We start from the raw sequence: 576,716 nt of genomic DNA on the forward strand, positions 1-576,716 counted from the left end.
TTCTCCTACTCAGAAGCTTCTATTTCGACCAATTTCAGGCATTAAAGTGACTCTAAACACACTTATTTTAGTTCCAAAAGTGATAATTCACATGGAATAGTCCTTTACAGTCCAAAAATGAAACATTAAAAAATTACCATTTTTGACCATCTGGAGAAAATTCGACAGGTCACGGGTCATCATTTTTCATCAGAAAATAGATTTTTTGGACTTTAGAAAAATTGATTCAAAATGTCATTTGGATTGTGCCTCATGTTGAATATCTACTTTTTAAAGCCTCAATGTTACCAAAACTGCCATTTTTACAGACTTTTTCTCCTACTCAGAAGCTTCTATTTTGACCAATTTCAGGCATTAAAATGACTCTAAACACACTTATTTTTGTTCCAAAAGTGATAATTCACATGCAATAGTCATTTACAGTCAAAAAATTACATATTAAAAAATTACTATTTTTGACCATATGGAGAAAGTTCGACAGGTCACGGGTCATCGTTTTTCATCAGAAAATTGATTTTTTGGACTGTAGAAAAATTGATTCAAAATGTCATTTGGATTGTGCCTCATGTCGAATAATCACTTTTTAAAGCCTCCATGTGACCAAAATTGACATTTTTACAGACTTTTTCTCCTACTCAGAGGCTTCTATTTTGACCAATTTCAGGCATTAAAATGACTCTAAACACACTTATTTTTGTCCCAAAAGTGATAATTCACATGCAATAGTCATTTACAGTCAAAAAATTAAATATTAAAAAATTACCATTTTTGACCATCTGGAGAAAGTTTGACAGGTCACGGGTCATCGTTTTTCATCAGAAAAATTATTTTATGGACTGTAGAAAAATTGATTCAAAATGTCATTTAGATTGTGCCTCATGTTGAATAACTACTTTTTAAAGCCTCAATGTGACCAAAATTGTCATTTTTACAGACTTTTTCTCCTACTCAGAAGCTTCTATTTTGACCAATTTCAGGCATTAAAATGAATCTAAACACTCTTAGTTTTGTTCCAAAAGTGATAATTCACATGCAATAGTCATTTACAGTCAAAAAATTAAATATTAAAAAATTACTATTTTTGACCATCTGGAGAAAGTTCGACAGGTCACGGGTCATCGTTTTTCATCAGAAATGTTTTTTTATGGACTGTAGAAAAATTGATTCAAAATGTCATTTGGATTGTGCCTCATGTTGAATAAATACTTGTTAAAGCCTCAATGTGACCAAAATTGCCATTTTTACAGACTTTTTCTCCTACTCAGAAGCTTCTATTTCGACCAATTTCAGGCATTAAAGTGACTCTAAACACACTTATTTTTGTTCCAAAAGTGATAATTCACATGCAATAGTCATTTACAGTCAAAAAATTAAATATTAAAAATTACTATTTTTGACCATATGGAGAAAGTTCGACAGGTCACGGGTCATCGTTTTTCATCAGAAAATTGATTTTTTGGACTGTAGAAAAATTGATTCAAAATGTCATTTGGATTGTGCCTCATGTTGAATAATCACTTTTTAAAGCCTCAATGTGACCAAAATTGACATTTTTACAGACTTTTTCTCCTACTCAGAGGCTACTATTTTGACCAATTTCAGGCATTAAAATGACTCTAAACACACTTATTTTTGTTCCAAAAGTGATAATTCACATGCAATAGTCCTTTACAGTCAAAAAATTAAATATTAAAAAATTACTATTTTTGACCATCTGGAGAAAGTTCGACAGGTCACAGGTCATCGTTTTTCATCAGAAAATTGATTTTTTGGACTGTAGAAAAATTGATTCAAAATGTCATTTGGATTGTGCCTCATGTTGAATAACTACTTGTTAAAGCCTCAATGTGACCAAAATTGCCATTTTTACAGACTTTTTCTCCTACTCAGAAGATTCTATTTCGACCAATTTCAGGCATTAAAATGACTCTAAACACACTTATTTTTGTTCCAAAAGTGATAATTCACATGCAATAGTCATTTACAGTCAAAAAATTACATATTAAAAAATTACTATTTTTGACCATATGGAGAAAGTTCGACAGGTCACGGGTCATCGTTTTTCATCAGAAAATTGATTTTTTGGACTGTAGAAAAATTGATTCAAAATGTCATTTGGATTGTGCCTCATGTCGAATAATCACTTTTTAAAGCCTCCATGTGACCAAAATTGACATTTTTACAGACTTTTTCTCCTACTCAGAGGCTTCTATTTTGACCAATTTCAGGCATTAAAATGACTCTAAACACACTTATTTTTGTCCCAAAAGTGATAATTCACATGCAATAGTCATTTACAGTCAAAAAATTAAATATTAAAAAATTACCATTTTTGACCATCTGGAGAAAGTTTGACAGGTCACGGGTCATCGTTTTTCATCAGAAAAATTATTTTATGGACTGTAGAAAAATTGATTCAAAATGTCATTTAGATTGTGCCTCATGTTGAATAACTACTTTTTAAAGCCTCAATGTGACCAAAATTGTCATTTTTACAGACTTTTTCTCCTACTCAGAAGCTTCTATTTTGACCAATTTCAGGCATTAAAATGAATCTAAACACACTTAGTTTTGTTCCAAAAGTGATAATTCACATGCAATAGTCATTTACAGTCAAAAAATTAAATATTAAAAAATTACTATTTTTGACCATCTGGAGAAAGTTCGACAGGTCACGGGTCATCGTTTTTCATCAGAAATGTTTTTTTATGGACTGTAGAAAAATTGATTCAAAATGTCATTTGGATTGTGCCTCATGTTGAATAAATACTTGTTAAAGCCTCAATGTGACCAAAATTGCCATTTTTACAGACTTTTTCTCCTACTCAGAAGCTTCTATTTCGACCAATTTCAGGCATTAAAGTGACTCTAAACACACTTATTTTTGTTCCAAAAGTGATAATTCACATGCAATAGTCATTTACAGTCAAAAAATTAAATATTAAAAATTACTATTTTTGACCATATGGAGAAAGTTCGACAGGTCACGGGTCATCGTTTTTCATCAGAAAATTGATTTTTTGGACTGTAGAAAAATTGATTCAAAATGTCATTTGGATTGTGCCTCATGTTGAATAATCACTTTTTAAAGCCTCAATGTGACCAAAATTGACATTTTTACAGACTTTTTCTCCTACTCAGAGGCTACTATTTTGACCAATTTCAGGCATTAAAATGACTCTAAACACACTTATTTTTGTTCCAAAAGTGATAATTCACATGCAATAGTCCTTTACAGTCAAAAAATTAAATATTAAAAAATTACTATTTTTGACCATCTGGAGAAAGTTCGACAGGTCACAGGTCATCGTTTTTCATCAGAAAATTGATTTTTTGGACTGTAGAAAAATTGATTCAAAATGTCATTTGGATTGTGCCTCATGTTGAATAACTACTTGTTAAAGCCTCAATGTGACCAAAATTGCCATTTTTACAGACTTTTTCTCCTACTCAGAAGATTCTATTTCGACCAATTTCAGGCATTAAAATGACTCTAAACACACTTATTTTTGTTCCAAAAGTGATAATTCACATGCAATAGTCCTTTACAGTCAAAAAATGAAAAATTAAAAAATTACCATTTTTGACCATCTGGAGAAAATCCGACAGGTCACGGGTCATCATTTTTCATCAGAAAATAGATTTTTTGGACTTTAGAAAAATTGATTCAAATTCATTTGGATTGTGCCTCATGTTGAATAACTACTTTTTAAAGCCTCAATGTGACCAAAATTGCCATTTTTACAGACTTTTTCTCCTACTCAGAAGCTTCTATTTTGACCAATTTCAGGCATTAAAATGACTCTAAACACACTTATTTTTGTTCCAAAAGTGATAATTCACATGCAATAGTCATTTACAGTCAAAAAATTAAATATTAAAAAATTACTATTTTTGACCATCTGGAGAAAGTTCGACAGGTCACGGATCATCGTTTTTCATCAGAAATGTTTTTTTATGGACTGTAGAAAAATTGATTGAAAATGTCATTTGGATTGTGCCTCATGTTGAATAACTACTTGTTAAAGCCTCAATGTGACCAAAATTGCCATTTTTACAGACTTTTTCTCCTACTCAGAAGCTTCTATTTCGACCAATTTCAGGCATTAAAGTGACTCTAAACACACTTATTTTTGTTCCAAAAATGACAATTCACATGCAATAGTCATTTACAGTCAAAAAATTAAATATTAAAAAATTACCATTTTTGGGACCATATGGAGAAAGTTTGACAGGTCACGGGTCGTTTTTCATCAGAAAATTTATTTTATGGACTGTAGAAAAATTGATTCAAAATGTCATTTAGATTGTGCCTCATGTTGAATAACTACTTTTTAAAGCCTCAATGTGACCAATATTCCCATTTTTACAGACTTTTTCTCCTACTCAGAAGCTTCTATTTCGACCAATTTCAGGCATTAAAGTGACTCTAAACACACTTATTTTAGTTCCAAAAGTGATAATTCACATGGAATAGTCCTTTACAGTCAAAAAATGAAAAATTAAAAAATTACCATTTTTGACCATCTGGAGAAAATTCGACAGGTCACGGGTCATCATTTTTCATCAGAAAATAGATTTTTTGGACTTTAGAAAAATTGATTCAAAATGTCATTTGGATTGTGCCTCATGTTGAATATCTACTTTTTAAAGCCTCAATGTTACCAAAACTGCCATTTTTACAGACTTTTTCTCCTACTCAGAAGCTTCTATTTTGACCAATTTCAGGCATTAAAATGACTCTAAACACACTTATTTTTGTTCCAAAAGTGATAATTCACATGCAATAGTCATTTACAGTCAAAAAATTACATATTAAAAAATTACTATTTTTGACCATATGGAGAAAGTTCGACAGGTCACGGGTCATCGCTTTTTCATCAGAAAATTGATTTTTTGGACTGTAGAAAAATTGATTCAAAATGTCATTTGGATTGTGCCTCATGTTGAATAATCACTTTTTAAAGCCTCCATGTGACCAAAATTGACATTTTTACAGACTTTTTCTCCTACTCAGAGGCTTCTATTTTGACCAATTTCAGGCATTAAAATGACTCTAAACACACTTATTTTTGTTCCAAAAGTGATAATTCACATGCAATAGTCATTTACAGTCAAAAAATTACATATTAAAAAATTACTATTTTTGACCATATGGAGAAAGTTCGACAGGTCACGGGTCATCGTTTTTCATCAGAAATGTTTTTTTATGGACTGTAGAAAAATTGATTCAAAATGTCATTTGGATTGTGCCTCATATTGAATAAATACTTGTTAAAGCCTCAATGTGACCAAAATTGCCATTTTTACAGACTTTTTCTCCTACTCAGAAGCTTCTATTTCGACCAATTTCAGGCATTAAAGTGACTCTAAACACACTTATTTTTGTTCCAAAAGTGATAATTCACATGCAATAGTCATTTACAGTCAAAAAATTTAATATTAAAAAATTACTATTTTTGACCATATGGAGAAAGTTCGACAGGTCACGGGTCATCGTTTTTCATCAGAAAATTGATTTTTTGGACTGTAGAAAAATTGATTCAAAATGTCATTTGGATTGTGCCTCATGTTGAATAATCACTTTTTAAAGCCTCAATGTGACCAAAATTGACATTTTTACAGACTTTTTCTCCTACTCAGAGGCTTCTATTTCGACCAATTTCAGGCATTAAAGTGACTCTAAACACACTTATTTTTGTTCCAAAAGTGATAATTCACATGCAATAGTCATTTACAGTCAAAAAATTTAATATTTAAAAATTACTATTTTTGACCATCTGGAGAAAGTTCGACAGGTCACAGGTCATCGTTTTTCATCAGAAAATTGATTTTTTGGACTGTAGAAAAATTGATTCAAAATGTCATTTGGATTGTGCCTCATGTTGAATAATCACTTTTTAAAGCCTCAATGTGACCAAAATTGACATTTTTACAGACTTTTTCTCCTACTCAGAAGCTTCTATTTTGACCAATTTCAGGCATTAAAATGACTCTAAACACACTTATTCTTGTTCCAAAAGTGATAATTCACATGCAATAGTCATTTACAGTCAAAAAATTAAATATTAAAAAATTACTATTTTTGACCATCTGGAGAAAGTTAGACAGGTCACGGGTCATCGTTTTTCATCAGAAATGTTTTTTTATGGACTGTAGAAAAATTGATTCAAAATGTCATTTGGATTGTGCCTCATGTTGAATAACTACTTTTTAAAGCCTCAATGTTACCAAAACTGCCATTTTTACAGACTTTTTCTCCTACTCAGAAGCTTCTATTTTGAGCAATTTCAGGCATTAAAATGACTCTAAACACACTTATTTTTGTTCCAAAAGTGATAATTCACATGCAATAGTCCTTTACAGTCAAAAAATTAAATATTAAAAAATTACTATTTTTGACCATCTGGAGAAAGTTCGACAGGTCACAGGTCATCGTTTTTCATCAGAAAATTGATTTTTTGGACTGTAGAAAAATTGATTCAAAATGTCATTTGGATTGTGCCTCATGTTGAATAACTACTTGTTAAAGCCTCAATGTGACCAAAATTGCCATTTTTACAGACTTTTTCTCCTACTCAGAAGATTCTATTTCGACCAATTTCAGGCATTAAAATGACTCTAAACACACTTATTTTTGTCCCAAAAGTGATAATTCACATGCAATAGTCATTTACAGTCAAAAAATTAAATATTAAAAAATTACCATTTTTGACCATCTGGATAAAGTTCAACAGGTCACGTGTCATCGTTTTTCATCAGAAAATTGATTTTTTGGACTGTAGAAAAATTGATTCAAAATGTCATTTGGATTGTGCCTCATGTTGAATAATCTCTTTTTAAAGCCTCAAAGTAACCAAAATTGGCATTTTTACAGTTTTTTTCTCCTACTCAGAAGCTTCTATTTTGACCAATTTCAGGCATTAAAATGAATCTAAACACACTTAGTTTTGTTCCAAAAGTGATAATTCACATGCAATAGTCATTTACAGTCAAAAAATTAAATATTAAAAAATTACTATTTTTGACCATCTGGAGAAAGTTCGACAGGTCACGGGTCATCGTTTTTCATCAGAAATGTTTTTTTATGGACTGTAGAAAAATTGATTCAAAATGTCATTTGGATTGTGCCTCATGTTGAATAAATACTTGTTAAAGCCTCAATGTGACCAAAATTGCCATTTTTACAGACTTTTTCTCCTACTCAGAAGCTTCTATTTCGACCAATTTCAGGCATTAAAGTGACTCTAAACACACTTATTTTTGTTCCAAAAGTGATAATTCACATGCAATAGTCATTTACAGTCAAAAAATTAAATATTAAAAATTACTATTTTTGACCATATGGAGAAAGTTCGACAGGTCACGGGTCATCGTTTTTCATCAGAAAATTGATTTTTTGGACTGTAGAAAAATTGATTCAAAATGTCATTTGGATTGTGCCTCATGTTGAATAATCACTTTTTAAAGCCTCAATGTGACCAAAATTGACATTTTTACAGACTTTTTCTCCTACTCAGAGGCTACTATTTTGACCAATTTCAGGCATTAAAATGACTCTAAACACACTTATTTTTGTTCCAAAAGTGATAATTCACATGCAATAGTCCTTTACAGTCAAAAAATTAAATATTAAAAAATTACTATTTTTGACCATCTGGAGAAAGTTCGACAGGTCACAGGTCATCGTTTTTCATCAGAAAATTGATTTTTTGGACTGTAGAAAAATTGATTCAAAATGTCATTTGGATTGTGCCTCATGTTGAATAACTACTTGTTAAAGCCTCAATGTGACCAAAATTGCCATTTTTACAGACTTTTTCTCCTACTCAGAAGATTCTATTTCGACCAATTTCAGGCATTAAAATGACTCTAAACACACTTATTTTTGTTCCAAAAGTGATAATTCACATGCAATAGTCCTTTACAGTCAAAAAATGAAAAATTAAAAAATTACCATTTTCGACCATCTGGAGAAAATCCGACAGGTCACGGGTCATCATTTTTCATCAGAAAATAGATTTTTTGGACTTTAGAAAAATTGATTCAAATTCATTTGGATTGTGCCTCATGTTGAATAACTACTTTTTAAAGCCTCAATGTGACCAAAATTGCCATTTTTACAGACTTTTTCTCCTACTCAGAAGCTTCTATTTTGACCAATTTCAGGCATTAAAATGACTCTAAACACACTTATTTTTGTTCCAAAAGTGATAATTCACATGCAATAGTCATTTACAGTCAAAAAATTACATATTAAAAAATTACTATTTTTGACCATATGGAGAAAGTTCGACAGGTCACGGGTCATCGTTTTTCATCAGAAAATTGATTTTTTGGACTGTAGAAAAATTGATTCAAAATGTCATTTGGATTGTGCCTCATGTCGAATAATCACTTTTTAAAGCCTCCATGTGACCAAAATTGACATTTTTACAGACTTTTTCTCCTACTCAGAGGCTTCTATTTTGACCAATTTCAGGCATTAAAATGACTCTAAACACACTTATTTTTGTCCCAAAAGTGATAATTCACATGCAATAGTCATTTACAGTCAAAAAATTAAATATTAAAAAATTACCATTTTTGACCATCTGGAGAAAGTTTGACAGGTCACGGGTCATCGTTTTTCATCAGAAAAATTATTTTATGGACTGTAGAAAAATTGATTCAAAATGTCATTTAGATTGTGCCTCATGTTGAATAACTACTTTTTAAAGCCTCAATGTGACCAAAATTGTCATTTTTACAGACTTTTTCTCCTACTCAGAAGCTTCTATTTTGACCAATTTCAGGCATTAAAATGAATCTAAACACACTTAGTTTTGTTCCAAAAGTGATAATTCACATGCAATAGTCATTTACAGTCAAAAAATTAAATATTAAAAAATTACTATTTTTGACCATCTGGAGAAAGTTCGACAGGTCACGGGTCATCGTTTTTCATCAGAAATGTTTTTTTATGGACTGTAGAAAAATTGATTCAAAATGTCATTTGGATTGTGCCTCATGTTGAATAAATACTTGTTAAAGCCTCAATGTGACCAAAATTGCCATTTTTACAGACTTTTTCTCCTACTCAGAAGCTTCTATTTCGACCAATTTCAGGCATTAAAGTGACTCTAAACACACTTATTTTTGTTCCAAAAGTGATAATTCACATGCAATAGTCATTTACAGTCAAAAAATTAAATATTAAAAATTACTATTTTTGACCATATGGAGAAAGTTCGACAGGTCACGGGTCATCGTTTTTCATCAGAAAATTGATTTTTTGGACTGTAGAAAAATTGATTCAAAATGTCATTTGGATTGTGCCTCATGTTGAATAATCACTTTTTAAAGCCTCAATGTGACCAAAATTGACATTTTTACAGACTTTTTCTCCTACTCAGAGGCTACTATTTTGACCAATTTCAGGCATTAAAATGACTCTAAACACACTTATTTTTGTTCCAAAAGTGATAATTCACATGCAATAGTCCTTTACAGTCAAAAAATTAAATATTAAAAAATTACTATTTTTGACCATCTGGAGAAAGTTCGACAGGTCACAGGTCATCGTTTTTCATCAGAAAATTGATTTTTTGGACTGTAGAAAAATTGATTCAAAATGTCATTTGGATTGTGCCTCATGTTGAATAACTACTTGTTAAAGCCTCAATGTGACCAAAATTGCCATTTTTACAGACTTTTTCTCCTACTCAGAAGATTCTATTTCGACCAATTTCAGGCATTAAAATGACTCTAAACACACTTATTTTTGTTCCAAAAGTGATAATTCACATGCAATAGTCATTTACAGTCAAAAAATTACATATTAAAAAATTACTATTTTTGACCATATGGAGAAAGTTCGACAGGTCACGGGTCATCGTTTTTCATCAGAAAATTGATTTTTTGGACTGTAGAAAAATTGATTCAAAATGTCATTTGGATTGTGCCTCATGTCGAATAATCACTTTTTAAAGCCTCCATGTGACCAAAATTGACATTTTTACAGACTTTTTCTCCTACTCAGAGGCTTCTATTTTGACCAATTTCAGGCATTAAAATGACTCTAAACACACTTATTTTTGTCCCAAAAGTGATAATTCACATGCAATAGTCATTTACAGTCAAAAAATTAAATATTAAAAAATTACCATTTTTGACCATCTGGAGAAAGTTTGACAGGTCACGGGTCATCGTTTTTCATCAGAAAAATTATTTTATGGACTGTAGAAAAATTGATTCAAAATGTCATTTAGATTGTGCCTCATGTTGAATAACTACTTTTTAAAGCCTCAATGTGACCAAAATTGTCATTTTTACAGACTTTTTCTCCTACTCAGAAGCTTCTATTTTGACCAATTTCAGGCATTAAAATGAATCTAAACACACTTAGTTTTGTTCCAAAAGTGATAATTCACATGCAATAGTCATTTACAGTCAAAAAATTAAATATTAAAAAATTACTATTTTTGACCATCTGGAGAAAGTTCGACAGGTCACGGGTCATCGTTTTTCATCAGAAATGTTTTTTTATGGACTGTAGAAAAATTGATTCAAAATGTCATTTGGATTGTGCCTCATGTTGAATAAATACTTGTTAAAGCCTCAATGTGACCAAAATTGCCATTTTTACAGACTTTTTCTCCTACTCAGAAGCTTCTATTTCGACCAATTTCAGGCATTAAAGTGACTCTAAACACACTTATTTTTGTTCCAAAAGTGATAATTCACATGCAATAGTCATTTACAGTCAAAAAATTAAATATTAAAAATTACTATTTTTGACCATATGGAGAAAGTTCGACAGGTCACGGGTCATCGTTTTTCATCAGAAAATTGATTTTTTGGACTGTAGAAAAATTGATTCAAAATGTCATTTGGATTGTGCCTCATGTTGAATAATCACTTTTTAAAGCCTCAATGTGACCAAAATTGACATTTTTACAGACTTTTTCTCCTACTCAGAGGCTACTATTTTGACCAATTTCAGGCATTAAAATGACTCTAAACACACTTATTTTTGTTCCAAAAGTGATAATTCACATGCAATAGTCCTTTACAGTCAAAAAATTAAATATTAAAAAATTACTATTTTTGACCATCTGGAGAAAGTTCGACAGGTCACAGGTCATCGTTTTTCATCAGAAAATTGATTTTTTGGACTGTAGAAAAATTGATTCAAAATGTCATTTGGATTGTGCCTCATGTTGAATAACTACTTGTTAAAGCCTCAATGTGACCAAAATTGCCATTTTTACAGACTTTTTCTCCTACTCAGAAGATTCTATTTCGACCAATTTCAGGCATTAAAATGACTCTAAACACACTTATTTTTGTTCCAAAAGTGATAATTCACATGCAATAGTCCTTTACAGTCAAAAAATGAAAAATTAAAAAATTACCATTTTTGACCATCTGGAGAAAATCCGACAGGTCACGGGTCATCATTTTTCATCAGAAAATAGATTTTTTGGACTTTAGAAAAATTGATTCAAATTCATTTGGATTGTGCCTCATGTTGAATAACTACTTTTTAAAGCCTCAATGTGACCAAAATTGCCATTTTTACAGACTTTTTCTCCTACTCAGAAGCTTCTATTTTGACCAATTTCAGGCATTAAAATGACTCTAAACACACTTATTTTTGTTCCAAAAGTGATAATTCACATGCAATAGTCATTTACAGTCAAAAAATTAAATATTAAAAAATTACTATTTTTGACCATCTGGAGAAAGTTCGACAGGTCACGGATCATCGTTTTTCATCAGAAATGTTTTTTTATGGACTGTAGAAAAATTGATTGAAAATGTCATTTGGATTGTGCCTCATGTTGAATAACTACTTGTTAAAGCCTCAATGTGACCAAAATTGCCATTTTTACAGACTTTTTCTCCTACTCAGAAGCTTCTATTTCGACCAATTTCAGGCATTAAAGTGACTCTAAACACACTTATTTTTGTTCCAAAAATGACAATTCACATGCAATAGTCATTTACAGTCAAAAAATTAAATATTAAAAAATTACCATTTTTGGGACCATATGGAGAAAGTTTGACAGGTCACGGGTCGTTTTTCATCAGAAAATTTATTTTATGGACTGTAGAAAAATTGATTCAAAATGTCATTTAGATTGTGCCTCATGTTGAATAACTACTTTTTAAAGCCTCAATGTGACCAATATTCCCATTTTTACAGACTTTTTCTCCTACTCAGAAGCTTCTATTTCGACCAATTTCAGGCATTAAAGTGACTCTAAACACACTTATTTTAGTTCCAAAAGTGATAATTCACATGGAATAGTCCTTTACAGTCAAAAAATGAAAAATTAAAAAATTACCATTTTTGACCATCTGGAGAAAATTCGACAGGTCACGGGTCATCATTTTTCATCAGAAAATAGATTTTTTGGACTTTAGAAAAATTGATTCAAAATGTCATTTGGATTGTGCCTCATGTTGAATATCTACTTTTTAAAGCCTCAATGTTACCAAAACTGCCATTTTTACAGACTTTTTCTCCTACTCAGAAGCTTCTATTTTGACCAATTTCAGGCATTAAAATGACTCTAAACACACTTATTTTTGTTCCAAAAGTGATAATTCACATGCAATAGTCATTTACAGTCAAAAAATTACATATTAAAAAATTACTATTTTTGACCATATGGAGAAAGTTCGACAGGTCACGGGTCATCGCTTTTTCATCAGAAAATTGATTTTTTGGACTGTAGAAAAATTGATTCAAAATGTCATTTGGATTGTGCCTCATGTTGAATAATCACTTTTTAAAGCCTCCATGTGACCAAAATTGACATTTTTACAGACTTTTTCTCCTACTCAGAGGCTTCTATTTTGACCAATTTCAGGCATTAAAATGACTCTAAACACACTTATTTTTGTTCCAAAAGTGATAATTCACATGCAATAGTCATTTACAGTCAAAAAATTACATATTAAAAAATTACTATTTTTGACCATATGGAGAAAGTTCGACAGGTCACGGGTCATCGTTTTTCATCAGAAATGTTTTTTTATGGACTGTAGAAAAATTGATTCAAAATGTCATTTGGATTGTGCCTCATATTGAATAAATACTTGTTAAAGCCTCAATGTGACCAAAATTGCCATTTTTACAGACTTTTTCTCCTACTCAGAAGCTTCTATTTCGACCAATTTCAGGCATTAAAGTGACTCTAAACACACTTATTTTTGTTCCAAAAGTGATAATTCACATGCAATAGTCATTTACAGTCAAAAAATTTAATATTAAAAAATTACTATTTTTGACCATATGGAGAAAGTTCGACAGGTCACGGGTCATCGTTTTTCATCAGAAAATTGATTTTTTGGACTGTAGAAAAATTGATTCAAAATGTCATTTGGATTGTGCCTCATGTTGAATAATCACTTTTTAAAGCCTCAATGTGACCAAAATTGACATTTTTACAGACTTTTTCTCCTACTCAGAGGCTTCTATTTCGACCAATTTCAGGCATTAAAGTGACTCTAAACACACTTATTTTTGTTCCAAAAGTGATAATTCACATGCAATAGTCATTTACAGTCAAAAAATTTAATATTTAAAAATTACTATTTTTGACCATCTGGAGAAAGTTCGACAGGTCACAGGTCATCGTTTTTCATCAGAAAATTGATTTTTTGGACTGTAGAAAAATTGATTCAAAATGTCATTTGGATTGTGCCTCATGTTGAATAATCACTTTTTAAAGCCTCAATGTGACCAAAATTGACATTTTTACAGACTTTTTCTCCTACTCAGAAGCTTCTATTTTGACCAATTTCAGGCATTAAAATGACTCTAAACACACTTATTCTTGTTCCAAAAGTGATAATTCACATGCAATAGTCATTTACAGTCAAAAAATTAAATATTAAAAAATTACTATTTTTGACCATCTGGAGAAAGTTAGACAGGTCACGGGTCATCGTTTTTCATCAGAAATGTTTTTTTATGGACTGTAGAAAAATTGATTCAAAATGTCATTTGGATTGTGCCTCATGTTGAATAACTACTTTTTAAAGCCTCAATGTTACCAAAACTGCCATTTTTACAGACTTTTTCTCCTACTCAGAAGCTTCTATTTTGAGCAATTTCAGGCATTAAAATGACTCTAAACACACTTATTTTTGTTCCAAAAGTGATAATTCACATGCAATAGTCCTTTACAGTCAAAAAATTAAATATTAAAAAATTACTATTTTTGACCATCTGGAGAAAGTTCGACAGGTCACAGGTCATCGTTTTTCATCAGAAAATTGATTTTTTGGACTGTAGAAAAATTGATTCAAAATGTCATTTGGATTGTGCCTCATGTTGAATAACTACTTGTTAAAGCCTCAATGTGACCAAAATTGCCATTTTTACAGACTTTTTCTCCTACTCAGAAGATTCTATTTCGACCAATTTCAGGCATTAAAATGACTCTAAACACACTTATTTTTGTCCCAAAAGTGATAATTCACATGCAATAGTCATTTACAGTCAAAAAATTAAATATTAAAAAATTACCATTTTTGACCATCTGGATAAAGTTCAACAGGTCACGTGTCATCGTTTTTCATCAGAAAATTGATTTTTTGGACTGTAGAAAAATTGATTCAAAATGTCATTTGGATTGTGCCTCATGTTGAATAATCTCTTTTTAAAGCCTCAAAGTAACCAAAATTGGCATTTTTACAGTTTTTTTCTCCTACTCAGAAGCTTCTATTTTGACCAATTTCAGGCATTAAAATGAATCTAAACACACTTAGTTTTGTTCCAAAAGTGATAATTCACATGCAATAGTCATTTACAGTCAAAAAATTAAATATTAAAAAATTACTATTTTTGACCATCTGGAGAAAGTTCGACAGGTCACGGGTCATCGTTTTTCATCAGAAATGTTTTTTTATGGACTGTAGAAAAATTGATTCAAAATGTCATTTGGATTGTGCCTCATGTTGAATAAATACTTGTTAAAGCCTCAATGTGACCAAAATTGCCATTTTTACAGACTTTTTCTCCTACTCAGAAGCTTCTATTTCGACCAATTTCAGGCATTAAAGTGACTCTAAACACACTTATTTTTGTTCCAAAAGTGATAATTCACATGCAATAGTCATTTACAGTCAAAAAATTAAATATTAAAAATTACTATTTTTGACCATATGGAGAAAGTTCGACAGGTCACGGGTCATCGTTTTTCATCAGAAAATTGATTTTTTGGACTGTAGAAAAATTGATTCAAAATGTCATTTGGATTGTGCCTCATGTTGAATAATCACTTTTTAAAGCCTCAATGTGACCAAAATTGACATTTTTACAGACTTTTTCTCCTACTCAGAGGCTACTATTTTGACCAATTTCAGGCATTAAAATGACTCTAAACACACTTATTTTTGTTCCAAAAGTGATAATTCACATGCAATAGTCCTTTACAGTCAAAAAATTAAATATTAAAAAATTACTATTTTTGACCATCTGGAGAAAGTTCGACAGGTCACAGGTCATCGTTTTTCATCAGAAAATTGATTTTTTGGACTGTAGAAAAATTGATTCAAAATGTCATTTGGATTGTGCCTCATGTTGAATAACTACTTGTTAAAGCCTCAATGTGACCAAAATTGCCATTTTTACAGACTTTTTCTCCTACTCAGAAGATTCTATTTCGACCAATTTCAGGCATTAAAATGACTCTAAACACACTTATTTTTGTTCCAAAAGTGATAATTCACATGCAATAGTCCTTTACAGTCAAAAAATGAAAAATTAAAAAATTACCATTTTCGACCATCTGGAGAAAATCCGACAGGTCACGGGTCATCATTTTTCATCAGAAAATAGATTTTTTGGACTTTAGAAAAATTGATTCAAATTCATTTGGATTGTGCCTCATGTTGAATAACTACTTTTTAAAGCCTCAATGTGACCAAAATTGCCATTTTTACAGACTTTTTCTCCTACTCAGAAGCTTCTATTTTGACCAATTTCAGGCATTAAAATGACTCTAAACACACTTATTTTTGTTCCAAAAGTGATAATTCACATGCAATAGTCATTTACAGTCAAAAAATTAAATATTAAAAAATTACTATTTTTGACCATCTGGAGAAAGTTCGACAGGTCACGGATCATCGTTTTTCATCAGAAATGTTTTTTTATGGACTGTAGAAAAATTGATTGAAAATGTCATTTGGATTGTGCCTCATGTTGAATAACTACTTGTTAAAGCCTCAATGTGACCAAAATTGCCATTTTTACAGACTTTTTCTCCTACTCAGAAGCTTCTATTTCGACCAATTTCAGGCATTAAAGTGACTCTAAACACACTTATTTTTGTTCCAAAAATGACAATTCACATGCAATAGTCATTTACAGTCAAAAAATTAAATATTAAAAAATTACCATTTTTGGGACCATATGGAGAAAGTTTGACAGGTCACGGGTCGTTTTTCATCAGAAAATTTATTTTATGGACTGTAGAAAAATTGATTCAAAATGTCATTTAGATTGTGCCTCATGTTGAATAACTACTTTTTAAAGCCTCAATGTGACCAATATTCCCATTTTTACAGACTTTTTCTCCTACTCAGAAGCTTCTATTTCGACCAATTTCAGGCATTAAAGTGACTCTAAACACACTTATTTTAGTTCCAAAAGTGATAATTCACATGGAATAGTCCTTTACAGTCAAAAAATGAAAAATTAAAAAATTACCATTTTTGACCATCTGGAGAAAATTCGACAGGTCACGGGTCATCATTTTTCATCAGAAAATAGATTTTTTGGACTTTAGAAAAATTGATTCAAAATGTCATTTGGATTGTGCCTCATGTTGAATATCTACTTTTTAAAGCCTCAATGTTACCAAAACTGCCATTTTTACAGACTTTTTCTCCTACTCAGAAGCTTCTATTTTGACCAATTTCAGGCATTAAAATGACTCTAAACACACTTATTTTTGTTCCAAAAGTGATAATTCACATGCAATAGTCATTTACAGTCAAAAAATTACATATTAAAAAATTACTATTTTTGACCATATGGAGAAAGTTCGACAGGTCACGGGTCATCGCTTTTTCATCAGAAAATTGATTTTTTGGACTGTAGAAAAATTGATTCAAAATGTCATTTGGATTGTGCCTCATGTTGAATAATCACTTTTTAAAGCCTCCATGTGACCAAAATTGACATTTTTACAGACTTTTTCTCCTACTCAGAGGCTTCTATTTTGACCAATTTCAGGCATTAAAATGACTCTAAACACACTTATTTTTGTTCCAAAAGTGATAATTCACATGCAATAGTCATTTACAGTCAAAAAATTACATATTAAAAAATTACTATTTTTGACCATATGGAGAAAGTTCGACAGGTCACGGGTCATCGTTTTTCATCAGAAATGTTTTTTTATGGACTGTAGAAAAATTGATTCAAAATGTCATTTGGATTGTGCCTCATATTGAATAAATACTTGTTAAAGCCTCAATGTGACCAAAATTGCCATTTTTACAGACTTTTTCTCCTACTCAGAAGCTTCTATTTCGACCAATTTCAGGCATTAAAGTGACTCTAAACACACTTATTTTTGTTCCAAAAGTGATAATTCACATGCAATAGTCATTTACAGTCAAAAAATTTAATATTAAAAAATTACTATTTTTGACCATATGGAGAAAGTTCGACAGGTCACGGGTCATCGTTTTTCATCAGAAAATTGATTTTTAGGACTGTAGAAAAATTGATTCAAAATGTCATTTGGATTGTGCCTCATGTTGAATAATCACTTTTTAAAGCCTCAATGTGACCAAAATTGACATTTTTACAGACTTTTTCTCCTACTCAGAGGCTTCTATTTCGACCAATTTCAGGCATTAAAGTGACTCTAAACACACTTATTTTTGTTCCAAAAGTGATAATTCACATGCAATAGTCATTTACAGTCAAAAAATTAAATATTTAAAAATTACTATTTTTGACCATCTGGAGAAAGTTCGACAGGTCACAGGTCATCGTTTTTCATCAGAAAATTGATTTTTTGGACTGTAGAAAAATTGATTCAAAATGTCATTTGGATTGTGCCTCATGTTGAATAATCACTTTTTAAAGCCTCAATGTGACCAAAATTGACATTTTTACAGACTTTTTCTCCTACTCAGAAGCTTCTATTTTGACCAATTTCAGGCATTAAAATGACTCTAAACACACTTATTCTTGTTCCAAAAGTGATAATTCACATGCAATAGTCATTTACAGTCAAAAAATTAAATATTAAAAAATTACTATTTTTGACCATCTGGAGAAAGTTAGACAGGTCACGGGTCATCGTTTTTCATCAGAAATGTTTTTTTATGGACTGTAGAAAAATTGATTCAAAATGTCATTTGGATTGTGCCTCATGTTGAATAACTACTTTTTAAAGCCTCAATGTTACCAAAACTGCCATTTTTACAGACTTTTTCTCCTACTCAGAAGCTTCTATTTTGAGCAATTTCAGGCATTAAAATGACTCTAAACACACTTATTTTTGTTCCAAAAGTGATAATTCACATGCAATAGTCCTTTACAGTCAAAAAATTAAATATTAAAAAATTACTATTTTTGACCATCTGGAGAAAGTTCGACAGGTCACAGGTCATCGTTTTTCATCAGAAAATTGATTTTTTGGACTGTAGAAAAATTGATTCAAAATGTCATTTGGATTGTGCCTCATGTTGAATAACTACTTGTTAAAGCCTCAATGTGACCAAAATTGCCATTTTTACAGACTTTTTCTCCTACTCAGAAGATTCTATTTCGACCAATTTCAGGCATTAAAATGACTCTAAACACACTTATTTTTGTCCCAAAAGTGATAATTCACATGCAATAGTCATTTACAGTCAAAAAATTAAATATTAAAAAATTACCATTTTTGACCATCTGGAGAAAGTTTGACAGGTCACGGGTCATCGTTTTTCATCAGAACAATTATTTTATGGACTGTAGAAAAATTGATTCAAAATGTCATTTAGATTGTGCCTCATGTTGAATAACTACTTTTTAAAGCCTCAATGTGACCAAAATTGTCATTTTTACAGACTTTTTCTCCTACTCAGAAGCTTCTATTTTGACCAATTTCAGGCATTAAAATGAATCTAAACACACTTAGTTTTGTTCCAAAAGTGATAATTCACATGCAATAGTCATTTACAGTCAAAAAATTAAATATTAAAAAATTACTATTTTTGACCATCTGGAGAAAGTTCGACAGGTCACGGGTCATCGTTTTTCATCAGAAATGTTTTTTTATGGACTGTAGAAAAATTGATTCAAAATGTCATTTGGATTGTGCCTCATGTTGAATAAATACTTGTTAAAGCCTCAATGTGACCAAAATTGCCATTTTTACAGACTTTTTCTCCTACTCAGAAGCTTCTATTTCGACCAATTTCAGGCATTAAAGTGACTCTAAACACACTTATTTTTGTTCCAAAAGTGATAATTCACATGCAATAGTCATTTACAGTCAAAAAATTAAATATTAAAAATTACTATTTTTGACCATATGGAGAAAGTTCGACAGGTCACGGGTCATCGTTTTTCATCAGAAAATTGATTTTTTGGACTGTAGAAAAATTGATTCAAAATGTCATTTGGATTGTGCCTCATGTTGAATAATCACTTTTTAAAGCCTCAATGTGACCAAAATTGACATTTTTACAGACTTTTTCTCCTACTCAGAGGCTACTATTTTGACCAATTTCAGGCATTAAAATGACTCTAAACACACTTATTTTTGTTCCAAAAGTGATAATTCACATGCAATAGTCCTTTACAGTCAAAAAATTAAATATTAAAAAATTACTATTTTTGACCATCTGGAGAAAGTTCGACAGGTCACAGGTCATCGTTTTTCATCAGAAAATTGATTTTTTGGACTGTAGAAAAATTGATTCAAAATGTCATTTGGATTGTGCCTCATGTTGAATAACTACTTGTTAAAGCCTCAATGTGACCAAAATTGCCATTTTTACAGACTTTTTCTCCTACTCAGAAGATTCTATTTCGACCAATTTCAGGCATTAAAATGACTCTAAACACACTTATTTTTGTTCCAAAAGTGATAATTCACATGCAATAGTCCTTTACAGTCAAAAAATGAAAAATTAAAAAATTACCATTTTTGACCATCTGGAGAAAATTCGACAGGTCACGGGTCATCATTTTTCATCAGAAAATAGATTTTTTGGACTTTAGAAAAATTGATTCAAATTCATTTGGATTGTGCCTCATGTTGAATAACTACTTTTTAAAGCCTCAATGTGACCAAAATTGCCATTTTTAAAGACTTTTTCTCCTACTCAGAAGCTTCTATTTTGACCAATTTCAGGCATTAAAATGACTCTAAACACACTTATTTTTGTTCCAAAAGTGATAATTCACATGCAATAGTCATTTACAGTCAAAAAATTAAATATTAAAAAATTACTATTTTTGACCATCTGGAGAAAGTTCGACAGGTCACGGATCATCGTTTTTCATCAGAAATGTTTTTTTATGGACTGTAGAAAAATTGATTGAAAATGTCATTTGGATTGTGCCTCATGTTGAATAACTACTTGTTAAAGCCTCAATGTGACCAAAATTGCCATTTTTACAGACTTTTTCTCCTACTCAGAAGCTTCTATTTCGACCAATTTCAGGCATTAAAGTGACTCTAAACACACTTATTTTTGTTCCAAAAATGACAATTCACATGCAATAGTCATTTACAGTCAAAAAATTAAATATTAAAAAATTACCATTTTTGGGACCATATGGAGAAAGTTTGACAGGTCACGGGTCGTTTTTCATCAGAAAATTTATTTTATGGACTGTAGAAAAATTGATTCAAAATGTCATTTAGATTGTGCCTCATGTTGAATAACTACTTTTTAAAGCCTCAATGTGACCTATATTCCCATTTTTACAGACTTTTTCTCCTACTCAGAAGCTTCTATTTCGACCAATTTCAGGCATTAAAGTGACTCTAAACACACTTATTTTAGTTCCAAAAGTGATAATTCACATGGAATAGTCCTTTACAGTCAAAAAATGAAAAATTAAAAAATTACCATTTTTGACCATCTGGAGAAAATTCGACAGGTCACGGGTCATCATTTTTCATCAGAAAATAGATTTTTTGGACTTTAGAAAAATTGATTCAAAATGTCATTTGGATTGTGCCTCATGTTGAATATCTACTTTTTAAAGCCTCAATGTTACCAAAACTGCCATTTTTACAGACTTTTTCTCCTACTCAGAAGCTTCTATTTTGACCAATTTCAGGCATTAAAATGACTCTAAACACACTTATTTGTGTTCCAAAAGTGATAATTCACATGCAATAGTCATTTACAGTCAAAAAATTACATATTAAAAAATTACTATTTTTGACCATATGGAGAAAGTTCGACAGGTCACGGGTCATCGCTTTTTCATCAGAAAATTGATTTTTTGGACTGTAGAAAAATTGATTCAAAATGTCATTTGGATTGTGCCTCATGTTGAATAATCACTTTTTAAAGCCTCCATGTGACCAAAATTGACATTTTTACAGACTTTTTCTCCTACTCAGAGGCTTCTATTTTGACCAATTTCAGGCATTAAAATGACTCTAAACACACTTATTTTTGTTCCAAAAGTGATAATTCACATGCAATAGTCATTTACAGTCAAAAAATTACATATTAAAAAATTACTATTTTTGACCATATGGAGAAAGTTCGACAGGTCACGGGTCATCGTTTTTCATCAGAAATGTTTTTTTATGGACTGTAGAAAAATTGATTCAAAATGTCATTTGGATTGTGCCTCATATTGAATAAATACTTGTTAAAGCCTCAATGTGACCAAAATTGCCATTTTTACAGACTTTTTCTCCTACTCAGAAGCTTCTATTTCGACCAATTTCAGGCATTAAAGTGACTCTAAACACACTTATTTTTGTTCCAAAAGTGATAATTCACATGCAATAGTCATTTACAGTCAAAAAATTTAATATTAAAAAATTACTATTTTTGACCATATGGAGAAAGTTCGACAGGTCACGGGTCATCGTTTTTCATCAGAAAATTGATTTTTTGGACTGTAGAAAAATTGATTCAAAATGTCATTTGGATTGTGCCTCATGTTGAATAATCACTTTTTAAAGCCTCAATGTGACCAAAATTGACATTTTTACAGACTTTTTCTCCTACTCAGAGGCTTCTATTTCGACCAATTTCAGGCATTAAAGTGACTCTAAACACACTTATTTTTGTTCCAAAAGTGATAATTCACATGCAATAGTCATTTACAGTCAAAAAATTAAATATTTAAAAATTACTATTTTTGACCATCTGGAGAAAGTTCGACAGGTCACAGGTCATCGTTTTTCATCAGAAAATTGATTTTTTGGACTGTAGAAAAATTGATTCAAAATGTCATTTGGATTGTGCCTCATGTTGAATAATCACTTTTTAAAGCCTCAATGTGACCAAAATTGACATTTTTACAGACTTTTTCTCCTACTCAGAAGCTTCTATTTTGACCAATTTCAGGCATTAAAATGACTCTAAACACACTTATTCTTGTTCCAAAAGTGATAATTCACATGCAATAGTCATTTACAGTCAAAAAATTAAATATTAAAAAATTACTATTTTTGACCATCTGGAGAAAGTTAGACAGGTCACGGGTCATCGTTTTTCATCAGAAATGTTTTTTTATGGACTGTAGAAAAATTGATTCAAAATGTCATTTGGATTGTGCCTCATGTTGAATAACTACTTTTTAAAGCCTCAATGTTACCAAAACTGCCATTTTTACAGACTTTTTCTCCTACTCAGAAGCTTCTATTTTGAGCAATTTCAGGCATTAAAATGACTCTAAACACACTTATTTTTGTTCCAAAAGTGATAATTCACATGCAATAGTCCTTTACAGTCAAAAAATTAAATATTAAAAAATTACTATTTTTGACCATCTGGAGAAAGTTCGACAGGTCACAGGTCATCGTTTTTCATCAGAAAATTGATTTTTTGGACTGTAGAAAAATTGATTCAAAATGTCATTTGGATTGTGCCTCATGTTGAATAACTACTTGTTAAAGCCTCAATGTGACCAAAATTGCCATTTTTACAGACTTTTTCTCCTACTCAGAAGATTCTATTTCGACCAATTTCAGGCATTAAAATGACTCTAAACACACTTATTTTTGTTCCAAAAGTGATAATTCACATGCAATAGTCCTTTACAGTCAAAAAATGAAAAATTAAAAAATTACCATTTTTGACCATCTGGAGAAAATTCGACAGGTCACGGGTCATCATTTTTCATCAGAAAATAGATTTTTTGGACTTTAGAAAAATTGATTCAAATTCATTTGGATTGTGCCTCATGTTGAATAACTACTTTTTAAAGCCTCAATGTGACCAAAATTGCCATTTTTACAGACTTTTTCTCCTACTCAGAAGCTTCTATTTTGACCAATTTCAGGCATTAAAATGACTCTAAACACACTTATTTTTGTTCCAAAAGTGATAATTCACATGCAATAGTCCTTTACAGTCAAAAAATTAAATATGAAAAAATTACTATTTTTGACCATCTGGAGAAAGTTCGACAGGTCACAGGTCATCGTTTTTCATCAGAAAATTGATTTTTTGGACTGTAGAAAAATTGATTCAAAATGTCATTTGGATTGTGCCTCATGTTGAATAACTACTTGTTAAAGCCTCAATGTGACCAAAATTGCCATTTTTACAGACTTTTTCTCCTACTCAGAAGATTCTATTTCGACCAATTTCAGGCATTAAAATGACTCTAAACACACTTATTTTTGTTCCAAAAGTGATAATTCACATGCAATAGTCCTTTACAGTCAAAAAATGAAAAATTAAAAAATTACCATTTTTGACCATCTGGAGAAAATTCGACAGGTCACGGGTCATCATTTTTCATCAGAAAATAGATTTTTTGGACTTTAGAAAAATTGATTCAAATTCATTTGGATTGTGCCTCATGTTGAATAACTACTTTTTAAAGCCTCAATGTGACCAAAATTGCCATTTTTACAGACTTTTTCTCCTACTCAGAAGCTTCTATTTTGACCAATTTCAGGCATTAAAATGACTCTAAACACACTTATTTTTGTTCCAAAAGTGATAATTCACATGCAATAGTCATTTACAGTCAAAAAATTAAATATTAAAAAATTACTATTTTTGACCATCTGGAGAAAGTTCGACAGGTCACGGATCATCGTTTTTCATCAGAAATGTTTTTTTATGGACTGTAGAAAAATTGATTGAAAATGTCATTTGGATTGTGCCTCATGTTGAATAACTACTTGTTAAAGCCTCAATGTGACCAAAATTGCCATTTTTACAGACTTTTTCTCCTACTCAGAAGCTTCTATTTCGACCAATTTCAGGCATTAAAGTGACTCTAAACACACTTATTTTTGTTCCAAAAATGACAATTCACATGCAATAGTCATTTACAGTCAAAAAATTAAATATTAAAAAATTACCATTTTTGGGACCATATGGAGAAAGTTTGACAGGTCACGGGTCGTTTTTCATCAGAAAATTTATTTTATGGACTGTAGAAAAATTGATTCAAAATGTCATTTAGATTGTGCCTCATGTTGAATAACTACTTTTTAAAGCCTCAATGTGACCAATATTCCCATTTTTACAGACTTTTTCTCCTACTCAGAAGCTTCTATTTCGACCAATTTCAGGCATTAAAGTGACTCTAAACACACTTATTTTAGTTCCAAAAGTGATAATTCACATGGAATAGTCCTTTACAGTCAAAAAATGAAAAATTAAAAAATTACCATTTTTGACCATCTGGAGAAAATTCGACAGGTCACGGGTCATCATTTTTCATCAGAAAATAGATTTTTTGGACTTTAGAAAAATTGATTCAAAATGTCATTTGGATTGTGCCTCATGTTGAATATCTACTTTTTAAAGCCTCAATGTTACCAAAACTGCCATTTTTACAGACTTTTTCTCCTACTCAGAAGCTTCTATTTTGACCAATTTCAGGCATTAAAATGACTCTAAACACACTTATTTTTGTTCCAAAAGTGATAATTCACATGCAATAGTCATTTACAGTCAAAAAATTACATATTAAAAAATTACTATTTTTGACCATATGGAGAAAGTTCGACAGGTCACGGGTCATCGCTTTTTCATCAGAAAATTGATTTTTTGGACTGTAGAAAAATTGATTCAAAATGTCATTTGGATTGTGCCTCATGTTGAATAATCACTTTTTAAAGCCTCCATGTGACCAAAATTGACATTTTTACAGACTTTTTCTCCTACTCAGAGGCTTCTATTTTGACCAATTTCAGGCATTAAAATGACTCTAAACACACTTATTTTTGTTCCAAAAGTGATAATTCACATGCAATAGTCATTTACAGTCAAAAAATTACATATTAAAAAATTACTATTTTTGACCATATGGAGAAAGTTCGACAGGTCACGGGTCATCGTTTTTCATCAGAAATGTTTTTTTATGGACTGTAGAAAAATTGATTCAAAATGTCATTTGGATTGTGCCTCATGTTGAATAACTACTTGTTAAAGCCTCAATGTGACCAAAATTGCCATTTTTACAGACTTTTTCTCCTACTCAGAAGCTTCTATTTCGACCAATTTCAGGCATTACAGTGACTCTAAACACACTTATTTTTGTTCCAAAAATGACAATTCACATGCAATAGTCATTTACAGTCAAAAAATTAAATATTAAAAAATTACCATTTTTGGGACCATATGGAGAAAGTTTGACAGGTCACGGGTCGTTTTTCATCAGAAAATTTATTTTATGGACTGTAGAAAAATTGATTCAAAATGTCATTTAGATTGTGCCTCATGTTGAATAACTACTTTTTAAAGCCTCAATGTGACCAATATTCCCATTTTTACAGACTTTTTCTCCTACTCAGAAGCTTCTATTTCGACCAATTTCAGGCATTAAAGTGACTCTAAACACACTTATTTTAGTTCCAAAAGTGATAATTCACATGGAATAGTCCTTTACAGTCCAAAAATGAAAAATTAAAAAATTACCATTTTTGACCATCTGGAGAAAATTCGACAGATCACGGGTCATCATTTTTCATCAGAAAATAGATTTTTGGGACTTTAGAAAAATTGATTCAAAATGTCATTTGGATTGTGCCTCATGTTGAATATCTACTTTTTAAAGCCTCAATGTTACCAAAACTGCCATTTTTACAGACTTTTTCTCCTACTCAGAAGCTTCTATTTTGACTAATTTCAGGCATTAAAATGACTCTAAACACACTTATTTTTGTTCCAAAAGTGATAATTCACATGCAATAGTCATTTACAGTCGAAAAATCAAATATTAAAAAATTACTATTTTTGACCATATGGAGAAAGTTCGACAGGTCACGGGTCATCGTTTTTCATCAGAAAATTGATTTTTTGGACTGTAGAAAAATTGATTCAAAATGTCATTTGGATTGTGCCTCATGTTGAATAATCACTTTTTAAAGCCTCAATGTGACCAAAATTGACATTTTTACAGACTTTTTCTCCTACTCAGAGGCTTCTATTTCGACCAATTTCAGGCATTAAAGTGACTCTAAACACACTTATTTTTGTTCCAAAAGTGATAATTCACATGCAATAGTCATTTACAGTCAAAAAATTAAATATTAAAAAATTACTATTTTTGACCATCTGGAGAAAGTTAGACAGGTCACGGGTCATCGTTTTTCATCAGAAATGTTTTTTTATGGACTGTAGAAAAATTGATTCAAAATGTCATTTGGATTGTGCCTCATGTTGAATAACTACTTTTTAAAGCCTCAATGTGACCAAAATTGCCATTTTTACAGACTTTTTCTCCTACTCAGAAGCTTCTATTTCGACCAATTTCAGGCATTAAAGTGACTCTAAACACACTTATTTTTGTTCCAAAAGTGATAATTCACATGCAATAGTCATTTACAGTCAAAAAATCAAATATTAAAAAATTACTATTTTTGACCATATGGAGAAAGTTCGACAGGTCACGGGTCATCGTTTTTCATCAGAAAATTGATTTTTTGGACTGTAGAAAAATTGATTCAAAATGTCATTTGGATTGTGCCTCATGTTGAATAATCACTTTTTAAAGCCTCAATGTGACCAAAATTGACATTTTTACAGACTTTTTCTCCTACTCAGAAGATTCTATTTCGACCAAGTTCAGGCATTAAAGTGACTCTAAACACACTTATTTTAGTTCCAAAAGTGATAATTCACATGGAATAGTCCTTTACAGTCAAAAAATGAAAAATTAAAAAATTACCATTTGTGACCATCTGGAGAAAATTCGACAGGTCACGGGTCATCATTTTTCATCAGAAAATAGATTTTTGGACTTTAGAAAAATTGATTCAAAATGTCATTTGGATTGTGCCTCATGTTGAATAACTACTTTTTAAAGCCTCAATGTGACCAAAATTGCCATTTTTACAGACTTTTTCTCCTACTCAGAAGCTTCTATTTTGACCAATTTCAGGCATTAAAATGACTCTAAACACACTTATTTTTGTTCCAAAAGTGATAATTCACATGCAATAGTCATTTACAGTCAAAAAATTAAATATTAAAAAATTACTATTTTTGACCATCTGGAGAAAGTTCGACAGGTCACGGGTCATTGTTTTTTATCAGAAATGTTTTTTTATGGACTGTAGAAAAATTGATTGAAAATGTCATTTGGATTGTGCCTCATGTTGAATAACTACTTGTTAAAGCCTCAATGTGACCAAAATATCCATTTTTACAGACTTTTTCTCCTACTCAGAAGCTTCTATTTCGACCAATTTCAGGCATTAAAGTGACTCTAAACACACTTATTTTTGTTCCAAAAATGACAATTCACATGCAATAGTCATTTACAGTCAAAAAATTAAATATTAAAAAATTACCATTTTTGGGACCATATGCAGAAAGTTTGACAGGTCACGGGTCGTTTTTCATCAAAAAATGTATTTTATGGACTGTAGAAAAATTGATTCAAAATGTCATTTAGATTGTGCCTCATGTTGAATAACTACTTTTTAAAGCCTCAATGTGACCAATATTCCCATTTTTACAGACTTTTTCTCCTACTCAGAAGCTTCTATTTCGACCAATTTCAGGCATTAAAGTGACTCTAAACACACTTATTTTAGTTCCAAAAGTGATAATTCACATGGAATAGTCCTTTACAGTCCAAAAATGAAACATTAAAAAATTACCATTTTTGACCATCTGGAGAAAATTCGACAGGTCACGGGTCATCATTTTTCATCAGAAAATAGATTTTTTGGACTTTAGAAAAATTGATTCAAAATGTCATTTGGATTGTGCCTCATGTTGAATATCTACTTTTTAAAGCCTCAATGTTACCAAAACTGCCATTTTTACAGACTTTTTCTCCTACTCAGAAGCTTCTATTTTGACCAATTTCAGGCATTAAAATGACTCTAAACACACTTATTTTTGTTCCAAAAGTGATAATTCACATGCAATAGTCATTTACAGTCAAAAAATTACATATTAAAAAATTACTATTTTTGACCATATGGAGAAAGTTCGACAGGTCACGGGTCATCGTTTTTCATCAGAAAATTGATTTTTTGGACTGTAGAAAAATTGATTCAAAATGTCATTTGGATTGTGCCTCATGTCGAATAATCACTTTTTAAAGCCTCCATGTGACCAAAATTGACATTTTTACAGACTTTTTCTCCTACTCAGAGGCTTCTATTTTGACCAATTTCAGGCATTAAAATGACTCTAAACACACTTATTTTTGTCCCAAAAGTGATAATTCACATGCAATAGTCATTTACAGTCAAAAAATTAAATTTTAAAAAATTACCATTTTTGACCATCTGGAGAAAGTTTGACAGGTCACGGGTCATCGTTTTTCATCAGAAAAATTATTTTATGGACTGTAGAAAAATTGATTCAAAATGTCATTTGGATTGTGCCTCATGTTGAATAAATACTTGTTAAAGCCTCAATGTGACCAAAATTGCCATTTTTACAGACTTTTTCTCCTACTCAGAAGCTTCTATTTCGACCAATTTCAGGCATTAAAGTGACTCTAAACACACTTATTTTTGTTCCAAAAGTGATAATTCACATGCAATAGTCATTTACAGTCAAAAAATTAAATATTAAAAATTACTATTTTTGACCATATGGAGAAAGTTCGACAGGTCACGGGTCATCGTTTTTCATCAGAAAATTGATTTTTTGGACTGTAGAAAAATTGATTCAAAATGTCATTTGGATTGTGCCTCATGTTGAATAATCACTTTTTAAAGCCTCAATGTGACCAAAATTGACATTTTTACAGACTTTTTCTCCTACTCAGAGGCTACTATTTTGACCAATTTCAGGCATTAAAATGACTCTAAACACACTTATTTTTGTTCCAAAAGTGATAATTCACATGCAATAGTCCTTTACAGTCAAAAAATTAAATATTAAAAAATTACTATTTTTGACCATCTGGAGAAAGTTCGACAGGTCACAGGTCATCGTTTTTCATCAGAAAATTGATTTTTTGGACTGTAGAAAAATTGATTCAAAATGTCATTTGGATTGTGCCTCATGTTGAATAACTACTTGTTAAAGCCTCAATGTGACCAAAATTGCCATTTTTACAGACTTTTTCTCCTACTCAGAAGATTCTATTTCGACCAATTTCAGGCATTAAAATGACTCTAAACACACTTATTTTTGTTCCAAAAGTGATAATTCACATGCAATAGTCCTTTACAGTCAAAAAATGAAAAATTAAAAAATTACCATTTTTGACCATCTGGAGAAAATTCGACAGGTCACGGGTCATCATTTTTCATCAGAAAATAGATTTTTTGGACTTTAGAAAAATTGATTCAAATTCATTTGGATTGTGCCTCATGTTGAATAACTAATTTTTAAAGCCTCAATGTGACCAAAATTGCCATTTTTACAGACTTTTTCTCCTACTCAGAAGCTTCTATTTTGACCAATTTCAGGCATTAAAATGACTCTAAACACACTTATTTTTGTTCCAAAAGTGATAATTCACATGCAATAGTCATTTACAGTCAAAAAATTAAATATTAAAAAATTACTATTTTTGACCATCTGGAGAAAGTTCGACAGGTCACGGATCATCGTTTTTCATCAGAAATGTTTTTTTATGGACTGTAGAAAAATTGATTGAAAATGTCATTTGGATTGTGCCTCATGTTGAATAACTACTTGTTAAAGCCTCAATGTGACCAAAATTGCCATTTTTACAGACTTTTTCTCCTACTCAGAAGCTTCTATTTCGACCAATTTCAGGCATTAAAGTGACTCTAAACACACTTATTTTTGTTCCAAAAATGACAATTCACATGCAATAGTCATTTACAGTCAAAAAATTAAATATTAAAAAATTACCATTTTTGGGACCATATGGAGAAAGTTTGACAGGTCACGGGTCGTTTTTCATCAGAAAATTTATTTTATGGACTGTAGAAAAATTGATTCAAAATGTCATTTAGATTGTGCCTCATGTTGAATAACTACTTTTTAAAGCCTCAATGTGACCAATATTCCCATTTTTACAGACTTTTTCTCCTACTCAGAAGCTTCTATTTCGACCAATTTCAGGCATTAAAGTGACTCTAAACACACTTATTTTAGTTCCAAAAGTGATAATTCACATGGAATAGTCCTTTACAGTCAAAAAATGAAAAATTAAAAAATTACCATTTTTGACCATCTGGAGAAAATTCGACAGGTCACGGGTCATCATTTTTCATCAGAAAATAGATTTTTTGGACTTTAGAAAAATTGATTCAAAATGTCATTTGGATTGTGCCTCATGTTGAATATCTACTTTTTAAAGCCTCAATGTTACCAAAACTGCCATTTTTACAGACTTTTTCTCCTACTCAGAAGCTTCTATTTTGACCAATTTCAGGCATTAAAATGACTCTAAACACACTTATTTTTGTTCCAAAAGTGATAATTCACATGCAATAGTCATTTACAGTCAAAAAATTACATATTAAAAAATTACTATTTTTGACCATATGGAGAAAGTTCGACAGGTCACGGGTCATCGCTTTTTCATCAGAAAATTGATTTTTTGGACTGTAGAAAAATTGATTCAAAATGTCATTTGGATTGTGCCTCATGTTGAATAATCACTTTTTAAAGCCTCCATGTGACCAAAATTGACATTTTTACAGACTTTTTCTCCTACTCAGAGGCTTCTATTTTGACCAATTTCAGGCATTAAAATGACTCTAAACACACTTATTTTTGTTCCAAAAGTGATAATTCACATGCAATAGTCATTTACAGTCAAAAAATTACATATTAAAAAATTACTATTTTTGACCATATGGAGAAAGTTCGACAGGTCACGGGTCATCGTTTTTCATCAGAAATGTTTTTTTATGGACTGTAGAAAAATTGATTCAAAATGTCATTTGGATTGTGCCTCATATTGAATAAATACTTGTTAAAGCCTCAATGTGACCAAAATTGCCATTTTTACAGACTTTTTCTCCTACTCAGAAGCTTCTATTTCGACCAATTTCAGGCATTAAAGTGACTCTAAACACACTTATTTTTGTTCCAAAAGTGATAATTCACATGCAATAGTCATTTACAGTCAAAAAATTAAATATTTAAAAATTACTATTTTTGACCATCTGGAGAAAGTTCGACAGGTCACAGGTCATCGTTTTTCATCAGAAAATTGATTTTTTGGACTGTAGAAAAATTGATTCAAAATGTCATTTGGATTGTGCCTCATGTTGAATAATCACTTTTTAAAGCCTCAATGTGACCAAAATTGACATTTTTACAGACTTTTTCTCCTACTCAGAAGCTTCTATTTTGACCAATTTCAGGCATTAAAATGACTCTAAACACACTTATTCTTGTTCCAAAAGTGATAATTCACATGCAATAGTCATTTACAGTCAAAAAATTAAATATTAAAAAATTACTATTTTTGACCATCTGGAGAAAGTTAGACAGGTCACGGGTCATCGTTTTTCATCAGAAATGTTTTTTTATGGACTGTAGAAAAATTGATTCAAAATGTCATTTAGATTGTGCCTCATGTTGAATAACTACTTTTTAAAGCCTCAATGTGACCAATATTCCCATTTTTACAGACTTTTTCTCCTACTCAGAAGCTTCTATTTCGACCAATTTCAGGCATTAAAGTGACTCTAAACACACTTATTTTAGTTCCAAAAGTGATAATTCACATGGAATAGTCCTTTACAGTCAAAAAATGAAAAATTAAAAAATTACCATTTTTGACCATCTGGAGAAAATTCGACAGATCACGGGTCATCATTTTTCATCAGAAAATAGATTTTTGGGACTTTAGAAAAATTGATTCAAAATGTCATTTGGATTGTGCCTCATGTTGAATATCTACTTTTTAAAGCCTCAATGTTACCAAAACTGCCATTTTTACAGACTTTTTCTCCTACTCAGAAGCTTCTATTTTGACCAATTTCAGGCATTAAAATGACTCTAAACACACTTATTTTTGTTCCAAAAGTGATAATTCACATGCAATAGTCATTTACAGTCAAAAAATTACATATTAAAAAATTACTATTTTTGACCATATGGAGAAAGTTCGACAGGTCACGGGTCATCGCTTTTTCATCAGAAAATTGATTTTTTGGACTGTAGAAAAATTGATTCAAAATGTCATTTGGATTGTGCCTCATGTTGAATAATCACTTTTTAAAGCCTCCATGTGACCAAAATTGACATTTTTACAGACTTTTTCTCCTACTCAGAGGCTTCTATTTTGACCAATTTCAGGCATTAAAATGACTCTAAACACACTTATTTTTGTTCCAAAAGTGATAATTCACATGCAATAGTCATTTACAGTCAAAAAATTACATATTAAAAAATTACTATTTTTGACCATATGGAGAAAGTTCGACAGGTCACGGGTCATCGTTTTTCATCAGAAATGTTTTTTTATGGACTGTAGAAAAATTGATTCAAAATGTCATTTGGATTGTGCCTCATGTTGAATAACTACTTGTTAAAGCCTCAATGTGACCAAAATTGCCATTTTTACAGACTTTTTCTCCTACTCAGAAGCTTCTATTTCGAACAATTTCAGGCATTAAAGTGACTCTAAACACACTTATTTTTGTTCCAAAAATGACAATTCACATGCAATAGTCATTTACAGTCAAAAAATTAAATATTAAAAAATTACCATTTTTGGGACCATATGGAGAAAGTTTGACAGGTCACGGGTCGTTTTTCATCAGAAAATTTATTTTATGGACTGTAGAAAAATTGATTCAAAATGTCATTTAGATTGTGCCTCATGTTGAATAACTACTTTTTAAAGCCTCAATGTGACCAATATTCCCATTTTTACAGACTTTTTCTCCTACTCAGAAGCTTCTATTTCGACCAATTTCAGGCATTAAAGTGACTCTAAACACACTTATTTTAGTTCCAAAAGTGATAATTCACATGGAATAGTCCTTTACAGTCCAAAAATGAAAAATTAAAAAATTACCATTTTTGACCATCTGGAGAAAATTCGACAGATCACGGGTCATCATTTTTCATCAGAAAATAGATTTTTGGGACTTTAGAAAAATTGATTCAAAATGTCATTTGGATTGTGCCTCATGTTGAATATCTACTTTTTAAAGCCTCAATGTTACCAAAACTGCCATTTTTACAGACTTTTTCTCCTACTCGGAAGCTTCTATTTTGACCAATTTCAGGCATTAAAATGACTCTAAACACACTTATTTTTGTTCCAAAAGTGATAATTCACATGCAATAGTCATTTACAGTCGAAAAATCAAATATTAAAAAATTACTATTTTTGACCATATGGAGAAAGTTCGACAGGTCACGGGTCATCGTTTTTCATCAGAAAATTGATTTTTTGGACTGTAGAAAAATTGATTCAAAATGTCATTTGGATTGTGCCTCATGTTGAATAATCACTTTTTAAAGCCTCAATGTGACCAAAATTGACATTTTTACAGACTTTTTCTCCTACTCAGAGGCTTCTATTTTGACCAATTTCAGGCATTAAAGTGACTCTAAACACACTTATTTTTGTTCCAAAAGTGATAATTCACATGCAATAGTCATTTACAGTCAAAAAATTAAATATTAAAAAATTACTATTTTTGACCATCTGGAGAAAGTTAGACAGGTCACGGGTCATCGTTTTTCATCAGAAATGTTTTTTTATGGACTGTAGAAAAATTGATTCAAAATGTCATTTGGATTGTGCCTCATGTTGAATAACTACTTTTTAAAGCCTCAATGTGACCAAAATTGCCATTTTTACAGACTTTTTCTCCTACTCAGAAGCTTCTATTTCGACCAATTTCAGGCATTAAAGTGACTCTAAACACACTTATTTTTGTTCCAAAAGTGATAATTCACATGCAATAGTCATTTACAGTCAAAAAATCAAATATTAAAAAATTACTATTTTTGACCATATGGAGAAAGTTCGACAGGTCACGGGTCATCGTTTTTCATCAGAAAATTGATTTTTTGGACTGTAGAAAAATTGATTCAAAATGTCATTTGGATTGTGCCTCATGTTGAATAATCACTTTTTAAAGCCTCAATGTGACCAAAATTGACATTTTTACAGACTTTTTCTCCTACTCAGAAGATTCTATTTCGACCAAGTTCAGGCATTAAAGTGACTCTAAACACACTTATTTTAGTTCCAAAAGTGATAATTCACATGGAATAGTCCTTTACAGTCAAAAAATGAAAAATTAAAAAATTACCATTTGTGACCATCTGGAGAAAATTCGACAGGTCACGGGTCATCATTTTTCATCAGAAAATAGATTTTTGGACTTTAGAAAAATTGATTCAAAATGTCATTTGGATTGTGCCTCATGTTGAATAACTACTTTTTAAAGCCTCAATGTGACCAAAATTGCCATTTTTACAGACTTTTTCTCCTACTCAGAAGCTTCTATTTTGACCAATTTCAGGCATTAAAATGACTCTAAACACACTTATTTTTGTTCCAAAAGTGATAATTCACATGCAATAGTCATTTACAGTCAAAAAATTAAATATTAAAAAATTACTATTTTTGACCATCTGGAGAAAGTTCGACAGGTCACGGGTCATCGTTTTTCATCAGAAATGTTTTTTTATGGCCTGTAGAAAAATTGATTGAAAATGTCATTTGGATTGTGCCTCATGTTGAATAACTACTTGTTAAAGCCTCAATGTGACCAAAATATCCATTTTTACAGACTTTTTCTCCTACTCAGAAGCTTCTATTTCGACCAATTTCAGGCATTAAAGTGACTCTAAACACACTTATTTTTGTTCCAAAAATGACAATTCACATGCAATAGTCATTTACAGTCAAAAAATTAAATATTAAAAAATTACCATTTTTGGGACCATATGCAGAAAGTTTGACAGGTCACGGGTCGTTTTTCATCAAAAAATGTATTTTATGGACTGTAGAAAAATTGATTCAAAATGTCATTTAGATTGTGCCTCATGTTGAATAACTACTTTTTAAAGCCTCAATGTGACCAATATTCCCATTTTTACAGACTTTTTCTCCTACTCAGAAGCTTCTATTTCGACCAATTTCAGGCATTAAAGTGACTCTAAACACACTTATTTTAGTTCCAAAAGTGATAATTCACATGGAATAGTCCTTTACAGTCCAAAAATGAAACATTAAAAAATTACCATTTTTGACCATCTGGAGAAAATTCGACAGGTCACGGGTCATCATTTTTCATCAGAAAATAGATTTTTTGGACTTTAGAAAAATTGATTCAAAATGTCATTTGGATTGTGCCTCATGTTGAATATCTACTTTTTAAAGCCTCAATGTTACCAAAACTGCCATTTTTACAGACTTTTTCTCCTACTCAGAAGCTTCTATTTTGACCAATTTCAGGCATTAAAATGACTCTAAACACACTTATTTTTGTTCCAAAAGTGATAATTCACATGCAATAGTCATTTACAGTCAAAAAATTACATATTAAAAAATTACTATTTTTGACCATATGGAGAAAGTTCGACAGGTCACGGGTCATCGTTTTTCATCAGAAAATTGATTTTTTGGACCGTAGAAAAATTGATTCAAAATGTCATTTGGATTGTGCCTCATGTCGAATAATCACTTTTTAAAGCCTCCATGTGACCAAAATTGACATTTTTACAGACTTTTTCTCCTACTCAGAGGCTTCTATTTTGACCAATTTCAGGCATTAAAATGACTCTAAACACACTTATTTTTGTCCCAAAAGTGATAATTCACATGCAATAGTCATTTACAGTCAAAAAATTAAATATTAAAAAATTACCATTTTTGACCATCTGGAGAAAGTTTGACAGGTCACGGGTCATCGTTTTTCATCAGAAAAATTATTTTATGGACTGTAGAAAAATTGATTCAAAATGTCATTTAGATTGTGCCTCATGTTGAATAACTACTTTTTAAAGCCTCAATGTGACCAAAATTGTCATTTTTACAGACTTTTTCTCCTACTCAGAAGCTTCTATTTTGACCAATTTCAGGCATTAAAATGAATCTAAACACACTTAGTTTTGTTCCAAAAGTGATAATTCACATGCAATAGTCATTTACAGTCAAAAAATTAAATATTAAAAAATTACTATTTTTGACCATCTGGAGAAAGTTCGACAGGTCACGGGTCATCGTTTTTCATCAGAAATGTTTTTTTATGGACTGTAGAAAAATTGATTCAAAATGTCATTTGGATTGTGCCTCATGTTGAATAAATACTTGTTAAAGCCTCAATGTGACCAAAATTGCCATTTTTACAGACTTTTTCTCCTACTCAGAAGCTTCTATTTCGACCAATTTCAGGCATTAAAGTGACTCTAAACACACTTATTTTTGTTCCAAAAGTGATAATTCACATGCAATAGTCATTTACAGTCAAAAAATTAAATATTAAAAATTACTATTTTTGACCATATGGAGAAAGTTCGACAGGTCACGGGTCATCGTTTTTCATCAGAAAATTGATTTTTTGGACTGTAGAAAAATTGATTCAAAATGTCATTTGGATTGTGCCTCATGTTGAATAATCACTTTTTAAAGCCTCAATGTGACCAAAATTGACATTTTTACAGACTTTTTCTCCTACTCAGAGGCTACTATTTTGACCAATTTCAGGCATTAAAATGACTCTAAACACACTTATTTTTGTTCCAAAAGTGATAATTCACATGCAATAGTCCTTTACAGTCAAAAAATTAAATATTAAAAAATTACTATTTTTGACCATCTGGAGAAAGTTCGACAGGTCACAGGTCATCGTTTTTCATCAGAAAATTGATTTTTTGGACTGTAGAAAAATTGATTCAAAATGTCATTTGGATTGTGCCTCATGTTGAATAACTACTTGTTAAAGCCTCAATGTGACCAAAATTGCCATTTTTACAGACTTTTTCTCCTACTCAGAAGATTCTATTTCGACCAATTTCAGGCATTAAAATGACTCTAAACACACTTATTTTTGTTCCAAAAGTGATAATTCACATGCAATAGTCCTTTACAGTCAAAAAATGAAAAATTAAAAAATTACCATTTTTGACCATCTGGAGAAAATTCGACAGGTCACGGGTCATCATTTTTCATCAGAAAATAGATTTTTTGGACTTTAGAAAAATTGATTCAAATTCATTTGGATTGTGCCTCATGTTGAATAACTACTTTTTAAAGCCTCAATGTGACCAAAATTGCCATTTTTACAGACTTTTTCTCCTACTCAGAAGCTTCTATTTTGACCAATTTCAGGCATTAAAATGACTCTAAACACACTTATTTTTGTTCCAAAAGTGATAATTCACATGCAATAGTCATTTACAGTCAAAAAATTAAATATTAAAAAATTACTATTTTTGACCATCTGGAGAAAGTTCGACAGGTCACGGATCATCGTTTTTCATCAGAAATGTTTTTTTATGGACTGTAGAAAAATTGATTGAAAATGTCATTTGGATTGTGCCTCATGTTGAATAACTACTTGTTAAAGCCTCAATGTGACCAAAATTGCCATTTTTACAGACTTTTTCTCCTACTCAGAAGCTTCTATTTCGACCAATTTCAGGCATTAAAGTGACTCTAAACACACTTATTTTTGTTCCAAAAATGACAATTCACATGCAATAGTCATTTACAGTCAAAAAATTAAATATTAAAAAATTACTATTTTTGGGACCATATGGAGAAAGTTTGACAGGTCACGGGTCGTTTTTCATCAGAAAATTTATTTTATGGACTGTAGAAAAATTGATTCAAAATGTCATTTAGATTGTGCCTCATGTTGAATAACTACTTTTTAAAGCCTCAATGTGACCAATATTCCCATTTTTACAGACTTTTTCTCCTACTCAGAAGCTTCTATTTCGACCAATTTCAGGCATTAAAGTGACTCTAAACACACTTATTTTAGTTCCAAAAGTGATAATTCACATGGAATAGTCCTTTACAGTCCAAAAATGAAAAATTAAAAAATTACCATTTTTGACCATCTGGAGAAAATTCGACAGATCACGGGTCATCATTTTTCATCAGAAAATAGATTTTTGGGACTTTAGAAAAATTGATTCAAAATGTCATTTGGATTGTGCCTCATGTTGAATATCTACTTTTTAAAGCCTCAATGTTACCAAAACTGCCATTTTTACAGACTTTTTCTCCTACTCAGAAGCTTCTATTTTGACCAATTTCAGGCATTAAAATGACTCTAAACACACTTATTTTTGTTCCAAAAGTGATAATTCACATGCAATAGTCATTTACAGTCGAAAAATCAAATATTAAAAAATTACTATTTTTGACCATATGGAGAAAGTTCGACAGGTCACGGGTCATCGTTTTTCATCAGAAAATTGATTTTTTGGACTGTAGAAAAATTGATTCAAAATGTCATTTGGATTGTGCCTCATGTTGAATAATCACTTTTTAAAGCCTCAATGTGACCAAAATTGACATTTTTACAGACTTTTTCTCCTACTCAGAGGCTTCTATTTCGACCAATTTCAGGCATTAAAGTGACTCTAAACACACTTATTTTTGTTCCAAAAGTGATAATTCACATGCAATAGTCATTTACAGTCAAAAAATTAAATATTAAAAAATTACTATTTTTGACCATCTGGAGAAAGTTAGACAGGTCACGGGTCATCGTTTTTCATCAGAAATGTTTTTTTATGGACTGTAGAAAAATTGATTCAAAATGTCATTTGGATTGTGCCTCATGTTGAATAACTACTTTTTAAAGCCTCAAAGTGACCAAAATTGCCATTTTTACAGACTTTTTCTCCTACTCAGAAGCTTCTATTTCGACCAATTTCAGGCATTAAAGTGACTCTAAACACACTTATTTTTGTTCCAAAAGTGATAATTCACATGCAATAGTCATTTACAGTCAAAAAATCAAATATTAAAAAATTACTATTTTTGACCATATGGAGAAAGTTCGACAGGTCACGGGTCATCGTTTTTCATCAGAAAATTGATTTTTTGGACTGTAGAAAAATTGATTCAAAATGTCATTTGGATTGTGCCTCATGTTGAATAATCACTTTTTAAAGCCTCAATGTGACCAAAATTGACATTTTTACAGACTTTTTCTCCTACTCAGAAGATTCTATTTCGACCAAGTTCAGGCATTAAAGTGACTCTAAACACACTTATTTTAGTTCCAAAAGTGATAATTCACATGGAATAGTCCTTTACAGTCAAAAAATGAAAAATTAAAAAATTACCATTTGTGACCATCTGGAGAAAATTCGACAGGTCACGGGTCATCATTTTTCATCAGAAAATAGATTTTTGGACTTTAGAAAAATTGATTCAAAATGTCATTTGGATTGTGCCTCATGTTGAATAACTACTTTTTAAAGCCTCAATGTGACCAAAATTGCCATTTTTACAGACTTTTTCTCCTACTCAGAAGCTTCTATTTTGACCAATTTCAGGCATTAAAATGACTCTAAACACACTTATTTTTGTTCCAAAAGTGATAATTCACATGCAATAGTCATTTACAGTCAAAAAATTAAATATTAAAAAATTACTATTTTTGACCATCTGGAGAAAGTTCGACAGGTCACGGGTCATCGTTTTTCATCAGAAATGTTTTTTTATGGACTGTAGAAAAATTGATTGAAAATGTCATTTGGATTGTGCCTCATGTTGAATAACTACTTGTTAAAGCCTCAATGTGACCAAAATATCCATTTTTACAGACTTTTTCTCCTACTCAGAAGCTTCTATTTCGACCAATTTCAGGCATTAAAGTGACTCTAAACACACTTATTTTTGTTCCAAAAATGACAATTCACATGCAATAGTCATTTACAGTCAAAAAATTAAATATTAAAAAATTACCATTTTTGGGACCATATGCAGAAAGTTTGACAGGTCACGGGTCGTTTTTCATCAAAAAATGTATTTTATGGACTGTAGAAAAATTGATTCAAAATGTCATTTAGATTGTGCCTCATGTTGAATAACTACTTTTTAAAGCCTCAATGTGACCAATATTCCCATTTTTACAGACTTTTTCTCCTACTCAGAAGCTTCTATTTCGACCAATTTCAGGCATTAAAGTGACTCTAAACACACTTATTTTAGTTCCAAAAGTGATAATTCACATGGAATAGTCCTTTACAGTCCAAAAATGAAACATTAAAAAATTACCATTTTTGACCATCTGGAGAAAATTCGACAGGTCACGGGTCATCATTTTTCATCAGAAAATAGATTTTTTGGACTTTAGAAAAATTGATTCAAAATGTCATTTGGATTGTGCCTCATGTTGAATATCTACTTTTTAAAGCCTCAATGTTACCAAAACTGCCATTTTTACAGACTTTTTCTCCTACTCAGAAGCTTCTATTTTGACCAATTTCAGGCATTAAAATGACTCTAAACACACTTATTTTTGTTCCAAAAGTGATAATTCACATGCAATAGTCATTTACAGTCAAAAAATTACATATTAAAAAATTACTATTTTTGACCATATGGAGAAAGTTCGACAGGTCACGGGTCATCGTTTTTCATCAGAAAATTGATTTTTTGGACTGTAGAAAAATTGATTCAAAATGTCATTTGGATTGTGCCTCATGTCGAATAATCACTTTTTAAAGCCTCCATGTGACCAAAATTGACATTTTTACAGACTTTTTCTCCTACTCAGAGGCTTCTATTTTGACCAATTTCAGGCATTAAAATGACTCTAAACACACTTATTTTTGTCCCAAAAGTGATAATTCACATGCAATAGTCATTTACAGTCAAAAAATTAAATATTAAAAAATTACCATTTTTGACCATCTGGAGAAAGTTTGACAGGTCACGGGTCATCGTTTTTCATCAGAAAAATTATTTTATGGACTGTAGAAAAATTGATTCAAAATGTCATTTGGATTGTGCCTCATGTTGAATAAATACTTGTTAAAGCCTCAATGTGACCAAAATTGCCATTTTTACAGACTTTTTCTCCTACTCAGAAGCTTCTATTTCGACCAATTTCAGGCATTAAAGTGACTCTAAACACACTTATTTTTGTTCCAAAAGTGATAATTCACATGCAATAGTCATTTACAGTCAAAAAATTAAATATTAAAAATTACTATTTTTGACCATATGGAGAAAGTTCGACAGGTCACGGGTCATCGTTTTTCATCAGAAAATTCATTTTTTGGACTGTAGAAAAATTGATTCAAAATGTCATTTGGATTGTGCCTCATGTTGAATAATCACTTTTTAAAGCCTCAATGTGACCAAAATTGACATTTTTACAGACTTTTTCTCCTACTCAGAGGCTACTATTTTGACCAATTTCAGGCATTAAAATGACTCTAAACACACTTATTTTTGTTCCAAAAGTGATAATTCACATGCAATAGTCCTTTACAGTCAAAAAATTAAATATTAAAAAATTACTATTTTTGACCATCTGGAGAAAGTTCGACAGGTCACAGGTCATCGTTTTTCATCAGAAAATTGATTTTTTGGACTGTAGAAAAATTGATTCAAAATGTCATTTGGATTGTGCCTCATGTTGAATAACTACTTGTTAAAGCCTCAATGTGACCAAAATTGCCATTTTTACAGACTTTTTCTCCTACTCAGAAGATTCTATTTCGACCAATTTCAGGCATTAAAATGACTCTAAACACACTTATTTTTGTTCCAAAAGTGATAATTCACATGCAATAGTCCTTTACAGTCAAAAAATGAAAAATTAAAAAATTACCATTTTTGACCATCTGGAGAAAATTCGACAGGTCACGGGTCATCATTTTTCATCAGAAAATAGATTTTTTGGACTTTAGAAAAATTGATTCAAATTCATTTGGATTGTGCCTCATGTTGAATAACTAATTTTTAAAGCCTCAATGTGACCAAAATTGCCATTTTTACAGACTTTTTCTCCTACTCAGAAGCTTCTATTTTGACCAATTTCAGGCATTAAAATGACTCTAAACACACTTATTTTTGTTCCAAAAGTGATAATTCACATGCAATAGTCATTTACAGTCAAAAAATTAAATATTAAAAAATTACTATTTTTGACCATCTGGAGAAAGTTCGACAGGTCACGGATCATCGTTTTTCATCAGAAATGTTTTTTTATGGACTGTAGAAAAATTGATTGAAAACGTCATTTGGATTGTGCCTCATGTTGAATAACTACTTGTTAAAGCCTCAATGTGACCAAAATTGCCATTTTTACAGACTTTTTCTCCTACTCAGAAGCTTCTATTTCGACCAATTTCAGGCATTAAAGTGACTCTAAACACACTTATTTTTGTTCCAAAAATGACAATTCACATGCAATAGTCATTTACAGTCAAAAAATGAAATATTAAAAAATTACCATTTTTGGGACCATATGGAGAAAGTTTGACAGGTCACGGGTCGTTTTTCATCAGAAAATTTATTTTATGGACTGTAGAAAAATTGATTCAAAATGTCATTTAGATTGTGCCTCATGTTGAATAACTACTTTTTAAAGCCTCAATGTGACCAATATTCCCATTTTTACAGACTTTTTCTCCTACTCAGAAGCTTCTATTTCGACCAATTTCAGGCATTAAAGTGACTCTAAACACACTTATTTTAGTTCCAAAAGTGATAATTCACATGGAATAGTCCTTTACAGTCAAAAAATGAAAAATTAAAAAATTACCATTTTTGACCATCTGGAGAAAATTCGACAGGTCACGGGTCATCATTTTTCATCAGAAAATAGATTTTTTGGACTTTAGAAAAATTGATTCAAAATGTCATTTGGATTGTGCCTCATGTTGAATATCTACTTTTTAAAGCCTCAATGTTACCAAAACTGCCATTTTTACAGACTTTTTCTCCTACTCAGAAGCTTCTATTTTGACCAATTTCAGGCATTAAAATGACTCTAAACACACTTATTTTTGTTCCAAAAGTGATAATTCACATGCAATAGTCATTTACAGTCAAAAAATTACATATTAAAAAATTACTATTTTTGACCATATGGAGAAAGTTCGACAGGTCACGGGTCATCGCTTTTTCATCAGAAAATTGATTTTTTGGACTGTAGAAAAATTGATTCAAAATGTCATTTGGATTGTGCCTCATGTTGAATAATCACTTTTTAAAGCCTCCATGTGACCAAAATTGACATTTTTACAGACTTTTTCTTCTCCTACTCAGAAGCTTCTATTTCGACCAATTTCAGGCATTAAAGTGACTCTAAACACACTTATTTTTGTTCCAAAAATGACAATTCACATGCAATAGTCATTTACAGTCAAAAAATTAAATATTAAAAAATTACCATTTTTGGGACCATATGCAGAAAGTTTGACAGGTCACGGGTCGTTTTTCATCAGAAAATATATTTTATGGACTGTAGAAAAATTGATTCAAAATGTCATTTAGATTGTGCCTCATGTTGAATAACTACTTTTTAAAGCCTCAATGTGACCAATATTCCCATTTTTACAGACTTTTTCTCCTACTCAGAAGCTTCTATTTCGACCAATTTCAGGCATTAAAGTGACTCTAAACACACTTATTTTAGTTCCAAAAGTGATAATTCACATGGAATAGTCCTTTACAGTCCAAAAATGAAAAATTAAAAAATTACCATTTTTGACCATCTGGAGAAAATTCGACAGGTCACGGGTCATCATTTTTCATCAGAAAATAGATTTTTTGGACTTTAGAAAAATTGATTCAAAATGTCATTTGGATTGTGCCTCATGTTGAATATCTACTTTTTAAAGCCTCAATGTTACCAAAACTGCCATTTTTACAGACTTTTTCTCCTACTCAGAAGCTTCTATTTTGACCAATTTCAGGCATTAAAATGACTCTAAACACACTTACTTTTGTTCCAAAAGTGATAATTCACATGCAATAGTCATTTACAGTCGAAAAATCAAATATTAAAAAATTACTATTTTTGACCATATGGAGAAAGTTCGACAGGTCACGGGTCATCGTTTTTCATCAGAAAATTGATTTTTTGGACTGTAGAAAAATTGATTCAAAATGTCATTTGGATTGTGCCTCATGTTGAAGAATCACTTTTTAAAGCCTCAATGTGACCAAAATTGACATTTTTACAGACTTTTTCTCCTACTCAGAGGCTTCTATTTCGACCAATTTCAGGCATTAAAGTGACTCTAAACACACTTATTTTTGTTCCAAAAGTGATAATTCACATGCAATAGTCATTTACAGTCAAAAAATTAAATATTAAAAAATTACTATTTTTGACCATCTGGAGAAAGTTAGACAGGTCACGGGTCATCGTTTTTCATCAGAAATGTTTTTTTATGGACTGTAGAAAAATTGATTCAAAATGTCATTTGGATTGTGCCTCATGTTGAATAACTACTTGTTAAAGCCTCAATGTGACCAAAATTGCCATTTTTACAGACTTTTTCTCCTACTCAGAAGCTTCTATTTCGACCAATTTCAGGCATTAAAGTGACTCTAAACACACTTATTTTTGTTCCAAAAGTGATAATTCACATGCAATAGTCATTTACAGTCAAAAAATCAAATATTAAAAAATTACTATTTTTGACCATATGGAGAAAGTTCGACAGGTCACGGGTCATCGTTTTTCATCAGAAAATTGATTTTTTGGACTGTAGAAAAATTGATTCAAAATGTCATTTGGATTGTGCCTCATGTTGAATAATCACTTTTTAAAGCCTCAATGTGACCAAAATTGACATTTTTACAGACTTTTTCTCCTACTCAGAAGATTCTATTTCGACCAATTTCAGGCATTAAAGTGACTCTAAACACACTTATTTTAGTTCCAAAAGTGATAATTCACATGCAATAGTCATTTACAGTCAAAAAATTAAATATTAAAAAATTACTATTTTTGACCATCTGGAGAAAGTTCGACAGGTCACGGGTCATCGTTTTTCATCAGAAATGTTTTTTTATGGACTGTAGAAAAATTGATTGAAAATGTCATTTGGATTGTGCCTCATGTTGAATAACTACTTGTTAAAGCCTCAATGTGACCAAAATATCCATTTTTACAGACTTTTTCTCCTACTCAGAAGCTTCTATTTCGACCAATTTCAGGCATTAAAGTGACTCTAAACACACTTATTTTTGTTCCAAAAATGACAATTCACATGCAATAGTCATTTACAGTCAAAAAATTAAATATTAAAAAATTACCATTTTTGGGACCATATGCAGAAAGTTTGACAGGTCACGGGTCGTTTTTCATCAAAATATTTATTTTATGGACTGTAGAAAAATTGATTCAAAATGTCATTTAGATTGTGCCTCATGTTGAATAACTACTTTTTAAAGCCTCAATGTGACAATATTCCCATTTTTACAGACTTTTTCTCCTACTCAGAAGCTTCTATTTCGACCAATTTCAGGCATTAAAGTGACTCTAAACACACTTATTTTAGTTCCAAAAGTGATAATTCACATGGAATAGTCCTTTACAGTCCAAAAATGAAACATTAAAAAATTACCATTTTTGACCATCTGGAGAAAATTCGACAGGTCACGGGTCATCATTTTTCATCAGAAAATAGATTTTTTGGACTTTAGAAAAATTGATTCAAAATGTCATTTGGATTGTGCCTCATGTTGAATATCTACTTTTTAAAGCCTCAATGTTACCAAAACTGCCATTTTTACAGACTTTTTCTCCTACTCAGAAGCTTCTATTTTGACCAATTTCAGGCATTAAAATGACTCTAAACACACTTATTTTTGTTCCAAAAGTGATAATTCACATGCAATAGTCATTTACAGTCAAAAAATTACATATTAAAAAATTACTATTTTTGACCATATGGAGAAAGTTCGACAGGTCACGGGTCATCGTTTTTCATCAGAAAATTGATTTTTTGGACTGTAGAAAAATTGATTCAAAATGTCATTTAGATTGTGCCTCATGTTGAATAACTACTTTTTAAAGCCTCAATGTGACCAAAATTGTCATTTTTACAGACTTTTTCTCCTACTCAGAAGCTTCTATTTTGACCAATTTAAGGCATTAAAATGAATCTAAACACACTTAGTTTTGTTCCAAAAGTGATAATTCACATGCAATAGTCATTTACAGTCAAAAAATTAAATATTAAAAAATTACTATTTTTGACCATCTGGAGAAAGTTCGACAGGTCACGGGTCATCGTTTTTCATCAGAAATGTTTTTTTATGGACTGTAGAAAAATTGATTCAAAATGTCATTTGGATTGTGCCTCATGTTGAATAAATACTTGTTAAAGCCTCAATGTGACCAAAATTGCCATTTTTACAGACTTTTTCTCCTACTCAGAAGCTTCTATTTCGACCAATTTCAGGCATTAAAGTGACTCTAAACACACTTATTTTTGTTACAAAAGTGATAATTCACATGCAATAGTCATTTACAGTCAAAAAATTAAATATTAAAAATTACTATTTTTGACCATATGGAGAAAGTTCGACAGGTCACGGGTCATCGTTTTTCATCAGAAAATTGATTTTTTGGACTGTAGAAAAATTGATTCAAAATGTCATTTGGATTGTGCCTCATGTTGAATAATCACTTTTTAAAGCCTCAATGTGACCAAAATTGACATTTTTACATACTTTTTCTCCTACTCAGAGGCTACTATTTTGACCAATTTCAGGCATTAAAATGACTCTAAACACACTTATTTTTGTTCCAAAAGTGATAATTCACATGCAATAGTCCTTTACAGTCAAAAAATTAAATATTAAAAAATTACTATTTTTGACCATCTGGAGAAAGTTCGACAGGTCACAGGTCATCGTTTTTCATCAGAAAATTGATTTTTTGGACTGTAGAAAAATTGATTCAAAATGTCATTTGGATTGTGCCTCATGTTGAATAACTACTTGTTAAAGCCTCAATGTGACCAAAATTGCCATTTTTACGACTTTTTCTCCTACTCAGAAGATTCTATTTCGACCAATTTCAGGCATTAAAATGACTCTAAACACACTTATTTTTGTTCCAAAAGTGATAATTCACATGCAATAGTCCTTTACAGTCAAAAAATGAAAAATTAAAAAATTACCATTTTTGACCATCTGGAGAAAATTCGACAGGTCACGGGTCATCATTTTTCATCAGAAAATAGATTTTTTGGACTTTAGAAAAATTGATTCAAATTCATTTGGATTGTGCCTCATGTTGAATAAGTACTTTTTAAAGCCTCAATGTGACCAAAATTGCCATTTTTACAGACTTTTTCTCCTACTCAGAAGCCTCTATTTTGACCAATTTCAGGCATTAAAATGACTCTAAACACACTTATTTTTGTTCCAAAAGTGATAATTCACATGCAATAGTCATTTACAGTCAAAAAATTAAATATTAAAAAATTACTATTTTTGACCATCTGGAGAAAGTTCGACAGGTCACGGATCATCGTTTTTCATCAGAAATGTTTTTTTATGGACTGTAGAAAAATTGATTGAAAATGTCATTTGGATTGTGCCTCATGTTGAATAACTACTTGTTAAAGCCTCAATGTGACCAAAATTGCCATTTTTACAGACTTTTTCTCCTACTCAGAAGCTTCTATTTCGACCAATTTCAGGCATTAAAGTGACTCTAAACACACTTATTTTTGTTCCAAAAATGACAATTCACATGCAATAGTCATTTACAGTCAAAAAATTAAATATTAAAAAATTACCATTTTTGGGACCATATGGAGAAAGTTTGACAGGTCACGGGTCGTTTTTCATCAGAAAATTTATTTTATGGACTGTAGAAAAATTGATTCAAAATGTCATTTAGATTGTGCCTCATGTTGAATAACTACTTTTTAAAGCCTCAATGTGACCAATATTCCCATTTTTACAGACTTTTTCTCCTACTCAGAAGCTTCTATTTCGACCAATTTCAGGCATTAAAGTGACTCTAAACACACTTATTTTAGTTCCAAAAGTGATAATTCACATGGAATAGTCCTTTACAGTCAAAAAATGAAAAATTAAAAAATTACCATTTTTGACCATCTGGAGAAAATTCGACAGGTCACGGGTCATCATTTTTCATCAGAAAATAGATTTTTTGGACTTTAGAAAAATTGATTCAAACTGTCATTTGGATTGTGCCTCATGTTGAATATCTACTTTTTAAAGCCTCAATGTTACCAAAACTGCCATTTTTACAGACTTTTTCTCCTACTCAGAAGCTTCTATTTTGACCAATTTCAGGCATTAAAATGACTCTAAACACACTTATTTTTGTTCCAAAAGTGATAATTCACATGCAATAGTCATTTACAGTCAAAAAATTACATATTAAAAAATTACTATTTTTGACCATATGGAGAAAGTTCGACAGGTCACGGGTCATCGCTTTTTCATCAGAAAATTGATTTTTTGGACTGTAGAAAAATTGATTCAAAATGTCATTTGGATTGTGCCTCATGTTGAATAATCACTTTTTAAAGCCTCCATGTGACCAAAATTGACATTTTTACAGACTTTTTCTCCTACTCAGAGGCTTCTATTTTGACCAATTTCAGGCATTAAAATGACTCTAAACACACTTATTTTTGTTCCAAAAGTGATAATTCACATGCAATAGTCATTTACAGTCAAAAAATTACATATTAAAAAATTACTATTTTTGACCATATGGAGAAAGTTCGACAGGTCACGGGTCATCGTTTTTCATCAGAAATGTTTTTTTATGGACTGTAGAAAAATTGATTCAAAATGTCATTTGGATTGTGCCTCATATTGAATAAATACTTGTTAAAGCCTCAATGTGACCAAAATTGCCATTTTTACAGACTTTTTCTCCTACTCAGAAGCTTCTATTTCGACCAATTTCAGGCATTAAAGTGACTCTAAACACACTTATTTTTGTTCCAAAAGTGATAATTCACATGCAATAGTCATTTACAGTCAAAAAATTTAATATTAAAAAATTACTATTTTTGACCATATGGAGAAAGTTCGACAGGTCACGGGTCATCGTTTTTCATCAGAAAATTGATTTTTTGGACTGTAGAAAAATTGATTCAAAATGTCATTTGGATTGTGCCTCATGTTGAATAATCACTTTTTAAAGCCTCAATGTGACCAAAATTGCCATTTTTACAGACTTTTTCTCCTACTCAGAAGCTTCTATTTTGACCAATTTCAGGCATTAAAATGACTCTAAACACACTTATTTTTGTTCCAAAAGTGATAATTCACATGCAATAGTCATTTACAGTCAAAAAATTAAATATTAAAAAATTACTATTTTTGACCATCTGGAGAAAGTTCGACAGGTCACGGGTCATCGTTTTTCATCAGAAATGTTTTTTTATGGACTGTAGAAAAATTGATTGAAAATGTCATTTGGATTGTGCCTCATGTTGAATAACTACTTGTTAAAGCCTCAATGTGACCAAAATTTCCATTTTTACAGACTTTTTCTCCTACTCAGAAGCTTCTATTTCGACCAATTTCAGGCATTAAAGTGACTCTAAACACACTTATTTTTGTTCCAAAAATGACAATTCACATGCAATAGTCATTTACAGTCAAAAAATTAAATATTAAAAAATTACCATTTTTGGGACCATATGCAGAAAGTTTGACAGGTCACGGGTCGTTTTTCATCAGAAAATTTATTTTATGGACTGTAGAAAAATTGATTCAAAATGTCATTTAGATTGTGCCTCATGTTGAATAACTACTTTTTAAAGCCTCAATGTGACCAATATTCCCATTTTTACAGACTTTTTCTCCTACTCAGAAGCTTCTATTTCGACCAATTTCAGGCATTAAAGTGACTCTAAACACACTTATTTTAGTTCCAAAAGTGATAATTCACATGGAATAGTCCTTTACAGTCCAAAAATGAAACATTAAAAAATTACCATTTTTGACCATCTGGAGAAAATTCGACAGGTCACGGGTCATCATTTTTCATCAGAAAATAGATTTTTTGGACTTTAGAAAAATTGATTCAAAATGTCATTTGGATTGTGCCTCATGTTGAATATCTACTTTTTAAAGCCTCAATGTTACCAAAACTGCCATTTTTACAGACTTTTTCTCCTACTCAGAAGCTTCTATTTTGAGCAATTTCAGGCATTAAAATGACTCTAAACACACTTATTTTTGTTCCAAAAGTGATAATTCACATGCAATAGTCATTTACAGTCGAAAAATCAAATATTAAAAAATTACTATTTTTGACCATATGGAGAAAGTTCGACAGGTCACGGGTCATCGTTTTTCATCAGAAAATTGATTTTTTGGACTGTAGAAAAATTGATTCAAAATGTCATTTGGATTGTGCCTCATGTTGAAGAATCACTTTTTAAAGCCTCAATGTGACCAAAATTGACATTTTTACAGACTTTTTCTCCTACTCAGAGGCTTCTATTTCGACCAATTTCAGGCATTAAAGTGACTCTAAACACACTTATTTTAGTTCCAAAAGTGATAATTCACTTGGAATAGTCCTTTACAGTCAAAAAATGAAAAATTAAAAAATTACCATTTGTGACCATCTGGAGAAAATTCGACAGGTCACGGGTCATCATTTTTCATCAGAAAATAGATTTTTTGGACTTTAGAAAAATTGATTCAAAATGTCATTTGGATTGTGCCTCATGTTGAATAACTACTTTTTAAAGCCTCAATGTGACCAAAATTGCCATTTTTACAGACTTTTTCTCCTACTCAGAAGCTTCTATTTTGACCAATTTCAGGCATTAAAATGACTCTAAACATACTTATTTTTGTTCCAAAAGTGATAATTCACATGCAATAGTCATTTACAGTCAAAAAATTAAATATTAAAAAATTACTATTTTTGACCATCTGGAGAAAGTTCGACAGGTCACGGGTCATCGTTTTTCATCAGAAATGTTTTTTTATGGACTGTAGAAAAATTGATTGAAAATGTCATTTGGATTGTGCCTCATGTTGAATAACTACTTGTTAAAGCCTCAATGTGACCAAAATTTCCATTTTTACAGACTTTTTCTCCTACTCAGAAGCTTCTATTTCGACCAATTTCAGGCATTAAAGTGACTCTAAACACACTTATTTTTGTTCCAAAAATGACAATTCACATGCAATAGTCATTTACAGTCAAAAAATTAAATATTAAAAAATTACCATTTTTGGGACCATATGCAGAAAGTTTGACAGGTCACGGGTCGTTTTTCATCAGAAAATTTATTTTATGGACTGTAGAAAAATTGATTCAAAATGTCATTTAGATTGTGCCTCATGTTGAATAACTACTTTTTAAAGCCTCAATGTGACCAATATTCCCATTTTTACAGACTTTTTCTCCTACTCAGAATCTTCTATTTCGACCAATTTCAGGCATTAAAGTGACTCTAAACACACTTATTTTAGTTCCAAAAGTGATAATTCACATGGAATAGTCCTTTACAGTCCAAAAATGAAAAATTAAAAAATTACCATTTTTGACCATCTGGAGAAAATTCGACAGGTCACGGGTCATCATTTTTCATCAGAAAATAGATTTTTGGGACTTTAGAAAAATTGATTCAAAATGTCATTTGGATTGTGCCTCATGTTGAATATCTACTTTTTAAAGCCTCAATGTTACCAAAACTGCCATTTTTACAGACTTTTTCTCCTACTCAGAAGCTTCTATTTCGACCAATTTCAGGCATTAAAATTACTCTAAACACACTTATTTTTGTTTCAAAAGTGATAATTCACATGCAATAGTGCTTTACAGTCAAAAAATGAAAAATTAAAAAATTACCATTTTTGACCATCTGGAGAAAATTCGACAGGTCACGGGTCATCATTTTTCATCAGAAAATAGATTTTTTGGACTGTAGAAAAATTGATTCAAAATGTCATTTGGATTGTGCCTCATGTTGAATAACTACTTGTTAAAGCCTCAATGTGACCAAAATTGCAATTTTTACAGACTTTTTCTCCTACTCAGAAGCTTCTATTTCGACCAATTTCAGGCATTAAAGTGACTCTAAACACACTTATTTTAGTTCCAAAAGTGATAATTCACTTGGAATAGTCCTTTACAGTCAAAAAATGAAAAATTAAAAAATTACCATTTGTGACCATCTGGAGAAAATTCGACAGGTCACGGGTCATCATTTTTCATCAGAAAATAGATTTTTTGGACTTTAGAAAAATTGATTCAAAATGTCATTTGGATTGTGCCTCATGTTGAATAACTACTTTTTAAAGCCTCAATGTGACCAAAATTGCCATTTTTACAGACTTTTTCTCCTACTCAGAAGCTTCTATTTTGACCAATTTCAGGCATTAAAATGACTCTAAACACACTTATTTTTGTTCCAAAAGTGATAATTCACATGCAATAGTCATTTACAGTCAAAAAATTACATATTAAAAAATTACTATTTTTGACCATATGGAGAAAGTTCGACAGGTCACGGGTCATCGTTTTTCATCAGAAAATTGATTTTTTGGACTGTAGAAAAATTGATTCAAAATGTCATTTAGATTGTGCCTCATGTTGAATAACTACTTTTTAAAGCCTCAATGTGACCAAAATTGTCATTTTTACAGACTTTTTCTCCTACTCAGAAGCTTCTATTTTGACCAATTTAAGGCATTAAAATGAATCTAAACACACTTAGTTTTGTTCCAAAAGTGATAATTCACATGCAATAGTCATTTACAGTCAAAAAATTAAATATTAAAAAATTACTATTTTTGACCATCTGGAGAAAGTTCGACAGGTCACGGGTCATCGTTTTTCATCAGAAATGTTTTTTTATGGACTGTAGAAAAATTGATTCAAAATGTCATTTGGATTGTGCCTCATGTTGAATAAATACTTGTTAAAGCCTCAATGTGACCAAAATTGCCATTTTTACAGACTTTTTCTCCTACTCAGAAGCTTCTATTTCGACCAATTTCAGGCATTAAAGTGACTCTAAACACACTTATTTTTGTTACAAAAGTGATAATTCACATGCAATAGTCATTTACAGTCAAAAAATTAAATATTAAAAATTACTATTTTTGACCATATGGAGAAAGTTCGACAGGTCACGGGTCATCGTTTTTCATCAGAAAATTGATTTTTTGGACTGTAGAAAAATTGATTCAAAATGTCATTTGGATTGTGCCTCATGTTGAATAATCACTTTTTAAAGCCTCAATGTGACCAAAATTGACATTTTTACAGACTTTTTCTCCTACTCAGAGGCTACTATTTTGACCAATTTCAGGCATTAAAATGACTCTAAACACACTTATTTTTGTTCCAAAAGTGATAATTCACATGCAATAGTCCTTTACAGTCAAAAAATTAAATATTAAAAAATTACTATTTTTGACCATCTGGAGAAAGTTCGACAGGTCACAGGTCATCGTTTTTCATCAGAAAATTGATTTTTTGGACTGTAGAAAAATTGATTCAAAATGTCATTTGGATTGTGCCTCATGTTGAATAACTACTTGTTAAAGCCTCAATGTGACCAAAATTGCCATTTTTACGACTTTTTCTCCTACTCAGAAGATTCTATTTCGACCAATTTCAGGCATTAAAATGACTCTAAACACACTTATTTTTGTTCCAAAAGTGATAATTCACATGCAATAGTCCTTTACAGTCAAAAAATGAAAAATTAAAAAATTACCATTTTTGACCATCTGGAGAAAATTCGACAGGTCACGGGTCATCATTTTTCATCAGAAAATAGATTTTTTGGACTTTAGAAAAATTGATTCAAATTCATTTGGATTGTGCCTCATGTTGAATAAGTACTTTTTAAAGCCTCAATGTGACCAAAATTGCCATTTTTACAGACTTTTTCTCCTACTCAGAAGCCTCTATTTTGACCAATTTCAGGCATTAAAATGACTCTAAACACACTTATTTTTGTTCCAAAAGTGATAATTCACATGCAATAGTCATTTACAGTCAAAAAATTAAATATTAAAAAATTACTATTTTTGACCATCTGGAGAAAGTTCGACAGGTCACGGATCATCGTTTTTCATCAGAAATGTTTTTTTATGGACTGTAGAAAAATTGATTGAAAATGTCATTTGGATTGTGCCTCATGTTGAATAACTACTTGTTAAAGCCTCAATGTGACCAAAATTGCCATTTTTACAGACTTTTTCTCCTACTCAGAAGCTTCTATTTCGACCAATTTCAGGCATTAAAGTGACTCTAAACACACTTATTTTTGTTCCAAAAATGACAATTCACATGCAATAGTCATTTACAGTCAAAAAATTAAATATTAAAAAATTACCATTTTTGGGACCATATGGAGAAAGTTTGACAGGTCACGGGTCGTTTTTCATCAGAAAATTTATTTTATGGACTGTAGAAAAATTGATTCAAAATGTCATTTAGATTGTGCCTCATGTTGAATAACTACTTTTTAAAGCCTCAATGTGACCAATATTCCCATTTTTACAGACTTTTTCTCCTACTCAGAAGCTTCTATTTCGACCAATTTCAGGCATTAAAGTGACTCTAAACACACTTATTTTAGTTCCAAAAGTGATAATTCACATGGAATAGTCCTTTACAGTCAAAAAATGAAAAATTAAAAAATTACCATTTTTGACCATCTGGAGAAAATTCGACAGGTCACGGGTCATCATTTTTCATCAGAAAATAGATTTTTTGGACTTTAGAAAAATTGATTCAAACTGTCATTTGGATTGTGCCTCATGTTGAATATCTACTTTTTAAAGCCTCAATGTTACCAAAACTGCCATTTTTACAGACTTTTTCTCCTACTCAGAAGCTTCTATTTTGACCAATTTCAGGCATTAAAATGACTCTAAACACACTTATTTTTGTTCCAAAAGTGATAATTCACATGCAATAGTCATTTACAGTCAAAAAATTACATATTAAAAAATTACTATTTTTGACCATATGGAGAAAGTTCGACAGGTCACGGGTCATCGCTTTTTCATCAGAAAATTGATTTTTTGGACTGTAGAAAAATTGATTCAAAATGTCATTTGGATTGTGCCTCATGTTGAATAATCACTTTTTAAAGCCTCCATGTGACCAAAATTGACATTTTTACAGACTTTTTCTCCTACTCAGAGGCTTCTATTTTGACCAATTTCAGGCATTAAAATGACTCTAAACACACTTATTTTTGTTCCAAAAGTGATAATTCACATGCAATAGTCATTTACAGTCAAAAAATTACATATTAAAAAATTACTATTTTTGACCATATGGAGAAAGTTCGACAGGTCACGGGTCATCGTTTTTCATCAGAAATGTTTTTTTATGGACTGTAGAAAAATTGATTCAAAATGTCATTTGGATTGTGCCTCATATTGAATAAATACTTGTTAAAGCCTCAATGTGACCAAAATTGCCATTTTTACAGACTTTTTCTCCTACTCAGAAGCTTCTATTTCGACCAATTTCAGGCATTAAAGTGACTCTAAACACACTTATTTTTGTTCCAAAAGTGATAATTCACATGCAATAGTCATTTACAGTCAAAAAATTTAATATTAAAAAATTACTATTTTTGACCATATGGAGAAAGTTCGACAGGTCACGGGTCATCGTTTTTCATCAGAAAATTGATTTTTTGGACTGTAGAAAAATTGATTCAAAATGTCATTTGGATTGTGCCTCATGTTGAATAATCACTTTTTAAAGCCTCAATGTGACCAAAATTGCCATTTTTACAGACTTTTTCTCCTACTCAGAAGCTTCTATTTTGACCAATTTCAGGCATTAAAATGACTCTAAACACACTTATTTTTGTTCCAAAAGTGATAATTCACATGCAATAGTCATTTACAGTCAAAAAATTAAATATTAAAAAATTACTATTTTTGACCATCTGGAGAAAGTTCGACAGGTCACGGGTCATCGTTTTTCATCAGAAATGTTTTTTTATGGACTGTAGAAAAATTGATTGAAAATGTCATTTGGATTGTGCCTCATGTTGAATAACTACTTGTTAAAGCCTCAATGTGACCAAAATTTCCATTTTTACAGACTTTTTCTCCTACTCAGAAGCTTCTATTTCGACCAATTTCAGGCATTAAAGTGACTCTAAACACACTTATTTTTGTTCCAAAAATGACAATTCACATGCAATAGTCATTTACAGTCAAAAAATTAAATATTAAAAAATTACCATTTTTGGGACCATATGCAGAAAGTTTGACAGGTCACGGGTCGTTTTTCATCAGAAAATTTATTTTATGGACTGTAGAAAAATTGATTCAAAATGTCATTTAGATTGTGCCTCATGTTGAATAACTACTTTTTAAAGCCTCAATGTGACCAATATTCCCATTTTTACAGACTTTTTCTCCTACTCAGAAGCTTCTATTTCGACCAATTTCAGGCATTAAAGTGACTCTAAACACACTTATTTTAGTTCCAAAAGTGATAATTCACATGGAATAGTCCTTTACAGTCCAAAAATGAAACATTAAAAAATTACCATTTTTGACCATCTGGAGAAAATTCGACAGGTCACGGGTCATCATTTTTCATCAGAAAATAGATTTTTTGGACTTTAGAAAAATTGATTCAAAATGTCATTTGGATTGTGCCTCATGTTGAATATCTACTTTTTAAAGCCTCAATGTTACCAAAACTGCCATTTTTACAGACTTTTTCTCCTACTCAGAAGCTTCTATTTTGAGCAATTTCAGGCATTAAAATGACTCTAAACACACTTATTTTTGTTCCAAAAGTGATAATTCACATGCAATAGTCATTTACAGTCGAAAAATCAAATATTAAAAAATTACTATTTTTGACCATATGGAGAAAGTTCGACAGGTCACGGGTCATCGTTTTTCATCAGAAAATTGATTTTTTGGACTGTAGAAAAATTGATTCAAAATGTCATTTGGATTGTGCCTCATGTTGAAGAATCACTTTTTAAAGCCTCAATGTGACCAAAATTGACATTTTTACAGACTTTTTCTCCTACTCAGAGGCTTCTATTTCGACCAATTTCAGGCATTAAAGTGACTCTAAACACACTTATTTTAGTTCCAAAAGTGATAATTCACTTGGAATAGTCCTTTACAGTCAAAAAATGAAAAATTAAAAAATTACCATTTGTGACCATCTGGAGAAAATTCGACAGGTCACGGGTCATCATTTTTCATCAGAAAATAGATTTTTTGGACTTTAGAAAAATTGATTCAAAATGTCATTTGGATTGTGCCTCATGTTGAATAACTACTTTTTAAAGCCTCAATGTGACCAAAATTGCCATTTTTACAGACTTTTTCTCCTACTCAGAAGCTTCTATTTTGACCAATTTCAGGCATTAAAATGACTCTAAACATACTTATTTTTGTTCCAAAAGTGATAATTCACATGCAATAGTCATTTACAGTCAAAAAATTAAATATTAAAAAATTACTATTTTTGACCATCTGGAGAAAGTTCGACAGGTCACGGGTCATCGTTTTTCATCAGAAATGTTTTTTTATGGACTGTAGAAAAATTGATTGAAAATGTCATTTGGATTGTGCCTCATGTTGAATAACTACTTGTTAAAGCCTCAATGTGACCAAAATTTCCATTTTTACAGACTTTTTCTCCTACTCAGAAGCTTCTATTTCGACCAATTTCAGGCATTAAAGTGACTCTAAACACACTTATTTTTGTTCCAAAAATGACAATTCACATGCAATAGTCATTTACAGTCAAAAAATTAAATATTAAAAAATTACCATTTTTGGGACCATATGCAGAAAGTTTGACAGGTCACGGGTCGTTTTTCATCAGAAAATTTATTTTATGGACTGTAGAAAAATTGATTCAAAATGTCATTTAGATTGTGCCTCATGTTGAATAACTACTTTTTAAAGCCTCAATGTGACCAATATTCCCATTTTTACAGACTTTTTCTCCTACTCAGAATCTTCTATTTCGACCAATTTCAGGCATTAAAGTGACTCTAAACACACTTATTTTAGTTCCAAAAGTGATAATTCACATGGAATAGTCCTTTACAGTCCAAAAATGAAAAATTAAAAAATTACCATTTTTGACCATCTGGAGAAAATTCGACAGGTCACGGGTCATCATTTTTCATCAGAAAATAGATTTTTGGGACTTTAGAAAAATTGATTCAAAATGTCATTTGGATTGTGCCTCATGTTGAATATCTACTTTTTAAAGCCTCAATGTTACCAAAACTGCCATTTTTACAGACTTTTTCTCCTACTCAGAAGCTTCTATTTCGACCAATTTCAGGCATTAAAATTACTCTAAACACACTTATTTTTGTTTCAAAAGTGATAATTCACATGCAATAGTGCTTTACAGTCAAAAAATGAAAAATTAAAAAATTACCATTTTTGACCATCTGGAGAAAATTCGACAGGTCACGGGTCATCATTTTTCATCAGAAAATAGATTTTTTGGACTGTAGAAAAATTGATTCAAAATGTCATTTGGATTGTGCCTCATGTTGAATAACTACTTGTTAAAGCCTCAATGTGACCAAAATTGCAATTTTTACAGACTTTTTCTCCTACTCAGAAGCTTCTATTTCGACCAATTTCAGGCATTAAAGTGACTCTAAACACACTTATTTTAGTTCCAAAAGTGATAATTCACTTGGAATAGTCCTTTACAGTCAAAAAATGAAAAATTAAAAAATTACCATTTGTGACCATCTGGAGAAAATTCGACAGGTCACGGGTCATCATTTTTCATCAGAAAATAGATTTTTTGGACTTTAGAAAAATTGATTCAAAATGTCATTTGGATTGTGCCTCATGTTGAATAACTACTTTTTAAAGCCTCAATGTGACCAAAATTGCCATTTTTACAGACTTTTTCTCCTACTCAGAAGCTTCTATTTTGACCAATTTCAGGCATTAAAATGACTCTAAACACACTTATTTTTGTTCCAAAAGTGATAATTCACATGCAATAGTCATTTACAGTCAAAAAATTAAATATTAAAAAATTACTATTTTTGACCATCTGGAGAAAGTTCGACAGGTCACGGGTCATCGTTTTTCATCAGAAATGTTTTTTTATGGACTGTAGAAAAATTGATTGAAAATGTCATTTGGATTGTGCCTCATGTTGAATAACTACTTGTTAAAGCCTCAATGTGACCAAAATTTCCATTTTTACAGACTTTTTCTCCTACTCAGAAGCTTCTATTTCGACCAATTTCAGGCATTAAAGTGACTCTAAACACACTTATTTTTGTTCCAAAAATGACAATTCACATGCAATAGTCATTTACAGTCAAAAAATTAAATATTAAAAAATTACCATTTTTGGGACCATATGCAGAAAGTTTGACAGGTCACGGGTCGTTTTTCATCAGAAAATTTATTTTATGGACTGTAGAAAAATTGATTCAAAATGTCATTTAGATTGTGCCTCATGTTGAATAACTACTTTTTAAAGCCTCAATGTGACCAATATTCCCATTTTTACAGACTTTTTCTCCTACTCAGAAGCTTCTATTTCGACCAATTTCAGGCATTAAAGTGACTCTAAACACACTTATTTTAGTTCCAAAAGTGATAATTCACATGGAATAGTCCTTTACAGTCCAAAAATGAAAAATTAAAAAATTACCATTTTTGACCATCTGGAGAAAATTTGACAGGTCACGGGTCATCATTTTTCATCAGAAAATAGATTTTTGGGACTTTAGAAAAATTGATTCAAAATGTCATTTGGATTGTGCCTCATGTTGAATATCTACTTTTTAAAGCCTCAATGTTACCAAAACTGCCATTTTTACAGACTTTTTCTCCTACTCAGAAGCTTCTATTTTGACCAATTTCAGGCATTAAAATGACTCTAAACACACTTATTTTTGTTCCAAAAGTGATAATTCACATGCAATAGTCATTTACAGTCGAAAAATCAAATATTAAAAAATTACTATTTTTGACCATATGGAGAAAGTTCGACAGGTCACGGGTCATCGTTTTTCATCAGAAAATTGATTTTTTGGACTGTAGAAAAATTGATTCAAAATGTCATTTGGATTGTGCCTCATGTTGAATAATCACTTTTTAAAGCCTCAATGTGACCAAAATTGACATTTTTACAGACTTTTTCTCCTACTCAGAGGCTTCTATTTCGACCAATTTCAGGCATTAAAGTGACTCTAAACACACTTATTTTTGTTCCAAAAGTGATAATTCACATGCAATAGTCATTTACAGTCAAAAAATTAAATATTAAAAAATTACTATTTTTGACCATCTGGAGAAAGTTAGACAGGTCACGGGTCATCGTTTTTCATCAGAAATGTTTTTTTATGGACTGTAGAAAAATTGATTCAAAATGTCATTTGGATTGTGCCTCATGTTGAATAACTACTTTTTAAAGCCTCAATGTGACCAAAATTGCCATTTTTACAGACTTTTTCTCCTACTCAGAAGCTTCTATTTTGACCAATTTCAGGCATTAAAATGACTCTAAACACACTTATTTTTGTTCCAAAAGTGATAATTCACTTGCAATAGTCATTTACAGTCAAAAAATTAAATATTAAAAAATTTCCATTTTTGACCATCTGGAGAAAGTTTGACAGGTCACGGGTCATCGTTTTTCATCAGAAAATTGATTTTTTGGACTGTAGAAAAATTGATTCAAAATGTCATTTGGATTGTGCCTCATGTTGAAGAATCACTTTTTAAAGCCTCAATGTGACCAAAATTGACATTTTTACAGACTTTTTCTCCTACTCAGAGGCTTCTATTTCGACCAATTTCAGGCATTAAAGTGACTCTAAACACACTTATTTTAGTTCCAAAAGTGATAATTCACTTGGAATAGTCCTTTACAGTCAAAAAATGAAAAATTAAAAAATTACCATTTGTGACCATCTGGAGAAAATTCGACAGGTCACGGGTCATCATTTTTCATCAGAAAATAGATTTTTTGGACTTTAGAAAAATTGATTCAAAATGTCATTTGGATTGTGCCTCATGTTGAATAACTACTTTTTAAAGCCTCAATGTGACCAAAATTGCCATTTTTACAGACTTTTTCTCCTACTCAGAAGCTTCTATTTTGACCAATTTCAGGCATTAAAATGACTCTAAACATACTTATTTTTGTTCCAAAAGTGATAATTCACATGCAATAGTCATTTACAGTCAAAAAATTAAATATTAAAAAATTACTATTTTTGACCATCTGGAGAAAGTTCGACAGGTCACGGGTCATCGTTTTTCATCAGAAATGTTTTTTTATGGACTGTAGAAAAATTGATTGAAAATGTCATTTGGATTGTGCCTCATGTTGAATAACTACTTGTTAAAGCCTCAATGTGACCAAAATTTCCATTTTTACAGACTTTTTCTCCTACTCAGAAGCTTCTATTTCGACCAATTTCAGGCATTAAAGTGACTCTAAACACACTTATTTTTGTTCCAAAAATGACAATTCACATGCAATAGTCATTTACAGTCAAAAAATTAAATATTAAAAAATTACCATTTTTGGGACCATATGCAGAAAGTTTGACAGGTCACGGGTCGTTTTTCATCAGAAAATTTATTTTATGGACTGTAGAAAAATTGATTCAAAATGTCATTTAGATTGTGCCTCATGTTGAATAACTACTTTTTAAAGCCTCAATGTGACCAATATTCCCATTTTTACAGACTTTTTCTCCTACTCAGAAGCTTCTATTTCGACCAATTTCAGGCATTAAAGTGACTCTAAACACACTTATTTTAGTTCCAAAAGTGATAATTCACATGGAATAGTCCTTTACAGTCCAAAAATGAAAAATTAAAAAATTACCATTTTTGACCATCTGGAGAAAATTCGACAGGTCACGGGTCATCATTTTTCATCAGAAAATAGATTTTTGGGACTTTAGAAAAATTGATTCAAAATGTCATTTGGATTGTGCCTCATGTTGAATATCTACTTTTTAAAGCCTCAATGTTACCAAAACTGCCATTTTTACAGACTTTTTCTCCTACTCAGAAGCTTCTATTTTGACCAATTTCAGGCATTAAAGTGACTCTAAACACACTTATTTTAGTTCCAAAAGTGATAATTCACATGGAATAGTCCTTTACAGTCAAAAAATGAAAAATTAAAAAATTACCATTTTTGACCATCTGGAGAAAATTCGACAGGTCACGGGTCATCATTTTTCATCAGAAAATAGATTTTTTGGACTTTAGAAAAATTGATTCAAAATGTCATTTGGATTGTGCCTCATGTTGAATATCTACTTTTTAAAGCCTCAATGTTACCAAAACTGCCATTTTTACAGACTTTTTCTCCTACTCAGAAGCTTCTATTTTGACCAATTTCAGGCATTAAAATGACTCTAAACACACTTATTTTTGTTCCAAAAGTGATAATTCACATGCAATAGTCATTTACAGTCAAAAAATTACATATTAAAAAATTACTATTTTTGACCATATGGAGAAAGTTCGACAGGTCACGGGTCATCGCTTTTTCATCAGAAAATTGATTTTTTGGACTGTAGAAAAATTGATTCAAAATGTCATTTGGATTGTGCCTCATGTTGAATAATCACTTTTTAAAGCCTCCATGTGACCAAAATTGACATTTTTACAGACTTTTTCTCCTACTCAGAGGCTTCTATTTTGACCAATTTCAGGCATTAAAATGACTCTAAACACACTTATTTTTGTTCCAAAAGTGATAATTCACATGCAATAGTCATTTACAGTCAAAAAATTACATATTAAAAAATTACTATTTTTGACCATATGGAGAAAGTTCGACAGGTCACGGGTCATCGTTTTTCATCAGAAATGTTTTTTTATGGACTGTAGAAAAATTGATTCAAAATGTCATTTGGATTGTGCCTCATATTGAATAAATACTTGTTAAAGCCTCAATGTGACCAAAATTGCCATTTTTACAGACTTTTTCTCCTACTCAGAAGCTTCTATTTCGACCAATTTCAGGCATTAAAGTGACTCTAAACACACTTATATTTGTTCCAAAAGTGATAATTCACATGCAATAGTCATTTACAGTCAAAAAATTTAATATTAAAAAATTACTATTTTTGACCATATGGAGAAAGTTCGACAGGTCACGGGTCATCGTTTTTCATCAGAAAATTGATTTTTTGGACTGTAGAAAAATTGATTCAAAATGTCATTTGGATTGTGCCTCATGTTGAATAATCACTTTTTAAAGCCTCAATGTGACCAAAATTGCCATTTTTACAGACTTTTTCTCCTACTCAGAAGCTTCTATTTTGACCAATTTCAGGCATTAAAATGACTCTAAACACACTTATTTTTGTTCCAAAAGTGATAATTCACATGCAATAGTCATTTACAGTCACAAAATTAAATATTAAAAAATTACTATTTTTGACCATCTGGAGAAAGTTCGACAGGTCACGGGTCATCGTTTTTCATCAGAAAATTGATTTTTTTGGACTGTAGAAATATTGATTCAAAATGTCATTTGGATTGTGCCTCATGTTGAATAACTACTTGTTAAAGCCTCAATGTGACCAAAATTGCCATTTTTACAGACTTTTTCTCCTACTCAGAAGCTTCTATTTCGACCAATTTCAGGCATTAAAGTGACTCTAAACACACTTATTTTTGTTCCAAAAATGACAATTCACATGCAATAGTCATTTACAGTCAAAAAATTAAATATTAAAAAATTACCATTTTTGGGACCATATGCAGAAAGTTTGACAGGTCACGGGTCGTTTTTCATCAGAAAATTTATTTTATGGACTGTAGAAAAACTTGATTCAAAATGTCATTTAGATTGTGCCTCATGTTGAATAACTACTTTTTAAAGCCTCAATGTGACCAATATTCCCATTTTTACAGACTTTTTCTCCTACTCAGAAGCTTCTATTTCGACCAATTTCAGGCATTAAAGTGACTCTAAACACACTTATTTTAGTTCCAAAAGTGATAATTCACATGGAATAGTCCTTTACAGTCCAAAAATGAAAAATTAAAAAATTACCATTTTTGACCATCTGGAGAAAATTCGACAGGTCACGGATCATCATTTTTCATCAGAAAATAGATTTTTTGGACTTTAGAAAAATTGATTCAAAATGTCATTTGGATTGTGCCTCATGTTGAATATCTACTTTTTAAAGCCTCAATGTTACCAAAACTGCCATTTTTACAGACTTTTTCTCCTACTCAGAAGCTTCTATTTTGAGCAATTTCAGGCATTAAAATGACTCTAAACACACTTATTTTTGTTCCAAAAGTGATAATTCACATGCAATAGTCATTTACAGTCGAAAAATCAAATATTAAAAAATTACTATTTTTGACCATATGGAGAAAGTTCGACAGGTCACGGGTCATCGTTTTTCATCAGAAAATTGATTTTTTGGACTGTAGAAAAATTGATTCAAAATGTCATTTGGATTGTGCCTCATGTTGAAGAATCACTTTTTAAAGCCTCAATGTGACCAAAATTGACATTTTTATAGACTTTTTCTCCTACTCAGAGGCTTCTATTTCGACCAATTTCAGGCATTAAAGTGACTCTAAACACACTTATTTTAGTTCCAAAAGTGATAATTCACTTGGAATAGTCCTTTACAGTCAAAAAATGAAAAATTAAAAAATTACCATTTGTGACCATCTGGAGAAAATTCGACAGGTCACGGGTCATCATTTTTCATCAGAAAATAGATTTTTTGGACTTTAGAAAAATTGATTCAAAATGTCATTTGGATTGTGCCTCATGTTGAATAACTACTTTTTAAAGCCTCAATGTGACCAAAATTGCCATTTTTACAGACTTTTTCTCCTACTCAGAAGCTTCTATTTTGACCAATTTCAGGCATTAAAATGACTCTAAACATACTTATTTTTGTTCCAAAAGTGATAATTCACATGCAATAGTCATTTACAGTCAAAAAATTAAATATTAAAAAATTACTATTTTTGACCATCTGGAGAAAGTTCGACAGGTCACGGGTCATCGTTTTTCATCAGAAATGTTTTTTTATGGACTGTAGAAAAATTGATTGAAAATGTCATTTGGATTGTGCCTCATGTTGAATAACTACTTGTTAAAGCCTCAATGTGACCAAAATTTCCATTTTTACAGACTTTTTCTCCTACTCAGAAGCTTCTATTTCGACCAATTTCAGGCATTAAAGTGACTCTAAACACACTTATTTTTGTTCCAAAAATGACAATTCACATGCAATAGTCATTTACAGTCAAAAAATTAAATATTAAAAAATTACCATTTTTGGGACCATATGCAGAAAGGTTGACAGGTCACGGGTCGTTTTTCATCAGAAAATTTATTTTATGGACTGTAGAAAAATTGATTCAAAATGTCATTTAGATTGTGCCTCATGTTGAATAACTACTTTTTAAAGCCTCAATGTGACCAATATTCCCATTTTTACAGACTTTTTCTCCTACTCAGAATCTTCTATTTCGACCAATTTCAGGCATTAAAGTGACTCTAAACACACTTATTTTAGTTCCAAAAGTGATAATTCACATGGAATAGTCCTTTACAGTCCAAAAATGAAAAATTAAAAAATTACCATTTTTGACCATCTGGAGAAAATTCGACAGGTCACGGGTCATCATTCTTTTGGGACTTTAGAAAAATTGATTCAAAATGTCATTTGGATTGTGCCTCATGTTGAATATCTACTTTTTAAAGCCTCAATGTTACCAAAACTGCCATTTTTACAGACTTTTTCTCCTACTCAGAAGCTTCTATTTCGACCAATTTCAGGCATTAAAATGACTCTAAACACACTTATTTTTGTTCCAAAAGTGATAATTCACATGCAATAGTCCTTTACAGTCAAAAAATGAAAAATTAAAAAATTACCATTTTTGACCATCTGGAGAAAATTCGACAGGTCACGGGTCATCATTTTTCATCAGAAAATAGATTTTTTGGACTGTAGAAAAATTGATTCAAAATGTCATTTGGATTGTGCCTCATGTTGAATAACTACTTGTTAAAGCCTCAATGTGACCAAAATTGCCATTTTTACAGACTTTTTCTCCTACTCAGAAGCTTCTATTTCGACCAATTTCAGGCATTAAAGTGACTCTAAACACACTTATTTTAGTTCCAAAAGTGATAATTCACTTGGAATAGTCCTTTACAGTCAAAAAATGAAAAATTAAAAAATTACCATTTGTGACCATCTGGAGAAAATTCGACAGGTCACGGGTCATCATTTTTCATCAGAAAATAGATTTTTTGGACTTTAGAAAAATTGATTCAAAATGTCATTTGGATTGTGCCTCATGTTGAATAACTACTTTTTAAAGCCTCAATGTGACCAAAATTGCCATTTTTACAGACTTTTTCTCCTACTCAGAAGCTTCTATTTTGACCAATTTCAGGCATTAAAATGACTATAAACACACTTATTTTTGTTCCAAAAGTGATAATTCACATGCAATAGTCATTTACAGTCAAAAAATTAAATATTAAAAAATTACTATTTTTGACCATCTGGAGAAAGTTCGACAGGTCACGGGTCATCGTTTTTCATCAGAAATGTTTTTTTATGGACTGTAGAAAAATTGATTGAAAATGTCATTTGGATTGTGCCTCATGTTGAATAACTACTTGTTAAAGCCTCAATGTGACCAAAATTTCCATTTTTACAGACTTTTTCTCCTACTCAGAAGCTTCTATTTCGACCAATTTCAGGCATTAAAGTGACTCTAAACACACTTATTTTTGTTCCAAAAATGACAATTCACATGCAATAGTCATTTACAGTCAAAAAATTAAATATTAAAAAATTACCATTTTTGGGACCATATGCAGAAAGTTTGACAGGTCACGGGTCGTTTTTCATCAGAAAATTTATTTTATGGACTGTAGAAAAATTGATTCAAAATGTCATTTAGATTGTGCCTCATGTTGAATAACTACTTTTTAAAGCCTCAATGTGACCAATATTCCCATTTTTACAGACTTTTTCTCCTACTCAGAAGCTTCTATTTCGACCAATTTCAGGCATTAAAGTGACTCTAAACACACTTATTTTAGTTCCAAAAGTGATAATTCACATGGAATAGTCCTTTACAGTCCAAAAATGAAAAATTAAAAAATTACCATTTTTGACCATCTGGAGAAAATTCGACAGGTCACGGGTCATCATTTTTCATCAGAAAATAGATTTTTGGGACTTTAGAAAAATTGATTCAAAATGTCATTTGGATTGTGCCTCATGTTGAATATCTACTTTTTAAAGCCTCAATGTTACCAAAACTGCCATTTTTACAGACTTTTTCTCCTACTCAGAAGCTTCTTTTTTGACCAATTTCAGGCATTAAAATGACTCTAAACACACTTATTTTTGTTCCAAAAGTGATAATTCACATGCAATAGTCATTTACAGTCGAAAAATCAAATATTAAAAAATTACTATTTTTGACCATATGGAGAAAGTTCGACAGGTCACGGGTCATCGTTTTTCATCAGAAAATTGATTTTTTGGACTGTAGAAAAATTGATTCAAAATGTCATTTGGATTGTGCCTCATGTTGAATAATCACTTTTTAAAGCCTCAATGTGACCAAAATTGACATTTTTACAGACTTTTTCTCCTACTCAGAGGCTTCTATTTCGACCAATTTCAGGCATTAAAGTGACTCTAAACACACTTATTTTTGTTCCAAAAGTGATAATTCACATGCAATAGTCATTTACAGTCAAAAAATTAAATATTAAAAAATTACTATTTTTGACCATCTGGAGAAAGTTAGACAGGTCACGGGTCATCGTTTTTCATCAGAAATGTTTTTTTATGGACTGTAGAAAAATTGATTCAAAATGTCATTTGGATTGTGCCTCATGTTGAATAACTACTTTTTAAAGCCTCAATGTGACCAAAATTGCCATTTTTACAGACTTTTTCTCCTACTCAGAAGCTTCTATTTTGACCAATTTCAGGCATTAAAATGACTCTAAACACACTTATTTTTGTTCCAAAAGTGATAATTCACATGCAATAGTCATTTACAGTCAAAAAATTAAATATTAAAAAATTACTATTTTTGACCATCTGGAGAAAGTTCGACAGGTCACGGGTCATCGTTTTTCATCAGAAATGTTTTTTTATGGACTGTAGAAAAATTGATTGAAAATGTCATTTGGATTGTGCCTCATGTTGAATAACTACTTGTTAAAGCCTCAATGTGACCAAAATTTCCATTTTTACAGACTTTTTCTCCTACTCAGAAGCTTCTATTTCGACCAATTTCAGGCATTAAAGTGACTCTAAACACACTTATTTTTGTTCCAAAAATGACAATTCACATGCAATAGTCATTTACAGTCAAAAAATTAAATATTAAAAAATTACCATTTTTGGGACCATATGCAGAAAGTTTGACAGGTCACGGGTCGTTTTTCATCAGAAAATTTATTTTATGGACTGTAGAAAAATTGATTCAAAATGTCATTTAGATTGTGCCTCATGTTGAATAACTACTTTTTAAAGCCTCAATGTGACCAATATTCCCATTTTTACAGACTTTTTCTCCTACTCAGAATCTTCTATTTCGACCAATTTCAGGCATTAAAGTGACTCTAAACACACTTATTTTAGTTCCAAAAGTGATAATTCACATGGAATAGTCCTTTACAGTCCAAAAATGAAAAATTAAAAAATTACCATTTTTGACCATCTGGAGAAAATTCGACAGGTCACGGGTCATCATTTTTCATCAGAAAATAGATTTTTGGGACTTTAGAAAAATTGATTCAAAATGTCATTTGGATTGTGCCTCATGTTGAATATCTACTTTTTAAAGCCTCAATGTTACCAAAACTGCAATTTTTACAGACTTTTTCTCCTACTCAGAAGCTTCTATTTCGACCAATTTCAGGCATTAAAATGACTCTAAACACACTTATTTTTGTTCCAAAAGTGATAATTCACATGCAATAGTCCTTTACAGTCAAAAAATGAAAAATTAAAAAATTACCATTTTTGACCATCTGGAGAAAATTCGACAGGTCACGGGTCATCATTTTTCATCAGAAAATAGATTTTTTGGACTGTAGAAAAATTGATTCAAAATGTCATTTGGATTGTGCCTCATGTTGAATAACTACTTGTTAAAGCCTCAATGTGACCAAAATTGCCATTTTTACAGACTTTTTCTCCTACTCAGAAGCTTCTATTTCGACCAATTTCAGGCATTAAAGTGACTCTAAACACACTTATTTTAGTTCCAAAAGTGATAATTCACTTGGAATAGTCCTTTACAGTCAAAAAATGAAAAATTAAAAAATTACCATTTGTGACCATCTGGAGAAAATTCGACAGGTCACGGGTCATCATTTTTCATCAGAAAATAGATTTTTTGGACTTTAGAAAAATTGATTCAAAATGTCATTTGGATTGTGCCTCATGTTGAATAACTACTTTTTAAAGCCTCAATGTGACCAAAATTGCCATTTTTACAGACTTTTTCTCCTACTCAGAAGCTTCTATTTTGACCAATTTCAGGCATTAAAATGACTCTAAACACACTTATTTTTGTTCCAAAAGTGATAATTCACATGCAATAGTCATTTACAGTCAAAAAATTAAATATTAAAAAATTACTATTTTTGACCATCTGGAGAAAGTTCGACAGGTCACGGGTCATCGTTTTTCATCAGAAATGTTTTTTTATGGACTGTAGAAAAATTGATTGAAAATGTCATTTGGATTGTGCCTCATGTTGAATAACTACTTGTTAAAGCCTCAATGTGACCAAAATTTCCATTTTTACAGACTTTTTCTCCTACTCAGAAGCTTCTATTTCGACCAATTTCAGGCATTAAAGTGACTCTAAACACACTTATTTTTGTTCCAAAAATGACAATTCACATGCAATAGTCATTTACAGTCAAAAAATTAAATATTAAAAAATTACCATTTTTGGGACCATATGCAGAAAGTTTGACAGGTCACGGGTCGTTTTTCATCAGAAAATTTATTTTATGGACTGTAGAAAAATTGATTCAAAATGTCATTTAGATTGTGCCTCATGTTGAATAACTACTTTTTAAAGCCTCAATGTGACCAATATTCCCATTTTTACAGACTTTTTCTCCTACTCAGAAGCTTCTATTGCGACCAATTTCAGGCATTAAAGTGACTCTAAACACACTTATTTTAGTTCCAAAAGTGATAATTCACATGGAATAGTCCTTTACAGTCCAAAAATGAAAAATTAAAAAATTACCATTTTTGACCATCTGGAGAAAATTCGACAGGTCACGGGTCATCATTTTTCATCAGAAAATAGATTTTTGGGACTTTAGAAAAATTGATTCAAAATGTCATTTGGATTGTGCCTCATGTTGAATATCTACTTTTTAAAGCCTCAATGTTACCAAAACTGCCATTTTTACAGACTTTTTCTCCTACTCAGAAGCTTCTTTTTTGACCAATTTCAGGCATTAAAATGACTCTAAACACACTTATTTTTGTTCCAAAAGTGATAATTCACATGCAATAGTCATTTACAGTCGAAAAATCAAATATTAAAAAATTACTATTTTTGACCATATGGAGAAAGTTCGACAGGTCACGGGTCATCGTTTTTCATCAGAAAATTGATTTTTTGGACTGTAGAAAAATTGATTCAAAATGTCATTTGGATTGTGCCTCATGTTGAATAATCACTTTTTAAAGCCTCAATGCGACCAAAATTGACATTTTTACAGACTTTTTCTCCTACTCAGAGGCTTCTATTTCGACCAATTTCAGGCATTAAAGTGACTCTAAACACACTTATTTTTGTTCCAAAAGTGATAATTCACATGCAATAGTCATTTACAGTCAAAAAATTAAATATTAAAAAATTACTATTTTTGACCATCTGGAGAAAGTTAGACAGGTCACGGGTCATCGTTTTTCATCAGAAATGTTTTTTTATGGACTGTAGAAAAATTGATTCAAAATGTCATTTGGATTGTGCCTCATGTTGAATAACTACTTTTTAAAGCCTCAATGTGACCAAAATTGCCATTTTTACAGACTTTTTCTCCTACTCAGAAGCTTCTATTTTGACCAATTTCAGGCATTAAAATGACTCTAAACACACTTATTTTTGTTCCAAAAGTGATAATTCACATGCAATAGTCATTTACAGTCAAAAAATTAAATATTAAAAAATTACTATTTTTGACCATCTGGAGAAAGTTCGACAGGTCACGGGTCATCGTTTTTCATCAGAAATGTTTTTTTATGGACTGTAGCAAAATTGATTGAAAATGTCATTTGGATTGTGCCTCATGTTGAATAACTACTTGTTAAAGCCTCAATGTGACCAAAATTGCCATTTTTACAGACTTTTTCTCCTACTCAGAAGCTTCTATTTCGACCAATTTCAGGCATTAAAGTGACTCTAAACACACTTATTTTTGTTCCAAAAATGACAATTCACATGCAATAGTCATTTACAGTCAAAAAATTAAATATTAAAAAATTACCATTTTTGGGACCATATGCAGAAAGTTTGACAGGTCACGGGTCGTTTTTCATCAGAAAATTTATTTTATGGACTGTAGAAAAATTGATTCAAAATGTCATTTAGATTGTGCCTCATGTTGAATAACTACTTTTTAAAGCCTCAATGTGACCAATATTCCCATTTTTACAGACTTTTTCTCCTACACAGAAGCTTCTATTTCGACCAATTTCAGGCATTAAAGTGACTCTAAACACACTTATTTTAGTTCCAAAAGTGATAATTCACATGGAATAGTCCTTTACAGTCCAAAAATGAAAAATTAAAAAATTACCATTTTTGACCATCTGGAGAAAATTCGACAGGTCACGGGTCATCATTTTTCATCAGAAAATAGATTTTTTGGACTTTAGAAAAATTGATTCAAAATGTCATTTGGATTGTGCCTCATGTTGAATATCTACTTTTTAAAGCCTCAATGTTACCAAAACTGCCTATTTTACAGACTTTTTCTCCTACTCAGAAGCTTCTATTTTGACCAATTTCAGGCATTAAAATGACTCTAAACACACTTACTTTTGTTCCAAAAGTGATAATTCACATGCAATAGTCATTTACAGTCGAAAAATCAAATATTAAAAAATTACTATTTTTGACCATATGGAGAAAGTTCGACAGGTCACGGGTCATCGTTTTTCATCAGAAAATTGATTTTTGGGACTGTAGAAAAATTGATTCAAAATGTCATTTGGATTGTGCCTCATGTTGAAGAATCACTTTTTAAAGCCTCAATGTGACCAAAATTGACATTTTTACAGACTTTTTCTCCTACTCAGAGGCTTCTATTTCGACCAATTTCAGGCATTAAAGTGACTCTAAACACACTTATTTTTGTTCCAAAAGTGATAATTCACATGCAATAGTCATTTACAGTCAAAAAATTAAATATTAAAAAATTACTATTTTTGACCATCTGGAGAAAGTTAGACAGGTCACGGGTCATCGTTTTTCATCAGAAATGTTTTTTTATGGACTGTAGAAAAATTGATTCAAAATGTCATTTGGATTGTGCCTCATGTTGAATAACTACTTGTTAAAGCCTCAATGTGACCAAAATTGCCATTTTTACAGACTTTTTCTCCTACTCAGAAGCTTCTATTTCGACCAATTTCAGGCATTAAAGTGACTCTAAACACACTTATTTTTGTTCCAAAAGTGATAATTCACATGCAATAGTCATTTACAGTCAAAAAATCAAATATTAAAAAATTACTATTTTTGACCATATGGAGAAAGTTCGACAGGTCACGGGTCATCGTTTTTCATCAGAAAATTGATTTTTTGGACTGTAGAAAAATTGATTCAAAATGTCATTTGGATTGTGCCTCATGTCGAATAATCACTTTTTAAAGCCTCCATGTGACCAAAATTGACATTTTTACAGACTTTTTCTCCTACTCAGAGGCTTCTATTTTGACCAATTTCAGGCATTAAAATGACTCTAAACACACTTATTTTTGTCCCAAAAGTGATAATTCACATGCAATAGTCATTTACAGTCAAAAAATTAAATATTAAAAAATTACCATTTTTGACCATCTGGAGAAAGTTTGACAGGTCACGGGTCATCGTTTTTCATCAGAAAAATTATTTTTTTTTTTTTTTTTTTTTTTTTTTTTTTTTTAGTCCTCATAAGCCTCTTTATTGGGAAGATAAAGCAAACGATCTTCCTCTTTTGCACATTTCGATGGGTAACTGACGCCTCTGCCCTTTTTATGCTTTTTGCATTACGCAAAACGGGTATGTATGTGTAAAAAAAAAAAAAAAAAAAAAAAAAGACACATATACCATAATCCCGAATGCTTAGCGAGGCTGGTAGGCGTAATCATAGGACCATTTGAAAGAATTATCTCTTATTATTTAAGTTATTACACCATTCAGTAAAGGGGAGCCAAAAATGTACATTTCTTGTGCTCTTTCCATCTAGAGTAACTATATACTTAATAGACTGTAGCAGGTTATCCATATTTGGGGAGAGAGGGGACACCCATAATTTACAGATTTCTCTTCGGGCAAGCAGTGCAATGTAAAAAATAAGTCTCGCCTGATCTTTAGTAGATTTTACTTCAGGCTCCAATTGCCCAAATATGACAAATAAGACGCTTACCTTAACTTGCAGCTTAAGCATTATGGATAACATCTCAGTCACTTCATTCCAATAGGTTTGCAGCTCTACACATTCTAAAAACATGTGGACGTCATCTGCCTTCGTTTTATCACATTTTGGACAAGGAACTTCTCCTCTTCCCCCAAACTTTGACAACTTCAAAGGTGACCAATATGCTCTATGGATGGAAAAGAGATGGTTTCTTCTCAGGTGCGCAGGCTTAACTGATTTAAAAAGCATAGCCATAGATACTTGCCAGTATTTTTCCAGCGATGATTCCGGCAAGTATTTTCCCCACAACTCCATTGGAAGCGTAAAATCTCCATCTTCAGCTTCCACCAGTAACCAGTAGATCAACGCCACCTCCTTTTTTCGACGTAGTTGCAGCTTAAGTTGAAACTCTAACTCATTCTGTTCCCCTATTTTTGTTCGTGGATCAGCGAACCAACTCTGAATTTGCATGTATTTAAATCTGGAGAGACTATAATTTGTAATCTGACTACAACTCTCCCAAGAGATAAGTCTTCCATCCATTATTAGCTGGTCCCATTGTCTAAGACCACCTTGTGATAGGGGCTTGGCCAAGCTATCTTTAGTCCACTCTGGGGAGCACATTTAAAGAAGGGGAAGGCTCCAGGGCCAGATGGCATCCCACAAGAGGTGTATAAAATCTTGGCGGATACCTTAGCTCCCATCTTAACTAAAATGTTTAATGATCTGTACATTGAACATAAGGTCATGCCAGCCTCCTGGATGGAAGCCACGATAGCCCTAATATTGAAACCCGGAAAATGTTCAAAAAAATGTGACTCGTATCGTCCCATCTCCCTATTGAACAGTGACTATAAGATATATACGAAGATTCTGGCGGATAGGTTAAACGGGCTGATGGTGGATTTAACTCATGATGATCAAAAAGGCTTTACTCGGGGGAGGTTTTTGAAAGACTTGACCTTCTCACTCATTGCCACGATCGACCTAGCATCTACGTACAATCTGCCTTTAGCCCTGGTGGCCTTAGATGCTACCAAAGCTTTCGACAGGGTAAATTGGATATATCTGATGGAAGTGACTACATCCCTGAACTTAGGTATACATTTTAGCAACGCTTTGGCTGGTCTATATCAAGCTCCTCAGGCTCGAATTCTAATTAATGGCTCCTTGTCTCAACCAGTAAAGATCTCAAGAGGAACGAGGCAGGGGTGCCCTCTATCGCCCTTGCTTTTCAACTTATATATAGAGCCTCTGGCAAGGAAGATCAGAGATGATCTAGAAATTCAGCCTTTTAGGTGTGCTGGTTGGGAGAAAAAACTGGGGCTTTATGCAGATGATGTAGTGATCCTCTCTTCAAACACTAGGGAAACCTGGCCGCGTTTAATGGCCTTAACAACGGATTTTGGGAAGGCCTCAGGTTATGAGGTTAATGAAGAAAAATCCGAAGTTATGACCTGGAATATAGAGGAGACACATGGGAAGGACGAGATAAGATATTTGGGAGTAATGATACCACAAGACATTGATAAGATAGCAAAGCTTAATTTTGACAAAGTTCGGAAGGAAATTGTTAAACTTTTAAAATCTTGGTCCCACCTTCAATTAACAATCTTCGGAAGATGTAACTTGATCAAAATGGTAATTCTCCCAAAGCTTACTTTTCTATTTGATGCAATACCTCTACCTTTTAAAACGCTTTGGCTCAAGAATCTACAAGGAGACTTAGGCTCTTTTATATGGGCAAGTAAAGGACCAAGAATAGCTTGGAAGAAGCTACGAAGAAGGCTGGAGAAAGGAGGAATTGCTTTACCAGATCTCCTCTTTTACTCTTGGGCTTTTCTCTTGAAGAATGGCAAGTATCTCTTTAACGTACCTAATCCCTTAATTGCAGGTGGTTTGTGGTATACCATAGCAAACCTAGAACCAGGTGGGAAGGAAGGTTTCATCTTTAAATATGCCGACCCCAAATTCTTTAAAAAGGTTAGGTTGAAGATCTTGAGAGGGCTTGCAGAGACTTGGTACAACGTGAGAAGAACCTTGAAAATTCCTTACTACAGTATTTTAGCCCCTATTTGGGACAGTCCCGGCTCCCCAGAGTGGACTAAAGATCAGAAAAATTATTTTATGGACTGTAGAAAAATTGATTCAAAATGTCATTAAGATTGTGCCTCATGTTGAATAACTACTTTTTAAAGCCTCAATGTGACCAAAATTGCCATTTTTACAGACTTTTTCTCCTACTCAGAAGCTTCTATTTCGACCAATTTCAAGCATTAAAGTGACTCTAAACACACTTATTTTTGTTCCAAAAGTGATAATTCACATGCAATAGTCCTTTACAGTCAAAAAATTAAATATTAAAAAATTACTATTTTTGACCATCTGGAGAAAGTTCGACAGGTCACAGGTCATCGTTTTTCATCAGAAAATTGATTTTTTGGACTGTAGAAAAATTGATTCAAAATGTCATTTGGATTGTGCCTCATGTTGAATAACTACTTGTTAAAGCCTCAATGTGACCAAAATTGCCATTTTTACAGACTTTTTCTCCTACTCAGAAGATTCTATTTCGACCAATTTCAGGCATTAAAATTACTCTAAACACACTTATTTTTGTTCCAAAAGTGATAATTCACATGCAATAGTCCTTTACAGTCAAAAAATGAAAAATTAAAAAATTACCATTTTTGACCATCTGGAGAAAATTCGACAGGTCACGGGTCATCATTTTTCATCAGAAAATAGATTTTTTGGACTGTAGAAAAATTGATTCAAAATGTCATTTGGATTGTGCCTCATGTTGAATAACTACTTGTTAAAGCCTCAATGTGACCAAAATTGCCATTTTTACAGACTTTTTCTCCTACTCAGAAGCTTCTATTTCGACCAATTTCAGGCATTAAAGTGACTCTAAACACACTTATTTTTGTTCCAAAAATGACAATTCACATGCAATAGTCATTTACAGTCAAAAAATTAAATATTAAAAAATTACCATTTTTGGGACCATATGCAGAAAGTTTGACAGGTCACGGGTCGTTTTTCATCAGAAAATTTATTTTATGGACTGTAGAAAAATTGATTCAAAATGTCATTTAGATTGTGCCTCATGTTGAATAACTACTTTTTAAAGCCTCAATGTGACCAATATTCCCATTTTTACAGACTTTTTCTCCTACTCAGAAGCTTCTATTTCGACCAATTTCAGGCATTAAAGTGACTCTAAACACACTTATTTTAGTTCCAAAAGTGATAATTCACATGGAATAGTCCTTTACAGTCCAAAAATGAAAAATTAAAAAATTACCATTTTTGACCATCTGGAGAAAATTCGACAGGTCACGGGTCATCATTTTTCATCAGAAAATAGATTTTTTGGACTTTAGAAAAATTGATTCAAAATGTCATTTGGATTGTGCCTCATGTTGAATATCTACTTTTTAAAGCCTCAATGTTACCAAAACTGCCATTTTTACAGACTTTTTCTCCTACTCAGAAGCTTCTATTTTGAGCAATTTCAGGCATTAAAATGACTCTAAACACACTTATTTTTGTTCCAAAAGTGATAATTCACATGCAATAGTCATTTACAGTCGAAAAATCAAATATTAAAAAATTACTATTTTTGACCATATGGAGAAAGTTCGACAGGTCACGGGTCATCGTTTTTCATCAGAAAATTGATTTTTTGGACTGTAGAAAAATTGATTCAAAATGTCATTTGGATTGTGCCTCATGTTGAAGAATCACTTTTTAAAGCCTCAATGTGACCAAAATTGACATTTTTACAGACTTTTTCTCCTACTCAGAGGCTTCTATTTCGACCAATTTCAGGCATTAAAGTGACTCTAAACACACTTATTTTTGTTCCAAAAGTGATAATTCACATGCAATAGTCATTTACAGTCAAAAATTTAAATATTAAAAAATTACTATTTTTGACCATCTGGAGAAAGTTAGACAGGTCACGGGTCATCGTTTTTCATCAGAAATGTTTTTTTATGGACTGTAGAAAAATTGATTCAAAATGTCATTTGGATTGTGCCTCATGTTGAATAACTACTTGTTAAAGCCTCAATGTGACCAAAATTGCCATTTTTACAGACTTTTTCTCCTACTCAGAAGCTTCTATTTCGACCAATTTCAGGCATTAAAGTGACTCTAAACACACTTATTTTAGTTCCAAAAGTGATAATTCACATGCAATAGTCATTTACAGTCAAAAAATCAAATATTAAAAAATTACTATTTTTGACCATATGGAGAAAGTTCGACAGGTCACGGGTCATCGTTTTTCATCAGAAAATTGATTTTTTGGACTGTAGAAAAATTGATTCAAAATGTCATTTGGATTGTGCCTCATGTCGAATAATCACTTTTTAAAGCCTCCATGTGACCAAAATTGACATTTTTACAGACTTTTTCTCCTACTCAGAGGCTTCTATTTTGACCAATTTCAGGCATTAAAATGACTCTAAACACACTTATTTTTGTCCCAAAAGTGATAATTCACATGCAATAGTCATTTACAGTCAAAAAATTAAATATTAAAAAATTACCATTTTTGACCATCTGGAGAAAGTTTGACAGGTCACGGGTCATCGTTTTTCATCAGAAAAATTATTTTATGGACTGTAGAAAAATTGATTCAAAATGTCATTAAGATTGTGCCTCATGTTGAATAACTACTTTTTAAAGCCTCAATGTGACCAAAATTGCCATTTTTACAGACTTTTTCTCCTACTCAGAAGCTTCTATTTTGACCAATTTCAGGCATTAAAATGAATCTAAACACACTTATTTTTGTTCCAAAAGTGATAATTCACATGCAATAGTCATTTACAGTCAAAAAATTAAATATTAAAAAATTACTATTTTTGACCATCTGGAGAAAGTTCGACAGGTCACGGGTCATCGTTTTTCATCAGAAATGTTTTTTTATGGACTGTAGAAAAATTGATTCAAAATGTCATTTGGATTGTGCCTCATGTTGAATAAATACTTGTTAAAGCCTCAATGTGACCAAAATTGCCATTTTTACAGACTTTTTCTCCTACTCAGAAGCTTCTATTTCGACCAATTTCAGGCATTAAAGTGACTCTAAACACACTTATTTTTGTTCCAAAAGTGATAATTCACATGCAATAGTCATTTACAGTCAAAAAATTAAATATTGAAAATTACTATTTTTGACCATATGGAGAAAGTTCGACAGGTCACGGGTCATCGTTTTTCATCAGAAAATTGATTTTTTGGACTGTAGAAAAATTGATTCAAAATGTCATTTGGATTGTGCCTCATGTTGAATAATCACTTTTTAAAGCCTCAATGTGACCAAAATTGATATTTTTACAGACTTTTTCTCCTACTCAGAGGCTACCATTTTGACCAATTTCAGGCATTAAAATGACTCTAAACACACTTATTTTTGTTCCAAAAGTGATAATTCACATGCAATAGTCCTTTACAGTCAAAAAATTAAATATTAAAAAATTACTATTTTTGACCATCTGGAGAAAGTTCGACAGGTCACAGGTCATCGTTTTTCATCAGAAAATTGATTTTTTGGACTGTAGAAAAATTGATTCAAAATGTCATTTGGATTGTGCCTCATGTTGAATAACTACTTGTTAAAGCCTCAATGTGACCAAAATTGCCATTTTTACAGACTTTTTCTCCTACTCAGAAGATTCTATTTCGACCAATTTCAGGCATTAAAATGACTCTAAACACACTTATTTTTGTTCCAAAAGTGATAATTCACATGCAATAGTCCTTTACAGTCAAAAAATGAAAAATTAAGAAATTACCATTTTTGACCATCTGGAGAAAATTCGACAGGTCACGGGTCATCATTTTTCATCAGAAAATAGATTTTTTGGACTGTAGAAAAATTGATTCAAAATGTCATTTGGATTGTGCCTCATGTTGAATAACTACTTGTTAAAGCCTCAATGTGACCAAAATTGCCATTTTTACAAACTTTTTCTCCTACTCAGAAGCTTCTATTTCGACCAATTTCAGGCATTAAAGTGACTCTAAACACACTTATTTTAGTTCCAAAAGTGATAATTCACTTGGAATAGTCCTTTACAGTCAAAAAATGAAAAATTAAAAAATTACCATTTGTGACCATCTGGAGAAAATTCGACAGGTCACGGGTCATCATTTTTCATCAGAAAATAGATTTTTTGGACTTTAGAAAAATTGATTCAAAATGTCATTTGGATTGTGCCTCATGTTGAATAACTACTTTTTAAAGCCTCAATGTGACCAAAATTGCCATTTTTACAGACTTTTTCTCCTACTCAGAAGCTTCTATTTTGACCAATTTCAGGCATTAAAATGACTCTAAACACACTTATTTTTGTTCCAAAAGTGATAATTCACATGCAATAGTCATTTACAGTCAAAAAATTAAATATTAAAAAATTACTATTTTTGACCATCTGGAGAAAGTTCGACAGGTCACGGGTCATCGTTTTTCATCAGAAATGTTTTTTTATGGACTGTAGAAAAATTGATTGAAAATGTCATTTGGATTGTGCCTCATGTTGAATAACTACTTGTTAAAGCCTCAATGTGACCAAAATTTCCATTTTTACAGACTTTTTCTCCTACTCAGAAGCTTCTATTTTGACCAATTTCAGGCATTAAAATGACTCTAAACACACTTATTTTTGTTCCAAAAATGACAATTCACATGAAATAGTCATTTACAGTCGAAAAATCAAATATTAAAAAATTACTATTTTTGACCATATGGAGAAAGTTCGACAGGTCACGGGTCATCGTTTTTCATCAGAAAATAGATTTTTGGGACTTTAGAAAAATTGATTCAAAATGTCATTTGGATTGTGCCTCATGTTGAATATCTACTTTTTAAAGCCTCAATGTTACCAAAACTGCCATTTTTACAGACTTTTTCTCCTTCTCAGAAGCTTCTATTTTGACCAATTTCAGGCATTAAAATGACTCTAAACACACTTATTTTTGTTCCAAAAGTGATAATTCACATGCAATAGTCATTTACAGTCGAAAAATCAAATATTAAAAAATTACTATTTTTGACCATATGGAGAAAGTTCGACAGGTCACGGGTCATCGTTTTTCATCAGAAAATTGATTTTTTGGACTGTAGAAAAATTGATTCAAAATGTCATTTGGATTGTGCCTCATGTTGAATAATCACTTTTTAAAGCCTCAATGTGACCAAAATTGACATTTTTACAGACTTTTTCTCCTACTCAGAGGCTTCTATTTCGACCAATTTCAGGCATTAAAGTGACTCTAAACACACTTATTTTTGTTCCAAAAGTGATAATTCACATGCAATAGTCATTTACAGTCAAAAAATTAAATATTAAAAAATTACTATTTTTGACCATCTGGAGAAAGTTAGACAGGTCACGGGTCATCGTTTTTCATCAGAAATGTTTTTTTATGGACTGTAGAAAAATTGATTCAAAATGTCATTTGGATTGTGCCTCATGTTGAATAACTACTTTTTAAAGCCTCAATGTGACCAAAATTGCCATTTTTACAGACTTTTTCTCCTACTCAGAAGCTTCTATTTTGACCAATTTCAGGCATTAAAATGACTCTAAACACACTTATTTTTGTTCCAAAAGTGATAATTCACATGCAATAGTCATTTACAGTCAAAAAATTAAATATTAAAAAATTACTATTTTTGACCATCTGGAGAAAGTTCGACAGGTCACGGGTCATCGTTTTTCATCAGAAATGTTTTTTTATGGACTGTAGCAAAATTGATTGAAAATGTCATTTGGATTGTGCCTCATGTTGAATAACTACTTGTTAAAGCCTCAATGTGACCAAAATTGCCATTTTTACAGACTTTTTCTCCTACTCAGAAGCTTCTATTTCGACCAATTTCAGGCATTAAAGTGACTCTAAACACACTTATTTTTGTTCCAAAAATGACAATTCACATGCAATAGTCATTTACAGTCAAAAAATTAAATATTAAAAAATTACCATTTTTGGGACCATATGCAGAAAGTTTGACAGGTCACGGGTCGTTTTTCATCAGAAAATTTATTTTATGGACTGTAGAAAAATTGATTCAAAATGTCATTTAGATTGTGCCTCATGTTGAATAACTACTTTTTAAAGCCTCAATGTGACCAATATTCCCATTTTTACAGACTTTTTCTCCTACTCAGAAGCTTCTATTTCGACCAATTTCAGGCATTAAAGTGACTCTAAACACACTTATTTTAGTTCCAAAAGTGATAATTCACATGGAATAGTCCTTTACAGTCCAAAAATGAAAAATTAAAAAATTACCATTTTTGACCATCTGGAGAAAATTCGACAGATCACGGGTCATCATTTTTCATCAGAAAATAGAGTTTTTGGACTTTAGAAAAATTGATTCAAAATGTCATTTGGATTGTGCCTCATGTTGAATATCTACTTTTTAAAGCCTCAATGTTACCAAAACTGCCATTTTTACAGACTTTTTCTCCTACTCAGAAGCTTCTATTTTGACCAATTTCAGGCATTAAAATGACTCTAAACACACTTATTTTTGTTCCAAAAGTGATAATTCACATGCAATAGTCATTCACAGTCGAAAAATCAAATATTAAAAAATTACTATTTTTGACCATATGGAGAAAGTTCGACAGGTCACGGGTCATCGTTTTTCATCAGAAAATTGATTTTTTGGACTGTAGAAAAATTGATTCAAAATGTCATTTGGATTGTGCCTCATGTTGAAGAATCACTTTTTAAAGCCTCAATGTGACCAAAATTGACATTTTTACAGACTTTTTCTCCTACTCAGAGGCTTCTATTTCGACCAATTTCAGGCATTAAAGTGACTCTAAACACACTTATTTTTGTTCCAAAAGTGATAATTCACATGCAATAGTCATTTACAGTCAAAAAATTAAATGTTAAAAAATTACTATTTTTGACCATCTGGAGAAAGTTAGACAGGTCACGGGTCATCGTTTTTCATCAGAAATGTTTTTTTATGGACTGTAGAAAAATTGATTCAAAATGTCATTTGGATTGTGCCTCATGTTGAATAACTACTTGTTAAAGCCTCAATGTGACCAAAATTGCCATTTTTACAGACTTTTTCTCCTACTCAGAAGCTTCTATTTCGACCAATTTCAGGCATTAAAGTGACTCTAAACACACTTATTTTAGTTCCAAAAGTGATAATTCACATGGAATAGTCCTTTACAGTCAAAAAATGAAGAATTAAAAAATTACCATTTGTGACCATCTGGAGAAAATTCGACAGGTCACGGGTCATCATTTTTCATCAGAAAATAGATTTTTTGGACTTTAGAAAAATTGATTCAAAATGTCATTTGGATTGTGCCTCATGTTGAATAACTACTTTTTAAAGCCTCAATGTGACCAAAATTGCCATTTTTACAGACTTTTTCTCCTACTCAGAAGCTTCTATTTTGACCAATTTCAGGCATTAAAATGACTCTAAACACACTTATTTTTGTTCCAAAAGTGATAATTCACATGCAATAGTCATTTACAGTCAAAAAATCAAATATTAAAAAATTACTATTTTTGACCATATGGAGAAAGTTCGACAGGTCACGGGTCATCGTTTTTCATCAGAAAATTGATTTTTTGGACTGTAGAAAAATTGATTCAAAATGTCATTTGGATTGTGCCTCATGTTGAATAATCACTTTTTAAAGCCTCAATGTGACCAAAATTGACATTTTTACAGACTTTTTCTCCTACTCAGAAGATTCTATTTCGACCAATTTCAGGCATTAAAGTGACTCTAAACACACTTATTTTAGTTCCAAAAGTGATAATTCACATGGAATAGTCCTTTACAGTCAAAAAATGAAGAATTAAAAAATTACCATTTGTGACCATCTGGAGAAAATTCGACAGGTCACGGGTCATCATTTTTCATCAGAAAATAGATTTTTTGGACTTTAGAAAAATTGATTCAAAATGTCATTTGGATTGTGCCTCATGTTGAATAACTACTTTTTAAAGCCTCAATGTGACCAAAATTGCCATTTTTACAGACTTTTTCTCCTACTCAGAAGCTTCTATTTTGACCAATTTCAGGCATTAAAATGACTCTAAAAACACTTATTTTTGTTCCAAAAGTGATAATTCACATGCAATAGTCATTTACAGTCAAAAAATTAAATATTAAAAAATTACTATTTTTGACCATCTGGAGAAAGTTCGACAGGTCACGGGTCATCGTTTTTCATTAGAAATGTTTTTTTATGGACTGTAGAAAAATTGATTGAAAATGTCATTTGGATTGTGCCTCATGTTGAATAACTACTTGTTAAAGCCTCAATGTGACCAAAATTTCCATTTTTACAGACTTTTTCTCCTACTCAGAAGCTTCTATTTCGACCAATTTCAGGCATTAAAGTGACTCTAAACACACTTATTTTTGTTCCAAAAATGACAATTCACATGCAATAGTCATTTACAGTCAAAAAATTAAATATTAAAAAATTACCATTTTTGGGACCATATGCAGAAAGTTTGACAGGTCACGGGTCGTTTTTCATCAAAAAATTTATTTTATGGACTGTAGAAAAATTGATTCAAAATGTCATTTAGATTGTGCCTCATGTTGAATAACTACTTTTTAAAGCCTCAATGTGACCAATATTCCCATTTTTACAGACTTTTTCTCCTACTCAGAAGCTTCTATTTCGACCAATTTCAGGCATTAAAGTGACTCTAAACACACTTATTTTAGTTCCAAAAGTGATAATTCACATGGAATAGTCCTTTACAGTCCAAAAATGAAAAATTAAAAAATTACCATTTTTGACCATCTGGAGAAAATTCGACAGGTCACGGGTCATCATTTTTCATCAGAAAATAGATTTGTTGGACTTTAGAAAAATTGATTCAAAATGTCATTTGGATTGTGCCTCATGTTGAATATCTACTTTTTAAAGCCTCAATGTTACCAAAACTGCCATTTTTACAGACTTTTTCTCCTACTCAGAAGCTTCTATTTTGACCAATTTCAGGCATTAAAATGACTCTAAACACACTTATTTTTGTTCCAAAAGTGATAATTCACATGCAATAGTCATTTACAGTCAAAAAATTACATATTAAAAAATTACTATTTTTGACCATATGGAGAAAGTTCGACAGGTCACGGGTCATCGTTTTTCATCAGAAAATTGATTTTTTGGACTGTAGAAAAATTGATTCAAAATGTCATTTGGATTGTGCCTCATGTCGAATAATCACTTTTTAAAGCCTCCATGTGACCAAAATTGACATTTTTACAGACTTTTTCTCCTACTCAGAGGCTTCTATTTTGACCAATTTCAGGCATTAAAATGACTCTAAACACACTTATTTTTGTTCCAAAAGTGATAATTCACATGCAATAGTCCTTTACAGTCAAAAAATTAAATATTAAAAAATTACTATTTTTGACCATCTGGAGAAAGTTCGACAGGTCACAGGTCATCGTTTTTCATCAGAAAATTGAATTTTTAGACTGTAGAAAAATTGATTCAAAATGTCATTTGGATTGTGCCTCATGTTGAATAACTACTTGTTAAAGCCTCAATGTGACCAAAATTGCCATTTTTACAGACTTTTTCTCCTACTCAGAAGATTCTATTTCGACCAATTTCAGGCATTAAAATGACTCTAAACACACTTATTTTTGTTCCAAAAGTGATAATTCACATGCAATAGTCCTTTACAGTCAAAAAATGAAAAATTAAAAAATTACCATTTTTGACCATCTGGAGAAAATTCGACAGGTCACGGGTCATCATTTTTCATCAGAAAATAGATTTTTTGGACTTTAGAAAAATTGATTCAAATTCATTTGGATTGTGCCTCATGTTGAATAACTACTTTTTAAAGCCTCAATGTGACCAAAATTGCCATTTTTACAGACTTTTTCTCCTACTCAGAAGCTTCTATTTTGACCAATTTCAGGCATTAAAATGACTCTAAACACACTTATTTTTGTTCCAAAAGTGATAATTCACATGCAATAGTCATTTACAGTCAAAAAATTAAATATTAAAAAATTACTATTTTTGACCATCTGGAGAAAGTTCGACAGGTCACGGATCATCGTTTTTCATCAGAAATGTTTTTTTATGGACTGTAGAAAAATTGATTGAAAATGTCATTTGGATTGTGCCTCATGTTGAATAACTACTTTTTAAAGCCTCAATGTGACCAATATTCCCATTTTTACAGACTTTTTCTCCTACTCAGAAGCTTCTATTTCGACCAATTTCAGGCATTAAAGTGACTCTAAACACACTTATTTTAGTTCCAAAAGTGATAATTCACATGGAATAGTCCTTTACAGTCAAAAAATGAAAAATTAAACAATTACCATTTTTGACCATCTGGAGAAAATTCGACAGGTCACGGGTCATCATTTTTCATCAGAAAATAGATTTTTTGGACTTTAGAAAAATTGATTCAAAATGTCATTTGGATTGTGCCTCATGTTGAATATCTACTTTTTAAAGCCTCAATGTTACCAAAACTGCCATTTTTACAGACTTTATCTCCTACTCAGAAGCTTCTATTTTGACCAATTTCAGGCATTAAAATGACTCTAAACACACTTATTTTTGTTCCAAAAGTGATAATTCACATGCAATAGTCATTTACAGTCAAAAAATTACATATTAAAAAATTACTATTTTTGACCATATGGAGAAAGTTCGACAGGTCACGGGTCATCGCTTTTTCATCAGAAAATTGATTTTTTGGACTGTAGAAAAATTGATTCAAAATGTCATTTGGATTGTGCCTCATGTTGAATAATCACTTTTTAAAGCCTCCATGTGACCAAAATTGACATTTTTACAGACTTTTTCTCCTACTCAGAGGCTTCTATTTTGACCAATTTCAGGCATTAAAATGACTCTAAACACACTTATTTTTGTTTCAAAAGTGATAATTCACATGCAATAGTCATTTACAGTCAAAAAATTACATATTAAAAAATTACTATTTTTGACCATATGGAGAAAGTTCGACAGGTCACGGGTCATCGTTTTTCATCAGAAATGTTTTTTTATGAACTGTAGAAAAATTGATTCAAAATGTCATTTGGATTGTGCCTCATATTGAATAAATACTTGTTAAAGCCTCAATGTGACCAAAATTGCCATTTTTACAGACTTTTTCTCCTACTCAGAAGCTTCTATTTCGACCAATTTCAGGCATTAAAGTGACTCTAAACACACTTATTTTTGTTCCAAAAGTGATAATTCACATGCAATAGTCATTTACAGTCAAAAAATTTAATATTAAAAAATTACTATTTTTGACCATATGGAGAAAGTTCGACAGGTCACGGGTCATCGTTTTTCATCAGAAAATTGATTTTTTGGACTGTAGAAAAATTGATTCAAAATGTCATTTGGATTGTGCCTCATGTTGAATAATCACTTTTTAAAGCCTCAATGTGACCAAAATTGACATTTTTACAGACTTTTTCTCCTACTCAGAGGCTTCTATTTCGACCAATTTCAGGCATTAAAGTGACTCTAAACACACTTATTTTTGTTCCAAAAGTGATAATTCACATGCAATAGTCATTTACAGTCAAAAAATTAAATATTAAAAAATTACTATTTTTGACCATCTGGAGAAAGTTCGACAGGTCACAGGTCATCGTTTTTCATCAGAAAATTGATTTTTTGGACTGTAGAAAAATTGATTCAAAATGTCATTTGGATTGTGCCTCATGTTGAATAATCACTTTTTAAAGCCTCAATGTGACCAAAATTGACATTTTTACAGACTTTTTCTCCTACTCAGAAGCTTCTAATTTGACCAATTTCAGGCATTAAAATGACTCTAAACACACTTATTCTTGTTCCAAAAGTGATAATTCACATGCAATAGTCATTTACAGTCAAAAAATTAAATATTAAAAAATTACTATTTTTGACCATCTGGAGAAAGTTAGACAGGTCACGGGTCATCGTTTTTCATCAGAAATGTTTTTTTATGGACTGTAGAAAAATTGATTCAAAATGTCATTTGGATTGTGCCTCATGTTGAATAACTACTTTTTAAAGCCTCAATGTTACCAAAACTGCCATTTTTACAGACTTTTTCTCCTACTCAGAAGCTTCTATTTTGAGCAATTTCAGGCATTAAAATGACTCTAAACACACTTATTTTTGTTCCAAAAGTGATAATTCACATGCAATAGTCATTTACAGTCGAAAAATCAAATATTAAAAAATTACTATTTTTGACCATATGGAGAAAGTTCGACAGGTCACGGGTCATCGTTTTTCATCAGAAAATTGATTTTTTGGACTGTAGAAAAATTGATTCAAAATGTCATTTGGATTGTGCCTCATGTTGAATAATCACTTTTTAAAGCCTCAATGTGACCAAAATTGACATTTTTACAGACTTTTTCTCCTACTCAGAAGATTCTATTTCGACCAATTTCAGGCATTAAAGTGACTCTAAACACACTTGTTTTAGTTCCAAAAGTGATAATTCACATGGAATAGTCCTTTACAGTCAAAAAATGAAAAATTAAAAAATTACCATTTGTGACCATCTGGAGAAAATTCGACAGGTCACGGGTCATCATTTTTCATCAGAAAATAGATTTTTTGGACTTTAGAAAAATTGATTCAAAATGTCATTTGGATTGTGCCTCATGTTGAATAACTACTTTTTAAAGCCTCAATGTGACCAAAATTGCCATTTTTACAGACTTTTTCTCCTACTCAGAAGCTTCTATTTTGACCAATTTCAGGCATTAAAATGACTCTAAACACACTTATTTTTGTTCCAAAAGTGATAATTCACATGCAATAGTCATTTACAGTCAAAAAATTAAATATTAAAAAATTACTATTTTTGACCATCTGGAGAAAGTTCGACAGGTCACGGGTCATCGTTTTTCATCAGAAATGTTTTTTTATGGACTGTAGAAAAATTGATTGAAAATGTCATTTGGATTGTGCCTCATGTTGAATAACTACTTGTTAAAGCCTCAATGTGACCAAAATTGCCATTTTTACAGACTTTTTCTCCTACTCAGAGGCTTCTATTTCGACCAATTTCAGGCATTAAAGTGACTCTAAACACACTTATTTTTGTTCCAAAAGTGATAATTCACATGCAATAGTCATTTACAGTCAAAAAATTAAATATTAAAAAATTACTATTTTTGACCATCTGGAGAAAGTTAGACAGGTCACGGGTCATCGTTTTTCATCAGAAATGTTTTTTTATGGACTGTAGAAAAATTGATTCAAAATGTCATTTGGATTGTGCCTCATGTTGAATAACTACTTGTTAAAGCCTCAATGTGACAAAAATTGCCATTTTTACAGACTTTTTCTCCTACTCAGAAGCTTCTATTTCGACCAATTTCAGGCATTAAAGTGACTCTAAACACACTTATTTTTGTTCCAAAAGTGATAATTCACATGCAATAGTCATTTACAGTCAAAAAATCAAATATTAAAAAATTACTATTTTTGACCATATGGAGAAAGTTCGACAGGTCACGGGTCATCGTTTTTCATCAGAAAATTGATTTTTTGGACTGTAGAAAAATTGATTCAAAATGTCATTTGGATTGTGCCTCATGTTGAATAATCACTTTTTAAAGCCTCTATGTGACCAAAATTGACATTTTTACAGACTTTTTCTCCTACTCAGAAGCTTCTATTTTGACCAATTTCAGGCATTAAAATGACTCTAAACACACTTATTCTTGTTCCAAAAGTGATAATTCACATGCAATAGTCATTTACAGTCAAAAAATTAAATATTAAAAAATTACTATTTTTGACCATCTGGAGAAAGTTAGACAGGTCACGGGTCATCGTTTTTCATCAGAAATGTTTTTTTATGGACTGTAGAAAAATTGATTCAAAATGTCATTTGGATTGTGCCTCATGTTGAATAACTACTTTTTAAAGCCTCAATGTTACCAAAACTGCCATTTTTACAGACTTTTTCTCCTACTCAGAAGCTTCTATTTTGAGCAATTTCAGGCATTAAAATGACTCTAAACACACTTATTTTTGTTCCAAAAGTGATAATTCACATGCAATAGTCATTTACAGTCGAAAAATCAAATATTAAAAAATTACTATTTTTGACCATATGGAGAAAGTTCGACAGGTCACGGGTCATCGTTTTTCATCAGAAAATTGATTTTTTGGACTGTAGAAAAATTGATTCAAAATGTCATTTGGATTGTGCCTCATGTTGAATAATCACTTTTTAAAGCCTCAATGTGACCAAAATTGACATTTTTACAGACTTTTTCTCCTACTCAGAAGATTCTATTTCGACCAATTTCAGGCATTAAAGTGACTCTAAACACACTTGTTTTAGTTCCAAAAGTGATAATTCACATGGAATAGTCCTTTACAGTCAAAAAATGAAAAATAAAAAAATTACCATTTGTGACCATCTGGAGAAAATTCGACAGGTCACGGGTCATCATTTTTCATCAGAAAATAGATTTTTTGGACTTTAGAAAAATTGATTCAAAATGTCATTTGGATTGTGCCTCATGTTGAATAACTACTTTTTAAAGCCTCAATGTGACCAAAATTGCCATTTTTACAGACTTTTTCTCCTACTCAGAAGCTTCTATTTTGACCAATTTCAGGCATTAAAATGACTCTAAACACACTTATTTTTGTTCCAAAAGTGATAATTCACATGCAATAGTCATTTACAGTCAAAAAATTAAATATTAAAAAATTACTATTTTTGACCATCTGGAGAAAGTTCGACAGGTCACGGGTCATCGTTTTTCATCAGAAATGTTTTTTTATGGACTGTAGAAAAATTGATTGAAAATGTCATTTGGATTGTGCCTCATGTTGAATAACTACTTGTTAAAGCCTCAATGTGACCAAAATTGCCATTTTTACAGACTTTTTCTCCTACTCAGAGGCTTCTATTTCGACCAATTTCAGGCATTAAAGTGACTCTAAACACACTTATTTTTGTTCCAAAAGTGATAATTCACATGCAATAGTCATTTACAGTCAAAAAATTAAATATTAAAAAATTACTATTTTTGACCATCTGGAGAAAGTTAGACAGGTCACGGGTCATCGTTTTTCATCAGAAATGTTTTTTTATGGACTGTAGAAAAATTGATTCAAAATGTCATTTGGATTGTGCCTCATGTTGAATAACTACTTGTTAAAGCCTCAATGTGACAAAAATTGCCATTTTTACAGACTTTTTCTCCTACTCAGAAGCTTCTATTTCGACCAATTTCAGGCATTAAAGTGACTCTAAACACACTTATTTTTGTTCCAAAAGTGATAATTCACATGCAATAGTCATTTACAGTCAAAAAATCAAATATTAAAAAATTACTATTTTTGACCATATGGAGAAAGTTCGACAGGTCACGGGTCATCGTTTTTCATCAGAAAATTTATTTTTTGGACTGTAGAAAAATTGATTCAAAATGTCATTTGGATTGTGCCTCATGTTGAATAATCACTTTTTAAAGCCTCTATGTGACCAAAATTGACATTTTTACAGACTTTTTCTCCTACTCAGAAGATTCTATTTCGACCAATTTCAGGCATTAAAGTGACTCTAAACACACTTATTTTAGTTCCAAAAGTGATAATTCACATGGAATAGTCCTTTACAGTCAAAAAATGAAAAATTAAAAAATTACCATTTGTGACCATCTGGAGAAAATTCGACAGGTCACGGGTCATCATTTTTCATCAGAAAATAGATTTTTTGGACTTTAGAAAAATTGATTCAAAATGTCATTTGGATTGTGCCTCATGTTGAATAACTACTTTTTAAAGCCTCAATGTGACCAAAATTGCCATTTTTACAGACTTTTTCTCCTACTCAGAAGCTTCTATTTTGACCAATTTCAGGCATTAAAATGACTCTAAACACACTTATTTTTGTTCCAAAAGTGATAATTCACATGCAATAGTCATTTACAGTCAAAAAATTAAATATTAAAAAATTACCATTTTTGGGACCATATGCAGAAAGTTTGACAGGTCACGGGTCGTTTTTCATCAGAAAATTTATTTTATGGACTGTAGAAAAATTGATTCAAAATGTCATTTAGATTGTGCCTCATGTTGAATAACTACTTTTTAAAGCCTCAATGTGACCAATATTCCCATTTTTACAGACTTTTTCTCCTACTCAGAAGCTTCTATTTCGACCAATTTCAGGCATTAAAGTGACTCTAAACACACTTATTTTAGTTCCAAAAGTGATAATTCACATGGAATAGTCCTTTACAGTCCAAAAATGAAAAATTAAAAAATTACCATTTTTGACCATCTGGAGAAAATTCGACAGGTCACGGGTCATCATTTTTCATCAGAAAATAGATTTTTTGGACTTTAGAAAAATTGATTCAAAATGTCATTTGGATTGTGCCTCATGTTGAATATCTACTTTTTAAAGCCTCAATGTTACCAAAACTGCCATTTTTACAGACTTTTTCTCCTACTCAGAAGCTTCTATTTTGACCAATTTCAGGCATTAAAATGACTCTAAACACACTTATTTTTGTTCCAAAAGTGATAATTCACATGCAATAGTCATTTACAGTCGAAAAATCAAATATTAAAAAATTACTATTTTTGACCATATGGAGAAAGTTCGACAGGTCACGGGTCATCGTTTTTCATCAGAAAATTGATTTTTTGGACTGTAGAAAAATTGATTCAAAATGTCATTTGGATTGTGCCTCATGTTGAAGAATCACTTTTTAAAGCCTCAATGTGACCAAAATTGACATTTTTACAGACTTTTTCTCCTACTCAGAGGCTTCTATTTCGACCAATTTCAGGCATTAAAGTGACTCTAAACACACTTATTTTTGTTCCAAAAGTGATAATTCACATGCAATAGTCATTTACAGTCAAAAAATTAAATATTAAAAAATTACTATTTTTGACCATCTGGAGAAAGTTAGACAGGTCACGGGTCATCGTTTTTCATCAGAAATGTTTTTTTATGGACTGTAGAAAAATTGATTCAAAATGTCATTTGGATTGTGCCTCATGTTGAATAACTACTTGTTAAAGCCTCAATGTGACCAAAATTGCCATTTTTACAGACTTTTTCTCCTACTCAGAAGCTTCTATTTCGACCAATTTCAGGCATTAAAGTGACTCTAAACACACTTATTTTTGTTCCAAAAGTGATAATTCACATGCAATAGTCATTTACAGTCAAAAAATCAAATATTAAAAAATTACTATTTTTGACCATATGGAGAAAGTTCGACAGGTCACGGGTCATCGTTTTTCATCAGAAAATTGATTTTTTGGACTGTAGAAAAATTGATTCAAAATGTCATTTGGATTGTGCCTCATGTTGAATAATCACTTTTTAAAGCCTCAATGTGACCAAAATTGACATTTTTACAGACTTTTTCTCCTACTCAGAAGATTCTATTTCGACCAATTTCAGGCATTAAAGTGACTCTAAACACACTTACTTTAGTTCCAAAAGTGATAATTCACATGGAATAGTCCTTTACAGTCAAAAAATGAAAAATTAAAAAATTACCATTTGTGACCATCTGGAGAAAATTCGACAGGTCACGGGTCATCATTTTTCATCAGAAAATAGATTTTTTGGACTTTAGAAAAATTGATTCAAAATGTCATTTGGATTGTGCCTCACGTTGAATAACTACTTTTTAAAGCCTCAAGGTGACCAAAATTGCCATTTTTACAGACTTTTTCTCCTACTCAGAAGCTTCTATTTTGACCAATTTCAGGCATTAAAATGACTCTAAACACACTTATTTTTGTTCCAAAAGTGATAATTCACATGCAATAGTCATTTACAGTCAAAAAATTAAATATTAAAAAATTACTATTTTTGACCATCTGGAGAAAGTTCGACAGGTCACGGGTCATCGTTTTTCATCAGAAATGTTTTTTTATGGACTGTAGAAAAATTGATTGAAAATGTCATTTGGATTGTGCCTCATGTTGAATTACTACTTGTTAAAGCCTCAATGTGACCAAAATTTCCATTTTTACAGACTTTTTCTCCTACTCAGAAGCTTCTATTTCGACCAATTTCAGGCATTAAAGTGACTCTAAACACACTTATTTTTGTTCCAAAAATGACAATTCACATGCAATAGTCATTTACAGTCAAAAAATTAAATATTAAAAAATTACCATTTTTGGGACCATATGCAGAAAGTTTGACAGGTCACGGGTCGTTTTTCATCAGAAAATTTATTTTATGGACTGTAGAAAAATTGATTCAAAATGTCATTTAGATTGTGCCTCATGTTGAATAACTACTTTTTAAAGCCTCAATGTGACCAATATTCCCATTTTTACAGACTTTTTCTCCTACTCAGAAGCTTCTATTTCGACCAATTTCAGGCATTAAAGTGACTCTAAACACACTTATTTTAGTTCCAAAAGTGATAATTCACATGGAATAGTCCTTTACAGTCCTAAAATGAAAAATTAAAAAATTACCATTTTTGACCATCTGGAGAAAATTCGACAGGTCACGGGTCATCATTTTTCATCAGAAAATAGATTTTTTGGACTTTAGAAAAATTGATTCAAAATGTCATTTGGATTGTGCCTCATGTTGAATATCTACTTTTTAAAGCCTCAATGTTACCAAAACTGCCATTTTTACAGACTTTTTCTCCTACTCAGAAGCTTCTATTTTGACCAATTTCAGGCATTAAAATGACTCTAAACACACTTATTTGTGTTCCAAAAGTGATAATTCACATGCAATAGTCATTTACAGTCAAAAAATTACATATTAAAAAATTACTATTTTTGACCATATGGAGAAAGTTCGACAGGTCACGGGTCATCGTTTTTCATCAGAAAATTGATTTTTTGGACTGTAGAAAAATTGATTCAAAATGTCATTTGGATTGTGCCTTATGTTGAATAATCACTTTTTAAAGCCTCAATGTGACTAAAATTGACATTTTTACGACTTTTTCTCCTACTCAGAGGCTTCTATTTTGACCAATTTCAGGCATTAAAATGACTCTAAACACACTTATTTTAGTTCCAAAAGTGATAATTCACATGCATTAGTCATTTACAGTCAAAAAATTAAATATTAAAAATTACTATTTTTGACCATATGGAGAAAGTTCGACAGGTCACGGGTCATCGTTTTTCATCAGAAAATTGATTTTTTGGACTGTAGAAAAATTGATTCAAAATATCATTTGGATTGTGCCTCATGTTGAATAATCACTTTTTAAAGCCTCAATGTGACCAAAATTGACATTTTTACAGACTTTTTCTCCTACTCAGAGGCTACTATTTTGACCAATTTCAGGCATTAAAATGACTCTAAACACACTTATTTTTGTTCCAAAAGTGATAATTCACATGCAATAGTCCTTTACAGTCAAAAAATTAAATATTAAAAAATTACTATTTTTGACCATCTGGAGAAAGTTCGACAGGTCACAGGTCATCGTTTTTCATCAGAAAATTGATTTTTTGGACTGTAGAAAAATTGATTCAAAATGTCATTTGGATTGTGCCTCATGTTGAATAACTACTTGTTAAAGCCTCAATGTGACCAAAATTGCCATTTTTACAGACTTTTTCTCCTACTCAGAAGATTCTATTTCGACCAATTTCAGGCATTAAAATGACTCTAAACACACTTATTTTTGTTCCAAAAGTGATAATTCACATGCAATAGTCCTTTACAGTCAAAAAATGAAAAATTAAAAAATTACCATTTTTGACCATCTGGAAAAAATTCGACAGGTCACGGGGTCATCATTTTTCATCAGAAAATAGATTTTTTGGACTTTAGAAAAATTGATTCAAATTCATTTGGATTGTGCCTCATGTTGAAGAACTACTTTTTAAAGCCTCAATGTGACCAAAATTGCCATTTTTACAGACTTTTTCTCCTACTCAGAAGCTTCTATTTTGACCAATTTCAGGCATTAAAATGACTCTAAACACACTTATTTTTGTTCCAAAAGTGATAATTCACATGCAATAGTCATTTACAGTCAAAAAATTAAATATTAAAAAATTACTATTTTTGACCATATGGAGAAAGTTCGACAGGTCACGGGTCATCGTTTTTCATCAGAAAATTGATTTTTTGGACTGTAGAAAAATTGATTCAAAATGTCATTTGGATTGTGCCTCATGTTGAATAATCACTTTTTAAAGCCTCAATGTGACCAAAATTGACATTTTTACAGACTTTTTCTCCTACTCAGAGGCTTCTATTTCGACCAATTTCAGGCATTAAAGTGACTCTAAACACACTTATTTTTGTTCCAAAAGTGATCATTCACATGCAATAGTCATTTACAGTCAAAAAATTAAATATTAAAAAATTATTATTTTTGACCATCTGGAGAAAGTTAGACAGGTCACGGGTCATCGTTTTTCATCAGAAATGTTTTTTTATGGACTGTAGAAAAATTGATTCAAAATGTCATTTGGATTGTGCCTCATGTTGAATAACTACTTGTTAAAGCCTCAATGTGACCAAAATTGCCATTTTTACAGACTTTTTCTCCTACTCAGAAGCTTCTATTTCGACCAATTTCAGGCATTAAAGTGACTCTAAACACACTTATTTTTGTTCCAAAAGTGATAATTCACATGCAATAGTCATTTACAGTCAAAAAATCAAATATTAAAAAATGACTATTTTTGACCATATGGAGAAAGTTCGACAGGTCACGGGTCATCGTTTTTAATCAGAAAATTGATTTTTTGGACTGTAGAAAAATTGATTCAAAATGTCATTTGGATTGTGCCTCATGTTGAATAATCACTTTTTAAAGCCTCAATGTGACCAAAATTGACATTTTTACAGACTTTTTCTCCTACTCAGAAGATTCTATTTCGACCAATTTCAGGCATTAAAGTGACTCTAAACACACTTATTTTAGTTCCAAAAGTGATAATTCACATGGAATAGTCCTTTACAGTCAAAAAATGAAAAATTAAAAAATTACCATTTGTGACCATCTGGAGAAAATTCGACAGGTCACGGGTCATCATTTTTCATCAGAAAATAGATTTTTTGTACTTTAGAAAAATTGATTCAAAATGTCATTTGGATTGTGCCTCATGTTGAATAACTACTTTTTAAAGCCTCAATGTGACCAAAATTGCCATTTTTACAGACTTTTTCTCCTACTCAGAAGCTTCTATTTTGACCAATTTCAGGCATTAAAATGACTCTAAACACACTTATTTTTGTTCCAAAAGTGATAATTCACATGCAATAGTCATTTACAGTCGAAAAATCAAATATTAAAAAATTACTATTTTTGACCATATGGAGAAAGTTCGACAGGTCACGGGTCATCGTTTTTCATCAGAAATGTTTTTTTATGGACTGTAGAAAAATTGATTCAAAATGTCATTTGGATTGTGCCTCATGTTGAATAACTACTTGTTAAAGCCTCAATGTGACCAAAATTGCCATTTTTACAGACTTTTTCTCCTACTCAGAAGCTTCTATTTCGACCAATTTCAGGCATTAAAGTGACTCTAAACACACTTATTTTTGTTCCAAAAGTGATAATTCACATGCAATAGTCATTTACAGTCAAAAAATTAAATATTAAAAAATTACTATTTTTGACCATCTGGAGAAAGTTCGACAGGTCAAAGGTCATCGTTTTTCATCAGAAAACGGATTTTTTGGACTGTAGAAAAATTGATTCAAAATGTCATTTGGATTGTGCCTCATGTTGAATAACTACTTGTTAAAGCCTCAATGTGACCAAAATTGCCATTTTTACAGACTTTTTCTCCTACTCAGAAGATTCTATTTCGACCAATTTTAGGCATTAAAGTGACTCTAAACACACTTATTTTAGTTCCAAAAGTGATAATTCACATGGAATAGTCCTTTACAGTCAAAAAATGAAAAATTAAAAAATTACCATTTTTGACCATCTGGAGAAAATTCGACAGGTCACGGGTCATCATTTTTCATCAGAAAATAGATTTTTGGACTTTAGAAAAATTGATTCAAAATGTCATTTGGATTGTGCCTCATGTTGTATAACTACTTTTTAAACCTCAATGTGACCAAAACTGCCATTTTTACAGACTTTTTCTCCTACTCAGAAGCTTCTATTTTGACCAATTTCAGGCATTAAAATGACTCTAAACACACTTATTTTTGTTCCACAAGTGATAATTCACATGCAATAGTAATTTACAGTCAAAAAATTAAATATTAAAAAATTACCATTTTTGACCATCTGGAGAAAGTTAGACAGGTCACGGGTCATCGTTTTTCATCAGAAATGTTTTTTTATGGACTGTAGAAAAATTGATTCAAAATGTCATTTGGATTGTGCCTCATGTTGAATAACTACTTGTTAAAGCCTCAATGTGACCAAAATTGCCATTTTTACAGACTTTTTCTCCTACTCAGAAGCTTCTATTTCGACCAATTTCAGGCATTAAAGTGACTCTAAACACACTTATTTTTGTTCCAAAAGTGATAATTCACATGCAATAGTCATTTACAGTCAAAAAATCAAATATTAAAAAATTACTATTTTTGACCATATGGAGAAAGTTCGACAGGTCACGGGTCATCGTTTTTCATCAGAAAATAGATTTTTTGGACTTTAGAAAAATTGATTCAAATTCATTTGGATTGTGCCTCATGTTGAATAACTACTTTTTAAAGCCTCAATGTGACCAAAATTGCCATTTTTACAGACTTTTTCTCCTACTCAGAAGCTTCTATTTTGACCAATTTCAGGCATTAAAATGACTCTAAACACACTTATTTTTGTTCCAAAAGTGATAATTCACATGCAATAGTCATTTACAGTCAAAAAATTAAATATTAAAAAATTACTATTTTTGACCATCTGGAGAAAGTTCGACAGGTCACGGATCATCGTTTTTCATCAGAAATGTTTTTTTATGGACTGTAGAAAAATTGATTGAAAATGTCATTTGGATTGTGCCTCATGTTGAATAACTACTTTTTAAAGCCTCAATGTGACCAATATTCCCATTTTTACAGACTTTTTCTCCTACTCAGAAGCTTCTATTTCGACCAATTTCAGGCATTAAAGTGACTCTAAACACACTTATTTTAGTTCCAAAAGTGATAATTCACATGGAATAGTCCTTTACAGTCAAAAAATGAAAAATTAAAAAATTACCATTTTTGACCATCTGGAGAAAATTCGACAGGTCACGGGTCATCGCTTTTTCATCAGAAAATTGATTTTTTGGACTGTAGAAAAATTGATTCAAAATGTCATTTGGATTGTGCCTCATGTTGAATAATCACTTTTTAAAGCCTCAATGTTACCAAAACTGCCATTTTTACAGACTTTTTCTCCTACTCAGAGGCTTCTATTTTGACCAATTTCAGGCATTAAAATGACTCTAAACACACTTATTTTTGTTCCAAAAGTGATAATTCACATGCAATAGTCGTTTACAGTCAAAAAATTACATATTAAAAAATTACTATTTTTGACCATATGGAGAAAGTTCGACAGGTCACGGGTCATCGTTTTTCATCAGAAATGTTTTTTTATGGACTGTAGAAAAATTGATTCAAAATGTCATTTGGATTGTGCCTCATGTTGAATAACTACTTTTTAAAGCCTCAATGTGACCAAAATTGCCATTTTTACAGACTTTTTCTCCTACTCAGAAGCTTCTATTTCAACCAATTTCAGGCATTAAAATGACTCTAAACACACTTATTTTTGTTCCAAAAGTGATAATTCACATGCAATAGTCATTTACAGTCAAAAAATTACATATTAAAAAATTACTATTTTTGACCATATGGAGAAAGTTCGACAGGTCACGGGTCATCGTTTTTCATCAGAAATGTTTTTTTATGGACTGTAGAAAAATTGATTCAAAATGTCATTTGGATTGTGCCTCATGTTGAATAAATACTTGTTAAAGCCTCAATGTGACCAAAATTGCCATTTTTACAGACTTTTTCTCCTACTCAGAAGCTTCTATTTCGACCAATTTCAGGCATTAAAGTGACTCTAAACACACTTATTTTTGTTCCAAAAGTGATAATTCACATGCAATAGTCATTTACAGTCAAAAAATTTAATATTAAAAAATTACTATTTTTGACCATATGGAGAAAGTTCGACAGGTCACGGGTCATCGTTTTTCATCAGAAAATTGATTTTTTGGACTGTAGAAAAATTGATTCAAAATGTCATTTGGATTGTGCCTCATGTTGAATAATCACTTTTTAAAGCCTCAATGTGACCAAAATTGACATTTTTACAGACTTTTTCTCCTACTCAGAGGCTTCTATTTCGACCAATTTCAGGCATTAAAGTGACTCTAAACACACTTATTTTTGTTCCAAAAGTGAAAATTCACATGGAATAGTCCTTTACAGTCAAAAAATGAAAAATTAAAAAATTACCATTTGTGACCATCTGGAGAAAATTCGACGGGTCACGGGTCATCATTTTTCATCAGAAAATAGATTTTTTGGACTTTAGAAAAATTGATTCAAAATGTCATTTGGATTGTGCCTCATGTTGAATAACTACTTTTTAAAGCCTCAATGTGACCAAAATTGCCATTTTTACAGACTTTTTCTCCTACTCAGAAGCTTCTATTTTGACCAATTTCAGGCATTAAAATGACTCTAAACACACTTATTTTTGTTCCAAAAGTGATAATTCACATGCAATAGTCATTTACAGTCAAAAAATTTAATATTAAAAAATTACTATTTTTCACCATCTGGAGAAAGTTCGACAGGTCACGGGTCATTGTTTTTCATCAGAAATGTTTTTTTATGGACTGTAGAAAAATTGATTGAAAATGTCATTTGGATTGTGCCTCATGTTGAATAACTACTTGTTAAAGCCTCAATGTGACCAAAATTGCCATTTTTACAGACTTTTTCTCCTACTCAGAAGCTTCTATTTCGACCAATTTCAGGCATTAAAGTGACTCTAAACACACTTATTTTTGTTCCAAAAATGACAATTCACATGCAATAGTCATTTACAGTCAAAACATTAAATATTAAAAAATTACCATTTTTGGGACCATATGCAGAAAGTTTGACAGGTCACGGGTCGTTTTTCATCAGAAAATTTATTTTATGGACTGTAGAAAAATTTATTCAAAATGTCATTTAGATTGTGCCTCATGTTGAATAACTACTTTTTAAAGCCTCAATGTGACCAATATTCCCATTTTTACAGACTTTTTCTCCTACTCAGAAGCTTCTATTTCGACCAATTTCAGGCATTAAAGTGACTCTAAACACACTTATTTTAGTTCCAAAAGTGATAATTCACATGGAATAGTCCTTTACAGTCCAAAAATGAAAAATTAAAAAATTACCATTTTTGACCATCTGGAGAAAATTCGACAGGTCACGGGTCATCGTTTTTCATCAGAAAATTGATTTTATGGACTGTAGAAAAATGTATTCAAAATGTCATTTAGATTGTGCATCATGTTGAATAACTACTTTTTAAAGCCTCAATGTGACCAATATTCCCATTTTTACAGACTTTTTCTCCTACTCAGAAGCTTCTATTTCGACCAATTTCAGGCATTAAAGTGACTCTAAACACACTTATTTTAGTTCCAAAAGTGATAATTCACATGGAATAGTCCTTTACAGTCCAAAAATGAAAAATTAAAAAATTACCATTTTTGACCATATGGAGAAAGTTCGACAGGTCACGGGTCATCGTTTTTCATCAGAAAATTGATTTTTTGGACTGATGAAAAATTGATTCAAAATGTCATTTAGATTGTGCCTCATGTTGAATAACTACTTTTTAAAGCCTCAATGTGACCAAAATTGCCATTTTTACAGACTTTTTCTCCTACTCAGAAGCTTCTATTTTGACCAATTTCAGGCATTAAAATGAATCTAAACACACTTATTTTTGTTCCAAAAGTGATAATTCACATGCAATAGTCATTTACAGTCAAAAAATTAAATATTAAAAAATTACTATTTTTGACCATCTGGAGAAAGTTCGACAGGTCACGGGTCATCGTTTTTCATCAGAAATGTTTTTTTATGGACTGTAGAAAAATTGATTCAAAATGTCATTTGGATTGTGCCTCATGTTGAATAAATACTTGTTAAAGCCTCAATGTGACCAAAATTGCCATTTTTACAGACTTTTTCTCCTACTCAGAAGCTTCTATTTCGACCAATTTCAGGCATTAAAGTGACTCTAAAAACACTTATTTTTGTTCCAAAAGTGATAATTCACATGCAATAGTCATTTACAGTCAAAAAAATAAATATTTAAAAATTACCATTTTTGACCATATGGAGAAAGTTTGACAGGTCACGGGTCATCGTTTTTCATCAGAAAATTGATTTTTTGGACTGTAGAAAAATTGATTCAAAATGTCATTTGGATTGTGCCTTATGTTGAATAATCACTTTTTAAAGCCTCAATGTGACTAAAATTGACATTTTTACAGACTTTTTCTCCTACTCAGAGGCTTCTATTTTGACCAATTTCAGGCATTAAAATGACTCTAAACACACTTATTTTAGTTCCAAAAGTGATAATTCACATGCAATAGTCATTTACAGTCAAAAAATTAAATATTAAAAAATTACTATTTTTGACCATATGGAGAAAGTTCGACAGGTCACGGGTCATCGTTTTTCATCAGAAAATTGATTTTTTGGACTGTAGAAAAATTGATTCAAAATGTCATTTGGATTGTGCCTTATGTTGAATAATCACTTTTTAAAGCCTCAATGTGACTAAAATTGACATTTTTAAAGACTTTTTCTCCTACTCAGAAGCTTCTATTTTGACCAATTTCAGGCATTAAAATGACTCTAAACACACTTATTTTTGTTCCAAAAGTGATAATTCACATGCAATAGTCCTTTACAGTCAAAAAATGAAAAATTTAAAAATTACCATTTTTGACCATCTGGAGAAAATTCGACAGGTCACGGGTCATCATTTTTCATCAGAAAATAGATTTTTTGGACTTTAGAAAAATTGATTCAAATTCATTTGGATTGTGCCTCATGTTGAATAACTACTTTTTAAAGCCTCAATGTGACCAAAATTGCCATTTTTACAGACTTTTTCTCCTACTCAGAAGCTTCTATTTTGACCAATTTCAGACAATAAAATGACTCTAAACACACTTATTTTTGTTCCAAAAGTGATAATTCACATGCAATAGTCATTTACAGTCAAAAAATTAAATATTAAAAAATTACTATTTTTGACCATCTGGAGAAAGTTCGACAGGTCACAGGTCATCGTTTTTCCTCAGAAAATTGATTTTTTGGACTGTAGAAAAATTGATTGAAAATGTCATTTGGATTGTGCCTCATGTTGAATAACTACTTGTTAAAGCCTCAATGTGACCAAAATTGCCATTTTTACAGACTTTTTCTCCTACTCAGAAGCTTCTATTTCGACCAATTTCAGGCATTAAAGTGACTCTAAACACACTTATTTTTGTTCCAAAAATGACAATTCACATGCAATAGTCATTTACAGTCAAAAAATTAAATATTAAAAAATTACCATTTTTGGGACCATATGGAGAAAGTTTGACAGGTCACGGGTCGTTTTTCATCAGAAAATTTATTTTATGGACTGTAGAAAAATTGATTCAAAATGTCATTTAGATTGTGCCTCATGTTGAATAACTACTTTTTAAAGCCTCAATGTGACCAATATTCCCATTTTTACAGACTTTTTCTCCTACTCAGAAGCTTCTATTTCGACCAATTTCAGGCATTAAAGTGACTCTAAACACACTTATTTTAGTTCCAAAAGTGATAATTCACATGGAATAGTCCTTTACAGTCAAAAAATGAAAAATTAAAAAATTACCATTTTTGACCATCTGGAGAAAATTCGACAGGTCACGGGTCATCATTTTTCATCAGAAAATAGATTTTTTGGACTTTAGAAAAATTGATTCAAAATGTCATTTGGATTGTGCCTCATGTTGAATATCTACTTTTTAAAGCCTCAATGTTACCAAAACTGCCATTTTTACAGACTTTTTCTCCTACTCAGAAGCTTCTATTTTGACCAATTTCAGGCATTAAAATGACTCTAAACACACTTATTTTTGTTCCAAAAGTGATAATTCACATGCAATAGTCATTTACAGTCAAAAAATTACATATTAAAAAATTACTATTTTTGACCATATGGAGAAAGTTCGACAGGTCACGGGTCATCGTTTTTCATCAGAAAATTGATTTTTTGGACTGTAGAAAAATTGATTCAAAATGTCATTTGGATTGTGCCTCATGTTGAATAATCACTTTTTAAAGCCTCAATGTGACCAAAATTGACATTTTTACAGACTTTTTCTCCTACTCAGAGGCTTCTATTTCGACCAATTTCAGGCATTAAAATGACTCTAAACACACTTATTTTTGTTCCAAAAGTGATAATTCACATGCAATAGTCATTTACAGTCAAAAAATTACATATTAAAAAATTACTATTTTTGACCATATGGAGAAAGTTCGACAGGTCACAGGTCATCGTTTTTCATCAGAAAATTGATTTTTTGGACTGTAGAAAAATTGATTCAAAATGTCATTTGGATTGTGCCTCATGTTGAATAACTACTTTTTAAAGCCTCAATGTGACCAAAATTGACATTTTTACAGACTTTTTCTCCTACTCAGAAGCTTCTATTTTGACCAATTTCAGGCATTAAAGTGACTCTAAACACACTTATTTTAGTTCCAAAAGTGATAATTCACATGGAATAGTCCTTTACAGTCAAAAAATGAAAAATTAAAAAATTACCATTTTTGACCATCTGGAGAAAATTCGACAGGTCACGGGTCATCATTTTTCATCAGAAAATAGATTTTTTGGACTTTAGAAAAATTGTTTCAAAATGTCATTTGGATTGTGCCTCATGTTGTATAACTACTTGTTAAAGCCTCAATGTGACCAAAACTGCCATTTTTACAGACTTTTTCTCCTACTCAGAAGCTTCTATTTTGACCAATTTCAGGCATTAAAATGACTCTAAACACACTTATTTTTGTTCCAAAAGTGATAATTCACATGCAATAGTCATTTACAGTCAAAAAATTAAATATTAAAAAATTACTATTTTTGACCATCTGGAGAAAGTTAGACAGGTCACGGGTCATCGTTTTTCATCAGAAATGTTTTTTTATGGACTGTAGAAAAATTGATTCAAAATGTCATTTGGATTGTGCCTCATGTTGAATAACTACTTGTTAAAGCCTCAATGTGACCAAAATTGCCATTTTTACAGACTTTTTCTCCTACTCAGAAGCTTCTATTTCGACCAATTTCAGGCATTAAAGTGACTCTAAACCCACTTATTTTTGTTCCAAAAGTGATAATTCACATGCAATAGTCATTTACAGTAAAAAAATCAAATATTAAAAAATTACTATTTTTGACCATATGGAGAAAGTTCGACAGGTCACGGGTCATCGTTTTTCATCAGAAAATGGATTTTTTGGACTGTAGAAAAATTGATTCAAAATGTCATTTGGATTGTGCCTCATGTTGAATAATCACTTTTTAAAGCCTCAATGTGACCAAAATTGACATTTTTACAGACTTTTTCTCCTACTCAGAGGCTTCTATTTCGACCAATTTCAGGCATTAAAGTGACTCTAAACACACTTATTTTTGTTCCAAAAGTGATAATTCACATGCAATAGTCATTTACAGTCAAAAAATTAAATATTAAAAAATTACTATTTTTGACCATCTGGAGAAAGTTAGACAGGTCACGGGTCATCGTTTTTCATCAGAAATGTTTTTTTATGGACTGTAGAAAAATTGATTGAAAATGTCATTTGGATTGTGCCTCATGTTGAATAACTACTTGTTAAAGCCTCAATGTGACCAAAATTGCCATTTTTACAGACTTTTTCTCCTACTCAGAAGCTTCTATTTTGACCAATTTCAGGCATTAAGTGACTCTAAACACACTTATTTTTGTTCCAAAAATGACAATTCACATGCAATAGTCATTTACAGTCAAAAAATTAAATATTAAAAAATTACCATTTTTGGGACCATATGGAGAAAGTTTGACAGGTCACGGGTCGTTTTTCATCAGAAAATTTTTTTTATGGACTGTCGAAAAATTGATTCAAAATGTCATTTAGATTGTGCCTCATGTTGAATAACTACTTTTTAAAGCCTCAATGTGACCAATATTCCCATTTTTACAGACTTTTTCTCCTACTCAGAAGCTTCTATTTCGACCAATTTCAGGCATTAAAGTGACTCTAAACACACTTATTTTAGTTCCAAAAGTGATAATTCACATGCAATAGTCATTTACAGTCAAAAAATTAAATATTAAAAAATTACCATTTTTGACCATATGGAGAAAGTTCGACAGGTCACGGGTCATCGTTTTTCATCAGAAAATTGATTTTTTGGACTGTAGAAAAATTGATTCAAAATGTCATTTGGATTGTGCCTCATGTTGAATAATCACTTTTTAAAGCCTCAATGTGACCAAAATTGACATTTTTACAGACTTTTTCTCCTACTCAGAGGCTTCTATTTTGACCAATTTCAGGCATTAAATTGACTCTAAACACACTTATTTTTGTTCCAAAAGTGATAATTCACATGCAATAGTCATTTACAGTCAAAAAATTAAATATTAAAAAATTACCATTTTTGACCATCTGGAGAAAGTTTGACAGGTCACGGGTCATCGTTTTTCATCAGAAAATTTATTTTATGGACTGTAGAAAAATTGATTCAAAATGTCATTTAGATTGTGCCTCATGTTGAATAACTACTTTTTAAAGCCTCAATGTGACCAAAATTGCCATTTTTACAGACTTTTCTCCTACTCAGAAGCTTCTATTTCGACCAATTTCAGGCATTAAAGTGACTCTAAACGCACTTATTTTAGTTCCAAAAGTGATAATTCACATGGAATAGTCCTTTACAGTCAAAAAATTAAAAATTAAAAAATTACCATTTTTGACCATCTGGAGAAAATTCGACAGGTCACGGGTCATCATTTTTCATCAGAAAATAGATTTTTTGGACTTTAGAAAAATTGATTCAAAATGTCATTTGGATTGTGCCTCATGTTGAATATCTACTTTTTAAAGCCTCAATGTTACCAAAACTGCCATTTTTACAGACTTTTTCTCCTACTCAGAAGCTTCTATTTTGACCAATTTCAGGCATTAAAATGACTCTAAACACACTTATTTTTGTTCCAAAAGTGATAATTCACATGCAATAGTCATTTACAGTCAAAAAATTACATATTAAAAATTACTATTTTTGACCATATGGAGAAAGTTCGACAGGTCACGGGTCATCGTTTTTCATCAGAAAATTGATTTTTTGGACTGTAGAAAAATTGATTCAAAATGTCATTTGGATTGTGCCTCATGTTGAAGAATCACTTTTTAAAGCCTCCATGTGACCAAAATTGACATTTTTACAGACTTTTTCTCCTACTCAGAGGCTTCTATTTTGACCAATTTCAGGCATTAAAATGACTCTAAACACACTTATTTTTGTTCCAAAAGTGATAATTCACATGCATTAGTCATTTACAGTCAAAAAATTAAATATTAAAAAATTACCATTTTTGACCATCTGGAGAAAGTTTGACAGGTCACGGGTCATCGTTTTTCATCAGAAAATTGATTTTATTGACTGTAGAAAAATTGATTCAAAATGTCATTTAGATTGTGCCTCATGTTGAATAACTACTTTTTAAAGCCTCAATGTGACCAAAATTGCCATTTTTACAGACTTTTTCTCCTACTCAGAAGCTTCTATTTTGACCAATTTCAGGCATTAAAATGAATCTAAACACACTTATTTTAGTTCCAAAAGTGATAATTCACATGGAATAGTCATTTACAGTCAAAAAATTAAATATTAAAAAATTACTATTTTTGACCATCTGGAGAAAGTTCGACAGGTCACGGGTCATCGTTTTTCATCAGAAAATTGATTTTATTGACTGTAGAAAAATTGATTCAAAATGTCATTTGGATTGTGCCTTATGTTCAATAATCACTTTTTAAAGCCTCAATGTGACTAAAATTGACATTTTTACAGACTTTTTCTCCTACTCAGAAGCTTCTATTTTGACCAATTTCAGGCATTAAAATGACTCTAAACACACTTATTTTTGTTCCAAAAGTGATAATTCACATGCAATAGTCATTTACAGTCAAAAAATTAAATATTAAAAAATTACTATTTTTGACCATCTGGAGAAAGTTCGACAGGTCACGGGTCATCGTTTTTCATCAGAAATGTTTTTTTATGGACTGTAGAAAAATTGATTCAAAATGTCATTTGGATTGTGCCTCATGTTGAATAACTACTTGTTAAAGCCTCAATGTGACCAAAATTGCCATTTTTACAGACTTTTTCTCCTACTCAGAGGCTTCTATTTCGACCAATTTCAGGCATTAAAGTGACTCTAAACACACTTATTTTTGTTCCAAAAGTGATAATTCACATGCAATAGTCATTTACAGTCAAAAAATTAAATATTAAAAAATTACTATTTTTGACCATCTGGAGAAAGTTAGACAGGTCACGGGTCATCGTTTTTCATCAGAAATGTTTTTTTATGGACTGTAGAAAAATTGATTCAAAATGTCATTTGGATTGTGCCTCATGTTGAATAACTACTTGTTAAAGCCTCAATGTGACAAAAATTGCCATTTTTACAGACTTTTTCTCCTACTCAGAAGCTTCTATTTCGACCAATTTCAGGCATTAAAGTGACTCTAAACACACTTATTTTTGTTCCAAAAGTGATAATTCACATGCAATAGTCATTTACAGTCAAAAAATCAAATATTAAAAAATTACTATTTTTGACCATATGGAGAAAGTTCGACAGGTCACGGGTCATCGTTTTTCATCAGAAAATTGATTTTTTGGACTGTAGAAAAATTGATTCAAAATGTCATTTGGATTGTGCCTCATGTTGAATAATCACTTTTTAAAGCCTCTATGTGACCAAAATTGACATTTTTACAGACTTTTTCTCCTACTCAGAAGCTTCTATTTTGACCAATTTCAGGCATTAAAATGACTCTAAACACACTTATTTTTGTTCCAAAAGTGATAATTCACATGCAATAGTCATTTACAGTCAAAAAATTAAATATTAAAAAATTACCATTTTTGACCATCTGGAGAAAGTTTGACAGGTCACGGGTCATCGTTTTTCATCAGAAAATTTATTTTATGGACTGTAGAAAAATTGATTCAAAATGTCATTTAGATTGTGCCTCATGTTGAATAACTACTTTGTAAAGCCTCAATGTGACCAAAATTGCCATTTTTACAGACTTTTTCTCCTACTCAGAAGCTTCTATTTTGACCAATTTCAGGCATTTAAATGAATCTAAACACACTTATTTTTGTTCCAAAAGTGATAATTCACATGCAATAGTCATTTACAGTCAAAAAATTAAATATTAAAAAATTACCATTTTTGACCATCTGGAGAAAGTTAGACAGGTCACGGGTCATCGTTTTTCATCAGAAATGTTTTTTTATGGACTGTAGAAAAATTGATTCAAAATGTCATTTGGATTGTGCCTCATGTTGAATAACTACTTGTTAAAGCCTCAATGTGACCAAAATTGCCATTTTTACAGACTTTTTCTCCTACTCAGAAGCTTCTATTTCGACCAATTTCAGGCATTAAAGTGACTCTAAACCCACTTATTTTTGTTCCAAAAGTGATAATTCACATGCAATAGTCATTTACAGTAAAAAAATCAAATATTAAAAAATTACTATTTTTGACCATATGGAGAAAGTTCGACAGGTCACGGGTCATCGTTTTTCATCAGAAAATTGAGTTTTTGGACTGTAGAAAAATTGATTCAAAATGTCATTTGGATTGTGCCTCATGTTGAATAATCACTTTTTAAAGCCTCAATGTGACCAAAATTGACATTTTTACAGACTTTTTCTCCTACTCAGAGGCTTCTATTTCGACCAATTTCAGGCATTAAAGTGACTCTAAACACACTTATTTTTGTTCCAAAAGTGATAATTCACATGCAATAGTCATTTACAGTCAAAAAATTAAATATTAAAAAATTACTATTTTTGACCATCTGGAGAAAGTTAGACAGGTCACGGGTCATCGTTTTTCATCAGAAATGTTTTTTTATGGACTGTAGAAAAATTGATTGAAAATGTCATTTGGATTGTGCCTCATGTTGAATAACTACTTGTTAAAGCCTCAATGTGACCAAAATTGCCATTTTTACAGACTTTTTCTCCTACTCAGAAGCTTCTATTTCGACCAATTTCAGGCATTAAGTGACTCTAAACACACTTATTTTTGTTCCAAAAATGACAATTCACATGCAATAGTCATTTACAGTCAAAAAATTAAATATTAAAAAATTACCATTTTTGGGACCATATGGAGAAAGTTTGACAGGTCACGGGTCGTTTTTCATCAGAAAATTTATTTTATGGACTGTCGAAAAATTGATTCAAAATGTCATTTAGATTGTGCCTCATGTTGAATAACTACTTTTTAAAGCCTCAATGTGACCAATATTCCCATTTTTACAGACTTTTTCTCCTACTCAGAAGCTTCTATTTCGACCAATTTCAGGCATTAAAGTGACTCTAAACACACTTATTTTAGTTCCAAAAGTGATAATTCACATGCAATAGTCATTTACAGTCAAAAAATTAAATATTAAAAAATTACCATTTTTGACCATATGGAGAAAGTTTGACAGGTCACGGGTCATCGTTTTTCATCAGAAAATTGATTTTTTGGACTGTAGAAAAATTGATTCAAAATGTCATTTGGATTGTGCCTCATGTTGAATAATCACTTTTTAAAGCCTCAATGTGACCAAAATTGACATTTTTACAGACTTTTTCTCCTACTCAGAGGCTTCTATTTTGACCAATTTCAGGCATTAAATTGACTCTAAACACACTTATTTTTGTTCCAAAAGTGATAATTCACATGCAATAGTCATTTACAGTCAAAAAATTAAATATTAAAAAATTACCATTTTTGACCATCTGGAGAAAGTTTGACAGGTCACGGGTCATCGTTTTTCATCAGAAAATTTATTTTATGGACTGTAGAAAAATTGATTCAAAAGTCATTTAGATTGTGCCTCATGTTGAATAACTACTTTTTAAAGCCTCAATGTGACCAAAATTGCCATTTTTACAGACTTTTTCTCCTACTCAGAAGCTTCTATTTCGACCAATTTCAGGCATTAAAGTGACTCTAAACGCACTTATTTTAGTTCCAAAAGTGATAATTCACATGGAATAGTCCTTTACAGTCAAAAAATTAAAAATTAAAAAATTACCATTTTTGACCATCTGGAGAAAATTCGACAGGTCACGGGTCATCATTTTTCATCAGAAAATAGATTTTTTGGACTTTAGAAAAATTGATTCAAAATGTCATTTGGATTGTGCCTCATGTTGAATATCTACTTTTTAAAGCCTCAATGTTACCAAAACTGCCATTTTTACAGACTTTTTCTCCTACTCAGAAGCTTCTATTTTGACCAATTTCAGGCATTAAAATGACTCTAAACACACTTATTTTTGTTCCAAAAGTGATAATTCACATGCAATAGTCATTTACAGTCAAAAAATTACAGATTAAAAATTACTATTTTTGACCATATGGAGAAAGTTCGACAGGTCACGGGTCATCGTTTTTCATCAGAAAATTGATTTTTTGGACTGTAGAAAAATTGATTCAAAATGTCATTTGGATTGTGCCTCATGTTGAAGAATCACTTTTTAAAGCCTCCATGTGACCAAAATTGACATTTTTACAGACTTTTTCTCCTACTCAGAGGCTTCTATTTTGACCAATTTCAGGCATTAAAATGACTCTAAACACACTTATTTTTGTTCCAAAAGTGATAATTCACATGCAATAGTCATTTACAGTCAAAAAATTAAATATTAAAAAATTACCATTTTTGACCATCTGGAGAAAGTTTGACAGGTCACGGGTCATCGTTTTTCATCAGAAAATTGATTTTATTGACTGTAGAAAAATTGATTCAAAATGTCATTTAGATTGTGCCTCATGTTGAATAACTACTTTTTAAAGCCTCAATGTGACCAAAATTGCCATTTTTACAGACTTTTTCTCCTACTCAGAAGCTTCTATTTTGACCAATTTCAGGCATTAAAATGAATCTAAACACACTTATTTTAGTTCCAAAAGTGATAATTCACATGGAATAGTCATTTACAGTCAAAAAATTAAATATTAAAAAATTACTATTTTTGACCATCTGGAGAAAGTTCGACAGGTCACGGGTCATCGTTTTTCATCAGAAATGTTTTTTTTATGGACTGTAGAAAAATTGATTCAAAATGTCATTTGGATTGTGCCTCATGTTGAATAAATACTTGTTAAAGCCTCAATGTGACCAAAATTGCCATTTTTACAGACTTTTTCTCCTACTCAGAAGCTTCTATTTTGACCAATTTCAGGCATTAAAATGACTCTAAACACACTTATTTTTGTTCCAAAAGTGATAATTCACATGCAATAGTCATTTACAGTCAAAAAATTACATATTAAAAATTACTATTTTTGACCATATGGAGAAAGTTCGACAGGTCACGGGTCATCGTTTTTCATCAGAAAATTGATTTTTTGGACTGTAGAAAAATTGATTCAAAATGTCATTTGGATTGTGCCTCATGTTGAAGAATCACTTTTTAAAGCCTCCATGTGACCAAAATTGACATTTTTACAGACTTTTTCTCCTACTCAGAGGCTTCTATTTTGACCAATTTCAGGCATTAAAATGACTCTAAACACACTTATTTTTGTTCCAAAAGTGATAATTCACATGCAATAGTCATTTACAGTCAAAAAATTAAATATTAAAAAATTACCATTTTTGACCATCTGGAGAAAGTTTGACAGGTCACGGGTCATCGTTTTTCATCAGAAAATTGATTTTATTGACTGTAGAAAAATTGATTCAAAATGTCATTTAGATTGTGCCTCATGTTGAATAACTACTTTTTAAAGCCTCAATGTGACCAAAATTGCCATTTTTACAGACTTTTTCTCCTACTCAGAAGCTTCTATTTTGACCAATTTCAGGCATTAAAATGAATCTAAACACACTTATTTTAGTTCCAAAAGTGATAATTCACATGGAATAGTCATTTACAGTCAAAAAATTAAATATTAAAAAATTACTATTTTTGACCATCTGGAGAAAGTTCGACAGGTCACGGGTCATCGTTTTTCATCAGAAATGTTTTTTTTATGGACTGTAGAAAAATTGATTCAAAATGTCATTTGGATTGTGCCTCATGTTGAATAAATACTTGTTAAAGCCTCAATGTGACCAAAATTGCCATTTTTACAGACTTTTTCTCCTACTCAGAAGCTTCTATTTCGACCAATTTCAGGCATTAAAGTGACTCTAAACACACTTATTTTTGTACCAAAAGTGATAATTCACATGCAATAGTCATTTACAGTCAAAAAATTTAATATTAAAAAATTACTATTTTTGACCATATGGAGAAAGTTCGACAGGTCACGGGTCATCGTTTTTCATCAGAAAATTGATTTTTTGGACTGTAGAAAAATTGATTCAAAATGTCATTTGGATTGTGCCTCATGTTGAATAATCACTTTTTAAAGCCTCAATGTGACCAAAATTGACATTTTTACAGACTTTTTCTCCTACTCAGAGGCTTCTGTTTCGACCAATTTCAGGCATTAAAGTGACTCTAAACACACTTATTTTTGTTCCAAAAGTGATAATTCACATGCAATAGTCATTTACAGTCAAAAAATTAAATATTAAAAAATTACTATTTTTGACCATCTGGAGAAAGTTCGACAGGTCACAGGTCATCGTTTTTCATCAGAAAATTGATTTTTTGGACTGTAGAAAAATTGATTCAAAATGTCATTTGGATTGTGCCTCATGTTGAATAATCACTTTTTAAAGCCTCAATGTGACCAAAATTGACATTTTTATAGACTTTTTCTCCTACTCAGAGGCTTCTATTTCGACCAATTTCAGGCATTAAAGTGACTCTAAACACACTTATTTTTGTTCCAAAAGTGATAATTCACATACAATAGTCATTTACAGTCAAAAAATTAAATATTAAAAAATGACTATTTTTGACCATCTGGAGAAAGTTCGACAGGTCACAGGTCATCGTTTTTCATCAGAAAATTGATTTTTTGGACTGTAGAAAAATTGATTCAAAATGTCATTTGGATTGTGCCTCATGTTGAATAACTACTTTTTAAAGCCTCAATGTGACCAAAATTGCCATTTTTACAGACTTTTTCTCCTACTCAGAAGCTTCTATTTTGACCAATTTCAGGCATTAAAATGACTCTAAACACACTTATTTTTGTTCCAAAAGTGATAATTCACATGCAATAGTCATTTACAGTCAAAAAATTCAATATTAAAAAATTACTATTTTTGACCATCTGGAGAAAGTTCGACAGGTCACGGGTCATCGTTTTTCATCAGAAATGTTTTTTTATGGACTGTAGAAAAATTGATTCAAAATGTCATTTAGATTGTGCCTCATGTTGAATAACTACTTTTTAAAGCCTCAATGTGACCAAAATTCCCAATTTTACAGACTTTTTCTCCTACTCAGAAGCTTCTATTTCGACCAATTTCAGGCATTAAAGTGACTCTAAACACACTTATTTTAGTTCCAAAAGTGATAATTCACATGGAATAGTCCTTTACAGTCAAAAAATGAAAAATTAAAAATTACCATTTTTGACCATCTGGAGAAAATTCGACAGGTCACGGGTCATCATTTTTCATCAGAAAATAGATTTTTTGGACTTTAGAAAAATTGATTCAAAATGTCATTTGGATTGTGCCTCATGTTGTATAACTACTTTTTAAAGCCTCAATGTGACCAAAACTGCCATTTGTACAGACTTTTTCTCCTACTCAGAAGCTTCTATTTTGACCAATTTCAGGCATTAAAATGACTCTAAACACACTTATTTTTGTTCCAAAAGTGATAATTCACATGCAATAGTCAGTTACAGTCAAAAAATTAAATATTAAAAAATTACCATTTTTGACCATCTGGAGAAAGTTTGACAAGTCACGGGTCATCGTTTTTGATCAGAAAATTTATTTTATGGACTGTAGAAAAATTGATTCAAAATGTCATTTAGATTGTGCCTCATGTTGAATAACTACTTTTTAAAGCCTCAATGTGACCAAAATTGCCATTTTTACAGACTTTTTCTCCTACTCAGAAGCTTCTATTTTGACCAATTTCAGGCATTAAAATGAATCTAAACACACTTATTTTTGTTCCAAAAGTGATAATTCACATGCAATAGTCATTTACAGTCAAAAAATTTAATATTAAAAAATTACTATTTTTGACCATATGGAGAAAGTTCGACAGGTCACGGGTCATCGTTTTTCATCAGAAAATTGATTTTTTGGACTGTAGAAAAATTGATTCAAAATGTCATTTGGATTGTGCCTCATGTTGAATAATCACTTTTTAAAGCCTCAATGTGACCAAAATTGACATTTTTACAGACTTTTTCTCCTACTCAGAGGCTTCTATTTCGACCAATTTCAGGCATTAAAGTGACTCTAAACACACTTATTTTTGTTCCAAAAGTGATAATTCACATGCAATAGTCATTTACAGTCAAAAAATTAAATATTAAAAAATTACTATTTTTGACCATCTGGAGAAAGTTCGACAGGTCACAGGTCATCGTTTTTCATCAGAAAATTGATTTTTTGGACTGTAGAAAAATTGATTCAAAATGTCATTTGGATTGTGCCTCATGTTGAATAATCACTTTTTAAAGCCTCAATGTGACCAAAATTGACATTTTTATAGACTTTTTCTCCTACTCAGAGGCTTCTATTTCGACCAATTTCAGGCATTAAAGTGACTCTAAACACACTTATTTTTGTTCCAAAAGTGATAATTCACATACAATAGTCATTTACAGTCAAAAAATTAAATATTAAAAAATGACTATTTTTGACCATCTGGAGAAAGTTCGACAGGTCACAGGTCATCGTTTTTCATCAGAAAATTGATTTTTTGGACTGTAGAAAAATTGATTCAAAATGTCATTTGGATTGTGCCTCATGTTGAATAACTACTTTTTAAAGCCTCAATGTGACCAAAATTGCCATTTTTACAGACTTTTTCTCCTACTCAGAAGCTTCTATTTTGACCAATTTCAGGCATTAAAATGACTCTAAACACACTTATTTTTGTTCCAAAAGTGATAATTCACATGCAATAGTCATTTACAGTCAAAAAATTCAATATTAAAAAATTACTATTTTTGACCATCTGGAGAAAGTTCGACAGGTCACGGGTCATCGTTTTTCATCAGAAATGTTTTTTTATGGACTGTAGAAAAATTGATTCAAAATGTCATTTAGATTGTGCCTCATGTTGAATAACTACTTTTTAAAGCCTCAATGTGACCAAAATTCCCAATTTTACAGACTTTTTCTCCTACTCAGAAGCTTCTATTTCGACCAATTTCAGGCATTAAAGTGACTCTAAACACACTTATTTTAGTTCCAAAAGTGATAATTCACATGGAATAGTCCTTTACAGTCAAAAAATGAAAAATTAAAAATTACCATTTTTGACCATCTGGAGAAAATTCGACAGGTCACGGGTCATCATTTTTCATCAGAAAATAGATTTTTTGGACTTTAGAAAAATTGATTCAAAATGTCATTTGGATTGTGCCTCATGTTGTATAACTACTTTTTAAAGCCTCAATGTGACCAAAACTGCCATTTGTACAGACTTTTTCTCCTACTCAGAAGCTTCTATTTTGACCAATTTCAGGCATTAAAATGACTCTAAACACACTTATTTTTGTTCCAAAAGTGATAATTCACATGCAATAGTCAGTTACAGTCAAAAAATTAAATATTAAAAAATTACCATTTTTGACCATCTGGAGAAAGTTTGACAAGTCACGGGTCATTGTTTTTGATCAGAAAATTTATTTTATGGACTGTAGAAAAATTGATTCAAAATGTCATTTAGATTGTGCCTCATGTTGAATAACTACTTTTTAAAGCCTCAATGTGACCAAAATTGCCATTTTTACAGACTTTTTCTCCTACTCAGAAGCTTCTATTTTGACCAATTTCAGGCATTAAAATGAATCTAAACACACTTATTTTTGTTCCAAAAGTGATAATTCACATGCAATAGTCATTTACAGTCAAAAAATTAAATATTAAAAAATTACTATTTTTGACAATCTGGAGAAAGTTCGACAGGTCACGGGTCATCGTTTTTCATCAGAAATGTTTTTTTATGGACTGTAGAAAAATTGATTCAAAATGTCATTTGGATTGTGCCTCATGTTGAATAACTACTTGTTAAAGCCTCAATGTGACTAAAATTGACATTTTTACAGACTTTTTCTCCTACTCAGAGGCTTCTAGTTTGACCAATTTCAGGCATTAAAATGACTCTAAACACACTTATTTTAGTTCCAAAAGTGATAATTCACATGCAATAGTCATTTACAGTCAAAAAATTAAATATTAAAAAATTACTATTTTTGACCATATGGAGAAAGTTCGACAGGTCATGGGCCATCGTTTTTCATCAGAAAATTGATTTTTTAGACTGTAGAAAAATTGATTCAAAATGTCATTTGGATTGTGCCTCATGTTGAATAATCACTTTTTAAAGCCTCAATGTGACCAAAATTGACATTTTTACAGACTTTTTCTCCTACTCAGAGGCTTCTATTTCGACCAATTTCAGGCATTAAAGTGACTCTAAACACACTTATTTTTGTTCCAAAAGTGATAATTCACATGCAATAGTCATTTACAGTCAAAAAATTAAATATTAAAAAATTACCATTTTTGACCATATGGAGAAAGTTTGACAGGTCACGGGTCATCGTTTTTCATCAGAAAATTTATTTTATGGACTGTAGAAAAATTGATTCAAAACGTCATTTAGATTGTGCCTCATGTTGAATAACTACTTTTTAAAGCCTCAATGTGACCAAAATTCCCATTTTTACAGACTTTTTCTCCTACTCAGAGGCTTCTATTTCGACCAATTTCAGGCATTAAAGTGACTCTAAACACACTTATTTTAGTTCCAAAAGTGATAATTCACATGCAATAGTCATTTACAGTCAAAAAATTAAATATTAAAAAATTACTATTTTTGACCATCTGGAGAAAGTTTGACAGGTCACGGGTCATCGTTTTTCATCAGAAAATTGATTTTTTGGACTGTAGAAAAATTGATTCAAAATGTCATTTGGATTGTGCCTTATGTTGAATAATCACTTTTTAAAGCCTCAATGTGACTAAAATTGACATTTTTACAGACCTTTTCTCCTACTCAGAGGCTTCTATTTTGACCAATTTCAGGCATTAAAATGACTCTAAACACACTTATTTTTGTTCCAAAAGTGATAATTCACATGCAATTGTCATTTACAGTCAAAAAATTAAATATTAAAAAATTACCATTTTTGACCATCTGGAGAAAGTTTGACAGGTCACGGGTCATCGTTTTTCATCAGAAAATTTATTTTATGGACTGTAGAAAAATTGATTCAAAATGTCATTTAGATTGTGCCTCATGTTGAATAACTACTTTTTAAAGCCTCAATGTGACCAAAATTACCATTTTTACAGACTTTTTCTACTACTCAGAAGCTTCTATTTCGACCAATTTCAGGCATTAAAGTGACTCTAAACACACTTATTTTAGTAACAAAAGTGATAATTCACATGGAATAGTCCTTTACAGTCAAAAAATGAAAAACTAAAAATTACCATTTTTGACCATCTGGAGAAAATTCGACAGGTCACGGGTCATCATTTTTCATCAGAAAATTTATTTTTTGGACTGTAGAAAAATTGATTCAAAATGTCATTTAGATTGTGCCTCATGTTGAATAACTACTTTTTAAAGCCTCAATGTGACCAAAATTGCCATTTTTACAGACTTTTTCTCCTACTCAGAAGATTCTATTTCGACCAATTTCAGGCATTAAAGTGACTCTAAACACACTTATTTTAGTTCCAAAAGTGATAATTCACATGGAATAGTCCTTTACAGTCAAAAATGAAAAATTTAAAAATTACCATTTTTGACCATCTGGAGAAAATTCGACAGGTCACGGGTCATCATTTTTCATCAGAAAATAGATTTTTTGGACTTTAGAAAAATTGATTCAAATTCATTTGGATTGTGCCTCATGTTGAATAACTACTTTTTAAAGCCTCAATGTGACCAAAATTGCCATTTTTACAGACTTTTTCTCCTACTCAGAAGATTCTATTTTGACCAATTTCAGGCATTAAAATGACTCTAAACACACTTATTTTTGTTCCAAAAGTGATAATTCACATGCAATAGTCATTTACAGTCAAAAAACTTAAATATTAAAAAATTACTATTTTTGACCATCTGGAGAAAGTTCGACAGGTCACGGGTCATCGTTTTTCATCAGAAATGTTTTTTTATGGACTGTAGAAAAATTGATTCAAAATGTCATTTGGATTGTGCCTCATGTTGAATAACTACTTGTTAAAGCCTCAATGTGACCAAAATTGCCATTTTTACAGACTTTTTCTCCTACTCAGAAGATTCTATTTCGACCAATTTCAGGCATTAAAGTGACTCTAAACACACTTATTTTAGTTCCAAAAGTGATAATTCACATGGAATAGTCCTTTACAGTCAAAAATGAAAAATTTAAAAATTACCATTTTTGACCATCTGGAGAAAATTCGACAGGTCACGGGTCATCATTTTTCATCAGAAAATAGATTTTTTGGACTTTAGAAAAATTGATTCAAAATGTCATTTGGATTGTGCCTCATGTTGTATAACTACTTTTTAAAGCCTCAATGTGACCAAAACTGCCATTTGTACAGACTTTTTCTCCTACTCAGAAGCTTCTATTTTGACCAATTTCAGGCATTAAAATGACTCTAAACACACTTATTTTTGTTCCAAAAGTGATAATTCACATGCAATAGTCAGTTACAGTCAAAAAATTAAATATTAAAAAATTACCATTTTTGACCATCTGGAGAAAGTTTGACAAGTCACGGGTCATCGTTTTTGATCAGAAAATTTATTTTATGGACTGTAGAAAAATTGATTCAAAATGTTATTTAGATTGTGCCTCATGTAGAATAACTACTTTTTAAAGCCTCAATGTGACCAAAATTCCCATTTTTACAGACTTTTTCTCCTACTCAGAGGCTTCTATTTCGACCAATTTCAGGCATTAAAGTGACTCTAAACACACTTATTTTAGTTCCAAAAGTGATAATTCACATGCAATAGTCATTTACAGTCAAAAAATTAAATATTAAAAAATTACTATTTTTGACCATATGGAGAAAGTTCAACAGGTCACGGGTCATCGTTTTTCATCAGAAAATTGATTTTTTGGACTGTAGAAAAATTGATTCAAAATGTCATTTGGATTGTGCCTTATGTTGAATAATCACTTTTTAAAGCCTCAATGTGACTAAAATTGACATTTTTACAGACTTTTTCTCCTACTCAGAGGCTTCTAGTTTGACCAATTTCAGGCATTAAAATGACTCTAAACACACTTATTTTAGTTCCAAAAGTGATAATTCACATGCAATAGTCATTTACAGTCAAAAAATTTAATATTAAAAAATTACTATTTTTGACCATATGGAGAAAGTTTGACAGGTCACGGGTCATCGTTTTTCATCAGAAAATTGATTTTTTGGACTGTAGAAAAATTGATTCAAAATGTCATTTGGATTGTGCCTCATGTTGAATAATCACTTTTTAAAGCCTCAATGTGACCAAAATTAACATTTTTACAGACTTTTTCTCCTACTCAGAGGCTTCTATTTCGACCAATTTCAGGCATTAAAGTGACTCTAAACACACTTATTTTTGTTCCAAAAGTGATAATTCACATGCAATAGTCATTTACAGTCAAAAAATTAAATATGAAAAAATTACCATTTTTGACCATATGGAGAAAGTTTGACAGGTCACGGGTCATCGTTTTTCATCAGAAAATTTATTTTATGGACTGTAGAAAAATTGATTCAAAACGTCATTTAGATTGTGCCTCATGTTGAATAACTACTTTTTAAAGCCTCAATGTGACCAAAATTCCCATTTTTACAGACTTTTTCTCCTACTCAGAGGCTTCTATTTCGACCAATTTCAGGCATTAAAGTGACTCTAAACACACTTATTTTAGTTCCAAAAGTGATAATTCACATGCAATAGTCATTTACAGTCAAAAAATTAAATATTAAAAAATTACTATTTTTGACCATCTGGAGAAAGTTCGACAGGTCACGGGTCATCGTTTTTCATCAGAAATGTTTTTTTATGGACTGTAGAAAAATTGATTGAAAATGTCATTTGGATTGTGCCTCATGTTGAATAACTACTTGTTAAAGCCTCAATGTGACCAAAATTTCCATTTTTACAGACTTTTTCTCCTACTCAGAGGCTTCTATTTCGACCAATTTCGGGCATTAAAGTGACTCTAAACACACTTATTTTTGTTCCAAAAGTGATAATTCACATGCAATAGTCATTTACAGTCAAAAAATTTAATATTAAAAAATTACCATTTTTGACCATATGGAGAAAGTTTGACAGGTCACGGGTCATCGTTTTTCATCAGAAAATTTATTTTATGGACTGTAGAAAAATTGATTCAAAACGTCATTTAGATTGTGCCTCATGTTGAATAACTACTTTTTAAAGCCTCAATGTGACCAAAATTCCCATTTTTACAGACTTTTTCTCCTACTCAGAGGCTTCTATTTCGACCAATTTCAGGCATTAAAGTGACTCTAAACACACTTATTTTAGTTCCAAAAGTGATAATTCACATGCAATAGTCATTTACAGTCAAAAAATTAAATATTAAAAAATTAATTTTTTTGACCATATGGAGAAAGTTCGACAGGTCATGGGTCATCGTTTTTCATCAGAAAATTGATTTTTTGGACTGTAGAAAAATTGATTAAAAATGTCATTTGGATTGTGCCTCATGTTGAATAATCACTTTTTAAAGCCTCAATGTGACCAAAATTGACATTTTTACAGACTTTTTCTCCTACTCAGAGGCTTCTATTTCGACCAATTTCAGGCATTAAAGTGACTCTAAACACACTTATTTTTGTTCCAAACGTGATAATTCACATGCAATAGTCATTTACAGTCAAAAAATTAAATATTAAAAAATTACTATTTTTGACCATATGGAGAAAGTTCGACAGGTCACGGGTCATCGTTTTTCATCAGAAAATTGATTTTTTGGACTGTAGAAAAATTGATTCAAAATGTCATTTGGATTGTGCCTTATGTTGAATAATCACTTTTTAAAGCCTCAATGTGACTAAAATTGACATTTTTACAGACTTTTTCTCCTACTCAGAGGCTTCTAGTTTGACCAATTTCAGGCATTAAAATGACTCTAAACACACTTATTTTAGTTCCAAAAGTGATAATTCACATGCAATAGTCATTTACAGTCAAAAAATTAAATATTAAAAAATTACTATTTTTGACCATATGGAGAAAGTTCGACAGGTCACGGGTCATCGTTTTTCATCAGAAAATTGATTTTTTGGACTGTAGAAAAATTGATTCAAAATGTCATTTGGATTGTGCCTCATGTTGAATAATCACTTTTTAAAGCCTCAATGTGACCAAAATTGACATTTTTACAGACTTTTTCTCCTACTCAGAGGCTTCTATTTCGACCAATTTCAGGCATTAAAGTGACTCTAAACACACTTATTTTTGTTCCAAAAGTGATAATTCACATGCAATAGTCATTTACAGTCAAAAAATTAAATATTAAAAAATTACCATTTTTGACCATATGGAGAAAGTTTGACAGGTCACGGGTCATCGTTTTTCATCACAAAATTTATTTTATGGACTGTAGAAAAATTGATTCAAAACGTCATTTAGATTGTGCCTCATGTTGAATAACTACTTTTTAAAGCCTCAATGTGACCAAAATTCCCATTTTTACAGACTTTTTCTCCTACTCAGAGGCTTCTATTTCGACCAATTTCAGGCATTAAAGTGACTCTAAACACACTTATTTTAGTTCCAAAAGTGATAATTCACATGCAATAGTCATTTACAGTCAAAAAATTAAATATTAAAAAATTACTATTTTTGACCATATGGAGAAAGTTCGACAGGTCACGGGTCATCGTTTTTCATCAGAAAATTGATTTTTTGGACTGTAGAAAAATTGATTAAAAATGTCATTTGGATTGTGCCTCATGTTGAATAATCACTTTTTAAAGCCTCAATGTGACCAAAATTGACATTTTTACAGACTTTTTCTCCTACTCAGAGGCTTCTATTTCGACCAATTTCAGGCATTAAAGTGACTCTAAACACACTTATTTTTGTTCCAAAAGTGATAATTCACATGCAATAGTCATTTACAGTCAAAAAATTAAATATTAAAAAATTACTATTTTTGACCATCTGGAGAAAGTTCGACAGGTCACAGGTCATCGTTTTTCATCAGAAAATTGATTTTTTGGACTGTAGAAAAATTGATTCAAAATGTCATTTGGATTGTGCCTCATGTTGAATAACTGCTTGTTAAAGCCTCAATGGGACCAAAATTGCCATTTTTACAGACTTTTTCTCCTACTGAGAATCTTCTATTTTGACCAATTTCAGGCATTAAAATGACTCTAAACACACTTATTTTTGTTCCAAAAGTGATAATTCACATGCAATAGTCATTTACAGTCAAAAAATTAAATATTAAAAAATTACTATTTTTGACCATATGGAGAAAGTTCGACAGGTCACGGGTCATCGTTTTTCATCAGAAAATTGAATTTTTTGGACTGTAGAAAAATTGATTCAAAATGTCATTTGGATTGTGCCTTATGTTGAATAATCACTTTTTAAAGCCTCAATGTGACTAAAATTGACATTTTTACAGACTTTTTCTCCTACTCAGAAGCTTTTATTTTGACCAATTTAAGGCATTAAAATGACTCTAAACACACTTATTTTAGTTCCAAAAGTGAAAATTCACATGCAATAGTCATTTACAGTCAAAAAATTAAATATTAAAAAATTACTATTTTTGACCATATGGAGAAAGTTCAACCGGTCACGGGTCATCGTTTTTCATCAGAAAATTGATTTTTTGGACTGTAGAAAAATTGATTCAAAATGTCATTTGGATTGTGCCTTATGTTGAATAATCACTTTTTAAAGCCTCAATGTGACTAAAATTGACATTTTTACAGACGTTTTCTCCTACTCAGAGGCTTCTAGTTTGACCAATTTCAGGCATTAAAATGACTCTAAACACACTTATTTTAGTTCCAAAAGTGATAATTCACATGCAATAGTCATTTACAGTCAAAAAATTAAATATTAAAAAATTACTATTTTTGACCATATGGAGAAAGTTCGACAGGTCACGGGTCATCGTTTTTCATCAGAAAATTGATTTTTTGGACTGTAGAAAAATTGATTCAAAATGTCATTTGGATTGTGCCTCATGTTGAATAATCACTTTTTAAAGCCTCAATGTGACCAAAATTGACATTTTTACAGACTTTTTCTCCTACTCAGAAGCTTCTATTTCGACCAATTTCAGGCATTAAAGTGACTCTAAACACACTTATTTTTGTTCCAAAAGTGATAATTCACATGCAATAGTCATTTACAGTCAAAAAATTAAATATTAAAAAATTACCATTTTTGATCATATGGAGAAAGTTTGACAGGTCATCGTTTTTCATCAGAAAATTTATTTTATGGACTGTAGAAAAATTGATTCAAAACGTCATTTAGATTGTGCCTCATGTTGAATAACTACTTTTTAAAGCCTCAATGTGACCAAAATTTCCATTTTTACAGACTTTTTCTCCTACTCGGAGGCTTCTATTTCGACCAATTTCAGGCATTAAAGTGACTCTAAACACACTTATTTTAGTTCCAAAAGTGATAATTCACATGCAATAGTCATTTACAGTCAAAAAACTTTAATATTAAAAAATTACCATTTTTGACCATCTGGAGAAAATTCGACAGGTCACGGGTCATCGTTTTTCATCAGAAAATAGATTTTTTGGACTTTAGTAAAATTGATTCAAAATGTCATTTGGATTGTGCCTCATGTTGAATAATTACTTTTTAAAGCCTCAATGTGACCAAAATTGACATTTTTACAGACTTTTTCTCCTACTCAGAGGCTTCTATTTTGACCAATTTCAGGCATTAAAATGACTCTAAACACACTTATTTTAGTTCCAAAAGTGATAATTCACATGCAATAGTCATTTACAGTCAAAAAATTAAATATTAAAAAATTACTAATTTTGACCATATGGAGAAAGTTCGACAGGTCACGCACGGGTCATCGTTTTTCATCAAAAAATTGATTTTTTGGACTGTAGAAAAATTGATTCAAAATGTCATTTGGATTGTGCCTCATGTTGAAGAATCACTTTTTAAAGCCTCAATGTGACCAAAATTGACATTTTTACAGACTTTTTCTCCTACTCAGAGGCTTCTATTTCGACCAATTTCAGGCATTAAAGTGACTCTAAACACACTTATTTTTGTTCCAAAAGTGATAATTCACATGGAATAGTCCTTTACAGTCAAAAAATGAAAAATTAAAAAATTACCATTTTTGACCATCTGGAGAAAATTCGACAGGTCACGGGTCATCATTTTTCATCAGAAAATAGATTTTTTGGACTTTAGAAAAATTGATTCAAAATGTCATTTGGATTGTGCCTCATGTTGAATAACTACTTTTTAAAGCCTCAATGTGAGCAAAATTGCCATTTTTACAGACTTTTTCTCCTACTCAGAAGCTTCTATTTTGACCAATTTCAGGCTTTAAAATGACTCTAAACACACTTATTTTTGTTCCAAAAGTGATAATTCACATGCAATAGTCATTTACAGTCAAAAAATTCAATATTAAAAAATTACTATTTTTGACCATCTGGAGAAAGTTCGACAGGTCACGGGTCATCGTTTTTCATCAGAAATGTTTTTTTATGGACTGTAGAAAAATTGATACAAAATGTCATTTAGATTGTGCCTCATGTTGAATAACTACTTTTTAAAGCCTCAATGTGACCAAAATTCCCAATTTTACAGACTTTTTCTCCTACTCAGAAGCTTCTATTTCGACCAATTTCAGGCATTAAAGTGACTCTAACCACACTTATTTTAGTTCCAAAAGTGATAATTCACATGGAATAGTCCTTTACAGTCAAAAAATGAAAAATTAAAAATTACCATTTTTGACCATCTGGAGAAAATTCGACAAGTCACGGGTCATCGTTTTTCATCAGAAAATAGATTTTTTGGACTTTAGAAAAATTGATTCAAAATGTCATTTGGATTGTGCCTCATGTTGTATAACTACTTTTTAAAGCCTCAATGTGACCAAAACTGCCATTTTTACAGACTTTTTCTCCTACTCAGAATCTTCTATTTTGACCAATTTCAGGCATTAAAGTGACTCTAAACACACTTATTTTTGTTCCAAAAGTGATAATTCACATGCAATAGTCATTTACAGTCAAAAAATTAAATATTAAAAAATTACTATTTTTGACCATCTGGAGAAAGTTCGACAGGTCACGGGTCATCGTTTTTCATCAGAAATGTTTTTTTATGGACTGTAGAAAAATTGATTCAAAATGTCATTTGGATTGTGCCTCATGTTGAATAACTACTTGTTAAAGCCTCAATGTGACCAAAATTGCCATTTTTACAGACTTTTTCTCCTACTCAGAAGCTTCTATTTCGACCAATTTCAGGCATTAAAATGAATCTAAACACACTTATTTTTGTTCCAAAAGTGATAATTCACATGCAATAGTCATTCACAGTCAAAAAATTAAATATTAAAAAATTACTATTTTTGACCATCTGGAGAAAGTTCAACAGGTCACGGGTCATCGTTTTTCATCAGAAATGTTTTTTATGGACTGTAGAAAAATTGATTCAAAATGTCATTTGGATTGTGCCTCATGTTGAATAACTACTTGTTAAAGCCTCAATGTGACCAAAATTGCCATTTTTACAGACTTTTTCTCCTACTCAGAAGCTTCTATTTCGACCAATTTCAGGCATTAAAGTGACTCTAAACACACTTATTTGTGTTCCAAAAGTGATAATTCACATGCAATTGTCATTTACAGTCAAAAAATTAAATATTAAAAAATCACCATTTTTGACCATATGGAGAAAGTTTGACAGGTCACGGGTCATCGTTTTTCATCAGAAAATTGATTTTTTGGACTGTAGAAAAATTGATTCAAAATGTCATTTGGATTGTGCCTTATGTTGAATAATCACTTTTTAAAGCCTCAATGTGACCAAAATTGACATTTTTACAGACTTTTTCTCCTACTCAGAGGCTTCTATTTCGACCAATTTCAGGCATTAAAGTGACTCTAAACACACTTATTTTTGTTCCAAAAGTGATAATTCACATGCAATAATCATTTACAGTCAAAAAATTAAATATTAAAAAATTACTATTTTTGACCATCTGGAGAAAGTTTGACAGGTCACGGGTCATCGTTTTTCATCAGAAAATTTATTTTATGGACTGTAGAAAAATTGATTCAAAACGTCATTTAGATTGTGCCTCATGTTGAATAACTACTTTTTAAAGCCTCAATGTGACCAAAATTCCCATTTTTACAGACTTTTTCTCCTACTCAGAGGCTTCTATTTCGACCAATTTCAGGCATTAAAGTGACTCTAAACACACTTATTTTAGTTCCAACAGTGATAATTCACATGCAATAGTCATTTACAGTCAAAAAATTAAATATTAAAAAATTACTTTTTTTGACCATATGGAGAAAGTTCGACAGGTCATGGGTCATCGTTTTTCATCAGAAAATTGATTTTTTGGACTGTAGAAAAATTGATTAAAAATGTCATTTGGATTGTGCCTCATGTTGAATAATCACTTTTTAAAGCCTCAATGTGACCAAAATTGACATTTTTACAGACTTTTTCTCCTACTCAGAGGCTTCTATTTCGACCAATTTCAGGCATTAAAGTGACTCTAAACACACTTATTTTTGTTCCAAAAGTGATAATTCACATGCAATAGTCATTTACAGTCAAAAAATTAAATATTAAAAAATTACTATTTTTGACCATCTGGAGAAAGTTCGACAGGTCACAGGTCATCGTTTTTCATCAGAAAATTGATTTTTTGGACTGTAGAAAAATTGATTCAAAATGTCATTTGGATTGTGCCTCATGTTGAATAACTACTTGTTAAAGCCTCAATGGGACCAAAATTGCCATTTTTACAGACTTTTTCTCCTACTCAGAATCTTCTATTTTGACCAATTTCAGGCATTAAAATGACTCTAAACACACTTATTTTTGTTCCAAAAGTGATAATTCACATGCAATAGTCATTTACAGTCAAAAAATTAAATATTAAAAAATTACTATTTTTGACCATATGGAGAAAGTTCGACAGGTCACGGGTCATCGTTTTTCATCAGAAAATTGATTTTTTGGACTGTAGAAAAATTGATTCAAAATGTCATTTGGATTGTGCCTTATGTTGAATAATCACTTTTTAAAGCCTCAATGTGACTAAAATTGACATTTTTACAGACTTTTTCTCCTACTCAGAGGCTTCTAGTTTGACCAATTTCAGGCATTAAAATGACTCTAAACACACTTATTTTAGTTCCAAAAGTGATAATTCACATGCAATAGTCATTTACAGTCAAAAAATTAAATATTAAAAAATTACTATTTTTGACCATATGGAGAAAGTTCGACAGGTCACGGGTCATCGTTTTTCATCAGAAAATTGATTTTTTGGACTGTAGAAAAATTGATTCAAAATGTCATTTGGATTGTGCCTCATGTTGAATAATCACTTTTTAAAGCCTCAATGTGACCAAAATTGACATTTTTACAGACTTTTTCTCCTACTCAGAGGCTTCTATTTCGACCAATTTCAGGCATTAAAGTGACTCTAAACACACTTATTTTTGTTCCAAAAGTGATAATTCACATGCAATAGTCATTTACAGTCAAAAAATTAAATATTAAAAAATTACCATTTTTGACCATATGGAGAAAGTTTGACAGGTCACGGGTCATCGTTTTTCATCACAAAATTTATTTTATGGACTGTAGAAAAATTGATTCAAAATGTCATTTGGATTGTGCCTCATGTTGAATAACTACTTTTTAAAGCCTCAATGTGACCAAAATTCCCATTTTTACAGACTTTTTCTCCTACTCAGAGGCTTCTATTTCGACCAATTTCAGGCATTAAAGTGACTCTAAACACACTTATTTTAGTTCCAAAAGTGATAATTCACATGCAATAGTCATTTACAGTCAAAAAATTAAATATTAAAAAATTACAATTTTTGACCATCTGGAGAAAGTTTGACAGGTCACGGGTCATCGTTTTTCATCAGAAAATTGATTTTTTGGACTGTAGAAAAATTGATTCAAAATGTCATTTAGATTGTGCCTCATGTTGAATAACTACTTGTTAAAGCCTCAATGTGACCAAAATTGCCATTTTTACAGACTTTTTCTCCTACTCAGAAGCTTCTATTTCGACCAATTTCAGGCATTAAAGTGACTCTAAACACACTTATTTTTGTTCCAAAAGTGATAATTCACATGCAATAGTCATTTACAGTCAAAAAATTAAATATTAAAAAATTACCATTTTTGATCATATGGAGAAAGTTTGACAGGTCATCGTTTTTCATCAGAAAATTTATTTTATGGACTGTGGAAAAATTGATTCAAAACGTCATTTAGATTGTGCCTCATGTTGAATAACTACTTTTTAAAGCCTCAATGTGACCAAAATTTCCATTTTTACAGACTTTTTCTCCTACTCGGAGGCTTCTCTTTCGACCAATTTCAGGCATTAAAGTGACTCTAAACACACTTATTTTAGTTCCAAAAGTGATAATTCACATGCAATAGTCATTTATAGTCAAAAAACTTTAATATTAAAAAATTACCATTTTTGACCATCTGGAGAAAATTCGACAGGTCACGGGTCATCGTTTTTCATCAGAAAATAGATTTTTTGGACTTTAGTAAAATTGATTCAAAATGTCATTTGGATTGTGCCTCATGTTGAATAATTACTTTTTAAAGCCTCAATGTGACCAAAATTGACATTTTTACAGACTTTTTCTCCTACTCAGAGGCTTCTATTTTGACCAATTTCAGGCATTAAAATGACTCTAAACACACTTATTTTAGTTCCAAAAGTGATAATTCACATGCAATAGTCATTTACAGTCAAAAAATTAAATATTAAAAAATTACTAATTTTGACCATATGGAGAAAGTTCGACAGGTCACGGGTCATCGTTTTTCATCAGAAAATTGATTTTTTGGACTGTAGAAAAATTGATTCAAAATGTCATTTGGATTGTGCCTCATGTTGAAGAATCACTTTTTAAAGCCTCAATGTGACCAAAATTGACATTTTTACAGACTTTTTCTCCTACTCAGAGGCTTCTATTTCGACCAATTTCAGGCATTAAAGTGACTCTAAACACACTTATTTTTGTTCCAAAAGTGATAATTCACATGCAATAGTCATTTACAGTCAAAAAATTTAATATTAAAAAATTACTATTTTTGACCATCTGGAGAAAGTTCGACAGGTCACAGGTCATCTTTTTTCATCAGAAAATTGATTTTTTGGACTGTAGAAAAATTGATTCAAAATGTCATTTGGATTGTGCCTCATGTTGAATAACTACTTGTTAAAGCCTCAATGTGACCAAAATTGCCATTTTTACAGACTTTTTCTCCTACTCAGAAGATTCTATTTCGACCAATTTCAGGCATTAAAGTGACTCGAAACACACTTATTTTAGTTCCAAAAGTGATAATTCACATGGAATAGTCCTTTACAGTCAAAAAATGAAAAATTTTAAAATTACCATTTTTGACCATCTGGAGAAAATTCGACAGGTCACGGGTCATCATTTTTCATCAGAAAATAGATTTTTTGGACTTTAGAAAAATTGATTCAAATTCATTTGGATTGTGCCTCATGTTGAATAACTACTTTTTAAAGCCTCAATGTGACCAAAATTGCCATTTTTACAGACTTTTTCTCCTACTCAGAAGCTTCTATTTTGACCAATTTCAGGCATTAAAATGACTCTAAACACACTTATTTTTGTTCCAAAAGTGATAATTCACATGCAATAGTCATTTACAGTCAAAAAACTTAAATATTAAAAAATTACTATTTTTGACCATCTGGAGAAAGTTCGACAGGTCACGGGTCATCGTTTTTCATCAGAAATGTTTTTTTATGGACTGTAGAAAAATTGATTCAAAATGTCATTTGGATTGTGCCTCATGTTGAATAACTACTTGTTAAAGCCTCAATGTGACCAAAATTGCCATTTTTACAGTCTTTTTCTCCTACTCAGAAGCTTCGATTTCGACCAATTTCAGGCATTAAAATGAATCTAAACACACTTATTTTTGTTCCAAAAGTGATAATTCACATGCAATAGTCATTTACAGTCAAAAAATTAAATATTAAAAAATTACTATTTTTGACCATCTGGAGAAAGTTCAACAGGTCACGGGTCATCGTTTTTCATCAGAAATGTTTTTTTATGGACTGTAGAAAAATTGATTCAAAATGTCATTTGGATTGTGCCTCATGTTGAATAACTACTTGTTAAAGCCTCAATGTGACCAAAATTGCCATTTTTACAGACTTTTTCTCCTACTCAGAAGCTTCTATTTCGACCAATTTCAGGCATTAAAGTGACTCTAAACACACTTATTTTTGTTCCAAAAGTGATAATTCACATGCAATAGTCATTTACAGTCAAAAATTTAAATATTAAAAAATTACTATTTTTGACCATCTGGAGAAAGTTCGACAGGTCACAGGTCATCGTTTTTCATCAGAAAATTGATTTTTTGGACTGTAGAAAAATTGATTCAAAATGTCATTTGGATTGTGCCTCATGTTGAATAACTACTTGTTAAAGCCTCAATGTGACCAAAATTGCCATTTTTACAGACTTTTTCTCCTACTCAGAAGCTTTTATTTTGACCAATTTAAGGCATTAAAATGACTCTAAACACACTTATTTTAGTTCCAAAAGTGATAATTCACATGCAATAGTCATTTACAGTCAAAAAATTAAATATTAAAAAATTACTATTTTTGACCATATGGAGAAAGTTCAACAGGTCACGGGTCATCGTTTTTCATCAGAAAATTGATTTTTTGGACTGTAGAAAAATTGATTCAAAATGTCATTTGGATTGTGCCTTATGTTGAATAATCACTTTTTAAAGCCTCAATGTGACTAAAATGGACATTTTTACAGACTTTTTCTCCTACTCAGAGGCTTCTAGTTTGACCAATTTCAGGCATTAAAATGACTCTAAACACACTTATTTTAGTTCCAAAAGTGATAATTCACATGCAATAGTCATTTACAGTCAAAAAATTAAATATTAAAAAATTACTATTTTTGACCATATGGAGAAAGTTCGACAGGTCACGGGTCATCGTTTTTCATCAGAAAATTGATTTTTTGGACTGTAGAAAAATTGATTCAAAATGTCATTTGGATTGTGCCTCATGTTGAATAATCACTTTTTAAAGCCTCAATGTGACCAAAATTGACATTTTTCAGACTTTTTCTCCTACTCAGAGGCTTCTATTTCGACCAATTTCAGGCATTAAAGTGACTCTAAACACACTTATTTTTGTTCCAAAAGTGATAATTCACATGCAATAGTCATTTACAGTCAAAAAATTAAATATTAAAAAATTACCATTTTTGACCATATGGAGAAAGTTTGACAGGTCACGGGTCATCGTTTTTCATCAGAAAATTTATTTTATGGACTGTAGAAAAATTGATTCAAAACGTCATTTAGATTGTGCCTCATGTTGAATAACTACTTTTTAAAGCCTCAATGTGACCAAAATTCCCATTTTTACAGACTTTTTCTCCTACTCAGAGGCTTCTATTTCGACCAATTTCAGGCATTAAAGTGACTCTAAACACACTTATTTTAGTTCCAAAAGTGATAATTCACATGCAATAGTCATTTACAGTCAAAAAATTAAATATTAAAAAATTACTTTTTTTGACCATATGGAGAAAGTTCGACAGGTCATGGGTCATCGTTTTTCATCAGAAAATTGATTTTTTGGACTGTAGAAAAATTGATTCAAAATGTCATTTGGATTGTGCCTCATGTTGAATAACTACTTGTAAAGCCTCAATGGGACCAAAATTGACATTTTTACAGACTTTTTCTCCTACTCAGAATCTTCTATTTTGACCAATTTCAGGCATTAAAATGACTCTAAACACACTTATTTTTGTTCCAAAAGTGATAATTCACATGCAATAGTCATTTACAGTCAAAAAATTAAATATTAAAAAATTACTATTTTTGACCATATGGAGAAAGTTCGACAGGTCACGGGTCATCGTTTTTCATCAGAAAATTGATTTTTTGGACTGTAGAAAAATTGATTCAAAATGTCATTTGGATTGTGCCTTATGTTGAATAATCACTTTTTAAAGCCTCAATGTGACTAAAATTGACATTTTTACAGACTTTTTCTCCTACTCAGAGGCTTCTAGTTTGACCAATTTCAGGCATTAAAATGACTCTAAACACACTTATTTCAGTTCCAAAAGTGATAATTCACATGCAATAGTCATTTACAGTCAAAAAATTAAATATTAAAAAATTACTATTTTTGACCATATGGAGAAAGTTCGACAGGTCACGGGTCATCGTTTTTCATCAGAAAATTGATTTTTTGGACTGTAGAAAAATTGATTCAAAATGTCATTTGGATTGTGCCTCATGTTGAATAATCACTTTTTAAAGCCTCAATGTGACCAAAATTGACATTTTTCAGACTTTTTCTCCTACTCAGAGGCTTCTATTTCGACCAATTTCAGGCATTAAAGTGACTCTAAACACACTTATTTTTGTTCCAAAAGTGATAATTCACATGCAATAGTCATTTACAGTCAAAAAATTAAATATTAAAAAATTACCATTTTTGACCATATGGAGAAAGTTTGACAGGTCACGGGTCATCGTTTTTCATCAGAAAATTTATTTTATGGACTGTAGAAAAATTGATTCAAAACGTCATTTAGATTGTGCCTCATGTTGAATAACTACTTTTTAAAGCCTCAATGTGACCAAAATTCCCATTTTTACAGACTTTTACTCCTACTCAGAGGCTTCTATTTCGACCAATTTCAGGCATTAAAGTGACTCTAAACACACTTATTTTAGTTCCAACAGTGATAATTCACATGCAATAGTCATTTACAGTCAAAAAATTAAATATTAAAAAATTACTTTTTTTGACCATATGGAGAAAGTTCGACAGGTCATGGGTCATCGTTTTTCATCAGAAAATTGATTTTTTGGACTGTAGAAAAATTGATTAAAAATGTCATTTGGATTGTGCCTCATGTTGAATAATCACTTTTTAAAGCCTCAATGTGACCAAAATTGACATTTTTACAGACTTTTTCTCCTACTCAGAGGCTTCTATTTCGACCAATTTCAGGCATTAAAGTGACTCTAAACACACTTATTTTTGTTCCAAAAGTGATAATTCACATGCAATAGTCATTTACAGTCAAAAAATTAAATATTAAAAAATTACTATTTTTGACCATCTGGAGAAAGTTCGACAGGTCACAGGTCATCGTTTTTCATCAGAAAATTGATTTTTTGGACTGTAGAAAAATTGATTCAAAATGTCATTTGGATTGTGCCTCATGTTGAATAACTACTTGTTAAAGCCTCAATGGGACCAAAATTGCCATTTTTACAGACTTTTTCTCCTACTCAGAATCTTCTATTTTGACCAATTTCAGGCATTAAAATGACTCTAAACACACTTATTTTTGTTCCAAAAGTGATAATTCACATGCAATAGTCATTTACAGTCAAAAAATTAAATATTAAAAAATTACTATTTTTGACCATATGGAGAAAGTTCGACAGGTCACGGGTCATCGTTTTTCATCAGAAAATTGATTTTTTGGACTGTAGAAAAATTGATTCAAAATGTCATTTGGATTGTGCCTTATGTTGAATAATCACTTTTTAAAGCCTCAATGTGACTAAAATTGACATTTTTACAGACTTTTTCTCCTACTCAGAGGCTTCTAGTTTGACCAATTTCAGGCATTAAAATGACTCTAAACACACTTATTTTAGTTCCAAAAGTGATAATTCACATGCAATAGTCATTTACAGTCAAAAAATTAAATATTAAAAAATTACTATTTTTGACCATATGGAGAAAGTTCGACAGGTCACGGGTCATCGTTTTTCATCAGAAAATTGATTTTTTGGACTGTTGAAAAATTGATTCAAAATGTCATTTGGATTGTGCCTCATGTTGAATAATCACTTTTTAAAGCCTCAATGTGACCAAAATTGACATTTTTACAGACTTTTTCTCCTACTCAGAGGCTTCTATTTCGACCAATTTCAGGCATTAAAGTGACTCTAAACACACTTATTTTTGTTCCAAAAGTGATAATTCACATGCAATAGTCATTTACAGTCAAAAAATTAAATATTAAAAAATTACCATTTTTGACCATATGGAGAAAGTTTGACAGGTCACGGGTCATCGTTTTTCATCACAAAATTTATTTTATGGACTGTAGAAAAATTGATTCAAAATGTCATTTGGATTGTGCCTCATGTTGAATAACTACTTTTTAAAGCCTCAATGTGACCAAAATTCCCATTTTTACAGACTTTTTCTCCTACTCAGAGGCTTCTATTTCGACCAATTTCAGGCATTAAAGTGACTCTAAACACACTTATTTTAGTTCCAAAAGTGATAATTCACATGCAATAGTCATTTACAGTCAAAAAATTAAATTTTAAAAAATTACAATTTTTGACCATCTGGAGAAAGTTTGACAGGTCACGGGTCATCGTTTTTCATCAGAAAATTGATTTTTTGGACTGTAGAAAAATTGATTCAAAATGTCATTTAGATTGTGCCTCATGTTGAATAACTACTTGTTAAAGCCTCAATGTGACCAAAATTGCCATTTTTACAGACTTTTTCTCCTACTCAGAAGCTTCTATTTCGACCAATTTCAGGCATTAAAGTGACTCTAAACACACTTATTTTTGTTCCAAAAGTGATAATTCACATGCAATAGTCATTTACAGTCAAAAAATTAAATATTAAAAAATTACCATTTTTGATCATATGGAGAAAGTTTGACAGGTCATCGTTTTTCATCAGAAAATTTATTTTATGGACTGTGGAAAAATTGATTCAAAACGTCATTTAGATTGTGCCTCATGTTGAATAACTACTTTTTAAAGCCTCAATGTGACCAAAATTTCCATTTTTACAGACTTTTTCTCCTACTCAGAAGATTCTATTTCGACCAATTTCAGGCATTAAAGTGACTCTAAACACACGTATTTTAGTTCCAAAAGTGATAATTCACATGGAATAGTCCTTTACAGTCAAAAAATGAAAAATTTAAAAATTACCATTTTTGACCATCTGGAGAAAATTCGACAGGTCACGGGTCATCATTTTTCATCAGAAAATAGATTTTTTGGACTTTAGAAAAATTGATTCAAATTCATTTGGATTGTGCCTCATGTTGAATAACTACTTTTTAAAGCCTCAATGTGACCAAAATTGCCATTTTTACAGACTTTTTCTCCTACTCAGAAGCTTCTATTTTGACCAATTTCAGGCATTAAAATGACTCTAAACACACTTATTTTTGTTCCAAAAGTGATAATTCACATGCAATAGTCATTTACAGTCAAAAAACTTAAATATTAAAAAATTACTATTTTTGACCATCTGGAGAAAGTTCGACAGGTCACGGGTCATCGTTTTTCATCAGAAATGTTTTTTTATGGACTGTAGAAAAATTGATTCAAAATGTCATTTGGATTGTGCCTCATGTTGAATAACTACTTGTTAAAGCCTCAATGTGACCAAAATTGCCATTTTTACAGACTTTTTCTCCTACTCAGAAGCTTCGATTTCGACCAATTTCAGGCATTAAAATGAATCTAAACACACTTATTTTTGTTCCAAAAGTGATAATTCACATGCAATAGTCATTTACAGTCAAAAAATTAAATATTAAAAAATTACTATTTTTGACCATCTGGAGAAAGTTCAACAGGTCACGGGTCATCGTTTTTCATCAGAAATGTTTTTTTATGGACTGTAGAAAAATTGATTCAAAATGTCATTTGGATTGTGCCTCATGTTGAATAACTACTTGTTAAAGCCTCAATGTGACCAAAATTGCCATTTTTACAGACTTTTTCTCCTACTCAGAAGCTTCTATTTCGACCAATTTCAGGCATTAAAGTGACTCTAAACACACTTATTTTTGTTCCAAAAGTGATAATTCACATGCAATAGTCATTTACAGTCAAAAAATTAAATATTAAAAAATTACTATTTTTGACCATCTGGAGAAAGTTCGACAGGTCACAGGTCATCGTTTTTCATCAGAAAATTGATTTTTTGGACTGTAGAAAAATTGATTCAAAATGTCATTTGGATTGTGCCTCATGTTGAATAACTACTTGTTAAAGCCTCAATGTGACCAAAATTGCCATTTTTACAGACTTTTTCTCCTACTCAGAAGCTTTTATTTTGACCAATTTAAGGCATTAAAATGACTCTAAACACACTTATTTTAGTTCCAAAAGTGATAATTCACATGCAATAGTCATTTACAGTCAAAAAATTAAATATTAAAAAATTACTATTTTTGACCATATGGAGAAAGTTCAACAGGTCACGGGTCATCGTTTTTCATCAGAAAATTGATTTTTTGGACTGTAGAAAAATTGATTCAAAATGTCATTTGGATTGTGCCTTATGTTGAATAATCACTTTTTAAAGCCTCAATGTGACTAAAATGGACATTTTTACAGACTTTTTCTCCTACTCAGAGGCTTCTAGTTTGACCAATTTCAGGCATTAAAATGACTCTAAACACACTTATTTTAGTTCCAAAAGTGATAATTCACATGCAATAGTCATTTACAGTCAAAAAATTAAATATTAAAAAATTACTATTTTTGACCATATGGAGAAAGTTCGACAGGTCACGGGTCATCGTTTTTCATCAGAAAATTGATTTTTTGGACTGTAGAAAAATTGATTCAAAATGTCATTTGGATTGTGCCTCATGTTGAATAATCACTTTTTAAAGCCTCAATGTGACCAAAATTGACATTTTTCAGACTTTTTCTCCTACTCAGAGGCTTCTATTTCGACCAATTTCAGGCATTAAAGTGACTCTAAACACACTTATTTTTGTTCCAAAAGTGATAATTCACATGCAATAGTCATTTACAGTCAAAAAATTAAATATTAAAAAATTACCATTTTTGACCATATGGAGAAAGTTTGACAGGTCACGGGTCATCGTTTTTCATCAGAAAATTTATTTTATGGACTGTAGAAAAATTGATTCAAAACGTCATTTAGATTGTGCCTCATGTTGAATAACTACTTTTTAAAGCCTCAATGTGACCAAAATTCCCATTTTTACAGACTTTTTCTCCTACTCAGAGGCTTCTATTTCGACCAATTTCAGGCATTAAAGTGACTCTAAACACACTTATTTTAGTTCCAAAAGTGATAATTCACATGCAATAGTCATTTACAGTCAAAAAATTAAATATTAAAAAATTACTTTTTTTGACCATATGGAGAAAGTTCGACAGGTCATGGGTCATCGTTTTTCATCAGAAAATTGATTTTTTGGACTGTAGAAAAATTGATTAAAAATGTCATTTGGATTGTGCCTCATGTTGAATAATCACTTTTTAAAGCCTCAATGTGACCAAAATTGACATTTTTACAGACTTTTTCTCCTACTCAGAGGCTTCTATTTCGACCAATTTCAGGCATTAAAGTGACTCTAAACACACTTATTTTTGTTCCAAAAGTGATAATTCACATGCAATAGTCATTTACAGTCAAAAAATTAAATATTAAAAAATTACTATTTTTGACCATCTGGAGAAAGTTCGACAGGTCACAGGTCATCGTTTTTCATCAGAAAATTGATTTTTTGGACTGTAGAAAAATTGATTCAAAATGTCATTTGGATTGTGCCTCATGTTGAATAACTACTTGTTAAAGCCTCAATGGGACCAAAATTGCCATTTTTACAGACTTTTTCTCCTACTCAGAATCTTCTATTTTGACCAATTTCAGGCATTAAAATGACTCTAAACACACTTATTTTTGTTCCAAAAGTGATAATTCACATGCAATAGTCATTTACAGTCAAAAAATTAAATATTAAAAAATTACTATTTTTGACCATATGGAGAAAGTTCGACAGGTCACGGGTCATCGTTTTTCATCAGAAAATTGATTTTTTGGACTGTAGAAAAATTGATTCAAAATGTCATTTGGATTGTGCCTCATGTTGAATAATCACTTTTTAAAGCCTCAATGTGACCAAAATTGACATTTTTCAGACTTTTTCTCCTACTCAGAGGCTTCTATTTCGACCAATTTCAGGCATTAAAGTGACTCTAAACACACTTATTTTTGTTCCAAAAGTGATAATTCACATGCAATAGTCATTTACAGTCAAAAAATTAAATATTAAAAAATTACCATTTTTGACCATATGGAGAAAGTTTGACAGGTCACGGGTCATCGTTTTTCATCAGAAAATTTATTTTATGGACTGTAGAAAAATTGATTCAAAACGTCATTTAGATTGTGCCTCATGTTGAATAACTACTTTTTAAAGCCTCAATGTGACCAAAATTCCCATTTTTACAGACTTTTTCTCCTACTCAGAGGCTTCTATTTCGACCAATTTCAGGCATTAAAGTGACTCTAAACACACTTATTTTAGTTCCAAAAGTGATAATTCACATGCAATAGTCATTTACAGTCAAAAAATTAAATATTAAAAAATTACTTTTTTTGACCATATGGAGAAAGTTCGACAGGTCATGGGTCATCGTTTTTCATCAGAAAATTGATTTTTTGGACTGTAGAAAAATTGATTCAAAATGTCATTTGGATTGTGCCTCATGTTGAATAACTACTTGTTAAAGCCTCAATGGGACCAAAATTGACATTTTTACAGACTTTTTCTCCTACTCAGAATCTTCTATTTTGACCAATTTCAGGCATTAAAATGACTCTAAACACACTTATTTTTGTTCCAAAAGTGATAATTCACATGCAATAGTCATTTACAGTCAAAAAATTAAATATTAAAAAATTACTATTTTTGACCATATGGAGAAAGTTCGACAGGTCACGGGTCATCGTTTTTCATCAGAAAATTGATTTTTTGGACTGTAGAAAAATTGATTCAAAATGTCATTTGGATTGTGCCTTATGTTGAATAATCACTTTTTAAAGCCTCAATGTGACTAAAATTGACATTTTTACAGACTTTTTCTCCTACTCAGAGGCTTCTAGTTTGACCAATTTCAGGCATTAAAATGACTCTAAACACACTTATTTTAGTTCCAAAAGTGATAATTCACATGCAATAGTCATTTACAGTCAAAAAATTAAATATTAAAAAATTACTATTTTTGACCATATGGAGAAAGTTCGACAGGTCACGGGTCATCGTTTTTCATCAGAAAATTGATTTTTTGGACTGTAGAAAAATTGATTAAAAATGTCATTTGGATTGTGCCTCATGTTGAATAATCACTTTTTAAAGCCTCAATGTGACCAAAATTGACATTTTTACAGACTTTTTCTCCTACTCAGAGGCTTCTATTTCGACCAATTTCAGGCATTAAAGTGACTCTAAACACACTTATTTTTGTTCCAAAAGTGATAATTCACATGCAATAGTCATTTACAGTCAAAAAATTAAATATTAAAAAATTACCATTTTTGACCATATGGAGAAAGTTTGACAGGTCACGGGTCATCGTTTTTCATCACAAAATTTATTTTATGGACTGTAGAAAAATTGATTCAAAACGTCATTTAGATTGTGCCTCATGTTGAATAACTACTTTTTAAAGCCTCAATGTGACCAAAATTCCCATTTTTACAGACTTTTTCTCCTACTCAGAGGCTTCTATTTCGACCAATTTCAGGCATTAAAGTGACTCTAAACACACTTATTTTAGTTCCAAAAGTGATAATTCACATGCAATAGTCATTTACAGTCAAAAAATTAAATATTAAAAAATTACAATTTTTGACCATCTGGAGAAAGTTTGACAGGTCACGGGTCATCGTTTTTCATCAGAAAATTGATTTTTTGGACTGTAGAAAAATTGATTCAAAATGTCATTTAGATTGTGCCTCATGTTGAATAACTACTTGTTAAAGCCTCAATGTGACCAAAATTGCCATTTTTACAGACTTTTTCTCCTACTCAGAAGCTTCTATTTCGACCAATTTCAGGCATTAAAGTGACTCTAAACACACTTATTTTTGTTCCAAAAGTGATAATTCACATGCAATAGTCATTTACAGTCAAAAAATTAAATATTAAAAAATTACCATTTTTGATCATATGGAGAAAGTTTGACAGGTCATCGTTTTTCATCAGAAAATTTATTTTATGGACTGTAGAAAAATTGATTCAAAACGTCATTTAGATTGTGCCTCATGTTGAATAACTACTTTTTAAAGCCTCAATGTGACCAAAATTTCCATTTTTACAGACTTTTTCTCCTACTCGGAGGCTTCTCTTTCGACCAATTTCAGGCATTAAAGTGACTCTAAACACACTTATTTTTGTTCCAAAAGTGATAATTCACATGCAATAGTCATTTACAGTCAAAAAATTTAATATTAAAAAATTACTATTTTTGACCATCTGGAGAAAGTTCGACAGGTCACAGGTCATCTTTTTTCATCAGAAAATTGATTTTTTGGACTGTAGAAAAATTGATTCAAAATGTCATTTGGATTGTGCCTCATGTTGAATAACTACTTGTTAAAGCCTCAATGTGACCAAAATTGCCATTTTTACAGACTTTTTCTCCTACTCAGAAGATTCTATTTCGACCAATTTCAGGCATTAAAGTGACTCTAAACACACTTATTTTAGTTCCAAAAGTGATAATTCACATGGAATAGTCCTTTACAGTCAAAAAATGAAAAATTTAAAAATTACCATTTTTGACCATCTGGAGAAAATTCGACAGGTCACGGGTCATCATTTTTCATCAGAAAATAGATTTTTTGGACTTTAGAAAAATTGATTCAAATTCATTTGGATTGTGCCTCATGTTGAATAACTACTTTTTAAAGCCTCAATGTGACCAAAATTGCCATTTTTACAGACTTTTTCTCCTACTCAGAAGCTTCTATTTTGGCCAATTTCAGGCATTAAAATGACTCTAAACACACTTATTTTTGTTCCAAAAGTGATAATTCACATGCAATAGTCATTTACAGTCAAAAAACTTAAATATTAAAAAATTACTATTTTTGACCATCTGGAGAAAGTTCGACAGGTCACGGGTCATCGTTTTTCATCAGAAATGTTTTTTTATGGACTGTAGAAAAATTGATTCAAAATGTCATTTGGATTGTGCCTCATGTTGAATAACTACTTGTTAAAGCCTCAATGTGACCAAAATTGCCATTTTTACAGACTTTTTCTCCTACTCAGAAGCTTCGATTTCGACCAATTTCAGGCATTAAAATGAATCTAAACACACTTATTTTTGTTCCAAAAGTGATAATTCACATGCAATAGTCATTTACAGTCAAAAAATTAAATATTAAAAAATTACTATTTTTGACCATCTGGAGAAAGTTCAACAGGTCACGGGTCATCGTTTTTCATCAGAAATGTTTTTTTATGGACTGTAGAAAAATTGATTCAAAATGTCATTTGGATTGTGCCTCATGTTGAATAACTACTTGTTAAAGCCTCAATGTGACCAAAATTGCCATTTTTACAGACTTTTTCTCCTACTCAGAAGCTTCTATTTCGACCAATTTCAGGCATTAAAGTGACTCTAAACACACTTATTTTTGTTCCAAAAGTGATAATTCACATGCAATAGTCATTTACAGTCAAAAAATTAAATATTAAAAAATTACTATTTTTGACCATCTGGAGAAAGTTCGACAGGTCACAGGTCATCGTTTTTCATCAGAAAATTGATTTTTTGGACTGTAGAAAAATTGATTCAAAATGTCATTTGGATTGTGCCTTATGTTGAATAATCACTTTTTAAAGCCTCAATGTGACTAAAATTGACATTTTTACAGACTTTTTCTCCTACTCAGAGGCTTCTAGTTTGACCAATTTCAGGCATTAAAATGACTCTAAACACACTTATTTTAGTTCCAAAAGTGATAATTCACATGCAATAGTCATTTACAGTCAAAAAATTAAATATTAAAAAATTACTATTTTTGACCATATGGAGAAAGTTCGACAGGTCACGGGTCATCGTTTTTCATCAGAAAATTGATTTTTTGGACTGTAGAAAAATTGATTCAAAATGTCATTTGGATTGTGCCTCATGTTGAATAATCACTTTTTAAAGCCTCAATGTGACCAAAATTGACATTTTTACAGACTTTTTCTCCTACTCAGAGGCTTCTATTTCGACCAATTTCAGGCATTAAAGTGACTCTAAACACACTTATTTTTGTTCCAAAAGTGATAATTCACATGCAATAGTCATTTACAGTCAAAAAATTAAATATTAAAAAATTACCATTTTTGACCATATGGAGAAAGTTTGACAGGTCACGGGTCATCGTTTTTCATCAGAAAATTGATTTTTTGGACTGTAGAAAAATTGATTAAAAATGTCATTTGGATTGTGCCTCATGTTGAATAATCACTTTTTAAAGCCTCAATGTGACCAAAATTGACATTTTTACAGACTTTTTCTCCTACTCAGAGGCTTCTATTTCGACCAATTTCAGGCATTAAAGTGACTCTAAACACACTTATTTTTGTTCCAAAAGTGATAATTCACATGCAATAGTCATTTACAGTCAAAAAATTAAATATTAAAAAATTACTATTTTTGACCATATGGAGAAAGTTCGACAGGTCACAGGTCATCGTTTTTCATCAGAAAATTGATTTTTTGGACTGTAGAAAAATTGATTCAAAATGTCATTTGGATTGTGCCTCATGTTGAATAACTGCTTGTTAAAGCCTCAATGGGACCAAAATTGCCATTTTTACAGACTTTTTCTCCTACTCAGAGGCTTCTATTTTGACCAATTTCAGGCATTAAAATGACTCTAAACACACTTATTTTTGTTCCAAAAGTGATAATTCACATGCAATAGTCATTTACAGTCAAAAAATTAAATATTAAAAAATTACTATTTTTGACCATATGGAGAAAGTTCGACAGGTCACGGGTCATCGTTTTTCATCAGAAAATTGATTTTTTGGACTGTAGAAAAATTGATTCAAAATGTCATTTGGATTGTGCCTCATGTTGAATAATCACTTTTTAAAGCCTCAATGTGACCAAAATTGACATTTTTCAGACTTTTTCTCCTACTCAGAGGCTTCTATTTCGACCAATTTCAGGCATTAAAGTGACTCTAAACACACTTATTTTTGTTCCAAAAGTGATAATTCACATGCAATAGTCATTTACAGTCAAAAAATTAAATATTAAAAAATTACCATTTTTGACCATATGGAGAAAGTTTGACAGGTCACGGGTCATCGTTTTTCATCAGAAAATTTATTTTATGGACTGTAGAAAAATTGATTCAAAACGTCATTTAGATTGTGCCTCATGTTGAATAACTACTTTTTAAAGCCTCAATGTGACCAAAATTCCCATTTTTACAGACTTTTTCTCCTACTCAGAGGCTTCTATTTCGACCAATTTCAGGCATTAAAGTGACTCTAAACACACTTATTTTAGTTCCAAAAGTGATAATTCACATGCAATAGTCATTTACAGTCAAAAAATTAAATATTAAAAAATTACTTTTTTTGACCATATGGAGAAAGTTCGACAGGTCATGGGTCATCGTTTTTCATCAGAAAATTGATTTTTTGGACTGTAGAAAAATTGATTAAAAATGTCATTTGGATTGTGCCTCATGTTGAATAATCACTTTTTAAAGCCTCAATGTGACCAAAATTGACATTTTTACAGACTTTTTCTCCTACTCAGAGGCTTCTATTTCGACCAATTTCAGGCATTAAAGTGACTCTAAACACACTTATTTTTGTTCCAAAAGTGATAATTCACATGCAATAGTCATTTACAGTCAAAAAATTAAATATTAAAAAATTACTATTTTTGACCATCTGGAGAAAGTTCGACAGGTCACAGGTCATCGTTTTTCATCAGAAAATTGATTTTTTGGACTGTAGAAAAATTGATTCAAAATGTCATTTGGATTGTGCCTCATGTTGAATAACTACTTGTTAAAGCCTCAATGGGACCAAAATTGCCATTTTTACAGACTTTTTCTCCTACTCAGAATCTTCTATTTTGACCAATTTCAGGCATTAAAATGACTCTAAACACACTTATTTTTGTTCCAAAAGTGATAATTCACATGCAATAGTCATTTACAGTCAAAAAATTAAATATTAAAAAATTACTATTTTTGACCATATGGAGAAAGTTCGACAGGTCACGGGTCATCGTTTTTCATCAGAAAATTGATTTTTTGGACTGTAGAAAAATTGATTCAAAATGTCATTTGGATTGTGCCTCATGTTGAATAATCACTTTTTAAAGCCTCAATGTGACCAAAATTGACATTTTTCAGACTTTTTCTCCTACTCAGAGGCTTCTATTTCGACCAATTTCAGGCATTAAAGTGACTCTAAACACACTTATTTTTGTTCCAAAAGTGATAATTCACATGCAATAGTCATTTACAGTCAAAAAATTAAATATTAAAAAATTACCATTTTTGACCATATGGAGAAAGTTTGACAGGTCACGGGTCATCGTTTTTCATCAGAAAATTTATTTTATGGACTGTAGAAAAATTGATTCAAAACGTCATTTAGATTGTGCCTCATGTTGAATAACTACTTTTTAAAGCCTCAATGTGACCAAAATTCCCATTTTTACAGACTTTTTCTCCTACTCAGAGGCTTCTATTTCGACCAATTTCAGGCATTAAAGTGACTCTAAACACACTTATTTTAGTTCCAAAAGTGATAATTCACATGCAATAGTCATTTACAGTCAAAAAATTAAATATTAAAAAATTACTTTTTTTGACCATATGGAGAAAGTTCGACAGGTCATGGGTCATCGTTTTTCATCAGAAAATTGATTTTTTGGACTGTAGAAAAATTGATTCAAAATGTCATTTGGATTGTGCCTCATGTTGAATAACTACTTGTTAAAGCCTCAATGGGACCAAAATTGACATTTTTACAGACTTTTTCTCCTACTCAGAATCTTCTATTTTGACCAATTTCAGGCATTAAAATGACTCTAAACACACTTATTTTTGTTCCAAAAGTGATAATTCACATGCAATAGTCATTTACAGTCAAAAAATTAAATATTAAAAAATTACTATTTTTGACCATATGGAGAAAGTTCGACAGGTCACGGGTCATCGTTTTTCATCAGAAAATTGATTTTTTGGACTGTAGAAAAATTGATTCAAAATGTCATTTGGATTGTGCCTTATGTTGAATAATCACTTTTTAAAGCCTCAATGTGACTAAAATTGACATTTTTACAGACTTTTTCTCCTACTCAGAGGCTTCTAGTTTGACCAATTTCAGGCATTAAAATGACTGTAAACACACTTATTTTAGATCCAAAAGTGATAATTCACATGCAATAGTCATTTACAGTCAAAAAATTAAATATTAAAAAATTACTATTTTTGACCATATGGAGAAAGTTCGACAGGTCACGGGTCATCGTTTTTCATCAGAAAATTGATTTTTTGGACTGTAGAAAAATTGATTAAAAATGTCATTTGGATTGTGCCTCATGTTGAATAATCACTTTTTAAAGCCTCAATGTGACCAAAATTGACATTTTTACAGACTTTTTCTCCTACTCAGAGGCTTCTATTTCGACCAATTTCAGGCATTAAAGTGACTCTAAACACACTTATTTTTGTTCCAAAAGTGATAATTCACATGCAATAGTCATTTACAGTCAAAAAATTAAATATTAAAAAATTACCATTTTTGACCATATGGAGAAAGTTTGACAGGTCACGGGTCATCGTTTTTCATCACAAAATTTATTTTATGGACTGTAGAAAAATTGATTCAAAACGTCATTTAGATTGTGCCTCATGTTGAATAACTACTTTTTAAAGCCTCAATGTGACCAAAATTCCCATTTTTACAGACTTTTTCTCCTACTCAGAGGCTTCTATTTCGACCAATTTCAGGCATTAAAGTGACTCTAAACACACTTATTTTAGTTCCAAAAGTGATAATTCACATGCAATAGTCATTTACAGTCAAAAAATTAAATATTAAAAAATTACAATTTTTGACCATCTGGAGAAAGTTTGACAGGTCACGGGTCATCGTTTTTCATCAGAAAATTGATTTTTTGGACTGTAGAAAAATTGATTCAAAATGTCATTTAGATTGTGCCTCATGTTGAATAACTACTTGTTAAAGCCTCAATGTGACCAAAATTGCCATTTTTACAGACTTTTTCTCCTACTCAGAAGCTTCTATTTCGACCAATTTCAGGCATTAAAGTGACTCTAAACACACTTATTTTTGTTCCAAAAGTGATAATTCACATGCAATAGTCATTTACAGTCAAAAAATTAAATATTAAAAAATTACCATTTTTGATCATATGGAGAAAGTTTGACAGGTCATCGTTTTTCATCAGAAAATTTATTTTATGGACTGTAGAAAAATTGATTCAAAACGTCATTTAGATTGTGCCTCATGTTGAATAACTACTTTTTAAAGCCTCAATGTGACCAAAATTTCCATTTTTACAGACTTTTTCTCCTACTCGGAGGCTTCTCTTTCGACCAATTTCAGGCATTAAAGTGACTCTAAACACACTTATTTTAGTTCCAAAAGTGATAATTCACATGCAATAGTCATTTATAGTCAAAAAACTTTAATATTAAAAAATTACCATTTTTGACCATCTGGAGAAAATTCGACAGGTCACGGGTCATCGTTTTTCATCAGAAAATAGATTTTTTGGACTTTAGTAAAATTGATTCAAAATGTCATTTGGATTGTGCCTCATGTTGAATAATTACTTTTTAAAGCCTCAATGTGACCAAAATTGACATTTTTACAGACTTTTTCTCCTACTCAGAGGCTTCTATTTTGACCAATTTCAGGCATTAAAATGACTCTAAACACACTTATTTTAGTTCCAAAAGTGATAATTCACATGCAATAGTCATTTACAGTCAAAAAATTAAATATTAAAAAATTACTAATTTTGACCATATGGAGAAAGTTCGACAGGTCACGGGTCATCGTTTTTCATCAGAAAATTGATTTTTTGGACTGTAGAAAAATTGATTCAAAATGTCATTTGGATTGTGCCTCATGTTGAAGAATCACTTTTTAAAGCCTCAATGTGACCAAAATTGACATTTTTACAGACTTTTTCTCCTACTCAGAGGCTTCTATTTCGACCAATTTCAGGCATTAAAGTGACTCTAAACACACTTATTTTTGTTCCAAAAGTGATAATTCACATGCAATAGTCATTTACAGTCAAAAAATTTAATATTAAAAAATTACTATTTTTGACCATCTGGAGAAAGTTCGACAGGTCACAGGTCATCTTTTTTCATCAGAAAATTGATTTTTTGGACTGTAGAAAAATTGATTCAAAATGTCATTTGGATTGTGCCTCATGTTGAATAACTACTTGTTAAAGCCTCAATGTGACCAAAATTGCCATTTTTACAGACTTTTTCTCCTACTCAGAAGATTCTATTTCGACCAATTTCAGGCATTAAAGTGACTCTAAACACACTTATTTTAGTTCCAAAAGTGATAATTCACATGGAATAGTCCTTTACAGTCAAAAAATGAAAAATTTAAAAATTACCATTTTTGACCATCTGGAGAAAATTCGACAGGTCACGGGTCATCATTTTTCATCAGAAAATAGATTTTTTGGACTTTAGAAAAATTGATTCAAATTCATTTGGATTGTGCCTCATGTTGAATAACTACTTTTTAAAGCCTCAATGTGACCAAAATTGCCATTTTTACAGACTTTTTCTCCTACTCAGAAGCTTCTATTTTGGCCAATTTCAGGCATTAAAATGATTCTAAACACACTTATTTTTGTTCCAAAAGTGATAATTCACATGCAATAGTCATTTACAGTCAAAAAACTTAAATATTAAAAAATTACTATTTTTGACCATCTGGAGAAAGTTCGACAGGTCACGGGTCATCGTTTTTCATCAGAAATGTTTTTTTATGGACTGTAGAAAAATTGATTCAAAATGTCATTTGGATTGTGCCTCATGTTGAATAACTACTTGTTAAAGCCTCAATGTGACCAAAATTGCCATTTTTACAGACTTTTTCTCCTACTCAGAAGCTTCGATTTCGACCAATTTCAGGCATTAAAATGAATCTAAACACACTTATTTTTGTTCCAAAAGTGATAATTCACATGCAATAGTCATTTACAGTCAAAAAATTAAATATTAAAAAATTACTATTTTTGACCATCTGGAGAAAGTTCAACAGGTCACGGGTCATCGTTTTTCATCAGAAATGTTTTTTTATGGACTGTAGAAAAATTGATTCAAAATGTCATTTGGATTGTGCCTCATGTTGAATAACTACTTGTTAAAGCCTCAATGTGACCAAAATTGCCATTTTTACAGACTTTTTCTCCTACTCAGAAGCTTCTATTTCGACCAATTTCAGGCATTAAAGTGACTCTAAACACACTTATTTTTGTTCCAAAAGTGATAATTCACATGCAATAGTCATTTACAGTCAAAAAATTAAATATTAAAAAATTACTATTTTTGACCATCTGGAGAAAGTTCGACAGGTCACAGGTCATCGTTTTTCATCAGAAAATTGATTTTTTGGACTGTAGAAAAATTGATTCAAAATGTCATTTGGATTGTGCCTTATGTTGAATAATCACTTTTTAAAGCCTCAATGTGACTAAAATTGACATTTTTACAGACTTTTTCTCCTACTCAGAGGCTTCTAGTTTGACCAATTTCAGGCATTAAAATGACTCTAAACACACTTATTTTAGTTCCAAAAGTGATAATTCACATGCAATAGTCATTTACAGTCAAAAAATTAAATATTAAAAAATTACTATTTTTGACCATATGGAGAAAGTTCGACAGGTCACGGGTCATCGTTTTTCATCAGAAAATTGATTTTTTGGACTGTAGAAAAATTGATTCAAAATGTCATTTGGATTGTGCCTCATGTTGAATAATCACTTTTTAAAGCCTCAATGTGACCAAAATTGACATTTTTACAGACTTTTTCTCCTACTCAGAGGCTTCTATTTCGACCAATTTCAGGCATTAAAGTGACTCTAAACACACTTATTTTTGTTCCAAAAGTGATAATTCACATGCAATAGTCATTTACAGTCAAAAAATTAAATATTAAAAAATTACCATTTTTGACCATATGGAGAAAGTTTGACAGGTCACGGGTCATCGTTTTTCATCACAAAATTTATTTTATGGACTGTAGAAAAATTGATTCAAAACGTCATTTAGATTGTGCCTCATGTTGAATAACTACTTTTTAAAGCCTCAATGTGACCAAAATTCCCATTTTTACAGACTTTTTCTCCTACTCAGAGGCTTCTATTTCGACCAATTTCAGGCATTAAAGTGACTCTAAACACACTTATTTTAGTTCCAAAAGTGATAATTCACATGCAATAGTCATTTACAGTCAAAAAATTAAATATTAAAAAATTACTATTTTTGACCATATGGAGAAAGTTCGACAGGTCACGGGTCATCGTTTTTCATCAGAAAATTGATTTTTTGGACTGTAGAAAAATTGATTAAAAATGTCATTTGGATTGTGCCTCATGTTGAATAATCACTTTTTAAAGCCTCAATGTGACCAAAATTGACATTTTTACAGACTTTTTCTCCTACTCAGAGGCTTCTATTTCGACCAATTTCAGGCATTAAAGTGACTCTAAACACACTTATTTTTGTTCCAAAAGTGATAATTCACATGCAATAGTCATTTACAGTCAAAAAATTAAATATTAAAAAATTACTATTTTTGACCATCTGGAGAAAGTTCGACAGGTCACAGGTCATCGTTTTTCATCAGAAAATTGATTTTTTGGACTGTAGAAAAATTGATTCAAAATGTCATTTGGATTGTGCCTCATGTTGAATAACTGCTTGTTAAAGCCTCAATGGGACCAAAATTGCCATTTTTACAGACTTTTTCTCCTACTCAGAATCTTCTATTTTGACCAATTTCAGGCATTAAAATGACTCTAAACACACTTATTTTTGTTCCAAAAGTGATAATTCACATGCAATAGTCATTTACAGTCAAAAAATTAAATATTAAAAAATTACTATTTTTGACCATATGGAGAAAGTTCGACAGGTCACGGGTCATCGTTTTTCATCAGAAAATTGAATTTTTTGGACTGTAGAAAAATTGATTCAAAATGTCATTTGGATTGTGCCTTATGTTGAATAATCACTTTTTAAAGCCTCAATGTGACTAAAATTGACATTTTTACAGACTTTTTCTCCTACTCAGAAGCTTTTATTTTGACCAATTTAAGGCATTAAAATGACTCTAAACACACTTATTTTAGTTCCAAAAGTGAAAATTCACATGCAATAGTCATTTACAGTCAAAAAATTAAATATTAAAAAATTACTATTTTTGACCATATGGAGAAAGTTCAACCGGTCACGGGTCATCGTTTTTCATCAGAAAATTGATTTTTTGGACTGTAGAAAAATTGATTCAAAATGTCATTTGGATTGTGCCTCATGTTGAATAATCACTTTTTAAAGCCTCAATGTGACCAAAATTGACATTTTTACAGACTTTTTCTCCTACTCAGAAGCTTCTATTTCGACCAATTTCAGGCATTAAAGTGACTCTAAACACACTTATTTTTGTTCCAAAAGTGATAATTCACATGCAATAGTCATTTACAGTCAAAAAATTAAATATTAAAAAATTACCATTTTTGATCATATGGAGAAAGTTTGACAGGTCATCGTTTTTCATCAGAAAATTTATTTTATGGACTGTAGAAAAATTGATTCAAAACGTCATTTAGATTGTGCCTCATGTTGAATAACTACTTTTTAAAGCCTCAATGTGAGCAAAATTTCCATTTTTACAGACTTTTTCTCCTACTCGGAGGCTTCTATTTCGACCAATTTCAGGCATTAAAGTGACTCTAAACACACTTATTTTAGTTCCAAAAGTGATAATTCACATGCAATAGTCATTTACAGTCAAAAAACTTTAATATTAAAAAATTACCATTTTTGACCATCTGGAGAAAATTCGACAGGTCACGGGTCATCGTTTTTCATCAGAAAATAGATTTTTTGGACTTTAGTAAAATTGATTCAAAATGTCATTTGGATTGTGCCTCATGTTGAATAATTACTTTTTAAAGCCTCAATGTGACCAAAATTGACATTTTTACAGACTTTTTCTCCTACTCAGAGGCTTCTATTTTGACCAATTTCAGGCATTAAAATGACTCTAAACACACTTATTTTAGTTCCAAAAGTGATAATTCACATGCAATAGTCATTTACAGTCAAAAAATTAAATATTAAAAAATTACTAATTTTGACCATATGGAGAAAGTTCGACAGGTCACGCACGGGTCATCGTTTTTCATCAAAAAATTGATTTTTTGGACTGTAGAAAAATTGATTCAAAATGTCATTTGGATTGTGCCTCATGTTGAAGAATCACTTTTTAAAGCCTCAATGTGACCAAAATTGACATTTTTACAGACTTTTTCTCCTACTCAGAGGCTTCTATTTCGACCAATTTCAGGCATTAAAGTGACTCTAAACACACTTATTTTTGTTCCAAAAGTGATAATTCACATGGAATAGTCCTTTACAGTCAAAAAATGAAAAATTAAAAAATTACCATTTTTGACCATCTGGAGAAAATTCGACAGGTCACGGGTCATCATTTTTCATCAGAAAATAGATTTTTTGGACTTTAGAAAAATTGATTCAAAATGTCATTTGGATTGTGCCTCATGTTGAATAACTACTTTTTAAAGCCTCAATGTGAGCAAAATTGCCATTTTTACAGACTTTTTCTCCTACTCAGAAGCTTCTATTTTGACCAATTTCAGGCTTTAAAATGACTCTAAACACACTTATTTTTGTTCCAAAAGTGATAATTCACATGCAATAGTCATTTACAGTCAAAAAATTCAATATTAAAAAATTACTATTTTTGACCATCTGGAGAAAGTTCGACAGGTCACGGGTCATCGTTTTTCATCAGAAATGTTTTTTTATGGACTGTAGAAAAATTGATACAAAATGTCATTTAGATTGTGCCTCATGTTGAATAACTACTTTTTAAAGCCTCAATGTGACCAAAATTCCCAATTTTACAGACTTTTTCTCCTACTCAGAAGCTTCTATTTCGACCAATTTCAGGCATTAAAGTGACTCTAACCACACTTATTTTAGTTCCAAAAGTGATAATTCACATGGAATAGTCCTTTACAGTCAAAAAATGAAAAATTAAAAATTACCATTTTTGACCATCTGGAGAAAATTCGACAAGTAACGGGTCATCGTTTTTCATCAGAAAATAGATTTTTTGGACTTTAGAAAAATTGATTCAAAATGTCATTTGGATTGTGCCTCATGTTGTATAACTACTTTTTAAAGCCTCAATGTGACCAAAACTGCCATTTTTACAGACTTTTTCTCCTACTCAGAATCTTCTATTTTGACCAATTTCAGGCATTAAAGTGACTCTAAACACACTTATTTTTGTTCCAAAAGTGATAATTCACATGCAATAGTCATTTAGAGTCAAAAAATTAAATATTAAAAAATTACTATTTTTGACCATCTGGAGAAAGTTCGACAGGTCACGGGTCATCGTTTTTCATCAGAAATGTTTTTTTATGGACTGTAGAAAAATTGATTCAAAATGTCATTTGGATTGTGCCTCATGTTGAATAACTACTTGTTAAAGCCTCAATGTGACCAAAATTGCCATTTTTACAGACTTTTTCTCCTACTCAGAAGCTTCTATTTCGACCAATTTCAGGCATTAAAATGAATCTAAACACACTTATTTTTGTTCCAAAAGTGATAATTCACATGCAATAGTCATTCACAGTCAAAAAATTAAATATTAAAAAATTACTATTTTTGACCATCTGGAGAAAGTTCAACAGGTCACGGGTCAACGTTTTTCATCAGAAATGTTTTTTATGGACTGTAGAAAAATTGATTCAAAATGTCATTTGGATTGTGCCTCATGTTGAATAACTACTTGTTAAAGCCTCAATGTGACCAAAATTGCCATTTTTACAGACTTTTTCTCCTACTCAGAAGCTTCTATTTCGACCAATTTCAGGCATTAAAGTGACTCTAAACACACTTATTTGTGTTCCAAAAGTGATAATTCACATGCAATTGTCATTTACAGTCAAAAAATTAAATATTAAAAAATCACCATTTTTGACCATATGGAGAAAGTTTGACAGGTCACGGGTCATCGTTTTTCATCAGAAAATTGATTTTTTGGACTGTAGAAAAATTGATTCAAAATGTCATTTGGATTGTGCCTTATGTTGAATAATCACTTTTTAAAGCCTCAATGTGACCAAAATTGACATTTTTACAGACTTTTTCTCCTACTCAGAGGCTTCTATTTCGACCAATTTCAGGCATTAAAGTGACTCTAAACACACTTATTTTTGTTCCAAAAGTGATAATTCACATGCAATAGTCATTTACAGTCAAAAAATTAAATATTAAAAAATTACTATTTTTGACCATCTGGAGAAAGTTCGACAGGTCACAGGTCATCGTTTTTCATCAGAAAATTGATTTTTTGGACTGTAGAAAAATTGATTCAAAATGTCATTTGGATTGTGCCTCATGTTGAATAACTACTTGTTAAAGCCTCAATGTGACCAAAATTGCCATTTTTACAGACTTTTTCTCCTACTCAGAAGATTCTATTTCGACCAATTTCAGGCATTAAAGTGACTCTAAACACACTTCTTTTAGTTCCAAAAGTGATAATTCACATGGAATAGTCCTTTACAGTCAAAAAATGAAAAATTAAAAAATTACCATTTTTGACCATCTGGAGAAAATTCGACAGGTCACGGGTCATCATTTTTCATCAGAAAATAGATTTTTTGGACTTTAGAAAAATTGATTCAAAATGTCATTTGGATTGTGCCTCATGTTGAATAACTACTTTTTAAAGCCTCAATGTGACCAAAATTGCCATTTTTACAGACTTTTTCTCCTACTCAGAAGCTTCTATTTTGACCAATTTCAGGCATTAAAATGACTCTAAACACACTTATTTTTGTTCCAAAAGTGATAATTCACATGCAATAGTCATTTACAGTCAAAAAATTCAATATTAAAAAATTACTATTTTTGACCATCTGGAGAAAGTTCGACAGGTCACGGGTCATCGTTTTTCATCAGAAATGTTTTTTTATGGACTGTAGAAAAATTGATTCAAAATGTCATTTGGATTGTGCCTCATGTTGAATAACTACTTTTTAAAGCCTCAATGTGACCAAAAGTCCCAATTTTACAGACTTTTTCTCCTACTCAGAAGCTTCTATTTCGACCAATTTCAGGCATTAAAGTGACTCTAAACACACTTATTTTAGTTCCAAAAGTGATAATTCACATGGAATAGTCCTTTACAGTCAAAAAATGAAAAATTTAAAATTACCATTTTTGACCATCTGGAGAAAATTCGACAGGTCACGGGTCATCGTTTTTCATCAGAAAATTGATTTTTTGGACTGTAGAAAAATTGATTCAAAATGTCATTTGGATTGTGCCTCATGTTGAATAATCACTTTTTAAAGCCGCAATGGGACAAAAATTGCCATTTTTACAGACTTTTTCTCCTACTCAGAAGATTCTATTTCGACCAATTTCAGGCATTAAAGTGACTCTAAACACACTTATTTTTGTTCCAAAAGTGATAATTCACATGCAATAGTCATTTACAGTCAAAAAATTCAATATTAAAAAATTACTATTTTTGACCATCTGGAGAAAGTTCGACAGGTCACGGGTCATCGTTTTTCATCAGAAATGTTTTTTTATGGACTGTAGAAAAATTGATTCAAAATGTCATTTGGATTGTGCCTCATGTTGAATAACTACTTGTTAAAGCCTCAATGTGACCAAAATTGCCATTTTTACAGACTTTTTCTCCTACTCAGAAGCTTTTATTTTGACCAATTTAAGGCATTAAAATGACTCTAAACACACTTATTTTAGTTCCAAAAGTGATAATTCACATGCAATAGTCATTTACAGTCAAAAAATTAAATATTAAAAAATTACTATTTTTGACCATATGGAGAAAGTTCAACAGGTCACGGGTCATCGTTTTTCATCAGAAAATTGATTTTTTGGACTGTAGAAAAATTGATTCAAAATGTCATTTGGATTGTGCCTTATGTTGAATAATCACTTTTTAAAGCCTCAATGTGACTAAAATGGACATTTTTACAGACTTTTTCTCCTACTCAGAGGCTTCTAGTTTGACCAATTTCAGGCATTAAAATGACTCTAAACACACTTATTTTAGTTCCAAAAGTGATAATTCACATGCAATAGTCATTTACAGTCAAAAAATTAAATATTAAAAAATTACTATTTTTGACCATATGGAGAAAGTTCGACAGGTCACGGGTCATCGTTTTTCATCAGAAAATTGATTTTTTGGACTGTAGAAAAATTGATTCAAAATGTCATTTGGATTGTGCCTCATGTTGAATAATCACTTTTTAAAGCCTCAATGTGACCAAAATTGACATTTTTCAGACTTTTTCTCCTACTCAGAGGCTTCTATTTCGACCAATTTCAGGCATTAAAGTGACTCTAAACACACTTATTTTTGTTCCAAAAGTGATAATTCACATGCAATAGTCATTTACAGTCAAAAAATTAAATATTAAAAAATTACCATTTTTGACCATATGGAGAAAGTTTGACAGGTCACGGGTCATCGTTTTTCATCAGAAAATTTATTTTATGGACTGTAGAAAAATTGATTCAAAACGTCATTTAGATTGTGCCTCATGTTGAATAACTACTTTTTAAAGCCTCAATGTGACCAAAATTCCCATTTTTACAGACTTTTTCTCCTACTCAGAGGCTTCTATTTCGACCAATTTCAGGCATTAAAGTGACTCTAAACACACTTATTTTAGTTCCAACAGTGATAATTCACATGCAATAGTCATTTACAGTCAAAAAATTAAATATTAAAAAATTACTTTTTTTGACCATATGGAGAAAGTTCGACAGGTCATGGGTCATCGTTTTTCATCAGAAAATTGATTTTTTGGACTGTAGAAAAATTGATTAAAAATGTCATTTGGATTGTGCCTCATGTTGAATAATCACTTTTTAAAGCCTCAATGTGACCAAAATTGACATTTTTACAGACTTTTTCTCCTACTCAGAGGCTTCTATTTCGACCAATTTCAGGCATTAAAGTGACTCTAAACACACTTATTTTTGTTCCAAAAGTGATAATTCACATGCAATAGTCATTTACAGTCAAAAAATTAAATATTAAAAAATTACTATTTTTGACCATCTGGAGAAAGTTCGACAGGTCACAGGTCATCGTTTTTCATCAGAAAATTGATTTTTTGGACTGTAGAAAAATTGATTCAAAATGTCATTTGGATTGTGCCTCATGTTGAATAACTACTTGTTAAAGCCTCAATGGGACCAAAATTGCCATTTTTACAGACTTTTTCTCCTACTCAGAATCTTCTATTTTGACCAATTTCAGGCATTAAAATGACTCTAAACACACTTATTGTTGTTCCAAAAGTGATAATTCACATGCAATAGTCATTTACAGTCAAAAAATTAAATATTAAAAAATTACTATTTTTGACCATATGGAGAAAGTTCGACAGGTCACGGGTCATCGTTTTTCATCAGAAAATTGATTTTTTGGACTGTAGAAAAATTGATTCAAAATGTCATTTGGATTGTGCCTTATGTTGAATAATCACTTTTTAAAGCCTCAATGTGACTAAAATTGACATTTTTACAGACTTTTTCTCCTACTCAGAGGCTTCTAGTTTGACCAATTTCAGGCATTAAAATGACTCTAAACACACTTATTTTAGTTCCAAAAGTGATAATTCACATGCAATAGTCATTTACAGTCAAAAAATTAAATATTAAAAAATTACTATTTTTGACCATATGGAGAAAGTTCGACAGGTCACGGGTCATCGTTTTTCATCAGAAAATTGATTTTTTGGACTGTAGAAAAATTGATTCAAAATGTCATTTGGATTGTGCCTCATGTTGAATAATCACTTTTTAAAGCCTCAATGTGACCAAAATTGACATTTTTACAGACTTTTTCTCCTACTCAGAGGCTTCTATTTCGACCAATTTCAGGCATTAAAGTGACTCTAAACACACTTATTTTTGTTCCAAAAGTGATAATTCACATGCAATAGTCATTTACAGTCAAAAAATTAAATATTAAAAAATTACCATTTTTGACCATATGGAGAAAGTTTGACAGGTCACGGGTCATCGTTTTTCATCACAAAATTTATTTTATGGACTGTAGAAAAATTGATTCAAAACGTCATTTAGATTGTGCCTCATGTTGAATAACTACTTTTTAAAGCCTCAATGTGACCAAAATTCCCATTTTTACAGACTTTTTCTCCTACTCAGAGGCTTCTATTTCGACCAATTTCAGGCATTAAAGTGACTCTAAACACACTTATTTTAGTTCCAAAAGTGATAATTCACATGCAATAGTCATTTACAGTCAAAAAATTAAATATTAAAAAATTACAATTTTTGACCATCTGGAGAAAGTTTGACAGGTCACGGGTCATCGTTTTTCATCAGAAAATTGATTTTTTGGACTGTAGAAAAATTGATTCAAAATGTCATTTAGATTGTGCCTCATGTTGAATAACTACTTGTTAAAGCCTCAATGTGACCAAAATTGCCATTTTTACAGACTTTTTCTCCTACTCAGAAGCTTCTATTTCGACCAATTTCAGGCATTAAAGTGACTCTAAACACACTTATTTTTGTTCCAAAAGTGATAATTCACATGCAATAGTCATTTACAGTCAAAAAATTAAATATTAAAAAATTACCATTTTTGATCATATGGAGAAAGTTTGACAGGTCATCGTTTTTCATCAGAAAATTTATTTTATGGACTGTGGAAAAATTGATTCAAAACGTCATTTAGATTGTGCCTCATGTTGAATAACTACTTTTTAAAGCCTCAATGTGACCAAAATTTCCATTTTTACAGACTTTTTCTCCTACTCGGAGGCTTCTCTTTCGACCAATTTCAGGCATTAAAGTGACTCTAAACACACTTATTTTAGTTCCAAAAGTGATAATTCACATGCAATAGTCATTTATAGTCAAAAAACTTTAATATTAAAAAATTACCATTTTTGACCATCTGGAGAAAATTCGACAGGTCACGGGTCATCGTTTTTCATCAGAAAATAGATTTTTTGGACTTTAGTAAAATTGATTCAAAATGTCATTTGGATTGTGCCTCATGTTGAATAATTACTTTTTAAAGCCTCAATGTGACCAAAATTGACATTTTTACAGACTTTTTCTCCTACTCAGAGGCTTCTATTTTGACCAATTTCAGGCATTAAAATGACTCTAAACACACTTATTTTAGTTCCAAAAGTGATAATTCACATGCAATAGTCATTTACAGTCAAAAAATTAAATATTAAAAAATTACTAATTTTGACCATATGGAGAAAGTTCGACAGGTCACGGGTCATCGTTTTTCATCAGAAAATTGATTTTTTGGACTGTAGAAAAATTGATTCAAAATGTCATTTGGATTGTGCCTCATGTTGAAGAATCACTTTTTAAAGCCTCAATGTGACCAAAATTGACATTTTTACAGACTTTTTCTCCTACTCAGAGGCTTCTATTTCGACCAATTTCAGGCATTAAAGTGACTCTAAACACACTTATTTTTGTTCCAAAAGTGATAATTCACATGCAATAGTCATTTACAGTCAAAAAATTTAATATTAAAAAATTACTATTTTTGACCATCTGGAGAAAGTTCGACAGGTCACAGGTCATCTTTTTTCATCAGAAAATTGATTTTTTGGACTGTAGAAAAATGGATTCAAAATGTCATTTGGATTGTGCCTCATGTTGAATAACTACTTGTTAAAGCCTCAATGTGACCAAAATTGCCATTTTTACAGACTTTTTCTCCTACTCAGAAGCTTCTATTTTGACCAATTTCAGGCATTAAAATGACTCTAAACACACTTATTTTTGTTCCAAAAGTGATAATTCACATGCAATAGTCATTTACAGTCAAAAAACTTAAATATTAAAAAATTACTATTTTTGACCATCTGGAGAAAGTTCGACAGGTCACGGGTCATCGTTTTTCATCAGAAATGTTTTTTTATGGACTGTAGAAAAATTGATTCAAAATGTCATTTGGATTGTGCCTCATGTTGAATAACTACTTGTTAAAGCCTCAATGTGACCAAAATTGCCATTTTTACAGACTTTTTCTCCTACTCAGAAGCTTCGATTTCGACCAATTTCAGGCATTAAAATGAATCTAAACACACTTATTTTTGTTCCAAAAGTGATAATTCACATGCAATAGTCATTTACAGTCAAAAAATTAAATATTAAAAAATTACTATTTTTGACCATCTGGAGAAAGTTCAACAGGTCACGGGTCATCGTTTTTCATCAGAAATGTTTTTTTATGGACTGTAGAAAAATTGATTCAAAATGTCATTTGGATTGTGCCTCATGTTGAATAACTACTTGTTAAAGCCTCAATGTGACCAAAATTGCCATTTTTACAGACTTTTTCTCCTACTCAGAAGCTTCTATTTCGACCAATTTCAGGCATTAAAGTGACTCTAAACACACTTATTTTTGTTCCAAAAGTGATAATTCACATGCAATAGTCATTTACAGTCAAAAAATTAAATATTAAAAAATTACTATTTTTGACCATCTGGAGAAAGTTCGACAGGTCACAGGTCATCGTTTTTCATCAGAAAATTGATTTTTTGGACTGTAGAAAAATTGATTCAAAATGTCATTTGGATTGTGCCTCATGTTGAATAACTACTTGTTAAAGCCTCAATGTGACCAAAATTGCAATTTTTACAGACTTTTTCTCCTACTCAGAAGCTTTTATTTTGACCAATTTAAGGCATTAAAATGACTCTAAACACACTTATTTTAGTTCCAAAAGTGATAATTCACATGCAATAGTCATTTACAGTCAAAAAATTAAATATTAAAAAATTACTATTTTTGACCATATGGAGAAAGTTCAACAGGTCACGGGTCATCGTTTTTCATCAGAAAATTGATTTTTTGGACTGTAGAAAAATTGATTCAAAATGTCATTTGGATTGTGCCTTATGTTGAATAATCACTTTTTAAAGCCTCAATGTGACTAAAATGGACATTTTTACAGACTTTTTCTCCTACTCAGAGGCTTCTAGTTTGACCAATTTCAGGCATTAAAATGACTCTAAACACACTTATTTTAGTTCCAAAAGTGATAATTCACATGCAATAGTCATTTACAGTCAAAAAATTAAATATTAAAAAATTACTATTTTTGACCATATGGAGAAAGTTCGACAGGTCACGGGTCATCGTTTTTCATCAGAAAATTGATTTTTTGGACTGTAGAAAAATTGATTCAAAATGTCATTTGGATTGTGCCTCATGTTGAATAATCACTTTTTAAAGCCTCAATGTGACCAAAATTGACATTTTTCAGACTTTTTCTCCTACTCAGAGGCTTCTATTTCGACCAATTTCAGGCATTAAAGTGACTCTAAACACACTTATTTTTGTTCCAAAAGTGATAATTCACATGCAATAGTCATTTACAGTCAAAAAATTAAATATTAAAAAATTACCATTTTTGACCATATGGAGAAAGTTTGACAGGTCACGGGTCATCGTTTTTCATCAGAAAATTTATTTTATGGACTGTAGAAAAATTGATTCAAAACGTCATTTAGATTGTGCCTCATGTTGAATAACTACTTTTTAAAGCCTCAATGTGACCAAAATTCCCATTTTTACAGACTTTTTCTCCTACTCAGAGGCTTCTATTTCGACCAATTTCAGGCATTAAAGTGACTCTAAACACACTTATTTTAGTTCCAAAAGTGATAATTCACATGCAATAGTCATTTACAGTCAAAAAATTAAATATTAAAAAATTACTTTTTTTGACCATATGGAGAAAGTTCGACAGGTCATGGGTCATCGTTTTTCATCAGAAAATTGATTTTTTGGACTGTAGAAAAATTGATTAAAAATGTCATTTGGATTGTGCCTCATGTTGAATAATCACTTTTTAAAGCCTCAATGTGACCAAAATTGACATTTTTACAGACTTTTTCTCCTACTCAGAGGCTTCTATTTCGACCAATTTCAGGCATTAAAGTGACTCTAAACACACTTATTTTTGTTCCAAAAGTGATAATTCACATGCAATAGTCATTTACAGTCAAAAAATTAAATATTAAAAAATTACTATTTTTGACCATCTGGAGAAAGTTCGACAGGTCACAGGTCATCGTTTTTCATCAGAAAATTGATTTTTTGGACTGTAGAAAAATTGATTCAAAATGTCATTTGGATTGTGCCTCATGTTGAATAACTACTTGTTAAAGCCTCAATGGGACCAAAATTGCCATTTTTACAGACTTTTTCTCCTACTCAGAATCTTCTATTTTGACCAATTTCAGGCATTAAAATGACTCTAAACACACTTATTTTTGTTCCAAAAGTGATAATTCACATGCAATAGTCATTTACAGTCAAAAAATTAAATATTAAAAAATTACTATTTTTGACCATATGGAGAAAGTTCGACAGGTCACGGGTCATCGTTTTTCATCAGAAAATTGATTTTTTGGACTGTAGAAAAATTGATTCAAAATGTCATTTGGATTGTGCCTCATGTTGAATAATCACTTTTTAAAGCCTCAATGTGACCAAAATTGACATTTTTCAGACTTTTTCTCCTACTCAGAGGCTTCTATTTCGACCAATTTCAGGCATTAAAGTGACTCTAAACACACTTATTTTTGTTCCAAAAGTGATAATTCACATGCAATAGTCATTTACAGTCAAAAAATTAAATATTAAAAAATTACCATTTTTGACCATATGGAGAAAGTTTGACAGGTCACGGGTCATCGTTTTTCATCAGAAAATTTATTTTATGGACTGTAGAAAAATTGATTCAAAACGTCATTTAGATTGTGCCTCATGTTGAATAACTACTTTTTAAAGCCTCAATGTGACCAAAATTCCCATTTTTACAGACTTTTTCTCCTACTCAGAGGCTTCTATTTCGACCAATTTCAGGCATTAAAGTGACTCTAAACACACTTATTTTAGTTCCAAAAGTGATAATTCACATGCAATAGTCATTTACAGTCAAAAAATTAAATATTAAAAAATTACTTTTTTTGACCATATGGAGAAAGTTCGACAGGTCATGGGTCATCGTTTTTCATCAGAAAATTGATTTTTTGGACTGTAGAAAAATTGATTCAAAATGTCATTTGGATTGTGCCTCATGTTGAATAACTACTTGTTAAAGCCTCAATGGGACCAAAATTGACATTTTTACAGACTTTTTCTCCTACTCAGAATCTTCTATTTTGACCAATTTCAGGCATTAAAATGACTCTAAACACACTTATTTTTGTTCCAAAAGTGATAATTCACATGCAATAGTCATTTACAGTCAAAAAATTAAATATTAAAAAATTACTATTTTTGACCATATGGAGAAAGTTCGACAGGTCACGGGTCATCGTTTTTCATCAGAAAATTGATTTTTTGGACTGTAGAAAAATTGATTCAAAATGTCATTTGGATTGTGCCTTATGTTGAATAATCACTTTTTAAAGCCTCAATGTGACTAAAATTGACATTTTTACAGACTTTTTCTCCTACTCAGAGGCTTCTAGTTTGACCAATTTCAGGCATTAAAATGACTCTAAACACACTTATTTTAGTTCCAAAAGTGATAATTCACATGCAATAGTCATTTACAGTCAAAAAATTAAATATTAAAAAATTACTATTTTTGACCATATGGAGAAAGTTTGACAGGTCACGGGTCATCGTTTTTCATCACAAAATTTATTTTATGGACTGTAGAAAAATTGATTCAAAACGTCATTTAGATTGTGCCTCATGTTGAATAACTACTTTTTAAAGCCTCAATGTGACCAAAATTCCCATTTTTACAGACTTTTTCTCCTACTCAGAGGCTTCTATTTCGACCAATTTCAGGCATTAAAGTGACTCTAAACACAGTTATTTTAGTTCCAAAAGTGATAATTCACATGCAATAGTCATTTACAGTCAAAAAATTAAATATTAAAAAATTACAATTTTTGACCATCTGGAGAAAGTTTGACAGGTCACGGGTCATCGTTTTTCATCAGAAAATTGATTTTTTGGACTGTAGAAAAATTGATTCAAAATGTCATTTAGATTGTGCCTCATGTTGAATAACTACTTGTTAAAGCCTCAATGTGACCAAAATTGCCATTTTTACAGACTTTTTCTCCTACTCAGAAGCTTCTATTTCGACCAATTTCAGGCATTAAAGTGACTCTAAACACACTTATTTTTGTTCCAAAAGTGATAATTCACATGCAATAGTCATTTACAGTCAAAAAATTAAATATTAAAAAATTACCATTTTTGATCATATGGAGAAAGTTTGACAGGTCATCGTTTTTCATCAGAAAATTTATTTTATGGACTGTAGAAAAATTGATTCAAAACGTCATTTAGATTGTGCCTCATGTTGAATAACTACTTTTTAAAGCCTCAATGTGACCAAAATTTCCATTTTTACAGACTTTTTCTCCTACTCGGAGGCTTCTCTTTCGACCAATTTCAGGCATTAAAGTGACTCTAAACACACTTATTTTAGTTCCAAAAGTGATAATTCACATGCAATAGTCATTTATAGTCAAAAAACTTTAATATTAAAAAATTACCATTTTTGACCATCTGGAGAAAATTCGACAGGTCACGGGTCATCGTTTTTCATCAGAAAATAGATTTTTTGGACTTTAGTAAAATTGATTCAAAATGTCATTTGGATTGTGCCTCATGTTGAATAATTACTTTTTAAAGCCTCAATGTGACCAAAATTGACATTTTTACAGACTTTTTCTCCTACTCAGAGGCTTCTATTTTGACCAATTTCAGGCATTAAAATGACTCTAAACACACTTATTTTAGTTCCAAAAGTGATAATTCACATGCAATAGTCATTTACAGTCAAAAAATTAAATATTAAAAAATTACTAATTTTGACCATATGGAGAAAGTTCGACAGGTCACGGGTCATCGTTTTTCATCAGAAAATTGATTTTTTGGACTGTAGAAAAATTGATTCAAAATGTCATTTGGATTGTGCCTCATGTTGAAGAATCACTTTTTAAAGCCTCAATGTGACCAAAATTGACATTTTTACAGACTTTTTCTCCTACTCAGAGGCTTCTATTTCGACCAATTTCAGGCATTAAAGTGACTCTAAACACACTTATTTTTGTTCCAAAAGTGATAATTCACATGCAATAGACATTTACAGTCAAAAAATTTAATATTAAAAAATTACTATTTTTGACCATGTGGAGAAAGTTCGACAGGTCACAGGTCATCTTTTTTCATCAGAAAATTGATTTTTTGGACTGTAGAAAAATTGATTCAAAATGTCATTTGGATTGTGCCTCATGTTGAATAACTACTTGTTAAAGCCTCAATGTGACCAAAATTGCCATTTTTACAGACTTTTTCTCCTACTCAGAAGATTCTATTTCGACCAATTTCAGGCATTAAAGTGACTCTAAACACACTTATTTTAGTTCCAAAAGTGATAATTCACATGGAATAGTCCTTTACAGTCAAAAAATGAAAAATTTTAAAATTACCATTTTTGACCATCTGGAGAAAATTCGACAGGTCACGGGTCATCATTTTTCATCAGAAAATAGATTTTTTGGACTTTAGAAAAATTGATTCAAATTCATTTGGATTGTGCCTCATGTTGAATAACTACTTTTTAAAGCCTCAATGTGACCAAAATTGCCATTTTTACAGACTTTTTCTCCTACTCAGAAGCTTCTATTTTGACCAATTTCAGGCATTAAAATGACTCTAAACACACTTATTTTTGTTCCAAAAGTGATAATTCACATGCAATAGTCATTTACAGTCAAAAAACTTAAATATTAAAAAATTACTATTTTTGACCATCTGGAGAAAGTTCGACAGGTCACGGGTCATCGTTTTTCATCAGAAATGTTTTTTTATGGACTGTAGAAAAATTGATTCAAAATGTCATTTGGATTGTGCCTCATGTTGAATAACTACTTGTTAAAGCCTCAATGTGACCAAAATTGCCATTTTTACAGACTTTTTCTCCTACTCAGAAGCTTCGATTTCGACCAATTTCAGGCATTAAAATGAATCTAAACACACTTATTTTTGTTCCAAAAGTGATAATTCACATGCAATAGTCATTTACAGTCAAAAAATTAAATATTAAAAAATTACTATTTTTGACCATCTGGAGAAAGTTCAACAGGTCACGGGTCATCGTTTTTCATCAGAAATGTTTTTTTATGGACTGTAGAAAAATTGATTCAAAATGTCATTTGGATTGTGCCTCATGTTGAATAACTACTTGTTAAAGCCTCAATGTGACCAAAATTGCCATTTTTACAGACTTTTTCTCCTACTCAGAAGCTTCTATTTCGACCAATTTCAGGCATTAAAGTGACTCTAAACACACTTATTTTTGTTCCAAAAGTGATAATTCACATGCAATAGTCATTTACAGTCAAAAAATTAAATATTAAAAAATTACTATTTTTGACCATCTGGAGAAAGTTCGACAGGTCACAGGTCATCGTTTTTCATCAGAAAATTGATTTTTTGGACTGTAGAAAAATTGATTCAAAATGTCATTTGGATTGTGCCTCATGTTGAATAACTACTTGTTAAAGCCTCAATGTGACCAAAATTGCCATTTTTACAGACTTTTTCTCCTACTCAGAAGCTTTTATTTTGACCAATTTAAGGCATTAAAATGACTCTAAACACACTTATTTTAGTTCCAAAAGTGATAATTCACATGCAATAGTCATTTACAGTCAAAAAATTAAATATTAAAAAATTACTATTTTTGACCATATGGAGAAAGTTCAACAGGTCACGGGTCATCGTTTTTCATCAGAAAATTGATTTTTTGGACTGTAGAAAAATTGATTCAAAATGTCATTTGGATTGTGCCTTATGTTGAATAATCACTTTTTAAAGCCTCAATGTGACTAAAATTGACATTTTTACAGACTTTTTCTCCTACTCAGAGGCTTCTAGTTTGACCAATTTCAGGCATTAAAATGACTCTAAACACACTTATTTTAGTTCCAAAAGTGATAATTCACATGCAATAGTCATTTACAGTCAAAAAATTAAATATTAAAAAATTACTATTTTTGACCATATGGAGAAAGTTCGACAGGTCACGGGTCATCGTTTTTCATCAGAAAATTGATTTTTTGGACTGTAGAAAAATTGATTCAAAATGTCATTTGGATTGTGCCTCATGTTGAATAATCACTTTTTAAAGCCTCAATGTGACCAAAATTGACATTTTTCAGACTTTTTCTCCTACTCAGAGGCTTCTATTTCGACCAATTTCAGGCATTAAAGTGACTCTAAACACACTTATTTTTGTTCCAAAAGTGATAATTCACATGCAATAGTCATTTACAGTCAAAAAATTAAATATTAAAAAATTACCATTTTTGACCATATGGAGAAAGTTTGACAGGTCACGGGTCATCGTTTTTCATCAGAAAATTTATTTTATGGACTGTAGAAAAATTGATTCAAAACGTCATTTAGATTGTGCCTCATGTTGAATAACTACTTTTTAAAGCCTCAATGTGACCAAAATTCCCATTTTTACAGACTTTTTCTCCTACTCAGAGGCTTCTATTTCGACCAATTTCAGGCATTAAAGTGACTCTAAACACACTTATTTTAGTTCCAAAAGTGATAATTCACATGCAATAGTCATTTACAGTCAAAAAATTAAATATTAAAAAATTACTTTTTTTGACCATATGGAGAAAGTTCGACAGGTCATGGGTCATCGTTTTTCATCAGAAAATTGATTTTTTGGACTGTAGAAAAATTGATTAAAAATGTCATTTGGATTGTGCCTCATGTTGAATAATCACTTTTTAAAGCCTCAATGTGACCAAAATTGACATTTTTACAGACTTTTTCTCCTACTCAGAGGCTTCTATTTCGACCAATTTCAGGCATTAAAGTGACTCTAAACACACTTATTTTTGTTCCAAAAGTGATAATTCACATGCAATAGTCATTTACAGTCAAAAAATTAAATATTAAAAAATTACTATTTTTGACCATCTGGAGAAAGTTCGACAGGTCACAGGTCATCGTTTTTCATCAGAAAATTGATTTTTTGGACTGTAGAAAAATTGATTCAAAATGTCATTTGGATTGTGCCTCATGTTGAATAACTACTTGTTAAAGCCTCAATGGGACCAAAATTGCCATTTTTACAGACTTTTTCTCCTACTCAGAATTAGGGGTGGGCGGAATTTGCGGAATTAACCTTCGCAAATTATCGCGAGAATGTTTAAAATTATCGCAAACAAGCAGAAATATCGCGAAGATGCGGAAGTTTTTTTCCGGCATGTTCGCGAGATTTTCTGCATGGTTGCGGGTCGCCAACTTACCCATGTGGTTGCTTGCGGGCGCGGCCATCTTGTTTTGAGTTGTTCTCGCGGTGCATGATCGCGAGAAGAAAGACGTGATCGCGCGACGCATGACGTCACTGCGGGCGCGAACTGTCGCGAGACAGCGCAAATGGCTAAAAACAATACAACATCTCATGGAGAACGCGACCGGATCAAGAAAACTTGTCGGCGAACGCAGGGATTCAGGTAAGGCGATCGCGCGCGCGCGAGAATGTATTATTTTACAGCGCGAGCAAGAAACAAATTATCGCCAAGCTGCGGAAACCGGAATTTTTGACATTTTCGCGCTCTCTGCGGAATGCAAAAATGTCAAATTATCGCAATTTCCGCGAACGGAACGAAATTTTTGCCCAGGCCTACTCAGAATCTTCTATTTTGACCAATTTCAGGCATTAAAATGACTCTAAACACACTTATTTTTGTTCCAAAAGTGATAATTCAGATGCAATAGTCATTTACAGTCAAAAAATTAAATATTAAAAAATTACTATTTTTGACCATATGGAGAAAGTTCGACAGGTCACGGGTCATCGTTTTTCATCAGAAAATTGATTTTTTGGACTGTAGAAAAATTGATTCAAAATGTCATTTGGATTGTGCCTCATGTTGAATAATCACTTTTTAAAGCCTCAATGTGACCAAAATTGACATTTTTCAGACTTTTTCTCCTACTCAGAGGCTTCTATTTCGACCAATTTCAGGCATTAAAGTGACTCTAAACACACTTATTTTTGTTCCAAAAGTGATAATTCACATGCAATAGTCATTTACAGTCAAAAAATTAAATATTAAAAAATTACCATTTTTGACCATATGGAGAAAGTTTGACAGGTCACGGGTCATCGTTTTTCATCAGAAAATTTATTTTATGGACTGTAGAAAAATTGATTCAAAACGTCATTTAGATTGTGCCTCATGTTGAATAACTACTTTTTAAAGCCTCAATGTGACCAAAATTCCCATTTTTACAGACTTTTTCTCCTACTCAGAGGCTTCTATTTCGACCAATTTCAGGCATTAAAGTGACTTTAAACACACTTATTTTAGTTCCAAAAGTGATAATTCACATGCAATAGTCATTTACAGTCAAAAAATTAAATATTAAAAAATTACTTTTTTTGACCATATGGAGAAAGTTCGACAGGTCATGGGTCATCGTTTTTCATCAGAAAATTGATTTTTTGGACTGTAGAAAAATTGATTAAAAATGTCATTTGGATTGTGCCTCATGTTGAATAATCACTTTTTAAAGCCTCAATGTGACCAAAATTGACATTTTTACAGACTTTTTCTCCTACTCAGAGGCTTCTATTTCGACCAATTTCAGGCATTAAAGTGACTCTAAACACACTTATTTTTGTTCCAAAAGTGATAATTCACATGCAATAGTCATTTACAGTCAAAAAATTAAATATTAAAAAATTACTATTTTTGACCATCTGGAGAAAGTTCGACAGGTCATCGTTTTTCATCAGAAAATTGATTTTTTGGACTGTAGAAAAATTGATTCAAAATGTCATTTGGATTGTGCCTCATGTTGAATAACTACTTGTTAAAGCCTCAATGGGACCAAAATTGCCATTTTTACAGACTTTTTCTCCTACTCAGAATCTTCTATTTTGACCAATTTCAGGCATTAAAATGACTCTAAACACACTTATTTTTGTTCCAAAAGTGATAATTCACATGCAATAGTCATTTACAGTCAAAAAATTAAATATTAAAAAATTACTATTTTTGACCATATGGAGAAAGTTCGACAGGTCACGGGTCATCGTTTTTCATCAGAAAATTGATTTTTTGGACTGTAGAAAAATTGATTCAAAATGTCATTTGGATTGTGCCTTATGTTGAATAATCACTTTTTAAAGCCTCAATGTGACTAAAATTGACATTTTTACAGACTTTTTCTCCTACTCAGAGGCTTCTAGTTTGACCAATTGCAGGCATTAAAATGACTCTAAACACACTTATTTTAGTTCCAAAAGTGATAATTCACATGCAATAGTCATTTACAGTCAAAAAATTAAATATTAAAAAATTACTATTTTTGACCATATGGAGAAAGTTCGACAGGTCACGGGTCATCGTTTTTCATCAGAAAATTGATTTTTTGGACTGTAGAAAAATTGATTCAAAATGTCATTTGGATTGTGCCTCATGTTGAATAATCACTTTTTAAAGCCTCAATGTGACCAAAATTGACATTTTTACAGACTTTTTCTCCTACTCAGAGGCTTCTATTTCGACCAATTTCAGGCATTAAAGTGACTCTAAACACACTTATTTTTGTTCCAAAAGTGATAATTCACATGCAATAGTCATTTACAGTCAAAAAATTAAATATTAAAAAATTACCATTTTTGACCATATGGAGAAAGTTTGACAGGTCACGGGTCATCGTTTTTCATCACAAAATTTATTTTATGGACTGTAGAAAAATTGATTCAAAACGTCATTTAGATTGTGCCTCATGTTGAATAACTACTTTTTAAAGCCTCAATGTGACCAAAATTCCCATTTTTACAGACTTTTTCTCCTACTCAGAGGCTTCTATTTCGACCAATTTCAGGCATTAAAGTGACTCTAAACACACTTATTTTAGTTCCAAAAGTGATAATTCACATGCAATAGTCATTTACAGTCAAAAAATTAAATATTAAAAAATTACAATTTTTGACCATCTGGAGAAAGTTTGACAGGTCACGGGTCATCGTTTTTCATCAGAAAATTGATTTTTTGGACTGTAGAAAAATTGATTCAAAATCTCATTTAGATTGTGCCTCATGTTGAATAACTACTTGTTAAAGCCTCAATGTGACCAAAATTGCCATTTTTACAGACTTTTTCTCCTACTCAGAAGCTTCTATTTCGACCAATTTCAGGCATTAAAGTGACTCTAAACACACTTATTTTTGTTCCAAAAGTGATAATTCACATGCAATAGTCATTTACAGTCAAAAAATTAAATATTAAAAAATTACCATTTTTGATCATATGGAGAAAGTTTGACAGGTCATCGTTTTTCATCAGAAAATTTATTTTATGGACTGTAGAAAAATTGATTCAAAACGTCATTTAGATTGTGCCTCATGTTGAATAACTACTTTTTAAAGCCTCAATGTGACCAAAATTTCCATTTTTACAGACTTTTTCTCCTACTCGGAGGCTTCTCTTTCGACCAATTTCAGGCATTAAAGTGACTCTAAACACACGTATTTTAGTTCCAAAAGTGATAATTCACATGCAATAGTCATTTATAGTCAAAAAACTTTAATATTAAAAAATTACCATTTTTGACCATCTGGAGAAAATTCGACAGGTCACGGGTCATCGTTTTTCATCAGAAAATAGATTTTTTGGACTTTAGTAAAATTGATTCAAAATGTCATTTGGATTGTGCCTCATGTTGAATAATTACTTTTTAAAGCCTCAATGTGACCAAAATTGACATTTTTACAGACTTTTTCTCCTACTCAGAGGCTTCTATTTTGACCAATTTCAGGCATTAAAATGACTCTAAACACACTTATTTTAGTTCCAAAAGTGATAATTCACATGCAATAGTCATTTACAGTCAAAAAATTTAATATTAAAAAATTACTAATTTTGACCATATGGAGAAAGTTCGACAGGTCACGGGTCATCGTTTTTCATCAGAAAATTGATTTTTTGGACTGTAGAAAAATTGATTCAAAATGTCATTTGGATTGTGCCTCATGTTGAAGAATCACTTTTTAAAGCCTCAATGTGACCAAAATTGACATTTTTACAGACTTTTTCTCCTACTCAGAGGCTTCTATTTCGACCAATTTCAGGCATTAAAGTGACTCTAAACACACTTATTTTTGTTCCAAAAGTGATAATTCACATGCAATAGTCATTTACAGTCAAAAAATTTAATATTAAAAAATTACTATTTTTGACCATCTGGAGAAAGTTCGACAGGTCACAGGTCATCTTTTTTCATCAGAAAATTGATTTTTTGGACTGTAGAAAAATTGATTCAAAATGTCATTTGGATTGTGCCTCATGTTGAATAACTACTTTTTAAAGCCTCAATGTGACCAAAATTCCCATTTTTACAGACTTTTTCTCCTACTCAGAGGCTTCTATTTCGACCAATTTCAGGCATTAAAGTGACTCTAAACACACTTATTTTTGTTCCAAAAGTGATAATTCACATGCAATAGTCATTTACAGTCAAAAAATTAAATATTAAAAAATCACCATTTTTGACCATATGGAGAAATTTTGACAGGTCACGGGTCATCGTTTTTCATCAGAAAATTGATTTTTTGGACTGTAGAAAAATTGATTCAAAATGTCATTTGGATTGTGCCTTATGTTGAATAATCACTTTTTAAAGCCTCAATGTGACCAAAATTGACATTTTTACAGACTTTTTCTCCTACTCAGAGGCTTCTATTTCGACCAATTTCAGGCATTAAAGTGACTCTAAACACACTTATTTTTGTTCCAAAAGTGATAATTCACATGCAATAGTCATTTACAGTCAAAACATTAAATATTAAAAAATTACTATTTTTGACCATCTGGAGAAAGTTCGACAGGTCACGGGTCATCGTTTTTCATCAGAAATGTTTTTTTATGGACTGTAGAAAAATTGATTCAAAATGTCATTTGGATTGTGCCTCATGTTGAATAACTACTTGTTAAAGCCTCAATGTGACCAAAATTGCCATTTTTACAGACTTTTTCTCCTACTCAGAAGCTTCGATTTCGACCAATTTCAGGCATTAAAATGAATCTAAACACACTTATTTTTGTTCCAAAAGTGATAATTCACATGCAATAGTCATTTACAGTCAAAAAATTAAATATTAAAAAATTACTATTTTTGACCATCTGGAGAAAGTTCAACAGGTCACGGGTCATCGTTTTTCATCAGAAATGTTTTTTTATGGACTGTAGAAAAATTGATTCAAAATGTCATTTGGATTGTGCCTCATGTTGAATAACTACTTGTTAAAGCCTCAATGTGACCAAAATTGCCATTTTTACAGACTTTTTCTCCTACTCAGAAGCTTCTATTTCGACCAATTTCAGGCATTAAAGTGACTCTAAACACACTTATTTTTGTTCCAAAAGTGATAATTCACATGCAATAGTCATTTACAGTCAAAAAATTAAATATTAAAAAATTACTATTTTTGACCATCTGGAGAAAGTTCGACAGGTCACAGGTCATCGTTTTTCATCAGAAAATTGATTTTTTGGACTGTAGAAAAATTGATTCAAAATGTCATTTGGATTGTGCCTCATGTTGAATAACTACTTGTTAAAGCCTCAATGTGACCAAAATTGCCATTTTTACAGACTTTTTCTCCTACTCAGAAGCTTTTATTTTGACCAATTTAAGGCATTAAAATGACTCTAAACACACTTATTTTAGTTCCAAAAGTGATAATTCACATGCAATAGTCATTTACAGTCAAAAAATTAAATATTAAAAAATTACTATTTTTGACCATATGGAGAAAGTTCAACAGGTCACGGGTCATCGTTTTTCATCAGAAAATTGATTTTTTGGACTGTAGAAAAATTGATTCAAAATGTCATTTGGATTGTGCCTTATGTTGAATAATCACTTTTTAAAGCCTCAATGTGACTAAAATGGACATTTTTACAGACTTTTTCTCCTACTCAGAGGCTTCTAGTTTGACCAATTTCAGGCATTAAAATGACTCTAAACACACTTATTTTAGTTCCAAAAGTGATAATTCACATGCAATAGTCATTTACAGTCAAAAAATTAAATATTAAAAAATTACTATTTTTGACCATATGGAGAAAGTTCGACAGGTCACGGGTCATCGTTTTTCATCAGAAAATTGATTTTTTGGACTGTAGAAAAATTGATTCAAAATGTCATTTGGATTGTGCCTCATGTTGAATAATCACTTTTTAAAGCCTCAATGTGACCAAAATTGACATTTTTCAGACTTTTTCTCCTACTCAGAGGCTTCTATTTCGACCAATTTCAGGCATTAAAGTGACTCTAAACACACTTATTTTTGTTCCAAAAGTGATAATTCACATGCAATAGTCATTTACAGTCAAAAAATTAAATATTAAAAAATTACCATTTTTGACCATATGGAGAAAGTTTGACAGGTCACGGGTCATCGTTTTTCATCAGAAAATTTATTTTATGGACTGTAGAAAAATTGATTCAAAACGTCATTTAGATTGTGCCTCATGTTGAATAACTACTTATAAAGCCTCAATGTGACCAAAATTCCCATTTTTACAGACTTTTTCTCCTACTCAGAGGCTTCTATTTCGACCAATTTCAGGCATTAAAGTGACTCTAAACACACTTATTTTAGTTCCAAAAGTGATAATTCACATGCAATAGTCATTTACAGTCAAAAAATTAAATATTAAAAAATTACTTTTTTTGACCATATGGAGAAAGTTCGACAGGTCACAGGTCATCTTTTTTCATCAGAAAATTGATTTTTTGGACTGTAGAAAAATTGATTCAAAATGTCATTTGGATTGTGCCTCATGTTGAATAACTACTTTTTAAAGCCTCAATGTGACCAAAATTCCCATTTTTACAGACTTTTTCTCCTACTCAGAGGCTTCTATTTCGACCAATTTCAGGCATTAAAGTGACTCTAAACACACTTATTTTTGTTCCAAAAGTGATAATTCACATGCAATAGTCATTTACAGTCAAAAAATTAAATATTAAAAAATCACCATTTTTGACCATATGGAGAAATTTTGACAGGTCACGGGTCATCGTTTTTCATCAGAAAATTGATTTTTTGGACTGTAGAAAAATTGATTCAAAATGTCATTTGGATTGTGCCTTATGTTGAATAATCACTTTTTAAAGCCTCAATGTGACCAAAATTGACATTTTTACAGACTTTTTCTCCTACTCAGAGGCTTCTATTTCGACCAATTTCAGGCATTAAAGTGACTCTAAACACACTTATTTTTGTTCCAAAAGTGATAATTCACATGCAATAGTCATTTACAGTCAAAACATTAAATATTAAAAAATTACTATTTTTGACCATCTGGAGAAAGTTCGACAGGTCACGGGTCATCGTTTTTCATCAGAAATGTTTTTTTATGGACTGTAGAAAAATTGATTCAAAATGTCATTTGGATTGTGCCTCATGTTGAATAACTACTTGTTAAAGCCTCAATGTGACCAAAATTGCCATTTTTACAGACTTTTTCTCCTACTCAGAAGCTTCGATTTCGACCAATTTCAGGCATTAAAATGAATCTAAACACACTTATTTTTGTTCCAAAAGTGATAATTCACATGCAATAGTCATTTACAGTCAAAAAATTAAATATTAAAAAATTACTATTTTTGACCATCTGGAGAAAGTTCAACAGGTCACGGGTCATCGTTTTTCATCAGAAATGTTTTTTTATGGACTGTAGAAAAATTGATTCAAAATGTCATTTGGATTGTGCCTCATGTTGAATAACTACTTGTTAAAGCCTCAATGTGACCAAAATTGCCATTTTTACAGACTTTTTCTCCTACTCAGAAGCTTCTATTTCGACCAATTTCAGGCATTAAAGTGACTCTAAACACACTTATTTTTGTTCCAAAAGTGATAATTCACATGCAATAGTCATTTACAGTCAAAAAATTAAATATTAAAAAATTACTATTTTTGACCATCTGGAGAAAGTTCGACAGGTCACAGGTCATCGTTTTTCATCAGAAAATTGATTTTTTGGACTGTAGAAAAATTGATTCAAAATGTCATTTGGATTGTGCCTCATGTTGAATAACTACTTGTTAAAGCCTCAATGTGACCAAAATTGCCATTTTTACAGACTTTTTCTCCTACTCAGAAGCTTCGATTTCGACCAATTTCAGGCATTAAAATGAATCTAAACACACTTATTTTTGTTCCAAAAGTGATAATTCACATGCAATAGTCATTTACAGTCAAAAAATTAAATATTAAAAAATTACTATTTTTGACCATCTGGAGAAAGTTCAACAGGTCACGGGTCATCGTTTTTCATCAGAAATGTTTTTTTATGGACTGTAGAAAAATTGATTCAAAATGTCATTTGGATTGTGCCTCATGTTGAATAACTACTTGTTAAAGCCTCAATGTGACCAAAATTGCCATTTTTACAGACTTTTTCTCCTACTCAGAAGCTTCTATTTCGACCAATTTCAGGCATTAAAGTGACTCTAAACACACTTATTTTTGTTCCAAAAGTGATAATTCACATGCAATAGTCATTTACAGTCAAAAAATTAAATATTAAAAAATTACTATTTTTGACCATCTGGAGAAAGTTCGACAGGTCACAGGTCATCGTTTTTCATCAGAAAATTGATTTTTTGGACTGTAGAAAAATTGATTCAAAATGTCATTTGGATTGTGCCTCATGTTGAATAACTACTTGTTAAAGCCTCAATGTGACCAAAATTGCCATTTTTACAGACTTTTTCTCCTACTCAGAAGCTTTTATTTTGACCAATTTAAGGCATTAAAATGACTCTAAACACACTTATTTTAGTTCCAAAAGTGATAATTCACATGCAATAGTCATTTACAGTCAAAAAATTAAATATTAAAAAATTACTATTTTTGACCATATGGAGAAAGTTCAACAGGTCACGGGTCATCGTTTTTCATCAGAAAATTGATTTTTTGGACTGTAGAAAAATTGATTCAAAATGTCATTTGGATTGTGCCTTATGTTGAATAATCACTTTTTAAAGCCTCAATGTGACTAAAATGGACATTTTTACAGACTTTTTCTCCTACTCAGAGGCTTCTAGTTTGACCAATTTCAGGCATTAAAATGACTCTAAACACACTTATTTTAGTTCCAAAAGTGATAATTCACATGCAATAGTCATTTACAGTCAAAAAATTAAATATTAAAAAATTACTATTTTTGACCATATGGAGAAAGTTCGACAGGTCACGGGTCATCGTTTTTCATCAGAAAATTGATTTTTTGGACTGTAGAAAAATTGATTCAAAATGTCATTTGGATTGTGCCTCATGTTGAATAATCACTTTTTAAAGCCTCAATGTGACCAAAATTGACATTTTTCAGACTTTTTCTCCTACTCAGAGGCTTCTATTTCGACCAATTTCAGGCATTAAAGTGACTCTAAACACACTTATTTTTGTTCCAAAAGTGATAATTCACATGCAATAGTCATTTACAGTCAAAAAATTAAATATTAAAAAATTACCATTTTTGACCATATGGAGAAAGTTTGACAGGTCACGGGTCATCGTTTTTCATCAGAAAATTTATTTTATGGACTGTAGAAAAATTGATTCAAAACGTCATTTAGATTGTGCCTCATGTTGAATAACTACTTTTTAAAGCCTCAATGTGACCAAAATTCCCATTTTTACAGACTTTTTCTCCTACTCAGAGGCTTCTATTTCGACCAATTTCAGGCATTAAAGTGACTCTAAACACACTTATTTTAGTTCCAAAAGTGATAATTCACATGCAATAGTCATTTACAGTCAAAAAATTAAATATTAAAAAATTACTTTTTTTGACCATATGGAGAAAGTTCGACAGGTCATGGGTCATCGTTTTTCATCAGAAAATTGATTTTTTGGACTGTAGAAAAATTGATTAAAAATGTCATTTGGATTGTGCCTCATGTTGAATAATCACTTTTTAAAGCCTCAATGTGACCAAAATTGACATTTTTACAGACTTTTTCTCCTACTCAGAGGCTTCTATTTCGACCAATTTCAGGCATTAAAGTGACTCTAAACACACTTATTTTTGTTCCAAAAGTGATAATTCACATGCAATAGTCATTTACAGTCAAAAAATTAAATATTAAAAAATTACTATTTTTGACCATCTGGAGAAAGTTCGACAGGTCATCGTTTTTCATCAGAAAATTGATTTTTTGGACTGTAGAAAAATTGATTCAAAATGTCATTTGGATTGTGCCTCATGTTGAATAACTACTTGTTAAAGCCTCAATGGGACCAAAATTGCCATTTTTACAGACTTTTTCTCCTACTCAGAATCTTCTATTTTGACCAATTTCAGGCATTAAAATGACTCTAAACACACTTATTTTTGTTCCAAAAGTGATAATTCACATGCAATAGTCATTTACAGTCAAAAAATTAAATATTAAAAAATTACTATTTTTGACCATATGGAGAAAGTTCGACAGGTCACGGGTCATCGTTTTTCATCAGAAAATTGATTTTTTGGACTGTAGAAAAATTGATTCAAAATGTCATTTGGATTGTGCCTTATGTTGAATAATCACTTTTTAAAGCCTCAATGTGACTAAAATTGACATTTTTACAGACTTTTTCTCCTACTCAGAGGCTTCTAGTTTGACCAATTGCAGGCATTAAAATGACTCTAAACACACTTATTTTAGTTCCAAAAGTGATAATTCACATGCAATAGTCATTTACAGTCAAAAAATTAAATATTAAAAAATTACTATTTTTGACCATATGGAGAAAGTTCGACAGGTCACGGGTCATCGTTTTTCATCAGAAAATTGATTTTTTGGACTGTAGAAAAATTGATTCAAAATGTCATTTGGATTGTGCCTCATGTTGAATAATCACTTTTTAAAGCCTCAATGTGACCAAAATTGACATTTTTACAGACTTTTTCTCCTACTCAGAGGCTTCTATTTCGACCAATTTCAGGCATTAAAGTGACTCTAAACACACTTATTTTTGTTCCAAAAGTGATAATTCACATGCAATAGTCATTTACAGTCAAAAAATTAAATATTAAAAAATTACCATTTTTGACCATATGGAGAAAGTTTGACAGGTCACGGGTCATCGTTTTTCATCACAAAATTTATTTTATGGACTGTAGAAAAATTGATTCAAAACGTCATTTAGATTGTGCCTCATGTTGAATAACTACTTTTTAAAGCCTCAATGTGACCAAAATTCCCATTTTTACAGACTTTTTCTCCTACTCAGAGGCTTCTATTTCGACCAATTTCAGGCATTAAAGTGACTCTAAACACACTTATTTTAGTTCCAAAAGTGATAATTCACATGCAATAGTCATTTACAGTCAAAAAATTAAATATTAAAAAATTACAATTTTTGACCATCTGGAGAAAGTTTGACAGGTCACGGGTCATCGTTTTTCATCAGAAAATTGATTTTTTGGACTGTAGAAAAATTGATTCAAAATGTCATTTAGATTGTGCCTCATGTTGAATAACTACTTGTTAAAGCCTCAATGTGACCAAAATTGCCATTTTTACAGACTTTTTCTCCTACTCAGAAGCTTCTATTTCGACCAATTTCAGGCATTAAAGTGACTCTAAACACACTTATTTTTGTTCCAAAAGTGATAATTCACATGCAATAGTCATTTACAGTCAAAAAATTAAATATTAAAAAATTACCATTTTTGATCATATGGAGAAAGTTTGACAGGTCATCGTTTTTCATCAGAAAATTTATTTTATGGACTGTAGAAAAATTGATTCAAAACGTCATTTAGATTGTGCCTCATGTTGAATAACTACTTTTTAAAGCCTCAATGTGACCAAAATTTCCATTTTTACAGACTTTTTCTCCTACTCGGAGGCTTCTCTTTCGACCAATTTCAGGCATTAAAGTGACTCTAAACACACTTATTTTAGTTCCAAAAGTGATAATTCACATGCAATAGTCATTTATAGTCAAAAAACTTTAATATTAAAAAATTACCATTTTTGACCATCTGGAGAAAATTCGACAGGTCACGGGTCATCGTTTTTCATCAGAAAATAGATTTTTTGGACTTTAGTAAAATTGATTCAAAATGTCATTTGGATTGTGCCTCATGTTGAAGAATCACTTTTTAAAGCCTCAATGTGACCAAAATTGACATTTTTACAGACTTTTTCTCCTACTCAGAGGCTTCTATTTTGACCAATTTCAGGCATTAAAATGACTCTAAACACACTTATTTTAGTTCCAAAAGTGATAATTCACATGCAATAGTCATTTACAGTCAAAAAATTTAATATTAAAAAATTACTAATTTTGACCATATGGAGAAAGTTCGACAGGTCACGGGTCATCGTTTTTCATCAGAAAATTGATTTTTTGGACTGTAGAAAAATTGATTCAAAATGTCATTTGGATTGTGCCTCATGTTGAAGAATCACTTTTTAAAGCCTCAATGTGACCAAAATTGACATTTTTACAGACTTTTTCTCCTACTCAGAGGCTTCTATTTCGACCAATTTCAGGCATTAAAGTGACTCTAAACACACTTATTTTTGTTCCAAAAGTGATAATTCACATGCAATAGTCATTTACAGTCAAAAAATTTAATATTAAAAAATTACTATTTTTGACCATCTGGAGAAAGTTCGACAGGTCACAGGTCATCTTTTTTCATCAGAAAATTGATTTTTTGGACTGTAGAAAAATTGATTCAAAATGTCATTTGGATTGTGCCTCATGTTGAATAACTACTTGTTAAAGCCTCAATGTGACCAAAATTGCCATTTTTACAGACTTTTTCTCCTACTCAGAAGATTCTATTTCGACCAATTTCAGGCATTAAAGTGACTCTAAACACACTTATTTTAGTTCCAAAAGTGATAATTCACATGGAATAGTCCTTTACAGTCAAAAAATGAAAAATTTAAAAATTACCATTTTTGACCATCTGGAGAAAATTCGACAGGTCACGGGTCATCATTTTTCATCAGAAAATAGATTTTTTGGACTTTAGAAAAATTGATTCAAATTCATTTGGATTGTGCCTCATGTTGAATAACTACTTTTTAAAGCCTCAATGTGACCAAAATTGCCATTTTTACAGACTTTTTCTCCTACTCAGAAGCTTCTATTTTGACCAATTTCAGGCATTAAAATGACTCTAAACACACTTATTTTTGTTCCAAAAGTGATAATTCACATGCAATAGTCATTTACAGTCAAAAAACTTAAATATTAAAAAATTACTATTTTTGACCATCTGGAGAAAGTTCGACAGGTCACGGGTCATCGTTTTTCATCAGAAATGTTTTTTTATGGACTGTAGAAAAATTGATTCAAAATGTCATTTGGATTGTGCCTCATGTTGAATAACTACTTGTTAAAGCCTCAATGTGACCAAAATTGCCATTTTTACAGACTTTTTCTCCTACTCAGAAGCTTCAATTTCGACCAATTTCAGGCATTAAAATGAATCTAAACACACTTATTTTTGTTCCAAAAGTGATAATTCACATGCAATAGTCATTTACAGTCAAAAAATTAAATATTAAAAAATTACTATTTTTGACCATCTGGAGAAAGTTCAACAGGTCACGGGTCATCGTTTTTCATCAGAAATGTTTTTTTATGGACTGTAGAAAAATTGATTCAAAATGTCATTTGGATTGTGCCTCATGTTGAATAACTACTTGTTAAAGCCTCAATGTGACCAAAATTGCCATTTTTACAGACTTTTTCTCCTACTCAGAAGCTTCTATTTCGACCAATTTCAGGCATTAAAGTGACTCTAAACACACTTATTTTTGTTCCAAAAGTGATAATTCACATGCAATAGTCATTTACAGTCAAAAAATTAAATATTAAAAAATTACTATTTTTGACCATCTGGAGAAAGTTCGACAGGTCACAGGTCATCGTTTTTCATCAGAAAATTGATTTTTTGGACTGTAGAAAAATTGATTCAAAATGTCATTTGGATTGTGCCTCATGTTGACGAACTACTTGTTAAAGCCTCAATGTGACCAAAATTGCCATTTTTACAGACTTTTTCTCCTACTCAGAAGATTCTATTTCGACCAATTTCAGGCATTAAAGTGACTCTAAACACACTTCTTTTAGTTCCAAAAGTGATAATTCACATGGAATAGTCCTTTACAGTCAAAAAATGAAAAATTAAAAAATTACCATTTTTGACCATCTGGAGAAAATTCGACAGGTCACGGGTCATCGTTTTTCATCAGAAAATAGATTTTTTGGACTTTAGAAAAATTGATTCAAAATGTCATTTGGATTGTGCCTCATGTTGAATAACTACTTTTTAAAGCCTCAATGTGACCAAAATTGCCATTTTTACAGACTTTTTCTCCTACTCAGAAGCTTCTATTTTGACCAATTTCAGGCATTAAAATGACTCTAAACACTTATTTTTGTTCCAAAAGTGATAATTCACATGCAATAGTCATTTACAGTCAAAAAATTCAATATTAAAAAATTACTATTTTTGACCATCTGGAGAAAGTTCGACAGGTCACGGGTCATCGTTTTTCATCAGAAATGTTTTATTATGGACTGTAGAAAAATTGATTCAAAATGTCATTTAGATTGTGCCTCATGTTGAATAACTACTTTTTAAAGCCTCAATGTGACCAAAATTCCCAATTTTACAGACTTTTTCTCCTACTCAGAAGCTTCTATTTCGACCAATTTCAGGCATTAAAGTGATTCTAAACACACTTATTTTAGTTCCAAAAGTGATAATTCACATGGAATAGTCCTTTACAGTCAAAAAATGAAAAATTTAAAATTACAATTTTTGACCATCTGGAGAAAATTCGACAGGTCACGGGTCATCATTTTTCATCAGAAAATAGATTTTTTGGACTTTAGAAAAATTGATTCAAAATGTCATTTGGATTGTGCCTCATGTTGTATAACTACTTTTTAAAGCCTCAATGTGACCAAAACTGCCATTTTTACAGACTTTTTCTCCTACTCAGAAGCTTCTATTTTGACCAATTTCAGGCATTAAAATGACTCTAAACACACTTATTTTTGTTCCAAAAGTGATAATTCACATGCAATAGTCATTTACAGTCAAAAAATTAAATATTAAAAAATTACTATTTTTGACCATATGGAGAAAGTTCGACAGGTCACGGGTCATCGTTTTATATCAGAAAATTGATTTTTTGGACTGTAGAAAAATTTATTCAAAATGTCATTTGGATTGTGCCTCATGTTGAATAACTACTTGTTAAAGCCTCAATGGGACAAAAATTGCCATTTTTACAGACTTTTTCTCCTACTCAGAAGATTCTATTTCGACCAATTTCAGGCATTAAAGTGACTCTAAACACACTTATTTTAGTTCCAAAAGTGATAATTCACATGGAATAGTCCTTTACAGTCAAAAAATGAAAAATTAAAAAATTACAATTTTTGACCATCTGGAGAAAATTCGACAGGTCACGGGTCATCATTTTTCATCAGAAATGTTTTTTTATGGACTGTAGAAAAATTGATTCAAAATGTCATTTGGATTGTGCCTCATGTTGAATAACTACTTGTTAAAGCCTCAATGTGACCAAAATTGCCATTTTTACAGACTTTTTCTCCTACTCAGAAGCTTCTATTTCGACCAATTTCAGGCATTAAAGTGACTCTAAACACACTTATTTTTGTTCCAAAAGTGATAATTCACATGCAATAGTCATTTACAGTCAAAAAATTAAATATTAAAAAATTACTATTTTTGACCATATGGAGAAAGTTCGACAGGTCACGGGTCATCGTTTTATATCAGAAAATTGATTTTTTGGACTGTAGAAAAATTTATTCAAAATGTCATTTGGATTGTGCCTCATGTTGAATAACTACTTGTTAAAGCCTCAATGGGACAAAAATTGCCATTTTTACAGACTTTTTCTCCTACTCAGAAGATTCTATTTCGACCAATTTCAGGCATTAAAGTGACTCTAAACACACTTATTTTAGTTCCAAAAGTGATAATTCACATGGAATAGTCCTTTACAGTCAAAAAATGAAAAATTAAAAAATTACCATTTTTGACCATCTGGAGAAAATTCGACAAGTCACGGGTCATCATTTTTCATCAGAAAATAGATTTTTTGGACTTTAGAAAAATTGATTCAAAATGTCATTTGGATTGTGCCTCATGTTGTATAACTACTTTTTAAAGCCTCAATGTGACCAAAACTGCCATTTTTACAGACTTTTTCTCCTACTCAGAATCTTCTATTTTGACCAATTTCAGGCATTAAAGTGACTCTAAACACCCTTATTTTTGTTCCAAAAGTGATAATTCACATGCAATAGTCATTTACAGTCAAAAAATTAAATATTAAAAAATTACTATTTTTGACCATCTGGAGAAAGTTCGACAGGTCACAGGTCATCTTTTTTCATCAGAAAATTGATTTTTTGGACTGTAGAAAAATTGATTCAAAATGTCATTTGGATTGTGCCTCATGTTGAATAACTACCTGTTAAAGCCTCAATGTGACCAAAATTGCCATTTTTACAGACTTTTTCTCCTACTCAGAAGATTCTATTTCGACCAATTTCAGGCATTAAAGTGACTCTAAACACACTTATTTTAGTTCCAAAAGTGATAATTCACATGGAATAGTCCTTTACAGTCAAAAATGAAAAATTTAAAAATTACCATTTTTGACCATCTGGAGAAAATTCGACAGGTCACGGGTCATCATTTTTCATCAGAAAATAGATTTTTTGGACTTTAGAAAAATTGATTCAAATTCATTTGGATTGTGCCTCATGTTGAATAACTACTTTTTAAAGCCTCAATGTGACCAAAATTGCCATTTTTACAGACTTTTTCTCCTACTCAGAAGCTTCCATTTTGACCAATTTCAGGCATTAAAATGACTCTAAACACACTTATTTTTGTTCCAAAAGTGATAATTCACATGCAATAGTCATTTACAGTCAAAAAACTTAAATATTAAAAAATTACTATTTGTGACCATCTGGAGAAAGTTCGACAGGTCACGGGTCATCGTTTTTCATCAGAAATGTTTTTTTATGGACTGTAGAAAAATTGATTCAAAATGTCATTTGGATTGTGCCTCATGTTGAATAACTACTTGTTAAAGCCTCAATGTGACCAAAATTGCCATTTTTACAGACTTTTTCTCCTACTCAGAAGCTTCTATTTCAACCAATTTCAGGCATTAAAATGAATCTAAACACACTTATTTTTGTTCCAAAAGTGATAATTCACATGCAATAGTCATTTACAGTCAAAAAATTAAATATTAAAAAATTACTATTTTTGACCATCTGGAGAAAGTTCAACAGGTCACGGGTCATCGTTTTTCATCAGAAATGTTTTTTATGGACTGTAGAAAAATTGATTCAAAATGTCATTTGGATTGTGCCTCATGTTGAATAACTACTTGTTAAAGCCTCAATGTGACCAAAATTGCCATTTTTACAGACTTTTTCTCCTACTCAGAAGCTTCTATTTCGACCAATTTCAGGCATTAAAGTGACTCTAAACACACTTATTTTTGTTCCAAAAGTGATAATTCACATGCAATAGTCATTTACAGTCAAAAAATTAAATATTAAAAAATGACCATTTTTGACCATATGGAGAAAGTTTGACAGGTCACGGGTCATCGTTTTTCATCAGAAAATTGATTTTTTGGACTGTAGAAAAATTGATTCAAAATGTCATTTGGATTGTGCCTTATGTTGAATAATCACTTTTTAAAGCCTCAATGTGACCAAAATTGACATTTTTACAGACTTTTTCTCCTACTCAGAGGCTTCTATTTCGACCAATTTCAGGCATTAAAGTGACTCTAAACACACTTATTTTTGTTCCAAAAGTGATAATTCACATGCAATAGTCATTTACAGTCAAAACATTAAATATTAAAAAATTACTATTTTTGACCATCTGGAGAAAGTTCGACAGGTCACAGGTCATCGTTTTTCATCAGAAAATTGATTTTTTGGACTGTAGAAAAATTGATTCAAAATGTCATTTGGATTGTGCCTCATGTTGAATAACTACTTGTTAAAGCCTCAATGTGACCAAAATTGCCATTTTTACAGACTTTTTCTCCTACTCAGAAGATTCTATTTCGACCAATTTCAGGCATTAAAGTGACTCTAAACACACTTCTTTTAGTTCCAAAAGTGATAATTCACATGGAATAGTCCTTTACAGTCAAAAAATGAAAAATTAAAAAATTACCATTTTTGACCATCTGGAGAAAATTCGACAGGTCACGGGTCATCATTTTTCATCAGAAAATAGATTTTTTGGACTTTAGAAAAATTGATTCAAAATGTCATTTGGATTGTGCCTCATGTTGAATAACTACTTTTTAAAGCCTCAATGTGACCAAAATTGCCATTTTTACAGACTTTTTCTCCTACTCAGAAGCTTCTATTTTGACCAATTTCAGGCATTAAAATGACTCTAAACACACTTATTTTTGTTCCAAAAGTGATAATTCACATGCAATAGTCATTTACAGTCAAAAAATTCAATATTAAAAAATTACTATTTTTGACCATCTGGAGAAAGTTCGACAGGTCACGGGTCATCGTTTTTCATCAGAAATGTTTTTTTATGGACTGTAGAAAAATTGATTCAAAATGTCATTTGGATTGTGCCTCATGTTGAATAACTACTTTTTAAAGCCTCAATGTGACCAAAAGTCCCAATTTTACAGACTTTTTCTCCTACTCAGAAGCTTCTATTTCGACCAATTTCAGGCATTAAAGTGACTCTAAACACACTTATTTTAGTTCCAAAAGTGATAATTCACATGGAATAGTCCTTTACAGTCAAAAAATGAAAAATTTAAAATTACCATTTTTGACCATCTGGAGAAAATTCGACAGGTCACGGGTCATCGTTTTTCATCAGAAAATTGATTTTTTGGACTGTAGAAAAATTGATTCAAAATGTCATTTGGATTGTGCCTCATGTTGAATAATCACTTTTTAAAGCCGCAATGGGACAAAAATTGCCATTTTTACAGACTTTTTCTCCTACTCAGAAGATTCTATTTCGACCAATTTCAGGCATTAAAGTGACTCTAAACACACTTATTTTAGTTCCAAAAGTGATAATTCACATGGAATAGTCCTTTACAGTCAAAAAATGAAAAATTAAAAAATTACCATTTTTGACCATCTGGAGAAAATTCGACAGGTCACGGGTCATCATTTTTCATCAGAAAATAGATTTTTTGGACTTTAGAAAAATTGATTCAAAATGTCATTTGGATTGTGCCTCATGTTGAATAACTACTTTTTAAAGCCTCAATGTGACCAAAATTGCCATTTTTACAGACTTTTTCTCCTACTCAGAAGCTTCTATTTTGACCAATTTCAGGCATTAAAATGACTCTAAACACACTTATTTTTGTTCCAAAAATGACAATTCACATGCAATAGTCATTTACAGTCAAAAAATTAAATATTAAAAAATTACCATTTTTGACCATCTGGAGAAAGTTTGACAGGTCACGGGTCATCGTTTTTCATCAGAAAATTTATTTTATGGACTGTAGAAAAATTGATTCAAAATGTCATTTAGATTGTGCCTCATGTTGAATAACTACTTTTTAAAGCCTCAATGTGACCAAAATTGCCATTTTTACAGACTTTTTCTCCTACTCAGAAGCTTCTATTTTGACCAATTTCAGGCATTAAAATGAATCTAAACACACTTATTTTTGTTCCAAAAGTGATAATTCACATGCAATTGTCATTTACAGTCAAAAAATTTAAATATTAAAAAATTACTATTTTTGACCATCTGGAGAAAGTTCGACAGGTCACGGGTCATCGTTTTTCATCAGAAATGTTTTTTTATGGACTGTAGAAAAATTTATTCAAAATGTCATTTGGATTGTGCCTCATGTTGAATAACTACTTGTTAAAGCCTCAATGTGACCAAAATTGCCATTTTTACAGACTTTTTCTCCTACTCACAAGCTTCTATTTCGACCAATTTCAGGCATTAAAGTGACTCTAAACACACTTATTTTTGTTCCAAAAGTGATAATTCACATGGAATAGTCCTTTACAGTCAAAAAATGAAAAATTAAAAAATTACCATTTTTGACCATCTGGAGAAAATTCGACAGGTCACGGGTCATCATTTTTCATCAGAAAATAGATTTTTTGGACTGTAGAAAAATTGATTCAAAATGTCATTTAGATTGTGCCTCATGTTGAATAACTACTTTTTAAAGCCTCAATGTGACCAAAATTGCCATTTTTACAGACTTTTTCTCCTACTCAGAATCTTCTATTTTGACCAATTTCAGGCATTAAAGTGACTCTAAACACCCTTATTTTTGTTCCAAAAGTGATAATTCACATGCAATAGTCATTTACAGTCAAAAAATTAAATATTAAAAAATTACTATTTTTGACCATCTGGAGAAAGTTCGACAGGTCACAGGTCATCTTTTTTCATCAGAAAATTGATTTTTTGGACTGTAGAAAAATTGATTCAAAATGTCATTTGGATTGTGCCTCATGTTGAATAACTACCTGTTAAAGCCTCAATGTGACCAAAATTGCCATTTTTACAGACTTTTTCTCCTACTCAGAAGATTCTATTTCGACCAATTTCAGGCATTAAAGTGACTCTAAACACACTTATTTTAGTTCCAAAAGTGATAATTCACATGGAATAGTCCTTTACAGTCAAAAATGAAAAATTTAAAAATTACCATTTTTGACCATCTGGAGAAAATTCGACAGGTCACGGGTCATCATTTTTCATCAGAAAATAGATTTTTTGGACTTTAGAAAAATTGATTCAAATTCATTTGGATTGTGCCTCATGTTGAATAACTACTTTTTAAAGCCTCAATGTGACCAAAATTGCCATTTTTACAGACTTTTTCTCCTACTCAGAAGCTTCCATTTTGACCAATTTCAGGCATTAAAATGACTCTAAACACACTTATTTTTGTTCCAAAAGTGATAATTCACATGCAATAGTCATTTACAGTCAAAAAACTTAAATATTAAAAAATTACTATTTGTGACCATCTGGAGAAAGTTCGACAGGTCACGGGTCATCGTTTTTCATCAGAAATGTTTTTTTATGGACTGTAGAAAAATTGATTCAAAATGTCATTTGGATTGTGCCTCATGTTGAATAACTACTTGTTAAAGCCTCAATGTGACCAAAATTGCCATTTTTACAGACTTTTTCTCCTACTCAGAAGCTTCTATTTCAACCAATTTCAGGCATTAAAATGAATCTAAACACACTTATTTTTGTTCCAAAAGTGATAATTCACATGCAATAGTCATTTACAGTCAAAAAATTAAATATTAAAAAATTACTATTTTTGACCATCTGGAGAAAGTTCAACAGGTCACGGGTCATCGTTTTTCATCAGAAATGTTTTTTATGGACTGTAGAAAAATTGATTCAAAATGTCATTTGGATTGTGCCTCATGTTGAATAACTACTTGTTAAAGCCTCAATGTGACCAAAATTGCCATTTTTACAGACTTTTTCTCCTACTCAGAAGCTTCTATTTCGACCAATTTCAGGCATTAAAGTGACTCTAAACACACTTATTTTTGTTCCAAAAGTGATAATTCACATGCAATAGTCATTTACAGTCAAAAAATTAAATATTAAAAAATGACCATTTTTGACCATATGGAGAAAGTTTGACAGGTCACGGGTCATCGTTTTTCATCAGAAAATTGATTTTTTGGACTGTAGAAAAATTGATTCAAAATGTCATTTGGATTGTGCCTTATGTTGAATAATCACTTTTTAAAGCCTCAATGTGACCAAAATTGACATTTTTACAGACTTTTTCTCCTACTCAGAGGCTTCTATTTCGACCAATTTCAGGCATTAAAGTGACTCTAAACACACTTATTTTTGTTCCAAAAGTGATAATTCACATGCAATAGTCATTTACAGTCAAAACATTAAATATTAAAAAATTACTATTTTTGACCATCTGGAGAAAGTTCGACAGGTCACAGGTCATCGTTTTTCATCAGAAAATTGATTTTTTGGACTGTAGAAAAATTGATTCAAAATGTCATTTGGATTGTGCCTCATGTTGAATAACTACTTGTTAAAGCCTCAATGTGACCAAAATTGCCATTTTTACAGACTTTTTCTCCTACTCAGAAGATTCTATTTCGACCAATTTCAGGCATTAAAGTGACTCTAAACACACTTCTTTTAGTTCCAAAAGTGATAATTCACATGGAATAGTCCTTTACAGTCAAAAAATGAAAAATTAAAAAATTACCATTTTTGACCATCTGGAGAAAATTCGACAGGTCACGGGTCATCATTTTTCATCAGAAAATAGATTTTTTGGACTTTAGAAAAATTGATTCAAAATGTCATTTGGATTGTGCCTCATGTTGAATAACTACTTTTTAAAGCCTCAATGTGACCAAAATTGCCATTTTTACAGACTTTTTCTCCTACTCAGAAGCTTCTATTTTGACCAATTTCAGGCATTAAAATGACTCTAAACACACTTATTTTTGTTCCAAAAGTGATAATTCACATGCAATAGTCATTTACAGTCAAAAAATTCAATATTAAAAAATTACTATTTTTGACCATCTGGAGAAAGTTCGACAGGTCACGGGTCATCGTTTTTCATCAGAAATGTTTTTTTATGGACTGTAGAAAAATTGATTCAAAATGTCATTTGGATTGTGCCTCATGTTGAATAACTACTTTTTAAAGCCTCAATGTGACCAAAAGTCCCAATTTTACAGACTTTTTCTCCTACTCAGAAGCTTCTATTTCGACCAATTTCAGGCATTAAAGTGACTCTAAACACACTTATTTTAGTTCCAAAAGTGATAATTCACATGGAATAGTCCTTTACAGTCAAAAAATGAAAAATTTAAAATTACCATTTTTGACCATCTGGAGAAAATTCGACAGGTCACGGGTCATCGTTTTTCATCAGAAAATTGATTTTTTGGACTGTAGAAAAATTGATTCAAAATGTCATTTGGATTGTGCCTCATGTTGAATAATCACTTTTTAAAGCCGCAATGGGACAAAAATTGCCATTTTTACAGACTTTTTCTCCTACTCAGAAGATTCTATTTCGACCAATTTCAGGCATTAAAGTGACTCTAAACACACTTATTTTAGTTCCAAAAGTGATAATTCACATGGAATAGTCCTTTACAGTCAAAAAATGAAAAATTAAAAAATTACCATTTTTGACCATCTGGAGAAAATTCGACAGGTCACGGGTCATCATTTTTCATCAGAAAATAGATTTTTTGGACTTTAGAAAAATTGATTCAAAATGTCATTTGGATTGTGCCTCATGTTGAATAACTACTTTTTAAAGCCTCAATGTGACCAAAATTGCCATTTTTACAGACTTTTTCTCCTACTCAGAAGCTTCTATTTTGACCAATTTCAGGCATTAAAATGACTCTAAACACACTTATTTTTGTTCCAAAAATGACAATTCACATGCAATAGTCATTTACAGTCAAAAAATTAAATATTAAAAAATTACCATTTTTGACCATCTGGAGAAAGTTTGACAGGTCACGGGTCATCGTTTTTCATCAGAAAATTTATTTTATGGACTGTAGAAAAATTGATTCAAAATGTCATTTAGATTGTGCCTCATGTTGAATAACTACTTTTTAAAGCCTCAATGTGACCAAAATTGCCATTTTTACAGACTTTTTCTCCTACTCAGAAGCTTCTATTTTGACCAATTTCAGGCATTAAAATGAATCTAAACACACTTATTTTTGTTCCAAAAGTGATAATTCACATGCAATTGTCATTTACAGTCAAAAAATTAAATATTAAAAAATTACTATTTTTGACCATCTGGAGAAAGTTCGACAGGTCACGGGTCATCGTTTTTCATCAGAAATGTTTTTTTATGGACTGTAGAAAAATTTATTCAAAATGTCATTTGGATTGTGCCTCATGTTGAATAACTACTTGTTAAAGCCTCAATGTGACCAAAATTGCCATTTTTACAGACTTTTTCTCCTACTCACAAGCTTCTATTTCGACCAATTTCAGGCATTAAAGTGACTCTAAACACACTTATTTTTGTTCCAAAAGTGATAATTCACATGGAATAGTCCTTTACAGTCAAAAAATGAAAAATTAAAAAATTACCATTTTTGACCATCTGGAGAAAATTCGACAGGTCACGGGTCATCATTTTTCATCAGAAAATAGATTTTTTGGACTGTAGAAAAATTGATTCAAAATGTCATTTAGATTGTGCCTCATGTTGAATAACTACTTTTTAAAGCCTCAATGTGACCAAAATTGCCATTTTTACAGACTTTTTCTCCTACTCAGAAGCTTCTATTTTGACCAATTTCAGGCATTAAAATGAATCTAAACACACTTATTTTTGTTCCAAAAGTGATAATTCACATGCAATAGTCATTTACAGTCAAAAAATTAAATATTAAAAAATTACTATTTTTGACCATCTGGAGAAAGTTCGACAGGTCACGGGTCATCGTTTTTCATCAGAAATGTTTTTTTATGGACTGTAGAAAAATTGATTCAAAATGTCATTTGGATTGTGCCTCATGTTGAATAACTACTTGTTAAAGCCTCAATGTGACCAAAATTGCCATTTTTACAGACTTTTTCTCCTACTCAGAAGCTTCTATTTCGACCAATTTCAGGCATTAAAGTGACTCTAAACACACTTATTTTTGTTCCAAAAGTGATAATTCACATGCAATAGTCATTTACAGTCAAAAAATCAAATATTAAAAAATTACTATTTTTGACCATATGGAGAAAGTTCGACAGGTCACGGGTCATCGTTTTTCATCAGAAAATTGATTTTTTGGACTGTAGAAAAATTGATTCAAAATGTCATTTGGATTGTGCCTCATGTTGAATAATCACTTTTTAAAGCCTCAATGTGACCAAAATTGACATTTTTACAGACTTTTTCTCCTACTCAGAGGCTTCTATTTCGACCAATTTCAGGCATTAAAGTGACTCTAAACACACTTATTTTTGTTCCAAAAGTGATAATTCACATGCAATAGTCATTTACAGTCAAAAAATTAAATATTAAAAAATGACTATTTTTGACCATCTGGAGAAAGTTCGACAGGTCACAGGTCATCGTTTTTCATCAGAAAATTGATTTTTTGGACTGTAGAAAAATTGATTCAAAATGTCATTTTGATTGTGCCTCATGTTGAATAACTACTTGTTAAAGCCTCAATGTGACCAAAATTGCCATTTTTACAGACTTTTTCTCCTACTCAGAAGGTTCTATTTCGACCAATTTCAGGCATTAAAGTGACTCTAAACACACTTATTTTAGTTCCAAAAGTGATAATTCACATGGAATAGTCCTTTACAGTCAAAAAATGAAAAATTAAAAAATTACCATTTGTGACCATCTGGAGAAAGTTCGACAGGTCACGGGTCATCGTTTTTCATCAGAAATGTTTTTTTATGGACTGTAGAAAAATTGATACAAAATGTCATTTAGATTGTGCCTCATGTTGAATAACTACTTTTTAAAGCCTCAATGTGACCAAAATTCCCAATTTTACAGACTTTTTCTCCTACTCAGAAGCTTCTATTTCGACCAATTTCAGGCATTAAAGTGACTCTAAACACACTTATTTTAGTTCCAAAAGTGATAATTCACATGGAATAGTCCTTTACAGTCAAAAAATGAAAAATGAAAAATTACCATTTTTGACCATCTGGAGAAAATTCGACAAGTCACGGGTCATCATTTTTCATCAGAAAATAGATTTTTTGGACTTTAGAAAAATTGATTCAAAATGTCATTTGGATTGTGCCTCATGTTGTATAACTACTTTTTAAAGCCTCAATGTGACCAAAACTGCCATTTTTACAGACTTTTTCTCCTACTCAGAATCTTCTATTTTGTCCAATTTCAGGCATTAAAGTGACTCTAAACACACTTATTTTTGTTCCAAAAGTGATAATTCACATGCAATAGTCATTTACAGTCAAAAAATTAAATATTAAAAAATTACTATTTTTGACCATCTGGAGAAAGTTCGACAGGTCACAGGTCATCTTTTTTCATCAGAAAATTGATTTTTTGGACTGTAGAAAAATTGATTCAAAATGTCATTTGGATTGTGCCTCATGTTGAATAACTACTTGTTAAAGCCTCAATGTGACCAAAATTGCCATTTTTACAGACTTTTTCTCCTACTCAGAAGATTCTATTTCGACCAATTTCAGGCATTAAAGTGACTCTAAACACACGTATTTTAGTTCCAAACGTGATAATTCACATGGAATAGTCCTTTACAGTCAAAAAATGAAAAATTTAAAAATTACCATTTTTGACCATCTGGAGAAAATTCGACAGGTCACGGGTCATCATTTTTCATCAGAAAATAGATTTTTTGGACTTTAGAAAAATTGATTCAAATTCATTTGGATTGTGCCTCATGTTGAATAACTACTTTTTAAAGCCTCAATGTGACCAAAATTGCCATTTTTACAGACTTTTTCTCCTACTCAGAAACTTCTATTTTGACCAATTTCAGGCATTAAAATGACTCTAAACACACTTATTTTTGTTCCAAAAGTGATAATTCACATGCAATAGTCATTTACAGTCAAAAAACTTAAATATTAAAAAATTACTATTTTTGACCATCTGGAGAAAGTTCGACAGGTCACGGGTCATCGTTTTTCATCAGAAATGTTTTTTTATGGACTGTAGAAAAATTTATTCAAAATGTCATTTGGATTGTGCCTCATGTTGAATAACTACTTGTTAAAGCCTCAATGTGACCAAAATTGCCATTTTTACAGACTTTTTCTCCTACTCAGAAGCTTCTATTTCGACCAATTTCAGGCATTAAAATGAATCTAAACACACTTATTTTTGTTCCAAAAGTGATAATTCACATGCAATAGTCATTTACAGTCAAAAAATTAAATATTAAAAAATTACTATTTTTGACCATCTGGAGAAAGTTCAACAGGTCACGGGTCATCGTTTTTCATCAGAAATGTTTTTTATGGACTGTAGAAAAATTGATTCAAAATGTCATTTGGATTGTGCCTCATGTTGAATACCTACTTGTTAAAGCCTCAATGTGACCAAAATTGCCATTTTTACAGACTTTTTCTCCTACTCAGAAGCTTCTATTTCGACCAATTTCAGGCATTAAAGTGACTCTAAACACACTTATTTTTGTTCCAAAAGTGATAATTCACATGCAATAGTCATTTACAGTCAAAAAATTAAATATTAAAAAATCACCATTTTTGACCATATGGAGAAAGTTTGACAGGTCACGGGTCATCGTTTTTCATCAGAAAATTGATTTTTTGGACTGTAGAAAAATTGATTCAAAATGTCATTTGGATTGTGCCTTATGTTGAATAATCACTTTTTAAAGCCTCAATGTGACCAAAATTGACATTTTTACAGACTTTTTCTCCTACTCAGAGGCTTCTATTTCGACCAATTTCAGGCATTAAAGTGACTCTAAACACACTTATTTTTGTTCCAAAAGTGATAATTCACATGCAATAGTCATTTACAGTCAAAACATTAAATATTAAAAAATTACTATTTTTGACCATCTGGAGAAAGTTCGACAGGTCACAGGTCATCGTTTTTCATCAGAAAATTGATTTTTTGGATTGTAGAAAAATTGATTCAAAATGTCATTTGGATTGTGCCTCATGTTGAATAACTACTTGTTAAAGCCTCAATGTGACCAAAATTGCCATTTTTACAGACTTTTTCTCCTACTCAGAAGATTCTATTTCGACCAATTTCAGGCATTAAAGTGACTCTAAACACACTTCTTTTAGTTCCAAAAGTGATAATTCACATGGAATAGTCCTTTACAGTGAAAAAATGAAAAATTAAAAAATTACCATTTTTGACCATCTGGAGAAAATTCGACAGGTCACGGGTCATCATTTTTCATCAGAAAATAGATTTTTTGTACTTTAGAAAAATTGATTCAAAATGTCATTTGGATTGTGCCTCATGTTGAATAACTACTTTTTAAAGCCTCAATGTGACCAAAATTGCCATTTTTACAGACTTTTTCTCCTACTCAGAAGCTTCTATTTTGACCAATTTCAGGCATTAAAATGACTCTAAACACACTTATTTTTGTTCCAAAAGTGATAATTCACATGCAATAGTCATTTACAGTCAAAAAATTCAATATTAAAAAATTACTATTTTTGACCATCTGGAGAAAGTTCGACAGGTCACGGGTCATCGTTTTTCATCAGAAATGTTTTTTTATGGACTGTAGAAAAATTGATTCAAAATGTCATTTGGATTGTGCCTCATGTTGAATAACTACTTTTTAAAGCCTCAATGTGACCAAAATTCCCAATTTTACAGACTTTTTCTCCTACTCAGAAGCTTCTATTTCGACCAATTTCAGGCATTAAAGTGACTCTAAACACACTTATTTTAGTTCCAAAAGTGATAATTCACATGGAATAGTCCTTTACAGTCAAAAAATGAAAAATTTAAAATTACCATTTTTGACCATCTGGAGAAAATTCGACAGGTCACGGGTCATCGTTTTTCATCAGAAAATTGATTTTTTGGACTGTAGAAAAATTGATTCAAAATGTCATTTGGATTGTGCCTCATGTTGAATAATCACTTTTTAAAGCCGCAATGGGACAAAAATTGCCATTTTTACAGACTTTTTCTCCTACTCAGAAGATTCTATTTCGACCAATTTCAGGCATTAAAGTGACTCTAAACACACTTATTTTAGTTCCAAAAGTGATAATTCACATGGAATAGTCCTTTACAGTCATAAAATGAAAAATTAAAAAATTACCATTTTTGACCATCTGGAGAAAATTCGACAGGTCACGGGTCATCATTTTTCATCAGAAAATAGATTTTTTGAACTTTAGAAAAATTGATTCAAAATGTCATTTGGATTGTGCCTCGTGTTGAATAACTACTTTTTAAAGCCTCAATGTGACCAAAATTGCCATTTTTACAGACTTTCTCCTACTCAGAAGCTTCTATTTTGACCAATTTCAGGCATTAAAATGACTCTAAACACACTTATTTTTGTTCCAAAAGTGATAATTCACATGCAATAGTCATTTACAGTCAAAAAATTCAATATTAAAAAATTACTATTTTTGACCATCTGGAGAAAGTTCGACAGGTCACGGGTCATCGTTTTTCATCAGAAATGTTTTTTTATGGACTGTAGAAAAATTGATACAAAATGTCATTTAGATTGTGCCTCATGTTGAATAACTACTTGTTAAAGCCTCAATGTGACCAAAATTGCCATTTTTACAGACTTTTTCTCCTACTCAGAAGCTTCTATTTCGACCAATTTCATGCATTAAAGTGACTCTAAACACACTTATTTTTGTTCCAAAAGTGATAATTCACATGCAATAGTCATTTACAGTCAAAAAATTAAATATTAAAAAATTACTATTTTTGACCATATGGCGAAAGTTCGACAGGTCACGGGTCATCATTTTTCATCAGAAAATTGATTTTTTAGACTGTAGAAAAATTGATTCTAAATGTCATTTGGATTGTGCCTCATGTTGAATAATCACTTTTTAAAGCCTCAATGTGACCAAAATTGACATTTTTACAGACTTTTTCTCCTACTCAGAAGCTTCTATTTTGACCAATTTCAGGCATTAAAATGACTCTAAACACACGTATTTTTGTTCCAAAAATGACAATTCACATGCAATAGTCATTTACAGTCAAAAAATTAAATATTAAAAAATTACCATTTTTGGGACAATATGGAGAAAGTTTGACAGGTCACGGGTCGTTTTTCATCAGAAAATTTATTTTATGGACTGTCGAAAAATTGATTCAAAATGTCATTTAGATTGTGCCTCATGTTGAATAACTACTTTTTAAAGCCTCAATGTGACCAATATTCCCATTTTTACAGACTTTTTCTCCTACTCAGAAGCTTCTATTTTGACCAATTTCAGGCATTAAAATGACTCTAAACACACTTATTTTTGTTCCAAAAGTGATAATTCACATGCAATAGTCATTTACAGTCAAAAAATTAAATATTAAAAAATTACCATTTTTGACCATCTGGAGAAAGTTTGACAGGTCACGGGTCATCGTTTTTCATCAGAAAATTTATTTTATGGACTGTAGAAAAATTGATTCAAAATGTCATTTAGATTGTGCCTCATGTTGAATAACTACTTTTTAAAGCCTCAATGTGACCAAAATTGCCATTTTTACAGACTTTTTCTCCTACTCAGAAGATTCTATTTCGACCAATTTCAGGCATTAAAGTGACTCTAAACACACTTCTTTTAGTTCCAAAAGTGATAATTCACATGGAATAGTCCTTTACAGTCAAAAAATGAAAAATTAAAAAATTACCATTTTTGACCATCTGGAGAAAATTCGACAGGTCACGGGTCATCATTTTTCATCAGAAAATAGATTTTTTGTACTTTAGAAAAATTGATTCAAAATGTCATTTGGATTGTGCCTCATGTTGAATAACTACTTTTTAAAGCCTCAATGTGACCAAAATTGCCATTTTTACAGACTTTTTCTCCTACTCAGAAGCTTCTATTTTGACCAATTTCAGGCATTAAAATGACTCTAAACACACTTATTTTTGTTCCAAAAGTGATAATTCACATGCAATAGTCATTTACAGTCAAAAAATTCAATATTAAAAAATTACTATTTTTGACCATCTGGAGAAAGTTCGACAGGTCACGGGTCATCGTTTTTCATCAGAAATGTTTTTTTATGGACTGTAGAAAAATTGATTCAAAATGTCATTTGGATTGTGCCTCATGTTGAATAACTACTTTTTAAAGCCTCAATGTGACCAAAATTCCCAATTTTACAGACTTTTTCTCCTACTCAGAAGCTTCTATTTCGACCAATTTCAGGCATTAAAGTGACTCTAAACACACTTATTTTAGTTCCAAAAGTGATAATTCACATGGAATAGTCCTTTACAGTCAAAAAATGAAAAATTTAAAATTACCATTTTTGACCATCTGGAGAAAATTCGACAGGTCACGGGTCATCGTTTTTCATCAGAAAATTGATTTTTTGGACTGTAGAAAAATTGATTCAAAATGTCATTTGGATTGTGCCTCATGTTGAATAATCACTTTTTAAAGCCGCAATGGGACAAAAATTGCCATTTTTACAGACTTTTTCTCCTACTCAGAAGATTCTATTTCGACCAATTTCAGGCATTAAAGTGACTCTAAACACACTTATTTTAGTTCCAAAAGTGATAATTCACATGGAATAGTCCTTTACAGTCAAAAAATGAAAAATTAAAAAATTACCATTTTTGACCATCTGGAGAAAATTCGACAGGTCACGGGTCATCATTTTTCATCAGAAAATAGATTTTTTGAACTTTAGAAAAATTGATTCAAAATGTCATTTGGATTGTGCCTCGTGTTGAATAACTACTTTTTAAAGCCTCAATGTGACCAAAATTGCCATTTTTACAGACTTTCTCCTACTCAGAAGCTTCTATTTTGACCAATTTCAGGCATTAAAATGACTCTAAATACACTTATTTTTGTTCCAAAAGTGATAATTCACATGCAATAGTCATTTACAGTCAAAAAATTCAATATTAAAAAATTACTATTTTTGACCATCTGGAGAAAGTTCGACAGGTCACGGGTCATCGTTTTTCATCAGAAATGTTTTTTTATGGACTGTAGAAAAATTGATACAAAATGTCATTTAGATTGTGCCTCATGTTGAATAACTACTTGTTAAAGCCTCAATGTGACCAAAATTGCCATTTTTACAGACTTTTTCTCCTACTCAGAAGCTTCTATTTCGACCAATTTCATGCATTAAAGTGACTCTAAACACACTTATTTTTGTTCCAAAAGTGATAATTCACATGCAATAGTCATTTACAGTCAAAAAATTAAATATTAAAAAATTACTATTTTTGACCATATGGCGAAAGTTCGACAGGTCACGGGTCATCATTTTTCATCAGAAAATTGATTTTTTAGACTGTAGAAAAATTGATTCAAAATGTCATTTGGATTGTGCCTCATGTTGAATAATCACTTTTTAAAGCCTCAATGTGACCAAAATTGACATTTTTACAGACTTTTTCTCCTACTCAGAAGCTTCTATTTTGACCAATTTCAGGCATTAAAATGACTCTAAACACACGTATTTTTGTTCCAAAAATGACAATTCACATGCAATAGTCATTTACAGTCAAAAAATTAAATATTAAAAAATTACCATTTTTGGGATAATATGGAGAAAGTTTGACAGGTCACGGGTCGTTTTTCATCAGAAAATTTATTTTATGGACTGTCGAAAAATTGATTCAAAATGTCATTTAGATTGTGCCTCATGTTGAATAACTACTTTTTAAAGCCTCAATGTGACCAATATTCCCATTTTTACAGACTTTTTCTCCTACTCAGAAGCTTCTATTTTGACCAATTTCAGGCATTAAAATGACTCTAAACACACTTATTTTTGTTCCAAAAGTGATAATTCACATGCAATAGTCATTTACAGTCAAAAAATTAAATATTAAAAAATTACCATTTTTGACCATCTGGAGAAAGTTTGACAGGTCACGGGTCATCGTTTTTCATCAGAAAATTTATTTTATGGACTGTAGAAAAATTGATTCAAAATGTCATTTAGATTGTGCCTCATGTTGAATAACTACTTTTTAAAGCCTCAATGTGACCAAAATTGCCATTTTTACAGACTTTTTCTCCTACTCAGAAGCTTCTATTTTGACCAATTTCAGGCATTAAAATGAATCTAAACACACTTATTTTTGTTCCAAAAGTGATAATTCACATGCAATAGTCATTTACAGTCAAAAAATTAAATATTAAAAAATTACTATTTTTGACCATCTGGAGAAAGTTCGACAGGTCACGGGTCATCGTTTTTCATCAGAAATGTTTTTTTATGGACTGTAGAAAAATTGATTCAAAATGTCATTTAGATTGTGCCTCATGTTGAATAACTACTTTTTAAAGCCTCAATGTGACCAAAATTGCCATTTTTACAGACTTTTTCTCCTACTCAGAAGCTTCTATTTTGACCAATTTCAGGCATTAAAATGAATCTAAACACACTTATTTTTGTTCCAAAAGTGATAATTCACATGCAATAGTCATTTACAGTCAAAAAATTAAATATTAAAAAATTACTATTTTTGACCATCTGGAGAAAGTTCGACAGGTCACGGGTCATCGTTTTTCATCAGAAATGTTTTTTTATGGACTGTAGAAAAATTGATTCAAAATGTCATTTGGATTGTGCCTCATGTTGAATAACTACTTGTTAAAGCCTCAATGTGACCAAAATTGCCATTTTTACAGACTTTTTCTCCTACTCAGAAGCTTCTATTTCGACCAATTTCAGGCATTAAAGTGACTCTAAACACACTTATTTTTGTTCCAAAAGTGATAATTCACATGCAATAGTCATTTACAGTCAAAAAATCAAATATTAAAAAATTACTATTTTTGACCATATGGAGAAAGTTCGACAGGTCACGGGTCATCGTTTTTCATCAGAAAATTGATTTTTTGGACTGTAGAAAAATTGATTCAAAATGTCATTTGGATTGTGCCTCATGTTGAATAATCACTTTTTAAAGCCTCACTGTGACCAAAATTGCCATTTTTACAGACTTTTTCTCCTACTCAGAAGCTTCTATTTCGACCAATTTCAGGCATTAAAGTGACTCTAAACACACTTATTTTTGTTCCAAAAGTGATAATTCACATGCAATAGTCATTTACAGTCAAAAAATCAAATATTAAAAAATGACTATTTTTGACCATATGGAGAAAGTTCGACAGGTCACGGGTCATCGTTTTTCATCAGAAAATTGATTTTTTGGACTGTAGAAAAATTGATTCAAAATGTCATTTGGATTGTGCCTCATGTTGAATAATCACTTTTTAAAGCCACAATGTGACCAAAATTGCCATTTTTACAGACTTTTTCTCCTACTCAGAAGATTCTATTTCGACCAATTTCAGGCATTAAAGTGACTCTAAACACACTTATTTTAGTTCCAAAAGTGATAATTCACATGGAATAGTCCTTTACAGTCAAAAAATGAAAAATTTAAAAATTACCATTTTTGACCATCTGGAGAAAATTCGACAGGTCACGGGTCATCATTTTTCATCAGAAAATAGATTTTTTGGACTTTAGAAAAATTGATTCAAAATGTCATTTAGATTGTGCCTCATGTTGAATAACTACTTTTTAAAGCCTCAATGTGACCAAAATTGCCATTTTTACAGACTTTTTCTCCTACTCAGAAGCTTCTATTTTGACCAATTTCAGGCATTAAAATGAATCTAAACACACTTATTTTTGTTCCAAAAGTGATAATTCACATGCAATAGTCATTTACAGTCAAAAAATTAAATATTAAAAAATTACTATTTTTGACCATCTGGAGAAAGTTCGACAGGTCACGGGTCATCGTTTTTCATCAGAAATGTTTTTTTATGGACTGTAGAAAAATTGATTCAAAATGTCATTTGGATTGTGCCTCATGTTGAATAACTACTTGTTAAAGCCTCAATGTGACCAAAATTGCCATTTTTACAGACTTTTTCTCCTACTCAGAAGCTTCTATTTCGACCAATTTCAGGCATTAAAGTGACTCTAAACACACTTATTTTTGTTCCAAAAGTGATAATTCACATGCAATAGTCATTTACAGTCAAAAAATCAAATATTAAAAAATTACTATTTTTGACCATATGGAGAAAGTTCGACAGGTCACGGGTCATCGTTTTTCATCAGAAAATTGATTTTTTGGACTGTAGAAAAATTGATTCAAAATGTCATTTGGATTGTGCCTCATGTTGAATAATCACTTGTTAAAGCCTCAATGTGACCAAAATTGCCATTTTTACAGACTTTTTCTCCTACTCAGAAGCTTCTATTTCGACCAATTTCAGGCATTAAAGTGACTCTAAACACACTTATTTTTGTTCCAAAAGTGATAATTCACATGCAATAGTCATTTACAGTCAAAAAATCAAATATTAAAAAATTACTATTTTTGACCATATGGAGAAAGTTCGACAGGTCACGGGTCATCGTTTTTCATCAGAAAATTGATTTTTTGGACTGTAGAAAAATTGATTCAAAATGTCATTTGGATTGTGCCTCATGTTGAATAATCACTTTTTAAAGCCTCAATGTGACCAAAATTGCCATTTTTACAGACTTTTTCTCCTACTCAGAAGCTTCTATTTTGACCAATTTCAGGCATTAAAGTGACTCTAAACACACTTATTTTTGTTCCAAAAGTGATAATTCACATGCAATAGTCATTTACAGTCAAAAAATTAAATATTAAAAAATTACTATTTTTGACCATCTGGAGAAAGTTCGACAGGTCACGGGTCATCGTTTTTCATCAGAAAATTGATTTTTTGGACTGTAGAAAAATTGATTCAAAATGTCATTTGGATTGTGCCTCATGTTGAATAATCACTTTTTAAAGCCTCCATGTGACCAACATTGACATTTTTACAGACTTTTTCTCCTACTCAGGGGCTTCTATTTTGACCAATTTCAGGCATTAAAATGACTCTAAACACACTTATTTTTGTTCCAAAAGTGATAATTCACATGCAATAGTCATTTACAGTCAAAAAATTAAATATTAAAAAATTTCCATTTTTGACCATCTGGAGAAAGTTTGACAGGTCACGGGTCATCGTTTTTCATCAGAAAATTGATTTTTTGGACTGTAGAAAAATTGATTCAAAATGTCATTTGGATTGTGCCTCATGTTGAATAAATACTTGTTAACCCCTTCCATGCTCATGACGGAACGGTTCCGTCATGAGCCACGGTTGAGCTGTGCTCATGACGGAACCGTTCCGTCATGGGCCCGCCCGCGCACGAACCCTTCAGCACCGCGGCGGAATTCGCCCAGCGCTGAAGGGGTTAAAGCCTCAATGTGACCAAAATTGCCATTTTTACAGACTTCTTCTCCTACTCAGAAGCTTCTATTTCGACCAAATTCAGGCATTAAAGTGACTCTAAACACACTTATTTTTGTTCCAAAAGTGATAATTCACATGCAATAGTCATTTACAGTCAAAAAATTAAATATTAAAAAATTACCATTTTTGACCATATGGAGAAAGTTTGACAGGTCACGGGTCATCGTTTTTCATCAGAAAATTTATTTTATGGACTGTAGAAAAATTGATTCAAAATGTCATTTGGATTGTGCCTCATGTTGAATAATTACTTTTTAAAGCCTCAATGTGACCAAAATTCCCATTTTTACAGACTTTTTCTCCTACTCAGAGGCTTCCATTTCGACCAATTTCAGGCATTAAAGTGACTCTAAACACACTTATTTTAGTTCCAAAAGTGATAATTCACATGCAATAGTCATTTACAGTCAAAAAATTAAATATTAAAAAATTACTATTTTTGACCATATGGAGAAAGTTCGACAGGTCACGGGTCATCGTTTTTCATCAGAAAATTGATTTTTTGGACTGTAGAAAAATTGATTCAAAATGTCATTTGGATTGTGCCTCATGTTGAATAATCACTTTTTAAAGCCTCCATGTGACCAACATTGACATTTTTACAGACTTTTTCTCCTACTCAGGGGCTTCTATTTTGACCAATTTCAGGCATTAAAATGACTCTAAACACACTTATTTTTGTTCCAAAAGTGATAATTCACATGCAATAGTCATTTACAGTCAAAAAATTAAATATTAAAAAATTTCCATTTTTGACCATCTGGAGAAAGTTTGACAGGTCACGGGTCATCGTTTTTCATCAGAAAATTGATTTTATGGACTGTAGAAAAATTGATTCAAAATGTCATTTAGATTGTGCCTCATGTTGAATAACTACTTTTTAAAGCCTCAATGTGACCAAAATTGCCATTTTTACAGACTTTTTCTCCTACTCAGAAGCTTCTATTTTGACCAATTTCAGGCATTAAAATGAATCTAAACACACTTATTTTTGTTCCAAAAGTGATAATTCACATGCAATAGTCATTTACAGTCAAAAAATTAAATATTAAAAAATTACTATTTTTGACCATCTGGAGAAAGTTCGACAGGTCACGGGTCATCGTTTTTCATCAGAAATGTTTTTTTATGGACTGTAGAAAAATTGATTCAAAATGTCATTTGGATTGTGCCTCATGTTGAATAACTACTTGTTAAAGCCTCAATGTGACCAAAATTGCCATTTTTACAGACTTTTTCTCCTACTCAGAAGCTTCTATTTCGACCAATTTCAGGCATTAAAGTGACTCTAAACACACTTATTTTTGTTCCAAAAGTGATAATTCACATGCAATAGTCATTTACAGTCAAAAAATCAAATATTAAAAAATTACTATTTTTGACCATATGGAGAAAGTTCGACAGGTCACGGGTCATCGTTTTTCATCAGAAAATTGATTTTTTGGACTGTAGAAAAATTGATTCAAAATGTCATTTGGATTGTGCCTCATGTTGAATAATCACTTTTTAAAGCCTCAATGTGACCAAAATTGCCATTTTTACAGACTTTTTCTCCTACTCAGAAGCTTCTATTTCGACCAATTTCAGGCATTAAAGTGACTCTAAACACACTTATTTTTGTTCCAAAAGTGATAATTCACATGCAATAGTCATTTACAGTCAAAAAATCAAATATTAAAAAATGACTATTTTTGACCATATGGAGAAAGTTCGACAGGTCACGGGTCATCGTTTTTCATCAGAAAATTGATTTTTTGGACTGTAGAAAAATTGATTCAAAATGTCATTTGGATTGTGCCTCATGTTGAATAATCACTTTTTAAAGCCACAATGTGACCAAAATTGCCATTTTTACAGACTTTTTCTCCTACTCAGAAGATTCTATTTCGACCAATTTCAGGCATTAAAGTGACTCTAAACACACTTATTTTAGTTCCAAAAGTGATAATTCACATGGAATAGTCCTTTACAGTCAAAAAATGAAAAATTTAAAAATTACCATTTTTGACCATCTGGAGAAAATTCGACAGGTCACGGGTCATCATTTTTCATCAGAAAATAGATTTTTTGGACTTTAGAAAAATTGATTCAAAATGTCATTTGGATTGTGCCTCATGTTGTATAACTACTTTTTAAAGCCTCAATGTGACCAAAACTGCCATTTTTACAGACTTTTTCTCCTTCTCAGAAGCTTCTATTTTGACCAATTTCAGGCATTAAAATGACTCTAAACACACTTATTTTTGTTCCAAAAGTGATAATTCACATGCAATAGTCATTTACAGTCAAAAAATTAAATATTAAAAAATGACCATTTTTGACCATCTGGAGAAAGTTTGACAGGTCACGGGTCATCGTTTTTCATCAGAAAATTTATTTTATGGACTGTAGAAAAATTGATTCAAAATGTCATTTAGATTGTGCCTCATGTTGAATAACTACTTTTTAAAGCCTCAATGTGACCAAAATTGCCATTTTTACAGACTTTTTCTCCTACTCAGAAGCTTCTATTTTGACCAATTTCAGGCATTAAAATGAATCTAAACACACTTATTTTTGTTCCAAAAGTGATAATTCACATGCAATAGTCATTTACAGTCAAAAAATTAAATATTAAAAAATTACTATTTTTGACCATCTGGAGAAAGTTCGACAGGTCACGGGTCATCGTTTTTCATCAGAAATGTTTTTTTATGGACTGTAGAAAAATTGATTCAAAATGTCATTTGGATTGTGCCTCATGTTGAATAACTACTTGTTAAAGCCTCAATGTGACCAAAATTGCCATTTTTACAGACTTTTTCTCCCACTCAGAAGCTTCTATTTCGACCAATTTCAGGCATTAAAGTGACTCTAAACACACTTATTTTTGTTCCAAAAGTGATAATTCACATGCAATAGTCATTTACAGTCAAAAAACTCAAATATTAAAAAATTACTATTTTTGACCATATGGAGAAAGTTCGACAGGTCACGGGTCATCGTTTTTCATCAGAAAATTGATTTTTTGGACTGTAGAAAAATTGATTCAAAATGTCATTTGGATTGTGCCTCATGTTGAATAATCACTTTTTAAAGCCTCAATGTGACCAAAATTGACATTTTTACAGACTTTTTCTCCTACTCAGAGGCTTCTATTTCGACCAATTTCAGGCATTAAAGTGACTCTAAACACACTTATTTTTGTTCCAAAAGTGATAATTCACATGCAATAGTCATTTACAGTCAAAAAATTAAATATTAAAAAATGACTATTTTTGACCATCTGGAGAAAGTTCGACAGGTCACAGGTCATCGTTTTTCATCAGAAAATTGATTTTTTGGACTGTAGAAAAATTGATTCAAAATGTCATTTGGATTGTGCCTCATGTTGAATAACTACTTGTTAAAGCCTCAATGTGACCAAAATTGCCATTTTTACAGACTTTTTCTCCTACTCAGAAGGTTCTATTTCGACCAATTTCAGGCATTAAAGTGACTCTAAACACACTTATTTGAGTTCCAAAAGTGATAATTCACATGGAATAGTCCTTTACAGTCAAAAAATGAAAAATTAAAAAATTACCATTTGTGACCATCTGGAGAAAATTCGACAGGTCACGGGTCATCATTTTTCATCAGAAAATAGATTTTTTGGACTTTAGAAAAATTGATTCAAAATGTCATTTGGATTGTGCCTCATGTTGAATAACTACTTTTTAAAGCCTCAATGTGACCAAAATTGCCATTTTTACAGACTTTTTCTCCTACTCAGAAGCTTCTATTTTGACCAATTTCAGGCATTAAAATGACTCTAAACACACTTATTCTTGTTCCAAAAGTGATAATTCACATGCAATAGTCATTTACAGTCAAAAAATTCAATATTAAAAAATTACTATTTTTGACCATCTGGAGAAAGTTCGACAGGTCACGGGTCATCGTTTTTCATCAGAAATGTTTTTTTATGGACTGTAGAAAAATTGATTCAAAATGTCATTTAGATTGTGCCTCATGTTGAATAACTACTTTTTAAAGCCTCAATGTGACCAAAATTCCCAATTTTACAGACTTTTTCTCCTACTCAGAAGCTTCTATTTCGACCAATTTCAGGCATTAAAGTGACTCTAAACACACTTATTTTAGTTCCAAAAGTGATAATTCACATGGAATAGTCCTTTACAGTCAAAAAATTAAAAATTAAAAATCACCATTTTTGACCATCTGGAGAAAATTCGACAGGTCACGGGTCATCATTTTTCATCAGAAAATAGATTTTTTGGACTTTAGAAAAATTGATTCAAAATGTCATTTGGATTGTGCCTCATGTTGTATAACTTCTTTTTAAAGCCTCAATGTGACCAAAATTCCCAATTTTACAGACTTTTTCTCCTACTCAGAAGCTTCTATTTCGACCAATTTCAGGCATTAAAGTGACTCTAAACACACTTATTTTAGTTCCAAAAGTGATAATTCACATGCAATAGTCATTTACAGTCAAAAAATTAAATATTAAAAAATTACTATTTTTGACCATATGGAGAAAGTTCGACAGGTCACGGGTCATCGTTTTTCATCAGAAAATTGATTTTTTGGACTGTAGAAAAATTGATTCAAAATGTCATTTGGATTGTGCCTCATGTTGAATAATCACTTTTTAAAGCCTCCATGTGACCAACATTGACATTTTTACAGACTTTTTCTCCTACTCAGGGGCTTCTATTTTGACCAATTTCAGGCATTAAAATGACTCTAAACACACTTATTTTTGTTCCAAAAGTGATAATTCACATGCAATAGTCATTTACAGTCAAAAAATTAAATATTAAAAAATTTCCATTTTTGACCATCTGGAGAAAGTTTGACAGGTCACGGGTCATCGTTTTTCATCAGAAAATTGATTTTTTGGACTGTAGAAAAATTGATTCAAAATGTCATTTGGATTGTGCCTCATGTTGAATAAATACTTGTTAACCCCTTCCATGCTCATGACGGAACGGTTCCGTCATGAGCCACGGTTGAGCTGTGCTCATGACGGAACCGTTCCGTCATGGGCCCGCCCGCGCACGAACCCTTCAGCACCGCGGCGGAATTCGCCCAGCGCTGAAGGGGTTAAAGCCTCAATGTGACCAAAATTGCCATTTTTACAGACTTCTTCTCCTACTCAGAAGCTGCTATTTCGACCAAATTCAGGCATTAAAGTGACTCTAAACACACTTATTTTTGTTCCAAAAGTGATAATTCACATGCAATAGTCATTTACAGTCAAAAAATTAAATATTAAAAAATTACCATTTTTGACCATATGGAGAAAGTTTGACAGGTCACGGGTCATCGTTTTTCATCAGAAAATTTATTTTATGGACTGTAGAAAAATTGATTCAAAATGTCATTTGGATTGTGCCTCATGTTGAATAATTACTTTTTAAAGCCTCAATGTGACCAAAATTGACATTTTTACAGACTTTTTCTCCTACTCAGAGGCTTCTATTTTGACCAATTTCAGGCATTAAAATGACTCTAAACACACTTATTTTAGTTCCAAAAGTGATAATTCACATGCAATAGTCATTTACAGTCAAAAAATTTAATATTAAAAAATTACTATTTTTGACCATATGGAGAAAGTTCGACAGGTCACGGGTCATCGTTTTTCATCAGAAAATTGATTTTTTGGACTGTAGAAAAATTGATTCAAAATGTCATTTGGATTGTGCCTCATGTTGAATAATCACTTTTTAAAGCCTCAATGTGACCAAAATTGACATTTTTACAGACTTTTTCTCCTACTCAGAGGCTTCTATTTCGACCAATTTCAGGCATTAAAGTGACTCTAAACACACTTATTTTTGTTCCAAAAGTGATAATTTACATGCAATAGTCATTTACAGTCAAAAAATTAAATATTAAAAAATGACTATTTTTGACCATCTGGAGAAAGTTCGACAGGTCACAGGTCATCGTTTTTCATCAGAAAATTGATTTTTTGGACTGTAGAAAAATTGATTCAAAATGTCATTTGGATTGTGCCTCATGTTGAATAACTACTTTTTAAAGCCTCAATGTGACCAAAATTGCCATTTTTACAGACTTTTTCTCCTACTCAGAAGCTTCTATTTTGACCAATTTCAGGCATTAAAATGAATCTAAACACACTTATTTTTGTTCCAAAAGTGATAATTCACATGCAATAGTCATTTACAGTCAAAAAATTAAATATTAAAAAATTACTATTTTTGACCATCTGGAGAAAGTTCGACAGGTCACGGGTCATCGTTTTTCATCAGAAATGTTTTTTTATGGACTGTAGAAAAATTGATTCAAAATGTCATTTGGATTGTGCCTCATGTTGAATAACTACTTGTTAAAGCCTCAATGTGACCAAAATTGCCATTTTTACAGACTTTTTCTCCTACTCAGAAGCTTCTATTTCGACCAATTTCAGGCATTAAAGTGACTCTAAACACACTTATTTTTGTTCCAAAAGTGATAATTCACATGCAATAGTCATTTACAGTCAAAAAATCAAATATTAAAAAATTACTATTTTTGACCATATGGAGAAAGTTCGACAGGTCACGGGTCATCGTTTTTCATCAGAAAATTGATTTTTTGGACTGTAGAAAAATTGATTCAAAATGTCATTTGGATTGTGCCTCATGTTGAATAATCACTTTTTAAAGCCTCAATGTGACCAAAATTGACATTTTTACAGACTTTTTCTCCTACTCAGAGGCTTCTATTTCGACCAATTTCAGGCATTAAAGTGACTCTAAACACACTTATTTTTGTTCCAAAAGTGATAATTCACATGCAATAGTCATTTACAGTCAAAAAATTAAATATTAAAAAATGACTATTTTTGACCATCTGGAGAAAGTTCGACAGGTCACAGGTCATCGTTTTTCATCAGAAAATTGATTTTTTGGACTGTAGAAAAATTGATTCAAAATGTCATTTGGATTGTGCCTCATGTTGAATAACTACTTGTTAAAGCCTCAATGTGACCAAAATTGCCATTTTTACAGACTTTTTCTCCTACTCAGAAGGTTCTATTTCGACCAATTTCAGGCATTAAAGTGACTCTAAACACACTTATTTGAGTTCCAAAAGTGATAATTCACATGGAATAGTCCTTTACAGTCAAAAAATGAAAAATTAAAAAATTACCATTTGTGACCATCTGGAGAAAATTCGACAGGTCACGGGTCATCATTTTTCATCAGAAAATAGATTTTTTGGACTTTAGAAAAATTGATTCAAAATGTCATTTGGATTGTGCCTCATGTTGAATAACTACTTTTTAAAGCCTCAATGTGACCAAAATTGCCATTTTTACAGACTTTTTCTCCTACTCAGAAGCTTCTATTTTGACCAATTTCAGGCATTAAAATGACTCTAAACACACTTATTCTTGTTCCAAAAGTGATAATTCACATGCAATAGTCATTTACAGTCAAAAAATTCAATATTAAAAAATTACTATTTTTGACCATCTGGAGAAAGTTCGACAGGTCACGGGTCATCGTTTTTCATCAGAAATGTTTTTTTATGGACTGTAGAAAAATTGATTCAAAATGTCATTTAGATTGTGCCTCATGTTGAATAACTACTTTTTAAAGCCTCAATGTGACCAAAATTCCCAATTTTACAGACTTTTTCTCCTACTCAGAAGCTTCTATTTCGACCAATTTCAGGCATTAAAGTGACTCTAAACACACTTATTTTAGTTCCAAAAGTGATAATTCACATGGAATAGTCCTTTACAGTCAAAAAATGAAAAATTAAAAATCACCATTTTTGACCATCTGGAGAAAATTCGACAGGTCACGGGTCATCATTTTTCATCAGAAAATAGATTTTTTGGACTTTAGAAAAATTGATTCAAAATGTCATTTGGATTGTGCCTCATGTTGTATAACTTCTTTTTAAAGCCTCAATGTGACCAAAATTCCCATTTTTACAGACTTTTTCTCCTACTCAGAGGCTTCCATTTCGACCAATTTCAGGCATTAAAGTGACTCTAAACACACTTATTTTAGTTCCAAAAGTGATAATTCACATGCAATAGTCATTTACAGTCAAAAAATTAAATATTAAAAAATTACTATTTTTGACCATATGGAGAAAGTTCGACAGGTCACGGGTCATCGTTTTTCATCAGAAAATTGATTTTTTGGACTGTAGAAAAATTGATTCAAAATGTCATTTGGATTGTGCCTCATGTTGAATAATCACTTTTTAAAGCCTCCATGTGACCAACATTGACATTTTTACAGACTTTTTCTCCTACTCAGGGGCTTCTATTTTGACCAATTTCAGGCATTAAAATGACTCTAAACACACTTATTTTTGTTCCAAAAGTGATAATTCACATGCAATAGTCATTTACAGTCAAAAAATTAAATATTAAAAAATTTCCATTTTTGACCATCTGGAGAAAGTTTGACAGGTCACGGGTCATCGTTTTTCATCAGAAAATTGATTTTTTGGACTGTAGAAAAATTGATTCAAAATGTCATTTGGATTGTGCCTCATGTTGAATAAATACTTGTTAACCCCTTCCATGCTCATGACGGAACGGTTCCGTCATGAGCCACGGTTGAGCTGTGCTCATGACGGAACCGTTCCGTCATGGGCCCGCCCGCGCACGAACCCTTCAGCACCGCGGCGGAATTCGCCCAGCGCTGAAGGGGTTAAAGCCTCAATGTGACCAAAATTGCCATTTTTACAGACTTCTTCTCCTACTCAGAAGCTTCTATTTCGACCAAATTCAGGCATTAAAGTGACTCTAAACACACTTATTTTTGTTCCAAAAGTGATAATTCACATGCAATAGTCATTTACAGTCAAAAAATTAAATATTAAAAAATTACCATTTTTGACCATATGGAGAAAGTTTGACAGGTCACGGGTCATCGTTTTTCATCAGAAATGTTTTTTTATGGACTGTAGAAAAAATGATTCAAAATGTTATTTAGATTGTGCCTCATGTTGAATAACTACTTTTTAAAGCCTCAATGTGACCAAAATTCCCAATTTTACAGACTTTTTCTCCTACTCAGAAGCTTCTATTTCGACCAATTTCAGGCATTAAAGTGACTCTAAACACACTTATTTTAGTTCCAAAAGTGATAATTCACATGGAATAGTCCTTTACAGTCAAAAAATGAAAAATTAAAAATTACCATTTTTGACCATCTGGAGAAAATTCGACAGGTCACGGGTCATCGTTTTTCATCAGAAAATTGATTTTTTGGACTGTAGAAAAATTGATTCAAAATGTCATTTGGATTGTGCCTCATGTTGAATAATCACTTTTTAAAGCCTCAATGTGACCAAAATTGACATTTTTACAGACTTTTTCTCCTACTCAGAATCTTCTATTTTGACCAATTTCAGGCATTAAAATGACTCTAAACACACTTATTTTTGTTCCAAAAGTGATAATTCACATGCAATAGTCATTTACAGTCAAAAAATTAAATATTAAAAAATTACTATTTTTGACCATCTGGAGAAAGTTCGACAGCTCACGGGTCATCGTTTTTCATCAGAAATGTTTTTTTATGGACTGTAGAAAAATTGATTGAAAATGTCATTTGGATTGTGCCTCATGTTGAATAACTACTTTTTAAAGCCTCAATGTGACCAAAACTGCCATTTTTACAGACTTTTTCTCCTACTCAGAAGCTTCTATTTTGACCAATTTCAGGCATTAAAGTGACTCTAAACACACTTATTTTAGTTCCAAAAGTGATAATTCATATGCAATAGTCATTTACAGTCAAAAAATTAAATATTAAAAAATTACTATTTTTGACCATATGGAGAAAGTTCGACAGGTCACGGGTCATCGTTTTTCATCAGAAAATTGATTTTTTGGACTGTAGAAAAATTGATTCAAAATGTCATTTGGATTGTGCCTTATGTTGAATAATCACTTTTTAAAGCCTCAATGTGACTAAAATTGACATTTTTACAGACTTTTTCTCCTACTCAGAAGCTTTTATTTCGACCAATTTAAGGCATTAAAATGACTCTAAACACACTTATTTTAGTTCTAAAAGTGATAATTCACATGCAATAGTCATTTACAGTCAAAAAATTAAATATTAAAAAATTACAATTTTTGACCATATGGAGAAAGTTTGACAGGTCACGGGTCATCGTTTTTCATCAGAAAATTTATTTTATGGACTGTAGAAAAATTGATTCAAAACGTCATTTAGATTGTGCCTCATGTTGAATAACTACTTTTTAAAGCCTCAATGTGACCAAAATTGCCATTTTTACAGACTTTTTCTCCTACTCAGAGGCTTCTATTTCGACCAATTTCAGGCATTAAAGTGACTCTAAACACACTTATTTTTGTTCCAAAAGTGATAATTCACATGCAATAGTCATTTACAGTCAAAAAATTAAATATTAAAAAATTACTATTTTTGACCATCTGGAGAAAGTTCGACAGGTCACAGGTCATCGTTTTTCATCAGAAAATTGATTTTTTGGACTGTAGAAAAATTGATTCAGAATGTCATTTGGATTGTGCCTCATGTTGAATAACTACTTGTTAAAGCCTCAATGGGACCAAAATTGCCATTTTTACAGACTTTTTCTCCTACTCAGAAGCTTCTATTTCGACCAATTTCAGGCATTAAAGTGACTCTAAACACACTTATTTTTGTTCCAAAAGTGATAATTCACATGCAATAGTCATTTACAGTCAAAAAATTAAATATTAAAAAATTACTATTTTTGACCATATGGAGAAAGTTCGACAGGTCACGGGTCATCGTTTTTCATCAGAAAATTGATTTTTTGGACTGTAGAAAAATTGATTCAAAATGTCATTTGGATTGTGCCTCATGTTGAATAATCACTTTTTAAAGCCTCAATGTGACCAAAATTGACATTTTTACAGACTTTTTCTCCTACTCAGAGGCTTCTATTTCGACCAATTTCAGGCATTAAAGTGACTCTAAACACACTTATTTTTGTTCCAAAAGTGATAATTCACATGCAATAGTCATTTACAGTCAAAAAATTAAATATTAAAAAATTACTATTTTTGACCATCTGGAGAAAGTTCGACAGGTCACAGGTCATTGTTTTTCATCAGAAAATTGATTTTTTGGACTGTAGAAAAATTGATTCAAAATGTCATTTGGATTGTGCCTCATGTTGAATAACTACTTGTTAAAGCCTCAATGGGACAAAAATTGCCATTTTTACAGACTTTTTCTCCTACTCAGAAGATTCTATTTCGACCAATTTCAGGCATTAAAGTGACTCTAAACACACTTATTTTAGTTCCAAAAGTGATAATTCACATGGAATAGTCCTTTACAGTCAAAAAATGAAAAATTAAAAAATTACCATTTTTGACCATCTGGAGAAAGTTCGACAGGTCACGGGTCATCGTTTTTCATCAGAAATGTTTTTTTATGGACTGTAGAAAAATTGATTCAAAATGTCATTTAGATTGTGCCTCATGTTGAATAACTACTTTTTAAAGCCTCAATGTGACCAAAATTCCCAATTTTACAGACTTTTTCTCCTACTCAGAAGCTTCTATTTCGACCAATTTCAGGCATTAAAGTGACTCTAAACACACTTATTTTAGTTCCAAAAGTGTTAATTCACATGGAATCGTCCTTTACAGTCAAAAAATGAAAAATTTAAAATTACCATTTTTGACCATCTGGAGAAAATTCGACAGGTCACGGGTCATCGTTTTTCATCAGAAATTTTTTTTATGGACTGTAGAAAAATTGATTCAAAATGTCATTTGGATTGTGCCTCATGTTGAATAACTACTTGTTAAAGCCTCAATGTGACCAAAATTGCCATTTTTACAGACTTTTTCTCCTACTCAGAAGCTTCTATTTCGACCAATTTCAGGCATTAAAGTGACTCTAAACACACTTATTTTTGTTCCAAAAGTGATAATTCACATGCAATAGTCATTTACAGTCAAAAAATTAAATATTAAAAAATTACTATTTTTGACCATATGGAGAAAGTTCGACAGGTCACGGGTCATCGTTTTTCATCAGAAAATTGATTTTTTGGACTGTAGAAAAATTGATTCAAAATGTCATTTGGATTGTGCCTCATGTTGAATAATCACTTTTTAAAGCCTCAATGTGACCAAAATTGACATTTTTACAGACTTTTTCTCCTACTCAGAGGCTTCTATTTTGACCAATTTCAGGCATTAAAGTGACTCTAAACACACTTATTTTTGTTCCAAAAGTGATAATTCACATGCAAGTCATTTACAGTCAAAAAATTAAATATTAAAAAATTACTATTTTTGACCATCTGGAGAAAGTTCGACAGGTCACAGGTCATCGTTTTTCATCAGAAAATTGATTTTTTGGACTGTAGAAAAATTGATTCAAAATGTCATTTGGATTGTGCCTCATGTTGAATAACTACTTGTTAAAGCCTCAATGGGACAAAAAGTGCCATTTTTACAGACTTTTTCTCCTACTCAGAAGATTCTATTTCGACCAATTTCAGGCATTAAAGTGACTCTAAACACACTTATTTTAGTTCCAAAAGTGATAATTCACATGCAATAGTCATTTACAGTCAAAAAATTCAATATTAAAAAATCACTATTTTTGACCATCTGGAGAAAGTTCGACAGGTCACGGGTCATCGTTTTTCATCAGAAATGTTTTTTTATGGACTGTAGAAAAATTGATACAAAATGTCATTTAGATTGTGCCTCATGTTGAATAACTACTTGTTAAAGCCTCAATGTGACCAAAATTGCCATTTTTACAGACTTTTTCTCCTACTCAGAAGCTTCTATTTCGACTAATTTCAGGCATTAAAGTGACTCTAAACACACTTATTTTTGTTCCAAAAGTGATAATTCACATGAAATAGTCATTTACAGTCAAAAAATTAAATATTAAAAAATTACTATTTTTGACCATATGGAGAAAGTTTGACAGGTCACGGGTCATCGTTTTTCATCAGAAAATTGATTTTTTGGACTGTAGAAAAATTGATTCAAATTGTCATTTGGATTGTGCCTCATGTTGAATAATCACTTTTTAAAGCCTCAATGTGACCAAAATTGACATTTTTACAGACTTTTTCTCCTACTCAGAAGCTTCTATTTTGACCAATTTCAGGCATTAAAATGACTCTAAACACACTTATTTTTGTTCCAAAAATGACAATTCACATGCAATAGTCATTTACAGTCAAAAAATTAAATATTAAAAAATTACCATTTTTGGGACCATATGGAGAAAGTTTGACAGGTCACGGGTCGTTTTTCATCAGAAAATTTATTTTATGGACTGTAGAAAAATTGATTCAAAATGTCATTTGGATTGTGCCTCATGTTGAATAATCACTTTTTAAAGCCTCAATGTGACCAAAATTGACATTTTTACAGACTTTTTCTCCTACTCAGAGGCTTCTATTTTGACCAATTTTCACGCATTAAAATGACTCTAAACACACTTATTTTTGTTCCAAAAGTGATAATTCACATGCAATAGTCATTTACAGTCAAAAAATTAAATATTAAAAAATTACCATTTTTGACCATCTGGAGAAAGTTTGACAGGTCACGGGTCATCGTTTTTCATCAGAAAATTTATTTTATTGACTGTAGAAAAATTGATTCAAAATGTCATTTAGATTGTGCCTCATGTTGAATAACTACTTTTTAAAGCCTCAATGTGACCAAAATTGCCATTTTTACAGACTTTTTCTCCTACTCAGAAGCTTCTATTTTGACCAATTTCAGGCATTAAAATGACTCTAAACACACTTATTTTTGTTCCAAAAGTGATAATTCACATGCAATAGTCATTTACAGTCAAAAAATCAAATATTAAAAAATTACTATTTTTGACCATATGGAGAAAGTTCGACAGGTCACGGGTCATCGTTTTTCATCAGAAAATTGATTTTTTGGACTGTAGAAAAATTGATTCAAAATGTCATTTGGATTGTGCCTCATGTTGAATAATCACTTTTTAAAGCCTCAATGTGACCAAAATTGACATTTTTACAGACTTTTTCTCCTACTCAGAGGCTTCTATTTCGACCAATTTCAGGCATTAAAGTGACTCTAAACACACTTATTTTTGTTCCAAAAGTGATAATTCACATGCAATAGTCATTTACAGTCAAAAAATTAAATATTAAAAAATGACTATTTTTGACCATCTGGAGAAAGTTCGACAGGTCACAGGTCATCGTTTTTCATCAGAAAATTGATTTTTTGGACTGTAGAAAAATTGATTCAAAATGTCATTTGGATTGTGCCTCATGTTGAATAACTACTTGTTAAAGCCTCAATGTGACCAAAATTGCCATTTTTACAGACTTTTTCTCCTACTCAGAAGGTTCTATTTCGACCAATTTCAGGCATTAAAGTGACTCTAAACACACTTATTTTAGTTCCAAAAGTGATAATTCACATGGAATAGTCCTTTACAGTCAAAAAATGAAAAATTAAAAAATTACCATTTGTGACCATCTGGAGAAAATTCGACAGGTCACGGGTCATCATTTTTCATCAGAAAATAGATTTTTTGGACTGTAGAAAAATTGATTCAAAATGTCATTTGGATTGTGCCTCATGTTGAATAACTACTTTTTAAAGCCTCAATGTGACCAAAATTGCCATTTTTACAGACTTTTTCTCCTACTCAGAAGCTTCTATTTTGACCAATTTCAGGCATTAAAATGACTCTAAACACACTTATTCTTGTTCCAAAAGTGATAATTCACATGCACTAGTCATTTACAGTCAAAAAATTCAATATTAAAAAATTACTATTTTTGACCATCTGGAGAAAGTTCGACAGGTCACGGGTCATCGTTTTTCATCAGAAATGTTTTTTTATGGACTGTAGAAAAATTGATTCAAAATGTCATTTAGATTGTGCCTCATGTTGAATAACTACTTTTTAAAGCCTCAATGTGACCAAAATTCCCAATTTTACAGACTTTTTCTCCTACTCAGAAGCTTCTATTTCGACCAATTTCAGGCATTAAAGTGACTCTAAACACACTTATTTTAGTTCCAAAAGTGATAATTCACATGGAATAGTCCTTTACAGTCAAAAAATGAAAAATTAAAAATCACCATTTTTGACCATCTGGAGAAAATTCGACAGGTCACGGGTCATCATTTTTCATCAGAAAATAGATTTTTTGGACTTTAGAAAAATTGATTCAAAATGTCATTTGGATTGTGCCTCATGTTGTATAACTTCTTTTTAAAGCCTCAATGTGTACAAAATTCCCATTTTTACAGACTTTTTCTCCTACTCAGAGGCTTCCATTTCGACCAATTTCAGGCATTAAAGTGACTCTAAACACACTTATTTTAGTTCCAAAAGTGATAATTCACATGCAATAGTCATTTACAGTCAAAAAATTAAATATTAAAAAATTACTATTTTTGACCATATGGAGAAAGTTCGACAGGTCACGGGTCATCGTTTTTCATCAGAAAATTGATTTTTTGGACTGTAGAAAAATTGATTCAAAATGTCATTTGGATTGTGCCTCATGTTGAATAATCACTTTTTAAAGCCTCCATGTGACCAAAATTGACATTTTTACAGACTTTTTCTCCTACTCAGGGGCTTCTATTTTGACCAATTTCAGGCATTAAAATGACTCTAAACACACTTATTTTTGTTCCAAAAGTGATAATTCACATGCAATAGTCATTTACAGTCAAAAAATTAAATATTAAAAAATTTCCATTTTTGACCATCTGGAGAAAGTTTGACAGGTCACGGGTCATCGTTTTTCATCAGAAAATTGATTTTTTGGACTGTAGAAAAATTGATTCAAAATGTCATTTGGATTGTGCCTCATGTTGAATAAATACTTGTTAAAGCCTCAATGTGACCAAAATTGCCATTTTTACAGACTTCTTCTCCTACTCAGAAGCTTCTATTTCGACCAAATTCAGGCATTAAAGTGACTCTAAACACACTTATTTTTGTTCCAAAAGTGATAATTCACATGCAATAGTCATTTACAGTCAAAAAATTAAATATTAAAAAATTACCATTTTTGACCATATGGAGAAAGTTTGACAGGTCACGGGTCATCGTTTTTCATCAGAAAATTTATTTTATGGACTGTAGAAAAATTGATTCAAAATGTCATTTGGATTGAGCCTCATGTTGAATAATTACTTTTTAAAGCCTCAATGTGACCAAAATTGACATTTTTACAGACTTTTTCTCCTACTCAGAGGCTTCTATTTTGACCAATTTCAGGCATTAAAATGACTCTAAACACACCTATTTTAGTTCCAAAAGTGATAATTCACATGCAATAGTCATTTACAGTCAAAAAATTTAATATTAAAAAATTACTATTTTTGACCATATGGAGAAAGTTCGACAGGTCACGGGTCATCGTTTTTCATCAGAAAATTGATTTTTTGGACTGTAGAAAAATTGATTAAAAATGTCATTTGGATTGTGCCTCATGTTGAATAATCACTTTTTAAAGCCTCAATGTGACCAAAATTGACATTTTTACAGACTTTTTCTCCTACTCAGAGGCTTCTATTTCGACCAATTTCAGGCATTAAAGTGACTCTAAACACACTTATTTTTGTTCCAAAAGTGATAATTCACATGCAATAGTCATTTACAGTCAAAAAATTAAATATTAAAAAATTACTATTTTTGACCATCTAGAGAAAGTTCGACAGGTCACAGGTCATCGTTTTTCATCAGAAAATTGATTTTTTGGACTGTAGAAAAATTGATTCAGAATGTCATTTGGATTGTGCCTCATGTTGAATAACTACTTGTTAAAGCCTCAATGGGACCAAAATTGCCATTTTTACAGACTTTTTCTCCTACTCAGAAGCTTCTATTTCGACCAATTTCAGGCATTAAAGTGACTCTAAACACACTTATTTTTGTTCCAAAAGTGATAATTCACATGCAATAGTCATTTACAGTCAAAAAATTAAATATTAAAAAATTACTATTTTTGACCATATGGAGAAAGTTCGACAGGTCACGGGTCATCGTTTTTCATCAGAAAATTGATTTTTTGGACTGTAGAAAAATTGATTCAAAATGTCATTTGGATTGTGCCTCATGTTGAATAATCACTTTTTAAAGCCTCAATGTGACCAAAATTGACATTTTTACAGACTTTTTCTCCTACTCAGAGGCTTCTATTTCGACCAATTTCAGGCATTAAAGTGACTCTAAACACACTTATTTTTGTTCCAAAAGTGATAATTCACATGCAATAGTCATTTACAGTCAAAAAATTAAATATTAAAAAATTACTATTTTTGACCATCTGGAGAAAGTTCGACAGGTCACAGGTCATTGTTTTTCATCAGAAAATTGATTTTTTGGACTGTAGAAAAATTGATTCAAAATGTCATTTGGATTGTGCCTCATGTTGAATAACTACTTGTTAAAGCCTCAATGGGACAAAAATTGCCATTTTTACAGACTTTTTCTCCTACTCAGAAGATTCTATTTCGACCAATTTCAGGCATTAAAGTGACTCTAAACACACTTATTTTAGTTCCAAAAGTGATAATTCACATGGAATAGTCCTTTACAGTCAAAAAATGAAAAATTAAAAAATTACCATTTTTGACCATCTGGAGAAAGTTCGACAGGTCACGGGTCATCGTTTTTCATCAGAAATGTTTTTTTATGGACTGTAGAAAAATTGATTCAAAATGTCATTTAGATTGTGCCTCATGTTGAATAACTACTTTTTAAAGCCTCAATGTGACCAAAATTCCCAATTTTACAGACTTTTTCTCCTACTCAGAAGCTTCTATTTCGACCAATTTCAGGCATTAAAGTGACTCTAAACACACTTATTTTAGTTCCAAAAGTGTTAATTCACATGGAATAGTCCTTTACAGTCAAAAAATGAAAAATTTAAAATTACCATTTTTGACCATCTGGAGAAAATACGACAGGTCACGGGTCATCGTTTTTCATCAGAAATTTTTTTTATGGACTGTAGAAAAATTGATTCAAAATGTCATTTGGATTGTGCCTCATGTTGAATAACTACTTGTTAAAGCCTCAATGTGACCAAAATTGCCATTTTTACAGACTTTTTCTCCTACTCAGAAGCTTCTATTTCGACCAATTTCAGGCATTAAAGTGACTCTAAACACACTTATTTTTGTTCCAAAAGTGATAATTCACATGCAATAGTCATTTACAGTCAAAAAATTAAATATTAAAAAATTACTATTTTTGACCATATGGAGAAAGTTCGACAGGTCACGGGTCATCGTTTTTCATCAGAAAATTGATTTTTTGGACTGTAGAAAAATTGATTCAAAATGTCATTTGGATTGTGCCTCATGTTGAATAATCACTTTTTAAAGCCTCAATGTGACCAAAATTGACATTTTTACAGACTTTTTCTCCTACTCAGAGGCTTCTATTTTGACCAATTTCAGGCATTAAAGTGACTCTAAACACACTTATTTTTGTTCCAAAAGTGATAATTCACATGCAAGTCATTTACAGTCAAAAAATTAAATATTAAAAAATTACTATTTTTGACCATCTGGAGAAAGTTCGACAGGTCACAGGTCATCGTTTTTCATCAGAAAATTGATTTTTTGGACTGTAGAAAAATTGATTCAAAATGTCATTTGGATTGTGCCTCATGTTGAATAACTACTTGTTAAAGCCTCAATGGGACAAAAAGTGCCATTTTTACAGACTTTTTCTCCTACTCAGAAGATTCTATTTCGACCAATTTCAGGCATTAAAGTGACTCTAAACACACTTATTTTAGTTCCAAAAGTGATAATTCACATGCAATAGTCATTTACAGTCAAAAAATTCAATATTAAAAAATTACTATTTTTGACCATCTGGAGAAAGTTCGACAGGTCACGGGTCATCGTTTTTCATCAGAAATGTTTTTTTATGGACTGTAGAAAAATTGATACAAAATGTCATTTAGATTGTGCCTCATGTTGAATAACTACTTGTTAAAGCCTCAATGTGACCAAAATTGCCATTTTTACAGACTTTTTCTCCTACTCAGAAGCTTCTATTTCGACTAATTTCAGGCATTAAAGTGACTCTAAACACACTTATTTTTGTTCCAAAAGTGATAATTCACATGAAATAGTCATTTACAGTCAAAAAATTAAATATTAAAAAATTACTATTTTTGACCATATGGAGAAAGTTTGACAGGTCACGGGTCATCGTTTTTCATCAGAAAATTGATTTTTTGGACTGTAGAAAAATTGATTCAAAATGTCATTTGGATTGTGCCTCATGTTGAATAATCACTTTTTAAAGCCTCAATGTGACCAAAATTGACATTTTTACAGACTTTTTCTCCTACTCAGAAGCTTCTATTTTGACCAATTTCAGGCATTAAAATGACTCTAAACACACTTATTTTTGTTCCAAAAATGACAATTCACATGCAATAGTCATTTACAGTCAAAAAATTAAATATTAAAAAATTACCATTTTTGGGACCATATGGAGAAAGTTTGACAGGTCACGGGTCGTTTTTCATCAGAAAATTTATTTTATGGACTGTAGAAAAATTGATTCAAAATGTCATTTGGATTGTGCCTCATGTTGAATAATCACTTTTTAAAGCCTCAATGTGACCAAAATTGACATTTTTACAGACTTTTTCTCCTACTCAGAGGCTTCTATTTTGACCAATTTCAGGCATTAAAATGACTCTAAACACACTTATTTTTGTTCCAAAAGTGATAATTCACATGCAATAGTCATTTACAGTCAAAAAATTAAATATTAAAAAATTACCATTTTTGACCATCTGGAGAAAGTTTGACAGGTCACGGGTCATCGTTTTTCATCAGAAAATTTATTTTATTGACTGTAGAAAAATTGATTCAAAATGTCATTTAGATTGTGCCTCATGTTGAATAACTACTTTTTAAAGCCTCAATGTGACCAAAATTGCCATTTTTACAGACTTTTTCTCCTACTCAGAAGCTTCTATTTTGACCAATTTCAGGCATTAAAATGACTCTAAACACACTTATTTTTGTTCCAAAAGTGATAATTCACATGCAATAGTCATTTACAGTCAAAAAATCAAATATTAAAAAATTACTATTTTTGACCATATGGAGAAAGTTCGACAGGTCACGGGTCATCGTTTTTCATCAGAAAATTGATTTTTTGGACTGTAGAAAAATTGATTCAAAATGTCATTTGGATTGTGCCTCATGTTGAATAATCACTTTTTAAAGCCTCAATGTGACCAAAATTGACATTTTTACAGACTTTTTCTCCTACTCAGAGGCTTCTATTTCGACCAATTTCAGGCATTAAAGTGACTCTAAACACACTTATTTTTGTTCCAAAAGTGATAATTCACATGCAATAGTCATTTACAGTCAAAAAATTAAATATTAAAAAATGACTATTTTTGACCATCTGGAGAAAGTTCGACAGGTCACAGGTCATCGTTTTTCATCAGAAAATTGATTTTTTGGACTGTAGAAAAATTGATTCAAAATGTCATTTGGATTGTGCCTCATGTTGAATAACTACTTGTTAAAGCCTCAATGTGACCAAAATTGCCATTTTTACAGACTTTTTCTCCTACTCAGAAGGTTCTATTTCGACCAATTTCAGGCATTAAAGTGACTCTAAACACACTTATTTTAGTTCCAAAAGTGATAATTCACATGGAATAGTCCTTTACAGTCAAAAAATGAAAAATTAAAAAATTACCATTTGTGACCATCTGGAGAAAATTCGACAGGTCACGGGTCATCATTTTTCATCAGAAAATAGATTTTTTGGACTGTAGAAAAATTGATTCAAAATGTCATTTGGATTGTGCCTCATGTTGAATAACTACTTTTTAAAGCCTCAATGTGACCAAAATTGCCATTTTTACAGACTTTTTCTCCTACTCAGAAGCTTCTATTTTGACCAATTTCAGGCATTAAAATGACTCTAAACACACTTATTCTTGTTCCAAAAGTGATAATTCACATGCACTAGTCATTTACAGTCAAAAAATTCAATATTAAAAAATTACTATTTTTGACCATCTGGAGAAAGTTCGACAGGTCACGGGTCATCGTTTTTCATCAGAAATGTTTTTTTATGGACTGTAGAAAAATTGATTCAAAATGTCATTTAGATTGTGCCTCATGTTGAATAACTACTTTTTAAAGCCTCAATGTGACCAAAATTCCCAATTTTACAGACTTTTTCTCCTACTCAGAAGCTTCTATTTCGACCAATTTCAGGCATTAAAGTGACTCTAAACACACTTATTTTAGTTCCAAAAGTGATAATTCACATGGAATAGTCCTTTACAGTCAAAAAATGAAAAATTAAAAATCACCATTTTTGACCATCTGGAGAAAATTCGACAGGTCACGGGTCATCATTTTTCATCAGAAAATAGATTTTTTGGACTTTAGAAAAATTGATTCAAAATGTCATTTGGATTGTGCCTCATGTTGTATAACTTCTTTTTAAAGCCTCAATGTGTACAAAATTCCCATTTTTACAGACTTTTTCTCCTACTCAGAGGCTTCCATTTCGACCAATTTCAGGCATTAAAGTGACTCTAAACACACTTATTTTAGTTCCAAAAGTGATAATTCACATGCAATAGTCATTTACAGTCAAAAAATTAAATATTAAAAAATTACTATTTTTGACCATATGGAGAAAGTTCGACAGGTCACGGGTCATCGTTTTTCATCAGAAAATTGATTTTTTGGACTGTAGAAAAATTGATTCAAAATGTCATTTGGATTGTGCCTCATGTTGAATAATCACTTTTTAAAGCCTCCATGTGACCAAAATTGACATTTTTACAGACTTTTTCTCCTACTCAGGGGCTTCTATTTTGACCAATTTCAGGCATTAAAATGACTCTAAACACACTTATTTTTGTTCCAAAAGTGATAATTCACATGCAATAGTCATTTACAGTCAAAAAATTAAATATTAAAAAATTTCCATTTTTGACCATCTGGAGAAAGTTTGACAGGTCACGGGTCATCGTTTTTCATCAGAAAATTGATTTTTTGGACTGTAGAAAAATTGATTCAAAATGTCATTTGGATTGTGCCTCATGTTGAATAAATACTTGTTAAAGCCTCAATGTGACCAAAATTGCCATTTTTACAGACTTCTTCTCCTACTCAGAAGCTTCTATTTCGACCAAATTCAGGCATTAAAGTGACTCTAAACACACTTATTTTTGTTCCAAAAGTGATAATTCACATGCAATAGTCATTTACAGTCAAAAAATTAAATATTAAAAAATTACCATTTTTGACCATATGGAGAAAGTTTGACAGGTCACGGGTCATCGTTTTTCATCAGAAAATTTATTTTATGGACTGTAGAAAAATTGATTCAAAATGTCATTTGGATTGTGCCTCATGTTGAATAATTACTTTTTAAAGCCTCAATGTGACCAAAATTGACATTTTTACAGACTTTTTCTCCTACTCAGAGGCTTCTATTTTGACCAATTTCAGGCATTAAAATGACTCTAAACACACCTATTTTAGTTCCAAAAGTGATAATTCACATGCAATAGTCATTTACAGTCAAAAAATTTAATATTAAAAAATTACTATTTTTGACCATATGGAGAAAGTTCGACAGGTCACGGGTCATCGTTTTTCATCAGAAAATTGATTTTTTGGACTGTAGAAAAATTGATTAAAAATGTCATTTGGATTGTGCCTCATGTTGAATAATCACTTTTTAAAGCCTCAATGTGACCAAAATTGACATTTTTACAGACTTTTTCTCCTACTCAGAGGCTTCTATTTCGACCAATTTCAGGCATTAAAGTGACTCTAAACACACTTATTTTTGTTCCAAAAGTGATAATTCACATGCAATAGTCATTTACAGTCAAAAAATTAAATATTAAAAAATTACTATTTTTGACCATCTGGAGAAAGTTCGACAGGTCACAGGTCATCGTTTTTCATCAGAAAATTGATTTTTTGGACTGTAGAAAAATTGATTCAGAATGTCATTTGGATTGTGCCTCATGTTGAATAACTACTTGTTAAAGCCTCAATGGGACCAAAATTGCCATTTTTACAGACTTTTTCTCCTACTCAGAAGCTTCTATTTCGACCAATTTCAGGCATTAAAGTGACTCTAAACACACTTATTTTTGTTCCAAAAGTGATAATTCACATGCAATAGTCATTTACAGTCAAAAAATTAAATATTAAAAAATTACTATTTTTGACCATATGGAGAAAGTTCGACAGGTCACGGGTCATCGTTTTTCATCAGAAAATTGATTTTTTGGACTGTAGAAAAATTGATTCAAAATGTCATTTGGATTGTGCCTCATGTTGAATAATCACTTTTTAAAGCCTCAATGTGACCAAAATTGACATTTTTACAGACTTTTTCTCCTACTCAGAGGCTTCTATTTCGACCAATTTCAGGCATTAAAGTGACTCTAAACACACTTATTTTTGTTCCAAAAGTGATAATTCACATGCAATAGTCATTTACAGTCAAAAAATTAAATATTAAAAAATTACTATTTTTGACCATCTGGAGAAAGTTCGACAGGTCACAGGTCATTGTTTTTCATCAGAAAATTGATTTTTTGGACTGTAGAAAAATTGATTCAAAATGTCATTTGGATTGTGCCTCATGTTGAATAACTACTTGTTAAAGCCTCAATGGGACAAAAATTGCCATTTTTACAGACTTTTTCTCCTACTCAGAAGATTCTATTTCGACCAATTTCAGGCATTAAAGTGACTCTAAACACACTTATTTTAGTTCCAAAAGTGATAATTCACATGGAATAGTCCTTTACAGTCAAAAAATGAAAAATTAAAAAATTACCATTTTTGACCATCTGGAGAAAGTTCGACAGGTCACGGGTCATCGTTTTTCATCAGAAATGTTTTTTTATGGACTGTAGAAAAATTGATTCAAAATGTCATTTAGATTGTGCCTCATGTTGAATAACTACTTTTTAAAGCCTCAATGTGACCAAAATTCCCAATTTTACAGACTTTTTCTCCTACTCAGAAGCTTCTATTTCGACCAATTTCAGGCATTAAAGTGACTCTAAACACACTTATTTTAGTTCCAAAAGTGTTAATTCACATGGAATAGTCCTTTACAGTCAAAAAATGAAAAATTTAAAATTACCATTTTTGACCATCTGGAGAAAATACGACAGGTCACGGGTCATCGTTTTTCATCAGAAATTTTTTTTATGGACTGTAGAAAAATTGATTCAAAATGTCATTTGGATTGTGCCTCATGTTGAATAACTACTTGTTAAAGCCTCAATGTGACCAAAATTGCCATTTTTACAGACTTTTTCTCCTACTCAGAAGCTTCTATTTCGACCAATTTCAGGCATTAAAGTGACTCTAAACACACTTATTTTTGTTCCAAAAGTGATAATTCACATGCAATAGTCATTTACAGTCAAAAAATTAAATATTAAAAAATTACTATTTTTGACCATATGGAGAAAGTTCGACAGGTCACGGGTCATCGTTTTTCATCAGAAAATTGATTTTTTGGACTGTAGAAAAATTGATTCAAAATGTCATTTGGATTGTGCCTCATGTTGAATAATCACTTTTTAAAGCCTCAATGTGACCAAAATTGACATTTTTACAGACTTTTTCTCCTACTCAGAGGCTTCTATTTTGACCAATTTCAGGCATTAAAGTGACTCTAAACACACTTATTTTTGTTCCAAAAGTGATAATTCACATGCAAGTCATTTACAGTCAAAAAATTAAATATTAAAAAATTACTATTTTTGACCATCTGGAGAAAGTTCGACAGGTCACAGGTCATCGTTTTTCATCAGAAAATTGATTTTTTGGACTGTAGAAAAATTGATTCAAAATGTCATTTGGATTGTGCCTCATGTTGAATAACTACTTGTTAAAGCCTCAATGGGACAAAAAGTGCCATTTTTACAGACTTTTTCTCCTACTCAGAAGATTCTATTTCGACCAATTTCAGGCATTAAAGTGACTCTAAACACACTTATTTTAGTTCCAAAAGTGATAATTCACATGCAATAGTCATTTACAGTCAAAAAATTCAATATTAAAAAATTACTATTTTTGACCATCTGGAGAAAGTTCGACAGGTCACGGGTCATCGTTTTTCATCAGAAATGTTTTTTTATGGACTGTAGAAAAATTGATACAAAATGTCATTTAGATTGTGCCTCATGTTGAATAACTACTTGTTAAAGCCTCAATGTGACCAAAATTGCCATTTTTACAGACTTTTTCTCCTACTCAGAAGCTTCTATTTCGACTAATTTCAGGCATTAAAGTGACTCTAAACACACTTATTTTTGTTCCAAAAGTGATAATTCACATGAAATAGTCATTTACAGTCAAAAAATTAAATATTAAAAAATTACTATTTTTGACCATATGGAGAAAGTTTGACAGGTCACGGGTCATCGTTTTTCATCAGAAAATTGATTTTTTGGACTGTAGAAAAATTGATTCAAAATGTCATTTGGATTGTGCCTCATGTTGAATAATCACTTTTTAAAGCCTCAATGTGACCAAAATTGACATTTTTACAGACTTTTTCTCCTACTCAGAAGCTTCTATTTTGACCAATTTCAGGCATTAAAATGACTCTAAACACACTTATTTGTGTTCCAAAAATGACAATTCACATGCAATAGTCATTTACAGTCAAAAAATTAAATATTAAAAAATTACCATTTTTGGGACCATATGGAGAAAGTTTGACAGGTCACGGGTCGTTTTTCATCAGAAAATTTATTTTATGGACTGTAGAAAAATTGATTCAAAATGTCATTTGGATTGTGCCTCATGTTGAATAATCACTTTTTAAAGCCTCAATGTGACCAAAATTGACATTTTTACAGACTTTTTCTCCTACTCAGAGGCTTCTATTTTGACCAATTTCAGGCATTAAAATGACTCTAAACACACTTATTTTTGTTCCAAAAGTGATAATTCACATGCAATAGTCATTTACAGTCAAAAAATTAAATATTAAAAAATTACCATTTTTGACCATCTGGAGAAAGTTTGACAGGTCACGGGTCATCGTTTTTCATCAGAAAATTTATTTTATTGACTGTAGAAAAATTGATTCAAAATGTCATTTAGATTGTGCCTCATGTTGAATAACTACTTTTTAAAGCCTCAATGTGACCAAAATTGCCATTTTTACAGACTTTTTCTCCTACTCAGAAGCTTCTATTTTGACCAATTTCAGGCATTAAAATGACTCTAAACACACTTATTTTTGTTCCAAAAGTGATAATTCACATGCAATAGTCATTTACAGTCAAAAAATCAAATATTAAAAAATTACTATTTTTGACCATATGGAGAAAGTTCGACAGGTCACGGGTCATCGTTTTTCATCAGAAAATTGATTTTTTGGACTGTAGAAAAATTGATTCAAAATGTCATTTGGATTGTGCCTCATGTTGAATAATCACTTTTTAAAGCCTCAATGTGACCAAAATTGACATTTTTACAGACTTTTTCTCCTACTCAGAGGCTTCTATTTCGACCAATTTCAGGCATTAAAGTGACTCTAAACACACTTATTTTTGTTCCAAAAGTGATAATTCACATGCAATAGTCATTTACAGTCAAAAAATTAAATATTAAAAAATGACTATTTTTGACCATCTGGAGAAAGTTCGACAGGTCACAGGTCATCGTTTTTCATCAGAAAATTGATTTTTTGGACTGTAGAAAAATTGATTCAAAATGTCATTTGGATTGTGCCTCATGTTGAATAACTACTTGTTAAAGCCTCAATGTGACCAAAATTGCCATTTTTACAGACTTTTTCTCCTACTCAGAAGGTTCTATTTCGACCAATTTCAGGCATTAAAGTGACTCTAAACACACTTATTTTAGTTCCAAAAGTGATAATTCACATGGAATAGTCCTTTACAGTCAAAAAATGAAAAATTAAAAAATTACCATTTGTGACCATCTGGAGAAAATTCGACAGGTCACGGGTCATCATTTTTCATCAGAAAATAGATTTTTTGGACTGTAGAAAAATTGATTCAAAATGTCATTTGGATTGTGCCTCATGTTGAATAACTACTTTTTAAAGCCTCAATGTGACCAAAATTGCCATTTTTACAGACTTTTTCTCCTACTCAGAAGCTTCTATTTTGACCAATTTCAGGCATTAAAATGACTCTAAACACACTTATTCTTGTTCCAAAAGTGATAATTCACATGCAATAGTCATTTACAGTCAAAAAATTCAATATTAAAAAATTACTATTTTTGACCATCTGGAGAAAGTTCGACAGGTCACGGGTCATCGTTTTTCATCAGAAATGTTTTTTTATGGACTGTAGAAAAATTGATTCAAAATGTCATTTAGATTGTGCCTCATGTTGAATAACTACTTTTTAAAGCCTCAATGTGACCAAAATTCCCAATTTTACAGACTTTTTCTCCTACTCAGAAGCTTCTATTTCGACCAATTTCAGGCATTAAAGTGACTCTAAACACACTTATTTTAGTTCCAAAAGTGATAATTCACATGGAATAGTCCTTTACAGTCAAAAAATGAAAAATTAAAAATCACCATTTTTGACCATCTGGAGAAAATTCGACAGGTCACGGGTCATCATTTTTCATCAGAAAATAGATTTTTTGGACTTTAGAAAAATTGATTCAAAATGTCATTTGGATTGTGCCTCATGTTGTATAACTTCTTTTTAAAGCCTCAATGTGTACAAAATTCCCATTTTTACAGACTTTTTCTCCTACTCAGAGGCTTCCATTTCGACCAATTTCAGGCATTAAAGTGACTCTAAACACACTTATTTTAGTTCCAAAAGTGATAATTCACATGCAATAGTCATTTACAGTCAAAAAATTAAATATTGAAAAATTATTATTTTTGACCATATGGAGAAAGTTCGACAGGTCACGGGTCATCGTTTTTCATCAGAAAATTGATTTTTTGGACTGTAGAAAAATTGATTCAAAATGTCATTTGGATTGTGCCTCATGTTGAATAATCACTTTTAAAGCCTCCATGTGACCAAAATTGACATTTTTACAGACTTTTTCTCCTACTCAGGGGCTTCTATTTTGACCAATTTCAGGAATTAAAATGACTCTAAACACACTTATTTTTGATCCAAAAGTGATAATTCACATGCAATAGTCATTTACAGTCAAAAAATTAAATATTAAAAAATTTCCATTTTTGACCATCTGGAGAAAGTTTGACAGGTCACGGGTCATCGTTTTTCATCAGAAAATTGATTTTTTGGACTGTAGAAAAATTGATTCAAAATGTCATTTGGATTGTGCCTCATGTTGAATAAATACTTGTTAAAGCCTCAATGTGACCAAAATTGCCATTTTTACAGACTTCTTCTCCTACTCAGAAGCTTCTATTTCGACCAAATTCAGGCATTAAAGTGACTCTAAACACACTTATTTTTGTTCCAAAAGTGATAATTCACATGCAATAGTCATTTACAGTCAAAAAATTAAATATTAAAAAATTACCATTTTTGACCATATGGAGAAAGTTTGACAGGTCACGGGTCATCGTTTTTCATCAGAAAATTTATTTTATGGACTGTAGAAAAATTGATTCAAAATGTCATTTGGATTGTGCCTCATGTTGAATAATTACTTTTTAAAGCCTCAATGTGACCAAAATTGACATTTTTACAGACTTTTTCTCCTACTCAGAGGCTTCTATTTTGACCAATTTCAGGCATTAAAATGACTCTAAACACACTTATTTTAGTTCCAAAAGTGATAATTCACATGCAATAGTCATTTACAGTCAAAAAATTTAATATTAAAAAATTACTATTTTTGACCATATGGAGAAAGTTCGACAGGTCACGGGTCATCGTTTTTCATCAGAAAATTAATTTTTTGGACTGTAGAAAAATTGATTCAAAATGTCATTTGGATTGTGCCTCATGTTGAATAATCACTTTTTAAAGCCTCAATGTGACCAAAATTGACATTTTTACAGACTTTTTCTCCTACTCAGAGGCTTCTATTTCGACCAATTTCAGGCATTAAAGTGACTCTAAACACACTTATTTTTGTTCCAAAAGTGATAATTTACATGCAATAGTCATTTACAGTCAAAAAATTAAATATTAAAAAATGACTATTTTTGACCATCTGGAGAAAGTTCGACAGGTCACAGGTCATCGTTTTTCATCAGAAAATTGATTTTTTGGACTGTAGAAAAATTGATTCAAAATGTCATTTGGATTGTGCCTCATGTTGAATAACTACTTTTTAAAGCTTCAATGTGACCAAAATTGCCATTTTTACAGACTTTTTCTCCTACTCAGAAGCTTCTATTTTGACCAATTTCAGGCATTAAAATGACTCTAAACACACTTATTTTTGTTCCAAAAGCGATAATTCACATGCAATAGTCATTTACAGTCAAAAAATTCAATATTAAAAAATTACTATTTTTGACCATCTGGAGAAAGTTCGACAGGTCACGGGTCATCGTTTTTCATCAGAAATGTTTTTTTATGGACTGTAGAAAAATTGATTCAAAATGTCATTTGGATTGTGCCTCATGTTGTATAACTACTTTTTAAAGCCTCAATGTGACCAAAACTGCCATTTTTACAGACTTTTTCTCCTACTCAGAAGCTTCTATTTTGACCAATTTCAGGCATTAAAGTGACTCTAAACACACTTATTTTAGTTCCAAAAGTGATAATTCACATGCAATAGTCATTTACAGTCAAAAAATTAAATATTAAAAAATTACTATTTTTGACCATATGGAGAAAGTTCGACAGGTCACGGGTCATCGTTTTTCATCAGAAAATTGATTTTTTGGACTGTAGAAAAATTGATTCAAAATGTCATTTGGATTGTGCCTTATGTTGAATAATCACTTTTTAAAGCCTCAATGTGACTAAAATTGACATTTTTACAGACTTTTTCTCCTACTCAGAAGCTTTTATTTCGACCAATTTAAGGCATTAAAATGACTCTAAACACACTTATTTTAGTTCTAAAAGTGATAATTCACATGCAATAGTCATTTACAGTCAAAAAATTAAATATTAAAAAATTACCATTTTTGACCATATGGAGAAAGTTTGACAGGTCACGGGTCATCGTTTTTCATCAGAAAATTTATTTTATGGACTGTAGAAAAATTGATTCAAAACGTCATTTAGATTGTGCCTCATGTTGAATAACTACTTTTTAAAGCCTCAATGTGACCAAAATTCCCATTTTTACAGACTTTTTCTCCTACTCAGAGGCTTCTATTTCGACCAATTTCAGGCATTAAAGTGACTCTAAACACACTTATTTTAGTTCCAAAAGTGATAATTCACATGCAATAGTCATTTACAGTCAAAAAATTAAATATTAAAAAATTACTATTTTTGACCATATGGAGAAAGTTCGACAGGTCACGGGTCATCGTTTTTCATCAGAAAATGGATTTTTTGGACTGTAGAAAAATTGATTCAAAATGTCATTTGGATTGTGCCTCATGTTGAATAATCACTTTTTAAAGCCTCAATGTGACCAAAATTGACATTTTTACAGACTTTTTCTCCTACTCAGAGGCTTCTATTTCGACCAATTTCAGGCATTAAAGTGACTCTAAACACACTTATTTTTGTTCCAAAAGTGATAATTCACATGCAATAGTCATTTACAGTAAAAAAATTAAATATTAAAAAATTACTATTTTTGACCATCTGGAGAAAGTTCGACAGGTCACAGGTCATCGTTTTTCATCAGAAAATTGATTTTTTGGACTGTAGAAAAATTGATTCAGAATGTCATTTGGATTGTGCCTCATGTTGAATAACTACTTGTTAAAGCCTCAATGGGACCAAAATTGCCATTTTTACAGACTTTTTCTCCTACTCAGAAGCTTCTATTTCGACCAATTTCAGGCATTAAAGTGACTCTAAACACACTTATTTTTGTTCCAAAAGTGATAATTCACATGCAATAGTCATTTACAGTCAAAAAATTAAATATTAAAAAATTACTATTTTTGACCATATGGAGAAAGTTCGACAGGTCACGGGTCATCGTTTTTCATCAGAAAATTGATTTTTTGGACTGTAGAAAAATTGATTCAAAATGTCATTTGGATTGTGCCTCATGTTGAATAATCACTTTTTAAAGCCTCAATGTGACCAAAATTGACTATTTTACAGACTTTTTCTCCTACTCAGAGGCTTCTATTTCGACCAATTTCAGGCATTAAAGTGACTCTAAACACACTTATTTTTGTTCCAAAAGTGATAATTCACATGCAATAGTCATTTACAGTCAAAAAATTAAATATTAAAAAATTACTATTTTTGACCATCTGGAGAAAGTTCGACAGGTCACAGGTCATCGTTTTTCATCAGAAAATTGATTTTTTGGACTGTAGAAAAATTGATTCAAAATGTCATTTGGATTGTGCCTCATGTTGAATAACTACTTGTTAAAGCCTCAATGGGACAAAAATTGCCATTTTTACAGACTTTTTCTCCTACTCAGAAGATTCTATTTCGACCAATTTCAGGCATTAAAGTGACTCTAAACACACTTATTTTAGTTCCAAAAGTGATAATTCACATGGAATAGTCCTTTACAGTCAAAAAATGAAAAATTAAAAAATTACCATTTTTGACCATCTGGAGAAAATTCGACAGGTCACGGGTCATCGTTTTTCATCAGAAAATTGATTTTTTGGACTGTAGAAAAATTGATTCAAAATGTCATTTGGATTGTGCCTCATGTTGAATAACTACTTTTTAAAGCCTCAATGTGACCAAAATTGCCATTTTTACAGACTTTTTCTCCTACTCAGAAGCTTCTATTTTGACCAATTTCAGGCATTAAAATGACTCTAAACACACTTATTTTTGTTCCAAAAGTGATAATTCACATGCAATAGTCATTTACAGTCAAAAAATTCAATATTAAAAAATTACTATTTTTGACCATCTGGAGAAAGTTCGACAGGTCACGGGTCATCGTTTTTCATCAGAAATGTTTTTTTATGGACTGTAGAAAAATTGATTCAAAATGTCATTTAGATTGTGCCTCATGTTGAATAACTACTTTTTAAAGCCTCAATGTGACCAAAATTCCCAATTTTACAGACTTTTTCTCCTACTCAGAAGCTTCTATTTCGACCAATTTCAGGCATTAAAGTGAATCTAAACAAACTTATTTTTGTTCCAAAAGTGATAATTCACATGCAATAGTCATTTACAGTCAAAAAATTAAATATTAAAAAATTACTATTTTTGACCATCTGGAGAAAGTTCGACAGGTCACGGGTCATCGTTTTTCATCAGAAATTTTTTTTATGGACTGTAGAAAAATTGATTCAAAATGTCATTTGGATTGTGCCTCATGTTGAATAACTACTTGTTAAAGCCTCAATGTGACCAAAATTGCCATTTTTACAGACTTTTTCTCCTACTCAGAAGCTTCTATTTCGACCAATTTCAGGCATTAAAGTGACTCTAAACACACTTATTTTTGTTCCAAAAGTGATAATTCACATGCAATAGTCATTTACAGCCAAAAAATTAAATATTAAAAAATTACTATTTTTGACCATCTGGAGAAAGTTCGACAGGTCACAGGTCATCGTTTTTCATCAGAAAATTGATTTTTTGGACTGTAGAAAAATTGATTCAAAATGTCATTTGGATTGTGCCTCATGTTGAATAATCACTTTTTAAAGCCTCAATGTGACCAAAATTGACATTTTTACAGACTTTTTCTCCTACTCAGAGGCTTCTATTTCGACCAATTTCAGGCATTAAAGTGACTCTAAACACACTTATTTTTGTTCCAAAAGTGATAATTTACATGCAATAGTCATTTACAGTCAAAAAATTAAATATTAAAAAATGACTATTTTTGACCATCTGGAGAAAGTTCGACAGGTCACAGGTCATCGTTTTTCATCAGAAAATTGATTTTTTGGACTGTAGAAAAATTGATTCAAAATGTCATTTGGATTGTGCCTCATGTTGAATAACTACTTGTTAAAGCCTCAATGTGACCAAAATTGCCATTTTTACAGACTTTTTCTCCTACTCAGAAGATTCTATTTCGACCAATTTCAGGCATTAAAGTGACTCTAAACACACTTATTTTAGTTCCAAAAGTGATAATTTACATGCAATAGTCATTTACAGTCAAAAAATTAAATATTAAAAAATGACTATTTTTGACCATCTGGAGAAAGTTCGACAGGTCACAGGTCATCGTTTTTCATCAGAAAATTGATTTTTTGGACTGTAGAAAAATTGATTCAAAATGTCATTTGGATTGTGCCTCATGTTGAATAACTACTTTTTAAAGCCTCAATGTGACCAAAATTGCCATTTTTACAGACTTTTTCTCCTACTCAGAAGATTCTATTTCGACCAATTTCAGGCATTAAAGTGACTCTAAACACACTTATTTTAGTTCCAAAAGTGATAATTCACATGGAATAGTCCTTTACAGTCAAAAAATGAAAAATTAAAAAATTTCAATTTTTGACCATCTGGAGAAAATTCGACAGGTCACGGGTCATCATTTTTCATCAGAAAATAGATTTTTTGGACTTTAAAAAAATTGATTCAAAATGTCATTTGGATTGTGCCTCATGTTGAATAACTACTTTTTAAAGCTTCAATGTGACCAAAATTGCCATTTTTACAGACTTTTTCTCCTACTCAGAAGCTTCTATTTTGACCAATTTCAGGCATTAAAATGACTCTAAACACACTTATTTTTGTTCCAAAAGCGATAATTCACATGCAATAGTCATTTACAGTCAAAAAATTCAGTATTAAAAAATTACTATTTTTGACCATCTGGAGAAAGTTCGACAGGTCACGGGTCATCGTTTTTCATCAGAAATGTTTTTTTATGGACTGTAGAAAAAATGATTCAAAATGTCATTTAGATTGTGCCTCATGTTGAATAACTACTTTTTAAAGCCTCAATGTGACCAAAATTCCCAATTTTACAGACTTTTTCTCCTACTCAGAAGCTTCTATTTCGACCAATTTCAGGCATTAAAGTGACTCTAAACACACTTATTTTAGTTCCAAAAGTGATAATTCACATGGAATAGTCCTTTACAGTCAAAAAATGAAAAATTAAAAATTACCATTTTTGACCATCTGGAGAAAATTCGACAGGTCACGGGTCATCATTTTTCATCAGAAAATAGATTTTTTGGACTTTAGAAAAATTGATTCAAAATGTCATTTGGATTGTGCCTCATGTTGTATAACTACTTTTTAAAGCCTCAATGTGACCAAAACTGCCATTTTTACAGACTTTTTCTCCTACTCAGAAGCTTCTATTTTGACCAATTTCAGGCATTAAAGTGACTCTAAACACACTTATTTTAGTTCCAAAAGTGATAATTCACATGCAATAGTCATTTACAGTCAAAAAATTAAATATTAAAAAATTACTATTTTTGACCATATGGAGAAAGTTCGACAGGTCACGGGTCATCGTTTTTCATCAGAAAATTGATTTTTTGGACTGTAGAAAAATTGATTCAAAATGTCATTTGGATTGTGCCTTATGTTGAATAATCACTTTTTAAAGCCTCAATGTGACTAAAATTGACATTTTTACAGACTTTTTCTCCTACTCAGAAGCTTTTATTTCGACCAATTTAAGGCATTAAAATGACTCTAAACACACTTATTTTAGTTCTAAAAGTGATAATTCACATGCAATAGTCATTTACAGTCAAAAAATTAAATATTAAAAAATTACCATTTTTGACCATATGGAGAAAGTTTGACAGGTCACGGGTCATCGTTTTTCATCAGAAAATTTATTTTATGGACTGTAGAAAAATTGATTCAAAACGTCATTTAGATTGTGCCTCATGTTGAATAACTACTTTTTAAAGCCTCAATGTGACCAAAATTCCCATTTTTACAGACTTTTTCTCCTACTCAGAGGCTTCTATTTCGACCAATTTCAGGCATTAAAGTGACTCTAAACACACTTATTTTAGTTCCAAAAGTGATAATTCACATGCAATAGTCATTTACAGTCAAAAAATTAAATATTAAAAAATTACTATTTTTGACCATATGGAGAAAGTTCGACAGGTCACGGGTCATCGTTTTTCATCAGAAAATGGATTTTTTGGACTGTAGAAAAATTGATTCAAAATGTCATTTGGATTGTGCCTCATGTTGAATAATCACTTTTTAAAGCCTCAATGTGACCAAAATTGACATTTTTACAGACTTTTTCTCCTACTCAGAGGCTTCTATTTCGACCAATTTCAGGCATTAAAGTGACTCTAAACACACTTATTTTTGTTCCAAAAGTGATAATTCACATGCAATAGTCATTTACAGTAAAAAAATTAAATATTAAAAAATTACTATTTTTGACCATCTGGAGAAAGTTCGACAGGTCACAGGTCATCGTTTTTCATCAGAAAATTGATTTTTTGGACTGTAGAAAAATTGATTCAGAATGTCATTTGGATTGTGCCTCATGTTGAATAACTACTTGTTAAAGCCTCAATGGGACCAAAATTGCCATTTTTACAGACTTTTTCTCCTACTCAGAAGCTTCTATTTCGACCAATTTCAGGCATTAAAGTGACTCTAAACACACTTATTTTTGTTCCAAAAGTGATAATTCACATGCAATAGTCATTTACAGTCAAAAAATTAAATATTAAAAAATTACTATTTTTGACCATATGGAGAAAGTTCGACAGGTCACGGGTCATCGTTTTTCATCAGAAAATTGATTTTTTGGACTGTAGAAAAATTGATTCAAAATGTCATTTGGATTGTGCCTCATGTTGAATAATCACTTTTTAAAGCCTCAATGTGACCAAAATTGACTATTTTACAGACTTTTTCTCCTACTCAGAGGCTTCTATTTCGACCAATTTCAGGCATTAAAGTGACTCTAAACACACTTATTTTTGTTCCAAAAGTGATAATTCACATGCAATAGTCATTTACAGTCAAAAAATTAAATATTAAAAAATTACTATTTTTGACCATCTGGAGAAAGTTCGACAGGTCACAGGTCATCGTTTTTCATCAGAAAATTGATTTTTTGGACTGTAGAAAAATTGATTCAAAATGTCATTTGGATTGTGCCTCATGTTGAATAACTACTTGTTAAAGCCTCAATGGGACAAAAATTGCCATTTTTACAGACTTTTTCTCCTACTCAGAAGATTCTATTTCGACCAATTTCAGGCATTAAAGTGACTCTAAACACACTTATTTTAGTTCCAAAAGTGATAATTCACATGGAATAGTCCTTTACAGTCAAAAAATGAAAAATTAAAAAATTACCATTTTTGACCATCTGGAGAAAATTCGACAGGTCACGGGTCATCGTTTTTCATCAGAAAATTGATTTTTTGGACTGTAGAAAAATTGATTCAAAATGTCATTTGGATTGTGCCTCATGTTGAATAACTACTTTTTAAAGCCTCAATGTGACAAAAATTGCCATTTTTACAGACTTTTTCTCCTACTCAGAAGCTTCTATTTTGACCAATTTCAGGCATTAAAATGACTCTAAACACACTTATTTTTGTTCCAAAAGTGATAATTCACATGCAATAGTCATTTACAGTCAAAAAATTCAATATTAAAAAATTACTATTTTTGACCATCTGGAGAAAGTTCGACAGGTCACGGGTCATCGTTTTTGAGCAGAAATGTTTTTTTATGGACTGTAGAAAAATTGATTCAAAATGTCATTTAGATTGTGCCTCATGTTGAATAACTACTTTTTAAAGCCTCAATGTGACCAAAATTCCCAATTTTACAGACTTTTTCTCCTACTCAGAAGCTTCTATTTCGACCAATTTCAGGCATTAAAGTGAATCTAAACAAACTTATTTTTGTTCCAAAAGTGATAATTCACATGCAATAGTCATTTACAGTCAAAAAATTAAATATTAAAAAATTACTATTTTTGACCATCTGGAGAAAGTTCGACAGGTCACGGGTCATCGTTTTTCATCAGAAATTTTTTTTATGGACTGTAGAAAAATTGATTCAAAATGTCATTTGGATTGTGCCTCATGTTGAATAACTACTTGTTAAAGCCTCAATGTGACCAAAATTGCCATTTTTACAGACTTTTTCTCCTACTCAGAAGCTTCTATTTCGACCAATTTCAGGCATTAAAGTGACTCTAAACACACTTATTTTTGTTCCAAAAGTGATAATTCACATGCAATAGTCATTTACAGTCAAAAAATTAAATATTAAAAAATTACTATTTTTGACCATATGGAGAAAGTTCGACAGGTCACGGGTCATCGTTTTTCATCAGAAAATTTATTTTTTGGACTGTAGAAAAATTGATTCAAAATGTCATTTGGATTGTGCCTCATGTTGAATAATCACTTTTTAAAGCCTCAATGTGACCAAAATTGACATTTTTACAGACTTTTTCTCCTACTCAGAGGCTTCTATTTCGACCAATTTCAGGCATTAAAGTGACTCTAAACACACTTATTTTTGTTCCAAAAGTGATAATTCACATGCAAGTCATTTACAGTCAAAAAATTAAATATTAAAAAATTACTATTTTTGACCATCTGGAGAAAGTTCGACAGGTCACAGGTCATCGTTTTTCATCAGAAAATTGATTTTTTGGACTGTAGAAAAATTGATTCAAAATGTCATTTGGATTGTGCCTCATGTTGAATAACTACTTGTTAATGCCTCAATGGGACAAAAAGTGCCATTTTTACAGACTTTTTCTCCTACTCAGAAGATTCTATTTCGACCAATTTCAGGCATTAAAGTGACTCTAAACACACTTATTTTAGTTCCAAAAGTGATAATTCACATGCAATAGTCATTTACAGTCAAAAAATTCAATATTAAAAAATTACTATTTTTGACCATCTGGAGAAAGTTCGACAGGTCACGGGTCATCGTTTTTCATCAGAAATGTTTTTTTATGGACTGTAGAAAAATTGATTCAAAATGTCATTTGGATTGTGCCTCATGTTGAATAATCACTTTTTAAAGCCTCAATGTGACCAAAATTGACATTTTTACAGACTTTTTCTCCTTCTCAGAGGCTTCTATTTTGACCAATTTCAGGCATTAAAATGACTCTAAACACACTTATTTTTGTTCCAAAAGGGATAATTCACATGCAATAGTCATTTACAGTCAAAAAAGTAAATATTAAAAAATTACCATTTTTGGGACCATATGGAGAAAGTTTGACAGGTCACGGGTCGTTTTTCATCAGAAAATTTATTTTATGGACTGTAGAAAAATTGATTCAAAATGTCATTTGGATTGTGCCTCATGTTGAATAATCACTTTTTAAAGCCTCAATGTGACCAAAATTGACATTTTTACAGACTTTTTCTCCTACTCAGAGGCTTCTATTTTGACCAATTTCAGGCATTAAAATGACTCTAAACACACTTATTTTTGTTCCAAAAGTGATAATTCACATGCAATAGTCATTTACAGTCAAAAAATTAAATATTAAAAAATTACCATTTTTGACCATCTGGAGAAAGTTTGACAGGTCACGGGTCATCGTTTTTCATCAGAAAATTTATTTTATTGACTGTAGAAAAATTGATTCAAAATGTCATTTAGATTGTGCCTCATGTTGAATAACTACTTTTTAAAGCCTCAATGTGACCAAAATTGCCATTTTTACAGACTTTTTCTCCTACTCAGAAGCTTCTATTTTGACCAATTTCAGGCATTAAAATGACTCTAAACACACTTATTTTTGTTCCAAAAGTGATAATTCACATGCAATAGTCATTTACAGTCAAAAAATCAAATATAAAAAAATTACTATTTTTGACCATATGGAGAAAGTTCGACAGGTCACGGGTCATCGTTTTTCATCAGAAAATTGATTTTTTGGACTGTAGAAAAATTGATTCAAAATGTCATTTGGATTGTGCCTCATGTTGAATAATCACTTTTTAAAGCCTCAATGTGACCAAAATTGACATTTTTACAGACTTTTTCTCCTACTCAGAGGCTTCTATTTCGACCAATTTCAGGCATTAAAGTGACTCTAAACACACTTATTTTTGTTCCAAAAGTGATAATTCACATGCAATAGTCATTTACAGTCAAAAAATTAAATATTAAAAAATGACTATTTTTGACCATCTGGAGAAAGTTCGACAGGTCACAGGTCATCGTTTTTCATCAGAAAATTGATTTTTTGGACTGTAGAAAAATTGATTCAAAATGTCATTTGGATTGTGCCTCATGTTGAATAACTACTTGTTAAAGCCTCAATGTGACCAAAATTGCCATTTTTACAGACTTTTTCTCCTACTCAGAAGCTTCTATTTCGACCAATTTCAGGCATTAAAGTGACTCTAAACACACTTATTTTTGTTCCAAAAGTGATAATTCACATGCAATAGTCATTTACAGTCAAAAAATCAAATATTAAAAAATTACTATTTTTGACCATATGGAGAAAGTTCGACAGGTCACGGGTCATCGTTTTTCATCAGAAAATTGATTTTTTGGACTGTAGAAAAATTGATTCAAAATGTCATTTGGATTGTGCCTCATGTTGAATAATCACTTTTTAAAGCCTCAATGTGACCAAAATTGACATTTTTACAGACTTTTTCTCCTACTCAGAGGCTTCTATTTCGACCAATTTCAGGCATTAAAGTGACTCTAAACACACTTATTTTTGTTCCAAAAGTGATAATTCACATGCAATAGTCATTTACAGTCAAAAAATGAAAAATTTAAAATTACTATTTTTGACCATATGGAGAAAGTTCGACAGGTCACGGGTCATCGTTTTTCATCAGAAAATTGATTTTTTGGACTGTAGAAAAATTGATTCAAAATGTCATTTGGATTGGGCCTCATGTTGAATAATCACTTTTTAAAGCCTCAATGTGACCAAAATTGCCATTTTTACAGACTTTTTCTCCTACTCAGAAGATTCTATTTCGACCAATTTCAGGCATTAAAGTGACTCTAAACACACTTATTTTAGTTCCAAAAGTGATAATTCACATGGAATAGTCCTTTACAGTCAAAAAATTAAAAATTAAAAAATTACCATTTTTGACCATCTGGAGAAAATTCGACAGGTCACGGGTCATCATTTTTCATCAGAAAATAGATTTTTTGGACTTTAGAAAAATTGATTCAAAATGTCATTTGGATTGTGCCTCATGTTGTATAACTACTTTTTAAAGCCTCAATGTGACCAAAACTGCCATTTTTACAGACTTTTTCTCCTACTCAGAAGCTTCTATTTTGACCAATTTCAGCCATTAAAATGACTCTAAACACACTTATTTTTGTTCCAAAAGTGATAATTCACATGCAATAGTCATTTACAGTCAAAAAATTAAATATAAAAAAATTACTATTTTTGACCATCTGGAGAAAGTTCGACAGGTCACGGGTCATCGTTTTTCATCAGAAATGTTTTTTTATGGACTGTAGAAAAATTGATTCAAAATGTCATTTGGATTGTGCCTCATGTTGAATAACTACTTGTTAAAGCCTCAATGTGACCAAAATTGCCATTTTTACAGACTTTTTCTCCTACTCAGAAACTTCTATTTCGACCAATTTCAGGCATTAAAGTGACTCTAAACACACTTATTTTTGTTCCAAAAGTGATAATTCACATGCAATAGTCATTTACAGTCAAAAAATCAAATATTAAAAAATTACTATTTTTGACCATATGGAGAAAGTTCGACGGGTCATCGTTTTTCATCAGAAAAATGATTTTTTGGACTGTAGAAAAATTGATTCAAAATGTCATTTGGATTGTGCCTCATGTTGAATAATCACTTTTTAAAGCCTCAATGTGACCAAAATTGCCATTTTTACAGACTTTTTCTCCTACTCAGAAGATTCTATTTCGACCAATTTCAGGCATTAAAGTGACTCTAAACACACTTATTTGAGTTCCAAAAGTGATAATTCACATGGAATAGTCCTTTACAGTCAAAAAATGAAAAATTAAAAAATTACCATTTTTGACCATCTGGAGAAAATTCGACAGGTCACGGGTCATCATTTTTCATCAGAAAATAGATTTTTTGGACTTTAGAAAAATTGATTCAAAATGTCATTTGGGTTGTGCCTCATGTTGTATAACTACTTTTTAAAGCCTCAATGTGACCAAAACTGCCATTTTTACAGACTTTTTCTCCTACTCAGAAGCTTCTATTTTGACCAATTTCAGGCATTAAAATGACTCTAAACACACTTATTTTTGTTCCAAAAGTGATAATTCACATGCAATAGTCATTTACAGTCAAAAAATTAAATATTAAAAAATTACCATTTTTGACCATCTGGAGAAAGTTTGACAGGTCACGGGTCATCGTTTTTCATCAGAAAATTTATTTTATGGACTGTAGAAAAATTGATTCAAAATGTCAATTGGATTGTGCCTCATGTTGAATAATCACTTTTTAAAGCCTCAATGTGACCAAAATTGACATTTTTACAGACTTTTTCTCCTACTCAGAGGCTTCTATTTCGACCAATTTCAGGCATTAAAGTGACTCTAAACACACTTATTTTTGTTCCAAAAGTGATAATTCACATGCAATAGTCATTTACAGTCAAAAAATTAAATATTAAAAAATTACTATTTTTGACCATCTGGAGAAAGTTCGACAGGTCACAGGTCATCGTTTTTCATCAGAAAATTGATTTTTTGGACTGTAGAAAAATTGATTCAAAATGTCATTTGGATTGTGCCTCTTGTTGAATAACTACTTGTTAAAGCCTCAATGGGACAAAAATTGCCATTTTTACAGACTTTTTCTCCTACTCAGAAGATTCTATTTCGACCAATTTCAGGCATTAAAGTGACTCTAAACACACTTATTTTAGTTCCAAAAGTGATAATTCACATGGAATAGTCCTTTACAGTCAAAAAATGAAAAATTAAAAAATTACCATTTTTGACCATCTGGAGAAAATTCGACAGGTCACGGGTCATCATTTTTCATCAGAAAATAGATTTTTTGGACTTTAGAAAAATTGATTCAAAATGTCATTTGGATTGTGCCTCATGTTGAATAACTACTTTTTAAAGCCTCAATGTGACCAAAATTGCCATTTTTACAGACTTTTTCTCCTACTCAGAAGCTTCTATTTTGACCAATTTCAGGCATTAAAATGACTCTAAACACACTTATTTTTGTTCCAAAAGTGATAATTCACATGCAATAGTCATTTACAGTCAAAAAATTCAATATTAAAAAATTACTATTTTTGACCATCTGGAGAAAGTTCGACAGGTCACGGGTCATCGTTTTTCATCAGAAATGTTTTTTTATGGACTGTAGAAAAATTGATTCAAAATGTCATTTAGATTGTGCCTCATGTTGAATAACTACTTTTTAAAGCCTCAATGTGACCAAAATTCCCAATTTTACAGACTTTTTCTCCTACTCAGAAGCTTCTATTTCGACCAATTTCAGGCATTAAAGTGACTCTAAACACACTTATTTTAGTTCCAAAAGTGATAATTCACATGGAATAGTCCTTTACAGTCAAAAAATGAAAAATTTAAAATTACCATTTTTGACCATCTGGAGAAAATTCGACAGGTCACGGGTCATCATTTTTCATCAGAAAATAGATTTTTTGGACTTTAGAAAAATTGATTCAAAATGTCATTTGGATTGTGCCTCATGTTGTATAACTACTTTTTAAAGCCTCAATGTGACCAAAACTGCCATTTTTACAGACTTTTTCTCCTACTCAGAAGCTTCTATTTTGACCAATTTCAGGCATTAAAATGACTCTAAACACACTTATTTTTGTTCCAAAAGTGATAATTCACATGCAATAGTCATTTACAGTCAAAAAATTAAATATTAAAAAATTACCATTTTTGACCATCTGGAGAAAGTTTGACAGGTCACGGGTCATCGTTTTTGATCAGAAAATTTATTTTATGGACTGTAGAAAAATTGATTCAAAATGTCATTTAGATTGTGCCTCATGTTGAATAACTACTTTTTAAAGCCTCAATGTGACCAAAATTGCCATTTTTACAGACTTTTTCTCCTACTCAGAAGCTTCTATTTGACCAATTTCAGGCATTAAAATGAATCTAAACAAACTTATTTTTGTTCCAAAAGTGATAATTCACATGCAATAGTCATTTACAGTCAAAAAATTAAATATTAAAAAATTACTATTTTTGACCATCTGGAGAAAGTTCGACAGGTCACGGGTCATCGTTTTTCATCAGAAATTTTTTTTATGGACTGTAGAAAAATTGATTCAAAATGTCATTTGGATTGTGCCTCATGTTGAATAACCACTTGTTAAAGCCTCAATGTGACCAAAATTGCCATTTTTACAGACTTTTTCTCCTACTCAGAGGCTTCTATTTCGACCAATTTCAGGCATTAAAGTGACTCTAAACACACTTATTTTTGTTCCAAAAGTGATAATTCACATGCAAGTCATTTACAGTCAAAAAATTATATATTAAAAAATTACTATTTTTGACCATCTGGAGAAAGTTCGACAGGTCACAGGTCATCGTTTTTCATCAGAAAATTGATTTTTTGGACTGTAGAAAAATTGATTCAAAATGTCATTTGGATTGTGCCTCATGTTGAATAATTACTTTTTAAAGCCTCAATGTGACCAAAATTGACATTTTTACAGACTTTTTCTCCTACTCAGAGGCTTCTATTTTGACGAATTTCAGGCATTAAAATGACTCTAAACACACTTATTTTAGTTCCAAAAGTGATAATTCACATGCAATAGTCATTTACAGTCAAAAAATTCAATATTAAAAAATTACTATTTTTGACCATCTGGAGAAAGTTCGACAGGTCACGGGTCATCGTTTTTCATCAGAAATGTTTTTTTATGGACTGTAGAAAAATTGATACAAAATGTCATTTAGATTGTGCCTCATGTTGAATAACTACTTGTTAAAGCCTCAATGTGACCAAAATTGCCATTTTTACAGACTTTTTCTCCTACTCAGAAGCTTCTATTTCGACTAATTTCAGGCATTAAAGTGACTCTAAACACACTTATTTTTGTTCCAAAAGTGATAATTCACATGCAATAGTCATTTACAGTCAAAAAATTAAATATTAAAAAATTACTATTTTTGACCATATGGAGAAAGTTCGACAGGTCACGGGTCATCGTTTTTCATCAGAAAATTGATTTTTTGGACTGTAGAAAAATTGATTCAAAATGTCATTTGGATTGTGCCTCATGTTGAATAATCACTTTTTAAAGCCTCAATGTGACCAAAATTGACATTTTTACAGACTTTTTCTCCTACTCAGAAGCTTCTATTTTGACCAATTTCAGGCATTAAAGTGACTCTAAACACACTTATTTTTGTTCCAAAAGTGATAATTCACATGCAATAGTCATTTACAGTCAAAAAATTAAATATTAAAAAATTACCATTTTTGACCATCTGGAGAAAGTTTGACAGGTCACGGGTCATCGTTTTTCATCAGAAAATTTATTTTATTGACTGTAGAAAAATTGATTCAAAATGTCATTTAGATTGTGCCTCATGTTGAATAACTACTTTTTAAAGCCTCAATGTGACCAAAATTGCCATTTTTACAGACTTTTTCTGCTACTCAGAAGCTTCTATTTTGACCAATTTCAGGCATTCAAATGACTCTAAACACACTTATTTGTGTTCCAAAAGTGATAATTCACATGCAATAGTCATTTACAGTCAAAAAATTAAATATTAAAAAATTACCATTTTTGACCATCTGGAGAAAGTTTGACAGGTCACGGGTCATCGTTTTTCATCAGAAAATTTATTTTATGGACTGTAGAAAAATTGATTCAAAATGTCATTTAGATTGTGCCTCATGTTGAATAACTACTTTTTAAAGCCTCAATGTGACCAAAATTGCCATTTTTACAGACTTTTTCTCCTACTCAGAAGCTTCTATTTTGACCAATTTCAGGAATTAAAATGAATCTAAACACACTTATTTTTGTTCCAAAAGTGATAATTCATATGCAATAGTCATTTACAGTCAAAAAATTAAATATTAAAAAATTACTATTTTTGACCATCTGGAGAAAGTTCGACAGGTCACGGGTCATCGTTTTTCATCAGAAATGTTTTTTTATGGACTGTAGAAAAATTGATTCAAAATGTCATTTGGATTGTGCCTCATGTTGAATAACTACTTGTTAAAGCCTCAATGTGACCAAAATTGCCATTTTTACAGACTTTTTCTCCTACTCAGAAGCTTCTATTTCGACCAATTTCAGGCATTAAAGTGACTCTAAACACACTTATTTTTGTTCCAAAAGTGATAATTCACATGCAATAGTCATTTACAGTCAAAAAATCAAATATTAAAAAATTACTATTTTTGACCATATGGAGAAAGTTCGACAGGTCACGGGTCATCGTTTTTCATCAGAAAATTGATTTTTTGGACTGTAGAAAAATTGATTCAAAATGTCATTTGGATTGTGCCTCATGTTGAATAATCACTTTTTAAAGCCTCAATGTGACCAAAATTGCCATTTTTACAGACTTTTTCTCCTAATCAGAAGATTCTATTTCGACCAATTTCAGGCATTAAAGTGACTCTAAACACACTTATTTTAGTTCCAAAAGTGATAATTCACATGGAATAGTCCTTTACAGTCAAAAAATGAAAAATTAAAAAATTACCATTTTTGACCATCTGGAGAAAATTCGACAGGTCACGGGTCATCATTTTTCATCAGAAAATAGATTTTTTGGACTTTAGAAAAATTGATTCAAAATGTCATTTGGATTGTGCCTCATGTTGAATAATTACTTTTTAAAGCCTCAATGTGACCAAAATTTACATTTTTACAGACTTTTTCTCCTACTCAGAGGCTTCTATTTTGACGAATTTCAGGCATTAAAATGACTCTAAACACACTTATTTTAGTTCCAAAAGTGATAATTCACATGCAATAGTCATTTACAGTCAAAAAATTCAATATTAAAAAATTACTATTTTTGACCATCTGGAGAAAGTTCGACAGGTCACGGGTCATCGTTTTTCATCTGAAATGTTTTTTTATGGACTGTAGAAAAATTGATACAAAATGTCATTTAGATTGTGCCTCATGTTGAATAACTACTTGTTAAAGCCTCAATGTGACCAAAATTGCCATTTTTACAGACTTTTTCTGCTACTCAGAAGCTTCTATTTTGACCAATTTCAGGCATTCAAATGACTCTAAACACACTTATTTGTGTTCCAAAAGTGATAATTCACATGCAATAGTCATTTACAGTCAAAAAATTAAATATTAAAAAATTACCATTTTTGACCATCTGGAGAAAGTTTGACAGGTCACGGGTCATCGTTTTTCATCAGAAAATTTATTTTATGGACTGTAGAAAAATTGATTCAAAATGTCATTTAGATTGTGCCTCATGTTGAATAACTACTTTTTAAAGCCTCAATGTGACCAAAATTGCCATTTTTACAGACTTTTTCTCCTACTCAGAAGCTTCTATTTTGACCAATTTCAGGAATTAAAATGAATCTAAACACACTTATTTTTGTTCCAAAAGTGATAATTCATATGCAATAGTCATTTACAGTCAAAAAATTAAATATTAAAAAATTACTATTTTTGACCATCTGGAGAAAGTTCGACAGGTCACGGGTCATCGTTTTTCATCAGAAATGTTTTTTTATGGACTGTAGAAAAATTGATTCAAAATGTCATTTGGATTGTGCCTCATGTTGAATAACTACTTGTTAAAGCCTCAATGTGACCAAAATTGCCATTTTTACAGACTTTTTCTCCTACTCAGAAGCTTCTATTTCGACCAATTTCAGGCATTAAAGTGACTCTAAACACACTTATTTTTGTTCCAAAAGTGATAATTCACATGCAATAGTCATTTACAGTCAAAAAATCAAATATTAAAAAATTACTATTTTTGACCATATGGAGAAAGTTCGACAGGTCACGGGTCATCGTTTTTCATCAGAAAATTGATTTTTTGGACTGTAGAAAAATTGATTCAAAATGTCATTTGGATTGTGCCTCATGTTGAATAATCACTTTTTAAAGCCTCAATGTGACCAAAATTGCCATTTTTACAGACTTTTTCTCCTAATCAGAAGATTCTATTTCGACCAATTTCAGGCATTAAAGTGACTCTAAACACACTTATTTTAGTTCCAAAAGTGATAATTCACATGGAATAGTCCTTTACAGTCAAAAAATGAAAAATTAAAAAATTACCATTTTTGACCATCTGGAGAAAATTCGACAGGTCACGGGTCATCATTTTTCATCAGAAAATAGATTTTTTGGACTTTAGAAAAATTGATTCAAAATGTCATTTGGATTGTGCCTCATGTTGAATAATTACTTTTTAAAGCCTCAATGTGACCAAAATTGACATTTTTACAGACTTTTTCTCCTACTCAGAGGCTTCTATTTTGACGAATTTCAGGCATTAAAATGACTCTAAACACACTTATTTTAGTTCCAAAAGTGATAATTCACATGCAATAGTCATTTACAGTCAAAAAATTCAATATTAAAAAATTACTATTTTTGACCATCTGGAGAAAGTTCGACAGGTCACGGGTCATCGTTTTTCATCTGAAATGTTTTTTTATGGACTGTAGAAAAATTGATACAAAATGTCATTTAGATTGTGCCTCATGTTGAATAACTACTTGTTAAAGCCTCAATGTGACCAAAATTGCCATTTTTACAGACTTTTTCTCCTACTCAGAAGCTTCTATTTCGACTAATTTCAGGCATTAAAGTGACTCTAAACACACTTATTTTTGTTCCAAAAGTGATAATTCACATGCAATAGTCATTTACAGTCAAAAAATTAAATATTAAAAAATTACTATTTTTGACCATATGGAGAAAGTTCGACAGGTCACGGGTCATCGTTTTTCATCAGAAAATTGATTTTTTGGACTGTAGAAAAATTGATTCAAAATGTCATTTGGATTGTGCCTCATGTTGAATAATCACTTTTTAAAGCCTCAATGTGACCAAAATTGACATTTTTACAGACTTTTTCTCCTACTCAGAGGCTTCTATTTTGACCAATTTCAGGCATTAAAGTGACTCTAAACACACTTATTTTTGTTCCAAAAGTGATAATTCACATGCAATAGTCATTTACAGTCAAAAAATTAAATATTAAAAAATTACCATTTTTGACCATCTGGAGAAAGTTTGACAGGTCACGGGTCATCGTTTTTCATCAGAAAATTTATTTTATTGACTGTAGAAAAATTGATTCAAAATGTCATTTAGATTGTGCCTCATGTTGAATAACTACTTTTTAAAGCCTCAATGTGACCAAAATTGCCATTTTTACAGACTTTTTCTGCTACTCAGAAGCTTCTATTTTGACCAATTTCAGGCATTCAAATGACTCTAAACACACTTATTTGTGTTCCAAAAGTGATAATTCACATGCAATAGTCATTTACAGTCAAAAAATTAAATATTAAAAAATTACCATTTTTGACCATCTGGAGAAAGTTTGACAGGTCACGGGTCATCGTTTTTCATCAGAAAATTTATTTTATGGACTGTAGAAAAATTGATTCAAAATGTCATTTAGATTGTGCCTCATGTTGAATAACTACTTTTTAAAGCCTCAATGTGACCAAAATTGCCATTTTTACAGACTTTTTCTCCTACTCAGAAGCTTCTATTTTGACCAATTTCAGGAATTAAAATGAATCTAAACACACTTATTTTTGTTCCAAAAGTGATAATTCATATGCAATAGTCATTTACAGTCAAAAAATTAAATATTAAAAAATTACTATTTTTGACCATCTGGAGAAAGTTCGACAGGTCACGGGTCATCGTTTTTCATCAGAAATGTTTTTTTATGGACTGTAGAAAAATTGATTCAAAATGTCATTTGGATTGTGCCTCATGTTGAATAATCACTTTTTAAAGCCTCAATGTGACCAAAATTGCCATTTTTACAGACTTTTTCTCCTAATCAGAAGATTCTATTTCGACCAATTTCAGGCATTAAAGTGACTCTAAACACACTTATTTTAGTTCCAAAAGTGATAATTCACATGGAATAGTCCTTTACAGTCAAAAAATGAAAAATTAAAAAATTACCATTTTTGACCATCTGGAGAAAATTCGACAGGTCACGGGTCATCATTTTTCATCAGAAAATAGATTTTTTGGACTTTAGAAAAATTGATTCAAAATGTCATTTGGATTGTGCCTCATGTTGTATAACTACTTTTTAAAGCCTCAATGTGACCAAAACTGCCATTTTTACAGACTTTTTCTCCTACTCAGAAGCTTCTATTTTGACCAATTTCAGCCATTAAAATGACTCTAAACACACTTATTTTTGTTCCAAAAGTGATAATTCACATGCAATAGTCATTTACAGTCAAAAAATTTAATATTAAAAAATTACCATTTTTGACCATCTGGAGAAAGTTTGACAGGTCACGGGTCATCGTTTTTCATCAGAAAATTTATTTTATGGACTGTAGAAAAATTGATTCAAAATGTCATTTAGATTGTGCCTCATGTTGAATAACTACTTTTTAAAGCCTCAATGTGACCAAAATTGCCATTTTTACAGACTTTTTCTCCTACTCAGAAGCTTCTATTTTGACCAATTTCAGGCATTAAAATGACTCTAAACACACTTATTTTTGTTCCAAAAGTGATAATTCACATGCAATAGTCATTTACAGTCAAAAAATTCAATATTAAAAAATTACTATTTTTGACCATCTGGAGAAAGTTCGACAGGTCACGGGTCATCGTTTTTCATCAGAAATGTTTTTTTATGGACTGTAGAAAAAATGATTCAAAATGTCATTTAGATTGTGCCTCATGTTGAATAACTACTTTTTAAAGCCTCAATGTGACCAAAATTCCCAATTTTACAGACTTTTTCTCCTACTCAGAAGCTTCTATTTCGACCAATTTCAGGCATTAAAGTGACTCTAAACACACTTATTTTAGTTCCAAAAGTGATAATTCACATGGAATAGTCCTTTACAGTCAAAAAATGAAAAATTAAAAATTACCATTTTTGACCATCTGGAGAAAATTCGACAGGTCACGGGTCATCGTTTTTCATCAGAAAATTGATTTTTTGGACTGTAGAAAAATTGATTCAAAATGTCATTTGGATTGTGCCTCATGTTGAATAATCACTTTTTAAAGCCTCAATGTGACCAAAATTGACATTTTTACAGACTTTTTCTCCTACTCAGAAGCTTCTATTTTGACCAATTTCAGGCATTAAAATGACTCTAAACACACTTATTTTAGTTCCAAAAGTGATAATTCATATGCAATAGTCATTTACAGTCAAAAAATTAAATATTAAAAAATTACTATTTTTGACCATATGGAGAAAGTTCGACAGGTCACGGGTCATCGTTTTTCATCAGAAAATTGATTTTTTGGACTGTAGAAAAATTGATTCAAAATGTCATTTAGATTGTGCCTCATGTTGAATAACTACTTTTTAGAGCCTCAATGTGACCAAAATTGCCATTTTTACAGACTTTTTCTCCTACTCAGAAGCTTCTATTTCGACTAATTTCAGGCATTAAAGTGACTCTAAACACACTTATTTTAGTTCCAAAAGTGATAATTCACATGGAATAGTCCTTTACAGTCAAAAAATGAAAAATTAAAAATTACCATTTTTGACCATCTGGAGAAAATTCGACAGGTCACGGGTCATCATTTTTCATCAGAAAATAGATTTTTTAGACTTTAGAAAAATTGATTCAAAATGTCATTTGGATTGTGCCTCATGTTGTATAACTACTTTTTAAAGCCTCAATGTGACCAAAACTGCCATTTTTACAGACTTTTTCTCCTACTCAGAAGCTTCTATTTTGACCAATTTCAGGCATTAAAGTGACTCTAAACACACTTATTTTAGTTCCAAAAGTGATAATTCATATGCAATAGTCATTTACAGTCAAAAAATTAAATATTAAAAAATTACTATTTTTGACCATATGGAGAAAGTTCGACAGGTCACGGGTCATCGTTTTTCATCAGAAAATTGATTTTTTGGACTGTAGAAAAATTGATTCAAAATGTCATTTGGATTGTGCCTCATGTTGAATAATCACTTTTTAAAGCCTCAATGTGACCAAAATTGACTATTTTACAGACTTTTTCTCCTACTCAGAGGCTTCTATTTCGACCAATTTCAGGCATTAAAGTGACTCTAAACACACTTATTTTTGTTCCAAAAGTGATAATTCACATGCAATAGTCATTTACAGTCAAAAAATTAAATATTAAAAAATTACTATTTTTGACCATCTGGAGAAAGTTCGACAGGTCACAGGTCATCGTTTTTCATCAGAAAATTGATTTTTTGGACTGTAGAAAAATTGATTCAGAATGTCATTTGGATTGTGCCTCATGTTGAATAACTACTTGTTAAAGCCTCAATGGGACAAAATTGCAATTTTTACAGACTTTTTCTCCTACTCAGAAGCTTCTATTTCGACCAATTTCAGGCATTAAAGTGACTCTAAACACACTTATTTTTGTTCCAAAAGTGATAATTCACATGCAATAGTCATTTACAGTCAAAAAATTAAATATTAAAAAATTACTATTTTTGACCATATGGAGAAAGTTCGACAGGTCACGGGTCATCGTTTTTCATCAGAAAATTGATTTTTTGGACTGTAGAAAAATTGATTCAAAATGTCATTTGGATTGTGCCTCATGTTGAATAATCACTTTTTAAAGCCTCATTGTGACCAAAATTTACATTTTTACAGACTTTTTCTCCTTCTCAGAGGCTTCTATTTTGACCAATTTCAGGCATTAAAATGACTCTAAACACACTTATTTCAGTTCCAAAAGTGATAATTCACATGGCATAGTCATTTACAGTCAAAAAATTGAATATTAAAAAATTACTATTTTTGACCATCTGGAGAAATTTCGACAGGTCCCGGGTGATCGTTTTTCATCAGAAAATTGATTTTTTGGACTGTTGAAAAATTGACTCAAAATGTCATTTGGATTGTGCCTCATGTTGAATAATCACTTTTTAAAGCCTCATTGTGACCAAAGATTACATTTTTACAGACTTTTTCTCCTTCTCAGAGGCTTCTATTTTGACCAATTTCAGGCATTAAAATGACTCTAAACACACTTATTTCAGTTCCAAAAGTGATAATTCACATGGCATAGTCATTTACAGTCAAAAAATTGAATATTAAAAAATTACTATTTTTGACCATCTGGAGAAATTTCGACAGGTCACGGGTCATCGTTTTTCATCAGAAAATTGATTTTTTGGACTGTAGAAAAATTCATTCAAAATGTCATTTAGATTGTGCCTCATGTTGAATAACTACTTGTTCAAGCCTCAATGTGACCAAAATTGCCATTTTTACAGACTTTTTCTCCTACTCAGAAGCTTCTATTTTGACCAATTTCAGGCATTAAAGTGACTCTAAACACACTTATTTTAGTTCCAAAAGTGATAATTCACATGCAATAGTCATTTACAGTCAAAAAATTAAATATTAAAATATTACCATTTTTGACCATCTTGAGAAAGTTCGACAGGTCACGGGTCATCGTTTTTCATCAGAAAATTGATTTTTTGGACTGTAGAAAAATTGATTAAAAATGTCATTTGGATTGTGCCTCATGTTGAATAATCACTTTTTAAAGCCTCAATGTGACCAAAATTGACATTTTTACAGACTTTTTCTCCTACTCAGAGGCTTCTATTTCGACCAATTTCAGGCATTAAAGTGACTCTAAACACACTTATTTTTGTTCCAAAAGTGATAATTCACATGCAATAGTCATTTACAGTCAAAAAATTAAATATTAAAAAATTACTATTTTTGACCATCTGGAGAAAGTTCGACAGGTCACAGGTCATCGTTTTTCATCAGAAAATTGATTTTTTGGACTGTAGAAAAATTGATTCAGAATGTCATTTGGATTGTGCCTCATGTTGAATAACTACTTGTTAAAGCCTCAATGGGACCAAAATTGCCATTTTTACAGACTTTTTCTCCTACTCAGAAGCTTCTATTTCGACCAATTTCAGGCATTAAAGTGACTCTAAACACACTTATTTTTGTTCCAAAAGTGATAATTCACATGCAATAGTCATTTACAGTCAAAAAATTAAATATTAAAAAATTACTATTTTTGACCATATGGAGAAAGTTCGACAGGTCACGGGTCATCGTTTTTCATCAGAAAATTGATTTTTTGGACTGTAGAAAAATTGATTCAAAATGTCATTTGGATTGTGCCTCATGTTGAATAATCACTTTTTAAAGCCTCAATGTGACCAAAATTGACATTTTTACAGACTTTTTCTCCTACTCAGAGGCTTCTATTTCGACCAATTTCAGGCATTAAAGTGACTCTAAACACACTTATTTTTGTTCCAAAAGTGATAATTCACATGCAATAGTCATTTACAGTCAAAAAATTAAATATTAAAAAATTACTATTTTTGACCATCTGGAGAAAGTTCGACAGGTCACAGGTCATTGTTTTTCATCAGAAAATTGATTTTTTGGACTGTAGAAAAATTGATTCAAAATGTCATTTGGATTGTGCCTCATGTTGAATAACTACTTGTTAAAGCCTCAATGGGACAAAAATTGCCATTTTTACAGACTTTTTCTCCTACTCAGAAGATTCTATTTCGACCAATTTCAGGCATTAAAGTGACTCTAAACACACTTATTTTAGTTCCAAAAGTGATAATTCACATGGAATAGTCCTTTACAGTCAAAAAATGAAAAATTAAAAAATTACCATTTTTGACCATCTGGAGAAAATTCGACAGGTCACGGGTCATCGTTTTTCATCAGAAAATTGATTTTTTGGACTGTAGAAAAATTGATTCAAAATGTCATTTGGATTGTGCCTCATGTTGAATAACTACTTTTTAAAGCCTCAATGTGACCAAAACTGCCATTTTTACAGACTTTTTCTCCTACTCAGAAGCTTCTATTTTGACCAATTTCAGGCATTAAAATGACTCTAAACACACTTATTTTTGTTCCAAAAGTGATAATTCACATGCAATAGTCATTTACAGTCAAAAAATTCAATATTAAAAAATTACTATTTTTGACCATCTGGAGAAAGTTCGACAGGTCAGGGGTCATCGTTTTTCATCAGAAATGTTTTTTTATGGACTGTAGAAAAATTGATTCAAAATGTCATTTAGATTGTGCCTCATGTTGAATAACTACTTTTTAAAGCCTCAATGTGACCAAAATTCCCAATTTTACAGACTTTTTCTCCTACTCAGAAGCTTCTATTTCGACCAATTTCAGGCATTAAAGTGACTCTAAACACACTTATTTTAGTTCCAAAAGTGTTAATTCACATGGAATAGTCCTTTACAGTCAAAAAATGAAAAATTTAAAATTACCATTTTTGACCATCTGGAGAAAATTCGACAGGTCACGGGTCATCGTTTTTCATCAGAAATTTTTTTTATGGACTGTAGAAAAATTGATTCAAAATGTCATTTGGATTGTGCCTCATGTTGAATAACTACTTGTTAAAGCCTCAATGTGACCAAAATTGCCATTTTTACAGACTTTTTCTCCTACTCAGAAGCTTCTATTTCGACCAATTTCAGGCATTAAAGTGACTCTAAACACACTTATTTTTGTTCCAAAAGTGATAATTCACATGCAATAGTCATTTACAGTCAAAAAATTAAATATTAAAAAATTACTATTTTTGACCATATGGAGAAAGTTCGACAGGTCACGGGTCATCGTTTTTCATCAGAAAATTGATTTTTTGGACTGTAGAAAAATTGATTCAAAATGTCATTTGGATTGTGCCTCATGTTGAATAATCACTTTTTAAAGCCTCAATGTGACCAAAATTGACATTTTTACAGACTTTTTCTCCTACTCAGAGGCTTCTATTTCGACCAATTTCAGGCATTAAAGTGACTCTAAACACACTTATTTTTGTTCCAAAAGTGATAATTCACATGCAAGTCATTTACAGTCAAAAAATTAAATATTAAAAAATTACTATTTTTGACCATCTGGAGAAAGTTCGACAGGTCACAGGTCATCGTTTTTCATCAGAAAATTGATTTTTTGGACTGTAGAAAAATTGATTCAAAATGTCATTTGGATTGTGCCTCATGTTGAATAACTACTTGTTAAAGCCTCAATGGGACAAAAAGTGCCATTTTTACAGACTTTTTCTCCTACTCAGAAGATTCTATTTCGACCAATTTCAGGCATTAAAGTGACTCTAAACACACTTATTTTAGTTCCAAAAGTGATAATTCACATGCAATAGTCATTTACAGTAAAAAAATTCAATATTAAAAAATTACTATTTTTGACCATCTGGAGAAAGTTCGACAGGTCACGGGTCATCGTTTTTCATCAGAAATGTGTTTTTATGGACTGTAGAAAAATTGATACAAAATGTCATTTGGATTGTGCCTCATGTTGAATAACTACTTGTTAAAGCCTCAATGTGACCAAAATTGCCATTTTTACAGACTTTTTCTCCTACTCAGAAGCTTCTATTTCGACTAATTTCAGGCATTAAAGTGACTCTAAACACACTTATTTTTGTTCCAAAAGTGATAATTCACATGAAATAGTCATTTACAGTCAAAAAATTAAATATTAAAAAATTACTATTTTTGACCATATGGAGAAAGTTTGACAGGTCACGGGTCATCGTTTTTCATCAGAAAATTGATTTTTTGGACTGTAGAAAAATTGATTCAAAATGTCATTTGGATTGTGCCTCATGTTGAATAATCACTTTTTAAAGCCTCAATGTGACCAAAATTGACATTTTTACAGACTTTTTCTCCTACTCAGAAGCTTCTATTTTGACCAATTTCAGGCATTAAAATGACTCTAAACACACTTATTTTTGTTCCAAAAATGACAATTCACATGCAATAGTCATTTACAGTCAAAAAATTAAATATTAAAAAATTACCATTTTTGGGACCATATGGAGAAAGTTTGACAGGTCACGGGTCGTTTTTCATCAGAAAATTTATTTTATGGACTGTAAAAAAATTGATTCAAAATGTCATTTGGATTGTGCCTCATGTTGAATAATCACTTTTTAAAGCCTCAATGTGACCAAAATTGACATTTTTACAGACTTTTTCTCCTACTCAGAGGCTTCTATTTTGACCAATTTCAGGCATTAAAATGACTCTAAACACACTTATTTTTGTTCCAAAAGTGATAATTCACATGCAATAGTCATTTACAGTCAAAAAATTAAATATTAAAAAATTACCATTTTTGACCATCTGGAGAAAGTTTGACAGGTCACGGGTCATCGTTTTTCATCAGAAAATTTATTTTATTGACTGTAGAAAAATTGATTCAAAATGTCATTTAGATTGTGCCTCATGTTGAATAACTACTTTTTAAAGCCTCAATGTGACCAAAATTGCCATTTTTACAGACTTTTTCTCCTACTCAGAAGCTTCTATTTTGACCAATTTCAGGCATTAAAATGACTCTAAACACACTTATTTTTGTTCCAAAAGTGATAATTCACATGCAATAGTCATTTACAGTCAAAAAATCAAATATTAAAAAATTACTATTTTTGACCATATGGAGAAAGTTCGACAGGTCACGGGTCATCGTTTTTCATCAGAAAATTGATTTTTTGGACTGTAGAAAAATTGATTCAAAATGTCATTTGGATTGTGCCTCATGTTGAATAATCACTTTTTAAAGCCTCAATGTGACCAAAATTGACATTTTTACAGACTTTTTCTCCTACTCAGAGGCTTCTATTTCGACCAATTTCAGGCATTAAAGTGACTCTAAACACACTTATTTTTGTTCCAAAAGTGATAATTCACATGCAATAGTCATTTACAGTCAAAAAATTAAATATTAAAAAATGACTATTTTTGACCATCTGGAGAAAGTTCGACAGGTCACAGGTCATCGTTTTTCATCAGAAAATTGATTTTTTGGACTGTAGAAAAATTGATTCAAAATGTCATTTGGATTGTGCCTCATGTTGAATAAATACTTGTTAAAGCCTCAATGTGACCAAAATTGCCATTTTTACAGACTTTTTCTCCTACTCAGAAGGTTCTATTTCGACCAATTTCAGGCATTAAAGTGACTCTAAACACACTTATTTTAGTTCCAAAAGTGATAATTCACATGGAATAGTCCTTTACAGTCAAAAAATGAAAAATTAAAAAATTACCATTTGTGACCATCTGGAGAAAATTCGACAGGTCACGGGTCATCATTTTTCATCAGAAAATAGATTTTTTGGACTGTAGAAAAATTGATTCAAAATGTCATTTGGATTGTGCCTCATGTTGAATAACTACTTTTTAAAGCCTCAATGTGACCAAAATTGCCATTTTTAAAGACTTTTTCTCCTACTCAGAAGCTTCTATTTTGACCAATTTCAGGCATTAAAATGACTCTAAACACACTTATTCTTGTTCCAAAAGTGATAATTCACATGCAATAGTCATTTACAGTCAAAAAATTCAATATTAAAAAATTACTATTTTTGACCATCTGGAGAAAGTTCGACAGGTCACGGGTCATCGTTTTTCATCAGAAATGTTTTTTTATGGACTGTAGAAAAATTGATTCAAAATGTCATTTAGATTGTGCCTCATGTTGAATAACTACTTTTTAAAGCCTCAATGTGACCAAAATTCCCAATTTTACAGACTTTTTCTCCTACTCAGAAGCTTCTATTTCGACCAATTTCAGGCATTAAAGTGACTCTAAACACACTTATTTTAGTTCCAAAAGTGATAATTCACATGGAATAGTCCTTTACAGTCAAAAAATGAAAAATTAAAAATCACCATTTTTGACCATCTGGAGAAAATTCGACAGGTCACGGGTCATCATTTTTCATCAGAAAATAGATTTTTTGGACTTTAGAAAAATTGATTCAAAATGTCATTTGGATTGTGCCTCATGTTGTATAACTTCTTTTTAAAGCCTCAATGTGTACAAAATTCCCATTTTTACAGACTTTTTCTCCTACTCAGAGGCTTCCATTTCGACCAATTTCAGGCATTAAAGTGACTCTAAACACACTTATTTTAGTTCCAAAAGTGATAATTCACATGCAATAGTCATTTACAGTCAAAAAATTAAATATTAAAAAATTACTATTTTTGACCATATGGAGAAAGTTCGACAGGTCACGGGTCATCGTTTTTCATCAAAAAATTGATTTTTTGGACTGTAGAAAAATTGATTCAAAATGTCATTTGGATTGTGCCTCATGTTGAATAATCACTTTTTAAAGCCTCCATGTGACCAAAATTGACATTTTTACAGACTTTTTCTCCTACTCAGGGGCTTCTATTTTGACCAATTTCAGGCATTAAAATGACTCTAAACACACTTATTTTTGTTCCAAAAGTGATAATTCACATGCAATAGTCATTTACAGTCAAAAAATTAAATATTAAAAAATTTCCATTTTTGACCATCTGGAGAAAGTTTGACAGGTCACGGGTCATCGTTTTTCATCAGAAAATTGATTTTTTGGACTGTAGAAAAATTGATTCAAAATGTCATTTGGATTGTGCCTCATGTTGAATAAATACTTGTTAAAGCCTCAATGTGACCAAAATTGCCATTTTTACAGACTTCTTCTCCTACTCAGAAGCTTCTATTTCGACCAAATTCAGGCATTAAAGTGACTCTAAACACACTTATTTTTGTTCCAAAAGTGATAATTCACATGCAATAGTCATTTACAGTCAAAAAATTAAATATTAAAAAATTACCATTTTTGACCATATGGAGAAAGTTTGACAGGTCACGGGTCATCGTTTTTCATCAGAAAATTTATTTTATGGACTGTAGAAAAATTGATTCAAAATGTCATTTGGATTGTGCCTCATGTTGAATAATTACTTTTTAAAGCCTCAATGTGACCAAAATTGACATTTTTACAGACTTTTTCTCCTACTCAGAGGCTTCTATTTTGACCAATTTCAGGCATTAAAATGACTCTAAACACACTTATTTTAGTTCCAAAAGTGATAATTCACATGCAATAGTCATTTACAGTCAAAAAATTTAATATTAAAAAATTACTATTTTTGACCATATGGAGAAAGTTCGACAGGTCACGGGTCATCGTTTTTCATCAGAAAATTGATTTTTTGGACTGTAGAAAAATTGATTCAAAATGTCATTTGGATTGTGCCTCATGTTGAATAATCACTTTTTAAAGCCTCAATGTGACCAAAATTGACATTTTTACAGACTTTTTCTCCTACTCAGAGGCTTCTATTTCGACCAATTTCAGGCATTAAAGTGACTCTAAACACACTTATTTTTGTTCCAAAAGTGATAATTTACATGCAATAGTCATTTACAGTCAAAAAATTAAATATTAAAAAATGACTATTTTTGACCATCTGGAGAAAGTTCGACAGGTCACAGGTCATCGTTTTTCATCAGAAAATTGATTTTTTGGACTGTAGAAAAATTGATTCAAAATGTCATTTGGATTGTGCCTCATGTTGAATAACTACTTGTTAAAGCCTCAATGTGACCAAAATTGCCATTTTTACAGACTTTTTCTCCTACTCAGAAGATTCTATTTCGACCAATTTCAGGCATTAAAGTGACTCTAAACACACTTATTTTAGTTCCAAAAGTGATAATTCACATGGAATAGTCCTTTACAGTCAAAAAATGAAAAATTAAAAAATTTCAATTTTTGACCATCTGGAGAAAATTCGACAGGTCACGGGTCATCATTTTTCATCAGAAAATAGATTTTTTGGACTTTAAAAAAATTGATTCAAAATGTCATTTGGATTGTGCCTCATGTTGAATAACTACTTTTTAAAGCTTCAATGTGACCAAAATTGCCATTTTTACAGACTTTTTCTCCTACTCAGAAGCTTCTATTTTGACCAATTTCAGGCATTAAAATGACTCTAAACACACTTATTTTTGTTCCAAAAGCGATAATTCACATGCAATAGTCATTTACAGTCAAAAAATTCAATATTAAAAAATTACTATTTTTGACCATCTGGAGAAAGTTCGACAGGTCACGGGTCATCGTTTTTCATCAGAAATGTTTTTTTATGGACTGTAGAAAAAATGATTCAAAATGTCATTTAGATTGTGCCTCATGTTGAATAACTACTTTTTAAAGCCTCAATGTGACCAAAATTCCCAATTTTACAGACTTTTTCTCCTACTCAGAAGCTTCTATTTCGACTAATTTCAGGCATTAAAGTGACTCTAAACACACTTATTTTAGTTCCAAAAGTGATAATTCACATGGAATAGTCCTTTACAGTCAAAAAATGAAAAATTAAAAATTACCATTTTTGACCATCTGGAGAAAATTCGACAGGTCACGGGTCATCATTTTTCATCAGAAAATAGATTTTTTGGACTTTAGAAAAATTGATTCAAAATGTCATTTGGATTGTGCCTCATGTTGTATAACTACTTTTTAAAGCCTCAATGTGACCAAAACTGCCATTTTTACAGACTTTTTCTCCTACTCAGAAGCTTCTATTTTGACCAATTTCAGGCATTAAAGTGACTCTAAACACACTTATTTTAGTTCCAAAAGTGATAATTCACATGCAATAGTCATTTACAGTCAAAAAATTAAATATTAAAAAATTACTATTTTTGACCATATGGAGAAAGTTCGACAGGTCACGGGTCATCGTTTTTCATCAGAAAATAGATTTTTTGGACTGTAGAAAAATTGATTCAAAATGTCATTTGGATTGTGCCTTATGTTGAATAATCACTTTTTAAAGCCTCAATGTGACTAAAATTGACATTTTTACAGACTTTTTCTCCTACTCAGAAGCTTTTATTTCGACCAATTTAAGGCATTAAAATGACTCTAAACACACTTATTTTAGTTCTAAAAGTGATAATTCACATGCAATAGTCATTTACAGTCAAAAAATTAAATATTAAAAAATTACCATTTTTGACCATATGGAGAAAGTTCGACAGGTCACGGGTCATCGTTTTTCATCAGAAAATTGATTTTTTGGACTGTAGAAAAATTGATTCAAAATGTCATTTGGATTGTGCCTCATGTTGAATAATCACTTTTTAAAGCCTCAATGTGACCAAAATTGACATTTTTACAGACTTTTTCTCCTACTCAGAGGCTTCTATTTCGACCAATTTCAGGCATTAAAGTGACTCTAAACACACTTATTTTTGTTCCAAAAGTGATAATTCACATGCAAGTCATTTACAGTCAAAAAATTAAATATTAAAAAATTACTATTTTTGACCATCTGGAGAAAGTTCGACAGGTCACAGGTCATCGTTTTTCATCAGAAAATTGATTTTTTGGACTGTAGAAAAATTGATTCAAAATGTCATTTGGATTGTGCCTCATGTTGAATAACTACTTGTTAAAGCCTCAATGGGACAAAAAGTGCCATTTTTACAGACTTTTTCTCCTACTCAGAAGATTCTATTTCGACCAATTTCAGGCATTAAAGTGACTCTAAACACACTTATTTTAGTTCCAAAAGTGATAATTCACATGCAATAGTCATTTACAGTAAAAAAATTCAATATTAAAAAATTACTATTTTTGACCATCTGGAGAAAGTTCGACAGGTCACGGGTCATCGTTTTTCATCAGAAATGTTTTTTTATGGACTGTAGAAAAATTGATACAAAATGTCATTTAGATTGTGCCTCATGTTGAATAACTACTTGTTAAAGCCTCAATGTGACCAAAATTGCCATTTTTACAGACTTTTTCTCCTACTCAGAAGCTTCTATTTCGACTAATTTCAGGCATTAAAGTGACTCTAAACACACTTATTTTTGTTCCAAAAGTGATAATTCACATGAAATAGTCATTTACAGTCAAAAAATTAAATATTAAAAAATTACTATTTTTGACCATATGGAGAAAGTTTGACAGGTCACGGGTCATCGTTTTTCATCAGAAAATTGATTTTTTGGACTGTAGAAAAATTGATTCAAAATGTCATTTGGATATTGCCTCATGTTGAATAATCACTTTTTAAAGCCTCAATGTGACCAAAATTGACATTTTTACAGACTTTTTCTCCTACTCAGAAGCTTCTATTTTGACCAATTTCAGGCATTAAAATGACTCTAAACACACTTATTTTTGTTCCAAAAATGACAATTCACATGCAATAGTCATTTACAGTCAAAAAATTAAATATTAAAAAATTACCATTTTTGGGACCATATGGAGAAAGTTTGACAGGTCACGGGTCGTTTTTCATCAGAAAATTTATTTTATGGACTGTAGAAAAATTGATTCAAAATGTCATTTGGATTGTGCCTCATGTTGAATAATCACTTTTTAAAGCCTCAATGTGACCAAAATTGACATTTTTACAGACTTTTTCTCCTACTCAGAGGCTTCTATTTTGACCAATTTCAGGCATTAAAATGACTCTAAACACACTTATTTTTGTTCCAAAAGTGATAATTCACATGCAATAGTCATTTACAGTCAAAAAATTAAATATTAAAAAATTACCATTTTTGACCATCTGGAGAAAGTTTGACAGGTCACGGGTCATCATTTTTCATCAGAAAATTTATTTTATTGACTGTAGAAAAATTGATTCAAAATGTCATTTAGATTGTGCCTCATGTTGAATAACTACTTTTTAAAGCCTCAATGTGACCAAAATTGCCATTTTTACAGACTTTTTCTCCTACTCAGAAGCTTCTATTTTGACCAATTTCAGGCATTAAAATGACTCTAAACACACTTATTTTTGTTCCAAAAGTGATAATTCACATGCAATAGTCATTTACAGTCAAAAAATCAAATATTAAAAAATTACTATTTTTGACCATATGGAGAAAGTTCGACAGGTCACGGGTCATCGTTTTTCATCAGAAAATTGATTTTTTGGACTGTAGAAAAATTGATTCAAAATGTCATTTGGATTGTGCCTCATGTTGAATAATCACTTTTTAAAGCCTCAATGTGACCAAAATTGACATTTTTACAGACTTTTTCTCCTACTCAGAGGCTTCTATTTCGACCAATTTCAGGCATTAAAGTGACTCTAAACACACTTATTTTTGTTCCAAAAGTGATAATTCACATGCAATAGTCATTTACAGTCAAAAAATTAAATATTAAAAAATGACTATTTTTGACCATCTGGAGAAAGTTCGACAGGTCACAGGTCATCGTTTTTCATCAGAAAATTGATTTTTTGGACTGTAGAAAAATTGATTCAAAATGTCATTTGGATTGTGCCTCATTTTGAATAACTACTTGTTAAAGCCTCAATGTGACCAAAATTGCCATTTTTACAGACTTTTTCTCCTACTCAGAAGGTTCTATTTCGACCAATTTCAGGCATTAAAGTGACTCTAAACACACTTATTTTAGTTCCAAAAGTGATAATTCACATGGAATAGTCCTTTACAGTCAAAAAATGAAAAATTAAAAAATTACCATTTGTGACCATCTGGAGAAAATTCGACAGGTCACGGGTCATCATTTTTAATCAGAAAATAGATTTTTTGGACTGTAGAAAAATTGATTCAAAATGTCATTTGGATTGTGCCTCATGTTGAATAACTACTTTTTAAAGCCTCAATGTGACCAAAATTGCCATTTTTACAGACTTTTTCTCCTACTCAGAAGCTTCTATTTTGACCAATTTCAGGCATTAAAATGACTCTAAACACACTTATTCTTGTTCCAAAAGTGATAATTCACATGCAATAGTCATTTACAGTCAAAAAATTCAATATTAAAAAATTACTATTTTTGACCATCTGGAGAAAGTTCGACAGGTCACGGGTCATCGTTTTTCATCAGAAATGTTTTTTTATGGACTGTAGAAAAATTGATTCAAAATGTCATTTAGATTGTGCCTCATGTTGAATAACTACTTTTTAAAGCCTCAATGTGACCAAAATTCCCAATTTTACAGACTTTTTCTCCTACTCAGAAGCTTCTATTTCGACCAATTTCAGGCATTAAAGTGACTCTAAACACACTTATTTTAGTTCCAAAAGTGATAATTCACATGCAATAGTCATTTACAGTCAAAAAATTAAATATTAAAAAATTACTATTTTTGACCATATGGAGAAAGTTCGACAGGTCATGGGTCATCGTTTTTCATCAGAAAATTGATTTTTTGGACTGTAGAAAAATTGATTCAAAATGTCATTTGGATTGTGCCTCATGTTGAATAATCACTTTTTAAAGCCTCCATGTGACCAAAATTGACATTTTTACAGACTTTTTCTCCTACTCAGGGGCTTCTATTTTGACCAATTTCAGGCATTAAAATGACTCTAAACACACTTATTTTTGTTCCAAAAGTGATAATTCACATGCAATAGTCATTTACAGTCAAAAAATTAAATATTAAAAAATTTCCATTTTTGACCATCTGGAGAAAGTTTGACAGGTCACGGGTCATCGTTTTTCATCAGAAAATTGATTTTTTGGACTGTAGAAAAATTGATTCAAAATGTCATTTGGATTGTGCCTCATGTTGAATAAATACTTGTTAAAGCCTCAATGTGACCAAAATTGCCATTTTTACAGACTTCTTCTCCTACTCAGAAGCTTCTATTTCGACCAAATTCAGGCATTAAAGTGACTCTAAACACACTTATTTTTGTTCCAAAAGTGATAATTCACATGCAATAGTCATGTACAGTCAAAAAATTAAATATTAAAAAATTACCATTTTTGACCATATGGAGAAAGTTTGACAGGTCACGGGTCATCGTTTTTCATCAGAAAATTTATTTTATGGACTGTAGAAAAATTGATTCAAAATGTCATTTGGATTGTGCCTCATGTTGAATAATTACTTTTTAAAGCCTCAATGTGACCAAAATTGACATTTTTACAGACTTTTTCTCCTACTCAGAGGCTTCTATTTTGACCAATTTCAGGCATTAAAATGACTCTAAACACACTTATTTTAGTTCCAAAAGTGATAATTCACATGCAATAGTCATTTACAGTCAAAAAATTTAATATTAAAAAATTACTATTTTTGACCATATGGAGAAAGTTCGACAGGTCACGGGTCATCGTTTTTCATCAGAAAATTGATTTTTTGGACTGTAGAAAAATTGATTCAAAATGTCATTTGGATTGTGCCTCATGTTGAATAATCACTTTTTAAAGCCTCAATGTGACCAAAATTGACATTTTTACAGACTTTTTCTCCTACTCAGAGGCTTCTATTTCGACCAATTTCAGGCATTAAAGTGACTCTAAACACACTTATTTTTGTTCCAAAAGTGATAATTTACATGCAATAGTCATTTACAGTCAAAAAATTAAATATTAAAAAATGACTATTTTTGACCATCTGGAGAAAGTTCGACAGGTCACAGGTCATCGTTTTTCATCAGAAAATTGATTTTTTGGACTGTAGAAAAATTGATTCAAAATGTCATTTGGATTGTGCCTCATGTTGAATAACTACTTGTTAAAGCCTCAATGTGACCAAAATTGCCATTTTTACAGACTTTTTCTCCTACTCAGAAGATTCTATTTCGACCAATTTCAGGCATTAAAGTGACTCTAAACACACTTATTTTAGTTCCAAAAGTGATAATTCACATGGAATAGTCCTTTACAGTCAAAAAATGAAAAATTAAAAAATTTCAATTTTTGACCATCTGGAGAAAATTCGACAGGTCACGGGTCATCATTTTTCATCAGAAAATAGATTTTTTGGACTTTAAAAAAATTGATTCAAAATGTCATTTGGATTGTGCCTCATGTTGAATAACTACTTTTTAAAGCTTCAATGTGACCAAAATTGCCATTTTTACAGACTTTTTCTCCTACTCAGAAGCTTCTATTTTGACCAATTTCAGGCATTAAAATGACTCTAAACACACTTATTTTTGTTCCAAAAGCGATAATTCACATGCAATAGTCATTTACAGTCAAAAAATTCAATATTAAAAAATTACTATTTTTGACCATCTGGAGAAAGTTCGACAGGTCACGGGTCATCGTTTTTCATCAGAAATGTTTTTTTATGGACTGTAGAAAAAATGATTCAAAATGTCATTTGGATTGTGCCTCATGTTGAATAACTACTTGTTGAAGCCTCAATGTGACCAAAATTGCCAATTTTACAGACTTTTTCTCCTACTCAGAAGCTTCTATTTCGACCAATTTCAGGCATTAAAGTGACTCTAAACACACTTATTGTAGTTCCAAAAGTGATAATTCACATGGAATAGTCATATACAGTCAAAAAATTAAATATTAAAAAATTACCATTTTTGACCAACTGGAGATAATTCAACAGGTCACGGGTCATCGTTTTTCATCAGAAAATAGATTTTTTGGACTTTAGAAAAATTGATTCAAAATGTCATTTGGATTGTGCCTCATGTTGAATAACTACTTGTTAAAGCCTCAATGTGACCAAAATTGCCATTTTTACAGACTTTTTCTCCTACTCAGAAGCTTCTATTTCGACTAATTTCAGGCATTAAAGTGACTCTAAACACACTTATTTTAGTTCCAAAAGTGATAATTCACATGGAATAGTCCTTTACAGTCAAAAAATGAAAAATTAAAAATTACCATTTTTGACCATCTGGAGAAAATTCGACAGGTCACGGGTCATCATTTTTCATCAGAAAATAGATTTTTTGGACTTTAGAAAAATTGATTCAAAATGTCATTTGGATTGTGCCTCATGTTGTATAACTTCTTTTTAAAGCCTCAATGTGACCAAAACTGCCATTTTTACAGACTTTTTCTCCTACTCAGAAGCTTTTATTTCGACCAATTTAAGGCATTAAAATGACTCTAAACACACTTATTTTAGTTCTAAAAGTGATAATTCACATGCAATAGTCATTTACAGTCAAAAAATTAAATATTAAAAAATTACCATTTTTGACCATATGGAGAAAGTTTGACAGGTCACGGGTCATCGTTTTTCATCAGAAAATTTATTTTATGGACTGTAGAAAAATTGATTCAAAACGTCATTTAGATTGTGCCTCATGTTGAATAACTACTTTTTAAAGCCTCAATGTGACCAAAATTCCCATTTTTACAGACTTTTGCTCCTACTCAGAGGCTTCTATTTCGACCAATTTCAGGCATTAAAGTGACTCTAAACACACTTATTTTAGTTCCAAAAGTGATAATTCACATGCAATAGTCATTTACAGTCAAAAAATTAAATATTAAAAAATTACTATTTTTGACCATATGGAGAAAGTTCGACAGGTCACGGGTCATCGTTTTTCATCAGAAAATGGATTTTTTGGACTGTAGAAAAATTGATTCAAAATGTCATTTGGATTGTGCCTCATGTTGAATAATCACTTTTTAAAGCCTCAATGTGACCAAAATTGACATTTTTACAGACTTTTTCTCCTACTCAGAGGCTTCTATTTCGACCAATTTCAGGCATTAAAGTGACTCTAAACACACTTATTTTTGTTCCAAAAGTGATAATTCACATGCAATAGTCATTTACAGTCAAAAAATTAAATATTAAAAAATTACTATTTTTGACCATCTGGAGAAAGTTCGACAGGTCACAGGTCATCGTTTTTCATCAGAAAATTGATTTTTTGGACTGTAGAAAAATTGATTCAGAATGTCATTTGGATTGTGCCTCATGTTGAATAACTACTTGTTAAAGCCTCAATGGGACCAAAATTGCCATTTTTACAGACTTTTTCTCCTACTCAGAAGCTTCTATTTCGACCAATTTCAGGCATTAAAGTGACTCTAAACACACTTATTTTTGTTCCAAAAGTGATAATTCACATGCAATAGTCATTTACAGTCAAAAAATTAAATATTAAAAAATTACTATTTTTGACCATATGGAGAAAGTTCGACAGGTCACGGGTCATCGTTTTTCATCAGAAAATTGATTTTTTGGACTGTAGAAAAATTGATTCAAAATGTCATTTGGATTGTGCCTCATGTTGAATAATCACTTTTTAAAGCCTCAATGTGACCAAAATTGACATTTTTACAGACTTTTTCTCCTACTCAGAGGCTTCTATTTCGACCAATTTCAGGCATTAAAGTGACTCTAAACACACTTATTTTTGTTCCAAAAGTGATAATTCACATGCAATAGTCATTTACAGTCAAAAAATTAAATATTAAAAAATTACTATTTTTGACCATCTGGAGAAAGTTCGACAGGTCACAGGTCATCGTTTTTCATCAGAAAATTGATTTTTTGGACTGTAGAAAAATTGATTCAAAATGTCATTTGGATTGTGCCTCATGTTGAATAACTACTTGTTAAAGCCTCAATGGGACAAAAATTGCCATTTTTACAGACTTTTTCTCCTACTCAGAAGATTCTATTTCGACCAATTTCAGGCATTAAAGTGACTCTAAACACACTTATTTTAGTTCCAAAAGTGATAATTCACATGGAATAGTCCTTTACAGTCAAAAAATGAAAAATTAAAAAATTACCATTTTTGACCATCTGGAGAAAATTCGACAGGTCACGGGTCATCGTTTTTCATCAGAAAATTGATTTTTTGGACTGTAGAAAAATTGATTCAAAATGTCATTTGGATTGTGCCTCATGTTGAATAACTACTTTTTAAAGCCTCAATGTGACCAAAATTGCCATTTTTACAGACTTTTTCTCCTACTCAGAAGCTTCTATTTTGACCAATTTCAGGCATTAAAATGACTCTAAACAAACTTATTTTTGTTCCAAAAGTGATAATTCACATGCAATAGTCATTTACAGTCAAAAAATTCAATATTAAAAAATTACTATTTTTGACCATCTGGAGAAAGTTCGACAGGTCACGGGTCATCGTTTTTCATCAGAAATGTTTTTTTATGGACTGTAGAAAAATTGATTCAAAATGTCATTTAGATTGTGCCTCATGTTGAATAACTACTTTTTAAAGCCTCAATGTGACCAAAATTCCCAATTTTACAGACTTTTTCTCCTACTCAGAAGCTTCTATTTCGACCAATTTCAGGCATTAAAGTGAATCTAAACAAACTTATTTTTGTTCCAAAAGTGATAATTCACATGCAATAGTCATTTACAGTCAAAAAATTAAATATTAAAAAATTACTATTTTTGACCATCTGGAGAAAGTTCGACAGGTCACGGGTCATCGTTTTTCATCAGAAATTTTTTTTATGGACTGTAGAAAAATTGATTCAAAATGTCATTTGGATTGTGCCTCATGTTGAATAACTACTTGTTAAAGCCTCAATGTGACCAAAATTGCCATTTTTACAGACTTTTTCTCCTACTCAGAAGCTTCTATTTCGACCAATTTCAGGCATTAAAGTGACTCTAAACACACTTATTTTTGTTCCAAAAGTGATAATTCACATGCAATAGTCATTTACAGTCAAAAAATTAAATATTAAAAAATTACTATTTTTGACCATATGGAGAAAGTTCGACAGGTCACGGGTCATCGTTTTTCATCAGAAAATTGATTTTTTGGACTGTAGAAAAATTGATTCAAAATGTCATTTGGATTGTGCCTCATGTTGAATAATCACTTTTTAAAGCCTCAATGTGACCAAAATTGACATTTTTACAGACTTTTTCTCCTACTCAGAGGCTTCTATTTCGACCAATTTCAGGCATTAAAGTGACTCTAAACACACTTATTTTTGTTCCAAAAGTGATAATTCACATGCAAGTCATTTACAGTCAAAAAATTAAATATTAAAAAATTACTATTTTTGACCATCTGGAGAAAGTTCGACAGGTCACAGGTCATCGTTTTTCATCAGAAAATTGATTTTTTGGACTGTAGAAAAATTGATTCAAAATGTCATTTGGATTGTGCCTCATGTTGAATAACTACTTGTTAAAGCCTCAATGGGACAAAAAGTGCCATTTTTACAGACTTTTTCTCCTACTCAGAAGATTCTATTTCGACCAATTTCAGGCATTAAAGTGACTCTAAACACACTTATTTTAGTTCCAAAAGTGATAATTCACATGCAATAGTCATTTACAGTCAAAAAATTCAATATTAAAAAATTACTATTTTTGACCATCTGGAGAAAGTTCGACAGGTCACGGGTCATCGTTTTTCATCAGAAATGTTTTTTTATGGACTGTAGAAAAATTGATACAAAATGTCATTTAGATTGGCCTCATGTTGAATAACTACTTGTTAAAGCCTCAATGTGACCAAAATTGCCATTTTTACAGACTTTTTCTCCTACTCAGAAGCTTCTATTTCGACTAATTTCAGGCATTAAAGTGACTCTAAACACACTTATTTTTGTTCCAAAAGTGATAATTCACATGCAATAGTCATTTACAGTCAAAAAATTAAATATTAAAAAATTACTATTTTTGACCATATGGAGAAAGTTCGACAGGTCACGGGTCATCGTTTTTCATCAGAAAATTGATTTTTTGGACTGTAGAAAAATTGATTCAAAATGTCATTTGGATTGTGCCTCATGTTGAATAATCACTTTTTAAAGCCTCAATGTGACCAAAATTGACATTTTTACAGACTTTTTCTCCTACTCAGAGGCTTCTATTTTGACCAATTTCAGGCATTAAAATGACTCTAAACACACTTATTTTTGTTCCAAAAGTGATAATTCACATGCAATAGTCATTTACAGTCAAAAAAGTAAATATTAAAAAATTACCATTTTTGGGACCATATGGAGAAAGTTTGACAGGTCACGGGTCGTTTTTCATCAGAAAATTTATTTTATGGACTGTAGAAAAATTGATTCAAAATGTCATTTGGATTGTGCCTCATGTTGAATAATCACTTTTTAAAGCCTCAATGTGACCAAAATTGACATTTTTACAGACTTTTTCTCCTACTCAGAGGCTTCTATTTCGACCAATTTCAGGCATTAAAGTGACTCTAAACACACTTATTTTTGTTCCAAAAGTGATAATTCACATGCAAGTCATTTACAGTCAAAAAATTAAATATTAAAAAATTACTATTTTTGACCATCTGGAGAAAGTTCGACAGGTCACAGGTCATCGTTTTTCATCAGAAAATTGATTTTTTGGACTGTAGAAAAATTGATTCAAAATGTCATTTGGATTGTGCCTCATGTTGAATAACTACTTGTTAAAGCCTCAATGGGACAAAAAGTGCCATTTTTACAGACTTTTTCTCCTACTCAGAAGATTCTATTTCGACCAATTTCAGGCATTAAAGTGACTCTAAACACACTTATTTTAGTTCCAAAAGTGATAATTCACATGCAATAGTCATTTACAGTCAAAAAATTCAATATTAAAAAATTACTATTTTTGACCATCTGGAGAAAGTTCGACAGGTCACGGGTCATCGTTTTTCATCAGAAATGTTTTTTTATGGACTGTAGAAAAATTGATACAAAATGTCATTTAGATTGTGCCTCATGTTGAATAACTACTTGTTAAAGCCTCAATGTGACCAAAATTGCCATTTTTACAGACTTTTTCTCCTACTCAGAAGCTTCTATTTCGACTAATTTCAGGCATTAAAGTGACTCTAAACACACTTATTTTTGTTCCAAAAGTGATAATTCACATGCAATAGTCATTTACAGTCAAAAAATTAAATATTAAAAAATTACTATTTTTGACCATATGGAGAAAGTTCGACAGGTCACGGGTCATCGTTTTTCATCAGAAAATTGATTTTTTGGACTGTAGAAAAATTGATTCAAAATGTCATTTGGATTGTGCCTCATGTTGAATAATCACTTTTTAAAGCCTCAATGTGACCAAAATTGACATTTTTACAGACTTTTTCTCCTACTCAGAGGCTTCTATTTTGACCAATTTCAGGCATTAAAATGACTCTAAACACACTTATTTTTGTTCCAAAAGTGATAATTCACATGCAATAGTCATTTACAGTCAAAAAAGTAAATATTAAAAAATTACCATTTTTGGGACCATATGGAGAAAGTTTGACAGGTCACGGGTCGTTTTTCATCAGAAAATTTATTTTATGGACTGTAGAAAAATTGATTCAAAATGTCATTTGGATTGTGCCTCATGTTGAATAATCACTTTTTAAAGCCTCAATGTGACCAAAATTGACATTTTTACAGACTTTTTCTCCTACTCAGAGGCTTCTATTTTGACCAATTTCAGGCATTAAAATGACTCTAAACACACTTATTTTTGTTCCAAAAGTGATAATTCACATGCAATAGTCATTTACAGTCAAAAAATTAAATATTAAAAAATTACCATTTTTGACCATCTGGAGAAAGTTTGACAGGTCACGGGTCATCGTTTTTCATCAGAAAATTTATTTTATTGACTGTAGAAAAATTGATTCAAAATGTCATTTAGATTGTGCCTCATGTTGAATAACTACTTTTTAAAGCCTCAATGTGACCAAAATTGCCATTTTTACAGACTTTTTCTCCTACTCAGAAGCTTCTATTTTGACCAATTTCAGGCATTAAAATGACTCTAAACACACTTATTTTTGTTCCAAAAGTGATAATTCACATGCAATAGTCATTTACAGTCAAAAAATCAAATATAAAAAAATTACTATTTTTGACCATATGGAGAAAGTTCGACAGGTCACGGGTCATCGTTTTTCATCAGAAAATTGATTTTTTGGACTGTAGAAAAATTGATTCAAAATGTCATTTGGATTGTGCCTCATGTTGAATAATCACTTTTTAAAGCCTCAATGTGACCAAAATTGACATTTTTACAGACTTTTTCTCCTACTCAGAGGCTTCTATTTCGACCAATTTCAGGCATTAAAGTGACTCTAAACACACTTATTTTTGTTCCAAAAGTGATAATTCACATGCAATAGTCATTTACAGTCAAAAAATTAAATATTAAAAAATTACTATTTTTGACCATCTGGAGAAAGTTCGACAGGTCACAGGTCATCGTTTTTCATCAGAAAATTGATTTTTTGGACTGTAGAAAAATTGATTCAAAATGTCATTTGGATTGTGCCTCATGTTGAATAACTACTTGTTAAAGCCTCAATGTGACCAAAATTGCCATTTTTACAGACTTTTTCTCCTACTCAGAAGCTTCTATTTCGACCAATTTCAGGCATTAAAGTGACTCTAAACACACTTATTTTTGTTCCAAAAGTGATAATTCACATGCAATAGTCATTTACAGTCAAAAAATCAAATATTAAAAAATTACTATTTTTGACCATATGGAGAAAGTTCGACAGGTCACGGGTCATCGTTTTTCATCAGAAAATAGATTTTTTGGACTTTAGAAAAATTGATTCAAAATGTCATTTGGATTGTGCCTCATGTTGAATAACTACTTTTTAAAGCCTCAATGTGACCAAAATTGCCATTTTTACAGACTTTTTCTCCTACTCAGAAGCTTCTATTTTAACCAATTTCAGGCATTAAAATGACTCTAAACACACTTATTTTTGTTCCAAAAGTGATAATTCACATGCAATAGTCATTTACAGTCAAAAAATTCAATAATAAAAAATTACTATTTTTGACCATCTGGAGAAAGTTTGACAGGTCACGGGTCATCGTTTTTCATCAGAAATGGTTTTTTATGGACTGTAGAAAAATTGATTCAAAATGTCATTTAGATTGTGCCTCATGTTGAATAACTACTTTTTAAAGCCTCAATGTGACCAAAATTCCCAATTTTACAGACTTTTTCTCCTACTCAGAAGCTTCTATTTCGACCAATTTCAGGCATTAAAGTGACTCTAAACACACTTATTTTAGTTCCAAAAGTGATAATTCACATGGAATAGTCCTTTACAGTCAAAAAATGAAAAATTTAAAATTACTATTTTTGACCATATGGAGAAAGTTCGACAGGTCACGGGTCATCGTTTTTCATCAGAAAATTGATTTTTTGGACTGTAGAAAAATTGATTCAAAATGTCATTTGGATTGGGCCTCATGTTGAATAATCACTTTTTAAAGCCTCAATGTGACCAAAATTGCCATTTTTACAGACTTTTTCTCCTACTCAGAAGATTCTATTTCGACCAATTTCAGGCATTAAAGTGACTCTAAACACACTTATTTTAGTTCCAAAAGTGATAATTCACATGGAATAGTCCTTTACAGTCAAAAAATGAAAAATTAAAAAATTACCATTTTTGACCATCTGGAGAAAATTCGACAGGTCACGGGTCATCATTTTTCATCAGAAAATAGATTTTTTGGACTTTAGAAAAATTGATTCAAAATGTCATTTGGATTGTGCCTCATGTTGTATAACTACTTTTTAAAGCCTCAATGTGACCAAAACTGCCATTTTTACAGACTTTTTCTCCTACTCAGAAGCTTCTATTTTGACCAATTTCAGCCATTAAAATGTCTCTAAACACACTTATTTTTGTTCCAAAAGTGATAATTCACATGCAATAGTCATTTACAGTCAAAAAATTAAATATTAAAAAATTACCATTTTTGACCATCTGGAGAAAGTTTGACAGGTCACGGGTCATTGTTTTTCATCAGAAAATTTATTTTATGGACTGTAGAAAAATTGATTCAAAATGTCATTTAGATTGTGCCTCATGTTGAATAACTACTTTTTAAAGCCTCAATGTGACCAAAATTGCCATTTTTACAGACTTTTTCTCCTACTCAGAAGCTTCTATTTCGACCAATTTCAGGCATTAAAGTGACTCTAAACACACTTATTTTTGTTCCAAAAGTGATAATTCACATGCAATAGTCATTTACAGTCAAAAAATTAAATATTAAAAAATTACTATTTTTGACCATATGGAGAAAGTTCGACAGGTCACGGGTCATCGTTTTTCATCAGAAAATTGATTTTTTGGACTGTAGAAAAATTGATTCAATATGTCATTTGGATTGTGCCTCATGTTGAATAATCACTTTTTAAAGCCTCAATGTGACCAAAATTGACATTTTTACAGACTTTTTCTCCTACTCAGAGGCTTCTATTTCGACCAATTTCAGGCATTAAAGTGACTCTAAACACACTTATTTTTGTTCCAAAAGTGATAATTCACATGCAAGTCATTTACAGTCAAAAAATTATATATTAAAAAATTACTATTTTTGACCATCTGGAGAAAGTTCGACAGGTCACAGGTCATCGTTTTTCATCAGAAAATTGATTTTTTGGACTGTAGAAAAATTGATTCAAAATGTCATTTGGATTGTGCCTCATGTTGAATAACTACTTGTTAAAGCCTCAATGTGACCAAAATTGCCATTTTTACAGACTTTTTCTCCTACTCAGAAGCTTCTATTTCGACCAATTTCAGGCATTAAAGTGACTCTAAACACACTTATTTTTGTTCCATAAGTGATAATTCACATGCAATAGTCATTTACAGTCAAAAAATTAAATATAAAAAAATTACTATTTTTGACCATCTGGAGAAAGTTCGACAGGTCACGGGTCATCGTTTTTCATCAGAAATGTTTTTTTATGGACTGTAGAAAAATTGATTCAAAATGTCATTTGGATTGTGCCTCATGTTGAATAACTACTTGTTAAAGCCTCAATGTGACCAAAATTGCCATTTTTACAGACTTTTTCTCCTACTCAGAAACTTCTATTTCGACCAATTTCAGGCATTAAAGTGACTCTAAACACACTTATTTTTGTTCCAAAAGTGATAATTCACATGCAATAGTCATTTACAGTCAAAAAATCAAATATTAAAAAATTACTATTTTTGACCATATGGAGAAAGTTCGACGGGTCATCGTTTTTCATCAGAAAAATGATTTTTTGGACTGTAGAAAAATTGATTCAAAATGTCATTTGGATTGTGCCTCATGTTGAATAATCACTTTTTAAAGCCTCAATGTGACCAAAATTGCCATTTTTACAGACTTTTTCTCCTACTCAGAAGATTCTATTTCGACCAATTTCAGGCATTAAAGTGACTCTAAACACACTTATTTTAGTTCCAAAAGTGATAATTCACATGGAATAGTCCTTTACAGTCAAAAAATGAAAAATTAAAAAATTACCATTTTTGACCATCTGGAGAAAATTCGACAGGTCACGGGTCATCATTTTTCATCAGAAAATAGATTTTTTGGACTTTAGAAAAATTGATTCAAAATGTCATTTGGATTGTGCCTCATGTTGTATAACTACTTTTTAAAGCCTCAATGTGACCAAAACTGCCATTTTTACAGACTTTTTCTCCTACTCAGAAGCTTCTATTTTGACTAATTTCAGGCATTAAAATGACTCTAAACACACTTATTTTTGTTCCAAAAGTGATAATTCACATGCAATAGTCATTTACAGTCAAAAAATTAAATATTAAAAAATTACCATTTTTGACCATCTGGAGAAAGTTTGACAGGTCACGGGTCATCGTTTTTCATCAGAAAATTTATTTTATGGACTGTAGAAAAATTGATTCAAAATGTCATTTGGATTGTGCCTCATGTTGAATAATCACTTTTTAAAGCCTCAATGTGACCAAAATTGACATTTTTACAGACTTTTTCTCCTACTCAGAGGCTTCTATTTCGACCAATTTCAGGCATTAAAGTGACTCTAAACACACTTATTTTTGTTCCAAAAGTGATAATTCACATGCAATAGTCATTTACAGTCAAAAAATTAAATATTAAAAAATTACTATTTTTGACCATCTGGAGAAAGTTCGACAGGTCACAGGTCATCGTTTTTCATCAGAAAATTGATTTTTTGGACTGTAGAAAAATTGATTCAAAATGTCATTTGGATTGTGCCTCTTGTTGAATAACTACTTGTTAAAGCCTCAATGGGACAAAAATTGCCATTTTTACAGACTTTTTCTCCTACTCAGAAGATTCTATTTCGACCAATTTCAGGCATTAAAGTGACTCTAAACACACTTATTTTAGTTCCAAAAGTGATAATTCACATGGAATAGTCCTTTACAGTCAAAAAATGAAAAATTAAAAAATTACCATTTTTGACCATCTGGAGAAAATTCGACAGGTCACGGGTCATCATTTTTCATCAGAAAATAGATTTTTGGGACTTTAGAAAAATTGATTCAAAATGTCATTTGGATTGTGCCTCATGTTGAATAACTACTTTTTAAAGCCTCAATGTGACCAAAATTGCCATTTTTACAGACTTTTTCTCCTACTCAGAAGCTTCTATTTTGACCAATTTCAGGCATTAAAATGACTCTAAACACACTTATTTTTGTTCCAAAAGTGATAATTCACATGCAATAGTCATTTACAGTCAAAAAATTCAATATTAAAAAATTACTATTTTTGACCATCTGGAGAAAGTTCGACAGGTCACGGGTCATCGTTTTTCATCAGAAATGTTTTTTTATGGACTGTAGAAAAATTGATTCAAAATGTCATTTAGATTGGGCCTCATGTTGAATAACTACTTTTTAAAGCCTCAATGTGACCAAAATTCCCAATTTTACAGACTTTTTCTCCTACTCAGAAGCTTCTATTTCGACCAATTTCAGGCATTAAAGTGACTCTAAACACACTTATTTTAGTTCCAAAAGTGATAATTCACATGGAATAGTCCTTTACAGTCAAAAAATGAAAAATTTAAAATTACCATTTTTGACCATCTGGAGAAAATTCGACAGGTCACGGGTCATCATTTTTCATCAGAAAATAGATTTTTTGGACTTTAGAAAAATTGATTCAAAATGTCATTTAGATTGTGCCTCATGTTGAATAACTACTTTTTAAAGCCTCAATGTGACCAAAATTGCCATTTTTACAGACTTTTTCTCCTACTCAGAAGCTTCTATTTTGACCAATTTCAGGCATTAAAATGAATCTAAACAAACTTATTTTTGTTCCAAAAGTGATAATTCACATGCAATAGTCATTTACAGTCAAAAAATTAAATATTAAAAAATTACTATTTTTGACCATCTGGAGAAAGTTCGACAGGTCACGGGTCATCGTTTTTCATCAGAATTTTTTTTTATGGACTGTAGAAAAATTGATTCAAAATGTCATTTGGATTGTGCCTCATGTTGAATAACCACTTGTTAAAGCCTCAATGTGACCAAAATTGCCATTTTTACAGACTTTTTCTCCTACTCAGAAGCTTCTATTTCGACCAATTTCAGGCATTAAAGTGACTCTAAACACACTTATTTTTGTTCCAAAAGTGATAATTCACATGCAATAGTCATTTACAGTCAAAAAATTAAATATTAAAAAATTACTATTTTTGACCATATGGAGAAAGTTCGACAGGTCACGGGTCATCGTTTTTCATCAGAAAATTGATTTTTTGGACTGTAGAAAAATTGATTCAATATGTCATTTGGATTGTGCCTCATGTTGAATAATCACTTTTTAAAGCCTCAATGTGACCAAAATTGACATTTTTACAGACTTTTTCTCCTACTCAGAGGCTTCTATTTCGACCAATTTCAGGCATTAAAGTGACTCTAAACACACTTATTTTTGTTCCAAAAGTGATAATTCACATGCAAGTCATTTACAGTCAAAAAATTATATATTAAAAAATTACTATTTTTGACCATCTGGAGAAAGTTCGACAGGTCACAGGTCATCGTTTTTCATCAGAAAATTGATTTTTTGGACTGTAGAAAAATTGATTCAAAATGTCATTTGGATTGTGCCTCATGTTGAATAATTACTTTTTAAAGCCTCAATGTGACCAAAATTGACATTTTTTACAGACTTTTTCTCCTACTCAGAGGCTTCTATTTTGACGAATTTCAGGCATTAAAATGACTCTAAACACACTTATTTTAGTTCCAAAAGTGATAATTCACATGCAATAGTCATTTACAGTCAAAACATTAAACATTAAAAAATGACCATTTCTGAACATGTAGAGAAAGTCCGACAGGTCCGGGGTCAATGTTTTTCATCAGAAAATGGATTTTTTGGACTGTAGAAAAAGTGGTTTACAATGTCAATTGGATTGTGCCTCATGTTGAATAGTCACTTTTTAAAGCCTCACAGTGACCAAAATTGCCGTTTTTACAGACGTTTCCTCCTACACAGAAGCTTCTTTTTCGACCAATTTCGGGCAGGAAAATGACTCTAAATACACTTATTTTTGTTCCAAAAGTGATAATTCACATACAATAGTCATTAACAGACAAAACATTCAACATTAAAAAATTACCATTTCTGATCATCTGGAGAAAGTTTGAGAGGTCCGGGGTCATCGTTTTTCATCAGAAAATAGATTTTTTGGACTGTAGAAAAAATGATTTAAAATGTCAATTGGATTGTGCCTCATGTTGAATAACCAATTTTTAAAGCCTCACAGTCATAAAAAAATTGCCGTTTCCACCTACTCAGAAGCTTCTTTTTCGACCAATTTCAGGCAGGAAAATGACTCTAAACACACTTAATTTAGTTCCAAAAGTGATAATTCACATGCAATAGTCATTTACAGTCAAAAGATTAAACATTACAAAAATGACAATTTCTGACCATGCACAGAAAGTCTGACAGGTCCGGCATTGTTTTTCATCAGAAAATTGATTTTTTGGACTGTAGAAAAATTGATTCAAAATGTCATTTGGATTGTGCCTCATGTTGAATAACCACTTGTTAAAGCCTCAATGTGACCAAAATTGCCATTTTTACAGACTTTTTCTCCTACTCAGAAGCTTCTATTTCGACCAATTTCAGGCATTAAAGTGACTCTAAACACACTTATTTTTGTTCCAAAAGTGATAATTCACATGCAATAGTCATTTACATTCAAAAAATTCAATATTAAAAAATTACTATTTTTGACCATCTGGAGAAAGTTCGACAGGTCACGGGTCATCGTTTTTCATCAGAAATGTTTTTTTATGGACTGTAGAAAAATTGATACAAAATGTCATTTAGATTGTGCCTCATGTTGAATAACTACTTGTTAAAGCCTCAATGTGACCAAAATTGCCATTTTTACAGACTTTTTCTCCTACTCAGAAGCTTCTATTTCGACTAATTTCAGGCATTAAAGTGACTCTAAACACACTTATTTTTGTTCCATAAGTGATAATTCACATGCAATAGTCATTTACAGTCAAAAAATTAAATATTAAAAAATTACCATTTTTGACCATCTGGAGAAAGTTTGACAGGTCACGGGTCATCGTTTTTCATCAGAAAATTTATTTTATTGACTGTAGAAAAATTGATTCAAAATGTCATTTAGATTGTGCCTCATGTTGAATAACTACTTTTTAAAGCCTCAATGTGACCAAAATTGCCATTTTTACAGACTTTTTCTGCTACTCAGAAGCTTCTATTTTGACCAATTTCAGGCATTCAAATGACTCTAAACACACTTATTTTTGTTCCAAAAGTGATAATTCACATGCAATAGTCATTTACAGTCAAAAAATTAAATATTAAAAAATTACCATTTTTGACCATCTGGAGAAAGTTTGACAGGTCACGGGTCATCGTTTTTCATCAGAAAATTTATTTTATGGACTGTAGAAAAATTGATTCAAAATGTCATTTAGATTGTGCCTCATGTTGAATAACTACTTTTTAAAGCCTCAATGTGACCAAAATTGCCATTTTTACAGACTTTTTCTCCTACTCAGAAGCTTCTATTTTGACCAATTTCAGGAATTAAAATGAATCTAAACACACTTATTTTTGTTCCAAAAGTGATAATTCATATGCAATAGTCATTTACAGTCAAAAAATTAAATATTAAAAAATTACTATTTTTGACCATCTGGAGAAAGTTCGACAGGTCACGGGTCATCGTTTTTCATCAGAAATGTTTTTTTATGGACTGTAGAAAAATTGATTCAAAATGTCATTTGGATTGTGCCTCATGTTGAATAACTACTTGTTAAAGCCTCAATGTGACCAAAATTGCCATTTTTACAGACTTTTTCTCCTACTCAGAAGCTTCTATTTCGACCAATTTCAGGCATTAAAGTGACTCTAAACACACTTATTTTTGTTCCAAAAGTGATAATTCACATGCAATAGTCATTTACAGTCAAAAAATCAAATATTAAAAAATTACTATTTTTGACCATATGGAGAAAGTTCGACAGGTCACGGGTCATCGTTTTTCATCAGAAAATTGATTTTTTGGACTGTAGAAAAATTGATTCAAAATGTCATTTGGATTGTGCCTCATGTTGAATAATCACTTTTTAAAGCCTCAATGTGACCAAAATTGCCATTTTTACAGACTTTTTCTCCTAATCAGAAGATTCTATTTCGACCAATTTCAGGCATTAAAGTGACTCTAAACACACTTATTTTAGTTCCAAAAGTGATAATTCACATGGAATAGTCCTTTACAGTCAAAAAATGAAAAATTAAAAAATTACCATTTTTGACCATCTGGAGAAAATTCGACAGGTCACGGGTCATCATTTTTCATCAGAAAATAGATTTTTTGGACTTTAGAAAAATTGATTCAAAATGTCATTTGGATTGTGCCTCATGTTGTATAACTACTTTTTAAAGCCTCAATGTGACCAAAACTGCCATTTTTACAGACTTTTTCTCCTACTCAGAAGCTTCTATTTTGACCAATTTCAGCCATTAAAATGACTCTAAACACACTTATTTTTGTTCCAAAAGTGATAATTCACATGCAATAGTCATTTACAGTCAAAAAATTTAATATTAAAAAATTACCATTTTTGACCATCTGGAGAAAGTTTGACAGGTCACGGGTCATCGTTTTTCATCAGAAAATTTATTTTATGGACTGTAGAAAAATTGATTCAAAATGTCATTTAGATTGTGCCTCATGTTGAATAACTACTTTTTAAAGCCTCAATGTGACCAAAATTGCCATTTTTACAGACTTTTTCTCCTACTCAGAAGCTTCTATTTTGACCAATTTCAGGCATTAAAATGAATCTAAACACACTTATTTTTGTTCCAAAAGTGATAATTCACATGCAATAGTCATTTACAGTCAAAAAATTAAATATAAAAAAATTACTATTTTTGACCATCTGGAGAAAGTTCGACAGGTCACGGGTCATCGTTTTTCATCAGAAATGTTTTTTTATGGACTGTAGAAAAATTGATTCAAAATGTCATTTGGATTGTGCCTCATGTTGAATAACTACTTGTTAAAGCCTCAATGTGACCAAAATTGCCATTTTTACAGACTTTTTCTCCTACTCAGAAACTTCTATTTCGACCAATTTCAGGCATTAAAGTGACTCTAAACACACTTATTTTTGTTCCAAAAGTGATAATTCACATGCAATAGTCATTTACAGTCAAAAAATCAAATATTAAAAAATTACTATTTTTGACCATATGGAGAAAGTTCGACGGGTCATCGTTTTTCATCAGAAAAATGATTTTTTGGACTGTAGAAAAATTGATTCAAAATGTCATTTGGATTGTGCCTCATGTTGAATAATCACTTTTTAAAGCCTCAATGTGACCAAAATTGCCATTTTTACAGACTTTTTCTCCTACTCAGAAGATTCTATTTCGACCAATTTCAGGCATTAAAGTGACTCTAAACACACTTATTTTAGTTCCAAAAGTGATAATTCACATGGAATAGTCCTTTACAGTCAAAAAATGAAAAATTAAAAAATTACCATTTTTGACCATCTGGAGAAAATTCGACAGGTCACGGGTCATCATTTTTCATCAGAAAATAGATTTTTTGGACTTTAGAAAAATTGATTCAAAATGTCATTTGGATTGTGCCTCATGTTGTATAACTACTTTTTAAAGCCTCAATGTGACCAAAACTGCCATTTTTACAGACTTTTTCTCCTACTCAGAAGCTTCTATTTTGACCAATTTCAGGCATTAAAATGACTCTAAACACACTTATTTTTGTTCCAAAAGTGATAATTCACATGCAATAGTCATTTACAGTCAAAAAATTAAATATTAAAAAATTACCATTTTTGACCATCTGGAGAAAGTTTGACAGGTCACGGGTCATCGTTTTTCATCAGAAAATTTATTTTATGGACTGTAGAAAAATTGATTCAAAATGTCATTTGGATTGTGCCTCATGTTGAATAATCACTTTTTAAAGCCTCAATGTGACCAAAATTGACATTTTTACAGACTTTTTCTCCTACTCAGAGGCTTCTATTTCGACCAATTTCAGGCATTAAAGTGACTCTAAACACACTTATTTTTGTTCCAAAAGTGATAATTCACATGCAATAGTCATTTACAGTCAAAAAATTAAATATTAAAAAATTACTATTTTTGACCATCTGGAGAAAGTTCGACAGGTCACAGGTCATCGTTTTTCATCAGAAAATTGATTTTTTGGACTGTAGAAAAATTGATTCAAAATGTCATTTGGATTGTGCCTCTTGTTGAATAACTACTTGTTAAAGCCTCAATGGGACAAAAATTGCCATTTTTACAGACTTTTTCTCCTACTCAGAAGATTCTATTTCGACCAATTTCAGGCATTAAAGTGACTCTAAACACACTTATTTTAGTTCCAAAAGTGATAATTCACATGGAATAGTCCTTTACAGTCAAAAAATGAAAAATTAAAAAATTACCATTTTTGACCATCTGGAGAAAATTCGACAGGTCACGGGTCATCATTTTTCATCAGAAAATAGATTTTTGGGACTTTAGAAAAATTGATTCAAAATGTCATTTGGATTGTGCCTCATGTTGAATAACTACTTTTTAAAGCCTCAATGTGACCAAAATTGCCATTTTTACAGACTTTTTCTCCTACTCAGAAGCTTCTATTTTGACCAATTTCAGGCATTAAAATGACTCTAAACACACTTATTTTTGTTCCAAAAGTGATAATTCACATGGAATAGTCCTTTACAGTCAAAAAATGAAAAATTTAAAATTACCATTTTTGACCATCTGGAGAAAATTCGACAGGTCACGGGTCATCATTTTTCATCAGAAAATAGATTTTTTGGACTTTAGAAAAATTGATTCAAAATGTCATTTAGATTGTGCCTCATGTTGAATAACTACTTTTTAAAGCCTCAATGTGACCAAAATTGCCATTTTTACAGACTTTTTCTCCTACTCAGAAGCTTCTATTTTGACCAATTTCAGGCATTAAAATGAATCTAAACAAACTTATTTTTGTTCCAAAAGTGATAATTCACATGCAATAGTCATTTACAGTCAAAAAATTAAATATTAAAAAATTACTATTTTTGACCATCTGGAGAAAGTTCGACAGGTCACGGGTCATCGTTTTTCATCAGAAATTTTTTTTATGGACTGTAGAAAAATTGATTCAAAATGTCATTTGGATTGTGCCTCATGTTGAATAACCACTTGTTAAAGCCTCAATGTGACCAAAATTGCCATTTTTACAGACTTTTTCTCCTACTCAAAAGCTTCTATTTCGACCAATTTCAGGCATTAAAGTGACTCTAAACACACTTATTTTTGTTCCAAAAGTGATAATTCACATGCAATAGTCATTTACAGTCAAAAAATTAAATATTAAAAAATTACTATTTTTGACCATATGGAGAAAGTTCGACAGGTCACGGGTCATCGTTTTTCATCAGAAAATTGATTTTTTGGACTGTAGAAAAATTGATTCAATATGTCATTTGGATTGTGCCTCATGTTGAATAATCACTTTTTAAAGCCTCAATGTGACCAAAATTGACATTTTTACAGACTTTTTCTCCTACTCAGAGGCTTCTATTTCGACCAATTTCAGGCATTAAAGTGACTCTAAACACACTTATTTTTGTTCCAAAAGTGATAATTCACATGGAATAGTCCTTTACAGTCAAAAAATGAAAAATTAAAAAATTACCATTTTTGACCATCTGGAGAAAATTCGACAGGTCACGGGTCATCATTTTTCATCAGAAAATAGATTTTTTGGACTTTAGAAAAATTGATTCAAAATGTCATTTGGATTGTGCCTCATGTTGTATAACTACTTTTTAAAGCCTCAATGTGACCAAAACTGCCATTTTTACAGACTTTTTCTCCTACTCAGAAGCTTCTATTTTGACCAATTTCAGGCATTAAAATGACTCTAAACACACTTATTTTTGTTCCAAAAGTGATAATTCACATGCAATAGTCATTTACAGTCAAAAAATTAAATATTAAAAAATTACCATTTTTGACCATCTGGAGAAAGTTTGACAGGTCACGGGTCATCGTTTTTCATCAGAAAATTTATTTTATGGACTGTAGAAAAATTGATTCAAAATGTCATTTGGATTGTGCCTCATGTTGAATAATCACTTTTTAAAGCCTCAATGTGACCAAAATTGACATTTTTACAGACTTTTTCTCCTACTCAGAGGCTTCTATTTCGACCAATTTCAGGCATTAAAGTGACTCTAAACACACTTATTTTTGTTCCAAAAGTGATAATTCACATGCAATAGTCATTTACAGTCAAAAAATTAAATATTAAAAAATTACTATTTTTGACCATCTGGAGAAAGTTCGACAGGTCACAGGTCATCGTTTTTCATCAGAAAATTGATTTTTTGGACTGTAGAAAAATTGATTCAAAATGTCATTTGGATTGTGCCTCTTGTTGAATAACTACTTGTTAAAGCCTCAATGGGACAAAAATTGCCATTTTTACAGACTTTTTCTCCTACTCAGAAGATTCTATTTCGACCAATTTCAGGCATTAAAGTGACTCTAAACACACTTATTTTAGTTCCAAAAGTGATAATTCACATGGAATAGTCCTTTACAGTCAAAAAATGAAAAATTAAAAAATTACCATTTTTGACCATCTGGAGAAAATTCGACAGGTCACGGGTCATCATTTTTCATCAGAAAATAGATTTTTGGGACTTTAGAAAAATTGATTCAAAATGTCATTTGGATTGTGCCTCATGTTGAATAACTACTTTTTAAAGCCTCAATGTGACCAAAATTGCCATTTTTACAGACTTTTTCTCCTACTCAGAAGCTTCTATTTTGACCAATTTCAGGCATTAAAATGACTCTAAACACACTTATTTTTGTTCCAAAAGTGATAATTCACATGGAATAGTCCTTTACAGTCAAAAAATGAAAAATTTAAAATTACCATTTTTGACCATCTGGAGAAAATTCGACAGGTCACGGGTCATCATTTTTCATCAGAAAATAGATTTTTTGGACTTTAGAAAAATTGATTCAAAATGTCATTTAGATTGTGCCTCATGTTGAATAACTACTTTTTAAAGCCTCAATGTGACCAAAATTGCCATTTTTACAGACTTTTTCTCCTACTCAGAAGCTTCTATTTTGACCAATTTCAGGCATTAAAATGAATCTAAACAAACTTATTTTTGTTCCAAAAGTGATAATTCACATGCAATAGTCATTTACAGTCAAAAAATTAAATATTAAAAAATTACTATTTTTGACCATCTGGAGAAAGTTCGACAGGTCACGGGTCATCGTTTTTCATCAGAAATTTTTTTTATGGACTGTAGAAAAATTGATTCAAAATGTCATTTGGATTGTGCCTCATGTTGAATAACCACTTGTTAAAGCCTCAATGTGACCAAAATTGCCATTTTTACAGACTTTTTCTCCTACTCAGAAGCTTCTATTTCGACCAATTTCAGGCATTAAAGTGACTCTAAACACACTTATTTTTGTTCCAAAAGTGATAATTCACATGCAATAGTCATTTACAGTCAAAAAATTAAATATTAAAAAATTACTATTTTTGACCATATGGAGAAAGTTCGACAGGTCACGGGTCATCGTTTTTCATCAGAAAATTGATTTTTTGGACTGTAGAAAAATTGATTCAATATGTCATTTGGATTGTGCCTCATGTTGAATAATCACTTTTTAAAGCCTCAATGTGACCAAAATTGACATTTTTACAGACTTTTTCTCCTACTCAGAGGCTTCTATTTCGACCAATTTCAGGCATTAAAGTGACTCTAAACACACTTATTTTTGTTCCAAAAGTGATAATTCACATGCAAGTCATTTACAGTCAAAAAATTATATATTAAAAAATTACTATTTTTGACCATCTGGAGAAAGTTCGACAGGTCACAGGTCATCGTTTTTCATCAGAAAATTGATTTTTTGGACTGTAGAAAAATTGATTCAAAATGTCATTTGGATTGTGCCTCATGTTGAATAATTACTTTTTAAAGCCTCAATGTGACCAAAATTGACATTTTTTACAGACTTTTTCTCCTACTCAGAGGCTTCTATTTTGACGAATTTCAGGCATTAAAATGACTCTAAACACACTTATTTTAGTTCCAAAAGTGATAATTCACATGCAATAGTCATTTACATTCAAAAAATTCAATATTAAAAAATTACTATTTTTGACCATCTGGAGAAAGTTCGACAGGTCACGGGTCATCGTTTTTCATCAGAAATGTTTTTTTATGGACTGTAGAAAAATTGATACAAAATGTCATTTAGATTGTGCCTCATGTTGAATAACTACTTGTTAAAGCCTCAATGTGACCAAAATTGCCATTTTTACAGACTTTTTCTCCTACTCAGAAGCTTCTATTTCGACTAATTTCAGGCATTAAAGTGACTCTAAACACACTTATTTTTGTTCCAAAAGTGATAATTCACATGCAATAGTCATTTACAGTCAAAAAATTAAATATTAAAAAATTACTATTTTTGACCATATGGAGAAAGTTCGACAGGTCACGGGTCATCGTTTTTCATCAGAAAATTGATTTTTTGGACTGTAGAAAAATTGATTCAAAATGTCATTTGGATTGTGCCTCATGTTGAATAATCACTTTTTAAAGCCTCAATGTGACCAAAATTGACATTTTTACAGACTTTTTCTCCTACTCAGAGGCTTCTATTTTGACCAATTTCAGGCATTAAAGTGACTCTAAACACACTTATTTTTGTTCCAAAAGTGATAATTCACATGCAATAGTCATTTACAGTCAAAAAATTAAATATTAAAAAATTACCATTTTTGACCATCTGGAGAAAGTTTGACAGGTCACGGGTCATCGTTTTTCATCAGAAAATTTATTTTATTGACTGTAGAAAAATTGATTCAAAATGTCATTTAGATTGTGCCTCATGTTGAATAACTACTTTTTAAAGCCTCAATGTGACCAAAATTGCCATTTTTACAGACTTTTTCTGCTACTCAGAAGCTTCTATTTTGACCAATTTCAGGCATTCAAATGACTCTAAACACACTTATTTTTGTTCCAAAAGTGATAATTCACATGCAATAGTCATTTACAGTCAAAAAATTAAATATTAAAAAATTACCATTTTTGACCATCTGGAGAAAGTTTGACAGGTCACGGGTCATCGTTTTTCATCAGAAAATTTATTTTATGGACTGTAGAAAAATTGATTCAAAATGTCATTTAGATTGTGCCTCATGTTGAATAACTACTTTTTAAAGCCTCAATGTGACCAAAATTGCCATTTTTACAGACTTTTTCTCCTACTCAGAGGCTTCTATTTTGACGAATTTCAGGCATTAAAATGACTCTAAACACACTTATTTTAGTTCCAAAAGTGATAATTCACATGCAATAGTCATTTACATTCAAAAAATTCAATATTAAAAAATTACTATTTTTGACCATCTGGAGAAAGTTCGACAGGTCACGGGTCATCGTTTTTCATCAGAAATGTTTTTTTATGGACTGTAGAAAAATTGATACAAAATGTCATTTAGATTGTGCCTCATGTTGAATAACTACTTGTTAAAGCCTCAATGTGACCAAAATTGCCATTTTTACAGACTTTTTCTCCTACTCAGAAGCTTCTATTTCGACTAATTTCAGGCATTAAAGTGACTCTAAACACACTTATTTTTGTTCCAAAAGTGATAATTCACATGCAATAGTCATTTACAGTCAAAAAATTAAATATTAAAAAATTACTATTTTTGACCATATGGAGAAAGTTCGACAGGTCACGGGTCATCGTTTTTCATCAGAAAATTGATTTTTTGGACTGTAGAAAAATTGATTCAAAATGTCATTTGGATTGTGCCTCATGTTGAATAATCACTTTTTAAAGCCTCAATGTGACCAAAATTGACATTTTTACAGACTTTTTCTCCTACTCAGAGGCTTCTATTTTGACCAATTTCAGGCATTAAAGTGACTCTAAACACACTTATTTTTGTTCCAAAAGTGATAATTCACATGCAATAGTCATTTACAGTCAAAAAATTAAATATTAAAAAATTACCATTTTTGACCATCTGGAGAAAGTTTGACAGGTCACGGGTCATCGTTTTTCATCAGAAAATTTATTTTATTGACTGTAGAAAAATTGATTCAAAATGTCATTTAGATTGTGCCTCATGTTGAATAACTACTTTTTAAAGCCTCAATGTGACCAAAATTGCCATTTTTACAGACTTTTTCTGCTACTCAGAAGCTTCTATTTTGACCAATTTCAGGCATTCAAATGACTCTAAACACACTTATTTTTGTTCCAAAAGTGATAATTCACATGCAATAGTCATTTACAGTCAAAAAATTAAATATTAAAAAATTACCATTTTTGACCATCTGGAGAAAGTTTGACAGGTCACGGGTCATCGTTTTTCATCAGAAAATTTATTTTATGGACTGTAGAAAAATTGATTCAAAATGTCATTTAGATTGTGCCTCATGTTGAATAACTACTTTTTAAAGCCTCAATGTGACCAAAATTGCCATTTTTACAGACTTTTTCTCCTACTCAGAAGCTTCTATTTTGACCAATTTCAGGAATTAAAATGAATCTAAACACACTTATTTTTGTTCCAAAAGTGATAATTCATATGCAATAGTCATTTACAGTCAAAAAATTAAATATTAAAAAATTACTATTTTTGACCATCTGGAGAAAGTTCGACAGGTCACGGGTCATCGTTTTTCATCAGAAATGTTTTTTTATGGACTGTAGAAAAATTGATTCAAAATGTCATTTGGATTGTGCCTCATGTTGAATAACTACTTGTTAAAGCCTCAATGTGACCAAAATTGCCATTTTTACAGACTTTTTCTCCTACTCAGAAGCTTCTATTTCGACCAATTTCAGGCATTAAAGTGACTCTAAACACACTTATTTTTGTTCCAAAAGTGATAATTCACATGCAATAGTCATTTACAGTCAAAAAATCAAATATTAAAAAATTACTATTTTTGACCATATGGAGAAAGTTCGACAGGTCACGGGTCATCGTTTTTCATCAGAAAATTGATTTTTTGGACTGTAGAAAAATTGATTCAAAATGTCATTTGGATTGTGCCTCATGTTGAATAATCACTTTTTAAAGCCTCAATGTGACCAAAATTGCCATTTTTACAGACTTTTTCTCCTAATCAGAAGATTCTATTTCGACCAATTTCAGGCATTAAAGTGACTCTAAACACACTTATTTTAGTTCCAAAAGTGATAATTCACATGGAATAGTCCTTTACAGTCAAAAAATGAAAAATTAAAAAATTACCATTTTTGACCATCTGGAGAAAATTCGACAGGTCACGGGTCATCATTTTTCATCAGAAAATAGATTTTTTGGACTTTAGAAAAATTGATTCAAAATGTCATTTGGATTGTGCCTCATGTTGTATAACTACTTTTTAAAGCCTCAATGTGACCAAAACTGCCATTTTTACAGACTTTTTCTCCTACTCAGAAGCTTCTATTTTGACCAATTTCAGCCATTAAAATGACTCTAAACACACTTATTTTTGTTCCAAAAGTGATAATTCACATGCAATAGTCATTTACAGTCAAAAAATTTAATATTAAAAAATTACCATTTTTGACCATCTGGAGAAAGTTTGACAGGTCACGGGTCATCGTTTTTCATCAGAAAATTTATTTTATGGACTGTAGAAAAATTGATTCAAAATGTCATTTAGATTGTGCCTCATGTTGAATAACTACTTTTTAAAGCCTCAATGTGACCAAAATTGCCATTTTTACAGACTTTTTCTCCTACTCAGAAGCTTCTATTTTGACCAATTTCAGGCATTAAAATGAATCTAAACACACTTATTTTTGTTCCAAAAGTGATAATTCACATGCAATAGTCATTTACAGTCAAAAAATTAAATATTAAAAAATTACTATTTTTGACCATCTGGAGAAAGTTCGACAGGTCACGGGTCATCGTTTTTCATCAGAAATGTTTTTTTATGGACTGTAGAAAAATTGATTCAAAATGTCATTTGGATTGTGCCTCATGTTGAATAACTACTTGTTAAAGCCTCAATGTGACCAAAATTGCCATTTTTACAGACTTTTTCTCCTACTCAGAAACTTCTATTTCGACCAATTTCAGGCATTAAAGTGACTCTAAACACACTTATTTTTGTTCCAAAAGTGATAATTCACATGCAATAGTCATTTACAGTCAAAAAATCAAATATTAAAAAATTACTATTTTTGACCATATGGAGAAAGTTCGACGGGTCATCGTTTTTCATCAGAAAAATGATTTTTTGGACTGTAGAAAAATTGATTCAAAATGTCATTTGGATTGTGCCTCATGTTGAATAATCACTTTTTAAAGCCTCAATGTGACCAAAATTGCCATTTTTACAGACTTTTTCTCCTACTCAGAAGATTCTATTTCGACCAATTTCAGGCATTAAAGTGACTCTAAACACACTTATTTTAGTTCCAAAAGTGATAATTCACATGGAATAGTCCTTTACAGTCAAAAAATGAAAAATTAAAAAATTACCATTTTTGACCATCTGGAGAAAATTCGACAGGTCACGGGTCATCATTTTTCATCAGAAAATAGATTTTTTGGACTTTAGAAAAATTGATTCAAAATGTCATTTGGATTGTGCCTCATGTTGTATAACTACTTTTTAAAGCCTCAATGTGACCAAAACTGCCATTTTTACAGACTTTTTCTCCTACTCAGAAGCTTCTATTTTGACCAATTTCAGGCATTAAAATGACTCTAAACACACTTATTTTTGTTCCAAAAGTGATAATTCACATGCAATAGTCATTTACAGTCAAAAAATTAAATATTAAAAAATTACCATTTTTGACCATCTGGAGAAAGTTTGACAGGTCACGGGTCATCGTTTTTCATCAGAAAATTTATTTTATGGACTGTAGAAAAATTGATTCAAAATGTCATTTGGATTGTGCCTCATGTTGAATAATCACTTTTTAAAGCCTCAATGTGACCAAAATTGACATTTTTACAGACTTTTTCTCCTACTCAGAGGCTTCTATTTCGACCAATTTCAGGCATTAAAGTGACTCTAAACACACTTATTTTTGTTCCAAAAGTGATAATTCACATGCAATAGTCATTTACAGTCAAAAAATTAAATATTAAAAAATTACTATTTTTGACCATCTGGAGAAAGTTCGACAGGTCACAGGTCATCGTTTTTCATCAGAAAATTGATTTTTTGGACTGTAGAAAAATTGATTCAAAATGTCATTTGGATTGTGCCTCTTGTTGAATAACTACTTGTTAAAGCCTCAATGGGACAAAAATTGCCATTTTTACAGACTTTTTCTCCTACTCAGAAGATTCTATTTCGACCAATTTCAGGCATTAAAGTGACTCTAAACACACTTATTTTAGTTCCAAAAGTGATAATTCACATGGAATAGTCCTTTACAGTCAAAAAATGAAAAATTAAAAAATTACCATTTTTGACCATCTGGAGAAAATTCGACAGGTCACGGGTCATCATTTTTCATCAGAAAATAGATTTTTGGGACTTTAGAAAAATTGATTCAAAATGTCATTTGGATTGTGCCTCATGTTGAATAACTACTTTTTAAAGCCTCAATGTGACCAAAATTGCCATTTTTACAGACTTTTTCTCCTACTCAGAAGCTTCTATTTTGACCAATTTCAGGCATTAAAATGACTCTAAACACACTTATTTTTGTTCCAAAAGTGATAATTCACATGGAATAGTCCTTTACAGTCAAAAAATGAAAAATTTAAAATTACCATTTTTGACCATCTGGAGAAAATTCGACAGGTCACGGGTCATCATTTTTCATCAGAAAATAGATTTTTTGGACTTTAGAAAAATTGATTCAAAATGTCATTTAGATTGTGCCTCATGTTGAATAACTACTTTTTAAAGCCTCAATGTGACCAAAATTGCCATTTTTACAGACTTTTTCTCCTACTCAGAAGCTTCTATTTTGACCAATTTCAGGCATTAAAATGAATCTAAACAAACTTATTTTTGTTCCAAAAGTGATAATTCACATGCAATAGTCATTTACAGTCAAAAAATTAAATATTAAAAAATTACTATTTTTGACCATCTGGAGAAAGTTCGACAGGTCACGGGTCATCGTTTTTCATCAGAAATTTTTTTTATGGACTGTAGAAAAATTGATTCAAAATGTCATTTGGATTGTGCCTCATGTTGAATAACCACTTGTTAAAGCCTCAATGTGACCAAAATTGCCATTTTTACAGACTTTTTCTCCTACTCAGAAGCTTCTATTTCGACCAATTTCAGGCATTAAAGTGACTCTAAACACACTTATTTTTGTTCCAAAAGTGATAATTCACATGCAATAGTCATTTACAGTCAAAAAATTAAATATTAAAAAATTACTATTTTTGACCATATGGAGAAAGTTCGACAGGTCACGGGTCATCGTTTTTCATCAGAAAATTGATTTTTTGGACTGTAGAAAAATTGATTCAATATGTCATTTGGATTGTGCCTCATGTTGAATAATCACTTTTTAAAGCCTCAATGTGACCAAAATTGACATTTTTACAGACTTTTTCTCCTACTCAGAGGCTTCTATTTCGACCAATTTCAGGCATTAAAGTGACTCTAAACACACTTATTTTTGTTCCAAAAGTGATAATTCACATGCAAGTCATTTACAGTCAAAAAATTATATATTAAAAAATTACTATTTTTGACCATCTGGAGAAAGTTCGACAGGTCACAGGTCATCGTTTTTCATCAGAAAATTGATTTTTTGGACTGTAGAAAAATTGATTCAAAATGTCATTTGGATTGTGCCTCATGTTGAATAATTACTTTTTAAAGCCTCAATGTGACCAAAATTGACATTTTTTACAGACTTTTTCTCCTACTCAGAGGCTTCTATTTTGACGAATTTCAGGCATTAAAATGACTCTAAACACACTTATTTTAGTTCCAAAAGTGATAATTCACATGCAATAGTCATTTACATTCAAAAAATTCAATATTAAAAAATTACTATTTTTGACCATCTGGAGAAAGTTCGACAGGTCACGGGTCATCGTTTTTCATCAGAAATGTTTTTTTATGGACTGTAGAAAAATTGATACAAAATGTCATTTAGATTGTGCCTCATGTTGAATAACTACTTGTTAAAGCCTCAATGTGACCAAAATTGCCATTTTTACAGACTTTTTCTCCTACTCAGAAGCTTCTATTTCGACTAATTTCAGGCATTAAAGTGACTCTAAACACACTTATTTTTGTTCCAAAAGTGATAATTCACATGCAATAGTCATTTACAGTCAAAAAATTAAATATTAAAAAATTACTATTTTTGACCATATGGAGAAAGTTCGACAGGTCACGGGTCATCGTTTTTCATCAGAAAATTGATTTTTTGGACTGTAGAAAAATTGATTCAAAATGTCATTTGGATTGTGCCTCATGTTGAATAATCACTTTTTAAAGCCTCAATGTGACCAAAATTGACATTTTTACAGACTTTTTCTCCTACTCAGAGGCTTCAATTTTGACCAATTTCAGGCATTAAAGTGACTCTAAACACACTTATTTTTGTTCCAAAAGTGATAATTCACATGCAATAGTCATTTACAGTCAAAAAATTAAATATTAAAAAATTACCATTTTTGACCATCTGGAGAAAGTTTGACAGGTCACGGGTCATCGTTTTTCATCAGAAAATTTATTTTATGGACTGTAGAAAAATTGATTCAAAATGTCATTTAGATTGTGCCTCATGTTGAATAACTACTTTTTAAAGCCTCAATGTGACCAAAATTGCCATTTTTACAGACTTTTTCTCCTACTCAGAAGCTTCTATTTTGACCAATTTCAGGAATTAAAATGAATCTAAACACACTTATTTTTGTTCCAAAAGTGATAATTCATATGCAATAGTCATTTACAGTCAAAAAATTAAATATTAAAAAATTACTATTTTTGACCATCTGGAGAAAGTTCGACAGGTCACGGGTCATCGTTTTTCATCAGAAATGTTTTTTTATGGACTGTAGAAAAATTGATTCAAAATGTCATTTGGATTGTGCCTCATGTTGAATAACTACTTGTTAAAGCCTCAATGTGACCAAAATTGCCATTTTTACAGACTTTTTCTCCTACTCAGAAGCTTCTATTTCGACCAATTTCAGGCATTAAAGTGACTCTAAACACACTTATTTTTGTTCCAAAAGTGATAATTCACATGCAATAGTCATTTACAGTCAAAAAATCAAATATTAAAAAATTACTATTTTTGACCATATGGAGAAAGTTCGACAGGTCACGGGTCATCGTTTTTCATCAGAAAATTGATTTTTTGGACTGTAGAAAAATTGATTCAAAATGTCATTTGGATTGTGCCTCATGTTGAATAATCACTTTTTAAAGCCTCAATGTGACCAAAATTGCCATTTTTACAGACTTTTTCTCCTAATCAGAAGATTCTATTTCGACCAATTTCAGGCATTAAAGTGACTCTAAACACACTTATTTTAGTTCCAAAAGTGATAATTCACATGGAATAGTCCTTTACAGTCAAAAAATGAAAAATTAAAAAATTACCATTTTTGACCATCTGGAGAAAATTCGACAGGTCACGGGTCATCATTTTTCATCAGAAAATAGATTTTTTGGACTTTAGAAAAATTGATTCAAAATGTCATTTGGATTGTGCCTCATGTTGTATAACTACTTTTTAAAGCCTCAATGTGACCAAAACTGCCATTTTTACAGACTTTTTCTCCTACTCAGAAGCTTCTATTTTGACCAATTTCAGCCATTAAAATGACTCTAAACACACTTATTTTTGTTCCAAAAGTGATAATTCACATGCAATAGTCATTTACAGTCAAAAAATTTAATATTAAAAAATTACCATTTTTGACCATCTGGAGAAAGTTTGACAGGTCACGGGTCATCGTTTTTCATCAGAAAATTTATTTTATGGACTGTAGAAAAATTGATTCAAAATGTCATTTAGATTGTGCCTCATGTTGAATAACTACTTTTTAAAGCCTCAATGTGACCAAAATTGCCATTTTTACAGACTTTTTCTCCTACTCAGAAGCTTCTATTTTGACCAATTTCAGGCATTAAAATGAATCTAAACACACTTATTTTTGTTCCAAAAGTGATAATTCACATGCAATAGTCATTTACAGTCAAAAAATTAAATATTAAAAAATTACTATTTTTGACCATCTGGAGAAAGTTCGACAGGTCACGGGTCATCGTTTTTCATCAGAAATGTTTTTTTATGGACTGTAGAAAAATTGATTCAAAATGTCATTTGGATTGTGCCTCATGTTGAATAACTACTTGTTAAAGCCTCAATGTGACCAAAATTGCCATTTTTACAGACTTTTTCTCCTACTCAGAAGCTTCTATTTCGACCAATTTCAGGCATTAAAGTGACTCTAAACACACTTATTTTTGTTCCATAAGTGATAATTCACATGCAATAGTCATTTACAGTCAAAAAATCAAATATTAAAAAATTACTATTTTTGACCATATGGAGAAAGTTCGACGGGTCATCGTTTTTCATCAGAAAATTGATTTTTTGGACTGTAGAAAAATTGATTCAAAATGTCATTTGGATTGTGCCTCATGTTGAATAATCACTTTTTAAAGCCTCAATGTGACCAAAATTGACATTTTTACAGACTTTTTCTCCTACTCAGAGGCTTCTATTTTGACCAATTTCAGGCATTAAAGTGACTCTAAACACACTTATTTTTGTTCCAAAAGTGATAATTCACATGCAATAGTCATTTACAGTCAAAAAATTAAATATTAAAAAATTACCATTTTTGACCATCTGGAGAAAGTTTGACAGGTCACGGGTCATCGTTTTTCATCAGAAAATTTATTTTATTGACTGTAGAAAAATTGATTCAAAATGTCATTTAGATTGTGCCTCATGTTGAATAACTACTTTTTAAAGCCTCAATGTGACCAAAATTGCCATTTTTACAGACTTTTTCTGCTACTCAGAAGCTTCTATTTTGACCAATTTCAGGCATTCAAATGACTCTAAACACACTTATTTTTGTTCCAAAAGTGATAATTCACATGCAATAGTCATTTACAGTCAAAAAATTAAATATTAAAAAATTACCATTTTTGACCATCTGGAGAAAGTTTGACAGGTCACGGGTCATCGTTTTTCATCAGAAAATGTATTTAATGGACTGTAGAAAAATTGATTCAAAATGTCATTTAGATTGTGCCTCATGTTGAATAACTACTTTTTAAAGCCTCAATGTGACCAAAATTGCCATTTTTACAGACTTTTTCTCCTACTCAGAAGCTTCTATTTTGACCAATTTCAGGAATTAAAATGAATCTAAACACACTTATTTTTGTTCCAAAAGTGATAATTCATATGCAATAGTCATTTACAGTCAAAAAATTAAATATTAAAAAATTACTATTTTTGACCATCTGGAGAAAGTTCGACAGGTCACGGGTCATCGTTTTTCATCAGAAATGTTTTTTTATGGACTGTAGAAAAATTGATTCAAAATGTCATTTGGATTGTGCCTCATGTTGAATAACTACTTGTTAAAGCCTCAATGTGACCAAAATTGCCATTTTTACAGACTTTTTCTCCTACTCAGAAGCTTCTATTTCGACCAATTTCAGGCATTAAAGTGACTCTAAACACACTTATTTTTGTTCCAAAAGTGATAATTCACATGCAATAGTCATTTACAGTCAAAAAATCAAATATTAAAAAATTACTATTTTTGACCATATGGAGAAAGTTCGACAGGTCACGTGTCATCGTTTTTCATCAGAAAATTGATTTTTTGGACTGTAGAAAAATTGATTCAAAATGTCATTTGGATTGTGCCTCATGTTGAATAATCACTTTTTAAAGCCTCAATGTGACCAAAATTGCCATTTTTACAGACTTTTTCTCCTACTCAGAAGATTCTATTTCGACCAATTTCAGGCATTAAAGTGACTCTAAACACACTTATTTTAGTTCCAAAAGTGATAATTCACATGGAATAGTCCTTTACAGTCAAAAAATGAAAAATTAAAAAATTACCATTTTTGACCATCTGGAGAAAATTCGACAGGTCACGGGTCATCATTTTTCATTAGAAAATAGATTTTTTGGACTTTAGAAAAATTGATTCAAAATGTCATTTGGATTGTGCCTCATGTTGTATAACTACTTTTTAAAGCCTCAATGTGACCAAAACTGCCATTTTTACAGACTTTTTCTCCTACTCAGAAGCTTCTATTTTAACCAATTTCAGGCATTAAAATGACTCTAAACACACTTATTTTTGTTCCAAAAGTGATAATTCACATGCAATAGTCATTTACAGTCAAAAAATTAAATATTAAAAAATTACCATTTTTGACCATCTGGAGAAAGTTTGACAGGTCACGGGTCATCGTTTTTCATCAGAAAATTTATTTTATGGACTGTAGAAAAATTGATTCAAAATGTCATTTAGATTGTGCCTCATTTTGAATAACTACTTTTTAAAGCCTCAATGTGACCAAAATTGCCATTTTTACAGACTTTTTCTCCTACTCAGAAGCTTCTATTTTGACCAATTTCAGGCATTAAAATGAATCTAAACACACTTATTTTTGTTCCAAAAGTGATAATTCACATGCAATAGTCATTTACAGTCAAAAAATTAAATATTAAAAAATTACTATTTTTGACCATCTGGAGAAAGTTCGACAGGTCACGGGTCATCGTTTTTCATCAGAAATGTTTTTTTATGGACTGTAGAAAAATTGATTCAAAATGTCATTTGGATTGTGCCTCATGTTGAATAACTACTTGTTAAAGCCTCAATGTGACCAAAATTGCCATTTTTACATACTTTTTCTCCTACTCAGAAGCTTCTATTTCGACCAATTTCAGGCATTAAAGTGACTCTAAACACACTTATTTTTGTTCCAAAAGTGATAATTCACATGCAATAGTCATTTACAGTCAAAAAATCAAATATTAAAAAATTACTATTTTTGACCATATGGAGAAAGTTCGACAGGTCACGGGTCATCGTTTTTCATCAGAAAATTGATTTTTTGGACTGTAGAAAAATTGATTCAAAATGTCATTTGGATTGTGCCTCATGTTGAATAATCACTTTTTAAAGCCTCAATGTGACCAAAATTGACATTTTTACAGACTTTTTCGCCTACTCAGAGGCTTCTATTTCGACCAATTTCAGGCATTAAAGTGACTCTAAACACACTTATTTTTGTTCCAAAAGTGATAATTCACATGCAATAGTCATTTACAGTCAAAAAATTAAATATTAAAAAATGACTATTTTTGACCATCTGGAGAAAGTTCGACAGGTCACAGGTCATCGTTTTTCATCAGAAAATTGATTTTTTGGACTGTAGAAAAATTGATTCAAAATGTCATTTGGATTGTGCCTCATGTTGAATAACTACTTGTTAAAGCCTCAATGTGACCAAAATTGCCATTTTTACAGACTTTTTCTCCTACTCAGAAGGTTCTATTTCGACCAATTTCAGGCATTAAAGTGACTCTAAACACACTTATTTTAGTTCCAAAAGTGATAATTCACATGGAATAGTCCTTTACAGTCAAAAAATGAAAAATTAAAAAATTACCATTTGTGACCATCTGGAGAAAATTCGACAGGTCACGGGTCATAATTTTTCATCAGAAAATAGATTTTTTGGACTTTAGAAAAATTGATTCAAAATGTCATTTGGATTGTGCCTCATGTTGAATAACTACTTTTTAAAGCCTCAATGTGACCAAAATTGCCAATTTTACAGACTTTTTCTCCTACTCAGAAGCTTCTATTTTGACCAATTTCAGGCATTAAAATGACTCTAAACACACTTATTCTTGTTCCAAAAGTGATAATTCACATGCAATAGTCATTTACAGTCAAAAAATTCAATATTAAAAAATTACTATTTTTGACCATATGGAGAAAGTTCGACAGGTCACGGGTCATCGTTTTTCATCAGAAAATTGATTTTTTTGGACTGTAGAAAAATTGATTCAAAATGTCATTTGGATTGTGCCTCATGTTGAATAATCACTTTTTAAAGCCTCCATGTGACCAAAATTGACATTTTTACAGACTTTTTCTCCTACTCAGGGGCTTCTATTTTGACCAATTTCAGGCATTAAAATGACTCTAAACACACTTATTTTTGTTCCAAAAGTGATAATTCACATGCAATAGTCATTTACAGTCAAAAAATTAAATATTAAAAAATTTCCATTTTTGACCATCTGGAGAAAGTTTGACAGGTGACGGGTCATCGTTTTTCATCAGAAAATTGATTTTTTGGACTGTAGAAAAATTGATTCAAAATGTCATATGGATTGTGCCTCATGTTGAATAAATACTTGTTAAAGCCTCAATGTGACCAAAATTGCCATTTTTACAGACTTCTTCTCCTACTCAGAAGCTTCTATTTCGACCAAATTCAGGCATTAAAGTGACTCTAAACACACTTATTTTTGTTCCAAAAGTGATAATTCACATGCAATAGTCATTTACAGTCAAAAAATTAAATATTAAAAAATTACCATTTTTGACCATATGGAGAAAGTTTGACAGGTCACGGGTCATCGTTTTTCATCAGAAAATTTATTTTATGGACTGTAGAAAAATTGATTCAAAATGTCATTTGGATTGTGCCTCATGTTGAATAATTACTTTTTAAAGCCTCAATGTGACCAAAATTGACATTTTTACAGACTTTTTCTCCTACTCAGAGGCTTCTATTTTGACCAATTTCAGGCATTAAAATGACTCTAAACACACTTATTTTAGTTCCAAAAGTGATAATTCACATGCAATAGTCATTTACAGTCAAAAAATTTAATATTAAAAAATTACTATTTTTGACCATATGGAGAAAGTTCGACAGGTCACGGGTCATCGTTTTTCATCAGAAAATTGATTTTTTGGACTGTAGAAAAATTGATTCAAAATGTCATTTGGATTGTGCCTCATGTTGAATAATCACTTTTTAAAGCCTCAATGTGACCAAAATTGACATTTTTACAGACTTTTTCTCCTACTCAGAGGCTTCTATTTCGACCAATTTCAGGCATTAAAGTGACTCTAAACACACTTATTTTTGTTCCAAAAGTGATAATTCACATGCAATAGTCATTTACAGTCAAAAAATTAAATATTAAAAAATGACTATTTTTGACCATCTGGAGAAAGTTCGACAGGTCACAGGTCATCGTTTTTCATCAGAAAATTGATTTTTTGGACTGTAGAAAAATTGATTCAAAATGTCATTTGGATTGTGCCTCATGTTGAATAACTACTTGTTAAAGCCTCAATGTGACCAAAATTGCCATTTTTACAGACTTTTTCTCCTACTCAGAAGATTCTATTTCGACCAATTTCAGGCATTAAAGTGACTCTAAACACACTTATTTTAGTTCCAAAAGTGATAATTCACATGGAATAGTCCTTTACAGTCAAAAAATGAAAAATTAAAAAATGTCCATTTTTGACCATCTGGAGAAAATTCGACAGGTCACGGGTCATCATTTTTCATCAGAAAATAGATTTTTTGGACTTTAAAAAAATTGATTCAAAATGTCATTTGGATTGTGCCTCATGTTGAATAACTACTTTTTAAAGCCTCAATGTGACCAAAATTGCCATTTTTACAGACTTTTTCTCCTACTCAGAAGCTTCTATTTTGACCAATTTCAGGCATTAAAATGACTCTAAACACACTTATTTTTGTTCCAAAAGTGATAATTCACATGCAATAGTCATTTACAGTCAAAAAATTCAATATTAAAAAATTACTATTTTTGACCATCTGGAGAAAGTTCGACAGGTCACGGGTCATCGTTTTTCATCAGAAATGTTTTTTTATGGACTGTAGAAAAATTGATTCAAAATGTCATTTAGATTGTGCCTTATGTTGAATAACTACTTTTTAAAGCCTCAATGTGACCAAAATTCCCAATTTTACAGACTTTTTCTCCTACTCGGAAGCTTCTATTTCGACCAATTTCAGGCATTAAAGTGACTCTAAACACACTTATTTTAGTTCCAAAAGTGATAATTCACATGGAATAGTCCTTTACAGTCAAAAAATGAAAAATTAAAAATTACCATTTTTGACCATCTGGAGAAAATTCGACAGGTCACGGGTCATCATTTTTCATCAGAAAATAGATTTTTTGGACTTTAGAAAAATTGATTCAAAATGTCATTTGGATTGTGCCTCATGTTGTATAACTACTTTTTAAAGCCTCAATGTGACCAAAACTGCCATTTTTACAGACTTTTTCTCCTACTCAGAAGCTTCTATTTTGACCAATTTCAGGCATTAAAGTGACTCTAAACACACTTATTTTAGTTCCAAAAGTGATAATTCACATGCAATAGTCATTTACAGTCAAAAAATTAAATATTACAAAATTACTATTTTTGACCATATGGAGAAAGTTCGACAGGTCACGGGTCATCGTTTTTCATCAGAAAATTGATTTTTTGGACTGTAGAAAAATTGATTCAAAATGTCATTTGGATTGTGCCTTATGTTGAATAATCACTTTTTAAAGCCTCAATGTGACTAAAATTGACATTTTTACAGACCTTTTCTCCTACTCAGAGGCTTCTATTTTGACCAATTTCAGGCATTAAAATGACTCTAAACACACTTATTTTTGTTCCAAAAGTGATAATTCACATGCAATTGTCATTTACAGTCAAAAAATTAAATATTAAAAAATTACCATTTTTGACCATCTGGAGAAAGTTTGACAGGTCACGGGTCATCGTTTTTCATCAGAAAATTTATTTTATGGACTGTAGAAAAATTGATTCAAAATGTCATTTAGATTGTGCCTCATTTTGAATAACTACTTTTTAAAGCCTCAATGTGACCAAAATTACCATTTTTACAGACTTTTTCTACTACTCAGAAGCTTCTATTTCGACCAATTTCAGGCATTAAAGTGACTCTAAACACACTTATTTTTGTTCCAAAAGTGATAATTCACATGCAATAGTCCTTTACAGTCAAAAAATGAAAAATTCAAAATTACCATTTTTGACCATCTGGAGAAAATTCGACAGGTCACGGGTCATCATTTTTCATCAGAAAATAGATTTTTTGGACTTTAGAAAAATTGATTCAAAATGTCATTTGGATTGTGCCTCATGTTGTATAACTACTTTTTAAAGCCTCAATGTGACCAAAACTGCCATTTTTACAGACTTTTTCTCCTACTCAGAAGCTTCTATTTTGACCAATTTCAGGCATTAAAATGACTCTAAACACACTTATTTTTGTTCCAAAAGTGATAATTCACATGCAATAGTCATTTACAGTCAAAAAATTTAATATTAAAAAATTACCATTTTTGACCATCTGGAGAAAGTTTGACAGGTCACGGGTCATCGTTTTTTATCAGAAAATTTATTTTATGGACTGTAGAAAAATTGATTCAAAATGTCATTTAGATTGTGCCTCATGTTGAATAACTACTTTTTAAAGCCTCAATGTGACCAAAATTGCCATTTTTATAGACTTTTTCTCCTACTCAGAAGCTTCTATTTTGACCAATTTCAGGCATTAAAATGAATCTAAACACACTTATTTTTGTTCCAAAAGTGATAATTCACATGCAAAAGTCATTTACAGTCAAAAAATTAAATATTAAAAAATTACTATTTTTGACCATCTGGAGAAAGTTCGACAGGTCACGGGTCATCGTTTTTCATCAGAAATGTTTTTTTATGGACTGTAGAAAAATTGATTCAAAATGTCATTTGGATTGTGCCTCATGTTGAATAGCTACTTGTTAAAGCCTCAATGTGACCAAAATTGCCATTTTTACAGACTTTTTCTCCTACTCAGAAGCTTCTATTTCGACCAATTTCAGGCATTAAAGTGACTCTAAACACACTTATTTTTGTTCCAAAAGTGATAATTCACATGCAATAGTCATTTACAGTCAAAAAATTAAATATTAAAAAATTACTATTTTTGACCATATGGAGAAAGTTCGACAGGTCACGGGTCATCGTTTTTCATCAGAAAATTGATTTTTTGGACTGTAGAAAAATTGATTCAAAATGTCATTTGGATTGTGCCTCATGTTGAATAACTACTTGTTAAAGCCTCAATGGGACCAAAATTGCCATTTTTACAGACTTTTGCTCCTACTCAGAATCTTCTATTTTGACCAATTTCAGGCATTAAAATGACTCTAAACACACTTATTTTTGTTCCAAAAGTGATAATTCACATGCAATAGTCATTTACAGTCAAAAAATTAAATATTAAAAAATTACTATTTTTGACCATATGGAGAAAGTTCGACAGGTCACGGGTCATCGTTTTTCATCAGAAAATTGATTTTTTGGACTGTAGAAAAATTGATTCAAAATGTCATTTGGATTGTGCCTTATGTTGAATAATCACTTTTTAAAGCCTCAATGTGACTAAAATTGACATTTTTACAGACCTTTTCTCCTACTCAGAGGCTTCTATTTTGACCAATTTCAGGCATTAAAATGACTCTAAACACACTTATTTTTGTTCCAAAAGTGATAATTCACATGCAATTGTCATTTACAGTCAAAAAATTAAATATTAAAAAATTACCATTTTTGACCATCTGGAGAAAGTTTGACAGGTCACGGGTCATCGTTTTTCATCAGAAAATTTATTTTATGGACTGTAGAAAAATTGATTCAAAATGTCATTTAGATTGTGCCTCATTTTGAATAACTACTTTTTAAAGCCTCAATGTGACCAAAATTACCATTTTTACAGACTTTTTCTACTACTCAGAAGCTTCTATTTCGACCAATTTCAGGCATTAAAGTGACTCTAAACACACTTATTTTTGTTCCAAAAGTGATAATTCACATGCAATAGTCCTTTACAGTCAAAAAATGAAAAATTCAAAATTACCATTTTTGACCATCTGGAGAAAATTCGACAGGTCACGGGTCATCATTTTTCATCAGAAAATAGATTTTTTGGACTTTAGAAAAATTGATTCAAAATGTCATTTGGATTGTGCCTCATGTTGTATAACTACTTTTTAAAGCCTCAATGTGACCAAAACTGCCATTTTTACAGACTTTTTCTCCTACTCAGAAGCTTCTATTTTGACCAATTTCAGGCATTAAAATGACTCTAAACACACTTATTTTTGTTCCAAAAGTGATAATTCACATGCAATAGTCATTTACAGTCAAAAAATTTAATATTAAAAAATTACCATTTTTGACCATCTGGAGAAAGTTTGACAGGTCACGGGTCATCGTTTTTTATCAGAAAATTTATTTTATGGACTGTAGAAAAATTGATTCAAAATGTCATTTAGATTGTGCCTCATGTTGAATAACTACTTTTTAAAGCCTCAATGTGACCAAAATTGCCATTTTTATAGACTTTTTCTCCTACTCAGAAGCTTCTATTTTGACCAATTTCAGGCATTAAAATGAATCTAAACACACTTATTTTTGTTCCAAAAGTGATAATTCACATGCAAAAGTCATTTACAGTCAAAAAATTAAATATTAAAAAATTACTATTTTTGACCATCTGGAGAAAGTTCGACAGGTCACGGGTCATCGTTTTTCATCAGAAATGTTTTTTTATGGACTGTAGAAAAATTGATTCAAAATGTCATTTGGATTGTGCCTCATGTTGAATAGCTACTTGTTAAAGCCTCAATGTGACCAAAATTGCCATTTTTACAGACTTTTTCTCCTACTCAGAAGCTTCTATTTCGACCAATTTCAGGCATTAAAGTGACTCTAAACACACTTATTTTTGTTCCAAAAGTGATAATTCACATGCAATAGTCATTTACAGTCAAAAAATTAAATATTAAAAAATTACTATTTTTGACCATATGGAGAAAGTTCGACAGGTCACGGGTCATCGTTTTTCATCAGAAAATTGATTTTTTGGACTGTAGAAAAATTGATTCAAAATGTCATTTGGATTGTGCCTCATGTTGAATAACTACTTGTTAAAGCCTCAATGGGACCAAAATTGCCATTTTTACAGACTTTTGCTCCTACTCAGAATCTTCTATTTTGACCAATTTCAGGCATTAAAATGACTCTAAACACACTTATTTTTGTTCCAAAAGTGATAATTCACATGCAATAGTCATTTACAGTCAAAAAATTAAATATTAAAAAATTACTATTTTTGACCATATGGAGAAAGTTCGACAGGTCACGGGTCATCGTTTTTCATCAGAAAATTGATTTTTTGGACTGTAGAAAAATTGATTCAAAATGTCATTTGGATTGTGCCTCATGTTGAATAACTACTTGTTAAAGCCTCAATGGGACCAAAATTGCCATTTTTACAGACTTTTGCTCCTACTCAGAATCTTCTATTTTGACCAATTTCAGGCATTAAAATGACTCTAAACACACTTATTTTTGTTCCAAAAGTGATAATTCACATGCAATAGTCATTTACAGTCAAAAAATTAAATATTAAAAAATTACTATTTTTGACCATATGGAGAAAGTTCGACAGGTCACGGGTCATCGTTTTTCATCAGAAAATTGAATTTTTTGGACTGTAGAAAAATTGATTCAAAATGTCATTTGGATTGTGCCTTATGTTGAATAATCACTTTTTAAAGCCTCAATGTGACTAAAATTGACATTTTTACAGACTTTTTCTCCTACTCAGAAGCTTTTATTTTGACCAATTTAAGGCATTAAAATGACTCTAAACACACTTATTTTAGTTCCAAAAGTGATAATTCACATGCAATAGTCATTTACAGTCAAAAAATTAAATATTAAAAAATTACTATTTTTGACCATATGGAGAAAGTTCAACAGGTCACGGGTCATCGTTTTTCATCAGAAAATTGATTTTTTGGACTGTAGAAAAATTGATTCAAAATGTCATTTGGATTGTGCCTTATGTTGAATAATCACTTTTTAAAGCCTCAATGTGACTAAAATTGACATTTTTACAGACTTTTTCTCCTACTCAGAGGCTTCTAGTTTGACCAATTTCAGGATTAAAATGACTCTAAACACACTTATTTTAGTTCCAAAAGTGATAATTCACATGCAATAGTCATTTACAGTCAAAAAATTAAATATTAAAAAATTACTATTTTTGACCATATGGAGAAAGTTCGACAGGTCACGGGTCATCGTTTTTCATCAGAAAATTGATTTTTTGGACTGTAGAAAAATTGATTCAAAATGTCATTTGGATTGTGCCTCATGTTGAATAATCACTTTTTAAAGCCTCAATGTGACCAAAATTGACATTTTTACAGACTTTTTCTCCTACTCAGAGGCTTCTATTTCGACCAATTTCAGGCATTAAAATGACTCTAAACACACTTATTTTTGTTCCAAAAGTGATAATTCACATGCAATAGTCATTTACAGTCAAAAAATTAAATATTAAAAAATTACCATTTTTGACCATCTGGAGAAAGTTTGACAGGTCACGGGTCATCGTTTTTCATCAGAAAATTTATTTTATGGACTGTAGAAAAATTGATTCAAAACGTCATTTAGATTGTGCCTCATGTTGAATAACTACTTTTTAAAGCCTCAATGTGACCAAAATTCCCATTTTTACAGACTTTTTCTCCTACTCAGAGGCTTCTATTTCGACCAATTTCAGGCATTAAAGTGACTCTAAACACACTTATTTTAGTTCCAAAAGTGATAATTCACATGCAATAGTCATTTACAGTCAAAAAATTAAATATTAAAAAATTACTATTTTTGACCATATGGAGAAAGTTCGACAGGTCACGGGTCATCGTTTTTCATCAGAAAATTGATTTTTTGGACTGTAGAAAAATTGATTAAAAATGTCATTTGGATTGTGCCTCATGTTGAATAATCACTTTTTAAAGCCTCAATGTGACCAAAATTGACATTTTTACAGACTTTTTCTCCTACTCAGAGGCTTCTATTTCGACCAATTTCAGGCATTAAAGTGACTCTAAACACACTTATTTTTGTTCCAAAAGTGATAATTCACATGCAATAGTCATTTACAGTCAAAAAATTAAATATTAAAAAATTACTATTTTTGACCATCTGGAGAAAGTTCGACGGGTCACGGGTCATCGTTTTTCATCAGAAAATTGAATTTTTTGGACTGTAGAAAAATTGATTCAAAATGTCATTTGGATTGTGCCTTATGTTGAATAATCACTTTTTAAAGCCTCAATGTGACTAAAATTGACATTTTTACAGACTTTTTCTCCTACTCAGAAGCTTTTATTTTGACCAATTTAAGGCATTAAAATGACTCTAAACACACTTATTTTAGTTCCAAAAGTGATAATTCACATGCAATAGTCATTTACAGTCAAAAAATTAAATATTAAAAAATTACTATTTTTGACCATATGGAGAAAGTTCGACAGGTCACGGGTCATCGTTTTTCATCAGAAAATTGATTTTTTGGACTGTAGAAAAATTGATTCAAAATGTCATTTGGATTGTGCCTCATGTTGAATAATCACTTTTTAAAGCCTCAATGTGACCAAAATTGACATTTTTACAGACTTTTTCTCCTACTCAGAGGCTTCTATTTCGACCAATTTCAGGCATTAAAGTGACTCTAAACACACTTATTTTTGTTCCAAAAGTGATAATTCACATGCAATAGTCATTTACAGTCAAAAAATTAAATATTAAAAAATGACTATTTTTGACCATCTGGAGAAAGTTCGACAGGTCACAGGTCATCGTTTTTCATCAGAAAATTGATTTTTTGGACTGTAGAAAAATTGATTCAAAATGTCATTTGGATTGTGCCTCATGTTGAATAACTACTTGTTAAAGCCTCAATGTGACCAAAATTGCCATTTTTACAGACTTTTTCTCCTACTCAGAAGCTTCTATTTTGACCAATTTCAGGCATTAAAATGACTCTAAACACACTTATTTTTGTTCCAAAAGTGATAATTCACATGGAATAGTCATTTACAGTCAAAAAATTCAATATTAAAAAATTACTATTTTTGACCATCTGGAGAAAGTTCGACAGGTCACGGGTCATCGTTTTTCATCAGAAATGTTTTTTTATGGACTGTAGAAAAATTGATTCAAAATGTCATTTAGATTGTGCCTTATGTTGAATAACTACTTTTTAAAGCCTCAATGTGACCAAAATTCCCAATTTTACAGACTTTTTCTCCTACTCGGAAGCTTCTATTTCGACCAATTTCAGGCATTAAAGTGACTCTAAACACACTTATTTTAGTTCCAAAAGTGATAATTCACATGGAATAGTCCTTTACAGTCAAAAAATGAAAAATTAAAAATTACCATTTTTGACCATCTGGAGAAAATTCGACAGGTCACGGGTCATCATTTTTCATCAGAAAATAGATTTTTTGGACTTTAGAAAAATTGATTCAAAATGTCATTTGGATTGTGCCTCATGTTGTATAACTACTTTTTAAAGCCTCAATGTGACCAAAACTGCCATTTTTACAGACTTTTTCTCCTACTCAGAAGCTTCTATTTTGACCAATTTCAGGCATTAAAGTGACTCTAAACACACTTATTTTAGTTCCAAAAGTGATAATTCACATGCAATAGTCATTTACAGTCAAAAAATTAAATATTACAAAATTACTATTTTTGACCATATGGAGAAAGTTCGACAGGTCACGGGTCATCGTTTTTCATCAGAAAATTGATTTTTTGGACTGTAGAAAAATTGATTCAAAATGTCATTTGGATTGTGCCTTATGTTGAATAATCACTTTTTAAAGCCTCAATGTGACTAAAATTGACATTTTTACAGACCTTTTCTCCTACTCAGAGGCTTCTATTTTGACCAATTTCAGGCATTAAAATGACTCTAAACACACTTATTTTTGTTCCAAAAGTGATAATTCACATGCAATTGTCATTTACAGTCAAAAAATTAAATATTAAAAAATTACCATTTTTGACCATCTGGAGAAAGTTTGACAGGTCACGGGTCATCGTTTTTCATCAGAAAATTTATTTTATGGACTGTAGAAAAATTGATTCAAAATGTCATTTAGATTGTGCCTCATTTTGAATAACTACTTTTTAAAGCCTCAATGTGACCAAAATTACCATTTTTACAGACTTTTTCTACTACTCAGAAGCTTCTATTTCGACCAATTTCAGGCATTAAAGTGACTCTAAACACACTTATTTTTGTTCCAAAAGTGATAATTCACATGCAATAGTCCTTTACAGTCAAAAAATGAAAAATTAAAAATTACCATTTTTGACCATCTGGAGAAAATTCGACAGGTCACGGGTCATCATTTTTCATCAGAAAATAGATTTTTTGGACTTTAGAAAAATTGATTCAAAATGTCATTTGGATTGTGCCTCATGTTGTATAACTACTTTTTAAAGCCTCAATGTGACCAAAATTGCCATTTTTACAGACTTTTTCTCCTACTCAGAAGCTTCTATTTTGACCAATTTCAGGCATTAAAATGACTCTAAACACACTTATTTTTGTTCCAAAAGTGATAATTCACATGCAATAGTCATTTACAGTCAAAAAATTAAATATTAAAAAATTACCATTTTTGACCATCTGGAGAAAGTTTGACAGGTCACGGGTCATCGTTTTTGATCAGAAAATTTATTTTATGGACTGTAGAAAAATTGATTCAAAATGTCATTTAGATTGTGCCTCATGTTGAATAACTACTTTTTAAAGCCTCAATGTGACCAAAATTGCCATTTTTACAGACTTTTTCTCCTACTCAGAAGCTTCTATTTTGACCAATTTCAGGCATTAAAATGAATCTAAACACACTTATTTTTGTTCCAAAAGTGATAATTCACATGCAATAGTCATTTACAGTCAAAAAATTAAATATTAAAAAATTACTATTTTTGACCATCTGGAGAAAGTTCGACAGGTCACGGGTCATCGTTTTTCATCAGAAATGTTTTTTTATGGACTGTAGAAAAATTGATTCAAAATGTCATTTGGATTGTGCCTCATGTTGAATAGCTACTTGTTAAAGCCTCAATGTGACCAAAATTGCCATTTTTACAGACTTTTTCTCCTACTCAGAAGCTTCTATTTCGACCAATTTCAGGCATTAAAGTGACTCTAAACACACTTATTTTTGTTCCAAAAGTGATAATTCACATGCAATAGTCATTTACAGTCAAAAAATTAAATATTAAAAAATTACTATTTTTGACCATATGGAGAAAGTTCGACAGGTCACGGGTCATCGTTTTTCATCAGAAAATTGATTTTTTTGGACTGTAGAAAAATTGATTCAAAATGTCATTTGGATTGTGCCTCATGTTGAATAATCACTTTTTAAAGCCTCAATGTGACCAAAATTGACATTTTTACAGACTTTTTCTCCTACTCAGAGGCTTCTATTTCGACCAATTTCAGGCATTAAAGTGACTCTAAACACACTTATTTTTGTTCCAAAAGTGATAATTCACATGCAATAGTCATTTACAGTCAAAAAATTAAATATTAAAAAATTAATATTTTTGACCATCTGGAGAAAGATCGACAGGTCACAGGTCATCGTTTTTCATCAGAAAATTGATTTTTTGGACTGTAGAAAAATTGATTCAAAATGTCATTTGGATTGTGCCTCATGTTGAATAACTACTTGTTAAAGCCTCAATGGGACCAAAATTGCCATTTTTACAGACTTTTGCTCCTACTCAGAATCTTCTATTTTGACCAATTTCAGGCATTAAAATGACTCTAAACACACTTATTTTTGTTCCAAAAGTGATAATTCACATGCAATAGTCATTTACAGTCAAAAAATTAAATATTAAAAAATTACTATTTTTGACCATATGGAGAAAGTTCGACAGGTCACGGGTCATCGTTTTTCATCAGAAAATTGAATTTTTTGGACTGTAGAAAAATTGATTCAAAATGTCATTTGGATTGTGCCTTATGTTGAATAATCACTTTTTAAAGCCTCAATGTGACTAAAATTGACATTTTTACAGACTTTTTCTCCTACTCAGAAGCTTTTATTTTGACCAATTTAAGGCATTAAAATGACTCTAAACACACTTATTTTAGTTCCAAAAGTGATAATTCACATGCAATAGTCATTTACAGTCAAAAAATTAAATATTAAAAAATTAGTATTTTTGACCATATGGAGAAAGTTCGACAGGTCACGGGTCATCGTTTTTCATCAGAAAATTGATTTTTTGGACTGTAGAAAAATTGATTCAAAATGTCATTTGGATTGTGCCTCATGTTGAATAATCACTTTTTAAAGCCTCAATGTGACCAAAATTGACATTTTTACAGACTTTTTCTCCTACTCAGAGGCTTCTATTTCGACCAATTTCAGGCATTAAAGTGACTCTAAACACACTTATTTTTGTTCCAAAAGTGATAATTCACATGCAATAGTCATTTACAGTCAAAAAATTAAATATTAAAAAATTACCATTTTTGACCATATGGAGAAAGTTTGACAGGTCACGGGTCATCGTTTTTCATCAGAAAATTTATTTTATGGACTGTAGAAAAATTGATTCAAAACGTCATTTAGATTGTGCCTCATGTTGAATAACTACTTTTTAAAGCCTCAATGTGACCAAAATTCCCATTTTTACAGACTTTTTCTCCTACTCAGAGGCTTCTATTTTGACCAATTTCAGGCATTAAAATGACTCTAAACACACTTATTTTTGTTCCAAAAGTGATAATTCACATGGAATAGTCATTTACAGTCAAAAAATTCAATATTAAAAAATTACTATTTTTGACCATCTGGAGAAAGTTCGACAGGTCACGGGTCATCGTTTTTCATCAGAAATGTTTTTTTATGGACTGTAGAAAAATTGATTCAAAATGTCATTTAGATTGTGCCTTATGTTGAATAACTACTTTTTAAAGCCTCAATGTGACCAAAATTCCCAATTTTACAGACTTTTTCTCCTACTCGGAAGCTTCTATTTCGACCAATTTCAGGCATTAAAGTGACTCTAAACACACTTATTTTAGTTCCAAAAGTGATAATTCACATGGAATAGTCCTTTACAGTCAAAAAATGAAAAATTAAAAATTACCATTTTTGACCATCTGGAGAAAATTCGACAGGTCACGGGTCATCATTTTTCATCAGAAAATAGATTTTTTGGACTTTAGAAAAATTGATTCAAAATGTCATTTGGATTGTGCCTCATGTTGTATAACTACTTTTTAAAGCCTCAATGTGACCAAAACTGCCATTTTTACAGACTTTTTCTCCTACTCAGAAGCTTCTATTTTGACCAATTTCAGGCATTAAAGTGACTCTAAACACACTTATTTTAGTTCCAAAAGTGATAATTCACATGCAATAGTCATTTACAGTCAAAAAATTAAATATTACAAAATTACTATTTTTGACCATATGGAGAAAGTTCGACAGGTCACGGGTCATCGTTTTTCATCAGAAAATTGATTTTTTGGACTGTAGAAAAATTGATTCAAAATGTCATTTGGATTGTGCCTTATGTTGAATAATCACTTTTTAAAGCCTCAATGTGACTAAAATTGACATTTTTACAGACCTTTTCTCCTACTCAGAGGCTTCTATTTTGACCAATTTCAGGCATTAAAATGACTCTAAACACACTTATTTTTGTTCCAAAAGTGATAATTCACATGCAATTGTCATTTACAGTCAAAAAATTAAATATTAAAAAATTACCATTTTTGACCATCTGGAGAAAGTTTGACAGGTCACGGGTCATCGTTTTTCATCAGAAAATTTATTTTATGGACTGTAGAAAAATTGATTCAAAATGTCATTTAGATTGTGCCTCATTTTGAATAACTACTTTTTAAAGCCTCAATGTGACCAAAATTACCATTTTTACAGACTTTTTCTACTACTCAGAAGCTTCTATTTCGACCAATTTCAGGCATTAAAGTGACTCTAAACACACTTATTTTTGTTCCAAAAGTGATAATTCACATGCAATAGTCCTTTACAGTCAAAAAATGAAAAATTAAAAATTACCATTTTTGACCATCTGGAGAAAATTCGACAGGTCACGGGTCATCATTTTTCATCAGAAAATAGATTTTTTGGACTTTAGAAAAATTGATTCAAAATGTCATTTGGATTGTGCCTCATGTTGTATAACTACTTTTTAAAGCCTCAATGTGACCAAAACTGCCATTTTTACAGACTGTTTCTCCTACTCAGAAGCTTCTATTTTGACCAATTTCAGGCATTAAAATGACTCTAAACACACTTATTTTTGTTCCAAAAGTGATAATTCACATGCAATAGTCATTTACAGTCAAAAAATTAAATATTAAAAAATTACCATTTTTGACCATCTGGAGAAAGTTTGACAGGTCACGGGTCATCGTTTTTGATCAGAAAATTTATTTTATGGACTGTAGAAAAATTGATTCAAAATGTCATTTAGATTGTGCCTCATGTTGAATAACTACTTTTTAAAGCCTCAATGTGACCAAAATTGCCATTTTTACAGACTTTTTCTCCTACTCAGAAGCTTCTATTTTGACCAATTTCAGGAATTAAAATGAATCTAAACACACTTATTTTTGTTCCAAAAGTGATAATTCACATGCAATAGTCATTTACAGTCAAAAAATTAAATATTAAAAAATTACTATTTTTGACCATCTGGAGAAAGATCGACAGGTCACAGGTCATCGTTTTTCATCAGAAAATTGATTTTTTGGAGTGTAGAAAAATTGATTCAAAATGTCATTTGGATTGTGCCTCATGTTGAATAACTACTTGTTAAAGCCTCAATGGGACCAAAATTGCCATTTTTACAGACTTTTGCTCCTACTCAGAATCTTCTATTTTGACCAATTTCAGGCATTAAAATGACTCTTAACACACTTATTTTTGTTCCAAAAGTGATAATTCACATGCAATAGTCATTTACAGTCAAAAAATTAAATATTAAAAAATTACTATTTTTGACCATATGGAGAAAGTTCAACAGGTCACGGGTCATCGTTTTTCATCAGAAAATTGATTTTTTGGACTGTAGAAAAATTGATTCAAAATGTCATTTGGATTGTGCCTTATGTTGAATAATCACTTTTTAAAGCCTCAATGTGACTAAAATTGACATTTTTACAGACTTTTTCTCCTACTCAGAGGCTTCTAGTTTGACCCATTTCAGGCATTAAAATGACTCTAAACACACTTATTTTAGTTCCAAAAGTGATAATTCACATGCAATAGTCATTTACAGTCAAAAAATTAAATATTAAAAAATTACTATTTTTGACCATATGGAGAAAGTTCGACAGGTCACGGGTCATCGTTTTTCATCAGAAAATTGATTTTTTGGACTGTAGAAAAATTGATTCAAAATGTCATTTGGATTGTGCCTCATGTTGAATAATCACTTTTTAAAGCCTCAATGTGACCAAAATTGACATTTTTACAGACTTTTTCTCCTACTCAGAGGCTTCTATTTCGACCAATTTCAGGCATTAAAGTGACTCTAAACACACTTATTTTTGTTCCAAAAGTGATAATTCACATGCAATAGTCATTTACAGTCAAAAAATTAAATATTAAAAAATTACCATTTTTGACCATATGGAGAAAGTTTGACAGGTCACGGGTCATCGTTTTTCATCAGAAAATTTATTTTATGGACTGTAGAAAAATTGATTCAAAACGTCATTTAGATTGTGCCTCATGTTGAATAACTACTTTTTAAAGCCTCAATGTGACCAAAATTCCCATTTTTACAGACTTTTTCTCCTACTCAGAGGCTTCTATTTCGACCAATTTCAGGCATTAAAGTGACTCTAAACACACTTATTTTAGTTCCAAAAGTGATAATTCACATGCAATAGTCATTTACAGTCAAAAAATTAAATATTAAAAAATTACTATTTTTGACCATATGGAGAAAGTTCGACAGGTCACGGGTCATCGTTTTTCATCAGAAAATTGATTTTTTGGACTGTAGAAAAATTGATTAAAAATGTCATTTGCATTGTTCCTCATGTTGAATAATCACTTTTTAAAGCCTCAATGTGACCAAAATCGACATTTTTACAGACTTTTTCTCCTACTCAGAGGCTTCTATTTTGACCAATTTCAGGCATTAAAATGACTCTAAACACACTTATTTTTGTTCCAAAAGTGATAATTCACATGCAATAGTCATTTACAGTCAAAAAATTAAATATTAAAAAATTACTATTTTTGACCATATGGAGAAAGTTCGAAAGGTCACGGGTCATCGTTTTTCATCAGAAAATTGAATTTTTTGGACTGTAGAAAAATTGATTCAAAATGTCATTTGGATTGTGCCTTATGTTGAATAATCACTTTTTAACCCCTTCAGTGCCCGCCCCTTTCCCCGCCCAGTGCCGGCCGTTGCATTAGCGGGCGGGGTCTATGACGAGCTGGACTCGTCATGGGCACAGCGCCACCGCGGCCCATGACGAGTCCAGCTCGTCATGGGCACTGAAGGGGTTAAAGCCTCAATGTGACTAAAATTGACATTTTTACAGACTTTTTCTCCTACTCAGAAGCTTTTATTTTGACCAATTTAAGGCATTAAAATGACTCTAAACACACTTATTTTAGTTCCAAAAGTGATAATTCACATGCAATAGTCATTTACAGTCAAAAAATTAAATATTAAAAAATTACTATTTTTGACCATATGGAGAATGTTCAACAGGTCACGGGTCATCGTTTTTCATCAGAAAATTGATTTTTTGGACTGTAGAAAAATTGATTCAAAATGTCATTTGGATTGTGCCTTATGTTGAATAATCACTTTTTAAAGCCTCAATGTGACTAAAATTGACATTTTTACAGACTTTTTCTCCTACTCAGAGGCTTCTAGTTTGACCAATTTCAGGCATTAAAATGACTCTAAACACACTCATTTTAGTTCCAAAAGTGATAATTCACATGCAATAGTCATTTACAGTCAAAAAATTAAATATTAAAAAATTACTATTTTTGACCATATGGAGAAAGTTCGACAGGTCACGGGTCATCGTTTTTCATCAGAAAATTGATTTTTTGGACTGTAGAAAAATTGATTCAAAATGTCATTTGGATTGTGCCTCATGTTGAATAATCACTTTTTAAAGCCTCAATGTGACCAAAATTGACATTTTTACAGACTTTTTCTCCTACTCAGAGGCTTCTATTTCGACCAATTTCAGGCATTAAAGTGACTCTAAACACACTTATTTTTGTTCCAAAAGTGATAATTCACATGCAATAGTCATTTACAGTCAAAAAATTAAATATTAAAAAATTACCATTTTTGACCATATGGAGAAAGTTTGACAGGTCACGGGTCATCGTTTTTCATCAGAAAATTTATTTTATGGACTGTAGAAAAATTGATTCAAAATGTCATTTGGATTGTGCCTCATGTTGAATAATTACTTTTTAAAGCCTCAATGTGACCAAAATTGACATTTTTACAGACTTTTTCTCCTACTCAGAGGCTTCTATTTTGGCCAATTTCAGGCATTAAAATGACTCTAAACACACTTATTTTAGTTCCAAAAGTGATAATTCACATGCAATAGTCATTTACAGTCAAAAAATTTAATATTAAAAAATTACTATTTTTGACCATATGGAGAAAGTTCGACAGGTCACGGGTCATCGTTTTTCATCAGAAAATTGATTTTTTGGACTGTAGAAAAATTGATTCAAAATGTCATTTGGATTGTGCCTCATGTTGAATAATCACTTTTTAAAGCCTCAATGTGACCAAAATTGCCATTTTTACAGACTTTTTCTCCTACTCAGAAGATTCTATTTCGACCAATTTCAGGCATTAAAGTGACTCTAAACACACTTATTTTAGTTCCAAAAGTGATAATTCACATGGAATAGTCCTTTACAGTCAAAAAATGAAAAATTAAAAAATTTCCATTTTTGACCATCTGGAGAAAATTCGACAGGTCACGGGTCAGCATTTTTCATCAGAAAATAGATTTTTTGGACTTTAAAAAAATTGATTCAAAATGTCATTTGGATTGTGCCTCATGTTGAATAACTACTTTTTAAAGCTTCAATGTGACCAAAATTGCCATTTTTACAGACTTTTTCTCCTACTCAGAAGCTTCTATTTTGACCAATTTCAGGCATTAAAATGACTCTAAACACACTTATTTTTGTTCCAAAAGTGATAATTCACATGCAATAGTCATTTACAGTCAAAAAATTCAATATTAAAAAATTACTATTTTTGACCATCTGGAGAAAGTTCGACAGGTCACGGGTCATCGTTTTTCATCAGAAATGTTTTTTTATGGACTGTAGAAAAAATGATTCAAAATGTCATTTAGATTGTGCCTCATGTTGAATAACTACTTTTTAAAGCCTCAATGTGACCAAAATTCCCAATTTTACAGACTTTTTCTCCTACTCAGAAGCTTCTATTTCGACCAATTTCAGGCATTAAAGTGACTCTAAACACACTTATTTTAGTTCCAAAAGTGATAATTCACATGGAATAGTCCTTTACAGTCAAAAAATGAAAAATTAAAAATTACCATTTTTGACCATCTGGAGAAAATTCGACAGGTCACGGGTCATCATTTTTCATCAGAAAATAGATTTTTTGGACTTTAGAAAAATTGATTCAAAATGTCATTTGGATTGTGCCTCATGTTGTATAACTACTTTTTAAAGCCTCAATGTGACCAAAACTGCCATTTTTACAGACTTTTTCTCCTACTCAGTAGCTTCTATTTTGACCAATTTCAGGCATTAAAGTGACTCTAAACACACTTATTTTAGTTCCAAAAGTGATAATTCACATGCAATAGTCATTTACAGTCAAAAAATTAAATATTAAAAAATTACTATTTTTGACCATCTGGAGAAAGTTAGACAGGTCACGGGTCATCGTTTTTCATCAGAAATGTTTTTTTATGGACTGTAGAAAAATTGATTCAAAATGTCATTTGGATTGTGCCTCATGTTGAATAACTACTTGTTAAAGCCTCAATGTGACAAAAATTGCCATTTTTACAGACTTTTTCTCCTACTCAGAAGCTTCTATTTCGACCAATTTCAGGCATTAAAGTGACTCTAAACACACTTATTTTAGTTCCAAAAGTGATAATTCACATGGAATAGTCCTTTACAGTCAAAAAATGAAAAATTAAAAAATTTCCATTTTTGACCATCTGGAGAAAATTCGACAGGTCACGGGTCAGCATTTTTCATCAGAAAATAGATTTTTTGGACTTTAAAAAAATTGATTCAAAATGTCATTTGGATTGTGCCTCATGTTGTATAACTACTTTTTAAAGCCTCAATGTGACCAAAACTGCCATTTTTACAGACCTTTTCTCCTACTCAGAGCCTTCTATTTTGACCAATTTCAGGCATTAAAATGACTCTAAACACACTTATTTTTGTTCCAAAAGTGATAATTCACATGCAATTGTCATTAACAGTCAAAAAATTAAATATTACAAAATTACTATTTTTGACCATATGGAGAAAGTTCGACAGGTCACGGGTCATCGTTTTTCATCAGAAAATTGATTTTTTGGACTGTAGAAAAATTGATTCAAAATGTCATTTGGATTGTGCCTTATGTTGAATAATCACTTTTTAAAGCCTCAATGTGACTAAAATTGACATTTTTACAGACCTTTTCTCCTACTCAGAGGCTTCTATTTTGACCAATTTCAGGCATTAAAATGACTCTAAACACACTTATTTTTGTTCCAAAAGTGATAATTCACATGCAATTGTCATTTACAGTCAAAAAATTAAATATTAAAAAATTACCATTTTTGACCATCTGGAGAAAGTTTGACAGGTCACGGGTCATCGTTTTTCATCAGAAAATTTATTTTATGGACTGTAGAAAAATTGATTCAAAATGTCATTTAGATTGTGCCTCATTTTGAATAACTACTTTTTAAAGCCTCAATGTGACCAAAATTACCATTTTTACAGACTTTTTCTACTACTCAGAAGCTTCTATTTCGACCAATTTCAGGCATTAAAGTGACTCTAAACACACTTATTTTTGTTCCAAAAGTGATAATTCACATGCAATAGTCCTTTACAGTCAAAAAATGAAAAATTAAAAATTACCATTTTTGACCATCTGGAGAAAATTCGACAGGTCACGGGTCATCATTTTTCATCAGAAAATAGATTTTTTGGACTTTAGAAAAATTGATTCAAAATGTCATTTGGATTGTGCCTCATGTTGTATAACTACTTTTTAAAGCCTCAATGTGACCAAAACTGCCATTTTTACAGACTTTTTCTCCTACTCAGAAGCTTCTATTTTGACCAATTTCAGGCATTAAAATGACTCTAAACACACTTATTTTTGTTCCAAAAGTGATAATTCACATGCAATAGTCATTTACAGTCAAAAAATTAAATATTAAAAAATTACCATTTTTGACCATCTGGAGAAAGTTTGACAGGTCACGGGTCATCGTTTTTGATCAGAAAATTTATTTTATGGACTGTAGAAAAATTGATTCAAAATGTCATTTAGATTGTGCCTCATGTTGAATAACTACTTTTTAAAGCCTCAATGTGACCAAAATTGCCATTTTTACAGACTTTTTCTCCTACTCAGAAGCTTCTATTTTGACCAATTTCAGGCATTAAAATGAATCTAAACACACTTATTTTTGTTCCAAAAGTGATAATTCACATGCAATAGTCATTTACAGTCAAAAAATTAAATATTAAAAAATTACTATTTTTGACCATCTGGAGAAAGTTCGACAGGTCACGGGTCATCGTTTTTCATCAGAAATGTTTTTTTATGGACTGTAGAAAAATTGATTCAAAATGTCATTTGGATTGTGCCTCATGTTGAATAGCTACTTGTTAAAGCCTCAATGTGACCAAAATTGCCATTTTTACAGACTTTTTCTCCTACTCAGAAGCTTCTATTTCGACCAATTTCAGGCATTAAAGTGACTCTAAACACACTTATTTTTGTTCCAAAAGTGATAATTCACATGCAATAGTCATTTACAGTCAAAAAATTAAATATTAAAAAATTACTATTTTTGACCATATGGAGAAAGTTCGACAGGTCACGGGTCATCGTTTTTCATCAGAAAATTGATTTTTTTGGACTGTAGAAAAATTGATTCAAAATGTCATTTGGATTGTGCCTCATGTTGAATAATCACTTTTTAAAGCCTCAATGTGACCAAAATTGACATTTTTACAGACTTTTTCTCCTACTCAGAGGCTTCTATTTCGACCAATTTCAGGCATTAAAGTGACTCTAAACACACTTATTTTTGTTCCAAAAGTGATAATTCACATGCAATAGTCATTTACAGTCAAAAAATTAAATATTAAAAAATTAATATTTTTGACCATCTGGAGAAAGATCGACAGGTCACAGGTCATCGTTTTTCATCAGAAAATTGATTTTTTGGACTGTAGAAAAATTGATTCAAAATGTCATTTGGATTGTGCCTCATGTTGAATAACTACTTGTTAAAGCCTCAATGGGACCAAAATTGCCATTTTTACAGACTTTTGCTCCTACTCAGAATCTTCTATTTTGACCAATTTCAGGCATTAAAATGACTCTAAACACACTTATTTTTGTTCCAAAAGTGATAATTCACATGCAATAGTCATTTACAGTCAAAAAATTAAATATTAAAAAATTACTATTTTTGACCATATGGAGAAAGTTCGACAGGTCACGGGTCATCGTTTTTCATCAGAAAATTGAATTTTTTGGACTGTAGAAAAATTGATTCAAAATGTCATTTGGATTGTGCCTTATGTTGAATAATCACTTTTTAAAGCCTCAATGTGACTAAAATTGACATTTTTACAGACTTTTTCTCCTACTCAGAAGCTTTTATTTTGACCAATTTAAGGCATTAAAATGACTCTAAACACACTTATTTTAGTTCCAAAAGTGATAATTCACATGCAATAGTCATTTACAGTCAAAAAATTAAATATTAAAAAATTAGTATTTTTGACCATATGGAGAAAGTTCGACAGGTCACGGGTCATCGTTTTTCATCAGAAAATTGATTTTTTGGACTGTAGAAAAATTGATTCAAAATGTCATTTGGATTGTGCCTCATGTTGAATAATCACTTTTTAAAGCCTCAATGTGACCAAAATTGACATTTTTACAGACTTTTTCTCCTACTCAGAGGCTTCTATTTCGACCAATTTCAGGCATTAAAGTGACTCTAAACACACTTATTTTTGTTCCAAAAGTGATAATTCACATGCAATAGTCATTTACAGTCAAAAAATTAAATATTAAAAAATTACCATTTTTGACCATATGGAGAAAGTTTGACAGGTCACGGGTCATCGTTTTTCATCAGAAAATTTATTTTATGGACTGTAGAAAAATTGATTCAAAACGTCATTTAGATTGTGCCTCATGTTGAATAACTACTTTTTAAAGCCTCAATGTGACCAAAATTCCCATTTTTACAGACTTTTTCTCCTACTCAGAGGCTTCTATTTTGACCAATTTCAGGCATTAAAATGACTCTAAACACACTTATTTTTGTTCCAAAAGTGATAATTCACATGGAATAGTCATTTACAGTCAAAAAATTCAATATTAAAAAATTACTATTTTTGACCATCTGGAGAAAGTTCGACAGGTCACGGGTCATCGTTTTTCATCAGAAATGTTTTTTTATGGACTGTAGAAAAATTGATTCAAAATGTCATTTAGATTGTGCCTTATGTTGAATAACTACTTTTTAAAGCCTCAATGTGACCAAAATTCCCAATTTTACAGACTTTTTCTCCTACTCGGAAGCTTCTATTTCGACCAATTTCAGGCATTAAAGTGACTCTAAACACACTTATTTTAGTTCCAAAAGTGATAATTCACATGGAATAGTCCTTTACAGTCAAAAAATGAAAAATTAAAAATTACCATTTTTGACCATCTGGAGAAAATTCGACAGGTCACGGGTCATCATTTTTCATCAGAAAATAGATTTTTTGGACTTTAGAAAAATTGATTCAAAATGTCATTTGGATTGTGCCTCATGTTGTATAACTACTTTTTAAAGCCTCAATGTGACCAAAACTGCCATTTTTACAGACTTTTTCTCCTACTCAGAAGCTTCTATTTTGACCAATTTCAGGCATTAAAGTGACTCTAAACACACTTATTTTAGTTCCAAAAGTGATAATTCACATGCAATAGTCATTTACAGTCAAAAAATTAAATATTACAAAATTACTATTTTTGACCATATGGAGAAAGTTCGACAGGTCACGGGTCATCGTTTTTCATCAGAAAATTGATTTTTTGGACTGTAGAAAAATTGATTCAAAATGTCATTTGGATTGTGCCTTATGTTGAATAATCACTTTTTAAAGCCTCAATGTGACTAAAATTGACATTTTTACAGACCTTTTCTCCTACTCAGAGGCTTCTATTTTGACCAATTTCAGGCATTAAAATGACTCTAAACACACTTATTTTTGTTCCAAAAGTGATAATTCACATGCAATTGTCATTTACAGTCAAAAAATTAAATATTAAAAAATTACCATTTTTGACCATCTGGAGAAAGTTTGACAGGTCACGGGTCATCGTTTTTCATCAGAAAATTTATTTTATGGACTGTAGAAAAATTGATTCAAAATGTCATTTAGATTGTGCCTCATTTTGAATAACTACTTTTTAAAGCCTCAATGTGACCAAAATTACCATTTTTACAGACTTTTTCTACTACTCAGAAGCTTCTATTTCGACCAATTTCAGGCATTAAAGTGACTCTAAACACACTTATTTTTGTTCCAAAAGTGATAATTCACATGCAATAGTCCTTTACAGTCAAAAAATGAAAAATTAAAAATTACCATTTTTGACCATCTGGAGAAAATTCGACAGGTCACGGGTCATCATTTTTCATCAGAAAATAGATTTTTTGGACTTTAGAAAAATTGATTCAAAATGTCATTTGGATTGTGCCTCATGTTGTATAACTACTTTTTAAAGCCTCAATGTGACCAAAACTGCCATTTTTACAGACTTTTTCTCCTACTCAGAAGCTTCTATTTTGACCAATTTCAGGCATTAAAATGACTCTAAACACACTTATTTTTGTTCCAAAAGTGATAATTCACATGCAATAGTCATTTACAGTCAAAAAATTAAATATTAAAAAATTACCATTTTTGACCATCTGGAGAAAGTTTGACAGGTCACGGGTCATCGTTTTTGATCAGAAAATTTATTTTATGGACTGTAGAAAAATTGATTCAAAATGTCATTTAGATTGTGCCTCATGTTGAATAACTACTTTTTAAAGCCTCAATGTGACCAAAATTGCCATTTTTACAGACTTTTTCTCCTACTCAGAAGCTTCTATTTTGACCAATTTCAGGAATTAAAATGAATCTAAACACACTTATTTTTGTTCCAAAAGTGATAATTCACATGCAATAGTCATTTACAGTCAAAAAATTAAATATTAAAAAATTACTATTTTTGACCATCTGGAGAAAGATCGACAGGTCACAGGTCATCGTTTTTCATCAGAAAATTGATTTTTTGGACTGTAGAAAAATTGATTCAAAATGTCATTTGGATTGTGCCTCATGTTGAATAACTACTTGTTAAAGCCTCAATGGGACCAAAATTGCCATTTTTACAGACTTTTGCTCCTACTCAGAATCTTCTATTTTGACCAATTTCAGGCATTAAAATGACTCTAAACACACTTATTTTTGTTCCAAAAGTGATAATTCACATGCAATAGTCATTTACAGTCAAAAAATTAAATATTAAAAAATTACTATTTTTGACCATATGGAGAAAGTTCGACAGGTCACGGGTCATCGTTTTTCATCAGAAAATTGAATTTTTTGGACTGTAGAAAAATTGATTCAAAATGTCATTTGGATTGTGCCTTATGTTGAATAATCACTTTTTAAAGCCTCAATGTGACTAAAATTGACATTTTTACAGACTTTTTCTCCTACTCAGAAGCTTTTATTTTGACCAATTTAAGGCATTAAAATGACTCTAAACACACTTATTTTAGTTCCAAAAGTGATAATTCACATGCAATAGTCATTTACAGTCAAAAAATTAAATATTAAAAAATTACTATTTTTGACCATATGGAGAAAGTTCAACAGGTCACGGGTCATCGTTTTTCATCTGAAAATTGATTTTTTGGACTGTAGAAAAATTGATTCAAAATGTCATTTGGATTGTGCCTTATGTTGAATAATCACTTTTTAAAGCCTCAATGTGACTAAAATTGACATTTTTACAGACTTTTTCTCCTACTCAGAGGCTTCTAGTTTGACCCATTTCAGGCATTAAAATGACTCTAAACACACTTATTTTAGTTCCAAAAGTGATAATTCACATGCAATAGTCATTTACAGTCAAAAAATTAAATATTAAAAAATTACTATTTTTGACCATATGGAGAAAGTTCGACAGGTCACGGGTCATCGTTTTTCATCAGAAAATTGATTTTTTGGACTGTAGAAAAATTGATTCAAAATGTCATTTGGATTGTGCCTCATGTTGAATAATCACTTTTTAAAGCCTCAATGTGACCAAAATTGACATTTTTACAGACTTTTTCTCCTACTCAGAGGCTTCTATTTCGACCAATTTCAGGCATTAAAGTGACTCTAAACACACTTATTTTTGTTCCAAAAGTGATAATTCACATGCAATAGTCATTTACAGTCAAAAAATTAAATATTAAAAAATTACCATTTTTGACCATATGGAGAAAGTTTGACAGGTCACGGGTCATCGTTTTTCATCAGAAAATTTATTTTATGGACTGTAGAAAAATTGATTCAAAACGTCATTTAGATTGTGCCTCATGTTGAATAACTACTTTTTAAAGCCTCAATGTGACCAAAATTCCCATTTTTACAGACTTTTTCTCCTACTCAGAGGCTTCTATTTCGACCAATTTCAGGCATTAAAGTGACTCTAAACACACTTATTTTAGTTCCAAAAGTGATAATTCACATGCAATAGTCATTTACAGTCAAAAAATTAAATATTAAAAAATTACTATTTTTGACCATATGGAGAAAGTTCGACAGGTCACGGGTCATCGTTTTTCATCAGAAAATTGATTTTTTGGACTGTAGAAAAATTGATTAAAAATGTCATTTGCATTGTTCCTCATGTTGAATAATCACTTTTTAAAGCCTCAATGTGACCAAAATCGACATTTTTACAGACTTTTTCTCCTACTCAGAGGCTTCTATTTTGACCAATTTCAGGCATTAAAATGACTCTAAACACACTTATTTTTGTTCCAAAAGTGATAATTCACATGCAATAGTCATTTACAGTCAAAAAATTAAATATTAAAAAATTACTATTTTTGACCATATGGAGAAAGTTCGAAAGGTCACGGGTCATCGTTTTTCATCAGAAAATTGAATTTTTTGGACTGTAGAAAAATTGATTCAAAATGTCATTTGGATTGTGCCTTATGTTGAATAATCACTTTTTAACCCCTTCAGTGCCCGCCCCTTTCCCCGCCCAGTGCCGGCCGTTGCATTAGCGGGCGGGGTCTATGACGAGCTGGACTCGTCATGGGCACAGCGCCACCGCGGCCCATGACGAGTCCAGCTCGTCATGGGCACTGAAGGGGTTAAAGCCTCAATGTGACTAAAATTGACATTTTTACAGACTTTTTCTCCTACTCAGAAGCTTTTATTTTGACCAATTTAAGGCATTAAAATGACTCTAAACACACTTATTTTAGTTCCAAAAGTGATAATTCACATGCAATAGTCATTTACAGTCAAAAAATTAAATATTAAAAAATTACTATTTTTGACCATATGGAGAATGTTCAACAGGTCACGGGTCATCGTTTTTCATCAGAAAATTGATTTTTTGGACTGTAGAAAAATTGATTCAAAATGTCATTTGGATTGTGCCTTATGTTGAATAATCACTTTTTAAAACCTCAATGTGACTAAAATTGACATTTTTACAGACTTTTTCTCCTACTCAGAGGCTTCTAGTTTGACCAATTTCAGGCATTAAAATGACTCTAAACACACTCATTTTAGTTCCAAAAGTGATAATTCACATGCAATAGTCATTTACAGTCAAAAAATTAAATATTAAAAAATTACTATTTTTGACCATATGGAGAAAGTTCGACAGGTCACGGGTCATCGTTTTTCATCAGAAAATTGATTTTTTGGACTGTAGAAAAATTGATTCAAAATGTCATTTGGATTGTGCCTCATGTTGAATAATCACTTTTTAAAGCCTCAATGTGACCAAAATTGACATTTTTACAGACTTTTTCTCCTACTCAGAGGCTTCTATTTCGACCAATTTCAGGCATTAAAGTGACTCTAAACACACTTATTTTTGTTCCAAAAGTGATAATTCACATGCAATAGTCATTTACAGTCAAAAAATTAAATATTAAAAAATTACCATTTTTGACCATATGGAGAAAGTTTGACAGGTCACGGGTCATCGTTTTTCATCAGAAAATTTATTTTATGGACTGTAGAAAAATTGATTCAAAATGTCATTTGGATTGTGCCTCATGTTGAATAATTACTTTTTAAAGCCTCAATGTGACCAAAATTGACATTTTTACAGACTTTTTCTCCTACTCAGAGGCTTCTATTTTGGCCAATTTCAGGCATTAAAATGACTCTAAACACACTTATTTTAGTTCCAAAAGTGATAATTCACATGCAATAGTCATTTACAGTCAAAAAATTTAATATTAAAAAATTACTATTTTTGACCATATGGAGAAAGTTCGACAGGTCACGGGTCATCGTTTTTCATCAGAAAATTGATTTTTTGGACTGTAGAAAAATTGATTCAAAATGTCATTTGGATTGTGCCTCATGTTGAATAATCACTTTTTAAAGCCTCAATGTGACCAAAATTGCCATTTTTACAGACTTTTTCTCCTACTCAGAAGATTCTATTTCGACCAATTTCAGGCATTAAAGTGACTCTAAACACACTTATTTTAGTTCCAAAAGTGATAATTCACATGGAATAGTCCTTTACAGTCAAAAAATGAAAAATTAAAAAATTTCCATTTTTGACCATCTGGAGAAAATTCGACAGGTCACGGGTCAGCATTTTTCATCAGAAAATAGATTTTTTGGACTTTAAAAAAATTGATTCAAAATGTCATTTGGATTGTGCCTCATGTTGAATAACTACTTTTTAAAGCTTCAATGTGACCAAAATTGCCATTTTTACAGACTTTTTCTCCTACTCAGAAGCTTCTATTTTGACCAATTTCAGGCATTAAAATGACTCTAAACACACTTATTTTTGTTCCAAAAGTGATAATTCACATGCAATAGTCATTTACAGTCAAAAAATTCAATATTAAAAAATTACTATTTTTGACCATCTGGAGAAAGTTCGACAGGTCACGGGTCATCGTTTTTCATCAGAAATGTTTTTTTATGGACTGTAGAAAAAATGATTCAAAATGTCATTTAGATTGTGCCTCATGTTGAATAACTACTTTTTAAAGCCTCAATGTGACCAAAATTCCCAATTTTACAGACTTTTTCTCCTACTCAGAAGCTTCTATTTCGACCAATTTCAGGCATTAAAGTGACTCTAAACACACTTATTTTAGTTCCAAAAGTGATAATTCACATGGAATAGTCCTTTACAGTCAAAAAATGAAAAATTAAAAATTACCATTTTTGACCATCTGGAGAAAATTCGACAGGTCACGGGTCATCATTTTTCATCAGAAAATAGATTTTTTGGACTTTAGAAAAATTGATTCAAAATGTCATTTGGATTGTGCCTCATGTTGTATAACTACTTTTTAAAGCCTCAATGTGACCAAAACTGCCATTTTTACAGACTTTTTCTCCTACTCAGTAGCTTCTATTTTGACCAATTTCAGGCATTAAAGTGACTCTAAACACACTTATTTTAGTTCCAAAAGTGATAATTCACATGCAATAGTCATTTACAGTCAAAAAATTAAATATTAAAAAATTACTATTTTTGACCATCTGGAGAAAGTTAGACAGGTCACGGGTCATCGTTTTTCATCAGAAATGTTTTTTTATGGACTGTAGAAAAATTGATTCAAAATGTCATTTGGATTGTGCCTCATGTTGAATAACTACTTGTTAAAGCCTCAATGTGACAAAAATTGCCATTGTTACAGACTTTTTCTCCTACTCAGAAGCTTCTATTTCGACCAATTTCAGGCATTAAAGTGACTCTAAACACACTTATTTTAGTTCCAAAAGAGATAATTCACATGGAATAGTCCTTTACAGTCAAAAAATGAAAAATTAAAAAATTTCCATTTTTGACCATCTGGAGAAAATTCGACAGGTCACGGGTCAGCATTTTTCATCAGAAAATAGATTTTTTGGACTTTAAAAAAATTGATTCAAAATGTCATTTGGATTGTGCCTCATGTTGTATAACTACTTTTTAAAGCCTCAATGTGACCAAAACTGCCATTTTTACAGACCTTTTCTCCTACTCAGAGCCTTCTATTTTGACCAATTTCAGGCATTAAAATGACTCTAAACACACTTATTTTTGTTCCAAAAGTGATAATTCACATGCAATTGTCATTAACAGTCAAAAAATTAAATATTAAAAAATTACCATTTTTGACCATCTGGAGAAAGTTTGACAGGTCATCGTTTTTCATCAGAAAATTTATTTTATGGACTGTAGAAAAATTGATTCAAAATGTCATTTAGATTGTGCCTCATGTTGAATAACTACTTTTTAAAGCCTCAATGTGACCAAAATTACCATTTTTACAGACTTTTTCTACTACTCAGAAGCTTCTATTTCGACCAATTTCAGGCATTAAAGTGACTCTAAACACACTTATTTTAGTTCCAAAAGTGATAATTCACATGGAATAGTCCTTTACAGTCAAAAAATGAAAAATTAAAAATTACAATTTTTGACCATCTGGAGAAAATTCGACAGGTCACGGGTCATCATTTTTCATCAGAAAATAGATTTTTTGGACTTTAGAAAAATTGATTCAAAATGTCATTTGGATTGTGCCTCATGTTGTATAACTACTTTTTAAAGCCTCAATGTGACCAAAACTGCCATTTTTACAGACTTTTTCTCCTACTCAGAAGCTTCTATTTTGACCAATTTCAGGCATTAAAATGACTCTAAACACACTTATTTTTGTTCCAAAAGTGATAATTCACATGCAATAGTCATTTACAGTCAAAAAATTAAATATTAAAAAATTACCATTTTTGACCATCTGGAGAAAGTTTGACAGGTCACGGGTCATCGTTTTTGATCAGAAAATTTATTTTATGGACTGTAGAAAAATTGATTCAAAATGTCATTTAGATTGTGCCTCATGTTGAATAACTACTTTTTAAAGCCTCAATGTGACCAAAATTGCCATTTTTACAGACTTTTTCTCCTACTCAGAAGCTTCTATTTTGACCAATTTCAGGCATTAAAATGAATCTAAACACACTTATTTTTGTTCCAAAAGTGATAATTCACATGCAATAGTCATTTACAGTCAAAAAATTAAATATTAAAAAATTACTATTTTTGACCATCTGGAGAAAGTTCAACAGGTCACGGGTCATCGTTTTTCATCAGAAATGTTTTTTTATGGACTGTAGAAAAATTGATTCAAAATGTCATTTGGATTGTGCCTCATGTTGAATAGCTACTTGTTAAAGCCTCAATGTGACCAAAATTGCCATTTTTACAGACTTTTTCTCCTACTCAGAAGCTTCTATTTCGACCAATTTCAGGCATTAAAGTGACTCTACACACACTTATTTTTGTTCCAAAAGTGATAATTCACATGCAATAGTCATTTACAGTCAAAAAATTAAATATTAAAAAATTACTATTTTTGACCATATGGAGAAAGTTCGACAGGTCACGGGTCATCGTTTTTCATCAGAAAATTGATTTTTTGGACTGTAGAAAAATTGATTCAAAATGTCATTTGGATTGTGCCTCATGTTGAATAATCACTTTTTAAAGCCTCAATGTGACCAAAATTGACATTTTTACAGACTTTTTCTCCTACTCAGAGGCTTCTATTTCGACCAATTTCAGGCATTAAAGTGACTCTAAACACACTTATTTTTGTTCCAAAAGTGATAATTCACATGCAATAGTCATTTACAGTCAAAAAATTAAATATTAAAAAATTAATATTTTTGACCATCTGGAGAAAGATCGACAGGTCACAGGTCATCGTTTTTCATCAGAAAATTGATTTTTTGGACTGTAGAAAAATTGATTCAAAATGTCATTTGGATTGTGCCTCATGTTAAATAACTACTTGTTAAAGCCTCAATGTGACTAAAATTGACATTTTTACAGACTTTTTCTCCTACTCAGAATCTTCTATTATGACCAATTTCAGGCATTAAAATGACTCTAAACACACTTATTTTTGTTCCAAAAGTGATAATTCACATGCAATAGTCATTTACAGTCAAAAAATTAAATATTAAAAAATTACTATTTTTGACCATATGGAGAAAGTTCAACAGGTCACGGGTCATCGTTTTTCATCAGAAAATTGATTTTTTGGACTGTAGAAAAATTGATTCAAAATGTCATTTGGATTGTGCCTTATGTTGAATAATCACTTTTTAAAGCCTCAATGTGACTAAAATTGACATTTTTACAGACTTTTTCTCCTACTCAGAATCTTCTATTATGACCAATTTCAGGCATTAAAATGACTCTAAACACACTTATTTTTGTTCCAAAAGTGATAATTCACATGCAATAGTCATTTACAGTCAAAAAATTAAATATTAAAAAATTACTATTTTTGACCATATGGAGAAAGTTCGACAGGTCACGGGTCATCGTTTTTCATCAGAAAATTGAATTTTTTGGACTGTAGAAAAATTGATTCAAAATGTCATTTGAATTGTGCCTTATGTTGAATAATCACTTTTTAAAGCCTCAATGTGACTAAAATTGACATTTTTACAGACTTTTTCTCCTACTCAGAAGCTTTTATTTTTTTAACAATTTAAGGCAGTAAAATGACTCAAAACACACTTATTTTAGTTCCAAAAGTGATAATTCACACGCAATAGTCATTTACAGTCAAAAAATTAAATATTAAAAAATTACTATTTTTGACCATATGGAGAAAGTTCAACAGGTCACGGGTCATCGTTTTTCATCAGAAAATTGATTTTTTGGACTGTAGAAAAATTGATTCAAAATGTCATTTGGATTGTGCCTTATGTTGAATAATCACTTTTTAAAGCCTCAATGTGACTAAAATTGACATTTTTACAGACTTTTTCTCCTACTCAGAGGCTTCTATTTCGACCAATTTCAGGCATTAAAGTGACTCTAAACACACTTATTTTTGTTCCAAAAGTGATAATTCACATGCAATAGTCATTTACAGTCAAAAAATTAAATATTAAAAAATTACCATTTTTGACCATATGGAGAAAGTTTGACAGGTCACGGGTCATCGTTTTTCATCAGAAAATTTATTTTATGGACTGTAGAAAAATTGATTCAAAACGTCATTTAGATTGTGCCTCATGTTGAATAACTACTTTTTAAAGCCTCAATGTGACCAAAATTCCCATTTTTACAGACTTTTTCTCCTACTCAGAGGCTTCTATTTCGACCAATTTCAGGCATTAAAGTGACTCTAAACACACTTATTTTTGTTCCAAAAGTGATAATTCACATGCAATAGTCATTTACAGTCAAAAAATTAAATATTAAAAAATTACTATTTTTGACCATATGGAGAAAGTTCGACAGGTCACGGGTCATCGTTTTTCATCAGAAAATTGATTTTTTGGACTGTAGAAAAATTGATTCAAAATGTCATTTGGATTGTGCCTCATGTTAAATAATCACTTTTTAAAGCCTCAATGTGACCAAAATTGACATTTTTACAGACTTTTTCTCCTACTCAGAGGCTTCTATTTCGATCAATTTCAGGCATTAAAGTGACTCTAAACACACTTATTTTTGTTCCAAAAGTGATAATTCACATGCAATAGTCATTTACAGTCAAAAAATTAAATATTAAAAAATTACTATTTTTGACCATCTGGAGAAAGTTCGACAGGTCACAGGTCATCGTTTTTCATCAGAAAATTGATTTTTTGGACTGTAGAAAAATTGATTCAAAATGTCATTTGGATTGTGCCTCATGTTGTATAACTACTTTTTAAAGCCTCAATGTGACCAAAACTGCCATTTTTACAGACTTTTTCTCCTACTCAGAAGCTTCTATTTTGACCAATTTCAGGCATTAAAATGACTCTAAACACACTTATTTTTGTTCCAAAAGTGATAATTCACATGCAATAGTCATTTACAGTCACAAAATTAAATATTAAAAAATTACTATTTTTGACGATATGGAGAAAGTTCGACAGGTCACGGGTCATCGTTTTTCATCAGAAAATTGATTTTTTGGACTGTAGAAAAATTGATTAAAAATGTCATTTGGATTGTGCCTCATGTTGAATAATCACTTTTTAAAGCCTCAATGTGACCAAAATTGACATTTTTACAGACTTTTTCTCCTACTCAGAGGCTTCTATTTCGACCAATTTCAGGCATTAAAGTGACTCTAAACACACTTATTTTTGTTCCAAAAGTGATAATTCACATGCAATAGTCATTTACAGTCAAAAAATTAAATATTAAAAAATTACTATTTTTGACCATATGGAGAAAGTTCGACAGGTCACGGGTCATCGTTTTTCATCAGAAAATTGATTTTTTGGACTGTAGAAAAATTGATTCAAAATGTCATTTGGATTGTGCCTCATGTTGAATAATCACTTTTTAAAGCCTCAATGTGACCAAAATTGACATTTTTACAGACTTTTTCTCCTACTCAGAGGCTTCTATTTCGACCAATTTCAGGCATTAAAGTGACTCTAAACACACTTATTTTTGTTCCAAAAGTGATAATTCACATGCAATAGTCATTTACAGTCAAAAAATTAAATATTAAAAAATTACTATTTTTGACCATCTGGAGAAAGTTCGACAGGTCACAGGTCATCGTTTTTCATCAGAAAATTGATTTTTTGGACTGTAGAAAAATTGATTCAAAATGTCATTTGGATTGTGCCTCATGTTGAATAACTACTTGTTAAAGCCTCAATGGGACAAAAATTGCCATTTTTACAGACTTTTTCTCCAACTCAGAAGATTCTATTTTGACCAATTTCAGGCATTAAAGTGACTCTAAACACACTTATTTTAGTTCCAAAAGTGATAATTCACATGGAATAGTCCTTTACAGTCAAAAAATGAAAAATTAAAAAATTACCATTTTTGACCATCTGGAGAAAATTCGACAGGTCACGGGTCATCATTTTTCATCAGAAAATAGATTTTTTGGACTTTAGAAAAATTGATTCAAAATGTCATTTGGATTGTGCCTCATGTTGAATAACTACTTTTTAAAGCCTCAATGTGACCAAAATTGCCATTTTTACAGACTTTTTCTCCTACTCAGAAGCTTCTATTTTGACCAATTTCAGGCATTAAAATGACTCTAAACACACTTATTTTTGTTCCAAAAGTGATAATTCACATGCAATAGTCATTTACAGTCAAAAAATTCAATATTAAAAAATTACTATTTTTGACCATCTGGAGAAAGTTCGACAGGTCACGGGTCATCGTTTTTCATCAGAAATGTTTTTTTATGGACTGTAGAAAAATTGATTCAAAATGTCATTTAGATTGTGCCTCATGTTGAATAACTACTTTTTAAAGCCTCAATGTGACCAAAATTCCCAATTTTACAGACTTTTTCTCCTACTCAGAAGCTTCTATTTCGACCAATTTCAGGCATTAAAGTGACTCTAAACACACTTATTTTTGTTCCAAAAGTGATAATTCACATGCAAGTCATTTACAGTCAAAAAATTAAATATTAAAAAATTACTATTTTTGACCATCTGGAGAAAGTTCAACAGGTCACGGGTCATCGTTTTTGATCAGAAAATTTATTTTATGGACTGTAGAAAAATTGATTCAAAATGTCATTTAGATTGTGCCTCATGTTGAATAACTACTTTTTAAAGCGTCAATGTGACCAAAATTGCCATTTTTACAGACTTTTTCTCCTACTCAGAAGCTTCTATTTTGACCAATTTCAGGCATTAAAATGAATCTAAACAAACTTATTTTTGTTCCAAAAGTGATAATTCACATGCAATAGTCATTTACAGTCAAAAAATTAAATATTAAAAAATTACTATTTTTGACCATCTGGAGAAAGTTCGACAGGTCACGGGTCATCGTTTTTCATCAGAATTTTTTTTTATGGACTGTAGAAAAATTGATTCAAAATGTCATTTGGATTGTGCCTCATGTTGAATAACTACTTGTTAAAGCCTCAATGTGACCAAAATTGCCATTTTTACAGACTTTTTCTCCTACTCAGAAGCTTCTATTTCGACCAATTTCAGGCATTAAAGTGACTCTAAACACACTTATTTTTGTTCCAAAAGTGATAATTCACATGCAATAGTCATTTACAGTCAAAAAATTAAATATTAAAAAATTACTATTTTTGACCATATGGAGAAAGTTCGACAGGTCACGGGTCATCGTTTTTCATCAGAAAATTGATTTTTTGGACTGTAGAAAAATTGATTCAAAATGTCATTTGGATTGTGCCTCATGTTGAATAATCACTTTTTAAAGCCTCAATGTGACCAAAATTGACATTTTTACAGACTTTTTCTCCTACTCAGAGGCTTCTATTTCGACCAATTTCAGGCATTAAAGTGACTCTAAACACACTTATTTTTGTTCCAAAAGTGATAATTCACATGCAAGTCATTTACAGTCAAAAAATTAAATATTAAAAAATTACTATTTTTGACCATCTGGAGAAAGTTCGACAGGTCACAGATCATCGTTTTTCATCAGAAAATTGATTTTTTGGACTGTAGAAAAATTGATTCAAAATGTCATTTGGATTGTGCCTCATGTTGAATAACTACTTGTTAAAGCCTCAATGGGACAAAAATTGCCATTTTTACAGACTTTTTCTCCTACTCAGAAGATTCTATTTCGACCAATTTCAGGCATTAAAGTGACTCTAAACACACTTATTTTAGTTCCAAAAGTGATAATTCACATGCAATAGTCATTTACAGTCAAAAAATTCAATATTAAAAAATTACTATTTTTGACCATATGGAGAAAGTTCGACAGGTCACGGGTCGTTTTTCATCAGAAAATTGATTTTTTGGACTGTAGAAAAATTGATTCAAAATGTCATTTGGATTGTGCCTCATGTTGAATAATCACTTTTTAAAGCCTCAATGTGACCAAAATTGACATTTTTACAGACTTTTTCTCCTACTCAGAGGCTTCTATTTTGACCAATTTCAGGCATTAAAATGACTCTAAACACACTTATTTTTGTTCCAAAAGTGATAATTCACATGCAATAGTCATTTACAGTCAAAAAATTAAATATTAAAAAATTACCATTTTTGACCATCTGGAGAAAGTTTGACAGGTCACGGGTCAACGTTTTTCATCAGAAAATTTATTTTATTGACTGTAGAAAAATTGATTCAAAATGTCATTTAGATTGTGCCTCATGTTGAATAACTACTTTTTAAAGCCTCAATGTGACCAAAATTGCCATTTTTACAGACTTTTTCTCCTACTCAGAAGCTTCTATTTTGACCAATTTCAGGCATTAAAATGACTCTGAACACACTTATTTTTGTTCCAAAAGTGATAATTCACATGCAATAGTCATTTACAGTCAAAAAATTAAATATGAAAAAATTACCATTTTTGACCATCTGGAGAAAGTTTGACAGGTCACGGGTCATCGTTTTTCATCAGAAAATTGATTTTATGGACTGTAGAAAAATTGATTCAAAATGTCATTTAGATTGTGCCTCATGTTGAATAACTACTTTTTAAAGCCTCAATGTGACCAAAATTGCCATTTTTACAGACTTTTTCTCCTACTCAGAAGCTTCTATTTCGACCAATTTCAGGCATTAAAGTGACTCTAAACACACGTATTTTTGTTCCAAAAGTGATAATTCACATGCAATAGTCATTTACAGTCAAAAAATCAAATATTAAAAAATTACTATTTTTGACCATATGGAGAAAGTTCGACAGGTCACGGGTCATCGTTTTTCATCAGAAAATTGATTTTTTGGACTGTAGAAAAATTGATTCAAAATGTCATTTGGATTGTGCCTCATGTTGAATAATCACTTTTTAAAGCCTCAATGTGACCAAAATTGCCATTTTTACAGACTTTTTCTCCTACTCAGAAGATTCTATTTCGACCAATTTCAGGCATTAAAGTGACTCTAAACACACTTATTTTAGTTCCAAAAGTGATAATTCACATGGAATAGTCCTTTACAGTCCAAAAATGAAAAATTAAAAAATTACCATTTTTGACCATCTGGAGAAAATTCGACAGGTCACGGGTCATCATTTTTCATCAGAAAATAGATTTTTTGGACTTTAGAAAAATTGATTCAAAATGTCATTTGGATTGTGCCTCATGTTGTATAACTACTTTTTAAAGCCTCAATGTGACCAAAACTGCCATTTTTACAGACTTTTTCTCCTACTCAGAAGCTTCTATTTTGACCAATTTCAGCCATTAAAATGACTCTAAACACACTTATTTTTGTTCCAAAAGTGATAATTCACATGCAATAGTCATTTACAGTCAAAAAATTAAATATTAAAAAATTACCATTTTTGACCATCTGGAGAAAGTTTGACAGGTCACGGGTCATCGTTTTTCATCAGAAAATTTATTTTATGGACTGTAGAAAAATTGATTCAAAATGTCATTTAGATTGTGCCTCATGTTGAATAACTACTTTTTAAAGCCTCAATGTGACCAAAATTGCCATTTTTACAGACTTTTTCTCCTACTCAGAAGCTTCTATTTTGACCAATTTCAGGCATTAAAATGAATCTAAACACACTTCTTTTTGTTCCAAAAGTGATAATTCACATGCAATAGTCATTTACAGTCAAAAAATTAAATATTAAAAAATTACTATTTTTGACCATCTGGAGAAAGTTCGACAGGTCACGGGTCATCGTTTTTCATCAGAAATGTTTTTTTATGGACTGTAGAAAAATTGATTCAAAATGTCATTTGGATTGTGCCTCATGTTGAATAACTACTTGTTAAAGCCTCAATGTGACCAAAATTGCCATTTTTACAGACTTTTTCTCCTACTCAGAAGCTTCTATTTCGACCAATTTCAGGCATTAAAGTGACTCTAAACACACTTATTTTTGTTCCAAAAGTGATAATTCACATGCAATAGTCATTTACAGTCAAAAAATTAAATATTAAAAAATTACCATTTTTGACCATCTGGAGAAAGTTTGACAGGTCACGGGTCATCGTTTTTCATCAGAAAATTTATTTTATGGACTGTAGAAAAATTGATTCAAAATGTCATTTAGATTGTGCCTCATGTTGAATAACTACTTTTTAAAGCCTCAATGTGACCAAAATTGCCATTTTTACAGACTTTTTCTCCTACTCAGAAGCTTCTATTTTGACCAATTTCAGGCATTAAAATGAATCTAAACACACTTCTTTTTGTTCCAAAAGTGATAATTCACATGCAATAGTCATTTACAGTCAAAAAATTCAATATTAAAAAATTACTATTTTTGACCATCTGGAGAAAGTTCGACAGGTCACGGGTCATCGTTTTTCATCAGAAATGTTTTTTTATGGACTGTAGAAAAATTGATTCAAAATGTCATTTAGATTGTGCCTCATGTTGAATAACTACTTTTTAAAGCCTCAATGTGACCAAAATTCTTAATTTTACAGACTTTTTCTCCTACTCAGAAGCTTCTATTTCGACCAATTTCAGGCATTAAAGTGACTCTAAACACACTTATTTTAGTTCCAAAAGTGATAATTCACATGGAATAGTCCTTTACAGTCAAAAAATGAAAAATTTAAAATTACCATTTTTGACCATCTGGAGAAAATTCGACAGGTCACGGGTCATCATTTTTCATCAGAAAATAGATTTTTTGGACTTTAGAAAAATTGATTCAAAATGTCATTTGGATTGTGCCTCATGTTGTATAACTACTTTTTAAAGCCTCAATGTGACCAAAACTGCCATTTTTACAGACTTTTTCTCCTACTCAGAAGCTTCTATTTTGACCAATTTCAGGCATTAAAATGACTCTAAACACACTTATTTTTGTTCCAAAAGTGATAATTCACATGCAATAGTCATTTACAGTCAAAAAATTAAATATTAAAAAATTACCATTTTTGACCATCTGGAGAAAGTTTGACAGGTCACGGGTCATCGTTTTTGATCAGAAAATTTATTTTATGGACTGTAGAAAAATTGATTCAAAATGTCATTTAGATTGTGCCTCATGTTGAATAACTACTTTTTAAAGCCTCAATGTGACCAAAATTGCCATTTTTACAGACTTTTTCTCCTACTCAGAAGCTTCTATTTTGACCAATTTCAGGCATTAAAATGAATCTAAACAAACTTATTTTTGTTCCAAAAGTGATAATTCACATGCAATAGTCATTTACAGTCAAAAAATTAAATATTAAAAAATTACTATTTTTAACCATCTGGAGAAAGTTCGACAGGTCATGGGTCATCGTTTTTCATCAGAAATTTTTTTTATGGACTGTAGAAAAATTGATTCAAAATGTCATTTGGATTGTGCCTCATGTTGAATAACTACTTGTTAAAGCCTCAATGTGACCAAAATTGCCATTTTTACAGACTTTTTCTCCTACTCAGAAGCTTCTATTTCGACCAATTTCAGGCATTAAAGTGACTCTAAACACACTTATTTTTGTTCCAAAAGTGATAATTCACATGCAATAGTCATTTACAGTCAAAAAATTAAATATTAAAAAATTACTATTTTTGACCATATGGAGAAAGTTCGACAGGTCACGGGTCATCGTTTTTCATCAGAAAATTGAATTTTTTGGACTGTAGAAAAATTGATTCAAAATGTCATTTGGATTGTGCCTCATGTTGTATAACTACTTTTTAAAGCCTCAATGTGACCAAAACTGCCATTTTTACAGACTTTTTCTCCTACTCAGAAGCTTCTATTTTGACCAATTTCAGGCATTAAAATGACTCTAAACACACTTATTTTTGTTCCAAAAGTGATAATTCACATGCAATAGTCATTTACAGTCAAAAAATTAAATATTAAAAAATTACCATTTTTGACCATCTGGAGAAAGTTTGACAGGTCACGGGTCATCGTTTTTGATCAGAAAATTTATTTTATGGACTGTAGAAAAATTGATTCAAAATGTCATTTAGATTGTGCCTCATGTTGAATAACTACTTTTTAAAGCGTCAATGTGACCAAAATTGCCATTTTTACAGACTTTTTCTCCTACTCAGAAGCTTCTATTTTGACCAATTTCAGGCATTAAAATGAATCTAAACAAACTTATTTTTGTTCCAAAAGTGATAATTCACATGCAATAGTCATTTACAGTCAAAAAATTAAATATTAAAAAATTACTATTTTTGACCATCTGGAGAAAGTTCGACAGGTCACGGGTCATCGTTTTTCATCAGAAATTTTTTTTATGGACTGTAGAAAAATTGATTCAAAATGTCATTTGGATTGTGCCTCATGTTGAATAACTACTTGTTAAAGCCTCAATGTGACCAAAATTGCCATTTTTACAGACTTTTTCTCCTACTCAGAAGCTTCTATTTCGACCAATTTCAGGCATTAAAGTGACTCTAAACACACTTATTTTTGTTCCAAAAGTGATAATTCACATGCAATAGTCATTTACAGTCAAAAAATTAAATATTAAAAAATTACTATTTTTGACCATATGGAGAAAGTTCGACAGGTCACGGGTCATCGTTTTTCATCAGAAAATTGATTTTTTGGACTGTAGAAAAATTGATTCAAAATGTCATTTGGATTGTGCCTCATGTTGAATAATCACTTTTTAAAGCCTCAATGTGACCAAAATTGACATTTTTACAGACTTTTTCTCCTACTCAGAGGCTTCTATTTCGACCAATTTCAGGCATTAAAGTGACTCTAAACACACTTATTTTTGTTCCAAAAGTGATAATTCACATGCAAGTCATTTACAGTCAAAAAATTAAATATTAAAAAATTACTATTTTTGACCATCTGGAGAAAGTTCGACAGGTCACAGATCATCGTTTTTCATCAGAAAATTGATTTTTTGGACTGTAGAAAAATTGATTCAAAATGTCATTTGGATTGTGCCTCATGTTGAATAATCACTTTTTAAAGCCTCAATGTGACCAAAATTGACATTTTTACAGACTTTTTCTCCTACTCAGAGGCTTCTATTTTGACCAATTTCAGGCATTAAAATGACTCTAAACACACTTATTTTTGTTCCAAAAGTGATAATTCACATGCAATAGTCATTTACAGTCAAAAAATTTAATATTAAAAAATTACCATTTTTGACCATCTGGAGAAAGTTTGACAGGTCACGGGTCATCGTTTTTCATCAGAAAATTTATTTTATTGACTGTAGAAAAATTGATTCAAAATGTCATTTAGATTGTGCCTCATGTTGAATAACTACTTTTTAAAGCCTCAATGTGACCAAAATTGCCATTTTTACAGACTTTTTCTCCTACTCAGAAGCTTCTATTTTGACCAATTTCAGGCATTAAAATGACTCTGAACACACTTATTTTTGTTCCAAAAGTGATAATTCACATGCAATAGTCATTTACAGTCAAAAAATTAAATATTAAAAAATTACCATTTTTGACCATCTGGAGAAAGTTTGACAGGTCACGGGTCATCGTTTTTCATCAGAAAATTTATTTTATGGACTGTAGAAAAATTGATTCAAAATTTCATTTAGATTGTGCCTCATGTTGAATAACTACTTTTTAAAGCCTCAATGTGACCAAAATTGCCATTTTTACAGACTTTTTCTCCTACTCAGAAGCTTCTATTTCGACCAATTTCAGGCATTAAAGTGACTCTAAACACACGTATTTTTGTTCCAAAAGTGATAATTCACATGCAATAGTCATTTACAGTCAAAAAATCAAATATTAAAAAATTACTATTTTTGACCATATGGAGAAAGTTCGACAGGTCACGGGTCATCGTTTTTCATCAGAAAATTGATTTTTTGGACTGTAGAAAAATTGATTCAAAATGTCATTTGGATTGTGCCTCATGTTGAATAATCACTTTTTAAAGCCTCAATGTGACCAAAATTGCCATTTTTACAGACTTTTTCTCCTACTCAGAAGATTCTATTTCGACCAATTTCAGGCATTAAAGTGACTCTAAACACACTTATTTTAGTTCCAAAAGTGATAATTCACATGGAATAGTCCTTTACAGTCCAAAAATGAAAAATTAAAAAATTACCATTTTTGACCATCTGGAGAAAATTCGACAGGTCACGGGTCATCATTTTTCATCAGAAAATAGATTTTTTGGACTTTAGAAAAATTGATTCAAAATGTCATTTGGATTGTGCCTCATGTTGTATAACTACTTTTTAAAGCCTCAATGTGACCAAAACTGCCATTTTTACAGACTTTTTCTCCTACTCAGAAGCTTCTATTTTGACCAATTTCAGCCATTAAAATGACTCTAAACACACTTATTTTTGTTCCAAAAGTGATAATTCACATGCAATAGTCATTTACAGTCAAAAAATTAAATATTAAAAAATTACCATTTTTGACCATCTGGAGAAAGTTTGACAGGTCACGGGTCATCGTTTTTCATCAGAAAATTTATTTTATGGACTGTAGAAAAATTGATTCAAAATGTCATTTAGATTGTGCCTCATGTTGAATAACTACTTTTTAAAGCCTCAATGTGACCAAAATTGCCATTTTTACAGACTTTTTCTCCTACTCAGAAGCTTCTATTTTGACCAATTTCAGGCATTAAAATGAATCTAAACACACTTCTTTTTGTTCCAAAAGTGATAATTCACATGCAATAGTCATTTACAGTCAAAAAATTAAATATTAAAAAATTACTATTTTTGACCATCTGGAGAAAGTTCGACAGGTCACGGGTCATCGTTTTTCATCAGAAATGTTTTTTTATGGACTGTAGAAAAATTGATTCAAAATGTCATTTGGATTGTGCCTCATGTTGAATAACTACTTGTTAAAGCCTCAATGTGACCAAAATTGCCATTTTTACAGACTTTTTCTCCTACACAGAAGCTTCTATTTCGACCAATTTCAGGCATTAAAGTGACTCTAAACACACTTATTTTTGTTCCAAAAGTGATAATTCACATGCAATAGTCATTTACAGTCAAAAAATTAAATATTAAAAAATTACTATTTTTGACCATCTGGAGAAAGTTCGACAGGTCACGGGTCATCGTTTTTCATCAGAAATGTTTTTTTATGGACTGTAGAAAAATTGATTCAAAATGTCATTTGGATTGTGCCTCATGTTGAATAACTACTTGTTAAAGCCTCAATGTGACCAAAATTGCCATTTTTACAGACTTTTTCTCCTACTCAGAAACTTCTATTTCGACCAATTTCAGGCATTAAAGTGACTCTAAACACACTTATTTTTGTTCCAAAAGTGATAATTCACATGCAATAGTCATTTACAGTCAAAAAATCAAATATTAAAAAATTACTATTTTTGACCATATGGAGAAAGTTCGACGGGTCATCGTTTTTCATCAGAAAATTGATTTTTTGGACTGTAGAAAAATTGATTCAAAATGTCATTTGGATTGTGCCTCATGTTGAATAATCACTTTTTAAAGCCTCAATGTGACCAAAATTGCCATTTTTACAGACTTTTTCTCCTACTCAGAAGATTCTATTTCGACCAATTTCAGGCATTAAAGTGACTCTAAACACACTTATTTTAGTTCCAAAAGTGATAATTCACATGGAATAGTCCTTTACAGTCAAAAAATGAAAAATTAAAAAATTACCATTTTTGACCATCTGGAGAAAATTCGACAGGTCACGGGTCATCATTTTTCATCAGAAAATAGATTTTTTGGACTTTAGAAAAATTGATTCCAAATGTCATTTGGATTGTGCCTCATGTTGTATAACTACTTTTTAAAGCCTCAATGTGACCAAAACTGCCATTTTTACAGACTTTTTCTCCTACTCAGAAGCTTCTATTTTGACCAATTTCAGGCATTAAAATGACTCTAAACACACTTATTTTTGTTCCAAAAGTGATAATTCACATGCAATAGTCATTTACAGTCAAAAAATTAAATATTAAAAAATTACCATTTTTGACCATCTGGAGAAAGTTTGACAGGTCACGGGTCATCGTTTTTCATCAGAAAATTTATTTTATGGACTGTAGAAAAATTGATTCAAAATGTCATTTGGATTGTGCCTCATGTTGAATAACTACTTGTTAAAGCCTCAATGTGACCAAAATTGCCATTTTTACAGACTTTTTCTCCTACTCAGAAGCTTCTATTTCGACCAATTTCAGGCATTAAGTGACTCTAAACACACTTATTTTTGTTCCAAAAGTGATAATTCACATGCAATAGTCATTTACAGTCAAAAAATCAAATATTAAAAAATTACTATTTTTGACCATATGGAGAAAGTTCGACAGGTCACGGGTCATCGTTTTTCATCAGAAAATTGATTTTTTGGACTGTAGAAAAATTGATTCAAAATGTCATTTGGATTGTGCCTCATGTTGAATAATCACTTTTTAAAGCCTCAATGTGACCAAAATTGCCATTTTTACAGACTTTTTCTCCTACTCAGAAGCTTCTATTTCGACCAATTTCAGGCATTAAAGTGACTCTAAACACACTTATTTTTGTTCCAAAAGTGATAATTCACATGCAATAGTCATTTACAGTCAAAAAATCAAATATTAAAAAATTACTATTTTTGAGCATATGGAGAAAGTTCGACAGGTCACGGGTCATCGTTTTTCATCAGAAAATTGATTTTTTGGACTGTAGAAAAATTGATTCAAAATGTCATTTGGATTGTGCCTCATGTTGAATAATCACTTTTTAAAGCCTCAATGTGACCAAAATTGCCATTTTTACAGACTTTTTCTCCTACTCAGAAGATTCTATTTCGACCAATTTCAGGCATTAAAGTGACTCTAAACACACTTATTTTAGTTCCAAAAGTGATAATTCACATGGAATAGTCCTTTACAGTCAAAAAATGACAAATTAAAAAATTACCATTTTTGACCATCTGGAGAAAATTCGACAGGTCACGGGTCATCATTTTTCATCAGAAAATAGATTTTTTGGACTTTAGAAAAATTGATTCAAAATGTCATTTGGATTGTGCCTCATGTTGTATAACTACTTTTTAAAGCCTCAATGTGACCAAAACTGCCATTTTTACAGACTTTTTCTCCTACTCAGAAGCTTCTATTTTGACCAATTTCAGGCATTAAAATGACTCTAAACACACTTATTTTTGTTCCAAAAGTGATAATTCACATGCAATAGTCATTTACAGTCAAAAAATTAAATATTAAAAAATTACTATTTTTGACCATATGGAGAAAGTTCGACAGGTCACGGGTCATCGTTTTTCATCAGAAAATTGAATTTTTTGGACTGTAGAAAAATTGATTCAAAATGTCATTTGGATTGTGCCTTATGTTGAATAATCACTTTTTAAAGCCTCAATGTGACTAAAATTGACATTTTTACAGACTTTTTCTCCTACTCAGAAGCTTTTATTTTGACCAATTTAAGGCATTAAAATGACTCTAAACACACTTATTTTAGTTCCAAAAGTGATAATTCACATGCAATAGTCATTTACAGTCAAAAAATTAAATATTAAAAAATTACTATTTTTGACCATATGGAGAAAGTTCAACAGGTCACGGGTCATCGTTTTTCATCAGAAAATTGATTTTTTGGACTGTAGAAAAATTGATTCAAAATGTCATTTGGATTGTGCCTTATGTTGAATAATCACTTTTTAAAGCCTCAATGTGACTAAAATTGACATTTTTACAGACTTTTTCTCCTACTCAGAGGCTTCTAGTTTGACCAATTTCAGGCATTAAAATGACTCTAAACACACTTATTTTAGTTCCAAAAGTGATAATTCACATGCAATAGTCATTTACAGTCAAAAAATTAAATATTAAAAAATTACTATTTTTGACCATATGGAGAAAGTTCGACAGGTCACGGGTCATCGTTTTTCATCAGAAAATTGTTTTTTTGGACTGTAGAAAAATTGATTCAAAATGTCATTTGGATTGTGCCTCATGTTGAATAATCACTTTTTAAAGCCTCAATGTGACCAAAATTGACATTTTTACAGACTTTTTCTCCTACTCAGAGGCTTCTATTTCGACCAATTTCAGGCATTAAAGTGACTCTAAACACACTTATTTTTGTTCCAAAAGTGATAATTCACATGCAATAGTCATTTACAGTCAAAAAATTAAATATTAAAAAATTACCATTTTTGACCATCTGGAGAAAGTTTGACAGGTCACGGGTCATCGTTTTTCATCAGAAAATTTATTTTATGGACTGTAGAAAAATTGATTCAAAATGTCATTTGGATTGTGCCTCATGTTGAATAATCACTTTTTAAAGCCTCAATGTGACCAAAATTGACATTTTTACAGACTTTTTCTCCTACTCAGAGGCTTCTCTTTCGACCCATTTCAGGCATTAAAGTGACTCTAAACACACTTATTTTTGTTCCAAAAGTGATAATTCACATGCAATAGTCATTTACAGTCAAAAAATTAAATATTAAAAAATTACTATTTTTGACCATCTGGAGAAAGTTCGACAGGTCACGGGTCATCGTTTTTCATCAGAAATGTTTTTTTATGGACTGTAGAAAAATTGATACAAAATGTCATTTAGATTGTGCCTCATGTTGAATAACTACTTGTTAAAGCCTCAATGTGACCAAAATTGCCATTTTTACAGACTTTTTCTCCTACTCAGAAGCTTCTATTTCGACCAATTTCAGGCATTAAAGTGACTCTAAACACACTTATTTTTGTTCCAAAAGTGATAATTCACATGCAATAGTCATTTACAGTCAAAAAATTAAATATTAAAAAATTACTATTTTTGACCATATGGAGAAAGTTCGACAGGTCACGAGTCATCGTTTTTCATCAGAAAATTGATTTTTTGGACTGTAGAAAAATTGATTCAAAATGTCATTTGGATTGTGCCTCATGTTGAATAATCACTTTTTAAAGCCTCAATGTGACCAAAATTGACATTTTTACAGACTTTTTCTCCTACTCAGAAGCTTCTATTTTGACCAATTTCAGGCATTAAAATGACTCTAAACACACTTATTTTTGTTCCAAAAGTGATAATTCACATGCAATAGTCATTTACAGTCAAAAAATTAAATATTAAAAAATTACCATTTTTGACCATCTGGAGAAAGTTTGACAGGTCACGGGTCATCGTTTTTCATCAGAAAATTTATTTTATTGACTGTAGAAAAATTGATTCAAAATGTCATTTAGATTGTGCCTCATGTTGAATAACTACTTTTTAAAGCCTCAATGTGACCAAAATTGCCATTTTTACAGACTTTTTCTCCTACTCAGAAGCTTCTATTTTGACCAATTTCAGGCATTAAAATGACTCTAAACACACTTATTTTTGTTCCAAAAGTGATAATTCACATGCAATAGTCATTTACAGTCAAAAAATTAAATATTAAAAAATTACCATTTTTGACCATCTGGAGAAAGTTTGACAGGTCACGGGTCATCGTTTTTCATCAGAAAATTTATTTTATGGACTGTAGAAAAATTGATTCAAAATGTCATTTAGATTGTGCCTCATGTTGAATAACTACTTTTTAAAGCCTCAATGTGACCAAAATTGCCATTTTTACAGACTTTTTCTCCTACTCAGAAGCTTCTATTTTGACCAATTACAGGCATTAAAATGAATCTAAACACACTTATTTTTGTTCCAAAAGTGATAATTCATATGCAATAGTCATTTACAGTCAAAAAATTAAATATTAAAAAATTACTATTTTTGACCATCTGGAGAAAGTTCGACAGGTCACGGGTCATCGTTTTTCATCAGAAATGTTTTTTTATGGACTGTAGAAAAATTGATTCAAAATGTCATTTGGATTGTGCCTCATGTTGAATAATCACTTTTTAAAGCCTCAATGTGACCAAAATTGCCATTTTTACAGACTTTTTCTCCTACTCAGAAGATTCTATTTCGACCAATTTCAGGCATTAAAGTGACTCTAAACACACTTATTTTAGTTCCAAAAGTGATAATTCACATGGAATAGTCCTTTACAGTCAAAAAATGAAAAATTAAAAAATTACCATTTTTGACCATCTGGAGAAAATTCGACAGGTCACGGATCATCATTTTTCATCAGAAAATAGATTTTTTGGACTTTAGAAAAATTGATTCCAAATGTCATTTGGATTGTGCCTCATGTTGTATAACTACTTTTTAAAGCCTCAATGTGACCAAAACTGCCATTTTTACAGACTTTTTCTCCTACTCAGAAGCTTCTATTTTGACCAATTTCAGGCATTAAAATGACTCTAAACACACTTATTTTTGTTCCAAAAGTGATAATTCACATGCAATAGTCATTTACAGTCAAAAAATTAAATATTAAAACATTACCATTTTTGACCATCTGGAGAAAGTTTGACAGGTCACGGGTCATCGTTTTTCATCAGAAAATTTATTTTATGGACTGTAGAAAAATTGATTCAAAATGTCATTTAGATTGTGCCTCATGTTGAATAACTACTTTTTAAAGCCTCACTGTGACCAAAATTGCCATTTTTACAGACTTTTTCTCCTACTCAGAAGCTTCTATTTTGACCAATTTCAGGCATTAAAATGAATCTAAACACACTTATTTTTGTTCCAAAAGTGATAATTCACATGCAATAGTCATTTACAGTCAAAAAATTAAATATTAAAAAATTACCATTTTTGACCATCTGGAGAAAGTTTGACAGGTCACGGGTCATCGTTTTTCATCAGAAAATTTATTTTATTGACTGTAGAAAAATTGATTCAAAATGTCATTTAGATTGTGCCTCATGTTGAATAACTACTTTTTAAAGCCTCAATGTGACCAAAATTGCCATTTTTACAGACTTTTTCTCCTACTCAGAAGCTTCTATTTTGACCAATTTCAGGCATTAAAATGACTCTAAACACACTTATTTTTGTTCCAAAAGTGATAATTCACATGCAATAGTCATTTACAGTCAAAAAATTAAATATTAAAAAATTACCATTTTTGACCATCTGGAGAAAGTTTGACAGGTCACGGGTCATCGTTTTTCATCAGAAAATTTATTTTATGGACTGTAGAAAAATTGATTCAAAATGTCATTTAGATTGTGCCTCATGTTGAATAACTACTTTTTAAAGCCTCAATGTGACCAAAATTGCCATTTTTACAGACTTTTTCTCCTACTCAGAAGCTTCTATTTTGACCAATTTCAGGCATTAAAATGAATCTAAACACACTTATTTTTGTTCCAAAAGTGATAATTCATATGCAATAGTCATTTACAGTCAAAAAATTAAATATTAAAAAATTACTATTTTTGACCATCTGGAGAAAGTTCGACAGGTCACGGGTCATCGTTTTTCATCAGAAATGTTTTTTTATGGACTGTAGAAAAATTGATTCAAAATGTCATTTGGATTGTGCCTCATGTTGAATAATCACTTTTTAAAGCCTCAATGTGACCAAAATTGCCATTTTTACAGACTTTTTCTCCTACTCAGAAGATTCTATTTCGACCAATTTCAGGCATTAAAGTGACTCTAAACACACTTATTTTAGTTCCAAAAGTGATAATTCACATGGAATAGTCCTTTACAGTCAAAAAATGAAAAATTAAAAAATTACCATTTTTGACCATCTGGAGAAAATTCGACAGGTCACGGATCATCATTTTTCATCAGAAAATAGATTTTTTGGACTTTAGAAAAATTGATTCCAAATGTCATTTGGATTGTGCCTCATGTTGTATAACTACTTTTTAAAGCCTCAATGTGACCAAAACTGCCATTTTTACAGACTTTTTCTCCTACTCAGAAGCTTCTATTTTGACCAATTTCAGGCATTAAAATGACTCTAAACACACTTATTTTTGTTCCAAAAGTGATAATTCACATGCAATAGTCATTTACAGTCAAAAAATTAAATATTAAAACATTACCATTTTTGACCATCTGGAGAAAGTTTGACAGGTCACGGGTCATCGTTTTTCATCAGAAAATTTATTTTATGGACTGTAGAAAAATTGATTCAAAATGTCATTTAGATTGTGCCTCATGTTGAATAACTACTTTTTAAAGCCTCACTGTGACCAAAATTGCCATTTTTACAGACTTTTTCTCCTACTCAGAAGCTTCTATTTTGACCAATTTCAGGCATTAAAATGAATCTAAACACACTTATTTTTGTTCCAAAAGTGATAATTCACATGCAATAGTCATTTACAGTCAAAAAATTAAATATTAAAAAATTACTATTTTTGACCATCTGGAGAAAGTTCGACAGGTCACGGGTCATCGTTTTTCATCAGAAATGTTTTTTTATGGACTGTAGAAAAATTGATTCAAAATGTCATTTGGATTGTGCCTCATGTTGAATAACTACTTGTTAAAGCCTCAATGTGACCAAAATTGCCATTTTTACAGACTTTTTCTCCTACTCAGAAGCTTCTATTTCGACCAATTTCAGGCATTAAAGTGACTCTAAACACACTTATTTTTGTTCCAAAAGTGATAATTCACATGCAATAGTCATTTACAGTCAAAAAATCAAATATTAAAAAATTACTATTTTTGACCATATGGAGAAAGTTCGACAGGTTACGGGTCATCATTTTTCATCAGAAAATTGATTTTTTGGACTGTAGAAAAATTGATTCAAAATGTCATTTGGATTGTGCCTCATGTTGAATAATCACTTTTTAAAGCCTCAATGTGACCAAAATTGCCATTTTTACAGACTTTTTCTCCTACTCAGAAGATTCTATTTCGACCAATTTCAGGCATTAAAGTGACTCTAAACACACTTATTTTAGTTCCAAAAGTGATAATTCACATGGAATAGTCCTTTACAGTCAAAAAATGAAAAATTAAAAAATTACCATTTTTGACCATCTGGAGAAAATTCGACAGGTCACGGGTCATCATTTTTCATCAGAAAATAGATTTTTTGGACTTTAGAAAAATTGATTCAAAATGTCATTTGGATTGTGCCTCATGTTGTATAACTACTTTTTAAAGCCTCAATGTGACCAAAACTGCCATTTTTACAGACTTTTTCTCCTACTCAGAAGCTTCTATTTTGACCAATTTCAGGCATTAAAATGACTCTAAACACACTTATTTTTGTTCCAAAAGTGATAATTCACATGCAATAGTCATTTACAGTCAAAAAATTAAATATTAAAAAATTACCATTTTTGACCATCTGGAGAAAGTTTGACAGGTCACGGGTCTTCGTTTTTCATCAGAAAATTTATTTTATGGACTGTAGAAAAATTGATTCAAAATGTCATTTAGATTGTGCCTCATTTTGAATAACTACTTTTTAAAGCCTCAATGTGACCAAAATTGCCATTTTTACAGACTTTTTCTCCTACTCAGAAGCTTCTATTTTGACCAATTTCAGGCATTAAAATGAATCTAAACACACTTATTTTTGTTCCAAAAGTGATAATTCACATGCAATAGTCATTTACAGTCAAAAAATTAAATATTAAAAAATTACTATTTTTGACCATCTGGAGAAAGTTCGACAGGTCACGGGTCATCGTTTTTCATCAGAAATGTTTTTTTATTGACTGTAGAAAAATTGATTCAAAATGTCATTTGGATTGTGCCTCATGTTGAATAACTACTTGTTAAAGCCTCAATGTGACCAAAATTGCCATTTTTACAGACTTTTTCTCCTACTCAGAAGCTTCTATTTCGACCAATTTCAGGCATTAAAGTGACTCTAAACACACTTATTTTTGTTCCAAAAGTGATAATTCACATGCAATAGTCATTTACAGTCAAAAAATCAAATATTAAAAAATTACTATTTTTGACCATATGGAGAAAGTTCGACAGGTCACGGGTCATCGTTTTTCATCAGAAAATTGATTTTTTGGACTGTAGAAAAATTGATTCAAAATGTCATTTGGATTGTGCCTCATGTTGAATAATCACTTTTTAAAGCCTCAATGTGACCAAAATTGACATTTTTACAGACTTTTTCGCCTACTCAGAGGCTTCTATTTCGACCAATTTCAGGCATTAAAGTGACTCTAAACACACTTATTTTTGTTCCAAAAGTGATAATTCACATGCAATAGTCATTTACAGTCAAAAAATTAAATATTAAAAAATGACTATTTTTGACCATCTGGAGAAAGTTCGACAGGTGACAGGTCATCGTTTTTCATCAGAAAATTGATTTTTTAGACTGTAGAAAAATTGATTCAAAATGTCATTTGGATTGTGCCTCATGTTGAATAACTACTTGTTAAAGCCTCAATGGGACCAAAATTGCCATTTTTACAGACTTTTGCTCCTACTCAGAATCTTCTATTTTGACCAATTGCAGGCATTAAAATGACTCTAAACACACTTATTTTTGTTCCAAAAGTGATAATTCACATGCAATAGTCATTTACAGTCAAAAAATTAAATATTAAAAAATTAATATTTTTGACCATCTGGAGAAAGATCGACAGGTCACAGGTCATCGTTTTTCATCAGAAAATTGATTTTTTGGACTGTAGAAAAATTGATTCAAAATGTCATTTGGATTGTGCCTCATGTTGAATAACTACTTGTTAAAGCCTCAATGGGACCAAAATTGCCATTTTTACAGACTTTTTCTCCTACTCAGAAGCTTCTATTTCGACCAATTTCAGGCATTAAAGTGACTCTAAACACACTTATTTTTGTTCCAAAAGTGATAATTCACATGCAATAGTCATTTACAGTCAAAAAATCAAATATTAAAAAATTACTATTTTTGACCATATGGAGAAAGTTCGACAGGTCACGGGTCATCGTTTTTCATCAGAAAATTGATTTTTTGGACTGTAGAAAAATTGATTCAAAATGTCATTTGGATTGTGCCTCATGTTGAATAATCACTTTTTAAAGCCTCAATGTGACCAAAATTGACATTTTTACAGCCTTTTTCGCCTACTCAGAGGCTTCTATTTCGACCAATTTCAGGCATTAAAGTGACTCTAAACACACTTATTTTTGTTCCAAAAGTGATAATTCACATGCAATAGTCACTTACAGTCAAAAAATTAAATATTAAAAAATGACTATTTTTGACCATCTGGAGAAAGTTCGACAGGTCACAGGTCATCGTATTTCATCAGAAAATTGATTTTTTGGACTGTAGAAAAATTGATTCAAAATGTCATTTGGATTGTGCCTCATGTTGAATAACTACTTGTTAAAGCCTCAATGTGACCAAAATTGCCATTTTTACAGACTTTTTCTCCTACTCAGAAGGTTCTATTTCGACCAATTTCAGGCATTAAAGTGACTCTAAACACACTTATTTTAGTTCCAAAAGTGATAATTCACATGGAATAGTCCTTTACAGTCAAAAAATGAAAAATTAAAAAATTACCATTTGTGACCATCTGGAGAAAATTCGACAGGTCACGGGTCATCATTTTTCATCAGAAAATAGATTTTTTGGACTTTAGAAAAATTGATTCAAAATGTCATTTGGATTGTGCCTCATGTTGAATAACTACTTTTTAAAGCCTCAATGTGACCAAAATTGCCATTTTTACAGACTTTTTCTCCTACTCAGAAGCTTCTATTTTGACCAATTTCAGGCATTAAAATGACTCTAAACACACTTATTTTAGTTCCAAATGTGATAATTCACATGCAATAGTCATTTACAGTCAAAAAATTAAATATTAAAAAATTACCATTTTTGACCATCTGGAGAAAGTTTGACAGGTCACGGGTCATCGTTTTTCATCAGAAAATTTATTTTATTGACTGTAGAAAAAATGATTCAAAATGTCATTTAGATTGTGCCTCATGTTGAATAACTACTTTTTAAAGCCTCAATGTGACCAAAATTGCCATTTTTACAGACTTTTTCTCCTACTCAGAAGCTTCTATTTTGACCAATTTCAGGCATTAAAATGACTCTAAACACACTTATTTTTGTTCCAAAAGTGATAATTCACATGCAATAGTCATTTACAGTCAAAAAATTAAATATTAAAAAATTACCATTTTTGACCATCTGGAGAAAGTTTGACAGGTCACGGGTCATCGTTTTTCATCAGAAAATTTATTTTATGGACTGTAGAAAAATTGATTCAAAATGTCATTTAGATTGTGCCTCATGTTGAATAACTACTTTTTAAAGCCTCAATGTGACCAAAATTGCCATTTTTACAGACTTTTTCTCCTACTCAGAAGCTTCTATTTTGACCAATTTCAGGCATTAAAATGAATCTAAACACACTTATTTTTGTTCCAAAAGTGATAATTCATATGCAATAGTCATTTACAGTCAAAAAATTAAATATTAAAAAATTACTATTTTTGACCATCTGGAGAAAGTTCGACAGGTCACGGGTCATCGTTTTTCATCAGAAATGTTTTTTTATGGACTGTAGAAAAATTGATTCAAAATGTCATTTGGATTGTGCCTCATGTTGAATAATCACTTTTTAAAGCCTCAATGTGACCAAAATTGCCATTTTTACAGACTTTTTCTCCTACTCAGAAGATTCTATTTCGACCAATTTCAGGCATTAAAGTGACTCTAAACACACTTATTTTAGTTCCAAAAGTGATAATTCACATGGAATAGTCCTTTACAGTCAAAAAATGAAAAATTAAAAAATTACCATTTTTGACCATCTGGAGAAAATTCGACAGGTCACGGATCATCATTTTTCATCAGAAAATAGATTTTTTGGACTTTAGAAAAATTGATTCCAAATGTCATTTGGATTGTGCCTCATGTTGTATAACTACTTTTTAAAGCCTCAATGTGACCAAAACTGCCATTTTTACAGACTTTTTCTCCTACTCAGAAGCTTCTATTTTGACCAATTTCAGGCATTAAAATGACTCTAAACACACTTATTTTTGTTCCAAAAGTGATAATTCACATGCAATAGTCATTTACAGTCAAAAAATTAAATATTAAAACATTACCATTTCTGACCATCTGGAGAAAGTTTGACAGGTCACGGGTCATCGTTTTTCATCAGAAAATTTATTTTATGGACTGTAGAAAAATTGATTCAAAAGGTCATTTAGATTGTGCCTCATGTTGAATAACTACTTTTTAAAGCCTCACTGTGACCAAAATTGCCATTTTTACAGACTTTTTCTCCTACTCAGAAGCTTCTATTTTGACCAATTTCAGGCATTAAAATGAATCTAAACACACTTATTTTTGTTCCAAAAGTGATAATTCACATGCAATAGTCATTTACAGTCAAAAAATTAAATATTAAAAAATTACTATTTTTGACCATCTGGAGAAAGTTCGACAGGTCACGGGTCATCGTTTTTCATCAGAAATGTTTTTTTATGGACTGTAGAAAAATTGATTCAAAATGTCATTTGGATTGTGCCTCATGTTGAATAACTACTTGTTAAAGCCTCAATGTGACCAAAATTGCCATTTTTACAGACTTTTTCTCCTACTCAGAAGCTTCTATTTCGACCAATTTCAGGCATTAAAGTGACTCTAAACACACTTATTTTTGTTCCAAAAGTGATAATTCACATGCAATAGTCATTTACAGTCAAAAAATCAAATATTAAAAAATTACTATTTTTGACCATATGGAGAAAGTTCGACAGGTTACGGGTCATCATTTTTCATCAGAAAATTGATTTTTTGGACTGTAGAAAAATTGATTCAAAATGTCATTTGGATTGTGCCTCATGTTGAATAATCACTTTTTAAAGCCTCAATGTGACCAAAATTGCCATTTTTACAGACTTTTTCTCCTACTCAGAAGATTCTATTTCGACCAATTTCAGGCATTAAAGGGACTCTAAACACACTTATTTTAGTTCCAAAAGTGATAATTCACATGGAATAGTCCTTTACAGTCAAAAAATGAAAAATTAAAAAATTACCATTTTTGACCATCTGGAGAAAATTCGACAGGTCACGGGTCATCATTTTTCATCAGAAAATAGATTTTTTGGACTTTAGAAAAATTGATTCAAAATGTCATTTGGATTGTGCCTCATGTTGTATAACTACTTTTTAAAGCCTCAATGTGACCAAAACTGCCATTTTTACAGACTTTTTCTCCTACTCAGAAGCTTCTATTTTGACCAATTTCAGGCATTAAAATGACTCTAAACACACTTATTTTTGTTCCAAAAGTGATAATTCACATGCAATAGTCATTTACAGTCAAAAAATTAAATATTAAAAAATTACCATTTTTGACCATCTGGAGAAAGTTTGACAGGTCACGGGTCTTCGTTTTTCATCAGAAAATTTATTTTATGGACTGTAGAAAAATTGATTCAAAATGTCATTTAGATTGTGCCTCATTTTGAATAACTACTTTTTAAAGCCTCAATGTGACCAAAATTGCCATTTTTACAGACTTTTTCTCCTACTCAGAAGCTTCTATTTTGACCAATTTCAGGCATTAAAATGAATCTAAACACACTTATTTTTGTTCCAAAAGTGATAATTCACATGCAATAGTCATTTACAGTCAAAAAATTAAATATTAAAAAATTACTATTTTTGACCATCTGGAGAAAGTTCGACAGGTCACGGGTCATCGTTTTTCATCAGAAATGTTTTTTTATGGACTGTAGAAAAATTGATTCAAAATGTCATTTGGATTGTGCCTCATGTTGAATAACTACTTGTTAAAGCCTCAATGTGACCAAAATTGCCATTTTTACAGACTTTTTCTCCTACTCAGAAGCTTCTATTTCGACCAATTTCAGGCATTAAAGTGACTCTAAACACACTTATTTTTGTTCCAAAAGTGATAATTCACATGCAATAGTCATTTACAGTCAAAAAATCAAATATTAAAAAATTACTATTTTTGACCATATGGAGAAAGTTCGACAGGTCACGGGTCATCGTTTTTCATCAGAAAATTGATTTTTTGGACTGTAGAAAAATTGATTCAAAATGTCATTTGGATTGTGCCTCATGTTGAATAATCACTTTTTAAAGCCTCAATGTGACCAAAATTGACATTTTTACAGACTTTTTCGCCTACTCAGAGGCTTCTATTTCGACCAATTTCAGGCATTAAAGTGACTCTAAACACACTTATTTTTGTTCCAAAAGTGATAATTCACATGCAATAGTCATTTACAGTCAAAAAATTAAATATTAAAAAATGACTATTTTTGACCATCTGGAGAAAGTTCGACAGGTGACAGGTCATCGTTTTTCATCAGAAAATTGATTTTTTAGACTGTAGAAAAATTGATTCAAAATGTCATTTGGATTGTGCCTCATGTTGAATAACTACTTGTTAAAGCCTCAATGGGACCAAAATTGCCATTTTTACAGACTTTTGCTCCTACTCAGAATCTTCTATTTTGACCAATTGCAGGCATTAAAATGACTCTAAACACACTTATTTTTGTTCCAAAAGTGATAATTCACATGCAATAGTCATTTACAGTCAAAAAATTAAATATTAAAAAATTAATATTTTTGACCATCTGGAGAAAGATCGACAGGTCACAGGTCATCGTTTTTCATCAGAAAATTGATTTTTTGGACTGTAGAAAAATTGATTCAAAATGTCATTTGGATTGTGCCTCATGTTGAATAACTACTTGTTAAAGCCTCAATGGGACCAAAATTGCCATTTTTACAGACTTTTTCTCCTACTCAGAAGCTTCTATTTCGACCAATTTCAGGCATTAAAGTGACTCTAAACACACTTATTTTTGTTCCAAAAGTGATAATTCACATGCAATAGTCATTTACAGTCAAAAAATCAAATATTAAAAAATTACTATTTTTGACCATATGGAGAAAGTTCGACAGGTCACGGGTCATCGTTTTTCATCAGAAAATTGATTTTTTGGACTGTAGAAAAATTGATTCAAAATGTCATTTGGATTGTGCCTCATGTTGAATAATCACTTTTTAAAGCCTCAATGTGACCAAAATTGACATTTTTACAGACTTTTTCGCCTACTCAGAGGCTTCTATTTCGACCAATTTCAGGCATTAAAGTGACTCTAAACACACTTATTTTTGTTCCAAAAGTGATAATTCACATGCAATAGTCACTTACAGTCAAAAAATTAAATATTAAAAAATGACTATTTTTGACCATCTGGAGAAAGTTCGACAGGTCACAGGTCATCGTATTTCATCAGAAAATTGATTTTTTGGACTGTAGAAAAATTGATTCAAAATGTCATTTGGATTGTGCCTCATGTTGAATAACTACTTGTTAAAGCCTCAATGTGACCAAAATTGCCATTTTTACAGACTTTTTCTCCTACTCAGAAGGTTCTATTTCGACCAATTTCAGGCATTAAAGTGACTCTAAACACACTTATTTTAGTTCCAAAAGTGATAATTCACATGGAATAGTCCTTTACAGTCAAAAAATGAAAAATTAAAAAATTACCATTTGTGACCATCTGGAGAAAATTCGACAGGTCACGGGTCATCATTTTTCATCAGAAAATAGATTTTTTGGACTTTAGAAAAATTGATTCAAAATGTCATTTGGATTGTGCCTCATGTTGAATAACTACTTTTTAAAGCCTCAATGTGACCAAAATTGCCATTTTTACAGACTTTTTCTCCTACTCAGAAGCTTCTATTTTGACCAATTTCAGGCATTAAAATGACTCTAAACACACTTATTTTAGTTCCAAATGTGATAATTCACATGCAATAGTCATTTACAGTCAAAAAATGAAATATTAAAAAATTACTATTTTTGACCATATGGAGAAAGTTCAACAGGTCACGGTTCATCGTTTTTCATCAGAAAATTGATTTTTTGGACTGTAGAAAAATTGATTCAAAATGTCATTTGGATTGTGCCTTATGTTGAATAATCACTTTTTAAAGCCTCAATGTGACTAAAATTGACATTTTTACAGACTTTTTCTCCTACTCAGAGGCTTCTAGTTTGACCAATTTCAGGCATTAAAATGACTCTAAACACACTTATTTTAGTTCCAAAAGTGATAATTCACATGCAATAGTCATTTACAGTCAAAAAATTAAATATTAAAAAATTACTATTTTTGACCATATGGAGAAAGTTCGACAGGTCACGGGTCATCGTTTTTCATCAGAAAATTGATTTTTTTTACTGTAGAAAAATTGATTCAAAATGTCATTTGGATTGTGCCTCATGTTGAATAATCACCTTTTAAAGCCTCAATGTGACCAAAATTGACATTTTTACAGACTTTTTCTCCTACTCAGAGGCTTCTATTTCGACCAATTTCAGGCATTAAAGTGACTCTAAACACACTTATTTTTGTTCCAAAAGTGATAATTCACATGCAATAGTCATTTACAGTCAAAAAATCAAATATTAAAAAATTACTATTTTTGACCATATGGAGAAAGTTCGACAGGTCACGGGTCATCGTTTTTCATCAGAAAATTGATTTTTTGGACTGTAGAAAAATTGATTCAAAATGTCATTTGGATTGTGCCTCATGTTGAATAATCACTTTTTAAAGCCTCAATGTGACCAAAATTGCCATTTTTACAGACTTTTTCTCCTACTCAGAAGATTCTATTTCGACCAATTTCAGGCATTAAAGTGACTCTAAACACACTTATTTTAGTTCCAAAAGTGATAATTCACATGGAATAGTCCTTTACAGTCAAAAAATGAAAAATTAAAAAATTACCATTTTTGACCATCTGGAGAAAATTCGACAGGTCACGGGTCATCATTTTTCATCAGAAAATAGATTTTTTGGACTTTAGAAAAATTGATTCAAAATGTCATTTGGATTGTGCCTCATGTTGTATAACTACTTTTTAAAGCCTCAATGTGACCAAAACTGCCATTTTTACAGACTTTTTCTCCTACTCAGAAGCTTCTATTTTGACCAATTTCAGGCATTAAAATGACTCTAAACACACTTATTTTTGTTCCAAAAGTGATAATTCACATGCAATAGTCATTTACAGTCAAAAAATTTAATATTAAAAAATTACCATTTTTGACCATCTGGAGAAAGTTTGACAGGTCACGGGTCATCGTTTTTCATCAGAAAATTTATTTTATGGACTGTAGAAAAATTGATTCAAAATGTCATTTAGATTGTGCCTCATTTTGAATAACTACTTTTTAAAGCCTCAATGTGACCAAAATTGCCATTTTTACAGACTTTTTCTCCTACTCAGAAGCTTCTATTTTGACCAATTTCAGGCATTAAAATGAATCTAAACACACTTATTTTTGTTCCAAAAGTGATAATTCACATGCAATAGTCATTTACAGTCAAAAAATTAAATATTAAAAAATTACTATTTTTGACCATCTGGAGAAAGTTCGACAGGTCACGGGTCATCGTTTTTCATCAGAAATGTTTTTTTATGGACTGTAGAAAAATTGATTCAAAATGTCATTTGGATTGTGCCTCATGTTGAATAACTACTTGTTAAAGCCTCAATGTGACCAAAATTGCCATTTTTACAGACTTTTTCTCCTACTCAGAAGCTTCTATTTCGACCAATTTCAGGCATTAAAGTGACTCTAAACACACTTATTTTTGTTCCAAAAGTGATAATTCACATGCAATAGTCATTTACAGTCAAAAAATCAAATATTAAAAAATTACTATTTTTGACCATATGGAGAAAGTTCGACAGGTCACGGGTCATCGTTTTTCATCAGAAAATTGATTTTTTGGACTGTAGAAAAATTGATTCAAAATGTCATTTGGATTGTGCCTCATGTTGAATAATCACTTTTTAAAGCCTCAATGTGACCAAAATTGACATTTTTACAGACTTTTTCGCCTACTCAGAGGCTTCTATTTCGACCAATTTCAGGCATTAAAGTGACTCTAAACACACTTATTTTTGTTACAAAAGTGATAATTCACATGCAATAGTCATTTACAGTCAAAAAATTAAATATTAAAAAATGACTATTTTTGACCATCTGGAGAAAGTTCGACAGGTCACAGGTCATCGTTTTTCATCAGAAAATTGATTTTTTGGACTGTAGAAAAATTGATTCAAAATGTCATTTGGATTGTGCCTCATGTTGAATAACTACTTGTTAAAGCCTCAATGGGACCAAAATTGCCATTTTTACAGACTTTTGCTCCTACTCAGAATCTTCTATTTTGACCAATTTCAGGCATTAAAATGACTCTAAACACACTTATTTTTGTTCCAAAAGTGATAATTCACATGCAATAGTCATTTACAGTCAAAAAATTAAATATTAAAAAATTAATATTTTTGACCATCTGGAGAAAGATCGACAGGTCACAGGTCATCGTTTTTCATCAGAAAATTGAATTTTTTGGACTGTAGAAAAATTGATTCAAAATGTCATTTGGATTGTGCCTTATGTTGAATAATCACTTTTTAAAGCCTCAATGTGACTAAAATTGACATTTTTACAGACTTTTTCTCCTACTCAGAAGCTTTTATTTTGACCAATTTAAGGCATTAAAATGACTCTAAACACACTTATTTTAGTTCCAAAAGTGATAATTCACATGCAATAGTCATTTACAGTCAAAAAATTAAATATTAAAAAATTACTATTTTTGACCATATGGAGAAAGTTCAACAGGTCACGGGTCATCGTTTTTCATAAGAAAATAGATTTTTTGGACTGTAGAAAAATTGATTCAAAATGTCATTTGGATTGTGCCTTATGTTGAATAATCACTTTTTAAAGCCTCAATGTGACTAAAATTGACATTTTTACAGACTTTTTCTCCTACTCAGAGGCTTCTAGTTTGACCAATTTCAGGCATTAAAATGACTCTAAACACACTTATTTTAGTTCCAAAAGTGATAATTCACATGCAATAGTCATTTACAGTCAAAAAATTAAATATTAAAAAATTACTATTTTTGACCATATGGAGAAAGTTCGACAGGTCACGGGTCATCGTTTTTCATCAGAAAATTGATTTTTTGGACTGTAGAAAAATTGATTCAAAATGTCATTTGGATTGTGCCTCATGTTGAATAATCACTTTTTAAAGCCTCAATGTGACCAAAATTGCCATTTTTACAGACTTTTTCTCCTACTCAGAAGCTTCTATTTTGACCAATTTCAGGCATTAAAATGAATCTAAACACACTTATTTTTGTTCCAAAAGTGATAATTCACATGCAATAGTCATTTACAGTCAAAAAATTAAATATTAAAAAATTACTATTTTTGACCATCTGGAGAAAGTTCGACAGGTCACGGGTCATCGTTTTTCATCAGAAAATTGATTTTTTGGACTGTAGAAAAATTGATTCAAAATGTCATTTGGATTGTGCCTCATGTTGAATAATCACTTTTTAAAGCCTCAATGTGACCAAAATTGACATTTTTACAGACTTTTTCTCCTACTCAGAGGCTTCTATTTCGACCAATTTCAGGCATTAAAGTGACTCTAAACACACTTATTTTTGTTCCAAAAGTGATAATTCACATGCAATAGTCATTTACAGTCAAAAAATTAAATATTAAAAAATTATCATTTTTGACCATATGGAGAAAGTTTGACAGGTCACGGGTCATCGTTTTTCATCAGAAAATTTATTTTATGGACTGTAGAAAAATTGATTCAAAACGTCATTTAGATTGTGCCTCATGTTGAATAACTACTTTTTAAAGCCTCAATGTGACCAAAATTCCCATTTTTACAGACTTTTTCTCCTACTCAGAGGCTTCTATTTCGACCAATTTCAGGCATTAAAGTGACTCTAAACACACTTATTTTAGTTCCAAAAGTGATAATTCACATGCAATAGTCATTTACAGTCAAAAAATTAAATATTAAAAAATTACTATTTTTGACCATATGGAGAAAGTTCGACAGGTCACGGGTCATCGTTTTTCATCAGAAAATTGATTTTTTGGACTGTGGAAAAATTGATTAAAAATGTCATTTGGATTGTGCCTCATGTTGAATAATCACTTTTTAAAGCCTCAATGTGACCAAAATTGACATTTTTACAGACTTTTTCTCCTACTCAGAGGCTTCTATTTCGACCAATTTCAGGCATTAAAGTGACTCTAAACACACTTATTTTTGTTTCAAAAGTGATAATTCACATGCAATAGTTATTTACAGTCAAAAAATTAAATATTAAAAAATTACTATTTTTGACCATCTGGAGAAAGTTCGACAGGTCACGGGTCATCGTTTTTCATCAGAAAATTGAATTTTTTGGACTGTAGAAAAATTGATTCAAAATGTCATTTGGATTGTGCCTTATGTTGAATAATCACTTTTTAAAGCCTCAATGTGACTAAAATTGACATTTTTACAGACTTTTTCTCCTACTCAGAAGCTTTTATTTTGACCAATTTAAGGCATTAAAATGACTCTAAACACACTTATTTTAGTTCCAAAAGTGATAATTCACATGCAATAGTCATTTACAGTCAAAAAATTAAATATTAAAAAATTACTATTTTTGACCATATGGAGAAAGTTCAACAGGTCACGGGTCATCGTTTTTCATAAGAAAATAGATTTTTTGGACTGTAGAAAAATTGATTCAAAATGTCATTTGGATTGTGCCTTATGTTGAATAATCACTTTTTAAAGCCTCAATGTGACTAAAATTGACATTTTTACAGACTTTTTCTCCTACTCAGAGGCTTCTAGTTTGACCAATTTCAGGCATTAAAATGACTCTAAACACACTTATTTTAGTTCCAAAAGTGATAATTCACATGCAATAGTCATTTACAGTCAAAAAATTAAATATTAAAAAATTACTATTTTTGACCATATGGAGAAAGTTCGACAGGTCACGGGTCATCGTTTTTCATCAGAAAATTGATTTTTTGGACTGTAGAAAAATTGATTCAAAATGTCATTTGGATTGTGCCTCATGTTGAATAATCACTTTTTAAAGCCTCAATGTGACCAAAATTGCCATTTTTACAGACTTTTTCTCCTACTCAGAAGCTTCTATTTTGACCAATTTCAGGCATTAAAATGAATCTAAACACACTTATTTTTGTTCCAAAAGTGATAATTCACATGCAATAGTCATTTACAGTCAAAAAATTAAATATTAAAAAATTACTATTTTTGACCATCTGGAGAAAGTTCGACAGGTCACGGGTCATCGTTTTTCATCAGAAATGTTTTTTTATGGACTGTAGAAAAATTGATTCAAAATGTCATTTGGATTGTGCCTCATGTTGAATAACTACTTGTTAAAGCCTCAATGGGACCAAAATTGCCATTTTTACAGACTTTTTCTCCTACTCAGAATCTTCTATTTTGACCAATTTCAGGCATTAAAATGACTCTAAACACACTTATTTTTGTTCCAAAAGTGATAATTCACATGCAATAGTCATTTACAGTCAAAAAATTAAATATTAAAAAATTACTATTTTTGACAATATGGAGAAAGTTCGACAGGTCACGGGTCATCGTTTTTCATCAGAAAATTGAATTTTTTGGACTGTAGAAAAATTGATTCAAAATGTCATTTGGATTGTGCCTTATGTTGAATAATCACTTTTTAAAGCCTCAATGTGACTAAAATTGACATTTTTACAGACTTTTTCTCCTACTCAGAAGCTTTTATTTTGACCAATTTAAGGCATTAAAATGACTCTAAACACACTTATTTTAGTTCCAAAAGTGATAATTCACATGCAATAGTCATTTACAGTCAAAAAATTAAATATTAAAAAATTACTATTTTTGACCATATGGAGAAAGTTCAACAGGTCACGGGTCATCGTTTTTCATCAGAAAATAGATTTTTTGGACTGTAGAAAAATTGATTCAAAATGTCATTTGGATTGTGCCTTATGTTGAATAATCACTTTTTAAAGCCTCAATGTGACTAAAATTGACATTTTTACAGACTTTTTCTCCTACTCAGAGGCTTCTATTTCGACCAATTTCAGGCATTAAAGTGACTCTAAACACACTTATTTTAGTTCCAAAAGTGATAATTCACATGCAATAGTCATTTACAGTCAAAAAATTAAATATTAAAAAATTACTATTTTTGACCATATGGAGAAAGTTCGACAGCTCACGGGTCATCGTTTTTCATCAGAAAATTGATTTTTTGGACTGTAGAAAAATTGATTAAAAATGTCATTTGGATTGTGCCTCATGTTGAATAATCACTTTTTAAAGCCTCAATGTGACCAAAATTGACATTTTTACAGACTTTTTCTCCTACTCAGAGGCTTCTATTTCGACCAATTTCAGGCATTAAAGTGACTCTAAACACACTTATTTTTGTTTCAAAAGTGATAATTCACATGCAATAGTCATTTACAGTCAAAAAATTAAATATTAAAAAATTACTATTTTTGACCATCTGGAGAAAGTTCGACAGGTCACGGGTCATCGTTTTTCATCAGAAAATTGAATTTTTTGGACTGTAGAAAAATTGATTCAAAATGTCATTTGGATTGTGCCTTATGTTGAATAATCACTTTTTAAAGCCTCAATGTGACTAAAATTGACATTTTTACAGACTTTTTCTCCTACTCAGAAGCTTTTATTTTGACCAATTTAAGGCATTAAAATGACTCTAAACACACTTATTTTAGTTCCAAAAGTGATAATTCACATGCAATAGTCATTTACAGTCAAAAAATTAAATATTAAAAAATTACTATTTTTGACCATATGGAGAAAGTTCAACAGGTCACGGGTCATCGTTTTTCATAAGAAAATAGATTTTTTGGACTGTAGAAAAATTGATTCAAAATGTCATTTGGATTGTGCCTTATGTTGAATAATCACTTTTTAAAGCCTCAATGTGACTAAAATTGACATTTTTACAGACTTTTTCTCCTACTCAGAGGCTTCTAGTTTGACCAATTTCAGGCATTAAAATGACTCTAAACACACTTATTTTAGTTCCAAAAGTGATAATTCACATGCAATAGTCATTTACAGTCAAAAAATTAAATATTAAAAAATTACTATTTTTGACCATATGGAGAAAGTTCGACAGGTCACGGGTCATCGTTTTTCATCAGAAAATTGATTTTTTGGACTGTAGAAAAATTGATTCAAAATGTCATTTGGATTGTGCCTCATGTTGAATAATCACTTTTTAAAGCCTCAATGTGACCAAAATTGCCATTTTTACAGACTTTTTCTCCTACTCAGAAGCTTCTATTTTGACCAATTTCAGGCATTAAAATGAATCTAAACACACTTATTTTTGTTCCAAAAGTGATAATTCACATGCAATAGTCATTTACAGTCAAAAAATTAAATATTAAAAAATTACTATTTTTGACCATCTGGAGAAAGTTCGACAGGTCACGGGTCATCGTTTTTCATCAGAAAATTGATTTTTTGGACTGTAGAAAAATTGATTCAAAATGTCATTTGGATTGTGCCTCATGTTGAATAATCACTTTTTAAAGCCTCAATGTGACCAAAATTGACATTTTTACAGACTTTTTCTCCTACTCAGAGGCTTCTATTTCGACCAATTTCAGGCATTAAAGTGACTCTAAACACACTTATTTTTGTTCCAAAAGTGATAATTCACATGCAATAGTCATTTACAGTCAAAAAATTAAATATTAAAAAATTATCATTTTTGACCATATGGAGAAAGTTTGACAGGTCACGGGTCATCGTTTTTCATCAGAAAATTTATTTTATGGACTGTAGAAAAATTGATTCAAAACGTCATTTAGATTGTGCCTCATGTTGAATAACTACTTTTTAAAGCCTCAATGTGACCAAAATTCCCATTTTTACAGACTTTTTCTCCTACTCAGAGGCTTCTATTTCGACCAATTTCAGGCATTAAAGTGACTCTAAACACACTTATTTTAGTTCCAAAAGTGATAATTCACATGCAATAGTCATTTACAGTCAAAAAATTAAATATTAAAAAATTACTATTTTTGACCATATGGAGAAAGTTCGACAGGTCACGGGTCATCGTTTTTCATCAGAAAATTGATTTTTTGGACTGTGGAAAAATTGATTAAAAATGTCATTTGGATTGTGCCTCATGTTGAATAATCACTTTTTAAAGCCTCAATGTGACCAAAATTGACATTTTTACAGACTTTTTCTCCTACTCAGAGGCTTCTATTTCGACCAATTTCAGGCATTAAAGTGACTCTAAACACACTTATTTTTGTTTCAAAAGTGATAATTCACATGCAATAGTCATTTACAGTCAAAAAATTAAATATTAAAAAATTACTATTTTTGACCATCTGGAGAAAGTTCGACAGGTCACGGGTCATCGTTTTTCATCAGAAAATTGAATTTTTTGGACTGTAGAAAAATTGATTCAAAATGTCATTTGGATTGTGCCTTATGTTGAATAATCACTTTTTAAAGCCTCAATGTGACTAAAATTGACATTTTTACAGACTTTTTCTCCTACTCAGAAGCTTTTATTTTGACCAATTTAAGGCATTAAAATGACTCTAAACACACTTATTTTAGTTCCAAAAGTGATAATTCACATGCAATAGTCATTTACAGTCAAAAAATTAAATATTAAAAAATTACTATTTTTGACCATATGGAGAAAGTTCAACAGGTCACGGGTCATCGTTTTTCATAAGAAAATAGATTTTTTGGACTGTAGAAAAATTGATTCAAAATGTCATTTGGATTGTGCCTTATGTTGAATAATCACTTTTTAAAGCCTCAATGTGACTAAAATTGACATTTTTACAGACTTTTTCTCCTACTCAGAGGCTTCTAGTTTGACCAATTTCAGGCATTAAAATGACTCTAAACACACTTATTTTAGTTCCAAAAGTGATAATTCACATGCAATAGTCATTTACAGTCAAAAAATTAAATATTAAAAAATTACTATTTTTGACCATATGGAGAAAGTTCGACAGGTCACGGGTCATCGTTTTTCATCAGAAAATTGATTTTTTGGACTGTAGAAAAATTGATTCAAAATGTCATTTGGATTGTGCCTCATGTTGAATAATCACTTTTTAAAGCCTCAATGTGACCAAAATTGCCATTTTTACAGACTTTTTCTCCTACTCAGAAGCTTCTATTTTGACCAATTTCAGGCATTAAAATGAATCTAAACACACTTATTTTTGTTCCAAAAGTGATAATTCACATGCAATAGTCATTTACAGTCAAAAAATTAAATATTAAAAAATTACTATTTTTGACCATCTGGAGAAAGTTCGACAGGTCACGGGTCATCGTTTTTCATCAGAAATGTTTTTTTATGGACTGTAGAAAAATTGATTCAAAATGTCATTTGGATTGTGCCTCATGTTGAATAACTACTTGTTAAAGCCTCAATGGGACCAAAATTGCCATTTTTACAGACTTTTTCTCCTACTCAGAATCTTCTATTTTGACCAATTTCAGGCATTAAAATGACTCTAAACACACTTATTTTTGTTCCAAAAGTGATAATTCACATGCAATAGTCATTTACAGTCAAAAAATTAAATATTAAAAAATTACTATTTTTGACAATATGGAGAAAGTTCGACAGGTCACGGGTCATCGTTTTTCATCAGAAAATTGAATTTTTTGGACTGTAGAAAAATTGATTCAAAATGTCATTTGGATTGTGCCTTATGTTGAATAATCACTTTTTAAAGCCTCAATGTGACTAAAATTGACATTTTTACAGACTTTTTCTCCTACTCAGAAGCTTTTATTTTGACCAATTTAAGGCATTAAAATGACTCTAAACACACTTATTTTAGTTCCAAAAGTGATAATTCACATGCAATAGTCATTTACAGTCAAAAAATTAAATATTAAAAAATTACTATTTTTGACCATATGGAGAAAGTTCAACAGGTCACGGGTCATCGTTTTTCATCAGAAAATAGATTTTTTGGACTGTAGAAAAATTGATTCAAAATGTCATTTGGATTGTGCCTTATGTTGAATAATCACTTTTTAAAGCCTCAATGTGACTAAAATTGACATTTTTACAGACTTTTTCTCCTACTCAGAGGCTTCTATTTCGACCAATTTCAGGCATTAAAGTGACTCTAAACACACTTATTTTAGTTCCAAAAGTGATAATTCACATGCAATAGTCATTTACAGTCAAAAAATTAAATATTAAAAAATTACTATTTTTGACCATATGGAGAAAGTTCGACAGCTCACGGGTCATCGTTTTTCATCAGAAAATTGATTTTTTGGACTGTAGAAAAATTGATTAAAAATGTCATTTGGATTGTGCCTCATGTTGAATAATCACTTTTTAAAGCCTCAATGTGACCAAAATTGACATTTTTACAGACTTTTTCTCCTACTCAGAGGCTTCTATTTCGACCAATTTCAGGCATTAAAGTGACTCTAAACACACTTATTTTTGTTTCAAAAGTGATAATTCACATGCAATAGTCATTTACAGTCAAAAAATTAAATATTAAAAAATTACTATTTTTGACCATCTGGAGAAAGTTCGACAGGTCACGGGTCATCGTTTTTCATCAGAAAATTGAATTTTTTGGACTGTAGAAAAATTGATTCAAAATGTCATTTGGATTGTGCCTTATGTTGAATAATCACTTTTTAAAGCCTCAATGTGACTAAAATTGACATTTTTACAGACTTTTTCTCCTACTCAGAAGCTTTTATTTTGACCAATTTAAGGCATTAAAATGACTCTAAACACACTTATTTTAGTTCCAAAAGTGATAATTCACATGCAATAGTCATTTACAGTCAAAAAATTAAATATTAAAAAATTACTATTTTTGACCATATGGAGAAAGTTCAACAGGTCACGGGTCATCGTTTTTCATAAGAAAATAGATTTTTTGGACTGTAGAAAAATTGATTCAAAATGTCATTTGGATTGTGCCTTATGTTGAATAATCACTTTTTAAAGCCTCAATGTGACTAAAATTGACATTTTTACAGACTTTTTCTCCTACTCAGAGGCTTCTAGTTTGACCAATTTCAGGCATTAAAATGACTCTAAACACACTTATTTTAGTTCCAAAAGTGATAATTCACATGCAATAGTCATTTACAGTCAAAAAATTAAATATTAAAAAATTACTATTTTTGACCATATGGAGAAAGTTCGACAGGTCACGGGTCATCGTTTTTCATCAGAAAATTGATTTTTTGGACTGTAGAAAAATTGATTCAAAATGTCATTTGGATTGTGCCTCATGTTGAATAATCACTTTTTAAAGCCTCAATGTGACCAAAATTGCCATTTTTACAGACTTTTTCTCCTACTCAGAAGCTTCTATTTTGACCAATTTCAGGCATTAAAATGAATCTAAACACACTTATTTTTGTTCCAAAAGTGATAATTCACATGCAATAGTCATTTACAGTCAAAAAATTAAATATTAAAAAATTACTATTTTTGACCATCTGGAGAAAGTTCGACAGGTCACGGGTCATCGTTTTTCATCAGAAAATTGATTTTTTGGACTGTAGAAAAATTGATTCAAAATGTCATTTGGATTGTGCCTCATGTTGAATAATCACTTTTTAAAGCCTCAATGTGACCAAAATTGACATTTTTACAGACTTTTTCTCCTACTCAGAGGCTTCTATTTCGACCAATTTCAGGCATTAAAGTGACTCTAAACACACTTATTTTTGTTCCAAAAGTGATAATTCACATGCAATAGTCATTTACAGTCAAAAAATTAAATATTAAAAAATTATCATTTTTGACCATATGGAGAAAGTTTGACAGGTCACGGGTCATCGTTTTTCATCAGAAAATTTATTTTATGGACTGTAGAAAAATTGATTCAAAACGTCATTTAGATTGTGCCTCATGTTGAATAACTACTTTTTAAAGCCTCAATGTGACCAAAATTCCCATTTTTACAGACTTTTTCTCCTACTCAGAGGCTTCTATTTCGACCAATTTCAGGCATTAAAGTGACTCTAAACACACTTATTTTAGTTCCAAAAGTGATAATTCACATGCAATAGTCATTTACAGTCAAAAAATTAAATATTAAAAAATTACTATTTTTGACCATATGGAGAAAGTTCGACAGGTCACGGGTCATCGTTTTTCATCAGAAAATTGATTTTTTGGACTGTGGAAAAATTGATTAAAAATGTCATTTGGATTGTGCCTCATGTTGAATAATCACTTTTTAAAGCCTCAATGTGACCAAAATTGACATTTTTACAGACTTTTTCTCCTACTCAGAGGCTTCTATTTCGACCAATTTCAGGCATTAAAGTGACTCTAAACACACTTATTTTTGTTTCAAAAGTGATAATTCACATGCAATAGTCATTTACAGTCAAAAAATTAAATATTAAAAAATTACTATTTTTGACCATCTGGAGAAAGTTCGACAGGTCACGGGTCATCGTTTTTCATCAGAAAATTGAATTTTTTGGACTGTAGAAAAATTGATTCAAAATGTCATTTGGATTGTGCCTTATGTTGAATAATCACTTTTTAAAGCCTCAATGTGACTAAAATTGACATTTTTACAGACTTTTTCTCCTACTCAGAAGCTTTTATTTTGACCAATTTAAGGCATTAAAATGACTCTAAACACACTTATTTTAGTTCCAAAAGTGATAATTCACATGCAATAGTCATTTACAGTCAAAAAATTAAATATTAAAAAATTACTATTTTTGACCATATGGAGAAAGTTCAACAGGTCACGGGTCATCGTTTTTCATAAGAAAATAGATTTTTTGGACTGTAGAAAAATTGATTCAAAATGTCATTTGGATTGTGCCTTATGTTGAATAATCACTTTTTAAAGCCTCAATGTGACTAAAATTGACATTTTTACAGACTTTTTCTCCTACTCAGAGGCTTCTAGTTTGACCAATTTCAGGCATTAAAATGACTCTAAACACACTTATTTTAGTTCCAAAAGTGATAATTCACATGCAATAGTCATTTACAGTCAAAAAATTAAATATTAAAAAATTACTATTTTTGACCATATGGAGAAAGTTCGACAGGTCACGGGTCATCGTTTTTCATCAGAAAATTGATTTTTTGGACTGTAGAAAAATTGATTCAAAATGTCATTTGGATTGTGCCTCATGTTGAATAATCACTTTTTAAAGCCTCAATGTGACCAAAATTGCCATTTTTACAGACTTTTTCTCCTACTCAGAAGCTTCTATTTTGACCAATTTCAGGCATTAAAATGAATCTAAACACACTTATTTTTGTTCCAAAAGTGATAATTCACATGCAATAGTCATTTACAGTCAAAAAATTAAATATTAAAAAATTACTATTTTTGACCATCTGGAGAAAGTTCGACAGGTCACGGGTCATCGTTTTTCATCAGAAATGTTTTTTTATGGACTGTAGAAAAATTGATTCAAAATGTCATTTGGATTGTGCCTCATGTTGAATAACTACTTGTTAAAGCCTCAATGGGACCAAAATTGCCATTTTTACAGACTTTTTCTCCTACTCAGAATCTTCTATTTTGACCAATTTCAGGCATTAAAATGACTCTAAACACACTTATTTTTGTTCCAAAAGTGATAATTCACATGCAATAGTCATTTACAGTCAAAAAATTAAATATTAAAAAATTACTATTTTTGACAATATGGAGAAAGTTCGACAGGTCACGGGTCATCGTTTTTCATCAGAAAATTGAATTTTTTGGACTGTAGAAAAATTGATTCAAAATGTCATTTGGATTGTGCCTTATGTTGAATAATCACTTTTTAAAGCCTCAATGTGACTAAAATTGACATTTTTACAGACTTTTTCTCCTACTCAGAAGCTTTTATTTTGACCAATTTAAGGCATTAAAATGACTCTAAACACACTTATTTTAGTTCCAAAAGTGATAATTCACATGCAATAGTCATTTACAGTCAAAAAATTAAATATTAAAAAATTACTATTTTTGACCATATGGAGAAAGTTCAACAGGTCACGGGTCATCGTTTTTCATCAGAAAATAGATTTTTGGACTGTAGAAAAATTGATTCAAAATGTCATTTGGATTGTGCCTTATGTTGAATAATCACTTTTTAAAGCCTCAATGTGACTAAAATTGACATTTTTACAGACTTTTTCTCCTACTCAGAGGCTTCTAGTTTGACCAATTTTAGGCATTAAAATGACTCTAAACACACTTATTTTAGTTCCAAAAGTGATAATTCACATGCAATAGTCATTTACAGTCAAAAAATTAAATATTAAAAAATTACTATTTTTGACCATATGGAGAAAGTTCGACAGGTCACGGGTCATCGTTTTTCATCAGAAAATTGATTTTTTGGACTGTAGAAAAATTGATTCAAAATGTCATTTGGATTGTGCCTCATGTTGAATAATCACTTTTTAAAGCCTCAATGTGACCAAAATTGACATTTTTACAGACTTTTTCTCCTACTCAGAGGCTTCTATTTCGACCAATTTCAGGCATTAAGGTGACTCTAAACACACTTATTTTTGTTCCAAAAGTGATAATTCACATGCAATAGTCATTTACAGTCAAAAAATTAAATATTAAAAAATTACCATTTTTGACCATATGGAGAAAGTTTGACAGGTCACGGGTCATCGTTTTTCATCAGAAAATTTATTTTATGGACTGTAGAAAAATTGATTCAAAACGTCATTTAGATTGTGCCTCATGTTGAATAACTACTTTTTAAAGCCTCAATGTGACCAAAATTCCCATTTTTACAGACTTTTTCTCCTACTCAGAGGCTTCTATTTCGACCAATTTCAGGCATTAAAGTGACTCTAAACACACTTATTTTTGTTTCAAAAGTGATAATTCACATGCAATAGTCATTTACAGTCAAAAAATTAAATATTAAAAAATTACTATTTTTGACCATCTGGAGAAAGTTCGACAGGTCACGGGTCATCGTTTTTCATCAGAAAATTGATTTTTTGGACTGTAGAAAAATTGATTCAAAATGTCATTTGGATTGTGCCTTTATAATTCACATGCAATAGTCATTTACAGTCAAAAAATTAAATATTAAAAAATTTCCATTTTTGACCATCTGGAGAAAGTTTGACAGGTCACGGGTCATCGTTTTTCATCAGAAAATTGATTTTTTGGACTGTAGAAAAATTGATTCAAAATGTCATTTGGATTGTGCCTCATGTTGAATAAATACTTGTTAAAGCCTCAATGTGACCAAAATTGCCATTTTTACAGACTTCTTCTCCTACTCAGAATCTTCTATTTCGACCAAATTCAGGCATTAAAGTGACTCTAAACACACTTATTTTTGTTCCAAAAGTGATAATTCACATGCAATAGTCATTTACAGTCAAAAAATTAAATATTAAAAAATTACCATTTTTGACCATATGGAGAAAGTTTGACAGGTCACGGGTCATCGTTTTTCATCAGAAAATTTATTTTATGGACTGTAGAAAAATTGATTCAAAATGTCATTTGGATTGTGCCTCATGTTGAATAATTACTTTTTAAAGCCTCAATGTGACCAAAATTGGCATTTTTACAGACTTTTTCTCCTACTCAGAGGCTTCTATTTTGACCAATTTCAGGCATTAAAATGACTCTAAACACACTTATTTTTGTTCCAAAAGTGATAATTCACATGCAATTGTCATTTACAGTCAAAAAATTAAATATTAAAAAATTACCATTTTTGACCATCTGGAGAAAGTTTGACAGGTCACGGGTCATCGTTTTTCATCAGAAAATTTATTTTATGGACTTTAGAAAAATTGATTCAAAATGTCATTTAGATTGTGCCTCATGTTGAATAACTACTTTTTAAAGCCTCAATGTGACCAAAATACCATTTTTACAGACTTTTTCTACTACTCAGAAGCTTCTATTTCGACCAATTTCAGGCATTAAAGTGACTCTAAACACACTTATTTTAGTTCCAAAAGTGATAATTCACATGGAATAGTCCTTTACAGTCAAAAAATGAAAAATTAAAAATTACCATTTTTGACCATCTGGAGAAAATTCGACAGGTCACGGGTCATCATTTTTCATCAGAAAATAGATTTTTTGGACTTTAGAAAAATTGATTCAAAATGTCATTTGGATTGTGCCTCATGTTGTAAACTACTTTTTAAAGCCTCAATGTGACCAAAACTGCCATTTTTACAGACTTTTTCTCCTACTCAGAAGCTTCTATTTTGACCAATTTCAGGCATTAAAATGACTCTAAACACACTTATTTTTGTTCCAAAAGTGATAATTCACATGCAATAGTCATTTACAGTCAAAAAATTAAATATTAAAAAATTACCATTTTTGACCATCTGGAGAAAGTTTGACAGGTCACGGGTCATCGTTTTTGATCAGAAAATTTATTTTATGGACTGTAGAAAAATTGATTCAAAATGTCATTTAGATTGTGCCTCATGTTGAATAACTACTTTTTAAAGCCTCAATGTGACCAAAATTGCCATTTTTACAGACTTTTTCTCCTACTCAGAAGCTTCTATTTTGACCAATTTCAGGCATTAAAATGAATCTAAACACACTTATTTTTGTTCCAAAAGTGATAATTCACATGCAATAGTCATTTACAGTCAAAAAATTAAATATTAAAAAATTACTATTTTTGACCATCTGGAGAAAGTTCGACAGGTCACGGGTCATCGTTTTTCATCAGAAATGTTTTTTTATGGACTGTAGAAAAATTGATTCAAAATGTCATTTGGATTGTGCCTCATGTTGAATAGCTACTTGTTAAAGCCTCAATGTGACCAAAATTGCCATTTTTACAGACTTTTTCTCCTACTCAGAAGCTTCTATTTCGACCAATTTCAGGCATTAAAGTGACTCTAAACACACTTATTTTTGTTCCAAAAGTGATAATTCACATGCAATAGTCATTTACAGTCAAAAAATTAAATATTAAAAAATTACTATTTTTGACCATATGGAGAAAGTTCGACAGGTCACGGGTCATCGTTTTTCATCAGAAAATTGATTTTTTTGGACTGTAGAAAAATTGATTCAAAATGTCATTTGGATTGTGCCTCATGTTGAATAATCACTTTTTAAAGCCTCAATGTGACCAAAATTGACATTTTTACAGACTTTTTCTCCTACTCAGAGGCTTCTATTTCGACCAATTTCAGGCATTAAAGTGACTCTAAACACACTTATTTTTGTTCCAAAAGTGATAATTCACATGCAATAGTCATTTACAGTCAAAAAATTAAATATTAAAAAATTACTATTTTTGACCATCTGGAGAAAATTCGACAGGTCACAGGTCATCTTTTTTCATCAGAAAATAGATTTTTTGGACTTTAGAAAAATTGATTCAAATTCATTTGGATTGTGCCTCATGTTGAATAACTACTTTTTAAAGCCTCAATGTGACCAAAATTGCCATTTTTACAGACTTTTTCTCCTACTCAGAAGCTTCTATTTTGACCAATTTCAGGCATTAAAATGACTCTAAACACACTTATTTTAGTTCCAAAAGTGATAATTCACATGGAATAGTCCTTTACAGTCAAAAAATGAAAAATTTAAAATTACCATTTTTGACCATCTGGAGAAAATTCGATAGGTCACGGATCATCGTTTTTCATCAAAAAATTGATTTTTTGGACTGTATACAAATTGATTCAAAATGTCATTTGGATTGTGCCTCATGTTGAATAATCACTTTTTAAAGCCTCATGTGACAAAAATTGACATTTTTACAGACTTTTTCTCCTTCTCAGAGGCTTTTATTTTGACCAATTTCAGGCATTAAAATGACTCTAAACACACATATTTTTGTTCCAAAAGTGATAATTCACATGGAATAGTCATTTACAGTCAAAAAATTAAATATTAAAAAATTACCATTTTTGACCATCTGGAGAAATTTCGACAGGTCACGGGTCATCATTTTTTATCAGAAAATTGATTTTTTGGACTGTAGAAAAATGTATTCAAAATGTCATTTGGATTGTGCCTCATGTTGAATAACTACTTTTTAAAGCCTCAATTTGACCAAAATTGCCATTTTTACAGACTTTTTCTCCTACTAAGAAGCTTCTATTTCGACCAATTTCAGGCATTAAAGTGACTCTAAACACACTTATTTTAGTTCCAAAAGTGATAATTCACATGCAATAGTCATTTACAGTCAAAATATTAAATATTAAAAAATTGCTATTTTTGACCATCTGGAGAAAGTTCGACAGGTCACGGATCATCGTTTTTCAACAAAAAATTGATTTTTTGAACTGTTGAAAAATTGATTCAAAATGTCATTTGGATTGTGCCTCATGTTGAATAATCACTTTTTAAAGCCTCATTGTGACCAAAATTTACATTTTTACAGACTTTTTCTCCTACTCAGAAGCTTCTATTTCAACCAATTTCAGGCATTAAAGTGACTCTAAACACACTTATTTTAGTTCCAAAAGTGATAATTCACATGGAATAGTCATTTACAGTCAAAATAATAAATATTAAAAAATTACCATTTTTGACCATCTGGAGAAAATTCGACAAGTCACGGGTCATCGTTTTTCATCAGAAAATTGATTTTTTGGACTGTAGAAAAATTGATTCGAAATGTCATTTGGATGTGCCTCATGTTGAATAACTACTTGTTAAAGCCTCAATGTGACCAAAATTGCCATTTTTACAGACTTTTTCTCCTACTCAGAGGCTTCTATTTCGACCAATTTCAGGCATTAAAGTGACTCTAAACACACTTATATTAGTTCCAAAAGTGATAATTCACATGCAATAGTCATTTACAGTCAAAAAATGACATATTAAAACATTACCATTTTTGACCATCTTGAGAAAGTTCGACAGGTCACGGATCATCGTTTTTCATCAGAAAAATTATTTTATGGACTGTAGAAAAATTGATTCAAAATGTCATTTGGATTGTGCCTCATGTTGAATAACTACTTTTTAAAGCCTCAATGTGACCAAAATTTCCATTTTTATAGACTTTTTCTCCTACTCAGAAGCTTCTACTTCGACCAATTTCAGGCATTAAAGTGACTCTAAACACACTTATTTTAGTTCCAAAAGTGATAATTCACATGCAATAGTCATTTACAGTCAAAAAATTAAATATTAAAAAATTACCATTTTTGACCATCTGGAGAAATTTCGACAGGTCACGGGTCATCGTTTTTCATCAGAAAATTGATTTTTGGACTGTAGAAAAATTGATTCAAAATGTCATTTGGATTGTGCCTCATGTTGAATAACTACTTGTTAAAGCCTCAATGTGACCAAAATTGCCATTTTTACAGACTTTTTATCCTACTCAGAAGCTTCTACTTCGACCAATTTCAGGCATTAAAGTGACTCTAAACACACTTATTTTAGTTCCAAAAGTGATAATTCACATGCAATAGTCATTTACAGTCAAAAAATTAAATATTAAAAAATTACCATTTTTGACCATCTTGAGAAAGTTCGACAGGTCACGGGTCATTGTTTTTCATCAGAAAATTTATTTTATGGACTGTAGAAAAATGTATTCAAAATGTCATTTGGATTGTGCCTCATGTTGAATAACTACTTTTTAAAGCCTCAATGTGATCAAAATTGCCATTTTTACAGACTTTTCCTCCTACTCAGAAGCTTTTATTTGGACCAATTTCAGGCATTAAAATGACTCTAAACACACTTATTTTTGTTCCAAAAGTGATAATTCACATGCAATAGTTATTTACAGTCAAAATATTAAATATTAAAAAATTGCTATTTTTGACCATCTGGAGAAAGTTCGACAGGTCACGGGTCATCGTTTTTCATCAGAAAATAGATTTTTTTGACTGTGGAAAAATTGATTCAAAATGTCATTTGGATTGTGCCTCATGTTGAATAACTACTTGTTAAAGCCTCAATGTGACCAAAATTGCCATTTTTACAGACTTTTTCTCCTACTCAGAAGCTTCTATTTCGACCAATTTCAGGCATTAAAGTGACTCTAAACACACTTATTTTAGTTCCAAAAGTGATAATTCACATGCAATAGTCATTTACAGTCAGAAAATTAAATATTAAAAAATTACCATTTTTGACCATCTGGAGAAAATTCGATAGGTCACGGATCATCGTTTTTCATCAAAAAATTGATTTTTTGGACTGTATACAAATTGATTCAAAATGTCATTTGGATTGTGCCTCATGTTGAATAATCACTTTTTAAAGCCTCATGTGACCAAAATTGACATTTTTACAGACTTTTTCTCCTTCTCAGAGGCTTTTATTTTGTCCAATTTCAGGCATTAAAATGACTCTAAACACACTTATTTTAGTTCCAAAAGTGATAATTCACATGCAATAGTCATTTACAGTCAAAAAATTAAATATTAAAACATTACCATTTTTGACCATCTCGAGAAAGTTCGACAGGTCACGGGTCATCGTTTTTCATCAGAAAAAGGATTTTATGGACTGTAGAAAAATTGATTCAAAATGTCATTTGGATTGTGCCTCATGTTGAATAACTACTTTTTAAAGCCTCAATGTGACCAAAATTTCCATTTTTATAGACTTTTTCTCCTACTCAGAAGCTTCTATTTCAACCAATTTCAGGCATTAAAGTGACTCTAAACACACTTATTTTAGTTCCAAAAGTGATAATTCACATGCAATAGTTATTTACAGTCAAAATATTAAATATTAAAAAATTGCTATTTTTGACCATCTGGAGAAAGTTCGACAGGTCACGGGTCATCGTTTTTTATCAGAAAATTGATTTTTTGGACTGTAGAAAAATGTATTCAAAATGTCATTTGGATTGTGTCTCATGTTGAATAACTACTTTTTAAAACCTCAATGTGACCAAAATTGCCATTTTTACAGACTTTTTCTCCTACTCAGAAGCTCCTATTTCGACCAATTTCAGGCATTAAAGTGACTCTAAACACACTTATTTTAGTTCCAAAAGTGATAATTCACATGCAATAGTCATTTACAGTCAAAATATTAAATATTAAAAAATTGCTATTTTTGACCATCTGGAGAAAGTTCGACAGGTCACGGATCATCGTTTTTCAACAAAAAATTGATTTTTTGAACTGTTGAAAAATTGATTCAAAATGTCATTTGGATTGTGCCTCATGTTGAATAATCACTTTTTAAAGCCTCATTGTGACCAAAATTTACATTTTTACAGACTTTTTCTCCTACTCAGAAGCTTCTATTTCAACCAATTTCAGGCATTAAAGTGACTCTAAACACACTTATTTTAGTTCCAAAAGTGATAATTCACATGGAATAGTCATTTACAGTCAAAATAATAAATATTAAAAAATTACCATTTTTGACCATCTGGAGAAAATTCGACAAGTCACGGGTCATCGTTTTTCATCAGAAAATTGATTTTTTGGACTGTAGAAAAATTGATTCGAAATGTCATTTGGATGTGCCTCATGTTGAATAACTACTTGTTAAAGCCTCAATGTGACCAAAATTGCCATTTTTACAGACTTTTTCTCCTACTCAGAGGCTTCTATTTCGACCAATTTCAGGCATTAAAGTGACTCTAAACACACTTATTTTAGTTCCAAAAGTGATAATTCACATGCAATAGTCATTTACAGTCAAAAAATGACATATTAAAACATTACCATTTTTGACCATCTTGAGAAAGTTCGACAGGTCACGGATCATCGTTTTTCATCAGAAAAATTATTTTATGGACTGTAGAAAAATTGATTCAAAATGTCATTTGGATTGTGCCTCATGTTGAATAATCACTTTTTAAAGCCTCATGTGACCAAAATTGACATTTTTACAGACTTTTTCTCCTTCTCAGAGGCTTTTATTTTGACCAATTTCAGGCATTAAAATGACTCTAAACACACATATTTTTGTTCCAAAAGTGATACTTCACATGGAATAGTCATTTACAGTCAAAAAATTAAATATTAAAAAATTACCATTTTTGACCATCTGGAGAAATTTTGACAGGTCACGCACGGGTCATCGTTTTTTATCAGAAAATTGATTTTTTGGACTGTAGAAAAATGTATTCAAAATGTCATTTGGATTGTGCCTCATGTTGAATAACTACTTTTTAAAGCCTCAATGTGACCAAAATTGCCATTTTTACAGACTTTTTCTCCTACTCAGAAGCTTCTATTTCGACCAATTTCAGGCATTAAAGTGACTCTAAACACACTTATTTTAGTTCCAAAAGTGATAATTCACATGCAATAGTCATTTACAGTCAAAATATTAAATATTAAAAAATTGCTATTTTTGACCATCTGGAGAAAGTTCGACAGGTCACGGATCATCGTTTTTCAACAAAAAATTGATTTTTTGAACTGTTGAAAAATTGATTCAAAATGTCATTTGGATTGTGCCTCATGTTGAATAATCACTTTTTAAAGCCTCATTGTGACCAAAATTTACATTTTTACAGACTTTTTCTCCTACTCAGAGGCTTCTATTTCGACCAATTTCAGGCATTAAAGTGACTCTAAACACACTTATTTTAGTTCCAAAAGTGATAATTCACATGCAATAGTCATTTACAGTCAAAAAATTACATATTAAAACATTACCATTTTTGACCATCTTGAGAAAGTTCGACAGGTCACGGATCATCGTTTTTCATCAGAAAAATTATTTTATGGACTGTAGAAAAATTGATTCAAAATGTCATTTGGATTGTGCCTCATGTTGAATAACTACTTTTTAAAGCCTCAATGTGACCAAAATTTCCATTTTTATAGACTTTTTCTCCTACTCAGAAGCTTCTATTTCAACCAATTTCAGGCATTAAAGTGACTCTAAACACACATATTTTTGTTCCAAAAGTGATAATTCACATGGAATAGTCATTTACAGTCAAAAAATTAAATAATAAAAAATTACCATTTTTGACCATCTGGAGAAATTTCGACAGGTCACGGGTCATCGTTTTTCATCAGAAAATTGATTTTTGGACTGTAGAAAAATTGATTCAAAATGTCATTTGGATTGTGCCTCATGTTGAATAACTACTTGTTAAAGCCTCAATGTGACCAAAATTGCCATTTTTACAGACTTTTTATCCTACTCAGAAGCTTCTACTTCGACCAATTTCAGGCATTAAAGTGACTCTAAACACACTTATTTTAGTTCCAAAAGTGATAATTCACATGCAATAGTCATTTACAGTCAAAAAATTAAATATTACAAAATTACCATTTTTGACCATCTTGAGAAAGTTCGACAGGTCACGGGTCATCGTTTTTCATCAGAAAATTTATTTTATGGACTGTAGAAAAATGTATTCAAAATGTCATTTGGATTGTGCCTCATGTTGAATAACTACTTTTTAAAGCCTCAATGTGATCAAAATTGCCATTTTTACAGACTTTTCCTCCTACTCAGAAGCTTTTATTTTGACCAATTTCAGGCATTAAAATGACTCTAAACACACTTATTTGTGTTCCAAAAGTGATAATTCACATGCAATAGTTATTTACAGTCAAAATATTAAATATTAAAAAATTGCTATTTTTGACCATCTGGAGAAAGTTCGACAGGTCACGGGTCATCGTTTTTCATCAGAAAATTGATTTTTTGGACTGTTGAAAAATTGATTCAAAATGTCATTTGGATTGTGCCTCATGTTGAATAACTGTTTTTTAAAGCCTCAATGTGACCAAAATTGCCATTTTTACAGACTTTTTCTACTACTCAGAAGCTTCTATTTCGACCAATTTCAGGCATTAAAGTGACTCTAAACACACTTATTTTAGTTCCAAAAGTGATAATTCACATGCAATAGTTATTTACAGTCAAAATATTAAATATTAAAAAATTGCTATTTTTGACCATCTGGAGAAAGTTCGACAGGTCACGGGTCATCGTTTTTTATCAGAAAATTGATTTTTTGGACTGTATACAAATTGATTAAAAATGTCATTTGGATTGTGCCTCATGTTGAATAATCACTTTTTAAAGCCTCATGTGACCAAAATTGACATTTTTACAGACTTTTTCTCCTTCTCAGAGGCTTTTATTTTGACCAATTTCAGGCATTAAAATGACTCTAAACACACATGTTTTTGTTCCAAAAGTGATAATTCACATGGAATAGTCATTTACAGTCAAAAAATTAAATATTAAAAAATTACCATTTTTGACCATCTGGAGAAATTTCGACAGGTCACGCACGGGTCATCGTTTTTTATCAGAAAATTGATTTTTTGGACTGTAGAAAAATGTATTCAAAATGTCATTTGGATTGTGCCTCATGTTGAATAACTACTTTTTAAAGCCTCAATGTGACCAAAATTTCCATTTTTATAGACTTTTTCTCCTACTCAGAAGCTTCTATTTCAACCAATTTCAGGCATTAAAGTGACTCTAAACACACTTATTTTAGTTCCAAAAGTGATAATTCACATGCAATAGTTATTTACAGTCAAAATATTAAATATTAAAAAATTGCTATTTTTGACCATCTGGAGAAAGTTCGACAGGTCACGGGTCATCGTTTTTTATCAGAAAATTGATTTTTTGGACTGTAGAAAAATGTATTCAAAATGTCATTTGGATTGTGCCTCATGTTGAATAACTACTTTTTAAAACCTCAATGTGACCAAAATTGCCATTTTTACAGACTTTTTCTCCTACTCAGAAGCTCCTATTTCGACCAATTTCAGGCATTAAAGTGACTCTAAACACACTTATTTTAGTTCCAAAAGTGATAATTCACATGCAATAGTCATTTACAGTCAGAAAATTAAATATTAAAAAATTATATTTTTGACCATCTGGAGAAAATTCGATAGGTCACGGATCATCGTTTTTCATCAAAAAATTGATTTTTTGGACTGTATACAAATTGATTCAAAATGTCATTTGGATTGTGCCTCATGTTGAATAATCACTTTTTAAAGCCTCATGTGACCAAAATTGACATTTTTACAGACTTTTTCTCCTTCTCAGAGGCTTTTATTTTGACCAATTTCAGGCATTAAAATGACTCTAAACACACATATTTTTGTTCCAAAAGTGATAATTCACATGGAATAGTCATTTACAGTCAAAAAATTAAATAATAAAAAATTACCATTTTTGACCATCTGGAGAAATTTCGACAGGTCACGGGTCATCGTTTTTCATCAGAAAATTGATTTTTGGACTGTAGAAAAATTGATTCAAAATGTCATTTGGATTGTGCCTCATGTTGAATAACTACTTGTTAAAGCCTCAATGTGACCAAAATTGCCATTTTTACAGACTTTTTATCCTACTCAGAAGCTTCTACTTCGACCAATTTCAGGCATTAAAGTGACTCTAAACACACTTATTTTAGTTTCAAAAGTGATAATTCACATGCAATAGTCATTTACAGTCAAAAAATTAAATATTACAAAATTACCATTTTTGACCATCTTGAGAAAGTTCGACAGGTCACGGGTCATCGTTTTTCATCAGAAAATTTATTTTATGGACTGTAGAAAAATGTATTCAAAATGTCATTTGGATTGTGCCTCATGTTGAATAACTACTTTTTAAAGCCTCAATGTGATCAAAATTGCCATTTTTACAGACTTTTCCTCCTATTCAGAAGCTTTTATTTTGACCAATTTCAGGCATTAAAATGACTCTAAACACACTTATTTGTGTTCCAAAAGTGATAATTCACATGCAATAGTTATTTACAGTCAAAATATTAAATATTAAAAAATTGCTATTTTTGACCATCTGGAGAAAGTTCGACAGGTCACGGGTCATCGTTTTTCATCAGAAAATTGATTTTTTGGACTGTTGAAAAATTGATTCAAAATGTCATTTGGATTGTGCCTCATGTTGAATAACTGTTTTTTAAAGCCTCAATGTGACCAAAATTGCCATTTTTACAGACTTTTTCTACTACTCAGAAGCTTCTATTTCGACCAATTTCAGGCATTAAAGTGACTCTAAACACACTTATTTTAGTTCCAAAAGTGATAATTCACATGCAATAGTTATTTACAGTCAAAATATTAAATATTAAAAAATTGCTATTTTTGACCATCTGGAGAAAGTTCGACAGGTCACGGGTCATCGTTTTTTATCAGAAAATTGATTTTTTGGACTGTAGAAAAATGTATTCAAAATGTCATTTGGATTGTGCCTCATGTTGAATAACTACTTTTTAAAACCTCAATGTGACCAAAATTGCCATTTTTACAGACTTTTTCTCCTACTCAGAAGCTCCTATTTCGACCAATTTCAGGCATTAAAGTGACTCTAAACACACTTATTTTAGTTCCAAAAGTGATAATTCACATGCAATAGTCATTTACAGTCAGAAAATTAAATATTAAAAAATTATATTTTTGACCATCTGGAGAAAATTCGATAGGTCACAGATCATCGTTTTTCATCAAAAAATTGATTTTTTGGACTGTATACAAATTGATTCAAAATGTCATTTGGATTGTGCCTCATGTTGAATAATCACTTTTTAAAGCCTCATGTGACCAAAATTGACATTTTTACAGACTTTTTCTCCTTCTCAGAGGCTTTTATTTTGACCAATTTCAGGCATTAAAATGACTCTAAACACACATGTTTTTGTTCCAAAAGTGATAATTCACATGGAATAGTCATTTACAGTCAAAAAATTAAATATTAAAAAATTACCATTTTTGACCATCTGGAGAAATTTCGACAGGTCACGCACGGGTCATCGTTTTTTATCAGAAAATTGATTTTTTGGACTGTAGAAAAATGTATTCAAAATGTCATTTGGATTGTGCCTCATGTTGAATAACTACTTTTTAAAGCCTCAATGTGACCAAAATTTCCATTTTTATAGACTTTTTCTCCTACTCAGAAGCTTCTATTTCAACCAATTTCAGGCATTAAAGTGACTCTAAACACACTTATTTGTGTTCCAAAAGTGATAATTCACATGCAATAGTTATTTACAGTCAAAATATTAAATATTAAAAAATTGCTATTTTTGACCATCTGGAGAAAGTTCGACAGGTCACGGGTCATCGTTTTTCATCAGAAAATTGATTTTTTGGACTGTTGAAAAATTGATTCAAAATGTCATTTGGATTGTGCCTCATGTTGAATAACTGTTTTTTAAAGCCTCAATGTGACCAAAATTGCCATTTTTACAGACTTTTTCTACTACTCAGAAGCTTCTATTTCGACCAATTTCAGGCATTAAAGTGACTCTAAACACACTTATTTTAGTTCCAAAAGTGATAATTCACATGCAATAGTTATTTACAGTCAAAATATTAAATATTAAAAAATTGCTATTTTTGACCATCTGGAGAAAGTTCGACAGGTCACGGGTCATCGTTTTTTATCAGAAAATTGATTTTTTGGACTGTAGAAAAATGTATTCAAAATGTCATTTGGATTGTGCCTCATGTTGAATAACTACTTTTTAAAACCTCAATGTGACCAAAATTGCCATTTTTACAGACTTTTTCTCCTACTCAGAAGCTCCTATTTCGACCAATTTCAGGCATTAAAGTGACTCTAAACACACTTATTTTAGTTCCAAAAGTGATAATTCACATGCAATAGTCATTTACAGTCAGAAAATTAAATATTAAAAAATTATATTTTTGACCATCTGGAGAAAATTCGATAGGTCACAGATCATCGTTTTTCATCAAAAAATTGATTTTTTGGACTGTATACAAATTGATTCAAAATGTCATTTGGATTGTGCCTCATGTTGAATAATCACTTTTTAAAGCCTCATGTGACCAAAATTGACATTTTTACAGACTTTTTCTCCTTCTCAGAGGCTTTTATTTTGACCAATTTCAGGCATTAAAATGACTCTAAACACACATGTTTTTGTTCCAAAAGTGATAATTCACATGGAATAGTCATTTACAGTCAAAAAATTAAATATTAAAAAATTACCATTTTTGACCATCTGGAGAAATTTCGACAGGTCACGCACGGGTCATCGTTTTTTATCAGAAAATTGATTTTTTGGACTGTAGAAAAATGTATTCAAAATGTCATTTGGATTGTGCCTCATGTTGAATAACTACTTTTTAAAGCCTCAATGTGACCAAAATTTCCATTTTTATAGACTTTTTCTCCTACTCAGAAGCTTCTATTTCAACCAATTTCAGGCATTAAAGTGACTCTAAACACACTTATTTTAGTTCCAAAAGTGATAATTCACATGCAATAGTTATTTACAGTCAAAATATTAAATATTAAAAAATTGCTATTTTTGACCATCTGGAGAAAGTTCGACAGGTCACGGGTCATCGTTTTTTATCAGAAAATTGATTTTTTGGACTGTAGAAAAATGTATTCAAAATGTCATTTGGATTGTGCCTCATGTTGAATAACTACTTTTTAAAACCTCAATGTGACCAAAATTGCCATTTTTACAGACTTTTTCTCCTACTCAGAAGCTCCTATTTCGACCAATTTCAGGCATTAAAGTGACTCTAAACACACTTATTTTAGTTCCAAAAGTGATAATTCACATGCAATAGTTATTTACAGTCAAAATATTAAATATTAAAAAATTGCTATTTTTGACCATCTGGAGAAAGTTCGACAGGTCACGGGGTCATCGTTTTTCATCAGAAAATTGATTTTTTTGGACTGTTGAAAAATTGATTCAAAATGTCATTTGGATTGTGCCTCATGTTGAATAACTACTTTTTAAAGCCTCAATGTGATCAAAATTGCCATTTTTACAGACTTTTCCTCCTACTCAGAAGCTTTTATTTTGACCAATTTCAGGCATTAAAATGACTCTAAACACACTTATTTTTGTTCCAAAAGTGATAATTCACATGCAATAGTTATTTACAGTCAAAATATTAAATATTAAAAAATTGCTATTTTTGACCATCTGGAGAAAGTTCGACAGGTCACGGGGTCATCGTTTTTCATCAGAAAATTGATTTTTTTGGACTGTTGAAAAATTGATTCAAAATGTCATTTGGATTGTGCCTCATGTTGAATAACTTTTTTTAAAGCCTCATGTGACCAAAATTGACATTTTTACAGACTTTTTCTCCTTCTCAGAGGCTTTTATTTTGACCAATTTCAGGCATTAAAATGACTCTAAACACACATATTTTTGTTCCAAAAGTGATAATTCACATGGAATAGTCATTTACAGTCAAAAAATTAAATATTAAAAAATTACCATTTTTGACCATCTGGAGAAATTTCGACAGGTCACGCACGGGTCATCGTTTTTCATCAGAAAATTGATTTTTTGGACTGTAGAAAAATTGATTCAAAATGTCATTTGGATTGTGCCTCATGTTGAATAACTACTTTTTAAAGCCTCATGTGACCAAAATTGACATTTTTACAGACTTTTTCTCCTTCTCAGAGGCTTTTATTTTGACCAATTTCAGGCATTAAAATGACTCTAAACACACATATTTTTGTTCCAAAAGTGATAATTCACATGGAATAGTCATTTACAGTCAAAAAATTAAATATTAAAAAATTACCATTTTTGATCATCTGGAGAAATTTCGACAGGTCACGGGTCATCGTTTTTTATCAGAAAATTGACTGTAGAAAAATGTATTCAAAATGTCATTTGGATAGTGCCTCATGTTGAATAACTACTTTTTAAAGCCTCAATGTGACCAAAATTGTCATTTTTACAGACTTTTTCTCCTACTCAGAAGCTTCTATTTCGACCAATTTCAGGCATTAAAGTGACTCTAAACACACTTATTTTAGTTCCAAAAGTGATAATTCACATGCAATAGTCATTTACAGTCAAAATATTAAATATTAAAAAATTGCTATTTTTGACCATCTGGAGAAAGTTCGACAGGTCACGGATCATCGTTTTTCATCAAAAAATTGATTTTTTGATCTGTTGAAAAATTGATTCAAAATGTCATTTGGATTGTGCCTCATGTTGAATAATCACTTTTTAAAGCCTCATTGTGACCAAAATTTACATTTTTACAGACTTTTTCTCCTACTCAGAAGCTTCTATTTCGACCAATTTCAGGCATTAAAATGACTCTAAACACACTTATTTTAGTTCCAAAAGTGATAATTCACATGCAATAGTCATTTACAGTCAAAAAATTAAATATTAAAAAATTACCATTTTTGACCATCTGGAGAAAATTCGATAGGTCACGGATCATCGTTTTTTATCAGAAAATTGATTTTTTGGACTGTATAAAAATTGATTCAAAATGTCATTTGGATTGTGCCTCATGTTGAATAATCACTTTTTAAAGCCTCAATGTGACCAAAATTGTCAATTTTACAGACTTTTTCTCCTACTCCGAAGCTTCTATTTTGACCAATTTCAGGCATTAAAATGACTCTAAACACACATATTTTTGTTCCAAAAGTGATAATTCACATGGAATAGTCATTTACAGTCAAAAAATTAAATATTAAAAAATTACCATTTTTGACCATCTGGAGAAATTTCGACAGGTCACGCACGGGTCATCGTTTTTCATCAAAAAATTGATTTTTTGGACTGTAGAAAAATTGATTCAAAATGTCATTTGGATTGTGCCTCATGTTGAATAACTACTTTTTAAAGCCTCAATGTGACCAAAATTGCCATTTTTACAGACTTTTTCTCCTACTCAGAAGCTTCTATTTCGACCAATTTCAGGCATTAAAGTGACTCTAAACACACTTATTTTAGTTCCAAAAGTGATAATTCACATGCAATAGTCATTTACAGTCAAAATATTAAATATTAAAAAATTGCTATTTTTGACCATCTGGAGAAAGTTCGACAGGTCACGGATCATCGTTTTTCATCAAAAAATTGATTTTTTGAACTGTTGAAAAATTGATTCAAAATGTCATTTGGATTGTGCCTCATGTTGAATAATCACTTTTTAAAGCCTCATTGTGACCAAAATTTACATTTTTACAGACTTTTTCTCCTACTCAGAAGCTTCTATTTCAACCAATTTCAGGCATTAAAGTGACTCTAAACACACTTATTTTAGTTCCAAAAGTGATAATTCACATGCAATAGTCATTTACAGTCAAAATATTAAATATTAAAAAATTGCTATTTTTGACCATCTGGAGAAAGTTCGACAGGTCACGGATCATCGTTTTTCATCAAAAAATTGATTTTTTGAACTGTTGAAAAATTGATTCAAAATGTCATTTGGATTGTGCCTCATGTTGAATAATCACTTTTTAAAGCCTCATTGTGACCAAAATTTACATTTTTACAGACTTTTTCTCCTTCTCAGAGGCTTCTATTTCAACCAATTTCAGGCATTAAAGTGACTCTAAACCCACTTATTTTAGTTCCAAAAGTGATAATTCACATGGAATAGTCATTTACAGTCAAAATATTAAATATTAAAAAATTACCATTTTTGACCATCTGGAGAAAATTCGACAGGTCACGGGTCATCGTTTTTCATCAGAAAATTGATTTTTTGGAATGTAGAAAAATTGATTCAAAATGTCATTTGGATTGTGCCTCATGTTGAATAACTACTTGTTAAAGCCTCAATGTGACCAAAATTGCCATTTTTACAGACTTTTTCTCCTACTCAGAAGCTTCTATTGCGACCAATTTCAGGCATTAAAGTGACTCTCAACACACTTATTTTAGTTCCAAAAGTGATAATTCACATGCAATAGTCATTTACAGTCAAAAAATTAAATATTAAAAAATTACCATTTTTGACCATCTTGAGAAAGTTCGACAGGTCACGGGTCATCGTTTTTCATCAGAAAATTTATTGTATGGACTGTAGAAAAATGTATTCAAAATGTCATTTGGATTGTGCCTCATGTTGAATAACTACTTTTTAAAGCCTCAATGTGATCAAAATTGCCATTTTTACAGACTTTTCCTCCTACTCAGAAGCTTTTATTTTGACCAATTTCAGGCATTAAAATGACTCTAAACACACTTATTTTTGTTGCAAAAGTGATAATTCACATGCAATAGTTATTTACAGTCAAAATATTAAATATTAAAAAATTGCTATTTTTGACCATCTGGAGAAAGTTCGACAGGTCACGGGGTCATCGTTTTTCATCAGAAAATTGATTTTTTTGGACTGTTGAAAAATTGATTCAAAATGTCATTTGGATTGTGCCTCATGTTGAATAACTTTTTTTAAAGCCTCAATGTGACAAAAATTGCCATTTTTACAGACTTTTTCTACTACTCAGAAGCTTCTATTTCGACCAATTTCAGGCATTAAAGTGACTCTAAACACACTTATTTTAGTTCCAAAAGTGATATTTCACATGCAATAGTCATTTACAGTCAAAAAATTAAATATTAAAAAATTACCATTTTTGACCATCTGGAGAAAATTCGATAGGTCACGGATCATCGTTTTTCATCAAAAAATTGATTTTTTGGACTGTATAAAAATTGATTCAAAATGTCATTTGGATTGTGCCTCATGTTCAATAATCACTTTTTAAAGCCTCATGTGACCAAAATTGACATTTTTACAGACTTTTTCTCCTTCTCAGAAGCTTTTATTTTGACCAATTTCAGGCATTAAAATGACTCTAAACACACATATTTTTGTTCCAAAAGTGATAATTCACATGGAATAGTCATTTACAGTCAAAAAATTAAATATTAAAAAATTACCATTTTTGACCATCTGGAGAAATTTCGACAGGTCACGCACGGGTCATCGTTTTTCATCAGAAAATTGATTTTTTGGACTGTAGAAAAATTGATTCAAAATTTCATTTGGATTGTGCCTCATGTTGAATAATCACTTTTTAAAGCCTCATGTGACCAAAATTGACATTTTTACAGACTTTTTCTCCTTCTCAGAGGCTTTTATTTTGACCAATTTCAGGCATTAAAATGACTCTAAACACACATATTTTTGTTCCAAAAGTGATAATTCACATGGAATAGTCATTTACAGTCAAAAAATTAAATATAAAAAAATTACCATTTTTGACCATCTGGAGAAATTTCGACAGGTCACGCACGGGTCATCGTTTTTCATCAGAAAATTGATTTTTTGGACTGTAGAAAAATTGATTCAAAATGTCATTTGGATTGTGCCTCATGTTGAATAACTACTTTTTAAAGCCTCATGTGACCAAAATTGACATTTTTACAGACTTTTTCTCCTTCTCAGAGGCTTTTATTTTGGCCAATTTCAGGCATTAAAATGACTCTAAACACACATATTTTTGTTCCAAAAGTGATAATTCACATGGAATAGTCATTTACAGTCAAAAAATTAAATATTAAAAAATTACCATTTTTGATCATCTGGAGAAATTTCGACAGGTCACGGGTCATCGTTTTTTATCAGAAAATTGATTTTTTGGACTGTAGAAAAATGTATTCAAAATGTCATTTGGATAGTGCCTCATGTTGAATAACTACTTTTTAAAGCCTCAATGTGACCAAAATTGTCAATTTTACAGACTTTTTCTCCTACTCCGAAGCTTCTATTTCGACCAATTTCAGGCATTAAAGTGACTCTAAACACACTTATTTTAGTTCCAAAAGTGATAATTCACATGCAATAGTCATTTACAGTCAAAATATTAAATATTAAAAAATTGCTATTTTTGACCATCTGGAGAAAGTTCGACAGGTCACGGATCATCGTTTTTCATCAAAAAATTGATTTTTTGATCTGTTGAAAAATTGATTCAAAATGTCATTTGGATTGTGCCTCATGTTGAATAATCACTTTTTAAAGCCTCATTGTGACCAAAATTTACATTTTTACAGACTTTTTCTCCTACTCAGAAGCTTCTATTTCGACCAATTTCAGGCATTAAAGTGACTCTAAACACACTTATTTTAGTTCCAAAAGTGATAATTCACATGCAATAGTCATTTACAGTCAAAAAATTAAATATTAAAAAATTACCATTTTTGACCATCTGGAGAAAATTCGATAGGTCACGGATCATCGTTTTTCATCAAAAAATTGATTTTTTGGACTGTATAAAAATTGATTCAAAATGTCATTTGGATTGTGCCTCATGTTGAATAATCACTTTTTAAAGCCTCATGTGACCAAAATTGACATTTTTACAGACTTTTTCTACTACTCAGAAGCTTCTATTTCGACCAATTTCAGGCATTAAAGTGACTCTAAACACATTTATTTTAGTTCCAAAAGTGATAATTCACATGGAATAGTCATTTACAGTCAAAATATTAAATATTAAAAAATTACCATTTTTGACCATCTGGAGAAATTTCGACAGGTCACGGGTCATCGTTTTTCATCAGAAAATAGATTTTTTTGACTGTGGAAAAATTGATTCAAAATGTCATTTGGATTGTGCCTCATGTTGAATAACTTTTTTTAAAGCCTCAATGTGACCAAAATTGCCATTTTTACAGACTTTTTCTACTACTCAGAAGCTTCTATTTCAACCAATTTCAGGCATTAAATTGACTCTAAACACACCTATTTTGGTTCCAAAAGTGATAATTCACATGCAATAGTCATTTACAGTCAAAAAATTAAATATTAAAAAATTACCATTTTTGACCATCTGGAGAAAATTCGACAGGTCACGGATCATCGTTTTTCATCAAAAAATTGATTTTTTGAACTGTTGAAAAATTGATTCAAAATGTCATTTGGATTGTGCCTCATGTTGAATAATCACTTTTTAAAGCCTCAATGTGACCAAAATTGCCATTTTTACAGACTTTTTCTCCTACTCAGAAGCTTCTATTTCGACCAATTTCAGGCATTAAAGTGACTCTAAACACACTTATTTTAGTTCCAAAAGTGATAATTCACATGCAATAGTCATTTACAGTCAAAAAATTAAATATTAAAATATTACCATTTTTGACCATCTTGAGAAAATTCGACAGGTCACGGGTCATCGTTTTTCATCAGAAAATTGATTTTATGGACTGTAGAAAAATTGATTCAAAATGTCATTTGGATTGTGCCTCATGTTGAATAACTACTTTCTAAAGCCTCAATGTGATCAAAATTGCCATTTTTACAGACTTTTCCTCCTACTCAGAAGCTTTTATTTTGACCAATTTCAGGCATTAAAATGACTCTAAACACATTTATTTTTGCTCCAAAAGTGATAATTCACATGCATAGTCATTTACAGTCAAAAAATTTTATATTAAAAAATTACCATTTTTGACCATCTGGAGAAAATTCGACAGGTCACGGATCATCGTTTTTCATCAGAAAATTGATTTTTTTGACTGTATAAAAATTGATTCAAAATGTCATTTGGATTGTACCTCATGTTGAATAATCACTTTTTAAAGCCTCATGTGACCAAAATTGACATTTTTACAGACTTTTTCTCCTACTCTGGGGCTTCTATTTCGACCAATTTCAGGCATTAAAGTGACTCTAAACACACTTATTTTAGTTCCAAAAGTGATAATTCACATGCATAGTCATTTACAGTCAAAACATTTTATATTAAAAAATTACCATTTTTGACCATCTGGAGAAAATTCGACAGGTCACGGATCATCGTTTTTCATCAAAAAATTGATTTTTTGGACTGTATAAAAATTGATTCAAAATGTCATTTGGATTGTGCCTCATGTTGAATAATCACTTTTTAAAGCCTCATGTGACCAAAATTGACATTTTTACAGACTTTTTCTCCTTCTCAGAGGCTTTTATTTTGACCAATTTCAGGCATTAAAATGACTCTAAACACACATATTTTTGTTCCAAAAGTGATAATTCACATGCAATAGTCATTTACAGTCAAAAAATTAAATATTAAAAAATTACCATTTTTGACCATCTGGAGAAATTTCGAAAGGTCACGGGTCATCGTTTTTCATCAGAAAATTGATTTTTTGGACTGTAGAAAAATTGATTCAAAATGTCATTTGGATTGTGCCTCATGTTGAATAACTACTTGTTAAAGCCTCAATGTGACCAAAATTGCCATTTTTACAGACTTTTTCTCCTACTCAGAAGCTTCTATTTCGACCAATTTCAGACATTAAGTGACTCTAAACACACTTATTTTAGTTCCAAAAGTGATAATTCACATGCAATAGTCATTTACAGTCAAAAAATTAAATATTAAAAAATTACCATTTTTGACCATCTTGAGAAAGTTCGACAGGTCACGGGTCATCGTTTTTCATCAGAAAATTGATTTTATGGACTGTAGAAAAATGTATTCAAAATGTCATTTGGATTGTGCCTCATGTTGAATAACTACTTTTTAAAGCCTCAATGTGATCAAAATTGCCATTTTTACAGACTTTTCCTCCTACTCAGAAGCTTTTATTTGGACCAATTTCAGGCATTAAAATGACTCTAAACACACTTATTTTTGTTCCAAAAGTGATAATTCACATGCAATAGTTATTTACAGTCAAAATATTAAATATTAAAAAATTGCTATTTTTGACCATCTGGAGAAAGTTCGACAGGTCACGGGTCATCGTTTTTCATCAGAAAATTGATTTTTTCGACTGTGGAAAAATTGATTCAAAATGTCATTTGGATTGTGCCTCATGTTGAATAATCACTTTTTAAAGCCTCATTGTGACCAAAATTTACATTTTTACAGACTTTTTCTCCTTCTCAGAGGCTTCTATTTTGACCAATTTCAGGCATTAAAATGACTCTAAACACACTTATTTCAGTTCCAAAAGTGATAATACACATGGCATAGTCATTTACAGTCAAAAAATTGAATATTAAAAAATTACTATTTTTGACCATCTGGAGAAATTTCGACAGGTCACGGGTCATCGTTTTTCATCAGAAAATTGATTTTTTGGACTGTAGAAAAATTGATTCAAAATGTCATTTGGATTGTGCCTCATGTTGAATAACTACTTGTTAAAGCCTCAATGTGACCAAAATTGCCATTTTTACAGACTTTTTCTCCTACTCAGAAGCTGCTATTTCGACCAATTTCAGGCATTAAAGTGACTCTAAACACACTTATTTTAGTTCCAAAAGTGATAATTCACATGCAATAGTCATTTACAGTCAAAAAATTAAATATTAAAATATTACCATTTTTGACCATCTTGAGAAAGTTCGACAGGTCACGGGTCATCGTTTTTCATCAGAAAATTGATTTTTTTGACTGTGGAAAAATGTATTCAAAATGTCATTTGGATTGTGCCTCATGTTGAATAACTTTTTTTAAAGCCTCAATGTGACCAAAATTGCCATTTTTACAGACTTTTTCTACTACTCAGAAGCTTCTATTTCAACCAATTTCAGGCATTAAAATGACTCTAAACACACCTATTTTGGTTCCAAAAGTGATAATTCACATGCAATAGTCATTTACAGTCAAAAAATTAAATATTACAAAATTACCATTTTTGACCATCTGGAGAAAATTCGACAGGTCACGGATCATCGTTTTTCATCAAAAAATTGATTTTTTGGACTGTATAAAAATTGATTCAAAATGTTATTTGGATTGTGCCTCATGTTGAATAATCACTTTTTAAAGCCTCATGTGACCAAAATTGACATTTTTACAGACTTTTTCTCCTTCTCAGAGGCTTTTATTTTGACTAATTTCAGGCATTAAAATGACTCTAAACACACTTATTGTTGTTCCAAAAGTGATAATTCACATGGAATAGTCATTTACAGTCAAAAAATTAAATATTAAAAAATTACCATTTTTGACTATCTGGAGAAATTTCGACAGGTCACGGGTCATCGTTTTTCATCAGAAAATTGATTTTTTGGACTGTAGAAAAATTGATTCAAAATCTCATTTGGATTGTGCCTTATGTTGAATACCTACTTGTTAAAGCCTCAATGTGACCAAAATTGCCATTTTTACAGACTTTTTCTCCTACTCAGAAGCGTCTATTTCGACCAATTTCAGGCATTAAAGTGACTCTAAACACACCTATTTTAGTTCCAAAAGTGATAATTCACATGCAATAGTCATTTACAGTCAAAATATTAAATATTAAAAAATTACCATTTTTGACCATCTGGAGAAAATTCGACAGGTCACAGGTCATCGTTTTTCATCAGAAAATAGATTTTTTTTGACTGTGGAAAAATTGATTCAAAATGTCATTTGGATTGTGCCGCATGTTGAATAACTTTTTTTAAAGCCTCAATGTGACCAAAATTGCCATTTTTACAGACTTTTTCTACTACTCAGAAGCTTCTATTTCAACCAATTTCAGGCATTAAAATGACTCTAAGCACACTTATTTTGGTTCCAAAAGAGAAAATTCACATGCAATAGTCATTTACAGTCAAAAAATTAAATATTAAAAAATTACCATTTTTGACCATCTGGAGAAAATTCGACAGGTCACGGATCATCGTTTTTCATCAAAAAATTGATTTTTTGGACTGTATAAAAATTGATTCAAAATGTCATTTGGATTGTGCCTCATGTTGAATAATCACTTTTTAAAGCCTCATTGTGACCAAAATTGACATTTTTACAGACTTTTTCTCCTTCTCAGACGCTTCTATTTTGACCAATTTCAGTCATTAAAATGACTCTAAACACACTTATTTTAGTTCCAAAAGGGATAATTCACATGCAATAGTCATTTACAGTCAAAAAATTAAATATTAAAACATCACCATTTTTGACCATCTTGAGAAAGTTCGACAGGTCACGGGTCATCGTTTTTCATCCGAAAATTGATTTTTTGGACTGTAGAAAAATTGATTCAAAATGTCATTTGTATTGTGCCTCATGTTGAATAACTTTTTTTAAAGCCTCAATGTGACCAAAATTGCCATTTTTACAGACTTTTTCTACTACTCAGAAGCTTCTATTTCAACCAATTTCAGGCATTAAAATGACTCTAAACACTCTTATTGTGGTTCCAAAAGTGATAATTCACATGCAATAGTCATTTACAGTCAAAAAATTAAATATTAAAAAATTACCATTGTTGACCATCTTGAGAAAGTTCGACAGGTCACGGGTCATCGTTTTTCATCAGAAAATTTATTTTATGGACTGTAGAAAAATGTATTCAAAATGTCATTTGGATTGTGCCTCATGTTGAATAACTACTTTTTAAAGCCTCAATGTGATCAAAATTGCCATTTTTACAGACTTTTCCTCCTACTCAGAAGCTTTTATTTGGACCAATTTCAGGCATTAAAATGACTCTAAACACACTTATTTTTGTTCCAAAAGTGATAATTCACATGCAATAGTTATTTACAGTCAAAATATTAAATATTAAAAAATTGCTATTTTTGACCATCTGGAGAAAGTTCGACAGGTCACGGGTCATTGTTTTTCATCAGAAAATTGATTTTTTCGACTGTGGAAAAATTGATTCAAAATGTCATTTGGATTGTGCCTCATGTTGAATAATCACTTTTTAAAGCCTCATTGTGACCAAAATTTACATTTTTACAGACTTTTTCTCCTTCTCAGAGGCTTCTATTTTGACCAATTTCAGGAATTAAAATGACTCTAAACACACTTATTTCAGTTCCAAAAGTGATAATTCACATGGTATAGTCATTTACAGTCAAAAAATTGAATATTAAAAAATTACTATTTTTGACCATCTGGAGAAATTTCAACAGGTCACAGGTCATCGTTTTTCATCAGAAAATTGATTTTTTGGACTGTAGAAAAATTGATTCAAAATGTCATTTGGATTGTGCCTCATGTTGAATAACTACTTGTTAAAGCCTCAATGTGACCAAAATTGCCATTTTTACAGACTTTTTCTCCTACTCAGAAGCTTCTATTTCGACCAATTTCAGGCATTAAAGTGACTCTAAACACACTTATTTTAGTTCCAAAAGTGATAATTCACATGCAATAGTCATTTACAGTCAAAAAATTAAATATTAAAATATTACCATTTTTGACCATCTTGAGAAAGTTCGACAGGTCACGGGTCATCGTTTTTCATCAGAAAATTGATTTTTTTGACTGTGGAAAAATGTATTCAAAATGTCATTTGGATTGTGCCTCATGTTGAATAACTTTTTTTAAAGCCTCAATGTGACCAAAATTGCCATTTTTACAGACTTTTTCTACTACTCAGAAGCTTCTATTTCAACCAATTTCAGGCATTAAATGACTCTAAACACACTTATTTTGGTTCCAAAAGTGATAATTCACATGCAAGAGTCATTTACAGTCAAAAAATTAAATATTACAAAATTACCATTTTTGACCATCTGGAGAAAATTCGACAGGTCACGGATCATCGTTTTTCATCAAAAAATTGATTTTTTGGACTGTATAAAAATTGATTCAAAATGTCATTTGGATTGTGCCTCATGTTGAATAATCACTTTTTAAAGCCTCATGTGACCAAAATTGACATTTTTACAGACTTTTTCTCCTTCTCAGAGGCTTTTATTTTGACCAATTTCAGGCATTAAAATGACTCTAAACACACTTATTTTTGTTCCAAAAGTGATAATTCACATGGAATAGTCATTTACAGTCAAAAAATTAAATATTAAAAAATTACCATTTTTGACCATCTGGAGAAATGTTGAATAATCACTTTTTAAAGCCTCAATGTGACCAAAATTGCCCTTTTTACAGACTTTTTCTCCTACTCAGAAGCTTCTATTTCGACCAATTTCAGGCATTAAAGTGACTCTAAACACACTTATTTTAGTTCCAAAAGTGATAATTCACATGCAATGGTCATTTACAGTCAAAAAATTAAATATTAAAATATTACCATTTTTGACCATCTTGAGAAAATTCGACAGGTCACGGGTCATCGTTTTTCATCAGAAAATTGATTTTATGGACTGTAGAAAAATTGATTCAAAATGTCATTTGGATTGTGCCTCATGTTGAATAACTACTTTTTAAAGCCTCAATGTGATCAAAATTGCCATTTTTACAGACTTTTCCTCCTACTCAGAAGCTTTTATTTTGACCAATTTCAGGCATTAAAATGACTCTAAACACATTTATTTTTGCTCCAAAAGTGATAATTCACATGCATAGTCATTTACAGTCAAAAAATTTTATATTAAAAAATTACCATTTTTGACCATCTGGAGAAAATTCGACAGGTCACGGATCATCGTTTTTCATCAGAAAATTGATTTTTTTGACTGTATAAAAATTGATTCAAAATGTCATTTGGATTGTGCCTCATGTTGAATAATCACTTTTTAAAGCCTCATGTGACCAAAATTGACATTTTTACAGACTTTTTCTCCTACTCTGGGGCTTCTGTTTCGACCAATTTCAGGCATTAAAGTGACTCTAAACACACTTATTTTAGTTCCAAAAGTGATAATTCACATGCATAGTCATTTACAGTCAAAAAATTTTATATTAAATAATTACCATTTTTGACCATCTGGAGAAAATTCGACAGGTCACGGATCATCGTTTTTCATCAAAAAATTGATTTTTTGGACTGTATAAAAATTGATTCAAAATGTCATTTGGATTGTGCCTCATGTTGAATAATCACTTTTTGAAGCCTCATGTGACTAAAATTGCCATTTTTACAGACTTTTTCTCCTACTCAGAAGCTTCTATTTCGACCAATTTCAGGCATTAAAGTGACTCTAAACACACTTATTTTAGTTCCAAAAGTGATAATTCACATGCAATAGTCATTTACAGTCAAAAAATTAAATATTAAAATATTACCATTTTTGACCATCTTGAGAAAATTCGACAGGTCACGGGTCATCGTTTTTCATCAGAAAATTGATTTTATGGACTGTAGAAAAATTGATTCAAAATGTCATTTGGATTGTGCCTTATGTTGAATAACTACTTTTTAAAGCCTCAATGTGATCAAAATTGCCATTTTTACAGACTTTTCCTCCTACTCAGAAGCTTTTATTTTGACCAATTTCAGGCATTAAAATGACTCTAAACACATTTATTTTTGCTCCAAAAGTGATAATTCACATGCATAGTCATTTACAGTCAAAAAATTTTATATTAAAAAATTACCATTTTTGACCATCTGGAGAAAATTCGACAGGTCACGGATCATCGTTTTTCATCAAAAAATTGATTTTTTGGACTGTATAAAAATTGATTCAAAATGTCATTTGGATTGTGCCTCATGTTGAATAATCACTTTTTAAAGCCTCATGTGACCAAAATTGACATTTTTACTGACTTTTTCTCCTTCTCAGAGGCTTTTATTTTGACCAATTTCAGGCATTAAAATGACTCTAAACACACATATTTTTGTTCCAAAAGTGATAATTCACATGCAATAGTCATTTACAGTCAAAAAATTAAATATTAAAAAATTACCATTTTTGACCATCTGGAGAAATTTCGAAAGGTCACGGGTCATCGTTTTTCATCAGAAAATTGATTTTTTGGACTGTAGAAAAATTGATTCAAAATGTCATTTGGATTGTGCCTCATGTTGAATAACTACTTGTTAAAGCCTCAATGTGACCAAAATTGCCATTTTTACAGACTTTTTCTCCTACTCAGAAGCTTCTATTTCGACCAATTTCAGGCATTAAGTGACTCTAAACACACTTATTTTAGTTCCAAAAGTGATAATTCACATGCAATAGTCATTTACAGTCAAAAAATTAAATATTAAAAAATTACCATTTTTGACCATCTTGAGAAAGTTCGACAGGTCACGGGTCATCGTTTTTCATCAGAAAATTTATTTTATGGACTGTAGAAAAATGTATTCAAAATGTCATTTGGATTGTGCCTCATGTTGAATAACTACTTTTTAAAGCCTCAATGTGATCAAAATTGCCATTTTTACAGACTTTTCCTCCTACTCAGAAGCTTTTATTTGGACCAATTTCAGGCATTAAAATGACTCTAAACACACTTATTTTTGTTCCAAAAGTGATAATTCACATGCAATAGTTATTTACAGTCAAAAAATTAAATATTAAAAAATTACCATTTTTGACCATCTTGAGAAAGTTCGACAGGTCACGGGTCATCGTTTTTCATCAGAAAATTGATTTTATGGACTGTAGAAAAATTGATTCAAAATGTCATTTGGATTGTGCCTTATGTTGAATAACTACTTTTTAAAGCCTCAATGTGATCAAAATTGCCATTTTTACAGACTTTTCCTCCTACTCAGAAGCTTTTATTTTGACCAATTTCAGGCATTAAAATGACTCTAAACACATTTTTTTTTGCTCCAAAAGTGATAATTCACATGCATAGTCATTTACAGTCAAAAAATTTTATATTAAAAAATTACCATTTTTGACCATCTGGAGAAAATTCGACAGGTCACGGATCATCGTTTTTCATCAAAAAATTGATTTTTTGGACTGTATAAAAATTGATTCAAAATGTCATTTGGATTGTGCCTCATGTTGAATAATCACTTTTTAAAGCCTCATGTGACCAAAATTGACATTTTTACAGACTTTTTCTCCTTCTCAGAGGCTTTTATTTTGACCAATTTCAGGCATTAAAATGACTCTAAACACACATATTTTTGTTCCAAAAGTGATAATTCACATGCAATAGTCATTTACAGTCAAAAAATTAAATATTAAAAAATTACCATTTTTGACCATCTGGAGAAATTTCGAAAGGTCACGGGTCATCGTTTTTCATCAGAAAATTGATTTTTTGGACTGTAGAAAAATTGATTCAAAATGTCATTTGGATTGTGCCTCATGTTGAATAACTACTTGTTAAAGCCTCAATGTGACCAAAATTGCCATTTTTACAGACTTTTTCTCCTACTCAGAAGCTTCTATTTCGACCAATTTCAGGCATTAAGTGACTCTAAACACACTTATTTTAGTTCCAAAAGTGATAATTCACATGCAATAGTCATTTACAGTCAAAAAATTAAATATTAAAAAATTACCATTTTTGACCATCTTGAGAAAGTTCGACAGGTCACGGGTCATCGTTTTTCATCAGAAAATTTATTTTATGGACTGTAGAAAAATGTATTCAAAATGTCATTTGGATTGTGCCTCATGTTGAATAACTACTTTTTAAAGCCTCAATGTGATCAAAATTGCCATTTTTACAGACTTTTCCTCCTACTCAGAAGCTTTTATTTGGACCAATTTCAGGCATTAAAATGACTCTAAACACACTTATTTTTGTTCCAAAAGTGATAATTCACATGCAATAGTTATTTACAGTCAAAATATTAAATATTAAAAAATTGCTATTTTTGACCATCTGGAGAAAGTTCGACAGGTCACGGGTCATCGTTTTTCATCAGAAAATTGATTTTTTCGACTGTGGAAAAATTGATTCAAAATGTCATTTGGATTGTGCCTCATGTTGAATAATCACTTTTTAAAGCCTCATTGTGACCAAAATTTACATTTTTACAGACTTTTTCTCCTTCTCAGAGGCTTCTATTTTGACCAATTTCAGGCATTAAAATGACTCTAAACACACTTATTTCAGTTCCAAAAGTGATAATTCACATGGTATAGTCATTTACAGTCAAAAAATTGAATATTAAAAAATTACTATTTTTGACCATCTGGAGAAATTTCAACAGGTCACAGGTCATCGTTTTTCATCAGAAAATTGATTTTTTGGACTGTAGAAAAATTGATTCAAAATGTCATTTGGATTGTGCCTCATGTTGAATAACTACTTGTTAAAGCCTCAATGTGACCAAAATTGCCATTTTTACAGACTTTTTCTCCTACTCAGAAGCTTCTATTTCGACCAATTTCAGGCATTAAAGTGACTCTAAACACACTTATTTTAGTTCCAAAAGTGATAATTCACATGCAATAGTCATTTACAGTCAAAAAATTAAATATTAAAATATTACCATTTTTGACCATCTTGAGAAAGTTCGACAGGTCACGGGTCATCGTTTTTCATCCGAAAATTGATTTTTTTGACTGTGGAAAAATGTATTCAAAATGTCATTTGGATTGTGCCTCATGTTGAATAACTTTTTTTAAAGCCTCAATGTGACCAAAATTGCCATTTTTACAGACTTGTTCTACTACTCAGAAGCTTCTATTTCAACCAATTTCAGGCATTAAAATGACTCTAAACACACTTATTTTGGTTCCAAAAGTGATAATTCACATGCAAGAGTCATTTACAGTCAAAAAATTAAATATTACAAAATTACCATTTTTGACCATCTGGAGAAAATTCGACAGGTCACGGATCATCGTTTTTCATCAAAAAATTGATTTTTTGGACTGTATAAAAATTGATTCAAAATGTCATTTGGATTGTGCCTCATGTTGAATAATCACTTTTTAAAGCCTCATGTGACCAAAATTTACATTTTTACAGACTTTTTCTCCTTCTCAGAGGCTTTTATTTTGACCAATTTCAGGCATTAAAATGACTCTAAACACACTTATTTTTGTTCCAAAAGTGATAATTCACATGGAATAGTCATTTACAGTCAAAAAATTAAATATTAAAAAATTACCATTTTTGACCATCTGGAGAAATGTTGAATAATCACTTTTTAAAGCCTCAATGTGACCAAAATTGCCCTTTTTACAGACTTTTTCTCCTACTCAGAAGCTTCTATTTCGACCAATTTCAGGCATTAAAGTGACTCTAAACACACTTATTTTAGTTCCAAAAGTGATAATTCACATGCAATAGTCATTTACAGTCAAAAAATTAAATATTAAAATATTACCATTTTTGACCATCTTGAGAAAATTCGACAGGTCACGGGTCATCGTTTTTCATCAGAAAATTGATTTTATGGACTGTAGAAAAATTGATTCAAAATGTCATTTGGATTGTGCCTCATGTTGAATAACTACTTTTTAAAGCCTCAATGTGATCAAAATTGCCATTTTTACAGACTTTTCCTCCTACTCAGAAGCTTTTATTTTGACCAATTTCAGGCATTAAAATGACTCTAAACACATTTATTTTTGCTCCAAAAGTGATAATTCACATGCATAGTCATTTACAGTCAAAAAATTTTATATTAAAAAATTACCATTTTTGACCATCTGGAGAAAATTCGACAGGTCACGGATCATCGTTTTTCATCAGAAAATTGATTTTTTTGACTGTATAAAAATTGATTCAAAATGTCATTTGGATTGTGCCTCATGTTGAATAATCACTTTTTAAAGCCTCATGTGACCAAAATTGACATTTTTACAGACTTTTTCTCCTTCTCAGAGGCTTTTATTTTGACCAATTTCAGGCATTAAAATGACTCTAAACACACATATTTTTGTTCCAAAAGTGATAATTCACATGCAATAGTCATTTACAGTCAAAAAATTAAATATTAAAAAATTACCATTTTTGACCATCTGGAGAAATTTCGAAAGGTCACGGGTCATCGTTTTTCATCAGAAAATTGATTTTTTGGACTGTAGAAAAATGTATTCAAAATGTCATTTGGATTGTGCCTCATGTTGAATAACTACTTGTTAAAGCCTCAATGTGACCAAAATTGCCATTTTTACAGACTTTTTCTCCTACTCAGAAGCTTCTATTTCGACCAATTTCAGGCATTAAGTGACTCTAAACACACTTATTTTAGTTCCAAAAGTGATAATTCACATGCAATAGTCATTTACAGTCAAAAAATTAAATATTAAAAAATTACCATTTTTGACCATCTTGAGAAAGTTCGACAGGTCACGGGTCATCGTTTTTCATCAGAAAATTTATTTTATGGACTGTAGAAAAATGTATTCAAAATGTCATTTGGATTGTGCCTCATGTTGAATAACTACTTTTTAAAGCCTCAATGTGATCAAAATTGCCATTTTTACAGACTTTTCCTCCTACTCAGAAGCTTTTATTTGGACCAATTTCAGGCATTAAAATGACTCTAAACACATTTATTTTTGTTCCAAAAGTGATAATTCACATGCAATAGTTATTTACAGTCAAAATATTAAATATTAAAAAATTGCTATTTTTGACCATCTGGAGAAAGTTCGACAGGTCACGGGTCATCGTTTTTCATCAGAAAATTGATTTTTTCGACTGTGGAAAAATTGATTCAAAATGTCATTTGGATTGTGCCTCATGTTGAATAATCACTTTTTAAAGCCTCATTGTGACCAAAATTTACATTTTTACAGACTTTTTCTCCTTCTCAGAGGCTTCTATTTTGACCAATTTCAGGCATTAAAATGACTCTAAACACACATATTTCAGTTCCAAAAGTGATAATTCACATGGCATAGTCATTTACAGTCAAAAAATTGAATATTAAAAAATTACTATTTTTGACCATCTGGAGAAATTTCGACAGGTCACGGGTCATCGTTTTTCATCAGAAAATTGATTTTTTGGACTGTAGAAAAATTGATTCAAAATGTCATTTGGATTGTGCCTCATGTTGAATGCCTACTTGTTAAAGCCTCAATGTGACCAAAATTGCCATTTTTACAGACTTTTTCTCCTACTCAGAAGCGTCTATTTCGACCAATTTCAGGCATTAAAGTGACTCTAAACACACCTATTTTAGTTCCAAAAGTGATAATTCACATGCAATAGTCATTTACAGTCAAAATATTAAATATTAAAAAATTACCATTTTTGACCATCTGGAGAAAATTCGACAGGTCACAGGTCATCGTTTTTCATCAGAAAATTGATTTTTTTTGACTGTGGAAAAATTGATTCAAAATGTCATTTGGATTGTGCCGCATGTTGAATAACTTTTTTTAAAGCCTCAATGTGACCAAAATTGCCATTTTTACAGACTTTTTCTACTACTCAGAAGCTTCTATTTCAACCAATTTCAGGCATTAAAATGACTCTAAGCACACTTATTTTGGTTCCAAAAGAGAAAATTCACATGCAATAGTCATTTACAGTCAAAAAATTGAATATTAAAAAATTACCATTTTTGACCATCTGGAGAAAATTCGACAGGTCACAGATCATCGTTTTTCATCAAAAAATTGATTTTTTGGACTGTATAAAAATTGATTCAAAATGTCATTTGGATTGTGCCTCATGTTGAATAATCACTTTTTAAAGCCTCATTGTGACCAAAATTGACATTTTTACAGACTTTTCCTCCTTCTCAGAGGCTTCTATTTTGACCAATTTCAGTCATTAAAATGACTCTAAACACACTTATTTTAGTTCCAAAAGTGATAATTCACATGCAATAGTCATTTACAGTCAAAAAATTAAATATTAAAACATCACCATTTTTGACCATCTTGAGAAAGTTCGACAGGTCACGGGTCATCGTTTTTCATCAGAAAATTGATTTTTTGGACTGTAGAAAAATTGATTCAAAATGTCATTTGTATTGTGCCTCATATTGAATAACTTTTTTTAAAGCCTCAATGTGACCAAAATTGCCATTTTTACAGACTTTTTCTACTACTCAGAAGCTTCTATTTCAACCAATTTCAGGCATTAAAATGACTCTAAACACTCTTATTTTGGTTCCAAAAGTGATAATTCACATGCAATAGTCATTTACAGTCAAAAAATTAAATATTAAAAAACTTAACATTTTTGACCATCTGGAGAAAGTTCGACAGGTCATGGGTCATTGTTTTTCATCAGAAAATTTATTTTATGGACTGTAGAAAAATGTATTCAAAATGTAATTTGGATTGTGCCTCATGTTGAATAACTACTTTTTAAAGCCTCAATGTGATCAAAATTGCCATTTTTACAGACTTTTCCTCCTACTCAGAAGCTTTTATTTTGACCAATTTCAGGCATTAAAATGACTCTAAACACACTTATTTTAGTTCCAAAAGTGATAATTCAGATGGCATAGTCATTTACAGTCCAAAAATTAAATATTAAAAAATTACCATTTTTGACCATCTGGAGAAATTTCGACAGGTCACGGGTCATCGTTTTTCATCAGAAAATAGATTTTTTGGAATGTAGAAAAATTGATTCAAAATGTCATTTGGATTGTGCCTCATGTTGAATAACTACTTGTTAAAGCCTCAATGTGACCAAAATTGCCATTTTTACAGACTTTTTCTCCTACTCAGAAGCTTCTATTTCGACCAATTTCAGGCATTAAAGTGACTCTAAACACACTTATTTTTGTTCCAAAAGTGATAATTCACATGCAATAGTTATTTACAGTCAAAATATTAAATATTAAAAAATTGCTATTTTTGACCATCTGGAGAAAGTTCGACAGGTCACGGGTCATCGTTTTTCATCATAAAATTGATTTTTTTGACTGTGGAAAAATTGATTCAAAATGTCATTTGGATTGTGCCTCATGTTGAATAACTTTTTTTAAAGCCTCAATGTGACCAAAATTGCCATTTTTACAGACTTTTTCTACTACTCAGAAGCTTCTATTTCAACCAATTTCAGGCATTAAATTGACTCTAAACACACCTATTTTGGTTCCAAAAGTGATAATTCACATGCAATAGTCATTTACAGTCAAAAAAATAAATATTAAAAAATTACCATTTTTGACCATCTGGAGAAAATTCGACAGGTCACGGATCACCGTTTTTCATCAAAAAATTGATTTTTTTGAACTGTAGAAAAATTGATTCAAAATGTCATTTGGATTGTGCCTCATGTTGAATAACTACTTTTTAAAGCCTTAATGTGATCAAAATTGCCATTTTTACAGACTTTTCCTCCTACTCAGAAGCTTTTATTTTGACCAATTTCAGGCATTAAAATGACTCTAAACACATTTATTTTTGCTCCAAAAGTGATAATTCACATGCATAGTCATTTACAGTCAAAACATTTTATATTAAAAAATTACCATTTTTGACCATCTGGAGAAAATTCGACAGGTCACGGATCATCGTTTTTCATCAGAAAATTGATTTTTTTGACTGTATAAAAATTGATTCAAAATGTCATTTGGATTGTGCCTCATGTTGAATAATCACTTTTTAAAGCCTCATGTGACCACAATTGACATTTTTACAGACTTTTTCTCCTACTCTGGGGCTTCTATTTCGACCAATTTCAGGCATTAAAGTGACTCTAAACACACTTATTTTAGTTCCAAAAGTGATAATTCACATGCATAGTCATTTACAGTCAAAAAATTTTATATTAAAAAATTACCATTTTTGACCATCTGGAGAAAATTCGACAGGTCACGGATCATCGTTTTTCATCAAAAAATTGATTTTTTGGACTGTATAAAAATTGATTCAAAATGTCATTTGGATTGTGCCTCATGTTGAATAATCACTTTTTAAAGCCTCATGTGACCAAAATTGACATTTTTACAGACTTTTTCTCCTTCTCAGAGGCTTTTATTTTGACCAATTTCAGGCATTAAAATGACTCTAAACACACATATTTTTGTTCCAAAAGTGATAATTCACATGCAATAGTCATTTACAGTCAAAAAATTAAATATTAAAAAATTACCATTTTTGACCATCTGGAGAAATTTCGAAAGGTCACGGGTCATCGTTTTTCATCAGAAAATTGATTTTTTGGACTGTAGAAAAATGTATTCAAAATGTCATTTGGATTGTGCCTCATGTTGAATAACTACTTTTTAAAGCCTCAATGTGATCAAAATTGCCATTTTTACAGACTTTTCCTCCTACTCAGAAGCTTTTATTTGGACCAATTTCAGGCATTAAAATGACTCTAAACACACTTATTTTTGTTCCAAAAGTGATAATTCACATGCAATAGTTATTTACAGTCAAAATATTAAATATTAAAAAATTGCTATTTTTGACCATCTGGAGAAAGTTCGACAGGTCACGGGTCATCGTTTTTCATCAGAAAATTGATTTTTTCGACTGTGGAAAAATTGATTCAAAATGTCATTTGGATTGTGCCTCATGTTGAATAATCACTTTTTAAAGCCTCATTGTGACCAAAGTTTACATTTTTACAGACTTTTTCTCCTTCTCAGAGGCTTCTATTTTGACCAATTTCAGGCATTAAAATGACTCTAAACACACTTATTTCAGTTCCAAAAGTGATAATACACATGGCATAGTCATTTACAGTCAAAAAATTGAATATTAAAAAATTGCTATTTTTGACCATCTGGAGAAATTTCGACAGGTCACGGGTCATCGTTTTTCATCAGAAAATTGATTTTTTGGACTGTAGAAAAATTGATTCAAAATGTCATTTGGATTGTGCCTCATGTTGAATAACTACTTGTTAAAGCCTCAATGTGACCAAAATTGCCATTTTTACAGACTTTTTCTCCTACTCAGAAGCTGCTATTTCGACCAATTTCAGGCATTAAAGTGACTCTAAACACACTTATTTTAGTTCCAAAAGTAATAATTCACATGCAATAGTCATTTACAGTCAAAAAATTAAATATTAAAATATTACCATTTTTGACCATCTTGAGAAAGTTCGACAGGTCACGGGTCATCGTTTTTCATCAGAAAATTGATTTTTTTGACTGTGGAAAAATGTATTCAAAATGTCATTTGGATTGTGCCTCATGTTGAATAACTTTTTTTAAAGCCTCAATGTGACCAAAATTGCCATTTTTACAGACTTTTTCTACTACTCAGAAGCTTCTATTTCAACCAATTTCAGGCATTAAAATGACTCTAAACACACTTATTTTGGTTCCAAAAGTGATAATTCACATGCAATAGTCATTTACAGTCAAAAAATTAAATATTACAAAATTACCATTTTTGACCATCTGGAGAAAATTCGACAGGTCACGGATCATCGTTTTTCATCAAAAAATTGATTTTTTGGACTGTATAAAAATTGATTCAAAATGTTATTTGGATTGTGCCTCATGTTGAATAATCACTTTTTAAAGCCTCATTGTGACCAAAATTGACATTTTTACAGACTTTTTCTCCTTCTCAGACGCTTCTATTTTGACCAATTTCAGGCATTAAAGTGACTCTAAACACACTTATTTTAGTTCCAAAAGTGATAATTCACATGCAATAGTCATTTACAGTCAAAAAATTAAATATTAAAATATTACCATTTTTGACCATCTTGAGAAAATTCGACAGGTCACGGGTCATCGTTTTTCATCAGAAAATTGATTTTATGGACTGTAGAAAAATTGATTCAAAATGTCATTTGGATTGTGCCTCATGTTGAATAACTACTTTTTAAAGCCTCAATGTGATCAAAATTGCCATTTTTACAGACTTTTCCTCCTACTCAGAAGCTTTTATTTTGACCAATTTCAGGCATTAAAATGACTCTAAACACATTTATTTTTGCTCCAAAAGTGATAATTCACATGCATAGTCATTTACAGTCAAAAAATTTTATATAAAAAAATTACCATTTTTGACCATCTGGAGAAAATTCGACAGGTCACGGATCATCGTTTTTCATCAGAAAATTGATTTTTTTGACTGTATAAAAATTGATTCAAAATGTCATTTGGATTGTGCCTCATGTTGAATAATCACTTTTTAAAGCCTCATGTGACCAAAATTGACATTTTTACAGACTTTTTCTCCTACTCTGGGGCTTCTATTTCGACCAATTTCAGGCATTAAAGTGACTCTAAACACACTTATTTTAGTTCCAAAAGTGATAATTCACATGCATAGTCATTTACAGTCAAAACATTTTATATTAAAAAATTACAATTTTTGACCATCTGGAGAAAATTCGACAGGTCACGGATCATCGTTTTTCATCAAAAAATTGATTTTTTGGACTGTATAAAAATTGATTCAAAATGTCATTTGGATTGTGCCTCATGTTGAATAATCACTTTTTAAAGCCTCATGTGACCAAAATTGACATTTTTACAGACTTTTTCTCCTTCTCAGAGGCTTTTATTTTGACCAATTTCAGGCATTAAAATGACTCTAAACACACATATTTTTGTTCCAAAAGTGATAATTCACATGCAATAGTCATTTACAGTCAAAAAATTAAATATTAAAAAATTACCATTTTTGACCATCTGGAGAAATTTCGAAAGGTCACGGGTCATCGTTTTTCATCAGAAAATTGATTTTTTGGACTGTAGAAAAATGTATTCAAAATGTCATTTGGATTGTGCCTCATGTTGAATAACTACTTTTTAAAGCCTCAATGTGATCAAAATTGCCATTTTTACAGACTTTTCCTCCTACTCAGAAGCTTTTATTTGGACCAATTTCAGGCATTAAAATGACTCTAAACACACTTATTTTTGTTCCAAAAGTGATAATTCACATGCAATAGTTATTTACAGTCAAAATATTAAATATTAAAAAATTGCTATTTTTGACCATCTGGAGAAAGTTCGACAGGTCACGGGTCATCGTTTTTCATCAGAAAATTGATTTTTTCGACTGTGGAAAAATTGATTCAAAATGTCATTTGGATTGTGCCTCATGTTGAATAATCACTTTTTAAAGCCTCATTGTGACCAAAGTTTACATTTTTACAGACTTTTTCTCCTTCTCAGAGGCTTCTATTTTGACCAATTTCAGGCATTAAAATGACTCTAAACACACTTATTTCAGTTCCAAAAGTGATAATACACATGGCATAGTCATTTACAGTCAAAAAATTGAATATTAAAAAATTGCTATTTTTGACCATCTGGAGAAATTTCGACAGGTCACGGGTCATCGTTTTTCATCAGAAAATTGATTTTTTGGACTGTAGAAAAATTGATTCAAAATGTCATTTGGATTGTGCCTCATGTTGAATAACTACTTGTTAAAGCCTCAATGTGACCAAAATTGCCATTTTTACAGACTTTTTCTCCTACTCAGAAGCTGCTATTTCGACCAATTTCAGGCATTAAAGTGACTCTAAACACACTTATTTTAGTTCCAAAAGTGATAATTCACATGCAATAGTCATTTACAGTCAAAAAATTAAATATTAAAATATTACCATTTTTGACCATCTTGAGAAAGTTCGACAGGTCACGGGTCATCGTTTTTCATCAGAAAATTGATTTTTTTGACTGTGGAAAAATGTATTCAAAATGTCATTTGGATTGTGCCTCATGTTGAATAACTTTTTTTAAAGCCTCAATGTGACCAAAATTGCCATTTTTACAGACTTTTTCTACTACTCAGAAGCTTCTATTTCAACCAATTTCAGGCATTAAAATGACTCTAAACACACTTATTTTGGTTCCAAAAGTGATAATTCACATGCAATAGTCATTTACAGTCAAAAAATTAAATATTACAAAATTACCATTTTTGACCATCTGGAGAAAATTCGACAGGTCACGGATCATCGTTTTTCATCAAAAAATTGATTTTTTGGACTGTATAAAAATTGATTCAAAATGTTATTTGGATTGTGCCTCATGTTGAATAATCACTTTTTAAAGCCTCATTGTGACCAAAATTGACATTTTTACAGACTTTTTCTCCTTCTCAGACGCTTCTATTTTGACCAATTTCAGTCATTAAAATGACTCTAAACACACTTATTTTAGTTCCAAAAGGGATAATTCACATGCAATAGTCATTTACAGTCAAAAAATTAAATATTAAAACATCACCATTTTTGACCATCTTGAGAAAGTTCGACAGGTCACGGGTCACCGTTTTTCATCAGAAAATTGATTTTTTGGACTGTAGAAAAATTGATTCAAAATGTCATTTGTATTGTGCCTCATGTTGAATAACTTTTTTTAAAGCCTCAATGTGATCAAAATTGCCATTTTTACAGACTTTTCCTCCTACTCAGAAGCTTCTATTTCAACCAATTTCAGGCATTAAAATGACTCTAAACACTCTTATTTTGGTTCCAAAAGTGATAATTCACATGCAATAGTCATTTACAGTCAAAAAATTAAATATTAAAAAATTACCATTTTTGACCATCTTGAGAAAGTTCGACAGGTCACGGGTCATCGTTTTTCATCAGAAAATTTATTTTATGGACTGTAGAAAAATGTATTCAAAATGTCATTTGGATTGTGCCTCATGTTGAATAACTACTTTTTAAAGCCTCAATGTGATCAAAATTGCCATTTTTACAGACTTTTCCTCCTACTCAGAAGCTTTTATTTGGACCAATTTCAGGCATTAAAATGACTCTAAACACACTTATTTTTGTTCCAAAAGTGATAATTCACATGCAATAGTTATTTACAGTCAAAATATTAAATATTAAAAAATTTCTATTTTTGACCATCTGGAGAAAGTTCGACAGGTCACGGGTCATCGTTTTTCATCAGAAAATTGATTTTTTCGACTGTGGAAAAATTGATTCAAAATGTCATTTGGATTGTGCCTCATGTTGAATAATCACTTTTTAAAGCCTCATTGTGACCAAAATTTACATTTTTACAGACTTTTTCTCCTTCTCAGAGGCTTCTATTTTGACCAATTTCAGGCATTAAAATGACTCTAAACACACTTATTTCAGTTCCAAAAGTGATAATTCACATGGCATAGTCATTTACAGTCAAAAAATTGAATATTAAAAAATTACTATTTTTGACCATCTGGAGAAATTTCAACAGGTCACAGGTCATCGTTTTTCATCAGAAAATTGATTTTTTGGACTGTAGAAAAATTGATTCAAAATGTCATTTGGATTGTGCCTCATGTTGAATAACTACTTGTTAAAGCCTCAATGTGACCAAAATTGCCATTTTTACAGACTTTTTCTCCTACTCAGAAGCTTCTATTTCGACCAATTTCAGGCATTAAAGTGACTCTAAACACACTTATTTTAGTTCCAAAAGTGATAATTCACATGCAATAGTCATTTACAGTCAAAAAATTAAATATTAAAATATTACCATTTTTGACCATCTTGAGAAAGTTCGACAGGTCACGGGTCATCGTTTTTCATCAGAAAATTGATTTTTTTGACTGTGGAAAAATGTATTCAAAATGTCATTTGGATTGTGCCTCATGTTGAATAACTTTTTTTAAAGCCTCAATGTGACCAAAATTGCCATTTTTACAGACTTTTTCTACTACTCAGTGAATTATCACTTTTGGAACCAAAATAAGTGTGTTTAGAGTCATTTTAATGCCTGAAATTGGTTGAAATAGAAGCTCTATTTCAACCAATTTCAGGCATTAAAATGACTCTAAACACACTTATTTTGGTTCCAAAAGTGATAATTCACATGCAAGAGTCATTTACAGTCAAAAAATTAAATATTACAAAATTACCATTTTTGACCATCTGGAGAAAATTCATCATCATCGTTTTTCATCAAAAAATTGATTTTTTGGACTGTATAAAAATTGATTCAAAATGTCATTTGGATTGTGCCTCATGTTGAATAATCACTTTTTAAAGCCTCATGTGACCAAAATTGACATTTTTACAGACTTTTTCTCCTTCTCAGAGGCTTTTTATTTTGACCAATTTCAGGCATTAAAATGACTCTAAACACACTTATTTTTGTTCCAAAAGTGATAATTCACATGGAATAGTCATTTACAGTCAAAAAATTAAATATTAAAAAATTACCATTTTTGACCATCTGGAGAAATGTTGAATAATCACTTTTTAAAGCCTCAATGTGACCAAAATTGCCATTTTTACAGACTTTTTCTCCTACTCAGAAGCTTCTATTTCGACCAATTTCAGGCATTAAAGTGACTCTAAACACACTTATTTTAGTTCCAAAAGTGATAATTCACATGCAATAGTCATTTACAGTCAAAAAATTAAATATTAAAATATTACCATTTTTGACCATCTTGAGAAAATTCGACAGGTCACGGGTCATCGTTTTTCATCAGAAAATTGATTTTATGGACTGTAGAAAAATTGATTCAAAATGTCATTTGGATTGTGCCTCATGTTGAATAACTACTTTTTAAAGCCTCAATGTGATCAAAATTGCCATTTTTACAGACTTTTCCTCCTACTCAGAAGCTTTTATTTTGACCAATTTCAGGCATTAAAATGACTCTAAACACATTTATTTTTGCTCCAAAAGTGATAATTCACATGCATAGTCATTTACAGTCAAAAAAAATTATATTAAAAAATTACCATTTTTGACCATCTGGAGAAAATTCGACAGGTCACGGATCATCGTTTTTCATCAGAAAATTGATTTTTTTGACTGTATAAAAATTGATTCAAAATGTCATTTGGATTGTGCCTCATGTTGAATAATCACTTTTTAAAGCCTCATGTGACCAAAATTGACATTTTTACAGACTTTTTCTCCTACTCTGGGGCTTCTATTTCGACCAATTTCAGGCATTAAAGTGACTCTAAACACACTTATTTTAGTTCCAAAAGTGATAATTCACATGCATAGTCATTTACAGTCAAAACATTTTATATTAAAAAATTACCATTTTTGACCATCTGGAGAAAATTCGACAGGTCACGGATCATCGTTTTTCATCAAAAAATTGATTTTTTGGACTGTATAAAAATTGATTCAAAATGTCATTTGGATTGTGCCTCATGTTGAATAATCACTTTTTAAAGCCTCATGTGACCAAAATTGACATTTTTACAGACTTTTTCTCCTTCTCAGAGGCTTTTATTTTGACCAATTTCAGGCATTAAAATGACTCTAAACACACATATTTTTGTTCCAAAAGTGATAATTCACATGCAATAGTCATTTACAGTCAAAAAATTAAATATTAAAATATTACCATTTTTGACCATCTTGAGAAAATTCGACAGGTCACGGGTCATCGTTTTTCATCAGAAAATTGATTTTATGGACTGTAGAAAAATTGATTCAAAATGTCATTTGGATTGTGCCTCATGTTGAATAACTACTTTTTAAAGCCTCAATGTGATCAAAATTGCCAATTTACAGACTTTTCCTCCTACTCAGAAGCTTTTATTTTGACCAATTTCAGGCATTAAAATGACTCTAAACACATTTATTTTTGCTCCAAAAGTGATAATTCACATGCATAGTCATTTACAGTCAAAAAATTTTATATCAAAAAATTACCATTTTTGACCATCTTGGGAAAATTCGACAGGTCACGGATCATCGTTTTTCATCAGAAAATTGATTTTTTTGACTGTATAAAAATTGATTCAAAATGTCATTTGGATTGTGCCTTATGTTGAATAATCACTTTTTAAAGCCTCATGTGACCAAAATTGACATTTTTACAGACTTTTTCTCCTACTCTGGGGCTTCTATTTCGACCAATTTCAGGCATTAAAGTGACTCTAAACACACTTATTTTAGTTCCAAAAGTGATAATTCACATGCATAGTCATTTACAGTCAAAAATTTTTATATTAAATAATTACCATTTTTGACCATCTGGAGAAAATTCGACAGGTCACGGATCATCGTTTTTCATCAAAAAATTGATTTTTTGAACTGTATAAAAATTGATTCAAAATGTCATTTGGATTGTGCCTCATGTTGAATAATCACTTTTTAAAGCCTCATGTGACCAAAATTGCCATTTTTACAGACTTTTTCTCCTACTCAGAAGCTTCTATTTCGACCAATTTCAGGCATTAAAGTGACTCTAAACACACTTATTTTAGTTCCAAAAGTGATAATTCACATGCAATAGTCATTTACAGTCAAAAAATTAAATATTAAAATATTACCATTTTTGACCATCTTGAGAAAATTCGACAGGTCACGGGTCATCGTTTTTCATCAGAAAATTGATTTTATGGACTGTAGAAAAATTGATTCAAAATGTCATTTGGATTGTGCCTCATGTTGAATAACTACTTTTTAAAGCCTCAATGTGATCAAAATTGCCATTTTTACAGACTTTTCCTCCTACTCAGAAGCTTTTATTTTGACCAATTTCAGGCATTAAAATGACTCTAAACACATTTATTTTTGCTCCAAAAGTGATAATTCACATGCATAGTCATTTACAGTCAAAACATTTTATATTAAAAAATTACCATTTTTGACCATCTGGAGAAAATTCGACAGGTCACGGATCATCGTTTTTCATCAGAAAATTGATTTTTTTGACTGTATAAAAATTGATTCAAAATGTCATTTGGATTGTGCCTCATGTTGAATAATCACTTTTTAAAGCCTCATGTGACCAAAATTGACATTTTTACAGACTTTTTCTCCTACTCTGGGGCTTCTATTTCGACCAATTTCAGGCATTAAAGTGACTCTAAACACACTTATTTTAGTTCCAAAAGTGATAATTCACATGCATAGTCATTTACAGTCAAAAAATTTTATATTAAAAAATTACCATTTTTGACCATCTGGAGAAAATTCGACAGGTCACGGATCATCGTTTTTCATCAAAAAATTGATTTTTTGGACTGTATAAAAATTGATTCAAAATTTCATTTGGATTGTGCCTCATGTTGAATAATCACTTTTTAAAGCCTCATGTGACCAAAATTGACATTTTTACAGACTTTTTCTCCTTCTCAGAGGCTTTTATTTTGACCAATTTCAGGCATTAAAATGACTCTAAACACACATATTTTTGTTCCAAAAGTGATAATTCACATGCAATAGTCATTTACAGTCAAAAAATTAAATATTAAAAAATTACCATTTTTGACCATCTGGAGAAATTTCGAAAGGTCACGGGTCATCGTTTTTCATCAGAAAATTGATTTTTTGGACTGTAGAAAAATTGATTCAAAATGTCATTTGGATTGTGCCTCATGTTGAATAACTACTTGTTAAAGCCTCAATGTGACCAAAATTGCCATTTTTACCTACTTTTTCTCCTACTCAGAAGCTTCTATTTCGACCAATTTCAGGCATTAAGTGACTCTAAACACACTTATTTTAGTTCCAAAAGTGATAATTCACATGCAATAGTCATTTACAGTCAAAAAATTTAAATATTAAAAAATTACCATTTTTGACCATCTTGAGAAAGTTCGACAGGTCACGGGTCATCGTTTTTCATCAGAAAATTTATTTTATGGACTGTAGAAAAATGTATTCAAAATGTCATTTGGATTGTGCCTCATGTTGAATAACTACTTTTTAAAGCCTCAATGTGATCAAAATTGCCATTTTTACAGACTTTTCCTCCTACTCAGAAGCTTTTATTTGGACCAATTTCAGGCATTAAAATGACTCTAAACACACTTATTTTTATTCCAAAAGTGATAATTCACATGCAATAGTTATTTACAGTCAAAATATTAAATATTAAATAATTGCTATTTTTGACCCTCTGGAGAAAGTTCGACAGGTCACGGGTCATCGTTTTTCATCAGAAAATTGATTTTTTGGACTGTAGAAAAATTGATTCAAAATGTCATTTGGATTGTGCCTCATGTTGAATGCCTACTTGTTAAAGCCTCAATGTGACCAAAATTGCCATTTTTACAGACTTTTTCTCCTACTCAGAAGCGTCTATTTCGACCAATTTCAGGCATTAAAGTGACTCTAAACACACCTATTTTAGTTCCAAAAGTGATAATTCACATGCAATAGTCATTTACAGTCAAAATATTAAATATTAAAAAATTACCATTTTTGACCATCTGGAGAAAATTCGACAGGTCACAGGTCATCGTTTTTCATCAGAAAATTGATTTTTTTTGACTGTGGAAAAATTGATTCAAAATGTCATTTGGATTGTGCCGCATGTTGAATAACTTTTTTTAAAGCCTCAATGTGACCAAAATTGCCATTTTTACAGACTTTTTCTACTACTCAGAAGCTTCTATTTCAACCAATTTCAGGCATTAAAATGACTCTAAGCACACTTATTTTGGTTCCAAAAGAGAAAATTCGCATGCAATAGTCATTTACAGTCAAAAAATTAAATATTAAAAAATTACCATTTTTGACCATCTGGAGAAAATTCGACAGGTCACAGATCATCGTTTTTCATCAAAAAATTGATTTTTTGGACTGTATAAAAATTGATTCAAAATGTCATTTGGATTGTGCCTCATGTTGAATAATCACTTTTTAAAGCCTCATTGTGATCAAAATTGACATTTTTACAGACTTTTTCTCCTTCTCAGAGGCTTCTATTTTGACCAATTTCAGTCATTAAAATGACTCTAAACACACTTATTTTAGTTCCAAAAGTGATAATTCACATGCAATAGTCATTTACAGTCAAAAAATTAAATATTAAAACATCACCATTTTTGACCATCTTGAGAAAGTTCGACAGGTCACGGGTCATCGTTTTTCATCAGAAAATTGATTTTTTGGACTGTAGAAAAATTGATTCAAAATGTCATTTGTATTGTGCCTCATGTTGAATAACTTTTTTTAAAGCCTCAATGTGACCAAAATTGCCATTTTTACAGACTTTTTCTTCTACTCAGAAGCTTCTATTTCAACCAATTTCAGGCATTAAAATGACTCTAAACACTCTTATTTTGGTTCCAAAAGTGATAATTCACATGCAATAGTCATTTACAGTCAAAAAATTAAATATTAAAAAACTTAACATTTTTGACCATCTGGAGAAAGTTCGACAGGTCACGGGTCATTGTTTTTCATCAGAAAATTTATTTTATGGACTGTAGAAAAATGTATTCAAAATGTAATTTGGATTGTGCCTCATGTTGAATAACTACTTTTTAAAGCCTCAATGTGATCAAAATTGCCATTTTTACAGACTTTTCCTCCTACTCAGAAGCTTTTATTTTGACCAATTTCAGGCATTAAAATGACTCTAAACACACTTATTTTTGTTCCAAAAGTGATAATTCACATGCAATAGTTATTTACAGTCAAAATATTAAATATTAAAAAATTGCTATTTTTGACCATCTGGAGAAAGTTCGACAGGTCACGGGTCATCGTTTTTCCTCAGAAAATTGATTTTTTTGACTGTGGAAAAATTGATTCAAAATGTCATTTGGATTGTGCCTCATGTTGAATAACTACTTTTTAAAGCCTCAATGTGATCAAAATTGCCATTTTTACAGACTTTTCCTCCTACTCAGAAGCTTTTATTTTGACCAATTTCAGGCATTAAAATGACTCTAAACACATTTATTTTTGCTCCAAAAGTGATAATTCACATGCATAGTCATTTACAGTCAAAAAATTTTATATTAAAAAATTACCATTTTTGACCATCTGGAGAAAATTCGACAGGTCACGGATCATCGTTTTTCATCAGAAAATTGATTTTTTTGACTGTATAAAAATTGATTCAAAATGTCATTTGGATTGTGCCTCATGTTGAATAATCACTTTTTAAAGCCTCATGTGACCAAAATTGACATTTTTACAGACTTTTTCTCCTACTCTGGGGCTTCTATTTCGACCAATTTCAGGCATTAAAGTGACTCTAAACACACTTATTTTAGTTCCAAAAGTGATAATTCACATGCATAGTCATTTACAGTCAAAAAAATTTATATTAAAAAATTACCATTTTTGACCATCTGGAGAAAATTCGACAGGTCACGGATCATCGTTTTTCATCAAAAAATTGATTTTTTGGACTGTATAAAAATTGATTCAAAATGTCATTTGGATTGTGCCTCATGTTGAATAATCACTTTTTAAAGCCTCATGTGACCAAAATTGCCATTTTTACAGACTTTTTCTCCTACTCAGAAGCTTCTATTTCGACCAATTTCAGGCATTAAAGTGACTCTAAACACACTTATTTTAGTTCCAAAAGTGATAATTCACATGCAATAGTCATTTACAGTCAAAAAATTAAATATTAAAATATTACCATTTTTGACCATCTTGAGAAAATTCGACAGGTCACGGGTCATCGTTTTTCATCAGAAAATTGATTTTATGGACTGTAGAAAAATTGATTCAAAATGTCATTTGGATTGTGCCTCATGTTGAATAACTACTTTTTAAAGCCTCAATGTGATCAAAATTGCCATTTTTACAGACTTTTCCTCCTACTCAGAAGCTTTTATTTTGACCAATTTCAGGCATTAAAATGACTCTAAACACATTTATTTTTGCTCAGAAAGTGATAATTCACATGCATAGTCATTTACAGTCAAAAAATTTTATATTAAAAAATTACCATTTTTGACCATCTGGAGAAAATTCGACAGGTCACGGATCATCGTTTTTCATCAGAAAATTGATTTTTTTGACTGTATAAAAATTGATTCAAAATGTCATTTGGATTGTGCCTCATGTTGAATAATCACTTTTTAAAGCCTCATGTGACCAAAATTGACATTTTTACAGACTTTTTCTCCTACTCTGGGGCTTCTATTTCGACCAATTTCAGGCATTAAAGTGACTCTAAACACACTTATTTTAGTTCCAAAAGTGATAATTCACATGCATAGTCATTTACAGTCAAAACATTTTATATTAAAAAATTACCATTTTTGACCATCTGGAGAAAATTCGACAGGTCACGGATCATCGTTTTTCATCAAAAAATTGATTTTTTGGACTGTATAAAAATTGATTCAAAATGTCATTTGGATTGTGCCTCATGTTGAATAATCACTTTTTAAAGCCTCATGTGACCAAAATTGACATTTTTACAGACTTTTTCTCCTTCTCAGAGGCTTTTATTTTGACCAATTTCAGGCATTAAAATGACTCTAAACACACATATTTTTGTTCCAAAAGTGATAATTCACATGCAATAGTCATTTACAGTCAAAAAATTAAATATTAAAAAATTACCATTTTTGACCATCTGGAGAAATTTCGAAAGGTCACGGGTCATCGTTTTTCATCAGAAAATTGATTTTTTGGACTGTAGAAAAATTGATTCAAAATGTCATTTGGATTGTGCCTCATGTTGAATAACTACTTGTTAAAGCCTCAATGTGACCAAAATTGCCATTTTTACAGACTTTTTCTCCTACTCAGAAGCTTCTATTTCGACCAATTTCAGGCATTAAGTGACTCTAAACACACTTATTTTAGTTCCAAAAGTGATAATTCACATGCAATAGTCATTTACAGTCAAAAAATTAAATATTAAAAAATTACCATTTTTGACCATCTTGAGAAAGTTCGACAGGTCACGGGTCATCGTTTTTCATCAGAAAATTTATTTTATGGACTGTAGAAAAATGTATTCAAAATGTCATTTGGATTGTGCCTCATGTTGAATAACTACTTTTTAAAGCCTCAATGTGATCAAAATTGCCATTTTTACAGACTTTTCCTCCTACTCAGAAGCTTTTATTTGGACCAATTTCAGGCATTAAAATGACTCTAAACACACTTATTTTTGTTCCAAAAGTGATAATTCACATGCAATAGTTATTTACAGTCAAAATATTAAATATTAAAAAATTGCTATTTTTGACCATCTGGAGAAAGTTCGACAGGTCACGGGTCATCGTTTTTCATCAGAAAATTGATTTTTTCGACTGTGGAAAAATTGATTCAAAATGTCATTTGGATTGTGCCTCATGTTGAATAATCACTTTTTAAAGCCTCATTGTGACCAAAATTTACATTTTTACAGACTTTTTCTCCTTCTCAGAGGCTTCTATTTTGACCAATTTCAGGCATTAAAATGACTCTAAACACACTTATTTCAGTTCCAAAAGTGATAATACACATGGCATAGTCATTTACAGTCAAAAAATTGAATATTAAAAAATTACTATTTTTGACCATCTGGAGAAATTTCGACAGGTCACGGGTCATCGTTTTTCATCAGAAAATTGATTTTTTGGACTGTAGAAAAATTGATTCAAAATGTCATTTGGATTGTGCCTCATGTTGAATAACTACTTGTTAAAGCCTCAATGTGACCAAAATTGCCATTTTTACAGACTTTTTCTCCTACTCAGAAGCTGCTATTTCGACCAATTTCAGGCATTAAAGTGACTCTAAACACACTTATTTTAGTTCCAAAAGTGATAATTCACATGCAATAGTCATTTACAGTCAAAAAATTAAATATTAAAATATTACCATTTTTGACCATCTTGAGAAAGTTCGACAGGTCACGGGTCATCGTTTTTCATCAGAAAATTGATTTTTTTGACTGTGGAAAAATGTATTCAAAATGTCATTTGGATTGTGCCTCATGTTGAATAACTTTTTTTAAAGCCTCAATGTGACCAAAATTGCCATTTTTACAGACTTTTTCTACTACTCAGAAGCTTCTATTTCAACCAATTTCAGGCATTAAAATGACTCTAAACACACTTATTTTGGTTCCAAAAGTGATAATTCACATGCAATAGTCATTTACAGTCAAAAAATTAAATATTACAAAATTACCATTTTTGACCATCTGGAGAAAATTCGACAGGTCACGGATCATCGTTTTTCATCAAAAAATTGATTTTTTGGACTGTATAAAAATTGATTCAAAATGTTATTTGGATTGTGCCTCATGTTGAATAATCACTTTTTAAAGCCTCATGTGACCAAAATTGACATTTTTACAGACTTTTTCTCCTTCTCAGAGGCTTTTATTTTGACCAATTTCAGGCATTAAAATGACTCTAAACACACATATTTTTGTTCCAAAAGTGATAATTCACATGCAATAGTCATTTACAGTCAAAAAATTAAATATTAAAAAATTACCATTTTTGACCATCTGGAGAAATTTCGAAAGGTCACGGGTCATCGTTTTTCATCAGAAAATTGATTTTTTGGACTGTAGAAAAATTGATTCAAAATGTCATTTGGATTGTGCCTCATGTTGAATAACTACTTGTTAAAGCCTCAATGTGACCAAAATTGCCATTTTTACAGACTTTTTCTCCTACTCAGAAGCTTCTATTTCGACCAATTTCAGGCATTAAGTGACTCTAAACACACTTATTTTAGTTCCAAAAGTGATAATTTACATGCAATAGTCATTTACAGTCAAAAAATTAAATATTAAAAAATTACCATTTTTGACCATCTTGAGAAAGTTCGACAGGTCACGGGTCATCGTTTTTCATCAGAAAATTTATTTTATGGACTGTAGAAAAATGTATTCAAAATGTCATTTGGATTGTGCCTCATGTTGAATAACTACTTTTTAAAGCCTCAATGTGATCAAAATTGCCATTTTTACAGACTTTTCCTCCTACTCAGAAGCTTTTATTTGGACCAATTTCAGGCATTAAAATGACTCTAAACACACTTATTTTTATTCCAAAAGTGATAATTCACATGCAATAGTTATTTACAGTCAAAATATTAAATATTAAATAATTGCTATTTTTGACCCTCTGGAGAAAGTTCGACAGGTCACGGGTCATCGTTTTTCATCAGAAAATTGATTTTTTCGACTGTGGAAAAATTGATTCAAAATGTCATTTGGATTGTGCCTCATGTTGAATAATCACTTTTTAAAGCCTCATTGTGACCAAAATGTACATTTTTACAGACTTTTTCTCCTTCTCAGAGGCTTCTATTTTGACCAATTTCAGGCATTAAAATGACTCTAAACACACATATTTCAGTTCCAAAAGTGATAATTCACATGGCATAGTCATTTACAGTCAAAAAATTGAATATTAAAAAATTACTATTTTTGACCATCTGGAGAAATTTCGACAGGTCACGGGTCATCGTTTTTCATCAGAAAATTGATTTTTTGGACTGTAGAAAAATTGATTCAAAATGTCATTTGGATTGTGCCTCATGTTGAATGCCTACTTGTTAAAGCCTCAATGTGACCAAAATTGCCATTTTTACAGACTTTTTCTCCTACTCAGAAGCGTCTATTTCGACCAATTTCAGGCATTAAAGTGACTCTAAACACACCTATTTTAGTTCCAAAAGTGATAATTCACATGCAATAGTCATTTACAGTCAAAATATTAAATATTAAAAAATTACCATTTTTGACCATCTGGAGAAAATTCGACAGGTCACAGGTCATCGTTTTTCATCAGAAAACTGATTTTTTTTGACTGTGGAAAAATTGATTCAAAATGTCATTTGGATTGTGCCGCATGTTGAATAACTTTTTTTAAAGCCTCAATGTGACCAAAATTGCCATTTTTACAGACTTTTTCTACTACTCAGAAGCTTCTATTTCAACCAATTTCAGGCATTAAAATGACTCTAAGCACACTTATTTTGGTTCCAAAAGAGAAAATTCACATGCAATAGTCATTTACAGTCAAAAAATTAAATATTAAAAAATTACCATTTTTGACCATCTGGAGAAAATTCGACAGGTCACAGATCATCGTTTTTCATCAAAAAATTGATTTTTTGGACTGTATAAAAATTGATTCAAAATGTCATTTGGATTGTGCCTCATGTTGAATAATCACTTTTTAAAGCCTCATTGTGATCAAAATTGACATTTTTACAGACTTTTTCTCCTTCTCAGAGGCTTCTATTTTGACCAATTTCAGTCATTAAAATGACTCTAAACACACTTATTTTAGTTCCAAAAGTGATAATTCACATGCAATAGTCATTTACAGTCAAAAAATTAAATATTAAAACATCACCATTTTTGACCATCTTGAGAAAGTTCGACAGGTCACGGGTCATCGTTTTTCATCAGAAAATTGATTTTTTGGACTGTAGAAAAATTGATTCAAAATGTCATTTGTATTGTGCCTCATGTTGAATAACTTTTTTTAAAGCCTCAATGTGACCAAAATTGCCATTTTTACAGACTTTTTCTACTACTCAGAAGCTTCTATTTCAACCAATTTCAGGCATTAAAATGACTCTAAACACTCTTATTTTGGTTCCAAAAGTGATAATTCACATGCAATAGTCATTTACAGTCAAAAAATTAAATATTAAAAAACTTAACATTTTTGACCATCTGGAGAAAGTTCGACAGGTCACGGGTCATTGTTTTTCATCAGAAAATTTATTTTATGGACTGTAGAAAAATGTATTCAAAATGTAATTTGGATTGTGCCTCATGTTGAATAACTACTTTTTAAAGCCTCAATGTGATCAAAATTGCCATTTTTACAGACTTTTCCTCCTACTCAGAAGCTTTTATTTTGACCAATTTCAGGCATTAAAATGACTCTAAACACACTTATTTTTGTTCCAAAAGTGATAATTCACATGCAATAGTTATTTACAGTCAAAATATTAAATATTAAAAAATTGCTATTTTTGACCATCTGGAGAAAGTTCGACAGGTCACGGGTCATCGTTTTTCCTCAGAAAATTGATTTTTTTGACTGTGGAAAAATTGATTCAAAATGTCATTTGGATTGTGCCTCATGTTGAATAACTACTTTTTAAAGCCTCAATGTGATCAAAATTGCCATTTTTACAGACTTTTCCTCCTACTCAGAAGCTTTTATTTTGACCAATTTCAGGCATTAAAATGACTCTAAACACATTTATTTTTGCTCCAAAAGTGATAATTCACATGCATAGTCATTTACAGTCAAAAAATTTTATATTAAAAAATTACCATTTTTGACCATCTGGAGAAAATTCGACAGGTCACGGATCATCGTTTTTCATCAGAAAATTGATTTTTTTGACTGTATAAAAATTGATTCAAAATGTCATTTGGATTGTGCCTCATGTTGAATAATCACTTTTTAAAGCCTCATGTGACCAAAATTGACATTTTTACAGACTTTTTCTCCTACTCTGGGGCTTCTATTTCGACCAATTTCAGGCATTAAAGTGACTCTAAACACACTTAATTTAGTTCCGAAAGTGATAATTCACATGCATAGTCATTTACAGTCAAAAACTTTATATTAAAAAATTACCATTTTTGACCATCTGGAGAAAATTCGACAGGTCACGGATCATCGTTTTTCATCAAAAAATTGATTTTTTGGACTGTATAAAAATTGATTCAAAATGTCATTTGGATTGTGCCTCATGTTGAATAATCACTTTTTAAAGCCTCATGTGACCAAAATTGCCATTTTTACAGACTTTTTCTCCTACTCAGAAGCTTCTATTTCGACCAATTTCAGGCATTAAAGTGACTCTAAACACACTTATTTTAGTTCCAAAAGTGATAATTCACATGCAATAGTCATTTACAGTCAAAATATTAAATATTAAAAAATTACCATTTTTGACCATCTGGAGAAAATTCGACAGGTCACAGGTCATCGTTTTTCATCAGAAAATTGATTTTTTTTGACTGTGGAAAAATTGATTCAAAATGTCATTTGGATTGTGCCGCATGTTGAATAACTTTTTTTAAAGCCTCAATGTGACCAAAATTGCCATTTTTACAGACTTTTTCTACTACTCAGAAGCTTCTATTTCAACCAATTTCAGGCATTAAAATGACTCTAAGCACACTTATTTTGGTTCCAAAAGAGAAAATTCGCATGCAATAGTCATTTACAGTCAAAAAATTAAATATTAAAAAATTACCATTTTTGACCATCTGGAGAAAATTCGACAGGTCACAGATCATCGTTTTTCATCAAAAAATTGATTTTTTGGACTGTATAAAAATTGATTCAAAATGTCATTTGGATTGTGCCTCATGTTGAATAATCACTTTTTAAAGCCTCATTGTGATCAAAATTGACATTTTTACAGACTTTTTCTCCTTCTCAGAGGCTTCTATTTTGACCAATTTCAGTCATTAAAATGACTCTAAACACACTTATTTTAGTTCCAAAAGTGATAATTCACATGCAATAGTCATTTACAGTCAAAAAATTAAATATTAAAACATCACCATTTTTGACCATCTTGAGAAAGTTCGACAGGTCACGGGTCATCGTTTTTCATCAGAAAATTGATTTTTTGGACTGTAGAAAAATTGATTCAAAATGTCATTTGTATTGTGCCTCATGTTGAATAACTTTTTTTAAAGCCTCAATGTGACCAAAATTGCCATTTTTACAGACTTTTTCTTCTACTCAGAAGCTTCTATTTCAACCAATTTCAGGCATTAAAATGACTCTAAACACTCTTATTTTGGTTCCAAAAGTGATAATTCACATGCAATAGTCATTTACAGTCAAAAAATTAAATATTAAAAAACTTAACATTTTTGACCATCTGGAGAAAGTTCGACAGGTCACGGGTCATTGTTTTTCATCAGAAAATTTATTTTATGGACTGTAGAAAAATGTATTCAAAATGTAATTTGGATTGTGCCTCATGTTGAATAACTACTTTTTAAAGCCTCAATGTGATCAAAATTGCCATTTTTACAGACTTTTCCTCCTACTCAGAAGCTTTTATTTTGACCAATTTCAGGCATTAAAATGACTCTAAACACACTTATTTTTGTTCCAAAAGTGATAATTCACATGCAATAGTTATTTACAGTCAAAATATTAAATATTAAAAAATTGCTATTTTTGACCATCTGGAGAAAGTTCGACAGGTCACGGGTCATCGTTTTTCCTCAGAAAATTGATTTTTTTGACTGTGGAAAAATTGATTCAAAATGTCATTTGGATTGTGCCTCATGTTGAATAACTACTTTTTAAAGCCTCAATGTGATCAAAATTGCCATTTTTACAGACTTTTCCTCCTACTCAGAAGCTTTTATTTTGACCAATTTCAGGCATTAAAATGACTCTAAACACATTTATTTTTGCTCCAAAAGTGATAATTCACATGCATAGTCATTTACAGTCAAAAAATTTTATATTAAAAAATTACCATTTTTGACCATCTGGAGAAAATTCGACAGGTCACGGATCATCGTTTTTCATCAGAAAATTGATTTTTTTGACTGTATAAAAATTGATTCAAAATGTCATTTGGATTGTGCCTCATGTTGAATAATCACTTTTTAAAGCCTCATGTGACCAAAATTGACATTTTTACAGACTTTTTCTCCTACTCTGGGGCTTCTATTTCGACCAATTTCAGGCATTAAAGTGACTCTAAACACACTTATTTTAGTTCCAAAAGTGATAATTCACATGCATAGTCATTTACAGTCAAAAAATTTTATATTAAAAAATTACCATTTTTGACCATCTGGAGAAAATTCGACAGGTCACGGATCATCGTTTTTCATCAAAAAATTGATTTTTTGGACTGTATAAAAATTGATTCAAAATGTCATTTGGATTGTGCCTCATGTTGAATAATCACTTTTTAAAGCCTCATGTGACCAAAATTGCCATTTTTACAGACTTTTTCTCCTACTCAGAAGCTTCTATTTCGACCAATTTCAGGCATTAAAGTGACTCTAAACACACTTATTTTAGTTCCAAAAGTGATAATTCACATGCAATAGTCATTTACAGTCAAAAAATTAAATATTAAAATATTACCATTTTTGACCATCTTGAGAAAATTCGACAGGTCACGGGTCATCGTTTTTCATCAGAAAATTGATTTTATGGACTGTAGAAAAATTGATTCAAAATGTCATTTGGATTGTGCCTCATGTTGAATAACTACTTTTTAAAGCCTCAATGTGATCAAAATTGCCATTTTTACAGACTTTTCCTCCTACTCAGAAGCTTTTATTTTGACCAATTTCAGGCATTAAAATGACTCTAAACACATTTATTTTTGCTCAGAAAGTGATAATTCACATGCATAGTCATTTACAGTCAAAAAATTTTATATTAAAAAATTACCATTTTTGACCATCTGGAGAAAATTCGACAGGTCACGGATCATCGTTTTTCATCAGAAAATTGATTTTTTTGACTGTATAAAAATTGATTCAAAATGTCATTTGGATTGTGCCTCATGTTGAATAATCACTTTTTAAAGCCTCATGTGACTAAAATTGACATTTTTACAGACTTTTTCTCCTACTCTGGGGCTTCTATTTCGACCAATTTCAGGCATTAAAGTGACTCTAAACACACTTATTTTAGTTCCAAAAGTGATAATTCACATGCATAGTCATTTACAGTCAAAACATTTTATATTAAAAAATTACCATTTTTGACCATCTGGAGAAAATTCGACAGGTCACGGATCATCGTTTTTCATCAAAAAATTGATTTTTTGGACTGTATAAAAATTGATTCAAAATGTCATTTGGATTGTGCCTCATGTTGAATAATCACTTTTTAAAGCCTCATGTGACCAAAATTGACATTTTTACAGACTTTTTCTCCTTCTCAGAGGCTTTTATTTTGACCAATTTCAGGCATTAAAATGACTCTAAACACACATATTTTTGTTCCAAAAGTGATAATTCACATGCAATAGTCATTTACAGTCAAAAAATTAAATATTAAAAAATTACCATTTTTGACCATCTGGAGAAATTTCGAAAGGTCACGGGTCATCGTTTTTCATCAGAAAATTGATTTTTTGGACTGTAGAAAAATTGATTCAAAATGTCATTTGGATTGTGCCTCATGTTGAATAACTACTTGTTAAAGCCTCAATGTGACCAAAATTGCCATTTTTACAGACTTTTTCTCCTACTCAGAAGCTTCTATTTCGACCAATTTCAGGCATTAAGTGACTCTAAACACACTTATTTTAGTTCCAAAAGTGATAATTCACATGCAATAGTCATTTACAGTCAAAAAATTAAATATTAAAAAATTACCATTTTTGACCATCTTGAGAAAGTTCGACAGGTCACGGGTCATCGTTTTTCATCAGAAAATTTATTTTATGGACTGTAGAAAAATGTATTCAAAATGTCATTTGGATTGTGCCTCATGTTGAATAACTACTTTTTAAAGCCTCAATGTGATCAAAATTGCCATTTTTACAGACTTTTCCTCCTACTCAGAAGCTTTTATTTGGACCAATTTCAGGCATTAAAATGACTCTAAACACACTTATTTTTGTTCCAAAAGTGATAATTCACATGCAATAGTTATTTACAGTCAAAATATTAAATATTAAAAAATTGCTATTTTTGACCATCTGGAGAAAGTTCGACAGGTCACGGGTCATCGTTTTTCATCAGAAAATTGATTTTTTCGACTGTGGAAAAATTGATTCAAAATGTCATTTGGATTGTGCCTCATGTTGAATAATCACTTTTTAAAGCCTCATTGTGACCAAAATTTACATTTTTACAGACTTTTTCTCCTTCTCAGAGGCTTCTATTTTGACCAATTTCAGGCATTAAAATGACTCTAAACACACTTATTTCAGTTCCAAAAGTGATAATACACATGGCATAGTCATTTACAGTCAAAAAATTGAATATTAAAAAATTACTATTTTTGACCATCTGGAGAAATTTCGACAGGTCACGGGTCATCGTTTTTCATCAGAAAATTGATTTTTTGGACTGTAGAAAAATTGATTCAAAATGTCATTTGGATTGTGCCTCATGTTGAATAACTACTTGTTAAAGCCTCAATGTGACCAAAATTGCCATTTTTACAGACTTTTTCTCCTACTCAGAAGCTGCTATTTCGACCAATTTCAGGCATTAAAGTGACTCTAAACACACTTATTTTAGTTCCAAAAGTGATAATTCACATGCAATAGTCATTTACAGTCAAAAAATTAAATATTAAAATATTACCATTTTTGACCATCTTGAGAAAGTTCGACAGGTCACGGGTCATCGTTTTTCATCAGAAAATTGATTTTTTTGACTGTGGAAAAATGTATTCAAAATGTCATTTGGATTGTGCCTCATGTTGAATAACTTTTTTTAAAGCCTCAATGTGACCAAAATTGCCATTTTTACAGACTTTTTCTACTACTCAGAAGCTTCTATTTCAACCAATTTCAGGCATTAAAATGACTCTAAACACACTTATTTTGGTTCCAAAAGTGATAATTCACATGCAATAGTCATTTACAGTCAAAAAATTAAATATTACAAAATTACCATTTTTGACCATCTGGAGAAAATTCGACAGGTCACGGATCATCGTTTTTCATCAAAAAATTGATTTTTTGGACTGTATAAAAATTGATTCAAAATGTTATTTGGATTGTGCCTCATGTTGAATAATCACTTTTTAAAGCCTCATGTGACCAAAATTGACATTTTTACAGACTTTTTCTCCTTCTCAGAGGCTTTTATTTTGACCAATTTCAGGCATTAAAATGACTCTAAACACACATATTTTTGTTCCAAAAGTGATAATTCACATGCAATAGTCATTTACAGTCAAAAAATTAAATATTAAAAAATTACCATTTTTGACCATCTGGAGAAATTTCGAAAGGTCACGGGTCATCGTTTTTCATCAGAAAATTGATTTTTTGGACTGTAGAAAAATTGATTCAAAATGTCATTTGGATTGTGCCTCATGTTGAATAACTACTTGTTAAAGCCTCAATGTGACCAAAATTGCCATTTTTACAGACTTTTTCTCCTACTCAGAAGCTTCTATTTCGACCAATTTCAGGCATTAAGTGACTCTAAACACACTTATTTTAGTTCCAAAAGTGATAATTTACATGCAATAGTCATTTACAGTCAAAAAATTAAATATTAAAAAATTACCATTTTTGACCATCTTGAGAAAGTTCGACAGGTCACGGGTCATCGTTTTTCATCAGAAAATTTATTTTATGGACTGTAGAAAAATGTATTCAAAATGTCATTTGGATTGTGCCTCATGTTGAATAACTACTTTTTAAAGCCTCAATGTGATCAAAATTGCCATTTTTACAGACTTTTCCTCCTACTCAGAAGCTTTTATTTGGACCAATTTCAGGCATTAAAATGACTCTAAACACACTTATTTTTATTCCAAAAGTGATAATTCACATGCAATAGTTATTTACAGTCAAAATATTAAATATTAAATAATTGCTATTTTTGACCCTCTGGAGAAAGTTCGACAGGTCACGGGTCATCGTTTTTCATCAGAAAATTGATTTTTTCGACTGTGGAAAAATTGATTCAAAATGTCATTTGGATTGTGCCTCATGTTGAATAATCACTTTTTAAAGCCTCATTGTGACCAAAATTTACATTTTTACAGACTTTTTCTCCTTCTCAGAGGCTTCTATTTTGACCAATTTCAGGCATTAAAATGACTCTAAACACACATATTTCAGTTCCAAAAGTGATAATTCACATGGCATAGTCATTTACAGTCAAAAAATTGAATATTAAAAAATTACTATTTTTGACCATCTGGAGAAATTTCGACAGGTCACGGGTCATCGTTTTTCATCAGAAAATTGATTTTTTGGACTGTAGAAAAATTGATTCAAAATGTCATTTGGATTGTGCCTCATGTTGAATGCCTACTTGTTAAAGCCTCAATGTGACCAAAATTGCCATTTTTACAGACTTTTTCTCCTACTCAGAAGCGTCTATTTCGACCAATTTCAGGCATTAAAGTGACTCTAAACACACCTATTTTAGTTCCAAAAGTGATAATTCACATGCAATAGTCATTTACAGTCAAAATATTAAATATTAAAAAATTACCATTTTTGACCATCTGGAGAAAATTAGACAGGTCACAGGTCATCGTTTTTCATCAGAAAACTGATTTTTTTTGACTGTGGAAAAATTGATTCAAAATGTCATTTGGATTGTGCCGCATGTTGAATAACTTTTTTTAAAGCCTCAATGTGACCAAAATTGCCATTTTTACAGACTTTTTCTACTACTCAGAAGCTTCTATTTCAACCAATTTCAGGCATTAAAATGACTCTAAGCACACTTATTTTGGTTCCAAAAGAGAAAATTCACATGCAATAGTCATTTACAGTCAAAAAATTAAATATTAAAAAATTACCATTTTTGACCATCTGGAGAAAATTCGACAGGTCACAGATCATCGTTTTTCATCAAAAAATTGATTTTTTGGACTGTATAAAAATTGATTCAAAATGTCATTTGGATTGTGCCTCATGTTGAATAATCACTTTTTAAAGCCTCATTGTGATCAAAATTGACATTTTTACAGACTTTTTCTCCTTCTCAGAGGCTTCTATTTTGACCAATTTCAGTCATTAAAATGACTCTAAACACACTTATTTTAGTTCCAAAAGTGATAATTCACATGCAATAGTCATTTACAGTCAAAAAATTAAATATTAAAACATCACCATTTTTGACCATCTTGAGAAAGTTCGACAGGTCACGGGTCATCGTTTTTCATCAGAAAATTGATTTTTTGGACTGTAGAAAAATTGATTCAAAATGTCATTTGTATTGTGCCTCATGTTGAATAACTTTTTTTAAAGCCTCAATGTGACCAAAATTGCCATTTTTACAGACTTTTTCTACTACTCAGAAGCTTCTATTTCAACCAATTTCAGGCATTAAAATGACTCTAAACACTCTTATTTTGGTTCCAAAAGTGATAATTCACATGCAATAGTCATTTACAGTCAAAAAATTAAATATTAAAAAACTTAACATTTTTGACCATCTGGAGAAAGTTCGACAGGTCACGGGTCATTGTTTTTCATCAGAAAATTTATTTTATGGACTGTAGAAAAATGTATTCAAAATGTAATTTGGATTGTGCCTCATGTTGAATAACTACTTTTTAAAGCCTCAATGTGATCAAAATTGCCATTTTTACAGACTTTTCCTCCTACTCAGAAGCTTTTATTTTGACCAATTTCAGGCATTAAAATGACTCTAAACACACTTATTTTTGTTCCAAAAGTGATAATTCACATGCAATAGTTATTTACAGTCAAAATATTAAATATTAAAAAATTGCTATTTTTGACCATCTGGAGAAAGTTCGACAGGTCACGGGTCATCGTTTTTCCTCAGAAAATTGATTTTTTTGACTGTGGAAAAATTGATTCAAAATGTCATTTGGATTGTGCCTCATGTTGAATAACTACTTTTTAAAGCCTCAATGTGATCAAAATTGCCATTTTTACAGACTTTTCCTCCTACTCAGAAGCTTTTATTTTGACCAATTTCAGGCATTAAAATGACTCTAAACACATTTATTTTTGCTCCAAAAGTGATAATTCACATGCATAGTCATTTACAGTCAAAAAATTTTATATTAAAAAATTACCATTTTTGACCATCTGGAGAAAATTCGACAGGTCACGGATCATCGTTTTTCATCAGAAAATTGATTTTTTTGACTGTATAAAAATTGATTCAAAATGTCATTTGGATTGTGCCTCATGTTGAATAATCACTTTTTAAAGCCTCATGTGACCAAAATTGACATTTTTACAGACTTTTTCTCCTACTCTGGGGCTTCTATTTCGACCAATTTCAGGCATTAAAGTGACTCTAAACACACTTAATTTAGTTCCAAAAGTGATAATTCACATGCATAGTCATTTACAGTCAAAAACTTTATATTAAAAAATTACCATTTTTGACCATCTGGAGAAAATTCGACAGGTCACGGATCATCGTTTTTCATCAAAAAATTGATTTTTTGGACTGTATAAAAATTGATTCAAAATGTCATTTGGATTGTGCCTCATGTTGAATAATCACTTTTTAAAGCCTCATGTGACCAAAATTGCCATTTTTACAGACTTTTTCTCCTACTCAGAAGCTTCTATTTCGACCAATTTCAGGCATTAAAGTGACTCTAAACACACTTATTTTAGTTCCAAAAGTGATAATTCACATGCAATAGTCATTTACAGTCAAAAAATTAAATATTAAAATATTACCATTTTTGACCATCTTGAGAAAATTCGACAGGTCACGGGTCATCGTTTTTCATCAGAAAATTGATTTTATGGACTGTAGAAAAATTGATTCAAAATGTCATTTGGATTGTGCCTCATGTTGAATAACTACTTTTTAAAGCCTCAATGTGATCAAAATTGCCATTTTTACAGACTTTTCCTCCTACTCAGAAGCTTTTATTTTGACCAATTTCAGGCATTAAAATGACTCTAAACACATTTATTTTTGCTCCAAAAGTGATAATTCACATGCATAGTCATTTACAGTCAAAAAATTTTATATTAAAAAATTACCATTTTTGACCATCTGGAGAAAATTCGACAGGTCACGGATCATCGTTTTTCATCAGAAAATTGATTTTTTTGACTGTATAAAAATTGATTCAAAATGTCATTTGGATTGTGCCTCATGTTGAATAATCACTTTTTAAAGCCTCATGTGACCAAAATTGACATTTTTACAGACTTTTTCTCCTACTCTGGGGCTTCTATTTCGACCAATTTCAGGCATTAAAGTGACTCTAAACACACTTAATTTAGTTCCAAAAGTGATAATTCACATGCATAGTCATTTACAGTCAAAAACTTTATATTAAAAAATTACCATTTTTGACCATCTGGAGAAAATTCGACAGGTCACAGATCATCGTTTTTCATCAAAAAATTGATTTTTTGGACTGTATAAAAATTGATTCAAAATGTCATTTGGATTGTGCCTCATGTTGAATAATCACTTTTTAAAGCCTCATGTGACCAAAATTGACATTTTTACAGACTTTTTCTCCTTCTCAGAGGCTTTTATTTTGACCAATTTCAGGCATTAAAATGACTCTAAACACACATATTTTTGTTCCAAAAGTGATAATTCACATGCAATAGTCATTTACAGTCAAAAAATTAAATATTAAAAAATTACCATTTTTGACCATCTGGAGAAATTTCGAAAGGTCACGGGTCATCGTTTTTCATCAGAAAATTGATTTTTTGGACTGTAGAAAAATTGATTCAAAATGTCATTTGGATTGTGCCTCATGTTGAATAACTACTTGTTAAAGCCTCAATGTGACCAAAATTGCCATTTTTACAGACTTTTTCTCCTACTCAGAAGCTTCTATTTCGACCAATTTCAGGCATTAAGTGACTCTAAACACACTTATTTTAGTTCCAAAAGTGATAATTCACATGCAATAGTCATTTACAGTCAAAAAATTAAATATTAAAAAATTACCATTTTTGACCATCTTGAGAAAGTTCGACAGGTCACGGGTCATCGTTTTTCATCAGAAAATTTATTTTATGGACTGTAGAAAAATGTATTCAAAATTTCATTTGGATTGTGCCTCGTGTTGAATAACTACTTTTTAAAGCCTCAATGTGATCAAAATTGCCATTTTTACAGACTTTTCCTCCTACTCAGAAGCTTTTATTTGGACCAATTTCAGGCATTAAAATGACTCTAAACACACTTATTTTTGTTCCAAAAGTGCTAATTCACGTGCAATAGTTATTTACAGTCAAAATATTAAATATTAAAAAATTGCTATTTTTGACCATCTGGAGAAAGTTCGACAGGTCACGGGTCATCGTTTTTCATCAGAAAATTGATTTTTTCGACTGTGGAAAAATTGATTCAAAATGTCATTTGGATTGTGCCTCATGTTGAATAATCACTTTTTAAAGCCTCATTGTGACCAAAATTTACATTTTTACAGACTTTTTCTCCTTCTCAGAGGCTTCTATTTTGACCAATTTCAGGCATTAAAATGACTCTAAACACACTTATTTCAGTTCCAAAAGTGATAATACACATGGCATAGTCATTTACAGTCAAAAAATTGAATATTAAAAAATTACTATTTTTGACCACCTGGAGAAATTTCGACAGGTCACGGGTCATCGTTTTTCATCAGAAAATTGATTTTTTGGACTGTAGAAAAATTGATTCAAAATGTCATTTGGATTGTGCCTCATGTTGAATAACTACTTGTTAAAGCCTCAATGTGACCAAAATTGCCATTTTTACAGACTTTTTCTCCTACTCAGAAGCTGCTATTTCGACCAATTTCAGGCATTAAAGTGACTCTAAACACACTTATTTTAGTTCCAAAAGTGATAATTCACATGCAATAGTCATTTACAGTCAAAAAATTAAAAATTAAAATATTACCATTTTTGACCATCTTGAGAAAGTTCGACAGGTCACGGGTCATCGTTTTTCATCAGAAAATTGATTTTTTTGACTGTGGAAAAATGTATTCAAAATGTCATTTGGATTGTGCCTCATGTTGAATAACTTTTTTTAAAGCCTCAATGTGACCAAAATTGCCATTTTTACAGACTTTTTCTACTACTCAGAAGCTTCTATTTCGACCAATTTCAGGCATTAAAGTGACTCTAAACACACTTATTTTAGTTCCAAAAGTGATAATTCACATGCAATAGTCATTTACAGTCAAAAAATTAAATATTAAAAAATTACCATTTTTGGCTATCTGGAGAAATTTCGACAGGTCACGGGTCATCGTTTTTCATCAGAAAATTGATTTTTTGGACTGTAGAAAAATTGATTCAAAATCTCATTTGGATTGTGCCTCATGTTGAATACCTACTTGTTAAATCCTCAATGTGACCAAAATTGCCATTTTTACAGACTTTTTCTCCTACTCAGAAGCGTCTATTTCGACCAATTTCAGGCATTAAAGTGACTCTAAACACACCTATTTTAGTTCCAAAAGTGATAATTCACATGCAATAGTCATTTACAGTCAAAATATTAAATATTAAAAAATTACCATTTTTGACCATCTGGAGAAAATTCGACAGGTCACAGGTCATCGTTTTTCATCAGAAAATAGATTTTTTTTGACTGTGGAAAAATTGATTCAAAATGTCATTTGGATTGTGCCGCATGTTGAAGAACTTTTTTTAAAGCCTCAATGTGACCAAAATTGCCATTTTTACAGACTTTTTCTACTACTCAGAAGCTTCTATTTCAACCAATTTCAGGCATTAAAATGACTCTAAGCACACTTATTTTGGTTCCAAAAGAGAAAATTCACATGCAATAGTCATTTACAGTCAAAAAATTAAATATTAAAAAATTACCATTTTTGACCATCTGGAGAAAATTCGACAGGTCACGGATCATCGTTTTTCATCAAAAAATTGATTTTTTGGACTGTATAAAAATTGATTCAAAATGTCATTTGGATTGTGCCTCATGTTGAATAATCACTTTTTAAAGCCTCATTGTGACCAAAATTGACATTTTTACAGACTTTTTCTCCTTCTCAGACGCTTCTATTTTGACCAATTTCAGTCATTAAAATGACTCTAAACACACTTATTTTAGTTCCAAAAGGGATAATTCACATGCAATAGTCATTTACAGTCAAAAAATTAAATATTAAAACATCACCATTTTTGACCATCTTGAGAAAGTTCGACAGGTCACGGGTCATCGTTTTTCATCCGAAAATTGATTTTTTGGACTGTAGAAAAATTGATTCAAAATGTCATTTGTATTGTGCCTCATGTTGAATAACTTTTTTTAAAGCCTCAATGTGACCAAAATTGCCATTTTTACAGACTTTTTCTACTACTCAGAAGCTTCTATTTCAACCAATTTCAGGCATTAAAATGACTCTAAACACTCTTATTTTGGTTCCAAAAGTGATAATTCACATGCAATAGTCATTTACAGTCAAAAAATTAAATATTAAAAAATTACCATTTTTGACCATCTGGAGAAATTTCGAAAGGTCACGGGTCATCGTTTTTCATCAGAAAATTGATTTTTTGGACTGTAGAAAAATTGATTCAAAATGTCATTTGGATTGTGCCTCATGTTGAATAACTACTTGTTAAAGCCTCAATGTGACCAAAATTGCCATTTTTACAGACTTTTTCTCCTACTCAGAAGCTTCTATTTCGACCAATTTCAGGCATTAAGTGACTCTAAACACACTTATTTTAGTTCCAAAAGTGATAATTCACATGCAATAGTCATTTACAGTCAAAAAATTAAATATTAAAAAATTACCATTTTTGACCATCTTGAGAAAGTTCGACAGGTCACGGGTCATCGTTTTTCATCAGAAAATTTATTTTATGGACTGTAGAAAAATGTATTCAAAATGTCATTTGGATTGTGCCTCATGTTGAATAACTACTTTTTAAAGCCTCAATGTGATCAAAATTGCCATTTTTACAGACTTTTCCTCCTACTCAGAAGCTTTTATTTGGACCAATTTCAGGCATTAAAATGACTCTAAACACACTTATTTTTGTTCCAAAAGTGATAATTCACATGCAATAGTTATTTACAGTCAAAATATTAAATATTAAAAAATTGCTATTTTTGACCATCTGCAGAAAGTTCGACAGGTCACGGGTCATCGTTTTTCATCAGAAAATTGATTTTTTCGACTGTGGAAAAATTGATTCAAAATGTCATTTGGATTGTGCCTCATGTTGAATAATCACTTTTTAAAGCCTCATTGTGACCAAAATTTACATTTTTACAGACATTTTCTCCTTCTCAGAGGCTTCTATTTTGACCAATTTCAGGCATTAAAATGACTCTAAACACACTTATTTCAGTTCCAAAAGTGATAATTCACATGGCATAGTCATTTACAGTCAAAAAATTGAATATTAAAAAATTACTATTTTTGACCATCTGGAGAAATTTCAACAGGTCACAGGTCATCGTTTTTCATCAGAAAATTGATTTTTTGGACTGTAGAAAAATTGATTCAAAATGTCATTTGGATTGTGCCTCATGTTGAATAACTACTTGTTAAAGCCTCAATGTGACCAAAATTGCCATTTTTACAGACTTTTTCTCCTACTCAGTAGCTTCTATTTCGACCAATTTCAGGCATTAAAGTGACTCTAAACACACTTATTTTAGTTCCAAAAGTGATAATTCACATGCAATAGTCATTTACAGTCAAAAAATTAAATATTAAAATATTACCATTTTTGACCATCTTGAGAAAGTTCGACAGGTCACGGGTCATCGTTTTTCATCTGAAAATTGATTTTTTTGACTGTGGAAAAATGTATTCAAAATGTCATTTGGATTGTGCCTCATGTTGAATAACTTTTTTTAAAGCCTCAATGTGACCAAAATTGCCATTTTTACAGACTTTTTCTACTACTCAGAAGCTTCTATTTCAACCAATTTCAGGCATTAAAATGACTCTAAACACACTTATTTTGGTTCCAAAAGTGATAATTCACATGCAAGAGTCATTTACAGTCAAAAAATTAAATATTACAAAATTACCATTTTTGACCATCTGGAGAAAATTCGACAGGTCACGGATCATCGTTTTTCATCAAAAAATTGATTTTTTTGGACTGTATAAAAATTGATTCAAAATGTCATTTGGATTGTGCCTCATGTTGAATAATCACTTTTTAAAGCCTCATGTGACCAAAATTGACATTTTTACAGACTTTTTCTCCTTCTCAGAGGCTTTTATTTTGACCAATTTCAGGCATTAAAATGACTCTAAACACACTTATTTTTGTTCCAAAAGTGATAATTCACATGGAATAGTCATTTACAGTCAAAAAATTAAATATTAAAAAATTACCATTTTTGACCATCTGGAGAAAATTCGACAGGTCACAGGTCCTCGTTTTTCATCAGAAAATTGATTTTTTTTGACTGTGGAAAAATTGATTCAAAATGTCATTTGGATTGTGCTGCATGTTGAATAACTTTTTTTAAAGCCTCAATGTGACCAAAATTGCCATTTTTACAGACTTTTTCTACTACTCAGAAGCTTCTATTTCAACCAATTTCAGGCATTAAAATGACTCTAAGCACACTTATTTTGGTTCCAAAAGAGAAAATTCACATGCAATAGTCATTTACAGTCAAAAAATTAAATATTAAAACATCACCATTTTTGACCATCTTGAGAAAGTTCGACAGGTCACGGGTCATCGTTTTTCATCACAAAATTGATTTTTTGGACTGTAGAAAAATTGATTCAAAATGTCATTTGTATTGTGCCTCATGTTGAATAACTTTTTTTAAAGCCTCAATGTGACCAAAATTGCCATTTTTACAGACTTTTTCTACTACTCAGAAGCTTCTATTTCAACCAATTTCAGGCATTAAAATGACTCTAAACACTCTTATTTTGGTTCCAAAAGTGATAATTCACATGCAATAGTCATTTACAGTCAAAAAATTAAATATTAAAAACTTAACATTTTTGACCATCTGGAGAAAGTTCGACAGGTCACGGGTCATTGTTTTTCATCAGAAAATTTATTTTATGGACTGTAGAAAAATGTATTCAAAATGTAATTTGGATTGTGCCTCATGTTGAATAACTACTTTTTAAAGCCTCAATGTGATCAAAATTTCCATTTTTACAGACTTTTCCTCCTACTCAGAAGCTTTTATTTTGACCAATTTCAGGCATTAAAATGACTCTAAACACACTTATTTTAGTTCCAAAAGTGATAATTCAGATGGCATGTCATTTACAGTCCAAAAATTAAATATTAAAAAATTACCATTTTTGACCATCTGGAGAAATTTCGACAGGTCACGGGTCATCGTTTTTCATCAGAAAATAGATTTTTTGGAATGTAGAAAAATTGATTCAAAATGTCATTTGGATTGTGCCTCATGTTGAATAACTTTTTTTAAAGCCTCAATGTGACCAAAATTGCCATTTTTACAGACTTTTTCTACTACTCAGAAGCTTCTATTTCAACCAATTTCAGGCATTAAATTGACTCTAAACACACCTATTTTGGTTCCAAAAGTGATAATTCACATGCAATAGTCATTTACAGTCAAAAAATTAAATATTAAAAAATTACCATTTTTGGCCATCTGGAGAAAATTCGACAGGTCACGGATCATCGTTTTTCATCAAAAAATTGATTTTTTGAACTGTTGAAAAATTGATTCAAAATGTCATTTGGATTGTGCCTCATGTTGAATAATCACTTTTTAAAGCCTCAATGTGACCAAAATTGCCATTTTTACAGACTTTTTCTCCTACTCAGAAGCTTCTATTTCGACCAATTTCAGGCATTAAAGTGACTCTAAACACACTTATTTTAGTTCCAAAAGTGATAATTCACATGCAATAGTCATTTACAGTCAAAAAATTAAATATTAAAATATTACCATTTTTGACCATCTTGAGAAAATTCGACAGGTCACGGGTCATCGTTTTTCATCAGAAAATTGATTTTATGGACTGTAGAAAAATTGATTCAAAATGTCATTTGGATTGTGCCTCATGTTGAATAACTACTTTTTAAAGCCTCAATGTGATCAAAATTGCCATTTTTACAGACTTTTCCTCCTACTCAGAAGCTTTTATTTTGACCAATTTCAGGCATTAAAATGACTCTAAACACATTTATTTTTGCTCCAAAAGTGATAATTCACATGCATAGTCATTTACAGTCAAAAAATTTTATATAAAAAAATTACCATTTTTGACCATCTGGAGAAAATTCGACAGGTCACGGATCATCGTTTTTCATCAGAAAATTGATTTTTTTGACTGTATAAAAATTGATTCAAAATGTCATATGGATTGTGCCTCATGTTGAATAATCACTTTTTAAAGCCTCATGTGACCAAAATTGACATTTTTACAGACTTTTTCTCCTACTCTGGGGCTTCTATTTCGACCAATTTCAGGCATTAAAGTGACTCTAAACACACTTATTTTAGTTCCAAAAGTGATAATTCACATGCATAGTCATTTACAGTCAAAAAATTTTACATTAAATAATTACCATTTTTGACCATCTGGAGAAAATTCGACAGGTCACGGATCATCGTTTTTCATCAAAAAATTGATTTTTTGGACTGTATAAAAATTGATTCAAAATGTCATTTGGATTGTGCCTCATGTTGAATAATCACTTTTTAAAGCCTCATGTGACCAAAATTGCCATTTTTACAGACTTTTTCTCCTACTCAGAAGCTTCTATTTCGACCAATTTCAGGCATTAAAGTGACTCTAAACACACTTATTTTAGTTCCAAAAGTGATAATTCACATGCAATAGTCATTTACAGTCAAAAAATTAAATATTAAAATATTACCATTTTTGACCATCTGGAGAAAATTCGACAGGTCACAGGTCATCGTTTTTCATCAGAAAATTGATTTTATGGACTGTAGAAAAATTGATTCAAAATGTCATTTGGATTGTGCCTCATGTTGAATAACTACTTTTTAAAGCCTCAATGTGATCAAAATTGCCATTTTTACAGACTTTTCCTCCTACTCAGAAGCTTTTATTTCAAAAAGGTCATCGTTTTTCATCAAAAAATTGATTTTTTGGACTGTACAAAAATTGATTCAAAATGTCATTTGGATTGTGCCTCATGTTGAATAATCACTTTTTAAAGCCTCATGTGACCAAAATTGACGATCTTACAGACTTTTTCTCCTTCTCAGAGGCTTTTATTTTGACCAATTTCAGGCATTAAAATGACTCTAAACACACATATTTTTGTTTCAAAAGTGATAATTCACATGCAATAGTCATTTACAGTCAAAAAATTAAATATTAAAAAATTACCATTTTTGACCATCTGGAGAAATTTCGAAAGGTCACGGGTCATCGTTTTTCATCAGAAAATTGATTTTTTGGACTGTAGAAAAATTGATTCAAAATGTCATTTGGATTGTGCCTCATGTTGAATGCCTACTTGTTAAAGCCTCAATGTGACCAAAATTGCCATTTTTACAGACTTTTTCTCCTACTCAGAAGCGTCTATTTCGACCAATTTCAGGCATTAAAGTGACTCTAAACACACCTATTTTAGTTCCAAAAGTGATAATTCACATGCAATAGTCATTTACAGTCAAAATATTAAATATTAAAAAATTACCATTTTTGACCATCTGGAGAAAATTCGACAGGTCACAGGTCATCGTTTTTCATCAGAAAATTGATTTTTTTTGACTGTGGAAAAATTGATTCAAAATGTCATTTGGATTGTGCCGCATGTTGAATAACTTTTTTTAAAGCCTCAATGTGACCAAAATTGCCATTTTTACAGACTTTTTCTACTACTCAGAAGCTTCTATTTCAACCAATTTCAGGCATTAAAATGACTCTAAGCACACTTATTTTGGTTCCAAAAGAGAAAATTCACATGCAATAGTCATTTACAGTCAAAAAATTAAATATTAAAAAATTACCATTTTTGACCATCTGGAGAAAATTCGACAGGTCACAGATCATCGTTTTTCATCAAAAAATTGATTTTTTGGACTGTATAAAAATTGATTCAAAATGTCATTTGGATTGTGCCTCATGTTGAATAATCACTTTTTAAAGCCTCATTGTGATCAAAGTTGACATTTTTACAGACTTTTTCTCCTTCTCAGAGGCTTCTATTTTGACCAATTTCAGTCATTAAAATGACTCTAAACACACTTATTTTAGTTCCAAAAGTGATAATTCACATGCAATAGTCATTTACAGTCAAAAAATTAAATATTAAAACATCACCATTTTTCACCATCTTGAGAAAGTTCGACAGGTCACGGGTCATCGTTTTTCATCAGAAAATTGATTTTTTGGACTGTAGAAAAATTGATTCAAAATGTCATTTGTATTGTGCCTCATGTTGAATAACTTTTTTTAAAGCCTCAATGTGACCAAAATTGCCATTTTTACAGACTTTTTCTACTACTCAGAAGCTTCTATTTCAACCAATTTCAGGCATTAAAATGACTCTAAACACTCTTATTTTGGTTCCAAAAGTGATAATTCACATGCAATAGTCATTTACAGTCAAAAAATTAAATATTAAAAAACTTAACATTTTTGACCATCTGGAGAAAGTTCGACAGGTCACGGGTCATTGTTTTTCATCAGAAAATTTATTTTATGGACTGTAGAAAAATGTATTCAAAATGTAATTTGGATTGTGCCTCATGTTGAATAACTACTTTTTAAAGCCTCAATGTGATCAAAATTGCCATTTTTACAGACTTTTCCTCCTACTCAGAAGCTTTTATTTTGACCAATTTCAGGCATTAAAATGACTCTAAACACACTTATTTTTGTTCCAAAAGTGATAATTCACATGCAATAGTTATTTACAGTCAAAATATTAAATATTAAAAAATTGCTATTTTTGACCATCTGGAGAAAGTTCGACAGGTCACGGGTCATCGTTTTTCATCAGAAAATTGATTTTTTTGACTGTGGAAAAATTGATTCAAAATGTCATTTGGATTGTGCCTCATGTTGAATAACTACTTGTTAAAGCCTCAATGTGAACAAAATTGCCATTTTTACAGACTTTTTCTCCGACTCAGAAGCTTCTATTTCGACCAATTTCAGGCATTAAAGTGACTCTAAACACACTTCTTTTAGTTCCAAAAGTGATAATTCACATGCAATAGATATTTACAGTCAAAAAATTAAATATTAAAACATTACCCTTTTTGACCATCTTGAGAAAGTTCGACAGGTCACGGGTCATCGTTTTTCATCAGAAAATTGATTTTTTGGACTGTAGAAAAATTGATTCAAAATGTCATTTGGATTGGGCTTCATGTTGAATAACTACTTTTTAAAGCCTCAATGTGACCAAAATTGCCATTTTTACAGACTTTTTCTCCCACTCAGAAGCTTTTATTTTGACCAATTTCAGGCATTAAAATGACTCTAAACACACTTATTTTAGTTCCAAAAGTGATAACTCACATGCAATATTCATTTACAGTCAAAAAATTAAATATTAAAAAACTTAACATTTTTGACCATCTGGAGAAAGTTCGACAGGTCACGGGTCATTGTTTTTCATCAGAAAATTTATTTTATGGACTGTAGAAAAATGGATTCAAAATGTCATTTGGATTTTGCCTCATGTTGAATAACTACTTGGTAAAGCCTCAATGTGACCAAAATTGCCATTTTTACAGACTTTTTCTGCTACTCAGAAGCTTCTATTTCGACCAATTTCAGGCATTAAAGTGACTCTAAACACACTTATTTTAGTTCCAAAAGTGATAATTCACATGCAATAGTCATTTACAGTCAAAAAAGTAAATATTAAAAAATTACCATTTTTGACCATCTGGAGAAATTTCGAAAGGTCACGGGTCATCGTTTTTCATCAGAAAATTGATTTTTTGGACTGTAGAAAAATTGATTCAAAATGTCATTTGGATTGTGCCTCATGTTGAATAACTACTTGTTAAAGCCTCAATGTGACCAAAATTGCCATTTTTACAGACTTTTTCTCCTACTCAAAAGCTTCTATTTCGACCAATTTCAGGCATTAAGTGACTCTAAACACACTTATTTTAGTTCCAAAAGTGATAATTCACATGCAATAGTCATTTACAGTCAAAAAATTTTACATTAAATAATTACCATTTTTGACCATCTGGAGAAAATTCGACAGGTCACGGATCATCGTTTTTCATCAAAAAATTGATTTTTTGGACTGTATAAAAATTGATTCAAAATGTCATTTGGATTGTGCCTCATGTTGAATAATCACTTTTTAAAGCCTCATGTGACCAAAATTGCCATTTTTACAGACTTTTTCTCCTACTCAGAAGCTTCTATTTCGACCAATTTCAGGCATTAAAGTGACTCTAAACAAACTTATTTTAGTTCCAAAAGTGATAATTCACATGCAATAGTCATTTACAGTCAAAAAATTAAATATTAAAATATTACCATTTTTGACCATCTTGAGAAAATTCGACAGGTCACGGGTCATCGTTTTTCATCAGAAAATTGATTTTATGGACTGTAGAAAAATTGATTCAAAATGTCATTTGGATTGTGCCTCATGTTGAATAACTACTTTTTAAAGCCTCAATGTGATCAAAATTGCCATTTTTACAGACTTTTCCTCCTACTCAGAAGCTTTTATTTTGACCAATTTCAGGCATTAAAATGACTCTAAACACATTTATTTTTGCTCCAAAAGTGATAATTCACATGCATAGTCATTTACAGTCAAAAAATTTTATATTAAAAAATTACCATTTTTGACCATCTGGAGAAAATTCGACAGGTCACGGATCATCGTTTTTCATCAAAAAATTGATTTTTTGGACTGTACAAAAATTGATTCAAAATGTCATTTGGATTGTGCCTCATGTTGAATAATCACTTTTTAAAGCCTCATGTGACCAAAATTGACATTTTTACAGACTTTTTCTCCTTCTCAGAGGCTTTTATTTTGACCAATTTCAGGCATTAAAATGACTCTAAACACACATATTTTTGTTTCAAAAGTGATAATTCACATGCAATAGTCATTTACAGTCAAAAAATTAAATATTAAAAAATTACCATTTTTGACCATCTGGAGAAATTTCGAAAGGTCACGGGTCATCGTTTTTCATCAGAAAATTGATTTTTTGGACTGTAGAAAAATTGATTCAAAATGTCATTTGGATTGTGCCTCATGTTGAATGCCTACTTGTTAAAGCCTCAATGTGACCAAAATTGCCATTTTTACAGACTTTTTCTCCTACTCAGAAGCGTCTATTTCGACCAATTTCAGGCATTAAAGTGACTCTAAACACACCTATTTTAGTTCCAAAAGTGATAATTCACATGCAATAGTCATTTACAGTCAAAATATTAAATATTAAAAAATTACCATTTTTGACCATCTGGAGAAAATTCGACAGGTCACAGGTCATCGTTTTTCATCAGAAAATTGATTTTTTTTGACTGTGGAAAAATTGATTCAAAATGTCATTTGGATTGTGCCGCATGTTGAATAACTTTTTTTAAAGCCTCAATGTGACCAAAATTGCCATTTTTACAGACTTTTTCTACTACTCAGAAGCTTCTATTTCAACCAATTTCAGGCATTAAAATGACTCTAAGCACACTTATTTTGGTTCCAAAAGAGAAAATTCACATGCAATAGTCATTTACAGTCAAAAAATTAAATATTAAAAAATTACCATTTTTGACCATCTGGAGAAAATTCGACAGGTCACAGATCATCGTTTTTCATCAAAAAATTGATTTTTTGGACTGTATAAAAATTGATTCAAAATGTCATTTGGATTGTGCCTCATGTTGAATAATCACTTTTTAAAGCCTCATTGTGATCAAAGTTGACATTTTTACAGACTTTTTCTCCTTCTCAGAGGCTTCTATTTTGACCAATTTCAGTCATTAAAATGACTCTAAACACACTTATTTTAGTTCCAAAAGTGATAATTCACATGCAATAGTCATTTACAGTCAAAAAATTAAATATTAAAACATCACCATTTTTGACCATCTTGAGAAAGTTCGACAGGTCACGGGTCATCATTTTTCATCAGAAAATTGATTTTTTGGACTGTAGAAAAATTGATTCAAAATGTCATTTGTATTGTGCCTCATGTTGAATAACTTTTTTTAAAGCCTCAATGTGACCAAAATTGCCATTTTTACAGACTTTTTCTACTACTCAGAAGCTTCTATTTCAACCAATTTCAGGCATTAAAATGACTCTAAACACTCTTATTTTGGTTCCAAAAGTGATAATTCACATGCAATAGTCATTTACAGTCAAAAAATTAAATATTAAAAAACTTAACATTTTTGACCATCTGGAGAAAGTTCGACAGGTCACGGGTCATTGTTTTTCATCAGAAAATTTATTTTATGGACTGTAGAAAAATGTATTCAAAATGTAATTTGGATTGTGCCTCATGTTGAATAACTACTTTTTAAAGCCTCAATGTGATCTAAATTGCCATTTTTACAGACTTTTCCTCCTACTCAGAAGCTTTTATTTTGACCAATTTCAGGCATTAAAATGACTCTAAACACACTTATTTTTGTTCCAAAAGTGATAATTCACATGCAATAGTTATTTACAGTCAAAATATTAAATATTAAAAAATTGCTATTTTTGACCATCTGGAGAAAGTTCGACAGGTCACGGGTCATCGTTTTTCATCAGAAAATTGATTTTTTTGACTGTGGAAAAATTGATTCAAAATGTCATTTGGATTGTGCCTCATGTTGAATAACTACTTGTTAAAGCCTCAATGTGAACAAAATTGCCATTTTTACAGACTTTTTCTCCGACTCAGAAGCTTCTATTTCGACCAATTTCAGGCATTAAAGTGACTCTAAACACACTTCTTTTAGTTCCAAAAGTGATAATTCACATGCAATAGATATTTACAGTCAAAAAATTAAATATTAAAACATTACCCTTTTTGACCATCTTGAGAAAGTTCGACAGGTCACGGGTCATCGTTTTTCATCAGAAAATTGATTTTTTGGACTGTAGAAAAATTGATTCAAAATGTCATTTGGATTGTGCCTCATGTTGAATGCCTACTTGTTAAAGCCTCAATGTGACCAAAATTGCCATTTTTACAGACTTTTTCTCCTACTCAGAAGCTGCTATTTCGACCAATTTCAGGCATTAAGTGACTCTAAACACACTTATTTTAGTTCCAAAAGTGATAATTCACATGCAATAGTCATTTACAGTCAAAAAATTTTACATTAAATAATTACCATTTTTGACCATCTGGAGAAAATTCGACAGGTCACGGATCATCGTTTTTCATCAAAAAATTGATTTTTTGGACTGTATAAAAATTGATTCAAAATGTCATTTGGATTGTGCCTCATGTTGAATAATCACTTTTTAAAGCCTCATGTGACCAAAATTGCCATTTTTACAGACTTTTTCTCCTACTCAGAAGCTTCTATTTCGACCAACTTCAGGCATTAAAGTGACTCTAAACACACTTATTTTAGTTCCAAAAGTGATAATTCACATGCAATAGTCATTTACAGTCAAAAAATTAAATATTAAAAAATTACCATTTTTGACCATCTGGAGAAAATTCGACAGGTCGCGGATCATCGTTTTTCATCAGAAAATTGATTTTTTGGACTGTGGAAAAATTGATTCAAAATGTAATTTGGATTGTGCCTCATGTTGAATAACTACTTTTTAAAGCCTCAATGTGATCAAAATTGCCATTTTTACAGACTTTTCCTCCTACTCAGAAGCTTTTATTTTGACCAATTTCAGGCATTAAAATGACTCTAAACACATTTATTTTTGCTCCAAAAGTGATAATTCACATGCATAGTCATTTACAGTCAAAAAATTTTATATTAAAAAATTACCATTTTTGACCATCTGGAGAAAATTCGACAGGTCACGGATCATCGTTTTTCATCAAAAAATTGATTTTTTGGACTGTACAAAAATTGATTCAAAATGTCATTTGGATTGTGCCTCATGTTGAATAATCACTTTTTAAAGCCTCATGTGACCAAAATTGACATTTTTACAGACTTTTTCTCCTTCTCAGAGGCTTTTATTTTGACCAATTTCAGGCATTAAAATGACTCTAAACACACATATTTTTGTTTCAAAAGTGATAATTCACATGCAATAGTCATTTACAGTCAAAAAATTAAATATTAAAAAATTACCATTTTTGACCATCTGGAGAAATTTCGAAAGGTCACGGGTCATCGTTTTTCATCAGAAAATTGATTTTTTGGACTGTAGAAAAATTGATTCAAAATGTCATTTGGATTGTGCCTCATGTTGAATGCCTACTTGTTAAAGCCTCAATGTGACCAAAATTGCCATTTTTACAGACTTTTTCTCCTACTCAGAAGCGTCTATTTCGACCAATTTCAGGCATTAAAGTGACTCTAAACACACCTATTTTAGTTCCAAAAGTGATAATTCACATGCAATAGTCATTTACAGTCAAAATATTAAATATTAAAAAATTACCATTTTTGACCATCTGGAGAAAATTCGACAGGTCACAGGTCATCGTTTTTCATCAGAAAATTGATTTTTTTTGACTGTGGAAAAATTGATTCAAAATGTCATTTGGATTGTGCCGCATGTTGAATAACTTTTTTTAAAGCCTCAATGTGACCAAAATTGCCATTTTTACAGACTTTTTCTACTACTCAGAAGCTTCTATTTCAACCAATTTCAGGCATTAAAATGACTCTAAGCACACTTATTTTGGTTCCAAAAGAGAAAATTCACATGCAATAGTCATTTACAGTCAAAAAATTAAATATTAAAAAATTACCATTTTTGACCATCTGGAGAAAATTCGACAGGTCACAGATCATCGTTTTTCATCAAAAAATTGATTTTTTGGACTGTATAAAAATTGATTCAAAATGTCATTTGGATTGTGCCTCATGTTGAATAATCACTTTTTAAAGCCTCATTGTGATCAAAGTTGACATTTTTACAGACTTTTTCTCCTTCTCAGAGGCTTCTATTTTGACCAATTTCAGTCATTAAAATGACTCTAAACACACTTATTTTAGTTCCAAAAGTGATAATTCACATGCAATAGTCATTTACAGTCAAAAAATTAAATATTAAAACATCACCATTTTTGACCATCTTGAGAAAGTTCGACAGGTCACGGGTCATCGTTTTTCATCAGAAAATTGATTTTTTGGACTGTAGAAAAATTGATTCAAAATGTCATTTGTATTGTGCCTCATGTTGAATAACTTTTTTTAAAGCCTCAATGTGACCAAAATTGCCATTTTTACAGACTTTTTCTACTACTCAGAAGCTTCTATTTCAACCAATTTCAGGCATTAAAATGACTCTAAACACTCTTATTTTGGTTCCAAAAGTGATAATTCACATGCAATAGTCATTTACAGTCAAAAAATTAAATATTAAAAAACTTAACATTTTTGACCATCTGGAGAAAGTTCGACAGGTCACGGGTCATTGTTTTTCATCAGAAAATTTATTTTATGGACTGTAGAAAAATGTATTCAAAATGTAATTTGGATTGTGCCTCATGTTGAATAACTACTTTTTAAAGCCTCAATGTGATCTAAATTGCCATTTTTACAGACTTTTCCTCCTACTCAGAAGCTTTTATTTTGACCAATTTCAGGCATTAAAATGACTCTAAACACACTTATTTTTGTTCCAAAAGTGATAATTCACATGCAATAGTTATTTACAGTCAAAATATTAAATATTAAAAAATTGCTATTTTTGACCATCTGGAGAAAGTTCGACAGGTCACGGGTCATCGTTTTTCATCAGAAAATTGATTTTTTTGACTGTGGAAAAATTGATTCAAAATGTCATTTGGATTGTGCCTCATGTTGAATAACTACTTGTTAAAGCCTCAATGTGAACAAAATTGCCATTTTTACAGACTTTTTCTCCGACTCAGAAGCTTCTATTTCGACCAATTTCAGGCATTAAAGTGACTCTAAACACACTTCTTTTAGTTCCAAAAGTGATAATTCACATGCAATAGATATTTACAGTCAAAAAATTAAATATTAAAACATTACCCTTTTTGACCATCTTGAGAAAGTTCGACAGGTCACGGGTCATCGTTTTTCATCAGAAAATTGATTTTTTGGACTGTAGAAAAATTGATTCAAAATGTCATTTGGATTGGGCTTCATGTTGAATAACTACTTTTTAAAGCCTCAATGTGACCAAAATTGCCATTTTTACAGACTTTTTCTCCCACTCAGAAGCTTTTATTTTGACCAATTTCAGGCATTAAAATGACTCTAAACACACTTATTTTAGTTCCAAAAGTGATAACTCACATGCAATATTCATTTACAGTCAAAAAATTAAATATTAAAAAACTTAACATTTTTGACCATCTGGAGAAAGTTCGACAGGTCACGGGTCATTGTTTTTCATCAGAAAATTTATTTTATGGACTGTAGAAAAATGGATTCAAAATGTCATTTGGATTTTGCCTCATGTTGAATAACTACTTGGTAAAGCCTCAATGTGACCAAAATTGCCATTTTTACAGACTTTTTCTGCTACTCAGAAGCTTCTATTTCGACCAATTTCAGGCATTAAAGTGACTCTAAACACACTTATTTTAGTTCCAAAAGTGATAATTCACATGCAATAGTCATTTACAGTCAAAAAAGTAAATATTAAAAAATTACCATTTTTGACCATCTGGAGAAATTTCGAAAGGTCACGGGTCATCGTTTTTCATCAGAAAATTGATTTTTTGGACTGTAGAAAAATTGATTCAAAATGTCATTTGGATTGTGCCTCATGTTGAATAACTACTTGTTAAAGCCTCAATGTGACCAAAATTGCCATTTTTACAGACTTTTTCTCCTACTCAAAAGCTTCTATTTCGACCAATTTCAGGCATTAAGTGACTCTAAACACACTTATTTTAGTTCCAAAAGTGATAATTCACATGCAATAGTCATTTACAGTCAAAAAATTAAATATTAAAAAATTACCATTTTTGACCATCTTGAGAAAGTTCGACAGGTCACGGGTCATCGTTTTTCATCAGAAAATTTATTTTATGGACTGTAGAAAAATGTATTCAAAATGTCATTTGGATTGTGCCTCATGTTAAATAACTACTTTTTAAAGCCTCAATGTGATCAAAATTGCCATTTTTACAGACTTTTCCTCCTACTCAGAAGCTTTTATTTGGACCAATTTCAGGCATTAAAATGACTCTAAACACACTTATTTTTGTTCCAAAAGTGATAATTCACATGCAATAGTTATTTACAGTCAAAATATTAAATATTAAAAAATTGCTATTTTTGACCATCTGGAGAAAGTTCGACAGGTCACGGGTCATCGTTTTTCATCAGAAAATTGATTTTTTCGACTGTAGAAAAATTGATTCAAAATGTCATTTGGATTGTGCCTCATGTTGAATGCCTACTTGTTAAAGCCTCAATGTGACCAAAATTGCCATTTTTACAGACTTTTTCTCCTACTCAGAAGCGTCTATTTCGACCAATTTCAGGCATTAAAGTGACTCTAAACACACCTATTTTAGTTCCAAAAGTGATAATTCACATGCAATAGTCATTTACAGTCAAAATATTAAATATTAAAAAATTACCATTTTTGACCATCTGGAGAAAATTCGACAGGTCACAGGTCATCGTTTTTCATCAGAAAATTGATTTTTTTTGACTGTGGAAAAATTGATTCAAAATGTCATTTGGATTGTGCCGCATGTTGAATAACTTTTTTTAAAGCCTCAATGTGACCAAAATTGCCATTTTTACAGACTTTTTCTACTACTCAGAAGCTTCTATTTCAACCAATTTCAGGCATTAAAATGACTCTAAGCACACTTATTTTGGTTCCAAAAGAGAAAATTCACATGCAATAGTCATTTACAGTCAAAAAATTAAATATTAAAAAATTACCATTTTTGACCATCTGGAGAAAATTCGACAGGTCACAGATCATCGTTTTTCATCAAAAAATTGATTTTTTGGACTGTATAAAAATTGATTCAAAATGTCATTTGGATTGTGCCTCATGTTGAATAATCACTTTTTAAAGCCTCATTGTGACCAAAATTGACATTTTTACAGACTTTTTCTCCTTCTCAGAGGCTTCTATTTTGACCAATTTCAGTCATTAAAATGACTCTAAACACACTTATTTTAGTTCCAAAAGTGATAATTCACATGCAATAGTCATTTACAGTCAAAAAATTAAATATTAAAACATCACCATTTTTGACCATCTTGAGAAAGTTCGACAGGTCACGGGTCATCGTTTTTCATCAGAAAATTGATTTTTTGGACTGTAGAAAAATTGATTCAAAATGTCATTTGTATTGTGCCTCATGTTGAATACCTTTTTTTAAAGCCTCAATGTGACCAAAATTGCCATTTTTACAGACTTTTTCTACTACTCAGAAGCTTCTATTTCAACCAATTTCAGGCATTAAAATGACTCTAAACACTCTTATTTTGGTTCCAAAAGTGATAATTCACATGCAATAGTCATTTACAGTCAAAAAATTAAATATTAAAAAACTTAACATTTTTGACCATCTGGAGAAAGTTCGACAGGTCACGGGTCATTGTTTTTCATCAGAAAATTTATTTTATGGACTGTAGAAAAATGTATTCAAAATGTAATTTGGATTGTGCCTCATGTTGAATAACTACTTTTTAAAGCCTCAATGTGATCAAAATTGCCATTTTTACAGACTTTTCCTCCTACTCAGAAGCTTTTATTTTGACCAATTTCAGGCATTAAAATGACTCTAAACACACTTATTTTTGTTCCAAAAGTGATAATTCACATGCAATAGTTATTTACAGTCAAAATATTAAATATTAAAAAATTGCTATTTTTGACCATCTGGAGAAAGTTCGACAGGTCACGGGTCATCGTTTTTCATCAGAAAATTGATTTTTTTGACTGTGGAAAAATTGATTCAAAATGTCATTTGGATTGTGCCTCATGTTGAATAACTACTTGTTAAAGCCTCAATGTGAACAAAATTGCCATTTTTACAGACTTTTTCTCCGACTCAGAGGCTTCTTTTTCTACCAATTTCAGCCATTAAAGTGACTCTAAACACACTTCTTTTAGTTCCAAAAGTGATAATTCACATGCAATAGATATTTACAGTCAAAAAATTAAATATTAAAACATTACCATTTTTGACCATCTTGAGAAAGTTCGACAGGTCACGGGTCATCGTTTTTCATCAGAAAATTGATTTTTTTGACTGTGGAAAAATGTATTCAAAATGTCATTTGGATTGTGCCTCATGTTGAATAACTTTTTTTAAAGCCTCAATGTGACCAAAATTGCCATTTTTACAGACTTTTTCTACTACTCAGAAGCTTCTATTTCGACCAATTTCAGGCATTAAAATGACTCTAAACACACTTATTTTAGTTCCAAAAGTGATAACTCACATGCAATATTCATTTACAGTCAAAAAATTAAATATTAAAAAACTTAACATTTTTGACCATCTGGAGAAAGTTCGACAGGTCACGGGTCATTGTTTTTCATCAGAAAATTTATTTTATGGACTGTAGAAAAATGGATTCAAAATGTACTTTGGATTTTGCCTCATGTTGAATAACTACTTGTTAAAGCCTCAATGTGACCAAAATTGCCATTTTTACAGACTTTTTCTGCTACTCAGAAGCTTCTATTTCGACCAATTTCAGGCATTAAAGTGACTCTAAACACACTTATTTTAGTTCCAAAAGTGATAATTCACATGCAATAGTCATTTACAGTCAAAAAATTAAATATTAAAAAATTACCATTTTTGACCATCTGGAGAAATTTCGAAAGGTCACGGGTCATCGTTTTTCATCAGAAAATTGATTTTTTGGACTGTAGAAAAATTGATTCAAAATGTCATTTGGATTGTGCCTCATGTTGAATAACTACTTGTTAAAGCCTCAATGTGACCAAAATTGCCATTTTTACAGACTTTTTCTCCTACTCAAAAGCTTCTATTTCGACCAATTTCAGGCATTAAGTGACTCTAAACACACTTATTTTCGAACTTTCTCCAGATGGTCAAAAATAGCAATTTTTTAATATTTAATATTTTGACTGTAAATAACTATTGCATGTGAATTATCACTTTTGGAACAAAAATAAGTGTGTTTAGAGTCATTTTAATGCCTGAAATTGGTCAAAATAAAAGCTTCTGAGTAGGAGGAAAAGTCTGTAAAAATGGCAATTTTGATCACATTGAGGCTTTAAAAAGTAGTTATTCAACATGAGGCACAATCCAAATTACATTTTGAATACATTTTTCTACAGTCCATAAAATAAATTTTCTGATGAAAAACAATGACCCGTGACCTGTCGAACTTTCTCCAGATGGTCAAAAATGTTAAGTTTTTTAATATTTAATTTTTTGACTGTAAATGACTATTGCATGTGAATTATCACTTTTGGAACCAAAATAAGAGTGTTTAGAGTCATTTTAATGCCTGAAATTGGTTGAAATAGAAGCTTCTGAGTAGTAGAAAAAGTCTGTAAAAATGGCAATTTTGGTCACATTGAGGCTTTAAAAAAAGTTATTCAACATGAGGCACAATACAAATGACATTTTGAATCAATTTTTCTACAGTCCAAAAAATCAATTTTCTGATGAAAAACGATGACCCGTGACCTGTCGAACTTTCTCAAGATGGTCAAAAATGGTGATGTTTTAATATTTAATTTTTTGACTGTAAATGACTATTGCATGTGAATTATCACTTTTGGAACTAAAATAAGTGTGTTTAGAGTCATTTTAATGACTGAAATTGGTCAAAATAGAAGCCTCTGAGAAGGAGAAAAAGTCTGTAAAAATGTCAATTTTGGTCACAATGAGGCTTTAAAAAGTGATTATTCAACATGAGGCACAATCCAAATGACATTTTGAATCAATTTTTATACAGTCCAAAAAATCAATTTTTTGATGAAAAACGATGATCTGTGACCTGTCGAATTTTCTCCAGATGGTCAAAAATGGTAATTTTTTAATATTTAATTTTTTGACTGTAAATGACTATTGCATGTGAATTTTCTCTTTTGGAACCAAAATAAGTGTGTTTAGAGTCATTTTAATGCCTGAAATTGGTCAAAATAAAAGCTTCTGAGTAGGAGGAAAAGTCTGTAAAAATGGCAATTTTGATCACATTGAGGCTTTAAAAAGTAGTTATTCAACATGAGGCACAATCCAAATTACATTTTGAATACATTTTTCTACAGTCCATAAAATAAATTTTCTGATGAAAAACAATGACCCGTGACCTGTCGAACTTTCTCCAGATGGTCAAAAATGTTAAGTTTTTTAATATTTAATTTTTTGACTGTAAATGACTATTGCATGTGAATTATCACTTTTGGAACCAAAATAAGAGTGTTTAGAGTCATTTTAATGCCTGAAAATTGGTTGAAATAGAAGCTTCTGAGTAGTAGAAAAAGTCTGTAAAAATGGCAATTTTGGTCACATTGAGGCTTTAAAAAAAGTTATTCAACATGAGGCACAATACAAATGACATTTTGAATCAATTTTTCTACAGTCCAAAAAATCAATTTTCTGATGAAAAACGATGACCCGTGACCTGTCGAACTTTCTCAAGATGGTCAAAAATGGTGATGTTTTAATATTTAATTTTTTGACTGTAAATGACTATTGCATGTGAATTATCACTTTTGGAACTAAAATAAGTGTGTTTAGAGTCATTTTAATGACTGAAATTGGTCAAAATAGAAGCCTCTGAGAAGGAGAAAAAGTCTGTAAAAATGTCAATTTTGGTCACAATGAGGCTTTAAAAAGTGATTATTCAACATGAGGCACAATCCAAATGACATTTTGAATCAATTTTTATACAGTCCAAAAAATCAATTTTTTGATGAAAAACGATGATCTGTGACCTGTCGAATTTTCTCCAGATGGTCAAAAATGGTAATTTTTTAATATTTAATTTTTTGACTGTAAATGACTATTGCATGTGAATTTTCTCTTTTGGAACCAAAATAAGTGTGCTTAGAGTCATTTTAATGCCTGAAATTGGTTGAAATAGAAGCTTCTGAGTAGTAGAAAAAGTCTGTAAAAATGGCAATTTTGGTCACATTGAGGCTTTAAAAAAAGTTATTCAACATGCGGCACAATCCAAATGACATTTTGAATCAATTTTTCCACAGTCAAAAAAAATCAATTTTCTGATGAAAAACGATGACCTGTGACCTGTCGAATTTTCTCCAGATGGTCAAAAATGGTAATTTTTTAATATTTAATATTTTGACTGTAAATGACTATTGCATGTGAATTATCACTTTTGGAACTAAAATAGGTGTGTTTAGAGTCACTTTAATGCCTGAAATTGGTCGAAATAGACGCTTCTGAGTAGGAGAAAAAGTCTGTAAAAATGGCAATTTTGGTCACATTGAGGCTTTAACAAGTAGGCATTCAACATGCGGCACAATCCAAATGACATTTTGAATCAATTTTTCCACAGTCAAAAAAAATCAATTTTCTGATGAAAAACGATGACCTGTGACCTGTCGAATTTTCTCCAGATGGTCAAAAATGGTAATTTTTTAATATTTAATATTTTGACTGTAAATGACTATGCCATGTGAATTATCACTTTTGGAACTGAAATAAGTGTGTTTAGAGTCATTTTAATGCCTGAAATTGGTCAAAATAGAAGCCTCTGAGAAGGAGAAAAAGTCTGTAAAAATGTAAATTTTGGTCACAATGAGGCTTTTAAAAGTGATTATTCAACATGAGGCACAATCCAAATGACATTTTGAATCAATTTTTCCACAGTCGAAAAAATATATTTTCTGATGAAAAACGATGACCCGTGACCTGTCGAACTTTCTACAGATGGTCAAAAATAGCAATTTTTTAATATTTAATATTTTGACTGTAAATGACTATGCCATGTGAATTATCACTTTTGGAACTGAAATAAGTGTGTTTAGAGTCATTTTAATGCCTGAAATTGGTCAAAATAGAAGCCTCTGAGAAGGAGAAAAAGTCTGTAAAAATGTAAATTTTGGTCACAATGAGGCTTTTAAAAGTGATTATTCAACATGAGGCACAATCCAAATGACATTTTGAATCAATTTTTCTACAGTCCATAAAATAAATTTTCTGATGAAAAACGATGACCCGTGACCTGTCGAACTTTCTCAAGATGGTCAAAAATGGTAATTTTTTAATATTTAATTTTTTGACTGTAAATGACTATTGCATGTGAATTATCACTTTTGGAACTAAAATAAGTGTGTTTAGAGTCACTTAATGCCTGAAATTGCTCGAAATAGAAGCTTTTGAGTAGGAGAAAAAGTCTGTAAAAATGGCAATTTTGGTCACATTGAGGCTTTAACAAGTAGTTATTCAACATGAGGCACAATCCAAATGACATTTTGAATCAATTTTTCTACAGTCCAAAAAATCAATTTTCTGATGAAAAACGATGACCCGTGACCTTTCGAAATTTCTCCAGATGGTCAAAAATGGTAATTTTTTAATATTTAATTTTTTGACTGTAAATGACTATTGCATGTGAATTATCACTTTTGGAACTAAAATAAGTGTGTTTAGAGTCACTTTAATGCCTGAAATTGGTCGAAATAGAAGCTTCTGAGTAGCAGAAAAAGTCTGTAAAAATGGCAATTTTGGTCACATTGAGGCTTCAACAAGTAGTTATTCAACATGAGGCAAAATCCAAAATTAAATATTAAAAAATTACCATTTTTGACCATCTTGAGAAAGTTCGACAGGTCACGGGTCATCGTTTTTCATCAGAAAATTTATTTTATGGACTGTAGAAAAATGTATTCAAAATGTCATTTGGATTGTGCCTCATGTTGAATAACTACTTTTTAAAGCCTCAATGTGATCAAAATTGCCATTTTTACAGACTTTTCCTCCTACTCAGAAGCTTTTATTTGGACCAATTTCAGGCATTAAAATGACTCTAAACACACTTATTTTTGTTCCAAAAGTGATAATTCACATGCAATAGTTATTTACAGTCAAAATATTAAATATTAAAAAATTGCTATTTTTGACCATCTGGAGAAAGTTCGACAGGTCACGGGTCATCGTTTTTCATCAGAAAATTGATTTTTTCGACTGTGGAAAAATTGATTCAAAATGTCATTTGGATTGTGCCTCATGTTGAATAATCACTTTTTAAAGCCTCATTGTGACCAAAATTTACATTTTTACAGACTTTTTCTCCTTCTCAGAGGCTTCTATTTTGACCAATTTCAGGCATTAAAATGACTCTAAACACACTTATTTCAGTTCCAAAAGTGATAATTCACATGGCATAGTCATTTACAGTCAAAAAATTGAATATTAAAAAATTACTATTTTTGACCATCTGGAGAAATTTCAACAGGTCACAGGTCATCGTTTTTCATCAGAAAATTGATTTTTTGGACTGTAGAAAAATTGATTCAAAATGTCATTTGGATTGTGCCTCATGTTGAATAACTACTTGTTAAAGCCTCAATGTGACCAAAATTGCCATTTTTACAGACTTTTTCTCCTACTCAGAAGCTTCTATTTCGACCAATTTCAGGCATTAAAGTGACTCTAAACACACTTATTTTAGTTCCAAAAGTGATAATTCACATGCAATAGTCATTTACAGTCAAAAAATTAAATATTACAAAATTACCATTTTTGACCATCTGGAGAAAATTCGACAGGCCACGGATCATCGTTTTTCATCAAAAAATTGATTTTTTTGGACTGTATAAAAATTGATTCAAAATGTCATTTGGATTGTGCCTCATGTTGAATAATCACTTTTTAAAGCCTCATGTGACCAAAATTGACATTTTTACAGACTTTTTCTCCTTCTCAGAGGCTTTTATTTTGACCAATTTCAGGCATTAAAATGACTCTAAACACACTTATTTTTGTTCCAAAAGTGATAATTCACATGGAATAGTCATTTACAGTCAAAAAATTAAATATTAAAAAATTACCATTTTTGACCATCTGGAGAAAATTCGACAGGTCACAGGTCCTCGTTTTTCATCAGAAAATTGATTTTTTTTGACTGTGGAAAAATTGATTCAAAATGTCATTTGGATTGTGCTGCATGTTGAATAACTTTTTTTAAAGCCTCAATGTGACCAAAATTGCCATTTTTACAGACTTTTTCTACTACTCAGAAGCTTCTATTTCAACCAATTTCAGGCATTAAAATGACTCTAAGCACACTTATTTTGGTTCCAAAAGAGAAAATTCACATGCAATAGTCATTTACAGCCAAAAAATAAAATATTAAAACATCACCATTTTTGACCATCTTGAGAAAGTTCGACAGGTCACGGGTCATCGTTTTTCATCACAAAATTGATTTTTTGGACTGTAGAAAAATTGATTCAAAATGTCATTTGTATTGTGCCTCATGTTGAATAACTTTTTTTAAAGCCTCAATGTGACCCAAATTGCCATTTTTACAGACTTTTTCTACTACTCAGAAGCTTCTATTTCAACCAATTTCAGGCATTAAAATGACTCTAAACACTCTTATTTTGGTTCCAAAAGTGATAATTCACATGCAATAGTTATTTACAGTCAAAATATTAAATATTAAAAAATTGCTATTTTTGACCATCTGGAGAAAGTTCGAAAATAAGTGTGTTTAGAGTCACTTAATGCCTGAAATTGGTCGAAATAGAAGCTTTTGAGTAGGAGAAAAAGTCTGTAAAAATGGCAATTTTGGTCACATTGAGGCTTCAACAAGTAGTTATTCAACATGAGGCAAAATCCAAAATTAAATATTAAAAAATTACCATTTTTGACCATCTGGAGAAAGTTCGACAGGTCACGGGTCATTGTTTTTCATCAGAAAATTTATTTTATGGACTGTAGAAAAATGTATTCAAAATGTAATTTGGATTGTGCCTCATGTTGAATAACTACTTTTTAAAGCCTCAATGTGATCAAAATTGCCATTTTTACAGACTTTTCCTCCTACTCAGAAGCTTTTATTTTGACCACTTTCAGGCATTAAAATGACTCTAAACACACTTATTTTAGTTCCAAAAGTGATAATTCAGATGGCATGTCATTTACAGTCCAAAAATTAAATATTAAAAAATTACCATTTTTGACCATCTGGAGAAATTTCGACAGGTCACGGGTCATCGTTTTTCATCAGAAAATAGATTTTTTGGAATGTAGAAAAATTGATTCAAAATGTCATTTGGATTGTGCCTCATGTTGAATAACTTTTTTTAAAGCCTCAATGTGACCAAAATTGCCATTTTTACAGACTTTTTCTACTACTCAGAAGCTTCTATTTCAACCAATTTCAGGCATTAAATTGACTCTAAACACACCTATTTTGGTTCCAAAAGTGATAATTCACATGCAATAGTCATTTACAGTCAAAAAATTAAATATTAAAAAATTACCATTTTTGGCCATCTGGAGAAAATTCGACAGGTCACGGATCATCGTTTTTCATCAAAAAATTGATTTTTTGAACTGTTGAAAAATTGATTCAAAATGTCATTTGGATTGTGCCTCATGTTGAATAATCACTTTTTAAAGCCTCAATGTGACCAAAATTGCCATTTTTACAGACTTTTTCTCCTACTCAGAAGCTTCTATTTCGACCAATTTCAGGCATTAAAGTGACTCTAAACACACTTATTTTAGTTCCAAAAGTGATAATTCACATGCAATAGTCATTTACAGTCAAAAAATTAAATATTAAAATATTACCATTTTTGACCATCTTGAGAAAATTCGACAGGTCACGGGTCATCGTTTTTCATCAGAAAATTGATTTTATGGACTGTAGAAAAATTGATTCAAAATGTCATTTGGATTGTGCCTCATGTTGAATAACTACTTTTTAAAGCCTCAATGTGATCAAAATTGCCATTTTTACAGACTTTTCCTCCTACTCAGAAGCTTTTATTTTGACCAATTTCAGGCATTAAAATGACTCTAAACACATTTATTTTTGCTCCAAAAGTGATAATTCACATGCATAGTCATTTACAGTCAAAAAATTTTATATAAAAAAATTACCATTTTTGACCATCTGGAGAAAATTCGACAGGTTACGGATCATCGTTTTTCATCAGAAAATTGATTTTTTTGACTGTATAAAAATTGATTCAAAATGTCATTTGGATTGTGCCTCATGTTGAATAATCACTTTTTAAAGCCTCATGTGACCAAAATTGACATTTTTACAGACTTTTTCTCCTACTCTGGGGCTTCTATTTCGACCAATTTCAGGCATTAAAGTGACTCTAAACACACCTATTTTAGTTCCAAAAGTGATAATTCACATGCATAGTCATTTACAGTCAAAAAATTTTATATTAAATAATTACCATTTTTGACCATCTGGAGAAAATTCGACAGGTCACGGATCATCGTTTTTCATCAAAAAATTGATTTTTTGGACTGTATAAAAATTGATTCAAAATGTCATTTGGATTGTGCCTCATGTTGAATAATCACTTTTTAAAGCCTCATGTGACCAAAATTGCCATTTTTACAGACTTTTTCTCCTACTCAGAAGCTTCTATTTCGACCAATTTCAGGCATTAAAGTGACTCTAAACACACTTATTTTAGTTCCAAAAGTGATAATTCACATGCAATAGTCATTTACAGTCAAAAAATTAAATATTAAAATATTACCATTTTTGACCATCTTGAGAAAATTCGACAGGTCACGGGTCATCGTTTTTCATCAGAAAATTGATTTTATGGACTGTAGAAAAATTGATTCAAAATGTCATTTGGATTGTGCCTCATGTTGAATAACTACTTTTTAAAGCCTCAATGTGATCAAAATTGCCATTTTTACAGACTTTTCCTCCTACTCAGAAGCTTTTATTTTGACCAATTTCAGGCATTAAAATGACTCTAAACACATTTATTTTTGCTCCAAAAGTGATAATTCACATGCATAGTCATTTACAGTCAAAAAATTTTATATTAAAAAATTACCATTTTTGACCATCTGGAGAAAATTCGACAGGTCACGGATCATCGTTTTTCATCAAAAAATTGATTTTTTGGACTGTATAAAAATTGATTCAAAATGTCATTTGGATTGTGACTCATGTTGAATAATCACTTTTTAAAGCCTCATGTGACCAAAATTGACATTTTTACAGACTTTTTCTCCTTCTCAGAGGCTTTTATTTTGACCAATTTCAGGCATTAAAATGACTCTAAACACACATATTTTTGTTTCAAAAGTGATAATTCACATGCAATAGTCATTTACAGTCAAAAAATTAAATATTAAAAAATTACCATTTTTGACCATCTGGAGAAATTTCGAAAGGTCACGGGTCATCGTTTTTCATCAGAAAATTGATTTTTTGGACTGTAGAAAAATTGATTCAAAATGTCATTTGGATTGTGCCGCATGTTGAATAACTTTTTTTAAAGCCTCAATGTGACCAAAATTGCCATTTTTATAGACTTTTTCTACTACTCAGAAGCTTCTATTTCAACCAATTTCAGGCATTAAAATGACTCTAAGCACACTTATTTTGGTTCCAAAAGAGAAAATTCACATGCAATAGTCATTTACAGTCAAAAAATTAAATATTAAAAAATTACCATTTTTGACCATCTGGAGAAAATTCGACAGGTCACAGATCATCGTTTTTCATCAAAAAATTGATTTTTTGGACTGTATAAAAATTGATTCAAAATGTCATTTGGATTGTGCCTCATGTTGAATAATCACTTTTTAAAGCCTCATTGTGATCAAAGTTGACATTTTTACAGACTTTTTCTCCTTCTCAGAGGCTTCTATTTTGACCAATTTCAGTCATTAAAATGACTCTAAACACACTTATTTTAGTTCCAAAGTGATAATTCACATGCAATAGTCATTTACAGTCAAAAAATTAAATATTAAAACATCACCATTTTTGACCATCTTGAGAAAGTTCGACAGGTCACGGGTCATCGTTTTTCATCAGAAAATTGATTTTTTGGACTGTAGAAAAATTGATTCAAAATGTCATTTGTATTGTGCCTCATGTTGAATAACTTTTTTTAAAGCCTCAATGTGACCAAAATTGCCATTTTTACAGACTTTTTCTACTACTCAGAAGCTTTTATTTTGACCAATTTCAGGCATTAAAATGACTCTAAACACATTTATTTTTGCTCCAAAAGTGATAATTCACATGCATAGTCATTTACAGTCAAAAAATTTTATATTAAAAAATTACCATTTTTGACCATCTGGAGAAAATTCGACAGGTCACGGATCATCGTTTTTCATCAAAAAATTGATTTTTTGGACTGTATAAAAATTGATTCAAAATGTCATTTGGATTGTGCCTCATGTTGAATAATCACTTTTTAAAGCCTCATGTGACCAAAATTGACATTTTTACAGACTTTTTCTCCTTCTCAGAGGCTTTTATTTTGACCAATTTCAGGCATTAAAATGACTCTAAACACACATATTTTTGTTTCAAAAGTGATAATTCACATGCAATAGTCATTTACAGTCAAAAAATTAAATATTAAAAAATTACCATTTTTGACCATCTGGAGAAATTTCGAAAGGTCACGGGTCATCGTTTTTCATCAGTAAATTGATTTTTTGGACTGTAGAAAAATTGATTCAAAATGTCATTTGGATTGTGCCGCATGTTGAATAACTTTTTTTAAAGCCTCAATGTGACCAAAATTGCCATTTTTACAGACTTTTTCTACTACTCAGAAGCTTCTATTTCAACCAATTTCAGGCATTAAAATGACTCTAAGCACACTTATTTTGGTTCCAAAAGAGAAAATTCACATGCAATAGTCATTTACAGTCAAAAAATTAAATATTAAAAAATTACCATTTTTGACCATCTGGAGAAAATTCGACAGGTCACAGATCATCGTTTTTCATCAAAAAATTGATTTTTTGGACTGTATAAAAATTGATTCAAAATGTCATTTGGATTGTGCCTCATGTTGAATAATCACTTTTTAAAGCCTCATTGTGATCAAAGTTGACATTTTTACAGACTTTTTCTCCTTCTCAGAGGCTTCTATTTTGACCAATTTCAGTCATTAAAATGACTCTAAACACACATATTTTAGTTCCAAAGTGATAATTCACATGCAATAGTCATTTACAGTCAAAAAATTAAATATTAAAACATCACCATTTTTGACCATCTTGAGAAAGTTCGACAGGTCACGGGTCATCGTTTTTCATCAGAAAATTGATTTTTTGGACTGTAGAAAAATTGATTCAAAATGTCATTTGTATTGTGCCTCATGTTGAATAACTTTTTTTAAAGCCTCAATGTGACCAAAATTGCCATTTTTACAGACTTTTTCTACTACTCAGAAGCTTCTATTTCAACCAATTTCAGGCATTAAAATGACTCTAAACACTCTTATTTTGGTTCCAAAAGTGATAATTCACATGCAATAGTCATTTACAGTCAAAAAATTAAATATTAAAAAACTTAACATTTTTGACCATCTGGAGAAAGTTCGACAGGTCACGGGTCATTGTTTTTCATCAGAAAATTTATTTTATGGACTGTAGAAAAATGTATTCAAAATGTAATTTGGATTGTGCCTCATGTTGAATAACTACTTTTTAAAGCCTCAATGTGATCAAAATTGCCATTTTTACAGACTTTTCCTCCTACTCAGAAGCTTTTATTTTGACCAATTTCAGGCATTAAAATGACTCTAAACACACTTATTTTTGTTCCAAAAGTGATAATTCACATGCAATAGTTATTTACAGTCAAAATATTAAATATTAAAAAATTGGTATTTTTGACCATCTGGAGAAAGTTCGACAGGTCACGGGTCATCGTTTTTCATCAGAAAATTGATTTTTTTGACTGTGGAAAAATTGATTCAAAATGTCATTTGGATTGTGCCTCATGTTGAATAACTACTTGTTAAAGCCTCAATGTGAACAAAATTGCCATTTTTACAGACTTTTTCTCCGACTCAGAGGCTTCTATTTCGACCAATTTCAGGCATTAAAGTGACTCTAAACACACTTCTTTTAGTTCCAAAAGTGATAATTCACATGCAATAGATATTTACAGTCAAAAAATTAAATATTAAAACATTACCATTTTTGACCATCTTGAGAAAGTTCGACAGGTCACGGGTCATCGTTTTTCATCAGAAAATTGATTTTTTGGACTGTAGAAAAATTGATTCAAAATGTCATTTGGATTGGGCTTCATGTTGAATAACTACTTTTTAAAGCCTCAATGTGACCAAAATTGCCATTTTTACAGACTTTTTCTCCCACTCAGAAGCTTTTATTTTGACCAATTTCAGGCATTAAAATGACTCTAAACACACTTATTTTAGTTCCAAAAGTGATAACTCACATGCAATATTCTTTTTTTGATTTTCAAAATGCTTTATTCGGTATGTACAAGTACAACCATATAGCAACATACATCAAAACAGTAAAGAATCAAATTTATGAAAGTTAAATAATGAAACATTTAAAATTACATCACTATCCACGCCAATATTGTTAAATCAATAAAGTATATCACTTTGTGTACATAGTTAAATTTAATCATTAAGTACATTTTAGTAATAGTTATTAGGGGGGGAGTTAATTCAGATTAGACTTTTTAGCAACAGTTTGTTTGTAATAAAAGTTTGTGCAAATGCCAGTACCAAAAATAAGTGCACAACAAACAATGTAACTTAACAGTAAATCACCAATAATCATAAAATGTAATAGCCAACGGGTGAACGGGGATAATGAAGGGAGGGAATCATATAATAATTGATTTCCTGTGCCAGGTACATTTTAAAATGTAGGTGGCCACGCGATAGCACACATTCGGGGAAGCCAAATCAAACAACAATTGTATTGCGGCTCTTGTATTGTATGTCTTATATTCTAAAAATAATTGCTTCAAATAAAACTTTCTAAAACCAGTATAAAAATTACAAAAGAGTAAAAAGTGGCAGATGCTCTGTTTAGATTTCCCATCGCATGGGCACAGACATGACCCGGGTTTTTTTACGGTTGGGAAAGCCACCAAATGGTGGGCTATTCCCAGCCTCAGGCGTGCTAGAACGAAGCGATGAGAATTAATGCTAACAAATGTAAGATAGAGTGGAAGTCTTGTACTAAGGTTGTACTCCAAATATAATTTGAATGTACTTTGCATTGCATATTCCTTCGTTCTGGTCCCTTTTGCATGGTCCAAATAGGTGGTTTTAAGGTTACGCTTTGTTAAAACCGATGTTGTTAAAATATCTTTAAAAATATCCTGGCCAAAGAGAGTCTTGTACCAGGAATAAATATGTTCTAGCCAGGGGATTTTCGAGTGTCGATCTAGTTTGATACAGTCCAAAATTACTTCCTGGGTAAACCTAGTTTCTTCTTTAGCCCATATGGACCGCCATAGGGACAAGGGACGCAATGCAATCAGATCTGCTGCATAATTTAAGCCTAGCTCTCTGTGGGTAATCTCGTTTGAGGCAGAAGCGGGGAGGCATAATAATCGTTTCAGGTACTTGTTTTCCTCTTGCTGGATGGACTGGGCAATTTGACGATTATATCCCCATATCCCTGCTCCATACAAGGCAGAGGACATACACCTTGAATTATAGATAGAAATCATTTCTCGGATTCTACGACCCCCCAATTTGGAGGCGAATCTGAAGATGCAATTTGTATTTCTAGTCATCTTCAGACCAACACAGGATTGCTCGTTTACCCATCTCCCATCACCTGAAAAGGTAATACCTAAATAGCAGAAATGTCGGACTGCCTCAAGTTTATCCCCATCTTAAAAGAATGACTTGTTTTTCATTATTTTCTTACCACAAGTCATAGTCATAGTCTTACCCTTGTTAATTTTAAGCTTTCTGCCCTGAATAAAAATATGAAACTTCTCAATTAACTTTTGCAACCCATTCGCGGTCCTGGAAATCAGGACTGCGTCGTCCGCATATAATAGGACGGGTATTTGCTTTCCATTGATGATGGGAGCATCAGCATAAGATTCTTGTAAAAATTGATCAACCTGATTAATAAAAAGGGAGAATAAAAGGGGGGCAAGCACGCACCCTTGTCGGATCACTCTACCAATTTTAAAAAGGGGGGTGCATTCACCATTTGTTCCAAATCTAACCTTACTTGAAAGATTACTATACATTCTAGCCAAGAGGTGGATGATTTCAGGTGGTGCGCCCATGTCAAGTAGTACTGGCCAGAGCAGTGCGTGTTCCACTAAATCAAATGCAGAACTTAGATCGGCGAAGCACATAAACAAATTCCCCTCCTTGGCTTTAGTGTACTTGCCGATGATAAGTTCGAGGTTCACGCACTGCTCCATAGTTCCCAGACCCCTTCGGAACCCAAATTGGATAGGCGAAAGAACATTATTGTCCTCAGCCCAGGTCTCTAGTCTCACCAAAAGTATACGACTCAAAATCTTTAACGACGAGTCTAAAAGTGAAATTGGGCGATAATTTCGTGCTTCGGCCCTAGAACCCTTTTTAAAAAGTGGTACTAAGATGGATTGACCCCATGAGGTTGGTAACTCGTCCTTAATTGCAGCATTAAAATAACGGGTTAAAATGGGGGCCCATAGAGCAATCTCAGATTTGAAAAAGTCCACGGGGACCCCATCTGGACCCGGGGCTTTCCCCCCCTTACTCTTTTCGATTGCCACGGTCACCTCGCTTAGTGTCACCGAGAACAGTAATTTCTCCCATTTAAAACAGGTTGAAGTATCAATTAAGACATTAGAATTAAGAACGGAAGTAAAATCAGAGATAAGATCAGAATTAAAAATCCCAGTGAAGTGAGCTATCCAGGCCTGACAACTGACATGCGAGGTTAGTTCAGGGACGTTGTCATTCTTTAAGAATGGACTATTTACGGTGTCCCAAAAAAGTTTATGATCTTTGGTATCTGCAGCCAGATCTAGTTTTTCCCATGCCGCATCCTGCAATTCCTTCTTCCTAATGGAAAGTGCAGTTTTATAATTATGGCGCTCTTCCCTGATCTTACAAACATCTCTTGGTGTGGCATCAAGTGAAGTTTTTAACCTTTTTAATGACTGAGCACAATGGTCATCAAACCACACCGCCCTAACATTCCTTGAATTCCGAGGTTTGTATGTCAGGGATTTCTCAATGGTTTTTGTAATAGTTAGGAATTTGGATAACAGTTTGTAATCACATTGGCAACAAGTTTAGTGGGGTCAGCTTTTATCCATTTCACTCTCATCCCATTCGGTCTTTCTGCAACAATATCCTGAATTGGTTGACCAAAGGTATTCCTTTTGATCCCCCAACCCAATAGTTCAACGGTTACACTGTTGTGATCACTGACCTTTTGTTCAATCACCCAAACATTGATATAAGCTACAGAGCAAGATATCATAATATGATCAATAAATGATTGGCTGTTCCTCCCATGGAATGTCGGACATATAACATTGTTTTTGTTCCTATTACATTCTAGGAGGTCCAGGTCATATTTGGCCAATAGGTTATTCAGAGCACTACCATAGTTGTTGTGCGGGAAATGATTATATACACATGTTGTTTCCTTTCCCGAGTACTCCTCCCTATGGCCACAAGCCCCCTTGAGTGCATAGGTACATGATTTAATGTTAAAATCTCCCACCCATACAATGGCAGCAGGCTTGGGTGTACTCAATAAAAAGGCATCAATGGCCTGCTCTATGTCAGAAATAAACTTTCCCTGTTTGTGCCCGGCAATGTTATTATAAAAATTCACTATTATTAAGTCTCTATATCCGCTATGGACCATACGCAGAACCGAGGCATGCTCACCTAGAACTACATGCCCACTAGCACAGAACTCAGTTAGTGCAGTGGATATCAGGGTCACGAGTCCACCCTTGGCTCGACCGGCTTGGGATGCCACAGCCTGCACGTTAAAGGAAGTATAGCCCTCAACATGTACTTCAGCCCTATCCCAAGTTTCTTGCAGGCAAATAATATCATAACCTTGTTTGATAAAGTCAGCCCATATGGGGGTGTTTACCTTGGAGGCTAGCCCGGCTATATTCCACGTAATAGCCCTAAGGTTCTCTTCTAAGGCTACTTGGGATGGGTTGGTAACTATTGTGGCCGATGGTATTGTTGGATTTATCATACGTTTTCCGACAGTACATATGGTGGTATCTAACACAGTTGGATCATTAAGAGTTCTTAAAATAATGTTTTCCACATCCTGGGGAAACCCATCACTGCTTTGGGGGTCATCAACCATATTGGGTAACACAGTAACGTTCCCCACAATTCCACCTCTAATTTGACTCTCCCTCTTCCCCTGCCCGAACTGTAATTTTCAATCACAATCATCCATGCTGGAAAAAACATCAAACCTGTTCCCTAATTCTAAAGGTGTAAAAGGCCTCAGGTGCTCCATTCTCTGAATGTTATTATTCCTGTGGCCACTAAAGGGAACCATACTCCAACCTTGGTGATCGATTCGCTGATTTGATGCGTGAAGGGCAGTGGGGTCATTAGTGTAGACTGAACGATTTTTCCTTACATAGGATGTGGGGAAAACCGAGGACCTAGGATAGAAATAGGTCAAAGATCGAGGGCGAATTTGGCTATTACCATTGCCCTGAGGCCAGTTCAATATAAGAGCTACCGCTTCTGGGTCTCTGAAATTAATCAGAACTATATCTCCATCAACGTCTTTGTTCCTTCCACCAAGCCATGGGAGACGTCTAACATGCAATATCTCACCATTTACTTTCCTATGTATAGGTCTATATGTTCTTAACCAGTGGATAATTTTATTTTTTAGCTGGGCGTAATCCTCACTCTTATTATCAGTTAAAACAGGAACCCCGGTCAACACCACCACTAAGGGTGCAGCTTCAGGGGGTAAATCAACCCGAAGACCATGAGTCCCAGGGACCCCCTCCCACCTAGGGTTACCCTGCGCCTGGACAGTACTCCCTACTGGGGCAATACTGGCTTCCTCCACCAAATCCATAACGGGCTTGCTAACTAAATGTTCCTTATGCAGCAAAGGTCCATTTCTACCCTGATCCGGAGCTAGGTGGCCCACAGTCTGCATTACGTTCCTACTGAGATCAGGAAGTTCCCTAGATGGATTTATAGGGGGGACTCCAGCCTGTTTACTAGTACCATCCGTTGTGACCTTACCTACAACGGTCATATTTCTCAATGTAGATTCGATGTTCTCTAGCCTATACTCCAGCTTCCTTAGGGTGTCAGTAATGGGTAAAAGGAGAATGCTAATCATGTCCCCCAGTTGGGGTAAAAAATCGATAGAAATAGGCACCTGTGGGATAACTACAGCTGATAGAGCGGGCTCTGGGGGGGTCACAGCAGAGTTCACAGCCGTTGAACAGGTACTAATGGCCGCCGTCTGGCTATGATCTGGCCCAATTAATAACCCAGAAACAGACCCCTTGGAAAGATAGTTGCCAAATTCTGAATGCTGTGTCCTGGGGCCATTGATCACCCCCACCCTACGCCTTTTTTTTCTGGGTGGAGGGCAGTGAATGATCCCCTTGTTCAGATTCTTAGCCTTTTTTCCTACCCCCCGTCCCGCAAGCCGTGTATTGAAAATTTTAGAATGACTTATGGCATGTGGGGGGGGAGAGTCGCTGATAACCTGGACACTAGGGACACAGTTTATTGGCGAACAATCACGTAACAGTAGCGGAACACCCTCTTGAGAGCGCGGGGTGTCGTTTACACCATTACTACCACTATCAACAACAGGAATGTTTGGGGAAACAACCTCTGGAGCTCTACGTTTCATATTTTCAATAGAGCGACGACGTTCTAGTCTGCGCTCCTCCAGGGTAGTGTCCAGCTCCTTATCCGTTACGATAGGTTTTTTAAAGTAACTGTCAAGGGGGCCATTTACCACTGGCCTTGGTTTCTCCCCAGGCATAACAATCTCACTAGAAGCCATGGCAATATTTAAAAGAAAAACTCCCAATTACCACAATGCAGCAGAGTCACTCCTGGCCCAGCCCAGCCTCGATCGGCCTCGGAGGGTCTCAGAGGGTCCGCCCTTAGTCCGGGCTTTGTCCCGGGTGATGTCCCGCACACGCGTCCCGCTGACGCGTAATACCTTCAGGTCTTATACTGGCTGTGGATAGAGGGGGCGGAGTCACGGGAAGAGGCGGCAGGTGTGCTCGATGAACACGCACAGCCTGCTGGTCCTCGCAGTCCCGTCCTCCTGTGCAGCAGCTCCCCGATCCGATTCCAATGCCCAACGGGGCTCCCTGGACGCAGATTAAATGAGGCCAATGCCCTACGGGGCTCCAGAAGGCTACAGGCAACACAGGTCAAGTACTCCTTTGCGAGCGGCTCCCGCGAAGCGGGGGCCGCGAGGAGTTTTCAGCGGTCAGCAGGGGGCGGGGTCACGGGAAGAGGCGGCAGGTGTGCTCGATGAACACGCACAGCCTGCTGGTCCTCGCAGTCCCGTCCTCCTGTGCAGCAGCTCCCCGATCCGATTCCAATGCCCAACGGGGCTCCCTGGACGCAGATTAAATGAGGCCAATGCCCTACGGGGCTCCAGAAGGCTACAGGCAACACAGGTCAAGTACTCCTTTGCGAGCGGCTCCCGCGAAGCGGGGGCCGCGAGGAGTTTTCAGCGGTCAGCAGGGGGCGGGGTCACGGGAAGAGGCGGCAGGTGTGCTCGATGAACACGCACAGCCTGCTGGTCCTCGCAGTCCCGTCCTCCTGTGCAGCAGCTCCCCGATCCGATTCCAATGCCCAACGGGGCTCCCTGGACGCAGATTAAATGAGGCCAATGCCCTACGGGGCTCCAGAAGGCTACAGGCAACACAGGTCAAGTACTCCTTTGCGAGCGGCACCCCAATATTCATTTACAGTCAAAAAATTAAATATTAAAAAACTTAACATTTTTGACCATCTGGAGAAAGTTCGACAGGTCACGGGTCATTGTTTTTCATCAGAAAATTTATTTTATGGACTGTAGAAAAATGGATTCAAAATGTCATTTGGATTGTGCCTCATGTTAAATAACTACTTTTTAAAGCCTCAATGTGATCAAAATTGCCATTTTTACAGACTTTTTCTCCTACTCAAAAGCTTTTATTTTGACCAATTTCAGGCATTAAAATGACTCTAAACACACTTATTTTAGTTCCAAAAGTGATAATTCACATGCAATAGTCATTTACAGTCAAAAAATTAAATATTAAAACATTACCATTTTTGACCATCTTGAGAAAGTTCGACAGGTCACGGGTCATCGTTTTTCATCGGAAAAATTATTTTATGGACTGTAGAAAAATTGATTCAAAATGTCATTTGGATTGTGCCTCATGTTGAATAACTACTTTTTAAAGCCTCAATGTGACCAAAATTTCCATTTTTATAGACTTTTTCTCCTACTCAGAAGCTTCTATCTCAACCAATTTCAGGCATTAAAGTGACTCTAAACACACTTATTTTAGTTCCAAAAGTGATAATTCACATGGAATAGCCATTTACAGTCAAAATATTAAATATTAAAAAATTACCATTTTTGACCATTTGGAGAAAATTCGACAGGTCACGGGTCATCGTTTTTCATCAGAAAATTGATTTTTTGGAATGTAAAAAAATTGATTCAAAATGTCATTTGGATTGTGCCTCATGTTGAATAACTACTTGTTAAAACCTCAATGTGACCAAAATTGCCATTTTTACAGACTTTTTCTCCTACTCAGAAGCTTCTATTTCAACCAATTTCAGGCATTAAAGTGACTCTAAACACACTTATTTTAGTTCCAAAAGTGATAATTCACATGCAATAGTCATTTACAGTCAAAAAATTAAATATTAAAAAATTACCATTTTTGACCATCTTGAGAAAGTTCGACAGGTCACGAGTCATCGTTTTTCATCAGAAAATTTATTTTATGGACTGTAGAAAAATGTATTCAAAATGTCATTTGGATTGTGCCTCATGTTGAATAATCACTTTTTAAAGCCTCATGTGACCAAAATTGACATTTTTACAGACTTTTTCTCCTTCTCAGAGGCTTTTATTTTGACCAATTTCAGGCATTAAAATGACTCTAAACACACATATTTTTGTTCCAAAAGTGATAATTCACATGGAATAGTCATTTACAGTCAAAAAATTAAATATTAAAAAATTACCATTTTTGACCATCTGGAGAAATTTCGACAGGTCACGGGTCATCGTTTTTCACCAGAAAATTGATTTTTTGGACTGTAGAAAAATTGATTCAAAATGTCATTTGGATTGTGCCTCATGTTGAATAACTACTTGTTAAAGCCTCAATGTGCCCAATATTGCCATTTTTACAGACTTTTTCTCCTACTCAGAAGCTTCTATTTCGACCAATTTCAGGCATTAAAGTGACTCTAAACACACTTATTTTAGTTCCAAAAGTGATAATTCACATGCAATAGTCATTTACAGTCAAAAAATTAAATATTAAAAAAATTACCATTTTTGACCATCTGGAGAAATTTCGACAGGTCACTGGTCATCGTTTTTCATCAGAAAATTTATTTTATGGACTGTAGAAAAATGTATTCAAAATGTCATTTGGATTGTGCCTCATGTTGAATAACTACTTTTTAAAGCCTCAATGTGATCAAAATTGCCATTTTTACAGACTTTTCCTCCTACTCAGAAGCGTCTATTTCGACCAATTTCAGGCATTAAAGTGACTCTAAACACACTTATTTTTGTTCCAAAAGTGATAATTCACATGCAATAGTTATTTACAGTCAAAATATTAAATATTAAAAAATTGCTATTTTTGATCATCTGGAGAAAGTTCGACAGGTTACGGATCATCGTTTTTCATCAAAAAATTGATTTTTTGGACTGTGGAAAAATTGATTCAAAATGTCATTTGGATTGTGCCTCATGTTGAATAACTTTTTTTAAAGCCTCAATGTGACCAAAATTGCCATTTTTACAGACTTTTTCTACTCCTCAGAAGCTTCTATTTCAACCAATTTCAGGCATTAAAATGACTCTAAACACACTTATTTTGGTTCCAAAAGTGATAATTCACATGCAATAGTCATTTACAGTCAAAAAATTAAATATTAAAAAATTACCATTTTTGACCATCTGGAGAAAATTCGACAGGTCACGGATCATCGTTTTTCATCAAAAAATTGATTTTTTGGACTGTATAAAAATTGATTCAAAATGTCATTTGGATTGTGCCTCATGTTGAATAATCACTTTTTAAAGCCTCATGTGACCAAAATTGACATTTTTACAGACTTTTTCTCCTTCTCAGAGGCTTTTATTTTGACCAATTTCAGGCATTAAAATGACTCTAAACACACTTATTTTTGTTCCAAAAGTGATAATTCACATGGAATAGTCATTTACAGTCAAAAAATTAAATATTAAAAAATTACCATTTTTGACCATCTGGAGAAATTTCGACAGGTCACGGGTCATCGTTTTTCATCAGAAAATTGATTTTTTGGACTGTAGAAAAATTGATTCAAAATGTCATTTGGATTGTGCCTCATGTTGAATAATCACTTTTTAAAGCCTCATTGTGACCAAAATTGACATTTTTACAGACTTTTTCTCCTTCTCAGAGGCTTCTATTTTGACCAATTTCAGGCATTAAAATGACTCTAAACACACTTATTTTGGTTCCAAAAGTGATAATTCACATGCAATAGTCATTTACAGTCAAAAAATTAAATATTAAAAAATTACCATTTTTGACCATCTGGAGAAAATTCGACAGGTCACGGATCATCGTTTTTCATCAAAAAATTGATTTTTTGGACTGTATAAAAATTGATTCAAAATGTCATTTGGATTGTGCCTCATGTTGAATACCTACTTGTTAAAGCCTCAAAGTGACCAAAATTGCCATTTTTACAGACTTTTTCTCCTACTCAGAAGCGTCTATTTCGACCAATTTCAGGCATTAAAGTGACTCTCAACACACTTATTTTTGTTCCAAAAGTGATAATTCACATGCAATAGTTATTTACAGTCAAAATATTAAATATTAAAAAATTGCTATTTTTGATCATCTGGAGAAAGTTCGACAAGTTACGGATCATCGTTTTTCATCAAAAAATTTATTTTTTGGACTGTGGAAAAATTGATTCAAAATGTCATTTGGATTGTGCCTCATGTTGAATAACTTTTTTTAAAGCCTCAATGTGACCAAAATTGCCATTTTTACAGACTTTTTCTACTCCTCAGAAGCTTCTATTTCAACCAATTTCAGGCATTAAAATGACTCTAAACACACTTATTTTGGTTCCAAAAGTGATAATTCACATGCAATAGTCATTTACAGTCAAAAAATTAAATATTAAAAAATTACCATTTTTGACCATCTGGAGAAAATTCGACAGGTCACGGATCATCGTTTTTCATCAAAAAATTGATTTTTTGGACTGTATAAAAATTGATTCAAAATGTCATTTGGATTGTGCCTCATGTTGAATAATCACTTTTTAAAGCCTCATGTGACCAAAATTGACATTTTTACAGACTTTTTCTCCTTCTCAGAGGCTTTTATTTTGACCAATTTCAGGCATTAAAATGACTCTAAACACACTTATTTTTGTTCCAAAAGTGATAATTCACATGGAATAGTCATTTACAGTCAAAAAATTAAATATTAAAAAATTACCATTTTTGACCATCTGGAGAAATTTCGACAGGTCACGGGTCATCGTTTTTCATCAGAAAATTGATTTTTTGGACTGTAGAAAAATTGATTCAAAATGTCTTTTGGATTGTGCCTCATATTGAATAATCACTTTTTAAAGCCTCATTGTGACCAAAATTGACATTTTTACAGACTTTTTCTCCTTCTCAGAGGCTTCTATTTTGACCAATTTCAGGCATTAAAATGACTCTAAACACACTTATTTTGGTTCCAAAAGTGATAATTCACATGCAATAGTCATTTACAGTCAAAAAATTAAATATTAAAAAATTACCATTTTTGACCATCTGGAGAAAATTCGACAGGTCACGGATCATCGTTTTTCATCAAAAAATTGATTTTTTGGACTGTATAAAAATTGATTCAAAATGTCATTTGGATTGTGCCTCATGTTGAATACCTACTTGTTAAAGCCTCAATGTGACCAAAATTGCCATTTTTACAGACTTTTTCTCCTACTCAGAAGCGTCTATTTCGACCAATTTCAGGCATTAAAGTGACTCTCAACACACTTATTTTTGTTCCAAAAGTGATAATTCACATGCAATAGTTATTTACAGTCAAAATATTAAATATTAAAAAATTGCTATTTTTGATCATCTGGAGAAAGTTCGACAAGTTACGGATCATCGTTTTTCATCAAAAAATTTATTTTTTGGACTGTGGAAAAATTGATTCAAAATGTCATTTGGATTGTGCCTCATGTTGAATAACTTTTTTTAAAGCCTCAATGTGACCAAAATTGCCATTTTTACAGACTTTTTCTACTCCTCAGAAGCTTCTATTTCAACCAATTTCAGGCATTAAAATGACTCTAAACACACTTATTTTGGTTCCAAAAGTGATAATTCACATGCAATAGTCATTTACAGTCAAAAAATTAAATATTAAAAAATTACCATTTTTGACCATCTGGAGAAAATTCGACAGGTCACGGATCATCGTTTTTCATCAAAAAATTGATTTTTTGGACTGTATAAAAATTGATTCAAAATGTCATTTGGATTGTGCCTCATGTTGAATAATCACTTTTTAAAGCCTCATGTGACCAAAATTGACATTTTTACAGACTTTTTCTCCTTCTCAGAGGCTTTTATTTTGACCAATTTCAGGCATTAAAATGACTCTAAACACACTTATTTTTGTTCCAAAAGTGATAATTCACATGGAATAGTCATTTACAGTCAAAAAATTAAATATTAAAACATCACCATTTTTGACCATCTTGAGAAAGTTCGACAGGTCACGGGTCATCGTTTTTCATCACAAAATTGATTTTTTGGACTGTAGAAAAATTGATTCAAAATGTCATTTGTATTGTGCCTCATGTTGAATAACTTTTTTTAAAGCCTCAATGTGACCAAAATTGCCATTTTTACAGACTTTTTCTACTACTCAGAAGCTTCTATTTCAACCAATTTCAGGCATTAAAATGACTCTAAACACTCTTATTTTGGTTCCAAAAGTGATAATTCACATGCAATAGTCATTTACAGTCAAAAAATTAAATATTAAAAAACTTAACATTTTTGACCATCTGGAGAAAGTTCGACAGGTCACGGGTCATTGTTTTTCATCAGAAAATTTATTTTATGGACTGTAGAAAAATGTATTCAAAATGTAATTTGGATTGTGCCTCATGTTGAATAACTACTTTTTAAAGCCTCAATGTGATCAAAATTGCCATTTTTACAGACTTTTCCTCCTACTCAGAAGCTTTTATTTTGACCAATTTCAGGCATTAAAAGGACTCTAAACACACTTATTTTAGTTCCAAAAGTGATAATTCAGATGGCATAGTCATTTACAGTCCAAAAATTAAATATTAAAAAATTACCATTTTTGACCATCTGGAGAAATTTCGACAGGTCACGGGTCATCGTTTTTCATCAGAAAATAGATTTTTTGGAATGTAGAAAAATTGATTCAAAATGTCATTTGGATTGTGCCTCATGTTGAATAACTACTTGTTAAAGCCTCAATGTGACCAAAATTGCCATTTTTACAGACTTTTTCTCCTACTCAGAAGCTTCTATTTCGACCAATTTCAGGCATTAAAGTGACTCTAAACACACTTATTTTTGTTCCAAAAGTGATAATTCACATGCAATAGTTATTTACAGTCAAAATATTAAATATTAAAAAATTGCTATTTTTGACCATCTGGAGAAAGTTCGACAGGTCACGGGTCATCGTTTTTCATCATAAAATTGATTTTTTTGACTGTGGAAAAATTGATTCAAAATGTCATTTGGATTGTGCCTCATGTTGAATAACTTTTTTTAAAGCCTCAATGTGACCAAAATTGCCATTTTTACAGACTTTTTCTACTACTCAGAAGCTTCTATTTCAACCAAATTCAGGCATTAAATTGACTCTAAACACACCTATTTTGGTTCCAAAAGTGATAATTCACATGCAATAGTCATTTACAGTCAAAAAATTAAATATTAAAAAATTACCATTTTTGACCATCTGAAGAAAATTCGACAGGTCACGGATCATCGTTTTTCATCAAAAAATTGATTTTTTGAACTGTTGAAAAATTGATTCAAAATGTCATTTGGATTGTGCCTCATGTTGAATAATCACTTTTTAAAGCCTCATGTGACCAAAATTGACATTTTACAGACTTTTTCTCCTACTCTGGGGCTTCTATTTCGACCAATTTCAGGCATTAAAGTGACTCTAAACACACTTATTTTAGTTCCAAAAGTGATAATTCACATGCATAGTCATTTACAGTCAAAAAATTTTATATTAAAAAATTACCATTTTTGACCATCTGGAGAAAATTCGACAGGTCACGGATCATCGTTTTTCATCAAAAAATTGATTTTTTGGACTGTATAAAAATTGATTCAAAATGTCATTTGGATTGTGCCTCATGTTGAATAATCACTTTTTAAAGCCTCATGTGACCAAAATTGCCATTTTTACAGACTTTTTCTCCTACTCAGAAGCTTCTATTTCGACCAATTTCAGGCATTAAAGTGACTCTAAACACACTTATTTTAGTTCCAAAAGTGATAATTCACATGCAATAGTCATTTACAGTCAAAAAATTAAATATTACCATTTTTGACCATCTTGAGAAAATTCGACAGGTCACGGGTCATCGTTTTTCATCAGAAAATTGATTTTATGGACTGTAGAAAAATTGATTCAAAATGTCATTTGGATTGTGCCTCATGTTGAATAACTACTTTTTAAAGCCTCAATGTGATCAAAATTGCCATTTTTACAGACTTTTCCTCCTACTCAGAAGCTTTTATTTTGACCAATTTCAGGCATTAAAATGACTCTAAACACATTTATTTTTGCTCCAAAAGTGATAATTCACATGCATAGTCATTTACAGTCAAAAAAATTTATATTAAAAAATTACCATTTTTGACCATCTGGAGAAAATTCGACAGGTCACGGATCATCGTTTTTCATCAAAAAATTGATTTTTTGGACTGTATAAAAATTGATTCAAAATGTCATTTGGATTGTGCCTCATGTTGAATAATCACTTTTTAAAGCCTCATGTGACCAAAATTGACATTTTTACAGACTTTTTCTCCTACTCTGGGGCTTCTATTTCGACCAATTTCAGGCATTAAAGTGACTCTAAACACACTTATTTTAGTTCCAAAAGTGATAATTCACATGCATAGTCATTTACAGTCAAAAAATGTTATATTAAAAAATTACCATTTTTGACCATCTGGAGAAAATTCGACAGGTCACGGATCATCGTTTTTCATCAAAAAATTGATTTTTTGGACTGTATAAAAATTGATTCAAAATGTCATTTGGATTGTGCCTCATGTTGAATAATCACTTTTTAAAGCCTCATGTGACCAAAATTGACATTTTTACAGACTTTTTCTCCTTCTCAGAGGCTTTTATTTTGACCAATTTCAGGCATTAAAATGACTCTAAACACACATATTTTTGTTCCAAAAGTGATAATTCACATGCAATAGTCATTTACAGTCAAAAAATTAAATATTAAAAAATTACCATTTTTGACCATCTGGAGAAATTTCGAAAGGTCACAGGTCATCGTTTTTCATCAGAAAAATGATTTTTTGGACTGTAGAAAAATTGATTCAAAATGTCATTTGGATTGTGCCTCATATTGAATAATCACTTTTTAAAGCCTCATTGTGACCAAAATTGACATTTTTACAGACTTTTTCTCCTTCTCAGAGGCTTCTATTTTGACCAATTTCAGGCATTAAAATGACTCTAAACACACTTATTTTGGTTCCAAAAGTGATAATTCACATGCAATAGTAATTTACAGTCAAAAAATTAAATATTAAAAAATTACCATTTTTGACCATCTTGAGAAAGTTCGACAGGTCACGGGTCATCGTTTTTCATCAGAAAATTGATTTTTTTGACTGTGGAAAAATGTATTCAAAATGTCATTTGGATTGTGCCTCATGTTGAATAACTTTTTTTAAAGCCTCAATGTGACCAAAATTGCCATTTTTACAGACTTTTTCTACTACTCAGAAGCTTCTATTTCAACCAATTTCAGGCATTAAAATGACTCTAAACACACTTATTTTGGTTCCAAAAGTGATAATTCACATGCAAGAGTCATTTACAGTCAAAAAATTAAATATTACAAAATTACCATTTTTGACCATCTGGAGAAAATTCGACAGGTCACGGATCATCGTTTTTCATCAAAAAATTGATTTTTTGGACTGTATAAAAATTGATTCAAAATGTCATTTGGATTGTGCCTCATGTTGAATAATCACTTTTTAAAGCCTCATGTGACCAAAATTGACATTTTTACAGACTTTTTCTCCTTCTCAGAGGCTTTTATTTTGACCAATTTCAGGCATTAAAATGACTCTAAACACACTTATTTTTGTTCCAAAAGTGATAATTCACATGGAATAGTCATTTACAGTCAAAAAATTAAATATTAAAAAATTACTATTTTTGACCATATGGAGAAAGTTCAACAGGTCACGGGTCATCGTTTTTCATCAGAAAATTGATTTTTTGGACTGTAGAAAAATTGATTCAAAATGTCATTTGTATTGTGCCTCATGTTGAATAACTTTTTTTAAAGCCTCAATGTGACCAAAATTGCCATTTTTACAGACTTTTTCTACTACTCAGAAGCTTCTATTTCAACCAATTTCAGGCATTAAAATGACTCTAAACACTCTTATTTTGGTTCCAAAAGTGATAATTCACATGCAATAGTCATTTACAGTCAAAAAATTAAATATTAAAAAACTTAACATTTTTGACCATCTGGAGAAAGTTCGACAGGTCACGGGTCATTGTTTTTCATCAGAAAATTTATTTTATGGACTGTAGAAAAATGTATTCAAAATGTAATTTGGATTGTGCCTCATGTTGAATAACTACTTTTTAAAGCCTCAATGTGATCAAAATTGCCATTTTTACAGACTTTTCCTCCTACTCAGAAGCTTTTATTTTGACCAATTTCAGGCATTAAAAGGACTCTAAACACACTTATTTTAGTTCCAAAAGTGATAATTCAGATGGCATAGTCATTTACAGTCCAAAAATTAAATATTACAAAATTACCATTTTTGACCATCTGGAGAAAATTCGACAGGTCACGGATCATCGTTTTTCATCAAAAAATTGATTTTTTGGACTGTATAAAAATTGATTCAAAATGTCATTTGGATTGTGCCTCATGTTGAATAATCACTTTTTAAAGCCTCATGTGACCAAAATTGACATTTTTACAGACTTTTTCTCCTTCTCAGAGGCTTTTATTTTGACCAATTTCAGGCATTAAAATGACTCTAAACACACTTATTTTTGTTCCAAAAGTGATAATTCACATGGAATAGTCATTTACAGTCAAAAAATTAAATATTAAAACATCACCATTTTTGACCATCTTGAGAAAGTTCGACAGGTCACGGGTCATCGTTTTTCATCACAAAATTGATTTTTTGGACTGTAGAAAAATTGATTCAAAATGTCATTTGTATTGTGCCTCATGTTGAATAACTTTTTTTAAAGCCTCAATGTGACCAAAATTGCCATTTTTACAGACTTTTTCTACTACTCAGAAGCTTCTATTTCAACCAATTTCAGGCATTAAAATGACTCTAAACACTCTTATTTTGGTTCCAAAAGTGATAATTCACATGCAATAGTCATTTACAGTCAAAAAATTAAATATTAAAAAACTTAACATTTTTGACCATCTGGAGAAAGTTCGACAGGTCACGGGTCATTGTTTTTCATCAGAAAATTTATTTTATGGACTGTAGAAAAATGTATTCAAAATGTAATTTGGATTGTGCCTCATGTTGAATAACTACTTTTTAAAGCCTCAATGTGATCAAAATTGCCATTTTTACAGACTTTTCCTCCTACTCAGAAGCTTTTATTTTGACCAATTTCAGGCATTAAAAGGACTCTAAACACACTTATTTTAGTTCCAAAAGTGATAATTCAGATGGCATAGTCATTTACAGTCCAAAAATTAAATATTAAAAAATTACCATTTTTGACCATCTGGAGAAATTTCGACAGGTCACGGGTCATCGTTTTTCATCAGAAAATAGATTTTTTGGAATGTAGAAAAATTGATTCAAAATGTCATTTGGATTGTGCCTCATGTTGAATAACTACTTGTTAAAGCCTCAATGTGACCAAAATTGCCATTTTTACAGACTTTTTCTCCTACTCAGAAGCTTCTATTTCGACCAATTTCAGGCATTAAAGTGACTCTAAACACACTTATTTTTGTTCCAAAAGTGATAATTCACATGCAATAGTTATTTACAGTCAAAATATTAAATATTAAAAAATTGCTATTTTTGACCATCTGGAGAAAGTTCGACAGGTCACGGGTCATCGTTTTTCATCATAAAATTGATTTTTTTGACTGTGGAAAAATTGATTCAAAATGTCATTTGGATTGTGCCTCATGTTGAATAACTTTTTTTAAAGCCTCAATGTGACCAAAATTGCCATTTTTACAGACTTTTTCTACTACTCAGAAGCTTCTATTTCAACCAAATTCAGGCATTAAATTGACTCTAAACACACCTATTTTGGTTCCAAAAGTGATAATTCACATGCAATAGTCATTTACAGTCAAAAAATTAAATATTAAAAAATTACCATTTTTGACCATCTGAAGAAAATTCGACAGGTCACGGATCATCGTTTTTCATCAAAAAATTGATTTTTTGAACTGTTGAAAAATTGATTCAAAATGTCATTTGGATTGTGCCTCATGTTGAATAATCACTTTTTAAAGCCTCATGTGACCAAAATTGACATTTTTACAGACTTTTTCTCCTACTCTGGGGCTTCTATTTCGACCAATTTCAGGCATTAAAGTGACTCTAAACACACTTATTTTAGTTCCAAAAGTGATAATTCACATGCATAGTCATTTACAGTCAAAAAATTTTATATTAAAAAATTACCATTTTTGACCATCTGGAGAAAATTCGACAGGTCACGGATCATCGTTTTTCATCAAAAAATTGATTTTTTGGACTGTATAAAAATTGATTCAAAATGTCATTTGGATTGTGCCTCATGTTGAATAATCACTTTTTAAAGCCTCATGTGACCAAAATTGCCATTTTTACAGACTTTTTCTCCTACTCAGAAGCTTCTATTTCGACCAATTTCAGGCATTAAAGTGACTCTAAACACACTTATTTTAGTTCCAAAAGTGATAATTCACATGCAATAGTCATTTACAGTCAAAAAATTAAATATTACCATTTTTGACCATCTTGAGAAAATTCGACAGGTCACGGGTCATCGTTTTTCATCAGAAAATTGATTTTATGGACTGTAGAAAAATTGATTCAAAATGTCATTTGGATTGTGCCTCATGTTGAATAACTACTTTTTAAAGCCTCAATGTGATCAAAATTGCCATTTTTACAGACTTTTCCTCCTACTCAGAAGCTTTTATTTTGACCAATTTCAGGCATTAAAATGACTCTAAACACATTTATTTTTGCTCCAAAAGTGATAATTCACATGCATAGTCATTTACAGTCAAAAAAATTTATATTAAAAAATTACCATTTTTGACCATCTGGAGAAAATTCGACAGGTCACGGATCATCGTTTTTCATCAAAAAATTGATTTTTTGGACTGTATAAAAATTGATTCAAAATGTCATTTGGATTGTGCCTCATGTTGAATAATCACTTTTTAAAGCCTCATGTGACCAAAATTGACATTTTTACAGACTTTTTCTCCTACTCTGGGGCTTCTATTTCGACCAATTTCAGGCATTAAAGTGACTCTAAACACACTTATTTTAGTTCCAAAAGTGATAATTCACATGCATAGTCATTTACAGTCAAAAAATGTTATATTAAAAAATTACCATTTTTGACCATCTGGAGAAAATTCGACAGGTCACGGATCATCGTTTTTCATCAAAAAATTGATTTTTTGGACTGTATAAAAATTGATTCAAAATGTCATTTGGATTGTGCCTCATGTTGAATAATCACTTTTTAAAGCCTCATGTGACCAAAATTGACATTTTTACAGACTTTTTCTCCTTCTCAGAGGCTTTTATTTTGACCAATTTCAGGCATTAAAATGACTCTAAACACACATATTTTTGTTCCAAAAGTGATAATTCACATGCAATAGTCATTTACAGTCAAAAAATTAAATATTAAAAAATTACCATTTTTGACCATCTGGAGAAATTTCGAAAGGTCACGGGTCATCGTTTTTCATCAGAAAAATGATTTTTTGGACTGTAGAAAAATTGATTCAAAATGTCATTTGGATTGTGCCTCATATTGAATAATCACTTTTTAAAGCCTCATTGTGACCAAAATTGACATTTTTACAGACTTTTTCTCCTTCTCAGAGGCTTCTATTTTGACCAATTTCAGGCATTAAAATGACTCTAAACACACTTATTTTGGTTCCAAAAGTGATAATTCACATGCAATAGTAATTTACAGTCAAAAAATTAAATATTAAAAAATTACCATTTTTGACCATCTTGAGAAAGTTCGACAGGTCACGGGTCATCGTTTTTCATCAGAAAATTGATTTTTTTGACTGTGGAAAAATGTATTCAAAATGTCATTTGGATTGTGCCTCATGTTGAATAACTTTTTTTAAAGCCTCAATGTGACCAAAATTGCCATTTTTACAGACTTTTTCTACTACTCAGAAGCTTCTATTTCAACCAATTTCAGGCATTAAAATGACTCTAAACACACTTATTTTGGTTCCAAAAGTGATAATTCACATGCAAGAGTCATTTACAGTCAAAAAATTAAATATTACAAAATTACCATTTTTGACCATCTGGAGAAAATTCGACAGGTCACGGATCATCGTTTTTCATCAAAAAATTGATTTTTTGGACTGTATAAAAATTGATTCAAAATGTCATTTGGATTGTGCCTCATGTTGAATAATCACTTTTTAAAGCCTCATGTGACCAAAATTGACATTTTTACAGACTTTTTCTCCTTCTCAGAGGCTTTTATTTTGACCAATTTCAGGCATTAAAATGACTCTAAACACACTTATTTTTGTTCCAAAAGTGATAATTCACATGGAATAGTCATTTACAGTCAAAAAATTAAATATTAAAAAATTACTATTTTTGACCATATGGAGAAAGTTCAACAGGTCACGGGTCATCGTTTTTCATCAGAAAATTGATTTTTTGGACTGTAGAAAAATTGATTCAAAATGTCATTTGTATTGTGCCTCATGTTGAATAACTTTTTTTAAAGCCTCAATGTGACCAAAATTGCCATTTTTACAGACTTTTTCTACTACTCAGAAGCTTCTATTTCAACCAATTTCAGGCATTAAAATGACTCTAAACACTCTTATTTTGGTTCCAAAAGTGATAATTCACATGCAATAGTCATTTACAGTCAAAAAATTAAATATTAAAAAACTTAACATTTTTGACCATCTGGAGAAAGTTCGACAGGTCACGGGTCATTGTTTTTCATCAGAAAATTTATTTTATGGACTGTAGAAAAATGTATTCAAAATGTAATTTGGATTGTGCCTCATGTTGAATAACTACTTTTTAAAGCCTCAATGTGATCAAAATTGCCATTTTTACAGACTTTTCCTCCTACTCAGAAGCTTTTATTTTGACCAATTTCAGGCATTAAAAGGACTCTAAACACACTTATTTTAGTTCCAAAAGTGATAATTCAGATGGCATAGTCATTTACAGTCCAAAAATTAAATATTACAAAATTACCATTTTTGACCATCTGGAGAAAATTCGACAGGTCACGGATCATCGTTTTTCATCAAAAAATTGATTTTTTGGACTGTATAAAAATTGATTCAAAATGTCATTTGGATTGTGCCTCATGTTGAATAATCACTTTTTAAAGCCTCATGTGACCAAAATTGACATTTTTACAGACTTTTTCTCCTTCTCAGAGGCTTTTATTTTGACCAATTTCAGGCATTAAAATGACTCTAAACACACTTATTTTTGTTCCAAAAGTGATAATTCACATGGAATAGTCATTTACAGTCAAAAAATTAAATATTAAAACATCACCATTTTTGACCATCTTGAGAAAGTTCGACAGGTCACGGGTCATCGTTTTTCATCACAAAATTGATTTTTTGGACTGTAGAAAAATTGATTCAAAATGTCATTTGTATTGTGCCTCATGTTGAATAACTTTTTTTAAAGCCTCAATGTGACCAAAATTGCCATTTTTACAGACTTTTTCTACTACTCAGAAGCTTCTATTTCAACCAATTTCAGGCATTAAAATGACTCTAAACACTCTTATTTTGGTTCCAAAAGTGATAATTCACATGCAATAGTCATTTACAGTCAAAAAATTAAATATTAAAAAACTTAACATTTTTGACCATCTGGAGAAAGTTCGACAGGTCACGGGTCATTGTTTTTCATCAGAAAATTTATTTTATGGACTGTAGAAAAATGTATTCAAAATGTAATTTGGATTGTGCCTCATGTTGAATAACTACTTTTTAAAGCCTCAATGTGATCAAAATTGCCATTTTTACAGACTTTTCCTCCTACTCAGAAGCTTTTATTTTGACCAATTTCAGGCATTAAAAGGACTCTAAACACACTTATTTTAGTTCCAAAAGTGATAATTCAGATGGCATAGTCATTTACAGTCCAAAAATTAAATATTAAAAAATTACCATTTTTGACCATCTGGAGAAATTTCGACAGGTCACGGGTCATCGTTTTTCATCAGAAAATAGATTTTTTGGAATGTAGAAAAATTGATTCAAAATGTCATTTGGATTGTGCCTCATGTTGAATAACTACTTGTTAAAGCCTCAATGTGACCAAAATTGCCATTTTTACAGACTTTTTCTCCTACTCAGAAGCTTCTATTTCGACCAATTTCAGGCATTAAAGTGACTCTAAACACACTTATTTTTGTTCCAAAAGTGATAATTCACATGCAATAGTTATTTACAGTCAAAATATTAAATATTAAAAAATTGCTATTTTTGACCATCTGGAGAAAGTTCGACAGGTCACGGGTCATCGTTTTTCATCATAAAATTGATTTTTTTGACTGTGGAAAAATTGATTCAAAATGTCATTTGGATTGTGCCTCATGTTGAATAACTTTTTTTAAAGCCTCAATGTGACCAAAATTGCCATTTTTACAGACTTTTTCTACTACTCAGAAGCTTCTATTTCAACCAAATTCAGGCATTAAATTGACTCTAAACACACCTATTTTGGTTCCAAAAGTGATAATTCACATGCAATAGTCATTTACAGTCAAAAAATTAAATATTAAAAAATTACCATTTTTGACCATCTGGAGAAAATTCGACAGGTCACGGATCATCGTTTTTCATCAAAAAATTGATTTTTTGAACTGTTGAAAAATTGATTCAAAATGTCATTTGGATTGTGCCTCATGTTGAATAATCACTTTTTAAAGCCTCATGTGACCAAAATTGACATTTTTACAGACTTTTTCTCCTACTCTGGGGCTTCTATTTCGACCAATTTCAGGCATTAAAGTGACTCTAAACACACTTATTTTAGTTCCAAAAGTGATAATTCACATGCATAGTCATTTACAGTCAAAAAATTTTATATTAAAAAATTACCATTTTTGACCATCTGGAGAAAATTCGACAGGTCACGGATCATCGTTTTTCATCAAAAAATTGATTTTTTGGACTGTATAAAAATTGATTCAAAATGTCATTTGGATTGTGCCTCATGTTGAATAATCACTTTTTAAAGCCTCATGTGACCAAAATTGCCATTTTTACAGACTTTTTCTCCTACTCAGAAGCTTCTATTTCGACCAATTTCAGGCATTAAAGTGACTCTAAACACACTTATTTTAGTTCCAAAAGTGATAATTCACATGCAATAGTCATTTACAGTCAAAAAATTAAATATTACCATTTTTGACCATCTTGAGAAAATTCGACAGGTCACGGGTCATCGTTTTTCATCAGAAAATTGATTTTATGGACTGTAGAAAAATTGATTCAAAATGTCATTTGGATTGTGCCTCATGTTGAATAACTACTTTTTAAAGCCTCAATGTGATCAAAATTGCCATTTTTACAGACTTTTCCTCCTACTCAGAAGCTTCTATTTCGACCAATTTCAGGCATTAAGTGACTCTAAACACACTTATTTTAGTTCCAAAAGTGATAATTCACATGCAATAGTCATTTACAGTCAAAAAATTAAATATTAAAAAATTACCATTTTTGACCATCTTGAGAAAGTTCAACAGGTCACGGGTCATCGTTTTTCATCAGAAAATTTATTTTATGGACTGTAGAAAAATGTATTCAAAATGTCATTTGGATTGTGCCTCATGTTGAATAACTACTTTTTAAAGCCTCAATGTGATCAAAATTGCCATTTTTACAGACTTTTCCTCCTACTCAGAAGCTTTTATTTGGACCAATTTCAGGCATTAAAATGACTCTAAACACACTTATTTTTGTTCCAAAAGTGATAATTCACATGCAATAGTTATTTACAGTCAAAATATTAAATATTAAAAAATTGCTATTTTTGACCATCTGGAGAAAGTTCGACAGGTCACGGGTCATCGTTTTTCATCAGAAAATTGATTTTTTCGACTGTGGAAAAATTGATTCAAAATGTCATTTGGATTGTGCCTCATGTTGAATAATCACTTTTTAAAGCCTCATTGTGACCAAAATTTACATTTTTACAGACTTTTTCTCCTTCTCAGAGGCTTCTATTTTGACCAATTTCAGGCATTAAAATGACTCTAAACACACATATTTCAGTTCCAAAAGTGATAATTCACATGGCATAGTCATTTACAGTCAAAAAATTGAATATTAAAAAATTACTATTTTTGACCATCTGGAGAAATTTCAACAGGTCACTGGTCATTGTTTTTCATCAGAAAATTTATTTTATGGACTGTAGAAAAATGTATTCAAAATGTCATTTGGATTGTGCCTCATGTTGAATAACTACTTTTTAAAGCCTCAATGTGATCAAAATTGCCATTTTTACAGACTTTTCCTCCTACTCAGAAGCTTTTATTTGGACCAATTTCAGGCATTAAAATGACTCTAAACACACTTATTTTTGTTCCAAAAGTGATAATTCACATGCAATAGTTATTTACAGTCAAAATATTAAATATTAAAAAATTGCTATTTTTGACCATCTGGAGAAAATTCGACAGGTCACGGGTCATCGTTTTTCATCAGAAAATTGATTTTTTGGACTGTAGAAAAATTGATTCAAAATGTCATTTGGATTGTGCCTCATGTTGAATGCCTACTTGTTAAAGCCTCAATGTGACCAAAATTGCCATTTTTACAGACTTTTTCTCCTACTCAGAAGCGTCTATTTCGACCAATTTCAGGCATTAAAGTGACTCTAAACACACCTATTTTAGTTCCAAAAGTGATAATTCACATGCAATAGTCATTTACAGTCAAAATATTAAATATTAAAAAATTACCATTTTTGACCATCTGGAGAAAATTCGACAGGTCACAGGTCATCGTTTTTCATCAGAAAATTGATTTTTTTTGACTGTGGAAAAATTGATTCAAAATGTCATTTGGATTGTGCCGCATGTTGAATAACTTTTTTTAAAGCCTCAATGTGACCAAAATTGCCATTTTTACAGACTTTTTCTACTACTCAGAAGCTTCTATTTCAACCAATTTCAGGCATTAAAATGACTCTAAGCACACTTATTTTGGTTCCAAAAGAGAAAATTCACATGCAATAGTCATTTACAGTCAAAAAATTAAATATTAAAAAATTACCATTTTTGACCATCTGGAGAAAATTCGACAGGTCACAGATCATCGTTTTTCATCAAAAAATTGATTTTTTGGACTGTATAAAAATTGATTCAAAATGTCATTTGGATTGTGCCTCATGTTGAATAATCACTTTTTAAAGCCTCATTGTGACCAAAATTGACATTTTTACAGACTTTTTCTCCTTCTCAGAGGCTTCTATTTTGACCAATTTCAGTCATTAAAATGACTCTAAACACACTTATTTTAGTTCCAAAAGTGATAATTCACATGCAATAGTCATTTACAGTCAAAAAATTAAATATTAAAACATCACCATTTTTGACCATCTTGAGAAAGTTCGACAGGTCACGGGTCATCGTTTTTCATCAGAAAATTGATTTTTTGGACTGTAGAAAAATTGATTCAAAATGTCATTTGTATTGTGCCTCATGTTGAATAACTTTTTTTAAAGCCTCAATGTGACCAAAATTGCCATTTTTACAGACTTTTTCTACTACTCAGAAGCTTCTATTTCAACCAATTTCAGGCATTAAAATGACTCTAAACACTCTTATTTTGGTTCCAAAAGTGATAATTCACATGTAATAGTCATTTACAGTCAAAAAATTAAATATTAAAAAACTTAACATTTTTGACCATCTGGAGAAAGTTCGACAGGTCACGGGTCATTGTTTTTCATCAGAAAATTTATTTTATGGACTGTAGAAAAATGTATTCAAAATGTCATTTGGATTGTGCCTCATGTTGAATAACTACTTTTTAAAGCCTCAATGTGATCAAAATTGCCATTTTTACAGACTTTTCCTCCTACTCAGAAGCTTTTATTTTGACCAATTTCAGGCATTAAAATGACTCTAAACACACTTATTTTTGTTCCAAAAGTGATAATTCACATGCAATAGTTATTTACAGTCAAAATATTAAATATTAAAAAATTGCTATTTTTGACCATCTGGAGAAAGCTCGACAGGTCACGGGTCATCGTTTTTCATCAGAAAATTGATTTTTTCGACTGTGGAAAAATTGATTCAAAATGTCATTTGGATTGTGCCTCATGTTGAATAATCACTTTTTAAAGCCTCATTGTGACCAAAATTTACATTTTTACAGACTTTTTCTCCTTCTCAGAGGCTTCTATTTTGACCAATTTCAGGCATTAAAATGACTCTAAACACACATATTTCAGTTCCAAAAGTGATAATTCACATGGCATAGTCATTTACAGTCAAAAAATTGAATATTAAAAAATTACTATTTTTGACCATCTGGAGAAATTTCAACAGGTCACGGGTCATCGTTTTTCATCAGAAAATTGATTTTTTGGACTGTAGAAAAATTGATTCAAAATGTCATTTGGATTGTGCCTCATGTTGAATGCCTACTTGTTAAAGCCTCAATGTGACCAAAATTGCCATTTTTACAGACTTTTTCTCCTACTCAGAAGCGTCTATTTCGACCAATTTCAGGCATTAAAGTGACTCTAAACACACCTATTTTAGTTCCAAAAGTGATAATTCACATGCAATAGTCATTTACAGTCAAAATATTAAATATTAAAAAATTACCATTTTTGACCATCTGGAGAAAATTCGACAGGTCACAGGTCATCGTTTTTCATCAGAAAATTGATTTTTTTTGACTGTGGAAAAATTGATTCAAAATGTCATTTGGATTGTGCCGCATGTTGAATAACTTTTTTTAAAGCCTTAATGTGACCAAAATTGCCATTTTTACAGACTTTTTCTACTACTCAGAAGCTTCTATTTCAACCAATTTCAGGCATTAAAATGACTCTAAGCACACTTATTTTGGTTCCAAAAGAGAAAATTCACATGCAATAGTCATTTACAGTCAAAAAATTAAATATTAAAAAATTACCATTTTTGACCATCTGGAGAAAATTCGACAGGTCACAGATCATCGTTTTTCATCAAAAAATTGATTTTTTGGACTGTATAAAAATTGATTCAAAATGTCATTTGGATTGTGCCTCATGTTGAATAATCACTTTTTAAAGCCTCATTGTGACCAAAATTGACATTTTTACAGACTTTTTCTCCTTCTCAGAGGCTTCTATTTTGACCAATTTCAGTCATTAAAATGACTCTAAACACACTTATTTTAGTTCCAAAAGTGATAATTCACATGCAATAGTCATTTACAGTCAAAAAATTAAATATTAAAACATCACCATTTTTGACCATCTTGAGAAAGTTCGACAGGTCACGGGTCATCGTTTTTCATCAGAAAATTGATTTTTTGGACTGTAGAAAAATTGATTCAAAATGTCATTTGTATTGTGCCTCATGTTGAATAACTTTTTTTAAAGCCTCAATGTGACCAAAATTGCCATTTTTACAGACTTTTTCTACTACTCAGAAGCTTCTATTTCAACCAATTTCAGGCATTAAAATGACTCTAAACACTCTTATTTTGGTTCCAAAAGTGATAATTCACATGCAATAGTGATTTACAGTCAAAAAATTAAATATTAAAAAACTTAACATTTTTGACCATCTGGAGAAAGTTCGACAGGTCACGGGTCATTGTTTTTCATCAGAAAATTTATTTTATGGACTGTAGAAAAATGTATTCAAAATGTCATTTGGATTGTGCCTCATGTTGAATAACTACTTTTTAAAGCCTCAATGTGATCAAAATTGCCATTTTTACAGACTTTTCCTCCTACTCAGAAGCTTTTATTTTGACCAATTTCAGGCATTAAAATGACTCTAAACACACTTATTTTTGTTCCAAAAGTGATAATTCACATGCAATAGTTATTTACAGTCAAAATATTAAATATTAAAAAATTGCTATTTTTGACCATCTGGAGAAAGTTCGACAGGTCACGGGTCATCGTTTTTCATCAGAAAATTGATTTTTTTGACTGTGGAAAAATTGATTCAAAATGTCATTTGGATTGTGCCTCATGTTGAATAACTACTTGTTAAAGCCTCAATGTGAACAAAATTGCCATTTTTACAGACTTTTTCTCCGACTCAGAGGCTTCTATTTCGACCAATTTCAGGCATTAAAGTGACTCTAAACACACTTCTTTTAGTTCCAAAAGTGATAATTCACATGCAATAGATATTTACAGTCAAAAAATTAAATATTAAAACATTACCATTTTTGACCATCTTGAGAAAGTTCGACAGGTCACGGGTCATCGTTTTTCATCAGAAAATTGATTTTTTGGACTGTAGAAAAATTGATTCAAAATGTCATTTGGATTGGGCTTCATGTTGAATAACTACTTGTTAAAGCCTCAATGTGACCAAAATTGCCATTTTTACAGACTTTTTCTGCTACTCAGAAGCTTCTATTTCGACCAATTTCAGGCATTAAAGTGACTCTAAACACACTTATTTTAGTTCCAAAAGTGATAATTCACATGCAATTGTCATTTACAGTCAAAAAATTAAATATTAAAAAATTACCATTTTTGACCATCTGGAGAAATTTCGAAAGGTCACGGGTCATCGTTTTTCATCAGAAAATTGATTTTTTGGACTGTAGAAAAATTGATTCAAAATGTCATTTGGATTGTGCCTCATGTTGAATAACTACTTGTTAAAGCCTCAATGTGACCAAAATTGCCATTTTTACAGACTTTTTCTCCTACTCAGAAGCTTCTATTTCGACCAATTTCAGGCATTAAGTGACTCTAAACACACTTATTTTAGTTCCAAAAGTGATAATTCACATGCAATAGTCATTTACAGTCAAAAAATTAAATATTAAAAAATTACCATTTTTGACCATCTTGAGAAAGTTCGACAGGTCACGGGTCATCGTTTTTCATCAGAAAATTTATTTTATGGACTGTAGAAAAATGTATTCAAAATGTCATTTGGATTGTGCCTCATGTTGAATAACTACTTTTTAAAGCCTCAATGTGATCAAAATTGCCATTTTTACAGACTTTTCCTCCTACTCAGAAGCTTTTATTTGGACCAATTTCAGGCATTAAAATGACTCTAAACACACTTATTTTTGTTCCAAAAGTGATAATTCACATGCAATAGTTATTTACTGTCAAAATATTAAATATTAAAAAATTGCTATTTTTGACCATCTGGAGAAAGTTCGACAGGTCACGGGTCATCGTTTTTCATCAGAAAATTGATTTTTTCGACTGTGGAAAAATTGATTCAAAATGTCATTTGGATTGTGCCTCATGTTGAATAATCACTTTTTAAAGCCTCATTGTGACCAAAATTTACATTTTTACAGACTTTTTCTCCTTCTCAGAGACTTCTATTTTGACCAATTTCAGGCATTAAAATGACTCTAAACACACTTATTTCAGTTCCAAAAGTGATAATTCACATGGCATAGTCATTTACAGTCAAAAAATTGAATATTAAAAAATTACTATTTTTGACCATCTGGAGAAATTTCGACAGGTCACGGGTCATCGTTTTTCATCAGAAAATTGATTTTTTGGACTGTAGAAAAATTGATTCAAAATGTCATTTGGATTGTGCCTCATGTTGAATGCCTACTTGTTAAAGCCTCAATGTGACCAAAATTGCCATTTTTACAGACTTTTTCTCCTACTCAGAAGCGTCTATTTCGACCAATTTCAGGCATTAAAGTGACTCTAAACACACCTATTTTAGTTCCAAAAGTGATAATTCACATGCAATAGTCATTTACAGTCAAAATATTAAATATTAAAAAATTACCATTTTTGACTATCTGGAGAAAATTCGACAGGTCACAGGTCATCGTTTTTCATCAGAAAATTGATTTTTTTTGACTGTGGAAAAATTGATTCAAAATGTCATTTGGATTGTGCCGCATGTTGAATAACTTTTTTTAAAGCCTCAATGTGACCAAAATTGCCATTTTTACAGACTTTTTCTACTACTCAGAAGCTTCTATTTCAACCAATTTCAGGCATTAAAATGACTCTAAGCACACTTATTTTGGTTCCAAAAGAGAAAATTCACATGCAATAGTCATTTACAGTCAAAAAATTAAATATTAAAAAATTACCATTTTTGACCATCTGGAGAAAATTCGACAGGTCACAGATCATCATTTTTCATCAAAAAATTGATTTTTTGGACTGTATAAAAATTGATTCAAAATGTCATTTGGATTGTGCCTCATGTTGAATAATCACTTTTTAAAGCCTCATTGTGACCGTAATTGACATTTTTACAGACTTTTTCTCCTTCTCAGAGGCTTCTATTTTGACCAATTTCAGTCATTAAAATGACTCTAAACACACTTATTTTAGTTCCAAAAGTGATAATTCACATGCAATAGTCATTTACAGTCAAAAAATTAAATATTAAAAAACTTAACATTTTTGACCATCTGGAGAAAGTTCGACAGGTCACGGGTCATTGTTTTTCATCAGAAAATGTATTTTATGGACTGTAGAAAAATGTATTCAAAATGTAATTTGGATTGTGCCTCATGTTGAATAACTACTTTTTAAAGCCTCAATGTGATCAAAATTGCCATTTTTACAGACTTTTCCTCCTACTCAGAAGCTTTTATTTTGACCAATTTCAGGCATTAAAATGACTCTAAACACACTTATTTTTGTTCCAAAAGTGATAATTCACATGCAATAGTTATTTACAGTCAAAATATTAAATATTAAAAAATTGCTATTTTTGACCATCTGGAGAAAGTTCGACAGGTCACGGGTCATCGTTTTTCATCAGAAAATTGATTTTTTTGACTGTGGAAAAATTGATTCAAAATGTCATTTGGATTGTGCCTCATGTTGAATAACTACTTGTTAAAGCCTCAATGTGAACAAAATTGCCATTTTTACAGACTTTTTCTCCGACTCAGAGGCTTCTATTTTGACCAATTTCAGGCATTAAAGTGACTCTAAACACACTTCTTTTAGTTCCAAAAGTGATAATTCACATGCAATAGATATTTACAGTCAAAAAATTAAATATTAAAACATTACCATTTTTGACCATCTTGAGAAAGTTCGACAGGTCACGGGTCATCGTTTTTCATCAGAAAATTGATTTTTTGGACTGTAGAAAAATTGATTCAAAATGTCATTTGGATTGGGCTTCATGTTGAATAACGACTTTTTAAAGCCTCAATGTGACCAAAATTGACATTTTTACAGACTTTTTCTCCCACTCAGAAGCTTTTATTTTGACCAATTTCAGGCATTAAAATGACTCTAAACACACTTATTTTAGTTCCAAAAGTGATAACTCACATGCAATATTCATTTACAGTCAAAAAATTAAATATTAAAAAACTTAACATTTTTGACCATCTGGAGAAAGTTCGACAGGTCACGGGTCATTGTTTTTCATCAGAAAATTTATTTTATGGACTGTAGAAAAATGGATTCAAAATGTCATTTGGATTGTGCCTCATGTTGAATAACTACTTGTTAAAGCCTCAATGTGACCAAAATTGCCATTTTTACAGACTTTTTCTGCTACTCAGAAGCTTCTATTTCGACCAATTTCAGGCATTAAAGTGACTCTAAACACACTTATTTTAGTTCCAAAAGTGATAATTCACATGCAATAGTCATTTACAGTCAAAAAATTAAATATAAAAAAATTACCATTTTTGACCATCTTGAGAAAGTTCGACAGGTCACGGGTCATCGTTTTTCATCAGAAAATGTATTTTATGGACTGTAGAAAAATGTATTCAAAATGTCATTTGGATTGTGCCTCATGTTAAATAACTACTTTTTAAAGCCTCAATGTGATCAAAATTGCCTTTTTTACAGACTTTTCCTCCTACTCAGAAGCGTCTATTTCGACCAATTTCAGGCATTAAAGTGACTCTAAACACACTTATTTTTGTTCCAAAAGTGATAATTCACATGCAATAGTTATTTACAGTCAAAATATTAAATATTAAAAAATTGCTATTTTTGATCATCTGGAGAAATTTCGACAAGTTACGGATCATCGTTTTTCATCAAAAAATTGATTTTTTGGACTGTGGAAAAATTGATTCAAAATGTCATTTGGATTGTGCCTCATGTTGAATAACTTTTTTTAAAGCCTCAATGTGACCAAAATTGCCATTTTTACAGACTTTTTCTACTACTCAGAAGCTTCTATTTCAACCAATTTCAGGCATTAAAATGACTCTAAACACACCTATTTTGGTTCCAAAAGTAATAATTCCCATGGAATAGTCATTTAAGTCAAAAAATTAAATATTAAAAAATTACCATTTTTGACCATCTGGAGAAAATTCGACAGGTCATGGATCATTGTTTTTCATCAAAAAATTGATTTTTTGGACAGTATAAAAATTGATTCAAAATGTCATTTGGATTGTGCCTCATGTTGAATAATCACTTTTTAAAGCCTCATGTGACCAAAATTGACATTTTTACAGACTTTTTCTCCTTCTCAGAGGCTTTTATTTTGACCAATTTCAGGCATTAAAATGACTCTAAACACATTTATTTTTGTTCCAAAAGTGATAATTCACATGGAATAGTCATTTACAGTCAAAAAATTAAATATTAAAAAATTACCATTTTTGACCATCTGGAGAAATTTCGACAGGTCACGGGTCATCGTTTTTCATCAGAAAATTGATTTTTTGGACTGTAGAAAAATTGATTCAAAATGTCATTTGGATTGTGCCTCATGTTGAATAATCACTTTTTAAAGCCTCATTGTGACCAAAATTGCCATTTTTACAGACTTTTTCTACTACTCAGAAGCATCTATTTCAACCAATTTCAGGCATTAAAATGACTCTAAGCACACTTATTTTGGTTCCAAAAGAGATAATTCACATGCAATAGTCATTTACAGTCAAAAAATTAAATATTAAAAAATTAACATTTTTGACCATCTGGAGAAAATTCGACAGGTCACGGATCGTCGTTTTTCATCAAAAAATTGATTTTTTGGACTGTATAAAAATTGATTCAAAATGTCATTTGGATTGTGCCTCATGTTGAATAATCACTTTTTAAAGCCTCATTGTGACCAAAATTGACATTTTTACAGACTTTTTCTCCTTCTCAGAGGCTTCTATTTTGACCAATTTCAGTCATTAAAATGACTCTAAACACACCTATTTTAGTTCCAAAAGTGATCATTCACATGCAATAGTCATTTACAGTCAAAAAATTAAATATTAAAACATCACCATTTTTGACCATCTTGAGAAAGTTCGACAGGTCACGGGTCATCGTTTTTCATCAGAAAATTGATTTTTTGGACTGTAGAAAAATTGATTCAAAATGTCATTTGTATTGTGCCTCATGTTGAATAACTTTTTTTAAAGCCTCAATGTGACCAAAATTGCCATTTTTACAGACTTTTTCTACTACTCAGATGCTTCTATTTCAACCAATTTCAGGCATTAAAATGACTCTAAACACTCTTATTTTGGTTCCAAAAGTGATAATTCACATGCAATAGTCATTTACAGTCAAAAAATAAAATATTAAAAAATTACCATTTTTGACCATCTGGAGAAAATTCGACAGGTCACGGGTCATCGTTTTTCATCAGAAAATTTATTTTATGGACTGTAGAAAAATTGATTCAAAATATCATTTGAATTGTGCCTCTTGTTGAATAACTAGTTTTTAAAGCCTCAATGTGACCAAAATTGCCATTTTTACAGACTTTTTCTCCTTCTCAGAGGCTTCTATTTTGACCAATTTCAGGCATTAAAGTGACTCTAAACACACTTATTTTAGTTCCAAAAGTGATAATTCACATGCAATAGTCATTTACAGTCAAAAAATTAAATATTAAAAAACTTAACATTTTTGACCATCTGGAGAAAGTTCGACAGGTCACGGGTCATTGTTTTTCATCAGAAAATTTATTTTATGGACTGTAGAAAAATGTATTCAAAATGTAATTTGGATTGTGCCTCATGTTGAATAACTACTTTTTAAAGCCTCAATGTGATCAAAATTGCCATTTTTACAGACTTTTCCTCCTACTCAGAAGCTTTTATTTTGACCAATTTCAGGCATTAAAAGGACTCTAAACACACTTATTTTAGTTCCAAAAGTGATAATTCAGATGGCATAGTCATTTACAGTCCAAAAATTAAATATTACAAAATTACCATTTTTGACCATCTGGAGAAAATTCGACAGGTCACGGATCATCGTTTTTCATCAAAAAATTGATTTTTTGGACTGTATAAAAATTGATTCAAAATGTCATTTGGATTGTGCCTCATGTTGAATAATCACTTTTTAAAGCCTCATGTGACCAAAATTGACATTTTTACAGACTTTTTCTCCTTCTCAGAGGCTTTTATTTTGACCAATTTCAGGCATTAAAATGACTCTAAACACACTTATTTTTGTTCCAAAAGTGATAATTCACATGGAATAGTCATTTACAGTCAAAAAATTAAATATTAAAACATCACCATTTTTGACCATCTTGAGAAAGTTCGACAGGTCACGGGTCATCGTTTTTCATCACAAAATTGATTTTTTGGACTGTAGAAAAATTGATTCAAAATGTCATTTGTATTGTGCCTCATGTTGAATAACTTTTTTTAAAGCCTCAATGTGACCAAAATTGCCATTTTTACAGACTTTTTCTACTACTCAGAAGCTTCTATTTCAACCAATTTCAGGCATTAAAATGACTCTAAACACTCTTATTTTGGTTCCAAAAGTGATAATTCACATGCAATAGTCATTTACAGTCAAAAAATTAAATATTAAAAAACTTAACATTTTTGACCATCTGGAGAAAGTTCGACAGGTCACGGGTCATTGTTTTTCATCAGAAAATTTATTTTATGGACTGTAGAAAAATGTATTCAAAATGTAATTTGGATTGTGCCTCATGTTGAATAACTACTTTTTAAAGCCTCAATGTGATCAAAATTGCCATTTTTACAGACTTTTCCTCCTACTCAGAAGCTTTTATTTTGACCAATTTCAGGCATTAAAAGGACTCTAAACACACTTATTTTAGTTCCAAAAGTGATAATTCAGATGGCATAGTCATTTACAGTCCAAAAATTAAATATTAAAAAATTACCATTTTTGACCATCTGGAGAAATTTCGACAGGTCACGGGTCATCGTTTTTCATCAGAAAATAGATTTTTTGGAATGTAGAAAAATTGATTCAAAATGTCATTTGGATTGTGCCTCATGTTGAATAACTACTTGTTAAAGCCTCAATGTGACCAAAATTGCCATTTTTACAGACTTTTTCTCCTACTCAGAAGCTTCTATTTCGACCAATTTCAGGCATTAAAGTGACTCTAAACACACTTATTTTTGTTCCAAAAGTGATAATTCACATGCAATAGTTATTTACAGTCAAAATATTAAATATTAAAAAATTGCTATTTTTGACCATCTGGAGAAAGTTCGACAGGTCACGGGTCATCGTTTTTCATCATAAAATTGATTTTTTTGACTGTGGAAAAATTGATTCAAAATGTCATTTGGATTGTGCCTCATGTTGAATAACTTTTTTTAAAGCCTCAATGTGACCAAAAATGCCATTTTTACAGACTTTTTCTACTACTCAGAAGCTTCTATTTCAACCAAATTCAGGCATTAAATTGACTCTAAACACACCTATTTTGGTTCCAAAAGTGATAATTCACATGCAATAGTCATTTACAGTCAAAAAATTAAATATTAAAAAATTACCATTTTTGACCATCTGGAGAAAATTCGACAGGTCACGGATCATCGTTTTTCATCAAAAAATTGATTTTTTGAACTGTTGAAAAATTGATTCAAAATGTCATTTGGATTGTGCCTCATGTTGAATAATCACTTTTTAAAGCCTCATGTGACCAAAATTGACATTTTTACAGACTTTTTCTCCTACTCTGGGGCTTCTATTTCGACCAATTTCAGGCATTAAAGTGACTCTAAACACACTTATTTTAGTTCCAAAAGTGATAATTCACATGCATAGTCATTTACAGTCAAAACATTTTATATTAAAAAATTACCATTTTTGACCATCTGGAGAAAATTCGACAGGTCACGGATCATCGTTTTTCATCAAAAAATTGATTTTTTGGACTGTATAAAAATTGATTCAAAATGTCATTTGGATTGTGCCTCATGTTGAATAATCACTTTTTAAAGCCTCATGTGACCAAAATTGCCATTTTTACAGACTTTTTCTCCTACTCAGAAGCTTCTATTTCGACCAATTTCAGGCATTAAAGTGACTCTAAACACACTTATTTTAGTTCCAAAAGTGATAATTCACATGCAATAGTCATTTACAGTCAAAAAATTAAATATTACCATTTTTGACCATCTTGAGAAAATTCGACAGGTCACGGGTCATCGTTTTTCATCAGAAAATTGATTTTATGGACTGTAGAAAAATTGATTCAAAATGTCATTTGGATTGTGCCTCATGTTGAATAACTACTTTTTAAAGCCTCAATGTGATCAAAATTGCCATTTTTACAGACTTTTCCTCCTACTCAGAAGCTTTTATTTTGACCAATTTCAGGCATTAAAATGACTCTAAACACATTTATTTTTGCTCCAAAAGTGATAATTCACATGCATAGTCATTTACAGTCAAAAAAATTTATATTAAAAAATTACCATTTTTGACCATCTGGAGAAAATTCGACAGGTCACGGATCATCGTTTTTCATCAAAAAATTGATTTTTTGGACTGTATAAAAATTGATTCAAAATGTCATTTGGATTGTGCCTCATGTTGAATAATCACTTTTTAAAGCCTCATGTGACCAAAATTGACATTTTTACAGACTTTTTCTCCTACTCTGGGGCTTCTATTTCGACCAATTTCAGGCATTAAAGTGACTCTAAACACACTTATTTTAGTTCCAAAAGTGATAATTCACATGCATAGTCATTTACAGTCAAAAAATGTTATATTAAAAAATTACCATTTTTGACCATCTGGAGAAAATTCGACAGGTCACGGATCATCGTTTTTCATCAAAAAATTGATTTTTTGGACTGTATAAAAATTGATTCAAAATGTCATTTGGATTGTGCCTCATGTTGAATAATCACTTTTTAAAGCCTCATGTGACCAAAATTGACATTTTTACAGACTTTTTCTCCTTCTCAGAGGCTTTTATTTTGACCAATTTCAGGCATTAAAATGACTCTAAACACACATATTTTTGTTCCAAAAGTGATAATTCACATGCAATAGTCATTTACAGTCAAAAAATTAAATATTCAAAAATTACCATTTTTGACCATCTGGAGAAATTTCGAAAGGTCACGGGTCATCGTTTTTCATCAGAAAAATGATTTTTTGGACTGTAGAAAAATTGATTCAAAATGTCATTTGGATTGTGCCTCATGTTGAATAACTACTTGTTAAAGCCTCAATGTGACCAAAATTGCCATTTTTACAGACTTTTTCTCCTACTCAGAAGCTTCTATTTCGACCAATTTCAGGCATTAAGTGACTCTAAACACACTTATTTTAGTTCCAAAAGTGATAATTCACATGCAATAGTCATTTACAGTCAAAAAATTAAATATTAAAAAATTACCATTTTTGACCATCTTGAGAAAGTTCAACAGGTCACGGGTCATCGTTTTTCATCAGAAAATTTATTTGATGGACTGTAGAAAAATGTATTCAAAATGTCATTTGGATTGTGCCTCATGTTGAATAACTACTTTTTAAAGCCTCAATGTGATCAAAATTGCCATTTTTACAGACTTTTCCTCCTACTCAGAAGCGTCTATTTCGACCAATTTCAGGCATTAAAGTGACTCTAAACACACTTATTTTTGTTCCAAAAGTGATAATTCACATGCAATAGTTATTTACAGTCAAAATATTAAATATTAAAAAATTGCTATTTTTGATCATCTGGAGAAATTTCGACAAGTTACGGATCATCGTTTTTCATCAAAAAATTGATTTTTTGGACTGTGGAAAAATTGATTCAAAATGTCATTTGGATTGTGCCTCATGTTGAATAACTTTTTTTAAAGCCTCAATGTGACCAAAATTGCCATTTTTACAGACTTTTTCTACTACTCAGAAGCTTCTATTTCAACCAATTTCAGGCATTAAAATGACTCTAAACACACCTATTTTGGTTCCAAAAGTAATAATTCCCATGGAATAGTCATTTAAGTCAAAAAATTAAATATTAAAAAATTACCATTTTTGACCATCTGGAGAAAATTCGACAGGTCACGGATCATTGTTTTTCATCAAAAAATTGATTTTTTGGACTGTATAAAAATTGATTCAAAATGTCATTTGGATTGTGCCTCATGTTGAATAATCACTTTTTAAAGCCTCATGTGACCAAAATTGACATTTTTACAGACTTTTTCTCCTTCTCAGAGGCTTTTATTTTGACCAATTTCAGGCATTAAAATGACTCTAAACACACTTATTTTTGTTCCAAAAGTGATAATTCACATGGAATAGTCATTTACAGTCAAAAAATTAAATATTAAAAAATTACCATTTTTGACCATCTGGAGAAATTTCGACAGGTCACGGGTCATCGTTTTTCATCAGAAAATTGATTTTTTGGACTGTAGAAAAATTGATTCAAAATGTCATTTGGATTGTGCCTCATGTTGAATAATCACTTTTTAAAGCCTCATTGTGACCAAAATTGACATTTTTACAGACTTTTTCTCCTTCTCAGAGGCTTCTATTTTGACCAATTTCAGGCATTAAAATGACTCTAAACACACTTATTTTGGTTCCAAAAGTGATAATTCACATGCAATAGTCATTTACAGTCAAAAAATTAAATATTAAAAAATTACCATTTTTGACCATCTGGAGAAAATTCGATAGGTCACGGATCATCGTTTTTCATCAAAAAATTGATTTTTTGGACTGTATAAAAATTGATTCAAAATGTCATTTGGATTGTGCCTCTCATGTTGAATACCTACTTGTTAAAGCCTCAATGTGACCAAAATTGCCATTTTTACAGACTTTTTCTCCTACTCAGAAGCGTCTATTTCGACCAATTTCAGGCATTAAAGTGACTCTAAACACACCTATTTTAGTTCCAAAAGTGATAATTCACATGCAATAGTCATTTACAGTCAAAATATTAAATATTAAAAAATTACCATTTTTGACCATCTGGAGAAAATTCGACAGGTCACAGGTCATCGTTTTTCATCAGAAAATTGATTTTTTTTGACTGTGGAAAAATTGATTCAAAATGTCATTTGGATTGTGCCGCATGTTGAATAACTTTTTTTAAAGCCTCAATGTGACCAAAATTGCCATTTTTACAGACTTTTTCTACTACTCAGAAGCATCTATTTCAACCAATTTCAGGCATTAAAATGACTCTAAGCACACTTATTTTGGTTCCAAAAGAGATAATTCACATGCAATAGTCATTTACAGTCAAAAAATTAAATATTAAAAAATTAACATTTTTGACCATCTGGAGAAAATTCGACAGGTCACGGATCGTCGTTTTTCATCAAAAAATTGATTTTTTGGACTGTATAAAAATTGATTCAAAATGTCATTTGGATTGTGCCTCATGTTGAATAATCACTTTTTAAAGCCTCATTGTGACCAAAATTGACATTTTTACAGACTTTTTCTCCTTCTCAGAGGCTTCTATTTTGACCAATTTCAGTCATTAAAATGACTCTAAACACACTTATTTTAGTTCCAAAAGTGATAATTCACATGCAATAGTCATTTACAGTCAAAAAATTAAATATTAAAACATCACCATTTTTGACCATCTTGAGAAAGTTCGACAGGTCACGGGTCATCGTTTTTCATCAGAAAATTGATTTTTTGGACTGTAGAAAAATTGATTCAAAATGTCATTTGTATTGTGCCTCATGTTGAATAACTTTTTTTAAAGCCTCAATGTGACCAAAATTGCCATTTTTACAGACTTTTTCTACTACTCAGATGCTTCTATTTCAACCAATTTCAGGCATTAAAATGACTCTAAACACTCTTATTTTGGTTCCAAAAGTGATAATTCACATGCAATAGTCATTTACAGTCAAAAAATAAAATATTAAAAAATTACCATTTTTGACCATCTGGAGAAAATTCGACAGGTCACGGGTCATCGTTTTTCATCAGAAAATTTATTTTATGGACTGTAGAAAAATTGATTCAAAATATCATTTGAATTGTGCCTCTTGTTGAATAACTAGTTTTTAAAGCCTCAATGTGACCAAAATTGCCATTTTTACAGACTTTTTCTCCTTCTCAGAGGCTTCTATTTTGACCAATTTCAGGCATTAAAGTGACTCTAAACACACTTATTTTAGTTCCAAAAGTGATAATTCACATGCAATAGTCATTTACAGTCAAAAAATTAAATATTAAAAAAATTACCATTTTTGACCATCTGGAGAAATTTCGACAGGTCACGGGTCATCGTTTTTCATCAGAAAATTTATTTGATGGACTGTAGCAAAATGTATTCAAAATGTCATTTGGATTGTGCCTCATGTTGAATAACTACTTTTTAAAGCCTCAATGTGATCAAAATTGCCATTTTTACAGACTTTTCCTCCTACTCAGAAGCGTCTATTTCGACCAATTTCAGGCATTAAAGTGACTCTAAACACACTTATTTTTGTTCCAAAAGTGATAATTCACATGCAATAGTTATTTACAGTCAAAATATTAAATATTAAAAAATTGCTATTTTTGATCATCTGGAGAAAGTTCGACAAGTTACGGATCATCGTTTTTCATCAAAAAATTGATTTTTTGGACTGTGGAAAAATTGATTCAAAATGTCATTTGGATTGTGCCTCATGTTGAATAACTTTTTTTAAAGCCTCAATGTGACCAAAATTGCCATTTTTACAGACTTTTTCTACTACTCAGAAGCTTCTATTTCAACCAATTTCAGGCATTAAAATGACTCTAAACACACCTATTTTGGTTCCAAAAGTAATAATTCCCATGGAATAGTCATTTAAGTCAAAAAATTAAATATTAAAAAATTACCATTTTTGACCATCTGGAGAAAGTTCGACAGGTCACGGGTCATCGTTTTTCATCAGAAAATTGATTTTTTCGACTGTGGAAAAATTGATTCAAAATGTCATTTGGATTGTGCCTCATGTTGAATAATCACTTTTTAAAGCCTCATTGTGACCAAAATTTACATTTTTACAGACTTTTTCTCCTTCTCAGAGGCTTCTATTTTGACCAATTTCAGGCATTAAAATGACTCTAAACACACATATTTCAGTTCCAAAAGTGATAATTCACATGGCATAGTCATTTACAGTCAAAAAATTGAATATTAAAAAATTACTATTTTTGACCATCTGGAGAAATTTCAACAGGTCACGGGTCATCGTTTTTCATCAGAAAATTGATTTTTTGGACTGTAGAAAAATTGATTCAAAATGTCATTTGGATTGTGCCTCATGTTGAATGCCTACTTGTTAAAGCCTCAATGTGACCAAAATTGCCATTTTTACAGACTTTTTCTCCTACTCAGAAGCGTCTATTTCGACCAATTTCAGGCATTAAAGTGACTCTAAACACACCTATTTTAGTTCCAAAAGTGATAATTCACATGCAATAGTCATTTACAGTCAAAATATTAAATATTAAAAAATTACCATTTTTGACCATCTGGAGAAAATTCGACAGGTCACAGGTCATCGTTTTTCATCAGAAAATTGATTTTTTTTGACTGTGGAAAAATTGATTCAAAATGTCATTTGGATTGTGCCGCATGTTGAATAACTTTTTTTAAAGCCTCAATGTGACCAAAATTGCCATTTTTACAGACTTTTTCTACTACTCAGAAGCTTCTATTTCAACCAATTTCAGGCATTAAAATGACTCTAAGCACACTTATTTTGGTTCCAAAAGAGAAAATTCACATGCAATAGTCATTTACAGTCAAAAAATTAAATATTAAAAAATTACCATTTTTGACCATCTGGAGAAAATTCGACAGGTCACAGATCATCGTTTTTCATCAAAAAATTGATTTTTTGGACTGTATAAAAATTGATTCAAAATGTCATTTGGATTGTGCCTCATGTTGAATAATCACTTTTTAAAGCCTCATTGTGACCAAAATTGACATTTTTACAGACTTTTTCTCCTTCTCAGAGGCTTCTATTTTGACCAATTTCAGTCATTAAAATGACTCTAAACACACTTATTTTAGTTCCAAAAGTGATAATTCACATGCAATAGTCATTTACAGTCAAAAAATTAAATATTAAAACATCACCATTTTTGACCATCTTGAGAAAGTTCGACAGGTCACGGGTCATCGTTTTTTATCAGAAAATTGATTTTTTGGACTGTAGAAAAATTGATTCAAAATGTCATTTGTATTGTGCCTCATGTTGAATAACTTTTTTTAAAGCCTCAATGTGACCAAAATTGCCATTTTTACAGACTTTTTCTACTACTCAGAAGCTTCTATTTCAACCAATTTCAGGCATTAAAATGACTCTAAACACTCTTATTTTGGTTCCAAAAGTGATAATTCACATGCAATAGTGATTTACAGTCAAAAAATTAAATATTAAAAAACTTAACATTTTTGACCATCTGGAGAAAGTTCGACAGGTCACGGGTCATTGTTTTTCATCAGAAAATTTATTTTATGGACTGTAGAAAAATGTATTCAAAATGTCATTTGGATTGTGCCTCATGTTGAATAACTACTTTTTAAAGCCTCAATGTGATCAAAATTGCCATTTTTACAGACTTTTCCTCCTACTCAGAAGCTTTTATTTTGACCAATTTCAGGCATTAAAATGACTCTAAACACACTTATTTTTGTTCCAAAAGTGATAATTCACATGCAATAGTTATTTACAGTCAAAATATTAAATATTAAAAAATTGCTATTTTTGACCATCTGGAGAAAGTTCGACAGGTCACGGGTCATCGTTTTTCATCAGAAAATTGATTTTTTTGACTGTGGAAAAATTGATTCAAAATGTCATTTGGATTGTGCCTCATGTTGAATAACTACTTGTTAAAGCCTCAATGTGAACAAAATTGCCATTTTTACAGACTTTTTCTCCGACTCAGAGGCTTCTATTTCGACCAATTTCAGGCATTAAAGTGACTCTAAACACACTTCTTTTAGTTCCAAAAGTGATAATTCACATGCAATAGATATTTACAGTCAAAAAATTAAATATTAAAACATTACCATTTTTGACCATCTTGAGAAAGTTCGACAGGTCACGGGTCATCGTTTTTCATCAGAAAATTGATTTTTTTGACTGTGGAAAAATTGATTCAAAATGTCATTTGGATTGTGCCGCATGTTGAATAACTTTTTTTAAAGCCTCAATGTGACCAAAATTGCCATTTTTACAGACTTTTTCTACTACTCAGAAGCATCTATTTCAACCAATTTCAGGCATTAAAATGACTCTAAGCACACTTATTTTGGTTCCAAAAGAGATAATTCACATGCAATAGTCATTTACAGTCAAAAAATTAAATATTAAAAAATTAACATTTTTGACCATCTGGAGAAAATTCGACAGGTCACGGATCGTCGTTTTTCATCAAAAAATTGATTTTTTGGACTGTATAAAAATTGATTCAAAATGTCATTTGGATTGTGCCTCATGTTGAATAATCACTTTTTAAAGCCTCATTGTGACCAAAATTGACATTTTTACAGACTTTTTCTCCTTCTCAGAGGCTTCTATTTTGACCAATTTCAGTCATTAAAATGACTCTAAACACACTTATTTTAGTTCCAAAAGTGATAATTCACATGCAATAGTCATTTACAGTCAAAAAATTAAATATTAAAACATCACCATTTTTGACCATCTTGAGAAAGTTCGACAGGTCACGGGTCATCGTTTTTCATCAGAAAATTGATTTTTTGGACTGTAGAAAAATTGATTCAAAATGTCATTTGTATTGTGCCTCATGTTGAATAACTTTTTTTAAAGCCTCAATGTGACCAAAATTGCCATTTTTACAGACTTTTTCTACTACTCAGATGCTTCTATTTCAACCAATTTCAGGCATTAAAATGACTCTAAACACTCTTATTTTGGTTCCAAAAGTGATAATTCACATGCAATAGTCATTTACAGTCAAAAAATAAAATATTAAAAAATTACCATTTTTGACCATCTGGAGAAAATTCGACAGGTCACGGGTCATCGTTTTTCATCAGAAAATTTATTTTATGGACTGTAGAAAAATTGATTCAAAATATCATTTGAATTGTGCCTCTTGTTGAATAACTAGTTTTTAAAGCCTCAATGTGACCAAAATTGCCATTTTTACAGACTTTTTCTCCTTCTCAGAGGCTTCTATTTTGACCAATTTCAGGCATTAAAGTGACTCTAAACACACTTATTTTAGTTCCAAAAGTGATAATTCACATGCAATAGTCATTTACAGTCAAAAAATTAAATATTAAAAAAATTACCATTTTTGACCATCTGGAGAAATTTCGACAGGTCACGGGTCATCGTTTTTCATCAGAAAATTTATTTGATGGACTGTAGCAAAATGTATTCAAAATGTCATTTGGATTGTGCCTCATGTTGAATAACTACTTTTTAAAGCCTCAATGTGATCAAAATTGCCATTTTTACAGACTTTTCCTCCTACTCAGAAGCGTCTATTTCGACCAATTTCAGGCATTAAAGTGACTCTAAACACACTTATTTTTGTTCCAAAAGTGATAATTCACATGCAATAGTTATTTACAGTCAAAATATTAAATATTAAAAAATTGCTATTTTTGATCATCTGGAGAAAGTTCGACAAGTTACGGATCATCGTTTTTCATCAAAAAATTGATTTTTTGGACTGTGGAAAAATTGATTCAAAATGTCATTTGGATTGTGCCTCATGTTGAATAACTTTTTTTAAAGCCTCAATGTGACCAAAATTGCCATTTTTACAGACTTTTTCTACTACTCAGAAGCTTCTATTTCAACCAATTTCAGGCATTAAAATGACTCTAAACACACCTATTTTGGTTCCAAAAGTAATAATTCCCATGGAATAGTCATTTAAGTCAAAAAATTAAATATTAAAAAATTACCATTTTTGACCATCTGGAGAAAGTTCGACAGGTCACGGGTCATCGTTTTTCATCAGAAAATTGATTTTTTCGACTGTGGAAAAATTGATTCAAAATGTCATTTGGATTGTGCCTCATGTTGAATAATCACTTTTTAAAGCCTCATTGTGACCAAAATTTACATTTTTACAGACTTTTTCTCCTTCTCAGAGGCTTCTATTTTGACCAATTTCAGGCATTAAAATGACTCTAAACACACATATTTCAGTTCCAAAAGTGATAATTCACATGGCATAGTCATTTACAGTCAAAAAATTGAATATTAAAAAATTACTATTTTTGACCATCTGGAGAAATTTCAACAGGTCACGGGTCATCGTTTTTCATCAGAAAATTGATTTTTTGGACTGTAGAAAAATTGATTCAAAATGTCATTTGGATTGTGCCTCATGTTGAATGCCTACTTGTTAAAGCCTCAATGTGACCAAAATTGCCATTTTTACAGACTTTTTCTCCTACTCAGAAGCGTCTATTTCGACCAATTTCAGGCATTAAAGTGACTCTAAACACACCTATTTTAGTTCCAAAAGTGATAATTCACATGCAATAGTCATTTACAGTCAAAATATTAAATATTAAAAAATTACCATTTTTGACCATCTGGAGAAAATTCGACAGGTCACAGGTCATCGTTTTTCATCAGAAAATTGATTTTTTTTGACTGTGGAAAAATTGATTCAAAATGTCATTTGGATTGTGCCGCATGTTGAATAACTTTTTTTAAAGCCTCAATGTGACCAAAATTGCCATTTTTACAGACTTTTTCTACTACTCAGAAGCTTCTATTTCAACCAATTTCAGGCATTAAAATGACTCTAAGCACACTTATTTTGGTTCCAAAAGAGAAAATTCACATGCAATAGTCATTTACAGTCAAAAAATTAAATATTAAAAAATTACCATTTTTGACCATCTGGAGAAAATTCGACAGGTCACAGATCATCGTTTTTCATCAAAAAATTGATTTTTTGGACTGTATAAAAATTGATTCAAAATGTCATTTGGATTGTGCCTCATGTTGAATAATCACTTTTTAAAGCCTCATTGTGACCAAAATTGACATTTTTACAGACTTTTTCTCCTTCTCAGAGGCTTCTATTTTGACCAATTTCAGTCATTAAAATGACTCTAAACACACTTATTTTAGTTCCAAAAGTGATAATTCACATGCAATAGTCATTTACAGTCAAAAAATTAAATATTAAAACATCACCATTTTTGACCATCTTGAGAAAGTTCGACAGGTCACGGGTCATCGTTTTTCATCAGAAAATTGATTTTTTGGACTGTAGAAAAATTGATTCAAAATGTCATTTGTATTGTGCCTCATGTTGAATAACTTTTTTTAAAGCCTCAATGTGACCAAAATTGCCATTTTTACAGACTTTTTCTACTACTCAGAAGCTTCTATTTCAACCAATTTCAGGCATTAAAATGACTCTAAACACTCTTATTTTGGTTCCAAAAGTGATAATTCACATGCAATAGTGATTTACAGTCAAAAAATTAAATATTAAAAAACTTAACATTTTTGACCATCTGGAGAAAGTTCGACAGGTCACGGGTCATTGTTTTTCATCAGAAAATTTATTTTATGGACTGTAGAAAAATGTATTCAAAATGTCATTTGGATTGTGCCTCATGTTGAATAACTACTTTTTAAAGCCTCAATGTGATCAAAATTGCCATTTTTACAGACTTTTCCTCCTACTCAGAAGCTTTTATTTTGACCAATTTCAGGCATTAAAATGACTCTAAACACACTTATTTTTGTTCCAAAAGTGATAATTCACATGCAATAGTTATTTACAGTCAAAATATTAAATATTAAAAAATTGCTATTTTTGACCATCTGGAGAAAGTTCGACAGGTCACGGGTCATCGTTTTTCATCAGAAAATTGATTTTTTTGACTGTGGAAAAATTGATTCAAAATGTCATTTGGATTGTGCCTCATGTTGAATAACTACTTGTTAAAGCCTCAATGTGAACAAAATTGCCATTTTTACAGACTTTTTCTCCGACTCAGAGGCTTCTATTTCGACCAATTTCAGGCATTAAAGTGACTCTAAACACACTTCTTTTAGTTCCAAAAGTGATAATTCACATGCAATAGATATTTACAGTCAAAAAATTAAATATTAAAACATTACCATTTTTGACCATCTTGAGAAAGTTCGACAGGTCACGGGTCATCGTTTTTCATCAGAAAATTGATTTTTTGGACTGTAGAAAAATTGATTCAAAATGTCATTTGGATTGGGCTTCATGTTGAATAACTACTTGTTAAAGCCTCAATGTGACCAAAATTGCCATTTTTACAGACTTTTTCTGCTACTCAGAAGCTTCTATTTCGACCAATTTCAGGCATTAAAGTGACTCTAAACACACTTATTTTAGTTCCAAAAGTGATAATTCACATGCAATTGTCATTTACAGTCAAAAAATTAAATATTAAAAAATTACCATTTTTGACCATCTGGAGAAATTTCGAAAGGTCACGGGTCATCGTTTTTCATCAGAAAATTGATTTTTTGGACTGTAGAAAAATTGATTCAAAATGTCATTTGGATTGTGCCTCATGTTGAATAACTACTTGTTAAAGCCTCAATGTGACCAAAATTGCCATTTTTACAGACTTTTTCTCCTACTCAGAAGCTTCTATTTCGACCAATTTCAGGCATTAAGTGACTCTAAACACACTTATTTTAGTTCCAAAAGTGAAAATTCACATGCAATAATCATTTACAGTCAAAAAATTAAATATTAAAAAATTACCATTTTTGACCATCTTGAGAAAGTTCGACAGGTCACGGGTCATCGTTTTTCATCAGAAAATTTATTTTATGGACTGTAGAAAAATGTATTCAAAATGTCATTTGGATTGTGCCTCATGTTGAATAACTACTTTTTAAAGCCTCAATGTGATCAAAATTGCCATTTTTACAGACTTTTCCTCCTACTCAGAAGCTTTTATTTGGACCAATTTCAGGCATTAAAATGACTCTAAACACACTTATTTTTGTTCCAAAAGTGATAATTCACATGCAATAGTTATTTACAGTCAAAATATTAAATATTAAAAAATTGCTATTTTTGACCATCTGGAGAAAGTTCGACAGGTCACGGGTCATCGTTTTTCATCAGAAAATTGATTTTTTCGACTGTGGAAAAATTGATTCAAAATGTCATTTGGATTGTGCCTCATGTTGAATAATCACTTTTTAAAGCCTCATTGTGACCAAAATTTACATTTTTACAGACTTTTTCTCCTTCTCAGAGGCTTCTATTTTGACCAATTTCAGGCATTAAAATGACTCTAAACACACTTATTTCAGTTCCAAAAGTGATAATTCACATGGCATAGTCATTTACAGTCAAAAAATTGAATATTAAAAAATTACTATTTTTGACCATCTGGAGAAATTTCGACAGGTCACGGGTCATCGTTTTTCATCAGAAAATTGATTTTTTGGACTGTAGAAAAATTGATTCAAAATGTCATTTGGATTGTGCCTCATGTTGAATGCCTACTTGTTAAAGCCTCAATGTGACCAAAATTGCCATTTTTACAGACTTTTTCTCCTACTCAGAAGCGTCTATTTCGACCAATTTCAGGCATTAAAGTGACTCTAAACACACCTATTTTAGTTCCAAAAGTGATAATTCACATGCAATAGTCATTTACAGTCAAAATATTAAATATAAAAAAATTACCATTTTTGACCATCTGGAGAAAATTCGACAGGTCACAGGTCATCGTTTTTCATCAGAAAATTGATTTTTTTTGACTGTGGAAAAATTGATTCTAAATGTCATTTGGATTGTGCCGCGTGTTGAATAACTTTTTTTAAAGCCTCAATGTGACCAAAATTGCCATTTTTACAGACTTTTTCTACTACTCAGAAGCTTCTATTTCAACCAATTTCAGGCATTAAAATGACTCTAAGCACACTTATTTTGGTTCCAAAAGTGATAATTCACATGCAAGAGTCATTTACAGTCAAAAAATTAAATATTACAAAATTACCATTTTTGACCATCTGGAGAAAATTCGACAGGTCACGGATCATCGTTTTTCATCAAAAAATTGATTTTTTGGACTGTATAAAAATTGATTCAAAATGTCATTTGGATTGTGCCTCATGTTGAATAATCACTTTTTAAAGCCTCATTGTGACCGTAATTGACATTTTTACAGACTTTTTCTCCTTCTCAGAGGCTTCTATTTTGACCAATTTCAGTCATTAAAATGACTCTAAACACACTTATTTTAGTTCCAAAAGTGATAATTCACATGCAATAGTCATTTACAGTCAAAAAATTAAATATTAAAAAACTTAACATTTTTGACCATCTGGAGAAAGTTCGACAGGTCACGGGTCATTGTTTTTCATCAGAAAATGTATTTTATGGACTGTAGAAAAATGTATTCAAAATGTAATTTGGATTGTGCCTCATGTTGAATAACTACTTTTTAAAGCCTCAATGTGATCAAAATTGCCATTTTTACAGACTTTTCCTCCTACTCAGAAGCTTTTATTTTGACCAATTTCAGGCATTAAAATGACTCTAAACACACTTATTTTTGTTCCAAAAGTGATAATTCACATGCAATAGTTATTTACAGTCAAAATATTAAATATTAAAAAATTGCTATTTTTGACCATCTGGAGAAAGTTCGACAGGTCACGGGTCATCGTTTTTCATCAGAAAATTGATTTTTTTGACTGTGGAAAAATTGATTCAAAATGTCATTTGGATTGTGCCTCATGTTGAATAACTACTTGTTAAAGCCTCAATGTGAACAAAATTGCCATTTTTACAGACTTTTTCTCCGACTCAGAGGCTTCTATTTTGACCAATTTCAGGCATTAAAGTGACTCTAAACACACTTCTTTTAGTTCCAAAAGTGATAATTCACATGCAATAGATATTTACAGTCAAAAAATTAAATATTAAAACATTACCATTTTTGACCATCTTGAGAAAGTTCGACAGGTCACGGGTCATCGTTTTTCATCAGAAAATTGATTTTTTGGACTGTAGAAAAATTGATTCAAAATGTCATTTGGATTGGGCTTCATGTTGAATAACGACTTTTTAAAGCCTCAATGTGACCAAAATTGCCATTTTTACAGACTTTTTCTCCCACTCAGAAGCTTTTATTTTGACCAATTTCAGGCATTAAAATGACTCTAAACACACTTATTTTAGTTCCAAAAGTGATAACTCACATGCAATATTCATTTACAGTCAAAAAATTAAATATTAAAAAACTTAACATTTTTGACCATCTGGAGAAAGTTCGACAGGTCACGGGTCATTGTTTTTCATCAGAAAATGTATTTTATGGACTGTAGAAAAATGGATTCAAAATGTCATTTGGATTGTGCCTCATGTTGAATAACTACTTGTTAAAGCCTCAATGTGACCAAAATTGCCATTTTTACAGACTTTTCTGCTACTCAGAAGCTTCTATTTCGACCAATTTCAGGCATTAAAGTGACTCTAAACACACTTATTTTAGTTCCAAAAGTGATAATTCACATGCAATAGTCATTTACAGTCAAAAAATTAAATATAAAAAAATTACCATTTTTGACCATCTTGAGAAAGTTCGACAGGTCACGGGTCATCGTTTTTCATCAGAAAATGTATTTTATGGACTGTAGAAAAATGTATTCAAAATGTCATTTGGATTGTGCCTCATGTTAAATAACTACTTTTTAAAGCCTCAATGTGATCAAAATTGCCATTTTTACAGACTTTTCCTCCTACTCAGAAGCGTCTATTTCGACCAATTTCAGGCATTAAAGTGACTCTAAACACACTTATTTTTGTTCCAAAAGTGATAATTCACATGCAATAGTTATTTACAGTCAAAATATTAAATATTAAAAAATTGCTATTTTTGATCATCTGGAGAAAGTTCGACAGGTTACGGATCATCGTTTTTCATCAAAAAATTGATTTTTTGAACTGTTGAAAAATTGATTCAAAATGTCATTTGGATTGTGCCTCATGTTGAATAATCACTTGTTAAAGCCTCAATGTGACCAAAATTGCCATTTTTACAGACTTTTTCTCCTACTCAGACGCTTCTATTTCGACTAATTTCAGGCATTAAAGTGACTCTAAACACACTTATTTTTGTTCCAAAAGTGATAATTCACATGCAATAGTCATTTACAGTCAAAAAATTAAATATTACAAAATTACCATTTTTGACCATCTTGAGAAAGTTCGACAGGTCACGGGTCATCGTTTTTCATCAGAAAATTTATTTTATGGACTGTAGAAAAATGTATTCAAAATGTCATTTGGATTGTGCCTCATGTTGAATAATCACTTTTTAAAGCCTCGTGTGACCAAAATTGACATTTTTACAGACTTTTTCTCCTTCTCAGAGGCTTTTATTTTGACCAATTTCAGGCATTAAAATGACTCTAAACACACATATTTTTGTTCCAAAAGTGATAATTCACATGGAATAGTCATTTACAGTCAAAAAATTCAATATTAAAAAATTACCATTTTTGACCATCTGGAGAAAATTCGACAGGTCATGGGTCATCGTTTTTCATCAGAAAATTGATTTTTTGGACTGTAGAAAAAATGATTCAAAATGTCATTTGGATTGTGCCTCATGTTGATTATCTACTTGTTAAAGCCTCAATGTGACCAAAATTGCCATTTTTACAGACTTTTTCTCCTACTCAGAAGCGTCTATTTCGACCAATTTCAGGCATTAAAGTGACTCTAAACACACTTATTTTAGTTCCAAAAGTGATAATTCACATGCAATAGTCATTTACAGTCAAAAAATTAAATATTAAAAAAATTACCATTTTTGACCATCTGGAGAAATTTCGACAGGTCACGGGTCATCGTTTTTCATCAGAAAATTTATTTGATGGACTGTAGAAAAATGTATTCAAAATGTCATTTGGATTGTGCCTCATGTTGAATAACTACTTTTTAAAGCCTCAATGTGATCAAAATTGCCATTTTTACAGACTTTTCCTCCTACTCAGAAGCGTCTATTTCGACCAATTTCAGGCATTAAAGTGACTCTAAACACACTTATTTTTGTTCCAAAAGTGATAATTCACATGCAATAGTTATTTACAGTCAAAATATTAAATATTAAAAAATTGCTATTTTTGATCATCTGGAGAAATTTCGACAAGTTACGGATCATCGTTTTTCATCAAAAAATTGATTTTTTGGACTGTGGAAAAATTGATTCAAAATGTCATTTGGATTGTGCCTCATGTTGAATAACTTTTTTTAAAGCCTCAATGTGACCAAAATTGCCATTTTTACAGACTTTTTCTACTACTCAGAAGCTTCTATTTCAACCAATTTCAGGCATTAAAATGACTCTAAACACACCTATTTTGGTTCCACAAGTAATAATTCCCATGGAATAGTCATTTAAGTCAAATAATTAAATATTAAAAAATTACCATTTTTGACCATCTGGAGAAAATTCGACAGGTCACGGATCATTGTTTTTCATCAAAAAATTGATTTTTTGGACTGTATAAAAATTGATTCAAAATGTCATTTGGATTGTGCCTCATGTTGAATAATCACTTTTTAAAGCCTCATGTGACCAAAATTGACATTTTTACAGACTTTTTCTCCTTCTCAGAGGCTTTTATTTTGACCAATTTCAGGCATTAAAATGACTCTAAACACACTTATTTTTGTTCCAAAAGTGATAATTCACATGGAATAGTCATTTACAGTCAAAAAATTAAATATTAAAAAATTACCATTTTTGACCATCTGGAGAAATTTCGACAGGTCACGGGTCATCGTTTTTCATCAGAAAATTGATTTTTTGGACTGTAGAAAAATTGATTCAAAATGTCATTTGGATTGTGCCTCATGTTGAATAATCACTTTTTAAAGCCTCATTGTGACCAAAATTGACATTTTTACAGACTTTTTCTCCTTCTCAGAGGCTTCTATTTTGACCAATTTCAGGCATTAAAATGACTCTAAACACACTTATTTTGGTTCCAAAAGTGATAATTCACATGCAATAGTCATTTACAGTCAAAAAATTAAATATTAAAAAATTACCATTTTTGACCATCTGGAGAAAATTCGATAGGTCACGGATCATCGTTTTTCATCAAAAAATTGATTTTTTGGACTGTATAAAAATTGATTCAAAATGTCATTTGGATTGTGCCTCTCATGTTGAATACCTACTTGTTAAAGCCTCAATGTGACCAAAATTGCCATTTTTACAGACTTTTTCTCCTACTCAGAAGCGTCTATTTCGACCAATTTCAGGCATTAAAGTGACTCTAAACACACCTATTTTAGTTCCAAAAGTGATAATTCACATGCAATAGTCATTTACAGTCAAAATATTAAATATTAAAAAATTACCATTTTTGACCATCTGGAGAAAATTCGACAGGTCACAGGTCATCGTTTTTCATCAGAAAATTGATTTTTTTTGACTGTGGAAAAATTGATTCAAAATGTCATTTGGATTGTGCCGCATGTTGAATAACTTTTTTTAAAGCCTCAATGTGACCAAAATTGCCATTTTTACAGACTTTTTCTACTACTCAGAAGCATCTATTTCAACCAATTTCAGGCATTAAAATGACTCTAAGCACACTTATTTTGGTTCCAAAAGAGATAATTCACATGCAATAGTCATTTACAGTCAAAAAATTAAATATTAAAAAATTAATATTTTTGACCATCTGGAGAAAATTCGACAGGTCACGGATCGTCGTTTTTCATCAAAAAATTGATTTTTTGGACTGTATAAAAATTGATTCAAAATGTCATTTGGATTGTGCCTCATGTTGAATAATCACTTTTTAAAGCCTCATTGTGACCAAAATTGACATTTTTACAGACTTTTTCTCCTTCTCAGAGGCTTCTATTTTGACCAATTTCAGTCATTAAAATGACTCTAAACACACTTATTTTAGTTCCAAAAGTGATAATTCACATGCAATAGTCATTTACAGTCAAAAAATTAAATATTAAAACATCACCATTTTTGACCATCTTGAGAAAGTTCGACAGGTCACGGGTCATCGTTTTTCATCAGAAAATTGATTTTTTGGACTGTAGAAAAATTGATTCAAAATGTCATTTGTATTGTGCCTCATGTTGAATAACTTTTTTTAAAGCCTCAATGTGACCAAAATTGCCATTTTTACAGACTTTTTCTACTACTCAGATGCTTCTATTTCAACCAATTTCAGGCATTAAAATGACTCTAAACACTCCTATTTTGGTTCCAAAAGTGATAATTCACATGCAATAGTCATTTACAGTCAAAAAATAAAATATTAAAAAATTACCATTTTTGACCATCTGGAGAAAATTCGACAGGTCACGGGTCATCGTTTTTCATCAGAAAATTTATTTTATGGACTGTAGAAAAATTGATTCAAAATATCATTTGAATTGTGCCTCTTGTTGAATAACTAGTTTTTAAAGCCTCAATGTGACCAAAATTGCCATTTTTACAGACTTTTTCTCCTTCTCAGAGGCTTCTATTTTGACCAATTTCAGGCATTAAAGTGACTCTAAACACACTTATTTTAGTTCCAAAAGTGATAATTCACATGCAATAGTCATTTACAGTCAAAAAATTAAATATTAAAAAATTACCATTTTTGACCATCTGGAGAAATTTCGACAGGTCACGGGTCATCGTTTTTCATCAGAAAATTTATTTGATGGACTGTAGAAAAATGTATTCAAAATGTCATTTGGATTGTGCCTCATGTTGAATAACTACTTTTTAAAGCCTCAATGTGATCAAAATTGCCATTTTTACAGACTTTTCCTCCTACTCAGAAGCGTCTATTTCGACCAATTTCAGGCATTAAAGTGACTCTAAACACACTTATTTTTGTTCCAAAAGTGATAATTCACATGCAATAGTTATTTACAGTCAAAATATTAAATATTAAAAAATTGCTATTTTTGATCATCTGGAGAAAGTTCGACAAGTTACGGATCATCGTTTTTCATCAAAAAATTGATTTTTTGGACTGTGGAAAAATTGATTCAAAATGTCATTTGGATTGTGCCTCATGTTGAATAACTTTTTTTAAAGCCTCAATGTGACCAAAATTGCCATTTTTACAGACTTTTTCTACTACTCAGAAGCTTCTATTTCAACCAATTTCAGGCATTAAAATGACTCTAAACACACCTATTTTGGTTCCAAAAGTAATAATTCCCATGGAATAGTCATTTAAGTCAAAAAATTAAATATTAAAAAATTACCATTTTTGACCATCTGGAGAAAATTCGACAGGTCACGGATCATTGTTTTTCATCAAAAAATTGATTTTTTGGACTGTATAAAAATTGATTCAAAATGTCATTTGGATTGTGCCTCATGTTGAATAATCACTTTTTAAAGCCTCATGTGACCAAAATTGACATTTTTACAGACTTTTTCTCCTTCTCAGAGGCTTTTATTTTGACCAATTTCAGGCATTAAAATGACTCTAAACACACTTATTTTTGTTCCAAAAGTGATAATTCACATGGAATAGTCATTTACAGTCAAAAAATTAAATATTAAAAAATTACCATTTTTGACCATCTGGAGAAAATTCGATAGGTCACGGATCATCGTTTTTCATCAAAAAATTGATTTTTTGGACTGTATAAAAATTGATTCAAAATGTCATTTGGATTGTGCCTCTCATGTTGAATACCTACTTGTTAAAGCCTCAATGTGACCAAAATTGCCATTTTTACAGACTTTTTCTCCTACTCAGAAGCGTCTATTTCGACCAATTTCAGGCATTAAAGTGACTCTAAACACACCTATTTTAGTTCCAAAAGTGATAATTCACATGCAATAGTCATTTACAGTCAAAATATTAAATATTAAAAAATTACCATTTTTGACCATCTGGAGAAAATTCGACAGGTCACAGGTCATCGTTTTTCATCAGAAAATTGATTTTTTTTGACTGTGGAAAAATTGATTCAAAATGTCATTTGGATTGTGCCGCATGTTGAATAACTTTTTTTAAAGCCTCAATGTGACCAAAATTGCCATTTTTACAGACTTTTTCTACTACTCAGAAGCATCTATTTCAACCAATTTCAGGCATTAAAATGACTCTAAGCACACTTATTTTGGTTCCAAAAGAGATAATTCACATGCAATAGTCATTTACAGTCAAAAAATTAAATATTAAAAAATTAATATTTTTGACCATCTGGAGAAAATTCGACAGGTCACGGATCGTCGTTTTTCATCAAAAAATTGATTTTTTGGACTGTATAAAAATTGATTCAAAATGTCATTTGGATTGTGCCTCATGTTGAATAATCACTTTTTAAAGCCTCATTGTGACCAAAATTGACATTTTTACAGACTTTTTCTCCTTCTCAGAGGCTTCTATTTTGACCAATTTCAGTCATTAAAATGACTCTAAACACACTTATTTTAGTTCCAAAAGTGATAATTCACATGCAATAGTCATTTACAGTCAAAAAATTAAATATTAAAACATCACCATTTTTGACCATCTTGAGAAAGTTCGACAGGTCACGGGTCATCGTTTTTCATCAGAAAATTGATTTTTTGGACTGTAGAAAAATTGATTCAAAATGTCATTTGTATTGTGCCTCATGTTGAATAACTTTTTTTAAAGCCTCAATGTGACCAAAATTGCCATTTTTACAGACTTTTTCTACTACTCAGATGCTTCTATTTCAACCAATTTCAGGCATTAAAATGACTCTAAACACTCCTATTTTGGTTCCAAAAGTGATAATTCACATGCAATAGTCATTTACAGTCAAAAAATAAAATATTAAAAAATTACCATTTTTGACCATCTGGAGAAAATTCGACAGGTCACGGGTCATCGTTTTTCATCAGAAAATTTATTTTATGGACTGTAGAAAAATTGATTCAAAATATCATTTGAATTGTGCCTCTTGTTGAATAACTAGTTTTTAAAGCCTCAATGTGACCAAAATTGCCATTTTTACAGACTTTTTCTCCTTCTCAGAGGCTTCTATTTTGACCAATTTCAGGCATTAAAGTGACTCTAAACACACTTATTTTAGTTCCAAAAGTGATAATTCACATGCAATAGTCATTTACAGTCAAAAAATTAAATATTAAAAAATTACCATTTTTGACCATCTGGAGAAATTTCGACAGGTCACGGGTCATCGTTTTTCATCAGAAAATTTATTTGATGGACTGTAGAAAAATGTATTCAAAATGTCATTTGGATTGTGCCTCATGTTGAATAACTACTTTTTAAAGCCTCAATGTGATCAAAATTGCCATTTTTACAGACTTTTCCTCCTACTCAGAAGCGTCTATTTCGACCAATTTCAGGCATTAAAGTGACTCTAAACACACTTATTTTTGTTCCAAAAGTGATAATTCACATGCAATAGTTATTTACAGTCAAAATATTAAATATTAAAAAATTGCTATTTTTGATCATCTGGAGAAAGTTCGACAAGTTACGGATCATCGTTTTTCATCAAAAAATTGATTTTTTGGACTGTGGAAAAATTGATTCAAAATGTCATTTGGATTGTGCCTCATGTTGAATAACTTTTTTTAAAGCCTCAATGTGACCAAAATTGCCATTTTTACAGACTTTTTCTACTACTCAGAAGCTTCTATTTCAACCAATTTCAGGCATTAAAATGACTCTAAACACACCTATTTTGGTTCCAAAAGTAATAATTCCCATGGAATAGTCATTTAAGTCAAAAAATTAAATATTAAAAAATTACCATTTTTGACCATCTGGAGAAAATTCGACAGGTCACGGATCATTGTTTTTCATCAAAAAATTGATTTTTTGGACTGTATAAAAATTGATTCAAAATGTCATTTGGATTGTGCCTCATGTTGAATAATCACTTTTTAAAGCCTCATGTGACCAAAATTGACATTTTTACAGACTTTTTCTCCTTCTCAGAGGCTTTTATTTTGACCAATTTCAGGCATTAAAATGACTCTAAACACACTTATTTTTGTTCCAAAAGTGATAATTCACATGGAATAGTCATTTACAGTCAAAAAATTAAATATTAAAAAATTACCATTTTTGACCATCTGGAGAAAATTCGATAGGTCACGGATCATCGTTTTTCATCAAAAAATTGATTTTTTGGACTGTATAAAAATTGATTCAAAATGTCATTTGGATTGTGCCTCATGTTGAATACCTACTTGTTAAAGCCTCAATGTGACCAAAATTGCCATTTTTACAGACTTTTTCTCCTACTCAGAAGCGTCTATTTCGACCAATTTCAGGCATTAAAGTGACTCTAAACACACCTATTTTAGTTCCAAAAGTGATAATTCACATGCAATAGTCATTTACAGTCAAAATATTAAATATTAAAAAATTACCATTTTTGACCATCTGGAGAAAATTCGACAGGTCACAGGTCATCGTTTTTCATCAGAAAATTGATTGTTTTTGACTGTGGAAAAATTGATTCAAAATGTCATTTGGATTGTGCCGCATGTTGAATAACTTTTTTTAAAGCCTCAATGTGACCAAAATTGCCATTTTTACAGACTTTTTCTACTACTCAGAAGCATCTATTTCAACCAATTTCAGGCATTAAAATGACTCTAAGCACACTTATTTTGGTTCCAAAAGAGATAATTCACATGCAATAGTCATTTACAGTCAAAAAATTAAATATTAAAAAATTAACATTTTTTGACCATCTGGAGAAAATTCGACAGGTCACGGATCGTCGTTTTTCATCAAAAAATAGATTTTTTGGACTGTATAAAAATTGATTCAAAATGTCATTTGGATTGTGCCTCATGTTGAATAATCACTTTTTAAAGCCTCATTGTGACCAAAATTGACATTTTTACAGACTTTTTCTCCTTCTCAGAGGCTTCTATTTTGACCAATTTCAGTCATTAAAATGACTCTAAACACACTTATTTTAGTTCCAAAAGTGATAATTCACACGCAATAGTCATTTACAGTCAAAAAATTAAATATTAAAACATCACCATTTTTGACCATAATGAGAAAGTTCGACAGGTCACGGGTCATCGTTTTTCATCAGAAAATTGATTTTTTGGACTGTAGAAAAATTGATTCAAAATGTCATTTGTATTGTGCCTCATGTTGAATAACTTTTTTTAAAGCCTCAATGTGACCAAAATTGCCATTTTTACAGACTTTTTCTACTACTCAGAAGCTTCTATTTCAACCAATTTCAGGCATTAAAATGACTCTAAACACTCTTATTTTGGTTCCAAAAGTGATAATTCACATGCAATAGTCATTTACAGTCAAAAAATAAAATATTAAAAAATTACCATTTTTGACCATCTTGAGAAAGTTCGACAGGTCACGGGTCATCGTTTTTCATCAGAAAATTGATTTTTTTGACTGTGGAAAAATGTATTCAAAATGTCATTTGGATTGTGCCTCATGTTGAATAACTTTTTTTAAAGCCTCAATGTGACCAAAATTGCCATTTTTACAGACTTTTTCTACTACTCAGAAGTTTCTATTTCAACCAATTTCAGGCATTAAAATGACTCTAAACACACTTATTTTGGTTCCAAAAGTGATAATTCACATGCAAGAGTCATTTACAGTCAAAAAATTAAATATTACAAAATTACCATTTTTGACCATCTGGAGAAAATTCGACAGGTCACGGATCATCGTTTTTCATCAAAAAATTGATTTTTTGGACTGTATAAAAATTGATTCAAAATGTCATTTGGATTGTGCCTCATGTTGAATAATCACTTTTTAAAGCTTCATGTGACCAAAATTGACATTTTTACAGACTTTTTCTCCTTCTCAGAGGCTTTTATTTTGACCAATTTCAGGCATTAAAATGACTCTAAACACACTTATTTTTGTTCCAAAAGTGATAATTCACATGGAATAGTCATTTACAGTCAAAAAATTAAATATTAAAAAATTACTATTTTTGACCATATGGAGAAAGTTCAACAGGACACGGGTCATCGTTTTTCATCAGAAAATTGATTTTTTGGACTGTAGAAAAATTGATTCAAAATGTCATTTGTATTGTGCCTCATGTTGAATAACTTTTTTTAAAGCCTCAATGTGACCAAAATTGCCATTTTTACAGACTTTTTCTACTACTCAGAAGCTTCTATTTCAACCAATTTCAGGCATTAAAATGACTCTAAACACTCTTATTTTGGTTCCAAAAGTGATAATTCACATGCAATAGTCATTTACAGTCAAAAAATTAAATATTAAAAAACTTAACATTTTTGACCATCTGGAGAAAGTTCGACAGGTCACGGGTCATTGTTTTTCATCAGAAAATTTATTTTATGGACTGTAGAAAAATGTATTCAAAATGTAATTTGGATTGTGCCTCATGTTGAATAACTACTTTTTAAAGCCTCAATGTGATCAAAATTGCCATTTTTACAGACTTTTCCTCCTACTCAGAAGCTTTTATTTTGACCAATTTCAGGCATTAAAAGGACTCTAAACACACTTATTTTAGTTCCAAAAGTGATAATTCAGATGGCATAGTCATTTACAGTCCAAAAATTAAATATTACAAAATTACCATTTTTGACCATCTGGAGAAAATTCGACAGGTCACGGATCATCGTTTTTCATCAAAAAATTGATTTTTTGGACTGTATAAAAATTGATTCAAAATGTCATTTGGATTGTGCCTCATGTTGAATAATCACTTTTTAAAGCCTCATGTGACCAAAATTGACATTTTTACAGACTTTTTCTCCTTCTCAGAGGCTTTTATTTTGACCAATTTCAGGCATTAAAATGACTCTAAACACACTTATTTTTGTTCCAAAAGTGATAATTCACATGGAATAGTCATTTACAGTCAAAAAATTAAATATTAAAACATCACCATTTTTGACCATCTTGAGAAAGTTCGACAGGTCACGGGTCATCGTTTTTCATCACAAAATTGATTTTTTGGACTGTAGAAAAATTGATTCAAAATGTCATTTGTATTGTGCCTCATGTTGAATAACTTTTTTTAAAGCCTCAATGTGACCAAAATTGCCATTTTTACAGACTTTTTCTACTACTCAGAAGCTTCTATTTCAACCAATTTCAGGCATTAAAATGACTCTAAACACTCTTATTTTGGTTCCAAAAGTGATAATTCACATGCAATAGTCATTTACAGTCAAAAAATTAAATATTAAAAAACTTAACATTTTTGACCATCTGGAGAAAGTTCGACAGGTCACGGGTCATTGTTTTTCATCAGAAAATTTATTTTATGGACTGTAGAAAAATGTATTCAAAATGTAATTTGGATTGTGCCTCATGTTGAATAACTACTTTTTAAAGCCTCAATGTGATCAAAATTGCCATTTTTACAGACTTTTCCTCCTACTCAGAAGCTTTTATTTTGACCAATTTCAGGCATTAAAAGGACTCTAAACACACTTATTTTAGTTCCAAAAGTGATAATTCAGATGGCATAGTCATTTACAGTCCAAAAATTAAATATTAAAAAATTACCATTTTTGACCATCTGGAGAAATTTCGACAGGTCACGGGTCATCGTTTTTCATCAAAAAATAGATTTTTTGGAATGTAGAAAAATTGATTCAAAATGTCATTTGGATTGTGCCTCATGTTGAATAACTACTTGTTAAAGCCTCAATGTGACCAAAATTGCCATTTTTACAGACTTTTTCTCCTACTCAGAAGCTTCTATTTCGACCAATTTCAGGCATTAAAGTGACTCTAAACACACTTATTTTTGTTCCAAAAGTGATAATTCACATGCAATAGTTATTTACAGTCAAAATATTAAATATTAAAAAATTGCTATTTTTGACCATCTGGAGAAAGTTCGACAGGTCACGGGTCATCGTTTTTCATCATAAAATTGATTTTTTTGACTGTGGAAAAATTGATTCAAAATGTCATTTGGATTGTGCCTCATGTTGAATAACTTTTTTTAAAGCCTCAATGTGACCAAAATTGCCATTTTTACAGACTTTTTCTACTACTCAGAAGCTTCTATTTCAACCAAATTCAGGCATTAAATTGACTCTAAACACACCTATTTTGGTTCCAAAAGTGATAATTCACATGCAATAGTCATTTACAGTCAAAAAATTAAATATTAAAAAATTACCATTTTTGACCATCTGGAGAAAATTCGACAGGTCACGGATCATCGTTTTTCATCAAAAAATTGATTTTTTGAACTGTTGAAAAATTGATTCAAAATGTCATTTGGATTGTGCCTCATGTTGAATAATCACTTTTTAAAGCCTCATGTGACCAAAATTGACATTTTTACAGACTTTTTCTCCTACTCTGGGGCTTCTATTTCGACCAATTTCAGGCATTAAAGTGACTCTAAACACACTTATTTTAGTTCCAAAAGTGATAATTCACATGCATAGTCATTTACAGTCAAAAAATTTTATATTAAAAAATTACCATTTTTGACCATCTGGAGAAAATTCGACAGGTCACGGATCATCGTTTTTCATCAAAAAATTGATTTTTTGGACTGTATAAAAATTGATTCAAAATGTCATTTGGATTGTGCCTCATGTTGAATAATCACTTTTTAAAGCCTCATGTGACCAAAATTGCCATTTTTACAGACTTTTTCTCCTACTCAGAAGCTTCTATTTCGACCAATTTCAGGCATTAAAGTGACTCTAAACACACTTATTTTAGTTCCAAAAGTGATAATTCACATGCAATAGTCATTTACAGTCAAAAAATTAAATATTAAAAAATTACCATTTTTGACCATCTGGAGAAATTTTGAAAGGTCACGGGTCATCGTTTTTCATCAGAAAAATGATTTTTTGGACTGTAGAAAAATTGATTCAAAATGTCATTTGGATTGTGCCTCATGTTGAATAACTACTTGTTAAAGCCTCAATGTGACCAAAATTGCAATTTTTACAGACTTTTTCTCCTACTCAGAAGCTTCTATTTCGACCAATTTCAGGCATTAAGTGACTCTAAACACACTTATTTTAGTTCCAAAAGTGATAATTCACATGCAATAGTCATTTACAGTCAAAAAATTAAATATTAAAAAATTACCATTTTTGACCATCTTGAGAAAGTTCAACAGGTCACGGGTCATCGTTTTTCATCAGAAAATTTATTTTATGGACTGTAGAAAAATGTATTCAAAATGTCATTTGGATTGTGCCTCATGTTGAATAACTTTTTTTAAAGCCTCAATGTGACCAAAATTGCCATTTTTACAGACTTTTTCTACTACTCAGAAGCTTCTATTTCAACCAATTTCAGGCATTAAAATGACTCTAAACACTCTTATTTTGGTTCCAAAAGTGATAATTCACATGCAATAGTCATTTACAGTCAAAAAATTAAATATTAAAAAACTTAACATTTTTGACCATCTGGAGAAAGTTCGACAGGTCACGGGTCATTGTTTTTCATCAGAAAATTTATTTTATGGACTGTAGAAAAATGTATTCAAAATGTAATTTGGATTGTGCCTCATGTTGAATAACTACTTTTTAAAGCCTCAATGTGATCAAAATTGCCATTTTTACAGACTTTTCCTCCTACTCAGAAGCTTTTATTTTGACCAATTTCAGGCATTAAAAGGACTCTAAACACACTTATTTTAGTTCCAAAAGTGATAATTCAGATGGCATAGTCATTTACAGTCCAAAAATTAAATATTACAAAATTAGCATTTTTGACCATCTGGAGAAAATTCGACAGGTCACGGATCATCGTTTTTCATCAAAAAATTGATTTTTTGGACTGTATAAAAATTGATTCAAAATGTCATTTGGATTGTGCCTCATGTTGAATAATCACTTTTTAAAGCCTCATGTGACCAAAATTGACATTTTTACAGACTTTTTCTCCTTCTCAGAGGCTTTTATTTTGACCAATTTCAGGCATTAAAATGACTCTAAACACACTTATTTTTGTTCCAAAAGTGATAATTCACATGGAATAGTCATTTACAGTCAAAAAATTAAATATTAAAACATCACCATTTTTGACCATCTTGAGAAAGTTCGACAGGTCACGGGTCATCGTTTTTCATCACAAAATTGATTTTTTGGACTGTAGAAAAATTGATTCAAAATGTCATTTGTATTGTGCCTCATGTTGAATAACTTTTTTTAAAGCCTCAATGTGACCAAAATTGCCATTTTTACAGACTTTTTCTACTACTCAGAAGCTTCTATTTCAACCAATTTCAGGCATTAAAATGACTCTAAACACTCTTATTTTGGTTCCAAAAGTGATAATTCACATGCAATAGTCATTTACAGTCAAAAAATTAAATATTAAAAAACTTAACATTTTTGACCATCTGGAGAAAGTTCGACAGGTCACGGGTCATTGTTTTTCATCAGAAAATTTATTTTATGGACTGTAGAAAAATGTATTCAAAATGTAATTTGGATTGTGCCTCATGTTGAATAACTACTTTTTAAAGCCTCAATGTGATCAAAATTGCCATTTTTACAGACTTTTCCTCCTACTCAGAAGCTTTTATTTTGACCAATTTCAGGCATTAAAAGGACTCTAAACACACTTATTTTAGTTCCAAAAGTGATAATTCAGATGGCATAGTCATTTACAGTCCAAAAATTAAATATTAAAAAATTACCATTTTTGACCATCTGGAGAAATTTCGACAGGTCACAGGTCATCGTTTTTCATCAGAAAATAGATTTTTTGGAATGTAGAAAAATTGATTCAAAATGTCATTTGGATTGTGCCTCATGTTGAATAACTACTTGTTAAAGCCTCAATGTGACCAAAATTGCCATTTTTACAGACTTTTTCTCCTACTCAGAAGCTTCTATTTCGACCAATTTCAGGCATTAAAGTGACTCTAAACACACTTATTTTTGTTCCAAAAGTGATAATTCACATGCAATAGTTATTTACAGTCAAAATATTAAATATTAAAAAATTGCTATTTTTGACCATCTGGAGAAAGTTCGACAGGTCACGGGTCATCGTTTTTCATCATAAAATTGATTTTTTTGACTGTGGAAAAATTGATTCAAAATGTCATTTGGATTGTGCCTCATGTTGAATAACTTTTTTTAAAGCCTCAATGTGACCAAAATTGCCATTTTTACAGACTTTTTCTACTACTCAGAAGCTTCTATTTCAACAAAATTCAGGCATTAAATTGACTCTAAACACACCTATTTTGGTTCCAAAAGTGATAATTCACATGCAATAGTCATTTACAGTCAAAAAATTAAATATTAAAAAATTACCATTTTTGACCATCTGGAGAAAATTCGACAGGTCACGGATCATCGTTTTTCATCAAAAAATTGATTTTTTGAACTGTTGAAAAATTGATTCAAAATGTCATTTGGATTGTGCCTCATGTTGAATAATCACTTTTTAAAGCCTCATGTGACCAAAATTGACATTTTTACAGACTTTTTCTCCTACTCTGGGGCTTCTATTTCGACCAATTTCAGGCATTAAAGTGACTCTAAACACACTTATTTTAGTTCCAAAAGTGATAATTCACATGCATAGTCATTTACAGTCAAAAAATTTTATATTAAAAAATTACCATTTTTGACCATCTGGAGAAAATTCGACAGGTCACGGATCATCGTTTTTCATCAAAAAATTGATTTTTTGGACTGTATAAAAATTGATTCAAAATGTCATTTGGATTGTGCCTCATGTTGAATAATCACTTTTTAAAGCCTCATGTGACCAAAATTGCCATTTTTACAGACTTTTTCTCCTACTCAGAAGCTTCTATTTCGACCAATTTCAGGCATTAAAGTGACTCTAAACACACTTATTTTAGTTCCAAAAGTGATAATTCACATGCAATAGTCATTTACAGTCAAAAAATTAAATATTACCATTTTTGACCATCTTGAGAAAATTCGACAGGTCACGGGTCATCGTTTTTCATCAGAAAATTGATTTTATGGACTGTAGAAAAATTGATTCAAAATGTCATTTGGATTGTGCCTCATGTTGAATAACTACTTTTTAAAGCCTCAATGTGATCAAAATTGCCATTTTTACAGACTTTTCCTCCTACTCAGAAGCTTTTATTTTGACCAATTTCAGGCATTAAAATGACTCTAAACACACTTATTTTAGTTCCAAAAGTGATAATTCACACGCATAGTCATTTACAGTCAAAAAATGTTATATTAAAAAATTACCATTTTTGACCATCTGGAGAAAATTCGACAGGTCACGGATCATCGTTTTTCATCAAAAAATTGATTTTTTGGACTGTATAAAAATTGATTCAAAATGTCATTTGGATTGTGCCTCATGTTGAATAATCACTTTTTAAAGCCTCATGTGACCAAAATTGACATTTTTACAGACTTTTTCTCCTTCTCAGAGGCTTTTATTTTGACCAATTTCAGGCATTAAAATGACTCTAAACACACATATTTTTGTTCCAAAAGTGATAATTCACATGCAATAGTCATTTACAGTCAAAAAATTAAATATTAAAAAATTACCATTTTTGACCATCTGGAGAAATTTTGAAAGGTCACGGGTCATCGTTTTTCATCAGAAAAATGATTTTTTGGACTGTAGAAAAATTGATTCAAAATGTCATTTGGATTGTGCCTCATGTTGAATAACTACTTGTTAAAGCCTCAATGTGACCAAAATTGCCATTTTTACAGACTTTTTCTCCTACTCAGAAGCTTCTATTTCGACCAATTTCAGCCATTAAGTGACTCTAAACACACTTATTTTAGTTCCAAAAGTGATAATTCACATGCAATAGTCATTTACAGTCAAAAAATTAAATATTAAAAAATTACCATTTTTGACCATCTTGAGAAAGTTCAACAGGTCACGGGTCATCGTTTTTCATCAGAAAATTTATTTTATGGACTGTAGAAAAATGTATTCAAAATGTCATTTGGATTGTGCCTCATGTTGAATAACTACTTTTTAAAGCCTCAATGTGATCAAAATTGCCATTTTTACAGACTTTTCCTCCTACTCAGAAGCTTTTATTTGGACCAATTTCAGGCATTAAAATGACTCTAAACACACTTATTTTTGTTCCAAAAGTGATAATTCACATGCAATAGTTATTTACAGTCAAAATATTAAATATTAAAAAATTGCTATTTTTGACCATCTGGAGAAAGTTCGACAGGTCACGGGTCATCGTTTTTCATCAGAAAATTGATTTTTTCGACTGTGGAAAAATTGATTCAAAATGTCATTTGGATTGTGCCTCATGTTGAATAATCACTTTTTAAAGCCTCATTGTGACCAAAATTTACATTTTTACAGACTTTTTCTCCTTCTCAGAGGCTTCTATTTTGACCAATTTCAGGCATTAAAATGACTCTAAACACACATATTTCAGTTCCAAAAGTGATAATTCACATGGCATAGTCATTTACAGTCAAAACATTGAATATTAAAAAATTACTATTTTTGACCATCTGGAGAAATTTCAACAGGTCACGGGTCATCGTTTTTCATCAGAAAATTGATTTTTTGGACTGTAGAAAAATTGATTCAAAATGTCATTTGGATTGTGCCTCATGTTGAATGCCTACTTGTTAAAGCCTCAATGTGACCAAAATTGCCATTTTTACAGACTTTTTCTCCTACTCAGAAGCGTCTATTTCGACCAATTTCAGGCATTAAAGTGACTCTAAACACACCTATTTTAGTTCCAAAAGTGATAATTCACATGCAATAGTCATTTACAGTCAAAATATTAAATATTAAAAAATTACCATTTTTGACCATCTGGAGAAAATTCGACAGGTCACAGGTCATCGTTTTTCATCAGAAAATTGATTTTTTTTGACTGTGGAAAAATTGATTCAAAATGTCATTTGGATTGTGCCGCATGTTGAATAACTTTTTTTAAAGCCTCAAGTGACCAAAATTGCCATTTTTACAGACTTTTTCTACTACTCAGAAGCTTCTATTTCAACCAATTTCAGGCATTAAAATGACTCTAAGCACACTTATTTTGGTTCCAAAAGAGAAAATTCACATGCAATAGTCATTTACAGTCAAAAAATTAAATATTAAAAAATTACCATTTTTGACCATCTGGAGAAAATTCGACAGGTCACAGATCATCGTTTTTCATCAAAAAATTGATTTTTTGGACTGTAGAAAAATTGATTCAAAATGTCATTTGGATTGTGCCTCATGTTGAATAACTACTTGTTAAAGCCTCAATGTGACCAAAATTGCAATTTTTACAGACTTTTTCTCCTACTCAGAAGCTTCTATTTCGACCAATTTCAGGCATTAAGTGACTCTAAACACACTTATTTTAGTTCCAAAAGTGATAATTCACATGCAATAGTCATTTACAGTCAAAAAATTAAATATTAAAAAATTACCATTTTTGACCATCTTGAGAAAGTTCAACAGGTCACGGGTCATCGTTTTTCATCAGAAAATTTATTTTATGGACTGTAGAAAAATGTATTCAAAATGTCATTTGGATTGTGCCTCATGTTGAATAACTTTTTTTAAAGCCTCAATGTGACCAAAATTGCCATTTTTACAGACTTTTTCTACTACTCAGAAGCTTCTATTTCAACCAATTTCAGGCATTAAAATGACTCTAAACACTCTTATTTTGGTTCCAAAAGTGATAATTCACATGCAATAGTCATTTACAGTCAAAAAATTAAATATTAAAAAACTTAACATTTTTGACCATCTGGAGAAAGTTCGACAGGTCACGGGTCATTGTTTTTCATCAGAAAATTTATTTTATGGACTGTAGAAAAATGTATTCAAAATGTAATTTGGATTGTGCCTCATGTTGAATAACTACTTTTTAAAGCCTCAATGTGATCAAAATTGCCATTTTTACAGACTTTTCCTCCTACTCAGAAGCTTTTATTTTGACCAATTTCAGGCATTAAAAGGACTCTAAACACACTTATTTTAGTTCCAAAAGTGATAATTCAGATGGCATAGTCATTTACAGTCCAAAAATTAAATATTACAAAATTAGCATTTTTGACCATCTGGAGAAAATTCGACAGGTCACGGATCATCGTTTTTCATCAAAAAATTGATTTTTTGGACTGTATAAAAATTGATTCAAAATGTCATTTGGATTGTGCCTCATGTTGAATAATCACTTTTTAAAGCCTCATGTGACCAAAATTGACATTTTTACAGACTTTTTCTCCTTCTCAGAGGCTTTTATTTTGACCAATTTCAGGCATTAAAATGACTCTAAACACACTTATTTTTGTTCCAAAAGTGATAATTCACATGGAATAGTCATTTACAGTCAAAAAATTAAATATTAAAACATCACCATTTTTGACCATCTTGAGAAAGTTCGACAGGTCACGGGTCATCGTTTTTCATCACAAAATTGATTTTTTGGACTGTAGAAAAATTGATTCAAAATGTCATTTGTATTGTGCCTCATGTTGAATAACTTTTTTTAAAGCCTCAATGTGACCAAAATTGCCATTTTTACAGACTTTTTCTACTACTCAGAAGCTTCTATTTCAACCAATTTCAGGCATTAAAATGACTCTAAACACTCTTATTTTGGTTCCAAAAGTGATAATTCACATGCAATAGTCATTTACAGTCAAAAAATTAAATATTAAAAAACTTAACATTTTTGACCATCTGGAGAAAGTTCGACAGGTCACGGGTCATTGTTTTTCATCAGAAAATTTATTTTATGGACTGTAGAAAAATGTATTCAAAATGTAATTTGGATTGTGCCTCATGTTGAATAACTACTTTTTAAAGCCTCAATGTGATCAAAATTGCCATTTTTACAGACTTTTCCTCCTACTCAGAAGCTTTTATTTTGACCAATTTCAGGCATTAAAAGGACTCTAAACACACTTATTTTAGTTCCAAAAGTGATAATTCAGATGGCATAGTCATTTACAGTCCAAAAATTAAATATTAAAAAATTACCATTTTTGACCATCTGGAGAAATTTCGACAGGTCACGGGTCATCGTTTTTCATCAGAAAATAGATTTTTTGGAATGTAGAAAAATTGATTCAAAATGTCATTTGGATTGTGCCTCATGTTGAATAACTACTTGTTAAAGCCTCAATGTGACCAAAATTGCCATTTTTACAGACTTTTTCTCCTACTCAGAAGCTTCTATTTCGACCAATTTCAGGCATTAAAGTGACTCTAAACACACTTATTTTTGTTCCAAAAGTGATAATTCACATGCAATAGTTATTTACAGTCAAAATATTAAATATTAAAAAATTGCTATTTTTGACCATCTGGAGAAAGTTCGACAGGTCACGGGTCATCGTTTTTCATCATAAAATTGATTTTTTTGACTGTGGAAAAATTGATTCAAAATGTCATTTGGATTGTGCCTCATGTTGAATAACTTTTTTTAAAGCCTCAATGTGACCAAAATTGCCATTTTTACAGACTTTTTCTACTACTCAGAAGCTTCTATTTCAACAAAATTCAGGCATTAAATTGACTCTAAACACACCTATTTTGGTTCCAAAAGTGATAATTCACATGCAATAGTCATTTACAGTCAAAAAATTAAATATTAAAAAATTACCATTTTTGACCATCTGGAGAAAATTCGACAGGTCACGGATCATCGTTTTTCATCAAAAAATTGATTTTTTGAACTGTTGAAAAATTGATTCAAAATGTCATTTGGATTGTGCCTCATGTTGAATAATCACTTTTTAAAGCCTCATGTGACCAAAATTGACATTTTTACAGACTTTTTCTCCTACTCTGGGGCTTCTATTTCGACCAATTTCAGGCATTAAAGTGACTCTAAACACACTTATTTTAGTTCCAAAAGTGATAATTCACATGCATAGTCATTTACAGTCAAAAAATGTTATATTAAAAAATTACCATTTTTGACCATCTGGAGAAAATTCGACAGGTCACGGATCATCGTTTTTCATCAAAAAATTGATTTTTTGGACTGTATAAAAATTGATTCAAAATGTCATTTGGATTGTGCCTCATGTTGAATAATCACTTTTTAAAGCCTCATGTGACCAAAATTGCCATTTTTACAGACTTTTTCTCCTACTCAGAAGCTTCTATTTCGACCAATTTCAGGCATTAAAGTGACTCTAAACACACTTATTTTAGTTCCAAAAGTGATAATTCACATGCAATAGTCATTTACAGTCAAAAAATTAAATATTACCATTTTTGACCATCTTGAGAAAATTCGACAGGTCACGGGTCATCGTTTTTCATCAGAAAATTGATTTTATGGACTGTAGAAAAATTGATTCAAAATGTCATTTGGATTGTGCCTCATGTTGAATAACTACTTTTTAAAGCCTCAATGTGATCAAAATTGCCATTTTTACAGACTTTTCCTCCTACTCAGAAGCTTTTATTTTGACCAATTTCAGGCATTAAAATGACTCTAAACACACTTATTTTAGTTCCAAAAGTGATAATTCACACGCATAGTCATTTACAGTCAAAAAATGTTATATTAAAAAATTACCATTTTTGACCATCTGGAGAAAATTCGACAGGTCACGGATCATCGTTTTTCATCAAAAAATTGATTTTTTGGACTGTATAAAAATTGATTCAAAATGTCATTTGGATTGTGCCTCATGTTGAATAATCACTTTTTAAAGCCTCATGTGACCAAAATTGACATTTTTACAGACTTTTTCTCCTTCTCAGAGGCTTTTATTTTGACCAATTTCAGGCATTAAAATGACTCTAAACACACATATTTTTGTTCCAAAAGTGATAATTCACATGCAATAGTCATTTACAGTCAAAAAATTAAATATTAAAAAATTACCATTTTTGACCATCTGGAGAAATTTTGAAAGGTCACGGGTCATCGTTTTTCATCAGAAAAATGATTTTTTGGACTGTAGAAAAATTGATTCAAAATGTCATTTGGATTGTGCCTCATGTTGAATAACTACTTGTTAAAGCCTCAATGTGACCAAAATTGCCATTTTTACAGACTTTTTCTCCTACTCAGAAGCTTCTATTTCGACCAATTTCAGCCATTAAGTGACTCTAAACACACTTATTTTAGTTCCAAAAGTGATAATTCACATGCAATAGTCATTTACAGTCAAAAAATTAAATATTAAAAAATTACCATTTTTGACCATCTTGAGAAAGTTCAACAGGTCACGGGTCATCGTTTTTCATCAGAAAATTTATTTTATGGACTGTAGAAAAATGTATTCAAAATGTCATTTGGATTGTGCCTCATGTTGAATAACTACTTTTTAAAGCCTCAATGTGATCAAAATTGCCATTTTTACAGACTTTTCCTCCTACTCAGAAGCTTTTATTTGGACCAATTTCAGGCATTAAAATGACTCTAAACACACTTATTTTTGTTCCAAAAGTGATAATTCACATGCAATAGTTATTTACAGTCAAAATATTAAATATTAAAAAATTGCTATTTTTGACCATCTGGAGAAAGTTCGACAGGTCACGGGTCATCGTTTTTCATCAGAAAATTGATTTTTTCGACTGTGGAAAAATTGATTCAAAATGTCATTTGGATTGTGCCTCATGTTGAATAATCACTTTTTAAAGCCTCATTGTGACCAAAATTTACATTTTTACAGACTTTTTCTCCTTCTCAGAGGCTTCTATTTTGACCAATTTCAGGCATTAAAATGACTCTAAACACACATATTTCAGTTCCAAAAGTGATAATTCACATGGCATAGTCATTTACAGTCAAAAAATTGAATATTAAAAAATTACTATTTTTGACCATCTGGAGAAATTTCAACAGGTCACGGGTCATCGTTTTTCATCAGAAAATTGATTTTTTGGACTGTAGAAAAATTGATTCAAAATGTCATTTGGATTGTGCCTCATGTTGAATGCCTACTTGTTAAAGCCTCAATGTGACCAAAATTGCCATTTTTACAGACTTTTTCTCCTACTCAGAAGCGTCTATTTCGACCAATTTCAGGCATTAAAGTGACTCTAAACACACCTATTTTAGTTCCAAAAGTGATAATTCACATGCAATAGTCATTTACAGTCAAAATATTAAATATTAAAAAATTACCATTTTTGACCATCTGGAGAAAATTCGACAGGTCACAGGTCATCGTTTTTCATCAGAAAATTGATTTTTTTTGACTGTGGAAAAATTGATTCAAAATGTCATTTGGATTGTGCCGCATGTTGAATAACTTTTTTTAAAGCCTCAAGTGACCAAAATTGCCATTTTTACAGACTTTTTCTACTACTCAGAAGCTTCTATTTCAACCAATTTCAGGCATTAAAATGACTCTAAGCACACTTATTTTGGTTCCAAAAGAGAAAATTCACATGCAATAGTCATTTACAGTCAAAAAATTAAATATTAAAAAATTACCATTTTTGACCATCTGGAGAAAATTCGACAGGTCACAGATCATCGTTTTTCATCAAAAAATTGATTTTTTGGACTGTATAAAAATTGATTCAAAATGTCATTTGGATTGTGCCTCATGTTGAATAATCACTTTTTAAAGCCTCATTGTGACCAAAATTGACATTTTTACAGACTTTTTCTCCTTCTCAGAGGCTTCTATTTTGACCAATTTCAGTCATTAAAATGACTCTAAACACACTTATTTTAGTTCCAAAAGTGATAATTCACATGCAATAGTCATTTACAGTCAAAAAATTAAATATTAAAACATCACCATTTTTGACCATCTTGAGAAAGTTCGACAGGTCACGGGTCATCGTTTTTCATCAGAAAATTGATTTTTTGGACTGTAGAAAAATTGATTCAAAATGTCATTTGTATTGTGCCTCATGTTGAATAACTTTTTTTAAAGCCTCAATGTGAACAAAATTGCCATTTTTACAGACTTTTTCTACTACTCAGAAGCTTCTATTTCAACCAATTTCAGGCATTAAAATGACTCTAAACACTCTTATTTTGGTTCCAAAAGTGATAATTCACATGCAATAGTCATTTACAGTCAAAAAATTAAATATTAAAAAACTTAACATTTTTGACCATCTGGAGAAAGTTCGACAGGTCACGGGTCATTGTTTTTCATCAGAAAATTTATTTTATGGACTGTAGAAAAATGTATTCAAAATGTCATTTGGATTGTGCCTCATGTTGAATAACTACTTTTTAAAGCCTCAATGTGATCAAAATTGCCATTTTTACAGACTTTTCCTCCTACTCAGAAGCTTTTATTTTGACCAATTTCAGGCATTAAAATGACTCTAAACACACTTATTTTTGTTCCAAAAGTGATAATTCACATGCAATAGTTATTTACAGTCAAAATATTAAATATTAAAAAATTGCTATTTTTGACCATCTGGAGAAAGTTCGACAGGTCACGGGTCATCGTTTTTCATCAGAAAATTGATTTTTTCGACTGTGGAAAAATTGATTCAAAATGTCATTTGGATTGTGCCTCATGTTGAATAATCACTTTTTAAAGCCTCATTGTGACCAAAATTTACATTTTTACAGACTTTTTCTCCTTCTCAGAGGCTTCTATTTTGACCAATTTCAGGCATTAAAATGACTCTAAACACACATATTTCAGTTCCAAAAGTGATAATTCACATGGCATAGTCATTTACAGTCAAAAAATTGAATATTAAAAAATTACTATTTTTGACCATCTGGAGAAATTTCAACAGGTCACGGGTCATCGTTTTTCATCAGAAAATTGATTTTTTGGACTGTAGAAAAATTGATTCAAAATGTCATTTGGATTGTGCCTCATGTTGAATGCCTACTTGTTAAAGCCTCAATGTGACCAAAATTGCCATTTTTACAGACTTTTTCTCCTACTCAGAAGCGTCTATTTCGACCAATTTCAGGCATTAAAGTGACTCTAAACACACCTATTTTAGTTCCAAAAGTGATAATTCACATGCAATAGTCATTTACAGTCAAAATATTAAATATTAAAAAATTACCATTTTTGACCATCTGGAGAAAATTCGACAGGTCACAGGTCATCGTTTTTCATCAGAAAATTGATTTTTTTTGACTGTGGAAAAATTGATTCAAAATGTCATTTGGATTGTGCCGCATGTTGAATAACTTTTTTTAAAGCCTCAATGTGACCAAAATTGCCATTTTTACAGACTTTTTCTACTACTCAGAAGCTTCTATTTCAACCAATTTCAGGCATTAAAATGACTCTAAGCACACTTATTTTGGTTCCAAAAGAGAAAATTCACATGCAATAGTCATTTACAGTCAAAAAATTAAATATTAAAAAATTACCATTTTTGACCATCTGGAGAAAATTCGACAGGTCACAGATCATCAAAATTGATTTTTTGGACTGTATAAAAATTGATTCAAAATGTCATTTGGATTGTGCCTCATGTTGAATAATCACTTTTTAAAGCCTCATTGTGACCAAAATTGACATTTTTACAGACTTTTTCTCCTTCTCAGAGGCTTCTATTTTGACCAATTTCAGTCATTAAAATGACTCTAAACACACTTATTTTAGTTCCAAAAGTGATAATTCAGATGGCATAGTCATTTACAGTCCAAAAATTAAATATTAAAAAATTACCATTTTTGACCATCTGGAGAAATTTCGACAGGTCACGGGTCATCGTTTTTCATCAGAAAATAGATTTTTTGGAATGTAGAAAAATTGATTCAAAATGTCATTTGGATTGTGCCTCATGTTGAATAACTACTTGTTAAAGCCTCAATGTGACCAAAATTGCCATTTTTACAGACTTTTTCTCCTACTCAGAAGCTTCTATTTCGACCAATTTCAGGCATTAAAGTGACTCTAAACACACTTATTTTTGTTCCAAAAGTGATAATTCACATGCAATAGTTATTTACAGTCAAAATATTAAATATTAAAAAATTGCTATTTTTGACCATCTGGAGAAAGTTCGACAGGTCACGGGTCATCGTTTTTCATCATAAAATTGATTTTTTTGACTGTGGAAAAATTGATTCAAAATGTCATTTGGATTGTGCCTCATGTTGAATAACTTTTTTTAAAGCCTCAATGTGACCAAAATTGCCATTTTTACAGACTTTTTCTACTACTCAGAAGCTTCTATTTCAACAAAATTCAGGCATTAAATTGACTCTAAACACACCTATTTTGGTTCCAAAAGTGATAATTCACATGCAATAGTCATTTACAGTCAAAAAATTAAATATTAAAAAATTACCATTTTTGACCATCTGGAGAAAATTCGACAGGTCACGGATCATCGTTTTTCATCAAAAAATTGATTTTTTGAACTGTTGAAAAATTGATTCAAAATGTCATTTGGATTGTGCCTCATGTTGAATAATCACTTTTTAAAGCCTCATGTGACCAAAATTGACATTTTTACAGACTTTTTCTCCTACTCTGGGGCTTCTATTTCGACCAATTTCAGGCATTAAAGTGACTCTAAACACACTTATTTTAGTTCCAAAAGTGATAATTCACATGCATAGTCATTTACAGTCAAAAAATTTTATATTAAAAAATTACCATTTTTGACCATCTGGAGAAAATTCGACAGGTCACGGATCATCGTTTTTCATCAAAAAATTGATTTTTTGGACTGTATAAAAATTGATTCAAAATGTCATTTGGATTGTGCCTCATGTTGAATAATCACTTTTTAAAGCCTCATGTGACCAAAATTGCCATTTTTACAGACTTTTTCTCCTACTCAGAAGCTTCTATTTCGACCAATTTCAGGCATTAAAGTGACTCTAAACACACTTATTTTAGTTCCAAAAGTGATAATTCACATGCAATAGTCATTTACAGTCAAAAAATTAAATATTACCATTTTTGACCATCTTGAGAAAATTCGACAGGTCACGGGTCATCGTTTTTCATCAGAAAATTGATTTTATGGACTGTAGAAAAATTGATTCAAAATGTCATTTGGATTGTGCCTCATGTTGAATAACTACTTTTTAAAGCCTCAATGTGATCAAAATTGCCATTTTTACAGACTTTTCCTCCTACTCAGAAGCTTTTATTTTGACCAATTTCAGGCATTAAAATGACTCTAAACACACTTATTTTAGTTCCAAAAGTGATAATTCACACGCATAGTCATTTACAGTCAAAAAATGTTATATTAAAAAATTACCATTTTTGACCATCTGGAGAAAATTCGACAGGTCACGGATCATCGTTTTTCATCAAAAAATTGATTTTTTGGACTGTATAAAAATTGATTCAAAATGTCATTTGGATTGTGCCTCATGTTGAATAATCACTTTTTAAAGCCTCATGTGACCAAAATTGACATTTTTACAGACTTTTTCTCCTTCTCAGAGGCTTTTATTTTGACCAATTTCAGGCATTAAAATGACTCTAAACACACATATTTTTGTTCCAAAAGTGATAATTCACATGCAATAGTCATTTACAGTCAAAAAATTAAATATTAAAAAATTACCATTTTTGACCATCTGGAGAAATTTTGAAAGGTCACGGGTCATCGTTTTTCATCAGAAAAATGATTTTTTGGACTGTAGAAAAATTGATTCAAAATGTCATTTGGATTGTGCCTCATGTTGAATAACTACTTGTTAAAGCCTCAATGTGACCAAAATTGCCATTTTTACAGACTTTTTCTCCTACTCAGAAGCTTCTATTTCGACCAATTTCAGGCATTAAGTGACTCTAAACACACTTATTTTAGTTCCAAAAGTGATAATTCACATGCAATAGTCATTTACAGTCAAAAAATTAAATATTAAAAAATTACCATTTTTGACCATCTTGAGAAAGTTCAACAGGTCACGGGTCATCGTTTTTCATCAGAAAATTTATTTTATGGACTGTAGAAAAATGTATTCAAAATGTCATTTGGATTGTGCCTCATGTTGAATAACTACTTTTTAAAGCCTCAATGTGATCAAAATTGCCATTTTTACAGACTTTTCCTCCTACTCAGAAGCTTTTATTTTGACCAATTTCAGGCATTAAAATGACTCTAAACACACTTATTTTTGTTCCAAAAGTGATAATTCACATGCAATAGTTATTTACAGTCAAAATATTAAATATTAAAAAATTGCTATTTTTGACCATCTGGAGAAAGTTCGACAGGTCACGGGTCATCGTTTTTCATCAGAAAATTGATTTTTTCGACTGTGGAAAAATTGATTCAAAATGTCATTTGGATTGTGCCTCATGTTGAATAATCACTTTTTAAAGCCTCATTGTGACCAAAATTTACATTTTTACAGACTTTTTCTCCTTCTCAGAGGCTTCTATTTTGACCAATTTCAGGCATTAAAATGACTCTAAACACACATATTTCAGTTCCAAAAGTGATAATTCACATGGCATAGTCATTTACAGTCAAAAAATTGAATATTAAAAAATTACTATTTTTGACCATCTGGAGAAATTTCAACAGGTCACGGGTCATCGTTTTTCATCAGAAAATTGATTTTTTGGACTGTAGAAAAATTGATTCAAAATGTCATTTGGATTGTGCCTCATGTTGAATGCCTACTTGTTAAAGCCTCAATGTGACCAAAATTGCCATTTTTACAGACTTTTTCTCCTACTCAGAAGCGTCTATTTCGACCAATTTCAGGCATTAAAGTGACTCTAAACACACCTATTTTAGTTCCAAAAGTGATAATTCACATGCAATAGTCATTTACAGTCAAAATATTAAATATTAAAAAATTACCATTTTTGACCATCTGGAGAAAATTCGACAGGTCACAGGTCATCGTTTTTCATCAGAAAATTGATTTTTTTTGACTGTGGAAAAATTGATTCAAAATGTCATTTGGATTGTGCCGCATGTTGAATAACTTTTTTTAAAGCCTCAATGTGACCAAAATTGCCATTTTTACAGACTTTTTCTACTACTCAGAAGCTTCTATTTCAACCAATTTCAGGCATTAAAATGACTCTAAGCACACTTATTTTGGTTCCAAAAGAGAAAATTCACATGCAATAGTCATTTACAGTCAAAAAATTAAATATTAAAAAATTACCATTTTTGACCATCTGGAGAAAATTCGACAGGTCACAGATCATCAAAATTGATTTTTTGGACTGTATAAAAATTGATTCAAAATGTCATTTGGATTGTGCCTCATGTTGAATAATCACTTTTTAAAGCCTCATTGTGACCAAAATTGACATTTTTACAGACTTTTTCTCCTTCTCAGAGGCTTCTATTTTGACCAATTTCAGTCATTAAAATGACTCTAAACACACTTATTTTAGTTCCAAAAGTGATAATTCAGATGGCATAGTCATTTACAGTCCAAAAATTAAATATTAAAAAATTACCATTTTTGACCATCTGGAGAAATTTCGACAGGTCACGGGTCATCGTTTTTCATCAGAAAATAGATTTTTTGGAAAGTAGAAAAATTGATTCAAAATGTCATTTGGATTGTGCCTCATGTTGAATAACTACTTGTTAAAGCCTCAATGTGACCAAAATTGCCATTTTTACAGACTTTTTCTCCTACTCAGAAGCTTCTATTTCGACCAATTTCAGGCATTAAAGTGACTCTAAACACACTTATTTTTGTTCCAAAAGTGATAATTCACGTGCAATAGTTATTTACAGTCAAAATATTAAATATTAAAAAATTGCTATTTTTGACCATCTGGAGAAAGTTCGACAGGTCACGGGTCATCGTTTTTCATCATAAAATTGATTTTTTTGACTGTGGAAAAATTGATTCAAAATGTCATTTGGATTGTGCCTCATGTTGAATAACTTTTTTTAAAGCCTCAATGTGACCAAAATTGCCATTTTTACAGACTTTTTCTACTACTCAGAAGCTTCTATTTCAACAAAATTCAGGCATTAAATTGACTCTAAACACACCTATTTTGGTTCCAAAAGTGATAATTCACATGCAATAGTCATTTACAGTCAAAAAATTAAATATTAAAAAATTACCATTTTTGACCATCTGGAGAAAATTCGACAGGTCACGGATCATCGTTTTTCATCAAAAAATTGATTTTTTGAACTGTTGAAAAATTGATTCAAAATGTCATTTGGATTGTGCCTCATGTTGAATAATCACTTTTTAAAGCCTCATGTGACCAAAATTGACATTTTTACAGACTTTTTCTCCTACTCTGGGGCTTCTATTTCGACCAATTTCAGGCATTAAAGTGACTCTAAACACACTTATTTTAGTTCCAAAAGTGATAATTCACATGCATAGTCATTTACAGTCAAAAAATTTTATATTAAAAAATTACCATTTTTGACCATCTGGAGAAAATTCGACAGGTCACGGATCATCGTTTTTCATCAAAAAATTGATTTTTTGGACTGTATAAAAATTGATTCAAAATGTCATTTGGATTGTGCCTCATGTTGAATAATCACTTTTTAAAGCCTCATGTGACCAAAATTGCCATTTTTACAGACTTTTTCTCCTACTCAGAAGCTTCTATTTCGACCAATTTCAGGCATTAAAGTGACTCTAAACACACTTATTTTAGTTCCAAAAGTGATAATTCACATGCAATAGTCATTTACAGTCAAAAAATTAAATATTACCATTTTTGACCATCTTGAGAAAATTCGACAGGTCACGGGTCATCGTTTTTCATCAGAAAATTGATTTTATGGACTGTAGAAAAATTGATTCAAAATGTCATTTGGATTGTGCCTCATGTTGAATAACTACTTTTTAAAGCCTCAATGTGATCAAAATTGCCATTTTTACAGACTTTTCCTCCTACTCAGAAGCTTTTATTTTGACCAATTTCAGGCATTAAAATGACTCTAAACACACTTATTTTAGTTCCAAAAGTGATAATTCACACGCATAGTCATTTACAGTCAAAAAATTAAATATTAAAAAATTACCATTTTTGACCATCTGGAGAAATTTTGAAAGGTCACGGGTCATCGTTTTTCATCAGAAAAATGATTTTTTGGACTGTAGAAAAATTGATTCAAAATGTCATTTGGATTGTGCCTCATGTTGAATAACTACTTGTTAAAGCCTCAATGTGACCAAAATTGCCATTTTTACAGACTTTTTCTCCTACTCAGAAGCTTCTATTTCGACCAATTTCAGGCATTAAGTGACTCTAAACACACTTATTTTAGTTCCAAAAGTGATAATTCACATGCAATAGTCATTTACAGTCAAAAAATTAAATATTAAAAAATTACCATTTTTGACCATCTTGAGAAAGTTCAACAGGTCACGGGTCATCGTTTTTCATCAGAAAATTTATTTTATGGACTGTAGAAAAATGTATTCAAAATGTCATTTGGATTGTGCCTCATGTTGAATAACTACTTTTTAAAGCCTCAATGTGATCAAAATTGCCATTTTTACAGACTTTTCCTCCTACTCAGAAGCTTTTATTTTGACCAATTTCAGGCATTAAAATGACTCTAAACACACTTATTTTTGTTCCAAAAGTGATAATTCACATGCAATAGTTATTTACAGTCAAAATATTAAATATTAAAAAATTGCTATTTTTGACCATCTGGAGAAAGTTCGACAGGTCACGGGTCATCGTTTTTCATCAGAAAATTGATTTTTTCGACTGTGGAAAAATTGATTCAAAATGTCATTTGGATTGTGCCTCATGTTGAATAATCACTTTTTAAAGCCTCATTGTGACCAAAATTTACATTTTTACAGACTTTTTCTCCTTCTCAGAGGCTTCTATTTTGACCAATTTCAGGCATTAAAATGACTCTAAACACACATATTTCAGTTCCAAAAGTGATAATTCACATGGCATAGTCATTTACAGTCAAAAAATTGAATATTAAAAAATTACTATTTTTGACCATCTGGAGAAATTTCAACAGGTCACGGGTCATCGTTTTTCATCAGAAAATTGATTTTTTGGACTGTAGAAAAATTGATTCAAAATGTCATTTGGATTGTGCCTCATGTTGAATGCCTACTTGTTAAAGCCTCAATGTGACCAAAATTGCCATTTTTACAGACTTTTTCTCCTACTCAGAAGCGTCTATTTCGACCAATTTCAGGCATTAAAGTGACTCTAAACACACCTATTTTAGTTCCAAAAGTGATAATTCACATGCAATAGTCATTTACAGTCAAAATATTAAATATTAAAAAATTACCATTTTTGACCATCTGGAGAAAATTCGACAGGTCACAGGTCATCGTTTTTCATCAGAAAATTGATTTTTTTTGACTGTGGAAAAATTGATTCAAAATGTCATTTGGATTGTGCCGCATGTTGAATAACTTTTTTTAAAGCCTCAATGTGACCAAAATTGCCATTTTTACAGACTTTTTCTACTACTCAGAAGCTTCTATTTCAACCAATTTCAGGCATTAAAATGACTCTAAGCACACTTATTTTGGTTCCAAAAGAGAAAATTCACATGCAATAGTCATTTACAGTCAAAAAATTAAATATTAAAAAATTACCATTTTTGACCATCTGGAGAAAATTCGACAGGTCACAGATCATCAAAATTGATTTTTTGGACTGTATAAAAATTGATTCAAAATGTCATTTGGATTGTGCCTCATGTTGAATAATCACTTTTTAAAGCCTCATTGTGACCAAAATTGACATTTTTACAGACTTTTTCTCCTTCTCAGAGGCTTCTATTTTGACCAATTTCAGTCATTAAAATGACTCTAAACACACTTATTTTAGTTCCAAAAGTGATAATTCAGATGGCATAGTCATTTACAGTCCAAAAATTAAATATTAAAAAATTACCATTTTTGACCATCTGGAGAAATTTCGACAGGTCACGGGTCATCGTTTTTCATCAGAAAATAGATTTTTTGGAAAGTAGAAAAATTGATTCAAAATGTCATTTGGATTGTGCCTCATGTTGAATAACTACTTGTTAAAGCCTCAATGTGACCAAAATTGCCATTTTTACAGACTTTTTCTCCTACTCAGAAGCTTCTATTTCGACCAATTTCAGGCATTAAAGTGACTCTAAACACACTTATTTTTGTTCCAAAAGTGATAATTCACATGCAATAGTTATTTACAGTCAAAATATTAAATATTAAAAAATTGCTATTTTTGACCATCTGGAGAAAGTTCGACAGGTCACGGGTCATCGTTTTTCATCATAAAATTGATTTTTTTGACTGTGGAAAAATTGATTCAAAATGTCATTTGGATTGTGCCTCATGTTGAATAACTTTTTTTAAAGCCTCAATGTGACCAAAATTGCCATTTTTACAGACTTTTTCTACTACTCAGAAGCTTCTATTTCAACAAAATTCAGGCATTAAATTGACTCTAAACACACCTATTTTGGTTCCAAAAGTGATAATTCACATGCAATAGTCATTTACAGTCAAAAAATTAAATATTAAAAAATTACCATTTTTGACCATCTGGAGAAAATTCGACAGGTCACGGATCATCGTTTTTCATCAAAAAATTGATTTTTTGAACTGTTGAAAAATTGATTCAAAATGTCATTTGGATTGTGCCTCATGTTGAATAATCACTTTTTAAAGCCTCATGTGACCAAAATTGACATTTTTACAGACTTTTTCTCCTACTCTGGGGCTTCTATTTCGACCAATTTCAGGCATTAAAGTGACTCTAAACACACTTATTTTAGTTCCAAAAGTGATAATTCACATGCATAGTCATTTACAGTCAAAAAATTTTATATTAAAAAATTACCATTTTTGACCATCTGGAGAAAATTCGACAGGTCACGGATCATCGTTTTTCATCAAAAAATTGATTTTTTGGACTGTATAAAAATTGATTCAAAATGTCATTTGGATTGTGCCTCATGTTGAATAATCACTTTTTAAAGCCTCATGTGACCAAAATTGCCATTTTTACAGACTTTTTCTCCTACTCAGAAGCTTCTATTTCGACCAATTTCAGGCATTAAAGTGACTCTAAACACACTTATTTTAGTTCCAAAAGTGATAATTCACATGCAATAGTCATTTACAGTCAAAAAATTAAATATTACCATTTTTGACCATCTTGAGAAAATTCGACAGGTCACGGGTCATCGTTTTTCATCAGAAAATTGATTTTATGGACTGTAGAAAAATTGATTCAAAATGTCATTTGGATTGTGCCTCATGTTGAATAACTACTTTTTAAAGCCTCAATGTGATCAAAATTGCCATTTTTACAGACTTTTCCTCCTACTCAGAAGCTTTTATTTTGACCAATTTCAGGCATTAAAATGACTCTAAACACACTTATTTTAGTTCCAAAAGTGATAATTCACACGCATAGTCATTTACAGTCAAAAAATGTTATATTAAAAAATTACCATTTTTGACCATCTGGAGAAAATTCGACAGGTCACGGATCATCGTTTTTCATCAAAAAATTGATTTTTTGGACTGTATAAAAATTGATTCAAAATGTCATTTGGATTGTGCCTCATGTTGAATAATCACTTTTTAAAGCCTCATGTGACCAAAATTGACATTTTTACAGACTTTTTCTCCTTCTCAGAGGCTTTTATTTTGACCAATTTCAGGCATTAAAATGACTCTAAACACACATATTTTTGTTCCAAAAGTGATAATTCACATGCAATAGTCATTTACAGTCAAAAAATTAAATATTAAAAAATTACCATTTTTGACCATCTGGAGAAATTTTGAAAGGTCACGGGTCATCGTTTTTCATCAGAAAAATGATTTTTTGGACTGTAGAAAAATTGATTCAAAATGTCATTTGGATTGTGCCTCATGTTGAATAACTACTTGTTAAAGCCTCAATGTGACCAAAATTGCCATTTTTACAGACTTTTTCTCCTACTCAGAAGCTTCTATTTCGACCAATTTCAGGCATTAAGTGACTCTAAACACACTTATTTTAGTTCCAAAAGTGATAATTCACATGCAATAGTCATTTACAGTCAAAAAATTAAATATTAAAAAATTACCATTTTTGACCATCTTGAGAAAGTTCAACAGGTCACGGGTCATCGTTTTTCATCAGAAAATCTATTTTATGGACTGTAGAAAAATGTATTCAAAATGTCATTTGGATTGTGCCTCATGTTGAATAACTACTTTTTAAAGCCTCAATGTGATCAAAATTGCCATTTTTACAGACTTTTCCTCCTACTCAGAAGCTTTTATTTGGACCAATTTCAGGCATTAAAATGACTCTAAACACACTTATTTTTGTTCCAAAAGTGATAATTCACATGCAATAGTTATTTACAGTCAAAATATTAAATATTAAAAAATTGCTATTTTTGACCATCTGGAGAAAGTTCGACAGGTCACGGGTCATCGTTTTTCATCAGAAAATTGATTTTTTCGACTGTGGAAAAATTGATTCAAAATGTCATTTGGATTGTGCCTCATGTTGAATAATCACTTTTTAAAGCCTCATTGTGACCAAAATTTACATTTTTACAGACTTTTTCTCCTTCTCAGAGGCTTCTATTTTGACCAATTTCAGGCATTAAAATGACTCTAAACACACATATTTCAGTTCCAAAAGTGATAATTCACATGGCATAGTCATTTACAGTCAAAAAATTGAATATTAAAAAATTACTATTTTTGACCATCTGGAGAAATTTCAACAGGTCACGGGTCATCGTTTTTCATCAGAAAATTGATTTTTTGGACTGTAGAAAAATTGATTCAAAATGTCATTTGGATTGTGCCTCATGTTGAATGCCTACTTGTTAAAGCCTCAATGTGACCAAAATTGCCATTTTTACAGACTTTTTCTCCTACTCAGAAGCGTCTATTTCGACCAATTTCAGGCATTAAAGTGACTCTAAACACACCTATTTTAGTTCCAAAAGTGATAATTCACATGCAATAGTCATTTACAGTCAAAATATTAAATATTAAAAAATTACCATTTTTGACCATCTGGAGAAAATTCGACAGGTCACAGGTCATCGTTTTTCATCAGAAAATTGATTTTTTTTGACTGTGGAAAAATTGATTCAAAATGTCATTTGGATTGTGCCGCATGTTGAATAACTTTTTTTAAAGCCTCAATGTGACCAAAATTGCCATTTTTACAGACTTTTTCTACTACTCAGAAGCTTCTATTTCAACCAATTTCAGGCATTAAAATGACTCTAAGCACACTTATTTTGGTTCCAAAAGAGAAAATTCACATGCAATAGTCATTTACAGTCAAAAAATTAAATATTAAAAAATTACCATTTTTGACCATCTGGAGAAAATTCGACAGGTCACAGATCATCGTTTTTCATCAAAAAATTGATTTTTTGGACTGTATAAAAATTGATTCAAAATGTCATTTGGATTGTGCCTCATGTTGAATAATCACTTTTTAAAGCCTCATTGTGACCAAAATTGACATTTTTACAGACTTTTTCTCCTTCTCAGAGGCTTCTATTTTGACCAATTTCAGTCATTAAAATGACTCTAAACACACTTATTTTAGTTCCAAAAGTGATAATTCACATGCAATAGTCATTTACAGTCAAAAAATTAAATATTAAAACATCACCATTTTTGACCATCTTGAGAAAGTTCGACAGGTCACGGGTCATCGTTTTTCATCAGAAAATTGATTTTTTGGACTGTAGAAAAATTGATTCAAAATGTCATTTGTATTGTGCCTCATGTTGAATAACTTTTTTTAAAGCCTCAATGTGACCAAAATTGCCATTTTTACAGACTTTTTCTACTACTCAGAAGCTTCTATTTCAACCAATTTCAGGCATTAAAATGACTCTAAACACTCTTATTTTGGTTCCAAAAGTGATAATTCACATGCAATAGTCATTTACAGTCAAAAAATTAAATATTAAAAAACTTAACATTTTTGACCATCTGGAGAAAGTTCGACAGGTCACGGGTCATTGTTTTTCATCAGAAAATTTATTTTATGGACTGTAGAAAAATGTATTCAAAATGTCATTTGGATTGTGCCTCATGTTGAATAACTACTTTTTAAAGCCTCAATGTGATCAAAATTGCCATTTTTACAGACTTTTCCTCCTACTCAGAAGCTTTTATTTTGACCAATTTCAGGCATTAAAATGACTCTAAACACACTTATTTTTGTTCCAAAAGTGATAATTCACATGCAATAGTTATTTACAGTCAAAATATTAAATATTAAAAAATTGCTATTTTTGACCATCTGGAGAAAGTTCGACAGGTCACGGGTCATCGTTTTTCATCAGAAAATTGATTTTTTCGACTGTGGAAAAATTGATTCAAAATGTCATTTGGATTGTGCCTCATGTTGAATAATCACTTTTTAAAGCCTCATTGTGACCAAAATTTACATTTTTACAGACTTTTTCTCCTTCTCAGAGGCTTCTATTTTGACCAATTTCAGGCATTAAAATGACTCTAAACACACATATTTCAGTTCCAAAAGTGATAATTCACATGGCATAGTCATTTACAGTCAAAAAATTGAATATTAAAAAATTACTATTTTTGACCATCTGGAGAAATTTCAACAGGTCACGGGTCATCGTTTTTCATCAGAAAATTGATTTTTTGGACTGTAGAAAAATTGATTCAAAATGTCATTTGGATTGTGCCTCATGTTGAATGCCTACTTGTTAAAGCCTCAATGTGACCAAAATTGCCATTTTTACAGACTTTTTCTCCTACTCAGAAGCGTCTATTTCGACCAATTTCAGGCATTAAAGTGACTCTAAACACACCTATTTTAGTTCCAAAAGTGATAATTCACATGCAATAGTCATTTACAGTCAAAATATTAAATATTAAAAAATTACCATTTTTGACCATCTGGAGAAAATTCGACAGGTCACAGGTCATCGTTTTTCATCAGAAAATTGATTTTTTTTGACTGTGGAAAAATTGATTCAAAATGTCATTTGGATTGTGCCGCATGTTGAATAACTTTTTTTAAAGCCTCAATGTGACCAAAATTGCCATTTTTACAGACTTTTTCTACTACTCAGAAGCTTCTATTTCAACCAATTTCAGGCATTAAAATGACTCTAAGCACACTTATTTTGGTTCCAAAAGAGAAAATTCACATGCAATAGTCATTTACAGTCAAAAAATTAAATATTAAAAAATTACCATTTTTGACCATCTGGAGAAAATTCGACAGGTCACAGATCATCAAAATTGATTTTTTGGACTGTATAAAAATGGATTCAAAATGTCATTTGGATTGTGCCTCATGTTGAATAATCACTTTTTAAAGCCTCATTGTGACCAAAATTGACATTTTTACAGACTTTTTCTCCTTCTCAGAGGCTTCTATTTTGACCAATTTCAGTCATTAAAATGACTCTAAACACACTTATTTTAGTTCCAAAAGTGATAATTCACATGCAATAGTCATTTACAGTCAAAAAATTAAATATTAAAACATCACCATTTTTGACCATCTTGAGAAAGTTCGACAGGTCACGGGTCATCGTTTTTCATCAGAAAATTGATTTTTTGGACTGTAGAAAAATTGATTCAAAATGTCATTTGTATTGTGCCTCATGTTGAATAACTTTTTTTAAAGCCTCAATGTGACCAAAATTGCCATTTTTACAGACTTTTTCTACTACTCAGAAGCTTCTATTTCAACCAATTTCAGGCATTAAAATGACTCTAAACACTCTTATTTTGGTTCCAAAAGTGATAATTCACATGCAATAGTCATTTACAGTCAAAAAATTAAATATTAAAAAACTTAACATTTTTGACCATCTGGAGAAAGTTCGACAGGTCACGGGTCATTGTTTTTCATCAGAAAATTTATTTTATGGACTGTAGAAAAATGTATTCAAAATGTCATTTGGATTGTGCCTCATGTTGAATAACTACTTTTTAAAGCCTCAATGTGATCAAAATTGCCATTTTTACAGACTTTTCCTCCTACTCAGAAGCTTTTATTTTGACCAATTTCAGGCATTAAAATGACTCTAAACACACTTATTTTTGTTCCAAAAGTGATAATTCACATGCAATAGTTATTTACAGTCAAAATATTAAATATTAAAAAATTGCTATTTTTGACCATCTGGAGAAAGTTCGACAGGTCACGGGTCATCGTTTTTCATCAGAAAATTGATTTTTTCGACTGTGGAAAAATTGATTCAAAATGTCATTTGGATTGTGCCTCATGTTGAATAATCACTTTTTAAAGCCTCATTGTGACCAAAATTTACATTTTTACAGACTTTTTCTCCTTCTCAGAGGCTTCTATTTTGACCAATTTCAGGCATTAAAATGACTCTAAACACACATATTTCAGTTCCAAAAGTGATAATTCACATGGCATAGTCATTTACAGTCAAAAAATTGAATATTAAAAAATTACTATTTTTGACCATCTGGAGAAATTTCAACAGGTCACGGGTCATCGTTTTTCATCAGAAAATTGATTTTTTGGACTGTAGAAAAATTGATTCAAAATGTCATTTGGATTGTGCCTCATGTTGAATGCCTACTTGTTAAAGCCTCAATGTGACCAAAATTGCCATTTTTACAGACTTTTTCTCCTACTCAGAAGCGTCTATTTCGACCAATTTCAGGCATTAAAGTGACTCTAAACACACCTATTTTAGTTCCAAAAGTGATAATTCACATGCAATAGTCATTTACAGTCAAAATATTAAATATTAAAAAATTACCATTTTTGACCATCTGGAGAAAATTCGACAGGTCACAGGTCATCGTTTTTCATCAGAAAATTGATTTTTTTTGACTGTGGAAAAATTGATTCAAAATGTCATTTGGATTGTGCCGCATGTTGAATAACTTTTTTTAAAGCCTCAATGTGACCAAAATTGCCATTTTTACAGACTTTTTCTACTACTCAGAAGCTTCTATTTCAACCAATTTCAGGCATTAAAATGACTCTAAGCACACTTATTTTGGTTCCAAAAGAGAAAATTCACATGCAATAGTCATTTACAGTCAAAAAATTAAATATTAAAAAATTACCATTTTTGACCATCTGGAGAAAATTCGACAGGTCACAGATCATCGTTTTTCATCAAAAAATTGATTTTTTGGACTGTATAAAAATTGATTCAAAATGTCATTTGGATTGTGCCTCATGTTGAATAATCACTTTTTAAAGCCTCATTGTGACCAAAATTGACATTTTTACAGACTTTTTCTCCTTCTCAGAGGCTTCTATTTTGACCAATTTCAGTCATTAAAATGACTCTAAACACACTTATTTTAGTTCCAAAAGTGATAATTCACATGCAATAGTCATTTACAGTCAAAAAATTAAATATTAAAACATCACCATTTTTGACCATCTTGAGAAAGTTCCACAGGTCACGGGTCATCGTTTTTCATCAGAAAATTGATTTTTTGGACTGTAGAAAAATTGATTCAAAATGTCATTTGTATTGTGCCTCATGTTGAATAACTTTTTTTAAAGCCTCAATGTGACCAAAATTGCCATTTTTACAGACTTTTTCTACTACTCAGAAGCTTCTATTTCAACCAATTTCAGGCATTAAAATGACTCTAAACACTCTTATTTTGGCTCCAAAAGTGATAATTCACATGCAATAGTGATTTACAGTCAAAAAATTAAATATTAAAAAACTTAACATTTTTGACCTTCTGGAGAAAGTTCGACAGGTCACGGGTCATTTTTTTTCATCAGAAAATTTATTTTATGGACTGTAGAAAAATGTATTCAAAATGTCATTTGGATTGTGCCTCATGTTGAATAACTACTTTTTAAAGCCTCAATGTGATCAAAATTGCCATTTTTACAGACTTTTCCTCCTACTCAGAAGCTTTTATTTTGACCAATTTCAGGCATTAAAATGACTCTAAACACACTTATTTTTGTTCCAAAAGTGATAATTCACATGCAATAGTTATTTACAGTCAAAATATTAAATATTAAAAAATTGCTATTTTTGACCATCTGGAGAAAGTTCGACAGGTCACGGGTCATCGTTTTTCATCAGAAAATTGATTTTTTTGACTGTGGAAAAATTGATTCAAAATGTCATTTGGATTGTGCCTCATGTTGAATAACTACTTGTTAAAGCCTCAATGTGAACAAAATTGCCATTTTTACAGACTTTTTCTCCGACTCAGAGGCTTCTATTTTGACCAATTTCAGGCATTAAAGTGACTCTAAACACACTTCTTTTAGTTCCAAAAGTGATAATTCACATGCAATAGATATTTACAGTCAAAAAATTAAATATTAAAACATTACCATTTTTGACCATCTTGAGAAAGTTCGACAGGTCACGGGTCATCGTTTTTCATCAGAAAATTGATTTTTTGGACTGTAGAAAAATTGATTCAAAATGTCATTTGGATTGGGCTTCATGTTGAATAACGACTTTTTAAAGCCTCAATGTGACCAAAATTGCCATTTTTACAGACTTTTTCTCCCACTCAGAAGCTTTTATTTTGACCAATTTCAGGCATTAAAATGACTCTAAACACACTTATTTTAGTTCCAAAAGTGATAACTCACATGCAATATTCATTTACAGTCAAAAAATTAAATATTAAAAAACTTAACATTTTTGACCATCTGGAGAAAGTTCGACAGGTCACGGGTCATTGTTTTTCATCAGAAAATTTATTTTATGGACTGTAGAAAAATGGATTCAAAATGTCATTTGGATTGTGCCTCATGTTGAATAACTACTTGTTAAAGCCTCAATGTGATCAAAATTGCCATTTTTACAGACTTTTCCTCCTACTCAGAACCTTCTATTTCGACCAATTTCAGGCATTAAAGTGACTCTAAACACACTTATTTTAGTTCCAAAAGTGATAATTCACATGCAATAGTCATTTACAGTCAAAAAATTAAATATAAAAAAATTACCATTTTTGACCATCTTGAGAAAGTTCGACAGGTTACGGATCATCGTTTTTCATCAAAAAATTGATTTTTTGAACTGTTGAAAAATTGATTCAAAATGTCATTTGGATTGTGCCTCATGTTGAATAATCACTTGTTAAAGCCTCAATGTGACCAAAATTGCCATTTTTACAGACTTTTTCTCCTACTCAGACGCTTCTATTTCGACTAATTTCAGGCATTAAAGTGACTCTAAACACACTTATTTTTGTTCCAAAAGTGATAATTCACATGCAATAGTCATTTACAGTCAAAAAATTAAATATTACAAAATTACCATTTTTGACCATCTTGAGAAAGTTCGACAGGTCACGGGTCATCGTTTTTCATCAGAAAATTTATTTTATGGACTGTAGAAAAATGTATTCAAAATGTCATTTGGATTGTGCCTCATGTTGAATAATCACTTTTTAAAGCCTCATGTGACCAAAATTGACATTTTTACAGACTTTTTCTCCTTCTCAGAGGCTTTTATTTTGACCAATTTCAGGCATTAAAATGACTCTAAACACACATATTTTTGTTCCAAAAGTGATAATTCACATGGAATAGTCATTTACAGTCAAAAAATTCAATATTAAAAAATTACCATTTTTGACCATCTGGAGAAAATTCGACAGGTCATGGGTCATCGTTTTTCATCAGAAAATTGATTTTTTGGACTGTAGAAAAATTGATTCAAAATGTCATTTGGATTGTGCCTCATGTTGATTATCTACTTGTTAAAGCCTCAATGTGACCAAAATTGCCATTTTTACAGACTTTTTCTCCTACTCAGAAGCGTCTATTTCGACCAATTTCAGGCATTAAAGTGACTCTAAACACACTTATTTTAGTTCCAAAAGTGATAATTCACATGCAATAGTCATTTACAGTCAAAAAATTAAATATTAAAAAAATTACCATTTTTGACCATCTGGAGAAATTTCGACAGGTCACGGGTCATCGTTTTTCATCAGAAAATTTATTTGATGGACTGTAGAAAAATGTATTCAAAATGTCATTTGGATTGTGCCTCATGTTGAATAACTACTTTTTAAAGCCTCAATGTGATCAAAATTGCCATTTTTACAGACTTTTCCTCCTACTCAGAAGCGTCTATTTCGACCAATTTCAGGCATTAAAGTGACTCTAAACACACTTATTTTTGTTCCAAAAGTGATAATTCACATGCAATAGTTATTTACAGTCAAAATATTAAATATTAAAAAATTGCTATTTTTGATCATCTGGAGAAATTTCGACAAGTTACGGATCATCGTTTTTCATCAAAAAATTGATTTTTTGGACTGTGGAAAAATTGATTCAAAATGTCATTTGGATTGTGCCTCATGTTGAATAACTTTTTTTAAAGCCTCAATGTGACCAAAATTGCCATTTTTACAGACTTTTTCTACTACTCAGAAGCTTCTATTTCAACCAATTTCAGGCATTAAAATGACTCTAAACACACCTATTTTGGTTCCAAAAGTAATAATTCCCATGGAATAGTCATTTAAGTCAAAAAATTAAATATTAAAAAATTACCATTTTTGACCATCTGGAGAAAATTCGACAGGTCACGGATCATTGTTTTTCATCAAAAAATTGATTTTTTGGACTGTAGAAAAATTGATTCAAAATGTCATTTGGATTGTGCCTCATGTTGAATAATCACTTTTTAAAGCCTCATTGTGACCAAAATTGACATTTTTACAGACTTTTTCTCCTTCTCAGAGGCTTCTATTTTGACCAATTTCAGGCATTAAAATGACTCTAAACACACTTATTTTGGTTCCAAAAGTGATAATTCACATGCAATAGTCATTTACAGTCAAAAAATTAAATATTAAAAAATTACCATTTTTGACCATCTGGAGAAAATTCGATAGGTCACGGATCATCGTTTTTCATCAAAAAATTGATTTTTTGGACTGTATAAAAATTGATTCAAAATGTCATTTGGATTGTGCCTCATGTTGAATACCTACTTGTTAAAGCCTCAATGTGACCAAAATTGCCATTTTTACAGACTTTTTCTCCTACTCAGAAGCGTCTATTTCGACCAATTTCAGGCATTAAAGTGACTCTAAACACACCTATTTTAGTTCCAAAAGTGATAATTCACATGCAATAGTCATTTACAGTCAAAATACTAAATATTAAAAAATTACCATTTTTGACCATCTGGAGAAAATTCGACAGGTCACAGGTCATCGTTTTTCATCAGAAAATTGATTTTTTTTGACTGTGGAAAAATTGATTCAAAATGTCATTTGGATTGTGCCGCATGTTGAATAACTTTTTTTAAAGCCTCAATGTGACCAAAATTGCCATTTTTACAGACTTTTTCTACTACTCAGAAGCATCTATTTCAACCAATTTCAGGCATTAAAATGACTCTAAGCACACTTATTTTGGTTCCAAAAGAGATAATTCACATGCAATAGTCATTTACAGTCAAAAAATTAAATATTAAAAAATTAACATTTTTGACCATCTGGAGAAAATTCGACAGGTCACGGATCGTCGTTTTTCATCAAAAAATTGATTTTTTGGACTGTATAAAAATTGATTCAAAATGTCATTTGGATTGTGCCTCATGTTGAATAATCACTTTTTAAAGCCTCATTGTGACCAAAATTGACATTTTTACAGACTTTTTCTCCTTCTCAGAGGCTTCTATTTTGACCAATTTCAGTCATTAAAATGACTCTAAACACACTTATTTTAGTTCCAAAAGTGATAATTCACATGCAATAGTCATTTACAGTCAAAAAATTAAATATTAAAACATCACCATTTTTGACCATCTTGAGAAAGTTCGACAGGTCACGGGTCATCGTTTTTCATCAGAAAATTGATTTTTTGGACTGTAGAAAAATTGATTCAAAATGTCATTTGTATTGTGCCTCATGTTGAATAACTTTTTTTAAAGCCTCAATGTGACCAAAATTGCCATTTTTACAGACTTTTTCTACTACTCAGATGCTTCTATTTCAACCAATTTCAGGCATTAAAATGACTCTAAACACTCTTTTTTTGGTTCCAAAAGTGATAATTCACATGCAATAGTCATTTACAGTCAAAAAATAAAATATTAAAAAATTACCATTTTTGACCATCTGGAGAAAATTCGACAGGTCACGGGTCATCGTTTTTCATCAGAAAATTTATTTTATGGACTGTAGAAAAATTGATTCAAAATATCATTTGAATTGTGCCTCTTGTTGAATAACTAGTTTTTAAAGCCTCAATGTGACCAAAATTGCCATTTTTACAGACTTTTTCTCCTTCTCAGAGGCTTCTATTTTGACCAATTTCAGGCATTAAAGTGACTCTAAACACACTTATTTTAGTTCCAAAAGTGATAATTCACATGCAATAGTCATTTACAGTCAAAAAATTAAATATTAAAAAAATTACCATTTTTGACCATCTGGAGAAATTTCGACAGGTCACGGGTCATCGTTTTTCATCAGAAAATTTATTTGATGGACTGTAGAAAAATGTATTCAAAATGTCATTTGGATTGTGCCTCATGTTGAATAACTACTTTTTAAAGCCTCAATGTGATCAAAATTGCCATTTTTACAGACTTTTCCTCCTACTCAGAAGCGTCTATTTCGACCAATTTCAGGCATTAAAGTGACTCTAAACACAATTATTTTTGTTCCAAAAGTGATAATTCACATGCAATAGTTATTTACAGTCAAAATATTAAATATTAAAAAAATTGCTATATTTGATCATCTGGAGAAAGTTCGACAAGTTACGGATCATCGTTTTTCATCAAAAAATTGATTTTTTGGAATGTGGAAAAATTGATTCAAAATGTCATTTGGATTGTGCCTCATGTTGAATAACTTTTTTTAAAGCCTCAATGTGACCAAAATTGCCATTTTTACAGACTTTTTCTACTACTCAGAAGCTTCTATTTCAACCAATTTCAGGCATTAAAATGACTCTAAACACACCTATTTTGGTTCCAAAAGTAATAATTCCCATGGAATAGTCATTTAAGTCAAAAAATTAAATATTAAAAAATTACCATTTTTGACCATCTGGAGAAAATTCGACAGGTCACGGATCATTGTTTTTCATCAAAAAATTGATTTTTTGGACTGTATAAAAATTGATTCAAAATGTCATTTGGATTGTGCCTCATGTTGAATAATCACTTTTTAAAGCCTCATGTGACCAAAATTGACATTTTTACAGACTTTTTCTCCTTCTCAGAGGCTTTTATTTTGACCAATTTCAGGCATTAAAATGACTCTAAACACACTTATTTTTGTTCCAAAAGTGATAATTCACATGGAATAGTCATTTACAGTCAAAAAATTAAATATTAAAAAATTACCATTTTTGACCATCTGGAGAAATTTCGACAGGTCACGGGTCATCGTTTTTCATCAGAAAATTGATTTTTTGGACTGTAGAAAAATTGATTCAAAATGTCATTTGGATTGTGCCTCATGTTGAATACCTACTTGTTAAAGCCTCAATGTGACCAAAATTGCCATTTTTACAGACTTTTTCTCCTTCTCAGAGGCTTCTATTTTGACCAATTTCAGGCATTAAAATGACTCTAAACACACCTATTTTAGTTCCAAAAGTGATAATTCACATGCAATAGTCATTTACAGTCAAAATATTAAATATTAAAAAATTACCATTTTTGACCATCTGGAGAAAATTCGACAGGTCACAGGTCATCGTTTTTCATCAGAAAATTGATTTTTTCTGACTGTGGAAAAATTGATTCAAAATGTCATTTGGATTGTGCCGCATGTTGAATAACTTTTTTTAAAGCCTCAATGTGACCAAAATTGCCATTTTTACAGACTTTTTCTACTACTCAGAAGCTTTTATTTCAACCAATTTCAGGCATTAAAATGACTCTAAGCACACTTATTTTGGTTCCAAAAGAGATAATTCACATGCAATAGTCATTTACAGTCAAAAAATTAAATATTAAAAAATTACCATTTTTGACCATCTGGAGAAAATTCGACAGGTCACGGATCATCGTTTTTCATCAAAAAATTGATTTTTTGAACTGTTGAAAAATTGATTCATAATGTTATTTGGATTGTGCCTCATGTTGATTATCTACTTGTTAAAGCCTCAATGTGACCAAAATTGCCATTTTTACAGACTTTTTCTCCTACTCAGAAGCGTCTATTTCGACCAATTTCAGGCATTAAAGTGACTCTAAACACACTTATTTTAGTTCCAAAAGTGATAATTCACATGCAATAGTCATTTACAGTCAAAAAATTAAATATTAAAAAAATTACCATTTTTGACCATCTGGAGAAATTTCGACAGGTCACGGGTCATCGTTTTTCATCAGAAAATTTATTTGATGGACTGTAGAAAAATGTATTCAAAATGTCATTTGGATTGTGCCTCATGTTGAATAACTACTTTTTAAAGCCTCAATGTGATCAAAATTGCCATTTTTACAGACTTTTCCTCCTACTCAGAAGCGTCTATTTCGACCAATTTCAGGCATTAAAGTGACTCTAAACACACTTATTTTTGTTCCAAAAGTGATAATTCACATGCAATAGTTATTTACAGTCAAAATATTAAATATTAAAAAATTGCTATTTTTGATCATCTGGAGAAAGTTCGACAGGTTACGGATCATCGTTTTTCATCAAAAAATTGATTTTTTGAACTGTTGAAAAATTGATTCAAAATGTCATTTGGATTGTGCCTCATGTTGAATAATCACTTGTTAAAGCCTCAATGTGACCAAAATTGCCATTTTTACAGACTTTTTCTCCTACTCAGACGCTTCTATTTCGACTAATTTCAGGCATTAAAGTGACTCTAAACACACTTATTTTTGTTCCAAAAGTGATAATTCACATGCAATAGTAATTTACAGTCAAAAAATTAAATATTACAAAATTACCATTTTTGACCATCTTGAGAAAGTTCGACAGGTCACGGGTCATCGTTTTTCATCAGAAAATTTATTTTATGGACTGTAGAAAAATGTATTCAAAATGTCATTTGGATTGTGCCTCATGTTGAATAATCACTTTTTAAAGCCTCATGTGACCAAAATTGACATTTTTACAGACTTTTTCTCCTTCTCAGAGGCTTTTATTTTGACCAATTTCAGGCATTAAAATGACTCTAAACACACATATTTTTGTTCCAAAAGTGATAATTCACATTCAATAGTCATTTACAGTCAAAAAATTAAATATTACAAAATTACCATTTTTGACCATCTTGAGAAAGTTCGACAGGTCACGGGTCATCATTTTTCATCAGAAAATTTATTTTATGGACTGTAGAAAAATGTATTCAAAATATCATTTAGATTGTGCCTCATGTTGAATAATCACTTTTTAAAGCCTCATGTGACCAAAATTGACATTTTTACAGACTTTTTCTCCTTCTCAGAGGCTTTTATTTTGACCAATTTCAGGCATTAAAATGACTCTAAACACACATATTTTTGTTCCAAAAGTGATAATTCACATGGAATAGTCATTTACAGTCAAAAAATTCAATATTAAAAAATTACCATTTTTGACCATCTGGAGAAAATTGGACAGGTCACGGGTCATCGTTTTTCATCAGAAAATTGATTTTTTGGACTGTAGAAAAATTGATTCAAAATGTCATTTGGATTTTGCCTCATGTTGATTATCTACTTGTTAAAGCCTCAATGTGACCAAAATTGCCATTTTTACAGACTTTTTCTCCTACTCAGAAGCGTCTATTTCGACCAATTTCAGGCATTAAAGTGACTCTAAACACACTTATTTTAGTTCCAAAAGTGATAATTCACATGCAATAGTCATTTACAGTCAAAAAATTAAATATTAAAAAAATTACCATTTTTGACCATCTGGAGAAATTTCGACAGGTCACGGGTCATCGTTTTTCATCAGAAAATTTATTTGATGGACTGTAGAAAAATGTATTCAAAATGTCATTTGGATTGTGCCTCATGTTGAATAACTACTTTTTAAAGCCTCAATGTGATCAAAATTGCCATTTTTACAGACTTTTCCTCCTACTCAGAAGCGTCTATTTCGACCAATTTCAGGCATTAAAGTGACTCTAAACACACTTATTTTTGTTCCAAAAGTGATAATTCACATGCAATAGTTATTTACAGTCAAAATATTAAATATTAAAAAATTGCTATTTTTGATCATCTGGAGAAAGTTCGACAAGTTACGGATCATCGTTTTTCATCAAAAAATTGATTTTTTGGACTGTGGAAAAATTGATTCAAAATGTCATTTGGATTGTGCCTCATGTTGAATAACTTTTTTTAAAGCCTCAATGTGACCAAAATTGCCATTTTTACAGACTTTTTCTACTACTCAGAAGCTTCTATTTCAACCAATTTCAGGCATTAAAATGACTCTAAACACACCTATTTTGGTTCCAAAAGTAATAATTCCCATGGAATAGTCATTTAAGTCAAAAAATTAAATATTAAAAAATTACCATTTTTGACCATCTGGAGAAAATTCGACAGGTCACGGATCATTGTTTTTCATCAAAAAATTGATTTTTTGGACTGTATAAAAATTGATTCAAAATGTCATTTGGATTGTGCCTCATGTTGAATAATCACTTTTTAAAGCCTCATGTGACCAAAATTGACATTTTTACAGACTTTTTCTCCTTCTCAGAGGCTTTTATTTTGACCAATTTCAGGCATTAAAATGACTCTAAACACACTTATTTTTGTTCCAAAAGTGATAATTCACATGGAATAGTCATTTACAGTCAAAAAATTAAATATTAAAAAATTACCATTTTTGACCATCTGGAGAAATTTCGACAGGTCACGGGTCATCGTTTTTCATCAGAAAATTGATTTTTTGGACTGTAGAAAAATTGATTCAAAATGTCATTTGGATTGTGCCTCATGTTGAATAATCACTTTTTAAAGCCTCATTGTGACCAAAATTGACATTTTTACAGACTTTTTCTCCTTCTCAGAGGCTTCTATTTTGACCAATTTCAGGCATTAAAATGACTCTAAACACACTTATTTTGGTTCCAAAAGTGATAATTCACATGCAATAGTCATTTACAGTCAAAAATTTAAATATTAAAAAATTACCATTTTTGACCATCTGGAGAAAATTCGATAGGTCACGGATCATCGTTTTTCATCAAAAAATTGATTTTTTGGACTGTATAAAAATTGATTCAAAATGTCATTTGGATTGTGCCTCATGTTGAATACCTACTTGTTAAAGCCTCAATGTGACCAAAATTGCCATTTTTACAGACTTTTTCTCCTACTCAGAAGCGTCTATTTCGACCAATTTCAGGCATTAAAGTGACTCTAAACACACCTATTTTAGTTCCAAAAGTGATAATTCACATGCAATAGTCATTTACAGTCAAAATATTAAATATTAAAAAATTACCATTTTTGACCATCTGGAGAAAATTCGACAGGTCACAGGTCATCGTTTTTCATCAGAAAATTGATTTTTTTTGACTGTGGAAAAATTGATTCAAAATGTCATTTGGATTGTGCCGCATGTTGAATAACTTTTTTTAAAGCCTCAATGTGACCAAAATTGCCATTTTTACAGACTTTTTCTACTACTCAGAAGCATCTATTTCAACCAATTTCAGGCATTAAAATGACTCTAAGCACACTTATTTTGGTTCCAAAAGAGATAATTCACATGCAATAGTCATTTACAGTCAAAAAATTAAATATTAAAAAATTAACATTTTTGACCATCTGGAGAAAATTCGACAGGTCACGGATCGTCGTTTTTCATCAAAAAATAGATTTTTTGGACTGTATAAAAATTGATTCAAAATGTCATTTGGATTGTGCCTCATGTTGAATAATCACTTTTTAAAGCCTCATTGTGACCAAAATTGACATTTTTACAGACTTTTTCTCCTTCTCAGAGGCTTCTATTTTGACCAATTTCAGTCATTAAAATGACTCTAAACACACTTATTTTAGTTCCAAAAGTGATAATTCACACGCAATAGTCATTTACAGTCAAAAAATTAAATATTAAAACATCACCATTTTTGACCATAATGAGAAAGTTCGACAGGTCACGGGTCATCGTTTTTCATCAGAAAATTGATTTTTTGGACTGTAGAAAAATTGATTCAAAATGTCATTTGTATTGTGCCTCATGTTGAATAACTTTTTTTAAAGCCTCAATGTGACCAAAATTGCCATTTTTACAGACTTTTTCTACTACTCAGAAGCTTCTATTTCAACCAATTTCAGGCATTAAAATGACTCTAAACACTCTTATTTTGGTTCCAAAAGTGATAATTCACATGCAATAGTCATTTACAGTCAAAAAATAAAATATTAAAAAATTACCATTTTTGACCATCTGGAGAAAATTCGACAGGTCACGGGTCATCGTTTTTCATCAGAAAATTTATTTTATGGACTGTAGAAAAATTGATTCAAAATATCATTTGAATTGTGCCTCTTGTTGAATAACTAGTTTTTAAAGCCTCAATGTGACCAAAATTGCCATTTTTACAGACTTTTTCTCCTTCTCAGAGGCTTCTATTTTGACCAATTTCAGTCATTAAAATGACTCTAAACACACTTATTTTAGTTCCAAAAGTGATAATTCACATGGAATAGTCATTTACAGTCAAAAAATTAAATATTAAAAAATTACCATTTTTGACCATCTGGAGAAAATTCGACAGGTCACGGATCATCGTTTTTCATCAAAAAATTGATTTTTTGGACTATTGAAAAATTGATTCAAAATGTCATTTGGATTGTGCCTCATGTTGAATAATGACTTTTTAAAGCCTCATGTGACCAAAATTGACATTTTTACAGACTTTTTCTCCTTCTCAGAGGCTTCTATTTTGACCAATTTCAGTCATTAAAATGACTCTAAACACACTTATTTTAGTTCCAAAACTGATAATTCACATGGCATAGTCATTTACAGTCCAAAAATTAAATATTAAAAAATTACCATTTTTAACCATCTGGAGAAATTTCGACAGGTCACAGGTCATCGTTTTTCATCAGAAAATAGATTTTTTGGAATGTAGAAAAATTGATTCAAAATGTCATTTGGATTGTGCCTCATGTTGAATAACTACTTGTTAAAGCCTCAATGTGACCAAAATTGCCATTTTTACAGACTTTTTCTCCTACTCAGAAGCTTCTATTTCGACCAATTTCAGGCATTAAAGTGACTCTAAACACACTTATTTTTGTTCCAAAAGTGATAATTCACATGCAATAGTTATTTACAGTCAAAATATTAAATATTTAAAAATTGCTATTTTTGACCATCTGGAGAAAGTTCGACAGGTCCCGGGTCATCGTTTTTCATCAGAAAATTGATTTTTTTGACTGTAGAAAAATTGATTCAAAATGTCATTTGGATTGTGCCTCATGTTGAATAACTTTTTTTAAAGCCTCAATGTGACCAAAATTGCCATTTTTACAGACTTTTTCTCCTTCTCAGAGGCTTCTATTTTGACCAATTTCAGGCATTAAAATGACTCTAAACACACTTATTTCAGTTCCAAAAGTGATAATTCACATGCAATAGTCATTTACAGTCAAAAAATTAAATATTAAAAAATTACCATTTTTGACCATCTTGAGAAAGTTCGACAGGTCACGGGTCATCGTTTTTCATCAGAAAAATTATTTTATGGACTGTAGAAAAATTGATTCAAAATGTCATTTGGATTGTGCCTCATGTTGAATAACTACTTGTTAAAGCCTGAATGTGACCAAAATTGCCATTTTTACAGACTTTTTCTACTACTC

Source organism: Triturus cristatus, chromosome 7 (assembly GCF_964204655.1).
Source record: "Triturus cristatus chromosome 7, aTriCri1.1, whole genome shotgun sequence".
NCBI lineage: Eukaryota > Metazoa > Chordata > Amphibia > Caudata > Salamandridae > Triturus > Triturus cristatus.